Source organism: Schistocerca piceifrons, chromosome 3 (genome assembly GCF_021461385.2).
Source record: "Schistocerca piceifrons isolate TAMUIC-IGC-003096 chromosome 3, iqSchPice1.1, whole genome shotgun sequence".
NCBI classification, from domain to species: Eukaryota; Metazoa; Arthropoda; class Insecta; order Orthoptera; family Acrididae; genus Schistocerca; species Schistocerca piceifrons.
The window spans coordinates 335634552-336141706 of record NC_060140.1 but is presented as its reverse complement, the minus strand read 5'-3'; the positions used below and the strand labels follow the sequence as shown (position 1 = coordinate 336141706).

Sequence of the window (507155 nt, the reverse complement as noted above, 5' to 3'; positions counted from 1 at the left end):
TGTTGGCTGCATAGCTTCAGGCGAAATTTCTCACCAGGCCCTCGTACTTGGCGGCAGACACTATTTTCTAGACATCTTTACGCACTCACTGCGAGCTCAGAAATGAGAAGAGCGACGTGATGCTAACTGGGGTTATACTAGAGACACTACCCAACACATCTGTGCAAAGCTTTATCGGATTTTCATAGTCGTTTCCATTTCGCGACCGATCGGACCTTACTTTTGGAATAACCCTCGTAGTTATGGACTTAAAATGGAACCCTGAGGAACACCAAAATGTATATTTCTTATTCTTGACTATGTCTTCTCAGTATTTCTCTATTATCGTATGTAATTTCTGTACACTGTTGTCTTAACTGTGTTTCCAGAAACTGCATGATTTTTCCAGTGACACCACTCATAGCAATTTTTGATAAGAGCACATCATGATGTACTCTGTCAGAAGTTTTTGAAAGATCCAGGAATACTCCTACTGCTTGGGACTTGTTATTTTTTCAAGTAAATAATGGACAAATTTAACTGCTGCTGATACAGTACTTTGACCTCTTCTGATACAATGTTGAAAATTCCCTAATATGTCAGCATTGTTGTAATGTTCCAAAACTTCAATTAACATTGTTTTCTCAGTCATTGTGCTAAATATTAAGATTAGGGCAATGGGTCTGTAGTTCTGAAAGTGTTTCTTTCTTTTTATGTAATGATGTGACTACACCCAGGTTCAACTTCTCAGGGAATACACCATCTTCAACAGCACAGTTTGTTAGATGAACCAATGGTTTCACTAGTTCATGTTCACATTTCTTTAATAGATATGGAGAGATTTAATTTAATACCACAGATCTTTTGTTTCTGAGGTTGTTAATAAGTTGCAGAATGTCTTCTGTAGTTACTGCAGGTAGTGTTCTGAAGATCTGTTTGTTAGTGGACTCAAAGGTATGATGCGTATCTGGTTTCCACAGCACATGTAAAGTGATTATTAAAAATATTGCTAACTAGAAGGGTGTCAGAAATGAATAATTATTCACAGTTAATTCTACATTATTTAGTTCCTGTTGAATTGTTTCTGATTTCATTTAAAATTGACCAGCAGGACTTTGAGACATTATCTGAGCTTCATCTCTGTTGGCTAATTCTTCTGCTTTTAATCTCTTGACTCTTTTGCGACCCGATATTTGGACAGCGTATAGAGTTCCTTATATAACTCAGAGTTAGTCAGTATGTGCAAGATATATATGTTTTGCATATTTTTCTTTCAGACCTTTTGTTTTAGTAATTAATCCCATAGGTTTTGATTTTAAATATGTGTTTTTTGAATACTTGCTTTTTTTTATTTGCTTTTTTTATGTGGCCAGTCGGAAGTTCTAAGAACATGTTCCATTTATGGTTGACACCAACAGTAGTAATAACTGATTCCCAAGGTTAATGTGTTAAACTATGTTGTAGCGGAGCAATGTTGTTTGTGGATTGTCTTCTCTTATACTCACACATTTTCCTCAGTTTAAATTTGCTATTTCATTTTAGCACTAGTGTCTACCTAACTGATGTGAGAGGTGATCATTTATGATGTTTGCTGAGATTAGTCATAATTTTATATAGCATAATCTATTGAACTGTCATGTGTGTTATCTGCTCTAATGGGTACCGGCCCAAGTAGATCTTTAGCCCATATGATAGAATACATTCTGTAAAACTTATGCTTTCCTGGCAGTCATGTAAAGTATTGAAGTTCACATCTCCAAGTATGGCAAGATTTACACTCCTTTGATCTCACATTAATTTACTCAAAATTCCATCAAGTAATTTCAGAAAATTGTCAAAATTTCTACAGATGTATCTTTATATACCTGTCACAAATAAATGAGCAGTGCAAAACATGAACTTGAGAATTGCAATTTAGAATTCTGTGTCGAACAGTACTTGTTCACCCAAGCACTTTTTCTGTGGAGGTTAGAAGTTAGCATTTTCTTGAGTAATTGAAAATGAGGTGTTGGAAGAATTCCAGAAAGTGTCAAAAATACTTTAGACAAACTTGAATCATGGCTCCAAGAAAATAGACTAAAACTAAATGTAACTAAAACCAAAATAACTACTTTGAGTCAGTTATTTGTTGTGGCATAATCTTATGGGGGAATTCAGCAAATGTCATAACACTCTTCATATTAGGAACCTGTGTGTTGCCAAACAACAGATATCCTATTGACCATTGTTACAAAATTTAAAAACACTATCTATTCTGTCCCTTTCAGTACAGTATATGAGGTGGTGGTATCTTGTATAAAACTTCAGGATACACTGAACTCATTCTGGCTTGAGCACAAGTACAGCACTTACCTCAGAGAGAATTTTAAACTCCAGACACATTGTGTAAAACTCTATACCCAAAAACCAGAGTATGTGAGGTAAAAAAATGTACAATAAAATAAAAGGCAGTAATATATTTATCAAGAGGCTTGGTTCACAGAAAAGATTGCTCTTCACTCTTCTGGTGGAAAAGTGTTATTATTCTATTGAAGAATCCATTGAGGGCAGTTTCACAGTTTGAACAAAATAAATAGGGATTTCATTTTTTATACTGCTGTATGCAATTGTGCAGAAGTATCTCAGAAATGTATATAAAATAATGTACACTTTCATGTTTGACTTTAAAACATGAAACAATGGTAAGACCAGGTTGGAATATCAACAATGATGAAAAGGACAGATTGATACTCACTATAAAGATGACACGTCGAGTTGCAGACAGGTACAATGAAAAAGATTGTAAGACACTGAGCTTTCAGCCAAAACTTTCTTCAGAAAAGAAAGGACAGGAAAACAAAACACACACACACACACACACACACACACACACACACACACACACAGAGAGAGAGAGAGAGAGAGAGAGAGAGAGAGAGAGGGGTTCGCGCACACACACTCATGACTGCTATTCTGGCCACTATATCCAGACTCAGAAAATTGTTTAATCATCTGCACCATACAATACACTTCGCCACTGGAGGATAGGTGAAATGTCAGATTAAATAGGTGTTTGGTGTTCTTAGGCCAACGGCCATGCCGCTGTGGTAACACTAGTTCCCGTCAGATCGCTGAAGTACTTGGATGGGTGCTGCTGAGTGCTGTTGGCAAGTGGGGTGCACTCAGTTCTTGTGAGGCAAACTGAGGAGCTACTTGATTGCGAAGTAGCGGCTCTGGTCTTGGAAAGTGACATACAGCCAAGACAGGAGTGTGCTGACCACATGCCCCTCCATATCTGCATCCAGTGATGCCTATGGGCTGAGGATGACACGGCAGCCAGTCAGTACCGTTGGGCCTTCATGGCCTGTTCTGGAGCAATTTAGTTTTTTTTCCCATGTTGTTTGAGCCACAGAATTGTTCAAAGCTATCACTGTGAATTGGCGCCCATTATCCGACAGGAAAAATTAATTTTTCAAGGAACTCCTCGACAGAATAGGAGTGACCCATGAGGAAACTCTTCAATTTTGATTTGAAAGTGTGTGTATTACTGCTAGGATGTATGAATTCTTGTGGTAGCTAATTGAAAGTGGATGCAGCAGTATCCTGCACACATTTGTGTACAAGAGTCAAGGAAATGTGATCGTAATGCAGATTGGATTTCTGCTTAGTATTAACTCAGTGAAAGCTGCTAATTCTTGGGAATAAACTGATATTATTAACAAGGAATAACAGTAAAGAACATATGTATTGAGAGGCCAATGTCATACTACCTAGGCTAATAAACAGGAGTCAACAGGAGGTTCGCTAACTTACACCACTTATTGCCCAAACTGCCTGTTTCTGAGCCAAAAATATCCTTTGAGAATAGGAAGAGTTATCCCAAATATAATACCACATGTCATAAGTGAATGAAAATAATCAGAGTAGACTACTTTTTGTGTCGAACTATCGCTTTCTTCGGATACCGCTTTAATAGTAAAAATGGCAGGATTAGGTCTTTGAACAAGATCCTGAACGTGGGCTCTGCATGACAGTTACCATCTATCTGGATGCCTAAAAATTTGGACTGTCCAGTTTCACTAATCATATGCCCATTCTGTAAAATGAAAATGACGGGTTTTGTTGAATTGTGTGTTAGAAACGGTAAAAACTGAGTCTTACTGTGATTTAGCATTAGTTTATTTTCAACATGCTATGAACTTACGTCATGAACTACACTATTTGAAACAGAGCCAGTGTTGCACACAACATCCTTTACTACCAAACTAGTGTCATCAACAAACAGAAATATCTTAGAATTACCTGTAATACTAGAGGGCATGTCATTTATATAAATAAGGAACAGGAGTGGCCCCAGCACTGATCCCTGGGGATCCCTCTATTTAACCATGCCCCACTCAGACCCAACACCACAGCCATTCTCAGCACTGTGAATAATTATCTTTTGCTGTCTGTTAAAGTAAGAGGCAAACCAACTTTGAGCTACTCTCTGTATTCCATAATGGTTCAACTTTTGGAGCAATATTTTGTGATCAACATGATCAAACGCCTTAATTAAATCAAGAACGACGCCTAGTGTTCAAAACATTTTGTTTAATCCATCCAGTATCTCACAGAGAAAAGATAATATTGCTTTCTCAGTTGTTAAACCACTTCTAAAACCGAACTGAACATTTGATAGCAAATTATGGGAAATAAAATGATCAATTATCCTTACATAAACAGCCTTTTCAATAACCTTAACAAACACTGATGGCACAGGAATAGCTCTACAATTGTTTGTATTATCCCTTTCCTCTTCTTTAAAAAGTGGCTTTACTACTGCTTTAATCATTGTGGAAACTGACCATTCTTAAGGGAAAAATTACAAATATGACTAAGTAACATGCTAACATGTGCAGCACAGTACTTTAATATTCTGCTAGGCACTCTATCATATCCATGAGGGTTCTTAGTCTTCAGCTTGACTCACTTTTCCTCTTGTCAGTATCACATAGGAATCAGACGTCAGTCTCAGAAAGGCATTTTCCAAGAGAGATATGATTCCCTGTAGAAATTAAGTTTTTATTTAATTCACCAGCAATGCTCAAAAAGTGATTGTTAAATACTGTACATATATCTGACTCACCAGTAACAGAAATATTTTTACTACAAACTGACTTTATATTGTCGACCTTGTGCTGCTGATAAGACACTTCCTTCACAACTGACCATATGGTTTTAATTTTATCCTGTCAATCAGTTATTCTATTTGCGTACCACATACTCTTTGCCTGCCTAACAACATTTTTAAGCACCTTACAATACTGTTTGCAATGTGCTACTGTAGCTTGATTGTGACTACTTTTAACACTGATTCAATTACCACTTTGTTCTACATATCCTTATCCCACTTGTAATATCTCTATATATTCGATGAATTATTCAGATACAATTCTACCCTTGAATGACGTTTACTAATTTTCTATCTTCATACTCGCAGAATCCATGCGAAAAGTAGTTCATACAATAGCTATGCCATGAGCGCATAAGTATTCTATGTAGTACTCTCTCTGGTGGTTGTTAGAAAAAAAAAGAAAGGGAGTTTCGGAGATTGTCTTCGTGTCGATTAGCCTGAGCTTGGTTTGGAAGAACTGTAATCTGATTATTGAGATTTATGACAGAAGATAACTGAGACGAAACTGTACGATTAAAAAGGAAATATATATAGATTGCTCCTTCAAATAAAAGGTGTGTATTGGAAATTTGAGAATTAATGATATTTATCGATATATTGCGTAGTTGTTAATCAGAAGGGAACTTCCGAAAGACTGGATACGAACCTGCATTTAATAATCCAAGAGCTCCATTACTTCTTTGGAAGGTTAAACTTCATCAAAGCCAAATATCCGCTTGATTTGAGGTTTCCCGACTGATTATACAACGCTCCCAAAATTACGAGGCATTTTATTTGTACAGATTAGCAGACTGCCGCAAAGCACGAGCCTGCAGAGAAGAAGGATCATCGCGTGATTTCATTCTAGCAAGTAAAATTTCAGAGTCATTTTGAGTGACTGAGCTGTGACTGTGTTTCCTATCATGAATGATTGATTGCTCGAACGAATTGAGAGCTACAGAATTACGTAGAAAAGAAGAAAGAAAAAAAAAATTACAGTGGCGACCGTGACAGGACTCTCTTGGATTGTTATATAATATACGCATTTTTTGTTTCATGAAAACCAACGAGAACGAGAGGTAACTAATCTGAAGAGAGATTCGGTGCCCATAGTAAAAGATTGCTGATACCAAGAAACGATTTCAACTATTGGACTACACCGAGACTACAGAACAAGGCCAGAGAAATCTAATTTTTTTATCCTGTAGTTAAAATAGTTTGAAATCAATTTATAAAGAACTTTTTTCCAGATAGTAGTTAGATTGTAGAACTGTATATTGTGTGATTTTCGTATCTGGACATCGAACTTTATACCATTGAAAGTTAAAGTGTGTCTACGACAGGAAATTTGAAACTGTATTTAGTGATTTGAACCTGCTATTGACAGTTATTTAATGGTATTGACTAGAGCGGTATTTAAAATGTCATTGAATCAGCAACGAGAAGTGCAACAGCCTTCAGCTGTTTGCGCAGGAGCAGAGGCTACGGATAGCAATTCTGAGACTGTTGTGGCTAGCGGTAGCAATATAAATAATCCCGCTGGTTCAGAAAACATTCATACAACAGCTGATCAGACTGTTGTTGAGACATTAGTTGTTATTATTCAACAGTTGTCTCTATTAGCCGAAGGCCAAGCGGAGGTAAAACGAGACTTATCCGTTATACAAAATGAACTCCAAAATCAATTAGCCGAAAATCAAACAGAATTACAAAATCAGTTAAGAGCAACCTTTACCGAATTAGATCAGAGATTAAATACCCAGACACAGGAAATAAAAGAACAGCAGAAAGGACCGAACAGAATCTTATTGCTCAAATTGAGCAGGTCCGCCAACAATGCCAAGAAAACAATAGTAAATTAAAAGCGGAACTAACCGAATATGTATCCGTCAAAATTGACACGATACAAAAACAAGTAGAACTGTTTCCTCAAGTAATACAAGCTCAAAAGGACATACAGTGTTCCATAGCTATGATACCAGAAATAACAGAATCCCAAGATAATCTAAAGAAGCAATTTGACGAAGTGAAGGAAAAACAGGAGACAGTGGAACATAGAATGAATGTACTTGCGGGAAAGTTTTCAGAAATGACATTGTTGTTGTTGTTGTGGTCTTCAGTCCTGAGACTGGTTTGATGCAGCTCTCCATGCTACTCTATCCTGTGCAAGCTTTTTCATCTCCCAGTACCTACTGCAACCTACATCCTTCTGAATCTGCTTAGTGTATTCATCTCTTGGTCTCCCTCTACGATTTTTACCCTCCACGCTGCCCTCCAATACTAAATTGGTGATCCCTTGATGCCTCAGAACATGTCCTACCAACCGATCCCTTCTTCTGGTCAAGTTGTGCCACAAACTTCTCTTCTCCCCAATCCTATTCAATACTTCCTCATTAGTTATGTGATCTACCCATCTAATCTTCAGCATTCTTCTGTAGCACCACATTTCGAAAGCTTCTATTCTCTTCTTGTCCAAACTATTTATCGTCCATGTTTCACTTCCATACATGGCTACACTCCATACGAATACTTTCAGAAATGACTTCCTGACACTTAAATCAATACTGGATGTTAACAAATTTCTCTTCTTCAGAAACGCTTTCCTTGCCATTGCCAGCCTACATTTTATATCCTCTCTACTTCGACCATCATCAGTTATTTTGCTCCCCAAATAGCAAAACTCCTTTACTACTGTAAGTGCCTCATTTCCTAATCTAATTCCCTCAGCATCACCCGACTTAATTAGACTACATTCCATTACCCTTGTTTTGCTTTTGTTGATGTTCATCTTATATCCTCCTTTCAAGACACTGTCCATTCCATTCAACTGCTCTTCCAAGTCCTTTGCTGTCTCTGACAGAATTACAATGTCATCGGCAAACCTCAAAGTTTTTATTTCTTCTCCATGAATTTTAATATCTACTCCGAATTTTTCTTTTGTTTCCTTTACTGCTTGCTCAATATACAGATTGAACAACATCGGGGAGAGGCTACAACCCTGTCTTACTCCCTTCCCAACCACTGCTTCCCTTTCATGTCCCTCGACTCTTACAACTGCCATCTGGTTTCTGTACAAATTGTAAATAGCCTTTCGCTCCCTGTATTTTACCCCTGCCACCTTTAGAATTTGAAAGAGAGTATTCCAGTCAACATTGTCAAAAGCTTTCTCTAAGTCTACAAATGCTAGAAACGTAGGTTTGCCTTTCCTTAATCTTTCTTCTAAGATAAGTCGTAAGGTCAGTATTGCCTCACGTGTTCCAGTGTTTCTACGGAATCCAAACTGAGAAATGACATTAGAGCGACAAAATTCTCCTTCGGAAACGATAGAAGAAACTGTGAAAGTAGCTTTACAGTCAATTTCAGAGAGTTCCGAGGATAATTTTTTTTAACAAAGGGTTAAAGGAAGTTAGAGAACAACTTGGTGAAGATTTCTCGCGTTGGAAAGAAAATATCGAAAGATCAATAAATCTCTCGCGGGAGGATTTAGAAACACCGAGAAGTAGGAAACAAAACTCTCAATCTGTGTGTGACATTCCGTCCACGTCAAGATCCGATGTAGACAGAACTGGAACGTCACAAGTTAGATTCGATATAACGGATAGCCACAGGGAAAAGTTCGAACAGGATAATTTTTGGAATCGTAGTAGCGTTGAGGAGAAGATGATGAAACAGAGACAATTTCAAATCTTTAACCCTGACAAAAAGAATGTTCATCCTGTAGTCTTTATTCGAAGTTTCAGTGGTCTATTTCCACGATCTTGGACAGAATGGCAAAAGATTAGTTTTGTATCTGGATATATACAAGGAACAGGAGCATTGTGGGCATCCGAACAAACATCTTCTTGTAAATGTTACAAAGAATTTGAGCAGGCTTTTCTAGCAAAATATTGGTCTGCTGGAGTACAAGAAAGACTTAGGCAGGAAGTATTATATCCTGAGCCTTTCTCATTTTCTAGAGGATCTCAAAGAGATATTTTGAGAAATACATTAATAAATCTTTGTATTGGGATGTACCGATTCCTTTGCCGGATATACTTAGAATACTCAAGTCCAGACTACCCACCAGTATAAGGAATCAGCTGTTATATATAAATGATAAGGATATAGACTCATTTATGACTACGCTTGATCGTATTGATATAATTGAGGAGGACAATAAAAGGGCAACAGAAGCGAATCCGAGCTGCAACTCGAATGGGAATGGCAGTAATGGTAGCAGTAACAATAATCATAACCAACTACACTCTCCGAGGAGACTTAGCAATGGACAAAATGCAAACAATAATTATTACCATAATGGAAACTTTAATAATGGTGCAGCGAGGCGCTATTTTAGGAACAGTAGGAATTTTAATCGATATAATCCAATGTATGGCAACACAGGACAGTTCTACCAACACCAGCAGAACAACAACAATAATTACACGAATCAAGCAAGACAACATAGACAGAATTCACCACAACAACCGATAATCACTGAAGTAGCTGAAGAGACAAATACCAATCGGACCAACAATCAATCAAACTAAACATGACCGCATCGTGCCCCGGAGGAGCGGTCTGGGGATCTGTTAGGGGCGAAACAGTAAAATTACACTTGTTAAGATATAATGATGGTGAGCTGTTGACTGAAGAGTTAACAAAGGATTTAATAAGTGCCATAATGGCAGATCGAGTGTTCCGGTATCGGAAGTATTTGTTGAAATAGAGAAAGTTCCAACGAATGTGATATTAGACACCGCCGCTTCTGCCAATGTCATCTCAGGCGCTCTTTTTCGGAGAATTATTAGGAAGAAGAAGGTACCAATTTTGCCAGTACAGAACTGCAAAATCATCGGAGCTGTTGGAGCACGCTCTCCCAATGTCAAAATACAAACACAATTAGAGATGAAAATGGGAAATGTAGCGATAAAATGCACGTTCCTTGTAGTGGATAAGTTATTAGTGGACTGTATTCTTGGTATTGGGAGTATGCAGGAGAACGAGTGTCAGATTGATTTTTTGGAAGGAATAGTTAAATTAAATGGAAAAGAGATAGCACTGGATTTAAATAGAAAGGAAACTGTGCATGAGAAATATTGTCGCGGTGCCATAATTCAATTAATTGACACTACAAACGGTCGTTGGAAGGAGCTTTCAAAGGATTTGATACAACAAGAGGACTTTAACCAAACAACAATGATAAAAGCTAGTGAATCAAATCAGCTTACCGGAGAACAAAGGCAGCAGTTTCATTATTTGTTAGGGGCATATGAAGAGATTTTTGATGAGAAACCAGGAATTATTAAAGGGTATATTTGTCACCTACAAGTGAAGCCACATCAGACTTACTGTTACACGCACTATCCGATCCCCTGGCGTTTAAAACAATCCGTTCAAAGGGAGATAAATAGAATGTTAGAATGGAACTTGATTGAGCCATCAACTAGTCCATATTATTCTCCGCTCTTAGGCGTTCCAAAACCTGGGGGCAACGGACGAAAAGTATGAAGACCAGAATTTAAAATGGGAAGAAAAGATTCGACTCGCACTTGTCAATTTAACTAAAAAGGCAATACAACGGAAATTGACATATGAAAAACGGATTCACCGGATTCAGACGTTTCATCTTGGAGAAAAGGTTTTATTGGGGCGACACATCGATTCCTCGAAACTGATGAAGAACATAAAGAAATGGAATCTTATTTGTACTGGATCATATGTTATTGTAAATACACCAAATCCTGGATCATACTTGTTGGCAATCCCAAATCGAAAAGAATAAAGGGATTATTCCTGCATAATGATATTAAGAAATTTTTTGAAGGATCGTAGATCTGTGATACCAAATACGGAGAAGAACTTTGAGTGGAATTTGACTATGAGTCGAATGTGTATATAAATATCAAGAAGTTTATGTTGTCTAGAGGTTAAGAGACAGTGAGATTACTCCTGTGATACGTTAAGAGACAGTGAGATTGCTCCTGTGATAGGTTTAGAGACAGTGAGATTACTCCTGTGATAGGTTAAGAGACAGTGAGGTTACTCCTGTGATAGTTTAGCACAAAAATTTTAAGATAGGTAGAAGAATTTGTTAATTACTAGTGTTTGTAAGTGTGGACTATGAGCAGAAGCCACAGTGATATACAATGAAAGTGCATCTACAACTCCTCAAGACACGGCACTTATGTGAGAATTGCGTGTGAAACTTGAACAGTGTGGTATATGTAGGTAAATACGCTGTGTGTATGATGTGTGCTGTTCGCGCAAGAAAACAAATGAACTGTGAAATGAAGCAACAGTCGATAATGTCACTGTTGCAAACAATTGAAGAAACTCCCTGGTTGCGCGAGAGAAAATTATTATAATATTTAGATTTTTTCATTATGCCTTCTTTACCAGGAGAATTAATTTAAGAATTTTAATTAACTTTTTAAGAATAGCAGTTTGTGTGTTTCATATTATGGACATAATTGTTGAAATATATTTCCATAAATGTTCATGAGAGGATGAAGAAGATTCTGCAAGTGGATGATTTGTTAAATGAACATACGTCATCATTAATGATATTTATTTGCAAGTGGATCTATAAATCAATTAATTATAAGAATAATGAAAATTTTTCAAATTATTCCTTTTGTGGAGTCAGTGTCATATGCCTATGTTTAAAATTTTTCATCAGGTGTAAACTTAAATTTTATCCATAATTTCGTAATTGAAAGCAAACCTCGGACAGATTCAATGCTCTACTTCCACCTGCACTATAACAAAACGAAGATTAGATTTAAAATTTTTTTGAGAGGAATACATTCGATATGAGCTACAACAAAATTTAATTGCCCACAGTCTATTTGGCAATGTTTTGGACAATCAGCAGTTGTAATGCAAAACAACTTTGGTATTGAGTACTACAAAAAAATTCGTGATTGTCAGGACTGATGGATATTCCAGTCTAGTACAGATGGAAGAATATAAGAATCCACTCCGATTTTGAGTTCAACGATGAAATATGGACTTCGTTGCCTTAATCCACTCTCTTCCAGGGATTTATTCAGTCAGAACCTTTTCTTATTCCACTTTAAACCTGTTTCATGTTCACGTCCCTGACCATCTGTTCCTGAGATCATCTTCCTGTTTCTATGGCACGTTACCAGCTTCTATCCTGTACCATAAGCCATCGCCTGTCCTCCGTGCCGCCTCCACCAAACGCTGTACGTCGCCTACCCGGTGTCCGTATCCAGTGTTCCTGTTCCATCGACTTCACAACGAGATCGCCGGCTACATCGTCGAAAGAAGAATTTGGAAAATTTTTTTTTTTTTTTTGAGCAATATTGTAAATTTTTTTTTGGCTATGAGGCACTTTTCCTTCGATATAATCTATGGAGCTTCTATATATTTCAAAATTACTGGATTTAGGCTTTCCTATCTTCTTTAATACCTGAGCTGGGGTCTATTCTTCCGGGTTTTCCAGGGTTTCCCTGTGAAGGCCAGTTCCCAAATGGGTAGACCTTTTTCGTAATTACACCAATCTACATCTTCCCTGGTTATGTACTCGGGATGCAGGTATACCCCGGTACATGTAAAAGCTACAGCTTAGGTATTCTCGTAACTTATTGTCTTAACATGTTACCCATACTCTCTATAATAAAATTCTACTAATTCAAAATATTCCTCTTTTGAATAAACAACCCAACAAATTTTTTCTGTTAGCTCGCAAAGTGTATTATCATTAACTTTGCTCGCTGCGAGGGGCAATTGTAATATCTCTATATATTCGATGAATTATTCAGATACAATTCTACCCTTGAATGACGTTTACTAATTTTCTATCTTCATACTCGCAGAATCCATGCGAAAAGTAGTTCATACAATAGCTATGCCATGAGCGCATAAGTATTCTATGTAGTACTCTCTCTGGTGGTTGTTAGAAAAAAAAGAAAGGGAGTTTCGGAGATTGTCTTCGTGCCGATTAGCCTGAGCTTGGTTTGGAAGAACTGTAATCTGATTATTGAGATTTATGACAGAAGATAACTGAGACTAAACTGTACGATTAAAAAGGAAATATATATAGCTTGCTCCTTCAAATAAAAGGTGTGTATTGGAAATTTGAGAATTAATGATATTTATCGATATATTGCGTAGTTGTTAATCAGAAGGGAACTTCCGAAAGACTGGATACGAACCTGCATTTAATAATCCAAGAGCTCCATTACTTCTTTGGAAGGTTAAACTTCATCAAAGCCAAATATCCGCTTGATTTGAGGTTTCCCGACTGATTATACAACGCTCCCAAAATTACGAGGCATTTTATTTGTACAGATTAGCAGACTGCCGCAAAGCACGAGCCTGCAGAGAAGAAGAATCATCGCGTGATTTCATTCTAGCAAGTAAAATTTCAGAGTCATTTTGAGTGACTGAGCTATGACTGTGTTTCCTATCATGAATGATTGATTGCTCGAACGAATTGAGAGCTACAGAATTACTTAGAAAAGAAGAAAAAAAAATTACACACTTGTCAGCCATCCATGCTACCTTTTACTGCTAGAACCCTGATTAGAATGTTCTAATGGAAAGCATGTTAAGGAAAGCATTATATTTGTCAACTGTGTCATTGACACTATGAGTATCCTGCCACACTTGTTCCGCAACAAGGTATAAAAAACTCTCTATTGCCATTAGATTAGCTTTTCTACATAGTTTGTAATTATATATAACATTTGTTTGAGTACCAAAACCTTTTAGTGTTAAAATTTGTGCATCATGGTCTGAAAGGCCAGTCACCTTTTTACTAACATAATGCCCATCTATTAATAAAGAATGAATATTGTCTGTGATGCACACTCAAATGGAATACTGTTTTTTTATGTACATGTCCACTCCACAAAGAACTCCTTGAAAAACAGCCAGCTAATCTGTATCCTGGTAAAGGAAGCCTCTGAATTGTCAAATTATTTAAATGATTTTCCAATATACCAATAATGTCAGTGTCAACATCTATAAGCAGTTCACTAACTTTATCTCTAATACCTCTTGTATTTTGATGAAATATGCTAATTCCTTCTCTACTTGGACACCTGAGCTAAGGTGATTCCTCTCTTAGGGGGAGTTCCTTTAAGCAGGGTTACCTATCAGCTGACTTCAGTCTAAAAATATGCAGCTATAACACCAACAACTACAGGAATTTTTCCATGAGTGATCCCACTACACTATAAGCTTTGCCAGCCTCCCCTTCCCACACCTATTGAGGTGTAGGCCGTGCCTAGTGAAACTCAATTATTGATAGACTCAACTGACAACTGCAATGAGCCATGCCCTCCGCCATCAGTGCCTTCTCCAGCCCCATGTTAACATGTCTAACAGCAGCATTAAGATGAGGCCTCTCATGATGCTGAAACAGTTGCACAAAGTGCACATTAGTGGCACCAGATGGTGGGAGAGGCAAGTGGAGGCCTGCAGCCCTAGGATGGTGTTCTTTGAAAAAATGTGTGACACACCCATAGGGAACATAGGGCATGATATACTATAAGATAGAGTTGCAGTCCATGTCTGTAGCAGTTCGAACAGCTGTAATGGGAAACTCATCCAAGGTGTTTCGCCGTTCCACGTCTGTATGGAAACACGAGATTTCCATTTCCACCTGATCAAAGGCTGGGTCTGATCCTGACAGTAGTAAGATGGAATGTCTGCATTTGTGTGTTGTGCTATAGGCTTGTATCTAATCATGTAATTGCACAAGTTGAGTAAAAGCCATTCTGCTGTTTGCTGTAGACATAAGGAGCAAAGCTCAAATAATACAATCAATGTTTTGTGGTCCATAATGTGTGAGCTTGGTCTCGCATAGGTAAACATGGAACTTCTCAATTGTAAACATAACTGCCAAAACTTCTTTTTCTACCTGTGAGTAGTTCTTTTTCTGTGGGTGTCAGGGTATTTGGTGCAAAGGCAATTGGTTGCTCAGTACCATCATCATTCCTGTGAACCAGCACCACACCAATACCATATGGAGTGTCAACCGCAGCCAAAACCAATAGATGCGATTGGGAAAGTGCGTACAGCAGGTTGCCATGCACAGCAGATGCCTCAGCTGTGTGAAAGAATGCTCACACCTGTACTGAACACCCTTCTTTCACAACTGGTTTAGCAGATGCATAATATGGACAATTTAAGGAAGGAACTTAGAATAATAATTAAAAAGAAAAGAAAAAGGCACTGCAGCTCCTGTAATGTTTGGGCATAGAGGAAAGAGTCAGTAGCTGTAAAGTTGCTGTCAGTGGGTTGGCTTGCTTCTTTGCTGAGCAAGTGTTAGACGTATTCCACTTGCTCCTTAAAAATCTGGTATTTGTGTAAATGGCACTTGAGCTCTGCATCACACAGTGTGTAAATAGGGTGCAAAGATCGCAGTGGATCTGATGCATAGTGCCCCTGACAATTAAGTCATTGAGGTGGTTAGTGCAAGTAAGGATGGAGATGATTAATTGTTGTTCCAGATATCTCTAAAAGATTGCCAGAGCAGAAGAGATCCTAAAAGACAAACACCTGTATTTGTATAAACCAAAGGGAGTGTAGATAACAATAATGCTTTGCAACTCCTCATCCAGTGTAACCTGAAAATATGCATTGGCCAAATCTATCTAAGAAAAATATTTACCTTCGATCAGCTTTTTCAGGAGGTCCTGTGGACATGGTATGGTGTATGTTTATCTTTGTGTCAGAGCATTGATTGTCAATTTAAAGTCTCTATATAGCCAGAGGTTGCCATTGGGTTTCTTGACACTTCCAGGTGTTTGGCCCAAGTCCACGTTTTAACAGGTTCAATCAGCCCAGCTTCATGAAGGCAACACTCTTTACAGTTTGCACATGAAGAATTTGTAAAATAAATACCCCTTTCATGCAGGTGTGTGAAATCTTAAAATAATGAACTTTTTTAATGCCATCCAGTTTACCTATTCATTGTTAAATAATTATCATATTCAAAATTTCTTACTTTCTGTCTGATGAACCATTTCCTTCCTAACTTCTTATTTTTTTGCTTTGTGCCTTACAACTCTATTATCACTGAGTAAATACTTCGTCTGATATCTCAGCTACTAAACATGCCACTGGTCAGCAGAATAATCCAACACTCCATATAGTATCTGGATTGCATACCATGTTCACATCAAAAATATTTTCTAGTATTAAAGGCAATGAAACAATAACAGCTGAAGCTAAAGTTGTTTTTTCGTGTTACTTCTTCATACGCCAGTGAAAGCATCGGTTGCTGTTCAGTGTCAAAATGTGCGGCATTGACTTGATTGTTATTCAGATTCCATTCATGTGAACTCAGTACAGGCCATCTTTCAATAAATTCTCTACATCTGCCATCTTCAAAACTAACACCGTGTTGACCACAGTGTGACAAACTGGCTGCTCATACTTAGCAAGTATTGAAAGTAAACAGAGCTGCAGTATGGTACAAGGAAGTTTCATTAAACTGACCTAGAACACTGTAGAGGAATCATGAGAAGCCTAATTGTGATGAGAACACTGCAATTTGAAGCAACAATATGCAATCAATACCTTCACTGCACAATAACAACGATGAAGTCACTGATGATAGTGCCACTAAAGCCGAGTTATTCAACACAGTTTTCTGAAACTCCTTCACCATAGAAGACAAAGTAAATATTCCCAAATTCCAATCAAGAACAACTGCCAAGATGAGAAAAATAGAAGTAGATTTCCTTGGAGTAGCAAAGCAGCTTAAATCACTTAATAAAGGCAAGGCCTCCGGTCCAGATTGTATACCAGTCAGGTTCCTCTAGAGTATGCTGATACAATAGCTCCATATTTAGCAGTTACGAGGGCCATTCAATAAAGAATGATCATAAAAAAATTATGATCATTCTTTATTGAACAGTCCTTGTACATACAATCACTCACTCACAGAAAGATCTGTACCTAAAGACTGGGAAATTGCTCAAGTCACACCAATACCCAAAAAAAGGGAGTTATCCCGACGTAATCTGCTGAATTACAGGCCCATATCACTAAAGTCGATTTGCAGGTTTTTTGGAAGATGTATACTGTACTCTAACATTATGAAGTACCTCGAAGAAATCAATTTCTTGACACATAGTCAGCACAGATTCGGAAGATATCATTCTTTCGAAACACAACTAGCCCTTTATTCTCATGAAGTAAAGAGTGCTAGGTGACAGCCTTGACATGGCCCACACTCGTAGTAGTGTTTCGATTTGATGAGATGATGAGCGAAACATGAAGCAAATGTCACCACCAAGCGAAGGCCGGACGTACTCTTACCTCCCAGCCCTGCCAGATGCACTACTCTAAGGCTAGCAGAATGTGGCCCATCAAAAAACCAAATATTAAACATGTTCTAAGAATATGCCATCCCACATTGAAGGCTATAGCAGAGCCAAAGCTGATACCCTCTCCAAAATTATGAAAGAAAATGAGGTAGACGTACTGGCACTTCAAGAAACACATACTGATGGGAGTTCAACTTACCAACTTAAAGTGCAAGGATTTATCACAGTTGCCTCCAAAGGCCATGAATAGCATGGAATTGCAACACTTATGAGTGCTATCAACAGGGGATGTCAAATTGATTTCAAATTTTTAGATTTCCAGAAGGCTTTCGACACCGTTCCTCATAAGCATCTTCTAACCAAACTGCATGCCTATGGAATATAGTCTCAGTTGTGCAACTGGATTCATGATTTCCTGTCAGAAAGGTTATAGTTCGTAGTAATAGACAGAAAGTCATCATCTAAAACAGAAGTAACATCCGGCGTTCCCTAAGGAAGTGTTCTACGGCCTCTATTGTTCCTGATGTATGTTAATAACAGGAGACAATCTGAGTAGCCCTCTTAGATTGTTTGCAGATGATGCTGTCAAAGTGTGAAGTTATTCATATGAGTACTAAAAGAAATCCACTAAATTTTGATTACACAATAAGTCACACAAATCTGAAGGCTGTAAATTCAACTAAATACTTAGGGATTACAATTACAAATAACCTAAATTGAAACTACCACATAGATAATGTCATGGGTAGACAACCAAAGACTGCAATTCACTGGCAGAACACACAGAAGATGCAACAGGTCTATTAAAGAGACTGGATACACCACACTTGTCCACCTTATTCTGGAGTACTGCTGTGCAGTGTGGGCATCCCCATCAGGTGGGGCTGATGGATGACAATGAAAAAGTACAAAGAAGGGCAGCTCAGTTAGTATTATCATGAAATAGGGGAGAAAGTGGCACAGACATGATATGTGAATTGGAGTGGCAATCATTAAAACAAAGGCGTTTTTCGTTGCAACGGGATCTTTTCATGAAATTTCAATCGCCAGTTTTCTCCTCCAATTGTAAAAACATTCTGTTGGCACCCACTTACAGAGGAAGAAATGATCATCACCATAAAATAAGAGAAATCAGGGCTTGCACAGAAAAATTTAAGTGCTCGTTTTTCCTGCGTGCTGTTTGTGAGTGGAACAGTAGAGAGACAGCTTGAAGGTGGTTCGTTGAACCCTATGCCAGGCACTTTATTGTGAATAACAGAGTAATCATGTAGATGTAGATTGTTATTGATTTAATTAATACTTTTCTTCTTCAAAGTATCTGAGATGTTCAACAAGGTGGAAATAGATTGTTTTGCAATTTAATTCGTAAGATGGAAGACACTAGCAAAACAGGCTGCTGCAAGTATTGAACTGGCAGAGCTTTTTCATCTGTCAGTGAGGCTGTTTATATTGTCTTCACCATACATCCTTTGAACCTATAATCCAGCTATTTTTAATCTTTGCTGGCCCTTGTCCCGCACTTAAATTCACCCCATCCCCATACCTCCCACTTCACTCTGCTACACACTAACTTTTTGCGCTGTGGCCTCCCTTTCCTCATGCTTTATTCCACCTTTCCAATCCATTCCTGCACTTCACTGTGAGCCACACACAATTTTCCTTGCCTAAGCCAGAGTGGGCTAATTTAAATATGAGAACATTGAGCATCATTTGAGGTAATATGGAATTGATGACATTCATAAATTTGCTGGGGAAATAAAAAGTACTTGTGAAGAGCATTTTCACAATGCCATTGGTATGAAAAATGGGAATTCCATTTTTGCAAAATCTCTTCAGAGAATGTGATACCAGTGAAAATACAAAAGAGTTCATGTGATTCACAGACAGTCAGCAACTTTTCTCTCTTAGGTTACCTTGTTGACTGGTGTCACTAAGGGCATGTGTTCATGTAATGGCCAGCATCTCTTTAAAGAGAATATTTGTCTGAGAGTTACAACACTGTACTACACCATTCATAGTCAAAGAAAAATTGAGTTAGTTTTATTTGCTTTCACACTTTTTAAAAGTATGGCAAGATTTTCATGTAACAAAAATATAAACATTGTTCAGAAGAAACATTCATATTCATGCCTTCAGAATAACAATAACAACAACTCATCTAGAATCATAAGTTTTATAGCAACAAAATATTCCAAAATAGTATATTGGAGTCTGAAACTTACAGTGTCATAAACAATAATGAACACTTTTATGAAAATAATGCATTCCAAATTAAGACATTATAACACTAAAAATAATTAAATTATTCCTTGGCATTTAACATTTTAATCTTCATTTCAAGGAATTTTTTCTCCCATAATAGAGTGTTACTTATGTTCTACGTAAACACTTTTAGTTTCTGTAGCAGCAGAAGAAGGCTTCTTATAAAGTCTTTGCTTCAGTATCACCGAGTTATTAATGACTGAACACAAAGGAATATGTTCAGATGTATTTTGACAACTGGCATTTGCCACTTGCTCAGAGAAGCCGCAAAGAGATGCCTAGGTGTACTTTGACTAGTGCCCTGAATATTTTGGAGTTTAATTGCACACATGTATACATTACAGAGCAGCTGAATCCCTCTCTCTGTCAATAAGTCTAGAAAGCATCTGCCGGATTTCAGCCAACTCTGCAGAATGTGCCTCCACAAGACGTTCCAGGCGTCTATTCTCTTCACGAACAGCATCCAGCATGCGCTCACTTTCACAACAGCAGTGCAAAGCGGAAATGCTTGGTTCAGTACCAGAATTTGTTGCTTCAACATTGCATCCAGTTAGTGTTTCAAGCTGATGGCACAAGCGTGTTTGTTCTCTTAATAGTGCCGTCACCTGCAACAAAAAATAAATAAATAAATACTCTCTTTTTTCCCTTTATTCTTTATTGTAGCACTTCTGTTTAAAAGCATTTTACAGTCCTATACTTCCCTAAGAGGTATGTTGTTCAGTTTACAAATTTTTAAGTCTCTCTCTAAGATATGGGCATCATATAGAGTGAAGACAAGGAAATGAATTTCTGTAATGAATTACCAATAATGAGTTTTTAACATCAATTATGTTAACACTAAATTATTAAAAATTCTAGTATCTAGTTATTACTAAAGGGTAGCATTGAAGAGCAGGCAAACTGGACTGTGGCAAAAATGTTAGTTAAGTGAGTAGAGGATCTAAAAATAATAAAACTATTAAATACAAAATTAATATGATAAAAGTAAATTGTAATCACTACATGGGACTGCTGGCTGGGATATTACATACAAAGTAAGGTGCCTACATCGTGAAGGCTTACTTTATTTGTACCATTTGGGCACCTTTTCTTTGAGAAACAGGAGTGTTGTGTGTTAATGGTGACTATTGTAGGTGAGTGTGTGAGGAGTATAAGTTATATCCATTTAAAATAAAGATGAAAGATAAGTGAGAGAGTAACACGCTGTGCTAACATGCAGTCTGTTCCTCTTGGATAACTCTCAATCAGGTACTGAGCTTAGCAACTTCATCTGACAGACAGACCATCATCAATATTGTCATATGACCTAACTTATTTAATCCAGGATATTTGTCTTTAATTCTTATTATCCAAGCAAAAATGTCTTTCATCAACAACATTTGATACAGATCTCCCATCTGCAAGTCAAGTATCATTGTACAAGCATATGTTAGTGGCCTCAGTTTTGAAGGTGGTTTATAATGAAAGTAAAGTGTAGAATTGGCATATTTGATGGCATTACGATAAAGAGACCTAGGCCTATGAGAAAAGTCAGAGAAAAAATGGAAATAAGCTGGTAATCACAAAAAGAACGAAAGACTACTGTAAAAGCTTGGTCGGCATAAATCACTTAGGATCAACATGCTATGTCTAATAAAAGTATGTTAGACACTAGTGTTCTGTCACAGAAGTTATACTGTCATTTTCCTGCATCAAGTTGCATTTTATTTGGAAGAAAGACTTTCATTTCATTGGTGATTGCCTAATTTATTCCTTTGGGGATTATCAAGCAGTGTCATTGTCTTTGTTTCCCCTTCATCCAGGGTCAGGCTGGGTTGGGACACTTATGATACTCGTTCACTCTCCCCCATCTTTCCAAGATTTAATTTCAGTAATTATTGTTCCAGTTGTGAAGATAACACAGTATGATATAATATTTTTCTTTTCACTGTGCTTTCTTCTTTCCTTGTTATGTTAGAAGATTTTTTTATAGTATGGGTTTTGCAACATTTTTCCGTTGTGCAACTTTGTTTCTGTATACACTCTGAAGTTCCTATGCACAAATTTGCTATTTTTGTTTTTTTTTTTTTTTTTTTTTTTTCTTCTGATGTGTGTCTGCATGTTTATTAATATATTATTTAAAATTATTTCCCATGAATATGATAATGTGAAGTTTTACTTTTATATGTAATTGTAAATCATTATCTAATGCAAAGCGAGATGGGCTGAGCTGTAGAAACATATTGGTACGGTATGTGTATGGGGAAGAAACTACAAATAGTCTGTAGATTAAGAAAGGGTGGCGACTGTGTATTATCCCCAATGTTGAAAGAACTATTTTATCAGTGATATACATTTTCATTTCAGTGTGTACTTTCAACAAACAAACTAATAACCAAGTGTGTCACATTGCTTTTCAGGGTGATCTGATATTCAGAACCATTAGTCATAAAATTAACATCATAAAACTAAACATTGAGTTAATAATTAAATAATTGAAGACCAAGAACTCTCATGGATATGAAGGGGCATCTAGCAGAATACTGAAGTATTGTTCTATGTATGTTAGCCCAGTACTTAGCCATATCTGTAACTTTTCCTTTAGGAGTGGTCAATTTCCCGACTGATTGAAGTACTCGGTAGTGAAGCCACTTTATAAGAAGGGAGACAGGGATAATGTTGACAATTACAGACCTATTTCTATGCCCTCAGTGTTTGCTAAAGTTATCGAGAAGGTTGTATATACAAGGTTACTGGAGCATTTAAATTCACATAATTTGCTATCAAATGTACAGTATGGTTTTAGAAATGGTTTAACTACTGAAAATGCTATATTCTCTTTTCTCTGTGAGGTTTTAGATGGATTAAATATAAGGTTGCGAATGCTCAGTGTTTTCTTTGATTTAACGAAGGCTTTTGACTGTGTTGACCACAAGATATTACTGCAGAAGTTGGACCATTATGGAGTAAGGGGAGTAGCTTACAATTGGTTAGCCTATTACTTTAAGAAAAAAAAAAGCAGAATGTAATTATCCGCAATATTGAGAGTGGTAGTGATGTTCAGTCCCAATGGGGCACTGTTAAGTGGGGTGTTCCCCAAGGGTCGGTGCGGGGGCCACTGCTGTTTCTTATTTATATAAATGATATGCCTTCTAGTATTACAGGTGATTCAAAAATATTTCTGTTTGCTGATGACATCAGCTTGATAGTGAAGGATCTTGGGTGTAATATTGAAACATTATCAAATAATGTAGTTCATGAAATAAGTTCGTGGTTTGTGGAAAATAATTTGATGCTAAATCATAGTAAGACTCAGTTTTTACAGTTTCTAACTCACAATTCAACAAGAACTGATATTTTGCTCAGACAGAACGGGCATATTATAAACGAGACAGAACAGTTCAAGTTCCTAGGGGTTCGGATAGATAGTAAGCTGTTGTGGAAAGCCCATGTTCAGGATCTTGTTCAGAAACTAAATGCTGCTTTATTTACCATTAGAACAGTATCTGAAATAAGTGACAGTTCAACACGAAAAGTAGTCTACTTCGCATATTTTCATATGCTTATGTCATATGGTATTATTTTTTGGGGTAATTCTTCTGATTCAAAAAGGGTATTTTTGGCTCAAAACGGGCTATTCGAGCTATATGTGGTGTAAGTTCGAGAACCTCTTGTCGACCCCTATTCAATAGTCTGGGAATTCTGACATTGCCCTCACAGTATATATTTTCTTTAATGTCGTTTGTTGTTAGCAATATTAGCTTATTCCCAAGAGTTAGCAGCTTTCACTCAGTTAATACTAGGCAGAAATCAAATCTGCATGTGGAATGCACTTCCTTGACTCTTGTGCAGAAAGGATTGCAGTATTCTGCTGCACCCATTTTCAATAAGCTACCCCCCCATGAACCATGGACCTCCCCCCCCCCCCCCCCCCCCCCCCCATGAACCATGGACCTTGCCGTTGGTGGGGAGGCTTGTGTGCCTCAGCGATACAGATGGCTGTACCGTAGGTGCAACCACAACGGAGGGGTATCTGTTGAGAGGCCAGACAAACATGTGGTTCCTGAAGAGGGGCAGCAGCCTTTTCAGTAGTTGCAGGGGCAACAGTCTGGATGATTGACTGATCTGGCCTTGTAACAATAACCAAAATGGCCTTGCTGTGCTGGTACTGCGAACAGCTGAAAGCAAGGGGAAACTACAGCCGTAATTTTTCCCGAGGGCATGCAGCTTTACTGTATGGTTAAATGATGATGGCGTCCTCTTGGGTAAAATATTCCGGAGATAAAATAGCCCCCATTCGGATCTCCGGGCGGGGACTACTCAGGAGGTCGTCATTATCAGGAGAAAGAAAACTAGCGTTCTACGGATCGGAGCGTGGAATGGTAGATCCCTTAATCGAGCAGGTAGGTTAGAAAATTTAAAAAGGGAAATGGATAGGCTAAAGTTAGCTATAGTGGGAATTAGAGGAGTTCAGTGACGGGAGGAACAGGACTTTTGGTCAGGTGAATACAGGGTTATAAATACAAAATCAAATAGAGGTAATGCAGGAGTAGGTTTAATAATGAATAAAAAAATAGGTGTGCGGGTAAGCTACTACAAACAGCATAGTGAACGCATTATTGCGGCCAAGATAGACACGAAGCCCACGCCTACTACAGTAGTATAAGTTTATATGCCAACTAGTTCTGCAGATGAAGAAATTGATGAAATGAATGTGAGATAAAAGAAATTATTCAGATAGTGAAGGGAGACGAAAATTTAATAGTCATGGGTGACTGGAATTCGAGTGTAGGAAAAGGGAGAGAAGGAAACATAGTAGGTGAATATGGATTGGGGCTAAGAAATGAAAGAGGAAGCCGCCTGGTAGAATTTTGCTTAGAGCATAACTCAATCATAGTTAACACTTGGTTCAAGAATCGTAAAAGAAGGTTGTATACATGGAAGAATCCCGGAGATACTAAAAGATATCAGATAGATTATATAATGGTAAGACAGAGATTTAGGAACCAGGTTTTAAATTGTAAGACATTTCCAGGGGCAGATGTGGACTCTGACCACAATCTATTGGTTATGAACTGCAGATTAAAACTGAAGAAACTGCAAAAAGGTGGGAATTTAAGGAGATGGGACCTGGATAAACTGACTAAACCAGAGATTGTACAGAGTTTCAGGGACAGCATAAGGGAACAATTGACAGCAGTGGGGGAAAGAAGTACAGTAGAAGAAGAATGGATAGCTCTGAGGGATGAAGTAGGGAAGGCAGCAGAGGATCAAGTAGGTAAAAAGACGAGGGCTAGTAGAAATCCTTGGGTAACAGAAGAAATATTGAATTTAATTGATGAAAGGAGAAAATATAAAAATGCAGTAAATGAAGCAGGCAAAAAGGAATACAAACGTCTCAAAAATGAGATCAACAGGAAGTGCAAAATGGCTAAGCAGGGATGGCTAGAGGACAAATGTAAGGATGTAGAGGCTTATCTCACTAGGGGTAAGATAGATACTGCTTACAGGAAAATTAAAGAGACCTTTGGAGAAAAGAGAACCACTTGTATGAATATCAAGAGCTCAGATGGAAACCCAGTTCTAACCAAAGAAGGGAAAGCAGAAAGATGGAAGAAGTATATACAGGGTATATACAAGGGCGATGTACTTGAGAACAATATTATAGAAATCGAAGAGAATGTAGATGAAGATGAAATGGGAGATACGATACTGTGTGAAGAGTTTGACAGAGCACTGAAAGACCTGAGCCGAAACAAGGCCCCAGGAGTAGAAAACATTCCATTAGAACTGCCGATGGCCTTGGGAGAGCCAGTCCTGACAAAACTCTACAATCTGGTGAGGAAGATGTATGAGACAGGCGAAATACCCTCAGACTTCAAGAAGAATATAATAATTACAATCCCAAAGAAAGCAGGTGTTGACAGATGTGAAAATTACTGAACTATCAGTTTAATAAGTCACAGCTGCAAAATACTAACACAAATTCTTACAGACGAATGGAAAAACTGGTAGAAGCCGACATCGGGGAAGATCAGTTTGGATTCCGTAGAAATATTGGAACACGTGAGGCAATACTGACCTTACGACTTATCTTAGAAGAAAGACTAAGGAAAGGCAAACCTACGTTTCTAGCGTTTGTAGACTTAGAGAAAGCATTTGACAATGTTGACTGGAATACTCTCTTTCGAATTCTAAAGGTGGCAGGGGTAAAATACAGGGAGCGAAAGGCTATTTACAATTTGTAGAGAAACCAGATGGCAATTATAAGAGTCAAGGGGCATGAAAGGGAAGCAATGGTTGGTTCAAATGGCTCTGAGCACTATGGGACTTAGAACTACTTAAACCTAACTAACCTAAGGACATCACACACATCCACGCCCGAGGCAGGATTCGAACCTGCGACCGTAGCAGTCGCACGGTTCCGGACTGAGCGCCTTAACCGCGAGACCACCGCAGCCGGCAAGCAATGGTTGGGAAGGGAGTGAGACAGGGTTGTGGCCTCTCCCCGATGTTATTCAATCTGTATATTGAGCAAGCAGTAAAGGAAACAAAAGAAAAATTTGGAGTTGGTATTAAAATCCATGGAGAAGAAATAAAAACTTTGAGGTTCACCGATGACATTGTAATTCTGTTAGAGACAGCAAAGGACTTGGAAGAGCAATTGAATGGAATGGACAGTGTCTTGAAAGGAGGATATAAGATGAACATCAACAAAAGCAAAACGAGGATAATGGAATGTAGTCTAATTAAGTCGGGTGATGCTGAGGGAATTAGATTAGGAAATGAGACACTTAAAGTAGTTTTGCTATTTGGGGAGCAAAATAACTGATGATGGTCGAAGTAGAGAGGATATAAAATGTAGACTGGCAATGGCAAGGAAAGTGTTTCTGAAGAAGGGAAATTTGTTAACATCGAGTATAGATTTAAGTGTCAGGAAGTCGTTTCTGAAAGTATTTGTATGGAGTGTAGCCATGTATGGAAGTGAAACATGGACGATAAATAGTTTGGACAGGAAGAGAATAGAAGCTTTCGAGATGTGGTGCTACAGAAGAATGCTGAGATTAGATGGGTAGATCACATAACTAATGAGGTGGTATTGAATAGAATTGGGGAGAAGAGGAGTTTGTGGCACAACTTGACGAGAAGAAGGGACCGGTTGGTAGGACATGTTCTGAGGCATCAAGGGATCACAAATTTAGCATTGGAGGGCAGCGTGGAGGGTAAAAATCATAGAGGGAGACCAAGAGATGAATACACTAAGCAGATTCAGAAGGAAGTAGGTTGCAGTAGGTACTGGGAGATGAAGAAACTTGCACAGGATAGGGTAACATGGAGAGCTGCATCAAACCAGTCTCAGGACTGAAGACCACAACAAAAACAACAACCACCACAAGAACTCAAAAATCTTAGCAGTAGCCCAAATGCTTTTAAGTCTAAACTGAAGAGTTTCCTCATGGCTCACTCCTTCTATTCTGTCGAGGAGCTCCTGGAAGAGCTGAAAAATTAAGCAAATTCCAGAGCTACATTGTTGATTTTCTTTATTTAACCTTACGAATTGTTGCCTGAATATGTTTCTTGCATTTCATTTTATCTGTTTCTACTATCATGTTATAATTTAATGTATTGACTCGTTCCATGACCATGGAGACTTCTCCTTAATTTGGTCCCATGGAACAATAAATAAATAAACAGTGTGCAGATCGCCAAGCCACATGAGTGCTATGTGTGTATGATATGTAGTGTGAGCTGTACGGACTGTGTAGTTGTACCACAAACTGTCAGACTGAACTAGAAATACATTAAGGCACCTTTTTCACTGTGAATTGATATTCAGAACATTGATCTTGAGTGTGCAATGATCCGACTGCCCACGATTACTTTGACCATATGATAACTATTGTGAACAATATAGGCTGTTTGGAGCATACCACAGATTCTTAAATCAAATTACAATGTACTTTGTTAATGCATGTGTTACATCCTACAGCTACAGTGTTGGCGCTTTCTTCTCGGCAGAAAAACGGAAGCCATTGGCGACACTCCAGGAGTAAAGACGGTCAAGAGAACGCTGAAGACAGCGCTCCAGGAAACATGTACGCTGCGCGCTGCAATAGATGGTAAAATCGTCCACGAAAAGGGAGCCAGATACATCAGCTGGGAGGCAATCCATTATTGGATTGATCGCTATGGCGAAGAGAGCGACGCTCAAAACTGAGCCCTGTGGCACCCCATTCTCCTGGCGAAATGTGTCTGACAGAACAGAACCCACACGTACCCTGAACTATCGATCCATTAAAAAGGAACGAATAAAAAGAGGGAGGTGACCGCGAAGGCCCCATGTATGCATGGTGCGGAGAATGCCCGCCCTCCAACAGGTGTCGTAAGCCTTCTCCAAATCAAAGAACACAGCCGCGGTCGGGCGCTTCCGCAAGAAGTTATTCATAATGAAGGTCGACAAGGTAACCAGATGGTCAACAGCTGAGCGGCGCCTACAAAATCCACATTGTACATTGGTAAGTAGGTGTCGAGATTCGAGCAGCCAAACCAAACGAGAGTTAACCATTCGCTCCATCACCTTACAGACACAGCTGGTAAGCGAGATGGGTCGATAACTGGAAGGCAAGTGCTTGTCCTTCCCCGGCTTAGGAATCGGTACAACAATAGACTCGCGCCAGCATGCGGGAACATGTCCCTCAATCCAGATGCGATTATAAGTACGAAGAAGGAAACCTTTACCTGCAGGAGAAAGGTTCTTCAGCATCTGAATATGAATAGAATCAGGCCCTGGAGCGGAGGACCGTGACCGGGCAAGTGCGTTTTCGAGTTCCCGCATGGTGAATGGGGCATTATAACTTTCACGATTCGAGGAGCGGAAGTTAGGTGGCCTAGCCTCCTCTGCCTGTTTTCGGGGGAGGAAGGCAGGGTGGTAATGAGCGGAGCTCGAAACCTCTGAGAAAAAGCGGCCGAAGGCATTGGAGACATCCTCAGGGGCCACAAGGACGTCATTCGCGACCGTCAAGCCAGAAACTGGTGAGTGGATCTTAGTGCCAGATAGCCGGTGCAGGCTACCCCAGACAACAGAAGGAGTAAAACTGTTGAAGGTGCTTGTGAAAGCAGCCCAGCTGGCTTTCTTGCTTTCTTTAATAATATGACGACACTGTGCACGTAATCGTTTATAATTGATACAATTCGCCACTGTAGGGTGGCGTTTAAAGGTGCGTAAAGCACGTCGACGAGCACATAAAGCGCCTCTACATGCCGCGGTCCAGGTTCACCAGGGGACCGGTACGCGACGTGGAGAAGAAGTAGGGTGAGGGATGGAATATTCAGCAGCAGTGAGAATGAGGTGTGCGACCTGACTATTGCAGCTTGTGGAAGTTTGTTTGATCCTGAAAGGTCGCCCTGGAAGAGAAGAGCCCCCAGTCTGCTTTGGAGATGTTCCAACTAGATGAGCACGGAGAGGGGGTATGCTGCAGGAGATGGATAACACACGGGAAGTGGTCGCTCGAATATGTATCAGAAAGTGCAAACCACTCAAACCGGCGTGCAATTTGGGTAGTACATATAGAGAGGTCTAAATGGGAATAGGTGTGAGATGTGTCCGAAAGAAAAGTAGGGGCGCCAGTATTGAGGCAGACAAGATTGAGCTGGTTGAAAAGGTCTGCTAACAGGGAGCCCCTCGGGCAGGATGCTGGAGAGCCCCAAAGGGGATGGTGGGCATTGAAGTCTCCAGTTAACAAAAATGGTGCAGGTAGCTGAGCAATAATTTGCATCATGTCTGCCCTGGTAACGGCAGACGACGATGGAGCGTAAACAGTACAAATGGAAAATGTAAAAGTGGGGAGAGTAATTCAGATGGCAACTGCCTGCAGGCCGGTGTGCAATGTGATGGGATCGTAGTAAATATCATCCTGGACCAGCAACATAACCCCTCCATGAGCCGCAATACCTACCACAGGGGGTAGGTCAAAACGCACAGAGGTGTAGTGTGCCAAGGCAATTTGATCGCATGGGCGTAACTTCGTTTCCTGGAGGGCTACGACGAGCGGACGGTGCAAGCGGAGCAGCAACTGCAAGTCCTCTCGGTTGGAGCGAATGCTGCGAATATTCCAATGAATAAGTGCCATCGTAAGAAGAAAAGGAAGATGAAAGAAGGGGTCACCTCGAAGCCCGCTGAGGGCCCAACTTCGAGCGAGCACTGCCGCCTCTATCAGTAGGCGGACAGTCATCGTCCATTGGTTCTATAGGTTCATCGGCCATCTTGGTAAGATGGCCGGGAGGGGGAGCTTCCTTCGCTGGTGAACGGCCAGATGTTCGGCTACCAGCGGTGCGGCCAGGCGAAATGGATGACAGCCTGGGGTGGCAACCGCTGGGTGGTACAGGAGAAGAAATGCGCCGTGGCGGAGAAGGAGAACTGTGCTTCCTATGAGCCTTCTTGGAAGTTCGTTTGGTGGAAGTACTGGTCGATGGCTGGGAGTTCGAGGTACGTAGGAAGTCTGCACGGGACGGTTCCTTCTTGAAGGCCCGTGCATCTGACTTCTGGGTCTTCGTCTTAGCAGAAGCTGATGAAGGGGCTTGTGTCTGTGGGGTGACGGGAGGAAGAGGAGACGTCGACCGAGCGATCTTAGCACTGGCTGAACGGACGACCGTGGTGCTGAAGGTCAGATCGCATGTCTGGGTTGCCACCTCCCTGGTAGTCCGAGGAGAGGCGAGGACAGTACTGTATTTCCCTGCTGTGAGCAGCGTGGGCTTCCTACTAGCAAATAGCTTGCGAGCAGCCGAGGTAGACACTTTCTCTTTGACCCGAATTTCTTGGATACAGCGTTCTTCCTTATAGATGGGACAGTCACGGGAGGACGCTGCATGGTCACCCTGACAGTTCACACAACGAGGAGACGGAGGTGGACAGTCACCCTCATGGGCATCCCTGCCACAAGTGACACATTTAGCCGCATTGGAACAAGACTGGCAAGTGTGATTAAAACGCTGACACTGTTAGCAGCACGTAGGTGTCGGGACATAGGGGCGAACAGAAATAACCTCGTAGCCCACTTTGATGCGCGATGGCAGCTGAACACTATCAAAGGTCAAGAAAAGTGTCCGGGTCGGTACAAGGTCATTGTTGACCTTTTTCATGACCCTATGGACAGCCGTCACGCCCTGCTCAGCAAGGAAAGACTGAATCTCCTTGTCAGTCAATCCGTCGATAAACCACACCACGAGACGAATTCAAAGTTCGGTGAGCCTCCACCCGGACAGGGAACGTGTACAGGAGTGTGGCGCGAAGCAGTTTTTGTGCCTGAAAGGCGCTCTCAGTTTCTAGTAACAGGGTACCATTACGCAACCTGGTACAAGACTTAACAGTTCTGGCTATGGCATCTACGCCCTTCTGGATAACGAAAGGGTTGACAGAGGAAAAATCCTTTCCGTCCTCAGATCGAGAAACGACGAGGAACTGTGGGGCAGGCGGTAGTACTTTTGTCACTGGTGGCTGGTCAAGTTTCCGTTTGTGGGCAGAAGTCGAGAGAGATGAAGAAGAGAAATCCATTGTGGAGGAATCCCCCATGATTGCCAGCATCTCCGATGGCGCGCTCCTTCCTTGTGGGGACCCTCTCAGAGGGCACTCCCGCCTTAGGTGAATGTTGACACCTCAGGTCACACCTCCCAAGAAACAGACGGAGGGACCAATCGGCATGGTCAGAAGGTATCAGCTCAGGCAATCACCCCTCCCTGGGCCTGGCCTTTACCAGGGGGTACGTGCATGCCTTACTTGTCTACCCAGGGTGGGGAATTACGCGTTACCCCGTCACCGGCTACGCGTGCGAACGTGTGGGTCGGCCTTCAGGCGCGCACAGGGAGGAAGGAAGAAGAGGAAAAAGAAGAGAGAGAGGACAGACTGTCTCAAACGCCGAGGTGGAGACCAGAGGAGGCAAGGAGAAGAAGGCAAGGAGAAGAAGGCAAGGGAAAGAGTAAGGAAGACAGTGAGATGGAGAAGAACAAAGAAAGGAACCAACCAAAGGAAGAAGAAACGAGAAGAAGTGAAAAACCAAAATGACCACAAATATAGGTCGTGAAACCGTCCGTCTCCGGACGCAGGCGCTAACTACCCCCTTGAGGGGGAGGGACTCCTTTTAGTCGCCTCTTACGACAGGCAGGAATACCTTGGGTCTATTCTAACCCCCGGACCCGCAGGGGGGGGGGGGGGGGGTGCTTTCTGTGTGATGTGTAGAGGTTGGTAACAGCACGATCAGATGGCCAGTCATGAGTCATGAGACTGTTGTTACTTCTTTTGTTTTGTAAATGAAGTTACCATATGTTTTATTTTATCATGATAACACATATGTTGATAATCAGTGAGAATGCCGTTTATAATTTATTTTACTTCATAAATAAAGTTAGCTGATTTTGTTTGTCTGGTAGGAATTTTGAATTTATATTATGTACAGTTAGTGATATTAAGGTTTCATACTTCTGACATTTTTATGGATGTTATATATTCCATGATTTAATCTGATGCGATTATGATAGTCACTACAAGTAACTTTTTGAATGGAAGATTGTAGTTTATTACAGTTTCCTTTCTTTGCTTTCAAGATAGAAGGTTTCAACATTTCATAAGCTGTTGGTTATTATGGATTTTAAGGTTGGTTAGTTATTTGTGTATTTGTCAGTATGTTCTTTATCTGAGAGCATATTTTATAAGTTTTCATGATTGATGTTAACTCATATTGAGTCCATTTAATCTGCAGGGTGAAGTCATACAGTGGTGTTTTGAACAGGGGCTCCTTGGAACAAAAAGAACATGTAAAAATGTTCTGTGCATATGGTCCTTGTTGCTAGAAAGGACTGTTCGGATGGACTTTCAGATGTGTTGCACAGAAAAGAGGGATCCACATCTCTCATTTTAGTATACAAAAATGTACATAGTTGGTTTGCTGTTAGTAGTCACACTATTTTAAGATGACATTTCTGTGGATCAGTAAATGTTCTAATACTTTTAACTCATTGGAATTACATGTGGCAAGACACTCTGTTATAGATTGGAGGATCTTCTGCAGAGAAGTTCATGTTTGCAGAGGAGATGATCTTGGTGGTGTAGGAAAAGTAGTTGAGATGTATCAAAAGTTTGGAGGCACAAATTTCATATGGGAAAGCTTGTAATTGGCAGGTGGGTCTTTCGTGGAGTAAAAAGATGTAGCAATAAGTGCTTTTTAAAAGTGTTATCTATAAGAACAAAGCATATTCTTCTGAGAGTTCTGAGAAAGTATGTATTCCCTGGAAATGCTGTTATTTCTGATTGCTTCACTTCAGATTAGTGCCTGAACAGTGAAGAATTTGTTCATCTTTCTGTTAATCATAGTCTACATTTCAAAGACCCCAATCAGGCATCCATACCAACAACACTGGTCTGCCATAAAAAGGCAATTTCAGAGCCCTATTAAATGCATGTGCACTTTGAATTCATACTTATTTGAATACATGTGAAGAAGGCAGTGAAGCCATGAGAAAGACTTTTTTCGTAGTTTTCTTCAGACCGTCAAAAGAATTTTCTCTTTATTCCATTTCCCTTTTGCCTCATTTTTTAAATTTATTTACAAAATTATTATGTTTTTATATTTTCTAGGAAGCTGGTATCCACAAACCTAATAGCACAGCTGCAATTCACTCTTTTGCTTGTCAAATATACTTTGCTGTTTTTTATGACTGTCATAATTTATGAGTAGTGGTTAGGCAGAAAGCAAATAGCACAGCTTCAATTGCTGCAACATAAGTGAGCAGCAGTTATATATTAATGTCAAAGTGCTCAACAGGAGAGGGTGTACTGACTTTTTAGTATCGCAGGCTGCAAAACCCTTACTGTGACTGAGTAACAGCCAGAAGTTCAAAAATATCATGTTGTGAGACAAGTTGTTATTCTTAACTGGGATTCCGCTGCCCCCAGACTGGGCTCCAAAGAACTAAGTTCTAAAAGAGCCCAATTCCTCCATTTTGAGAGCAAATGAAAGTCAAGTTAAAAAATGAAAAAAATGCAAGAACAAATGGTAGTAGCGGGCCATCATCAGGTCAACGGTGAGCCACACATGTCCCTGCTCGCAGTGTCACGTATTACTATTTCGCAGAAACAGGCCACAATGCATATTTTTTTATGAAACAAAACAAACGATGATGGCAGTCTCCATTTCCCATGATTCATCACGTTGTTACCAACATCTGTAAGTCACACAAAATCTGGCGACACTGTAACTAAACTTTTACCCATTTTGCACACCTATTATCCTTCATCACAGTCCTCATTACTGTGAATAAGTACTATTCATTGCAATAATGCTAATGTCTACAGTCTTCATTTTTCATTCACTTTTATTGCACATATGTGAATAGTCTGTGGGCCTTCGCATGTTGTCTTGTTCTTGTACCAAGTGAGTTATTACCCTATGTTAGGAAAATATGTGCATTGTGCATGGTCTGCCATTAAGCTAAAAGGCAGCAACGAATCCCAAATAAACAATGTATTCTCATTGGTGAAGTACCTTGGCGGAGGGACATTTTTTGATTTGGTAAATGTGTGATTATTTGTGTTTATACAAATGCCAAGAGTCATAGTTTTATGGTTTTCTGAGTCTTGCTTGTGTGTTTGGTACAGATTAGTAGCTGTTTCAACCTGTGTGACCATAATATTAAATTAATCCTGAGGAAAGTTAAATATGATTGGGTTCTGTTTACTCCAAACTTGGTCTCAGTTCTATCATTCAGCTTTTGTACTCCAACTTCCTTCCTATCAACTTCATTTCTCACACTGCCTCTCCTCGTTTTCCCTAATAAAACTACATAGTAATTACATTCCACTTGCATGAATTCTACTCTCCTTTCTTCTTATTTTTGTCCAGGTCTCTGATGCATATGTCAATATTAGTGCAAAGTATGTCTTGTACAGCACACCCTTACGCTTCATTTGCACCTCTTTTTCTCAAAGCCCCTCACGCACTGGTAAAATGCATTGCTCTGTTGTATGCTTTGCTAATTTCTACCACCATCCTTGCAGTCTGCAGTATCCCGCTTCCTAAATATTTAAAGTTGTCCACAATTTCTATTTCCTGTCTTAATATTAATTTGTCCTTTCCCCTTCTCTGTCTCCTCTGGTTACCACCAGTCTTACTTTTCTCCCCACTGCATTTTATGACATGTTTCTAGATTTTTTTTTTCATTTGGTATGCCTAGCTGTTCTTGTACATCCTTACAGTTGGGTTCCTGACAAAACAATATCATCATCAAATTGCAATAACTTCTTCACCATTATAAACAATTACACTTCCTTTTCTCAGCTTTGTAACTTTCATAAATCAATCACGTCTTTCAATTTGGGTCTGCACATACCTGATTTTGAGTTACACTACTTGGAGGATTTCAGCTGTTTGTTTCCCAGCTTCCTTTCTCTCCAAGGTTTCGTGCGGCTTTTCTCTGTGGACACTATTATATGCCTTCACTATCCTCTCTAGTATTTTTGCTATGTGTGATAGGAATGAGATCCCTTGACAGTTATTGCATACTTTTCTGTCTCCCTTCTTGAACAAGGGAATTATTATTCCCTTTCCCCATTCTTCAAGCAAAAATTTCTGAATCCATATGCATATTATCCCAGTAGGTGAAGCTGCCTTATGATTTTTAACAGTCAGTAGTTTGTCCAAGTACATGCTGTCTTTTCTTCATCTCCTCCTGTTGCATCATTATCTGTCCACTTTTCCCATTTCATCAACTCTGTGTAATTGCCTCCCTTCCCCTTGCTCCTTTTAAGTCCATACAGCATTGTTTTACTCCCAGTAACATCCTTTTCCAATTCTCCTGTGAATTCCTCCCAACTTTTCCTCTTTTATTCTGCTGCCATTTTCTTACATTTCTTTTTGATTTCCTTGAATTTACTCTAACTTTTTTTTGTCTCTGTTCCATTCTTGCCACGCTTTTAACTTTTCTTTTATTGCTTTCTTCACGTGCTCATTCCACCATGGTGTCTCCGTATCCTTTGGCCTCTCAGACATTCTGCCACAGGTGTTTTCTGCAGAGCATAGAAATGTCTCTTTGAACTTACTCCATTCCTCTTCCACACTCTCGCACTCAGTACTTGCCATTAGTCTGGATTACTCTTCTGCATGCGACTCTCCCACCTGCTGACACTCTCCATTTCTGTCAGAACTTTGATATGCATCCTGATATGCAGTTACCTAATGATATAGAAACTACTTCTGGTATTTTTCCCCAAAATGAATTTCTTATCGAGTCATTTTGTGTAAGGTTCAGGAAAGTACTTTTCTGTAAAGCCACAGTGTAAATAGCTTTCATTGTACTTGTGGTTCGGTGTTGGTTTATGTTTTCTAATGGCCATCAATTTTTGTGGTAAATCCATTTTTGTCAACACTACACAGATGCTAGTTTTATCAATCAGTTTTCTCACTATAATTTTACTCTATTTTTAATTTTACTTTTATAATTTTACTTATATACACATCTGTTTTGTTTGGATGTACACCTGAAATTTCCTTGTGTGCAACCGTCCGGAAACCCCTGCTCTAGATGGCCCATGAATAGGTTGGCATAGGATGGTGCCATGCAGATGTGTATTGCTGTACCACAAATTTGTTTGTAGGTGATGAAGACATAATTGAGGGTGCCCCCCATGAACCATGGACCCTGCCGTTGGTGGGGAGGCTTGCGTGCCTCAGCGATACAGATAGCCGTACTGTATGCCTCAGCGATACAGATAGCCGCACTGTAGGTGCAACCACAATGGAGAGTTATCTGTTGAGAGGCCCAACAAACGTGTGGTTCCTGAAGAGGGGCAGCAGCCTTTTCAGTAGTTGCAGGGTCAACAGTCTGGATGATTGACTGATCTGGCCAGTAACACTAACCAAAACGGCCTTTCTGTGCTGGTACTGCGAACGGCTGAAAGCAAGGGGAAACTACAGCCGTAATTTTTCCCGAGGGCATGCAGCTTTACTATATGGTTAAATGATGATGGCGTCCTCTTGGGTAAAATATTCCAGAGGTAAAACAGTCCCCCATTCGGATCTCCAGGCAGGGACTACTCAAGAGGACATCGTTATAAGGAGAATAAAAACTGGCATTCTAAGGGTCAGAGCATAGAATGTAAGATCCCTTAATCGGTCAGGTAAGTTAGAAAATTTAAAAAGGGAAATGGATAGGTTAAAAGTAGATATGGTGGGAATTAGTGAAGTTCGGTGGCAGGAGGAACAAAACTTTTGGTCAGGTGAGTACAGGGTAGTAAATACAAAATCAAATAGGGGTAATGTAAGAGTAGGTTTAATTTTAAAAAAAACAGGAGTGCGGGTAAGGTACTACAAACAGCATAGTGAATCCATTATTGTGGCCAAGATAGACATGAAGCCCACGCCTACTAGCTCTGGAGATGACGAAGAAATTGATGAAATGTATGATGAGATAAAAGAAATTATTCAGATAGTGAAGGGAGAAGAAAATTTAATAGTCACGGGTGACTGGAATTTGATAGTAGTAAAATGGAGAGAATAGGTGAAGATAGGTGAGAATAGGTGAAGATGGATTGGGGGATAAGAAATGAAAGAGGAAGCCGCCTGGTAGAATTTTGCACAGAGCATAACTTAATCATAGCTAACACTTGGTTCCAGAATCATGAATGAAGGATGTATACATGGAAGAAGCCTGGAGAAACTAGAAGGTATCAGATAGATTATATAATGGTAAGACAGAGTTTAGGAACCAGGTTTTAAATTATAAGACATTTCCAGGGGCAGATGTAGACTCTGACCACAATCTATTGGTTATGAACTGTAGATTTAAAACTGAAGAAACTGCAAAGAGGTGGGAATTTAAGGAGATTGGACCTGGAGAAACTGAAAGAACCAGAGGTTTAAGAGACTTCAGGGAGAGCATAAGGGAACGACTGACAGGAACAGTGGAGAGAAATACGGTAGAAGAAGAATGCGTAGCTTTGAGAGATAAAATAGTGAAGGCAGCAGAGGATTAAGTAGGTAAAAAGCCAAGGGCTAGTAGAAATCCTTGGGTAATGGAAGAGATACTGAATTTAATTGATGAAATGAGAAAACATAAAAATGCAGTAAATGAAGCAAATGTCTCAAAAATGAGATCGACAGGAAGTGCAAAATGGCTAAGCAGGGATGGCTCGAGGACAGATGTAAGGATGTAGAGGCATATATTACTATGGGTTCAAAAGTCATTCAAATGGCTCTGAGCACTATGGGACTTAACATCTGAGGTCATCAGTCCCCTAGACTTAGAATAACTTAAACCTAACTAACCTAAGGACATCACACACATCCATGCCTGAGGCAGGATTCGAACCTGTGACCGTAGCGGTCACGCGGTTCCAGGCTGAAGGGCCTAGAACCGCACGGCCAATTACTATGGGTACGATAGATACTGCCTGTAGGAAAATTAAAGAAACCTTTGTAGAAAAGATAACCACTTGTATGAATATCAAGAGCTCAGATGGAAAACCAGTTCTAAGCAAAGAAGAGAAAGCAGAAAGGTGGAAGGAGTTTATAGAGGGTCTATACAAGGGTGGTGTACTTGAGGGCAATTTTATGGAAATGAAAGAGGGCATAAGTGAAGATGAAATGGGAGATGTGATACTGCATGAAGAATTTGACAGAGCACTGAAAGACCTAAGTTGAAACAAGGCCCCGGGAGTAGACAACATTCCATTAGAACTACTGATAGCCTTAGGAGAACCAGCTATGACAAAACTTGGCCATCTGGTGAGCAAGATGTATGAGACAGGCGAAATGCCCTCAGACTTCAAGAAGAATATAATAATTCCAATCCTAAAGACAGCAGGTGTTGACATGTATGAAAATTACCGAATTATCAGTTTAATAAGTCACGGCTGCAAAATACTTACACGAATTCTTTACAGATGAATAGAAAAACTTGTAGAAGCTGACCTTGGGGAAGATCAGTTCGGTTTCCATAGAAATGTTGGAACACATGAGGCAATACTGGCCCTATGACTTATCTTAGAAGATAGGTTAAGGTAGAGCAAACCTACACTTCTAGCATATGTTGACTTAGAGAAAGCTTTTGACAAGGTTGACTCAAATACTCTCTTTCAAATTCTGAAGGTGGCAGGGGTAAAATACAGGGAGTGAAAGGCTATCTACAATTTGTAAGGAAACCAGATGGCAGGTATAAGAATTAAGGGGCATGAAAGGGAAGCAACAGTTGGGAACGGAGTGAGACAGGATTGTAGCCTACCCCCGATGTTATTCAATATGTATACTGAGCAAGCAGTAAAGGAAACAAAAGAAATATTTGGAGTAGAAATTAAAATCCATGGAGAAGAAATAAAAACTTTGAGGTTTGGTCCACCTCCAGTTCATAATCCGATGTCCACATGTGTAACAATGAGGCACAGTATCAACAAGGCTACATTTGCTGCAGAGGTTACTGACACTTACACTGATGGTAAAGAGACGCTCATTAGTGCTGCTGATGTTATTGACTACCTTGTACCACGCTGCTCTCGCGGCAGACGAAAGAACATCACTACTGATGTTTTTCCAAGCCACATTCTATGCTATCCCAACATATTTAGTTTCTATATCAGATTAGATTAGATTAGATTTACTTTCATTCCAATTGATCCGTAGTGAGGAAGTCCTCCAGGATGTGGAACATGTCAGAAAAACAATACATGACAAATATTTACAACTAAAACAAATAAGCTAATGTACCATTCCACAGGTCCCAAGTGGAATGATCGTCATTTTTTAATGAACACTAAGAGTCATTTTACAAATACTAATGCACTGAATTTAAAATAAAAAAAGTTTTTTATTTATTTATAAGGTAATAAACATGTAATACAACTACTGTAATACTTATTTACAATGAACACATTACTGCACTGAAATGGTGCAGAAGTTAGATTATACTTACACACACAAACACACACACACACACACACACACACACACACACACACACACACACACATTTTCAATGAACACATTACTGCACTGAAATTGTGCAGAAGTTATGTTGTACTTATATACAAATCAGTTGGTTTTACTAAGAAATTCATCAATGGAGTAGAAGGAGTTTGCCACCAATAAATCCTTTAGGCTTCTCTTAAACTGAATTTCATTGGTTGTTAAGCTTTTTATGGCTGCTGGCAAGTTATTGAAAATGTGCGTTCCTGAATAATGCACACCTTTTTGTACAAGACTAAGTGACTTTAAATCCTTGTGAAGATTATTCTTATTTCTAGTATTGATTCCATGAATTGAGCTGTTGGTTTGAAAAAGTGATATATTTTTAATGACAAATTTCATTAAGGAATAAATATATTGGAAAGCAGTAGTTAGTAACCCTAGTTCCCTAAACAGGCTTCTGCAGGATGTTCTTGAGTTCACACCACATATAACTCTTACTGCACGTTTTTGTGCCCGGAAAAATTTTGCTTGGCTTGATGAATTACCCAAAAAAAATGATCCCATATGACATTATGGAATGAAAGTAAGCATAGTATGCCAGCTTTTTCATTTCTATATCCCCTATGTCTGACAAAATTCGCATTGCAAACAGAGATTTGTTAAGACGCTTCAGCAGTTCTGTGGTGTGCTCCTCCCAGTTGAGTTTATTATCAAGCTGTAATCCCAAGAATTTAACACTGTCCACTTCTTCTATCTTCTTGTCATCGTATGTTAGACATATACTCTTGGGACACCCCTTACAAGTTCTGAACTTCATGTAGTGTGTTTTTTCAAAGTTTAGTGACAAAGAATTGGCTAGGAACCAGTGATTAATGTCCACAAATATTTTATTGGCTGATCTTTCTAAGACTACACTTGATTTGCTATTTTTTGCAATGTTTGTATCATTGGCAAACAAAACAAACTTGGCATCTGGTAATGTTACTGATGAAAGGTCATTGACATACGCAAGGAAAAGTAAGGGCCCCAAAATGGAACCTTGTGGGACCCCACATGTAATTAGTTCCCAGTTGGGTGATGCCTGATAGCTTGATACATGTCTCTTTCCTAATAACACCCTTTGTTTCCTGCCAGAGATATAAGATTTGAACCATTTTGCAGCATTTCCTGTTACACTATAATATTCTAGTTTACTTAAAAGGATATTGTGATTTACACAATAAAATGCCTTTGACAGATCACAAAATATACCAGTTGCCTGCAATTTTTTGTCTAATGAATTAAGCACATTTTCACTGTAAGTGTAGATAGCCTTCTTAATATCAGAACCTTTTAGAAATCCAAACTGTGACTTTGACAGTATGTTATTTGAGATAAGATGGTTATAAAGACGACTGTACATTACTTTTTCGAAAATTTTTGAGAATGCTGGCAACAGTGAAATTGGACGGAAATTTAATGCTATTTCTTTATCTCCCTTCTTAAACAGTGGCTTAACTTCAGCATATTTCAGCCATTCAGGAAATATTCCACTGATAAACGACTGGTTACACAGATAGCTTAATATGTTACTTAGCTCAGAATCACATTATTTAATTAACTTTGTTGATATTTCATCATACCCACTAGATGTTTTTGATTTTAAAGATTTTATGATGGACATCATTTCTGTTGGGGTAGTGAGGGTCAAATTCATATTATGGAAGTTACTTGAAATGTCTGGTCTAAGGTAATCCATAGCAGCATCTACCGAACCTGACAACCCCATCTTTTCAGTAACAGTTATAAAATGTTTGTTAAAAAGTTCTGCAACACTATACACATCTGTCACCAATGTATCATTTACTCTTAATGCTATTTGTTCCTCTTCATGTCTGGTTCTACCAGTCTCCTCCTTCACTATACCCCACATTGCCTTTATTTTGTTATCTGATATGACTATCTTTTCCTTGTAATATATTTGCTTTGACATCCGTATTACAGTCTTTAATATTTTGCAGTATTTCTTATAATGTGCTATAGCATCAACATTGGAAATGTTTCGGATTGACAGATACAGTTTTCTTTTTGTTTTACAAGATACCCCTATTCCTCGAGTAATCCATGGCTTCTTTGTAGACTTTGCTCTAACCTTGGTAAGTTTTGGGGGAAAGCAGTGTTCGAATAAGGCAAGCACTTTATTAGCAAAAATGTTATATTTTTCATTCAGAGACAGCAAAGGACCTGGAAGAGCAGTCGAACAGAATGGACAGTGTCTTTAGAAGTCGGTATAAGATGAACATCAACAAAAGCAGAATGAGGATAATGAAATGTAGTCTAATTAAATCAGGTGAGGCTAAGGGCATTAGATTAGCAAATGAGGCACTGATAGTAATAGACGAGTTCTGCTATTTGGGGAACAAAATAACTGATGACTGTCGAAGTAGAGAAGATATAAAATATAGACTAGCAATGGCAAGAAAAGCATTTCTGAAGAAGAAATTTGCTAACATCGAGTACAGATTTAAGTGTCAGGAAGTCTTTTCTAAAAGTATTTGCATGGAGTGTAGCCATGTATGGAAATGAAACATGGACGATAAATAGTTTGGACAAGAAGAGAATAGAAGCTTTCGAAATGTGGTGCTACAGAAGAATGCTGAAGATTAGATGGTTAGATCACGTAACTAATGAGGACGTACGTACTAAACAGAATTGGGGAGAAGAGGAATTTGTGGTACAACTTGACTAGAAGAAGGGATCGGTTAATAGGACACATTCTGTGGCATCAAGGGAAAAACATCAGTAGTGATGGAGGGAAGTGTGAGTAAAAATTGTAGAGGGAGACCAAGTAATGAATACACTAAGCAGATTCAAAAGGATGTAGGTTGCAGTAGTTACTCAGATATGAAGAAGCTTATACAGGATGGAGTTGCATGGAGAGCTGCATCAAACCAGTCTCTGTACTGAAGACCAGAACAACACATCTCCTACATTTATTTGTTAATCAATATGTTTTCTTTCTTTGACTGTGTACTGTTTTAAGGATAATGTGCATATTGAACAGAACTGTATTTGACATATTGAAAAAAAGTTTTTGGTATTCTTTGAAGATTTTTTTCTCATGATTGGGAAACAGAGCAACATCTGATCTTGACAATCAATTCCACCCATTCCCTTATTGTATTCAAGGATGCATTTAGGCTTCATCTTTTGTAACTAACTGCTTATCTGTGTGTTCAACTATCTCTATATCTTTGTGTTTTGTTGATATTGCACATCATGCTTGTCTTTTCATCTCAGAGCCAACATATTATTACAAATTCTCCATAAACAGACTCCTTTCTTTAACATTTATTTTTGAATGTTTTTTTGGCATATTTTGCCTGTTGCTGACACTGTCCTGATAACATTTGCGTTCTCCTGGAGTAATTTTAAAAAGAATTTGGGGAAGGAGTAGCTGTTGTCAAGAAATGAACTATATCTTTTGTTCAGAATGGATTTTGACAAGTCCATGACAGCATTCTCTGATGAGCTATTATTCCTATCAGTTTTGTTCTAGCCATTACATATTTTGAAAGCATAACAATAACATCATACTTCCCTCACATAGTTCATAAAATTTTAATTCAAATCACACTCTGTTTGATGTATTAAATTGTTTATATACTAAGCCTCCTTTATATTTCCATCAAGGACTTGTCTATACCAACATTTTAATGTGGTGTGTAACATACTTTCAGTTTCTCATTCAACAGGTTGATGATAGGTCTTATCTTCCAAAGCCAGCCAATGCTGTCAACAGTTTCATTATCAAAAAAACTTAAGAATTTCAAAATTTGTTCATATCTTTTAAGAGCATTACTTTTCACAGTGTTTCTGCTACTGGCCATTTAGACTAATGCATTTGAATATTCGGTTTTCTGACTAGAGCCATTAAAATACACAGTGCATAGTAGGCCTTCATCTTGTCGCATGTACAAGGATACCAAATGTCATCCATTTTCCATTTTATTTCATTCCCCCCCCCCCCCCCCCCCCCCCCTCCACCATTCAATGTTACTGTTGTGTGAAGAGATTTGTTTCCGTAAAAAGTATTTCCCAAATATATCAGAAAATAGTTCTCATAATCATGAGTGCTCACTTTGAATTCAAACAAATGCTTTTTTGCAACCAACAAATCTCAAAATATTTCCAAATGATTCGTGTCTTTTTGCTTCCTGTCAAGTCCATGATATACATGATTTGCATGTTGAATTTTCCCCTTTACTATCGTCATCTACAATTAAACTTTTTGCACGCCTTCTACTTCCTACAATCGTGTCACTGGATTCATCATCACTACTTACTTGTAAATGCTAAATTATAGACATCGCACAGGTGAGTGTATTAGGTAAAATTCTTCTTCTTATTTATGTTGATGATTTCCTATGTAAAGAAAACTAAGTACTTCTGGTTGAATAAAAACACAATGATGCTAGATTAAAGATTAATGATGATTTATTATAACAGATACTAAATTCTTATGGGTGAAGGTAGACGGCCAGTGGAAATGGACAAAACATATGGAGGTTTTAGCAAACAGACTATCCACAGCTTGATATGCTCTGCAAGCACTTACTCCAATGTACAACATCTCATGCCTCAAAGTATGGTATTTTTAATACACTACTGGCCATTAAAATTGCTACACCATGAAGATAACGTGCTACAGATGCAAAATTTAACCGACAGGAAGAAGATGCTGTGATATGCAAATGATTAGCTTTCCAGAGCATTCACACAAGGTTGGTGCCAGTGGCAAGACCTACAATGTGCTGACATGAGGAAAGTTTCCAACCGCTTTCTCATACACAAACAGCAGTTGACCGGCGTTTTCTGGTGAAACGTTGTTGTGATGCCTCGTGTAAGGAGGAGAAATGCATACCATCGTGTTTCCGACTTTGATAAAGGTCGGATTGTAGCCTATCGGGATTGCCATTTATCATATCGCGACATTGTTGCTCGCATTGGTCAAGATCCAATGACCGTTAGCAGAATATGGAATCGGTGGGTTCAGGAGGGTAATATGGAACGCCATGCTGGATCCAAACGGCCTCGTATCACTAGCAGTCGAGATAACAGGCATCTTATCCACATGGCTGTAATGGATAGTGCAGCCACGTCTTGATCCTTGAGTCAACAGATGGGGACGTTTGCAAGACAACAACCATCTGCACGAACAGTTCGACGACGTTTACAGCAGCATGGACTATCAGCTCAGAGACCCTGGCTGCGGTTACTCTTAGTGCTGCATCAGACAGGAGCACTTGCAATGGTGTACTCAACGATGAACCTGGGTGCATGAATGGCAAAACGTCATTTTTTCAGATGAATCCAGGTTCTGTTTACAGCATCATGATGGTCACATCCGTGTTTGGCGACATCGCGGTAAACGCACATTGGATGCGTGTATTTGTCATCACCATACTGGAGTATCACCCAGCATGATGATATGGGATGCCTGTGGTTACACGTCTCGGTCACCTGTTGTTCGCACTGACGGCACTTCAAACAGTGGACGTTACATTTCAGATGTGTTACAACCCGTGGCTCACCCTTCATTCGATCCCCATGAAACCCTACATTTCAGCAGGATAATGCACGACTACATGTTGGCAGGTCCTGTACGGGCCTTTCTGGATACAGAAAATGTTTGACTGCTGCCCTGGCCAGCACATTCTCCAGATCTCTCACCAACTGAAAACGCCTGGTCAATGGTGGCTGAGCAACTGACTCGTCACAATACGTCAGTCACTACTCTAGATGAACTGTGGTATGGTGTTAAAGCTGCACGGGCAGCTGTACCTGTACACACCATCCAAGCTCTGTTTGACTCAATGCCCAGGCGTATCAAGGTAGTTATTACGGCCAGAGGTGGTTGTTCTGGGTACTGATTTCTCAGGATCTATGCACCCAAATTGCGTGAAAATGTAATCACATGTCAGTTCTAGTATTATATATTTTTCCAATGAATACCCATTTATCATCTGCATTTCTTCTTGGTGTAGCAATTTTAATGGCCACTAGTATATATAAATTCAGTCTTCAGTTATGGAATCTTGTATTGGGGAACAAGTGCTGGGAACATATAAATGATTTTTAAGATACAGAAAAGGGCTGTACGGATAACAACACATATAGTAGTGACAACAGGGACCATTGCACTGAATTTAACAAAAGGCTAGAAATTCTACTGTCTCAAATGAACGTATCTTCCGGACTGTAATGTTCATTAAAAGGAAACATCATCTGTACACTACAAAACTGTTCAGTACATGACAATGAAATTAGATCTAGCCATTACTTATACCTAAACAGAAAAAAACACAAAGTACCGTATAATATACTTAATAAGGGTCTAACACTATACAATGAACTGCCACAGGAAATGAAAGGTATAAATGAACTCCATGTCCTTAGCAGAAGGCTAAAAACATATTTATTAAGTAAAGCCTGCTACATTGTGAGTGAATATTTAAAACAACTGTAGACAGCCATTTATTATTGATGAATACCCTGGTGCTATGCAATGGTAAATGGCCTAATTGTAAGTATTGTAAGAATAATTATAAGAATTGTAAAAATTGCATGAATCTACACTATGTGATCAAAAGTATCTGGACATCTGCCTGAAAATGTCTTACAAGTTCGTGGCATCCTGCATCGGTAATGCTGGAATTCAATATGGTGCTGCCCCACCCTTAGTCTTGGTGACAGCTTCCACTCTCCAGGCATACATTCAGTCAGGTGCTGGAAGCTTTCTTGGGGAATGGCAGCGCATTCTTCATGGGAGCGCTGCACTGAGGAGAGCTATCGATGTCGGTCGGTGAGGCCTGGCACGAAGTTGGTGTTCCAAAACATCCCAAAAGTATTCTACAGGATTCAGGCCAGGATGCTGTGCAGGGCAGTCCATTACAGGGATGTTACTGTCATGTAACCACTCTACCACAGGCCGTGCATTATGAATGGGTGCTCGATCATGTTGAAAGATGCAGTCAGCATTCCCAAATTTCTCTTCAGCAGTGGGAAGCAAGAAGATGCTTAAAACATCAATGTAGGCATGTGCTGTGATAGTGCCACACAAAACAACAATGGGTGCAAGCCGCCCTCCCCCCTCCATGAAAAACACGTCCACACCATAACACTACCACCTCCAAATTTTACTGTTGGCACTACACACGCTGGCAGATGACGTTCACAGGGCATTTGCCAAACCCACACCCTGCCATCAGATCACTACATAGTGTACCGTGTTTCGTCACTCCACACAACGTTTTTCCACTGTTCAGTCGTCCAATATTTATGCTCCTTACACCAAGCGAGGCATTGTTTGGCATTTACCGGCGTGATGTGTGGCCTATGAGCAGCCGCTCGACCACAAAATCCAAGTTCACTCACCTCCTGCCTTACTGTCATTGTACTTGCAGTGGATGCTGGCAGTTTGGAATTCCTGTGCGATGGTCTGGATAGATGTCAGTATATTACACATTACGACCCTCTTCAACTGGCAGCAGTCTCTGTCGGTCAACAGACGAGGTAGACCTGTAAGCGTTTGTGCTGTACATGTCCCTTCACATTTCCACTTTACTATCACATTGGAAGCAGTGGACCTAGGGATGTTTAGGAGTGTGGAAATCTCATGTACAGACGTATGAGACAAGTGACACCCAAGCCTGCGAGTTCCACGGAGTGCCCCAGTCTGCTCTCTCACAATGTCTAATGACTACTGAGGTCGCTGAGATGGAGTACCTGGTGGTAGGCAGCAGCACAATGCACCTAACATGAGAAAAATCTGTTTTGGGGGGTGTCCAGATACTTTTGACCACATAGTGTATGTGTGTTTCTTTAATAAGAAACAATGTACCAACAACTGATGACATCCATACAGTTTGTATTGTTCTATGGATGATTAAATATGTCAGGCAGTCAGTCAGTCAACTGAAGTAGCTTTGACAATGGGAAAACTGAGGAATTTCAGGTACAAATTATTATAATATATGCACTATTAATCACATTTTCCAACTCTGTCTTCCACCTATTCCTAATATAAAGAAATTTGTGGCTGGAGTCTAATGAAGTCCATTGCAAAAATGACTCTCGGGAAACATTTACATGTTTTCATCAGAGAAGTTTAGAACTCCCAGTTCCAGTCCAAATTATTGGACTACTCTGTTTGTAATTTTTGAGCAAGGCGTGTGTAGTGCCAGTAGTAAAATTTGGAGGCGGTGGTGTTATGGTGTGGTTGTGTTTTTCATGGTGGGGGCTTGCACCCCTTGTTGTTTTGCATGACACTATCACAGAAGAGGCCTACATCAATGTTTTAAGCATCTTCTTCCTTCCCACTGTTGAAGAGCAATTCCGGGATGGTGGCTGCATCTTTCAACACGATTGAGCGCATGTTCATAATGCACGGCCTGTGGTGGAGTGGTTACATGGCAATTCATTCGTGTAATGGACTGGTCTGCACAGAGTCCTGACCTGAATCCTATAGAACACCTTTGGGATGTTTTGAAACGCCAACTTCAGGCAAGTCCTCACCGATTGACATCAATACCTCTCCTCAGTGCAGCACTCCATGCAAAATGGCTGCCATTCCCTAAGAAACCTTTCAGCATCTGATTGAATATATGCCTCCGAGAGTGGAAGCTATCATCAAGGCTAAGGGTGGGTCAACACCATATTGAATTCCACCATTACCGATGGAGAGCGCCACGAACTTGTAAGTCATTTTCAGGCAGGTGTCCAGATACTTTTGATCACATAGTGTATCTGTATATGAAGTGAGAGGGGCACACAACAACAACAACAACAACAACAGTGGTGACAACAGCAAAAGCAACATTGGTACTACACTCAATCCACAATGCACCATGTGGTCGTTCACAATAAAGGACACGAATTTATACTTTTAACTCTTCTTAACTGCTGAGTAATAAGCAAGAAAAGAAAAACTGAACGAAAAGTAATGAAAAAAAGTGTGATTTCAGATTTAGAATTTTGAGTTAAATGTGCGTGAGTAAAAACAGAAATTATCATCTGATGCTGACACTAATTAAGACACTAACAACACAAAAAGCTGACTATAGATTAATGATGTTAGAAAGAAAACAGATTATACTTAAAACAGTCAGAAAAACTACAGGAACAAGGAAGAATAAAAATATATAAAAGGATAATAAAAATAACTGAGATGAGCTATACAAAAGAAAAAGTGCATCTTTAGATGCATTAACTATAGGATTATGTTTATGCATGTGAACTGGTTTGTGTGTTGTACCTGTTTGGTAATGGCAGCTGCTGCTTGCGAGCCCGGTTGCTCTTCTAGCAGGGTGGCAACATGCCGCAACTCGGCAGCAATCTGTTTCCTCAACTGCTCCGCTGCCCCCTCCATGTCCAGCATCTTGGTCCTGCTGCCACATTCCAACTGCTCACTGTACGTTTCCAGAGCCATGCGCACTGCTTCCACCTGCTGCTCTGACCCCATCTGCTAAGCCGTGCACAGCCAAGAAGTGTGCAGGTGCACAAATGAGTCTTAGAAAACTCTTTCACACATGAAAGTCTGATCTAAGTTTTTAATGTATTACATCTCGAAATCATAGACAGCTTATATGAACAATGACCACGCTACAATGTTAATGATACACTGTCAGTCTATTATATCTTATGTTGGCTGTAAATAAAAAGGTATGGAAAAACATACAAATATAGCTAGAAAATTTAAGACATGAATGGCTTGTGCTGTTATTTCAGTTAGGGGTACATGAATTTTCAATCATTAATGTTTGTTCATTATTGTGTAAAGATTCACCATAAGTGCAGTGTTTTTGTGGGGCTTTTGATTCATGTTATTTCTGAACAATGCTTCATAAAGGTGTCTTACTCTCAATGCATGTGACAGTCAAAGAGTTCCAGAAATATGGTAAACCTAATGATCACATGTTGGTATTTACACATCAACGGCACTCAAACAACTAACATGCCCCATTATTACGTCAAAGTACAGGAAAATACGATGTGTGCTTTGTCTTGCAAAATTCAAATTCATGAGAGTCATTTTTGTTGTTTTGTTGTGGTCTTCAGTCCTGAGACTGGTTTGATGCAGCTCTCCATGCTACTCTATCCTGTGCAAGCTTTTTCATCTCCCAGTACCTACTGCAACCTACATCCTTCTGAATCTGCTTAGCGTATTCATCTCTTGGTCTCCCTCTACGATTTTTACCTTCCACACTGCCCTCCAATACTAAATTGGTGATCCCTTGATGCCTCAGAACATGTCCTACCAACCGATCCCTTCTTCTGGTCAAGTTGTGCCACAAACTTCTCTTCTCCCCAATCCTATTCAATACTTCCTCATTAGTTATGTGATCTACCCATCTAATCTTCAGCATTCTTCTGTAGCACCACATTTCGAAAGCTTCTATTCTCTTCTTGTCCAAACTATTTATCGTCCATGTTTCACTTCCATACATGGCTACACTCCATACGAATACTTTCAGAAATGACTTCCTGACACTTAAATCAATACTGGATGTTAACAAATTTCTCTTCTTCAGAAACGCTTTCCTTGCCATTGCCAGCCTACATTTTATATCCTCTCTACTTCGACCATCATCAGTTATTTTGCTCCCCAAATAGCAAAACTCCTTTACTACTTTAAGTGCCTCATTTCCTAATCTAATTCCCTCAGCATCACCCGACTTAATTAGACTACATTCCATTATCCTTGTTTTGCTTTTGTTGATGTTCATCTTATGAGATGAATATCATAAAGTTACACAAGTATCCGCCTTCTCCTCCTCCTCCTCCCCCTCCTCCTCTTTAAAACATATGTTAGTGAGTCTACCAGCTTAAATGTTTGTTTTGCATACAAATTTAAATTAAAGGGCCAAAAAGTGAATGAACATCTGGTTTACTATCAAACATGACAGTTGTTAGCCTTCCCCCTTGCCCCCACCCCCACCACCTTGTTTATGCTGATTGTGAAATTTTGTATACCAAATAAAACTAAAAAGCTAATCAAATGTTACAAAAGTCATGAAAAAATACATAATAACACTTGAAAAAACATATTAAAATACACATAACACTAAAAAACTGATGACTTAAAATATGGCTGCTAAATCAAGTCTGAGGAACCTACTACTCATACTCCAACACTTTTTCTCAAAGTTGCAAGTGCCCTCTGAAATTCAAGCTGAGTACTCTTTTTCCAATATGAGCTGTACATAAGCCATAAACACTGCACACTCTTGCTGGAATAGTATTAGTTCATACATAAAGGTAATTTAGGAGCACTTATTTAGTGGCTGGAGGAATCCATGTTACGACTGAGTAGCTTTACTGAAAATAATTAACCATCCCAGTGAGGAAACACTTATTCCCACTACCACATGCCACTATGCCCCAATAGTGAGGTCACTTTGTGAAGGAGGACATTAAATTAGGCTAGAATAGAAGGTCTGATGATAAGCAGTTAAGACAAGAAGACGACAATAGAAGCTTTTGAAATGTGGTGCTACCGAAGAACGCTGAAGATTAGATGACTATATCATGTAACAAATGAGGAGAATTGGGAAGAAGAAACATTTTGTGGCACAACTTGACTAAAAGAAGGGACAGGTTGATAGGGCACCTTCTGAATTTGTTTCTCTGGGGGAGGGGGAAGAGGAGGGGTGCACAGACTGGATTGCTCGTTAGTGCTCTCACAAAGCTGGACCTAATGAGGAATCTCAAAGCTTAAATGTATCTCACTTGCCAAAGTATCACATGTATGTCTGCTTCATATGTGCTGACTATCACTTAGTTAACAGGTACTGGGAGCACATCTGGGATAAACCAAGTAACGATCAAGGTTTTATCCCTCTTCTTTGGGCCATAATTGCAATCTGGCACATAATTGAAGTACTGGCTAAAATGGTATAAAACTTATTTTAAAAATTAAATCCTTAAATTACTCTCCTTGTGATACTGACAAAAAGCTACATTAATTCTGTGCTTTTTGAAATATCAAGAGGGCAGTTAGCTCCATCACTGAGCAAGTAATGGATTCAGGGGCACAAAATGGACCACTGGATCTTGCTTCACATGAATCCCAAATGACTTCATGGTGCCAATTGTATACTGGAGTGAGCAGTTGCTGTTGTTGTTGTTGTTGTCACATCGTGATCTTCAGTTCAAAATCTCATTTGATGCATCCCTCCATCTCTGTACAACAACTGTTACCTATGTCCAGCGTCTGAATCTGCTTACTGCATTCATCCCTTGGTCTCTATCATTTTCCCCCCACATTTACTTCCATTATCAAATTAATGATTTGTTCATGACTCAAGGTATTTCCTACCAATGAGTCAACCTGTACCATATATTTTGTTTTTTCTCATTTGACTCAGTACTTCTGCATTAGTTATTCAATCTATCCATCTAATCTTCAACATTTTTCTGCAGCACCACATTTTGAAAGCTTCTGTTCTCTTCATTCCTGAACTGTTTATTGTCTGGTTGCACTTCCATGGGTGACTACACTCCAAGGGAATACCTTATTAAAATAATAGTTGAATTTATACTCAGTGCAGAGATCGAATAACACTGAGGAGAGGCTACGACCCTGTGTCATTACCTTCTCGACCGCTGCTTCCCTTTCATGTGCTTTGACTCTTATAACTGCAAATTAGATTTCTGTAAAAGTTGAAAATAACTTTCCACTGTGAATTTTATCTCTGTCACCTGCAGAATTCTGAAGAGTACATTCTGGTCAGTGTTGTCAAAAGCTTTCTCTAAATCTACAAAAGTGATAAATGCAGATTTGCTTTTCTTTAGTCCACTTCCAAGGTAAGTTGCTGGGTCAATATTGCCTCACATATATCTACATTGGAGTGAGCAGCCAGAAGGAAATTAGTGATTTGGGAGCAGATAGAAGTGAGTGTACCACACACAACTTGAGAAGTTGCTGTCAGGTGGTTAGAGGTGACTTACCAACCTTAGCACAAAGGCTGGCTGCAAGTTAGGTCTGTAAGCACCTGTAGTCACCTGAATTCCAACATGGCAGAGATGGGCAAAATTCAAATAAATTTCTATCTAGATAATTATTCAAACAAGTAAATCATTCAAAAAATTATTTGCAGATCTAAATATCTGCATATACAAATAATAATTTGTTTTTTATTATTCATAACTTAAATAACAAATATGTTAGACTACCACTGCATATTCTTTGTTTACTTCTTGAACACCCCTCTGCCATGTATAACAAATATGGCTCAGACCAGTTTCTATTTGATAAATAATTCAGTAAAGCTTTATACAACAGAGTGGCTCAGTGACTCAATGGATAAGAGAGGTCTGCAACTCGATCCCCTGTTGATTCTGTGATCTTTTTTCTGGCACTTATAACTTTTTTTTATCACTAATAATGTGAAGTTAAATTATACCATATTTTGGAGTACGTGTTAAATAGTATGTCATGCTATAACTGGATGGATATGTCGGTAGGAAGGTCTGAGGAAGGCAACGGGTACCAACTCCAACAAAACAATGCCCTTGTAAAGCAGTGTGGTGCTCAAACCAACCTTCAGGTTGAGCAAAGCTTTACTTGTTTTACATCATAACAATTGGTACACAAAAATGCCTTCATATGTGGCATTAGCAGTCAAGATTAATCATGTGACCAAATTTAGCTGATTCAGCACTTTCCCAGTACTTCCTCTTTTCTCTCCCTCTGCTAACATGTTGAAGCACTCTGTGTGGCTAAGCAAAGATGAGAATGCAGCTAACATAGACCCAAATCTGAAATATCTTTCTTAATTGCAACAGGGTTCATAATCCTATTACATATGAGTGTCTAGCCAATATAATCACAAAGTACTCTCGTGTTTGTTATGCTGAAAAATGGGTGAACAAAGTTATGACTCAGTTGTCAGTAATGATGAATATCAACAGACTATAGGTTTAAAGTCTCCTGAAATGGCTTTTTTGTATTTTGATGAGAAGTTCGAAAAAAATACGTGTTGTGTAAACTAATTTAAAAGCAACAAAAAATGTATTTATTTTATGAATGGCAAATAACTGAAATTAAATTCTTTGGATTTCAAACTTCTTTATTATATACAATCTTGTTATTCACAAATGATGAACAATTGATTTTATTCATGTGAACAAATAACTTTTGAAATACAATCCGATTTATTATTCAAGAACAAAAAATAATTTTGTATTCATTACTCATCATTCGAATAAATTTTGTCCTACTCTACCGTACAGTTGACACTGTCTATGACCTTTAGATGTTTTTGTTCTACAATATTACTTTTATTGTAAACCGGTTTTCAGCTTACAAGGCCATCTTCAGATATTTACTCAGTAAATGTCTGAAGATGGCCTTGTAAGCCGAAAACCAGTTTACAATAAAAGTAATATTGTAGAACAAAAGCAAACTGGTGCTTTTCATTTATTATAATGTTGTTCTACCAAGAACCGACGGAAGATTCTGTTAATCTTTAGATGTATCGGTCTTTCTTATCTACATCCATGTCAGTTGTCATTGAGTTGGCATTGCACAAAAGCCTTCTTAAAAGGCATCCCTTCTCTATTTCCAACATAGGTGGATACTAAATACATCGAGAGTGGTGTAAATGAAAGCATCCATACTTCTCTCAATACAGAATTTAAAGCCTGACTGCCACTCAGCCAACCTCTAGACAGTTATTTGCAACTGCAGGTAGCAGTTTTGGACTTCGTTGATCATGAAAAATGAGACAGGTAAAGAAAAATGGGCTCACTGTCCAGATGGTTTTTACTCTGCTGTGACATTTATCCTCTTGTATTGGAAATGTTCATGAGATATGGAACTAGGAGATTAGAGCAGCAAACACGAATAGGTGAATAATTCAAATGAACTTGGAACTTGTATAGACTGATGGCATGTCAGCAGAAGAAAGTAGTAGATTATCGGACTATTATTACTAGCACCTCAGATGATGAGAGAAGAAGAACAGATGAAGTTGATAGGTATGTATAAGTTTCCAACACCCAACATCTTTTTTAGCATGCATGTGCCTCTCCACCACCACCACCACCACCACCACCACCACCACCATTCGCACACACATACATACGTATGTGATAGAGAATTAGGCTGTATCACTTCTGAAAGCAGCAAACAGATGATTAATAGTCAAAAATGGATGAGCCAATCGTTCTGCAATACACTAAGACATCTAATCCAAGAGTAGGGACAACCCTTAAAAGTTTGAAAACAGTACCATACTCTTCTTCTAGTTCACTGAAATGGATGATAAATCATCAGTTTAATTTACTGTTAGGACTAGTGAAGAATTAATTCTGATGTCATAAGGTGGGCAGGGGCACTTTGTTAATGTCATTTTTTTAAAAATTCACACAAAAGTGAATTTGTTCTTCATATTCAGCACACTTTTGTTTTAAATACAATGTTTCATGAGAGGTAGAGCATAAAGCAACCATCCTACATTCATACACAGTTACTGCCACCAACAAGTGTATCATCAGCCATCTGCCAAACTTTTTCTGGGTATGTATGTCACTATGTCTGTTGTCTTTATCACCACCACCACAACCTTCACCAAACTACCACATCCATAATCTTCATTTACTGTTAATTTACTGTTAATCTAACAATTCAGTGAATTCCTGTGTAGTTTAGAAACAAAATTAATGCTCATGGTATGACTTTTGTTTGCCTCTAGTTTTTCTGTTTACTGTATTTTCCACCCATTTTACACAAAATTCTAAAATGTGTGTACAATAATCAACTGCATGTATGAAATTACAGTTCCAGTTTCTGAAAATACTGTGTTTCTAGTACTGGGTTGGTACACAAGTTTGCAGGTTTTTTCCGTACATTTCATAAATACAACATATAAGTGTAACAGAGACTTTAGTCACCAAAAACATATTCTCTTTCTCTATTTATAACAGTCTGCCAAAGGTGGGGTAACTTTTTAATTCCGCAACTGCAGAAATTGTGTGGTTTTGAGGCAAAGAACTCATCGAGCCATGTTTGGAGCACATTTTCATCTGGAAAGGAAGTTGCTTGAAAGTTGTTCAATAGGGTGTGGAAAAGGTGAAAATTTGAAGATGCAAGATCAAGTGAATAAGATGGGTGCAGAACAACTTCCCAACTCATCTCCTGTATAGTGTTTTTTTGTCAGTCTAGCAGAATATGGACGAGTGTTATTGTGGAGTAGCATCACTTCACGCAGTCTTCTCAGTCATTGTTCTCAGACTGTGTCTGCAAGACATCTCAGTTGTTGACAGTAAACATCAGCAGTGATGGTTACACTTGAGGGAAGCAATTCATAGTACAAAACACCTTGCTGCTATTCCACCAGACGCATAACGAGATCTTTGTGCGAGGAGTTGCTGGTTTGTTTGGGATCACCATTCCTTTCTTCTCCTTATGTTAACATAAAGACAGTTTCTCACCACCAGTAAAGATATAGGATAGGAATGGTCAGTGTTGTCCATGAGCCAACTGATGATGAGCAGGCAAAGATGCACATATGGCCACCCATTGATTTTTGTGATTTTGGCTTAGAGCATAAGTTACCCATAAACCCGATTTTTAAACCTTCCCATTTCATGCAAATGTTGCATGATTGTGGAATGGTCACAGTTCATTACATTTGCCAGTTCTCGAGTATTCTTATGTACATCATTGTTGCTTAATGCATTTAAACGATCTTCATCAAGCCCTGAAGGTCTTCCTCAAAAATTGAGAGTCATTAATGTGGAAATGATCCTCCTTGAAACAAGAAAACCATTTTCTTGCTGTAGTCTGCCCAATGGCATTATCTCCATACATGGCACAAATATTTCTGGCTGCCTCCACTGCTGTCATACCTCTATTGAACTCAAACAGAAGATCCAATTTCTCCACTTTGCACTCAATTTTCTAGCATCCACAGTTGCACTCACAGTCTCCAAATGACAAAATGACAATATGTAAACTCAAATAGCAACAGTGAACTACAAATAAAAAAATGAGTCGATAAATAAACCCATAGCAACTGGAATACCAACATGCAAAACAACAACACTACAAACTTATGCAGTGACCTAATAAAATCTTGAAGTAGACGAAATATATTACAGCATTGCACAACTGTTTCATTGGCCATATTTATGCCTTGCAGTAATTTCTCATTTTGGATGTGTTAATTTTTTTTAAAATTCATTTCTTGTACAACTATTGTGCAACACTTTTATATTGTTGTTAATGATAAAAAGGCTAAAGTTTATTAAGTTCCAGCTGTTTTCTGGAATTGAGAGATCCTGAATCAACACACATTCTGAAATTCAGATCTGATTACTTGGGAATGAGAGATACATAATTATTGCCATTGAATGTGCCCAATATTAATAAAGCCTTTTTAATGATTGATAATCAATTGCAACTGTGCTGATGATAATACACCCTACAATTTCTAATATTAATAGGCTCACTAGAGATAGTCAAACAGTACATAACCTAAATATTGTGCTTCTGAGTGTTAAGACAAATTGTCATTTCCATTTTATGCACAATATTTCGATGACCAACCCAACTGTCTCTCCACCAGTGGTACAAGTTGCGCTGTTATGAGTACTTGCTGCCTGGACTCCAACCACACTAGCTGGCACAGCACATGAAGAAGATGACTTGAGGTGATCATCAAAATATTTTGCATAGACTGGAAACAATGATTAGGCTGAACGCCCAGAAGTACACTTGTCACACTGAGAAAAGCAGGGATATCATAGTAGATAACTTTTTTTTTTTTTAATGGCCAAAGATGAATTTCTTTTTGTGGCATTATGCAAGCATTTCCACATTGATGCACGTGTTTTTATTCTAATATAGGTTGCAATATGTATCACATTAATCAAATTAATGAAAGGCTGCAATGTTAATGTTTTTACACTGTTTGTACAATTGATATGTTTTTGTGCTGATCATGTAGGAATGACTTACATCTCATTAAGCAACAGCACGCAATTACCCATTTCATTGTGAAAGTATCTGAACCTGAACTCTGAAGTAATTGTAGAGTTTAACAAACTACCTGTATGTAGCATAATACATAAAATAATAAAACATCCCCAAACACAACCAGAGCTCATAACTTTTTTTTTTTTTTTTTTTTTTTTTTTTTTTTTTTTTTTTTTTTTTTTTTTTTTTTGAAGCCACCTGGAGCTTTTGGCAGACAAAAGAAGCACACAGCAGTGGGTGGCACACAAACGTAAAGCTGTTCCCAGCAAGGGACTGCCCCTCCCTCATATATTCTAAAATCGAATTGCATCCTGCTCTGTCAGAAAAATATACATATGTTACACAAGAACTGTGGGCTGCTGGATGCCTTGTGTTGTTTTCTGGTAGTTTGATTATGAATGAGGGAAGGCTTTCACACAGGCTTTGTCAATTCACTTTTATAAAATATATACAGCTACACTAAGTTGATTTACATAAATATAAAAATAAAGACTTAATTTTAGAGTTACTAATAGACAATTATGCCCATTATTGAGGAATTTTTTGTAGCCTATTTTTTTACACTTACAGCAACTAACTGTTAATTGCAAGAATTGATTTGCATGGATCTGGCATTGTTTTATGAAGTACAATAGCAGAGATGTTTTGTACTTCCACCAAGGAATTCCTGTTCATCAGATTCAAATAATTCAGATGACTCTGAACCAAGTATTTTGGGAAATGACAGAGATGAAGATCCACATAACAGTCCAGAAATTACCTGTACTGAACAATTAGTTATTATTCCAAAGATGAATGTGAGCTGAGTAGTGGTACTGAGCAAAATGCAAGTTTCGCAGTTGTGCCTTCATGCCTAGAAGTTGACAATTCTAATTTTTCTGATATGGGTAAACACAGTTACACAACAGGCAACAACAATATAAGCTACAAAGAAAAGACATATGATGATTCAAGTAATTGGAAAGACACGTGACACAAAGGAAAGACACACGACAATTGAAGTGGTTGAGGGCTGTTCTTACATTGGGCTCTACAAATGCACTTCTCATCTTTGACACTTGAGTATTTTTTGAAATATTTTGACAAAAACTTTTGAGTGCAATTTTTAGTGAGACAATACTTTATTCTGTGCATCTGACAATCATATCAGTGAACCCAAACATGACAGAAATTTATAAGTTCTGTCAGGTTTTGTCTTCTTATTGACTACTGGTCTCCTTCAGCTTGATGTAACAAAGCTGCAGACATTGTACTTAAATGTCTGTTTTCAGTAGCTAAATTAATTCTTCCACTTTGTGAACAAATTCTTGTAACACAAATAGCCACTAGTTCAGAATGAAATCAGTTCTTAATGATTTTACAAGGAATTTTTGTCAGTAGCAACAAGAATAAAGATTTTTGATAGATACAATTATGGTACCATAAAAGTACACAAGCAATGCAAAAATAATAAATACACACAAAATAAACCTCACAACTGGGGCTTGAAACTTTTCATTCAGGCAGGTACGTCTGGGGTGTTTTTGATCTCCTTCCATACACAGCATGCTGATGGAAACCTTTAATGAAACCTGTCCACTGGCAGATGAGAAGGATCTGCTGAAATGAGGGAAAGGAAGCTATGGATCATGGAAGATATGACTAATCATCATGAGGTGATACTTGTAAGATTAGTGGATAACTGATTAGTATGCTTGGCACATTCCTTTCCCCTTAATGAAGTTTTTTCCACTGTGAAAAAATAGTGCCAGACAGAAAAGAACAAAGCAAGCTGCTTTGTCCTTGTATCATAAAGCAGTACAACTACACTAGATGATCAAAAGTATCGGAACACTTAGGCTGCACTGAGGAGAGGTATCGATGTCGGTCAGTGAGGCCTGGCACGAAGTCAGTGTTCCAAAACATCCCAAAGGTGTTTTATAAGATTCACGTCAGGACTCTGTGCAGGCTAGTCCATTACAGAGAGTGCAGGCCAATCCATTACAGGGATGTTATTGTTGTGCAACCACTCCACCACAGGCCGTGCATTATGAACAGGTGCATGATCATACTAAAAGATGCAATCACCATCCCCGAATTGCTTTCAACTGTGGGAAACAAGAATGTGGTTAAAACATCAATGTAGGTCTGTTCTGTGATAGTGCCATGCAAAACGACAAGGGGTGCAAGCCACCGTCGTGAAAAACATGACCACACCATAACATCACTGCCTTCGAATTTTACTGCTGGCTCTAATAAATACGCTGGCACATGATGATCACTGGGCATTCGCCATACCCACACCCTGCCATCAGATCGCCACATTGTGTGCCATGATTCATCACTCCACAAAACATTTTTCCACTGTTCAATCGTCCAATGTTTACACTCCTTACACCAAGTGAGGCATGATGTGTGGCTTATGAGCAGTCGCTCGACCATGAAACCAAGTTTTCTCACCTCACACCTAACTGCCATAGTAATTGCAGTGGATCCTGATGCAGTTCGGAATTCCTGTGTGATGGTCTGGATATGTGTCTGTCTACTACACATTACAACCATCTTCAACTGTCGGTAGTCTCTGTCAGTCAACAGAAAAGGTCGGCCTGTACAATTTTGTGCTGTACGTGTCCCATCACATTTCCACTTCACTATCACATCAGAAGCAGTGGACCTAGGGATGTTTAGGAGTGTGGAAATCTTGCATGCATGCAGACGTATGGCACAAGTGACATCCAATCACCTGACCATGTTCGAATCCGTGAGTTCTGTGGAGCACCCCATTCTGCTCTCTCACAATGTCTAATGACTCCTAAGGTTGTTGATATGGAGTACCTGGTGTATAGGTGGCAGCACAATGCACCTAATATGAAAAACATATGTTTTTGGGGGTGTCCAGATACTTTTGATCACATAGTGTAGCATGTAAGATTGGTTGGTTGTTTTTGGGGAAGGAGACCAGACAGCGTGGTCATCGGTCTCATCGGATTAGGGAAGGATGGGGAAGGAAGTCGGCCGTGCCCTTTCAGAGGAACCATCCCGGCATTTGCCTGGAGTGATTTAGAGAAATCACGGAAAACCTAAATCAGGATGGCCGGACACGGGATTGAACTGTCGTCCTCCCGAAAGCATGTAAGAGAAGTGGATTTAGTAGACATGCTGCCTGAACTTTACAGAGTATCTTCAAAAAGTAGACTCTGTCATTTGCAGCTTTTTGGCTACATTCTGTGCAAAGTAAATGCATGGCTGATTTACCATACGTAAACAGTGGTAAATATACATCTTTGTACTGATACCATATGTAGCTCAATGAATGTCTGAAAGAAAGAAAAATGGGAAAAACCTGGGAGATCATCATTTGACATTTTACAGACCACCTGCACCACAGCAGATGAAGGCAACAGCCCTTTCTTACGCACAATGTGCGAGACTGATCATGATCGCTGGCCTGAAAACAGAACTGGATAGTCAACTGTTAAGTTAATATTATTCTGGAAAAAAATTATTGTTTCAGATGGTTTCAGGCCAGCTGATTACAAAAAGTTGTAACTTGCTGTATTATGAGCAATGTTACTTACTAGTAACATCTTTTATTTTTTAGAAAAAATGAAAATAAATTAGAAATTCACCATTTATATTAAAATAGTTCACTAAAATAATTCCTTCCTTGGTATTTTACAGCAGCGCCAAATAAAAGATTATGACAACACTGTTAGCAGTTCCTTGCTTTATCTGCATATCTGTTAAAGCAAAGCTCTTACCTGGCATGCATAGGAAGCAGAATCTGGCAACTGCAGGCCCCTGCCCTGAGAACAAATTCAGTGGTCATGCATCCCATGCATATGTATCTAAAAGCACAGTGAATGTTGTCTAATTTTAATATAAAAAACTACAATGGAAATGTCATATTTAATTAACCTTACATTACTGCTGAAATACTATTTTTGCAGGCATATTGGTTAGAGATGCACTACCCAAAAATCACCACAGCAGGGAGTAACTAGTCACATCTACTGAAGCCTTCTGCTGTACGAATGCAATGTGATGTATTCCTCTGAAAATAATTACAGCTAATGATGCTCTTTCAGTAATTTACAATACTGGGTATAAGTGAACAATTTCAATAAGTAAACTGTCAATACTACATTACCTTATAATTTTGAAGTTAAATGAATTCTGTGGAACATCAGTTCTGTCTGCCATCTGTCTGTTAACCATCTAACACTGTCCAGAATTTATTCATTTAACAGACTCCATATTATAAAATCTACATCACAAAAACGCAAAGTAAACGAGACAAAATATTGCTTATTAAATTTGAAAGTTCTCACTATAGTAGGTTTACTACTGTTAATGTCATTGTAATTTTCTTAATATTGTTGTTACTTTAAACTACATATGAGAAATTTAAAAAAGCTAATGGTAGGAGAAAAATATTAAAATGCAGATGTTAATTTTATTGCTCCTCTGCAGAATTGGCAGTCCTTCATCAGAAGCTGATCATTTTAAAATTCCATTCATATCCTGAATTTCTGGCACTCTCATGATATACCACCAACAATAGTTTATTCATTCCTAAAATATTTTCAGCACTTCTCGTTTTTATTATTTTGCTGATTCAAAAAATGGATGTTATGAATGTCAGTAAAATTTTAATTGGTTTTATTAAAAACTACAATGATTTTAAAATGAGTTAGACTGCACAATGCTTGTTTTTGTGGGTTCTGCAAAATATTTTTATTATATATTGCATATATTTTAAAATGTAAAAAACAGTGTGTTTGTACTCCATAAACATCCATTTTCAAACAAAATCAGGAAGCATCAGGCATGGCACTATTATGTTCCACTTATTGTGTAAAAGTTCATTTGCTGTTCACTCTCTGCAATAGTTTTTCAAATTCAAATACTGAGTTGATATTCTGTACCTGATTTCACAATGCATATTCATTAGAAGTCCCATCCACAGCAAGTATGGACTATAAGACACAATTTTTTCTCTGAAAAATTGCCTCCAAAGTTCTGGTGCATCTTATACTCAAAATTAATATAAAAATGTCCAGTGTTTGATTTAAAATTCGAATCAATCTTAAAACAGGCCATATATTCAATGCCACAGGAAAGCTATCTATATCTGGCAACAATGGATTCCACTGGCAGCAGCAGTACACCAATGCAGCGAACATGAGTTGTGGGGATTCACAAGCTTCCCAACATGATCTCCTTCCTGCCCCAACATCAGATGACGATTTTCAGGAATTTTGAAGGTCAGATTGGTTTTATAAAACAAGACTTTTTTTGTCTGGCTATGCAATCTAATAATAAAAATGTTATTTTTAGAAAAAAAAATTGCTTAAGAATTAAGGCGAGTCTTATAGCCTGTAGCCTCTTGTTGTAAGTAAAATACAGTACATGCAGTCAGATAATGGTCGGATGTCAGATATGAATATAGTGCACTAGTATGTTATTACTTTAAATGCCCTATTTCTTCACTTTTTATCAACTATACGATAAGGCAAGAGCTGTGGCTATGAACATGCTGCATTTGCTCCCTAAATATGAAAATAAGCTGTGTTTGGAATCCATGAATCGCCATATTTTATGGACTATAAGACACTAGGGACTGTAAGATGCTACAAACTATAACATCCACACTAACATTTAAGCAATTCTTTAAAAAATAACGTTTCACCATTTTTATTGTTAGATTGCAAAGCCAGATTTAAAAAAAAATCTTAAGTTTACAGAACAGAACTTACCTTTAAAATCCCTGAAAAGTGTCTTCTTCTTCTTCTTCTTCTTCTTCTTCTTCTTCCTCCTCCTCCTCCTCCTCCTCCTCCTCCTCCTCATCATCATCCATCATCATCATCCTCTTCATATGTAAGATGGTCTTCACTGCCATCAAGAGCATTACTTATGTCACACTTCTTGAAAGCTTTAACAATAACATCTTTTCTCGCTCTAGACCACAACTGTTTTATCTACTGACACACTTGTTTGATAGTAGAAAAGCTCCCTCCAGCGTGAATTCATATCGGGTTTCATCCATCATCAATTTGTTCCATTCCTCTCTCATATACACTTTAAATGGTTTATTTATTGAGACGTTAAGAGGTTGCAATTGTGAAATAAGTCCTCCTGGAATAATGGCAAGTTCTGTATTTCCTTGTCTCAATTTCTCTTTCACACAGTTTTTCAAATGACTACTAAAATGATACAGCACAAGAAAACAACTCTTCTTCAATAAAGCACCATTCCTTCTCTCCCACACTCTATTAATCCATGATTTCATACCAGCTTTGACCACCTAACCCTCATCATGTAAGTGAAGACCACCACCTGATGGTATTTCATAAGGTTTTGGCATAGTTTTGTGCTTGAAAATGATAACTGGATTAAGTTTAGTACCATCAGCACAAGACGAAAGGACAACAGTGCAGTGCATTTTTTTCATGTCATGGCAGACAGTGTTAGCAACCTTTTGACTCCCCACAACTTACATTTGTCAGATTAGTGCACTGCTGCTGTCAGTGGAATCCGTTGTTGCCAGATATAGATAGGTTTCATCAAATACATGGTTATTTTTAAGATTGACATTTTCATATTAATTTCGAGTATAGGATGTGGTTTTCACAGCCTTTGTATCCTGCCGTTTTAGTGTACGCATTTATGCTGCAACCAAGCCGTCCAAGCAGTCTTTTTCCCCCTTTTGAGCATCCAAAGACTTTTAGTGTACAAAGGTAAATGGGTGGTGTGGTGGCAACAATGAAATTATTCTGTGCAGTCCATCTGCTCATTGACTGTTGCCTCTTATCCACTGTTGGCTATCAACTTTTTACAATCAGCAATAATTGACAGTGAACCCTGTCATCAATGTGCTGTTGTCCTAGGTAGCTGAACCTGGTAACGGTAGTTTTCTCTAAATCAGGATATCCATAATACGACCTTTACACACTGGAATGTGTAAAAAGTCAGCATCCACACAACCTCTCAAATTAAGTGTCCCGTGATTGAAGCACTCAAATCCTGATTACAATGAAACGTGAAAATCCCATGTATAGCACTTGACAGATTGAAGACTCAGCACACTACAAATATCCTGAACTGCTTAATGAGCCCAAGTGTGCATGACATGTATGACTCAGTTTGTCAAAGAATGTAAAGACAAGCTGAAGACAACTTTAATTTTCAGTCTTCTACTTCAATTTGCTATGTCAAATGAAACTGGCCCAGTTTTCTTGCAAGAGGTCAATTATTTCTTTCTGCACATATCTGAACATCAACCCCCTCTTAACACAGTTCTTAGGTGCCAAATTCAATCCAACTGAGGACTTTGTTGGTAAGAGTTATCTAAATTTGGACAAACTATACCATCACATGTTTATGACTGAAAATAACAAATATTTCATAAAAGTATCAAACTGAATTTACAAATCAGCTGATTGGTAATTTGGCTTAAAGGCAATGGTTTAAATTGTTTTTAAATACATAGACAAGGCTACATGCAACAGCTTTGCCTATGTAAATACAAACAATGTCATTCATCAACTTGATAAGGCTGCAGGACACTGAATATAAAAGTAGGTTAAGGATGATTAAAAAGCAGATAAAAGAGATATAGATAATGAAAATCCACAAAAAATATAAAAAACTAATACCATTGGGTAGCTTCACAAGAAGGTTGGTTAGAAGATATAAAATATTCAGAGTTACGATATTGCAGTTCACTACATTGCATGCATGTCTAAAGGACCATTGCATCATACTTCCAACCAACACAGGCACTGCAGTATTGAATTTATCCACTGATACCTGGCTTGTGACTTCTCATTAAATGTCTCGCCTGTACGGGAATTACAGTAAGTGTATAAGTGCAGCTTAATGACACATGGAGGATGACATATGGAAGTTTGGATCAGGCCAAGATTCATACACAGATAGACAAAATGGTTACGGCAACTGCTCACAACAAATGGGATATCCAGATTTGAGATGTATCAAAGCATGAAAAGGTCTGACAAACTGTGCACCAGAGGAGCTGATTGCTTAGTGACTTTTCATTCCTTATGAGATGCCATGAAGAACTTATGGTGCTGAAAATCAGCTAATGCATTACTTCGACTCAGTAGTAGCCAGAAGAATCAAGTAACATGCCGGCCTAGCTCTGCTACAGGAGAGAGAGTAGGCCTTATGTGCTGGTGTCTGGACTCGGCTAACAAAGAACTGATCTACACCTACAGTTGGCTAACCAACTTAGTTCCTGGACGTAGGACTGGACTGATGGTGTCACTTGGGCCACAGTGGATTCCGCATAGGTGAAGGTCACTGAATGTCAAACCATCGAAATTCAAGTGTATATCAAGGAGACCATCTTTTGATGCCCTGCACAACTATCATCAATGTCACAACCAAGCAACTGGATGATGAAAAAGTTTCACTTCTTAAGAAATGATTCAATTTTGCACCTGTTCCTCAATTCGCATCTGTCACAGACATCAGCACCATAAAAAAGGCAGCTGTAACACTTTCACCTGAAGCAGCTGAAGAAGTGGGTCACAAAACCTGTCGAGCTCTCGTGCAAACGAAACGTATGAAAGTGAACATCTGTAGTGGGGAGAGGATGCCCATATTGGATCTAAGGCAGTGCAACTGTAGTCCTATCTTACCAGGATTACACTGAGAAGATGTGAGGTCTGCTAGAAGACAGTGCATATTGGAAGACTAACATTGACAACACCAAGAGAGTGGAGAGGAAGACCTTAGCAGTACTCTAAGGACCTAGCTTGCCAGACAAAGCTATTAAACAGTTAGGACAGAGAGCACTGTTTCCACCAAGACTTTATGGACTTATGAAGATTCACAAAGATGAGGTGCCTTTATGCCCCATTGTTAGCAACAATGGTGCCTGAACATACTCACCCATTAAATACCTGAAAAATACACTTAACCCTTATGTCAGAAAATGTTCACATCATATTCACAGCTCTGTAGATTTTGTTGGGCACTGTAACTAATTCAAGCTTAAGGATTCAAACATCATTGTGAGTGTTGATGCTGTCTCTTTTCCAACAGAATGTCTTACTAGAATCCTTGGAAATTACTGGCCACAAATTTTACATACAGACAACCAACATTTACAGGTATGACCTTCTGATGGTGGTTACTATGAGCAGACAGAATGAGTAGCCATGGATAGACCACTTTTTCCAGTTCTCGCCTAAGTATATAGGCAACATTTCAAAAGGGAATCACACCAATGGAAACCTATCCTTCCTTTCTGGTATGCTCATGAAACCTTCTCAAACGGGCACAGAAAAGGGACTAGCTGAATGGTTTCCCCATGCATCTCAATTCCATACACCAGAACATCAATCTTACCATAGAAGTTACAGTGGATGAACTTCCCCCCCTTTAGAAATGGTACAGGGTTCCCTCCATCAAGCACTGTATAGTGGCTTGTGGAGTATCTATGTAGACGTGCATGGATGTTCTGGCCAAAAGAAGAGCAGACGGCACATTGGGCCACAGTATGTACTGTAAGGAGATGCACACTACCCTATATTTACATGTGGACAGTTGTACCACTGGGCACACAAGAATGGGATGCTAAAAAGCTGGTACATATGGCTTGCACCCTCTCCAACAATTAGAGCTTACTCCAAGAACATGAACATCTGAGAATGGTTTTCTGGAAGAATGGCTACACACAGAGTGGCAAATTCTGAGAGCCCTAAGACCTATATTGACTGCACAACTAGTAGAAACAGAGGAACAACTTCAGGAGGATGTGGCCTTAGCATTTATTCAATTTTGTGATGCCTTATCCAGAAAAATAAGATGATTTTTTCATTACACCAAGTGAAGAGTGCCCTCCGCTCACTAGCTAAAACATGAGCACTGCTTTGTAGCGTCAAGGGTGACCTCTGACTATTGCAGTCCATGGTCTATCTGATCCCCTGCCAGTGTGGCATGACATACATTGGTCAGACATTGTGCACTGTATAATATCATTGCTGAGAACACTGAGGACCAACGGCACACAAGACTGCAGAAACCTAATATCTCAGCAGTTGTGGAACATCGTCTATTAGAATTACATTGAATGGATAAGACCACAACTAAAGCACCTATCAAGATTCAAGTAAGGAAGTACTAGTCCACTGTGATAGAGTCTCCATCCTTAATAAAGCCTGTGGAAACACATTTTGATTAAGAAGAGAAAGCAGATATCCTACAATGAGCCAACTTCGGGCACAGACAGAGCAACAGCTGAGAAGCTGCTAGCAAGAGACTAACAAGTCACATATTTAGCATTTATATTTGTTTACATAGTTTATGTATTAAGTTACTAGCATGGATAGGGGGTGTGCATGTTGTGTGTGGATGCACGAGGAATCAGTCGCAGTTTTAGAACACCTGAAGACGCTTACTGCCATGGTCATCCATCTGCAGGCTGCTGCCTCAGCTTGTTGTGGCAGCAGAGAAACTGGCGCAATGCATGGGACACCTCAGGTGCCACTTGTTTTGCCAGTGGGCTCGGTTTCCAGGGCACCTTCCAGCAAACCTGTGAGGGATCTGCACTCACTGTAGGGTGTGTAGCAGGTTGTTATATGGCAGCTAGCATCACTCATAAGGTGTAAGCAGAGCTCACAACATTTGCAACATTGTACCCAGAGTCAATCAAGTTCCTCTGGTTTGGAGCTGACTGGAGGGTCTCAACCAGAGGCTGAGCTGATTCTGTGACAGTCATGGCTACAGATTTCTGGGTCTGTGCTATAGGATAGAATGTTGTTGGACTTCCCTTGACAGGTGAGGGATGCACTACACAGAGGAAGCAGCCACTCAGGTAGCAGAGTACTTGTGGAACACATATGGTTTTTATTTTGGCTAGGCAGTAGTTTGAGGACTTCTGATGAAGGCTCACCAGTCATTAGGCAAGCAGTGAAATCAAACTGTGTACAAAGTACAGGCACTTTGATTGTCAAATCAGTAACAGTAAATTGCTGAATTATTTGTAACAAATTTCCTGAAGTTACTGCCTCCAGGAAAGTAGTTGCACTCAAATTATTCTTGGATCTGGAGCTGGCTGAAACCCAAATAGAACTTTCCAAAATATTTAGTGAGGCATGGGCATATACCAAAAAGAGAGATTAGACGCCATAGGATGGGGAGTTTTCAATCCTGTAGACAAAAATATTGTGCCTATTGAGGTCAAAATTAAGTCTGACTGTAAAGTTACCCAGACCCAAGTAGCAGGCCTATGTGAACTCAAGTTAATTATTAGATGTTTTTACCTGATTCTGCTGTAACAGTTGTAGAATCATTTAAGAAAAGCCTACACTCAGCAGCACAGAAACACCCAGATCATGTAGTATTTGTTGTTGCTGACTTTGATTTACAGAGTATATACTGGGATGTCTATAGATTCATTGCAGGTGGTATGGACAAACAGTTTTGTGAAGTACTTTTGGACATGTTTTCCAAAAATTGCCTCAAAGAACTAGTTACACAACCCACATGCAATGGAAACATCTTAGACCTTAGTGACCATGTCAGTGTAGAGAGACAGATTAGTGATCTCAATGTCATAATAGCAACAAATGGTTACTAAAATTAATAAATCCATCAGGACGGCTAGGGGAGTATTTGTGCTAGAAAAAGCAGATATACAGTTGTTAGCATCCCACTTACACAATGTATGGACATCATTTAGTTCCAATATGACAGGCATAGAAAACTCATGGGCCAAGTTTAAACTGACTGTAAATCACCTACTGGGGACATTTGCACCAAATAAGTGGATTAAGGAGGGAGAAAAAATCTCCTTGGTTTAATAATCAGATTAGGAAAATGCAGTTAAAAAAGAAATGTGCATATGTCAACAGACAAAATGTTCTAGAAATTCATGTTCCATAAGAAGACCAGTGCATGAAGCAAACAACAACTTCCACCATCATACCTCAGCAAAAGATTTTGCCGAGAAATTGAGAAAATTCTGGTTATATGTAAAGTCATTAAGCAGGTTGAAGGCTTCTATTCAGTCACTCATTCATCAGTCAGAGGGGTAGGGGGAGGGGAGGGGGACAGCAATAGAAAACAACAAATGTAAAGCTGAAGTTTTAAATTTCAAGTTTATCCCTTTAAAGGGCAGATTTTTATAGCAACTCAGTGAAGATAATTTTTTTGCTGTCCTATTGGAATTTTGATCAACTGACTACATTTACCTTTTTGATAATTTTATTTTTGTGATTTAGGACCAACAAGTATGGTGGTACATAGCACCACAGCACCTTTGGGAGGCATTAAAACTATGGGGGTAAATGGATTTCCCACTTCCCTTTTGCAAGCTATTGTGTGGTGTCATTACACGTAAAAACATAACAAACAGTGTTTACTGTTTTTATGTTATCTCTTACTTAACTAAAAAAATAATTGTAACTGATATTAAAGTTTATTTACCACAATGTGAAAATAATCTTGAAATGTTATCACATAATAATGGTATGAGTTGATACAGGTCATAATAATGTGTATTGCAGAAGCGAAGCAATGTGTTCCGACAACAGTAGCGATGCCATGACAAACAGATACTGATTGTTGTCACAGTTTTCATACACCTGGTGCAGTGTACTACCACAAGATGTCAGGCACAGACAGAGGTGGTAAGATGTATTCCAAAAAGCTTTGGGGCCTAAGTTGGTGGTAAGTATGCTTCCCAAGGACAGGATCACAAATGACAGATTAATTTTGTAGTAAGTATACTTCTGAAGACCCTTCCAGGGTCTACTTTGGTGGTAACCATACTTCCCAATAACCATTAAAACACCTTTGCTTGGTGGGATATATACTTCCCACAGTCCTGAAGGCCATATTTCACAACAAAAAGAGACTATAGCTGATGCAGCGGACTGCCACTAGATGCCAGGAGCATACAGAAGTGGTAACACGAATTCCCTTAAACGCTGTAAAGAAATACATTTAGTGGGAAGTATATCCCCCACGGACCACGAAAGGGTTAAGAAGTCATTTATGCAGCTATTTGCTGCTATTTGACACAGATTGCCACATGGAGAACACAGAAATAGGCATTCCTCACAAAGCGAAGCAACTGAAAGATTTGGAAACAAATGAGTCACCAGGTCCAGATGGAATCCCAATTCAGTTTTACAGAGAGTATTACTCTGTGGCATTGGCCCAGTACTTACCTTGTCTTTATTATGGATCTCTCAGTGCACAGTCTCAAGAGACAGGACAAATGTGCAGGTGATTCCCATACATAAGAAAGGTAAAACAATGGATCCACCTTATTACAGACCAATATCCTCAACATCAGTTTGCTGCAGAATTCCTGAACACATTCCGAGTTCCAATATAATATATTTCCTTGCAACAGAAAAGCTTCTGTCCACAAATCAATGTGCATTTAGAAAGCATCACTTGGGCAAAACTCAGCTTGCCCTTTTCTCACATGATGTTCTACAAACCATGGATGGAGGGCAACGAGCATATTCCATATTTCTTGATTTCTGTAAAGTATCTAACAATGTATCCTACTGCAGACTGTTGGTGAAGGTTTGAGTTTCTCGTTTAGGTTCCCAGATATGTGAATGGCTCAAAGACTTGAGAGTATCCAGTAAATTGTCCTCAACTACGAGTGTTCATCAGAGACAAGGCTATTGCCACGGAAGTGTGACAGGGCTGCTCTTATTCTCTATATACATAAATGATCCAAAGGGCAGGGTGAACAGCAATTTACGGCTGTTTGCTGATGATGCTGTGATGTTGTCATTGTGTGACTGAAAGAAGATATGAGGTGACTTAGGCAAAATTTCTAGTTGGTGTGATGAATGGCAGCTTACTCTAACTGTAAAGCAGATGAGTAGGAAAAACAATCCTGTAACATTTGAACACAGCATTAGTAGTATGCTGCTTGACATGTCCCATTGACTAAATATCTAGGTGTACTGTTGCAAGGTGAAATGAAATGGAATGAGCATGTCAGGGTGGTAGTAGGGAAGGTGAATGTTCTAGTTCATCTTATTGGGAGAATTGTATGAGAGTGTAGCTTATTTATAAAGGAAACAGTGTACAAAAGGATAGTGTGACCAATTATTGAATACTGATCAAGTGTTTGGGGCCTTCAGGTTGGATTAAAGGAACACAGTGATACAATTCAGATGAAGGCCACTAGATTTATTACGGGTAAGTTCGCAAGACACAAGTATTATAAGAGATCCTTTGTGAACTCAAACGAGAATCACTGGAGGGAAGACAACAGTCTTTATGAGAAACACTATTGAGAAAATTAAGAGAACTGGAATTTGAAGCTGACTGCAGAATCACTCAACTGCCACTAATATACATTTTACTTATGGACCATGAAGACAAAAGAAATCAAGGCTCTTACAATGGCATATAGGCAGTTGTTTCTTCCTCATTCTGTTTGTTAGTGGAACAGGAAAGGAAATGACTAGTAGTGGTACAGGGTAGCCTATGCCATGCATTGTACGGTGGGTTGTGGAATATGTATGTAGACGTAGATGAAAGAGGAGGGAGGATGACATGATGGATGCATGCCTACATCTGGACACAGAGCAAGAACAGAGCACCAGGTCAGAGGAACAGGGAAGGAGATACAAGACCTGTGTCAGCTCCTAGGCAATCAGTTCATCAGTGCACCTGATAATGGCAACAATGTCACTTGCTTAAACATTTTGCCTATTGGACACTGGTATCTATCTTGCTCTTGTGAACTGTCAGTCAGAAGCAAATTTATTGAATGATTTATTTATTTTGAATGACCATTACAAGTTAACCAAAATATTATAACATCCGCTGTATTACACTATTTCATAATCTTAAATTTAGAGAGGAATTATCTTAAAATTCTGATCATTCTTGTATGCATAACAGTCACAATCAGAACCGACATAATTTCCTATATTTCTTGTATGGAAAAAGTTGAAAATATGTTGCCAATTTTCTCATACAGCTAAGGGGGCAAATCCTCCGTGAATATATTAGTGCCACTGCCACTGCCCCCTCCACCATTGTTGTTGTTAGTATGGCCACTTTTATTTCATTGTTCCACTGAAAGTTAGGTAAAAGATGTTATTTAAAAGTTTTTGTCAAATCATATGGCAGAATTTATACACTTTACTTTGTAATTTTCCATTCTCATCATCTCTTTGTGAAAAAAAGTCAGTTTTATGAATTTGAAGTGTCATCTCATATACTGAAGACATTGCTTTTCCAGCTTTCCATACCATTATCATCCCAGTGCCATTAATGCAACATGAAAAAGCCGTAATTCTGCTAGTTCATTTAGTTGTCACTGATTCAACAACTAGTTGGAAATACCCAGGTAACTTCATCTGGCTCTCTCTCTCTTTTTTTTCAGAAACAGTCAGGTGAATTGTCTTAAATTCATATTCAAGTGAATTGCTGAAGATGGGGGAGAACATAAAGCACCAGTCTTATGTAGGTTTCTTCTTCATCAAACTTTTTGGCTCAAGGTTTCTTTTACACTGTGTCATCTAGAGTTCCAAGTATTCAAAATTGAAATCTTTAACACTTTCAATTGTAAGGTCTATGAAAATATATCACAGCCTTCCAAATAAGGCTGTATCAATTTTCCATATTTATTTTCAAAGTGGTATAAATAATTATGGCAGAAGAATCCCTGTAAAATATTTTTCTACACTTAATGGTTCTGTTTATGAGTAAAAATTAGTTCCTCCACATAAATAACAAAAGAATTTTGAAAGAAAAAGTAACTGCTACAGAATCAAAATTCTGATGATCAGTTTCTTTAAATCAAAACAATACACATAACTCCAAACAGCTTTATCCCATATTTCTCACTTTATAGACAAAGAATATGAAAGATGAACACTTGAAACTTACTGCAAGCTCATCCAGCAATTCACGAAGATCTCTGCTTGGGACATGAACAACGCTTTCATCACTGCAGCTGCTGAATTTGTTGACACAGCCCCCAATTGGAGGTGGGTGTGTATGAGCATCAGATGTGGAAAGGCCTGCTTCTGTAGGTGGAGCCTGAGGTGGAGGTGATCGTTCACCCTCAAGAAAACCACTGCTGTCTGAGCGCGTGCGAGCCAGTGTTAGTGGTGCACCATTTGCTTCCTCGTCACAAGTCATAAGCTGAAATTTACAACAGTTTTTTTACTTTAACTTATGTGTTATCACTTTTAACTCATATCTTGCTCCTTTACATAATCGTAAACACACAGTTTCAATTCTTCCGATCTCTTTAAAGCCACAAAAATTACAGAAACTAGAACGTGTATTACTTAGAACTGTGTTTTGTAGGTTAATTTCTAATGGATACCTTCTTAATATCATTATACGACAAAAATAACAGAACTGAAGCATCTTAGAAAGCTTAATCTACAAACTGAGAGCATTGAACTAGTAGTTTTTGGTTGTCTGCTCTGATTTTTTCTCCAAAAACCTGTTCTGAGCAATATTTTCGTAAGTTTTCAAGAAAAATTGCACATTTCATCTTTCAGTATTTTTCCCGAGTTTCAAGTTGAATAGGTTTTGATGTTCAATTAAAAGCTGCTGCACAAGTAAAAATTTGACCACACAGTAAAGAAGAGCTTCATACATTCCACAATTTCTTCAATAAGAGTCACCCCAAAATCCACTTCACCTTGTAGGTAGAGACTGAGATCTGTCTCCCATTCCTGGATGTATTAGTCTAGAAATGGTCTGACAACAATCTAGGACACAGTGATGTAAAAATCCTACAAAGAGAAACATGTATTTAGATACCACTTTGCACCACCACCCAGTCCAAAAGCAAGCGGCCTTCACGTGCCTTTCATACCAATGGCAATAACAGCTTCGAATCAGAGTAGGATTTCTTGAAAAAGACAGTAAAGACCAATGGCCATGATGGTTTGTCCATAGAAAGGACTTCCAAACAAAATGAAATTAATTACACTAGTAAGAATGATGGGACACACAATGTTAGTCTACTGTTCATTTCTGCAGATACTAAATGGTGGCAGACTGCATACATGCAAAATGAGATGACCTCTAGAAGAACATACTTAAGTGCACATATTTCACACACACAATATAAAACTAAGTGTGAAATCTGTGATACTGTAACATTACGAGAACTGTAGTCTGAGAAATGATTGAGATTTCCAAGAATGAATGTAACTTTAGTAGAGAAGAGTCGCAGATGAGCACAACAAAAAGACTGTCGCACACACACACACACACACACACACACACACACACACACACACACACATGCACACGACCGCAGTCTTAAGCAACTGGAACCACACTGTGAGCAGCAGCACCAGTGCATGATGGGAGTGGTAGCTGGATGGAGGGAGGTAAGGAGGAGGCTGGGGCGGGGACGGGGAGGGATAGTATGGTGGGGGTGACGGACAGTGAAGTGCTACACATTAGACAGAGGGCAGGGGAGAGGTGGGGAAGGGGGGGGGGGGAGTAGGGGGGGAAGTAGCGGACAAGGAGAGAAGTAAAAAGACTGAGTGTGATGGTGAAATGACGGCTGTGTAGTGCTGGAATGGGAACAGGAAAAGGCTGGATGGGTGAGGACAGTGACTAACAAAGGTTGAGGCCAGGAGGGTTGTGGGAATGCAGGTTGTATTGCAGGGAAAGTTCCCACCTATGCGATTCGGAAAAGCTGGTGTTGGTGGGAAGGATCCATATGGCACAGGCTGTGAAGCAGTCATTGAACTAAAGGATGTCATGTTCGGCAGCGTGTTCAGCAACAAGGTGGTCCACTTGTTTCTTGGCCACAGTTTGTCGGTGGCCATTCATGTGGACAGACAGCTTGTTGGTTGTCATGCTCACATAGAATGCAGCACAATGGCTGCAGCTTAGCTTGTAGATCACATGACTGGTTTCACAGGTAGCCCTGCCTTTGATGGGATAGGTGAAGCTTTTGACAGGACTGGAGTAGGTGGTGGTGGGAGGATGTATGGGACAGGTCTTGCATCGAGGTCTATTACAGGAATATGAGCCATGAGGCAAGGGGGTTGGAAGCAGGGGTTGTGTAAGGACGGAAAAATATATTGTTTAGGTTCGGTGGACGGTGGAATACCTTTGTGGGAGGGGGTGGGGAGGATAGTGGGCAGGACATTTCTCATTTCAAGCGAAGAAACCCATGGATAAAAATTACCCATCCTCTGGTAGAGGTTGGACATAGGGTTGACAGCCTACTCTTTAAACTGTTACGAAACTTCAGCATAGAGAAGCTGGATGGATAAAGGACGACTTGGCATGGGTAAGGTTAAAGAGGATGGGCAACCAAACAATGGAGATAAGAAAAGAAAGAAAGAAAGAAAGTAATGTAATGCATAAATCAGATTTATTCATCGGTACTTGGAATGTGAGATCACTGTACTGCCCAGGATTCGTGACAGTGATGCTAGACCAAATAATGAACGTGAAGTAAAGCGTCATACCTTTACAAGAAGTAAGATGGAACAGGAGTAGAATAATAGGAAAGAAAGAAGCAAACATATTTGATAGCTGTATCATAAGGAACCACAAGTTTGGGACAGGATGTGTGGTGCATCAGAAACTAAAGCACTTAGTAATAGGATTCAACCCCATAAACCCATGACTATCCACACATACAATAAAAAAGAAATTCTTCAGTTACTCCATAACTAATACCCACACACCAACTGAAGAATCCGAAGATGAGGAAAAATAAGTTTTTTTATAAATCTCTATATGAATGCCCAGGGCAAGATATAAAAATATTAGCTGGAGACCTAAATGCCCAGGTGGGAAGAGAACAGATCTGTACCAACAGTTGGCATCTATAGTACCATGCCATAAGTAATGACAATGGGACGAAGTTGATACATCTAAAAACATGGTGGTAGACTCCATATTGTTCCGACACAAGGAAATAAAGGAAATACATAAGGGAACATAGACAGTACCAGATGGAAATACAATAAATCAGATCGACCATCTACTAACGCATGCAAGGCATAACTCAGACTTACTGGAAGTAAGGAGTTTAAGAGGTCCAAATACAGACACATATCACTTCTGTCCAAATACAGGCATGGATCACTTCCTAGTTTGGGTAGGAGTGAAGGCAAGAATATCTAATGCAAAGAAAGGAACCTGGCCCAGGACACAGAAATATAACATCACAGTTTTAGAATCAGCAGTAGCAAGAGAATGACACCAGGAGAGAATAATTCAGGCCCTTGAAAACGCTGGATAATGCAACAAGATTGAAGATCAATGAGAAAAGATAAAAAAGACAGTGCAGGTAGCAGCAAGCTAAATACTCAGGTACAGCGTAAGACAAACAATAATCTCATTGTTTTTTACCAAATACGAAACAGAAAAAAATGAAACATATAGAATGACATTACAGCCACAGATACCAGGAAGATAAGGGAGGAATATAAAGAGCACTGAATAAAGGACCCATCAGAGGAAAAAGAGGGAGTGGATGAAGGAAAATGAAGAAATGGAGCTTGTGAAAAGTGCAAATGAGGATAGGAAATTTCATAGAGAGGTGAGTAAGGCATGGAAACCTTTCAGCAGCAGAAGTAGTTTAATAAAAGATTAGAAGGGTGAAATAATAAGCAAATAGAAGGAGATATGCAAAAGGTGGCGTTGCTTCTTTGATAAATTCCTTAACCCAAGAGCAGTTGTACCAAGGAACCCAACAGAAATATACAAGAAAGAACCCAGATAACTGTGTGGATCCTCCTAACTCAGGAGAGGTAAGAACTGCAATGAGGAAACTAAAGAACAACAAGATGGCAGGAACAGTCCATATTCCAGGAGAACTTTTCAAGCACAGAGGCTCTGAATTGGAAAGGAACATCCTGAATCTGGTTAATCTAATACTGGGCGAAGAGGAAATGCCTCAAACATGGGAAGAGGGAATTATGTGCCCATTATATAAGAGAGGAGACCAGGTGGAATGCAGTAACTATAAAGGGATTCTCTAACATACTGTAAAACTGACTCCTTCCAATGTGGATTTATCCCCAGTAAGTCAACTATCAACCAGATATTTACCCTAAATTCTGGAAAATACAAAGGAATATTAGGGTTGGAACTTATTTTACTATTGATTTTAAAGCAGCAGACAATAGCATAGCAACTATATCAAGTTCCAGGTGAATTGCATATTCCAAAAATCTGATAAGAATGGCAATGAGAGGAATGCAAGGCAGCATAAAAACTGGAGGAATGTAAATAATTGATTACGGGAACAATTTTTCACAAATCTGTGCATATACTGTCTTATGAGGACAACACTGACATAGTATCATGAACTCTGATGGCAATGGAAGAGACATTCAACACACAGTAACAGGCCGGCAGGAATACAGGACTAAATATAACTGAGAAGGAAACAAAATACCAAGCTGCTGGGAAAGCACACAGGGAGAATGTGCCATAATGATGGGTAGTTATGCGCTTGAAAGAGTCAATCATTTCAAATACCCGAGTTTGACTGTAATTAGTCTAAATGATACCTCATATGAAATAAAGCAGAGACTAATTGCAGCCCATAAAGCTTATTTCACCGTAACAGATCTTCTATCTTCAAGGCTCCTGACTAGAACTACAAAACTAGCCACCTATAAAACACTTATCAGACCAGTGCTTACACATGCCTCAAACATCAGCTCTGACAGCAAAGGATGCTGAATTGCTGGATGTATCTGAGAGAAGGCTACTCAGGAGAATCATTTGAAAGGGAAATATGGAGGAGGAGATACAATCATGAGTTGTACACCATCTACAAAGATCAGCTATTAGAAGAATTATGAAGCCATCTAGGCTGAGGCGGCTGGACACATGGCATGGCTGAATGATACACAACTGCCAAAAAAGATTTTACAAGGAAAGCCAAGGGGACAGAGAGGGAATGGTGGACTGAAAACTAGATGAGAGAACAGTCACAGAAGACCTTCAGAAGACGGCTACAGGAACTAGAAAATGCTAGCAAGGGACCAGGATAAATGGAAGGAGACAGCTGAAGAGGCCCAGAACAGCTGCAGATGTAGAGCTGCAGAAGAAGAAGAAGAAGAAGAAGAAGAACTCCACTTCTTTAACAAACGTGCAGGTAAAGCCTATTCTGTAAGTGAATGTGGCACTGGTCTTTGACAGTGTTCAGTTAACTGTGAACATCAAAAGATCCTGAAGAAGATTGCAGCAGATGGGTCAAAACATTGATCATGTAAAAGAAACTGAAGAGGAGCATGACTGGACCTAACAACCTTGAGATTTTACCTCCAAAAATAATTCATGTCACTCTTCTGTTTAGGGCTATGATATGGTTTCCACAGAGGTGGAAGTAATCTTTAAAAAAAAAAAAAAAAAAAGTCTAATTCTTCCATTTTACCATCAAACAGAAATCTCTTGAGTGGTTATGGTGACTAATACCATTAACATAAACTTCAAATGTCCATATCCATTCCAGTTATAGGAAATAAAATCTATGCTGACTCATAACCATTCAGAAGTGAAGTAGTATATAGTCTGAGATTATGAAAAGATAAGCTGTAGCTTACAATCATACACATGGACATATCCTATCTGAATCATTGTAATAAATTGGAATATACCCATACAAGCACTTTGTAATTCTTTTCTGACTGAATCAAAACTGAGGTCAGTTTGTGTGTTTGTGGAATAGCTAAGAAACACATGAATATAATAATAATAACTGCATACAGGTTTGCAGGCAGCTCAACAGTCTGATGCAAGTCTTTCAACTGTATGCCACTCTGGCGACTTGTGTACCCCTAACCTACAGGTGAAAGGAGATCTACACTTCAAGGTTGAATCCAAACCATGTGTTGTTACTAGTGAATCTTCACTCAGAGGTGAAGGCTAGATTAAAGGCACACTGAAATATTACACAGTCTGACCACAATTTGACCATGTGACCCTTTAGCCTACTGTCATGCATTTGGACAGCAACCACCAGGTCTGACAGTAAGCAAATAAACCAATAATAATTACCACTTCATAAATATGTTAAGTGCGTCCTGCATCAAACTTATGAAGCACGGACTCATTGAGATTAATGACATGTTCCTGTGGAACATTTTGCCCCATAGCTTTTGCTATGAAAGTCTGCAGAGAGCTTCATTAGTTATTTTGTGACAATGAAAATTTATACCTCATTAATGGGTCCCAAACTAGAAGCCAACATGCAGAGTTCTTATATATGTGAGACAATTGCAGATTGTTTGAGCTAGTATTCTGAAAGTTGTGAAATTATGTTAGTCCAGTGGCATTTGCTACCTCATCTTGTGGCCTATTAACTCCCATATTGCCAATATCACACCAAGCTACAAATTCCAGTAAGTCATATTGCTAGCGAAGATTAGAGCTTATAATCTCCTCAACATAGACAATATTACAGATAATCTAATTAGCAGCTAGAACCTGTTTCAGAAAGCATCTTTACATCACTTAACTCCACCCGAATATGGGCCCAGTGTCTCCAGCCAATCATATCGCCAAGACATTACCTTTACTGAAAGTACAGTGAACCCTAGCAATAAGCTCAGTTGATCCTCAGAATTCAAATACTCAACCCAGTAATCAGTCTCTGTATGCACATGGTACCTGCAAATGAACAAAACAGCCTCTAGTGTTCCTTTGTGTTAATTTAAACACGTTACTCACTTGTTCAATTGTCTGGAAACATAGGAGGAGGATCCAAATTAATATTACTGATCTGAAACTCACTTTTCAACATTATTCATTTCAGAAACAGATATTTGGCTCAACAGACTTTGAAATCCATATTTTATTTCATTAGAAAATTTAAAAAAAATCAGAAACAAATAATAACAATTTCTCTCACATTTCTAGTCAATTACATATTTTTGGCATATAGAGGCAACAAATAGGTCCAGCGATGTTATCAATGTATTTATTGAGCTGCCTGATAGTGAAAAATTCACGGAGGACAAAAACAAGCATGTACATCCAAGTGGGGGTGTAGTCAGGATTGGAAAGCTGTGTGGATTTGTCATTAACACACATTACATTTAGAAAAAGGAACTGTATCTGTTTTGTTCATTGGGGTTACACAGTGAGGATTGCCATGGAGATGAAATAAGGTAGCTCCAGTAGCCCCAGATTGATGATAAGGGAAATGCCAAAGTAAAGGAACTAAGCCATTTAGCAACTGCTCTAGGTAGTGGTTTGAAACTGGAGAGAGAGATTTTTCCAGTTGCATCTCTGAAAGCCTCAATCTCAAAAGTCAGATGATCATGCAGGAGATTTGACTGGCACGGCAGCATTACTGACAACGATTTGGCCTATTCCAGTGAGAACTAGTTGACTGTTGTCGCATCAGCAGAAAGGTGACAAACAAACAGGCAGACTCTATGTGAAATTTAAATAATAAAAATTTCTCACATGTGGGTCCTGCGGGCACCTTGTACAAGTAAATGAGCTAACTTCCTGTTCAACTACAAAACCCAACACCAAAGTACATTCACACAGAAAATACAAGACAAGCCAACAGCATCAAACATATCTGTCCGTAACTCTTTTACCATCAAAAAGTGTACCAGAACACATTCTGTATAATAAAATCCACACTAACAAAATATGGGCTTTGCATTCAAATTGAAACTAGCAGTAGGAAATACAATTTATAAGCTGCAACTGTCTAGCTATGACTATGCAAATTTCATTACAAGCTTACACTAAAACTAAGACAAAACAGAGACAATTACTTTCAAAATGCAATCTAATTTTAAAGTTTTATTTTACTTAGACTCATATTTTACTAGAGAGAGAGAGAGAGAGAGAGAGAGAGAGAGAGAGAGAGAGAACAAAAACATTATAAACAGGCAGTAAAACAAAGTCTCCACAATGTACAGGCTCTATGGATAGCATTAATGTGAATTGATGTACATAGATATATAATACCTCTTCCATTTCAAAGGATTCATCTACAGTAGCAGGACTAGCTGAAAGGTAGCTTGCTGATGGTTGCTCATCTTGCTGAGTCATCGTCTCTTGGTCTGCATGTGTTGCTGCACACTTCCCCACTCCAGAGCTAGGATCAAGGAATTGACTCTGCACTGGTTGAACAATATCACTGATGTCCATATTTGCACACTCTAATTTAGGACTAGCTACAAGTGTTTCCTGAGATCCCTCCCGCTCTATACTGTTCTCACTTTTCTCAAAACTGTTTTCTTCTAAATTGTCTGCTTCATGGCTTGTAAATTTCAATACCGGTAAAGTGTCACCTGTTAACAAGACATCAGTTTTTATAGCACTGTTCGAGTTCTCGCACTCATCCAAATCCTCATCAATGACACGATTCTGCCTTTTGAGACTGCTCCTACGAAGAAGTAATCTCTCCTTATCAGTTTTCACAGAGTGAATGTCATCAATATTTCTAGATACAGAAGGTGGAAGTATTTCCAAAGCTTTATCAGTTTCTACCTCAACATTCATCTGAGAAGCATTAATCTTCTCTATCCGAGTATCAGTCTTACTACTATTATCAAACACATCAACCTCAGTGACAGCTGTTAGTTCCTTATTTCCTCCACTTATGTCATGTGACTTTTCAATTTTCTCATTTTGTTCCTCCCTCCCTTCAGCTGATGACTCCACTGTATCATTGAAAGTCATTTCCACATCTTCATCAATTGATTCGTAACGCACAGGCCGGCTGGCAGCTGGACTGTCAAACGTTGGAGATGAAAGATAGAATCGAGCATGAGGGCTTTCTGACTCCCAACTGCTGATACTAGTGGAGGAAATACGCTTACTGAAGCGAGGACGCTGAGGAACTGTTTGTGCTACACTAGAGTCTGAATCAGAAGTCATATTTCCAGTGGTGTGAAGTGACTGTGAAGGTGTCTCTGCATTTTGAGAGGATTGGGCTGCTGGCACAAAAGGTGGGCGGAGTGGTGGTGGATTGTGGTGACGTCGCTCGTAACTGCCCTCGTCGGTATCACTGTCACTGTCCAGACTTGTCATGCTGAGGCTGGTAGCTGATGAAAGAACCTGTTAATGATAGTTGATATTAGAACTGTCTAAAATGTGCTGAGATACACTTCAGAAATACACTTAAAACATGTAAGAAAACAAATGACGACAAATATACATTACACTTTCAAACTCTAGTTAGATAGTACAGTGCTGAAGAGTACGTCCAAAAATGTCAATGCTGTCAACTAAAAAGTTGCTGCTAATACATAATTTCTCTAATATTTTAGTTATCAGCTTTAATTAATGAAAAAAATGGCAGCAGGTTGGTATGTTTAGGCATTTGAAATCACAACAAATTAATTAAAATTTAAAGACTTAATAGTAGGAAATGGAGAGGTATGTAACTGATAACATGTCTCATTGAAGTTAAGAGATATAGGCTGTGGAAATATCCAACCAGATTCTATTGCATTGTGCTTAGGACTGTATCAAGTACAGAGTTCAATGTGCATAAGCTTACTTGCAGCTGAAAATTTTGACAGATATACAAACCATAACATAAGCATTTTTTTAAAACATAATTTAAGTGCATTTGTACATCACAAATAAAAAAAACTGTACAGTCTTATTTGACAAAAAAGTAAAACGTTTAGCCAACTCTGTCATAATACTGCAAATAAAAAGTGGAAGTAAGGAGAAGGAATACAGATTACATCTTAACATCGTATTGGAAAATGCAGTATGCCACAGATACGTAGCACTCTGAAATGGGCCTTTATGGAGTGATTTCATGAGAAAGAACACACATGGACACACACTGTCATCTCAGATGAATATAGTGTTTCCACTTTCATCATGAGAGCAAATAATAGCATCTAACAGTGGGAAAATAGTCTCTGTTCTACAGAGAAAGGTTTAAAGATGAGTACAAAAGTTCTGGGAGAATTGTGAGAAAGGACATTTTTAACCACAATGCCCCTTAGCTAAACAGTGGTTCTCTGCATGAACCCATAATTAATGCCCAATACTCTGAACATTAAGATCACAAACTGAGGTATGTAATAAATAACATGTTATACTACTGAATGATAACAGCCTTCTCCATGGTGATATCTGATAAGACATTTCATTACCACTGAGGGATGTAGACTGTCTCTGGTTGGGAAACATTTCAACACTAGAAATAACCTGAAGATTTCCTGTCATCCTTTGATACTCATTGCATATCCAAGAAATATTTTGTTCAAAGCCATTTTGCAATGGGCAGGTATGTGAATGACTGGAAGAATTGCATTTTTATCAATGACTTGAGAACCCTTGGAAAAATAGTACTGACCACCTTGAAAGCAGGCAAGAAAATCTATTACAAGTTAAGAAACTTAATATTGAGATTACTTTTTAGATAATGAATTGTCAGAAAAAATTAACTGATTTCACCTGACTACCATTAAAAGTATTCAAAATACCATTTCATTAATGAGAGAAATGCTACATGTGTGCTTCATATGTATTTTGGATAAAAATTAAGATTTCCCCTGTGCTTAATACATACTAGTATGAATTAGCATGGTTTACTTCTCACAGTCTAGAGAAGAAATTGGCATCTCACAATGGAGGAAAGGGAATGAGAGGCAGACAGGCACATTTGGAAATATCGGCTATCAGGCTAAGTCCTTCATCAGATATCCCTCTACCTCCCCCCCCCCCCTCCCTCTCTCTCTCTCTCTCTCTCTCTCTCTCTCTCTCTCTCTCTCTTCTCTCTATCTACCTACCTACCTACCTACCTCCCTCCGTCCAAAAGCTGATATTTTCCAACGGTCTACTTTTAGATATCCCTGCCACTCAATGCCTCCTCTATGTGGTGAGTGGGAATCTATCATAATTCATACTGTTATCCATCTTTGGATTTTCAGTTGTCTAAATACAAACTATATTTACATATACAGTGATGAGCCAAAACATTATGCCTGTCCACTTAATAGTTTGTTTGTCCACTTTGGAATGAAATACATCACTGATTCTGCATATCAGGGATAGACAATTTGTTGGTAGGCTTGCGAAGGTATGGGACATTAGATGTCTACGCACAGGTCACGAAATTCGTGCAAATAATGGGCCACTGATTTGCGTACGTGATGATAGTGATCCAGATAGTTTCTGTAGAAGATACACCAGGCAAATCTGGTTGCTGAGACATAAAAATGAGTTCACTATATTACTCCTCAAATCACTGTAGCACGGGTCTGGCTCCGAGACATAGACAATGAGGAAGACATCAAGCATGAAGAGATGCAGTTGTTCCGTGGTGTGCTGCACATTTGAGCCACTGTTCACCTCAGTGATGGCATTTGCGGAGACAACCACTGACCTAGTGTAAGAAAAATGTGATTTATCCAAAGAGCCAACATGTTTCCATTGATCGACGGTCGAATCCTGATGGACCTGTGCCCACTGCAATCATAATTTATGATATCACTGGGTCGACATGTGAACCCATAGGGATGGTCTGCTGTGGAGCTCCACGTTCAACGATGAACGGTGTATCCTGAAACACTTGTGCATGCACCAGCATTGTGCTCTTTCGGCAGAGATGCCACAGATCACCATCTATCCTACTGCATAGAGCAGACAAATTACTACTAAACTCTACCTTCTGCGAAGAATCGTGGATGCCCAACCATTTAGCACCTAGTGGTAGTTTCACTGTACTTCTACCTCTTTCCAAAGATGCTCATGACAGTAGCACGTGAACATTCGACCCACTTCACTATTTTTGAGATACTTGTTCACATGCTCTGTGTAAATCAAAGTCACTTATCTCAATGGATTTCCCCGTTTGCAGGCCATATCTTTGCTGGGGTGATCCCCCGTCCATGTCTGCTTCACTTACATACTTTTGTTATTGTGTCACATGTCCACAATGCCACCTGGTGGCATCCAGTGTTGTGGTGATCAGTCATCATAATGTTTTGGCTTATCTGTGCACTATGCCACTATACTCTGAGTGGAACTCTGAGCAGACTATATGTTTTACAAGTTTCCAGAGCAAGTATTGAACCTAAAGTTATTCCTAACACCTCAAAGAATTTCTAGCAAAAATTTAGTCTGCACCTTTGATGATTTCAAAAAAGCCTATCACTCAGTTGACCATAGTTCACTCTTGCAAATATTAAAATACAAGATCCAGAGCTGAAAACACATGCAGTCACAAAACAGACACAAAGTTCAAAGGTTAAATTTATGGGAGAAATCTCAGATCCTTTCAAAATCCAAGTGGGGGCGAGACAAGAAGATGGGCTGTCTCCCTAACTTTTCACATCCTAGAGAAAGTGATACAACAGTGGTGCAAACAGAAATCAATCCTCAAAACTGATCAACTAATCAATCACTTTAGGCAGAGAAAAGTTAGATACAGATTGTGTAGCAGTTGCAATGATTTAGCGTTTTTAATTCATAACATTCCATCAGCCCAAAATAAGATTCACGTCTTGAATCAAACTGCAGGAGTGTCTCCAGATCTCTTATTAAAAGACAGATTATGTGACCTGCAGCAGAACAAGCACCAAGATTCATGGAGGCTAAATATAGCAAAATTAAAGTACCACAATTAAAATGTCTCATGAAGCCATTCATAAAAATGGAATCTAAACAAAAGTAAACAAAATTAGATGCCACTATCGAAAACGGCATATCAAGTTACTCAATACAACAAATGTATCTCCAAGCACACAAAACTAAGACTTAACAATAATTAAACCAGAATGCCTCTATGGATCAGAAACACTAATTATGAACAGGAAAACAGACATTGAAAACAGTGACACATATGAATGCAAAATATTAAGAAAACTTCTAGACCCAAACCTTTTAGAGGTACAATACTGCCTCAGTGGCAAGCAAAAAATCAAATAGTAAACAAATATCCATAGTTACATTAGAAAATGTAGGCCGATTCTGTGGACACATTAAAAGAATGAACCCACATTGACTTACAAAATAAATAGCCAAATTCTTTGACAACAAGAGTAAAGCAAAAACAGATGCAATGAAATAGACTGGTGATATCAAAACTAATTTGAAACTGGCAGGAATTGCATCATAAGATATCGTTGTTGTTGTTGTGGTCTTCAGTCCTGAGACTGATTTGATGCAGCTCTCCATGTTACTCTATCCTGTGCAAGCTTCTTCATCTCACAGTACCTACTGCAGCCTACATCCTTCTGAATCTGCTTAGTGTATTCATCTCTTGGTCTCCCTCTACGATTTTTACCCTCCACGCTGCCCTCCAATACTAAATTGGTGATCCCTCGATGTCTCAGAACATGTCCTACCAACTGATCCCTTCTTCTAGTCAAGTTGTGCCACAAGTTCCTCTTCTCCCCAATTCTATTCAATACCTCCTCATTAGTTATGTGATCTACCCGTCTAATCTTCAGCATTCTCCTGTAGCACCACATTCCGAAAGCTTCTATTCTCTTCTTGTCTAAACTATTTATCGTCCCTGTTTCACTTCCATACATGGCTACACTCCATACAAATGTTTTCAGAAACGACTTCCTGACATTTAAATCTATACTCGAAGTTAATAAATTTTTCTTCTTCAGAAACGCTTTCCTTGCCATTGCCAGTCTACATTCTACATCCTCTCTACTTCGACCATCATCAGTTACTTTGCTCCCCAAATAGCAAAACTCCTTTACTACTTTAAGTGTCTCATTTCCTAATCTAATTCCCTCAGTATCACCCGACTTAATTCGACTACATTCCATTATCCTCATTTTGCTTTTGTCGATGTTCATCTTATACCCTCCTTTCAAGACACTGTCCATTCTGTTCAACTGCTCTTCCAAGTCCTTTGCTGTCTCTGACAGAATTACAATGTCATTGGTGAACCTCAAAGTTTTTATTTCTTCTCCATGGATTTTAATACCTACTCCGAACTTTTCTTTTGTTTCCCTTATTGCTTGCTCAATATACAGATTGAATAACATAGTGGAAAGTCTTCGAACCTGCCTCATTCCCTTCCCAACCACTGCTTCCCTTTCATGTCCCTCGACTCTTAGAACTGCCATCTGCTTTCTGTACAAATTGTAAATAGCTTTTCATTCCCTGTATTTCACCCCTGCCACCTTCAGAATTTGAAAGAGAGTATTCCAATCAACATTGTCAAAAGCTTTCTCTAAGTCTACAAATGCTAGAAACATAGGTTTGCCATAAGATGTCAAAAATTGTGAATTCTTCCAGTTTAAATTTCACAAATGGCAAGTTGACCAAGAGGGAAAAAAAACTTAAGAAAAAGACTGAAACATCATTGTCTGAAGAGAGAAAGCAACCCCACAGAATGGAAATGAAACAAATTGCCCATCTCTAAGTAGTTCCTGCAATCCTAATGGGCTTCACAAAACAGGAAGCACAGAACTGAACTGGGGAGAAAGGAGAGTTATAGCACAATTAACTAAAAGGTGGGATCAGTTCGTAGGACACATTCTGAGGCACGAAGGGACTGTCAATGTGGTATTGGAGGAAGTATGGGAGGTAAAAATTGTAGAGGGAGCAAACGGAATAAATATGGTAAGTAGGTTCAAATAGTTATAGGTTGCATTAATTACTCAGAGATGGGGACACCTGTGCAGGATAGATTATTGTGGAGAGCTGCATTGAACAAGTCATAGGACTGAAGACAACAACAGCAGCAACAGAAGCAGCAGCAACTAAAACAACAACAAATACGTCCAAACAACAACATAGTAGTAGTAGTAGTAGTAGTAGTACTAGTAATCATCAGGAAAAGAAGAAATAGCAGCGAAATTATTGAAAATTGAGTCGTGCGCAGCTAGTGTTCGTCCCATTTATTGCTTGACATCTTGTCTTTGCGGTACTGCCATCCTGTTTCTTATTCGATTTACTGGCATCACTAAGTTGCTGGCCTGCCTGCCTGCCCATGAGTGGCAGCAGCAGCACTATTGATAAGAGCACTGTTGTACTATCTTTGGAGCGACCACTAGCATTTCCAGGTCATGGTGTGTGGCACATTCAGTCGGGATGGAGCTCCAATGAGACCTGGATAGCCATTACTCACCCAACCACTGGGGATGTACACATGCACTGTCCGACGGAAGGAGACTGGAGTGGTGATGACTGTTGGTTGGTCGTTTGGTCAGTCGTCTCACCAGGTAACATGTATTTGGTTTTCTGGTTGCTTCTGGGCCCCTTTAATTGATCATCTTGTGGGACTTGGGTCGGTTCCTTACTTGTGCAGAGATGTCAGATGGCCAATGGGCAAGTGTTCCCTCTGCATGGTTGGGTCCAAGCCAGTGTCTCCGGGTCATCATGCATCTGAAGGCAGTCGGGATAGAGCAGCAATGAGGTCCGGACAGCCATGGCTCGCCCAACCATTGCCGATACACATGCCTTGAGTGGGAATGACCTCAGTTGGTCGTTCGTTTGGTCGGTCATCTCATCGGACAATGTGTGTGTGATCGCCAATTGCTTCTGGGTTCTCTGCGTGTGTGGACTTGTGATTCGTCCTGGTTATTGCCCAGTGACTGGTTTCAGTATTGTTCAAGTTGTTTGTGGAAGTGTTTCTGTGGAACTGTGTGTAGCTTGTGGTTTTGACTGACCAATTATCGTAACGCTGTCTGCATGATGGATGCAGAGAGCCAGTTGGGATGGAGCAGCAAGGAAGTCTCCGCAGTGCGAGGCCAGGCCGCGCCCGCTGGCGGTGTACACGTGCTAGTGGATCGTGAGGTGCTAGCTGCGAGAGCGACAAGTTCGTTGCCCACCGAACGTAGACACTGTGAAGTTGAGTGATCAGTTAATCTGTTATGAAACCTCAACTATTGTCACATCTCTTCATTCATTTGTGGGTTGTTGCCCCCTTGGCCATTTGGGCTAGCAGCATCGTATGATGTGTTGGAGTTGGTGAAATCTTGCAGCTGTCTTCCTATTTTGTGATTTAATAATTAAATTGACTGTTACTTATCAGTGAAGTGCACCAGCGGTATTTTCTGCCCTGTGGCTGTTAATGCTCCGGTTACCTGCCCTGGTCGTTAGCGTAGTTTGTAAGCAGTGTGCCTTTTCCTCATCGTGTTGTTGCTGTCCAGCACAGCATGTAGTTCGACAGCCTTTTAAGTTGTTTGGTTCATATTTGCTTAGAGTGGTTATTGTTTCCCTGGCTGTTTTTAGACACCAATTTCTGGAGGTGTAATGCTGTTCGTCTTCTCGTCCTCGGCCGATATTCTCCATCGTTGTGCCGTTGGTCGGATGGAAGGGAATTGGTTAAATTGTTGGTGGGTCCTTGGGCCATCCCTAGTTTGGGTTGCCATCCGATTACTTAACTTCAACTCTTGGCTGCCTGTCTCACCTCACCTTATGTTGAGCTACCTTCCCAGGCCGACCCTTGGAACACTTCTGGGTACCACTTGTTCTGTTTGTTTTAAATTGTGATTTTCATTTTATTTGGAGTATTGTGCAATACCTTTGGTCATGAATTACTTCAGTTTTTTTTTATATTTTACATAAAGGCCTTCAGCTGTGTTAAATTAAAATTTTGAGCATTGATTGTTTTAGAAAAAAATTTTGTTATTCATAGAAATTGTTGTATCTGAAATTGTTTGTAATCCACGCCCTAAGCCGTTAGTTGTTCCATGTGTTGTGTGTGGCCTTCAGCCGAGGATTTGTGTGAACCCTTAATAAGGCCTTCAGCCATGTGTATTCTCTAAGGGAAATTTTTTTATAAGGAGCAAGGGGGTTTATTCTAAATTATTTATCTGACTTGTTGTTCAGGCCTTCAGCCATTGTTTCAAATTTGTTTGTGGCCTTCAGCCATGCAATAAGTTAATCAGGTTTCAGCCGTTCTGTTGTTAGTTTAAAACAAAATTTTCTTGATTAGAAAAAATTGTTTATTAATGTGCCTTAATTACAGCTGTCCTTCAGATGTTTAGTGTAGGCCTTCAGCTGTTAATTGTTTTCATTGCTTTTTTTTTTTAAAAAATTTAGCGTCCATTTTTAATTTTTTTAGATTTCTAAGCCAGGCCTTCAGCTGTTCTTGTGTTTACTGTGTGGTTTTGGGCCTTCAGCCCAGAAAGCATCTCAAGGTTTCCTTAACTAGGCCTTCAGCCATATTGTTTGATTGTGATCTTTTAAGCCAATATGTAAATAAGAGGTACTTAAAAAAATAAAGTTGTGTGCTTGATTATGCAACTCACAGTAACTGTTTACGATCCCATCCACAACCTTAACCTTATCCTGTGTGCTCTCTGACTACCTACCAATCAGGTCTCAGAAATATAAACACAGGGAGTTGGCATTTTATGACAAATATATAGTAACTTAAAAATGTCAATCAGCAGAGGTATTTCCACAAATATACAGCATTGTCACTACCAAATAAGCATCTAATAGCTTAATGACCAGCAGAATCTCTGTCAGGAAATTCCAGACACTGATGTTAGTAAAAACTGCCCTCCCCCCTTTTTTTTACGTGTCTGTGGTAAACACGTACTTATAAATCCGTTACAACTGTGCTGTACAGAACAATACAGACACAGGATTGTAAAAAAAACGAAAAGAAAATGTTGGATGGGCATGGAAGAGTGTTGTACTATATACCATCTTCCTCCCCCCCCCCCCCCCCAAACATAGAACTTACAAGGAGAAGCCATACTCTGCAGCCCAGCAATTTCAATGAGTTTTGGGGATACCATTTGGGGCCCACTCCAAAGTAGTTCTGTGAAAGGGTTTCGGTCAGTAAAACTTAGTTTCCATGAACAATTATAGTCAAAGATCATAATACAAGATCCATTTCTGTTCAAGTGAAATCATCAGAACACGACACATGAGAAATTTTCACTTATACATATCAGGCATACATCAGAATAGTTTCTAAGAAATTGAAAATTTAGTGTGTGTGTGTGTGTGTGTGTGTGTGTGTGTGTGTGTGTGTGTGTGGGCGCGCGCACGCTCGCCTTTGCCTTTGTGTGTTGAAATGAGTCAGACGTCAATATTTTCCACATGAAGATGCACTGCCTTATATGTAATCAGTTGCCAACCTCTATATTAACATGTTATTGTACACATGTTATAAGAAGCAATCAAAAAGTTTCCATTTGAAGACTGTGCAGTGAAGAATTGGTGTGCCAATCAGGCAAAATTGCCATGAGCACTGAGGCAACCATCTCACTGACTTAGCAGGTTGAAGATACTCGGCTGATAAAGCACCAATTTCTGCTGTGTGGAGAAGTCAAGGACCTATTTAAGGGGCCACAAGGCATGATATTTGTATGGGGAAGATCAGGACTATGGGGAGGGTGCCACAAGTGTGTCCCACTTGAGTCTTCCAGTTGAGGCTGGCACTCCAGAGTGACCGGCATTTTGTATCAAATTGCGACCAGCTTGGAATGTGGCACATAATTCGACAAAAGTGGTTCTCAACAGACACGGTGCCTCATATACACTCTTATTCTCCAACGGATGTCTACCAGACGTCTCTTTTGATGGCCAAGAAAAGAGTAACAGCACATTGGTCCTGTTTGGATTCATTTGGTAATAATGTCACCAAAGTTCACATTTTTGCATTTACCACAAACACATCAGAGAGACGCAAATGCCACCCCAATTCCTTGCCTTTATGTCAGTGCTTATACACCATTGTTACAGTCGAGCTACGTTGCATATACAGTGCAGCAACAACCTCAAACAGAAACCTTTTGATTGCCCTTCATAAATTTAAGCCAAGCATGATTTCCATTCTACATAGTGAGGAAATTATGTGGGCACAGGAAAATGAATTTCATTCAGTGTATTGGGTGGAAAATATTTATGTGTTTTTCTGCTCCTGTACATAAAACTGACACACTGAAAGCTAACCACAACAGGCAGGGAGGAAACAAGGAAGCCAGAGAGAGAGAGAGAGAGAGAGAGAGAGAGAGACGTGCAAAAAATGTGAAACCTCTTTCCTCTTTTGATCTCCACATTCTCTTAAAAAAAAAGGATAATATATTTTGTGAGAAATGTTTTCATCACTTGCAGGTACCTATGCTGACTACTTTACTTAAAATAATGTATAAATTTTTTGTTACAGCTTTCTTGCCGTGTCAAATAATGAAAAATATTGCAAGATTTGTGAATAATAGCCATACACAGAACTTCAGTACAATGTTTGAATGTAGGCCTTATGAATTTCGTCCTTGCCTCAGTGGCTTTCTTGCTGTGGATCGATATCACTAATTCCTTGGCTTCTCTGAAATTATTACGTTTAAGAACAGATGGAAGTAAATTAATTTTCAAGTGTTCAAACGATTTGACCTGTTCGAACTGGAGCCTCAGTCAGACCACTGACTTTTTTTTTTTTTTTTTGAAAATGGAAGTGTAATCACCTAAATCTATTCACAGGCTAACGTTATTAAGAGGCATTTTGTCAGGAGCTATTCATGACATAGGTTAGGAATATTTCGGTTAATAATATGCCATCTTACATCACAACATTTTGTCGTCCAGATTTAGTAGTACAAGTTTTGGAGCTATAGCCAGAGTCTCCAACATTACTCTGATGTTTCTCGAAGTTTAACCCATTTCTATCACCTAGCAGTAAAGGAATAGTCGGTAGTTTTCTGCAAAAAATAACTCTCACGAGAAATGAAAAAACACAGTACAATTAATGATTACGTACCTGTTGACACAAAATTTGCATCTTCAGCACCGGTGAAAAACTTCTGCACTTGCACTTACACGTTAAATAATAAGTATGTTACATTATTTGCATTGTAAGGGCAAATGCTGAATTTTTTCACCGATCCAGAAGGCGAAACACTTTGTGGCCAAACGAAGGTAATCATTAATAATAGTTTATTTATTTAATCTGAGATGAAATAGTTCATTTACTGCTAGATGATGAACTGAAGCCGATATAATACCAAAAGACGTCAATAATGCCCTTGGGAATTGAGCTTTTATTTTTGAAAGAATTTATTATCTTCCTAATTTCAGAAGAGTGCAGAAAGTTGTAATAAATAGTTCACATAATATGCAAAAAACTGGTGATTTCTCAAACTGGGGAACAATCAAGAATGGGGTGCCGCAAGGTTCGGTCTTGGGTCCTCTGCTGTTCTTAGTATATATAAATGACTTGCCATTCTACATTCATGACGATACAAAGCTGGTACTTTTTGCCGATGATACAAGTATAGTTACCACACCCGACAGACAAGAATTAACTGGTGAAATTGTAAACGATGTTTTTCAGAAAATCATTAAGTGGTTCTCTGCAAATGGGCTCTCATTAAACACAGTATATACAGTTCCACACAGTAAATGGAATGACCCCATTAATAAATATAGACTTTGATCAGAAATTGGTAGCTAAGGTAGAATATTCAAAATATCTAGGTGTATGCATTGATGAGCGGTTGAACTGGAAAAAAACACTTCAGCTACTTATGCTATTAGGGTCATTGCAAATTTTGGCGATATACATCTGAGTAAATTAGCTTACCATGCCTATTTTCATTCTCTGCTTTCGTATGGCATGATATTCTGGGGTAACTCATCATTGAGTAAAAGAGTGTTCATTGCACAAAAGCGTGTAATCAGAATAACTGCTGGAGCTCATCCAAGATCATCCTGCAGACACTTGTTTAAAGAGCTAGAAATCTTCACTGTAGCCTCACAATATATATATTCTCTTATGAAATTTGTTATTAACAACCCGAATTCAAAAATAATAGCAGTGTACATGGCTACAACACTAGGAGAAAGGATGATCTTCACTACTCAAGGTTAAATCTAACTTTGGCTCAGAAGGGAGTAAATTATGCTGCCACAAAAGTCTTTGGTCACTTACCTAATAGCATCAAAAGTCTGACAGATAGCCATATAGCATTTAAAAGGAAAATAAAAGGATTTATTAATGGCAACTCCTTCTACTCATTATGTGAATTTTTGGATATAGTAAGTGGGTAATGGATCGGGGCTAAGAAATGAAAGAGGACTTATCTTAGAAGAAAGATTAAGGAAAGGCAAACCTACATTTCTAGCATTTGTAGGCTTAGAGAAAGCTTTTGACAATGTTGACTGGAATACTCTCTTTCAAATTCTAAAGGTGGCAGGGGTAAAATACAGGGAGCGAAAGGCTATTTACAATTTGTACAGAAACCAGATGGCAGTTATAAGAGTCGAGGGACATGAAAGGGAAGCAGTGGTTGGGAAGGGAGTAAGACAGGGTTGTAGCCTCTCCCCGATGTTGTTCAATCTGTATATTGAGCAAGCAGTAAAGGAAACAAAAGAAAAATTCGGAGTAGGTATTAAAATTCATGGAGAAGAAATAAAAACTGTGAGGTTCGCCGATGACATTGTAATTCTGTCAGAGACAGCAAAGGACTTGGAAGAGCAGTTGAATGGAATGGACAGTGTCTTGAAAGGAGGATATAAGATGAACATCAACAAAAGCAAAACAAGGATAATGGAATGTAGTCTAATTAAGTCGGGAGATGCTGAGGGAATTAGATTAGGAAATGAGACACTTAAGGTTGTAAAGGAGTTTTGCTATTTGGGGAGCAAAATAACTGATGATGGTCGAAGTAGAGAGGATATAAAATGTAGACTGGCAATGGCAAGGAAAGCGTTTCTGAAGAAGAGAAATTTGTTAACATCGAGTATTGATTTAAGTGTCAGGAAGTCATTTCTGAAAGTATTTGTATGGAGTGTAGCCATGTATGGAAGTGAAACATGGACAATAAATAGTTTGGACAAGAAGAGAATAGAAGCTTTCGAAATGTGGTGCTACAGAAGAGTGCTGAAGATTAGATGGGTAGATCACGTAACTAATGAGGAAGTATTGAATAGTATTAGGGAGAAGTTTGTGGCACAACTTGACAAGAAGAAGGGATCGGTTGGTAGGACATGTTCTAAGGCATCAAGGGATCACCAATTTAGTATTGGAGGGCAGCGTGGAGGGTAAAAATCGTAGAGGGAGACCAAGAGATGAATACACTAAGCAGATTCAGAAGGATGTAGGTTGCAGTAGGTAATGGGAGATGAAAAAGCTTGCACAGGATAGAGTAGCATGGAGAGCTGCATCAAACCAGTCTCAGGACTGAAGACCACAACAACAACAACAAGTGGGTAATTTCTCAACCTCCAAAAATTAAACAAAAAAAAAATTATTAAGTGTCATGTAATATTTTGTCTAATGTAATATCTTGTATAGACACCTTTTATTAATTTGACACGTTCCACAGCATTTCGAAGTGTCGTATTCATGATCTATGGAACAAGTACTAATCTAATCTAGTTGTAGCTTCCGAAATGTGTCTGCTGCACCGGGAGAGTGAAATATTATGACCGAAGACGGCGTATTATTAACTATTTTTTCCCGACCTTCCGAGTGGCTCCCATCTAGTATGCTCCAGTTCGTAGAACTCTGATAACGGTGTGTTGTCGAATTGCAGACAGGCGATACGTACGGAGTCTTTGTGGAGTAGCGGTCGGGGCCTGGCGCGGCCGGCCATGTCTGCGAGCGGCGGCGGCTGCGGCGGAGACTGCTGCGACAGCGGCGGCGACGGCGGCGGCTGCACCTCCACGAGGTCGCCGTCGCCGGCGAAAGTGAAGGAGCGCTCGCCGAAGACGATGCGCTTGCGCGGCACGTCGGGCGACTTGTTGCGGCCCTGGTTGTCGAGGAACCGGCGGTTGTCCGGAGTGAGCACGCTCAGGTGCGAGTCCTGGGGTAGGTCGCGCAGCACGCGCCGCGCCGCGCGCGAGAAGCGCCGCCGTGAGGCCCCGCCGTCGTAGGCGGAGGCGGAGGCGGGCACGGACAGCGACAGCGCGCCGGGCACGCTGCTGCCGCCCTCCTCAGACTGCGACAGCGACGCGCACACCGAGTGCGAGCTGCGCAGCTTCTCGCGGATCTTCGCCACGATCACCGACGGCGGCGTGTGCGACGAGCCTGCGGGCACGCCGGCACGCTCTCACACATCTGGCAGAAGTCGTCACGTCTAATGAACACGGCGTATGCTATTCTCACCGAACGGCGGACTGACGAATTGGAATTACATGTGGTGTTCCCCGAGGATTAGTCTTCTCGCCTTACACGTTCTCGTGTATATCAATGACCCCCACAGTAACATTTCCAGATGACACGTTTAGTTTGTTTGCAGCTGATACAAACAATGCGATTAACAGCAATACGAGGTTTCTAGAATGAAATTTTCACTTTACAGCGGAGTGTGCGCTGATATGAAACTTCCTGGCAGATTAAAACTGTTTGCCGGACCGAGACTCGAACTCAGGACCTTGCCTTTCGCGGGCAAATGCTCTACCAACTGAGCTATCCAAGCACGACACACGCCCCCTCCTCACAGCTTTACTTCTGCCAGTACCTCGTCTCCTACCTTCCAAACTTTACAGAAGCTCTCCTGCGAACCTTGCAGAACTAGCACTCCTGAAAGAAAGTTTGCAAGGTAGGCGACGAGGTACTGGCAGAAGTAAAGCTGTGAGGAGGGGGCGTGAGTCGTGCTTGGGTAGCTCAGTTGGTAGAGCACTTGCCCGCGAAAGGCAAAGGTCCTGATTTCGAGTATCGGTCTGGCACACAGTTTTAATCTGCCAGGAAGTTTCATATCAGCGCACACTCCGCTGTAGAGTGAAAACTTCATTCTAGAAACATCCCCCAGGCTGTGGCTAAGCCATGTCTCTGCAATATCCTTTCTTTCAGGACTGCTAGTTCTGCAAGGCTCGCAGGAGAGTTTCAGTAAAGTTTGGAAGATAGGAGATGAGGTACTGGCAGAAGTAAAGCTGTGAGGAGGGGACGTGAGTCGTGCTTGGGTAGCTCAATTGGTAGAGCACTTGTCCGCGAAAGGCAAAGGTCCTGAGTTCGAGCCTCGGTCCGGCACACAGTTTTAATCTGCCAGGAAGTTTCAATACGAGGTTTGTCCGGAAAATAAGTATAAAAGTTGAATAATGTCTTTATGTTACAAGTTGCAGTCACCGTCAGGTGGGACTACTGCTGTAATCAATCCCACCAACGCTCAGTTCGAGCCAGAGCACTCTGCGTGAAGGTGGGAGTGTGCGGCAGCTTGTTGGCAGTTGCCCTTTTTCACCTGCCGTCGTCATGGAGCTCTCTCTGATTGAGGAACAGCGCGTCAACATCAAGTTTCTTGCAAAGCTAGGCAATAATGGCCGTGAGATTTTTGAGTGTTTGAAACAGGTTTACGGAGACAATTCTCTGAAGGAACCAACCGTGAACAAGTGGTTAAAAAGGTTCCGGGATGGCCGAGAAGAACTGAACGATGACCCTCGCCCAGGACGCCCGTCGACATCGAGTTCCGATGCAAATGTTGAACGAATTCGGGCTTGTGTTCTTAAAGACCGTAGATTGACAGGCAGAATGATTGCTGATGAGCTGTCAATCCCCAAAACAATCGTTCACGAAATCCTGACACAAAAACTTGAAATGAAGAAATTGTGTGCGAAAATCGTACCGAAGCTCTTGACGCCAGAACAGAAAGCAAAGAGGGTTGAGTGCTGTGAGGATTGGTTGGAAGCAGAGGAACGAGGGGACTTTCTCAACCGAGTCATCACTGGAGACGAGTCCTGGTTTTACGAATTCGATGTGGAGCTCAAAGCTCAAAGCAAGGAATGGAAACTAGCAGGACAACCGAGAACAAAAAAGTCGCGAAAATCAAGGTCCAATGTGAAGATAATGTTAATTATTTTCTTTGATTCTAGGGGCATTGTTCACAAGGAATTTGTCCCTACCGGCCAGAGAGTGAACGGAAATTTTTACGTTGAAGTTCTGACACGTCTCAGAGCTCGTATGGCCCGAGTTCGACCGGAGTTGGCAAAGGGGGGCAAGTGGATCCTTCATCACGACAATGCGCCCGCTCACACGTCGCTCGTTGTGCGCGAGTTTTTGGCCCGAAGCTCAATCACCGTGACAAACCACCCGCCTTATTCACCCGATTTAGCCCCGTGTGATGTCTTCATGTTCCGGAAATGCAAAATGGTGCTCCGGGGGCGGCACTTGGGAGATGTGGAAGCCATCAAGGCGGAAACGACACGGCAACTGAACAACATCACAACAGGAGACTTTCAGCAATGTTATCAACAGTGGAAACGGCGTTGGCAGAAGCATATCGCGTCTCAGGGCGAGTACTTTGAAGGAGACCATATTGCAATACCTGAATAATTGTAAAATAAAGTTATTATTCACTTTTCATACATATTTTCCGGACAAACCCCGTACATGCATAATTTTAGAAAGCGTTTAATGAAATCTCCATGGCTCCTACCCTCTTCTTTGTCAATGAACTTCGAAAAGGCATACGACATTCACTTCTGAAGTTTTAGGGGATTTCCACTGAACATTAAGTCTAAGCATGGTAACGAGAAAACAGAAGTGATTCACATTGTTAAATTCTTGGGATTACGACTTGATAATACGTTCACTTTGGAGCAGCATAGCACAAAACTGTTGGTGTGCATACACAAATATTTATTTCAAACGCAGACGTTACCGGACATGGGCGTTACAAAAATAAATGGCATACCTGGTTAACTTTCGTAATGTCATACACGATCATATTTTGAAAACACTGTCAGTCTAAACGTCCGTAATACGAATTATTTGTGAGCTGAATTCAGGAATGTCCAGCAAAAGTCTGTTCAAGAACTGGGAATGGTAGCTACTGCTTTCCAGTATGTTTATTCCTTTACCAACGTCTCATCAATAACTTGCCAAGATGAAAGTTTAGTAAATATTTTACGACCCAAACACACACACACACACACACACACACACACACACACACACACACACACACACACACACACACACACACACACACACTTTCCATAAGAAATTAGCGGTTTCGATCGTCACCCACAATCTACAGATAATAATAGGATGCAGTAGTTCACTCCAACAGCTGAAAGAATCCACAGAAGTGACACTGCGCCCCTTCAATCTACGGCCACACACGTTTGGTGATGTGCAGGTAGCGTATTTTTTTTTATTTCAATACTTCTGTAAATCAAAAAAGTTACAAGCATTACATATACAGCAAAACATTCGCCTTTTTATGGACCAACACCTTTCAGTAAACTTGTTTCGTCTGAAATCAACATTCAGAGTAATTCTCTTTTAACTATGGTACTACTGGGGATTTTTACAACATCGAATTTTAAGATTTTTTTCTTTATTGAAAGGTACGAGGTGCATTCAAGTTCTAAGGCCTCCGAGTTTTTTTCTCCGGACTGGAAAGAGATAGAAACATGCGCATTGTTTTAAAATGAGGCCGCGTTCATTGTCAATATGTCCCAGAGATGGCAGCACCGTACGGCAGATGGCATTTTACCGCCAGCAGCGAGAATGAGAACTGTTTCAAATACTTAAAATGGCGACGTTTTCCTTACTTGAACAGCGTGCAATCATTCGTTTTCTGAATTTGCATGGTGTGAAACCAATTTAAATTCATCGACAGTTGAAGGAGACATGTGGTGATGGAGTTATGGATGTGTCGTCGAAAGTGCGTTCTTGGGTGCGACAGTTTAATGAAGGGAGAACATCGTGTGACAACAAACCGAAACAACCTCGGGCTCGCACAAGCCAGTCTGATGACATGATCGAGAAAGTGGAGAGAATTGTTTTGGGGGATCACCGAATGACTGTTGAACAAATCGCCTCCAGAGTTGGCATTTCTGTGGGTTCTGTGCACAAAATCCTGCATGATGACCTGAAAATGCGAAAAGTGTCATCCAGGTGGGTGCCATGAATGCTGACGGACGACCACACAGCTGCCCGTGTGGCATGTTACCAAGCAATGTTGACGCGCAATGACAGCACGAATGGGACTTTCTTTTCGTCGGTTATGACAATGGAGGAGACGTGGATGCCATTTTTCAATCCAGAAACAAAGCGCCAGTCAGCTCAATGGAAGCACACAGATTCACCGCCACCAAAAAAATTTTGGGTAACTGCCAGTGCTGAAAAAATGATAGTGTCCATGTTCTGGGACAGCGAGGGCGTAATCCTTACCCATTGCGTTCCAAAGGGCACTACGGTAACAGGTGCATCCTACGAAAATGTTTTAAAGAACAAATTCCTTCCTGCACTGCAACAAAAACGTCTGGGAAGGGCTGCGCATGTGCTGTTTCACCAAGACAATGCACCTGCACATCGAGCTAACGTTACGCAACAGTTTCTTCGTGATAACAACTTTGAAGTGATTCCTCATGCTCCCTACTCACCTGACCTGGCTCCTAGTGACTTTTGGCTTTTTCCAACAATGAAAGACACTCTCCGTGGCCGCACATTCACCAGCCATGCTGCTATTGCCTCAGCGATTTTCCAGAGGTCAAAACAGACTCCTAAAGAAGCCTTCGCCGCTGCCATGGAATCATGGCGTGAGCGTTGTGAAAAATGTGTACGTCTGCAGGGCGATTACGTCGAGAAGTAACGCCAGTTTCATCGATTTTGGGTGAGTAGTTAATTAGAAAAAAAAAAATCGGAGGCCTTAGAACTTGAATGCACCTCGTACGTCGAGTTTTATTATTTCAATGTCATTGAAATCTGGAGACATCACTAGCTTAGTTCAACAACAATATTACAGGGTATGTGTGGTAGTCTGATTTACAGAACCATTCTGACATCGGACTTGATTTTGATGAAACACGGGAAACCTAAATAACTAAAGTACACGACCTTCATCGCGTACACGAAGTGCAATGTAATGGTAAATTAGCCATATGAGAATGCCTGGTACTTTAGAGAACAGAAATGTTGAAAGAAATAAGTCCAGTCGTCGTTTTTTCTACATCGCTACCTTGAACTGTATTCGAAATGACGAAACTGGTGACTGGGTACGGTCCGCTCAGAGGGTGCAACCTTCGCTGCAGAAAGCAGTAGCCCTTAAGGGGAAACAGCTCAGCACACAAATCTCAATTGCTGATACGTACTGCTGTCGCTAAGTGACTGGAAACTACCCTCGTATTTGTTCGCTGTGATCTAAAAACCTAAACGCCAATGGAACCATTAACACTGTACATCGAGTTAACAGAAATATGGAAAACACCGGAATTGTGACAGATGAACTGCCTGTGTCAAAAGCGGGCTGTTCGAGTAATGACCCAATGAAGAATCCGGACTGTCCAGCCAAATACCTGGCGAGGTGGCAGTGAGGCTGAGAAAAGTCCCAGCTGGGAATATTTGGGAGGTGACTCACCAGTTCCAGCATTCACCTTTTAAACAACGGAACCTCCGAAGAGTCTTTGTCAGAGCTGGGGTATAGAGACTATTTTGATTTCATCCCTTGTGGAGCTCGTTATCTCAGCTAAGGATGAAGGTGATGTGAATGTGAATTGTGTGTGTTTGTTAGACATGGATATACCTGAACGGAGTGTAGTGTTGGGCTGCGCAGACATACGAGTATATAGAGTTTAACTGCTTTTCATTGGCGATGACCTGTCTCTTGCGAGTGCCTTTCCATCGCTCAGAGTTAATGCGTAGGGCGACAGGGAGTATACCTGCAACATTTGATGGGAAAGCTGAGAACCATCACGGCATCATTACTATGAGGGTCATTCGGAAATGATCAACAACTGCGTTGTTTTACAAATACCGCTCAAACTAATGCCACATCCTCCCGTAGGACGATGAACGAATTCTGGTACACCACACAGACGACAGGTGGCACTTGCGCACACAGTGTATAGTGAAATAAAGGCCAGTGCTTGTTTATTGTTAATCAGAGAAAGCTATCGACAAGATAGAAGGCAACTATCATACAAAAGGGTGGATCGCATGGCTTTTCCGGAAGGATGGAGTCAAAAAATATTTGACTGAAGTGTGAGATCAAAAGGCTTCTGCACAACGATGTGCTGCCTCACACAAGCAAACCTACGACTGCAAAGTTGACATCAGTGGCGCTCATTACTGCCACTCCCACCATAATCACCATATTCTATCTACTTAGGCATCATTCGATAACATGAAGGATGCGCTGCGATATGAGGACTAGGGCAACAACGACGAATGATGGGCAGCTGGCCACAGGTGAGTGTGCACTATCTCCTAAACAATGGCTCCTTGACGAAATAATGAAGTTTTCAGGAAGGTGGCAGTGGTGTAATGACATCGTTGTGGAGCATATGAGAAATCCCATGTGGACTGACACATGTTCATTAAAAAAGGACGCGAAAGAAATATTATACATCATTTCCGAACGCCCCTTGTATTTACAGAATGTTAACTAGCAGGAGACAGTCAAGTTATGCAGAAATATCTCGTTACGAAATCTACCTTGCTGATAATATACGAGTATACACCCGTACCTCATCATTACCTGGCGTGGGATGGATGAGACCTTCGGACAGCGTTATGTAACTTGTTATATAGCTGGAAATGCTGGGCTGCAGGGACGCATTTACGCGCAGGCCATCTCGGCTACATTCTGGGTGACCACATCACAGTAATTTAAATAAATTTCCCTCTGCGGGCACTCTTATCATCGTAAAAGGCATTGACTATATTATATGGGCTTATTCGGCTGAATTTTTCAGTGGACAACTGATATGAATCGGCCCTCAATTCCGCGCTCCCTGGCGTCAAATTCAGAGTGGCATGAGGTCAAACGCAAATCACCACGATCAGAAAATAGCTAAGACTTTTTGCCAACAGAGTTTTCGCTGTTTGAAGTGTGCAATTACGCGGAACAGACGATTATATCCTTTGTTATTTCAACTAAAATGAGACCCATAAAAAGTCAAAGATTGTTCTCTTAATATCGAAGTGTCTCTAACAACGAATCCGTCACTAACAACCACAAACAGCAGCGGAAAAAGGTCGTTTAGAATACTGAAGTTGATCAAAACTAATTTCGAATACCTATAATAGAAGACAAGCTGTTTGCTAAGTGATAAAATTGTTAGTTTTAAGACAACTATAAAGCTTCATTAATATGTAGTGTGGGCGCAAACCAATTATTACAGCTTCCTTGTTACTGCTGATTATTTGGGAAAGTACTGTATTTGAATGAGGACGACACATTCCATCTGTGATGCTGCATTTGCCTAATAAACATATTTACTTACACGCAGTTCAAAAGAATTACGTGAACATTACTTTCGGCGGCTGCAATACTCCACTGAACAATAATATTACCGAATTACACCGTTATCTTTCAAAAATTAAGTACACAACAATAAATCCTCGGTCGTTTACATAAAAAGAACTCAACTGTCCGACAAGTGTCGAAAAGAAAGTGGAAACAATCATCCCGTCATCCTAGGTGCTTTTCATTGGACTGAGTGTTTCACTAACTTGTATGACCTCCACGAGTGTTCATCACTACCTGACACAAACGTGGCATGCTCCACATAACTCTACGGATGTCATCCTGGGTATCCGTCCCACCCCTTCAATGAGAGCCCTTCAGAGTTCTTAGAGTGTGTGTTGTGGAACAGGACAACCATGAACACGTCCGTCAAGCATGTTCCACGTATGCACGATGTGGATTGGGTCGGGACTCAAAACGCCAGCCATTCCATTACTTCAATGTCCAGGCTTCGCAAGATATCGCTGCTGATGGCCACCATACAGGCCCTGGCATAAGAAGGAATTCAGAGCCACCGCTGTATGCAGCAGCCATCACATGGTCCAATAGGATCTGTTCGATGTACTGACTGGCGGTAAGACGACCATGGACAACGATAAGATGTGTAAGGCTGTCAACAACGAAGCCCCCATGGCATCACAGAACCCTGTAATCTGTCGTTTTCCGGAACATTTGTCCGCTACGCTCACCACAGGTCTCCGCACACGAACACGGCCATCACCTTGTATCAGAGGGTATTTGGACTCGCCGCTGAATAACACGTTTCGCCAATTACGAAGTTGCCAGTTAACATGGGAACGGCCGAACTGAAGGCGAGCTACAAGATGATGCGTCAATCGGGATACTCTAAGACGACGTCTGGATTTAAGGTTCTTTCTGGAAATCTGTTCGGACACAAAGGCTCCAGTGGCCCTTGTCCAACCCACCTTGTATACTGACCTGTCTCCCAGTAGCTTGTTAACAACCTATGGATGACACAGACAGAGGCATTGACAACTGCGGCAACACAGTCGAAAGTCCATCCTTTTGGAACAAACCGACCACCCTTGTGACTTGCGCTACATTAAGATGTCCCATTGCATGAGGTTGGTTGAATACAACGTCCACAAATGACAACTGCCATTTGTATACCTCACTAGAACACACTGGGACACCAGTACTAACTTCCTTCTGACACTTTAATGCATAACACAGCCAACAGAAGGTGAATGATTTTAATTCTTGTCTACCTTGAAAGCAAAGATCTCAAGCCATACAATAAGACCCCAGGTACCAGCAGTATCAAAATATATTTAACATACTGGATGTTGAGACCCATATGTCCCTAATTCTTTTGAGCAGTGTAGTTATGTTATTTTTTAAACTAAAATATTGATTTTTGCGTAGACATAGTTTCTTGCAGCGATTTTAATACATTGTGTTGACTATTTTTACTGATTTCAATTATTTTCATTTTTTAATCCAATCAACTTATTAAAGTATAAATTGAATAGTAAAATTTTATACACTTAAATTACAACCCGCAACTGTCAGGTAGTAGAGTTTCATTCGAACATTGTTCGAAAATACTATTTCGTGGTGACAAAATTTTCCCTGTTAGGATCCGCACAAAAGATTGTGCTTAGAGGCCTATGGATCCAAAATAAGGCTCCGCTAGACAGTGCTTTGAGTAGCAGAATTACTACCTTCAAAGAAATTCACTGTAGCACACGGATCAATTGCAATGTTCAGCACCTGTCTGTATACTGCAGAAGTACATATAGGTTTAGTTTCTAATAGAAACAGGGCGAAATTAATACCAAGGCAACAATGCATTTGTCAGCTAGTCTGTTATACATGTACAACAGAATGTATGTATGCATGTATGTACGAGGGCAGTTCAATAAGTAATGCAACACATTTTTTTTCTCGGCCAATTTTGGTTGAAAAAACCGGAAATTTCTTGTGGAATATTTTCAAACATTCCCGCTTCGTCTCGAATAGTTTCATTGACTTCCGACAGGTGGCAGCGCTGTACGGAGCTGTTAAAATGGCGTCTGTAACGGATGTGCCTTGCAAACAACGGGCAGTGATCGAGTTTCTTTTGGCGGAAAACCAGGGCATCTCAGATATTCATAGGCGCTTGCAGAATGTCTACGGTGATCTGGCAGTGGACAAAAGCACGGTGAGTCATTGGGCAAAGCGTGTGTCATCATCGCCGCAAGGTCAAGCAAGACTGTCTGATCTCCCGCGTGCGGGCCAGCCGTGCACGGCTGTGACTCCTGCAATGGCGGAGCGTGCGGTGTGAACACACTCGTTTGAGATGATCGACGGATCACCATCAAACAACTCAGTGCTCAACTTGACATCTCTGTTGGTAGTGCTGTCACAATTGTTCACCAGTTGGGATATTCAAAGGTTTGTTCCCGCTGGGTCCCTCGTTGTCTAACCGAACACCATAAAGAGCAAAGGAGAACCATCTGTGCGGAATTGCTTGCTCGTCATGTGGCTGAGGGTGACAATTTCTTGTCAAAGATTGTTACAGGCGATGAAACATGGGTTCATCACTTCGAACCTGAAACAAAACGGCAATCAATGGAGTGGCGCCACACCCACTCCCCTACCAAGAAAAAGTTTAAAGCCATACCCTCAGCCGGTAAAGTCATGGTTACAGTCTTCTGGGACACCGAAGGGGTTATTCTGTTCGATGTCCTTCCCCATGGTCAAACGATCAACTCTGAAGTGTATTGTGCAACTCTTCAGAAATTGAAGAAACGACTTCAGCGTGTTCGTAGGCACAAAAATCTGAACGAACTTCTCCTTCTTCATGACAACGCAAGACCTCACACAAGTCTTCGCACCCGAGAGGAGCTCACAAAACTTCAGTGGACTGTTCTTCCTCATGCACCCTACAGCCCCGATCTCGCACTGTCGGATTTCCATATGTTTGGCCCAATGAAGGACGCAATCCGTGGGAGGCACTACGCGGATGATGAAGAAGTTATTGATGCAGTACGACGTTGGCTCAGACATCGACCAGTGGAATGGTACCGTGCAGGCATACAGGCCCTCATTTCAAGGTGGCGTAAGGCTGTAGCATTGAATGGAGATTACGTTGAAAAATAGTGTTGTGTAGCTAAAAGATTGGGGAATAACCTGGTGCGTTTCAATGCTGAATAAAACAACCCCTGTTTCAGAAAAAAAATGTGTTGCATTACTTATTGAACTGCCCTCGTATGTATGCGCGCGCACACACACACACACACACACACACACACACACACACACACACACACACACACGCGCGCGCGCGCGCGCGCATGTAACGAAAGTCAGTGCAACAAATTTAACATTTAACTGTGGGTCCCTATCGCACTGCATTACTGTCTGATCAAAAGATCTGGCAGGATGAGAAGCTATAGACAGGGTGTACATAAAGTTCACGAATACTTTCAATCATTTATTGCACAAGAACTAAACATTGTACAGAAGAACTCAAAGTTTTTTTTACAAACATTCTATATGTGAACCATGAGTAGCCCAGCAGATGTCAATACAGTAATCAAATTCTTGCCATACTCATCCCAGCATGGCATCGTCGACTGTGGCAATCGCTTCCCGTATTCTCTCCCGGACCTCTGTTACATCATGTGGTAGAGGTGGTATATATACCACATCTTTAATGTGTCGTCACAGAAAAAAAAAATCACACAGAGTGAGATCTGGTGATCAGGGAGGCCATTTAATTAAACAGCTGTTCCCTTTTGTAGCACGGCCGATCCACTGACGCGGCAGCTCCGTGTTCAGGTACCCACGAACTTCACAATGAAAATGGGGTGGAGCCCCATCCTGCTGACAGATGAACGAGGAGTCAGATTGCATTTGAGGCATCAGCCATTGCTGCAACATGTCCAAGTAGGAATATCCAGTGACAGTGCTCATGGCGAAGAAGAATGGCCCGTACAGTTTTCGACGTGACAAGGCACACAAAAACATTTACCTTAGGGGAATCACGCTCAAATTAAATGCACTTGTGTGGATAATTTGTACAGCAGATTCGACAATTATACCTGTTCACTTTCCCATTAGTGTGAAAAGTGGCTTCATCGCTAAAAATTAAGTGATCAACAATGTCACCCACATCCTCATTCCATTGTTGCAACTGCGAACAAAACTCAAAACGCTTGTCTTTGTCTTCGTCATTGAGATTCTGCACTAGCTTCAATCTGAATGGCTTCATAGACAGCTTCTGTCGCAAGACTTTCCACATTGTCATTGGAGACATTTCGAGTCCACAGGATGCACGACACAACGACTTCTTTGGACTCCTTATGAATGTCTCTCGTACGCGCTCCACATTCACTTCACTCACACTGAGACGTCTGCTTCTCTTTGCCGGACACATGCAACCCGTCATAACGAATTTGTTGTGCAGTGGTAAATGGCCTTCCTTGTTGGTGGCTTCTTACCATACTTGGTTCTAAACATATGTTGAACAGCTTTAGCACACTTACTTCTGTCGAACTCCAACACACAGAAAGCTCACTACGCACCTGAACTCGCCGTGTTTGCGACTAGCGCTGACTATCGGCAAATTACCGAACTACGCTGTGGCGGTATACATGAAAAAAAACTTTCAGGGTTTCTGTTCAAAATGACACATGTATTATATTTGTACCATGTTTGGTTCTTGTGTAATAAATAATTGAAAGTGTTGGTGGACTTTATGTACACCCTGTACTATAGGCAATGTTTACTTCTACATTGCAAATTACTGTATAATGTTGGGGACAGAGGCTACTTAACACTGTATCACGTTAGAGCTCTTTCTGTAACAGCTGCATACACAGCTCATATAGGAGGACTGCTTTAAAGCCTCTGCATGTGCTGTAATTAGCCTAATCTTACCTTTGCAGGACCTATGGCAGTGATATGCAGGGGGGAGAAGCATTTTTAGATTTGTCACTAAACACTGGCTTTCGATACTTAGTATGTGGCTTTTGCAGGATAATTTGCATCTGTCAATTCACGTTTCCCAGCATTTTCGTGGTACTTTTCCTATGGCCATTTGTGCCGCCCTTCTTTCTATGTGTTCAACATCACCCGTCAATCCTGTTTGGTATGGGTCCCCAATTTCAGTATTATTCTAAGACAGAATGCGAAAGTCATATTGCAATAACTCTGTTATAGATGGACTGCATTTCCCAGAATCCTGCCCAGTTAACAAATCTGCCGTATGCCAAGGCATTTACATCAAGTGAAATATCATTTGTCACCCCTCCAGCCTCCCCTAGTCAAAAATGGTTCAAATGGCTCTGAGCACTATGGGACCTAACTGCTGAGGTCATCAGTCCCCTAGAACTTAGAACTACTTAAACCTAGCTAACCTAAGGACATCCCACACATCCATGCCCGAGGCAGGATTCGAACCTCCCCTAGTCCCTTGGGTTCTTGGTACACCTGTAAACGAAAAATGTTGCACTAGGGCGCCTCTCAGCCACTATTAATACTATTAATATTGTCAGATATGATATTAATACACTGAAGTGACTAAAGCCAAGGGATAGATCCTGATATTGTGTTGGACCAACTTTTACCCAGCGTAGTGCAGCAACTCGACGTGGCGTGGACCCCAGATCACGTAAGAAACAGATTGACCGTCCTTACGGCAGAACAGGCAACCGTAAAAATAGTTTTCCCGTCGGTCAACAGATGTCGCAGGCGACGCTACAATGCTAACTGACCTGTCCATGTCGCGGAATTGGCAACGCTGTATCTTCGGTGACGTGAATGACGCTGATTTGTCTTCGGCTAGAGCGCTGCGCGTGAAATGCATTCGTCACACAGCTGACTGTAGACCATGATCAGCTATGGTTTTTCCCGAGTTTTCAATCGAAGAATGTAGATTAGCTCCTGTAATTCTACAAACCAAGTTTATTTCTACTGTAGGGATACTTCTCACAATCATATGCGAAATGAAAAGTAATACACAATCTGCACTCGCGCAGACCTGTTACTATAGGCAGTGTTGTTTTCGAGAGAAAGCTGTGCGAGGATTATTAGCGCACAGATAAAAAAAAATTGAAATAGGCAGTGTCTATAGTTTGCATGCTATGCTCGTTCTCTTCTATCCTCCTCCCTTCATTCCAGTATAAACGTTTGTTCACATGTATAAATGAATGGCAGTGAACATTGGCGAATTATCTATGAATACTCATTTGCAGCAGTGTAAACGAGGTTTTACACTCGTTCACTTCGTTCGCTCTAGTATATACCAGGATTTAGAGGGACCGATGACCTAGCAGTTAGATGACGGCTATTATTCATTTATTTCACTGTTGCGATCTCAGCTCTAGAGCCATTTTCAAGTACCAAGGGAAAGGTCTTGTAAGGTAATGCTTCTTAAATTGTTTACCAAATGTTACCTCACTATGCTTTGCATTTTGTTATCCATATCTTATATTGGTTTCAGTTTTCACATTGCACACAAATACGCCTCTACAGCCAAAATTACGATAGTGAAGTGAAAGTCCAAATCGCAGCAAAGATTTCATTTAAAAATTGTATGATATGATTCTTGTACAGGAAGGGCTGCCACGTTATATCAGAATAGAAGATCGATAAAATTTAGATAGGATCGAATGCTTAAGGCTCTTTATTAATTCTTACTCTTAACTAATTTATAGATTTACCGGAATTTAAAATCCACTCGCGTAACCTTTCTTTATTTTTGACGACAATCTGAACATTTTTAGTTCAGGATTTGTCTGTCTGCTCCTTCCACAGATGATATACTCGCAGGCCCTCGGCATGACGACTCGATCCACTACCACCGGTTTGTCAGAAACAGCTGTACTTCACAGACGCCAAATAGTGGAAAGCTGCACGCGTTCGGCCGATGTTGCCACATATTTCACAGAACGGAGTGCCATCTAGTGGTTGATTCCACAAGTAAGGGTGTGACGCTGTTGCCACCTGGTGGCCGTTCCCTTACAAGGGTTGCCTGCTAGACCAAGCGATTGGGCAATCTGTTTCTTACGTGATCTGGGGCGTGGACTTAACAAATTGTTGGAAGTCCCCTGCGGAAATACTGAGCCATGCTGCCTCTACAGCCGTCCATAATCGCGAAAATGTTGCCGGTGCAGGATTTTGTGCACAAACTGACCTCTCGATTATGTCCCGTAATGTTCGATGGGTTGCCAAATCAATGGCTCAAATTGTCCACAATGTTTTTCAAGCCAATCATGAACTATTGTGGCCCGGTAACATGTAACATGGCGGTGCATTGCCATCCTTAAAAATTCCATCCTTGTTTGATAACATGAAGTCCATGAATGGCAGCAAATGGTCTCCAAGTAGCCAAAAATAAAAATTTCCAGTCAATGATTGGTTCAACTGGACCAAAGGACGCAGTCATCCCATGCAAACAGCCCACGCCAATATGGAACCACCAGCAGCTTGTACAGTGCCTGTTGACAACTTGGGTCCATGGTTTCGTGGGGTCTGCACCACACTTATACCCTATCATCAGCTCTTACCAACTGAAATCGGGATTCATCTGGCCAGGCTACAGTTTTCCAGTCGTCTAGGATGCTACCGTTATGGTCATGAACTTAGGAGAGGCGCTGCAGGCGATGTCATGCTGTTAGCAAAGGCACTTGGTTCAGTCATCTGCTGCCATAGCCCATTAACACCACATATTTTCCCACATTTTCCTAACGGATACATTCATCGTACGTTCCACACTGATTTCTGTGGTTATTTCACGCAGTGGTGCTTATAATAAAGCATTGACAACTGTATGCAAACACGGCTGCTCTCTGTTATCAAGTGAAGGCTGCTAGTCAGCGCTTTGTCCTTGGTGAGAGGTAATGCCTGAAATGTATTTTCGGCACACTTTTGAAATTGTGGATCTCGCGATATTGAATCCCCAAACGATTTTCGAAATAGAATGTCAAATGCTTCTAGCTCCAACTACCATTCCGCGTTCCAAGTCTGTCAGTTGCCTTCGTGAAGTCATAATCACTTCGGAAACGTTTCACATGAATCACCTGAGCACAAATGACAGCTCCGCCAAGCCACTGGCCTTTTATATCTTATGTATGTGATACTACTGCCCTCTGTGTACGTGCACATCCCTACCCCATGACTTGTCACCTCAGTGTATACTACATAAACAGCCATGTTCCCAACACACCTTCCTGGGGCACACTATGTTGCTTCTATCGATGACTCTCCAAGGTATTGCGTCCCCCCATGAAGAAATAATCAGCCCGCTCACATAATCGTACTTAATACATGTTGGTTTGGTGCTGAGCCAAATGGTTTTCAAAAATAAGGAAATGCTATATTTACCTCATTACCTTGACCCATAACTTTCGGAATGTCACGTGAGAAAAGCGCAAGTTGGCTTTAACATGATCGATGTTTTTTGAATCCTTGCTGGCTGGCCTGTCCGTCACCTAATTTCTGTTGGTTTGTATACAGGGTGTTACTAAAAGGTACGGCCAAACTTTCAGAAAACATTCTTCACACACAAAGAAAGAAAATATGTTATGTGGACTTGTGTCCGGAAACGCTTACTTTCCATGTCAGAGCTCATTTTATTACTTCTCTTCAAACCACATTAATCATGGAATGGAAACACACAGCAACAGAACGTACCAGAGTGACTTCAAACACTTTGTTACAGGAAATGTTCAAAATGTCCTCCGTTAGCGAGGATACATGCATCCACCCTCCGTCGTATGGAATCCCTGATGCGCTGATGCAGCCCTGGAGAATGGCGTATTGTATCACAGCCGTTCACAATACGAGCACGAAGAGTCTCTACATTTGGTACCGGGGTTGTGTAGACAAATGCCCCCATAAATGAAAGTCAAGAGAGTTGAGGTCAGGAGAGCGTGGAGGCCATGGAATTGGTCCGCCTCTACCAATCCATCGGTCACCGAATCTGTTGTTGAGAAGCGTACGAACACTTCGACTGAAATGTGCAGGAGCTCCATCGTGCATGAACCACATGTTGTGTCGTACTTGTAAAGGCACATGTTCTAGCAGCACAGGTAGAGTATCCCGTATGAAATCACGATAACGTGCTCCATTGAGCGTAGATGGAAGAACATGGGGCCCAATCAAGACATCACCAACAATGCCTGCCCAAACGTTCACAGAAAATCTGTGTTGATGACGTGATTGCACAATTGCGTGCGGATTCTCGTCAGCCCACATATGTCGATTGTGAAAATTTACAATTTGATCACGTTGGAATGAAGCCTCATCCGTAAAGAGAACATTTGCACTGAAATGAGGATTGACACATTGTTGGATGAACCATTCACAGAAGTGTACCCGTGGAGGCCAATCAGCTGCTGATAGTGCCTGCACACGCTGTACATGGAACGGAAACAACTGGTTATCCCGTAGCACTCTCCATACAGTGACGTGGTCAACGTTACCTTGTACAGCAGCAACTTCTCTGACGCTGACATTAGGGTTATCGTCAACTGCACGAAGAATTGCCTCGTCCATTGCAGGTGTCCTCGTCGTTCTAGGTCTTCCCCAGTCGCGAGTCATAGGCTGGAATCTTCCGTGCTCCCTAAGACGCCGATCAATTTCTTCGAACGTCTTCCTGTCGGGACACCTTCGTTATGGAAATCTGTCTCGATACAAACGTACCGCGCCACGGCTATTGCCCCGTGCTAATCCATACATCAAATGGGCATCTGCCAACTCCGCATTTGTAAACATTGCACTGACTGCAAAACCACGTTAGTGATGAACACTAACCTGTTGATGCTAGTACTGTAGAACAATGAGTCGCATGTCAACACAAGCACCGAAGTCAACATTACCTTCCTTCAATTGGGCCAACTGGCGGCGAATCGAGGAAGTACAGTATATACTGACGAAACTAAAATGAGCTCTAACATGGAAATTAAGCGTTTCCGGACACATGACCACATAACTTTTATTTATTTGTGTGTGAGGAATGTTTCCTGAAAGTTTGGCCGTACCTTTTTGTAACACCCTGTATAGGAGACAAAATGTATGCAGGTAGTATGCGCAACAGCCTTATTGAAGAGCGTTTCATTGGAAACAATGCCAGTAAAAATTTTATTAGATAACGGCGACACCAGACGAAATCGTCCCCTTTTACGTTTGATACGGAATGTACCTGCCAGGTTATCCGTTAGGCCTACATAGGCCTCGTAATTAGGCTTACCACAAGTCCTGGATTAATCCACACAATTCTGGTTTTTAGTGCTGTCAAGGGTTGCAAAAATGTCCGGGTGTTTGAGAATTTTGTGACTGGTGAAGATTTTTTTAAGTCTTAGACCTATGTGCTCGACACCGCATTTTTAAACATTCTATTACGGCCGTGCTCCTGTCATACGACCTTGGAGCAAGCGCTGATGTGGTTAGGCGTGGCTAGCGGCTTTTCACTAGTTAGTCATTTGCAACACAACAGGGACCATGCGTTTATGTTGTTTTCGTGTGTGAAGTAACGACCTACACTTTTTCAGCATTTTATTTCTCTTCGATTTTTATGTTATTTCGCAATGGGCAAAACAGAGTGTGTGTTTAATGTTAACCCGCAACAGGAATACAAATTTTTGAAATCGTGTAATGAAAGCAATAATGAACGTGTTTATTGCAGACTATATACTAGGGAATTTTCTGTCGCAAACAACGGAAAGAGGAATACCTAAGACCACGTGAAAACACCTCGAGTGCTAGTAGTGCTACAGCTTCACCGAACGTAAGAAATGTTTTTGAAGCCAAAGATAACACTGCTCTGGAGTGTGTTGCGAAGGGGCTAGATTTTCATAACCGCACTGTTAGATACGCTTACCATTTCTGAAATTTTTAATGTCTAGTGCAAAATACAACTGAATAAGTAAGGTTTCAGTAAATTGCTTTAACCAATTAAAGAAAGTATGTGCTGGCTTGGACCCTATGAAGTATGGGAAGCCTACCCTGTATACATACCCTGTATGGCCTCCGTGCATCAAAGCCTAAAACGTGGGGAGGGGGGTAGCACTTCCGATAAAAAGTTAGCTTGGAACTCAAAATCAGTGCCCTGGTGTCTTGCTCCAGGTCGTGTTGGGTCAGCCAGCAAGAAATATCGAGATCGCACCCGCAGCCCTGTGGGCAAGCCACAGTAACAGAGATAGAGATGAGAACAGACGTGTTTGTCTTCCGAAATTTGTGAGGAAGTAATATCAGTAACATGAAATGGGGTTGCTGTAAGGGAAATACAGGAAGCCAAGAACTTTTCGCAGATCACTGATTCGACGCAGGCTCAGTTTAGTTCTTATCAACTCAGGTTATAATAAGTCGAAGTGATTGTAGTGCCAATATTAAGCAGCAAGTACATTCGATTGCGCCCACACTCAGTTAAGTTCGTTGGATATTATGCAGTGGAAAGCTGTGTGGAGCAATCTCATACATAGAGTTAGTGCAAAGAATTTGCAACTTTTTCTCAGGGAGGTTGAAGTCTTAACACCTTATATACGTTATCTACGAGAACAAAAACAAAAATCGTTTTATTGCCGGTACTTAAAAACTAAAAGAACTGAATGAGGCAAAGTGGATACACAGCAGATTAACGGAAAACCGTTACTGTTGCCAGCATGGTGCCAATTACTATGCAAGAAGTCATTTCAGTGTATGGATAACGACTTGCGAAAAATATATAAACAAAGCACTTATCATTTGGCGCAGCCTCGTTGCGGGGTATTCCGTGGTACGCCATCGTCGGCACCGGGGCATATGCTTTCGAGAACATGAATGATTCAGCAGACAGTGCTACAAACGTCCTTCGATCGCGTGCCAGCAACGCACTCACAAGGCTACCCGAGGGCGCTTATCGATCCGAAACACGGCGAAAATACCTGACTGTACGACATCGAGAATGATTCAGCTGACGTCAGTGCTTGCAATGTTAAGGCAGGTGAAAGACTCTACTTGTCACAGGGACGACCTTCGTAAATTAAATTTTGTTTTTGTTATGTTGCTACTTGTTTCGAAATAATGCAATTTGAGCACCACCATCATTTGCCATGTTAAGTAGTCGTGTTTGTGTTTTGTTCAAAAAGATAAACTGTACTGCAATTAGTCATAAAATTCCTTAGTTTAGGTGGTTGGCAGATACAAAAATCCATAAAATATGGTGTAATATTTTAAGAATAGATACTGTAATTAAGGAAAGAGCGGCTGATTTCAAACGTGGGCGCAGGTCTACTATTCTCGAACACAGTTCGCACAGAAGCTTCCCAAAACGAACACACAGGAGTGTATCGAGAAAGTGCAATGTGTGCTACTGGAAGGGTATAGCTTAAAGTAATTCCTCAACACTGTTTTGATACTAGTAGATTCAAAAACATTACAGCTGCTTATGGATTTGATACAATGGATGGGATTGGATGCATCACTTTAATCCATGAACCAAATAGCAATCAAAGCTGTGAGTGGAAGCCAGACTGTAGTCCTACACCAAAAGTGACGAAATCTAGCTTTTTCATTACCATTTAAGTTGAAAATAAACTTGGAATGGCTAAGGTACGTTTGCGACCCTTCTAAGATTGGAACCATTGCACAGGAAATGTCCAACTGCTGTAAGTACCAGTTATCAGCTGCACAACGAAGAAAGCCCTGCAAAGTGAATCTCATGACTTAGTGTGATGCAGTCTCATGCAATTTTTGGCTCAGAGTGAACTGGGTGTTCTTTGCTCTTCAATTCTCTGAAATTTGTATGAAAGTGTATGCTGAGTGCAAAAATTGAGAACAAAAGTAACTTTCACATGATATGTCACTTCCAAGTAACACAGCTCTATGAAACATGGACTACACATGGAAGATCTGCTACAGTGTAGTACAGAAGGTAACTAAAAGAAATACACAATGAGATGAACAGAAATGACACTTTTATTCAAAGACAATAACTACACTTAAGTCACTGCAATTCATGATGGTCCCCTGGATATTACAAAAGGTGAGACATGGTTCTTAATAGGATGTGAGATCCCCACGGATGGCAATCCATGCTCTGTAACTTGTTTTCATGCTGGCTGCAAGGTTGGTTTCCATCCACAAAAATGAAGTCCGATGAAATGCAACCCTGGGAAGACACACATGGGGAAAGAGTACAGTATCACAATAATAATGGCGACTGGTGAGTATACCGTGGTTTGAAGATTTGGAGGTCAGTACGCCCTTGCAACATTGTACTTCCTCACACCATAACACCTGGATCTCATTGATCATGTTCATGGGTGGATTCATATTACCATCCCTCCCCATACGAGGGCATATACAAGGTGCGACAATAAAGTAATGAGACTTTGTAAGATCTTTGCAGGATGTGGCAACCCTGCAGGCTTCTGTAGGCACAATATCTTTGACCTTGGCCTATAAGCTGCTTCTAGTCGAAGCTGCACATCGATGTAACTGCTCAGTCATGAGTTGTACTGTAATAAGTTAACATGTGTTTGTGTCTCTCGTCACGAAAATGGAACCGCATTACATTGCAAAACGGTATGCCATTTCTTTTTTCCTTAAATTGGGTGAAAATGTGACTACAACTTACAGCAAGCTTCAGAAGGCTTATGGAGAGAAGGTTATGTACAGAGCTCAAGTTTTTCGTTAGCATAAAATGTTTAGTGAAGGCAGAATGAATGTTGAAGAAGAAGACCGCAGTGGACGACCATCAACCACATGGATGGATGTCAACTTGGTCAGGGTGCTTGAACTTTAAGATTATCCATGAAAATGATTGCAGAAGAACTGAACATCAATTGAGAAATGGTTTGTCTAATAATAACTGAAGATATTGAAATCTCACACCACAACAGTGAGAAATGCGGAAAAATGTGGCAGCCGATATGTTAGAGCAAACGAAAATCAATCCAGAATTGTTGAGCCGTGTTATCACTGGAGATGAAAGTTGGTTTTTTCAGTACGATCCAGAGACAAAAAGTTCACAATGGTGCTCAAAGGGATCACCCAGACCAAAAAAAGCTTGCATGCCAAAGTCAAAAGTGAAATGCTTGCTTGTGTGCTGTTTTGATTCCAAGGGAATTGTTCATAAAGAGTGCGTGTCTCCTGGACAAACAGTCAACCAATATTACTGAAAAGAAATTTTAGGAAGACTTCGTAAAAGAGTTCTTCATGTCTGTGCCAACATTGCTGATAATTGGATTCTGCATCACGATAATGCGCCATCCCATACTGCTCTGTCAGTACAGCAAATTTTAACCTCAAAACAAATTTCAGTACTGCCACAGCCACCTCATTCACCAGATATCGCTCTGTGCAACTTTTTTCTATTTCCAAGAGTCAAAACGGCAGTCAAGGGACACCATTTCCAAACAACACAAGATGTCCAAAAAGCTGTGACAAGGGTCTTGGAGGATATTACACAAGATGAGTCCCAGAAATGTTATCATCAATGGCAGAAGTGCTGGAAATATTGTGTGCAATCAGAAGGGAACTACTTTGAAGGAGACAACACTAAACTTGGCTAAAACAGTAAGCAACTTTTTTTTTCACATCAGTCTCATTACTTTATTGTTGTACCTCGTAATGTACCTAGGAATATTGTCAAACATGATTATTTTGGTGGTCCATGGGCTATAGTTTGGAGAGGTATAATGTTCCATGGGCATACTGACCTTCAAATCTTTGAACACAATACACCCACCACACTCATCTGTTAACATTAGTTTGACAAAGTACTCCCCTATGTACATCTTTACAGGGGTGCACTCTGCACCAACTTTATTTTTATGGACAAAAATGCATTATTGCACTGAACACCCTAAGTGGAGCAGCTCACGCAAGGAGAGAATATTTACAAAAGGGTAGGCTTGCCCCCAATTTAAATCCTATCGAGAATGTGCGGTACATGTTGGCAAAACATTCTGCAGCTTTTCAACCAAGCTGGTTGAGTGATGGAACATCCTACCAGAATAATACCTTACCAACCTTGCGGCTAGCAAGGAAGAATGCTCAGAGCAAGCACTGTCATCTTGTGGTGGTCACACAGTTATTAAAGAATCATGTCCTCCTTTTGTAATGTCCAGGAGACCACAACACAGTGACTTTGGTGTAATTATTGTCTTTGAATAAAATTGTCATTTCTGTTCATCTTGTTGCATAATTCTTTCAGTTACCTCCTGTACTACACTGTAGCAGTTCTTTCTATATATGGTCCAAGTTTCATTGATTTATATTACTTGGCAGTGACACATTATGCAAAAGTTAATTCTGTCCTTCAGTTTTGCACATCAGTGTATTTGAATAAGTAAGTGGGAAACTTTTAATGTTTCAATGTCAATTTAGTGACAAAGGGATTGCATACTAAGCACACAGCAAATGATCATTCTAATTATGCAAATGTTAAGAGACAGAGAAAGAAAGAAAGAAAGAGCAAAAGAAAGAATAGGAACGGGGAGAGAGCAATGGCAAAGAAGCAATTGGGGCAAGAGAGAAGAGGAGGAGGAGGAGAAGAAGAAAAGAAAGAGGTAAAAGACAAAAAGATCGGATTATCAAAGTGACCAGAAGTTACATGGGCTAGTGGCTTGGCTTTGAAGTGAGAATTTGACGGACTGGTTTTCCATAATACGCCTAAAATAGGATCTAATGGAGCCTCATGATACATACTGAAGGTTTTGGTCACTAAACAGCGAGGTCATCAGTCCCTCAGTAAAGAGATAGTTCATCTGGATTTAGTTATGTCCACTGGAAATTTAATCGGAATATGAAAATATGTAGGAGTGGTAAGATCAATGCACTGAAAGCAATACTGATCCCAGAGTTGAGAAAAAATTTAAGGATTAGTGTAAGTATATGGGCCGGGCCAGTATGTAGGTCAGAATAGATAAGGGCATCTACCAGCTATCATCTGTGGTGAGAGAAATACCACCTGCATCTGAACATCCTCCCCCTCCCCATAAACCTAATTAAGAGTAAAGACAGTTAACAGGGTGAAGAATGACTTTTAGATGGGATATTTGTCATAGTAAAACTGAGAATGCTAAAAAACATAATGGACAGCAGTTGGGTCAAAATAATAAACAAGGTGAGAGAAATAAACAGGTGAGCAGGTGGGTATGACCAGATGAGTGTGCCCTGGAGCTCTGCACATGACGGGCCATCCCTCCCACAACTATCCCACTCACAATACATTGCAAATAAACCATTAAAAAGGGGAAAAGCACCCACTATTCACAGGAGTGCTACCCCTGAAAAGAAACCAGAGTGTGGCAGAAAATGAGCTAACCCATATAAAATCAATTAAAACAGTGCAAGATGGATAACCAAGGTTGCTGGCAAAGGAGGAAGTGACAACAGTCCTCTGGGAAACATCCTCCCCTCCCCTCCCCTTCCCCGCAAAATAATAATTTAAAAAGTTATATCTGAAAATAAAAACCACTTTCATTGAGAAAACAGAGAACCAGTTGAACTCTGTGTGAGTCATCTGTCACTATCAGAGGCAAGAATCCTTATGACCATGCTCAGCATGGAGAGCCAAAAGGAGGGGTATTCTCCAGGATGTGAGGTATGGTCTGAAATTCTCCACAAGCACTAAGTTGGGTGGCTTTTTATATAGAATAGAACTGTGTGTTAATCCGGTATGGCCAACGGGAAGACAATATAGGGTCTTAAACTTCTTCCAGGAGGAACATGAGAAGGAGCGCCACGCAGCTGTAGTTTCCATGATAGGTGTGGAATTTCTTGGAGGTTGTGTTTCATCACCGAGTGACATCTTATTTGAACCCGAAAATCTGTACCTTTGATCGCCAAAGTGAAATATGTGCAAATAAGTGTACCCATAAACAAATAGTTGGCCATTTCATTCCCAGGGATTTCTACACTTCAGACTCAAAAACAACTGAGCAGGCAGTTCGAATAAGGTAGAGAGGTGGTCACAAATAGCGGACATCACAGGATAACAAGAGTAACATCGATCAGTACCTAGAGACTGCTCATTGAGTCACTGCAAACTAAAATGCTGAAATGGGAGGCTCTAATAAAATATAGGGTTCTATTATAGATCCACCGTAAAAACACTACATGTTCTTGGCAACAAGTTATGTTCCTTACTGGTAGGAGATGTAAAATCACATCTCTTCCTAACCTTTGTTTTAGAGGCGTCAATTTAAGTGATGGCAGCACCCTGATACTCCTAAGGAACTGAGAGGGATGGATGCAGAAAGGTCTTAGGTGACCAAAACTTTAGGACCTTGAAATAGATCAAGCTTAATTCAGGGTCTGTGTACTAACCAAGGGGTGTGTGCGGTAAACATAGGAAGTACAGTCTAAGAAGGTTATATGAATGTTCTAGCAAAAGGGCCTCAAAGTGCATTCCAACTGGTGATCCCACTCAAGGGAAGGGAGTGCCCCTTGTATGCAAAAAGAAATTGATAAATTGAATTATTAGGCAACTGTTGGATGATGATAGCATCAGAGAGCTAGAGTTAGTACCATCAGAAGCAGACAGGAAAAATCCCTGTTTTTGCAAGTAGACTGTCTATAATTGTTATATCCTAGCCAGTAATGCCACCCGAGCCCGCTGCCAAAAGGTTGGCAGCATCAAAGTCCGGACGCCGTCCGCATAAGCAGCGCCAGCGAGACAGGAAATCGCCGCAAGTCTGCGCGCGCCGCTGCTGGCTTCTGGCTTCTTAAGCACTGGAGTCGCGAGCGCTAGGACAGTTCTGTATTCGCCGTTCAGTTGTATACTCGCCACCGAATTGTGTACTTGCTAGTCAGTTGTGTGTTCATCGCAGCAGAGTTGTTGTTGTCGTCAGCCGACGCTGACCTAGCCGCTCCGACTCGAACTAGACAGATTTCTGTAGACACGGAGTTCACTACTGTGTTTCTGTATCTTCGGTAATAAAGATAAGTACCGACTTTTATTTAATCAGAGTGTTTGGGTTTTCATCTTTCTGTTCACTGTTCCAGCAGACCGGTCGGCCCGCTATTAAAAGTGTGGCGGTGACTTCGTAAGCCATTTCTACAGCGATTTGTTTGTCGCTACGAACGCCGCCACAAAACTGGCGACGAGGACTTCCGAACTCGTGTGCAGGGCTGGTTCAACTTGTTCTTGTTATACTAATTATAGAGATAAAATTTTGGGGGCTGGTTTAATTTGTGTTCACTATGTCTGCCGACTTACAACAGTTGATCTTGTTACAGAGTCAGCAAATACAAAGTCTGGTGGAAGCAATCGCCAAACAAGCGGCTAATCCTCCAACACAAAAGGAACAAGCACAGGCAGCACCACCTTTCTGTGCTTTTGATGCATCAAGAGAAGAATGGCGAGAATATTTCGCGCAGTTGCAGGCGCACATGACAGTCTACAAAATCACAGGTACTGAGCGGCAGCTTTATTTCATTTCCACTGCAGGCGTGGAAGTCTATCGACTACTTTGTAAGTTGTTCCCGGAATCCCAGCCAGAAGCTTTAGACTATGACGTTGTTGTTAACAAGCTTGCTGAGTATTTCGAGTCGCGAGTTCATGTGGCATCAGCCAGATTCAAGTTCTTCAGATTAAAGAAACTGCCACATCAATCTAATAAACAGTGGTTAACAGATTTACGGGGCCTCACCCGTCAGTGCCGATTTAATTGTGTGTGTGGAGCTTCCTACAGTGATGTCATGCTACGAGACGCTATTACTCAAAACATTGCAGATTCTCGTATTCGTGCTGCTATCTTAAAGTTGCCTGACCCGTCATTAGAGACTGTGATGAACATCATTGAAGCCCAAGATACTTTTGACTATGCTGAGTGTGAGTTAGATCAGCCATGTATTTCTCAAATTGCCTGTGCTAAGCAAGTTATGTCACGCCCGCGGCCCCACCGGCAGAGTCAGACTGTAAACACTAGCCGGCCGCGTCATGTTAAACACATTCGTCAGCCGCGTGTGCAAACTGATAGAGTTAAGTCTTGCCCTAAGTGTGTTCTTGCTCATCCTCGTGAACGTTGCCCGTTAAGAAACGCGGTTTGTCACTTTTGCCAAAGGAAAGGACACATCCAGACTGTTTGTTTGCGTAAACGCAAGAACAATTCTAGTGCTGCCCAGCCCATGGATATTCATGTTCTTCAAAGCCAGCCCGCCCAGAAGGTCGCGTTTAAAGACTCTTCCACGGTTTGTGTGGGTAATAAACTTGTTCGCAATAAGCTACCCACCCAGCCCTCTGCTATGCGACCCAAGCGTAATTCAAACGCTGTAAAAAGTAATGTACAGACTGCAAGTGAAGCGGGAGTTGTTGTTCCACCCGCCCAACCCACGAGTTGTCGTAAGCAGCGAACGCGCGCTAAACGCGCTGATTTTGTGTCTTCCGCCTCCACTGCGCCGATGCAGAGACAGTGTAATAAACTATTTGTGAAGCTACGCATCCAGGATAAGACCTTCAATTTTCAATTAGACACTGGTGCGTCTGTGACTCTCATAAATAGTGCTACGTATGCGGCTATCGGCCGCCCTAAACTTTCAGCGGCAAAACATTCTTTGGCTACTTATAGTGGAGAACAAATTCCTGTGTTAGGTGTATGTAGCGTGCCAGCCACATTCCGTGGCAATACAAAAACAGTTTCATTTACAGTGCTCCGCGCTACAGACAGTGTAAACATTTTCGGATTAGACTGTTTTGATTTGTTTGGCCTGTCTATCCAAGACAATGTGTTGCAAATTAATTCTGTTGTTGTTCCTCAAGACAGCATAACCTATTTGTGTAAACGATACAGTGACATATTTAAAGACGAACTAGGTTGTGCTGCGAACTTTGCCGCTCATATTACGTTAAAAGATAATGTTCAGCCTCGATTTTGTCGTGCTCGTCCAGTGCCTCACGCCCTCCGGGCACCTGTAGAAGATGAACTTCGTCGTTGGCAAAACAACGGTGTTATTCAACCCGTTTCAGCGAGCCAGTGGGCTTCTCCCTTAGTTATTATAAAGAAACCGTCTGGCAAGTTACGTTTGTGTGCTGATTTTAAGTCGACAGTTAATCCTCAGACTGTCATTGATTCTTTTCCTTTGCCTAGACCGGACGAGCTGATGGATAAGTTAGGGGAAGCTCGTTTCTTTTCCAAAATTGATCTCCGTGAAGCATATTTGCAATTGCCCCTCGACGAGCAATCACAACAGTATTTTGTCATAAACACGTCGTTGGGGTTGTTCCGTTTTCTGCGTTTGCCTTTTGGTTGTGCGTCAGCTCCAGCTGTTTTTCAGCGTTTTTTGTCACAACTCTGGCTAATGTGCCAGCGTGTTGCAACTATTTAGACGATATTGTTGTGTCCTGTCGGACGCCTGCTGAACATTTCCGTAATTTGGAGTGTTTGTTTAAAGTGTTGTCTCAGGCAGGCCTACGTTGCAACATCGATAAATGTTCATTTTTCCTTACGGAGATGGAGTATCTGGGACATGTTATTAATGCTCAAGGCATTCATCCCTCCCAGTCACATTTAGCAGCTATTCGTGATTTGCCCGCCCCTCGCAATCTGCATGAATTGCAAGCAGTTCTTGGCAAATTGATGTATTATATTAGGTTTATACCTAATGCATCACAGATTGCTGCACCATTGCATCGTCTCCGCCGTAAGAATGTTCCGTTTGTGTGGTCAGCTGATTGCCAATCAGCCTTTCAGCAGCTTAAAGAGGCTTTATTGAATGATCGTTGTCTGGTCCATTACGACCCTAACAAGCCTCTGGTGTTAGCTTGTGATGCCTCTTCTTTCGGCCTCGGTGCTGTGTTGTCTCACCGAGTCGGTAACACCGAACGTCCTATTGCGTTCGCATCTAAATTGCTCAACAAAGCTCAGTGTAATTATAGCCAATTGGACAAGGAAGCGTTGGCTATTGTGTTCGGTGTCACAAAATTCCATCACTACCTCTATGGTAGACCATTCTATTTAGTAACAGATCACAAGCCCCTGACGTCCCTGTTTCATCCGTCTAAACCAGTTCCTCAGCGGACAGCTCAGAGACTACAACGTTGGGCTCTTTTGTTATCACAATACCAGTATGAGATACTGTATCACCCTACAGCTCAGCATGCAAACGCTGACGCGCTTTCTAGATTGCCGATTGCTGCGGATGATGTCTTCGATTCCTCTGACGACTCTTGCCATCAGATTGATGCCGATGAGCATCAATCCCTCCAGGATTTTCCGATTGATTATCGTCAGGTGGCACGTGAGACAGCTACGGATCCTCATCTGAGTTTACTATTACGTTTTGTTCAACGTGGTTGGCCGTCCAAGGCAAAGGACATATCGGATCCTGTGGTTCGTCGCTATTATCCGCAACGTCATCTGTTGTCTGTTTTGCACGGAGTTTTGCTGTTACTCACCGAGAATGACCAGCTTCGTGTAGTGGTTCCCCAAGTGCTCCAATCCAAGGTCCTCGACTTGTTGCATCAAGGTCATTGGGGAGTGGTCCGCACCAAGCAGCTTGCCCGCCGTCATTGTACATGGATCGGCATTGATAAGCAGATTACGCAGATGTCTGCAGATTGTTCGACGTGTGCCGAACACCAAGCTGCTCCGCCTCAATGCTATTTTGAGTGGGCACGCCCTGCCGGTCCCTGGCAGCGAGTACATATTGATTTCGCTGGTCCATATTGGCATTCTCGTTGGCTCATCGTGATAGATGCATTTAGTAATTTTCCGTTTGTTGTGCCCATGCAGTCTACAACGTCTGCACAAACTATACAGGCGTTGACTTCAATTTTTTGTATTGAGGGTCTTCCAGAAGTTTTAGTGTCTGACAATGGTCCACAATTTACCTCTGCTGAATTTGAAAGTTTTTGTTCTGCCAATGGCATTCGCCATGTTCTTACTCCGCCGTTCCACCCTCAATCGAATGGTGCAGCGGAACGTTTTGTACGCACATTCAAGGATCATATGGACCGCCTTCGTGCTACGCACTCTCGTCAGCAGGCCCTCATCACGTTCCTGTCGTCGTACCGGACCGCGCCACGCGACGGCCCTTCGCCTGCGGAGCTTCTCCACGGCCGTCGTCATCGTACCCTCCTACGGTTGTTGCACCCCCCGGATCGACCCGCCGCTTCTGAGCATCGCACGCGTTTTCAGCGCAACGACGCCGTTTTTTTCAGAGTTTATCACGGTCGCCGTCGTTGGGAACGTGGTACCGTGATAAGTGTCCAGGGTCGCGGTTTTTATACTGTTCAAGGTGCTACTGGGGTGCACAGGAGTCATCAGAACCAGTTGCGCCGCGCTGGCCGCCCGGATTCTGCCGCTCGTTCTTTGTCCACAGATTTGGTCCGCGGCGGGTTCCAGCCGCGCCTTCCGACTTCGCTGCCGACCCCAGGGCAGCAGCAGCAGCCGTCGCCGCTACCACGCCGACAGCCCGTCCCGTTGGTGCCTCCCGCGCAGCTTCATCCGGGAGCGCCCCAGGTGGTCGCTCCGGCGCCTGCGGTCCCTCTTCAGTCGCCACCGCCTTCGGAGCTGATGGACGTCGACCCCTCAGCCGGGTCGCCTTCCCAAGCGGTGGCTGTGCAGCCTGTCCTGCAGCCGCTTGCCTTGGGCACCCCCAAGGAGTCTGACACCGCAGCGCCTTGTCCGACGCCTCCTCAGCAGCCGTCGACGCAGCGTCAGGAGACGTTGCCTCTCTTCGTGGGTCCCGACGCCCCGTCACGTCCAGTACCAGTAGCTGCGCCCGTGGTCACAGGCGTGCACCCTGACCTCGGTTTTCAGTCGGTGTTTCCCGAGGCCCCGCGCAGCCAATGCTGGGGTGCGGACCGGGGACTGCCACCGACAACAGTCTCCGCCCCGGTCTCTTCTGCTACGCCTGCGGCCAGACCCCTCCCCCGCCGTCGACGCTTGCCACGTCATTACTCAACGACGGTGCGGTGATTTGGGGGGGAGGAGTGTTATATCCTAGCCAGTAATGCCACCCGAGCCCGCTGCCAAAAGGTTGGCAGCATCAAAGTCCGGACGCCGTCCGCATAAGCAGCGCCAGCGAGACAGGAAATCGCCGCAAGTCTGCGCGCGCCGCCGCTGGCTTCTGGCTTCTTAAGCGCTGGAGTCGCGAGCGCTAGGACAGTTCTGTATTCGCTGTTCAGTTGTATACTCGACACCGAATTGTGTACTTGCTAGTCAGTTTTGTGTTCATCGCAGCAGAGTAGTAGTTGTCGTCAGCCGACGCTGACCTAGCCGCTCCGACTCGAACTAGACAGATTTCTGTAGACACGGAGTTCACTACTGTGTTTCTGTATCTTCGTTAATAAAGATAAGTACCGACTTTTATTTAATCAGAGTGTTTGGGTTTTCATCTTTCTGTTCACTGTTCCAGCGGACCGGTCGGCCCGCTATTAAAAGTGTGGCGGTGACTTTGTAAGCCGTTTCTACAGCGAATTGTTTGTCGCTACGAACGCCGCCACAAAAATAATATTAGTCAGGAAAGTGCCAGTGGCCAGTCTTACTCTATGATGATGGACTGAATCTAACAATTCCACAGCTGAAGGTGTTACTGAGCCATCAATGTGGCAATCATAATTCAGTCAGGATGGAGGAGATTGGCATGACCCACATCCTAAGAGGTATGGGCAAGGGAGCATATAGTGCTAAGCTTCCACATGCATCTTGTCTTCAGTTGACAAATACTGTGTAATCATATCAGCTCTTTATCTCATAGGAATCCCAAAAAATTGGACTGTGCAACAATGACCAAGTGCTGGGTACCGTAGAAGAATTCTGGGTCAGAATAAATTGCGGTATGACGACAGAAATGCAAGACTCGCATTTTCGTGAGAGAGAACTGGAAGATATGGGAAAGGGCCAAGTGGAGGCCATTTGGATGGTGACTTGAAGCTGTCATTCAGCCTAGTTTACCAAATGGGAGCCATACTAAATTTGAAAGTCATTATCATACTGCACAGTGGTTCTCAGTAATCCAATGGAGATCAGAAGCCCATTGATGGCAATGAGGAAGAGTGTAGTAACACTCAGCAAAGTGTGCTATGGGATGTTATTGTCTTGCAGCCACAGGGGCCCAAGTGATCTACAATTCACGGCTGGAACAACCAGTGGGATGAAGATTGATGAATAAAAATTGGCTGGGAGTCTAGAAAGTCCCTGTCATGGAGGGTAGGTAAAATCTGATGATGCCAAGCAATGTTATTTGCTTTATGCAGTTAAAAAAATTCAATGGAGTGTTGGAATTCAGAAAAAGCCATTTGGATTCCTGTTTTCAGCCTAATCAGAAAGCTGTTTGTCAATTGTCCCACCCAGAAACCATACAGATATTGAGATAAAAGGCCCCTCGATTTGAGAAGCCAGCACAATCGTTGAGCTGCCACCCTTTCAAGCAATTTGCAGAGCAATGAAAGGGAAACCGAAGTTCCAATGGTGTGCGTGATTGCAACACAGCTGTCTCCCACAACCTGACAGCAGAGGTATGCAACTGCCAGTTGGTTCTTTGAAAAATTCAACATGATAATTAGTCCAACAGGTGATGACAAGGAAGTGACAGGATCACCAGAAAGTGGTCACTATCACACAGATCAACATGTAGTGTTCAATGTAGCAATTGTCATTAAAGAGATACAGTTCAAGATTAGAAAGAAGCTGATCTATAAGAAGACAGATAGATATTTCCCCCACGGGGTGTGGTGTGCACCGGAATCCTTCAGTAAGAAAATAGGTCGGTGGAGATGGGAGTGAGGGGGAGGTGTTGTATTAAGATGGTCATCTCAAGGAAATAAAGTGACCTGGACAGCTGGACACAAATTAAGTTACAAATGGTTATTACTGAGATTTTTAGCACTAATGCTTCCAATATGGTATGGAGGGGAATCTACTCCTTGATGACACCTATGTGAACTGATGTATGTCCCATCCATGTGATCTTAGAGCTGGTATGGTGTTGGTATAATGCACAGTAACCACAAAGTGTTATTAGTGAAATGTGTCTCTTGGGAAGTAACACAGATTGCAGAGCAAGAGGAAGTCAGTTGTGAAATTCCAGAAGGTGACAGTAATATCCATTGATCATCATGCTGAGGGTGTCTTGGTTAGGTGTGAAGGTGCCCGGAAGAAAGGTCATGCACCAGGATCACTGTGTGTCACTGACGGGGTTGGAACATCATCAAGCAAACATCAATTCAGAGTCCAACGATATATTTGGATCTGGCACCTTTACAGTCGCCAGAATACCCTTTTCTCAAGATTTTTTCTTCTCTCTCAACTGTTGGCGGTCAAGATTCTTATGAGGGCTTATGCACTGTGCGTATGGGAATGCAAGAAGAGTGGGTAGTCCTGGCACCCACACTCACTGGTTGATGTTGGTCTCTGATCAGTGGATTTCTGGGCAGAGAGTTCCTGAGAGGGAGCTTCTCTGGCCGAGTGCATAAAGTGGTCCCCAAAGACGGTGCCACAGCAACCACAAGAGTGGAGGACATGTGCCCACTTAGTCAAGTATATTTGGGCAACTACTGAATGCTACAACTGAGAGAGTAAATACAGCAGGTACTGTCGACTGCTGACAATGTGGCCACAGTAGTGGCAAAGGTTAACATCTCTGAATCTGGATACAGGCAATCATGTATTCAAACTTAGTGAAAAACAGTATAGATCAAAAAGGTTTGTTTTTTCACTAATTGTATATAGAATGAGATTTTCACTCTGCAGCAGAGCATGCGCTGATATGAAACTTCTTGGCAGATTAAAACTGTGTGCTGGACCGAGACTCGAACTCGGGACCTTTGCCTTTCGCGGGCAAGTGCTCTACCAACTGAGCTACCCAAGCACGACTCACGCCCCCTCCTCACAGTTTTACTTCTGCCAGTATCTCGTCTCCTACCTTCCAAACTTTACAGAAGCTCTCCTGCGAACCTTGCAGAACTAGCACTCCTGAAAGAAAGGATATTTCGGAGACATGGCTTAGCCGCAGCCTGGGGTTTGTTTCCAGAATGAGAGAGTGAAAAAGTTTGGAAGGTAGGAGACGAGATACTGGCAGACGTAAAGCTGTGAGGACGGGGCGCGAGTTGTGCTTGGGTAGCTCAGTTGGTAGAGCACTTGCCCGCAAAAGGCAAAGGTCCCGAGTTCGAGTCTCGGTCCGGCACACAGTTTTAATCTGCCAGGAAGTTTCATAATTGTATATAGCTTACGAGATCGCTGTCCTCCAAATTGTTACAAAAAATTTTGAAAATATATTTTCTGAGCTCCAAAACATGAGGACCTGTGAACTTCAATTCTAGACTTTTGCATTGATTGAGTAGGTCAGCTGTCCTCAGAATCAGGGGGAGTAGACATTCCTGCAACTGAAATGGACATGGTGAATTTTCATGAAGTGGTTGCCTTGTTGTCTGGAAGGTCTCAACGTACAAAGTGATCTCCACCTCTTGAAGTATTTGCGTAGTTCTTCATCTGTCAGCAGCATTAAGTTCCAGTGAAAAATTAATCCCTGTACCAAGTTGAGGCTCTTATGGGGTCCGATGGTAACAAGCATATCACAGGTTGGTTATAATAGATTAATGCCCGGGACTGAACAGGATTTGCCATCTTAATTAAGATGGAAACACTTCGTTTGCAAACTGAAGTGAGTTTGACAAACATGTTTTCAATATTCTCCATAAAAAAACTGGTTTAGTAGAGAGAAAGGACCCTCCATCTGTTCGGCTAAAAACAAGGAACTGAGGGAAATGACAGTCTGCAGGTTGTTTGGTTTTCTTCTCTTCCTATGGTGTAGCCAAGGGGGGAATACTGCTAATATCATAACAACTGGCACTGAATAGAGGTCTGTCTAAGGAGACTGCAGAAGCCTCACAGTCACTGTGTGATAACTTTGGTCATTCAATAATGCCAAATATCCACCATGATGCCGTATCCTTTGAGCACGGGCTCTCGCTTTGGGTGTCACCTGGCCATAGCAAAGACCATCTGGTGTGCTGGATAGTGCCTTCAGTCTTTGTACCCCCATATGGTCAAGCATCTATTCCTTGGCATGTGTGAGGTGGTGATAGCTCAAGCATCATCAACAGTGTGATACCTGCATGGTCAGGGGCCTACCACCATACTGGACTTCAAATCTCCACACCTGGTAGGCAACCTTCCCTGCTGGGCCTCCACAATCTGCAAAAAGTTTTTAATTGGAGGAAGTCAAACCCATATGTGAGGACCGAACACAAATTAACTTAAATATATGATGTAAAATAAGTCAGAGAATCCAGAATTGATGTCTAGGCTGTCAGCATGAAATCTGTCCTGCAGAGTAAATCAGAGACAAGATATAGTCAGAAAGTGAAATTGTGGTATAGGGAAGGAATAACTACTGTGATGGCTTGGGACCCCCATTTTGCTGTACCTTCCTACATAAAAAGTAGTTGAGAGGTCCTCTAGGTCTATTTAACTCCAGCATCAGCATTTTCATGAAGTCTTCAATATCTGCTCTGTTGCTGCACACAACTAAACCATCAACAACATAGATTGTGACTCAAATAATTCTTGTTGCCCCAATGGTAGAAGGGAGAGAGCTCACCATCATTCTTTTTTTGAATCTGCTTTCATCATGAAGTCTATGAAATATTTGTTCCAACAACACAGTGTCTAGTTGAGAACATACAGACTTTTCTTCAGTCAACGTAAATGTCCAGTATCATCTTCAAAATCTTCAGGCTGTTACACGTATACATCACCTTTTCGAGTACATCTTTGAGAAAAGCTGTTTTCATGTCAAAGTGGTCAAGCTTTGCTTTCTCTGCACAGGCCACTGCCAATGGGGTTTGAATAGTACCATAACTTTCAACAGAGCTGAATGTCTCTTCATAACCAGTTCCCTGCCTTTGTATGGGTCCTTTGGTCACAAGTTGACCCTTGAAGCAAATATTCATATTTTATGCAATTTTCTTTTGTAAGACACATTGATTGTGCAAAATCTATGCACTGCATGGGCATTCACTGACACCCATGTATGATTCTCTTTCAGGGACTTCCATTCTTCATGAATGGCCTCCAGACACTGATTTTTATAGCTAGATTGCAGAGTATCAGTACAACAGCTTGGATCTCTGGCCCTGATGATATTTCACCCATGTACACGCAATCTCCACTGCTCATCTATTCTGGTTCCCTCTTTTGACATTTGTTTCTTCATTTCTCGATACTTGACTTCCTCCAGAACTTGATGTTGTGTATGTATCTGATTCCTCTTCACTTAAGCCTTCTGTCCTCCTGTTGTGGGTGACATTTTCTGATTCCTTTCACTCATCGCAAGTCTAATTAGGTTGACCCTGTCTAACAGTTTCATCACGAGCAACCACAAATTCAGTAATGGTGGTGTGCAGATTGTATACAACTTCAGCCTTTAATTTTACATTGTGACTTGGCAGAACCTTTCTCCGAAATTGAATCTGTCATTCACATACCCAACCAGATATCCATGCACAGCACTGTCATCAAATTTTGAACAAAAGTTCTTGTTCACATGTAGGCCATCACAAAAATTCTCCTCTTGCAGCTAATATGCTCCTGTCTGAAAGACTGATTGAATAGTGGGGTGCCGTCATCAACACCTTACAAAATTTTCCCAATGAATTTGGTATGTGAACATATTTGTGCTCTTTTTAACATGCAATTCACATCTCACTTCCACAAGCTCCATACCGACTAATTGCTGTAAATTGCTCATACCCATCCACTCCCACTTGCCCATTCTCTCTTACTCATTCAGCCCCACTCATTTTCATTATCTCTTTGTCTCTCTCTGTCACTGTCTCCTGTCTAACAGCCACATTCTCAGTCATTCTCTCCTAGAACAACTACTACTGTCTCCTCTCATCACCGTCGTCTCCCTCTTGCTCTCCTTTACAGCTATAACCTCATTCATTCCTTCCCACTGCTGCTGTCTCTTCTCACTATCACTATACCTCTCTTCCTCATTGCCACTGTCACAGATCCTCACTCATTATCACTGGCTCTCACCCACCTCAACTTCCACTATGTCCCTCTTGTTCTGTCACACTGTCACTGTCTGCTTCACTCTTCCAACACTATGAACATTGTCTATTATCTTCCAGTATTTATAACTTCACCGTCTCTTTCCCACTGCCACTTTATTCTTTTCTTTCAACATAAAAAAATGCAAATGTGTTTTCACTCAGAGTCTTTTAAAACATGAGTATATTAGCCTTTTTTGTGCTATGACAGTAGCATTTTTCTGTTGGTTCCCTTATTTTCCCTGCTACAGAGGGACATGGCTGTCTTATGAAAGGAGTTATATGGATCGGTAAAATTTTGTTAGTTTACTTACGTGAAACTGAAATAATGCCAAATGAATTTTACACCTCAGGCTGAATTTTACATGCACAAAAATTTTGCATAGGCCTTGGGACTATGATGTGAGATTCTCAGAACCCTTCAATGATAATGGAGACACTTAACAGTATATTTCTTCATGGCATGTCACTTTATAAACTACACTTTCTCCTCGCACCAGATATTACATGCATTTTCTACATGTACAAGTAGGGTAACTCTGAACCTCTGTGTCTCAGAAACAAATAAAAGATATCTAGAAAATTTTCGAGGTCGTTCGAGATCAGAATACTAGGAACCTATCACAAAAATTCCAGCCATCTGCCGTGTATAGCCATTTTGGAATTCACAGCTTAGTTCTGGTACCCAAAAACTACCAATTTGCTTCATTTGCCTAAGTAGGAGGAAGTGCGTAATATTCAGACTCTGACCCTATACTGTAAGATAGTTACAGTACGACAAACCTCCTGTTGAGTATAGAAATAGTGTCTAGCCCAGGACCCATCCGTAACATTTGACCCTGCCTTTCTATCATCAATCGAACCTGAGGACAAGCCCCATAAAAATTCTATTTTTACGTGCAGCATTTTGGAACACATTAGATAGCGCGTGGTGTTACAGGTGTACTGGTAACATTATTTTCTAAGGATTCTCAAATGATTCAAGCTGCCTAATGGTCATCCATACCGCAGTTCACAACATGTATTTTTTCAATAGAGGACTTCCCACTGCAATTCAAAAGGTATCTAGTAGTATTGCATCCTTCTGCCCACACTTCTTTCGGCAATTTACTAGGGTTCAACAGTGAAAGTACACTCTCCTCAATAGCAGTTTTCTGTTCTTGCAACACCCTTTTTTTGTGGTTTGTAAGGTAGAGTAATGCAATGCTCCATTCTGAGACTTTCTTGTTATCTAACTCTCTTCCTTTATCACACCAGAAATGTTTGATAACATGAATGTTTTTCTTAGACTCATTCAAGGACTGTTCTAGGGTGGTGCTGACTTCACTCTTCTGCCTCAGGAGGAAAATTTTATAAAATTTGCTAAAATCATCTTTAATATATATGTAGTAGTGAGCTATTCCAAGGGACTCTATAGACTTAGGTCCATTTACGATGGCATGGATTTATTAATCAGTAACTATTTGTCTGTGCAGCTGCCTTTACAAAACTCTAAGTAAGCACTTGCTGAAGAAACATAAAGCACATCCTTCAATTCAGCATTTTTTCTGGCAGTATTAAACTGCATTTCATTTTTCACAGTTCCCTGTTCATAAGCTGATATCCTTACAGCTCTTTTTCCAACTGAAATCCTTTCAGGAACAGAAAATATTGTATACAATATAAAATACTGTTTATATATAAAAACAAAGATGAGGTGACTTACCGAACAAAAGCGCTGGCAGGTCGATAGACACACAAACAAACACAAACATACACACAAAATTCAAGCTTTCGCAACAAACTGTTGCCTCATCAGGAAAGAGGGAAGGAGAGGGGAAGACGAAAGGAAGTGGGTTTTAAGGGAGAGGGTAAGGAGTCATTCCAATCCCGGGAGCGGAAAGACTTACCTTAGGGGGAAAAAAGGACAGGTATACACTCGCACACACGCACATATCCATCCACACATACAGACACAAGCAGACATATTTAAATATGTCTGCTTGTGTCTGTATGTGTGGATGGATATGTGCGTGTGTGCGAGTGTATACCTGTCCTTTTTTCCCCCTAAGGTAAGTCTTTCCGCTCCCGGGATTGGAATGACTCCTTACCCTCTCCCTTAAAACCCACTTCCTTTCGTCTTCCCCTCTCCTTCCCTCTTTCCTGATGAGGCAACAGTTTGTTGCGAAAGCTTGAATTTTGTGTGTATGTTTGTGTTTGTTTGTGTGTCTATCGACCTGCCAGCGCTTTTGTTCGGTAAGTCACCTCATCTTTGTTTTTATATATAATTTTTCCCACGTGGAATGTTTCCTTCCATTATATTGATATATATATATATAATACTGTTTATTCGCAGTGATGTGGTTTGTGCACCACTACTACAGTACAAACTGTCAACTTCAACACAGTTATTGACTAAAGCACTGAATAAATGTGACAAAAATGCACTATTATTTTCAAACTGATTGATGTGAATGCAATTACCTGCCCTTTCATCTGACATACTGCTGCTCACTGGCCTACCTGCCCACATTTATGAGAGGGTGATTTTTGCTTTGCATTTTCCCTATTCTTTTTTGATTTTTCAATCAGCACTTATTTCAATGAATTTTCATCTTAGGACCTGTGTGTGTGTGAGAAATGCAGCTAATTCAACCATACTTTGATTACAACACTGAATCATGCACAACTTTTCAATCAAAAGGTTCAACAATTTTATTTTCAGACAGAATCATGTTGCCCAAGTCTTCAAAGTTGTCTTATTCTTTTCCTAGTATGGATAAAATATAACCATTTAAAATTCTTACAGACAAAAGACTTTCCTTGTGCCCCTGCAATTCATTGTTTGAATATATGAAAACTTTCAGCAACTTTTCAACATGAGCACTAGTGCAGTCATTGCCTACTGCTACATTAGAATTACTAATGTAACTTGCCCCCAAGTTTCACTTGTGTGGCTGCACGTCAACATGAGCTTGGCTACTACTTGCAACTTTTGCATCACTTTTCAATTACTGCTGGTGTACCATTTACTTGTCCACAGTCACATCTTCTACCAGTTCTGGGCACATGTATGTAACATTAACAATGTCTTCAAGTGCATATGCTCACAACAGCATTGACACATACCTTTTCCATTTTTTTCAGTACTAAGTTCGAGTCTCGGTCTAGCACACAGTTTTGATCTGCCAAGAAGTTTCAGTCTTCAGGTACTTCAAGTTTATCCACTTTTATTTCATAGTCACCAATGCTGGCTGCAATTTTCGTCAGTCACAAAGACAACAGACAAAGTCATGTTATTTCAAGAAAATTTATCAATGAGCAGAAACAAATACTTTGCACCTATTCACACATGTCCTGGGCCTCTAACCTGTTAAGATTATTTATTTCAAATGGACTACTAAATATTTATGAAGCATGGTTCTTAAGAGACACTCAAAACGAACATTGTACAAAACACTTTCCGTTTTATCAGCCTGAAAATCCTACTGCACCTGCATAACAAAGATATGAAAGTCTCATTACACATATGCAACAACACTGTTCATATTTTTCTTTTCTGGTTTAACAGCTTTAACTAAGCAATCATTTTATTCTTTAGTATAATTTAATGACAATGGGAATTAAGTAACATGATTAGTACTTCAACACTAGATACTTCCTGCTGCCACACATGCTGCAGGAAATTGACCAGCTACTGATAACATCCACTTCAAAGGTGCAATAATAACCTTCAAATCGCAATGCTTCAGTATTTAATTTTGTATACCCCTGATACAGGCAATATGTACCAAAGAAGAACTACCAGGAGAATGGAAAACAGCTCTGATTTGTCCAATACATAAGAAGGGCGACAAACTGAAATGTGACAACTATCGAGGAATCGCCCTGCTTAACGTCTGCTATAAGATCTTGTCCAATTGCCTCATACAGAGAATTCAGCCAGTGGCAGAATCGGTGATTGGGGAGTACCAGGGAGGTTTCCGGCCAGGACGGTCAACAGTAGATCACATCTTCAGTCTCCAGCAGCTCACTGAGAAACTGGGTGAATATGGTAAAGATTTGCACATTTTATTCATTGATTTTAAGAAGGCCTATGATTGCATAGAGCCTGCTCAACTGTTCAAGGGAGTTTGGCATAGCAGAGAAACTCATCAATCTGATAAAGATCTGTCTGAACGAAACACGTGCAAAGGTGAATATGGGAAATCGCGTAACTGAGGAGTTTGAAATTGTGACAGGACTCAGGCAAGGAGATGGGTTGTCCCCTATCCTGTTCAACTTTGCCCTCGAGAAGATCGTACGCGAGACCTGCCAAGAGAATGAAGGGATTGAAATCGAAGGAAAGAGACTGGCATACTTAGCCTATGCAGACGACATCTGTTTACTCTCTAGGTCGGAAGAGGAGTTGGAGCAAATGACCAAAGCACTAAAGGAGGCTGCCAGCAAATTTGGGCTAAACATAAACAAAGCCAAGACAGAGTACCTCATTATGACGTGTGGTCATTGTCAGACTGCTGATCATCTACAATCACTGCAGGTTGGGGGCCATTCCTACAAGAGAGTGCAAGAATTCAAATACCTAGGGGCACTTTTCACTGAACTAGTCATGTGAAGCAGAGATCAACGCCAGAATACAAGCAGGAAATCAATCTTACCACAGCCTAGCACAACTGCTTCAGTCCAAATCTCTCTCCAGACAGTTCAAGATTCGACTGTACAAAACCCTGATCCAGCCTGTTATTCTATATGGCTGTGAGACATGGAGTATCCGGAAACATGACTTCCATAAGCTCCTTGTTTTTGAGAGAAAAGTGCTTGGGAAAATCTTCGGTCGGGTTCTGGATGCAGATACAGGAGAATGGAGGATCAGATACAACCAAGAGCTTGAGGAACTATACCAGTAGCCCAACATTGCAGGAACTGTCAAAGCCACACAAATGCAGTGGGCCGGCCATGTGGCCCGGATGGAGGATCACAGATGGCCTCGGAAGTTCCTGGATTTAACACCTACAGGAAAGAGACTGCCAGGGAGACCCAAGAAGCCTTGGAGGGATGGACTTCATGAAGATTTAAACCAAGTGTCAATAGATGTGGACGAATTGCGGATAGCAGCAATGGTCAGAATACAGTGGAGGAGGAAACTTGTAGATGTGCGCGGTCCACTGGGTCTGATCACGTAGTAGTAGTAGTAGTAGTACCCCTTATCTATGTACTAACAAGAACAAAACTGTTATCAGTAGAGATGGATGTAACGTGTTTAACATCTGTTGATTACATTAAGTTAAGGAATTTCCTTTGTCTTTATTGTGACTACATTTTGTTATTAAATCTCATCCTACAATTATGTTATTTCAGAGAAATTTATTAATTTACTATTTTTATAATTATCAGTTTTCATTTTTAATTACATGTTTCATATAACGAAGAACTAAAACTAATAATACAAAGTTATTTAACATTTCGCTCATCTCAGACACTGCACTCTTAGTTGTCACACAGGACACACTTCACTATGATTCGGATCAAGAAATGCATCAAAGGTATCTCCAAAAATTTATCACATAAGCACAGAAGAGTACTGGCAATCATAAACCGCACATTTCTGATGAAAACATACGTGTTACTGCACTCTGTGGCGTAGTTAAAAAGACACTTTTACATCACTGTTGTTTTTCATCTTATTCATCTACATAGGATGCTGAAAGTCGTCTTTCTCTTACAAAGATTTAAAAGCAAAATCATCAGGTTCTATTAGAAACAGAACACAAATATTTTTATGTTATTCAACAGACAGTTTTCAGCATTAATTTTCTTTTCTTGTAAGTCATTTACTGAAAACATTCTTCAGGCAACTAATGGAATTATTAGGAAAGCTTTGAAAAAAATTATTTCAGTTGTGCAAAAAAACATGGCAAACATGCAAAGAGAAATGAGCTAAAACAAACCAAGAATATCAATGGCTAGTCAAAATAAAAACAACAGAAACACACACCATGCACTGGAAAACTCCCAGAGTAAGCAAGCAAGCAAGAAAGAATAAATTGGTGATGTAAATAAACATGTCTACTTGCCTAAAAAATAATAAACATAAATCTGAACTGTTACACGAACAGCTGAAAATAGGAATGTAATTGTCTAGTAGATTACAGTAGCCATAAGAAAAACCTTAGCTGTATTCTGAAACAAAATATTTATTCAGTTGTTAAGAACAACTAGCAACTGTATGTATAATTAATTAAAGCTCACATTCTCAATTCAAATGTAATTAGAAAATCAGTTACATATACTAATCTTCTCACTTCAAATTTACAAATTAATTGGTGGTAAATTAATACAGAACTGTTTACTCATAAAAATGAAGGAAAAAACCACTATAAAACATAAAAAAACATGCAACATAATTATTATAAACTTACGGGGATCTCCACAAGACCCTCTGTCGAGTATATGGTTGAAATCTAGCTTCTGGAAACAGTATTGCACCAAACACATTAATTCATGAATGCACTATCATCTTTCATGAGCTAAAAATGAATAACTAACAGTTGGAAGATATTCACTAAGACACAGATGAGCTAGCTGGCCATCTCTCTGTGAATTCAACTATTTTCTGAAATTAATTTTCCTGTTTATATATTAGCTTTTTGAATGTTGCTTGGTGGCAAAACGTGAAAAAAAAACTATCATTAAAAATTAACAACTCTTCAAAATCTGAATTAAATTAGTTTATGTACAGTTATAAACCAATTGTGTGACATTACACTGACAATTCATATGCAGTAGTCAACTGAGGTTATAAATGGCCACAAATAACAAATAACATGAAACCTGTATTTGTTCTCTTTTTCTACTATCAGCTTAGTTGCAAACTTTCCCCTATTGCAGATTCTCCTCATAAACAACAGCTTTCTTAAACATGTTGTTAAAATTAATGACAAAATGATATAATCTTCACCTAAACAGTCTCTCACACACTCTATCATTACTCCATTTCCAAGACCTATCAGGTATTTAAGGTACTTTGAACCCACACCTTAACATGAAAGACAGCTTTCATTTATATCCAGGCACTGTACTGCATGCAGTCTGTTAACTTGTCATTATGCCACAGCATTTGTTTTCTGTAACTAACCACCAATAAACATCATCCATCAGCACTGAACTGCACACAATGAAACCACCAACATTTAAGAACACTTAAATTATGTCATAACTAATATTACATGTCAAAGTATCGTATGATGGAAAAAGTACTACAGTTACCAGTAGCTTCCATTAGTATGGATTTCCATAGTTAGAATGAATATGCAGAAAATGAAAAATGTCCAACTGTAAAGGTCAGATAAAAAAATTAATTAATTAATTAAAAAAAAAAAACAGCAAAGAGATCAGTCAAAGCATCATGCTATTGATGGAGTAGAAACCTTATAAAGGATAAAAATGTTGTCTCCATAATAACTGTATTTCACTTGATGAATTTAACTAATGTATATTTCTTTCCTTTTGCAGTAGCACACAGTGTAAGTAACCGAGGTAGATCTTACAAGCATGTTCCATGCAAGTAACCAAATTTCTGTGGAGGTTGTATTTTGCAATTGCAGGGGGGCTGAACAGTCATTTCAGAAAATTAGAAACAACGTGTTACTTGTGCTGGTGGTCCAATGAAGGTGCACATGTATATAATTTCAGTTGCAAAAACCATCATCATACAGATTAATACCTGGACTCCCTCTTCACCTGAGCACTCATTCCTGATTGCTTGGTAGCTGACTCATAAATTAGTTCCAATGTTGTATCCACTGTGCATGCTAGAATTGTCAAGAATTATTTGTTATAAAACGCACTATGAGTATACCATTTGTCAAGTTCCACATAACACCTCACCACTCTGCAGCCTGTCTCTGATTGTGTGAAAGAGACGTGATTAAAGGGCTGAATGGTGCAAAATAATGTTTAACGATGAGAGTAAGTTGTATTGACATCAGGAATTTTATTTACAAGTGTGTAATTGACTACAAGGGCAACAATACCAGTTTGTTGCAAGCAGCAAGATATGGGAAGGATTCAAGTCAAAGTGTATAGAGTCATACCCTACAATGACTGTAAAGCTCTAGTGACTGACGAGTAAATATGGAATACTGCATGTTACATACAAATACATCAACATCCATATTATTCTGTTGGCATCTTTTCAAAACCATGGAGATGTACTTCTGCAAAATGTTTCTCAAGTACTTTAACCATTGTGATTTCCAAATCTGCACACCAGTGAGCACTGGTGGGAGCTGATGAGACAACATCTGGTCGTGTCTACATTACAGCAAACCACCCTTGAAAAATTGAGACAATACAGGGAAAAAGTCTTAGAACACTGCCTCCTAAGATAACATCCAACACTAGCATGATAGTCTCTATCCACAATAGGAATATTGTACTACTTTAAGAGAAGGCTATGCAAAATACTGAAATGATTGGCCAAGAAATCCGTTCATAAGTATTTTACCTCTGGGCTTTAATTACATAGACCACAAAAAACCCTTTTTAACATGTTAATAAAACTTGGTTCTTACAGAATCACTGCTTCATATAGTTTTTATTTTCCGCAAGAGTATTTTAAATGAAAAGCATTATTACTACAATTTTCTTCATAATGATAATTTTTCTGAGCTTGCTGTATCCTTTCTTCCTTGTTTAGCTTGCCTCTTTGCTATCTTTATAATGAACTAACAATGGAAAATCCAGGACACAAAGTAACAATATCTTGAAGCTGTGAGGACAGGTCGTTAGTCATGCTTGGGTAGCTCAGTTGGTAGAGCACTTGCCTGCGAAAGGCAAAGGTCCCGAGTTCGAGTCTCAGTCCGGCATACAGTTTTAATCTGTCAGGAAGTTTCATATCAGTGCACACTCCACTGCAGAGTGAAAAATCTCATTCTTTGACAAGGATAGTTGCTACTCACCATATAGTGGAGATGCTGAGTTGCAGATAAGCACAATAGAGAGACTGACTGAAAGTGAGCTTTCAACCACCAAGGCCTTTTCACACACACACACACACACACACATCACAGCATATGATGGGAGAGGCAGCTGGGTGGTGGGGGGAAGCAGGAGGATGAGGAAGGGAGGTGAGGGGGAGGGATAGCAAAGTAAGGATGGGGGACAGTAAAGTGTTACTTGTGGGAGCGAGCAGGGACGGGGTGGAGGGAGGGTAGGCCAACTAAGTGCAGTCAGAAGTTAGTTAGATGAAGGGTGTGGGAGAGGGGAGGGAAGTAGTATAAAAGGAGAGAAGTAAAAAGACTGGGCGTGTTGGTGGAATAGAGGATGGTAGTGTACTGGAATGGGAATAGGGGAGGGGCTAGATGGGTAAGGACAATAACTAAGGAAGGTAGAGGCCAAGAGGATTATGGAAACATAGGATATATTGCAGGGATAGTTCCCACCTTCGCAATTTAGAAAAGCTGCTGTTGGTGGGAAGGATTCAGATGACACAGGCTGTGCTGCAGTCACTGAAATGAAGAACGTTGTTTTGGACCGTGTGCCCAGCAACTGGGTGGTCCAGCTGTTTCTTTGCCACAGGTTGTCAGTGGCCATTCATAAGGACAGACTGTTGGTTGTCATGCCCACATAGAATGCAGCACAGTGGTTGCAGCTTAGGTTGTAGATCACATGACTAGTTTCACAGATAGCCCTGCCTTTGGTGGAATAGGTGATCCTTGTGACCGGACTGGAGTAGGTGGTGGTGGTGGTGGTGGTGGTGGTGGGAGGATGAATGGGCAAGGTCTTGCACCTAGGTTTATTACAGGGATATGAGCCATGAGGCAAGGGGTAGGGAGCAGGGATTGTCTAGGGATGGATGAGGATATTGTGTAGGTTCAATGGGCAGTGTAATACTTCTGTGGGAGGGGTGGGAAGGATAGTGGGTAGAACATTTCACATTTCAGGACATGGCGAGAGCTAGTCGAAACCCTAGCAGACAATGTAATTCAGTTACTCCAGTCCCGTATGGTAGCGAGTAACGAAGGGAAGCTCCTCTGCAGCTGGACAGTGGTACTTTGGGATATGGTGCGTGACTGGAAAGGTAAGACATGGGAGACCTGTTTTTGTAGAAACATGGAAGGGTAATTATGGTCTGTGAAGACCTCAGTGAGACCCTTAGTATATTTCAAGAGGGACTTCTGATCACTACAGGTGCAACAGCCATGGGTGGCTAGGCTTTATGGATGGGACTTCTTGTTATGGAATGGGTGGTAGCTGTCTAAGTGGATGTATTGCTGGTGGTTGGTAGGTTTGATATGGACAGAGGTGCTGATATAGCCATCTTTGAGATGGAGGGCAACATTGGGATAGGTGGCTTGTTGGGTTGAGTAGGGCCAGGTGAAGTGAATGGGGGAGGTGGTGTTGAGGTTCTGGAGGAATGTGGAGAGGTTGTCCTCACCCTCGATCCAGATCACAAAGATGTCATCAATGAATCTGAACTAGGTGAGGGGTTTGGGATGCTGGATGTATAAGAAGGATTCCTCTAGATGGCCCATGAATAGCTTGGCATAGGATGGTGCCATGCAGATGCCAATAGCTGTGCCCCTGATTTGTTTGTAGGTAATGCCTACAAAGGGGAAGTAATTGTGGGTAAGGATGTAACTGGTCATTGCGACTAGGAAGGAGGTTGTTGGTTTAGAATCTGTCAGGCATTGAGAAAGTTAGTTTTCAATAGCTTTATGGCCATAGGCATTAGGGATGTTAGTGTAAAGGGAGGTGGCACCAATAGTGACGAGCACCATGTAGTAAAGGAACAGGAATTGTGGTACAGCTGCGTGCATGTGCGTGTGTGTGTGTGTGTATGTCAGTCATTCACCAGTGGTATTGTTTCTTTCCTTGGTGACAAGCGATACATTACATTAAATATCAATACAGAGACGTATTGTTTAGCACATTTGTCAAGATACCTAAAATACAATTATGGACAGGACAGATTGGTAGTCACCATAAAGATGACACACTGAGTTGCAGAAAGGCACACTGAAAATAACAGTGATTTCGTTGTGCCTGTCTGCAATTCAACATGTCATCTTTATGGTAATTATCAATCAATCTTTCCCATAATTGTTGATATTCCAATCTGGACTTTTCACTGTTTAATTAAAATAGATAATCATACAAGATTTTGTTAAGATGCAACTTGATAGCACTAAAAGTTTGTTGATTCTAATTATCTACCTAATCTTGCTCAGGCAACTGCAATTATCTATTACACATGGTAAAACAATAAACAAGTGTAGATTTTAACTCCTAAACTCATGGAATTTAGAATTAAATGTGACTGTTGACTGTTCATTTAAGTTTTGTATCATTAATTTTTCCAAATCATTCCGACATTCTTGTACAAATGTCTTTTCCAATGTCATTCTATTTTAAGGTAAATATCCAGAGCCAATGTTTTCATGGATCTTAACAAAACGGAGATCTGTATGTCCAATTAATATGACTTTTTGCATTATTGCTTGATCACTACTCTAGAAGAAACAGTCTGACATCTTTATGGGCAATTAAAAAACCAATGAAAACAGGTACACCAAAGATTTGTTCTGAAAAGTGAATATATGTATTTTTAGTCAAATTGTAAGAATTCACATAGTGGTTGTCATTAATTATGCACAACTGACATCCTTCATAGAGGATGTCTATTGCTTTGGTTTTTATAGCAAGTGGAATAGTTGCTTTGTGCATTGTTTTCCTTAATGGCTCACGAGTTTCACCGTTATGTAAACAGGCTCAAACATTAAGTATTCCCACAGAACGAAATAGTAAATAGGGATATGAATCTTATGGAGTCAAAAAAGCTGCTTTCACTGCATGTATTTAAATATAACCTAAAAATTATATGCACTTGTTTTTTATAAATAAATGATTTTTGTGTTCTTTGTTTAGTGAGATACTTTTTGTTGAAAACGTTCTACCAAATACCACTAATTTACCAAGTCATTGTTATGAGTAGCATTACAACTACTCTCTCTTAACTGCATATTCCAGAGAATTAGGTGATGCTACTTCAGCAAAACACATTTAATGTTTTCATCTATGTAATACATTCAGAAAGACATTTTCTTGAATCATTTCAGCAAAATCACAAATGTTTAAAAATGCTGCTTTTTGTTTCATCACTCCTAACATAAATTTTATGATCCAAAGTGTGATTAGTAGTCCTAGTCATGTCCACGGTACATTTGCACCCTACCTGCAGACATACTAGAATGTGTGAAAGAGAATGAAAAACTTACAACAGCACGAGATCCTCACACTGTCCCCATTGTTTACCTTTGTAAGAATGGAATTCATAGCCTCAAACACAAGCATCTATTTACCTTGTCTGTTCTCACAACACTAAGGATTTTTTTAATGAAAGCTGTAATAAAGTAGTCAGACTTTTCATTACTATTGCTCTCTGTACATTAAAAGTGCAACATTTAGGTCAGATTCCTACATGTGATTATTGTTAGACTTCCCTCAAAATATTTAAAAGGTTTCGTCCCATCTTCTGAACATAATCCATTTACTTATTGATCTTGGTCTTTAATGCTCCGATATTCCAATAAGTATATGTCTTCCTGTCACAATGTATCATGACAGCTTTCTCATGCGTTAACTTCAATTAACTGGAAGACAGTGAAGTGAAAGTCCCATAAAATAACTCTATTCATAATTACAAATACACTGTACTGACATTATCTTTTGAGTGTAAGTGTTAGACATAAATTCTAAAAAAAAAAAAAAAAAAAGCACCACAAAGGAATTATCCAAATGACATGTAAACTGATACACGTACAGACAAACAATCAATTATAATTTCAGAAAAATTTATTCAAGAGAAAGAGCTTCATAAATTGAACAAGTCAATAATGCATTGGTCAACTTCTGGCACTTGTGCAAGCACATATTTGGCTAGCATTGATTTTCAGAGTTTTTACATGTCCTCCTGAGGGATCGTGCCAAATTTTGATCAATTGATGTGTTAGATAGTAAATGTCCTGAGATTGTTGGAGGTCACTTCCTGTAATGCTCCAAAGGTTCTCAATTGGGGGGGAGGGGGGGGGGGCAGGAGAGGGGGAGATCCAGAGACCTATCTGACCAAGGTAGGGTTCGACAAGCACAAATACTAGCAGTAGAAACTCTTGCCATGAGCAGGCTGAAATGTTGGCCCAGGATGGCTTGCCATGAAGGGCAACAAAACATGTTGTAGAACATTGTCAATGTACTGCTGTGCTGGAGGAGTGCCACAGATGGCAACCAAAGGGATCCTGCCAAGGAAAGAAATGGCACCCCAGACCATAACTCCTGGTTGTCATGTCATTTGATGGGTAACAGTTGGGTTGTTATCTCACTGTTATCTGGGGTGTCTCCAGACATGTCTTCACTGGTCATTGGGGCTCCATTCAAAGCAGAACTCATCACTAAAGACAATTATACTCCAGTCAATGTTGGAAACCAACCTGACTGTCACATGCCATACAGCCTGACGACCAAAAATGATGGTCTGGGACGCCATTTCTTTTCATAGCAGGATCCCTTTGACTGTCATCCACAGCAAACTTACAGCACACAGGTGTGTTGATGATATTCTATGCCCCATTTTGTTGCCCTTCAAGGCAAGACAACCTACATCACATCTACTGATTTCCATTCCAAATAATTCCTTTGTGGTGGGACTTATTTTGCCTTTGAGTGTATTAAAGGGTGTACTGGGTAACCTACATATTCCGAATTAGTTTCAAACCTTTCCGATTAATAAACACAAAGCTTCAAATGCCAAGAGGGATTTTACAGCTGTTAATAACTCTGTCTACTAATGTAAGAAAACTGCTCCTGAAAAACAGTAAATCTTAGACGGAGTCCTTATTAGATGAACCTTAAAGAACTCTCTATAATTCTAAATTCTACAGAAGAGAAGAACAGGAAATATACTAATAATAATAAATGTAGCTTGTTTAGATGATGAGGTAATTATCAGTGTTTGTGTGTTTCAACACTTTTCACTTTGTTTATTTGATCTTTCACATAACATATAAAATAAAGAGTATTTGACTTCAGAGAAATGCCTTGTTATATTTTTATGTACAATATAAAAGCTAATTTTTACAACTTTCTTTGCTTACTTTATATAACAGCATGTTTTAATTATAAAAGAAAAGAGACTTCAGAAATTTGCTTAGTAAATTGACAAAATCAATGGCCACCATAAATTTAGTATTACATTAATAACTATAACCTGGGCACCAGTGTCATTAAAAGACTAGTCAACAATTTAGTAGATTTCAGTTAATATCATCCAATGGAAAGACTCTAAAGTATATTCTTACACATAACTTTAAACCTGATGAATTTAAAATATGTGAAAAAGATAACAACCTTCAGGGTATCCAAATATCATTTATATTACAGTTATTTGGTCAGAAGATACAGTTGGCATCTTTTATTTCTTTAAGTGACTGAAGTCTGAAAATGAATATGAAATGTAATATAAAATTTATTATGATACTTATCAAATCATCACACAAATGAGAACAAGGTACAAGAAATGAGAAAGCAACATCAACATAACAATCGGAATAATAACTTTGTTTCATCACATGCAATGATTAATATGAACAACTGGGACAGTTTTATGTCCAATTGGAGAGAGAGTACAGAATGGCATGTGCTCACATTGCACATGCAAAGGAGAGTAACGCTTTATAAATTGTGTGTGCATCTTTTAGAGGCTCTACTAAGCAGATTAAATACTTAATAAAAGTGTAAAATTACTACATGTCAGTCAAACTGGGTTGAGAGACTTGTAATATTTTCCAACCATGCTCAATTCCACAACCTATCCTGTCCTGCCTGAGGATTAAACTAGCAGTTACAAAAGTATGGTGCATTTTTCCTGTTTTAAAATGTGTCAATGAGCTTTACCTGGGCACCAGTGTCCATTAAAAAACTTGTCAACAATTTAGTAGATGTCCTCCTGAAGGTCAATACTGACCCCCCCCCCCCTCTCTCTCTCTCTCTCATTTTAGTTTTCTCAAGTGAAATTGCCTTCAGACACAATACATACTTATTTAATAAGTATGTTTTTTAATAGGTCATTAAGTCTGAAGTACCTGCCTCAATCAATTAAAAAAAGATAGTACTCTGAGGAACCCTTCACACTGACGCAGTGCAAATAGATGCCAACAGTTGTAATATGCCTGGGTATTAATTATTCCTGCCAATCAAGGTCAAATGGGGTTTGAGAACACCAAGAGTTGAAGACACATCAATATAGCTGCGTACTGTACAAAATACGGGCCAACATTTCACTGAACAGGCTGTGCAGTGAATAGCAGTTTTCATGCCAGTATAAACTGATTAAAAGATTATCCTGATTCTTTTTTAACAATTGGCTTCTATTGTCACATAATCTTCTTGGGTAATGACACACATCTTCAACAGACTACCATACACATTCAAAACCTTTCGGCTTCCATTCTGATAAAAATTAGGTTTTATCAAATAATTGTTCTTTTTGTGAGAATGTACTCCTTTTCTGTAGCTTTGATACTTCCAGGCAATCACATTACTCATTTACCAGCTACCGTTAAGATAAGAGGTTCTTTCCACTTATTCCTGTAACTCCCTCCTGTTCAGCTCTGGTTTGATTTCCACTTCCAGTGATATCACAGTTGCCATATCATCACTGGACATAAGATGTTTCTACTTTTTTTATCTGGCTGTCACTTTAAACTGCGTGAATTATGGTTGCCTAGCACTCTCCAATGTTGAAAAGGCAAACACAAAATTGTGGAAAAAAAACCAACAAAGTTTCACCCCCACTGTAAAGGGGTGGCTGCAAGGGAGCAGCAGCATGCACTATTTACTAGCATGAAACAAAATTTGCAGTGTGCACTTCCAGCTGATGATTAGTGATATGGAGGGCACAGAGTAAGAAGAAGGATGAAGTGTATCAGACTGTGTATGGAGGAAGTGTTAAAGTGAAGTAAAACAAAAGGCATAAGCGACAGGATGGGATTTGAGATGTTATGTTATGTTGGAGCAAATTGAATTCAGTCAAGAAGAAAGATTAGCATCATGCAAAGATTTTTCTAGATGAAGCTGTAGCTCAGATAGGGCAAAAATGAGGTAACATTTGCCATTGGCCTCAATACGGGAAGCCACGAGAAATCTAAATCTGGAAGGTTGGGTGGATATTTGCACACCGCTTCTCACGTCCAATGTACTAACAACAGTGTCACATCAATAAGATTGGGACCACATAGCATTTGAAATGGATGGGAAAGATGGAGAAGTAGTTAAATCAATCCATGAATATAGAGTTACAGAAAATAGTAAAGATAATTACATTGTTGTGATTTCCTTGCTGGCTGCACATTAGATGACACAAAATTATTTAATAAGCCACAGGTATCTGTAAGGCAAGAGGGAGGGGGGGGGGGGGGGGGGGGGGGGGGGGGTGAGGAGAGAGAGAGAGAGAGAGAGAGAGAGAGAGAGAGAGAGAGAGAGAGAGCACTAGATAAAGCACTAACTCCCCCCTTCCCCCCCCCCCCCCCCCCATGGATTTTGAGTATAGTTTTTATTCATTACAGAATTCTCTTACACTTTTAGAAGTGTTCGATAACTATCAATTCTTTGGGATATAGACGTCTGTGTCACCTATAATACCAGTGAGTTCTTGTGTCATGACATCTCTAAACTGACCAACCCATTTATATAAAAAAATGGCAACTTTATAATCTTGCCCCCCCCCCCCCCCCGACAACCCCCACCGTGCACACACATACATGGATAAATTTCTGCAGACACCCATGAAACAAGCTATTAACAAGTACAGAGAGCCGATCAGATGTAATCTCCTTTAAGGTGCTTTTCCATTGGTACAGCAAAATACCTATAACTTCTTTCCTCTCGACTGCACCAAGGCCATACTTCAACTTCATTACCATTTCATTTACTGTTATCCACAATAACACTCTGTAAGACTTACATCGAAGGTGTTTACACGCGCTCTCCATCAAATCTCTCTTCCCCCCCCCCCCCCCCCCCCCCCCTCCGCCCCCAATGTCCATGCTACTACCATGTGTGAACCATTTTCAATGTGATTGCATATAGCAACCAATGTATTTAAAAACAATATTATAAAAGTATTTAAAACAGAAACAAGTAACTGGAAAATATTCACTATCCTTCATAGTTAGGTACACAGTTAAATTAACAGTAATATAAAACTTGTCCCTAAATTGTTACTAACTGCTCACTACTAAAGCAAATTTATTACATTTTTTGAATACATTCAGGTGAATCACATGAACAGTCTTTGTACTTCGTCAATCACTCCAAGAGGGGGTGGACACACACACACACACACACCACACACACACACACACACACACACACACACACACACACACAAAAAAAAAATCTCATTCTCTCACAAAAACACAAGCATTTTAGGTAACTAGCAACAATTGTTGTACGAGGATTAAATATTTCAGATATAAATATAGCTGAAAACTACCCATAAATAAATTTTCTATGCACAGGACAGAGAGCAACACACAACTGTGTGCCAGCATACCATACTGCTGGACATCAATACAGAAACTGTTCCGTTCAAATGGCAACCCATGATGCAAATGTATACTGTGTTATATAATTTCCTTTTTATTATGTACAGAAGACCGAACATGAAATCTCAAGTCATTTACAGAAACAGTTCCTATGCAACTTAAAGCAGAGATACAGGAGAGAACAGGAAAGGAACACAGAGTAAGCAGGAGATCCTAGGTTAGAATCCTGGTCCGGTACACATTTTCGCTAGTCGCTGCTGATTCCACTGAAAGTCCCACTGCAGCTAATAGCAGTTATCCCTCTTAAATTTACATATAGTGTTTCACAGCCGTGGGATCTATGTGGTGTTTGTTTTCTTGAAACAAAAGATACCATGCATTCAAATGGACACAGAGTGACTTCACGTATCTTTATCTACATCCACATCTACATGGATACTCTACAAATCACATTTAAGTGCCTGACAGATGAAGCAAGTGTATCAACACAGGAGATCACTATCTTGTCTGTACTGATCTTCAGTTCATGGCACATCTTGGCAGCTTCCTCATGTACCTGAAATGATTTTTCATTATCCGCTGATTGTGTGTGGGTTAGTTCTTGCACTGCACATTATTTTATGGTGAACAAGAAACTGCCCCATCGTAAAATTTTATTGCAGATCCACATGCAATAAGTTCTGAAGATGAGCTCAATAATACAGCTACAAACATCAAATTTGGTACAAGGTGGGCTTTTAAGAGAAAATAATTCCCTGAAAACCATTTTGTCCTATATGGTAAATGATGCAGTGACCTTTCCCTGAGCAATGTAAACTTCAAAAGATTGAATTTTGTGTCATTCAAGTGCTACTAAGGAACACACTTGTTCTAAGAGTAAGTCACAGCAAATTTTACACTAAAAATTAATGTTAATATTTTGGATCATTCAATGGCATTAATCTGTGTTGCACATATCTGTTTCCAGTAGTACTATAAGTACTGGTTATCCAAGTATCAATACAGATTTATCAGACTGATGCAATTGGACTGAACACGTAACTTTGATACTGTTTTATTGTTACCCTTCTTAAATAAAAGCATGTAAAGGTCTTTGGCATAGATTTTGGAACATATTTTAGTGAATAGTATGGACATTTTCAGTTCATCAACACAATATGTAATTCAATCCGGAATTAGTATGAACAATTCAGGTTGACACCACTTGATAAAGTTATAACAAACAGCTGTGATGCCAGACTCACGAGGTAATGACATCAAAGTCAATCTTTTCAGCGATGTTTTTCAGCCAACAGAACAAGAAATGCCCCAATGAAAATTAATATCCGAGACAACACAGACAGAAGAGTAACTGCCAACATTATTGCCAGAGAGAAAAAAATGCAAGTAAAAAGTCTACAACCCTGTAAGATCACTAAAGTGCCAATTACCAAGAAAAAGTTACAACAATGAAAGTAAGGAAGAAGGCAAACAAAGGAATGTGGGAAAAGGAAACAGACATGAAAAATACTTGAGCCAGACTTTAGAAATATGAAATTTAATAATAATCATAGCAATATTTGTGGTGTGTGTAGTTCTGGATCTTCCAGAGTGTGCAGGAGAGTTTGGTTGAGATGGGGTTAGATATCACATAAATTATGAAGTAAGAATGTGTTTTCTGATGCAGAACATACTGAAATGATCTGTTTCTTCTGAAAATTTTGGAAATATTCTGTAAATTTCATAAAAGTTCATTGCTAAAATTATTTAAACACTAGGGGTTACATAGCAAACAACGGAGAGATGCATGCTGGAATTTACTAGTGAAAAAAAAAAACCGTTCAGGCAAGACATAATTAGGATTGCAATTAAAATGAAGTGACAGTTTGAAGGGTCTGTAGCCAGGCAAATGGATGATAGTTCTTTGAGACTGTGATTCTTCACTGGATTGTAAATTTTAAGAAATGACTGAGACAATGACCAAACAGGAAGCTGAATGGATAACATGAGAAAACAGGTAATAACAGCATAGGTGTCTCCCACTGAAAACTGAAATGTGTGGAAAAATCTAAATTTTAATTTTCCTCCCTTCTTTAATGTCCCATAGATGACGAGGTCACTCAAGATTGATTACAAGCTAGAACTGTGGTACAAAGGGAAAATATATCTGTTGTATCCTTTTCTAAGGATCCATCCCTGCATTCACATTAATTGATTTAGGGACACCACAGTAAACTTAAATATGGATGGTCTTATGCGGATTTGAATAGCCAATCTCCTGAATGAGAGATCAGTGTTCTACCACTGTGCCCAGTCACTCAACTGGGAATGTCCAGGAGGAGGCCTTTATCCAGCAGTGGATGTCAAATGGCTGGTGGCAATAATAATGATGATAGCACATAAAAGCAACATGTTCACAGAATAAATTTTAAACAGCTTGGTTGTATATTTACTTTGAAATGTGTGCAAAAGCATTTTGTTATTTTGATTATTATTTCCTTTCGGTGATGGCCCGACCAGTCATTCAATTTAAACTGCAGCAAAAGTAACTATATAAACTGAAGGTTGAACTGGGAAAATGTGCAATGATTCATGTAAAAATAATTCTGTCAAATTGAATTTGTGAGATGTATAGACTAATGATGACTGTCTAAAATCTGTTGAGTCAGATCACTGAGTATTCCTAAGAAAACTAGTATTTCTTCAAGAACCCATTATGCTGGACACAGAACAAAGCATGAGCACAATGTGGGAATGTGAATGTATATTGCAGTTTTTTAATTCCTTTAACATATGTGGAATGATTATCCACTAAACATGTTTGAACCGTCTTTTATAACAGATGATATTACAGTGTATCCACTGACATAGAAACTAAATTGCAGAAGACTGTTTTAGAGAAAATTTTAAAGATTTTTATAGTTCTGCTATCCTTAACAGGGCCCTCTTTCTTCATACCATAACTGAGAGTAGGAAATATTTCTGAAGTAGTATTAGCAGAACAGAAAATTATGCACAATTCAGTACCAAGTGAATATGTCTTCAGAGAGAGAGCGTGCGCCCACACACACACACACACACACACACACACACACACACACACACACACACACACACAGAGAGAGAGAGAGAGAGAGAGAGAGAGAGAGAGAGAGAGAGAGAGAATCACTTGATCACTAATCCAAATAATTATTTTCATTAATTATAGTTTTTGAAGTAACTTCCCGAAAAGAGGCTCTAATCATTCTTTCCACACTTACATGGAGATACATCTCTTTGACCATGGTAACATTAATTTCTCCAAGTATGTTTTATTCTGAGATCCATTACAGTGAACAACAAAAAGTAGTACATTACATGTTGTAAGGCACTGACTGACCTGGGACACAGCTCAAACATTACACTGATAAGTAATGAAGGTAAAAGGAGGTGTATACATCAAACACATATGACAGTGAGGTACGAGAGTCAACAATTGAATGTTTACAAGTTTTACAATAGCAGACACTTAAAAAGATATTAGTATCTTTAATAAAGTATACCAAAAACATATTGCATTATAAATATAATTGATTACACAATACAGCTATTTTGATAGTGACCTCCCTCACAAGACTTGTTCAATTCTAGTGCTATCCATAGTTCCTGACAAATTTGGATGTAAAAAATTAGTCCACAGGAAAGTATTGTGCACACAACGAGAAAGTAAAAGTTCTCAGTATCATAGTACTACCTGGTTTAAAAGTTAATTTGAAGCTTTTGATAAGCCTCCTATGCAGTCAAGCTGTTAACACACAATGACATAAAGCAATAATCATGCATATGTGTTTCAAAGTTTACTGCACAGAAAGAAATACTGCATGAAGGACATTATACACAGACTTCGTAAGTTATGGAACACATCACAGCCATCTTGTGCCATCATACATACTTCCTCTACTAAGAGATGAAGCCAACATCAGTAAATATTATATTAAATAACAACAGTAGATCCCACACTGTAATGTAATTACAATAATTTGTAACGATCTGTAGTAAATATTTAACAGTATACACAACATACGCAAAGCAAAATGGAAGAAATGATAATTCCATTTCAAAGAGGCCAAGTCAAACTTTTGTTGGATGTGGCTCACTGGCACGTCTATCATGGTTTGAGCGAGGAGCTGACAGGTGGTGGCGCCGCGAGCTGAGCGAGCGCCCCAGCGACGGGTGGCTCCCCCAGCACCTGTCCCACCGGGGACACAGAGGTGCTTGCGGGGAACTTGGTGTCGCAGAGGCACAAAGCGGGGAGGAATGTTCACCAAGTTTTCACTGAAAATGGGGGAAAGGGGGGCAAACGTCCTCACCGGAGATGAAGCTGACGAGACAATGTGCGTTGAGGAAGCACCTGGCACAGGAGAGCCTGCAAAACAGAGCAAAAAGCCCACCACCACACCTGTCACAGCACAACACCATGTTAATTCAAGCAACCATGCACAGCTACAGAGAACAGAGTTATGAGCAGCTACTGTTTCTACATTTGAGAACTTGGGCTCAACAAACACTGCAAATGATTGATTTTATTCTGGTTTAGTAATACAAGAGAAAGAGCCAAAGACAGTTTTTGTTAGTAGCAGCAAGCAAAGATGTAACGGATAAGGATGGCACTGAAGTAATAGGTGTTTAGTGTGAAGATATTCATGAAATTTTGGAAGTTCAATCCACAAAGTAGAGAAACCATATTTTTTAAAAAAAAAATCAAAACTTACCAGTCAGCCCTCTGTATCCACAAAAGCCTGTCTCAAAATTTTCTATCAGATCCTGCTGATAGCGTAGGAAGTCATCAATTGCAACACCTTTCACCTGTGTATCAACAATAATAAACCTTCAGATTGTGTCTTTCTGAACATAGTCCCTAGAACAATTTATTGCATAATGTTTTGTGTTCTCTTGTAATTAAATAAGCCATGTTCTATCTAATTAGACTTGTTGCACATATGGAAACTGAGGTGCAAGGATCAAAGTTATCAAATATTTGGCAATTCCATTTGCAGATGGCTTGTAGGTAATAAATAATGGGTAATATAATGTTGAAGTAGTGAAATTTGTTTTGGACAAAAATAAATCAAACAATAATATTTTTTACATGGGAAAAATATTTGTACCTCATCAAAATATTACATTAAAAAGTATCTAAAGAAATAAGTGTTATTTCTGTTAGAATATAATTATTAAATATCATATTGAACATGAAACTATCAGCTGAAGCACTGATAACCACAAGGGCACAAATCACAGAGACAAAGTTTTGAGAAAAATACATGTTCATGAAAATAAAATTTGTAGACAAACCAACAGTCTCATATGTCTGATTTGTTTTTTAACCAAGCCTCAACATTCTATATTTCCTATGAAAAGTAATATATCTGATTTATGTTATGAAATATTAATTAATATTTAAGATAAAATTCATTATTAATGTTAATTAAGGGCAACAATATTATACTTTTTGTTTTGGGCCCATACGAAAATGAATATCAGAGAAATTGGGGAGACAGATTTTCATGAATGTTCATTTACATCAAGTGGTTATAATTAAAGCAGAGCTACTCACAGTGGTCCACTGTGAGTTGAAATTACCATATCGCAGCAAAACTTGGTAGATATGCTAATGCATTAGCATTAATGCAGAACCAATTCATGCTGGAAAAAAATTAGTTCCAATTTTGCTCACCAGTAGCAAAACTGGTACTGTTGATCACGTTCCATGGATGCAGCTTCTTGATGTTTCTAGTGCTTATACTGAACAAACTGTGTAAGCAGCAGTTAATACACACATCAAAAAAAGCTTTCCATCACCCCAGGTCCCAGAAATCTGGACTGTGGATACTGTATCACAGCCGATCAGTTCCAGTCATTCCACCAGGAAGGAGGTACATGGCTCATGTTGACTGTAGTTCAAATGTGCCTAGACAATCAATACCGCGGTTAGATCCCATCCGCATTGTTAGTTTGTGCCAGGAAGGGAAGTGTCTAGGCATCTCTGAGTGAACCAAAGTGATGTTGATTAGACATGGAGGAGATACAGAGAGATAGAAACTGTCGATGACATGCCTTGTTTTGGCCGCTCAAGAGCTACTACTGCAGTGGATGACCACTACCTACAGATTATGACTCAGAAGAACCCTGACAGCGACACCACCATGTTGAATAATGCTCTTCATGCAATCACAGGACGTCATGTTACAGCTCTAACTGTGAGTAATAGGCTGCTTGATGCACAGCTTCTGACGTCCATGGTGAGGTCCACCTTTGCAACCACAACACCATGGAGTGCAGTACAGATGATCCCAACATCAAGCCAAATGGACTGCTCAGGATTGGCATCACATTTTCTTCACCGGTGAGTGTCATATAGTCCTTCAACCAGACAATTGTCGGAGATGTGTTTGAAGGCAACCCGGTCAGGCTGAATGCCTTAGACACACTGTCCAGTGAGTGCAGCAAGGTGGAGGTTCCCTGCTGTTTTTGGATGGCATTGTGCGGGGTCGACGTACACCGCTGGTAGCCATGGAAGGCGCCATAAATGCTGTTTGATATGCGAATGCCAGCCTCCGACAGACAGTGCTACCATATCAGCAGCATATTGTCAAGGCATTCGTGTTCAAGGACGACAATTTGCACTCCCATTGTGCACATCTTATGAATGACTTCCTTCAGGATAACAACATCGCTCGACTAGAGTGGCCAGCAGGTTCTCCAGACATTAAACTTATAGATCATGCCTGGGATAGATTGAAAAGGGCTGTTTATGGATGACGTAACCCAGCAATCACACTGAGGGAGCTACGCCGAATCGCTGTTGAAGAGTGTGACCATCTGGACCAACAGCCCGTGATGTATGGATAGTATGTCATGATGAATACAGGCATGCATCAAGGCAAGTGGACATGCTACGGGGTATTATAGATACCGGTGTGTACAGCAATCTGGACCACCACCTCTGAAGGTCTCACTGTATGGTGGTACAAAAAACAATGCGTGGTTTTCATGAGCAATAAAAAGAGCTGAAATGAGGTTTATGTTGATCTCTGTTCCAATTTTCTGTACAGGTTCTGGAACTGTCGGAACCGAGGTGATGCAAAACTTTTTTTGATGCGTGTTTCTCACTTGATTTTCATTTTCTGTTCACTTCCCATCCCTAATCCATTACGTATGGATACATTTCTATATGTCTTTCTTGCAATCATAGTGCCAGACTTACACCTGGTGGCCAAAAATAGAACTAATTTTTTCAAGCGTAAATTTGTTCCGCATTAATGCGGTAGCAAATTAACCAAGTTTTGCTGCCATATGATACTTACAGCCCACACTGGACCTCTGTGAGTAGCTGCGCTTTTATTATAACCATCCAGTACAATGTGGGCCAACAGTATAGACAAAGCTGGTTCACAATAAAATTCTTAAACATCAGGAGCATGCATGCATACTACAAACTCAAAATTGATGGTGGTGTACTTTAGGCCCTAATGGTTCTAGAATCATAGTTTTACTACTTTATTCATAAGATTCATTGCTTTAGTAATAAATATATATTATTATATAGTATTACTTTTGATGGCTGAAGGAAGCGACGTGGTATGCGTGACACTTCATTCTCTGCTATAGGAGGTCCTCCAAATCCTAGATTAAGCAGCACTTCTTCAGGATCAGGCTTGCGGGACTCCAAGAACGAGTCTACACTTGAGCCATGGCTTCCATGAGATGTCACATCTGACTGCACTGAAGATTCACGGACAAGGCCTGGGCTTATCTCTTTCTGCCTGCCTAGCCTGACTTCAGAGACAGCTCCAAATGAAGTCGGACTAATGCATGGCTGGCTGGGACTGAAAAGTTAAACAGCTTATCAGCTTGCAAAAAACATATCAGGATTCTGTTTACATAAAAAAATTGATGTAGACAATAGGACAATCAATGTTTAATAGACTGGCAACCCCTACAGTAATAATGACAACTAGTACACAACATGGTTCATGTGTGAGTGAAAACACCATACACCCTGACAATAATAAACAAGAGCAGTGTGAAGAACATTTGAAAAAAACTTCTTCCATTTTAAAGCGTAAGATATTAATAGAGGAAAAGCAGAACTGAAATGTAATGGTAGATTAATACTGCAACAAAATCATTCTAGTAAGATTATTTGTATTTGGGGGGGGGGGATAAGATAATTTGTGTCAGCTATTTATTTTGCCAGGCTTTACTCAAATGCGATTTTATTTTAGACAAATTATTCACTGGTATACAAAGAACAAAGAAAAGTGTGGCAGTCAACACTACATCAAAATCTTCATCATCATAACTAATACATTATGTTGTTTATCAAACAACTTTAAACTATGATAGCATGGAATAAACTTTTCCAAGTTATATAAACTTTATAGAAACAGAGGTCAGATTAGCACGATGATATTAAAGATCAAACATCTCCAACAAACTAAAAATAAAAAAAAAAAAATTAGTTCATTTGACAAAAAGATTAGTATTTCTTTGGCTCACATTTCCTAGCCAGAAACACTAAATGTGGGCATACTGTGTAATCTTTCAAGAACTCGATTAGCCTATGACTAGAATGGCAAGGTATCAAACTTCAAACATTTTAAATGAAAGAAGAGCCACTAATCATACACAAAAAAGACTAATGAAATTGCAATAAATTGATGAATATATTGAGAGAAAAGAAAACACTCCTGCACACTTAAGAGCAATTTCGATAAAGAGGAATATTTGATACTAGTCACTGGCTTTGACCTGTAACACACTGAAACATCTAACAAACACTGTAAACAACCTGGCAACTGTAATGTTGAATCAGCTACCCCCACAAAAAAGGGAGGCTCTAAACTACAGATTCATCTGTCATCACAATGTAGTGTTTTGCTTTCCCATTCAGAGACTGCCTCAACTCACAACTAAACTGCCACCTTCCAATATAACTTAGACCTCCAGCAAAGCTGCAGATATCTGTCACCACAACAAAGTTCTTTGCTTTCAAATTTGTCAGCTTCACCAACAAGCAACCAAACTGTCAAAATACGCACCAAATGGTGATGTCAAGAGCAGCAATTAGCATTACGTCACAGGTCAAAGCCAACAACTAGTGTTTTGAGTATTCCTCTTGACTCAGCAATTCACAATACATACAGTGTGAGTTCTTGAAACTTATGTTTCCACAAAGAATCCTCAAATTGTAAGCACTACACTTGAAATTATAAAAGAATTTTTAAATACAATAATCATAATCTCTGCTAAAATTCAGTAACCCCCCAATCTTTAAGACTAAAACATAATCACAATGATATTTCCTGAACCCTAGAACACTAAAAGTAGGAGATGTTACATTGTTACTAAACAGTCTTACATTTTACTATTCCATATTACACTCAAAGGAAGTCATAACCATGATACAAAAATTATCATTCTTTATTTTTTACAGAAACTAAAGTAGCTGTGCTTTATAGATTTAGATGTACTGAACACTACAATCAAGGTTAAAATTGTGTCCTAGCTCAAGGTTACAAATAATGAGGTGTTTACAATTCACAGTCACACTTACAGGACATTAGGAGAGCTGCATGCAAAGGCACTGTGACAAGGGTTTCTCTGCTGTGGGTGAGGTGGACACTTCCAGTACAATTTGACAATACTGCTGCGTACCATGACTCATGTGCACCATCCACGCATGTGAGCATTGTCGAATGAACAAACCAGATCCAGTTTTAATTGTCATTTGTCACAGATGCATCCTCTTATGCTGTGTCAGTTCACTTGTTATAGGACAGGATGTTTTTGTGATCAGCAGAGAATGAATGTGTGGTAAAATGATGAAACTGCAGAACCATGTTTGTGCATACATATACTTTCACATAAATGTCCCACACCTGTGATAACAAACCTAATAACTTCTGTGAAAATGTTATGTATGGTCCAAGGTCGTGACTGCTGACTACAGCAGTGAAACAAGCATATACCTCGTATTTTGAGTGTCAAGTTGAAGACCAAGATAACTCATGGGAACCACATGTGTGTTGCACATTGCATTCATCTACACTGAATGCTTGGATCTATGGTGAAATCATCTCTGTGAAGTTTGGGGGCCTGCTATTTGTTGTAAACTCATGAATAATGTCAGATTGCTGTTCTTGTATGGCCTCTTCCTTCAGAAGAGGAGGAAGAGGACATCCCATTTCATCTGTTATTCACCCTGTGTCTCAGGGTGAAGGATTGTCAACTCCAGTCTCCCCATATGTACCACCGTTAAGCAGTTATAGCAATGAAGCTGAACCAATACAAAAAAAAAAAGACATACAATCAAAAAATTGCCATCATCCGCCATTAAATTCTGCAGTCACACTGATGGGCTGTTGGAAGACCTGAACATTACATACAAACCAGAGGAATGAAGACTCTTCATAGATGGTTCAAAAGCAAGCCTGAAGGCAGTACTGTTACACAGGAGTATTGAGAGATCATTCATCCCTGTTGCATATGCTGTCTTAGCTAAGGAAGGATAAACCATGTTGAAATCCTTTATAGGTTTATTAGTTAGTTAGTTTAATGTTCCGTGCATCATTTTCACAATATATCGTAATTACATGGAACAGGTCTTTTACATTCACATAGCAAATTAATTTGTAAATGGAGATACATGCTAACATTTATATGTGTTTTTTTCTTAAATGTGTTAATTACAGTAAGCATGAATGGCTGGTATGTGGAGATTTTAAAGTCCTTAGAATGCTGTTGGGTTTGGAAGATGGTTACACTACGTACTACTGCTGCCCGTGTGAGTGTGTCAGTCACACAAGAGAAAAATGGTAAACACAGAGGGAATGGTCTCCATGAACAGCTCTTTTATCTGGGTCAAAAATATTACCGAAGAATCACTAGTGAATCCCAACAAAATTGTCCTCCCATCAGTGTCCATTAAGTTGGGACTCATTTGTTAAGGCTGTGCACAGGAATGAAGGAGCACTTCAGTATTTGTGTAACAAGTTACCATAACTCAGCACAGAGATCACAAAGGGGATATTCACTAGTGTAAAGGTGCACCAGCTGTTGGGGGGAACACACACTGAATCCACTCTAAACCCTGATCAGCTGCATGCATGGTATATTCTTCTTAGTGTGACAGCACTGATACTCGCAAACGGGAGTGCCAAAAATTACAGGGACCTTGTGGACATACTCATTCATGCTTATCAGGTCACTGGCTGGGTGGATTCAGTTATGAGACTGGAGCGCAGTTCCACCAGGACGCTTCTCTCGTGGACAGTGGACTCTTGCTATGTTGGCTGTCACCTGCTGGATGCTACAGAGAGAGGCTCCAGACACCACCCACAAGAAGAGGCAAAAAGAGGCATGAATAAACTAGGCAAGTTCAATTAATGTATATATCCTATTGGTTATAGTAGCAGTAGACATGAAATGTTAAGTCCCATCTTACTTGTAATCCTGAGCTAGTAGACAATTTTAATCATGATATTCATGTTCAGTACATTGAACTCTATAAAGACTGTCTACATTGGTTTCTGCAAAAAATGCACAGTGGACCAGTACAATTTCCAGTTTATGCACTAGTTAATTACAGTAATAATGTCTCCAACAGTAATAAGCCCTGTATTGACACTAGCAGACTGGTGGGAAATGCAAATTTGTACCAACTCAATCAAAAATTTTATGATGATACAGTAATCTAGATTAGTCACATCTTGGTTCTCTCACAACTGATTGCTTAAAATTTGTGGTTTTCTGCAAAGTATTGATCAATACAAAGACCTTACAACATCTCACAAGGTAAAAACATTGAAAATATGTTATCAGGAAAGAATTTTTTTTAAAAATCCATATTTTATACGCAAAAGAACTAGAACAATAGTGGTCCTAGTAAAGATTTGGATGTCTCTGCAGTCAGTTACTTCAGGTGATAAAATGCTAATTTATATCAACAAATCAAATGAAAAAATTAACAATAATGTAATAAATCACTGTTGTGGCGCCAATATAGTTCAATCTCCTTTCTTCAAACTTGTCATTTGTTTTCAACTTGTAGCTGAGGTTACTTTTATTCTGCTTCAGAAATTTTTGAAATGGGCACACATTTACAGTAATAGCCACAACTTTAAACTGCAAGCAGTGCATCTGAAGAAATAACATTCAAGTCACGGTTCACACAGGAAGAAACTGCAAATACATCCTCTGTTGCATCACAACTATGAAACAGAGTTCTCAAACATTTCTTGATGTAGTTCTGAAATTGAAATCATTCTCTGACACTGGTACAATTACATGCACTTTCAGTTCAGTTACCACCATCATCTAATTATCAGCACCAGTGTTTTCTGCACAACTGAAACAATTTTCTTCACAATCTTATTCCCTTAAATTACTTGCGGCGATTGTCATTAATCTCGACACTGTCTGAGAGTCTTCTCATAGTTATACTACACAAATGCAATGAATTAAAATGTTGTGTCACTCTGTATGAGATATATCCTTTTTGAAACGTTCTTCATATATATGAAGCAGCCTTTTGTTTGTGGTACAAAGAAACTGAATACTTTCATCACTGTAACAATTTTTGCTTTTGTTCTAGTATCTCATTTATAGCTACTTTTAAAAATAAGTCACTACGAAAGAGTACATACCTTACAATTGTAACAGGAGGGCACCCATTGTACAGTAGGCCAGCTGCAATGAATAACTACTTGTTAGATTCAGTTTTATGACCTTTTTATATAGTATTAACAAACAAATTTAACAAATTATTTGGCAGGCACTGAAATAACTGCAGAGATAAATTCATCCATTTTTGCAATACTACGACACCAACCTTCAGCTCCCAGACCTAGATCCAACGCCTCTTCACCGTCTTCTACAGGCAGTTCTTCAGAGTCTTCTTCATTCCTGAGAATAAAAATATTTTAATCACTTACACTAGTAACGTAATACACAGAGAGATAACAATATCTCATACAGACATTGATAATGTAGAAGCAGCCTACCAGATATAAAACTAAATATTTTTCTATCGTATAAAACAGAAGAAATACGCCAGAAACTTCATGAACTTCTGAATACTGCAGGAAGGAGAAAACAAATGCCTTTATATGGGAGAAAAATAAAAAATGACATACAATTGCAGTAATGCGAATATCTTAGCGTGTTTACTGGTCCCAACTAGTGTTGCTGTAATAGTTAATTTTATACATCAGTTTCTCAACCCCTCAAATTATATACTTAAACACTGAAATGTCACGTAGGCTGTTTCTAATCGCTCTTTTGATGGAATGGTCGTACTATGCAAGAAAAAACTAGTATATAAGCTGGAGACGGAACAAGACATCAACTACTTCTAACTGTCTAGTTTAATGACTCTGAAAACCCAACACTGCCATCTTTTTTTCATCTCGAAAACCTAGTTACCTCAAGCGACACCTGCGACACTCTGTGCAGAGGAGACCTGGAGGCGAGTACATGACATTTCAAACAGGTGACAAATTGCCACACCGCTGCTCGTCTAGTAGAGGGGAGCCGCGTGCCCTACGGGTCTTCCTTCCGACAAGGCAACACAAGAAGAAGCAAATCCAATAAAGCAAACGGCAGAGAAGCGCACCTCATGCGGGAAGTTCGCAGCCAGGACTTGGCGCGCTCGCACAGCCGCTTCCACAACACAGACCACAGCTCCTCGGCTGCCATCTGCCCCAGTGACATGCTCCAGCACCTGTGCCGGTGCCTGGGTCTCGTTTCGAAAACCACTGCTCGCACTCCATGCTGGAGCTTCGACGACAGTCGAAAGGGGCGCTACGAACCTATCTAGCACCCACTCCCCTTGATAACGCAGGATGTGTGCTATCAACCGACCCCTTGTTTTAGTTAGGTTGCAACAATTACCCCCCCTCCACACACACACACACACACACACACACACACACACACACACACACACACACACACACAATTCGATTCAGTACCTCTTTTATATCAACACTCTGATATACCTGGACAATCCTCAGCATTCTCCGGCGCAGCGCCACATTTCAAAAAGCCTCTGTCAGAAGCGCTTTTCTTGTTGTAACCCGTCTGCATTTTATATCCCCGATACGTCGGAGATCAGCAGTTAATTTGCAGCCCAAATAGAATAACTTATCTACTGCTTTTATTTCCACAGCATCGCCTGATTTAATTCGACAACATACCATTATCCCTGTTTTACTTTTGCTGATGTTCATCCTATCTCTTTTCACGACACACTCCATGCCGTTCAACTGATCTTGCAAGTTCTTTGCGGTCTCTAACAGAACTAAAATGTCATCGGCAAACCCCAAAGTTTTAATTGTTTCAGCTTAAACTTTTAATTCCCTTTCTACACCACCACCGTGGTCACGGTTGGGTCTTTGAAAGCTTCAGTAACACCCAGTCTTTTGGCGCGGAATATTAGTATTAAGATTTTTTCTGTAATCACATCACTTTTCCTCACCTTTGCTTTCCGGAAATTTGTCGTGCTCTGTACATCGTGAATCAATACAAAGGCATAAATCTGCACATGCACGAATAACAGTGGAAACAAAGGCAGAGAAAATATATTGCAATGGAAAGAACTTAAAGATTTCGTCTTCTACACGCAGAACAACCTGAGGGACAGGGTTATGTCAGTTTCATATTATTATTTCCCTGCTTACAGGAACCAGTGTATTCCAATGTCTTCCTAAGATGACGGTAGCGTAACACACAACCCTAAGGGTACTCACACTCTGTATTAACGGTATTGTGTTTATGCCAGACAGACACCCCATTTCGTAGACTTCCAACACACTCACATGTACTGTTTCACCTACGCCGTGCTGAAATCGAGAAATGGTGGAGTCGGCTCTGGATCCCTGAAGAAAGGAGGCAAGCGACTCATTCGGGGCGAGGATGTGTAGCGTCACCGGCAGTTCCATGTTTCATACTCGAATCTTGCCTTTTGCCTACGGCAAATGCGTGACTTCAAAGCGGCAGTGATTGCTGATCGACGGTTGCGATTTTCAAAGCCCAGCGTACACTGATTTTACCCAAGCGGATGTTATTCGAGGAGTGCCTTATATCACATCATGAAGCTGAGATATCGCTGTAGTAGTTTCTGGTCACAGAAATGTCCCCTTACACACTGAATCGAACGTCTAGTTTCTGATCGAACGCTTTAGTGGCCTCGGCGGGGAAGAGGAATAAGGAAGGGGGAGTTCGTAGTAGTAGTAGGTAGTAGGTAGTAGGTAGTAGTAGTAGTAGTAGTAGTAGTAGTAGTAGTGGGATACTTTTTTGGGAGCTGTAGTGAATGTAGGGTACTTGATTTCGCCGGGACTACTACGAAATGGTTAGAGCAGATGAATATTTGACTGGTCTGCGCGGATATAGTTTCCGAACAGGGTCTTTGACGAAGTAGTAAGCGTGTGCCCGGGCGTCGTTCTGTTGACATTATGGCTGGAGGTAACGTGAAACCGTGCTCCGTTCCGCTACCGAATCCGTTTTATCTTTCCTCGCCCACTGCTTAGAAGCGTTCTACGTAGAAAGCGGTAGCATGCTTATGTTCTGCACGGAAATTCTCCGAAGAAAATGTACAAGTCCATCGTTTGGGAGCGCCATATAAAAGGTGAATATCAGTCCTACCGAAGGGAAGGAGCTATGGGAATGTGTGTTGAGTGGCATGGTATACTCAACGACTACTTATCGAGGAACTGACTGATTTCGGTTTGTTACCTCTAACTACCTGCAAATATTCACCAAAGAAGGCAGGTGCTGGTGGATGTATTATTGGTTGCAACGAACTACACTATGTGATCAAAAGTATCCGGACACCCTAAAAAAACATACGTTTTTCATATTAGGTGCATTGTGCTGCCACCGACTGCCATGTCTCCACATCAGCGACCTCAGCAGTAATTAGACATCGTGAGAGAGCAGAATGGGGCGCTCCGCGGAACTCACGGACTTAGAACGTCGACAAGTGATTGGGTGGCACTTGTGACGTACGTCTGTACGAGAGATTTCCACACTCCTAAAGATCCACAGTTTCTGATGTGATAGTGAAGTGAAAAACGTGAAGGGACATGTGCAGCACAAAAGCGTACAGGCGGATCTCGTCTGTTGACTGACAGACGCTGCCGACAGTTGCAGAGGATCGTAACGTGTAATAGGCAGACATCTATCCAGACCATCACACAGGAATACCAAACTGCATCAGGATTCACTGCGAGTACTATGACAGTTAGGCGGAGATGACAATACTTGGATTTCATTGTCGAGCGGTTGCTCGTAAGCCACACATCACGCCGGTAAAGGCCAAAAGACGCCTCGCTTGGTGTAAGAAGCATAAACATTGGATTGAACGGTGAAAAAAGTTGTGTGGAGTGACGAATCACGGTACAAAATGTGGCGAACCGATGGCAGAGTGTGGGTATGACGAATGCCCGGTGTACGTCATCTGCCAGCGTGTGTAGTGCCAAGAGTAAAATTCGGAGACGGTGGTATTATGGTGTTGATTGTTCCATGGAGGGGGCTAGCACCCTTTGTTGTTTTGCGTGGCACTATCACAGAACAGGCCTACAATGATTTTTTAAGCACCTTCTTGCTACTCACTATTGAAGAGCACTTCGGGGATGGCGATCGCATCTTTCAACACGATCGAGCACTTGTTCATAATGCACGGCCTGTGGCGGAGTGGTTACACGACAAGAAGATCCCTGTAATGGCCTGCACAGAGTCCTGACCTGAATCCTAAAGAACACCTTTGAGATGTTTTGGAACGCCGACTTCGTGCCAGGCCTCATCGATCGACATCGACACCTCTCGTCATTGCAGCACTCCGTGAAGGACGGGCTGCCATTCCCCAAAAAACCTTCCAGCACCTGACTGAACGTATGCCTGCGAGAGTGGAAGCTCTCATCAAGGCTAAGGGTGGGCCAACACCACATCGAATTCCAGCATTACCGATGGAGGGCGACACGAACTTTTAAGTCGTTTTCAGCCAGGTGCAGGATACTTTTGATCACCTAGTGTATCTACAGAGCAGTGGAACGACTGGAAGAAACCGACTCTGCGGAAGATCAGTAGAGAAAAATAGGAACACGAGAGGCAATATTGGCCCTGCGACTTATACGGGGTGTTCAAAGACTCCGCAATGCCGTATGATTGTTCGCCTGCCTGGGTTACTTCCCTTCAAGTGGGGGACACTTTCAACATTTAATGTGAAAATTTGTAAGTAAAAATGAATATTCATTTAGTTATAACTTGTATTTCACTGAGTTTCATTTCGGTATGTTCACTGCGGCATACGGCACGCGCGGCTAACAATCATACGGCATGGCGGAGAGACCGTATTAAAAGACAGGCAAATATATTCGTATAGCATTTTTAGGTCACGGGAAAAAAGCTGCTGATGTTGACTATAATACACTCTTTGGAATTCTGAAGTTATCTGGAAAGGAATAGGGAGTGAAAGGACATTTTTATGCAGAAACTAGACAGCTGTTAACGAGAGTCATAGAACGTGAAATGGAGCGCGTAGTAGGGAAGGGAGTGAGACAGGCTTGTAGTCCGTTCCCCATGTTATTCCATCTGTACGTACTACAAACAATAAAATGGCGAATAAATAAAACTATAAGATCTGTCGATGATATTTTAATTCTACGAGGGCTATTCAGAAAGTAGGGAACGTTTTGGCATTAAAAAAAAAACTAAGTACAAGAAACACATTTTATTGTACAGGGTGGTCCATTGATAGTGGCCGGGCCAAATATCTCACGAAATAAGTGTCAAACGAAAAAAATACAAAGAACGAAACTTGACTAGCTTGAAGGGGGAAACCAGATGGCGCTATGGTTGACCCGCTAGATGGCATTGCCATAGGTCAAACGGATGTCAACTGCGTTTTTTTTAAAAATAGGAATCCCCATTTTTTATTACATATTCGTGTAGTACGTAAGGAAATGTGAATGTTTTAGTTGAACCACTTTTTCGCTTTGTCATAGATGGCGATGTAATAGTCACAAACGTGTAAGTACGTGCTATCACGTAACATTCCTTCAGTGCGGACGGTATTTGCTTCGTGATACATCACCCGTGTTAAAATGGACCGTTTACCAATTGCAGAAAAAAGTCGATATCGTGTTGACGTATGGCTGCTCGGTATCCTGGACGTCATCATTCAAGTGTCCGGACCGTTCGCCGAATAGTTACGTTATTTAAGGAAACAGGAAGTGTTCAGCCACATGTGAAACGTCAACCACGACCTGCAACAAATGATGCTGCCCAAATAGGTGTTTTAACTGCTGTTGCGGCTAATACGCACATCAGTAGCAGACAAATTGAGCGAGAATCGGGAATCTCATAAACGTCGGTGTTGAGAATGCTACATCAACATTGTTGCACACGTACCATATTTCTATGCACCAGGAATTGCATGGTGACGACTTTGAACGTCGTGTACAGTTCTGCCACTGGGCACAAGAGAAATTACGGGACGATGACAGATTTTCTGCACACGTTCTATTTAGCGACGAAGCGTCATTCACCAACAGCGGTACCGTAAACCGGCATAATATGCACTATTGGGCAACGGAAAATCCACGATGGCTGCGACAAGTTGAACATCAGCGAGCTTGGCGGGTTAATGTATGGTGCGGCATTATGGGAAGGAAGGATAATTGGCCCCCATTTAATCGATGGCAATCTAAATGGTGCAATGTATGCTGATTTCCCACGTAATGTTCTACCGATGTTACTACAAGATGTTTCACTGCCTGACAGAATGGCGATGTACTTCCAACATGATGGATGTCCGGCAGACCTGTTGTGCAGTTGAAGTGGTACTGAATAGCATATTTCATGACAGGTGGATTGGTCGTCGAAGATCCTATCATGGCCCGCCCGTTCACCGGATCTGACATCCCTGGATTTCTTTCTGTGGGGAAAGTTGAAGGATTTTTGCTACCGTGATCCACCGACAACGCCTGACAACATGCGTCAGCGCATTGTCAATGCATGTGCGAACATTACGGAAGACGAACTACTCGCTATAGAGAGGAATGTCGTTACACGTATTGCCAAATGCGTTGAGGTTGACGGACATCATTTTGAGCATTTGTTGCATTAATGTGGTATTTACAAGTAATCATGCTGTAACAGCATGCGTTCTCAGAAATGTTAAGTTCACAAAGGTACATGTATCACATTGGAACAACCGAAACAAAATGTTCAAACGTATCTACGTTCTGTATTTTAATTTAAAAACCTACCTGTTACCAACGGTTCGTCTAAAATTGTGAGCCGCATGTTTGTGACTTTAACAGCGCCATCTATCACAAAGTGAAAAATGTGGTCCAGCTAAAACATTCATATTACTTTACGTACTACGTAATAAAAAATGGGGGTTCCTATTTAAAAAAAAAAACGCAGTTGATACCCGTCTGACTTATGGCAGCGCCATCTAGCGGCCCAACCATAGCGCCATCTGGTTTCCCCTTCAAGCTAGACAAGTTTCGTTGTTTGTAGTTTTTTCGTTTGACGCTTATTTCGTGAGATATTTGGACCTGTCACGATCAATGGACCACCCTGTATACATCTTAAAGAGCGACTGACATACTATTTTTCCACATAGTCACCAGGGAGCGAAAGGCTATTTACAATTTGTACAGAAACCAGATGGCAGTTATAAGAATCGAGGGACATGAAAGGGAAGCAGTGGTTGGGAAGGGAGTGAGACAGGGTTGTAGCCTTTCCCCGATGTTATTCAATCTGTATATTGAGCAAGCAGTGGAGGAAACAAAAGAAAAATTTGGAGTAGGTATTAAAATCCATGGAGAAGAAATAAAAACTTTGAGGTTTGCCGATGACATTGTAATTCTGTCAGAGACAGCAAAGGACTTTGAAGAACGGCTGAATGGAGTGGATAGTGTCTTGAAGGGAGGATATAAGATGAACATCAACAAAAGCAAAATGAGGATAATGGAATGTAGTCGAATTAAGTCGGGTGATGCTGAGGGAATTAGATTAGGAAATGAGACACTTAAAGTAGTAAAGGAGTTTTGGTATTTGGGGAGCAAAATAACTGATGATGGTCGAAGTAGAGAGGATATAAAATGTAGACTGGCAATAGCAAGGAAAGCGTTTCTGAACAAGAGAAATTTGTTAACATCGAGTGTTGATTTAAGTGTTAGGAAGTCGTTTCTGAAAGTATTTGTATGAAGTGTAGCCATGTATGGAAGTGAAACGTGGACGATAAATAGTTTAGACAAGAAGAGAATAGAAGCTTTCGAAATGTGGTGCTACAGGAGAATGCTGAAGGTTAGATGGGTAGATCACATAACTAATGAGGAGGTATTGAATAGGATTGGGGAGAAGAGAAGTTTGTGGCACAACTTGACTAGAAGAAGGGATCGGTTGGTAGGACATGTTATGAGGCATCAAGGGATCACCAATTTAGTATTGGAGGGCAGCGTGGAGGGTAAAAATCGTAGAGGGAAACCAAGAGATGAATACACTAAGCAGATTCAGAAGGATGTAGGTTGCAGTAGGTCCTGGGAGATGATGAAGCTTGCACAGGATAGAGTAGCATGGAGAGCTGCATCAAACCAGTCTCAGGACAACAACAGTCACCAAACACATTGAGGCACTTATCATAGTGTTTTTTTTTCTTTTTGTTTTGGTTTTGGGGCGCAAAACTGCTATGGTCATTAGCGCCCGGTCTGTAACTTAGGAAACGTTAAAAAACGAAATGGAAACCAGCAGCAATGGGAACGAAAGTCAAAAAATTGGAGAAACAAAGCAGAAGGAAAGCTTAAAAATCCACTACTGAAAAGGGTTGGTTGTCCCCAAAAGAGCTTCAAATGACTGACGTCATCTCACTGGCACTAATAAACTCGAGAACGCGATCGGCCGAGCGCGTGTCATCTGCTAAAATGGACGATATATCAGGCGACAGCTGTAGACGGGCGCGTAACGGAGTAAAATAGGGGCACTCAATTAAAAGGTGTCTTACCGTCCACGGCTGAGAGCAGTGGGGACAGAGTGGGGGAGGATCGCCGCTTAAAAGATGTCGATGGCAAAAAAGACAGTGCCCTATCCGGAGTCTAGTTAAAATTACCTCCTCCCGACGACGCGTTCGGGAGGAAGAGGTCCAAGCACAGGGAACAGCTTTTACGTCTCGCAATTTACTATGGGGAAGTGTCGACCAATGTGCGTGCCATAAAAGAACAACACGACGACATAAAACACTCCGTAGATCGGCGAAGGGAATCGATCGAATAGCTGGCCGAAGAAGAGAGACTGCAGCCTTGGCCGCTATATCGGCCGCCTCATTTCCACAGATACCAACGTGTCCTGGGAGCCAGAGGAACGCCACCGAGACGCCCCCCAAGTGGAGCAAGCGCAGGCAGTCCTGAATCCGGTGGACCAGAGGGTGGACAGGGTAGAGAGCTTGGAGACTGAGGAGAGAGAGCTGAGAGAATCTGAACAGATAACATACTGTATCCGCTGATGGCGGCGGATGTATTGGACAGCTTGGAGAACAGCGTAAAGCTCCGCAGTATAAACCGAACACTGGTCGGAAAGCCGAAATCGATTTGGGGTGTCGCCAACAATATAGGCACTCCCTACACCTAACGATGTTTTCGAGCCATCAGTGTAAATAAATGTGGCTTCCTTCATTTGTGCACATAGAGCAGCAAATGCCCGACGATAAACAAGTGAAGGGGTACCATCCTTGGGAAATTGACAAAAGTCACGGAGCAGGCAGGTCCGGGGACGGAGCCAAGGCGGTGCTGTACCCCAAGTTGTCAAGAAGGTTTTAGGAAAGCGGAAGGAAAGAGAATGGAGCAGTTGACGGAAGCGGACTCCTGGTGGTAGTAGGGAGGAAGGGCGGCCTGCATACCGTACATCAAAGGAGGCGTCGAAAAAAATGTCATGGGCTGGATTAGTAGGCATGGAAGACAGATGGCTAGCAAACGACTCAGAAGGACTGCTCGCCGATTGGACAGCGGAGGTTCAGCAGTCTCAGCATAAAGGCTTTCCACAGGGCTGGTGTAAAAAGCTCCAGAAACTAAACGTAATCCACGGTGGTGGATAGAGTCGAGATGCCGAAGAATAGACGGCCGAGCAGAGGAGTAAACTATGCTCCCATAGTCCAATTTCGAGCGTACTAAGGCGCGATAGAGGCGGAGAAGGACCACTCGGTCCGCTCCCCAGGAGGTACCATTCAGGACACAGAGGGTGTTGAGGGATCGCAGACAGCGAGCCGAAAGATAGGAAACGTGGGAGGACCAGCACAGTTTTCTGTCAAATATAAGACCCAAGAAAACGGAAGGTTGACAGGTCCTAGATGTAAGGAGGGTGGAAGAAACTCCGTACGACGCCAAAAATTAACACAAACGGTCTTACTGGGAGAAAAGCGGAAGCCTGTTTCGATGCTCCAAGAGTGGAGGCGATCGAGACAGCCTTGAAGACGTCGTTCAAGAAGGCTGGTCCGTTGAGAGTGTAGTAGATCGCAAAATCGTCCACAAATAGGGAGCCTGAGACATCGGGAAGGAGACAGTCCATAATTGGATTTATGGCAATGGCAAACAGTACAGCCCTTAGCACGGAGCCCTGGGGTACCCCGTTTTCTTGGGAGAAAGTACTGGAGAGAGTAGTGTTCACCCGCACTCTAAAAGTGCGCTCTGCCATAAATTTGCGAAGAAATAATGGCAGCAGACCTCGAAAGCCCCAAGAGAACAGTGTGCGGAGGGTGCCTGTCCTCCAACAGGTATCGTATGCTCTCTCCAGATCAAAAAATATTGCTACTGTTTGGCGTTTCCGGAGAAAATTGTTCATGATATAAGTGGAGAGAGCAACAAGATGGTCAACTGCAGAACGATGCTTTCGGAAACCGCATTGGGCAGGTGTTAAAAGACTGCGGGACTCCAGCCACCAAGCTAAACGGCAATTCACCATATGCTCCAAAACCTTACATACACTACTCGTGAGAGAAATGGGGCGATAGCTAGAGGGGAGATGTTTGTCCTTTCCAGGTTTCGGAACAGGAACGATGATAGCTTCCCGCCATCGTCTGGGAAAAGTACTGTCGGTCCAAATTCGATTATAAAGGCGAAGGAGGTAATGCAGACTATGGGTTGATAAATGCAGCAACATTTGGATGTGGATACCATCCGGTCCTGGGGCGGAGGAGCGAGAAGAAGAGAGTGCATGTTGGAGTTCCCGCATGGAGAAAACAGTATTATAGCTTTCGCGATTTTGAGAGGAGAAAGCAAGAGGTTGCACTTTCGCTGCACGTTTCTTCGGGAGAAACGCTGGCGGGTAATTTGAAGAGCTCGAAATCTCAGCAAAGTGTTGACCCAATGAGTTAGAAATTGCGACGGGGTCCACTAACGTATCATGCGCGACAGTGAGCCCAGAGACCGAGGAGAAACTAGGCGCGCCAGATAACCGTCGAATCCGACTCCAAACTACCGAGGAGGGAGTGAAGGTGTTAAATGAGCTAGTAAAGAATTTCCAGCTTGCCTTCTTGCTATCGCGGATGACGCGACGGCATCGCGCATGGGACTGCTTATAGCGAATACAGTTGGCCAAAGTAGGATGGTGGCGGAAAACGCGAAGAGCACGTCGCCGCTCACGTATTGCGTCACGGCATGCCTCGTTCCACCAAGGAACTGGGGGCCGCCGGGGCAATTCGGAGGTGCGTGGTATTGAACGTTCCGCGGCTGTAAGAATAACTTCCGTAATATGAGTGACCTCATCGTCGACGCTAGGAAAGTGACGGTCATCGAATGTCGCTAGAGACGAAAAAAGTGTCCTATCGGCTAGGGCAAACTTCCAGCGTCTCGGGCGCATATATGGCAGTTGTGGCTGCAATCGAAGGACACATGGAAAGTGGTCACTCGAGTGTGTATCAGAAAGGGCGAACCATTCGAAGCGCCGAGCTAGCGGAACAGTACCGACCGAAAGGTCCAAATGAGAGAAATTTGTCATGGGGGCAGACAAAAATGTAGGGTCCCCAGTGTTGAGGCAAACAAGATCCGCTTGGTGGAAGACGTCTAGCAATAGTGAGCCACGCGGACATGGATGTGGAGATCCCCAAAGCGGATGGTGGGCATTTAAGTCCCCAACCAGCAAATAGGGGGGTGGAAGCTGACCAAGAAGATGAAGGAGATCAGCTCGTGCCATTGATGTGGATGATGGAATGTATACAGTACAAAGAGAGAAGGTGTATCCAGAAAGGGAAAGACGTACAGTGACTGCTTGGAAGGAAGTGTTTAAGGGGATTGGGTGATAATGGAGAGTATTATGGAGAAGAATCATGAGTCCTCCATGTGCTGGGGTGCCTTCAACAGAGGGGAGATCAAATCGGACTGACTGAAAATGGGGGAAGACAAAGCGGTCGTGGGGACGCAGGTATGTTTCCTGAAGACAGAAGATGACCAGCGAGTAGGATCGTCAATTCATCCCGATTGGCTCGAATGCCGTGGATATTCCAATGGATAATGGACATAGGGTGGACAGAAAATGGAAGAATGTGCCCAAGGTGCCGTCAACTCAACGACTGCTCAGTGCTTGCGACCGACAGCGTGGAATGGCACTCAGCCGAAGGCAAAAGATCCTGATCCATAGGTTGTTCAGGAGCAGCTCCTGCCAGCAGCGACCGGCCGGTTGATTGGCCGCCAGCAGTGCGCCTGGGCGACACAGAAGACGGCCGAGGGCGGTTACCGCCAGGTGGTGCTGTAGATGAGACACGCCGTGGCGGAGAAGGAGAGGAACTGGGTTTCTTATTAGCTTTCTTGGAAACATGATGTTTAGATGAAGGAGGAACCGATGGTTGTGAAGTTGGGCTACGTAAAAAATCTTCACGAGTATGCTCTTTTTTGGAAGTCCGGGTGTCTGACTGACGCTGATCGAGATTTAGCAGAACCTGATGAAGGGTGAGCCATAGATTGAGCAGGCGAAAGTGGGGAGGTTGAACAGGCGATCTTTCCCCTGGCCGATCTGACGACCGTGTCACTAAAGGTGAGATCACAAGTCAGCGTGGCCGCCTCCTTTGTTGGCCAAGGAGAGGCAAGGACAGTGCTGTATTTTCCTATCTGAGGCACAGTGGGCTTTCGACTTGCGAATAATTTTCTAGCAGCAAAGGTCGACACCTTTTCCTTCACTCTGATTTCCTGAATGAGCTTTTCGTCTTTAAAATTGGGGCAATCTCGAGAGGAAGCAGTGTGGTCACCCATACAGTTGATGCAACAAGGGGATGGAGGTGGACAAGCACCCTCATGGGCATCCTTGCCACACGTAACGCATTTGGTCGGGTTGGAACAGGACTCGCTGGTGTGATTGAACTGCTGGCACCAATAGCAACGCGTAGGGTTTGGGACGTAGGGGCGAACGGAAATTATTTCATAGCCTGCTTTTATTTTCGATGGGAGTTGAACTCTGTCAAATGTCAAGAAGACAGTACGGGTTGGAACAATGTTCGTGTCAACCCTTTTCATAACTCTATGAACAGCCGTTATGCCCTGGTCAGACAGGTAGTGCTGAATTTCCTCGTCAGACAATCCGTCGAGGGAGCGTGTATAAACGACTCCACGTGAGGAATTTAAAGTGTGGTGCGCTTCAACCTGGACAGGGAAGGTGTGGAGCAGTGAAATACGCAGCAATTTTTGTGCCTGGAGGGCACTGACTGTTTCTAACAACAAGGTGCCATTCCGTAATCTGGAACAAGACTTTACAGGACCTGCAATTGTGTCGACACCTTTCTGAATAATGAAAGGGTTGACCGTGGAGAAGTCGTGACTGTCAGACCGAGAAACAACAAGGAACTGTGGCAACGATGGAATAACTGTCTGTGGCTGAGACTCCGTGAACTCACGCTTGTGAGCGGGCATAGTGGAAGATGAGGAAACCATTGTGGAAGTATACTCCATGATTACCGGCGTCTCTGATGGCGAGCTCCTCCCTTGTGGGGGCCCTCTCTGAGGGCACTCCCGCCTTAGGTTATTGTTCACACCTCAGGTCACACCTCCCGACAAACAGACGGAGGGACCAATCGGAACTTTCGGAAGGTATCAGCTCGGGTAATCACCCCTCCCTGGGCCTGGTCGTTACCAGGGGGTTCGTGCGAGTCCTACCTGTCTACCCGGGGTGGGGAATTACGCGTAACCCCGTCAATGGCTACGCACGAAAATGCGTGGGTCGGCCTTCAGACACGCACAGGGAGGAAGAAAGAGAAAGGGAAAAACAAAGAAAGGGAAAGGAAGGAAGAGAGGTCTCAAACGCCGCAGCAGAGAAAAGGGTAAAGAGAAGAGGTAAGGAAAAGAGAAGGACAAAGGAAGGATAAAGACATACAAGCAGAGAAGGCGAAGAATGCGTTACATTTACGAGCGTCCGTCTCTGGACGTAGGCACAAACCATACTCCCAGAGGGGGAGAAGGGGAAGGAAAGCGCCAGAGGTGAGGGGAGGGGGGGCGAAGATGGGGGATAGGGAAGGATGCGGAAAAGGAAGGTATGCAGCCTGGAAAGGAAGGAGGGCCACATTAGCTCGGGGTCCCATGCTCGCTACGCACGAATCCACAAAAGAGTTGTGGACCCCCTGGGGGGTATCGTAGTGGTGGACAAGCTTTGAAAGACCTTCGTCTTAAAATTCTGCCGCCTGAGACTTTAGCCAGTGAGTCACGCCCGCCTGGAGTTCCACGTCGTCATCACAGCGCTGCGTTGCAAGCCAGTTCTTCATCTTGGGAAACAAGCGGAAGTTGCTTGGTGCAAGATCGGGGCTGTAGGGCGGATGTGGGAAAATTTCCCATCTGAATGAATTAAGGAGTCTTTTAGTTCGGTTTGCCAAGTGAGGGACACTGTCGTGCAAAAACAAAATTTTGGACGTCAGCTTTCCTCAGCGTATGTTTTGAACTGCTCTTCTAAGGCTGTGCAAAGTTTGACAATTCCGGGTAGCATTTATGGTTGCTTCACATTCGAGAAAATCAATAAGAAGCACACCTTGCCTATCCCAAATCACTGTCACCATCAGTTTCCTTGCTGACAAGGTTTGTAAACATTTTCTTGTTTTTTTTGGGGACCATGTGTGCCCCAACTCCACGGACTGTAATTTGTCTCGCAACTGACGTGTTTCACCGAAGTCTCGTCACTGGTTACGATTCGATCCAATAATGAATCAACATGTTTATGGTAGGCCTCCAGAAACGTCAACGTTACCCCATTCGCTGTTCTTTATGGTGATCTGTAAGCATTTTGGGCACCTATCGTGCACAAAATTTGTGGAGTCTAGCTTCTGAGTGACAATTTCAAACAAGAAAGTCCGTGAAACTCGTGGAAAAGAAAGCGAAAGCTCAATTATTGTGAAGCGACGGTTTTCACGAATAGTTTCATCAACTTTAGCGACAAGATCGTCAGTCACAATGTTCGGGCGTCCCCTCTTCATCATGAACGTTGGTTCGGCTATTTTTAAACCGAATGCACCATTTCCGGACGGAACATTCACTCATTCCGTTGTTCCGTACACTTCGCACAGTTCTCGACAAATTTCCATGGGTTTTAGGTTTTTTGCCAACAAAAACCGTATCACAGACGCACCTCTCAACTGGTGGAATTTTCGATTGTAGCGTATATTTCAGATTCGAATATCGAAAAAAACCAGACGCCCAGAGACGTTCCCGCTGTCACGCATTGATGCCGACTGAGCTGCTGAGCACGCGCACAAACCAAAATATACGCGATCGGCGCGCGCCTAGCGGCGTCAGTACTTCTACATCTACGTCTACATCTACATTTATACTCCGCAAGCCACCCAACGGTGTGTGGCGGAGGGCACTTTACGTGCCACTGTCATTACCTCCCTTTCCTGTTCCAGTCGCGTATGGTTCGCGGGAAGAACGACTGTCTGAAAGCCTCCGTGCGCGCTCTAATCTCTCTAATTTTACATTCGTGATCTCCTCGGGAGGTATAAGTAGGGGGAAGCAATATATTCGATATCTCATCCAGAAACGCACCCTCTCGAAACCTGGCGAGCAAGCTACACCGCGATGCAGAGCGCCTCTCTTGCAGAGTCTGCCACTTGAGATTGTTAAACATCTCCGTAACGCTATCACGGCTACCAAATAACCCTGTGACGAAACGCGCCGCTCTTCTTTGGATCTTCTCTATCTCCTCCGTCAACCCGATCTGGTACGGATCCCACACTGATGAGCAATACTCAAGTATAGGTCGAACGAGTGTTTTGTAAGCCACCTTCTTTGTTGATGGACTACATTTTCTAAGGACTCTCCCAATGAATCTCAACCTGGCACCCGCCTTACCAACAATTAATTTTATATGATCATTCCACTTCAAATCGTTCCGCACGCATACTCCAAGACATTTTACAGAAGTAACTGCTACCAGTGTTTGTTCCGCTATCATATAATCATACAATAAAGGATCCTTCTTTCTATGTATTCGTAATACAATACATTACATTTGTCTATGTTAAGGGTCAGTTGGCACTCCCTGCACCAAGTGCCTATCCGCCGCAGATCTTCCTGCATTTCGCTACAATTTTCTAATGCTGCAACTTCTCTGTATACTACAGCATCATCCGCGAAAAGCCGCAAGGGACTTCCGACACTATCTACTAGGTCATTTATATATATTGTGAAAAGCAATGGTCCCATAACACTCCCCTGTGGCACGCCAGAGGTTACTTTAGCGTCTGTAGACGTCTCTCCATTGATAACAACATGCTGTGTTCTGTTTGCTAAAAACTCTTCAATCCAGCCACACAGCTGGTCTGATATTCCGTAGGCTCTTACTTTGTTTATCAGGCGACAGTGCGGAACTGTATCGAACGCCTTCCGGAAGTCAAGGCAAGTAGCATCTACCTGGGAGCCTGTATCTAATATTTTCTGGGTCTCATGAACAAATAAAGCGAGTTGGGTCTCACACGATCGCTGTTTCCGGAATCCATGTTGATTCCTACATAGTAGATTCTGGGTTTCCAAAAACGACATGATACTCGAGCATAAAACATGTTCTAAAATTCTACAACAGATCGACGTCAGAGATATAGGTCTATAGTTTTGCGCATCTGCTCGACGACCCTTCTTGAAGACTGGGACTACCTGTGCTCTTTTCCAATCATTTGGAACCTTCCGTTCCTCTAGAGACTTGCGGTACACGGCTGTTAGAAGGGGGGCAAGTTCTTTCGCGTACTCTGTGTAGAATCGAATTGGTATCCCGTCAAGTTCAGTGGACTTTCCTCTGTTGAGTGATTCTAGTTGCTTTTCTATTCCTTGGACACTTATTTCGATGTCAGCCATTTTTTCGTTTGTGCGAGGATTTAGAGAAGGAACTGCAGTGCGGTCTTCCTCTATGAAACAGCTTTGGAAAAAGGTGTTTAGTATTTCAGCTTTACGCGTGTCATCCTCTGTTTCAATGCCATCATCATCCCGGAGTGTCTGGATGTGCTGTTTCGAGCCACTTACTGATTTAACGTAAGACCAGAACTTCCTAGGATTTTCTGTCAAGTCGGTACATAGAATTTTACTTTCGAATTCACTGAACGCTTCACGCATAGCCCTCCTTACGCTAACTTTGACATCGTTTAGCTTCTGTTTATCTGAGAGGTTTTGGCTGCGTTTAAACTTAGAGTGAAGCTCTCTTTGCTTTCGCAGTAGCTTCCTAACTTTGTTGTTGTACCACGGTGGGTTTTTCCCGTCCCTCACAGTTTTACTCGGCACGTACCTGTCTAAAACGCATTTTACGATTGCCTTGAACTTTTTCCATAAACACTCAACATTGTCAGTGTCGGAACAGAAATTTTCGTTTTGATCTGTTAGTTAGTCTGAAATCTGCCTTCTATTACTCTTGCTAAACAGATAAACCTTCCTCCCTTTTTTTATATTCCTACTAACTTCCGTATTCAGGGATGCTGCAACGGCCTTATGATCACTGATTCCCTGTTCTGTACATAGAGAGTCGAAAAGTTCGGGTCTGTTTGTTGTCAGTAGGTCCAAGATGTTATCTCCACGAGTCGGTTCTCTGTTTAATTGCTCGAGGTAATTTTCGGATAGTGCACTCAGTATAATGTCACTCGATGCTCTGTCTCTACCACCCGTCCTAAACATCTGAGTGTCCCAGTCTATATCTGGTAAATTGAAATCTCCACCTAAGACTATGACATGTTGAGAAAATTTATTTGAAATGTATTCCAAATTTTCTCTCAGTTGTTCTGCCACTAATGCTGCTGAGTCGGGAGGTCGGTAAAAGGAGCCAATTATTAACCTAGCTCGGTTGTTGAGTGTAACCTCCACCCATAATAATTCACAGGAACTATCCACTTCTACTTCACTACAGGATAAACTACTACTAACAGCGACGAACACTCCACCACCGGTTGCATACAATCTATCCTTTCTAAACACCGTCTGTACCTTTGTAAAAATTTCGGCAGAATTTATCTCTGGCTTCAGCCAGCTTTCTGTACCTATAACGATTTCAGCTTCGGTGCTTTCTATCAGCGCTTGAAGTTCCGGTACTTTACCAACGCAGCTTCGACAGTTTACAATTACAATACCGATTGCTGCTTGGTCCCCGCATGTCCTGACTTTGCCCCGCACCCGTTGAGGCTGTTGCCCTTTCTGTACTTGCCCACGGCCATCTAACCTAAAAAACCGCCCAGCCCACGCCACACAACCCCTGCTACCCGTGTAGCCGCTTGTTGCGTGTAGTGGACTCCTGACCTATCCAGCGGAACCCGAAACCCCACCACCCTATGGCGCAAGTCGAGGAATCTGCAGCCCACACGGTCGCAGAACCGTCTCAGCCTCTGATTCAGACCCTCCACTCGGCTCTGTACCAAAGGTCCGCAGTCAGTCCTGTCGACGATGCTGCAGATGGTGAGCTCTGCTTCCATCCCACTAGCGAGACTGGCAGTCTTCACCAAATCAAATAGCCGCCGGAAGCCAGAGAGGATTTCCTCGGATCCATAGCGACACACATCACTGGTGCCGACATGGGCGACCACCAGCAGATGGGTGCACCCTGTACCCTTCATGGCATCCGGAAGGACTCTTTCCACATCTGGAATGACTCCCCCCGGTATGCACACGGAGTGCACATTGGTTTTCTTCCCCTCTCTTGCTGCCATATCCCTAAGGGGCCTCATTACGCGCCTGACGTTGGAGCTCCCAACTACCAGTAAGCCCACCCTCTGCGACCGCCCGAATCTTGCAGACTGAGGGACAACCTCTGGAACAGGAAAAGCAGCCATGTCAGGCCGAAGATCAGTATCAGCGTGAGACAGAGCCTGAAACCGGTTCGTCAGACAAACTGGAGAGGCCTTCCGTTCAGCCCTCCGGAATGTCCTTCGCCCCCTGCCACACCTTGAGACGACCTCCCACTCTACCACAGGTGAGGGATCAGCCTCAATGCGGGCAGTATCCCAGGCAACAACAGTCGTAGTCCGATCGAGGGATGCGTGGGACGAGCTGGCCGTCCCCGACAAACCCCCATCCGGAACCCCACAGTGACGCCCACTGGCAACAGCCTCAAGCTGTGTGACCGAAGCCAACACTGCCTGAAGCTGGGAGCGAAGGGATGCCAACTCAGCCTGCATCCGAACACAGCAGTTGCAGTCCCTATCCATGCTAAAAACTGTTGTGCAAAGAACGTCTGAACTAATCTACAGAGAGCGCAAACAAATCGACACAAAATTTAAACGGTTATTAAAATACAAGATTGCCTAGTAAATTCAGTAATGCTGCTACTTGCGCACTGCTAATACACTGCTTCTGCTATGTAAACGCTTTCAGACGCTCTTGTGTTTTTTGCGGCGTACTACTTTCTGAATAGCTCTCGTATCAGAGGTGGCAAAGGACTTTGAAGTTCAGCTGAATGGAATGGACAGTGTTTTGAAAATATGGAAATTTGTGGATAATATTTCGTGCGGTTTAATAGCGAATTTCTGAATCGCACTGTTTTTAACTAAAGGATAAATTTAAACACGTCCACTTGCTCATTCTTGTTTCATAAGGTTGTATTTTAAGCCAGTTCAAAACATTGACACGGTAATTCTACTATCTCCCCTTCATTCAGCCTTTACACTAGAAATCGCATACCGAGCGAGGTGGCGCAGTGGTTAGCACACTGGACTCTCATTCGGGAGGACGACCGTTCAATCGCGCGTCCAGCCATTCTGATTTATGTTTCTCGTGATTTCCCTAAATCGCTCTAGGCAAATGCCGGGACGGTTCCTTTGAAAGGGCACGGCCGACTTCCTTCCCCGTCCTTCCCTAATCCGATGACCTCACAGTTTGGTTTCTTCCCCCAAACAACCCAACCCTACATATCGCATACCATCGTTACTTCCTGTTTCTTAGAAATTAATACGAGGGCGCTAAAAGCGTGGCTTCGTAGTACGACGTGGACATAATTGAAGCGTGCTTGCAGCGTGTGGTGCATGAAAGGAATTTTGACGGGCATAGTTGCAAAGTATGCTTTCATAAATATTCGTTACTTCCCTATTTATGCTAGTGCTATGTGTGTTTTATTTTCACACATACATTTACCGATCACATGAAATTTTTATAACTGAAAGATGCATTCTTTTAATACATATAAATCAAGGCATATAATTTCTTAAGTAGCATACTAATATAATATATTCCTAAACAGTAATTATCAACACTATTGTCTTTAATATTCTGCCACAACACAATTTTTCTTGAATATCGGACTTCGTGAGATCCATTCTGCTTTGTGAACGCTTTTAGACGCTTTTGTGTTTCTTTGCGGTGTACTAAAGCTCCGGTTAGTTACTATTCATACTTCAGCTTCTTGTTCCACATCTTCTTCGAGTTGATTATGGTTTTCCCCATGCTTCCATCGAGTTCGTCCCTTTGACTATATACTGGTTTCATTCTTTAACAATTTATGTTATGTGCTACGAGTCATTAACTTGGAAAAAAACCTTAATGTAGATCTAATAGCCAACGTTTCTGCCCTCCCATGCAAATTTCGCTTTAAGATGCTGATATATCCCTCCTTGTTTAACGTACTGTTACTGAAAGTAACCTCTCCCAACTGGTAACGAAATACAGTCCCATGTTAAAGGCCGGTCGGGGTGGCCGAGCGGTTCTAGGCGCTACAGTCTGGAACCACGCGACCGCTACGGTCGCAGGTTCGAATCCTGCCTCGGGCATGAATGTGTGTAATGTCCTTAGTTAGGTTTAAGTAGTTCTAAGTTCTAGGGGACTGATGACCTCAGAAGTTAAGTCCCATAGTTCTCAGAGCCATTTGAACCATTTTTGGAAATATTTAGCCCGCAGCTCGTCATTTGGTTTTCGCCACATCACTGCTCTTTATTGAAAAGACATTGAACTTGCTCTCATATGTATATATAACATCGTTCCATCTCTTTGACTCTTTGATAGCATGGTTCCTTGCGAATTGGAACCTTCTGCTTTGGTGCACTTGGTCCAGCTGTGATTTTTTCCTTGCCACTCTTCCGCTGTACCCCCTTCCCCCCTTTCTTCTCGACATAACCCTCCGGACAGATGATGTACGTATTAGCAAACTACATTTTTGCAGCAGTTAGGTTGCAATTTTAGGTACACTTAATTGACAGTTACCCATAATCCTTATTATGATTAATCACCTGTCTCTTTCATTCACCTTCCTTGGCTGCACTTTTTACAAGACAGAGTCTATCGAAACCCCCCCCCCTCCCCAGATCTCCTCCTCCTCCTCGAATCGTCACATAATATCATCAACAGTACTACTGGCTATGTTCAATAAATCAGCAATATCTCGTGTGTGACCCTTCGCACGGCGAAACATGGCAAGTCGTCTCTGTTCGAACGTCGTGTAACTTCCCTTGCATCCCGTTACGGCTTTGTAGGCTACGTGGTAGGAGGAATGATAGCAAGTGAGCTTCATGGAGAAAGAAGTTGCATCGTACCAACCAAAACGCGCATTTATACAATGGAACTCAAGTTACGGCCTTAAGTGACCGGATTTTAAAGTTCACTCCTTTACGCCCTTTCAAATTCACTATTTAAAAGATGTTTCCTAACATTTTACAGTTATTCAGTCAACGCTTTGTTATTTAACAGCTATCTGGCTACTGATCGGGAATATTTTTTTTTTTTTTTTTTTTTTTTTTTTTACATCTGATACATAATTACTCAAGTGAAATCGAAAATTATTAAAAACAGTGCCTGACCCAGTACCTCTGATAGCCTCTGTGCGTACTCGGTTGAAGTGCAACGCCAGCTCGGAAGCTCCACGGGCTGTAGCTTACGGAAGCGCCTTAGGAACGGAGTCCGTGCGTGCCTTTCGCGCTCTGCAAGAACTTGACCGAGCCGTGAGCGGTTGGAGTGAAGTGGTTTGGCCGGACTAGAGGCGGCAAAGCGGGCAGCGGCCTCTGAGGGCTTCCGACGGCGGGCAGGGCCGCCGCATTGATCCGCTTTGCTTCTCGAGCCCTCTCCAGCTCAACCGCCGACAACTGCGCTGCAGATTGGCCGAACAGACAACTCCAGCGCTCCGAGCTCCTCCGAGGAGGCGTCCATAGCCGGATTACGTCGTGTCCTGGGTGCTTCTACAGTGCAACAAGCAGGCACTGTGCTCAATGTGATTCTAGCACTATGCTCTGCTTATCCCTCTAAGTTAGTTCCTTTCTGTATTGCACTGGTTCTCAATCTTCGAGATCTTCTTCAGAAGATCAGAAGTCACCCAAACACCAATAAACTCCATGCTATATAAAATTTTAGATTAACTAGTATAAAAATATATGTATGTACGTACGTACGTATGTTATGTATGTACACTGATCAGCTAGAACATTATGACCACCAACCTGCTATCGATGTAAACACGTCCAGGCGATAGCAGCGTCAGCTAAGAAGAGGAAGAGAAAGCAGCAATGTCTCTAATCCGACTGGGCATCGAGTTGAACTTAGATCGGAAGACAGAAATGGAAGCATCATTCCATGGAGCTCCAACTGCGGCAGAGTTCATCAACTGCAATGGTTGACGAGTGGAGGTGTGCCAGTCTCTTGGAAAACCGTGTCCAGCAGTTTTCAATGCGTGTGAGATCTGAAGAATGTGTTGGGCAGGGGAAGAGGCTAACAACTTCCGTATCGAAGAAGTTATCTTGTTGAAAGGTAACTTTACGGAGACCTCAAAGATAAAGGCACAGCCATTGGCATTAACACGTCACCTTTCTAAATTACTGGTTTTGCGGACAAGATGTGATCGAGTCATGCATCCAGTTTCACCCCACGCCAACATCAAGCCTGCAGTAGGCCCGCATGACGATGATGATTGCAATCTGGCAACGTTCATTCTCCTGAGAGTCTCTACATTTGGATACGTCCATCGTGATACTGTATGCAGTATTTGAACTGCTGTGAAAAGTGACGTGGTGCCACTAACGTGTCCAGTGTTGTTGTTCAACGCACTGCTATCGGCGTGCATCGTCAAGGAAAACAAACAGTGTCTAACCTCTCAGGCGATAGTCAAGTGGGGTTGTTGAAATCCTGTATAGTGTTAAGTATGTACCTCCTGAACCCATGGAGTCTATATTCGCATGACAATCGTGGGATCCCGACCAACGCGAGCAGCAATATCGTGGAACGACAGATCACAATCTCGACAGGCTACCGTAATGCCGCTGTCCAGTTCCAGCATCTGCTGGTAGATACTTCTCCTTACATGAATCACAAAAGGTTCTCACAAACAACATTAAAATGCGAATTTCGATAGACAAATCTGTTACGTTATCTATCATGGCGCTACACCTATCTACTTTGAGTAGTTGTGATGAAATGCTGATCATATGCAATCATGTGGAAAGCCAATCACGTAGCATGTTTCACGCAATTTCTCGCCTTGTTGCAGTTTCAATGGTCAGCAGTGCAATTTTCTGTCGAGACGCTGCCTGCGTGTAAAGAAGCAACCAAGCTACCTTGTTAAGTGTGATACATCCTAATGATGTGGACCAAGTCATTTTACATATTATTAGAAGAGTAAGTACAAATGATGTTGCATAGCATAAAAATACTACTTAACATCACGTATTTAGTAAGATAATTTTTTGCATGTTATTGGCTAAAAGGTATTTACCATATATTCAATGGCGTAGATTGAGTTGTTCACAGAAAATTTAATTAGTTTATTCAATTTGTTACTTTTTAAGCATTTTAAATCTTAAGATGTGAGGTTTACGACTCTGATAGGAGCATTATTCTCTACTGTCTGGGATACAATGAGTTGTGATGAAGATCATTAATTCTTCTAGGCTTAATAATGGCCATCGTTTTTCATGCCGTACTATAATATTATTTACATAAATTTTCTTGAGAGATGGCCTAGTTAAAATACCTAACACACTAAAGAGTCGTCTATGAGTCATGTCATGCCATGCCATGACATGACTGACTGACTGATTGATTTGGAGGAGGGGACCAAACAGCGGCCGGCTATTGTGGCCGAGCGGTTCTAGGTGCTTCAGTCTGGAACCGCGCGACCGCTACGGTCGCAGGTTCGAATCCTGCCACGGGCATGGATGTGCGTGATGTCCTTAGGTTAGTTAGGTTTAAGTAGTTCTAAGTTGTAGGGGACTGATGATCTCAGATGTTAAGTCCCATAGTGCTCAGAGCCATTTGAATCAACCTAACAGAGAGGTCATCGGTCCTATCGGATTAGGGGAGGATGGGGAAGGAAATCGGCCGTGCCCTTTCAAAGGAACCATCCCGGCATTTGTCTGAAGTGATGTAGGGGAAATCACGTAATGCCATGGATGATAAGCGCATCTTATTGTTATTGGACGCTTTTTTGCAATGAAAATATTCCTTTTCCTAAAAATGAATTAACAGAAAATATAAATGACTAATTAAGCAAAAAATGTTCATTCACTGATATGCTTCCTGCCAGTATTTGAAATTATATGAAGTGAAAAAGAATCCGAATTCTTGGCTTAAGAAGAACTACAATGAGGCTTTTTTTCCTTGTCAGTTTGCCGGCCGAAGTGGCCGTGCGGTTCTAGGCGCTGCAGTCTGGAACCGCGAGACCGCTACGGTCGCAGGTTCGAATCCTGCCTCGGGCATGGATGTGTGTGATGTCCTTAGGTTAGTTAGGTTTAACTAGTTCTAAGTTCTAGGGGACTAATGACCTCAGCAGTTGAGTCCCATAGTGCTCAGAGCCATTTGAACCATTTTGAACCTTGTCAGTTTAAACTCTCATCAATAAGTACGCTGTTTATGTGGTACGTATTAACTCCCGCCTGTTGATAAATTTATCGTTGGTGTTGTACCTCCTGAATGTCGAGTAAAGTTTGCTGCGTTTATAAAAAAAACTAAAAAAATTTGTCAATCATTTCGAAAACGTAAGTTCCTATGTTATCATATTTGCATTGGGATTTTCTATAATACCTCAGTCATATCTGTAGATACAACGCAAACAGTGGACCTATGATTGAATCTTGTGGAACGCCATTACTGATTTCCGTGAGTACAGACACACATCGTCTATCTCGAGTTGTTGCATGCCGACATATAACTTTCTGCATTCATTTTGCTAAGTATGACGCGAGCCACTGGTAAGTGGTAATGGTAAGTTTCCTTGTTCCGCTGGACATGAGAACAGCAGGTGAGAATAATGAAATTTGGAAACTGTGGTAAGTTCCTATGGGACCAAACTGCTGCGGTCATCGGCCCCTGGGCTTACACACTATTTAATCTAATTTACGTAAAGGACAACACACACACACCCATGCTCAAGAGAAGACTCGAACCTCCGACGGGTGGGGGGGGGGAGGGGGGGGGGGGATGGAGCCGCGCGAACCGTGGCAACGCCCTAGACTACGCAGCTATCCCGCGCGGCGAGAAGAATGAAATTTTCACTTTGCAGCAGAGTGTCCGCTGATATGAAACTCTCCGGCAGATTAACACTCCGCTGCAGAGTGAAAATCTCATTCTGAAAAATCCCGCAGGCTGTGGCTAAGCCATGTCTCCGCAACATCGTCTCTTCCAGGAGTGCTAGTTCTGCAAGGTTCGCAGAAAAGCTTCTGTGAAGTCTGAAAGTTAGGAGACGAGGTAATGGCGGAATGTGAGGAGGGGTCGCGAGTCGTGCTTGGGTAGCTCAGCTGGTAGAGCACTTGCCCGAAAAAGGCACAGGTCCCGAGTTCGAGTCTCGGTCCGGCACACAGTTTTACTCTACCAGGAAGTTTGAACAGGTGAGACGTTTGGGGATCTGTGTATATACACTAATGGTAAAAAATGGCAACACCAAGAAAATAATTAATGTACAGTGATGACTGAGACTTTGTCTGGATTACATATTTAAGTGATTACTATTCCAAGATTACAAATGTTCAAATGTGTGTGAAATCTTTATGGGACTTGACTGCTAAGGTCATCAGTCCCTAAGTTTACACACTACTTAACCTAAATTATCCTAAGGACAAACACACACATCCATGCCCGAGGGAGGACTTGAATCTCCGCCGGGACCAGCCGCACAGTCCATGACTGCAGCGTCTTAGACTCCAAGATCACAAGTTAGTGTAAGCGCGAGATAAGCCACTGCAAGCATGGAAATGTGCATGCACTGTATTACGCAGGTGCCAGTTGTCAGTGTGGGATGGAGTTCCATGACTGTTGCACTTGGTCGGTCAATACAACGCTGGTTGTGGGTGACGCTAGACCTGTCGTCCGATAACGCCCCTTATAAGCTCGATTGGAGACAGATCTGGTGATCGAGCAAGCGAAGACAATTTGTCGACACACTGTAGAGCATGTTGGATTACACAGCGGTACGTGGGCGAGCGTTATCCCGTATAAAACACCCCCTGGAATGCTATTCATGAATAGCAGCACATCAAATCGAATCACCAGACTGACGTAAGTATCTGCAGTCATGGTGCGTGGGATAACCCCAACAGAGCTCTTACCGTCATACGAAATCGTACCCTGGACTGTAAATCCAGGTATTGGTCCAGTGTGTGTAGCACGCAGAATCGTTCGTTGCAGGTTCTCATACTCAACTATATGACAAGAGCCTTAGCTACTTGCTCCAGTTGCTCCTCGCGTTTGCTAACATTTTTGGTCGGGTGTCGAGGCATTTGGCTACCTTTGGAGAGTCATAGTTACCCCTTCCAGTTGCTCCCCCATTTCGCACACCTTCACATTCTCATTTTACCGTGGCAAGTCCGCCAGATGCGATACGCAACTATATGACAAGTCTTAGCTACTTACTCCAGTTGCTCCTCGCTTTTGCTATAAATTTGTGGTCGGGTAACGAGGCATTTGCCTACCTTAAGAAAGTCATAGTTACTCCCTCCAGCCGCTCCCCGTAAATCCAGGTATTGATCCACCCGTAAATCCAGGTATTGATACAGTGTGTCTAGCACGCAGACTCGTTCGTTGCAGGTTCTCAACTGGTCTCCCGGTAACCAACACACGGCCATCACTGGCGCCGAGGTGGGGCCAGCTTCCATCAGAAAGCACATCATACCTCCATCGTGCCCTCCACTGAGCTCTCACTTGACACCACTGAAGTCGTAAATGGCGATGGTTTGGGATCAATGGAATGCACGCTACAAGGCGCCTGGTTCGTAGCTGTCTTCGAAGTAACCGATTTGTAACAGTCGTGTCACTGTGGTGTAAAATGGTTCTCAAATTGCTGCTGCAGATGCAGTACGATGCGCCAGAGCCGCACGCCGAACACGATGGTCTTCCCTCTCCGTAGCGCCATGTGGCCGTCTGGAGCCCAGTCTCGCGGCCGAACATTCTCGTGAGCAGCGGTGCCAGCATCATGTACAATGTCTGCATTCCTGCCAAGTACTTCTACAATATCGCAAGAAGGAACATCCAGATGCTCATAGCTCTATTAGACGAGGTCGTTCCAAGTCAGTGTTGATAACAGCGTCTTTGTCGGCTTTATAGCATTCTTAACTGTCAATAAATCACCACGTTCAATCTCAAAGGTAACTAACGCTTATGATTTCTTTACAGCGTGTATTTAAAGTAAACCTGATTTGCATCCTCACAGTGGCGCTACTATCGCCTCTCTCATGCGACTGGCAGATTAGAGATTAGATTAGATTATTTTTTCGTTCCATAGATCCGTGCTCAGGAGATCCTCGTGGATGTGGAACATGTCGATTTTTTTTAAAAAAGCTGAAATAACAATACTAATAGTATGAATATATACAATACATCATTTGTTTCTATTAAAAATTCGTCAATGGAGTAGAAGGAGTTGGCCACTAGTAAGTCTTTCAGGCTCCTTTTAAACTGATCTTTATTTGTAACTAAATTTTTTATGTTTGCTGGCAAATTATTGAAGATGAGTGTTCCTGAGTAGTGGACCCCTTTTTAACTAAAGTAAGTGATTATAAGTCCTTCTGCAGATCATTTTTGTTCCTGGTATTGTATGTATGAGCTGAGCTGTTTGTTGGAAAAAGAGATATATTACTTAGGACAAATTTCACTAAGGAGTAAATATACTGAGAGGCAGTAGTTAGTATAACCAGTTCTTTGAAGAGGTTTCTACAGGACGTCCGTGAATTTACTCCACAAATAATACGTATTACACGTTTTTGGACTCTGAAAACTTTTGTTAGACTTGAAGAGTTACCCCAAAATATTATTCCATATGACATTATGGAATGAAAGTAGGCAAAGTATGCAAGCTTTTTCATTTTTATGTCGCCTATGTCTGCTAACACTCGAATTGCAAATACAGATTTGTTAAAGCGTTTCTGCTGTCCTGTGGTGTGCTCCTCCCAACTGAATTTATTATCAAGTAGTAATCTCAGGAATTTAAGACTGTCAATCTCTTCTATCTGCTCTTCTTCATACTTTATGCATATGCTGGGTGGAAACCTCTTACAGGTTCTGAATTGCATATAGTGAGTCTTTTCGAAGTTTAATGTCAGTGAGCTGGCTTTAAACCATTTATTAATATCCATGAAAATATCATTAGCAGATTTTTCTAGAACAACACTCGACATACTATTTGTTGCAATACTTGTGTCATCTGCAAACCAAACGAACTCTGATTCTGGCAGTGTAACTGATGAGAGATCGTTAATGTACACAAGAAAAAGCAATGGCCCTAAGATGGATCCTTGTTGGACACCACATGTAATTTCTTCCCATTCTGATGATGACTGATGACTTAATTCACTAGTCCCTTGCACTGACACCCTTTGTTTCCTGTTAGCGAGGTACGACTTGAACCATTCTGCAGCACTGCCCAGCACTGGCGCGTAATTTGAACAGACACTATCTTTCAGATGTAGAAACACGGCCACCAACTTTCGTTATATCGCACAACTCCTCCTTGGTGTGGCGATCTGTTTTTTCGTCAGTGTATTTAGGAGCGGTGAGGGCGGGCCTCTGGCTGGCGGCGGTAGCGTCCTCCCCCCTTCCTCCCGCCTCGCTGCTCAATGAGGCGCGGCTGCCCTGCCGCGCGTCTGCGCCGCGACAAGAGGCCGGAGCAGCTGACAGCCGCAAGAAGCGCCCACTCTACTTCCATCTCGCTGTCACCAGCCCCGCTCGATGAATCTACGCTGCTGTCGGACGGTTTGCAAAGTGTGCCCCACTCTCTCCATCCGACCCTGCTCTTCGAGACACTATCAGGGGCGCGGGCGGGGGTGGAAGAGGAGGAGTAGTAGTAATGACGTAAGACACGAGTAATGAAGAGGGGGAAAAGGGAGTGGCTGACTGAGGAAAGAGGGAAAAAAAGCGGTACTGGAAGAAGATAGGAGCCTTTGTTTTACTGTTTGACACTGGGGAACTGCCCATATACGTGAATTTATTGCGGAAAAGTCGTGCGGTTTTCTTAAATGAAATAAGGTACCGAACTGAGCGCAGAGTGCAGTGTGACTTGTTCCAGAGGAGTATAGCAGCAACAGAGGAAGAGTTCCCGAATTTTCCGTTTTATGGATGGGCACAGTTAGGATACTAGGTAAATGAAACCTTCTGTTGCGTCTGTCATGAGATAAAAGATACTTACTTCAAATACTGTTCTGGTAAGACATTCCTAGAACCATTAGGGGTGGGCTGAGGGTGTGACGGGGGTGACGTGTAAAAATGTAGGAAAACGAACGATAATAGTATCGAATCTATAGCTTTAGCTGTTGCTATGTTGATAGGGGATACTCCCGATGCGTTTTAATCTATCGGGGTGGAAGTGGTGATAGGAATGGGCGACATACACCAGCGTGACAAGGGGATACCTCCTAAAATCGTGTCTGACTTTTTTTTTTTTTTTTTGCCCAACGTAGTGCAGCAATTCGACATGACATAGACTCAATAAGTACACTACTGGCCATTAAAATTGCTACACCACGAAGATGACGTGCTACAGACGCGAAATTTAACCGACAGGAAGAAGATGCTGTCATATGCAAATCATTAGCTTTTCAGAGCATTCACACAAGGTTGGCGCCGGTGGCGACACCTACAACGTGCTCACATGAGGAAAGTTTCCAATCGATTTTTCACACACAAACAGCAGTTGACCGGCGTTGCCTGGTCAATCGTTGTTGTGATGCCTCGTGTAGGGAGGAGAAATGCGTACCATCACGTTTCCGACTTTGATAACGGTCGGATTGTAGCCTACCGCGATTGCTGTTTATGGTATCGCGACATTGCTGCTCGCGTTGGTCGAGGCCCAATGGCCTCGTATCACTAGCAGTCGAGATGACAGGCATCTTATCCGCATGGCTGTAACGGATCGTGCAGCCACGTCTCGATCCCTGAGTCAAAAGATGGGGACGTTTGCAAGACAACAACCATCTGTATGAACAGTTCGACGACGTTTGCAGCAACACGGACTATCAGCTCGGAGACCGTGGCTGCGGTTACCCTTGACGCTGCATCACAGACAGGAGCGTCTGCGATGGTGTACTCAACGACGAACCTGGGTGCACGAATGGAAAAACGTCATTTTTTCGGATGAATCCAGCTTCTGTTTACTGCATCATGATGGTCACATCCGTGTTTGGCGACATCGCGGTGAACGCACATTCGAAGCGTGTTTTCGTCATCGCCATACTGGAGCATCACCCGGCGTGATGGTACGGGGTGCCATTGGTTACACGTCTCGGTCACCTCTTGTTCGCAATGAAGGCACTTTGAACAGTGTACGTTACATTTCAAATGTGTTACGGTCCGTGGCTCTACCCTTCATTCCATCCCTGCGAAACCCTACATTTCAGCAGGATAATGCACGACCGCATGTTGCAGGTCCTGTACGGGCCTTTCTGGATACAGAAAATGTTCTACTGCTGCCCTGGCCAGCACATTCTCCAGATCTCTCACCAATTGAAAACGTCTGGTCAATGGTAGCCGAGCAACTGGCTCGTCGCAATATGCCAGTCACTACTCTTGATGAACTGTGGTATCGTGTTAAAACTGTATGGGCAGCTGTACCTGTAGACGCCATTCAAGCTCTGTTTGAATCAATGCCCAGGCGTATCAAGGCCTTTATTAAGGCCAGAGGTGGTTGTTCTGGGTACTGATTTCTAAGGATCTATACACCCAAATTGCGTGAAAATGTAATCACATGTCAGTTCTAGTATATTTGTCCAATGAATACCCGTTTATCACCTGCGTTTCTTCTTGGTGTAGCAATTTTAATGGCCAGTAGTGTAGTTGGAAGATCCCTGCAAAAATACTGAGTCATGCTGCCTCTATTAACCGTCCATTATTGCGAAAGAGTTGCCGGATCACGATTTTGTGCATGAACTGAGCGCTCTCTGTCCCATGAATGTTGGAAGGATGGTTAAATCATTTGCCCGAATTGTCCAGAATGTTCTTCAAATCAAACATGAATAACTGTGGCCCGATGACATGACATCGTTGTTTGGAAACATTGAAGTCCATGAATGGCTGCAAGTGGTCTCGAAGTAGCCGAAGATAACCATCTCCAGTCAATGATTGTTTCAGTTGGACGCGAGGACCCAGTTCATTCCATATAAACACAGCCCACGCCATTATGGAGACACCCCGAATTTGCACAGCGCCTACGCTGACAACTTGGATCCATGGTATCGTGGGGTCTGCGCCACAGTCGAAACCTACCATCAGATCTTACCAACTGAGATGGCGACTCGTCTGACCAGACGACGGTTTTCCAGTCGTCTAGGATCCAACCGATATGGACACGAGCCCAAGGGGCAGGCGACTTCGTGCTGTTAGCAAACGCGTTCGCGTCGGTCGTTTGTTGCCGTTTTCTACTAACGCCAAATTTGGCCGCACTGTCTTAAGGGATACGCTCGTGGTACGTCCCACATTGATTTCTGGGGTTATTTCAGCAGTGCTGCTTGTGTGTTATCACTAACAACTCTGCTTCTCTCGGTCAAGAGAAGGCAGTTAGCCACTGCGTTGTCCGCGGTGAGAGACAATGCCTGAAATTTGGTATCCTCGACACACTCTTGACCTGTGGATCTCTGAATGTTGAATTCCCTAACGATTTCCGAAATGGAATCTCCCAAGCATCTCGCTCCAGCTACCCTTCCGGGTTGAAAGTCTTAATTCCCGTCGTGCGGCGACAATCACGTCGGAAAGCTTTTCACGTGAATCATCTGAGAACAAATGACAGTCTGCAGGCTTTCGTGGCCGTTGTCACTGTCGTTAAAATTTTCTGGGTTATTAGGCCGCGTCATGTTTCTTCTAAAAATGATCGAAGTTCCGACCCCTCTGCTGGATTCTTCCTCAGGATCTTCTGGTGTCCACTACTGCTACAACACTAGCAGTAGTAGACACCTGAAGATCCTGAGGAAGATCCCAGCAGAGGGGTCGAAACGTCGATCATTTTTAGAAGAAACATGACGCAGCCCAAATAACCCAGAAGATTTTAACTTCAACAAATGACAGCTCCGCCAGTGCAGTGCTCTTTTATACCTTGTGTACGAGGTACTACCGCAATTTGTAGATGTGTATATCACTATGCCACGGTTTTTGTCACCTCATCGTACAAAACGCAAGTCTGGCCCCCTAGGACCAACTTCAACCCAATAGCAAATAAGAGATAAGCAAATCTGTCTCCTTCAGAAAAGAATTTCTATTCAACTTCGACCAAGAGGAAATGCATATGAAAGGAATCCTGGAAACTAGAGGTACCAAGACAGTTGTTTCAAGATCAACTACCATCCATGCTTTACGCATTCGCATACGATTACATCGACTGTTAATCTGGTGGCAAATTGGCTGGAAAGTTGTTTATTGTGCTGCAACAAGTTGGAGGCGCTCTGCCCCTAGTATTATTTCTTGTGGTTTTGCAAGATCTTGCAAGGACGTAGGGAATATTTACGTCACAGTATGAAAGAGTGGGAAAAATGAGCGCAAGAGAACTGCAACTATGGTATGAGCCCTGTTTTTTGGACAATTGCTGATCAAAATAACTTTCTTTTGCTTGATTCCTGGTTTGTGTATATAAAGATCATACTCTTTTAGAGCAAACTACCCCTCCTGAAAAGTGTGACATTGCAGCTCACACCACATGGAACCACTGGACAAATTCAGCCTCTGGATTTTTCTTTTATCGCACTATCTGCAGCTATGACAAAGAATAACCGGTTTCACGAAAAGCTCCATGACAGACTGTTTCGCATTCGGTGGCATGCCATCACATTCCATCAGTTCCATCATCCCGTTACACCAATATGATTCTATATGCATTCTGTAAGAGTGACTACTTAGCTGAACGTCCTTCACGGTTTGTAAAGAGTTCGCCTTCGAACTTGATAGTGGGAACCTTTGTGATCTCTGTGGGACGTCATTTTTCATTCAGCGTTCGTGGTGCAAGTTAATGGGTTGTTCTGAACATTTCCTGAATGTCGACGCTGGCCATTTTGCGGAGTATAATACATACATTCCATAGAAGGTTGATCTCTGGACCTCCCGGACACTCATTTCCTGTCGTCGTCGTCGTCCTGATGCACATGGCGAGTGATTAGAGGCTAATGTTTTTCCTCTTGTAATTGTTAACGCAACACTTTCAGATGAGCCTTACTAAACACTGAATATGCGACCTCGAAATCAAGGGGTTCCTCGTAAGTGTTTTCGAAGTCGACTTTTACATTTATAATTAATGTTCAAAATGCAATCAAATATTTTTCAGTGTCTTTATTTCGTGTCTAACAGTATCTTATTTCTGATTTTTCTTCACAAAATTTTAACGGAGATTAGATCATCTGATAAGGCTATACAGTTCTAGCAAGGTATTCAAATTAATGGATGCACTCAATTTTTCGTAGTTTGTGTCCATGTATACAGATGCTTTTCTTGATGTGGGTAATGTGTTCTACCACTCGGAATGGTCTAGAGACCGAATCTTCGTCCAGTTACTTTTCGCCGTTCAGACTAGCTTTTTTAATCTGAGTTTTTGACATTTCGCTAGTTAAGACTACAAAATCGAATGTATGCGCAAAACGCTGCTGCTTAGGGTAATAGGCTAACCAATTTTCGGGGTTAAGTAATATTTATGCCGATCTTTAATCATTTTTTAAGGGGCAAAACTGCAGAGTAAGGAAGCAGACAAACCAGCTACTTGTCTTATTCCTGTTTTGATATTGATGGGATATGAAACTTCTCTCACGATCTTAATTCTGGATTTAGTTTTTGCAAGAAGTTTACGTACACAAGAGTTTTGAACTGTCAACTTGTATAGATATTTGCAACAACAACTCGTGGACAAGAGAGTGTATTCCCTTGTTTTACAGAGAGGCAATTTGTCGTAATAATTCATACGTGGTTTAAATTTTGTTTTAAATTTAAACGCAAACATAATGCAACCAATAATTAAAACGTCTTACAGAGCAGCGGCATTCGATCAGTTCCAGGTCAGGAGTCAACGATCCGGTCTTACTGTGATTAAATGGGCCAGTTTTTAAGTAACTACGAGCTGGATTTAAAGGAAACTGGACTGATTACTATTTCAAGAGCGAGACAAAAATACTGTACATATAGTCGTTGAATTATGCTGTGTGAGCCAGTGGAATCATTTATGACGGAAGGTGACACCAGAAAGATAGTGCAACGATCTTTTTAAAGCAGTTGAGCTTCGAATATTGTATCGATTTTTAGCCGCTGTCATCGTACATTGAATAAAAGGAGACCACGGAATGAGTTCGTCAGCATCCTCTATTAGGACACTCCAGAGTGCACCTAAAGTAAATGAGAGGAGGAGGAGGAGGCAGAAAGGATTCTAGGGTGAAGTGGCCTAACTTTATACAAACTGTGCACAGAATTTTATGCATATTTTGGAGTCAAAGAAACATAGTTGCAGACGTATAATGGAGCGCGAGAAAAATTGCTCTATGAGACCGTATGTAGCTGACAACGTATGTCGACTAATGTGTGTTACTACCTACAATACGCCACCACACTCAACCCTGTTGCTTTCTACATCTGCATCCACAGTGAAGTGCATAGCAAAGGGTACTTCCAATTCTACCAGTTATTTGGAATTATTCTCATTCAATTCACGTATGGAGCGCAGGAAGAATGTTTAAACGCCTCCGAGCGCGCTGTTATTAGTGTAGTATTACCATCACGGTCCATACGGGAACAATACGTAGGGGCTGCAGTACGAGGGTCACTCCAAAAGAAATGCACACTATTTTTGTAAAAATACAGTTTTCATTCTGCATGTGTGAAAGTTTTAGTGTGTAGATACATACTTCCCGCTTGTTTTCAAACTTATTTCAACCTGTTCCCGTGAGTGGCGCCGTCACAGCATGTCTTCAAGATGGCTGCTACACTTGACGTTCAGCAGAAGCAACGTGCTGTCATAGAATTCCTGTGAAAACGAGACAGTGGGAAACATCCACAAGAGGTTGAAATAGGTGTATGGAGACGCTGCTGTCGATCGCAGTACAGTTCGTCAGTGGGCAAGTAAGTTACGTTATGAAAGCTGGCACGGCAATATTGAGGATTGTCCTCGCAGCGGCAGGCCTCGTACTGCACACACTCCAGACAATGTGCAGAGAGTTAACGAATTGGTGACTGCTGACAGATGCATCACAGTGAACGAATTGTCACGCTACTGAAAGTGTTGGCGTTAAAAAAGGTTTGTGCCTCGTGGGTCCCAGGATGTTGACAGTGGCTCAAAAAGAAACAAGAAAAACGGTATGCAGCGAACTTTTGAAACAGTACGAGACTGGTGGAGATGAATTTCTTGGAAGAATTGTGACAGGTGATGAAACATGGCTCCATCATTTTTCACCAGAGACGAAGAGGCAATCAATGGAGTGACATCATGCAAATTCACCCAAGAAAAAAAAATTCAAAACCATACCTTCTGCTGGAAAAGTTATGGCTACGGTGTTTTTCGATTCCGAAGGACCCTTGTTTGTGGACATCATGCCAAGTAGAACCACCATAAATTCTGATGCATATGTAACGAAAGAAACTTCAAGCTCGGCTGAGTCGCGTTCGACCACAATGGCAAAAGCAGGGTGTTTTGCTGTTGCACGACAATGCACGGCTACATGACAGTCAAAAAACCATGGAAGCGATCACAAAACTTGGATGGGCAACACTGAAACGCCCGCCTTACAGTCCTGACCTGGCTCCATGTGACTATCATCTCTTTGGGAAACTGAAAGACCCTCTTCGTGGAACAAGGTTTGAAGATGACGACTCCCTTGTGCACGCTGCCAAACAGTGGCTCCAACAGGTTGGTCCAGAATTTTACCGTGCGGGTATACAGGCGCTGGTTCCAAGATGGCGTAAGGCAGTTGAAAGGGATAGAAAGTATGTGGAGAAATGAAAATATTGTTCCTAAAGGATGTATCTACACACTGTAAAACTTTCAAACATGTAGAATAAAAGATGGATTAAAAAAAATAGTGTGCATATCTTTTGGAGTGACCCTCGTATATACCTAGGGTCAGCATTTACAGCCGGTTCTTAAAACTTTGTAAGCAAGCTTTCTCGGGATAGTTTGCGTCTGTCTTCAGCTGTTAGCCAGTTCAGTTTATGGCGTACTATCCTCTTACCTGATTGCAACAAACAGGGTGATTTAGCTACCCCTACTGACTGGTTTAATGCAACCCGCAACGCCTTCGAAAACCAAGCACGAGATTGTCATACACTCTCGCTCGCTAAACGCAAACTGTTTTTAGTCATACAGAAAAAACGAACAGTACCTTTTTGTAGAAACTAGAGCTAATTTTAATACTACGATACTTTTTCGCATGAGACTAGTTTTTGAATTATTAAAAAAAATGCTTTTGGAGGTAACTTTTGTACGTTTTTCTTGAATAATTCGAAAACTACGTCCCGTAGCGAAAACATATCGCAGTACAAAAGTAACTACATTAAATTTCCTACGAAAATGTCTTACTTTTTTTCTGTAAGACTAATAGGTTGTGTGAAGCGAGCGAATGTATATGAAAATCATCTTCACCATCTCCGTGACACACTGCTGCTTTCATCTTCCTCGGCACCTTTAAAAATGTTCCCAAAAATTTCGTCTTGCGAACATATTCGCGCTTTTTTATGCTGAGACGGAAGACGACAGTGGCAAAGAGACGGAAATGTAATAAATACTGGCAGATAGCAGACGCCTGTGTTGTAGAAAGAGCGAAGTAGACAACGGTAGTAAGTGAGAGGTGTGAGTGAGTGAGAGTGAGAGAGAGAGAGAGAGAGAGAGAGAGAGAGAGAGAGAGAAAGAAAGAGAGAGAAAGAGAGAGAGAGAGAGAGAAAGAAAGAAGAGAGAGAGAGAGAGGAAGGGGGGTGGCAGTGGAACATAGTTTGCAGTGACAGAACAGTGCTAGGGATAGAGTGAAGGAGAAAGTGCCAGGTGGGTGAGTGGGTTAGGACTAAAGACAAAGAGGAAGTGTGTGAGGACCAGTCATAATGAGAAAGAAAGGAGGGAGAGAGAGAGAGAGAGAGAGAGAGAGAGAGAGAGAGAGACGGTAGGGGAGCTCGTGGGAGTGAGAGGTAAATAGAATCTTAAAAAGAGGACGAATATGTTCGCAAGCTAAAATTTGGGAAAATTTTTAAAGCTCCTGAGGAAGGTAGCACGAGCCAGCAGCAAGTATCCTACTTTTCAGGCAGTCTTTTAAACAGGGGCATTTGTGCGGGTATTCAATACACTCTATGTTCAGCATTTCTGTACAGTTATTAAAGACATCATCTGAGGTAACTGAATTCTCGTTGCTTTCTTCCTCATCGATCCGATCATTCCAGTGCATATAAATGACCAACTAGCTGTGGCTTGCGAAAGACTACACTGGATGTGAGACGACGCGGCAACTGCTCTTGTCGAGCGAGAAAGGATGCGCGTGGCGAATGGTTTCAGAATTGAAGTGAAACGCATGTCACCGCTATAAGAAACGGAGTGTGCATACTGGAGTATCTGTTTCTGATGTCCCGAAATACATCGAAGCCAGCTGTCACAACCGCAGACGGCGAAGGAACAGGTGTTCGCTTTCTCATGGCAGGGTGGTCTACCTGGCAGGGTGCATTGTCTGGCACATTTACACGAGCGACTGCAGTAAAACCCGCTGCCGACTGGACTTCGTAATCGGCCAGTCCGAATCACTTCCTGTGTAGTTAAATAAGGCTCAGCTGCCGGCGCGACTACATATCAACTTAACCAGTAAATAGTCCGCAACGCATTGCCAACAAGTAGCCAGCGACTCTGCTGCCGCGCTGCCAAGCGATTTGAGGTTGCATCGTGTATTTTAATACTGCACTGCACAGGTTAAATTCGAAGATAAACGAGCAGGTTGTGAACATTAGCTTTGGACAAGAAGTGGAATAGCTACCCATTTTGTGGAAGTACAAGCTTCCAGGCTACTGCTGGGGGGATTTCACACAGAAGGCTTAGTTTGAAGTAGGAAAGGAATTTCATGTGACATGTATGTAATGTACTGTATTGTCCGCCTATTGTTAATATAAAATTAAAGGTACATCCATGGCAGCAAATGAACAAAAAAGTGTGAATCATACCGGGAGCATTCTTTTGTGTGACTACCGGCTTCTGTCGTTCTGTAAAATTACACTGCAATGTGCAAACGAACAGTAGAAATTGCGGGGAAACGACAGATCTCCGATGCACGTAAACACACACAAACCAACATCACCACATTTCCATGTGTATAAATCTCAAGGCACTAGAGTTTTTAAAGTGAAAGTAACACTGCGCTATGGTGCCAAATCGCAGTAGCAATATTTAGCCGTTCTACAAAAAGCTATGAATTTTGACTTTCTGTTCCAGCTCCTTGCTACACACAGCCTTCAGTTTTTGTTTCTCTGGATGTACCACTCCAGAATTCTCTTCGTTTTACGATTCGTGTGTAATAATAATATATAACCGCATTTTCACTGAACTTTAATCTGTAATGGACATGCCGAGTGTAACCAAATGATGCTCGGGCGCTACAAATAATACTCCCTCAACTCCACGTTCGTACACGGCAACTGCTGTTTATCATTACAGAGTCACGCCGTGTGCGCAAATGCGCTGTCAGGCAGTCGGCAACCAGTTGCCAATTTAGATAGCCTGTCCGCTGCGTTCCTTTTCAGTAGCTCCGCGTGTCCACGACTCCACAGCCTAACAGAGGCGTGGGAAGTGTTCCAAAAGGCATGGCGAATATTCTTATTGGAAGATAGATGATAAGAAGCAGTGTTTAGTTGGCAATGTGAAAGTAGGGACCACAAGATGCTGACGTACCGTCGACGTTAGGGTGAAAGTAATACCTAACAATGAGAGGAGGCGGAGGATGGCAATCTCGATTATATGCCGCAGTTCGAATGAAATGGCCAAAGGACAGCACAGAAAACTTAGATCAAAATGGACGCATAAAATATGAAACTTACTCATCACATCTCAAATACAGAGTCCAGTTGTTAGCTGTCATTTGCGCCAGAGCTACACATTTCTTTCAGCCACCTTTCCCTCATGTTACCTATGGAGGCATTCACCCTGATAACTGTTCACAAGAAGGAAATGGAAAGAGAAAAACTAAGCAATCATATACAATGTCTATTCAAATTTTCAACCAAAGGCGAATTGGACTGTCTGAAAAGGAAAGCAATTCTTCCTGTTGTGTAGGAACAAGACATTGCAATCTAAATTTTTAGCTTTTTTAAAGAATCTAGATGGTCAGAATATTTGAGCAATCTAATATGAACGGTACCGGCCTTAAGTAGTGTTTGCACTTTCCTTACGATCACAGCGTAAAATCATAAAGACGCCATCAGATAGGATGCTAGTCAGTAACAGAGCGCAGGCAAAGCAGCCACGAGTTGTCAGTTTAACGTTTGGACAACGTTTCCAAGACAAGAAAATTTTCGTTCATAGTGCAAGATCAAGATCGAGCCACACTGCCTCTTCGCTTTGTGTGCCCGACTCGTTGTAACAGAAACGGAAGACTGAAACGAGCACATACTTCTTTACTGCTACTGTGCACAATAGCTCTCTTCCCCTGTGTATGAACAACAAAATGGTCACTCCAATTCCAGATAATTTCATAATTTCCTAAAATAAGTTGAAGGAAACCGAACATCCGTATGGAACGCGATGTATCATTTGCCGCCGAGATCGCTCCCATCACATCCCCCACGGCACTGTCCGTATGTGGTATAAAACACAAGAGAGAGAGAGAGAGAGAGAGAGAGAGAGAGAGAGAGAGAGAGACCACCGCTGGTACACAATTCCCCGTTTGCACGTTCGGTAATAGTCCAGAAGAATTACACTAATAGCACAGTCTAACAAACACAGTCACGACTGTGTTGTGCGGCTCTATATCCACTGCAATAGCAACAAGGCGAGTGAACAGCAAGACTGTTGTTGTGGTGGTCTTCAGTCCTGAGACTGGTTTGATGCAGCTCTCCATGCTACTCTATCCTGTGCAAGCTTCTTCATCTCCCAGTACCTACTGCAACCTACATCCTTCTGAATCTGCTTAGTGTATTCATCTCTTGGTCTCCCTCTACGATTTTTACCCTCCACGCTGCCCTCCAATACTAAATTGGTGATCCCTTGATGCCTCAGAACATGTCCTACCAACCGGTCCCTTCTTCTTGTCAAGTTGAGCCACAAACTCCTCTTCTCCCCAATTCTATTCAATACCTCCTCATTAGTTATGTGATCTACCCATCTAATCTTCAGCATTCTTCATTCTCTTCCTGTCCAAACTATTTATCGTCCATGTTTCACTTCCATACATGGCTACACTCCATACAAATACTTTCAGAAACGACTTCCTGACACTTAAATCTATACTCGATGTTAACAAATTTCTCTTGTTCAGAAACGCTTTCCTTACCATTGCCAGTCTACATTTTATATCCTCTCTACTTCGACCATCATCAGTTATTTTGCTCCCCAAATATCAAAACTCCTTTACTACTTTTAAGTGTCTCATTTCCTAATCTAATTCCCCCAGCATCACCTGACTTAATTCGACTACATTCCATTATCCTCGTTTTGCTTTTGTTGATGTTCATCTTATATCCACTGTCCATTCCGTTCAACAGCTCTTCCAAGTCCTTTGCTGTCTCTGACAGAATTACAATGTCATCGGCGAACCTCAACGTTTTTATTTCTTGTCCATGGATTTTAATACCTACTCCGAATTTTTCTTTTGTTTCCTTTACTGCTTGCTCAATATACAGATCGAATAACATCGAGGACAGGCTACAACCCTGTCTCACTCCCTTCCCAACCGCTGCTTCTCTTTCATGCCCGTCGACTCTTACAACTGCCATCTGGTTTCTGTACAAATTGTAAATAGCCTTTCGCTCCCTGTATTTTACCCCTGCCACCTTTAGAATTTGAAAGAGAGTATTCCAGTCAACATTGTCAAAAGCTTTCTCTAAGTCTACAAATGCTAGAAACGTAGGTTTGCCTATCCTTGATCTATTTTCTATGATAAGTCGTAGAGTCAGTATTGCCTCACGTGTTCCAACATTTCTGCGGAATCCAAACTGATCTTCGCCGAGGTCGGCTTCTACCAGTTTTTCCATTCGTCTGTAAAGAAATCGTGTTAGTATTTTGCAGCTGTGACTTATTAAACTGATAGTTCGGTAATTTTCACATCTCTCAACACCTGCTTTCTTTGGGATTGGAATTATTATATTCTCCTTGAAGTCTGAGGGTATTTCGCATGTCTCTTACATCTTGCTCACCAGATGGTAGAGTTTTGTCAGGACTGGCTCCCGCAAGGCCGTCAGTAGTTCTAATGGAATGTTGTCTACTCCCGGAGCCTTGTTTCGACTCAGATTACCTGTTGTCTAAACCATACGATGAACGTCCATTGTTTACCGCTGTGTTTTTCCTTTTTTTTTACGAACAGTATGTCTAAAGAGCAACGCCATAAATTGTAGGTACAATTCGGACACTTTTTCATTTTTTTTAAGAATCCAAACGGTCACAAGATTTGAGCAATCCAATATGAGAGAATAGCTCACAATAGTTATCGCCTTTGTATCTGACCGCTTGAAGTGCTCGTATCGCTGCTGCTGTCAAACGGTGAAAACATCCGCAGCATTAAGTGTCAGGACTGCGTGTCCAACTGTCGTAACGCTAGTATTTGTTATCCGCCGTACCGTTCCTCTTGCAGCTGTTTTCACTGTCCCATTATTACACTTCGCTCCACCAATAAAAATGTTTTTATCGACTATACTCTCGTGTTCGCTCTCTTCAACATGCCTTTCTAGGCAATGCCTATTTCGTATGTATTAGGTTAATAAATACAACAAATTAATTTTATCCTTGTTGTTGTTATCGTCTTCAGCTGTACCAGTCCCATCATTTCTTAGTAACTACGGAAACCTGAATCCATTTGAATCTGCGAACTCTAGTCAAGCCACGGTCTCCCTCTAAAGTTTTTTACATGCCCCCACCCCAACTACATTTCCCACCATTACCAAACTGAAGTTTCCTTGATGCCTCGGGATGTGTCATATCAACCGATTCCTTCCTGCAGTCTATTAGTGCCACAAATTTCTTTTTCCCCCCAATTCGATTCAGTTCATCATCAGCTATTCGATCTACCATTGAGCATTCTTCTGTACGAGAACATTACTAAAGCTTCTGTTCTCTTCTTGTCTGAACTGCTTATCCTCCACGATTCACTTCGGTACAACGCTACACTCCAGACAAATAACTTCGAAATACATTTATACATAAATTTATAATAGATGTTCACAAATTTCTTTTTGAGGAACTCTTGTTTATATTGCCAGTCCACTTCAGCCAAAATGAATTATACTGCTCAAAAGGATTACGGGAACATCACTGGGCGTCTGCCATAGTCCATTCAGCAATTATTCAGGACTGGATATCTTACCTAATTATACTTTTACCTTTCACAAATTAAGTACACAAAACATCATTACATTGTCGATCGCTTACATAAAAATAACTGAAATGTCCGACAGGTGTCGAAAACAAAGTGGAAACAATCATTCATCCCGTCATCCTAGGTGCTTTTCACTGGGCGTTGAGAGCTTCAATAATGTGCTTGCCTTCCATGAGCGTTTATCAGTACCTGACAACTGCGTGGGAAGCTCCGAATACGTCTACGGAGTTCGCCCTGAGGTAACCAATCCGATTCATCAATGAGAGCCCATGAGACTTCTTGGAGAGTTGTGGTGCAACAGGACGACCACGAACACATGTCACTCGTTGGCACATATTCACGATGGGGCCTAGGTAGGGAGTCACCGCCGTCCATTATACACTCCTGGAAATGGAAAAAAGAACACATTGACACCGGTGTGTCAGACCCACCATACTTGCTCCGGACACTGCGAGAGGGCTGTACAAGCAATGATCACACGCACGGCACAGCGGACACACCAGGAACCGCGGTGTTGGCCGTCGAATGGCGCTAGCTACACAGCATTTGTGCACCGCCGCCGTCAGTGTCAGCCAGTTTGCCGTGGCATACGGAGCTCCATCGCAGTCTTTAACACTGGTAGCATGCCGCGACAGCGTGGACGTGAACCGTATGTGCAGTTGACGGACTTTGAGCGAGGGCGTATAGTGGGCATGCGGGAGGCCGGGTCGACGTACCGCCGAATTGCTCAACACGTGGGGCGTGAGGTCTCCACAGTACATCGATGTTGTCGCCAGTGGTCGCCGGAAGGTGCACGTGCCCGTCGACCTGGGACCGGACCGCAGCGACGCACGGATGCACGCCAAGACCGTAGGATCCTACGTAGAGCCGTAGGGGACCACACCGCCACTTCCCAGCAAATTAGGGACACTGTTGCTCCTGGGGTATCGGCGAGGACCATTCGCAACCGTCTCCATGAAGCTGGGCTACGGTCCCGCACACCGTTAGGCCGTCTTCCGCTCACGCCCCAACATCGTGCAGCCCGCCTCCAGTGGTGTCGCGACAGGCGTGAATGGAGGGACGAATGGAGACGTGTCGTCTTCAGCGATGAGAGTCGCTTCTGCCTTGGTGCCAATGATGGTCGTATGCGTGTTTGGCGCCGTGCAGGTGAGCGCCACAATCAGGACTGCATACGACCGAGGCACACAGGGCCAACACCCGGCATCATGGTGTGGGGAGCGATCTCCTACACTGGCCGTACACCACTGGTGATCGGTGATCGTCGAGGCGACACTGAATAGTGCACGGTACATCCAAACCGTCATCGAACCCATCGTTCTACCATTCCTAGACCGGCAAGGGAACTTGCTGTTCCAACAGGACAATGCACGTCCGCATGTATCCCGTGCCACCCAACGTGCTCTAGAAAGTGTAAGTCAACTACCCTGGCCAGCAAGATCTCCGGATCTGTCCCCCATTGAGCATGTTTGGGACTGGATGAAGCGTCGTCTCACGCGGTCTGCACGTCCAGCACGAACGCTGGTCCAACTGAGGCGCCAGGTGGAAATGGCATGGCAAGCCGTTCCACAGGACTACATCCAGCATCTCTACGATCGTCTCCATGGGAGAATAGCAGCCTGCATTGCTGCGAAAGGTGGATATACACTGTACTAGTGCCGACATTGTGCATGCTCTGTTGCCTGTGTCTATGTGCCTGTGGTTCTGTCAGTGTGATCATGTGATGTATCTGACCCCAGGAATGTGTCAATAAAGTTTCCCCTTCCTGGGACAATGAATTCACGGTGTTCTTATTTCAATTTCCAGGAGTGTATTACTTCAACGACCAGGCTTCGAAGGGCATCCCTGATGACGCCCGCCACATGGGCTCTGGCACTGGAAGGAATTTAGCGCCACCGCCCTATGCAGCAGCCACCACACCCGTCAAACAGGGTCTGTTATAGGTTCTGCCTGACGGTAAGGCGACTATGGAGCACGATAAGATGTGTATGGCTGTCAACTATAAAGCCTCCCCAAAACATCACTGAACCTTGGAGATCCATCGATTTCCTGGACAACATGTGAGAGGTACCGTTCACCAAGGGTCACCACACACTAACACCGCTATCACTTGTACATAAAGATGTCTGGGTTCATCTGCGGATTACAAGTTTCGCCAGTGTGACGAAGTTGCCAGTTGACATGAGAACGTCAGAACTGAAGGCGAGATGCAGGACATTGTGTCAAGTGGGGGTGCTCAAACAGGACGTCTGTGTCGTAAGCCCCTTTATCGTAATCTGTTCATTACAGTTTGATCGGCCACAGCGGCTCCAGTGGCCCTTCTGAGATCGTCTTGCACTGCTCTGAATGTATCCACACGAAGCAACAACGCAAAGCTGGGCAGATATCGGTCTTCACGTGGTATGTCGGCGACCTTGTACAACATGGCTGTAGCGTGTCCCCACAACCTATGGATAACACGTAGAGACGCATTGACATCTGCAGCAAAAAGACCGAAAGTCCACCTTTTTCGATCAAACAGACCGCCCTTAACTATTGTATTGCATTAACACGTCGCACTGCATGTGCTCCATTGAATACAACGTTCACAAATGACAAACGCCATCTGTCTACCTCACTACAAAACACTGTACACCGGTAGTCACTTCCTTCTGAAGGATCACTTAACATTGTAATGCATTACACAGCCAAAAATTGGCGAATGATTGTAATTGCTGCATCTACATCGATATTCCGCAAGCCTCCATACGGTGCGTGGCGGAGGGTACCCTGTACCATTACTTGCCATTTCCCCTCCTGTTCACTATCAAATAGAGCGACGGAAAAACGACTGTCTGTACGCCTCCGTTTGAGCCCTGATTTCTCGTATCTTATGGCCCTTACGCGCGATGTACATTATGTGATCGAAAGCATCCGGACACCCCCAACAACATAAGTTTTTCATATTACATGCATGTGCTGCCGCCTATTGCCAGCTACTCCATATCAGCGACCTTAGTAGTCATTAGACATCGTGAGAGAGTAGTATGTGGTGCTCTGCGGAACTCACGGACTTCGAAAGTGGTCAGGTGATTGGGTGTCACTTGCGTCATATGTCTGTACGCGAGATTTCCATACTCCTAAACAACCCTAGGTCCACTGTTTCCAATTTAATAGTGAAGTGGAAGGGTGAACGGGCACGTACAGTACAAAAGCGCACAGGCCGACCTCGTCTGTTCACCGACAGAGACCGCCGACAGTTGAAGAGCGTCGTACGGTGTAATAGGCAGACATCTATCCAGACCATCACACAGGAATACCAAACTGCATCAGGATCCACTGCAAGTAGAATGACAGTAAGGCAGGTGAGAGAACGTGGATTTCATGGTCGAGCGGCTCAGCTGCTCATAAGCCGCACATCACGCTGGTAAATGCCAAACGACGCCTCCCTTGTTATGAGAAGCGTAAACATTGGATTGAACAGTGGAAAAACGTTGTATGGAGTGACGAATCACGCTACAAAATGTGGCGATCCGATGGCAGGGTGTGAGTATGACGAATGCATGGTGAACGTCATCTGGCAGCGTGTGTAGTGCCAACAGTAAAGTTCGGAGGCGGTGGTGTTATGGTGTGGTTGTGTTTTTCATGGAGGAGGCTTGCAACCCCTTCTTGTTTTGCGTAGCACTATCACAGCACAGGCCGACATTGATGTTTTAAGGACCTTCTTGCTTCCCACTGTTGAAGAATAATTCGGGGATGTTGATTGCATCTTTCAACACGGTCGAGCACCTGTTCATAATGCACGGACTGTAGCGGAGTGGTTACACGACAATAGCATCCCTGTAATGGGCTGGCCCGCACAGAGTCCTGACCTGCATCCTACAACACCTTCGGGATGTTTTGGAAGGCCGACTTCGTGCCTGGCCTCACCGACTGATGTCGGTACCTCTCCTCAGTGCAGCAGTCCGTGAAGAACGGGTTGCCATTCCCCAAGAAACCTTCCAGCACCTGACTGAACCTATACCTGCGAGAGTGGAAGCTGTCATCAAGGCTAAGGATGAGCCAACACCATATTGAATTCCAGCATTACCGATGGAGGGCGCCACGAACTTTTAAGTCATTTTCATCCAGGTGTCCGGATACTTTTGATCACATAGTGTATGTTGGAGGCAGTAGAATCGTTTGGCAAGTCAGCTTCAAATGTAGGCTCTCTAAATTTTCTCAATAGTGTTTCTCAAGGAGAACGTCGCCTTCCGTCGAGGGATTCTCATTTAAGTTCCCGAAGCATCTCCGTAATACGTGTTGTTCAAACGTGTCGGTAACAAATCTGGCAGTCCGCCTCTGAATTGCTTCGCTGCCTTCCTTCAATCTGAACTGGCACGGATCCCAAACACTAGAGCAGCACTCAAGAACAGGTCGCACCAGCGACCTATACGCTGCCTCCTTTACAGGGGAACCACTCTTTTTTCCCAAAATTCTCCCAATAAACCGAAGTCGTCCATTTGCCTTCCCTGTCACAGTTTTCAGATGCTCATTTGATCTCATATCGCTTTGCAACGTTACGCCCAGAAATTTAAACGACTTGACTGTGTCAAGCAGGACACGAGTAATACCGTATCTGAACATTGCGGGTTTGTTCTCCCTACTCATCCACATTAATTTATATTTTTCCCGAGTTAGGGCTAGCTGCCATCACCACACCAACTGGAAATTTTGTCTAAGTCGTATCTTCCTACAGCCACTGAACTTCGACATGTTATCGTTCGCCTCCGCATCAGCAGAAAACAACGGCAGACTGCTGCCCACCCTGTCAGCCAAATCATTTATGTATGTGGAGAACAGCGGCGGTCCTATCACGCTTTCCTGGAGCACTCCTTACGTTACCCTTGTCTCTGATGAATATTCGCTGTCGACGACAACATACCTGGTTACTGCATACATTGAAAGCGAAGATCTCACGCAATGCAATAAGACCATAGGTACCGCCTCTATCAAAATAGATTTAATATACCGAACGTTGACACACGTGTTTCCCTAATTCTGTTGAAGAGTATATTTAGCTGTTCTAACAGCCTACTTTTAGTGTCTGTTTTCCTAGGTTAATTTCCTCAGCAGTGGCTGATTTGATTCCAATACATTCCATTGCCCTTACATTGCTTGTGTTGGCAGTCACTTCATAACTTCGTTTCACGACACTAGTCAACCGGTTCGTCTGAAGAGGCCTTGACCGTCTCTAGCAGAACTACTAAGTCTTCGGAAAACCCCGAAGTTTTTACTTCTTCTCCCTAAACGTTAATTCCCTTTCCAAAATTCTCCTTGTGCGTAACCCCATTTATCCAGTTCAGAGATGTTACAATAATAAGGACTGTGGACTACTCCACGTCGGAGTCTAAGAAGCGGAAGAAACACAGATGCAGGCGTGATTTATCTATCTTGAATGTGACAGCGCCAGTGAGAAGACAGGAGCCGCGTCATGCAAGAGACGCTTGCGGTACGTTGGGCGTGACAATAACGTGTGCGACAAGACGCAGGCATAATACCTGCCTATCGAACGAGACATAGCAACCGAGACAGTGGACAGATAGGGTAAAGGTTCATAACCGCGAGCCGTCTCATTTAGTGTCATCGCTGTTGTGGGACCATCTTCGCAGAGGTTAGCCACACGGCTGAAACAGTAGCTCCGATTCTGATCCATTTCATATCATCAGTTTTCCGGCAGTAAGATCAATTCAGTCACTTCTGCTGTGTTATTCCTTGAGTAACAGCAAGACCGTATTCGGAATTAATTCTTGTAAACTGTAATGACAAATAACGACAGTAACACATACGTATGTAAATACAGTCACTTTTAGAACATGAAGTCACAGCATAAATTTTATTCGCATATCTGTAAATTTCAGTTCCCAGCAGAGTTTGAGATACTTGAAACTAGGCACCGGTATTCGTGAATGCAACAACTACCGACATGTGTTAGAAGCGTGAAGAACTATTTGGACAAATGTTATTGTCCTGTATGAAGAAACTCGTCAGTGCTGATATTTTCGTGATCAATTTTTTAAAAAGTTTTATAATGTAGTCGTCATTAAATAAGTGGTGACAGCAAATGCAGCAGATGTAAAAAATTAACATGGCTGTACGGCAGCTGCACTCGCTAGGCAGAGACTTTATTTTTGTTGTAGCATCCCGTGCGTGCGATGATAAAAGAATGCACAAGGCAAATTTACATGTAACATGGCAATATATGCGAATTTTAGGAGGAGGAGGAGGACTCTGTGGAATCATTGATGTGACACTGCCGTAAAATGAACGATGAAGGGCATGAAGGTCATCTGCCACTAAAACACGACCACGACGACGCAACCCAGCTGCATGACCCTTCTCTTTGTAATGTGCAGTTCCCCAAGAAATAAGCACATTTTTACCGTTCAGGTAGACAACACCGTATATTAAAATAATTTATTGGCACTGAATCAAAAATATGGTACTGTTTTACCATTGCAGTAAACAGAATCAAAGACAGCACAGAACGCCACATACAAATGATTAGCTCGACTAATGCACAATTAGTAGTTTAGTTGTATGTGTGACAGCTACAATGATTATTTTGTGTACTATGACTAAGATACTGTGTAGTCCCAAGCGACATACGCAATATGGTTTGGAGATTTTCTCCAACACTCCAATGCTATCGGAGTTTTATTAATTACTGATTTCAGAATTTTCAGTACATGCCAGAAAAAAAGTATTTTCCGTGTGCTTTAAATTTAATTATGGAACGGTGTTGAGTAGTCCGATGCCCATGGTCATACTTTTCCATAAATCTGTACTACTAAATCATAAAATCCAGACAGCCGCGTTATAAAATGTCAAATTACTTTCTTTTCTAATTATAAGCAGTTGAATTTACCAAGCTGCCAGCACATACCTATAATTGTACAGATGGTACATCAGATTTTCATTCATTACGTCAGGAAAGAGCGCGTATATGACCATTAACAGGAATAGATACTCAATTGTGTGTCCGTTTTACCATCTATTAAAAAGTTCACGGTTCTTTTCCTGTAGTAGTGACACTTTTGAGAACGAGGTAACGTGACAGGGAAAACTACTGTTGGGAGAGACATAAACAAAATTTCTCAGACAGCAGCGCTCTAGTACCTGATTAGCTGTGTTGAATATGGAAGGCTGCTTGAAACCCGCATCCATGTTAAATGAGCCAACAGCACATTCACGAATCGATACGGCCAAATCATTCTCTGACACATGTATTTTTGCGAGGACGTTATTTCCGCTCGTTTAACATGGGAGCAATATTAGATTTAGGAAGGGGATCGACAAGTGACAGGAGAAACGTTTAACCAGGTCGTGAGATGTGATCTGCAACCTTGAGTGGAAGAGTAGTGACAGTCAATGGTGACTGCCACTACCGACTTTGAGGGGCAAAGTTAGGTTGGGGGAATAGTGTTTTGAACTGTGGTTGTATTGGATACCAGTAGAGGTCGGGCGTCAATTACATCGCTTACGACACTGCTGATTAAAAAATAAAATAATCGCGTTAGCCATTTCCAAATGCTCTGTGTACTCTGGAATGAATGAAGAAACTTGTCCTGATCCATACCGAGATTCGAGTACGACTTTAGCAACACCAGAAGTGACCGGCAGTCTGTATCAACACACATTACAGGTCAGGCTGTCAATCCCGCGACAAGCAGGGGAGGTATTTTCCTCCGCACCGCTCCTCACCTTTCAGCTGGTCCGGGTTTCCGTTTGTTTACGCTCGCGGCCGACTGCCACGTTATAGTGCCCGCACTCTAGTAAATTATCAAAACAAATAGTTGACAGGTGCCAAAAATATGAGCGTGATTTCGATGCACAGGAAACAAATAGAACTGCGGTCGCTTAATGACATACACCAAGTCAAGCAGCGTTACGGCCATGGGATATGCGTCTCACAACGGGAAAGTGCTATAAACGTATGGACCCCGTAAAAAAAAAAAAAAAAAAAAAAAAAAAAAAAAAAAAAAAAAAAAAAGAAAAAGGCGAATACAAATTTAAAGTGCGCTTTATTACAAGTTGTATTCCATGTTACCCTCAGCAACAGCACTGAGGGGCTATGGTCTCTCTGCAACTATGGGCAAAATTGCAAAGGAGGGCACCAACTGCCGACAAGCAATATCGGCTGGAGAAATGCTAGCATCTACGCTCCAGTCCTTAACAAGTGGTGACATTTACGACAGTCTGAATCATTTCCTCTACATTTGAACAGCTGCTATTTTATCACTCACGGTTCCAGACGGCAGCACCGCCTTGCGCGAAGCACTAAGGATTTTATTGAAGGATCACGGAGCTGATGTGAATAAGGCACGATTAATACAATGTAAAAATATTCAAACTGTGGTGACGGGAGTAGGGCACCGACACCACGATTTAGCGTTCCAACAGCCACGCCCTATCCTGCGGGAGAGTATGGTAGGGAGGAGGTTGGGGGAGGGGAATGGGGGCACAGGGGAAGGGGTTGAGAACGTACGAACAAAAATCCATACTATAGGGCAATCAGCTTAACGGCTCATGTATCCACGCTGCTGACAAGAATAATGTATAGAAGAATGGAATAGAAAAATGAGGATCTATTAAGTGATGATTGGTTTGGCTTTCTGAAAGAAATGACACCAGAGAGGCAGTTCTCACGTTACGATTGATAATGGGAGCAAGCCATAGAAAAACGATCTGGTAAAGGCATTTGACAATGTAAAATAGTGCGAGGTGTTCAAAATTCTGAAAAAGATAGTGGTAAAGCAGATAATATACAATATGTACAAGGAGCAAGATGGAACTACAAGAATGAAATGCTCGGATTAAAAAGGGTGTTACACGGGGATGTAGTCTTTCGCCCATATTGCTCAAAGACGGAAGGAGCAATCACGGCAATGAAAGATAGGTTCAAAGCGTGGGATTAAAATTCAGGGTGAAAGGATATCTATGATAAGATCTGCTGATGACATTGCTTTCCTCTGTGAAAGTGAAGACGAATTACAAGACCTGCTGAATGGAAATAACAGTGTAATGAGTACAGAACATGGAGTGACAGTAAACCGGAAAAAAATTGGAAATTTGTGGTAACTTCCTGTGGGACGAAACTGCTGAGGTCATCGGTCCCTAGGCTTACACACTACTTAATCTAACTTAAAATAACTTAGGCTACGGACAACACACACGCCTATGCCCGAAAACAGGAAAGAGAAAAAGTAATGAGAAGTGGCAGAAATGAGAATAGCGCGAAACTTAACATCAAAATTGGTGATCAAGAAGTAGACGAAGTTAAGGAATCCTGCTACCTTGGAAGCAAAATAACCCGTGAGGAACGAAGCAAGGAGGATATAAAAAGCAGACTGGCACACGCAAAAAGGGCATTCCTGGCCAAGAGAAGTCTGATATTGTCAAACATCGGCCTTAATCTGACAATTTTTTGAGAATGTACGTCTGAAGCACAGCACAGTATGGTCGTGAAACATGGACTGTGGGAAAACCAGAAAAGAAGAGATTCGAAGCGTTTGAGATGTGGTGGTACAGAAGGATGTTGTAAATTGAATGGACTTTTAAGTAAAGAGGTGGTTCCTTGTAGAATCGGTGAAGATAGGAACTTATGGAAAACAGAGACAAGAAAAAGGGCCAAGATGATAGAACATCACGTACTAGAGGATTTTGTAATGGATAAAAACTGCATGGGAAGACAGAGATTGGAATACACAACAGAGGAATTCATGATTTGTCGTAACGAACCAGTTAGAAGACCGAGGAAGGGGATTAAGGCTCTCCTGCCGTCAGCCGTCCACAAGCTCCTCCAAATTAGAATTTTCAATCCTAGTTTTCCTAATAACAGGTATTTGCTACTGAACTTGTTTCCATAGCTTGTGCGGAAAGAAAAATCTAACACAGCTAAACTGTCCACTCCTTGCATAAGGAGAAGATGACAGTCGTTTGTGTCAGGAAAATAGGATAATTTTATAAAAAGTGCTGAGAAGATGTAGCAAAAACCCACTTTAATAGTTGTACACGACTGTATCTGATACCGCATGATTCTACATCAATATTCCGCAAGCCACCCGACGGTCTGAGGCAGAGAATACGCCTAGTGCTACGAACTGATTCACCGCTACCCTTTTCCACTCTAATTCCTCGAATTTTCTCGTCATGGTCATTACTCGAGATGTATGTGGGAGAAAGTAATATTTTATCCAACACTTCCCGGAAAATATTATCTCAAAATTTCAATAATAAATTTTGTGATGCACAACGCCTGCATGTCTGCCACTGGAGATTGCTGAGAATCTGTTTAATGCTCTCGTGCTGAGCGTGACGAAACGCGCCGGTCTGTGTTCGATCTTCTCTAACTCTTGTCAGTCCCACAAGTTAACTGGTGAACAACACCCAAGAATTGGTTGAAGAAGCGTCTTGTAAGCCACTTTCTTCGTGGATAAATTACATTCTTCCTATGAATGTCAATCTGTCATGTACTTTCCTATTATTTGTCTTATGGTGTCATTCCAGTTAAGGTCGCTCCGGATAGTCCCTCCTAGATATTTTACGGTGGTTACTGTTTTCAGTTAATTGTATTTCGAAATGCTTACTGATTTTACCAAAGACCAAAACATGTTAATTGACAAAATTTTATTTTAAAAGTCACATAAGACTCTCTTACTGCTCTCTTTACGCTCATTTCCACTATCTTCAACTTGTGTTTGTCAGGTTTTGACTCCTCTTGAATCTGCGACAAAGCTCTCTCTGTTTACGTAGCAGTTTCCTAATACAGCAATTAAACCACGGTGGATCTTTCCCATATGTTAAGACATTGTTCGGAACATACTTGTCAGCGGCATATTGAAAGACGCTCTTGAATTTGTTTCCATTTGTGGTCCACATCTTCCGTTGCGCATGATTTAGATATGGAGGAATACATAGAACAATGTTTACTTCCACGTTAAACTTACAATGAACAGAATGTAGTTGGTATACAACTATGAACCAGTAAACAGAAGTTGCTGTGCAGGAAATATGCGGATCCAGAACATTTAAACTAACGATCATTATCACGGTCGTAGAGAATTATTTGCTTACGTTACTGCAGCGACGGTCGTTACACTTGCATTACAGTTACAGAACAATTTACGTTTAAATAATCTCGTAGCAATACCAGTCAACGACCTGCAAGTAAAAGGGGACACCGATTGTCTGCAAAAAAGTTCGGCACCGTTACGTAAATTAGACTTCCTGACATAATTTCACTGAGACGGGGGAAGTGCAACCATTAATCAAGCTTTTATTTCCTAAATTCTACATAGACATTCTTGCATTCCTTGCATGACCAGTACCACTAGGAATGCGAATGAACTTGTCACTATTAGGCGCAGTAATGGAGTGTCCTACGCATGAAATCTGTTCGCCGGACAGTTGGAACCTCTTCCATCGCACATTTTATTATTCATCTTTAAGTTCCATTACAGCGCAAACCTCGCTAAAGAGTCACAGATTCACTCTGGGGACATTCAGCCAACTTAGTAAAATAATTTAGAACAACAGTGAAGCTCAACGTAGACGAAGCGTTTCAAGAAGGAAAGATAGAAAGGAGTACCTATTGTGGACACTTTTGTTCTTTCTTCTCGACTTTTCTCAGCCTTGATATACACTATGCCCTAGAAGCAATGATCAGTTTTCAGGGATATGGCAGGAAATATCATTAAAAAAATTCAAATAAAGGTGGGACCTGAAGTGAATACCTAGAGAGTTGTGAGCACTACTTATCTTCGATATTGTGAAAGGTATATATTTTAGAGTCTATGTTTAATAGACAATTTTTTCCTGTTTTCTTCCCTATGACCAGTTCCCAAAATATGGAAACCAACCAGCATGCAGCAGAAGAGATTTCTTTCACAGTATCGAAGATGAACTTTTCAGGGCACGTGTTTACCAGATTTTTATGCTTCAAATGATCGTTCCTCACACATCCTGGAGTACTGACCATTACCCCTGGGACACGCTGTACAGAGCCACTTTAACGAGCCATAACTAACTTGTGGAACTAGTTTTTAAGTATAGCAGGATGAGAAGGAATATGTGTATCCTATAAACTGACTTGTTCCAAACCATTTCCACAAAAGACTTGTTCAAATGACGGCCGGAGTGGCCGAGCGGTCGCAGGTTCGAATCCTGCCTCGGGCATGGATGTGTGTGATGTCCTTAGGTTAGTTAGGTTTAAGTAGTTCTAAGTTCTAGGGGACTTATGACCACAGCAGTTGAGTCCCATAGTGCTCAGAGCCATTTGAACCATTTGAACTTGTTCAAATGTAACCAACTGGCTGTAAAAGTTAGGGACTTGACCCTGCGCACCTTACACGATGCCACATTTTTAGATAGGTGTGCCGAAGTCTTCAGACATTATCACCTCAACTGCCCTTGAACTCTATTCTCTCAAAACTTTACAAGCAAATCGAACGGTTTCCATTGAAACTACAGGTTCTCGTTTAATTTCTGCTTTTTTTACTGTCCTCTATCATTCCTCTCAAAACCTATGAAACGGTATTCTTTTATATCCCCTTACCTATAATCCATTCTTCGTTCTGAAAACATTCCTTTCTGTTCCCTCTGTCCTGAGTTAAACTATGGCATGCGTCTAAGTAAGGAGTACTTTGCAAGCTTTTCACTATTTTATTTTGCTCTTTTGCACTCCTATGCATTCCTAGATCCCTCCTTGCTGCTACCCCTCCCTTGACTCACGAGGTCTCAGGCGCCTTGCCACGGTTCACGCGGCTCTCCCCGTCGGAGGTTCGAGTCCTCCCTCGGGCATGCGTGTGTGTGTGTGTGTGTGTGTGTGTGTGTGTGTGTGTGTGTTGTCCTTAGCGTAAGTTAGTTTAAGTTAGATTAGGTAGTGTGTAAGCCTAGGGACCGATGACCTCAGCACTTTGGTCCCATAGGAACTTAAAAAAAAAAACGCCAGAGACTTTGATAGGCGGCAAAGAGGTGTAACATATGCATGTAAATTAAATCTATGGCTGCGCAGTCGATCCACACTGTGATATCGATGTGTCTCGCAGAGCTGCACCGTCGCGACGTCTTTGTGATTTAATAAAGAAATTGCCGGATCTCTGGCGCCTTGCGTATCTTTGGCCGCATACGCAGTGGTTCGGTCCTGGAGTTTAAAAGGACGGAGCAAGTGCTGGAGCGTTAGTCACCTCGGCTCACTCTAGATGGCTGGACGGTATTCAGCCGAAATATTCGAAGAAGAAACTTAATTTATGCGGCTAAACGCCCGAAATTTTATGGAACAGTCTTTACGCCCCGAAAACATGAAGATGCACACGAAGCGAAGATAGTTTGTCGATCACACACGTGTAGCGACTTGTTAATTCTGAGTTAAGCCACGTTTAAGCGCAGTCGCCGAAACAAAAAACAAGAAAATAAAACAAACACTAACTTTCTTGGTGGTTGATCGATAAGGGGCGAGAAAAATAAACACATGCGGGTGCCAGATTAGAAGACGTGCGGTAGGTGTGTTTGCCAACCGAGCTTCTTAGTTCTGTCTTCCAGGTGACATTTGTTACTCTGAGACTGTAAGGCACCACATCTGTTGGCAAAAAATGTGAACTGCGAAGGAAACATCCCTGTGAAGTAGTTAGTAACACAAAACACTTTCTGTGTGCCATCGGATGTATATCAATAACAACACATTTTGTGGACGTATTCGGGCCATCGTTTGAGAAGTTTGTTATGGATTACCCACTATTTTCTCCTTATGAAGTTACCAACAGTACTTCAAATCACAATAAGGCCACATTGATTTAGGTTTACAGTGACCACCTTAAATCTATTACAGCAAATGTCATGGTGAATCCTTTGAAAGGGCAGAGATGACTTCCTTCCCCAGCATTCCCAGTTCGAGATTCTGCTTCGCGTCTAATCTCGTTTTCGACGAAACGTTGTACCGTAAATCTCCCTTCTTTCTTTTAATATCAATGTGACTACTGAAGGCAAGTCTAGCACAAAGGTTAATTGGTCGTCACATTTGCAATTATCGCGTACACTGTCATTGACCATAGTAGTAAATCGCAGAAACGTCTTTCATCAATGCCCGTTTGTCTTCCTGAATATGGTCATTAATTTACCTTAAAACGATCGTGCTTGAAACGATGAAACTTGATTTTCTCGATAGCACTCACTCCATACAGGGCACAGGAGTTTCGAATTGCCTCGACTGCTTTCACCCTTTTATTAAACAAAAACAGAACCCAATGTCACAAACGGAATCTAAAATGGAGTAAAGTCTAATTCATAAACGACGCTCCCCATAACATCAAAAATAAGAAATATTCAAGCTGTCATGGCGAGAGCTATGCTACAAACTCTAAAGAAACTAAGATCATAGTTAAATACGCTTATAACAGCATGCCATACAAAATCGACGCGGAGCATGCTGAAACACAGTATTATAACATACACAACTTTACACTGCTAATTCAAGCGCAGGAAAGGTTCTAAGCCCGATGCGTCACTTGAGCACATGCCGGTCTGTATGTAGCAGCCACTGGCTGATGGCGCTGAAATTGGTCTTACCATGAGCCCTTTCACAAACATGTTCTCGCAAGATTTTTCTATTATTGGCTGGTTAGAAAATGAATGAAACTCATTATGACCTTCTGTCGGACTAATACTAGTAGAAGCCAGACGGAATACGGCTTAAAAGGAAAGGAAAAGAATGGGTTTCGTATCACGGCCTTGCGTTCGCACTGCATGGCGTTGACTAAGACCACGAATAAGTTTATTCACACAGTTAACACTTCTCGTACTGTGTGCTGCGTACCCCATCTTGAGAAAAACATGATGGTAACACGTGTGAAATTCGGTGGCTAGTTGGACTGAAGATAGCTTGTAATGGCTAAGGTGTGGGTTCGATTCCTGCTGCGTGTACAAGGTTTTAATAGCCACAAACACCCACTTTTCACCTCCAGTAACGTCACGTAAAGAACTCAGGACTGTGCTTGTTCCAAATCAACGTTAAACATGTCCATTCGGTACTGACTGGAACAGAAATTGGATTAGTTTTGACTGTCAGAGGCGGAAGTCGCTGCTTGCAGAAACTCTTGTTTCCAGTAAGCTTTCTTGCGCTAGTAATATTATTTTAGTTCACGAACCAATCGTCATGTAAGGCCATAGGACCCTCCTATCTTTAAGTGACGTTGAGATTTTGAAAATATTGGCAATGAACTAGGATTCGATTTCCAATAGCAATTTTTTTCTGGATTTGAACCCCTCGAGATAATACTGTCCCAAAATTTCGTTATTTCCTTACAATGACAAACTCCTCCATGTACCTACCAACGGCGCTCTTCTAACTACTAGTGAAAGAGAATTTGATAGTTGACACCTCTTCGTGTGCGGTCAACAACGACGATATGCGCGGGATTAGAGTCCCAGGCACCACAGAACTATTCATTACGTCAGCTCTAGCTGAACATGTTCACATCTCGCTACTGATGAAGAAACAATAAACATTTCATGTCGATTCGAAGCTATAAGACAATAGCTAAAGGTACCAGGTTCGAATCCCTGCAAGCCAAAAATCATTTGTATCGTTGCTTCAAGTTCCAATATCACACTATTGATGAACCTGTTTAATATCTGGCATCTGATTGTGCTTAGTTAACAATTCGCACAGGGTTCTACTCCCCATCCATCACCACGACTTTACTTCATGCCGTTGCACTGTATTACATACTTCTCGTGCCTACTTCTCAGGAGCAAAATAAGCTTCATGGGGCTCCCGGAGCAGTGCTAAATGTGTCGTTATTTATTTCCATGTCCGGACGGTCGACCTTGTAAACTAATACTGGCAAACACTTCGAAATTTCACGTCTCTTTATGCCTAATAGAGTCTCTATCAGACACGCAAACTTTGTTAGATTAACAGTAGGTTCAAATGCAGATCATGAGCAATACCTCACCATGTCGTTTAATGAGTGCGATAAGACTTTTAAAGTGTCACTTACTATAATGAAGTTTAATTTGCAAGCGTTAGGGACTGTCTCATCTCTAACAAAGTGTTTTCCAGTATTTGGTGTATCACGGTATTAGTTTTCATCTGGACTGACCGCTATAATGAGCAGTGTTGTCTAGTGGTCTCTTGTGATAACCACTGTGTATAGGCGAACGACTGTACCCCATAGCGTTTCGGCGTTTAGAGGACCTGCGGCACAGCTGTTATGATGGCTGCATTCAACAGTGGACCTTTTTTTTTCTTTTGCTTTCATGTGCCCACAGAAAAACCAAAGAATGTGAAATGTGGTGTTGTTACAGAAATTTACTGCGCTACATACGCTTCCTTTTGTGAAAAAAAACAAAAACAAGTTACAAATCAATAAAAACTGTACAGTTAGTATTCGTTTGACGTAGTCTTCAACGGTGACGCTTGCTGGCCACTTGGCGCGCTGCTGTCGCGGGGTATAACGGAAGTAAGTAGAATTGTCGGAACGGTGTGTGATGATCTGTCGGCACACCGACTGTGCATTTGAACGCGAACGTTGACGTACAGGATTAAATGTCCTGCTGGACGTTGAGAGAGAGACTAGATACGGTACGTGTGCCTCACGCAGCACACGCGATAAAATGGAAATGTCGTGTGGCTAGGGCCTCCCGTCGGGTAGACCGTTCGCCTGGTGCAGGTCTTTCGATTTGACGCCACTTCGGCGACCTGCGCGTCGATGGGGATGAAATGATGATGATTAGGACAACACAACACCCAGTCCCTGAGCGGAGAAAATTTCCGACCCAGCCGGGAATCGAACCCGGGCCCTTAGGATTGACAATCTGTCACGCTGACCACTCAGCTACCGGGGCGGACAGCACACGCGATAGCAGCGCGCTCCAGCGCCAGTTGTCGGCTGTATCTGGCTCACAAATCACATTGTTTATGAAATGTACGGGCGTTAAATTCATATGTTATCTCTATTAAAACGCACATTTCCTCCCTTGTCCATAATATGATAGTCATGTTGTTCTGCCTTTAGTGCACATAAATAAAAACTTCAACGTCGGTGAACTAGTTATGACGCAGAAAGAGAAGTACAACACCGTATCGAATCAATAACGACATCGCCTTATGAAAGTCCCATTACAAATTTACAGTAGTTCTCCACACAAGTTAAAAATTATTTCATCATTCTCACTTTTTAGTAGAACCCTAAGGTCGTTTTTACTTAATCACTGTTCCTATTCAATAGCAGAATCTTTACAACATATGAAATACAACATTTAAAACAAGAAAATGCAATGTATCTTACAGCAAGTAGTGCAAGCTGTCTGATAAATTAACCCAATCGAACAAACTCTCACCTCAGAGCGAGCACACGTATATTTACATAACATTGAACATTAGTCTATATACTTTTATTAAATTAACACGAAAGTATTGGAACCTGTTACGAAACGTGAAGGTTAGTAAACGAAAAACATTCGAATTCAGTGAGACACAAACCAACAACACAACAACTGTTATCTTACAATTCTATGACACTATTCATTGCGCTACTCCGACAATGGATGCTTCATGTCTTTATTTTACATGTTACTATTTTCTGGAAGCTTTAGTCACAGGTATGTTACTGACATTTAATTATAACAAACTATATTAAGAAAAATGCATTTTTGATGGATCCTTGATGTGTCGTTGCCTTGAAACGGCATAGCCACATACTACGTAACATAAAATCATTCTTTAACCACGAATACGACGTTTCCTATCACGTTATTACAGCGAATAATACAATTAACGACGGGTTTTAAAAAGATCCTCGATTTGCTGGTGCTCAGAAACAGCATATATACCTATGGGCTTCAACTGAATACCAATATGGCGTCTTCCGACTCTGTACTGAAGAGAGCGAGCGTGCATGTGACGTAGGGGGTGTTCTTCCATCTCATTGGTCTACATTGAAACGCAAGCTCAGAGTATCTAACGTTATATAAATTGCTCTGCACGTTCGGAAAGACTCCCAAACGTACTATTCCGCGCTGTGACGTCAGAAACCCCGCACGCTCAAGGTTCGAATGCACGGTCCGTGTGCCGACGGCTTTGGACTGTGCTTGCTAGTGCGTTGTGGAAGGGGGGCAACCACACCCTGAGAGTGGTCCGGTAGTGTACTTACGCGCCGGTAACCACGATGGAGATGCCTGCGCAGCGCACAGCGTGCATCCCGCTGCCGGCTATCCTGTGTAGACGTGGGCTACGCGACGCCGCGTCGTCTAAGCCACGTCTCCCCTCTCCAGCTGCGTCCTTGGCGGGCCGTACACACACACGAACCGTGGCAAACAAACGGCGCGCCTGTTCGCCGGTATTGTGTGGGCACTTCGTGTGCTCGCGGTACACGCCGCTTTGAAACAGTCAAGCCACTGCCACTGTCACTGTCAACGACAGCTCGCTACGTGGATACATGTCGAAAATTCCTCGCCGATGAGCGAATGCGTACCCGCGCTCGATACTATGCAGTGGAGGACGGGAATGTTGATGATCTATTTTTTGGACACATGACATTTTGGTCTTTAACGCTATCACTAAAATATTTTATGACACAAGTACGGTTAAAAAGTCTTAAGAGTTTTAATATGAATTAAATCACACGAGTTGGCGCTCTCTCTCTCTCTCTCTCTCTCTCTCTCTCTCTCTCTCTCTCTCTCTCTCTGTGTGTGTGTGTGTGTGTGTGTGTGTGTGTGTGTGTGTGTGTGTGAGAGAGAGAGAGAGAGAGAGAGAGAGAGAGAGAGAGAGAGAGAGAGAGAGAGAGAGAGAGAGGGGGGGGGAGGGGGGCGAAGGAGGGATGAAGGGAGGGGAGGGATGGAGGGAGAGAATGTTACTTGGCTTTTAGGTAACCAGAATGTTTTGACTCAGGAGTCCACTCATCAATTCTAAAACTTACGATAGCGAAACAAACGACACGATGAAAGATGTGAAACAGTAAAGCAGAAGTCACTGGACTAAAAAACGTTGCATCAGCCACTCCGCAAAGCTCTAAAGCCTCCAGATTAAGAATTCAGCCGGCCGAGGTGGCCGAGCGGTTCTAGGCACTACAGTCTGGAACCGCGCGACCGCTACGGTCGCAGGTTCGAATCCTGCCTCGGGCATGGATGTGTGTAATGTCCTTAGGTTAGTTAGGTTTAAGTAGTTCTCAGTTCAAGGGGACTGGTGACCTCAGAAGTTAAGTCCCATAGTGCTCAGAGCCACTTGAACCACATGAATTCAGGCTGCAACTTCGACGAGACAAAATTTTAACGAAATACGAACAATACTCATCTCGCTGTTGGCTAATATACAGTGTTGTCTTCCCCTTATGTATCCCATAATCAGAAGCGAATACTTCCTGTTCTATGACAGCCATCTGCTTGCTGCACTTCAGGTGGTGCTCAGTACGATTACCTCTTTAGCCCTGCTCCTCAATGATTCGCGAACCCCCAAAACTGGCTACGGTCAGATCTGATCGCATGGTTCGCAAACACGCTCCCGTAACATCTCCACGCTGTAGACGCGTGCAGAATACACTAACGCCATTAAACGCCCCTACATCCAGAAATTTAAGAGGTTGAGGTCACGTGAACGGGTACTTCATTCCACTAGACCTCAACGACGAATACGTCGCTCATTAAAAGTTGGTATTAGATACTCTCGTACGAGGCGTAGAAAATAGGGTGCTGGCAGACGCGTATGAACTAAATCCATTGCCTTTCTGCAAGGGTTACGTTCTGTAATACCGCAGGTAATTTGTAATGCATGAACTGGTGATAACGCCTTTTAGATTATCCAATATAGGATAAGGCAGTAAAACGGTAAAATTTGAGGGTTCGTTAGCTGCCGTCGTGGGAGGTTATGGGAGTAGGGAATTTTAGGTTGGGCGTGTTGATAGGTAGAAGTTTTATTAGCCATGGAGCGTTAGGTAAAAGCGCAACGATCGTTTGTTATAATGGCATAATAAAACTCGGATAATGTTTTCGCAGCTCAACGCGCTTTCCGTCGGCGATGCAGTATTTGCGGAACATAATCAAGATTTCCGCTCATGCACAAAATCCTGACCCTGGAATGCCTTCGTAACTGTGGACGGCTATAGAGGCAGCATGGCTCAATATTTCTGCACTAGACTTCCAACGACTTGTGGATTCTAAGCTACGTAGAGCGTTGCACGACACGATATTAGAGGTGTCCCATGCCTTATGTCACCTCAGTGTATATAATACCTAATAAAGCAGTAATAATGCCACAAATGAAATTTTAGTAGCTTATTGTCAGTTGCAACAATTTAGCGCAAACGTCAGTATTTGCCGTTCCTTCTTTCTTTAGTCGTTATTCGACGAACAAAGGCGTGGTAATGGGATTGGGACTAGGGTACTGGTTGTAGACGCTGAGATGCTGAGGCATCAACATACGAACCTCTACAGTCTCGGCAAAGTTGAAACAGTTAATTTCAAGACATACCACCAGCTGCTCTAAAACATCTATGGAATACCTCAAGAAAGTGGCATACGAACCATGTGATAAACCCCTTCAGGGCGCACCCGCCAGTATAAAAGGAGAGCAGAAGTAATAACAGCAGAATGGCTCGGTCAGGAGATCTAGGTGACTTCAAACGTGGACTAATCATTGGATGGTACCTGAGAAAGAAATCCACCAAAAACATTTCACCCCTTCTAAAGCTGCCGAAGTCGACTGCTATGACTGTAAAGTGAAACTCGAAGGAATAACCACAGCTAAATGAAGGCTTTGAAAGCCTCATGTTCTGATAGACTGGAGAAATGGAAGCATTGTGGAGGGAGGTTGAGTGGTGGTAAGTTCCTATGGGACCAAACAGCTGAGGTCATCGGTCCCTAGGCTTACACACTACTTAATCTAGCTTAAACTACGGTATATTGATAATTGTTACTTATGGACCGTCTGACAGCAACTGAATAAAACACAGTTTTACTGCCATACGCGTTTCGCCTTTATTTTCTGCAAGGCATCATCAGTGGCAGGTTGCGTGGACAATTTCTTACATATTACGCTCCTGTTGCATTTTTGGTGTTGTTGTTCTTTTTATGAATGGCAATTTGAGTTTTTTCCACATTCCACAGCACTATGAACTAAACGTTTGTTTCAATGCAATGTTTTGGTTTCTGTTGCCGACTGTAAAAAAAAATTATTTGTGTAAATAAAAAAAAATTTTTTTTGACAGTCGGCAACAGAAACCAAAACATTGCATTGAAACAGGCATTCAGTTCATAGTGCTGTGGAATGTGGAAAAAAACGCAAATTGGCATTCATAAGAAGAAGAACAACACCAAAAATGCAACAGGAGCGTAATATGTAAGAAATTGTCCACGCAACCTGCCACTGATGATGCCTTGCAGAAAATAAAGGCGAAATGCGTGTGGCACTAAAATTGTGTTTTATTCAGTTGCTGTCAGACGGTCCATAAGTAACAATTATCAATATACCGTAATATCACATGCAGCTGAGGAAGACAGGACTAAAAAGTTGAAGATAACTTAAACTAACTTACGCTAAAGACAACACTCACACCCATGCCCGAGAGAGGACTCGAACCTCCGACGGGGAGAGCCGCGCGATCCGTGAAAGATGTCTCAGACCACGCGGCGAGGGTAGTTGTAAAAAAAAAAATCGCTTGAAATCAATGAAAGCGATCGCTAGTGGGTAAAGGATAAAGTTGACATTATATCATTGACTGTGAGTAAATAAAATGGAGTACAGAGGTCACGCAGCTCCTTATAAACCACACGTTTCTGTACTCAATACTAAGCGACGCTTGAGGTGATGTAAACAGCGACGCCATTAGACATTGGATGACGGGAAACGAGTGATTTGGAGTAATGAGTTAAGCTATACCCTGTGTCAATCCGATGGAAGGATCTGAGTTTAGCGAATGCCAGGAGAACGTTACGAGTTGCCATGTGTAATGCCAACAGTGAAGCACGAAGGAAGTTGTGTTACGGTATGGGGATGTTTCCAGTGCTCAGTGTGTGGTCCCCTTACTGTGCTTTAGAAAACATTACTTGCGGAAAGATATGAACACTTTTTACATAATTGTATACTGCGTAAAGTAGAGGAACAGTTTGGAGACGATGACTGTACGAGGGCTAATCCCCCCTCCCCCCCCCCCCCCGCCACCCCCAACTTCCGATCGGCGGCAAAATTAAAACCACAGTGAACATCCGGTGAAGCTTCGCGCAAATGTGTTGCGCAGTCTCTCTAGTACGCCCGTCTATCGCGTCACGTCGGAGTTTTCGGTTCTGAGCACACAGTGAGAATGTGATGATGCGTAGAACAATATTGTCTCCTGCAAGTGTTGAGCGTCTGTCGACCGGTTTCGCATGATTTCATGCAACCAACATAACGTAATTGCTATGCGTTTCCTTCGCGACAACGCTCGGCCGCACACAGCAGGGGCGAAAGTCTGCTATGAGGATAGTATTTTGACACAAGCAGCGAGCTGGAAACCAGCGTAGCGAACTGGCAGGAAGCACAGGCGGCTGTCTTCGATTACCAATCTACGACAGATTTAAGTCGGAGGACCGACTAAGGAGAGAAGTAGCTAAATGTTGCATTTAAAACCTCTTTTATTTTCATTGTGGTTTCCATTTCGCTACCGATTGGAGACTGAAAAAAATAACCCTCGTATAAACCTGGCGAAGCACCGTCATTCAAACACCTGACTGATAGTGTCCCCAGCAAAGTTCAAGAAGCCATAAAGGCGAAGAGTGCACACGTCCCATCTATAATCGAATTCGATTCCCTTTTAAGCTCAATTGTTCTTTCGGACACTGTACAGTTATTCCGTGAAACGCCCATCCTCTCAACGTTCTCAAACTCTGATGGAAGAGATGGCTGTCGGAATTTTCAAAAATTGAGTTAGGGATACCAAGACTGACTTAAATTTAACGGAAAACAATTAACCAAAAAAATGAAAAGTAAATTCTAAAATTAATAATAAAATAATAAAAACGGACGGTAATTTTATCTACTTAGGGTAGAAGAAGCGAGAGGCTGGATAAATAATAATAATAATAATAATAATAATAATAATAATAATAATAATAATTAGCAAATTTCTGGCTAAAGAAGTTCACCTCAACACATTCACATCTAACTAAATTATTTAACAGTTACATTGCAGACCCATACACATTCCCTGATACGCTTACACATGGAATAACCTATCTGAAACCTAAAGATCAAGCAGACACAGCAAACCCAGCTAAACATCGCCCCATAACATCCCTACCAACAATCTACAAAATATTAACTTCAGTCATTACACAGAAATTAATGACACATACAAAACAGAACAAAATTATAAATGAAGAACAAAACGGCTGCTGCAAAGGAGCACGAGGATGTAAAGAGCAACTGATAATAGATACAGAGGTGACATATCAAGCTAAAACTAAACAAAGGTCGCTACACTACGCATACATTGATTACCAAAAAGCTTTTGATAGTGTACCCCACACATGGTTACTACAGATATTGGAAATATACAAAGTAGATCCTAAATTGATACAGTTCCTAAACATAGTAATGAAAAACTGGAAAACCACACTTAATATCCAAACAAATTCAGATAATATCACATCACAGCCAATACAGATTAAGCGTGGAATATACCAAGGAGACTCATTAAGTCCTTTCTGGTTCTGTCTTGCTCTGAACCCACTATCTAACATGCTAAATAATACAAATTATGGATATAATATTACTGGAACATACCCACAGAAAATCACACATTTGCTATACATGGATGATCTAAAACTACTGGCAGCAACCAATCAACAACTCAATCAATTACTAAAGAGAACAGAAGTATTCAGCAATGATATAAATATGGCTTTTGGAACAGACAAATGTAAGAAAAATAGCATAGTCAAGGGAAAACACACTAAACAAGAAGATTACATATTGGATAACCACAGCGACTCCATAGAAGCGATGGAAAAAACAGATGCCTATAAATATCTAGGATACAGACAAAAAATAGGAATAGATAATACAAATATTAAAGAAGAACTAAAAGAAAAATATAGACAAAGACTAACAAAAATACTGAAAACAGAACTGACAGCAAGAAACAAGACAAAAGCTATAAATACTTATGCTATACCAATATTGACCTACTCATTTGGAGTAGTGAAATGGAGTAACACAGACCTAGAAGCACTCAATACACTTACACGATCAGAATGCCACAAATATAGAATACATCACATACATTCAGCAACAGAAAGATTCGCATTAAGCAGAAAGGAAGGAGGAAGGGGATTCATCGACATAAAAAACCTACATTATGGACAGGTAGACAATTTAAGAAAATTCTTTCTAGAACGAGCAGAAACTAGCAAAATACACAAAGCAATCACTCATATAAATACATCGGCTACACCACTGCAATTTCATAACCACTTCTACAACCCTTTAGATCACATAACATCAACAGATACGAAGAAAGTAAATTGGAAAAAGAAAACACTACATGGCAAGCACCCGTATCATCTAACACAGCCACACATCGATCAAGACGCATCCAACACATGGCTAACAAAACTCAATATATACAGTGAGACGGAAGGATTCATGACTGCAATACAGGATCAAACAATAAACACCAGATATTACAGCAAGCATATTATTAAAGATCCCAATACCACAACAGATAAATGCAGACTTTGCAAACAACAAATAGAAACAGTAGATCACATCACAAGTGGATGTACAATACTAGCAAACACAGAATACCCCAGAAGACATGACAATGTAGCAAAAATAATACATCAACAACTTGCCATAAAACATAAACTAATAAAACAACACGTTCCCACATACAAGTATGCACCACAAAATGTACTGGAGAATGATGAATACAAATTATACTGGAACAGAACCATTATAACAGATGAAACGACACCACATAACAAACCTGACATCATACTCACCAATAAAAATAAGAAATTAACACAACTAATCGAAATATCCATACCCAATACAACAAATATACAGAAGAAAACAGGAGAAAAAATTGAAAAATACATCCAACTGGCTGAGGAAGTCAAGGACATGTGGCATCAGGATAAAGTTGACATTATACCAATTATACTATCAACTACAGGAGTCATACCACGCAATATCCACCAGTACATCAACGCAATACAGCTACATCCAAACGTATATATACAACTACAGAAATCCGTAATTATTGATACGTGTTCAATAATCAGAAAGTTCCTAAATACAATGTAACATATACCGTACAGTTAAAAGGAAGTCACGCTTGATCAAGGTCCGCGTCACTTTCCATTTTTAACCAGACTTAACGTCTGAGAAAGTAAAGAAATAATAATAATAATATTAATAATAATAATAATAATAATAATAATAATAATAATAATTATTATTATTATTATTATTATAGTCATCGTCATCTATTGCGTCAACGGCTCTTTAAGACGTACAGCAAAAAACAAAAGAAAAATCACACTACAGAAGGAAAATAAAAACAATATAAAAAAATATACAGGAACACATTACAAAAAGCACAATAACAAAGGGAAGCGAGTCAGTCAGTCAGTCGCAGCGGATATGACATCTACTGCAGATCGTTGTCCATCGTTACCGGTCTCTAGCTTCACCTTCCACCACTGACGGCTCCACTTGTTTAAGAACTGTTAGTACTGGTCCCTGCCATCGGGTTCTTGGACGCCCCTTTGGGCATTTTCGAGCAAGTTGAGAATGGAGGAGTCGGTATTTACCTTCCTTGGTATTGTAGACGTGTTCATAGATCTCTCAAATACCTTCCTCTCTAAGGCACATATTGCTTCTTCAGTTGTTGCTGATGTAGCCTAGGTTTCACAACCATATAAAAATACCAACCGTACTAGCGTAATATACGGCTGAATCCTATTCTTCTCTGATATTAGATATCTCTTGGATAAATTGTACAGACTAAAGAACATGCGATTAGTGTTTACCAGCTGGGGTACCCGCCTTCGCTCAGGGAGCTGATATGAGATTGTGTGGTCGTGGAATAAAATGATAAACTTTAAAGCACAAGAGGTAAAAAAAATTATTGAAACTATATTCTAACTATTTACAATACTTGTTTATAAACAAAATTTTTCACTTTGTTATCCGGGGTAAACATCTACAAATTTTTCGAATTTCCTACTCGAGAGCCAGCTACGTATAGTTGACCGTGAGAGAAGCAGGAGTCTTTGAGGTTGATGCTGCGATATTTTAAAGTTTGCCCATGTGCTTTGTTAATTGTAAAACAGTAGGTTAATTTGATTGGAAATTGCCGTCTTTTAACTAGAAATGGCTGTTCAATAGAGATCACTGGTATTCTGGGGATAAATAGTGTATGTACTTTGTACTTTCCAATCGTAAGTTCGGCTTCGATGACGTCATTCGATAGCTGTTTGACGATCATCCTTGTTCCATTACATAGTTTTGGTGAGTTGAGATTTCTGAGTAGTATGATCGGAGATCCTATTTTAAGTGGAACGCAGCGTAATGGCATTCCTGGTACTTGCAAGGAAATCAGAAATTCCGTAGGGAAGTTCAAACTTTCAACGTTTACCATCGTGTCGATCAATTCGTATATACTCTCTTAACCGGGAATTTTCTTTTGAATATTACAGATGATATAGTCGACAATATTATTTTTAGTTGCCAAAATTGTCCTTTCAAGTAGCCAGTCTGGACTGGTATAGTAGTGAACAAGTTTAGATAAATTTGGTCGATGAGTTCGTTTTCAGCAGTGGCTGCGTTGCAGAAATCACTGTAGAGTTTAATAAATGGCTCTGAGTACTATGGGACTTAACTTCTGAGGTCATCACTCCCCTAGAACTTAGAACTACTTAAACCTAACTAACCTAAGGACATCACACACATCCATGCCCGAGGCAGGATTCGAACCTGCGACCGTAGCGGTCGCGCGGTTCCAGACATTAGCGCCTAGAACCGCTCGGCCACTCCGGCCGGCAGAGTTTAATAAGGCCAGTCGTCTGGTTAATAAGATATGTGCCTTCGCCTTGTTGAGCAATATATCCTGTTGTTTCGCCTTTCGATAGTTCAACTCTCATATTTTTTTGTTCTTCGCAGTATTTGTATCGATGGCCAGAAGCGTGTGATTTTTTTCAACATGCACTGATCTCGTCTGTTGGTGTAGACTTGGAATAACAGGAAGTGTTTGTCGAGAATCTCCTGAGAGTATGAGTAGAGCTCCTCCCATCACTTCAGAGTTTCCTCACAAGTCTTTTATTCTTCTGTGCATGGCTTCCAGGGGTCTTTTTATGTGCCACTGTGCATTCGTCCCAGAAGATAATTTAAGCTCGCTTTAGAAGTTCACACCGTTCAGATCTTGCTGAAATTTTACAAACCGGGAACTGTTCTTCAGCTATATTTAACCCCGTAATTGTAAGGCGGAATGGGCAGTTTGTCCTACTCGACTGAAGTGTGGATGCAGTGCCGGACGATGCCAGTGAAAGTGCGACGTGTTGTTTAGAACGTATTTCCAGCGGCAGTAGAGTCATTAGAAAGTTTTCACGGTGCCGCCTGGTGCGCCCAAGTAAATAATTCCACCCAAGTAAATAACCGTCGATCCGGTCCATGATAACGTTGTAAATTTCCTTTTGATCGTCATTCAGGATTGTTTGTTGCGAACAAAGTATTTAAGTACTTCGTAGATGTTACAGCTTTTTTCCTTCGTAATTTCGAAGTTTAGCACACTGATAACATTCAAAGTTGTACTAAGGTCTGGTTTTTTATTGCTGAATGTTTATCTTCTACGCGAATAGGTGTTTCATTGAATATGATGTTCTTGAATTCGATGGTCAGTTCAGGATGAGCTTGTCGGATCTGGTACAGCATGTTAACACTTATATTCTCTTTGAAAGAGTTTCATAGCTGTCTTGGATTCGATTGCTTACATGTTGTTCGAATTGTGGCGAACAAGTCTTATTTGTTCAGCTGAGGCTGTGAATGTGGCTTCTTGTAGTGTTAATTCCCAGTGCTTGTCATTTTCCGGTAGTACTAAGCGTTGGCATGGTTCTCTGTACGTCTGACATAGCTAACCAGATCTATGAAACCTGTTGGTCCCCGTATTTCGTGTACAACATCCGGAGATAGAAACACTCGGCGTTGTTCGGATGTAGGGTATATTATCGGTCTAGTGCGCCGGTTTGCCCGATTCCTGGATGATCTACTGGAATTCGTTGTTTTCGTCGTTGAAAGAAAAATTGTTGTTTTCCACGTATAATAGTTAGGGACGTTGACATATAGTAATGTATTCGTGAGTGGATCCGTCTGACACAGTTGGTAAAAAGCTGTTAATGTTGTGTTCTGAGGAGGTACGCTTCCAATTTTTGTGGCGGTTCTCTTGTGGAGCAAACTGTCTGTCCGTTCACAAAATGTACTGCTATATGTTGCACAATTCTTTCGCATTCGTGTATGGGAAAACCGAAAAATCCGCCACACTACTGCTTTACTGTTGAAGTATATTCCCGCTTACTGCATGAGGATCTCCTCGTTTCTGTTTCGTTGTTTGCTGCCTTTCGCTACTTGAAATACTGCCATGTCACTGCCTTTGTTCACATACTTAAACATATTTGACGGATTTTACTGAATTGCAATATCCTACGTGTATATGTGCTTGGAACATTTTGGAATGTAGTGTGTTATATGGTACTACCCATTGATGCTCTATTTCCAGTTCGTCACTGCCTCGTATTCGTATTTCTGCTCTGAAGCCACAGTTTTTGGGTGATCGTCTTCTGTATTTGGGATAGCCATAAACTCCGGTTTGTCTGTCGTACAAGTATGGTTTTTGCTTTTTTTTGGTACATTTTGCATCACTCATGGGGTTTAATGGCTCGCGTGGTCCATTTTAGTGGCCATGTTTACTGGACATTTTGTTCTTGTTTTGGTACATACTACCAACTCCCATAATACGGAAAGCAAAGAGCTTGCAGTGGAAGAGATTCATTATACAGAATCAAAGATGCGGAAGTGCTCATAGCTCTTTAGGTATGAATTTTAGAGCCCACGTTTAACAGAATTTTTCGCTTCGAATGATCATTCCAGTCATATCCTTGAATATATACCATTCCTCCTGGGACACCCTGTATATATTCATCCTGTCGACTAACAAATTTCTCCCAACGAGAGACCAATTTTTGGTACCATCACTGTAGAATGTTTGACATCGTTGACGGAACCACAACGTCTCCTCCATCTGCACCACTTCATCGCCATCAAAGTGGAGTCCTCGAAAGTGTTCTTTAGATTTTAGAAACAGAGAAAATCGGATGGGGCCACGTCGCGAATGCAGGGAGGACGATCCATGACAGGCGTTGGATTGTTGCAGCGCCCGTGTGCGGTGTGGCACTGTCATGCTGAAAGAGAGCGTGCTCCATGTGTGGACGACGTTTTCAGCGGCTAGCTAGAAACACGATTACAGCGCGCTGTTTCTCACGTACCCGTGTAGTTACGTTACACACCGCCGTGCTACAAGCTACGATTCAGAGACCTCTAGCGGAAGAGGGTTGCAACTTGCGGAAGCGAAGCGGAAAAGTCAACCGAGTAACATGCATGACATGTAATGCCTCTACCGATATTGAGAACACAATAAACGATTTGGATGCAGTACTTTTCAGTTCACCCACGTATCATCACTCACCACCAGCCCATTTTTCTTCACTTTGTGGAGAAATCGGGAAGTCTCAGCACATACGTGCTACAGGGTGTTGCTAAGGAACAGATCATCGTCATCGAGTGCCGGATTGTGTCTGCTCACCCCATCTCTGTTTCTCTGACTCGACAGACGCCAAACTGCATAGCAGCAGCGCCAATGTACCTTCTTATCTCAATCCATTTTGAATACTGAATGGTGGCGATAGTTCGTTGCCAATCCATGCTTCGCAAGTTGACTTGGAGTAACAAGGTGCAATTAGTCAGATGTATTTCGACGGTATGTCAAATTCCTCTGACGTTTTCCATAACATGGAGTGGTCAATGCTGTCATAAGCTTGTCGAAAACTGAAGGAGATTATGTGTGATTCACGATCGAACTCCCAGATTTTTTGTATCAGCTACTTCAAGGTTAATATATGATCAAGAGTCGACCGCCCAGGGACGAAGTCACATTGTGCGGGACTACAATTCCTTCAGCCAATGGTTTCATGCGGTTTAGAAGCAGCGTTGTAAAGACTTTATAACTAATTTCAAGTAATTAAATCCCTCGGTAAAAGAGTAAAAACGCCTGGAATTTCTGTTGGTACAATACATGGAATTTCAGGATGATGACTGCATATGTCTGAATCGGGAAATTCTAATTAGTGAGTTGTATCACCAATTTTAACTTACGGCAATGTGAGCAAATACAGGGTGTTTCTCAGAGAGGCATTTACAGACGACTGTTGTGGATTACCAGGAGAGAGACGGAAATGGGGAAAAAAACCGGATAAGGGAATGGACTAGAGTGTACTACATAATGACCGGGATGAAACTGATATGGACAAAACAGATATCCAGCCGAGTGGATGTTACATGCAGAAGGAAGATGTTTGCCAGATTCCAAGAGGTAAAAAAAGATCGTGCTGTTGATATTAAGGAACGTGAACAAGCAAAATGGAGCTGTTGAAAACCGTGATGCATCGAAGAGTCTAACGCAGGCCTTTTTCCGGCAGTGAGTGTAAAATGGTTAAAGACGACAATGGATTAACACTGTGATAGATAGTCATCTGGTTTGTAACTAACTCTAAGAATGACATTTTTCCGGGAGAGAGTAGGTAGAGGGAGGGGGGGAAGGGGGAAGCTGGGGGAGCTACGGGGCGCAAAACAGCTGAGGTGATCGTCCAGATCACGACTTAAAGTGGACGGTTTTCTACGGACAGAACTTTACGTGTTTATGTTAGCTGACATTTAGGAGCCTAAACGGCATTAGTAGATGGATAAAACCAAATGAATAATGACAGTGGAACAGGAACGCCCGCTAAAAGGCAATAAACAAGGTAGAAAGGTAAAAGTAAACGATTACAACAACCGCCCTTTCATAGCAGGCCGTTCAGGAAGAGTTTGTGGGACAAACTCTGTCCACAGTTGTAAATTAAGTTTCCTTCGCCATGTTGCTCCGGCAATCAAAGGGTAGAACGCATTCCACAGCCCGTGCCGCTCCGGCTAAAATCTCAGATAGCTCAGATGACAAACGCATAAAGGAGTTAAAAATGACCCTGCTTTATAAAATAGCATAGGTTGGTGGGTCGTTACAATGAGAGCAAAGGGGTGCGAGATCACCGCTTAACAGAAGGTGATGGCTGAAAGACAGTGTTCTATGCTTAGTTTAGCTAAAATTATTTCCTCGCTACGAGATGGACGAGGTGAAGTCGTCCTTGACAGATGGAAACATTTGATTTGAGTCTGTTCACAGCGAGAAACGTCCAGTGTTTGTGCAAGAGTGATAGAATGTCCATAGAATGTTCCAAAGTATGGCAACGTTGAGATCGTCCGAGCGAACAGAACAGCTAACAGCCTAAGTAAAATGACGTTTCAGAACTCTCCTCCCCTTACACACACACACACACACACACACACACACACACACACACACACTTACTTACTTATTACTTACTTAATGTTGATTTCGCTGCGTCCGCGCACGAAAACTTCTGCGAGAACCGTGTGCTGCTAAGAGCGGGCGGCAACGGAACGCGCAGTTCTTGGTACGGGCGAGAGTCCGGTACTGGTGACATCAAGCCTCCTGGAACTCAATTCGCGGAAGGCGCAACGGCTGCCGCTTCGAGGCACTACTCTGCAGTGTACAAGTACAGGAGGCTACCCATAACCAAGTCGTCGTCCTTGTCCAAGCTGTTCCTACTAGTCATGCGCTGCGAGGGACACGAGATGATTTCCACTCACAGCAGTCTCACTTCCTTTGCCGTTACACAATAAGACGTGTGTGTGTGTGTGTGTGTGTGTGTGTGTGTGTGTGTGTGTGTGTGTGTGTGTGCGCGTGTGTGTGTAGACTTTACCGTCTAATTACTTCGCTCAATGAAGAAGAGAAGCTTTCACATGTTGCATGTCACTGCGCTTCAGGCTCACAAAGCACTATCCTCGTGCACTGATTGAAAGGCAAAGTTATCTTCCAAATCCGCGGTATACCAGTCGCGGCGGGAACGGCCGCCCGCTACAAAATGCATTTCACAACAGGTGGGAACAGAGTGACTCGACAGAGAGCCATTGTGCTTCGGAAACAAACCGCTGCTTGATGAGGTAAGCTCCTTAAAAGAGGTCTGCGCTAAGTGGGCTTTTCCCAAAAGAAACAGGAGATAACACACCGACAAATCGTATCCGAAGCTGTTTTCTTCTTGTTCGCGACGAGCAGTGGTATCTAGCAGGCGGCTTCTTCGTGGAACTCACGAGGCTCCGAACTTTAGTCTGTTCTTTAATACAAGTATTCCAGCTGTTCCGGCAAATTCAAGTTTTTTTAGTTACTGTATAAAGCCACCAGTGTGGCTTCGTGTCTCTGCGTTTAAAGGTTACGTTACAAATTGCTGATTGGTTCCTTAGTTTTTCGTTTATTCACTCTGACAACTTTTAAGTGCATATCTCCTAACGGTGACCAGATTAACCCGTTATCGGGTCGGAAGAAGGCAAATGGAACCACATCTATCGAAGCACTATGGAGCAAATCAGGCGCCTCTGTGCTATGAGGTTTCTTAGGCTACAACATTGCAGTAGATCACAGCTGTTACGATCGGAAAGTCTGTTCGTCATCTTTGGGCCTCGCGAGCCGGCAGCTCCTATCTGCCGAAAGCAGATTGAGGTGGCTAGGCTATGCATCCTAGGTAGGGATACGTTTACTGGACTCTGCTACTTGAGGAAACCTTCGGAAAAAGGGAAACCCCTAGGAATCAACACTGCAGCGCAGCAGCTGTGTGTATTATGTCTTCGAGCGTAAGCAATAATACAAATAGTATGGAATTAGTAGAGGAGACGTTACAAAAATTCAAGTTCTACGAGAGGTGAATCGCGAAAATGCCAAATTCTATATCACAGGTCGACTGTCTACCGTCACAGGAGCGTACGACAGACGCCAAGAAAAATAGTGTGTTCAAAAAGCCATGAGATTTTATAGGCTAGCTCGATTCCTCCAACATACACACTGGCAGCTGTCGTCACAGACCACGACACTTTAGAAATCTTGTTATAAAAATAAAATTAATGATTGTCGTTAAGTCTAGTAAGAAAGAAAACAATCGTGACCAATGTCCATTCGATATGGAATATATGAAAGTTTCGCAACTCTTGCCATTTGTAGAACAAATGCCGAGTTTGTTCCATACTGCGCAACCTGTATGGACCTCTGCAGTCAAGATGAGAGAAGGAAGGCGCTCGGTTCAAGTTTCAGTGGGCGTCTCCTTTTATTATGAACTTTCACTTGACTTCTACCTCAGATAATACTTTGTTTGGCGTTGCGGATATCAGGCTGAACTCTTGAACTGATTCTGCACTTAATCACACACTTTTTCTTGCTGTTGCTGACTCGACCTAAGCTAATTAATGTTCGCAGATAGGCAAGCGCCTTTCCTACACCCTGAAAAAGTTTACTGTGAACTTAATGTTTTTGTAGCATTATTCGTTTTTACATTGAGTAGGGTCAACGAAATGATCGATATGTCTTTCTTGTATCAAAACCATGTAGGCTCTAAGAAGAAAATTACCGACGCACCACGAAGGAGATATGCAAATTAGTCACAAACTGGTATGCATACAATTACCGATGGAAAAATGGAAATGATAGTTTGGCGTCAGTGGCCGGGAGGCCGCTTACGGGGCAGGTCCGGCTGCCTTGCTGCAGGTCTTATTACATTCGACGCCACATTGGGCGACCTGCACGCCGGATGGGGATGAAATGATGAAGACAACACAACACCCAGTCCCTAGGCGGGGAAAATCCCCGACCCAGCCGGGAATCGAATCCAGCCCCCTTAGGACGGCAGTCCTTCACGCTGACCATTCAGCTATCGGGGCAGACAGTTACCGATGGAGGATGCAAAACTGTAAACTATGTCAGGCGATGGTCGACTGTGTGACGCTGTAGCGGAATTTCACGGAGCACCTGGAAAGGACAACAAACAGCGGACATGTCGATTAAAGGGCATAAAGCCTTCGGGAATTTCACTCCGTGTACTCCGATGGGTAGTAATAATGCCTAACAGACAGGTGCGTGAACACTAAAAGCAGATGTCAGCATATGAGAGAGAACGTGTAGTTGGGCTCAGAGAAGATGGTTGGAGTAATCGGAGAATCGCTTGACATTTGAACAGGAGCGATACCACTATTCGAAGGTGTTGACAAGAATAGATGAACCCTGGTACCCGTTTTGTTGTCCTTCTTGGCAAGCCAATCTGCGCTTACATTTCAGCTAGATAATACCCGCCCGCATACGGCTAGAGTTTCTACTGCTTGTCTCTGTGAGTGCCAGACACTACTGGCCAGCAAGACCGCAGCATCTCTCCCAAATTCAGAACATTTGGAGCATTACGGACAGAACCCTCCAACCGTATTGGGATTTCGACGATCCAACGCGTCAGTTGGACAGTTGGCACGCTATTCCTCAGGAGGACATACAAGAATTCTATCAATCAATATCAAGCCGAATAACTGCTTGCATAAGGGCTAGAGGTGGACCAAAAAGTTACTTACTTGCTCAGTAAGCAGAGCTCTTTCCCATGAAGAAATTACCCACGTTTTCTGAAACTCTAATCATGTGTTCGTCTATACATGTATGTCACATCTACCTACTTCCATCCGATTCGGATAATTCCTTAGTAGTGTGTTGTTTTTCTCCTATATTTTCTTAGAGTGTATTACGACGAAGTTTCATATAAACGAAAGCCCTCATTAAATTAGTAAATATCTGATTTCGTGTCCGCATCGACATCGCTAGAAGCTGAAAGTTCAATTCATTCTAATGGCTCTCTGCGGGCCAACAAACATTCACCGCTGGAGACGAAATACTAAATTGATGATACAGAACAAGACAATACATACAAGTATCCGACACTAAAGAGAATAACTGTTGTTGCAACATAGTTTCTATTATACATCGTTACCTGCTGAGTAAGCGAAACTAGATCAGCGTAGTTGACAACTGGATTTTCGCAAATCCACGGTTCAAATTACACTGACGATCCAAAACATTGTGATCACAGCCCACAGCGACAATGAATGTGACCTGGTCGCGCTGCAGGCACGTGACGCAGAAAGGGAAAGTACATAAGCGGAGCAGAGACTAATTGGGAATCATGCTAGCTACGATACGGGCCGCAAATGTGGAAGTCCACTGACATAAGCGAGTGTTATGGTCCGGCGACTAGGTACGAGCATCTCGAAAACGGGGAAGCTCGTCGGCTGTTCGTGTGCTACAGTCGTTAGCATCTATGGAAAGTGGTCGATGGACGGTCATACCACTATTAGCCGACAAGGTGTTAGGCATACACGCTCCATCACATAACGTGAAGGTCGGAGGCCTACTCGCTCTGAAAAGCAGGGTAGTCGGCGTACTGTGGCAGATCTGGCGACAGAGTAAAATGCTGGTACAGGCCCAAGTGTTTCGGAACACAATGCGCAGCGCATATTGTTCAACATGCGGCTCCACAGCAACAGACACCTACGCGTTCCCATGTTGACCCGACTACATCGTCAATTACGATCACAGTAGTCACGAGATCATAGAGTCTGGACCGTGGATCAATGAAATCGTGTCAATTAGTCGGATGAACGGTGTATCTTGTTACACCAGGTCAATGACCGTCTCCGGATACGCCGCCATCCAAGCAAACGTTTGACAGGAACACGTGCCACGCCAGCACACAAACCGGTTGGGACAGTGTTATGCTATGGGGGACATTCACCTGCGCCTCCATGCAACCTTTGGTAGTGACAGCTGCAGACTACCGTCAACACCTGCATCCTTTCATACTTGATGTCTTCGCAGTCAGCAATGGTAACAGTCATTTTCACGAGGCCAGAATCGTTCTACAGTGGTTTGAGAAGCACGACAGTAAAATTGCGTGATGAAACTTGGCTGGGGTGACACCTGCCTCCAGCTCCGCTCACACAAACGACCCTCCTGTTATTTACAGCAACAGCGTGACCTGTGCGTAGGTATTTGGTGCCTCACACCTACGGAAGCCTACGAAGGACTTGTCGAGTCCACGCCACTCAGAATCACTGCTGTATTACGTTCCAAACGTGGAGAAACTCTCTCTCTTAAGGAGGTGGTCATACTATTTTGGCTCATCACGCCAAGTATCAAGTGTGTGCTTGGAAAGCTCAGCTAATGTTGTCCGCAGCTCGTGGTCTAGTAGCTTGCCGGCACGGTAGCTCAGCGTGTTCGGTCAGAGAGTTAGCTACCCTCTGTAATAAAAAACTGAGTGAACGGATCAACGAACAACTTGAAGGGGTGTTATGAGACGTCCGCCCGAACATATACAACGAACAAAATGAGATCAACAAAGAATTTAAAAAAAAGTGGCTAGCGTTGCTACCTCTGGATCACGGGGTCCCGAGTTCGATTCCCGGCCGGACTGGGGATTTTCTCTGCCTGGGGACTGGGTGTTTGTGTTGTCATCATTTCATCCTCATCATTATCATTATCATTCGTGACAGTGGCTAGATTGGACCGTGTAAAAAAACAAACTTTGTATGGGCGCTGATTACTGCGCAGTTGAGCGCCCTACAAACGATGATGATCATCCCTCATCACCACTCGTCATCATCATCATCATCATCATCATCAAATCATCATCATCATCACTCATCATCAAATCATCATCATCATCACTCATCATCAAATCATCATCATCATCATCATCATCAAATCATCATCATCATCATCATCATCATCAAATCATCATCATCACCACTCGTCATCAAATCATCATCATCATCACTCGTCATCAAATCATCATCATCATCACTCATCATCAAATCATCATCATCCCTCATCACATCACCATCATCACCACCCATCACCATCATCACCACCCATCACCATCATCACCACCCATCACCATCATCACCACCCATCACAATCATCACCACCCATCACCATCATCACCATCATCACCATCATCACCATCATCACCATCATCACCATCATCACCATCATCACCCATCATCACCCATCATCACCATCATCACCCATCATCACCATCATCACCCATCATCACCATCATCACCATCATCACCCATCATCACCATCATCACCCATCATCACCATCATCACCCATCATCACCATCATCACCCATCATCATCATCATCATCATCACCATCATCACCCATCATCATCATCATCATCATCATCATCACCCATCATCATCATCATCATCACCACCCATCATCATCATCATCATCATCATCATCCATCATCATCATCATCATCATCACCCATCATCATCATCATCATCATCACCCATCATCATCACCCATCATCATCACCCATCATCATCACCCATCATCATCACCCATCATCATCACCCATCATCATCACCCATCATCATCACCCATCATCATCTTCATATCATCATCATCATCATCATCATCATCATCATCATCATAATCATAATCCATCACTTATCTAATGTTCCTAAGTTACAGAGCTGGAACAATGAAATGCAGAAATTAAGTTTGAGTGTTTCGATTGCGAAATTATTGAGTAAATAGGCAGCGTATGTCCACCGCATTGTCTCTTAGTGCTCAAGTATTTCTTAATAATCACCATCATCATCATGTAAAATCGAATTTCCGGAAAAGTCTCAGCGTTTATCAGTAAAAAGTGTATTAATTATTGACTGTTGTCAATGTAGATATTACAGCAAAAAAAACTTGAAAACTATATAGAAGGAAGAGAAATGAAAGTTTAAGAGGCAGAGCACAAGCTAGAACTGGGAAACGATGAGGAACGAAATCGGTCGTGGCCTTTTCGAGGAAACCATCCCAGCATGTGAAGTGTACCAACAATTTAGAATTATCCTGTGATTGTTAAGGATGGGGAAGTTCTGTGTGAACATATTGTTTATTATCCTTAAGTCCATCATTAACAATGAGACTTATAACGGAATTTCGTTATCAAGCACATGGCATCGCAACGGATGCGCTAGTTTAAAGGAATTCCATTCCAAAAAGACGGTAGATAGTAAATAGGGATGATTAGGGAACGAGGCCAAGAGTGGATGGGACAAAGTTCGAGAGGAGATGAGGTGTTACCTTGCAGGAGGAACCATCCCAACAGTTCCGTATTTAGGGAAATCGCAGATATATTAAATTGGGACGACTGGACATGGATTTGAAGTTCGCTCGCTTTGAATACGAGCCGAATGTCTTAACCACGAGGCCACAAAGCTCAGTCTTTTGAGGAGAGTAGCTCTGCTGAAGGTAGAGTACTTGTGAGAGAAATGCAAGCTGTCATCGGTGCTTGTCTCATAGCGCCTCAGCCCTCACATCTCTAAATTAGTTACTTATGTAAGTTGAAAAACTTTTAACTTGAAACTGAGGGGAATGAAATTTTCTTCTTCTTGAATGATGCACGCGAAAATTGTAATGTATTCTAGATCTTATCAAATTATATTACACTACAGTAATTTGACTAAATTTAATCTTGTAAGTACGAAGTATACACTCCTGGAAATTGAAATAAGAACACCGTGAATTCATTGTCCCAGGAAGGGGAAACTTTATTGACACATTCCTGGGGTCAGATACATCACATGATCACACTGACAGAACCACAGGCACATAGACACAGGCAACAGAGCATGCACAATGTCGGCACTAGTACAGTGTATATCCACCTTTCGCAGCAATGGAGGCTGCTATTCTCCCATGGAGACGATCGTAGAGATGCTGGATGTAGTCCTGTGCAACGGCTTGCCATGCCATTTTCACCTGGCGCCTCAGTTGGACCAGCGTTCGTGCTGGACGTGCAGACCGCGTGAGACGACGCTTCATCCAGTCCCAAACATGCTCAATGGGGGACAGATCCGGAGATCTTGCTGGCCAGGGTAGTTGACTTACACCTTCTAGAGCACGTTGGGTGGCACGGGATACATGCGGACGTGCATTGTCCTGTTGGAACAGCACGTTCCCTTGCCGGTCTAGGAATGGTAGAACGATGGGTTCGATGACGGTTTGGATGTACCGTGCACTATTCAGTGTCCCCTCGACGATCACCGATCACCAGTGGTGTACGGCCAGTGTAGGAGATCGCTCCCCACACCATGATGCCGGGTGTTGGCCCTGTGTGCCTCGGTCGTATGCAGTCCTGATTGTGGCGCTCACCTGCACGGCGCCAAACACGCATACGACCATCATTGGCACCAAGGCAGAAGCGACTCTCATCGCTGAAGACGACACGTCTCCATTCGTCCCTCCATTCACGCCTGTCGCGACACCACTGGAGGCGGGCTGCACGATGTTGGGGCGTGAGCGGAAGACGGCCTAACGGTGTGCGGGACCGTAGCCCAGCTTCATGGAGACGGTTGCGAATGGTCCTCGCCGATACCCCAGGAGCAACAGTGTCCCTAATTTGCTGGGAAGTGGCGGTGCGGTCCCCTACGGCTCTACGTAGGATCCTACGGTCTTGGCGTGCATCCGTGCGTCGCTGCGGTCCGGTCCCAGGTCGACGGGCACGTGCACCTTCCGCCGACCACTGGCGACAACATCGATGTACTGCGGAGACCTCACGCCCCACGTGTTGAGCAATTCGGCGGTACGTCGACCCGGCCTCCCGCATGCCCACTATACGCCCTCGCTCAAAGTCCGTCAACTGCACATACGGTTCACGTCCACGCTGTCGCGGCATGCTACCAGTGTTAAAGACTGCGATGGAGCTCCGTATGCCACGGCAAACTGGCTGACACTGACGGTGGCGGTGCACAAATGCTGCGCAGCTAGCGCCATTCGGCGGCCAACACCGCGGTTCCTGGTGTGTCCGCTGTGCCGTGCGTGTGATCATTGCTTGTACAGCCATCTCGCAGTGTCCGGAGCAAGTATGGTGGGTCTGACACACCGGTGTCAATGTATTCTTTTTTCCATTTCCAGGAGTGTATATTGGATGTCTGATGATGTAACTTATTGTTTTCCAGAAAAAAAAATTTGTAATGTTTTTTTAGCATAAAATTTTCGACAAATTGTTCGATATTGTCTATCGTTTTATTAATTTCGTCATTAGAATCCGCTGCGTATATATTTCGTAGTGGATTGCTTTTCTGATGCGTAGGGGACTAAAACAGCAATACTGTTTTCAAAGTAAAAATAGTCGCTGTCGTCTCCATCGATGCTATTTATTGAGCTACGAACGACCTCCAAAATGTTGTTCGTCTGTTGTAATTGGTGCTATACCCATATCACTGACTGAAACAAATTCATCCAGTGAGACTATAGGGAAGTTAAATGGTGCAGAAACTTATTCAAGGAATTCACTAAAATACCGGCTCAGTTTCAGTATACGCCAATCACTGCCATGCTGAAGAATCTGGTACTGTACCTGGCAGAACTCCAAATGGTGAAAATCATCAGTCGTCTTTGGCGTCACTAAATTCCACACACAATGCTGCATACAAAACGCATCTAGTAAACTGATAAAAGGATGTTTCTTTTGGTTCGATTGCGAGTAAATATTTTCACGACAACTGCTTTCGTTAGATATATATCAAGTTTTGTATACTGCCTTAATCACACAGTTGTACAAACACCACTTGGCGTTTAGAGGCAAAAATACGAGCTCTATACTTTTTAATTTAATATCGGGGTATGCAGTACAATTACCGACAGGCTTTCATTTTATCCGAGACAATTCTAGTTTACGTTCCGATTTATCTATCGCTGTGCGTAAAAAATAAATTTACAGTACTGTATGCAGTTTCTTGCCAAGTTTTACGCAAAAATCGTTAATTTCGTTACACCATCACTAAATTCGAAAACCGACTGAAGTGTTTCGATAAAGCGCTTTCCAAACACAAACTAACATAGCAATAGTAACAATCATTGTTTACTTTTTTCGGGTAGCGAAAACAAATAAGACAATAAATCGGGGTGATGTTGCTATTGCCGAAATAGCTCACTGGTTCGTCTGAGAAGCGAAATCTTTTCGCGCAATAAGACAAATAATGTATAAAGGTACTTACTACGTATTTTGCTGGGGCCGTAATACTATTAAGCGTTAAGCCGACTTTTCGCGTAAAGCGTTCTTCACTGTAGATAAACTCGTCCCAAGTGATCTTCACAATTAGACGAAAACTTAGAGGGGGAAAAAAAAGACCTGACTGTGGAAGGCCATAGCTGTCAATCATGCACTTCTATTAAATGTAAACTATATGAAATGAAATTTAGCCGGCCGCGGTGGTCTAGCGGTTCTAGGCGCGCAGTCTGGAACCGCGCGACTGCTACGGTCGCAGGTTCGAATCCTGCCTCGGGCATGGATGTGTGTGATGTCCTTAGGTTAGTTAGGTTTAAGTAGTTCTAAGTTCTAGGGGACTGATGACCACAGTAGTTAAGTCCCATAGTGCTCAGAGCCATTTTTTGAAATGAAATTTAATCGGGAAGGCTCGGCTGCAAGCAGGTTAGCAATACGAGCGGATAAATGCGTACGCAGAAAAGTAGCTACGAGTTGGAATACCAGGAATCCGTGTGCCATTAGGAATACACGGCGGTATTGCAGTGGCGCCCAACTGGGCCCGGCGTGTGAGGGGTACGGTGAGGGGCAGGCAGGTCTAGAGCGATGCCAATGGAGGCCACCCACGCACAGAAATAACCGAGGGCGACTGCTGTCAGTGAGCGATCGATGGTTTCCCAACTTCGACTGTAGAGGACCGTGCCCAAGTTGCAACAGTTACTCATACATCAAGCCGTAGGACGTTCCAATATTACTTATCGGTATCGGAAGTATCAAATGGTGTTGCTGATAATAACCCACCACTAGTACACTGCTTGCCATTAAAATTACAACTCCATGAGGACAGCATACAACAAACGTCGAATTAGCTTTATGTGCATGTACTACATGCTTGGATATGCAAGTGATTGGCGTTTTGCGGCAACGACACAACATTCTTTACATAAAGAAAGATTACGCAACTGATTTCTCATTTGTATAACGTAACACAGGGTTGGACAAAAATATGGAAAGACTGCGAGAAATGCATATTTGAACACAAATGCAGACCCTAATCAAGCCTGCAGGTTGCGCTGTTGTATTTTATCACGAACGACACCTGCGCAATGTCTTAACTACGTAGTAACTATCAGTCGTGATAAGAGCAGTGCTCTCTTTAGTTGTGAGTGCGTTTCGGAAAGTGATTAAAAAATGGACAAATTGTTGGTGCTCGAATGGTGGGTGCTTCCGTAACCGAGGGAGCCGAGGTGTTTGGTGTTTCAAGAGGCATCGTATCGAAGATTTATAGCGCAAGCAGAGAAAGCCGAAAGGCATCATCCGCTAAATGAATTAACAAACGACGGAGCTGATCCTCCTTGGTACACAAAACGGGTTAGAACACTGTTTCAGAGACAACGAAACAAACATGCCAAATTTAAACAGACGCAAAATCCCCAAGATTGGCGATCTTTTACAGAAGCTCGAAATTTAGCGCGGACTTCAATGTGAGATGCTCGTAACAGTTTCCACAACGAAACTTTGTCTCGAAAGCCGGCAGAAAATCCAAAGAGATTCTGGTCATATGTGAAGTATGTTAGCGGCATGAAACAATCAATACCTTCTCTGCGCCACAACAATGGAGATACTATCGAAGACAGTACTACTAAACACAGCCTTCCGAAATGCCTTCACAAAAGAAGCCGATGTAAATATTCCAGAATTCGAATCGAGAACAGCTGCCAACATTAGTAACGTAGATGTAAATATCATCTGAGTAGTGAAGCAACTGAAATCACTTAATAAAAGCAAGTCTTCTGGTCGACACTATACCAATTAGGTTCCTTTCGGAGTTTGCTGATGCATTAGCTCCATACTTAACAATAATGTACAACCGTTCGCTCGACGAAAGATACGTACCCAAAGACTGTAAAGTTGCATAGGTTACACCAATATTCAAGAAAGGTAGTAGGAGTAATCCACTTAATTACAGGCCCATATCATTAACGTCGAAATGCAGCAGGATTTTGGAACATGTATTGTGTTCGAACATTATGAATTACCTCGAAGAAAACGGTTTATTGACACACGGTCAATATGGGTTTAGCAAACATTATTCTTGTGAAACTCAACTAGCTCTTTATTCGCATGAAGTGTTGAGTGCTATTGACAAGGGATTTCAGATCGATTCAGTATTTCGGGGTTCCGGAGGGCTTTTGACACTGTACCACGCATGCGGCTTGTAGTGAAATTGCCTGCTTATGGAATATCGTCTCAGTTACGTGATTGGATCTGAAGTTCCCTGTCAGAGGTCACAGTTCGTAGTAATTGACGGAAAGTCATCGAGTGAAACAGAAGTGATTTCTGGCGTTCCCCAAAGGAGTGTTATAGGCACTTTGCTTTTCCCTATAAACGATTTGGGGGACAATCTGGGCAGCCGTCTTAGGTTGTTTGCAGATGAAACTGCAGTTTATCGACTAATAAAGTCACGAGAAGATCAAAACAAATTGCAAAACGATTTAGAAAAGATATATGAATGGTGCGAAAAGTGGCAGTTGACCCTAAATAACGAAAAGTGTGAGGTCATCCACATGAGTGATAAAAGGAATTCGTTAAACTTCTGTTACACGATAAATCAGTCAAATCTAAAGGCCGTAAATTCAACTAAATACCTGGGAATTACAATTACGAACAACTTAAATTGGAAGGAACACATAGAAAATGTTGTGGAAAAGGCTAACCAACGACTGCGTTTTATTGGCAGGACACTTAGAAAATGTAATAGATCTACTAAGGAGACTCCCTACAATACGCTTGTGCGTCCTCTTTTAGGATACTGCTGCGCGGTGTGGGATCCTTACCAGATAGGACTGACGGAGTACATCGAAGAAGTTCAAAGAAGGGCAGCACATTTTGTGTTATCAAGAAATATGTGAGACAATGTCACTGAAATGATACAGGATTTGGTCTATAGATTATCAAAAGAAAGGCGTTTTCTCACAAAATTCCTATCAACTTTCTCCTCCGAATGCGAAAATATTTTGTTGCCACCGGCCTACACAGGGAGAAACGATCACCACTAAAAAATAAGGGAAATCAGAGCTTGTACGGAAAGATATAGGGGTTCGTTCTTTCAGCGCGCTATACGAGATTGGAATAACAGAGAATTGTGAAGATGATTCGATGAACCCTCTTCCACGCACTTAAATGTGATTTGTAGTGTATCCATGTAGATGTAGAAATGTGTACTGGATAATCACGACGGACTGCCACTGAAGGAGAATGTGATGAAGAGAGAGTTGCAGAAGTTACTGCAGAACGGAATGTCGCATTCGCGAAGCCTGTCAGCACCAAAAACAACACGAAATGAGCTCTATAACCTGAAAACTACAGGGTGAGCTGGAATCCCAAAATCACACATCAGGACAACGAGGTGCCGAAGCCACAAAACCTGGACTATGGGGCAATGGAAGAGAGTCATTTGGTCGGATGAGTCTTGTTTCACACTGTTTCCAACTTAGGGGCGAGTTTCCGTCTGGCGTATGCCGTTGCAAGCCTACGACACAGACTGATTGCTGCAAAGAGTGTAACATGGCGGCGTTTCCGTGATGAGTTGGGCAGCTACATCGTGGTATTCCATGGGCTCCAGGATTATTCTGCAAGGTAGCACTGCCGCCCAGAATTATGTGGTCATTTTGGCTGACTCGGTCCACTCCATGGTACATTGTTTATTCTGCAACGGTAATCCTGTGCTGAAGACGACAGGGCCAGGTTCGATTTCCTGCCCCTGCCCCTGGTGCAAGTCCTTCAGTTCGACGCCACTTCTGCGACTTGCGTATCCCTAGCCTACCGCGGAAAGGAGACCTCCAGCCCAATGTAGAATCCAATGGACGTGCCGTTACTACTTAATCTTCACATCATTTAGAGGAAAAGACAATGTTAACGGCAGAGTGAAAAATTACGTGATCCTTCCCGGATTCGACGACGCGACTTTTAGGTTTCCAGACACTCACTTTACCATAAGACCACCATGCGCGACCGTATTCGAATATTGTTTGTTTGTAAGACGACCGTGTTACCTCTCGTGTACAATGGAAAGGTTTCTAGCAGCACGTGTCGGAAACTGACAGCGGCAGGATCTGGCCTATCGAGACTGCGAGATTACCAGTAGCGTTGGGCGCGACCCCATGATTGTCATGCGAATACAGCATACATGGGTACAGGAAAACCATATTCAACGCTATGCAAAATCTCAAGTGTCCCACGTGAATTTCGCTCGAAAGGGCAGACATAATATTCACTAGGCCATGTACGAGGTACGTTTAGTAAGTAATGCAACACTTTTTTTCTCAGGCAATTTCGGTCGAAAAAAATGCGGAATTTATTGTGGGACATTGCAGAATATTCCCGTTCAGCATTAGAGTTTCATGAAGTTTCGGTAAGTGTTGGCGCTATACGTACCCTTCAAAATGGCGTCTGCAATGGAGGTGCGTTCCAAGCAGAGAGCTGTCATTGGGTTTCTTTTGGCGGAAAACCAGAGTATCGCAGACATTAATAGGCGCTTGCAGAACTTGTACTGAGGCTTGCCATTGAACAAAAGCACGATAAGTCGTTTGGCGAGGCGTTTGTCATCATCGCAACAAGGTCGCGTAAACCGGTCCGATCGCCCGCGTGCCGGCCGGCCGCACACAGCTCTGACTCCTACATTTTTGGAACGTGGGGGCACTCTCATTCGAGGTGATCAACGGGTCACAAACACTTCGCTGCACAAATGGACTGGGGCTCTGAAGGAGTTATTCTGTTTTATCTCATCCCTCGTGGTGCAACGATCAACTATGAATTGTATTGTGCTACCCTCACGAAACAAAGACGACTTCAGCGTGTTCATCGACACAACAATGCAAACGAACTTCTCCTTCCCCATGACAACGCAAGGCCTCACACAAGTCTGCGCACTCGCGACGAGTTTACAAAACTTCATAAGTTATTATTCCCCATCCACCCTACAGCCTGGATATCGCACATCCAGACTTCCATCTGTTTGATCCAGGAAGGACACACTCCGCGGAAAGCTGTACGTGAATGATGAGGAGGTTACTGATGCAGCAAGACGTTGCTGTAACGTCGACAAGTAGAGTGTACCATGTGGGCATACAGGCACTACTAGTAAGGCGGCCTAAGGCTGTCGAACTGAACGGAAATTCTGTTGAAATATACGCTTTTGTAGCAAAGAGAGTGGGAGATAATATGGTGTATTGGAAATATGCTGTACTGGAATCCTGAATAAGACATGGACGTGTATGGGTATGGAGACAACCTCATGAATCAATGGACCCTCCCTGTCAGCAGGGGACTTTTGAAGCTGGTGGAGGCTCTGTAATGGTGTGGACGCGTATGCAGTTGGAGTGATATGGGATCCCCGATATGTCTAGATACGCCTCTGACAAGTGATACGTACGTAAACGTCCTGTCTGGTCACCTGCATCCATTCATGTCGATTGAGCATTCCGATGGACTTGGAACATTCCAGCAGGACAATGCAGCACCCAATGCGTCCAGAATTGCTACAGAGTGGCTCCAGAAACACTCTTCTGAGTTTAAACACTTCTGCTGGCCACCAAACTCCCCAGATATGAACATTAATTGCGCGTATCTGGTATGCCTTGCGAAGTGTTGTTCAGAAGAGATCTCCATCCCCACGTACTCTTACGGTTATATGGACAGCTATGCAGGATTCATGGTGTCAATTCCCTCCAGCAGTACTTCAGAGATTAGTCGAATTCACGCCACGTCGTGTTGCGGCACTTCTGCGTGCTCGCGGGGGGACACTACACGATATTAGGCAGGTGTACCAGTTTCTTTGGCTCTTCAGTGTATGTAATACAGCATGAAGAAAAAAAAATCAAGTTTTGCGTGTTTCAAATTTGGTCTTGTTTGAACAAATAGTTTTTGAGAAAAGTTTATCAACGTTAATATGGTCAGCCGTAACAAATCCGCTCACGACCGGTTCCCCTTAATGGCAGTACAGTCATGATGATTGTTTATCACCGCGTAGAAGAGTAAACAATCTGCACAGGTAACAGAATCCACTCGTATCGCGCACTCACGAGCAGAATTATGCCCACAATTCACTAAGTTTCCAAAAAAGTATTGTGTATAATGGCTACAACAGCAATGAAGCTCAGCAACGAAAGTAACGAATACTTTGTAACGGGTATGCGTCACAATAGTACCGAATACACTCGGTACAAAGTTTAACCGTTGCTATTACAGTCCTACTGTGTGGCTCCTGAACAGCGTCCCAGCGCTTTATAAACAATACGTCATTTTCCGCCCGGTATCTAGCAACTGCACATCGGTATACTAGCTGGAATGCTTAGCTGGCGTGCTGTATTGTGTACGAGGGCTCGCATCCTCCTGAACGCTGCGGCGCACCAGTGTGCCGCGTGATGTAAGAGCAGCACGCGCGCCGAGCGCGGCCTACCCACGGCTGATATCGGCGAGGGCATCGCGGTGACCGATAGCAATTAAATCGCCGGCTATCCGGGCTGGCTGGCCGCTCTTATGCAAACCACCAGCGTCCTGTAGCTGCAGGCAACCTGCGGCCTGCGCCACGGCTGGCGACGACCTTCCTTCTGTAAAACAGCGGTACGCTTGCACGGAACTCGTGGCGCTGGCTTCTTTATTCTTTTATTTCGACGCCCCATATCGGCGAGGTCACACTTCGTAACTTTTTCTTTTGAGGGTATGGAAATCTTTGCAGATGGAATATAACGCTCCTTCATTTCAGAGCTTAATGTTAGTATAAGTGGTGGAAAATCTTCAAGCATCACATTACTTTTGTCGGCTGCTGTAGCCGAGCGGTTCTAGGCGCTTCAGTCCTGAACGGCGCTCCTGCTACGGTCGCAGGTTCGAATCCTGTCTTGGGCATGGATGTGTGTGATGTCCTTAGGTTAGTTAGGTTTAAGTAGTTCTAAGTCTAGGGGACTGATGACCTCAGATGTTAAGTCCCATACTGCTTAGAGCCATTTCGAACATTACTTTCGAAGCAAAGACTTACTTTTGAACTCTAGTTTCTATCCTAGATTACCGTCAAACGGCAGCGAAGATCTGTTGTACAAATTTTACATTTTATTATATAATTTGCTGTTTACGACGGACCAAAACAGTTCACTGGATTTTTATGTAATATATTTATCCACACTAGCAATTGCGGCCTATTAAGCCATTATCAAGTAATAGCTGTGACAGCATAAACTGCATAAAGACGAGGTTCAACTTTAAGAATACTGGCTGTCTGACACGAAATGTCCCGACGTGAAGTAATTTCACTGAAGATAATAAAGAAGCCAGACAATTTTATCAGGTTTTAGATGAAAGATTATTATTTACAATGCTACATTAATTTCATTTTTTATATATTTCTTCAGGAGCTCAAAACAGAAGATGTTGAAAGATTTTCAAACAATTTATAATGGTAACGAATCCTGAAAAAGCACAAACCATGTGGTGTTATGCCGAACTTATCATAGTGCAACGCAGTTTCCGTGCAGAGTACAACAGAAACCCTCTCCATGCCAAGATAATCAAGCCAAGAAAACCAGCGCTTCCAGAGACAGCGTCTGTTGCTAAGATGCATAAGAACATTAGAGCAGACTATCAATCGCATATCATATAAGTATGCAGGAAGTCCTCATAAATCCGTTCGTATCGCGCCACGTGAGCCTGCTGTCCCAAAATCAACTATGCACGATGTGGTACACAAGCGCCTAAAGTTTTATACGTACAAACAGCAATAGCTACAACAGGTGAAACTCGACAATACATCCAAACGATCAACGTTTGCCGAAGACATTCCTCAGCGCACTGACATACCCAACTACTTCCTGACTACGATGTTTTCTGGTAAGGTAACATTTCGTCTCAGTGGAAAGGTCAACGAACACAGTGTTTGATGGTTCAAATGGTTCTGAGCACTATGGGACGAACTTCTGAGGTCATCAGTCCCCTAGAACTTAGAACTACTTAAACCTAACTAACCTAAGGACATCACACACATCCATGCCTGCGGCAGGATTCGAACCTGCCACCGTAGTGGTCGCACGGTTCCAGGCTGTAGCGCCTAGAACCGCTCGGCCACTCTGGCCGGCCACAGTGTTTGAATTTGGGGTAGCGAACATCTTCGAGGTCATAGAGCGTCAACTTTCTTCTTCCCCAGAGACAACTATCACTGCTCACTCATATCCTCACATGTTAGTTAATTCAGTGTTCCCTCGGATATGACATGGACACCCACATCTGTTCTTCCAGGAGGACAATGCAAATTATATAAAGAAGGTATGGAGAGCCTCGACACTGGCATGTGGAATTTAGTAACGCTTTGAGAAACAAATTCCCACAAAGATGGCCTGGCAGATGCGCTCCAATCTCTTGACCACCTCGATCACCTGACATTACATCCCCCCCCCCCCTGCCTTCCTGTGGCAGTACATTAAACACAGTGTGTACTACACGAAAGTGACAATTCTGTAGGCGCTTCCTTAGAGGATTAGAGCTACAACTGAGTCAGTTACGCCAAATATGTTAAAGAATACATAGGGGAAAAATTTAGTATCGATTATACATCCTAGGTACCACTCGTGGGGCTCACGCAGAAATGTGTGATTCAACGAACAAAACTTCAAAACTTTGTGTATCCAACTTTTGTATCAATCACCTTTGCATATGGAATATATGTTTTACACTAGTATGCAAAACGTAAGGACGAAAACAACTTTCGAATGATATGTCACTGTCAATTAACTCACCTGGATGAAACTTGGAACTTAGAAAGAACTGCAACGGTCTGGTATAGTATTAATATACAGGGTGTAAATTTTAAGTTGACAAATCAAAATGACTCGAAAAATAAGCTTCACACGAAAAAATGTGTAGCATCCGAAGTTGGTGATTTTCAATGGGGCTATCTGCAGGTGCTAAAATTAGCCCGCCACCCGAGCATCCTGGGGGTGGGGCCGGAGGCAACTTTAAAATTTCAAATGGGAACACCCATTTTTTATTGCAGAATCAGGTTCTACATAAAAAGCTACGTACATTTTGTCTTAAACATTTGCTTTGATTCTTGGTAGTTGGCGCTGTAATTCAAGAAAATCCATGTTCTCATTTTTGCGTGGAAAATCGTCTTAAATTTAGATTCGCTAAAACGAAACCTCTCCCTCTTTCCTCATAGGGTGGGGTCTGAGAGCGAGGAATTAGAGTTTTACAAATGTTGACCCAAATATTAATTTTTTCCGCAGATTCGGATAAGTCTGGGTTAATATTTGTAAAACTCTCTTTCTCAAACCCAACCCTATGGGGAGAGGGGGAGTGTTTTAGTTTTACCGAATCAAAATTTACGAAGTAAATAAGTATTTTTTATTTATCCGTAACCATTTTCCACGCAAAAATGAGAACATGGATTTTCTTGAATTACAGCGCCAACTGCCAAGAATCAAAGCAAATGTTGAAGACAAAATTTACGTAGTTTTTTTATGTAGAATCTGATTGTGCAATAAAAAAATGGGGGTACCCATTTGAAATTTTAAAGTTGCCTCCCGCCCCACCCCCACGGGGCTAGAGTGGCGAGCTAATTTTAGCACCTGCAGATGTCCCCCTCGAAAATCATCAACTTTGGATTCTACATATTTTTTCGTGTGAAGCTTATTTTTCGAGTTATTCTGGTTTGTCAACTTAAAATTTACACCCTGTAGTACAGAAGCTAGCTGAAAGATATACGCAATAACAGGAACAAAAATAACATTTTTATTCAGACACAATAATTACACTGAAGTCATCGCGATTCGTGATGGGGTCCTGGACACCACGAAAGGTGGGACATGGTTCTCAACAGCGTTTGTGATCACTATGAACGGCAATGCATGCAAAGTCCTTTGATGCTGGCCACGGGGGTGGTAAGGAATTCTTGTATTAGGGCATTCTATTCCTCCGTGGATTGTCGATGGTGCACGTGGGCATGTTGCAATACGTCTCTCCGACGCATCCTACACGTGTCCGTGGCATCCGAGTTGGACGAACGGGCACGCCGTCCATTTGCCAATATCCTCTCGGTCCAAGAGCTGCTCTATCTGCACAGTTCGATGCGGTCGCGCATTGTCATCCATAAAAATGAAATCACGGCCGAATGCACCCCCGAAAAGAGGCCCATTGGAAGGGACACAGAGTCACAACAACGTTGACCGGTGAGTGTGCCGTTTTCATTGCAGGTGTTTGAAATAACTGATACCACTGGTGTTTCAGACAGAATTACGGTGCATATTTTACTCAAATAAGTAACAGAGAGAGATCTTTATGAAAGTTGTGCACAGCACTTAAGACGCTAACATAACACTTCGACATATATTTAATGGCTGCAAATTCCTTGGCATCAGCTGTATATATACTACTACCTACTAGTGTGAGATAAAATCTTGAGACGGAAAAGGACTTGAATCCGCATTTCCCGCTTATCGCGAGCTGTCGCCTTAACCACTTCGGCTATGTCACGTTTATGAGCAGCGTACATGCTCATGAAGTTCGGGTACCTACGGAACCAGATGCGACAAGCCTGAAGGTGACGTGATTGGAACGTCGAAACTGGCTGCATAGTAAAACAATCAAAATAGCGGCTGTTGGTACAGTATTGCTACATTACTTCGGCTATCCGTGCACGCTCCCCGGAGCGACCCAAACTTCCACATACCACAGTGTTTACATCACTGTCACATGAGATATGGAAGATTGGGTCGGTATGGGGAGCGTGTACGGGTAGCCCAAGTGGTTAAGGCGACCGTTCGTGATAAGCGTGAAATCCGGGTTCGAGTTCCAGTTCGGTACAGATTTTCACATGTCAGTAATGGATAGCATATGATACCTGTACAGCTGGTAACAAGGAACTCCCAGTGAACGATTATATTTGTAAGTACGTATTTCGCAGGGCTGAGGATAATCAAAGATGTCTGTTCTTTCAGACATGCAAGCAAACTAAAAAAATGTTTTAGCATTGTATGGATGATTTTAAAAAATCACCTAATTTTGTGCGCCGAATACTTAATGTGGATGAGACATGACTCCTGCGCAACCGATACAGAATAACAAACAAACGTGTGCGCTAATCTTTCATCGAAAAAGATGAAAGATTTCTTTTTGTCGGAAAATTATGAGCAATGTAACTTAGATTAAAAAAAAAGTCTTGTCAGTACAATGCACATGCTCAGAAACTTGCTTTCGCAGTGGGAACACAGCGACATCTGATCTACAAATTTTGCAACATCCACCCTATTCTCCATGTTCAGCACTCTCTGACTGCCACGTTATGCCCACGCCTGAGGACATGTGTGGCTGAAAAACGTTTTCATTCCATTGCAGAGGTTATGCGAGTCCTAGATGGTTTACACAAGTTGCAGTAGCGTAGAAAATGATGATGACGACGACGACGACGACGACGACGACGACGACGACGCAACCCGCAATAGCACCATCATCTTGCACATCCGTCAACTTCAAGAAAGAATATGACTCAGTAGACTGCTGCGTGTTTTTGACTTACTAAAAAGGCAGTAAGCCTCATCAAAACCCACAAACACAAAGTCTAAAGGAAAATTCATGGGAGAAATATCAGTGTCCTTTGGAATTAAAAGTAGATCGACTGTCGCTACTTCTATTCAATCCCACATTAGATAAAGTCATAAGGAAATGGGAAAAACATTAACAATGAAAATCTCTAGAAGCCTACTCATCTTGGACGGACAAAAGAAGAGACCAAAGTCTCTTACTTAGCTTTCACACTCCGTGATGGTTCTACAGCACACCCTTGGGTTATGCCTGAAGTTACTTTTAAGTTTGAAGTTTTTTCCTCGGGTACATCTCCATACACACTCTGCAAGACATCGTATGGTGCGTGGTGGACGGTTCCCTGTACCGCTGCTAGTTATTTCCTTTCCTGTTCTACTCCCAGCGAGGGAAAAACTGCTATCTATACGTCGCCCTAAGAGCCCTAATCTCTCTCATCTCATCGCCATGGTCCTTATGCGAAATGTATGTTGGCGGCAGTAGAATCGTTCTGCAGTCAGCCTAGAATACCGGTTCTCTAAATTTTCTCAATAGTGCTTCTCGAAAAGAACGTGGTCTTCCCTACAGTGATTCTCATTTGAGTTCCCGAAGCACCTCCGTGATATTTGGGTGCTTGTTCGAACTTATCGGTAACAAATACATCAGTCCCCCGCCCCCTCCCCCCACCGCCCTTGAATTTCTTCGATGTCTTCCTTTAATTCGAGCTGATGTGGATCCCACAACACGACCAGAACTCAGCAATGGGTCGCAGTAGTGTCCGATATGCGGCTTCCTTCACATATGAAACACACTTTCCAAAAATTCTGTCAATAAACCGAAGTCCACCATTCGCCTTCCCTACCACAACTCTTACTTGTTCATTCCACTTATTCCACTTCATATTGCTTTGCAAGGTTACGCCTAGATATTTAATCGACGTGACTATGTCAAGCAGTACATTACTAATACTATATTCAAACATTGTGGGTTTGTTTCTCCTACTCATCTGCATCATCTACATCATCTACATTTTTCTGCATTTAGAGCTCGCTGCCATTCATCACAGTAACTAGAAATTTCGTTTAACTCATCTTGTATCCTCCTACAGCCACTCAGCGACGACACCCTCCCGTACACCACAGCATCATCAGCAAATGACCGCAAACTGCTTCCCACCCTGTCCGCCAGCTCGTTTATGTATACTGAAAGTAACAACGGTCTTGTCACGTTTCCTGGGACTCTCCTGACGATACCCTTGTCTCTGATGAACACTCGCCGTCGAGGACAAGATACTGGGTTTTGTTACTTAAGAACAATCTTCGAGCCACTCACATATCTGCGTTACAACGGTACATTACTGTAGCGATTACAGCTGGAATAATCCATTATGTAGTTTTTATAATCCCAGTACCTTTACTGACACATTTTAGTTGCCCTATTACAAAGTTCGCAGTCCTAGACAGTGTCATCACTTTGCTGTGTAATAACTGCGAAACTTTTACATTCAGGAGGCGGCTCGTTTACATTTTCGTTTTTTAACGACAGGCCGTTACACAACGTACTTTAATTACTGCTTATTAGGAGAACACTGCCGCCGCCGGTCTAAATTACCCACATTTGTAGTACAAAAGTGAGACATTAAGCGAGGCACGTTGACTGTCCAGGAAGGGCCCTCGACAGCCCTCAGCAGCACAAGGGCCCGCTTCGCGAAAGAGATCGTTTAGTACTCGCAGAGCAGTCGGAGCTCCCCCTCTGTTTGGCGTCGACCTTTTCAAAGGCGAGAGGGAAGTGGTGAGCTTGTCTCTCCTTCCAGATGAGACTTCTCAAATATTTGTCAGTCAAGCGTACGTCGGTGAATTCCCTTTAAGATCGCTTTGGACAATTACTATGCATTTTACGGTCGTTTCTGTTTTCAGCGATATGTCGCCAATTGTGTAATGGAATTGTAGTGGACCTCTTCGCATATTTATGGGTGTTACGTTACATTTGTTTACGTTTAGGGTCAACTGCCAATCCCTGCACCAAACTTCGGTCAAATCCAGGTTTGTCTACAGTTGTCTACCTTTGTGACTTCTGTTATATGCAACATTATCGTCAGTGAACAGTTTCCTTCATATGATGAACAGCAATGGCCTTTTAACACTCTTGGTGTACGCTTAAATCTGCTTTTATGTCTGAAGATTCGTCTCCGTTAATAAGTACATGTTATGCTCTATTTGCTCGTCTGATATTGCACGCCTGTATCTCGTTTTATGCGACAGACTGGAACTGTATAGAACGCAAGTCAAGTTGGACGCCGGTATGTAAGACCTACAGCCTTCTGGATATCGTGTACGAACAGAGCGAGCTGAATTTCACAAGACTGTTTTTTTGCAGAATTCACATTCATTTCTACAGAGGAGGTCTCTGCTCTCCATAAAATTTTCTTAACTAAAGTGGCCGTCACGAAATTAAGACACCTCTAGGTCACACCGTCTTCCTGGAGTCCGCCAGCGCTAAGCGCCGTGATTCGCCCGACTCGTAGCTTTGTTGCGGCAGGTACACTTAGGAGCAAGGGGCCTACGTGCACGTGCGTTAAGGGCGAAATAACAATCCGAAATTGTCATATCGAATGTACTGAAGATTTTTTTACTTATCTGGCCTACAGTGAGGCGGCAAGAATAATACAAACTTTGCTGAAGTTCTGTGTTCCGTATTTACAGTGAAGTACCATCGGCAGAATCTCTAGATGTGAGCACGTTGTTTGGTTCTCCAACGAAGGGATATAAATAAAAGCGGAAATTACGAAATCTGACGATTTTGACAAAAAATTAGTGTACAGAACTGTACTGCGAAAGAGAATAGTATCCGACGGTTTCACAAAAACACACGGAAAAATTTTTTGTTCGACTTCAACAGAAATAAAGTTACACGCTTCTGGGTTGTTAGGCCGCGTCATATTGGACACAGGAAGATCCTGAAGAAGATCCCAGCAGAGAGGTCGAAACTTCGATTATTTTAGAGGAAATATGACGCGGCCTAACAACCCAGAAGATATTAACTTAAGTGACAACGGCCACGAAAGCTGTAAGCTACAGAAAAGTTGGCCTGAAAGTACCTACAGCTGTTGTTTTGTATAGCGTATATCGGCGATTTGGGTGACGAGTACAGTGACAAAAAGTCAGTAAGAACTGGAAATAAGAAAAGAAATGGGGAGGTACGGGACATTCTCATTCGTATTTAAGCGCGCCGTCGGCGTCGGAACTAAAATCCTGGTGGCGGCATACAAATACTCGCACGTTGTTGTGCACAGTCTTTCGTAAATAAAATGCGTACATACTATAGATAATACAATAATGCCGCCTCAGATGTCACCAAAATTAATTTCATACTTTTTTAAACAACTTTCTCGCTGGAAGTTTCTAGAATGTTCACCAGAATGCAAATTCATGAGCGACGACGTTTTTCGTTACGCAGGCGGATTAGATTCACACCTCTTACGGTATTTCTTCTTTATCTCGGAATACTTACATGTTTCCACGGGAAAATATATACCACATGCACCTACAGACTTTGATAATGTTCATATATTATTTTCAGTTCAGATATATCAGTGGTTTTGTTTTCCACAAGTTGAAGTAAAAAATTTTTCTTCAAAGTTTCTTGTAACGTTAGTTTTTATTGTATTTCGTATCAGTTGCCAAGAATTTTCTCTTGGAAAATACTCCATCATATTCTAAACTAAGAATAGAGATGTCAGCTATTTTTTACGAATTTTTATCAACATTTGAAATTATCACTAATTAGAAATGCTGTAGGGACCAGGTGGCATAAAACATCTTGCAAAATTTACTGCAGAATGGCGTCAAATGGCTCTCAGCACTATGCGACTTAACTTCTGAGGTCATCAGTCGCCTAGAACTTAGAACCAATTAGACCTAACTAACCTAAGGACATCACACAAATCCATGCCCGAGGCAGGATTCGAACCTGCGACCGTAGCGGTCGCTCGGTTCCAGACTGTAGCGTCTAGAACCGCACGGCCACTCCGGCCGGCAGAATGGCGTCAGCCGTCAGCGATATAGGCTCATAGATGCAGCCATCTGTTAGAGGACCTTCCTTAACATGTGAATGACCTGCATAATGACTTGGAGCGCTACGTTGCTCAGCGAGCTAAGATAGGCTGCTGCTAACAGTGCGGATGTTCTTTCGCATATTCTGTGGATAATCTCAGAGGTATACTAACAGGTATAGTCGCCTTTAGAGTGTTGAGCGATTTTAGTTCCTTTTCTATACCGCAGATATTAATCTTGTTATTGTCCTTTACTACCATGCCTACCGGTATCTCAGCGTAGGACTCCGAATGTTGGCGATTGTGGTTATTGTGCTATGTACGAAAGATGAATTTCTTGCTTAATGAAAGGGTGGGAAGGGGGGGGAAAGGAGAGAGAGAGGAAGAGAGGGGGGAGGGAGAGAGAGGGGGAGAGAGAGAGAGGGAGAGAGAGGGAGAGAGAGGGAGAGAGAGGGAGAGAGAGAGAGAGAGAGAGAGGGGGAGAGAGAGAGAGAGAGAGAGAGAGAGAGAGAGAGAGAGAGGGGGGGGGGGGAGGGAGGGGGGGGGGGCAGGTTGTGTTGGTGCTGCTGGTTGTTGGAGGCTAGAGAAAGGCATACGGAAAATTCAGGCGTCGGCATAGGTCAGCTCTGTGCTGTCAAATGCACGCTGTCGCTATGTTGCCTCGATGACCGCTGTCTGCTCCCGCGGCCTTAACGTAACCCACCACAATCAGCGCCGCCGTCAAGGTCTCGTGAGAGGCTGCCTATTCCACCAGCAGCCACTTGTGAAGACGGCTCCTAGGTATGTACGGCTCTGCTTCCCACTGCAGTGGCGCTGCTCAACCTGTATAGTCACACCATCAGTCTTCCATATTGGCCGAGTAGTTATTACACCAGTCTGTTACTGGACTGGTGATGGAGTGTGTTCTATTACGAAAAAGTTTTTCAGGGACCACTACCAGTCACAGATTTTTGTTGTCTTACATAAATTATTTAACAAAACCACACGTATTCAAAGTACATACCTCATCTTGAGGCTACGATGGCAACACAAAAAAATAGTTTAAGACAAGTACACACAGATATTAAAGTTGTTAGTCTACCGAGCGAGGTGGCGCAGTGGTTAGCAAACTGGACTCGCATCGGGAGGACGAGATTCAAACCCGCGTCCGGCCATCCTGACTTAGGTTTTCCGTGATCTCCCTAAATAGCTTCACGCAAATGCCGGGATGGTTCCGCAGAAATTGCACGGCCGACTTCCTTCCCCATCCTTCCCTAACCCGAAGGGAGCGATCACCTTGCTGTTTGGTCCCCTCTCCCAAATCAACCAACCAGCCTTTACAGTCTTGGTATGTCCTGTGGCCATCCTGCACGGAAGGGAACCATAACCTAATAAGAGGGAATATTTATTTCATTTGTTGTCTGGTGTTCACATTAATAAAAATGTAAAATCTCTCACTCTGTTCATATGAAAAGTCTATTTTATTGTGGTGAGTTCTGTTATATCCATTGCTATGGCTCCTTGGGTCAAAGAATCTTACAAACACTCTCATATTAAATCTAATTCTAAAAGAAGGCTATCATCTGAATCCTAATATCAGCCTGGAATAGATCTGCTTTACCAACGCATAGTCTCATGCTGGGGTTCTCCGTGGGATAGGCTTCTGGTCCCTTGCTCTATAATAAAGCCTTACTCGTATCTAGTTAAATATCCCACAGGTTGTGTTGCACATTATATGGATCATCACGTCTCGGCATCAGGTCGCGGATTGCGTCACGTGGGTCTCTGCTTCCCTCAACTCTCGCAGGCTGCTTCCGTAACGTATCATCCCTGTTATGAAGTACTGTACACTTAAACTGAGTGTAAGATGCGACACGTTGATAGCGAATAACCTCGTGCACTGAACGAGTAGAGAGTTGAGATGCGATGATCTATGGACATAGCCAGCACGGGTTCAGCAAATAAAGTTCTTGCGAAACAACTCTCCAACGAAGTAACAAGTGCTATCGAAAGGGATCTCAAGGTGACTGCATATTTGTAAATTTCCAGAAGGCTTTTTACACCGTTCATCACAGGCAGCTGCTTATCAAATTGTGTGTCTATGGAGTCTCGTCTCAGCTGTGCGAGTGGCTTCATGATATGCTGTTCAAATGGCTATGAGCACTATGGGACTTAACTTCTGAGATCATCAGTCCCCTAGAACTTAGAACTACTTAAACCTAACTAACCTAAGGACATCACACACATCCATGCCCGAGGCAGGATTCGAACCTGCGACCGTAGCGGTCGCACGGTTCCTGACTGTAGCGCCTAGAACCTCTCGGCCGGCTGATATGCTGTCACAAAAGTCTCAGTTCGTAATAATTTACGGGGAATGATGTATGGGATTCTGCAAGGAAGTATTACAGACTCTTTGTTGCTCTTAACCTACATAAAAGATTTAGGAGACACACGGAGTAGCCTTATTGCGAGGGTGCACCACATTTTTTTTTCTTCACCAATTCTTTACTGAACATACTGAGAATTAAACACACGAAAGAATGGTGTTTTATCTACACACCCTCTTTTTCCACGTAATTTCCATCCCGTTCTATGGTCTTCCTCCAGCGCCAAACATAGGCGTGTATGCTCTGTCGCTAACCATCTTTGTCCTAGTGACGGAGCCAGTGCTTCACTGTGTGAATCATCTCCTCATCGTCCTCAAATTGTCTTCCACGAATGGCATCCTTTAATAGCCCAAACAAGTGGAAGTCCGAAAGGGCTAGGTCTGGGCTATCAGGTGTGACAACCGTGGATGGTATCCCCGACCATTGCAAAACGTGGAGCTCCGCCGAACCGCCTTCTGATGACCTCACCCTCCGTGCCCAGCGACTAACTATATTTCTGTCGACAGAAGATGCTCCATAGACTTCGCACAAGCGTTTGTGAATATGCCCAACAGTTTCTTTCTCTGCAGTGAGAAATTCAATGACGGCACGTCGCTTGTGACGTACATCACCTACAGACGCCGTTTTGAAACTGTCCTGCAGCTACGCTATCTGTCGGAAGTGACGGAAACTTGGCGCGCTCACTCAGGACACTTCAAATAGTACATGCGTAGCGTGTCGCATTCGTAGATTCGTAGCATTGCTTTCGGCTGAGAAAAAAAATGCTGTGCATTACTGTCTGGGCAACCCTCATAGATCGATTGCAGATGATGCTGTCTTTTGCAAGCTAGATAAGTCATCAGAAGATCAAAAGGAAATGCAAAATGATTTAGACAAGGCATCTTGTGGTGCGAAAAGTGGCAACTGGCAGTCAAAAAATGAAGTGTGACGTTTTTCAGTTGAATACCGAAAAAAAATCGTTAAATTCCTGTAACAAGATAAACATAAGAATTTAAAGGTTGCGATTCAACTAAATACCTAGGTATTGTAATTACAAACTGCTTAAATGGAAACCATCACATAAAATACGTTGCAGGGAAGGCGAACCAAAGACTGCGTTTTATTGGTGGAACACTGAGTTGCTGCAAAAGTAGGGGATCCTTATCAGATGGGATTGACAGAGGACATCGAAAAAGTTAAAAGAAGGATAGTGCTTTTCATATTATCACGAAATAGAGCAGAGTTTGTCACGAATATGATACGCGAGTTAGGGTGGCAGTCATTAAGACAGGCGTTTTTCTTTGCGAGGAAATGTTTTCATCAAACTTTGTGAACATAGATGGTAAGTCAAAAAGGACTTCTAGCTTAGGAAGGATATAGAAAATTATTGAAATAAATTATAGAATTGCTAGATGCGTCATTTTGTAGCATACAGTGTCAAGTTTGACTCACGTAGTGCATCAGTACCCAAACCACCAACAGGGGCGCCAGCATAGTGCACCGTTAAAATGGCTAGTTTCACTGGTGCGGAGCGTGTTCGCTATGTGCTTTGGTTTTATCAACTTTTTAATTCCACAGATCGACGAAGATGATCGAGACGGGCTGATTTGCTACCAGCAAGATGGTGCACCACTTCATTTTCTCACTAAAGTTGGAGGTTTCCTCGATAATTGTTTCCGATTTGCTGCAACGAGTGTGGGAAGGAATTGATTACCGGTGGGGTGTTTGCCGCGTTGCAAATGGTTGTAGAATCGAACCAGAATGACATTTTACACTCTTATGTGAAACTTGAGGCTGTTTGCTACAAAATGACGCATCTACCGATCCTGTAAGGTATCTCAAATTACTGTATCATTCCAACGTTGGAAAGTCCTTTTTTCTTGACTCACCCTGTATTTCGTTCCCCGCCTACAAAGGGAGAAACGATAATTGTAATAAAATAAGAGAAATCAGATATCGCACAGAAAGGTTTAAGTAAAATTTGAAATTTTCCCGGCGAATCAACTGTTCAAAAAGATTTCGGCTGGACAACTGCCAGCCACCTTCAGGTGAGCCGAACGAGGACTGACGAAGACGTTCTCCACTCCAGCTTATATAGTGCGTTCATAGTGCGCCATCAACCATCGCAGACCATGAGTGTACTTAAAACCCTTGTATACAGGGCACACACAGCGTCGGATACAGACAATTTGCCTAAGGAACTGGCACACTTGAGGACGGTGTTCAGAGACAATGGGTACTCGACCCGGCAAATTAACAGGGCCTTCTCAACTAGAGCCAGGAACCGGGAAGTGGATAAAGAGGAGGACGTGCCAGCCAAGGCCCTAGCTTTTCTTCCCTTTGTCGGAAATATCTCCTTCAAGAGAGCAAGGATTCTTAATCATTTTAAAGTGAAAGTGGTTTTTCGTCCGCCTTCTAAGATTTCGGATTTGCTGGTATCGGTGAAGGATGATTTGTTACAGCGGAAGGCAGGAATTTACAAAATACCGTGTCAATGTGGTATGGCCTATATAGGACAGAGAACGCGCACAGTGGTAGAGCGTTGCACAGAACGTCAACGTTGCACTCGCCTACTGCAACCCAGTAAGTCTGCAGTTGCGGAACATTGTATTTCTAAGGGACAGTCAATGGAGTACGACAAAACTTCGATTTTGTCCACTGCAACAACTTTTTGGGACTCCATTACCAAAGAATCAGTTGAAATACGCATTGCGGGAAATCTAATGAACCGTAACAGTGGTTACCAATTGAATAACGCATGGAATCCCGTCATCTCCGAAATTTGCTCGAGACGACGACGCCACAGAACTTAGATAGCTGCGGCCAGCGACAATACCGACGGCAGCTGGGTACTGCAGTTCCACCAGCGAGGGCGCTGCCGTTGGGCGGTGTGGTCCTTCTGTCTCCGCAATTGCAACGCATGCGCGGCAGTACCATCAGCGAACCGTATAAGCTGGAGCGGAGAACGTCTGCGTCAGTCCTCGTTCGGCTCACCTGAAGATGGCTGGCAGTTGTCCAGCCGAAATATCGTGCAATGAAGTTTACGACGACCGGCTGCAAGCCTTGAACAAGGTATTCATTTTTCCTGCGTGCTATTCGAGAGCGGGACGGCCGAGAAACCTCCTCTAAGTTGGTGTGTGAATTCCCTGCGAAGCATTAAATGTAGAGTAGTCATGTGGAGGCTAGGTGGCGCGGGCCTACCTGCTGGCGGCGGCGCTCATCCGAGGACGCCAGCGACCGGAGCGCGACTGCGCGCTGCCGGCGCGGCCCCGCCTTAACGAGACGACGCTCCGCTCATTAGGCCGTCGGACCGGGTCGCCAGCTGTAATTATGCGCTTCCGGATGGCCTAGCGACAGCCGCCATGCGTAGATCAATGCCGTCCCGCTGGGAACGCGGCGGCGTCTCGGCGCTGGGAGCCACTCGGCGGGCTCTCACTGGCAGCACTGCCCTGCTATTACTGACACCACGACCGGGGAAAACAGCTCATCTGGAGCTGTTATTGAGTCAGTTCGACAAACAGCTTCTTTTCGTAATTATCATCCAAGTGATCTCTGAACAGGTAGACGTCGCTTTAAATGAAACTGGCGGGACTGCCACCGGATGTCCGAGGTCTGCACCTGCCCACAAAATTTACCCACCTGTGGCCGTAGCTCGACCAGATACCAGTTAGCCTGTGAAAGAGGAAAAATTGGCCAAGTCCGCGTAGAACTCCCGCTTTGCGGGTTCCGTACAAACTTAATTGTGTATCAATCACAGCTGGTTCATCCATCCTGGGAATCGAGAATCTCTAAGAGTTTTAGAACACAAAGGAATTACAGACATTGGCTGCGAGACAGCCTTGATGTAAATGGAAGGAGGAAGTTGAAAATTCGAGGCCAGGTCTGCAGCTTATTAGACCGACGCGCTCACCACTCCTCCACCCAGACACACTGGTCATCCAAACTCCGCAGACTAGCCTAGCACGCCACCCGTCAGACTCAAATTCTTAACTTATCCACACACTACTGATGTAGTGCCTCTTGCCCATTGTCCTCATTACTTGCGGCATTTCGCCGATTCCCATAAGAGTTCGAGCCTGGTGTGCGTCTGACACGGAAGTGAGCATTCGTTGTCCACGCCTGAATGATATAATGGCTCTGAGCACTATGGGACTTAACATCTATGGTCATCAGTCCCCTAGAACTTAGAACTACTTAAACCTAACTAACCTAAGGACAGCACACAACACCCAGCCATCACGAGGCAGAGAAAAATCCCTGACCCCGCCGGGAATCGAACCCGGGAACCCGGGCGTGGGAAGCGAGAACGCTACCGCACGACCACGAGATGCGGGCAATGATATAATGGTATCTGTTCTTCTGGACATGTCTGAAAGAACGGACTCCAAATGTATATCGCAGATTTTTATCTGTCGTCGATACCGATACTTAACATACGGCCAGACAGTCGGATAACAAATGATTTTTTCCCCTCTGGAATCATTACAGATTAACAACGTTCGGATTTTTCCTTTAATTGTACTGTAAAACATTGCTTCTTGCTAAATTTCATGATTCTAGATGAAATGAAATGATCGTATGGCATTGTTGGCCGGGAGGCCCCATGAGGGGAAGTTCGGCCGCGGTATTTCAAGTCCTTTTTAGTTGACGCCACTTCGGCGACTTTCGAGTCAATGATGATGAAATGGTGATGAACACACAACACCTAGTCATCACGAGGCAGAGAAAATCCCTGACTCCACCGGCAATCGAACCCGGGACCCCGTGCACGGAAGCGAGAACGCCACCGCAAGACCACGAGCTGCGGACATGATTCTAGATCAACGGGAAGCACCCTATAGGTTTTGATGAGGGAGTTTGAAAGTATCAAAAAAATCTGACAAATTCTCGTATCTTTTGAAAGCATGACTTAGCTTAAGTTTTTCACGCCGCCAAGGGGCCGTAGACCTTAGCTTGTGACATACATTTCCACTACGTACCTCTGCCTGTTCCTGAGGAAAAGGGGTCTTAACAGTTGGACAGACAGACAAAGTGACCCTACAAGGATTCCTTTTTTACCCTATAGACAGGAACACCGAAACTGCCCCAGGGAACTTAATCTGTAACCACCGAACAGTTCCAACTCGACTGCGACCAAGGAAGAGCTTTATGCAACATACAGTACCTCCAGAAGTCCCCACTGAGAGCCGCTGTGTGTCTGCATGGTTCGTCTCTACGCAAAATACAAACCTGCACCCCAAAGAACAAGTCACACAAATGCAGCAACCAAAGAACATGAACAGCGCTGGATAGATGAAGAACCATATGTATCGAAGACCATCCAGCAGCCGCACCAGTGGAGGATGGAACTTCCTACCACAAGAACTCCTCATCGGACTTGAGGCAAGCTTGAGAGCACGTTGCACTGCGATCACTACCGTCCGTCGTGATTACACCCCATATTAAGACAAATGATCCACCTTTTGTACTGTCCAAGAGACCATTATGCATCGCACTGGCTTCGGTGTAATTACTGTCTTTGAATAAAAATGTCATTTCTGTTCGTCTCAATGCATAATTCTATCAGTCACCTTCTGTACTACACTGCAGCAATTTTTTGTGTACATGGTCCGAGTTTCATCGAGTTGTGTTACTTGGGAGTGCCACGTCACGAGAAAGTTGCTTTCCTCCTCACGTTTTTCACACCAGTTTAGAATCAAACCGTTGCCCTTTGAGCTCGAGCATTTGTGCTTCGAGTAATGTGCGTGGTTATGTTCCAGAGAAATCGCTGATCGACATTAATCTGGCGACTGTATTTCATTCAGTTATTTCAGCTAGACACACAGTCGGTCGACGCAATAAGTGAGCTATGGGCAGTTAATTAACCTCAGGCGGTGACCGACAGAGGGACCTTACAACAGGGGATTGAACAAGACACAGCGGGGAGAACTGTACCAAACCAACCTTTGGATAGATAACTACTAACTCGTGTTCAGCGGGGCACTCACTTTGCATTCAGTTTCCGGCCAAAAATGTCTGAACTCTCCTCTCCCAAAACTCTGCAGCTTTAATAGCCCTGTTACTGCATAAAAATAGATCTCCCGCTAACTGCATCTTTGAGTACATAAGTAAATGTTTAGTCGTCTGTGTTTCTCCTCACTGTCACTGGTCATCTTCAGAGTAGGTCCACTTAACCATGTTTACATTTCACAAAAGGTGAAATATGGTTCTTACTACTGTTTATGATCACTTCGTACATCAATGCATGCTCTGCAACGTGCTCCCGTTCTAGTCACACGTTTGGTGAAGAGTTCTTGTGGTGGGGCGTTCCATTCTTCCACTGGCGCGGTTGGCCCATGTCGGCGTGCCACAATACGTCTCCTCAACGCATCCCACAAGTTCTCAGTAGATTTAAGTCGGGGGAACAGGCAGGCCAGCCCAACTGCACAATACCTCTCGTTCCAAGAGCTCCTGCACGTTCGCAGTTCCATGAGGTCGGGCGTTGTATTCAGGACCCGAAAAGACGCAAACAGGAAAGAAGTACTGTATCGCATAACGTTGACCTGTACGTGTACCGTGTTCAAAGATTTGGAGATCAGTACACTCGTGCAACATTATGCCTCCCCACACAACACCGAAACGATCACGTTCGACAACTTCTATGGGGGCATTAATTGACAAGGGGTTGCCTTTAGTGTCTAATAATGACTTGGGGATCAAAGTAATCGGTAATCTGCTGTATATGACACATCGTCGATGGTCTACACTTCAAAATTTGCTGCTACAGGTGCAGTAAACAAGCAGTGATCCAGACGGGGAGTCCTTGACCACCACCCCTTAAAAAGAATAATTAACTAAAAGCCTTTATATTTTTACATACATCTACTTCCAAATTCTTCCAGCCAATTTTAGGCGAATAAAAGGGGCATGAAAACAAAGGATCTCGAAAATGGCGAGTGGTTCCAGAAAATTTAAAGATATGTTTATACAGGATACTTTTCAGTTGCTTCACTGAAGGAAGCCCACGTGACCAGCAACGGAAAACATTCTAGCCAGTAAAGGCAGTCGCAGGCTGACCGAAACTGCTGCTTAGAATGAGTCCAATGCGAGTCATGTGGTGATAGGCAGAACCAGCAAACCACAGAAAGCTGAATGAACTAAGTAAGACACAAAGGGTAAGACCCTTCACCGAGGAGGAAAGAAAAGAGCAGCAAGAGAAACTTTCTCTAACTTAGGCAGTAATGACCGAAAGATACAACATTCCTCTCGTTTATAGACACGCTTAGCAACAGTGTGGAGGACAGTGTTCACGATAACAATGCTAGGGAAACTCGGATAATGGTAAGAGCTCACTTCGAGATTAATTTTGTAAATTATAACGTTCAAAAAATAGTGAGATTTCGTTATTATTCTTAAATCATTTGCACGAAAGAAATGTTTCTAAAATTGTAAGATGCGTACAGCTCCAGTTGTTAGCCGCGACAAATTAATGTATTTTATTATTTTTTATCTTTCGCCTTAACCATTTTTTGTTGCCAGTAACACGTGTCTCTACATGTATGTTGAACAGAGGGACGGAAGTCCAAGGCTAGCACAGAGCCCATATTATGACGCAGCCTAGCCCAGCATTCTTTGAATAACCGATCAGGAGGCGTGGGAGAGGAACAACGTAAATACCTGTTTCAGAGAGGTACATGCCGATATAGCTTCTAACTTTTACCCATCTACACCTTAAACCCATGCTACTGATATACAACTACATGCTAAACTATAAACTGCAATAAAAGCATATATTTTCTTGTAATTATATCTCTCAATCGAACCGGACATGACTACATTTTCCATCATGCCAACATCCCCACTCACCTTCCTTTACAGACGAATGCTTTTGAAATCAGGCATTTCTCTGAATTGCTATGTCCCCGAAGTTACCCTCACACGAGGTACTAAGAACCGATTCAAAATGTATTTTTACAAAACAAGCGCCTGCGACACTTTCAAAACTGGAGGCGCAGTGACACTTCCTTGAATTTAACATTCGATCTCAACATGATGGCTGATGCGAGTCGTTATTAAAAACGTGCCAAATTTATTTAATACAAAAACGCAACGAATAAACATATGGCAGTGCGTGGTAGCAACGCAACACACAAAGGTATTTGTGCTGACTTTGTCAGACGCTCGCCCAGGCCTTTCAGTTGTTCTTTCATCTTACGGATGCAACACTTCCACCTGTGCTGAAAAATAGACAGGCGGGGGGAGGCTTTAGAGACTTGGGGAACCATTTACACTCTGCACGTGAGTGTGCATACAGAGTTGTTTGGTCTAGACTTGTTTCAATGCTTGTGTACAATGTCAGGCTCCGAAGCAGTCACGCACTGAAACTAAGAGCGGACTGGAAGGAAGCGGGCAGCAGGAGGTAGATTGACGGCACAAATATTGCCTACCATTCGCTTGTCGCTAATGGAGCAAATCTTACCGCCTTTATCTCGGGACCCACTATTTTCGTCCTCAAAAGCTGTTGTCGCAAAAGCTATAATACCCCTCTCGTGTAGAAGGCAATCCAACGCTTTAGTTCTGCACAAAAACGAAGTTATTTTGTATAGGAGAAAGTGTATTGCAGAAATATTCTTGAGTCTGTTGGACATAGGTTTCGGACGAACAGTTATCCGACCCAGATTTTAACGGTGCACTGCTTCTGTTCCGTTTGTGTCTGACTCTGTAAATGACCACGCCATATGGATAATCACAGGTGGAAGTTAACAGACCAAAAACAAACTTTCGTAGGGAAACTGACCACCTGGGGCAACTTCAGAATCAAAACGAAGACATGTCATCAAGTTCTTGAATTTCAGCTAAACAGACTAACCCCGCAGCTACACATTATACAGCCTAACATCAGGTTTGCACACGGATGCTGACAGCAAGTAAATCATAAACAAAATCAACACAGTAACCTACACTTATTGACTAGTTATACAATTAAATTGACTTTCCTTTTGATGACTTGGGCACGTTTCAGTAAGAGGCCGCTGTGGTTGGCTCAGGAGACATCGTCGGTGTCCAAAAACGCTAACTTCCCCACTAATAACATAGCAGTGCATGAACTGCCTCTGATCTCAGCAGACTTTGGCGGCAGCCCTGCTACCTGTCTTGACTGGCGCAGAGGTTTTCTCCCCGCGGCATGCAGTGGTAATTTTGTCCCCCTGTTCTATTTGCTATCATTCTAAAGTCACTGTCCACTATCTGCCAGACGCGACGGTAATTAATGGGACGATCACATTCAGACGAATGCCACACACCGTCAGGTGGCTTGCGGAGTATGGATGTAGATGTAGATCTGCATCCTGTGAATCCAAGACGACAAACTAACAATTTCGAAGATGTGACAAAACAACTTTTTGTGATGGTCACCATGCAATTGTGGGTGTGATTGGGCTCCACTAAGTTAAAAGAAAGGGGGGTGGGGAAGCGTCCCATTCGCAGTAAGGGAAGGAGGAGCCGAATTCCAGTATCCATTTGGTTCTGCTCAGTCTGGAGCCGATATTTTGGTTTTTCCCTGGTCCGCAAAAGATGCGCCGTAGGAGAGTTAGAAATAATTGTTGAGTGTTATATCGGAATCTACTAGAATGACTTAAGACCTGGAGACCTTCGTATTTCGTCATGTTTTTCCGTCACCTTTTAAGTTGGATATAAACTTGTGAGGCGTTCTGACAGGAAAAAGCCAATGAGAATGCCAGCTAGTCCCGTGGCTGAAAGCGCTGATCAATTCCTAGAGTTTCTTGGAGCTTGTAAGCGTGACGCTCACCTTAGCCAGGGTGGTGTACCATTTCTTCCGCTGGTGGTCCTTTCCGAACTGCCGCATGCGCAGTGTGGACGATAGGCACTGTTGAGAGTCAGATGTGAGGAGACCGCTGAATGTGCAGCCGGAATGAGGACGCGAGGCGTGTGGTCGGGTTCAAGGCATGAAAGCAGATATCAAATAGATGGGTAACAGGAGTGAGGCGAAACGATATCGCGAGTGATTTACGCAGGACTTATCTTACGTTGATTATTACAAACTACACTCCTGGAAATTGAAATAAGAACACCGTGAATTCATTGTCCCAGGAAGGGGAATCTTTATTGACACATTCCTGGGGTCAGATACATCACATGATCACACTGACAGAACCACAGGCACATAGACACAGGCAACAGAGCATGCACAATGTCGGCACTAGTACAGTGTATATCCACCTTTCGCAGCAATGCAGGCTGCTATTCTCCTATGGAGACGATCGTAGAGATGCTGGATGTAGTCCTGTGGAACGGCTTGCCATGCCATTTCCACCTGGCGCCTCAGTTGGACCAGCGTTCGTGCTGGACGTGCAGACCGCGTGAGACGACGCTTCATCCAGTCCCAAACATGCTCAATGGGGGACAGATCCGGAGATCTTGCTGGCCAGGGTAGTTGACTTACACCTTCTAGAGCACGTTGGGTGGCACGGGATACATGCGGACGTGCACTGTCCTGTTGGAACAGCAAGTTCCCTTGCCGGTCTAGGAATGGTAGAACGATGGGTTCGATGACGGTTTGGATGTACCGTGCACTATTCAGTGTCCCCTCGACGATCACCAGTGGTGTACGGCCAGTGTAGGAGATCGCTCCCCACACCATGATGCCGGGTGTTGGCCCTGTGTGCCTCGGTCGTATGCAGTCCTGATTGTGGCGCTCACCTGCACGGCGCCAAACACGCATACGACCATCATTGGCACCAAGGCAGAAGCGACTCTCATCGCTGAAGACGACACGTCTCCATTCGTCCCTCCATTCACGCCTGTCGCGACACCACTGGAGGCGGGCTGCACGATGTTGGGGCGTGAGCGGAAGACGGCCTAACGGTGTGCGGGACCGTAGCCCAGCTTCATGGAGACGGTTGCGAATGGTCCTCGCCGATACCCCAGGAGCAACAGTGTCCCTAATTTGCTGGGAAGTGGCGGTGCGGTCCCCTACGGCACTGCGTAGGATCCTACGGTCTTGGCGTGCATCCGTGCGTCGCTGCGGTCCGGTCCCAGGTCGACGGGCACGTGCACCTTCCGCCGACCACTGGCGACAACATCGATGTACTGTGGAGACCTCACGCCCCACGTGTTGAGCAATTCGGCGGTACGTCCACCCGGCCTCCCGCATGCCCACTATACGCCCTCGCTCAAAGTCCGTCAACTGCACATACGGTTCACGTCCACGCTGTCGCGGCATGCTACCAGCGTTAAAGACTGCGATGGAGCTCCGTATGCCACGGCAAACTGGCTGACACTGACGGCGGCGGTGCACAAATGCTGCGCAGCTAGCGCCATTCGACGGCCAACACCGCGGTTCCTGGTGTGTCCGCTGTGCCGTGCGTGTGATCATTGCTTGTACAGCCCTCTCGCAGTGTCCGGAGCAAGTATGGTGGGTCTGACACACCGGTGTCATTGTGTTCTTTTTTCCATTTCCAGGAGAGTATTACTGGTGTATGAAAAGTAGAATTACGATTTCAGCAGTGTGCGTGTAACAGCTAGAAATCATAGCAATTAATATCTGACAATAAATTCTGGAAGTATAGTGAAACTTTAACTGGTCTTATTCAATACTTTACCAGCCATTAATAGTACTCACTCGTAGTAGTAAGTTTAACCGTGGACCTAATGTTTAGGGCACGCGGTTAATGTTAGAGGCTAATACGACCAACGGGTGTGAGTTCTGAGACTAGCTGGACATTCCAACTGCAGAAAATTAATTAAATTCTGGCGATAATTTACTAGTGGAGAGCTAATAAAATAGCTAAAATTGCTAGTCGGATGGCAACCCTCCCGTGTGTAGGAAGCAAGTCGTGGGCCTTCTTGAGCGCAGGTAACGCGTGAAATTTGTCGTATTTCAAAATTCGGGAGTTAGTAAACCGCAGTGATTGGTGAAGTTGTTTTGCAAGTACGGAAAGAACAGAAAAAATCTGCTTTAGTAGATCTGCTGAAATGTTATGTTCAGCTACTTTTGCCCAAACAACAATAGTCAACTTTGGGGACATAAAAGTCACTAAGTTAACATACTCGAATTTTCATCTCTAATGGTATAACAGCCTCTTTAAGCAGTTAGGAATATTAACCACAGCCTAACAGCAGGCCTACGTTTATTCACTTATGAAATTTGTTATCAGCCATTCATCTGAGTTCAAAAGTAAGAGAGCTGTTCACTAGTACAATACTGGAACGAAACATGATGTGCATTACACTTTAATTAATGTAAGCGTGCCAGAGAAAGAGGTAAAATATACAGCTACAAACAACTGACAATCTACCCATGGAAATAAAATGCCTGACACACAGCCGAAGTATATTCAAATGCAGACTGCAGATTTTTTGCTTAACATCTCGTTCTGTACCATAGAGGAATGCCTGAATGTAAATAACTAGTCATTTTCATAGAAAAAGCCTGTATATGGCCATGGCGAGATGGAGCCATATGAATATTATTTCGTCTTTACTGAGTGACTGTGTGTGTGTGTGTGTGTGTGTGTGTGTGTGTGTGTGTGTGTGTGTGTGTGTGTGCGGGCGCGCGCGCTTTTCATTCTTTGCACATCATAACCATAACGTTTACATGAATATGATATATGCTAGCTACGTAACTAATTGTGTTCCCGTGCACGGACGCAGAATTTTCCTGTTAAGACAAGTGTTGCGGATCAGAGCGTGTGCAGGGTATCGGTGGACAGATGACTCACGTCCGATAGTACAGCCACTTGCTAAATGCAGGCGGCGTTTAATCAAAAGCAGACTTACTGAGCTATAATTGAAGCCATTAAATTCCATTAATTTCTGAGCAAATTTGAAGTGTTTTGTTTTTGGAATAACTCTTGACCTATGTAGTCGTCAACTGCTAACTTGGGTCTGCCCTTGTGGAGATTACTGCGGAAGACGGAAGTTGCAAGGAGGCAATTAGTCGGCGTACTGACTCTTAGCAGTACACTGCTGCGTCTTCCGGTCCAGCGGTCGGATCTTCAAAACTTTCTAAATGCAGTTGGATGGCTACAGGGAACTTATCACTGGTTTCAGAGAAGTCTGTCTTACTGGTCAAAGCAAGGCTGATGATGTAGGAGACTTATTTTTGTAAGTATAACAGTGCAGAGAAGTGATCCGAGTCCGCCGATAAACGTTTCCTTGCAAATCAACAGAGCAATACGCCGCGTTACTTTTCTCGCACGCCATGGATTGTTTAGTGTGCGTTGGTTTCGGCCGAGGGCAAGACTGAGTCTCTTGCAGTACAAACTATGTGACCACTGCTAGAGAAAGCAGCTGTGGCGTGCGGGAACACAGCAGAGACAAACCTCCGCCGACTTCAGTGCGTCCAAAACAGAGCACAGCGGCCGACACTCCACGTTCCATGGGACTTCCCCTCGGAAACGTCGTTGCCACCATACTGCTCGTTCGCGGGCGGTTCGTGGAGACCACCGCAACGCTCTACGGGAAAACAGATACTTCGTACAACCCTCTTGTGCGCTATCTCTGACACCGACCACACGTCAAGCTTCACCTAATACTGGCATATTTCAATTTTTCTGCTAAACACCTGAGTTAATAATGCTTTCACAAGTGAAAAGTCAGAATCAAAATAAAACAAAAAGGAGCTTCTATTCTCTTTCTTCGCGTTTATGCCGTCGTACGAGACAGAAGAGGTATGGACGCACCCTATGAGTGTATGTATACCAGGGATGGCCCGAAATTCCGTACGCGGGCAGTGCTGTTGCCCTCACGCACAGCTCTCGCGCCTGGCTTCACACTTCGCCCACCGCCACGCCACGCTGTCTGAATGTGAGAAGGGGGGTTGGTTGTTTTAGTTTGGGGTATAAAGGGACCAAACTACAGGATCATCAGTCCCTTTATCCTGACGCAAGTACGGTTCAAGGTACAAAAACACCAAGCACATTTGGGAAAGTAAAAGGGGAAAAAGGAATGGGGAACGAAACCTAAAAAGAAAACTAATGGAACGAACAAAAAACGGGGATAACATACACCACAAGGAAAAGTAGAAGAAGGTATTAAAACCATAGAGCATATGGTCTGGGCTGGCTGATCACAATAATAAAAAAGGATCAGCCAGCCACTCTGCAACACATTTAAATGTCCACCCCAAAAAGACAAGGCGAGATGAACACATGTAGGGGAAAGACGACCACAAAGACAAACAAATGCAAAGAACGTGCGACAGAGTTAAAATGGACGGAGGGTGGCGGCCTCCGAGAGAAGGCTAAATGCGCACCCTTAGATGGTACGACAAAAATCCCCCCTCACGAATAAAACAAAAAACTAAATCTGCTGTTGAGGCATTGTCGCCCAACACCGAAGGTAGGGTCCTGGAAAGGTTAAAAGTCCGCCGCGGAGAGGCTAAAAATGGGCAGTCCAGCAAGATGTGGACGGCAGTCATATGTAAGCCACAATGGCGCCGAGGTGGGTCCTCGCGACGGAGGTAGCCATGTATGGTAGGCATGTATTAGCCACGTATAGCAAATGCGGAGGCGGCAGAGAACCACGAAGACCCTGCGAGAGGCCCGCATGGAGGTCTTCCACAAATTCAGTTTCCTCAATGGCACGCAGTTTGTTGCGCCTACTGAGATTATGCTATTCCGTCTCCCAAAGCTGAAAAACTTTGCAGCATAATAATGATCGCACCCCAGTTACGGGAATGCCGATCTCCAGAAGCGGTTTCCATGTAGCCTGTTTGGCCAGCATGTTGGCAAGTTCATTTTCTGGGATTCCGATGTGGCCTGGGGTCCATACAAACACCACGGAACGACTGGACCGTTCCAGGGCATAGATGGACTCCTGGATGGTCGCTACCGTAGGCTGGCAGGGTTAGCACTGGCCGATAGCTTGTAGGCTGCTCAAGGAGTCAGTACAGAGAACAAAAGACTTATCAGGGCATGAGCAGATGCGCTCAAGAGTACGAGAAATGGTCGCCAGCTCTGCAGCGAAAAAACTGCAGCCATCTGGCAAGGAGTGCTGTTCAATGTGTCCTCCATGAAACACGCGAAGCCAACGCGACCATCAGCAATCGAGCCGTTAGTATAAACCACTTCATAGTCCCAGTACATGTCAAGAATCGAGAGGCAGTGACAGTGGAGAGCCGCGGGGTTAACTGAGTCCTTAGGACCATGTGAAAGGTCCAGGCGAAGCTGCGTAGGTGTACACCATGGGGGTGTACGTGAATGGACCTCGAGTATAGGTGGTAAGGGAAAGGACTTCACTTAAGACAGAAGAGATCGGACGCGAACTGCAATCTTAAGTCCTGACCTGGGCCTCCGATGCGGAAGATGAAACGCCGTGGGTGGGAAAAGAAGACAGGAATACGGATGCTCAGGAGAACTACGAATGTGTGCAACGTAACTGGTGAGCAGTTGTGCACGCCTAACCTTCAATGGAGGGACTCCGGCCTCCACATGACGCTGGTCACCGGACTCGTCCTAAAAGCTCCCGTTGCCAGTCGAAAGCCACAATGGTGCACTGGGTCGAGTAGACGCAACGCTGAGCGCGCCGCCGAACCATAAACCAGACTCCTATAGTCAAGGCGGCATTGAACAAGGGCTCTGCAGAGCTGCAGCAGCATAGAGCGATCTGCAGTCCAGTTGGTGTTGCTCAGGCAGCAGAGGGCATTGAGGTGCTGCCAGCACTTCCGCTTCAGCTGATGAAGGTGAGGAAGCCACGTCAATCGGGCATCGAAAACCAGTTCTAAGAATCGAAATGTCTCCACTGTAGAAAGTGGACGTCATTAAGGTAGAGTTCTGGTTCTGGATGAACAGTACGACGCCGACAGAAGTGCATAACACACGACTTTGCAGCCTAAAACTGGAAACCGTGGGCTAGAGCCCATGATTGCGCCTTGTGGATGGCTCCCAGTAGGCGCCGCTTAGCAACACCAGTATTGGTGGAGCAGTACGAAATGCAGAAGTCATCTGCATACAGAGAAGGTGAGACGGACGGCCCTACAGCTGCTGCTAAACCATTAATGGCTACTAAAAATAGAGAGACGCTCAATACAGAGCCCTGCGGGACCACATTCTCCTGGATACGGGGGGAACTATGGGAGGCACCAACTTCAACATGGGAAGTACGAAGCGACAGGAAATTATGGATAAAAGTGGGAACGGGACTCTGAGAACCCACTGGTATAATGTGGCAAGGATATGATGTCGCCAGGTCGTGTCATACGCTTTTCGTAAATGAAAAAAAGACGGCAACCAGGTGTTGGCGTCTGGAAAAGGCTGTCCGAAGGGCAGACTGGAGGGACACAAGATTATCAGTGGTAGAGCGACCCTGGCGGAAGCCGCCCTGACATGGGAGCCAATCGGCCACGTGACTCCAGGACCCAACCCAACCGCCGACACACCATACGTTCCAGCAGCTTACGAAGAACGTTGGTGAGGCTGATGTGCCGATAGTGATGGAGCTCTCCCGACAGTGCGATGGAAAGACGCCATCGCACCAGATCCGGTTGAAGATGGCGAGGAGATGTCGCTTGTAGTCAGATGAGAGATGTCAATTATCTGACTGTGGATTCAATCTGCGCCAGAAGCTGTGTCGAGGCAATGTGCAACGGCACTGAGGAGCTCCCACTCTGTAAATGGGGCGTTATAGGATTCACTGTGGCGTGTAGTGAACGAGAGGACTTTCCTTTCCAGGTGCCGTTTGAGAGTGCGAAATGACGGGGGTTAATTCTCTGACGCAGAGGCTCGAGCACAGTGCTCAGCGAAGTGCTCGGCAATCGCGTTTGCGCCGGTAGAGAGCACGCCATTGATGTTAATGCCAGGGACACCTGTTGGGGTCTGGTACCCAAAAAGACGTCTGATCTTCGTCCAGACTTGGTAAGATGACGTATGGCCTCAAACGGTCGACACATACCTCTCCCAACACTCCTGTTTCCGTCGGTTTATAAGCAGCGAACGCGGGCACTATGCAGCTTGAAGGCTATTACGTGCTGTAGGGACGGATGGCGCTTAAGTCGCTGTACAGCTCGCCGACGCTCTTTAATTGCCTCAGCGACTGCCAGAGAGCACCAATGGAGTGTCTTTTGCCGGGGGCACCCTAGAGAACGAGGGATCGCGTTTTCCGGCGCAGAAATGATCGTTGTAGTGACCTTCTCAATCACAACATCGATGGAACCACATGGGGGAGATTCAACGGTGACAGCAGAGGTGAAGGCTACCCAGTCTGCCTTGTTTAAAGCCCATCTGGGTAGGTGTCCGTGGGCATGACGCCAGGGGAGTGACAGAAAGATGGGGAAGTTGTCACTACCCCACAGGTCATCATGTGCTCTCCAGAGGATAGATAGGAGAAGTCCTCGGCTGCAACTTGATAAATCAATGGCCGAGTAACTACCATGAGCCACACTGAAATGTGTGGCTGCCCAGTATTTAAGAGGCAGAGGTCGAGTTGGGATAGTAAATTTTCGACATCTCTGCCTCGGCCAGTAAGCACGGTGCCACCCCACAAAGGGTTATTTGTGTTAAAATCTCCCAAAGTAGGAAAGGTTTAGGGAGATGGTCGATCAGTACAGTTAATACGTTCAGGGATACTGCACCATCTGCAGAAAGATGTACATTGCAGATAGTTATTTCCTGCGTCGTCCTTATCCTGACAGCCACAGCTTCAAGAGGGGTTTGAAGGGGCACAGGTTCACTGCATACTGAGTTCAGGACATAAACGCAATCTCCACCTGACACTCGATTATATTCGCTACGGTTCTTGTAATATCCCCTATAGCTGCAGAGGGCAGGGGTTCGCATTGCTGGGAACCAGGTTTCCTGGAGGGGAATGCAGAAAGCAGGTGCAAAGCTTAACAGTCGCCGTAGCTCGGCCAGGTGGTGGGAAAAAACGCAGCAATTCCACTGGAGGATGACGTTATCGTGAGGCTGGGAAGGCTTGAAGCATGCGAGGAGGCAGGTTACAGCTCAGGGTCACATGCTGCCACCGACTGAGTATTTGTATCCATTCCTGTTGTGGATGACGTATCAGTGAGATCCAGGTCCTCAGGGGACAGTGAGATCTCCACCTCATCTGCAGTTGGGGAATTGGTAGGGAGTGGTGGTGTTGGGGCCACTGGAGGATCCTTTTTCTTAGCAGACTTCTTTGTTTGTTTGCCCTCCAAAGTAGCTTCAGGCATGGAGGAAGACCGTGAAGCTCTTTGTCCAGCAGCTTTTGGCTCCTTTAGCGACTGGCGAGTGTCTGCTGTAGCGTTAGTGGCGACCTTGGGAGAGAGGGTCCCAAGGGACCTCTTCCACCAGATAGGGGCCAGAGGAGGCTGTTGCTTCTCTGTCTGGGGGTAGGGGACCGACGCCCCTGCGTGTGGGAGGGCCTTGCTCCCAAAGTAGGTACTTTGGGAGCAACGAAGGAGATTTTCCCCTACCACCAAGGGGGCATATGTATTCTGGAGGCCCAGAGAGCTCACTGTTCGTGGCACAGTGTGTGATACGACGTACTTGTGACAGTGACGTAATGTAGCTGCAGCATATGTGAACGTCAATCAGATGGGGTTTAATCGTTCAAATTTACGTTTAGCCTCTTGGTAAGTCAACCGATCCAGGGTCTTGTACTCCATGATTTTCTGCTCCTTTTGGAATACTCTGCAGCTTAGCGAGCAGGGGAACTGCTGCTCTCCACAGCTGATATAAGCGGGATGAGGCGCACATGGAGTATCTGGATGCAGTGGACGTCTGCAGTCATGACATGTGGTGTTGGAAATGCAGTGGAAAGACATGTGCCCGAATTTCGAGCACTTAAAGCACCGAATAGGGGGAGGGACGTATGGTTTAACTTCACAGCCATAAGCCATCACCTTTACCTGTTCAGCCACTGAATCACCCTCAAAGGTCAAGATGAAGGCATCAGTAGCAACCCTGTTGTCTTTGGGTCCTCTGCAAACGCGCCAGATGAAATGAACACCCCGGCGTTCTAGACTGGCGCGGAGATCGTCATCAGACTGCAGGAGGAGGTCGCAATGGAAGATAATTCCCTGGGCCATGTTGAGGCTTTTATGAGGAGTGACGGAAACAGGAATATCACCCAGCCAGTCACAAGCGGGTAACACCCGGGATTGGGCTGGGGATGCTGTCTGAATCAAGACTGCACCGCTTCTCATCTTGGACAGCACAGTCACTTCCCCCAAACTTATCTTCAAGACATTCAACAAAAAATTGAGGCTTCGTAGGTAGAAAGGAGTCCCCGTCCATTCTGCTACAGACTAAATACTAAGGCGAATATGGCTTTTCTTTCAGTAGTGGCTCTTGGTAACCTGCCATTGTAGCAGCAGTAACCGGTCTAACAACTGCGCCAGACACTTGTTGTATTACAAAGGCGTTGCCGACCGCAGCGCCGTATTCTGCCAGTTTACAGACCTCTGTATTTGAATACACATGCCTATACCAGTTTCTTCGGCGCTTCAGTGTAGATGGCAATGCAGTCGCACTGCATACGACTTGGTTTCCGTATTTCTCAGCAACACAGAACAGAAACAAAACAAATTTTAAGTATACGTAATTATTTTGGTGTGCTGAAAACAATACAATTTTTATCTGGTACAGACGGTCGGCATACAAACAGACGCAGACTATTTCACAGATTTTCACCCACAGGTTACCATGTAATTATGTCTTATTTAATTTCATAATCGAGAGAAGGCATTCAGAGACATGTTGATCGAAATATATTTAACACGTTTGCGACCACATTATTGAGAACTGGAAACTTATTGCGAGGAAAGCGATGTGGACCTTCTGGACAGTTTTAATGTAAAAGGATTTGTCCTTTAAACGGGAATTATACTGCCGATCAATCCATTCCATTTTCAGATGCACTCGCTAGCTTTCAACTTAAACGGCAAACGGTCTCGAAAATAGATTTAAGATTGGCAGTATCGTCAAAACGTTTAGAAAACTATCCTTTTAATTCTTTCAAGACCACAATGAATTCTTCAAAACTCGTTTTCTTTAACGCAAGTTAGCCTAGGAAAATAGACGGTGTTTTTTGTGGCGTTTGCCTCTTCCAGAAGGCGATTTTCTTTTAAATGCATCCCCATTAAATCAGACATTAGTAGTTTCTCGCCTCGCAGTATTTGTTGGTAGCGTGCAAACAAGTCTATTTAAAATACGAGGTCTGTAATACGTTCCGGATATTCTAATTCTCTTTCCTGCTTTCTTTTTTCCTTCATAAATTCAACAATATCGAGTTTTAAATGGAGAAATCGTTCCAGGCAGTTCCTTGACTTATCCAACGTACTTTGCAGTAATATATAGTGTCTCAACACACTTCGTTCAGTTTCATCAAAGCTGTTGCAACCGACAGCATCATAATATGAGTCAATTCAAAAAAACTACTATTCATATCGCCACTTTACTCACGTGCCCCATGTCTGGAAATTCTGCACAGACAGCTTCCTGCTGCACGCACAATCAATCCCGTCTAGCGATCGTCGTAATTTTTGGCTCTTTCATTTTCAACTAAATCCTAGAGAATTATTATTATTCTCTTCCGTGGCTTCTTTTATTTTTTAACGGCTTATGACGGCAGATCGCCAGACTGTGTATTTGTCCAAGCAACCGCTGAACCTTTGAACTTCCTCTACCTCACAAACACATAGCGAAGGGTAAACAGCGCTGACACCATGAGTCTGTCGAACTGAAGAATGTCGCGGCGACCGAAAACTGCCGAACGCTAATTATATTTCTAGTTTTGGAGCCATTAGATTTCTTCCCAAGGTTCACTCTGTAGCTTGGCTGAGATTACAGTAGATGAGGCATAGCGTAAGAGAAGGGATGACAGGAAGACGACAGATGGTTCAGTGAGTACCAATTCCGTGAGAAATTGCGCCAGTTTTGTAGGATGATAATCTGAGTGGCTGCCGACACAAGAGCCAGAGTGCCAAATTTGTTGGATTCATCTATTAACATTAAATAAAGTATAATTCAGATTTAATTGTCTTGTTGTTGTTGTGGTCTTCAGTCCTTAGACTGGTTTGATGCAGCTCTCCAAGCTACTCTAGCCCGTGCAAGCTTCTTCATCTCCCAGTACGTACTGCAGCCTACATCCTTCTGAATTTGCTTAGTGTATTCATCTCTTGGTCTCCCTCTACGATTTTTACCTTCCACGCTGTCCTCCAGTACTAAATTGGCGATCCCTTGATGCCTCAGAACATGTCCCACCAACCGATCACTTCTTCTGGTCAACTTGTACCACAAACTCCTCTTCTCCCCAATTCTATTCAATACCTCCTCATTAGTTATGTGATCTACCCATCTAATCTTCAGCATTCTTCTGTAACACCACATTTCGAAACCTTCTATTCTCTTCTCGTCCAAACTATTTATCGTCCATGTTTCACTTCCATACATGGCTACACTCCATACTAATACTTTCAGAAAAAGACTTCCTGACACTTAAATCTATACTCGATGTCAACAAATTTCTCTTCTTCAGAAACGCTTTCCTTGCCATTGCCAGTCTACATTTTATATCCTGTCTACTTCGACCATCATCAGTTATTTTGCTCCCCAAATAGCAAAACTCCTTTACTACTGTAAGTGTGTCATTTAATTGTCTATCATGGTTAATAGACTCACAACAGCAAGCTTTATTGCACTTATTTCAGATCTCAATTTTATATCAATTTTCGTTACGATCAGAATAACGATAATGAGACTAAGCATTTCGCGCACCTTCGGGTCCCGCCAAAAGTGCGCTACAAAGCAAAATGATTGGGGCTGTCTAGTCAGTGTGCAGCGAAGGGCTAAACGGTACGGATCGCGTTACAGATAGGACAATAAACAATAATTATCTCAGATGCGTGCCATACAATATTGTATTCAAGTAACATGACTGTGTGCAAAGCAGAGAAGATTAGAGTAACAATGTACCTAATTTTTCTGAACATGTTTTCTACAAGACTTAATATAATAAGATTGTGATTGATTCCAATATGCTGTGAAACCTAAGACTTCGTAATCGAACGTATGCAAAACATCTTATTAGCAGTTTGTAGCTTTATCTGCTTCGTGTGTTGTCAAATGCAAAAACTATTCCCAGAATGAGATTTTCACTTTGCCAGGAAGTTTCACAAAAACTATTGCCTTCCCTAATTTGGAACTCACCAGATTATTTAGTAGAATCAACTGCCTTAGTCACCACACAAGTTTTTTAGAGCCTCATTCAATAACAACGAACTCGCGACCAGAGAACTACATCTGCACCGAGACAAAGTCGTCTATGTGAGAGATTCAGTTAGTGAAGTGCAACAGAATTAATGAGAGGAATGAATGTTAATTCGGAAATATACTGGTTCGCTTTAGCTCCGTTAACATTTGACTCCCCTTTAGTTTCCTTTGTATCGCCGTGGAATCCTGAATGAAATGTTGCGCTATACCGAGTACTTCTGAGAAAGAACGAGCAAAGCAGAGACAGGTGGAGCCTTGGTCAGCACATCGTGCTTACCTGCAGTTTGGAACGCCGTGGCGGAACCTGGTGAATACCGTCATCACAGCAAATTTGTTCAGTTCTAACTACAACTCAAAAATTACCCAGAGCAAACTTTTCAGGAATTTACCAATGTCGCAACAAACTTCACAGTTTATTTTAACTACATTTCTCAAAAGAATTAGGGGAACATGACTTTGCTCGTCTGCCCTACCCCATTCCGAAATAATTGAGGAATAGGCATGGTACTGAATTACACCTTTATCTTTCTAAAGAGAACTGTAATCTTCGACAGGTGTCGATAACGAGGTGGAAACAATCATTAAAGTGTATGTCCTCTTTGAGCTTTAATCGCTGTTTGGCCTACGTGAAAACGTCCGTATCTCTATGGCCGTGTCCCTGTGATATCTGTTCCCATTCTTCAATAAGAGCTCATGAGAATTCTTGGAGGGCCTATTGTGCAACGGGACGACCATGAACACTTCTGTCATTCATGTTCCACATATGCACGATGGGATTTATTCCATTATTTCAATGTCCAATCTTCGCAAGGCGCCCGCCATATGGGCCCTGGCATTTGAAGAAATTCAGAGCCACCACCGCATACAGAAGCCCGAAATGGTCCAACAGGATCTGTTTGATGTACTGCTTGGAGATGAGGCAAGCACGGATGACAATATCCGAATGGCTGTCCCCACATCATCACAGAACCTTGGAATCTGTCTATTTCCTAGACAACATTTGGGAGATATCACTCAGTAAGGGTCTCCACAGGATATCTGGACTTGTCTGAATAACTCGTTTCTCCAATGCCGAAGTTGCTAGCTGACGTGGGAACGGCAAGTTCAAAGATGATGTGTCAAAGTGGGGTACAAATGGGACGTCTGGGTGTAAGGTGTTTTCTCGTAACCTGTTCATTACGGTCTGACTGAACACAGCAGCTCCACTGGCCCTTCTGGGATCGTCTCACAGTGCAGTACAGCGCCACAACGAAGAGGTGGCCAGATATCTGTCTTCACGTGGGGTTCTACCGTTTCAGAAACGTTCTTTAACTCACCTTGTGTGCTGGCCAGTCTCTTCAGAGTTCGTCCACAATCTGTGGATGACACGTGGAGAGAGACTGCCATGTACAGCGACTTGACAGAAAGTCCATCCGTTTTGAATCAAACAGATCGCCCATGCAACTTGCATTGCATTAAAACGTCACGTTGCATGTTCTTGGTTGAATACAATGTCCACAAATGACAACTGCTATCTGTATACCTCTAGAAAACACTGCAAGACCGGTAGTCACTTCATTCTGAAGGGTCACCTGACGCTGTAATCCTTAACACAGCCAACAGAAGGTGAACGATTTTAATTGTTGCCTACATTGAAAGCGAAGATCTAAAGCCATGCAATAACACCACAGGTATAGTGCACGCAAAATGCCGCGGCCGTTAGATGCGCAGTCTGCTGGGATAGCGTGGGGAACAACGGCAATGGTGTGTGTGTGTGGGGGAGGGGGGGGGGAGGGGGGGGGGGGGGTCGGGGTCGCTCAGAGCCCTGTAGGGGAAATGTTGAGCGCTGGAAGGTAAGAGCAGTTCTAAACTGAAGCCTACACTCACTCTTTTTCTTTTTTATTAAGTGGGGCATCTCGCCCACATTTGAATGGTGGCCATTCAAAAACATCTACTGTCACCTCTGCTTTCGTTAGAACCTAAAAAGAATTCCGCTGAAACTGCAGCGATTTATTATCGTCTGGCTTGTTAACCACTTTGTAACTTTTAGTGAAGTGCCATGAGTGGCGAATTTTGAGTAAAACCTACACATTTCTCCAGTTGCCATTTAGAAAACTTCCTTCTTTTGCTAAAACAAAGCGGAGTTTACACCGTCTCAACTCACTAACATGTTGTGCAGGCACAATTGCGAGAGAATTCTGAAGCAGTGATGTATTAATTGAGAAACTGAGAAAAAGTAAAGTCAGAAGCATATGAAAAAGCACATCCTCGGTACAAAAAAGCGTGTAATTTATTCGCGTACGTTGTTCCAAAACCCAAAGCATTTTTCGTTTCACCAGCTATCGGTGGCTCTTAAAACTAACATTCTTTCACAGAGAAAGCCTGTAGTTAATGGAAAAAGACGGTAGATGCTGATGTTTGACACAATAATGATATGGTAAAATGCTCTGCTATTTGCGTGCTATTGTTGCCCAAAATCTCATTTCGATATCTGAAACCGTTTATGAAATATGAGGAACGTTGTGGATATTTCACCCTGGCTTTATCGCTGGCGCGGCGCGATCGCAAATGAGTGTGCTACACCTGATCTATTTTCTCAAGATTGGTAACAGACAGAAAGTCTAAAGAAAAATTCAATATGTAAACTAAATTCCATACGCAACAACATTTATGTAATACTCGCCAAATGCAAAATCACACCGACCTATATTTTTCATTGTACAGTTTTCCGAACTTCTCGCAGTGTCTTACTTTCGCGTAAATACACACACCAAAAAAAGTTTTGCACCACCTCGATTCCGAGAGATCCGGTACCTGTACAGAAAATTGGAATAGAGATCAACATAAACCTCATTTTCGTCCTTTTTATTGCTCATGAAAACCACGCATTTTATGTTGTACCACCAGACGGCGAGACCTTCAGAGGTGGTAGTCCAGATTACTGTACACACCGGCACCTCTTAATACCCAGTAGCACGTCCTCTTGCATTGATGCATGTCTGTATTCGTAGTGGCATATTACCCCCAAGTTCACCAAGGCACTGTTGGTCCACATTGTCCCACTCCTCAACGGCGATTCGGCGTAGATCACTCAGAGTGGCTGGTAGGTCACGTCGTCCATAAACAGTCCTCCTCAATCTATCCCAGGCATGTTCGATAGGGTTCAGTCTGGAGAACATGCTGGCCACTCGAGTCGAGCGATGTCGTTATCCTGAAGGAAGTTCTTTACTCGATGTGTGCGATGGGGGCGCAAATTGTCGTCCATGAAGACGAATGCCTCGCCAATATGCTGCCGATATGGTTGCACTATCGGTCAGAGGATGGCATTCACGTATCGTACAGACGTTACGGCCTTCCATGATCACGAGCGGCGTACGTCGACCCCACATAATGCCACCCCAAAACAGCAGGGAACCTCCAACTTGCAGCACTCGCTGGACAGTGTGTCTAAGGCGTCCAGCCTGATCGGGTTGCCTCCAAACACGTCTCCGACGATTGTCTGGTTGAAGGCATATGCGACACTCATCGGTGAAGAGAACGTGATGCCAATCCTGAACGGTCCTTTCGGCGTGTTGTAGGGCCCACCTGTACTGCACTGCATGGTGTCGTGGTTGCAAAGATGGACTCCGCCATGGACGTCGGGAATAAAGTTCCGCATCATGCAGCCTATTGCGTACAGTTTGAGTCTTAACAAGACGCCCTGTGGCTACACGAAAAGCATTATTCAACATGGCGGCGTTGCTGTCTGGGTTCCTCCGAGCCATAATCCGTAGGTAGCGGTCATCCACTGCAGTAGTAGCCGTTGGGCGGCCTGAGCGACGCATGTCATCGAAAGTTCCTGTCTCTCTGTATCCATGTCCGAACAACATCGCTTTGGTTCACTCCGAAACACCTGGACACTTCCCTTGTTGAGAGCCCTTCCTGGCACAAAGTAACAATGCGGACACGATCGAACTGCGGCATTGACGGTCTAGGCGTGGCTGAACTATAGACAACACGAGCACAGGCGATGCTCATGCATGGTTGTTTACATCTTTGGGCGGGTTTAGTGACATGTCTTAACAGTCAAAGGGACTGTGTCTGTCATACATCCGCCCCGATAGCTGAATGGTCAGCGAGATGAACTGCCGTCCTACGGGGCCCGGGTTGGATTCCCGGCTGGGTCGGGGATTTTTCCCGCTCAGGGACTGGATGTTGTGCTGTCTTCATCATCATTTCATCCCCACCCGGCGCGCAGGTCGCCCAATGTGGCGTCGAATGTAATAAGACCTGCACCACGGCGGCCGGACCTGCCCCGTAAGGGGTCTTACGGTCAACGACGCCAAACGCTCATTTCCATTTTTTGTCTGTAATACAACATCCACAGTCAACGTCCGTCTTCAGGAGTTCTGGGAACAGGGGTGATGCAAAACTTTTTTCGATATGTGTATCACAATAACTACGACCATTAACGAGATGATGAAACTAACATATAGCCATAAGTAAAGCAAAAATGGAATTTTGTGAAATACTGCGGGGTACGTGTCTCGACTCAGTCATCGCTGACCGGCCGAAAGGTGGAAAACTCTCGTCAGCCTCCCCTTCCGAACAAACGAATGAACTCGCCCAGCGCATTGGACGAAAACTGGTCACTTCGGATCGGCCCCCGTATCCTGTGCGAGCTATACCACCTGCATCGAAATAATTGTAACATACCAGATGTTGATGAACACGTTCCCCTAATTCTTTTGAACGGTGTCTTATGTTTAAGGTTAAGTATTACAGAATATTAATTAGGACTGACGAGCACCGACCTCGTGGCGGGCACGGGCCCAGGCAGCGAGTCGACCCACTCCTGGACGGTGACGGGCGACTTGCGGTGCGCCGCGGCCGCCTCCGCCTCGGGCTGCAGCGAGAGGCTGAGTCGGGGCGCCGCCTGCGCCCGCCGACGCTCCAGCTCGGCACCGTCCTCCGCCTCTGCCTCCTCGTCGGACGGGCCCTTGGCGGGAGCGCGGGAAGGCGAGTCGGTGCCGTCCTCCTGGCTGGCGGTGGGCGCGCTGGCCGGCTCCAGCACGATGCTGGGCACCTCGCCGTCGATGGAGGCCGACGCCGACTCGCCGGCGGCCAGCGCCTCCGCCTCCAGCTCCAGCTCTGTCACGTCCATGGCGAGCGCGGGCTCGCCGCCGTCGTCGTATACCTCGGCCTGGATCTGCGGCACCGGGGGCTGAGCAGCCGCGGCCGCGGACGCAGTCGCAGCCTCCGCCGGCTCCTGCGGTCCCGTACGCTCATCGCGGCACGGCGCCGACGCGGGCGTCAGTGTCGGGGCGTGTCGCGCCTCGGCAGGGTCTGCTCCCGGCAGGCTGGCCTCCGGGCCGGCGCAGTCCGCTGCCGGCTCTCCGCCGACCACCGACGCTGCCGTGGCTGGCCGCTGCAAACACACAACGCCTGTGTTACGTACTGCCTCATTACTTTTATACACTACAAGATCAAAACCATCGGGAACATATCAGTCTATATAAATATGGGATAGGTCCATTCTTCACCTTTGTAATGGCTTCCGATCTCCTGAGGAAACTTCCAATGAGGTGTCTGAGAGTCTGAGGAGGATGATACTTCATCCTTCCTCAAGAGCCGAAACCAGACACGGTACCGATGTTGGACGCTACCGGGTCTCGAGCGAGGTAGGCGTTCTAATTAGTTCCAAATGTATTTCACTGGTTTCAAGTCGGGATTCTCCGCAGGCCAGTCCGTTTCAGAAATGTTATCCACAAACCACTGCCTCACAGATTTTTGCTTCACACTGAGGTGACGAAAGTCATGAGATCCTATAGTCTGATTTAAAGTAGTTGTCACTTGACGTTTGCGCTGCGAAGTTGCGGCGTTGTCACGCCAAGCACTGGCTGGAGGCAGCCGCCTCAGCGCCTCGCTACCCCCGGCGATAGAAAAACGTTTTAAAGCCTGTATCTTCTACAAAAAGTAAGTAAAAAATTTCAAACCCACATATGATGTATATCTCTACAATGTCTCTTAATTTTAATTAGGACAAGAGTTATGTTAATTTGTTTGAAACCATTTAAATTCTCGATTTCGCAAACAGCTTTTAACTTATCACGTCATTACCGAAAAACTATTGGTGTCACAGCAAAATATTTTTTTCCATTCATTACCAAAGTAATGCACTCGGCAAAGAATCCTTAAAAGTTTTCGTAGTGCATCAAGTTTCCTGTCTATAAATTTCTGAAAACAGCATTTTTAAGCAACCCTATCAGTACTGAACTCGAAACGAGTATGACGTTTAAAATCTCTATCTCCTATAAATATTGTGTAAATATTTTGAAATTGACGTACAGTCTCGGTCTCAGTGGTATCTATAAGCAAATCAAATATCTTTTCTTAATTTTAATTAGGGCCGTTGTTACACTAACTATTGAAGTGTGAGAAATTTTCGCGTCCGGAAAAGTTTTCTTCTTTAGATTGCAAATCTCGAAAACTATTACACACATTGAATAACATCTTGGTGTATATACAAAATGAAATAGAATTAAAATTCAGTCTAACTTACCGTAACGAGTTCACGAGAGCTGACCAAACAGTATTTCTTAGTCTAACAACAAAAATAATAATTAATTGAAATAAATTCACAAACACAATATTTAATGGCAGTAGGTACACTACACACTAATCAGACAATGCGAAAATACCGCTTAATTCAGAGTCAGAGTCAGCGGAACTATCCGTGTCGCTGCTCGTATTGACGGATATAATCAAGTCCTCGACACTTTGTTGTAAGATACCTTCATTGTTCCATGCGTCCTGTATCACTCCTTTTACGTGATGTACTACCTTCTGCCAGTCTTCCGATGTCACAATTTCAACTGCCTCTTTCAAAAGGCGTTCCACTTCGGTTAATGTGAATTTCTTATGTTCTGCAGCAATATGCCGTTTAACCTGAGCCCAAATCAGCTCTATTGCGTTGAAATGGCAATGGTAAGGAGGCAATCTGAGCACTTTATGCCCGTATTTTTTTGCTACTTCATCCACAATGTAAATCGGGTTCTGTGGCTTGTGTTGCGATACAAGTTCTAATAATTCTGCCCTTGTAAAATTACTGTCGAACTGCACCTTATGTTTCTGTAACCAGCTAACAATGTCGTTTTTCCTCGTTGCCTTTGTGGGTGCTTTGTCTTGTATTACTGAATGATAAGGAGCGTTATCCATAACAATGATAGAGTTTTTTGTTAAGTTCTGGAGCACACAGTCTTCAAACCATTTCACAAAAGTATTGTGGTTCATCTCTTCGTGGTAGTCGGAGGTCTTATTTGAACTGAATAGCAGCAGACAATTTGGAATGAAACCTTTTGAATTTCCGGCATGTGCTACAATTATCCTTTTTCCTCTGCCGATCGGAGCTGGCATACTTCCGCTGATGGTACCGTCTGTCCAGCCTTTTTTTAAACTGTGTCCTGCATTCACCCACGTTTCATCAAACCAAATGATATCATCAAAATTTGTCCCCACTAATTCTCTAAGAAAGCGGCATCGCCAGGCTGCAATATCTTGGCGTTCCATTGGTAACTTTGTGCCAGAGATGGATTTATAGTGGAATCCTAACATTTTCACGATTCGTAACAAAGACGATTTACTACCCTGAAACAGTTCAGCCGCTGTGAGGGTAGCATGTAGTTTTTTGAGTGTTGGATACTCCTTCCTCGAATAAAATGCGTATATTTGACGACGAATGCCATCTTCCTGAAAAGAGTCAAGTTTCGTGACCCTCTTCTCCAGTCGCCTCTTTTTCCCAGGTGTATCCAATTTAGATGATTCACTTGAGCCTTCTTTCGTGAATTTCTCCTTGCAGATTCTTATTACTGATCGTTCGCTAACTTGCAGAGCAGCTGCAGTTCGCTCCACCACCTTATCCAAAGGAACGAGAGGCCCTCCTGCATCCCTCTCTCTCTCAAAATACTCCCTTAAGGAACACACGTATTCACGCGCCTGACTGCGTATAACGACGCCATGTTCGCCACTTTTTGGAGGTTTCCGAGGAGTGTGCAGCCTCGGCCTCCCTCTCTTGCGACTGCTTTCGCCAGACATCGTAAACACGCGAAGCTACAAGTCACTCAAATCTCTCACCCGCACGTCTACAACGGCTCGCTGAGGACTGGCTGGCACAATGCCTTAGTCAGCTCAGCAGAGCGAAGTGGCAACGCAGTGGCAGCCAACAACGCCGGCTGCCATTGGTTTATTGGTGGCGGGAGCCCGTTGCCTGTCAAGTGACAACTACTTTAAATCAGACTATAATATTGTGTCGGACCACCTCCTGTCCGGTGTGAAACAGCAACTTTACGTGGCATGGACTCGACAAGTCGTTGGAAGCCCGCTGTCGAAATATTGAGCCATGCTGCCTCTATAGCCGTACATAATTGTGGAACTGTGGCCAGCGCAGAATTTTGCACACGAACTGACCTCTCGACTATGTCCCATTAATGTCCGATGGGATTATACTGGGCTACCTGGGAGGCCAAATCATTCGTTCGAATTGTCCACGATGTTTTTCAAACCAGTCCCAAACAACTGTGGACCAGCGACATGGCGCGTTGTCATGGGAACATGAAGTCCGTAAATGGCTGCAAATTGTCTCCACGTAGCCGAAGATAATCATCTCCAGGCCGGCCTCTGTGGCCGAGCGGTTCTAGGCGCTTCAGTCTGGAAGCGCGAGACCGCTACGGTCGCAGGTTCGAATCCTGCCTCGGGCATAGATGTGTCATGTCCTTAGGTTAGTTAGGTTTAAGTAGTTCTAAGTCTAGGGGACTGATGACCTCCGATGTTAAGTCCTGTAGTGCTTAGAGCCATTTCAACCATTTAACCATCTCCAGTCAATGATCGGTTCAATTGGACGACAGGACCCAGTCCACTCCATGTGAACTCAATCCACACGACTATGGAGCCACCACCAGTTCGCACATTGCATTGTTGTAAACCTGTGTCCATGGCTACGTAGGGTCTGGGCCACTACCGAACCCTACAACCAGCTCTTACCAACTGACATCGGGACTCATCTGACCAGGCCACAATTTTACAGTCGTCTAGAGTCCAACTGATATGACCAGCAGCCCACGAAAGGCGCTGCAGGCGATGTCGTGCTATTAGCAAATGCATTCGCGTCGGCCGTCTGCTATCACAGTTCATTAACGCCAAATTTCACCGCAATGCTCCATCGGACATGTTCGTCGTACGTCTCACATTGATTTCTGCGGTTATTTCGCGCAGTGTTGCTTGTCTGTTGGCACTGATAACTTTACGCGAACGCCGATGCTCTCTGTCGTCAAGTGACAGACGTCGGCCACAGCGTTGTCCGTGGTGAGAGGTAATGCGTGATATTTAGTATTCTCGACCCACTCTCGACACTGAAGATCTCGGAATATTGAATGCGCTAACGATTTCCGAAATGGAATGTCCCTTGCGTCTAGTTCCAACTACCATTCCGCGCTCGAAGTCTTAATTCCCGCAGTGCTGCCGTAATTACGTCGGAAATATTTTCACATGAATCATCTGAATACAAACGACAGCTCCACCAAAGCACTGCCCTTTTACACCTTGTGTACGCGATATTACCGCAATCTGTGTATGTGCACATCGCTATCCCACGACTTCTGTCACCTCAGTGCATAACGGGGTGTATTGTCATGCCGATGCAGAGAATCATCGCCTCCCAACTGTTCCTATACTGTACCAGGTGCACAATGCTGTAAACTGTGTTCGTATCACTGCGTTATCTGTTTTCCGAGGCACAATGAGGGGAGCACGCCCTTACCACGAAAAACACCCCCATACCGTAATACCATCCCCTTCACAACCCACTGTTGGCGTTATACATGATGGAATGTAACGTTCTCCTAGCACTCAACAAACCCAAACTGTTTCATCGGATTGCCACACCGTATAGTGTGATTCACTCTTCCAAAACATTCATTTCCAGTCATACATCGGTCAATAGAAAATTTTTGCGAGTCTACATCTACATGGTTACTCTGCAATTCACACTTAAGTGCCTGGCAGAGGGTTCATCGAACCATTTTTATACTACTTCTCAACCATTCCACTCTCGAATGGCGCGTGGGAAAAAGTAATACCTAAATCTTTCCGTTTGAGCTCTTATTTATTTTATGATCATTTCTCCCTACGTAGATGGGTGTCAACAAAATATTTTCATATTCGGAAGAAAAAGTTGGTGATTGAAATTTCGTAAACAGATCTAGCCGCAAAGAAAACCGCCTTCGTTTCAGTGAATTCCACCCCAACACGTGTACCGTATCAGCGATACACTCACTTCCGTTGCCGGATAACACGAAACGAGCTGCCCTTCTTTGCACTTTTTCGATGTCAAACTTCCTGGCAGATTAAAACTGTGTGCCCGACCGAGACTCGAACTCGGGACCTTTGCCTTTCGCGGGCAAGTGCTCTACCATCTGAGCTACCGAAGCACGACTCACGCTCGGCCCTCACAGCTTTACTTCTGCCAGTATCTCGTCTCCTACCTTCCAAACTTTACAGAAGCTCTCCTGCGAACCTGGTAGAGCACTTGCCCGTGAAAGGCAAAGGTCTCGAGTTCGAGTCTCGGTCGGGCACACAGTTTTAATCTGCCAGGAAGTTTCATATCAGCGCACACTCCGCTGCAGAGTGAAAATCTCATTTTTCGATGTCCTCCGTCAATCCTACCTGGTAAGGAATCCATACCGCGCAGCAATATTCCAGCAGAGGACGGACAAGTGTAATGTAGGCTGTCTCTTTAATGGGTTTGTCGCATCTTCTAGGTGTTCTGCCAACAAAGCGCAGTCTCTGTTTCGCTTTCTCCACAATATTATCTATGTGGTCTTCCCAATTTAAGTTGCTCGTAATTGTAATTCCTAAGTATTTAGTCGAATTGACAGCCCTTGGATTTGTGCGATTTATCGCACACCCAAAATTTATCGGATTTCTTTTAACACCCTTGCCGATGACCTCGCACTTTTGTTTAGAGACAATTGCCACTTTTCGCACCATACAGAAATTCTCTCTAGATCATTTTGTAACTGCAGTTGACCGTTCGATGATTTTACTAGACGGTAAATTAAAGCGTCATCTGCAAACAATCTAAGGGAGCTGCTCAGATTATCACCGAGATCGTTTATGTGAATCAGGAACAGCAGAGAGCCTATGACACTATCTTGCGGAACGCCAGTATCACTTCTGTTCTACTCGATGATTTACCGTCTATTACTACGAACTGTGACCTCTGAGAGGAAATCACGAATCCAGTCACAGAACTGAGACGATAGTCCATATGCACGCAATTTGATTAATAGTTGCTTGTGAGGAACGGTATCGAAAGTCTTCTGGAAATCTAGGAATATGGAATCGATCTGAGATCCCTTGTCGACAGCACTCGTTACTTCATGGGAATAAAGAGCTAGCTGTGTCGCACAAGAACGATATTTTCTGAATCCGTGTTGGTTATGTATCAGTAAGTCAGTAACACAGAGTAGGATCTAGAAGTATGGCTCTCTGATAAGAAATGACTTAGTGAGAGGAGTAAATTGGGACTATCGATAAAAGAAGATGCAGAACATCCACAAGTGAAGGTAGAGCAGCGGAATAAAGTGCGCGGGCAAAAATATGATTTTGAGTTTATGTCTCGGATGGGTGGAGCCGCATCAACATAGCAACTACCAAATAACAACTACAATTTACGTTGTTGGGTTGGGGTTGTTTTGGGGAAGGAGACCAAACAGCGAGATCATCGGTCTCATCAGATTAGAGAAGGACGGGGAAGGAAGTCGGTCGTGCCCTTTCAAAGGAACCATCCCGGCATTTGCCTGGAGAGATTTAGGGAAATCACGGAAAACCTAAATCAGAATGGCCGGACGCGGAATTGAACCGTCGTCCTCCCGAATGCGAGTCCAGTGTGCTAGACACTGCGCCACCTCGCTCTGTAATTTACGTTGTCTCGTGGTCTAGAGCCTATATAATCAGTAGTCTCAAGAGAGCTGCGCGGGATTAGCCGAACGGTCTAGGGCGCTGCCGTCATGGACTGTGCGTCTGGTCCCGGCGGAGGCTCGAGTTCTCCCTCGGGCATGGGTGCGTGTGTGTTTGTCCTTAAGATAATTTAGGTTAAGCAGTGTGTAAGCTTACGGACTGATGACCTTAGCAGTTAAGTCCCATAAGATTTCACGCCATTTGAACAGTCTCAAGAGAAACTATTGCGACTGTGAGTAGCGCCTGTCTCCATACGATGCTGAATCTCAATTGTTAGCCATCATCTTACTGCGTCCTACAGTCAGCAACCTGGCTCCATAACTGGAATCCCAACACCGTCTATAGTACAAAAACTGTAGTGCTCAAAAATTTATGAAAGTCAGTAACTTTACATTTCCGGTTGCTGAAGCTATAAAAATTACTAAGGACGTGTGACAAGTTCAAAAATGGCTCTGAGCACTATGCGACTTAACTTCTGAGGTCATCAGTCGCCTAGAACTTAGAAATAATTAAACCTAACTAACCTAAGGACATCACACACATCCATGCCCGAGGCAGGATTCGAACCTGCGACCGTACCGGCCGCACGGTTCCAGACTGTAGAGCCTAGAACCGCACGGCCACTCCGGCCGGCGTGTGACAAGTCACTCGCGTATCTGGATGGATAAAATTTACGTTTGGACACTGTGTGTGTGTGTGTGTGTGTGTGTGTGTGTGCGTTTGTGTGTGTTTTTGCAATTTACGGGCGCTCAGTGGCGATGTCATCAGGGCCCTTAGAAATATCATAAAATACAAATGTGCAAAAAATGGCTAAAAATGTTGTCACACATTGAGGAGTAAACCAACAAAAGACACACACACACGCTAGCACACTCCCACCTCACAAGCGTTGACCCACACGATCACTTTATCTTACAAGCCGTAAGACAACGGTGAAAGCGTGAAAGGTGCTCCACCTACGATTAAAACATTACTAAAACGACACAGTAGCTAATACATCAGAACAGGGAAATGCGACTGGCTTACCATTGACAAAAAATAGGGATGAACCAGTCTGTAGATAGCCTCAACGGTACTAAAATTGAATGTAAAACAAGGCATACGAGATAAAAGCTAAAAGAACAACATAGGGAAATGTGACTTGCTGACCACTTATAAAAAACAAAGGTGAGGCAGTCACCCAGTTAACACAATAAGAACTTGTCCCTAAAATCCTACGAAAGATGTTGGACATATCACAAAACCTTAAAATTCTAACCACATTCGTTTGAATGTCACGTAAAATAGAGGGCAGATCCGGCGGCAAATCTGCCTTGACCTCTGGTCTGAAAATAAAACACAGCAGTAAAATTTGGCATACAACGATGTATACGCCACAAGCACCACATATCGGAGGTTCCTCTCGCCGGAGCAAGAAGCCATGCATCACAGAGTTGTAGCCTATGTAACGACAAGTGAGGAGGATCTCATCCTGTCTGCGTGGCTGGAAGGAACTATGCCTCTGTCGTGTTGCAGACTTTACTAGACGCAGCTGTCAGTCGAGGCGCTCTTCTTCCTTTCGACGAATGACTCTGCACCTCAACAGCGAGGTAATTGCTTGCAGCTTCTGCCATCCAGCTGAAAGGCACCTCCTTCCCCAGCCCTGGATATTCTGAACTACTTTATGGGCTGGATACAAGCGTTGCAAAGACTGAAGAGAGCACCCAGACAGTTGGAACAGACGAGGGATTCAGCAGGCACGGCACGTCACATCTGCTCCAGCGCCCTGAAGATCGCAGATAATTCAGCATCGAAGACAGTGAAGTCTTGACATACTCTGATGAAACCCAAAGGAGATACAAGTGTAATCGCAGGATGGAGTTAGCTGAAGTGTTTTTGGAATAGTGCGATGAATGACTACACCTGTTTGGCAACAAATTTTGTTTCTGTGGGGATTCACAGCCTCAAGATGCTTAATAAACGTAAACATGGTCCGTAGCAGGTTGTAATGCGAAGTTTATGTAAGCGAGCGATTGGCTAATTTCGACTAAGCGTCACTGTCAAGCAACTGCAAAACCGACTTGGAAAAGCAGTACACTGTCTGTATACATCGCCACGTATAAATAACATTTTACACGCCTCATATTAAGATAAAACATTACTGTACAAATTTCTTATTTACATTTGTAACAACCGTATTTCATGTCATTTTATGGTCGGAAGAGGCAATGGAACGCTACGAGAAATGTGTAATGCTACACTGTTTGGTTTCCTGTTGAGGTTTTGGAAGTGTACATAAAAGATGAGCAGGGTAACATTTCACATACACAGCAGGAAATGACTGCGAGGAGAAAATAAATAATAAGTTCTTTCTCCGCACTATTCGCGGATGCCAATGAGATGGGTGTGGACGGGAGGAGGGAGGGGGGAGGGGGAGGGGGACGGGAGGGGGAGGAGGGGGAGGAGGGAGGGGGAGGGGGGAGGAGGAGGAGGGGGGAGGAGGAGGAGGAGGGAGGGGAGGAGGGAGGGAGGGAGGGAGGGGAGGGGAGGGGAGGGGAGGGGAGGAGGGAGGGAGGGAGGGAGGGAGGGAGGGAGGGAGTGAGAGCGAGACAGAGGTACCACAAGTAAAGTCCATCACCCACTGAAATAGCCTGCGGAGAATAGCTGTAGATACAGAACAGCACGTTAGTTACACCTAAGTCACGCAGCCGGCCACAGCGCACCAGCGCCGCTGGCTGGACCGGCGAGACGATCAATAGAGGCGCGTAAACTGTTTAAACAACAGCAGACGCGGAGGCGGCAGGTGCCCTGTGTGTTAAGTGCGGAGCAACAGGTGGCGCTGCGTAAGCGTCTCCTGCCAGCGCGGCGGGACGCTACACCGGCACTGGGCGTGGGGCTGCCCGCTGAAAAGTGAGATACTTCTGCCAGTCGAAACAGCTGTACAGCGCACTGACGTACAATAATACGCAAACTACCTTCAACATCTATGTTTGTATCAGAATAGGCATTCATAAAAAAGAACATAAATAAGAAACGCACATGAAGCGAAGGAATGAGTCAAAGAAACCAGTGGCTCTGGCTCTCGTTCGGGAACAACTTGGGTCAAATACGGATGTGGCTAGTCATATTCCGTTTCTGCTTCAGTGTATGTTAATAAGAGGATTTTAGTATAGTTTCCTCTAGATCTTTTTCCTTCCGCCGTTTTGTTCTTTACTTTAAGGCAGATCGCCACAGTAATACACACTGGGGTGACAAATGTCATGGGATAGCGGTATGCACATGTACATATCGCAGTATCGCGGACACAAGGTGTAAGAGGGCAGTGTATTGGCGCAGCTATCATTTGTACTCTAATAAAAAAGGTTTCCGACGTGATTACGGTCGCACGACGGGAATAAACAGACTTCAAACTTGGGAATGGTTGTTTGAGCTAGACACACGGGACATTCCAGTTTGGAAATCAACAGGGAACTCAATATTCCCAAAGCCACAGTGTCAACAGTGTTCCGAGGATGCCAAATTTCAGGCATTACCTCTCACCATTGACAATGCAGAGGCCGACAGTTTTCACTTAACGACCGAAGGCAGCCGTGTTTGCGGAAAGTTGTCAGTGCTAACAGACACGCAACACTGCGGTAAATAACCCCAGAAATCAATGTGGGACGTACGACGAACCTATTCGTTAGGACGGTGGGGCGAAATTTGGCGCTAATGGGCTATGGCTGCAGACGACCGATGTGAGTGCCTTTGCTAACAGCACGACACCGCCTGTAGAGCATCTCCTGGTCTCGTGACCATATCGGCTGGATCCTAGATGACTGGATGATGAGTCGCGATTTCAGTTGGTAAGAAATGATAGTAGGGTTTGAATGTGGCGCAGACCCCACGAATCCATGTACCCAAGTTCTCAACAAGGTACTGGTGGTGGCTCCGTGATGATGTCGGCTGTGTTTACATGGAATGGACTAGGTTCTGCTTATCTTCGCCTACTTTGAGATTATTTGCAGCCATTCATGGACTTTATGTTTTCAAAGAGCGACGGAATTTTTATGGATTGACAGTGCTCCATGTCCCCTTTCGCGACTGGTTTGCAGAACGTTCTGTACAATCCGAGTGAATGATTTGGCCAATTAGACGGTCCGACATGAATCCCAACGAACATTTACGGGACACATTCGAGAGGCCAGTTCGTGCACAACATCCAGCACAGGGGGCAACACTTTCGCAATTATGGATGGCTATAGAGGCATTATGGCTGAATATTTCTCTAGAGAACTTCCAACGACTTGGGGAGTCCTTGCCACGTCGAGTTGCTGCGCTGCGCCGGGAAAAAGGAGGTCCGACACGATATTAGGAGGTATCACACGGCTTGTCACAGCAGTGTACTTCGCACAAGCTGCTTCGTCTCTGCATAAGTACTGCAACATCTGTCCACTTAAACCTGCTTACTATTGTCATTCCTTTGCCTCTATCTACAGTTTTAAGTCCGTCCACCCTCCCCCCATCGCACACTTCCCTCCATTACAAACTGATGGTACCTTGGTGCCTCAGTGTGTGTTAGCGACACGTCATCTTGTGTGTTCCTACCCCCATGCTTCTGCTGTATTCAATGGCGGTCTGCATTTACAGTTCTCAAGTCGCAATATATGCTAGTAGTGGACAAATTATTCCTCTTAAGATTCTTGCCTTCGAATGGTTGTGATTGTACCGCTGAATTGGCTGTATTAGTAGCAGATGTTCGTAGCTAGCTCAGATCGTTTCTCATTCCCCTATAGCCTTTCTGAGTTTTATGAATGCCACAGGCCATGTCATGGTGGGTTGACGCGGCGTTAGTATTTGAGTGTAGCAGAAGCACTCTGAGCCTGAAACTTTGGATTGCAGTGACAAGCATACCACGCAGAGCTGCATAGAAACTTGTTTTGAGTATGCTAAAGGCGTACCTTCACTCTTAAATTAAGTGCAAATCTACTGAAGTGATTGCTGTTAGCAACCGATCTCTTTTGATTAAATTCTCAAAGTTGATTCTTGTGGGACCTTATTTGAAAGTCCTCATTTCGTATCACTGCTTAACGTATGACGTGAAACAGCTGTGTTATTAATATAGGAGACTAACTTAAGAAAGAAGTTATCTTCGTCCAACGCTGTCACCGTAGCTGTCTCGTGACTTTGGTAATTTCCCGTATTAGTTTCCTCCCACTAATTACTGCCTCAATAAATGTGTCTGATATAAGATGTTCTTGGATGGGTGTTTTATGTCCAGTAAATGTCAATAGAATGAATCCGACACCACTTTCCACTGAATGGTGAGTGACGGCCGTTTGCGTTGCCGTCTCTGCAGCTGACTGATGTGTCTCGATTGTTTTACTACGTGGTTGATCATTAAGCCTTACGAGTTTTATCGAAAGCTTTTTATTACTGTCTACGTTACTTGACTGTGGGACAGTTGCCTCCCTTGTGTGCAGGCTGTTTAATTAGTGTTATTAAATTTCTCTCTCATTGGTTACGTAACTTAATGTCAGTTTCGCTGACCGAGTTTGTTTAAATGATTATTGTTGTTTCTTAATTCTCCGTACCATATAATTTTAAGAAACTTTGAAACAAAGGAATCAGCTGTAGTTTTGAATTCAAAATCTTTTGTCAACTGTTTTAATTTGATATTTCCTTAATTCATCCTCTGGGACATAAAATATTGACTGTTAACAATTAAATAGATTACCTTGTGAATGTTTAGTTTTAATAAATATTTGAAAGTGTCAGTCTGCCTTTTTAACACCGAGTCCACGCTCCACTTATTTATTTGGTACATCAGAAAAGCGTTTCTGACATTTGAATTTATATTGTAACAGCTAACCAAGCCGCCTCTCTCGTGTGTAAGTGTCCACGGCTGGACGATTTATCTGGTATTGCGGTAATAAATTGTACACACAAACCTTCCTTATGAGAGTCGGTCTATCTATTGCTGAAAACTGTATCTAAATCCCTACAGTGGTTCCTGGGAATAGCCTTCAGATTCAGACGGAAAAAGGAAAGAAGAAACGAAGACGTTAACATATACCTATCTTTTTCAGAAACACTTTTCTTGGCACTGTCAGTCATCGTTTCATATCCTGCTTGCTTCTGCTATCGTCTGTTATTTGGATACCGAAAATCTCACTCATCACAAGCAACAACAACTGTCTTTCTCAATGTCTCACCGTTCACAATGTGTCAAATTAAGGTTCAAAGACAGTCCAGCTGTTCACATGACAAATTTTGGTCTACAGTCGCCTCAGGCACAAATGAAACATGAACTAGTACTAGTAAATAGGTGAAATAGAAACACCATATTTGCACGAGGCTCTATCAGAGAGCATCAGGGATTGACTGTCAGCGCTGTGTCGTATATGAGGCAGTAAACACGTAAGCGCAAAGGGCACGTACTAACTGTATTTGAGTTGGTCAAAGAGCAGCGTTTTCTTCCCGTAGCCTGACATAAATCAAGCAACTCACTGCCGCGAATCATGTGGCCTGTGCGAACCAAAATCGACGCTACGTGTAACAGTCCTCCAGGTTTTCTGAGAGACAACTGGCAGTCAACATACAAGATAAAGAATGCTAGAATACGTGACGCAGTCTCAACTTTTGTACCACTGTTGATACTACTGGTTATAGGATTTCTTTAGTGCGTTGTCAGCATTAAATATATGTATTACATAGAGGGCAAACAAAACGTGTACTGTGTGGACTGTAAATTCTCTGATACTTTACCTCCGGAAGAGAAAAGCCCGATTATATAGAAACAACAAAATACCAGTGGTTCTGAAGGCGGAATATACACGGAAATTGGGACTGCTTGAGCTCACGGCGATATACAAGTAATAAGTTCTTGTTACACAGGTGCAAAGTAGCGAGGAATTAACTCGGTGATCAGCCTGGAACAGCGACGAAATAGTATTTAGAGAAAAGAGGAGGTGTATGAACTTCAAGAACTCTGATGTCACATCAGTACCAAGCATTGAAGAGAATGCTGGAAGGCGGTAGTAATATAAAAACGCTGTATAGAGCAAAGAAACTAAAACAGTATTATAGAAAGGGAAGATCAAATGAATGAGGGCGAGACTCAAGAGAATGTTGGAAGGCGGTAGTAATATAAAAACGCTGTACAGAGCAAAGAAACTGAAACAGCATTATAGAAATGGAAGATCAAATGAATAAGGACGAGATAGGTTTCACTAAATGGCGAGAATACTTTGAAAGAGCACTGAAACTGCCTAATTCGGACCAAGGTCCCTGAAGTAGATGAAAACACCTCCCAATTATAAAGGACGCTAAGAAACGAGCCATTTGGCATGCAGGACATATTTACCAGCTCCGCGTTCTAGCACTCACGGACCATTCATTACCGATCAACCACCGAGTCATCCTCCGCTAATGGCGTCGTTCGGATGAGGTACAGAGATGCATAGAGTCAACACGTCGTTATCCCGGCCGTTGTCAGTTTCCCAGACCATGGAACAGCTACTTCTGACTCACGTAGCTCCTCAATTGGCATCAAGAGGCTGAGTGACAGAAAAGATCAGTAACAGTACCTCTGCATAGTAACAAGACGCAATGACCACATCGCTACGGAGACGGACGATGCAGGGTACATGAGACACACGAAATACCATCATACTCCAAGCAGAATGTAAAAAGGCAGTTGCTGACAGGTGTCTTGCCGACCTATCAGTATAATAAGCCACGATGTAAGATGCTAACACGAATATCTACAGGAAAGTAGAACGATCGGGAGCTGCCGAATTGGGAGTACTTCCATTTGGAATCTAGAGAACTGCAAGAAGACGCCAGGCAAAACTGATACTCCCACAGGAACACGCCAACCAATATGGACGCTACTGCCACATATATGGGAAGACAGATTTTGAAAAACGCAGATCTACAGTTTCAGCATTTGTTGGTTTCAAACAAAGCGTTTGAAAATGCTGACTGAAATACAATATTTGGAACTCTGAAATTATCGAGGGTAATATTCAGATTGGTTAATTATTTGGGGGAGGGAACCAAACAGCGAGGTCCCATCTGATTAGGGAAGGATGGGGAAGGCAACCGGCCGTGCCGTTTCAAAGGAACCATCCCAGCATTAGCCTGAAACGACTTATGGAAATCAAGGAAAACCTAAATGAGGATGGCCGGACGCGGGTTTGGACCGTCATCCTCCCGAATCCGAGTCCAGTGTGCTAACCACTGCGCCACCTCGCTCGATAACACTCAGGGAGCGAAAGATTACCTACCACTTATTCAGGAAACAGACTGGAGTTGTAAGAGTCGAAGGAGATGAAAGGCAAGCAGCGTCTGAGATGAGAGAGGTTACAGCCCAACTTCAGTGTTATTCAATTTGTACACGGAACAAGCAGTAAGGGAAAACAAGAAGAAATTTGGAAAAAAAGGAGAACTAATGAAAGTCAAGTTTTGCCGCTGACAAATGGCAAAGGTTTTGAAAGATTACACGAATGGAATACGTAGTCTGCAGAAAAGACAGTTTTAAGATGAACTTCAGCAAAAGTAAAACAATGCCAGAGGAGTCTAATCTAATTAAGCTAGGTAATTCTGGAGGAATTAGATAAGAAAGACACTTGTAAATCGTCAGAATGAAGCCATATTTACAAATGAATGAGTAATATGTATACAAAATGACTTACTCGTTCCACATCATTACGATTAATCGCACAAATCATCTTTAAAGTATGAAACTAACACTGATAGTAGTAGGGTAAAAAAATGACTGATGATAGAAGAAAACACGATATAAAATGTTGACTGGTAACAGAAGAAAAAATTTTCCGAAAAAGAGAAACTTGTCAACAATGCTTGTAAATTTGAGTGTTAGGAAGTTTCCTGCGAAGAATTTGTCTTGAGTTTCGCCATTTGCGGAAGTGAAATGTGGACAATGAACAATCCATACAAGTACAGAATAGAAGCTTTTGAAACGAACAACAACAACAACTACTACTACTACTACTACTAAATGAAAGCCGTTAGCTCGGTAGCGTTGTCCTTGAAAAAAGCTATTTTCCTGCTCCGTTTTGAGATATTTAAATGCATTATTAGAATGCAGTGCCAGTTTGTAATATTCGGAGCATCGAGACGCTACCTGCACTGACGGACCACCACGTTTATTCAGAATAGAGTTTCTTGGAGGGCTTTTCATGGGCGAGGAGCTCGGTCCCATTTCTATTCAGTGATTTAATTGTCAAAGAGTGACGTTTGTTACTGGTTTGAGAGGCTATTTGTCAACCTTACTGAAAAATTATTTTAGTAGTATATCTTAAACTTGGACGGTGTCCCTCTATATTGCCACAAAATGTGTCTGAGGGTTTCTAGTCATGTTCTTCCTACACGCTCGAGCCTTCATTAGAATTTACTACACGTGTGGTGGGCACGTATCTCTTCATCATACGAGAGGAATTCAGGAGGTAAGGCACATATTACTGCAGCAGACCCAGTACCTTTTCTTGAATGCTGCACTACACTTCCAAATGACACAGATACATAACACAACTTTTCAACATAGACTGTCGGGACGTTCTGCCAATCGTTAAATTCCTCAACAGCGCAAGTCCGCTCTTTGGTCACGAAACCATTAGAGAACCGTTGTATGAACGTCCTCATCATTGGGGAATCTCTTTCCCCCTGCTGTTGCCGAAAAGACTGGCTGGATGTCGTCGTCTGTGGTCGACGTCGATGGCTTTATGTCACGGTCAGCGTGTCCACTTTTGTGCGGCCTTGGTCAAATTATTGGCTCCATTTCACTATGGCTGGACGCGACTCTGCATTTCGACTATGTTCCACCAGAAATCCACGGTAAATCTCCGTACAATGTAGACATTTTCCCCACAAGACTCGTACTGTCTCGTGTAGTTTGGTATGAGTTTCCAGGAGCCGCGCGATTTCGCTCGCACAGTGTGATGCACATGTTGCCCTTACTGCAGCAAACATACGTCCGCAGGATACCAGGAACATGTGCTCTCTTCTGGCAATGCCCCATTCTTGTTGCGTCATGGTCTTAGCGTGGACGACGTGTGTAACTTACTTTTGAAGTCCTCACGTACATACATAGAATATTCTGTGACGGAAGAACCGGTGCAACGCTGCTAAATACTGAGCTATTTGTCTAAAAACACTACCGTCGTCTGTGTGCGGAAATCGAGTTTGTTTCTGGTTTGAAGCTCAAGGTCTTGCTAACTTTCAGGTGTTACGGACTGGTCGGATATTCTGATCTGGCCTGTACCGGCGAAGGCAAAATTCCCACTGCTGTTACATCGAGTTCTCGAAGTTCTGAAAACAGTCGTAGATGTGGCTTCAGCAGGCGCGAATCAAAAATTTTATAGACAATTAACTAACGTTCACAGTGGCCTTCGAGAAAGGGATTACAACCTGAGAAAATGTCTGTTAACCTGAAGCGCCATTAGAAACGAACAGGCGTATCGGGCGCGGGCTGGCGAACTTGCTGCCCACGCCGCCTTCGCTCTGCCGCCCTCAACTTGGCACGAGCACTCTGACAGCAACGGGCGACTATCGGAAACCAATAAGGAAGTCCGCCGGAAGATAACATTTAGAAAGTTCGCAGCTTTTCACCTAGTTCTACAGCGTCTGCAAAAGAAATACGAATCTATCTTGCTGCTCCAAATAACAGACGATCCTTTCAATATCAATACTTCGAGCAAGGAAGAAAGCTCTCCTGAAATCTCCGTAGTTACGGCAGAGTTCTTCCCTACAAAGTGACACCAAGTTATCGGGACGTGGCTGGAGCCGTTAACAGGTACTTGTTTCAGTTTTATCAAGCTCCAGCCGCAAAAGCCTTTAACGCCAACATTTGTGATGACACTGGTAAAAAAACAGACGAACAATAAGAAGATTAACGCGGAGAAATGGTTAAAGCACAGCCTACGAGATTGCTACCAGCATCGGCAGCGACGTGTGTGGTGTTATTAAATTTCCTCGTGGACAAAAACTGTGTGCCGAACCAGGCTTCGAATCCGGAACATAGCTACATCTTTGCAATATATTTCTACGATAGCTAGTCCCGCAAAATTTGCAGGACAACTTCTGTGAAGTTTGTAGCGAAGGAGAGAGGTACTGACTGAAATAAGGCTGTGATGGGGGTCGTGGGTCGTGCCTGGATAGCTCAGCCCGTAAGAGCATTGCCCGGAAAGGCAAAGGTCCCAGGTTCGAGTCCCTGTGCGGCACACAGTTTTAATCTGCCAGAAAGGGTGTTTAGAGCTTGACGGTTCATCCCAGTAATTTTAATGTCGATTCAACCATTCATGGTGACGAATGGACAAGTCAAACTGCAAGCAACCGACCGAGATTCTAAGATGACCTCTACTGCAAAACCGGTCATAATCACGGCTGCGAGAAGACGTGACAGGGATAACTCATTTAACGTCTACGAGGAGGAGGTCATTACCCACGGAGCTCAAGATCATATACGACAAGGCTGTAAACGTGAACAGGAAGATTTCGTGCCAAAAGAATTCACCTTTGAGAAACCTCGTAGAACCTAAATTTGCGTGGGTGGAAATTTGAACGCCTTTACTTGTAGCTGTTTACTATAGAAATACACTACAATCTTTTGAGACACTGAGAAAATACCGCAACAGTCTCAATGTAGGCTATCATCGAAGTACCGAGCGCAGCCCTGCAGCCGTCTACCGTTGTAGTTCACACCTTCGGCAGGGCGCGCCTATCTCATACGAGTTCCTGCGTGACGGCTGTGCGTTGCGGATTGCATACTTTTATCGGAAGTTCATAGTGCCGATATACATGGTTGCGGTACTCAAGAGCTGAGAAACTCTGAAGAGGCAACAGATCAGGTCAGCTACATTTATGCGAAATTTTGTCTCAGTCGGTTACTGACTAACACATTGAAGTTATGTCCGTATACGTGTAACATTTTAAGTTCTATTCTTGTTTCATACAGGTCAACTAACGATCACGACTACTGTTTTTGGAGTGGGATTTGGTGTTCGCCCAGTAGTTGCAGATCACCTGGCTGTGTTGCTCCTTCCGCTCCACTGTCCAATTTCCGTTTTGCTTTAGGCCGCAAAACAACTAACGTCACACGCGCGCGTATCAGAACCTCAGAATACTAATACGAAAAACGAGTTAAAAACGACTACACGTTAAGTCCGACCGATAGGAGGAAAGAGCAAAGAACAAGTATTTCCTCTTGGAGAAAAGTCCACAAAATACGCCAGAGAGACAACGGAGGTTCCGGAGTAAATATTAAATGTTCTTCGCCATATTACTACGACGGATAAAAAATAAAACACGAGCGACAGTGCCCGCTTCGTTCGCTAAAACGGCCGATAACTCAGACGGCAAACATACACTAGAATGTAAGTGGTTTAGAAAAAGGCTTACGGTCAGGAAATGGCGAACTGTCAAAGACTGATGACAATGTGGTGGGGAACTACCACTTAACAAATGGCGATGGCCACACGACAGTGCCCAATATGCATTGTCTCCTCGCGGCGAGAGGTGGTCAGCCAAGACGCTTGGAGACGACCTTTGTCCAGTGCAGACGACAGCTGTCGTCTTTCTTCGTGGTTTGTCCTGGAAACACACGTGGTTAAGCATGCTCGTGAGATATGTCCGGTTGTTTTTACCACTCTTTCTTTAACCCCCAGGTCCTGCTGATTTTTCCTCATTTCTACCAAAGAAGGTTTTCTTCTTCTCCTCCTCCTCCTCCTCCTCCTTTATTATGTACGCGAAAAGCTGACTGTCAACATGTTGGTATGCATCCTGTAGCCATGGTCCATACAAGGCGAGACATCTCTGCCAAGCCACGTTCGTGATTTTATCGCAGTATTTTTAGTAATTTTGGTTCGATCGTCTTTTATGTCCGTTACCTTATTGGCTCCGCCCAGTACTTTCCTCATTGTGTCGCTATTCTGGTTTTCAAGTTTGTCTGCGAGACCCTTCCTGTAGAGTACTAGACATTCCGAAGCACACAAGGCTTCAGGGTGGAGTGTGTCCGTTAGTGCTTCAGTTTTGTGTTACGCCAGAGAGACTTTTTGTTGTAGGTGCTCTTTATCACTTGGCATGTCAGATCCAGATCGAGTCGATAACGCTAGTCTTTAGGAGTAACATATTACCACTGCATTACAAGAAGCAGCAAAGCACAATCGTCGCGAACGATCCGCTGCGCCGATCTCCCATTACAAAGACAGCTAAATATTACAACTTCATTCAGTTATAACGTTGAATGCGTTACTACATCTCTCATCTTTTCCACACGAAGCAGCATTTTTCTCTTTACACAGTTCAGCAGAAGCATTCCTGACAAGGGGCACAGCAATGAACAGAAAAGCCTCTCCCTAGTCTGGCGCGCGCACACAATTTTATCGCGATGTTTGTTGTTAACAATCTGTGTGCAGTTGCGCTCCATCCATTATTAGCTTAGCCTCCACTGTCTGAGCATCAATATTACTGGAGAACTCAAAACCAGAGAGAACACCATATAGAAACTATACAGCTCGGCCTGAGGGTCCACCCTACGAAACAGCTATCTCGCCGTGGTTTACACCTGTGTGGGATAGTGTTTTCCCCTTTGTTTAAATAAGGATCACATAAAACTCATTGACGTCCAGTTAAATGAGACAACGAGGATTGTCACGGAACAAACAAATGTACCAAGGACTTAGGAGCTTCTCATACTATATGCGAAGAACTGACGCTCCCGTGAAAGGGTACAAAAAGAGTTTTCACAGATCGCCAACTTCCCGTCAATCAAGCTGGACCATCATTCGGAAGAGAAGGATTCAATTTTTTACGACTGCATATGAGGTAAGCATGGGTGACTGGAATTCGTCAGTAGGAAAAGAGAGAGAAGGAAACATAGTAGGTGAATATGGATTGGGGGGAAGAAATGAAAGAGGAAGCCGCCTTGTAGAATTTTGCACAGAGCATAACTTAATCATAGCTAACACTTGGTTCAAGAATCAGAAAAGAAGGTTGTATACCTGGAAGAATCCTGGAGATACTAAAAGGTATCAGATAGATTATATAATGGTAAGACAGAGATTTAGGAACCAGGTTTTAAATTGTAAGACATTTCCAGGGGCAGATGTGGATTCTGACCACAATCTATTGGTTATGAACTGCAGATTGAAACTGAAGAAACTGCAAAAAGGTGGGAATTTAAGGACATTGGACCTGGATAAACTGAAAGAACCAGAGGTTGTACAGAGTTTCAGGGAGAGCATAAGGGAACAATTGACAGGAATGGGAGAAAGAAATACAGTAGAAGAAGAATGGGTAGCTTTGAGGGATGAAGTAGTGAAGGCAGCAGAGGATCAAGTAGGTAAAAAGACGAGGGCTAGTAGAAATCCTTGGGTAACAGAAGAAATATTGAATTTAATTGATGAAAGGAGAAAATATAAAAATGCAGTAAATGAAGCAGGCAAAAAGCAATACAAACGTCTCAAAAATGAGATCGACAGGAAGTGCAAAATGGCTAAGCAGGGATGGCTAGAGGACAAATGTAAGGATGTAGAGGCTTGTCTCACTAGGGGTAAGATAGATACTGCCTACAGGAAAATTAAAGAGACCTTTGGAGAGAAGAGAACCACTTGTATGAATATCAGGAGCTCAGATGGCAACCCAGTTCTAAGCAAAGAAGGGAAGGCAGAAAGGTGGAAGGAGTATATAGAGGGTTTATACAAGGGCGATGTACTTGAGGACAATATTATGGAAATGGAAGAGGATGTAGATGAAGATGAAATGGGAGATAAGATACTGCGTGAAGAGTTTGACAGAGCACTGAAAGACCTGAGTCGAAACAAGGCCCCGGGAGTAGACAACATTCCATTAGAACTACTGATGGCCTTTGGAGAGCCAGTCATGACAAAACTCTACCATCTGGTGAGCAAGATGTATGAGACAGGCGAAATACCCACAGACTTCAGGAAGAATATAATAATTCCAATCCCAAAGAAAGCAGGTGTTGGCAGATGTGAAAATTACCGAACTATCAGTTTAATAAGTCACAGCTGTAAAATACTAACGCGAATTCTTTACAGACGAATGGAAAAACTGGTAGAAGCGGACCTCGGGGAAGATCAGTTTGGATTCCGTAGAAATGTTGGAACACGTGAGGCAATACTAACCTTACGACTTATCTTAGAAGAAAGATTAAGAAAAGGCAAACCTACGTTTCTAGCATTCGTAGACTTAGAGAAAGCTTTTGACAACGTTAACTGGAATACTCTTTTTCAAATTCTGAAGGTGGCAGGGGTAAAATACAGGGAGCGAAAGGCTATTTACAATTTGTATAGAAACCAGATGGCAGTTATAAGAGTCGAGGTGCATGAAAGGGAAGCAGTGGTTGGGAAAGGAGTGAGACAGGGTTGTAGCCTCTCCCCGATGTTATTCAATCTGTATATTGAGCAAGCAGTAAAGGAAACAAAAGAAAAATTCGGAGTAGGTATTAAAATTCATGGAGAAGAAGTAAAAACTTTGAGGTTCGCCGATGACATTGTAATTCTGTCAGAGACAGCAAAGGACTTGGAAGAGCAGTTGAACGGAATGGACAGTGTCTTGAAAGGAGGATATAGGATGAACATCAACAAAAGCAAAACGAGGATAATGGAATGTAGTCAAATTAAATCGGGTGATGCTGAGGGAATTAGATTAGGAAATGAGACACTTAAAGTAGTAAAGGAGTTTTGCTATTTAGGGAGTAAAATAACTGATGATGGTCGAAGTAGAGAGAATATAAAATGTAGACTGGCAATGGCAAGGAAATCGTTTCTGAAGAAGAGAAATTTGTTAACATCGAGTATAGATTTAAGTGTCAGGAAGTCATTTCTGAAAGTATTCGTATGGAGTGTAGCCATGTATGGAAGTGAAACATGGACGATAAATAGTTTTGACAAGAAGAGAATAGAAGCTTTCGAAATGTGGTGCTACAGAAGAATGCTGAAGATAAGGTGGGTAGATCACGTAACTAATGAGGAGGTATTGAATAGGATTGGGGAGAAGAGAAGTTTGTGGCACAACTTGACTAGAAGAAGGGATCGGTTGGTAGGACATGTTTTGAGGCATCAAGGGATCACAAATTTAGCATTGGAGGGCAGCGTGGAGGGTAAAAATCGTAGAGGGAGACCAAGAGATCAATACACTAAGCAGATTCAAAAGGATGTAGGTTGCAGTAGGTACTGGGAGATGAAGAAGCTTGCACAGGATAGAGTAGCATGGAGAGCTGCATCAAACCAGTCTCAGGACTGAAGACCACAACAACAACATGAGGTAAGCAGAAACACCAACCAGAACAGGTGGCGCAGGTGGTGGAATAGGTTTGCAGAAGCTATTCTATGAGATACACATACACGAGGAACTCTCGCTCCCAAGACAGGAATAGGTATGTAAAAGTAACGTCTATATTTTGTACAGCATGTATTCCTTACTGTCGACACACGGACCAGTTACAAAGTGTTCGGTATTGAACGACGTTACTGACGTAACCATTGTGGTGTCGTCCGAAGAGCGAGGTGCCAAAGCAAGGTTGGGACCTCGCGACAAAACCAGTAGCAAACATAGTCGTTGCGAGAGGCAACGACAGGTCGGTGGCGTAGACACGCTTAGTGGAGTTTCCATATGCCACCATTTCCGCACGCTCACTTACGTCTGAGCACTGCCTGCCTCTCGGCCCCAGTCTGCAATTATCGCCGAAGACGATAGCTTCGTCTCTCTGCCGAACCAGCAGTACGATAATTGTGTTTAGACAGAACTCTGCACAGACGTTTATCGTTAACTGCACTTTATGAAAAGAGACAAGTATGTTGTTCTGTATAAAAAAAAATGGTTCTGAGCACTATGGCACTCAACTGCTGTGGTCGTAAGTCCCCTACAACTTAGAACTACTTAAACCTAACTAACCTAAGGACATCACACACATCCATGCCCGAGGCAGGATTCGAACCTGCGACCGTAGCGGTCGTGCGGTTCCAGACTGAAGCGCCTTTAACCGCGCGGCCACTCCGGCCGGCTGTTCTGTATCAAGTGATGTGCAAATGTTCAGTGACGGTTATCAGTATTTACGACATTTCTGTGGATATGGATTGTAACAAAGTATTTCATCTTGTTCAAGTTTTAATATAGTGTTATAATGTTTTGTATATCTCTACTCCTCCAGGAGTAAAGCTAAGAACCGACCACTGTACTGACAAGTGTTATTTCGTCCGGTGCAATAGCCGTGACACAAATACCTCTTTGCTAACCTGTCAAGTTGTGAGTATAACCGGCTCGCGAATATACCAACTGAGTTTTCCTGATCTGATGATTTTTTTCTTTTATATGATTGACAGTTACTATTCCTTTAATGGCATTAATACCAAGAGCTTGAGTACCAATAGCTGAAGTCGTGACATCACATTAATTCCGTATAAATAGCCACACCACTCCCTCACGTAGGGCTACGACACTACATGCACCACGGCATTTCCGCCATTCGTCGGCCGACCGCTGCAGTAGCAAGGCACTGCCACGTATCTACGGTCGCCGGACGGCACTTGCAGTATCCCTGGTACAAACCCATGTTTCACGCTGTGAGCTACCGTAAATCTTACGATCTGCCGTATGGTGTTAACCGTCGCTTGTCAAAAGAAGAAACTGGAAGATTACAAATGCTGCCGATTCGCCCCGATCCGGAAACGAACTGCAACAAGACAAGCGAGTAAAGAAACGTTTCCGTTATTCCGAGTCAGCCTAGGATAACGAATTGGAGGCGTACAACAATACCGACTCCGGCCGAGTCGGGCAGGATTCGCGTACAAGGAAGAAAACATGGGACTAATGAAACATTACAGGAAGTAACGAAACAGAACCTCTCATCTCACAGAATAGTCGTAACTCAGCAACAAAAACATACGATTTGCGTCAGCTCTAGTCAGAACTAACACGCGAGGACTGGATGGACGGATTTAAAATTGTTGGGCGCAAAACTGCGTGTGCATTAGCGCTCTTTCTCAAGATCGTGGTACTTGTGTGTGAGAAGTCACTCTTTCTAAAACTAAAAGGAAACGCCATATAACTACAGCCACAGTAATAAAAAAAAATTCACGCACAGTCCCAAGTATACCCGTTCATGGTGTTGTCGCAGTCTAATAGTATTAATAAAACAGCAAACTGCATTACTAGGGCTCGCTGATCGCGGGACTAACTACACGATACAGTCACACGAATGTGACCACCGCCCATATTCGACGTCAACGTGCAGTAACCACTCACAGACTGCACGTGGCAGCGCTAGGAGTGGCCGGAATATAAAGCGTGGTGAGGGGGGTGGGGGGGGGGGGGGGGCGGAAAACAGTGCAGCCATTGTTGTAATGAGGAAATGGAGCGATTTATCTGACATTCAAAACGTCTTGATCACTGGTTTTCGGACCAAGGGTGAAAGCATTTCCGAAACGGTTAAGTTCATAAACTGTTCGCGTGCTGCCCTGATTAACAGCAAAATGGCGCTATCCAAAACCGGGGCCGAGGCAACTATGGTGCACTATCTGCTATAGATGACAGGGGTGAAAGATGGCTGCGGGGATGTACCGGGTGATCAAAAAGTCAGTATAAATTTGAAAACTGAATAAATCACGGAATAATGTAGATAGAGTGGTACAAATTGACACACATGCTTGGAATGACATGGGGTTTTATTAGAACCAAAAAAATACAAAAGTTCAAAAAATGTCCGACAGATGGCGCTTCATCTGATCAGAATAGCAATAATTAGCATAACAAAGTAAGACAAAGCAAAGATGATGTTCTTTACAGGAAATGCTCAATATGTCCACCATCATTCCTCAACAATAGCTGTAGTCGAGGAATAATGTTGTGAACAGCACTGTAAAGCATGTCCGGAGTTATGGTGAGGCATTGGCGTCGGATGTTGTCTTTCAGCATCCCTAGATATGTCGGTCGATCACGATACACTTGCGACTTCAGGTAACCCCAAAGCCAATAATCGCACGGACTGAAGTCTGGGAACCTGGGAGGCCAAGCATGACGGCTGAGCACACGATCATAACCAAACGACGCGCCCAAGAGATCTTTCACGCGTCTAGCAGTATAGGTTGGAGCGCCACCCCGCATAAACATCGTACGTTCCAGCAGGTGTTTATCAGCCAGGCTGGGGATGATGCGATTCTGTAACATATCGACGTACCTCTCACCCGTCACGGTAGCAGTTACTGACGTTTTGCTGCCCAGCGCCATCTGTCGGACATTTTTTGAACGTTTTTTTTTTGTTCTAATAAAACCCCATGTGATTCCAAAAATGTGTGTCAATTTGTACCTCTCTGTCTACATTATTCCGTGGTTTATTAGGTTTTCAAATTTGTACTGACTTTTTGATCACCTGGTATATAGGCGAATACAAGTGCAACTGTTGAATTGACGCCCCAGATGAACCAAGGGGCTGCCAACAGCGTCTTCTCAACGACCTTGCAGCGAATGTTGCTGCGTATGGGCGTCCACAGCAGGCGTCTGGTTCACGTATCCATGCTGCGAAGGCGAAGGCTGGGATTTGCATGCCAATACCGCAACTGGACGTTGACTGAGTGGAGACAGGTGGCTTTTGTAGATGAATTACGTTTTATGCTCCATCGGACATATGGCCGTTATCGTCTAAGGCGTGAAAGGTGTGAAAGAAAAGACAAAAGCCGGACGAGGGAATGTTATGATGGGGAATATTTTCGCGGCATGCACTCCGTGATATCGTCACTATGGTGGAAGGCACAGTGGGCAAAACATGTGTGAATCTGTCCATGGGGACCCTGTCCACTCCTACATGCAGTTTGTTTTCCTCCACAGGAAGGCATCTGCCAACAGGATAACGCAACGTGTCACACAGCTCGTAGCGTACGTTCGTGGTTCAAGAACAACAAGATGAATTTACCATACTTCCCTGGACACCGGACTCCCCGTATTTAATCAAGAATCTGTGCGCACACCTCGGTCGGGGTGTTCGCATGATGGATCCTAAACTAAAGAAACCTAGCGCAGCTGGTCTCGACACTGGAGTCAGCATAACTCCAATAGCTTTCGGTACCTTCCAGAACCTCAATGAGTGTCTTTCTGGACGTGGTTATTAATGCTTTTAGCAGGTGGTCACATTAAAATGGCTGGGGAGTACAGGATTAGTCAGCAACCGAGAGACACATTAAATACTTCGTCCAGTTAGATTGGGCACGAGTCCTGAGGCTACATAAAATGTCACCTATTTCCGTGCAACTGGTTGGTTGATTGGTTTGTTTGGGGAGTAAAGGGACCAAACTACAAGACAAGCATGCAAACAGGTCTCGGGTTAAAACTATTTCCAAAAAGAGTCGAGGAAAGTAAAAAGGCGTAAAACTAACTGGGAACCACACTGAAAGAGAAAACTAAAGAAGCTAACCAAAAGGGGAAAACATAGTACAGTAGCAAAACGTAGTGGAAGGTATTAAAATAATATAGCCGATGGCCTAGGCTGGCTGGTCACAAAAATGAAAAAGTATGAGCCAGCCACTGGAACACACTAAAATCTCCAGCCTAAAAGACAAGACCATAGGAAAACATAAGGAAAGGACGAACACCAAGGCAAACAAGCAGCAAAGAAAGAGTGAGGAAGAGTTAAAATGGAGGAAGATGGATGCCTGGGAGAGAACGCCAGACGTTCACGCTTAGTTTGTTTGATAAAAAAATCCCCTCACGAATAAAATGTAAACCTGTATCAGCTGTTGAGGCATTGTATCGCAACACTGTTGGCAGTGTAGTGGGAAAGTTAAATGTCCGATGCAGAACGGCTAAAAGCTGGCAGACCAATAAGATGTCGACAACAGTCAAGTGAGAACCACAGCGACAATAAGGCGGGGCCTCACGATCGGCTTCTTGATAACACAGTTTATTTGGTGTACTGAGGGTGCGCCATTCAGTATCCCAGGCCCCAAAAACTTTACCGTGTAAGAGCTACTGAAGATCAGTGGCCGGCGGTCCGATCTCCAGAGTTGGTTTATCTGTAGGTTGTTTGGCCAGCATGTTCATTAGGGCTCACCTATGCAAGAGCAAATATGCTCAAGAGCGCTAGAGATGGCTACTAACTCTTCAGTGAAAACACTGCAGCCACCCAGCAAGGATCGTAGTTCAGTATGTCCAACGTGAGCATAGGCGAAGTTAACATGACCATCGACCATCGAGCCATTGGTGTAGACTATTTCTGAGCCCTGGAACACACCTAGAATAGAGAAAAAGTGCCAGCAGAAGGCCTCAGGTGGAACTGAGCCTTTTGGGCCTTGCGATAGGTCCAGACAAAGCTGTGGCCAAGGCATGGACGATGGAGGCAAACGTGAGTGGACCTGCAGGAAAGTTGGTAGACGGTAAGGTCGAGTGCAGTAGGAAGTGACTGGACAAGGATTGCAATTGGAATCCCCATTACAGACCGCCGTTGCGGGAGATGGATCGCCATGCTAGGGAAACGCAGATGGTAATTGGGATGGTGAGGTGAACTATGAATGTGGGCACTATAATTCACATGCAGTTGTTGGCACTTAACTTGCAATGGAGGAATGCCAGCTTCCACAAGGAGGCTATTCACTGGGATAATTTGGAAAGCTCCCATCGCATGCTGAACTCCACAGTGGAGTACAAGGTCCAGCAGCTGCAATGATGAGGGCGATGCTGAACCATACACCATGATCCCATAGTCAAGCCGGGACTGCACAAGAGCTTTGTACAGTTGCAGCAGTGCAGAGCGATCAGTATCCCAGTCGGTGTGGCTCAGGCATCGAATGATATTAGGATCTCATCAGCAGTTATCCTTAAGCTGACGAAGATGGGGAAGCCAACTTGAATGGACACCGAAGACCAGACCCAAAAAGCGTTAAGTCTCCAGTACACTAAGTAGTTGGTCATCAAGGTAAAGTTCTGGATGTGGGTGGACAGTACGACGACGACAGAAGTGCATGACAAGTCTTGGCAGCTGAAAACTGAAAGCCATGAGTGAGGGTCGCCAACTGCAGTTTTCATATGGCTCCCTGCAGTCACACTTTCAGTCACACCAATACATGAGGAGCAGAAGGAAATATAAAAATCGTCACCATACAAGGATGGGGATACTGAGGACTCCACTGCTGCCGCGAGGCCATTAATAGCAATTAAAGACAGTGGGATGCTCAGGACAGAGCCCTGCGGGATCCCATTCTCTTGGATATGCAGCGAACTGTTGGAAGCACTTTGAAAGTGAGGAGCGACAAGAAGTTCCGTATAAAAATCAGGAGATGGGCTCCGGAGACCCCACTCATGCAAAGTCGCGAGGATGTGGTATCACCAAGTTGTATTATACGTTTTCGTCAGGTCGAAAAATATGGCAATGAGGTGCTGACGACAGGAAAAGGCCGTTCGGCTGGCAGGCTCCAGGTAGACCAATTTGTTAGTGGTGGAGCGACCTTGGTGAAAACCGCCCTGGGATGGAGCCAGAAGATCCCGAGACCCCAGGAGCCAATACAACACCTGGCTCGCCATACGTTTGAGCAGCTTGCACAGAACGTTGGTGAGGCTGATAGGATGACAGCTATCCACATCTAGCGGATTCTTACGAGGATTTAGTACTGGAACAATGATGCTTTCCCGCCATTGCGACGGGAACTCGCCATCACTCCAGATGCAGTTGAAGATGGCAAGGAGGTGGCGCTGGTGACATGTTTGATCATTTGGGAATGGATGCGGTCTGGTACAGGGGATTTGTCAGGACAATCGGCAAGGGCACTGAAAAGTTCCTACTCCCTGAAGGGAGCATTATATGGCTCACGGTGGCGTGGAGCAAAATATAGGTGTTGTCATTCTGCCCAATGTCTGAGGAGACGAAAGGAGGAGCGGTAATTCTCAGATGCAGAGGTGTGAGCATAACGGTCGGCAAGACGTCTTGATCGGCACATACAGCTCCAAGTGTGGAAATTCCACGTATACCTGCAAGGGTCTGCTATCTGTAAACGCATCTGACCTGGGTCCAAACTTAGGAAGAAGTGGTTTGCGTGCTAATGGCGGAAACGTATCATTCCCAAGATTCCTGCGTCCAACGTTTGATAAGCTGATGGATCCGGGCATGGAGACGTTTGAAGGCAATAAGGTGCTTCAGGGACGGGTGGCGATTATTAAGTTGGAAGGCCCGCCTATGGTCTCTCTGGGCTGCAGAGATTTCCAGTGGGCAACCTGAGGAACGAGGGATTGCCGAAGATCTGATCTGGGCAAGCGTCCAGGTGAGGAAAACTGGAGGAGTGACAAGAAGAGCAGAAAGCGGTCACTACCACACACGACGTCATGAGCTCTCCAGTGGATATACGTGAGAAGGCCAGGACTGCAAACCGAGAGATCAAAGGCCAAGCATGAGCCATGTCTCTCACTCAAATGGGTGAGGGGACCTGTATTTAGGAGGGAAAGGTCGATTTAATAGTTCCTTGACAACTGTACCACAGCCAGTAATATTGGTTCCACCCCACAAAGAGTTATGGGCGTTAAAATCACCCAGAAGGAGAAAAGGTCAGGGAGAGTTCAGAAATTAGTGCAGCCTAATTTCCTTTATTGTCTTCACCCTGACAGCCACAGCTTCTAAAGGTGTTTTGAAGGGGCACAGGTGCACTATAGACAGAAGTAAGTACATACGAGTAGATATCGACTCCAACCGACATCCAATTACAATCATTACGGTTTTTGTAGTACCCCCAGGCGAATAAGGCTCTCGATTTTTCGTAGACGTACGTTCCTCCCATGGTGTAGGTACGGTGGGGAACGAATTTGGATCATACTTATCAGCATTATAGTCTACCTTGCCCTTTTCACACAGTGCTGGCGCCATTTGGTCACCAGCAAAAGGTGACATGGTCCGTTTGTAACAACAACAACGCTGTACTATTGTACATATAATAATTTTTTCTTATGATTTTCGATAAATTAGTGTAATCGATGTTCTGATTTCATTTTTTTTGTTTCATGCCATTATGTTAAAGAAACTGTAAACAATTTTAGATGTGAATATTAATGTTTATGTCAAATTTCAAACAATATTATAACAGAATTGAAATGTAAGAAACGTTGAAACTATTGTAAGATGTTAAAATTGTAATTGTGCGTCTGGTCCATACATAGGCAATGTATTAGGATACGTAGAATGCAAAACCTCGGGTGAATACCCTGTCTGTAGGGGAGCGGTAAAAGGTGGATGGCAGGCGAGCGCGGGAAAATGAACACGGGCACTGCACGGCATAACGGGCTCAGCAGTAGTAGTCGGAGTTGGGCATTGGTCTGAGCAACACGTCCTGGATCGAGGAGGCTCCCCTGGAAGACGTAGTTTCATTGAGCCTCGGATATGCCGTTCTGACACCTATACAGCATGGCAAAATTCCATAGGCACTAAATGGGAAAGTATTGCGACGCTATGAAGAAGTAAAGTGCCGATACATCAAGAGCCATTGCTGTGGTTGTATGTGTGCTCTGTGCCTCGCCATCTCGCCGCCCGCCAACCGCCACATCGATACAAACAGGTTGAAACTTTTAGTACTGTATTCGTGTGGACCAGTGTTACTTTTGTTCCATACTGTTCAATAACAACTTAAATTTTACCAGAACTGTCCTATCATTTAATTATCCTCACAACTAACCTAGACAGGGTCCTTTCCAAATGTTGTGCAAGCCGAGTGTCCCGAAATGAAGAATTAAAGTTTATGTTAATAATAATTACCGGCAGACCTAGCTATGTTAGAATGATGTTTAAAGAACTTTTTTTGTTAATGAACTAATAGTCGAATAACAAAGGTATGACAAAGTTGGAAGATAATTTTGATATTGATTTAGTAATGAAGCTTAATTATTTCGAGACAGATGTAATGGTATTTAAATGAGCAGGAAATAAGACAAAAAGAGTAGTAAATCATATATTGGAAATCTTGAGGGCATAATGATTTCAGTAATTAATTGTTTTAATACAGTGATCATAACAGTTTCAGGGTCCCCCCCCCCCCCTCTTTCTTATTCATTTGAATTCTGAAGTGTACTGAACAGATTTGACCAGCAAAGTTAAAGTCAATATAAAAACCAAAATTTATCAGTGTTTTACCTTTATCAAAATTGACATTGTGTGTGTTTCGAAAGTGCTATTTCTAGGGTAACCTATGCCCGATTTTAATCAGATCAATAGACAGTACGAAGTTTTGTAGTAAACATTATAGTGTAATGTTATGTATTTATGGTTTATCCATATTAGTACAAAAAGTGAAATTATCAGTTCAGTAGATTTTCTGGTTCTAAAATTTACCATATTATGCAGTGTTACTACGTGTTGTTTTGCATGCACGTACACCAACTGGTACAGGAAAGAAACTCAGTTAATGCCTAATTAGGCTGGCGACCGTATTATTAACAAATTGGTAACATCTTCTGTGTTGTTTCTTGTCCGTCCTGACGTGTAGTTGCATTTCGGACTTGCTTGACGTATCATTGTTATTACAGAGTGGGTGTAAGTCTGATTTGCCTCCATTCAGGTACACGCGGTCAATATCTATACAAAAATCCTTTCTCATAAGGTAAACCCCACTCACTTACCATAGTACAGGCTTTAATGAGTATCGTGTGCCCCACAAGCGCAGCGTTTACACGTTTCATCGAAGGTCATCTGCCCTGATGCCATACACTCTGATCAGGGGCTCTCCTTTTCGTGCTATTGTTTTCTTATAGCAAGGACTGGATTACAGCGAACAGAATGGTACTCACATACTTCATGAAACTGCGGCGCAACATGAACTACCAACCATTTTGTCAACGTGTATGGTGTGCACTTCCGGCACATCGAGGGGACTGAAATGACTTTCTAGAAGCAACGCTAGCAGCTCTGAACTAGACTCGTCACCTGCACATCAACTTACGTTTTCTAAGTTTGTACATTACATTATAGTGTTATACACTTGTGCTTTTACGGCTGACATGTTTACATACTGATTGTGGATTCTACATTTGTTCTGCCATTTTTCTGCGTATGCCATACGATAAATAAATGAACCGACTCGGCAGATGCGAGTTCACGCTGCAACACGCGGCTGTGGTGTCGGCTTCCTGCCACATGCAGCGTCGCTGTGGGACAGGCGTGCGTGCCTCACCTTTGATTGCGGTGTCGGCCCCTGTCTGGCGCTGATTAAAAACGCCCGGCCGGCGGCCGCAGGCTCCACATCGGCGATCAAAGTGCTCCGCGGGGTCGCGCTCTCTGGCGCCGTCACGGCTGCAGGCTTGCTGTCGCCACTACGCACTGCACACTGTATCTCTAACGCCAAAACAGTGTCCAATCACGCTACTGTACACGCAGTCAACAACAGAGTACGGTAACTCCCAGTTATCCCAGGTGTGAATAATCTGTGCATACAGAAGTGTTGAGACTTTCGCGCCCACTTGTTGACACTGTAGGTTGGCTGTCGCCTTAAGATCGTAGGCCGAAGTTCGGTCAGTAATTTTTATGATGTTTCATCAGCAAGCAATAGCTGGCACTGTCAAAGATTCACCCTCCGAAGGTCGTGAGGGACTGTAGTTCAGTCCGTTGCTATAGCTTATATGTACACTATGTGATCGAAAGTATCCGGACACCTGGCTGAGAATGACTTACAAATCTGTGGCGCCCTCAATCGGTAATGCTGGGATTCAATATGGTGTTGTCCCACCCCTAGCCTTGATGACAGCTTCCACTCTCGCAGGCATAAGTTCGTTCAGGTGCTGGAAGTTTCTTGGGGAATGGCAGCTCGGTCGATGAGGCCTGGCACGACGTCGGCATTCCAAAACATTCCAAATGTGTTCTATGGGATGCAGGAAAGGGCTCTGTAGAGGTCAGTCCATTACAGGGATGTTATTGTCATGTAACCACTCGGCCACAGGCCGTGCATTATGAACAGGTGCTCGATCGTGTTGACAGATGCAATAGCCATCCCCGAATTGCTCTTCAACAGCGGGAAGCAAGAAGGTGCTTAAAACATCAATGTAGGCCTGTGCTGTGATAGTGCGACGCAAAACAACAAGGGGTGCAATCCCCCTCCATGAAAAACACGATCACACCGTAACACCACCGCCTCCGAATTTTACTGTTGGCACTACACACGCTGGCAGATGACGTTCACCGGGCATTCGCCATACCCACGCCCTGCCATCGGATCGCCTCATTGTGTACTGTGATTCGTCATTCCACACAACGTTTTTCCACTGTTCAATCGTCCAATGTTTACGCTCCTTACACCAAGCGAAGCGTCGTTAGGCATTTACCGGCGTGATGTGGGGCTTATGAGCAGCCGCTCAACCATGGCATCCAAGTTTTCTCACCTGCCGCCTAACTATCATACTACTTGCAGTGGATCCTGATGCAGTTCATAATTCCTGTGTGACGGTCTGGATCGATGTCTGCCCGAACCTCTTCAACTGTCGGCTGTCTGTCAGTCAACAGACCAGGCCGGCCTGTACGATTTTGTGCTGTACGTGTCCCTTCACGTTTACACTTCACTATCACATCGGAAGCAGTGGACCTAGAGATGTTCAGGAGTGTGGAAATCTCGCGTACAGACATATGACAAGTGACACCCAATCACCTGACCACCTTCGAAGTCCATGAGTTACGCAGAGCGCCCCATTCTGCTCTCTCACGATCGCACCTAATATGAAAAACATATGCTTTTGGGATGAAAGGAGAAAATACAAAAATGCAGTAAATGACGCAGGCAAAAAGGAATACAAACATCTCAAAAATGAGATCGACAGGAAGTGCAAAATGGCTAACCAGGGATGGCAAGAGGACAAATGTAAGGATGCAGAGGCTTATCTCACGAGGGTTAAGATAGATACTGCCTACAGGAAAATTAAAGAGGCCTTTGGAGATAAGAGAACCACTTGTATGAACATCAAGAGCTCAGATGGAAACCCAGTTCTAAGCAGAGAAGGGAAAGCAGAAAGGTGGAGGGAGTATATAGAGGGTCCATACAGGGGCGATGTTCTTGAGGACAATATTATGGAAATGGAAGAGGACTGTAGATGACGATGAAATGGGAGATAAGATACTGCGTGAACAGTTTGACATAGCACTGAAAGACCCAAGTCGAAACAAGGCCCCGGGAGTAGACAATATTCCATTAGAACTACTGACAGCCTTGGGAGAGCCAATCCTGACAAAACTCTACCATCTGGTGAGTAAGATGTATGAGACAGGCGAAATTCCCTCAAACTTCAAGAAGAATATAATAATTCCAATCCCAAAGAAAGCAGGTGTTGGCAGATGTGAAAATTACCGAACTATCAGTTTATTAAGTCATAGCTGCAAAATACTAACGCGAATTCTTTACAGACGAATGGAAAAACTGGTAGAAGCGGACCTCGGGGAAGATCAGTTTGGATTCCGTAGAAATGTTGGAACACGTGAGGCAATACTGACCCTACGACTTATCTTAGAAGAAAGATTAAGGAAAGGCAAACCTACGTTTCTAGCATTTGTAGACTTAGAGAAAGCTTTTGACAATGTTGACTGGAATACTCTCTTTCAAATTCTGAAGGTGGCAGGGGTAAAATACAGGGAGCGAAAGGCTACTTACAATTTGTACAGAAAGCAGATGGCAGTTATAAGAGTTGAGGGGCATGAAAGGGAAGCAGTGGTTGGGAAAGGAGTGAGGCAGGGTTGTAGCCTCTCCCCGATGTTATTCAATCTGTATATTGAGGAAGCAGTAAAGGAAACAAAAGAAAAATTCGGAGTAGGTATTAAAATCCATGGAGAAGAAATAAAAACTTTAAGGTTCGCCGATGACATTGTAATTCTGTCAGAGACAGCAAAGGACTTGGAAAAGCGGTTGAACGGAATGGACAGTGTCTAGAAAGGAAGGTATAAGATGAACATCAACAAAAGCAAAACGAGGATAATGAAATGTAGTCGAATCGAGTCGGGTGATGCTGACGGGATTAGGTTAGGAAATGAGACACTTAAAGTAGTAAAGGAGTTTTGCTATTTGGGAAGCCAAATAACTGATGACGGTCGAAGTAGAGAGGATATAAAATGTAGACTGGCAATGGCACGGAAAGCGTTTCTGAAGAAGAGAAATTTGTTATCATCGAGTATAGATTTAAGTGTCAGGAAGTCGTTTCTGAAAGTATTTGTATGGAGTGTAGCCATGTATGGAAGTGAAACATGGACGATAAATAGTTTAGACAAGAAGAGAATAGAAGGTTTCGAAAGGTGGTGCTACAGAAGAATGCTGAAGATTCGATGGTATCACATAACTAATGAGGAGGTATTGAATAGAATTGGGGAGAAGAGAAGTTTGTGGCACAACTTGACTAGAAGAAGGGATCGGTTGGTAGGACATGTTCTGAGGCACCAAGGGATCACCAATTTAGTACTTGAGGGCAGCATGGAGGGTAAAAATCGTAGAGGGAGACCAAGAGATGAATACACTAAGCAGATTCGGAAGGATGTAGGCTGCAGTAGGTACTGGGAGATGAAGAAGCTTGCACAGGATAGAGTAGCATGGAGAGCTGCATCAAACCAGTCTCAGGACTGAAGACAACAACAACAACAACAACAACAACAACAACAACAACTTGCTTTTGGGGGTATCTGGACACTTTTGATCACATAGGGCCTTTTCATACTACTACATCGCCAGGATGACGGATGAAATATGCTGCACATTACGCAGACACGGCGTAAAGACTATGCACAAACCGACTAAGATGATCAGAGCCTGACTCAGGTCGACAAACGTATACAGCATACCGTGTACATGAGGAAAAGTCAACGTTGGAATGATCGGGCCATACATCAATATGACAATCATCGAACATAAACGGTATTGCAGAGTGGGACAGGTGGATAATCGGCCATCGCGGAGCACGCACTGTGAGTGACCAAACAAAGAATAAAATTCACCGACACGCAGGTTCTCCATGTGGAGAAGACCTACCACGCCTGTATGTTCAGCGAAGCCATTGACACTCTTAAGAATGACAAAAGTTTCAACAAGGAAGAAGAAAGCTTCAACAATCACGTACTCTGGATCCTCGTGTTGCAGCGAACGACCGTTGCGAGAGACAAGGAGAGGACAACAGCGGTAATGACCAGGGAAAGGCCCTCAAACGCTGGCGCGGCAGATACGTACACTGAGGTGCAAAAAGTAATGGGAAAGAAATATACAGATATACAGATGGCGGTAGTACCGCTTAGCTAAAGAATAAAAGGGTAGTGCATTGGTGGAGCTGCCATTTATACTGAAGTGATTCAAGTGAAAAGGATTCCGATGTGATTACGGGTGCACGACAGGAATTAACAGACTTTGAATGCACAAAGGTAGTTGGAGCTGGACGCATAGGACATTCCATTTGGAAATCATTTAAGAATTCAATATTCTGAGATCCACAGCGTCAATACTGTGCCGAGGATACCAAATTTCAGGCATTGCCTCTCCCACGGAAAATGCACTGGTCGATAGCATTCACTTAACGACCGAGAGCAATGGCGTTTGCACAGATTTGTCAGTGATAACAGATACTGCATGAAATAACCGCATAAATCAATGTGGTACGTACGAAGAACGTATCCGTTAGTACAGCGCGGTGAAATTTGGAGTTCATGGGCAATGGCAGCAGACGACCGATGCGAGTGCTTTTGCTAATAGTACGACGTCACCCGCAGCGTCTCTCCTGAGCTCGTGAGCATATCAAAAGAACCCGAGACGACAGGACAACAGTGGCCTGGTCACTTAAGTCGAGGTTTCAGTTTGTAAGGGCTGATGGTAAGGTTCGGATGAGGCGGAGACCCCACGTAGCCACTGACCCAAGCTGTCAACAGGACACTGTGCTAGCTGGTAGTGGTTCCATAATGGTGTCGGCTGTATTCACTAGGAATGGACGGGGTTCTCTTGTCCAACTGAACCAATCATTAACTGGAAATGGTTATGTTCGGCAACTTGGAGACCATTTGCAGCCATTCATAAACTTCATGTTCTCAAACGACGATAGACGTTTTGTGGATGACAGTTCACGATGCCACCCGGGTCACAGTTGTTCACAATTGGTTTGAAGAACATTCTGCACAGTTCGAGCGAATGATCTGGCCACACACATCACCTGGGATGAATCCCACCGAACATTTATTTCTCAGTTATGGACAGCTATAGAGGCAGCATGGCTGAATATTCCTGCAGGGGACTTCTAACGACTTATGGAGCTCATGCCGCGTCGAGTTGCTGCACTAAGCCTGGCAAAAGGAGGCCCGGCGGGATATTAGGAGGTACCCCATGACTTTCGTCACCTCAGTGTATGACCTCCGACCACGGGCTCGACTCTAGTCATTCACCAGCAGTGAGGGGTGACGATGACACCTAAATTTGCTGACGTCACAAAAATCACTAAACAAACGCAAGCCGAAGATCCATACACGAAAACCAACATGTAATATATCAGTGCTTAGTTCGACGCTTTTGAAAAAATAAAAAACGAAGCCTGACTAATTACTATTATGATTATTTTCGGTATGATACGCTACTGTGTAGCTTTAAGAAGCGAAATAGTGAAGGCAGTAAAGGATCAAATAGGTAAAAAGACAAGTCCTAGTAGGAATACTTGGATAACACAAGATATATTGAATTTAACTAATGAAAGGAGAAAAGTTAAGAATGCAGCAAGTGAAGCAGGCGAAAGAGAACACAAACGTTTAAAAAATGAGACAGACAGGAAGTGCAAAATTGCTATGCAGAAGTGACTAGAGGACAAATGAAATGATTCAAAAGCGTATTTCACTAGGCAAAAGATAGACACTGCCTACAGGAAAATTAGAGACGCCTTCGGGTGAAAGAGGAACAGCTCTATGAATATCCAGAGCTCAGATGGTGAACCAGTCCTAAGCAAAGAAGGGAAACCTAAAAGGTGGATGGAATATGTATGCAGACGATCTATAGAAGGAAGACAAACTTGACAGCAATACTGCAAAATTAAAGTGGATATCAATGAAGATGAGATGGGAGATATGATACTGTGAGAAGAATTTGACAAAGCTCTGAAAGATCTATGTCGAAACAAGGCCCCGGGAGTAAAAGATATTCCACCAGAACTGCTGAAATCTTGTCCTTTGATGTCCAAGGTGTATGAGACACGGGGTGAAATGCCCTCAGACTTCAAGAAGAATGTAGTAATCCCAATTCCAAAGAAAGCAGTTGCTGAACAGGTGTGAAAATTACCGAACTACCCGCTTAATAAATCATAGTTACAAAATACTAACAGTAATCCTTTACAGGAGAATGGAAAACTGGTAGGAGCAGATCTCGGAGAGGATCAGCTTGGATTCCCGAGAGATGTACGAACACGCGAGGCAATACTGACCCTACGACTTATCTTAGGAGAAATGTTAAGGAAAGATGAACCTAGATTTATAATTGTGGATTTTGAGAATGCTTTTAACGATGTTGGCTGGAATACTCTCTATGAAATTCTGAAGGTAGCAAGGGTAAAACACAGGGAGCAAAACGCTACTTACAACTTGTACAGAAGCCAGACTGCTGTAATAAGAATAAAGGGGCATGAAAGGGAAGCAGTGGTTGAGAAGGGAGTGAGACAGCGTTTCAGGATATCTCCGATGTTATTTGATCTGTGTATTGAACAAGCAGTAAAGCAAAACAAGGACAATTTGAAATAGGAATTAACGTTCAGGAAGAAATAAAAACGTCGAGGTTTGCAGATGGCATTGTAATTCTGTCAAAGACTGCAAAGTGTTTTGAAGAGCAGTTGACTTTTCCGGCAAACGAACGGAATGGATATTATTTTGAAAGAGGATAGATATAAGACGAACATCAACCAAAGCAGAACCAGAATAATGGAATGTGGTCGATGATGAGGGAATTAGGTTAGGAAATGAGAGAGTAGTAGATGAGTTTTGCTATTTGGGCAGCAAAATAACCGATAAAGACCGAAGCAGAGATGATATAAAATGTAAACTGGCAATGGCACGAGAAGCATTTCTGAAGAAGGTAAATTAGTTAACATCGAATATACGAGGGTAGTTCAATAAGTAATGTCCCACTTTAAAAAAAAGAAATCCATAATATACATAGACAAACGTCCTTGTTGGTGCATTACTTTTTTTTGTGTGCCGGTGAAGTTTCGAACCGTTCTGGTACATGACAGAACCGTAGTAGAGCGTCAAAATGGCGTCTACATACGACACACACGTAGCGTACTGTTGTTGAATTCACGTATGCAGAAAAATAAACCGTGGTGGACATCCATAAACGTTTGTGTGCAGTGTACGCCGATGCTGCCGTTGATAGGAGTACAGTTGGGTGATGGGTATGCAAAGTTACAGCCTGAAGAAATGCAGAAACAGAGCTCCTTGATCAGCTACGGTCGGGACGTCCTGTCACAGCCACTGCTTCTGACATGCTGAATCGTGCGTATGCCATTACTGGTGCCAACCGGCGCATCACAACTCGACAACTGGCTCTACAGTTATCGGTCAGCACTGGGAATGTTCGAGATTCTCGGATATTCAAAGAGGTGCTCACGATGGGTTCCACGAATGCTCACAGCGAACCACAAGTTTCATAGAAAGACCATATCATCTGAATCGTTGGAGCGTATTGAGACCGACGGAGAGGCCTTTCTGTCACGGATCGTTACGGGGGACGAAAGCTGGGTGCACTGCTTTGCGACGGAAACAAAACGGCAATCCATGGAGTGGCATCATCGTCATCCACTACAAAAGAAGAAATTCAAGACAACCCCATCTGCTGGAAAAGCCATGGTGACAGCCTTCTCGGATTGTGATGGCGTCGTTCTCGTCGATATGATGCCAAGAGGGTCAACCATCAATTCAGAGGCATAAAAGAATCCAGCAGAAATATTGTTCCAACACGATAATGCATGCCCACACGCAAGTCTGAGAACCAGGGAACACATCGTCAAATTGGGTTGGGCATCATTGCCCCATCCACCCTACAGTTCAGACCTGGCACCTTCGGAATTCCATCTCTGCGCTGCTTACAGATTCTCTACGGGGAACGCACTTTGAAGATGACGAGAGTGTCAGTCATGCAGTGAAAACATGGCCATGCCTACAGGAAAAGAGCTTTTACCAGCAGAGAATACATTTTGTTCGGAAAAAAAATGTGTGTGAAATCTTATGGGACTTAACTGCTAAGGTCATCAGACCCTAAGCTTACACACTACTTAACCTAATTTATCCTCAGGACAAACACACACACACCCAGGCCCGAGGGAGGACTCGAACCTCCGCCGGGACCAGCCGCACAATCCATGACTGCAGCGCCAAGACCGCTCGGCTAATCCCGCGCGGCAATACATTTTGTTCCACAATGTTGACGTACGGTTATAGAACGTTATGGAGACTACGTAGAAAAATGCGACATGATGTATAGTGTCACCAATTTCTGACTCTTAACAGTAAATATGTTCTGAGAAAAAAATGTGAGGCATTACTTATTGAACGATCCTCGTAAATTTAAGTGTTACGAGGTCTTTTCTGAAGGTATATGTCTGGAGCATAGCCATGTATGAAAATGAAACATGGACGATAAACAGTTTCAACTAAAAGAAAATAGAAAATTTCTAAATGTTGCGCTACAGGAGAATAATGATGTTTAGAGGTGCCGATCGCGTAACTAATGGGGAGGTACTGAACAGAATTGGGGAGACAACGAATTTGTGGCAAAATTTGACCGAAAGAAGAGATCGGTTGATGGGACACATTCTGAGACATCCAGGAATCACAAATTTAGTACTGGACGGAAGTGTAAGTGGTACAAATCGTAGAGGGAGACGAAGAGATGAATACATTAAGTAGATTCAGAAAGATGTAGGTTGCAGTAGTTATGCGGAGATGAGGCTCGCACAACCGAGTGTCTTGGAGAGTTGCACCACACCAGTCCTCGGGCTGAAGACCACAACAATAACATATTGTGCAGGTGAACCGTGGTTTACCGCCGGAAGACGGTGCAGGCCCGAGTCCCACAATCGGATATCCCTGATATATTTTCTATTATTTCCTATTTCGTCCTGAGGTAAGAGTGAGGCGCGACTCTAGTAGACGTGCGCAGCTGGTTTCCTGTATGTGTGTCTGCCATGTCCTTTCCCCTAGTACCTACAGTTCCATTATTCCCAACGTACTTACAGCCGCTGGGAAAATAGTCGGTGAAATGGTCGATTCTGCACTGCATCAGCGCATATCAAGTGAGGCTAAAAGTTGCGACATAATGCTGTGTAGGAGGCTTGCGGCCATTCTATAAATTTTGAGCCCTTTTTATACACTACTTTAATGCGTAGTTTAAAAAGAACGGATCCCTGGTTGCTAAAAAGTTTCTTTATTTGACGCGGCCTTAGCCCATCCTCAGGACTTAATACAAAATGGCTTTGTACATACACTGCTGGCCACCGTAAATGCAACACCCTGAAAGAAGCATCCGAATCAAGTGAAATTTACACCATGGGTTTGGAGCGATGAGATATCCAACTGATTAGAATTTCAGCGCAGACGCACATCACGCGCGCCTGTGGCGCCACCTCATAGCGCCATTTAAGGCTTGGCGATTTCGACGAGTGTACGTTCGGCACGTGTGTTTACCTTGTGGTTGTTTCACAAGACGATCAGTTATGCCTCGTAGACAACAGCGAACATCGTTTGATCAAGTATCCGAGTTCGACAGAAGAAGGATAGTGGCTTACCGAGATTGTGTCTTATCATACAGAGAAATCGCTAGTCGTGTTGGACGAAACCAAACAACTGTAATGCGGATATGTGACCGTTGGATGCAGGAGGGTACGACGGACCGACGTGGTCGATCGCATTCACCTCGGTGCACCACTGCACGTGCTGATAGGCAAATTGCGCGCATGGCAGTGACGGATCGCTCAGTGACATCCCGAACCATAGCACAGCACATTGCGTCTGTAACGCATCGTCCAGTGTCCGCGCGTACCATTCGACGCCGTTTACAGCAGAGTGGTCTGTCCGCAAGACGTCCATTGCTTCGTCTACCATTGACGCAGAACCACAGACGTCTCCGTCGCCAATGGTGTGATAACAGACGGATGTGGACGGCAGAATGGAATGACGTTGTCTTTACTGACGAGGCACGCTTCTGTCTGCAGCACGACGATGGTCGGATTCGAGTGTGGAGACACCGTGGAGAGAGGATGCTGGACAGCTGCATTATGCATCGCCACACTGGTCTTGCACCGGGTATTATGGTATGGGGCGGTATTGGATATTACTCTCGCACGCCTCTAGTACGCATTGCCGGTACTTTAAATAGCCGGCGCTACATATCCGAGGTGCTGGAGCCAGTTGTCCTTCCTTACCTTCAGGGCTCGGCCACAGCCATATTTCAACAGGATAATGCGCGACCACACGTGGCACGCATTGTCCAAAGGTTCTTTGTCAATAACCAGATTGAAGTGCTTTCGTGGCCAGCTCGCTCTCCGGATCTTTCGCCGATAGAAAACATGTGGTCCATGGTTGCTCAACGAGTGACCCAGATTACATCCCCAGCTGCCACACCAGATGATCTTTGGCAACGTGTGGAAGCTGCTTGGGCTGCTGTACCCCAGGAACACATCCAACGTCTCTTTGACTCAATGCCGAGACGTGTGGCAGCGGTGATCTCCAACAATTGCCGCTACTCTGGCTACTGATTCTGGCAGGAACCACATGTCACAGACGTCTGTAAACGTAATCATTTGATACTTGGTCAACATGTTATCTACAAAATAAATTTTGTTGTGCTACCTCTTGTCTTTCTTGGTGTTGCATTTACGGTGGCCAGCAGTGTAGTATAACAACATGTCTACGCTCTCAACCTCGGTCCTGAACAAGCTATAAGTGTTTGGGCTATGCACGTACATGGAGGAGGAAAACAGGTAGACGTTATAGAATAGAAGACAGCTGCAGCCTACAAAAAGCTGTCTATAAAAATGTTGTACTGACGAGGATTTGAATTAATTACGCCAATTAAAAAAGGGTGAATTCCGAAAACGCGCCTTGCCACAAATAAATCTGTATAAAGAATAAGTGGTTGCTGTATTTCTTCAGGTAATACAGAACGTAAGGTGTGAACAGAAGGCGTGCTTTGACAATTAGCACCTCACGTGACCAATGACGTAGTACGCAAAACATGAGCTCTGGCAGAGCGAACAATACGAACAGTTTCCAACTGTTACTGCTGAACACGAGCAGCATAACTTTATTACTAAACCTCAGAAATGTCTGCTCGAACAAACAATAAGCCGGCCAGTGTGACCGAGCGGTTCTAGGCGCTTCAGTCTGTAACCGCGCGGCCGCTACGGTCGCAGGTTCGAATCCTGCCTCGGGCATGGATGTGTGTGATGTCCTTAGGTTAGTTAGGTTTAAGTAGTTCTAAGTTATAGGGGACTGATGACCTTAGAAGTTAAGTTCCATAGTGCTCAGAGCCATTTGAACCATTTTTTGAACAAACAATAACATTAATATCTTAACTGTAAGCAGTGTAAGTCCTTTTATGTGCAAGTGGTACAAATTTTCGGAATCGTACGTTTGTCTAGCAAATGCGATAGCGCCGCGGAAATGCTCAACAAACTGCAGAGGCCGACATTATAAGAGAGGCGTTGTGCTTCACGAAGAGGTTTACCATTCAAATTCCGAGAGCGTACGTTCGAAGCCAAGTCGGAGAACATATTACTACTACTCGTATCATCTCTCACAAGACTACGAAGGTAGAATTTGAAAAATTCGAGTACATTCGGGGGCATACCGACAATCTTATTCCGAATACCATTCGCGAATGGCACACAAGTGGGTGAAACCATAGTGATACCAGAAATAGCCGATGACACACAGCTGAAAGTTTTTTGTGGACCAGAGATGCAGATTCTTTTAATTTTATCGGTTTTTTAGCCGGACGCAACACGGCAACAGGAGATGCATAGCGCTACGGGGAAAACGGTTGAAGGTGTCACACTCGTATTCGCAAAGAGCAGCGCTGAATTGACCATCCGGACAGCTTGATTTGGGTTTTCCGGTTTCTTAGAAGCTGCTTCAAACAGTTATGTAGGACAGAAACAGACGAAGAAGAGAAAGAACGGAAAAGGATGTCACGAACTGGAGGACGGGAGGGAGGGAGTGGGGGGAGAGAGAGGGGGAGTGTGTGTGTGTGTGTGTGTGTGTGTGTGTGTGTGAGAGAGAGAGAGAGAGAGAGACAAAGGGAAGGGGACGCGTGCGAGCGTGCCAAGAACCGGAAACTTGGGGTGGGCAGGGAAACAGCCGTCGAATAGCCACATGTTACTTCCTCGTCGGTAACATCTGGCAAGACTGCAACGGTAAATCCTATTAGCTTGGCAAGTCTACAGCAATGTTTCTCCTAAGAACTTTATGGCCTTGATTGCTTATAGATTTACTGCATTATCTTTTTCAGAGTTAATAAAACAACTACTTGAGAAATATCACCCAGCACGGTATAGTTTAATAAAGGCAAAGCATAGCCTCATGGATACGAAGCGCAGCTGGAAGTTTCTTGGCCTGTCACAGATATAGCGCTGATTAAATATGAATGTTCTTTTGTTATTGCGCAACATGTATAGACGTACCTAAGTTAATAGTTGAGATAATGTAGGGAATAGATCACACTTTTTCAGCTCGTTGCGCTGTTTCGTTCGCATGGACTAATACGGCCTTCAGTCATGAATTTAGGACGGTTAATAGTCTACAGAAATACGCCAAAGTTGATCAGCAATTTTAATCCGCCTGCTACTTTACCATCAAGAAATAAGGACAGAACTGCAACTGCGGATTAAGACGGCGAGAAAGAGCACAATGTGGTACTGGAAGATTGATGGTTAAAGGTGTGACCGAATAACTGACGCAGAAAATGCAGTACTGTGTTACATACAGAGCCCAGCTATGAGAAAGCTTTGTGCAACGTGGATGGCGTATGCAGTGAGTTTTGACCAAATACAAATGGAAAAATCAATTTTATGCCACTGTTCGATCGTTTTACAAATAATCAAACTTATTTTAGGTGGACCCTCTATTTTGGTTGTAACGATGAAATAGTGCCGGCCTCGGTGGCCGAGCGGTTATAGGAGCTTCAGTCCGGAACCGTGTGACTGCTACGGTCGCAGATTCGAATCCTGTCCCGGGCATGGATATATGTGATGTCCTTAGATTAGTTCGGTTTAAGTAGTTCTAAGTTCTAGGAGACTGATAACCTCAGATGTTAAGTCCCATAGTGCTCAGGGCCATTTGAACCATTTTGATGAACGAGTAGCTCTCGTCAGAAAAGAAACAGCAGTTAAGGCAGTGAGAGATATCTGGTGTGCCATCCTATCCGATCCCTCCCCCCCCCCCCCTCCTCCCCCCCCCCCCCCCCGCTCCAAAAAGAAGGCGAAGCCGATTTCGTCTGTCAGAAGGCGGGGCTAGCGTACTCTCTAAAGAAAAGAGGTCATTCTTCTTATTTATTATTTAGTGACAGACGAAACAGTTAATCTCGTGATTAACACAAGGGCGCGTCCAGCAGAGTACAGGGGAGCGCCTGCTGCTTCGCTGGCATAGTCTTAGATCTGCAGAGATCTTTTTTTTGTTTTTCTTTAATCAAATGTTTATATTGTTCACAAACTCCAACACTTCTAAACTTTTCACGCTAGTTAAGGCCATAGAAACGTGGCCTCTTCCGAATACACTTCTGGCCAAAAAGCGATTCTATTAGCTGGAGTCCAAGGTTTTTGTTAATCATACCTTTTGCGTTCGTATGGTGACATTCTCCGCGAACCATACGCGACTGGAACAGGAAAGGGAGGTAATGACAGTGGCACGTAAAGTGCCCTCCGCCACACACCGTTGGGTGGCTTAGGGAGTATAAATGTAGATGTAGATGGGAACTTTCATCCCTAACACATTTATTTTTATCCATCCGAGAAACGAAATACCAGTTTTCACAGAATATGGGCAACGGAAAACGCGCACGCACATCAATCGATACCATTTCATTCTGCAAATAGGGTTCTGTAGGTTTGACGGCATCGTTTATCGTAGTGCCGCATTTTTTTCAAGGATATGAGTCCCCTGTGTCCTACTACCAGTACCATCACTGGTCAACCCTATGAGAGAGCTCCGCGTACCAACGTCACTACAGCCCTTCAACAGCGTGGATATGTCGGAAAGATCATTTTTATGACAGATGGCGCTCCTTCGCACATTGCACAGCCAGTGAAACGTCTGCTGCAGAGGTATTTCGGAAATGTTACACTTGTGGGCCGCCATTTCCCTACAGCCTGGCCTTCCAGATCACTTGATTTTTATCCGTGTGACTTCTGGCTGTGGGAGTATCTGAAAGATGTTGTCTTCAGTGCTCCTTTTATGAATCTAGCTGACTTGAAGGCACGTGTTGCTCAACGTATTCTGTACGCGATCCCCGGGACACTCCAATCTGTTGTGGAATATGTTGTTTCACGACTTCAACTTTGGCAGGAAACGGTGGACAGCATATTGAACGTGTCTTGCGCCAGTCTCACGACAGTAAGAAATCGATGTCATTTTGATTTTTATGCGGTGTTTGGGCCCAAGACAATTAAAAGCTGCTATCACTTTCGTTTTTATGCGGTTTTTGGCCTCAGGACAATTAAAAACCGATTTTTCCATTCCGATGTGGTACTACCTTGTCTTGGTGGATGGACTTACCTAACAGTGCCACAAGCGTTGACTACCAAACTTCTGCAGCCATGCACACTGAACAGTAGAATCTATAGATGAAGCAATGTGCAGCTCAAACCATAACAGTCGTAATGCAATTATCTGTCGTATGTAACCGACCCCACTTACGTTAAGTAGTTTACAGCGCCATCTACTGACAACATTTATACACCGGGTGATCAAAAAGTCAGCATAAATTTGAAAACCTAATAAACCACGGAATAATGCAGATGGAGAGGTAAAAATTGACACACATGCTTGGAATGACATGAGGTTTTATTAGGAAAAAAAAAGTTTCACAAAATGTCCGACAGATGGCGCTGGACAGCAAAACGTCAGTGACTGCGCATGACAATCGTCTATAAAAGGAGCTGTAATGAGAGAATCAGATGCGCCAGCAGTCGCAGCATGTTGACGTTACCTGAAAAGGCGCTTTTAGTGAAGCTGTATTATCAGAATGGGGGTCCGCCCCGGTAGCTGAGTGGTCAGCGTGACAGACTGTCAATCCTAAGGGCCCGGGTTCGATTCCCGGCTAGGTCGGAGATTTTCTCCGCTCAGGGACTGGGTGTTGTGTTGTGCTAATCATCATCATTTCATCCCCATCGACGCGCAGGTCGCGGAAGTGGCGTCAAATCGAAGGACCTGCACCAGGCGAACGGTCTACCCGACGGGAGGCCCTAGCCACACGACATTTCCATTTTTCCATCAGAATGGGGAATGTGCTAGTTCAGCGTTACGATCCTATCGCCATAGGAAGGGGATTCGAACGGGTAAAGGTCTGTTGACAAATGCAGCTGTGGCGAGAATGATATCGAAGTTCAAAGCCACGGGTTGTTTAGACGACAGACCCCGTAGTGGCCGACCGAGCACGAGGCCTAATGCTGCTGAGACAGTTCAAGAAGAAATGAGAGACTGTAGCGGGTTCGTCTGTGCACGGGGAAATCAGCGCTCGTGCTGTCGCACGTCGCACCGGCATTCCATACACTACTGTTTGGTTGGCACTTAGGCGTACCCTCTGATGCTATCCGTACAAAATCCATCGGCATCATAAACTGTTACCTGGCGATTTAGTGAAGCGAAGGGCATTTGCGGTGTGGGCGTTTCAAAAGATGGCGGAAGATGACGATTGGTTGAGTACCGTGTTGTGGACCGACGAAGCTCATTTCACGCTCCGAGGGCCTGTCAACGCCCACAACTGCAGAATTTGGGCTACCGAAAATCTTAGAACTGTCGTGGAAACTCCATTGCACGACGAAAAAGTCACGGTATGGGTTGGATTTACCACATCTACCGCTATCGGGCCTTTTTTCTTCAAGGAAATGCGTGATTCTGGTTTTGTAACAGTGACGGGTGAGAGGTACGCCGATATGTTACAGAATCGCATCATCCCCAGCCTGGCTGATAAACACCTGCTGGAACGTACGATGTTTATGCAGGATGGTGCTCCACCCCATATTGCTAGACGCGTGAAAGATCTGTTGCGCGCGTCGTTTGGTGGTGATCGTGTGCTCAGCCGCCACTTTCGTCATGCTTGGCCTCCAAGGTCCCCAGACTTCAGTCCGTGCTATTACTGGCTTTGGGGTTACCTGGAGTCGCAAGTGTATCGTGATCGACCGACATCTCTAGGGATGCTGAAATACAACATCCGACGCCAATGCCTCACCATAACTCCGGACATGCTTTACAGTGCTGTTCACAACATTATTCCTCGACTACAGCTATTGTTGAGGGATGATGGTGGACATATTGAGCATTTCCTGTAAAGATAATCATCTTTGCTTTGTCTTACTTTGTTATGCTAATTATTGCTGTTCTGATCAGATGAAGCGGCATCTGTCGGATATTTTTTGAACTTTTGTATTTTTTTGGTTCTAATAAAACCCCATGTCATTCCAAGCATGTGTGTCATTTTGTACCTCTCTATCTACATTATTCCGTGATTTATTCAGTTTTCAAATTTATACTGGCTTTTTGAACACCCTGTATAGCCCAAGGCGAACTCATCACTCCAAAATACAATACTTAATTGTGATGATATACAGCCCATTACTTAACAGGGAGGATTTAAGTGTTTCCGGTGTTGTTGGTAAGACATCACAAACTGTCAAGTCATGACTTTGTATTGTGGATTCATGCGCGGTGAGGCGCACAACCTGACACGTATGCCAAGGGGAAAGTGAGTATTGTCAGTTTCCAGAGAGTGAAACGTCATCAGCTTTGCCTATTTAATGAATTACTATACTTATGTTGAATCATTCAAACGAAAACAAGGAGGAAAACAGCGTAGACACTGCCATGCTGGTACTTAATAATTTTCTCTTACGGAGGTACCGCTGCTAGTCACCTACGTCAAAGGAGATGGTCATTCCACAGGTCAGATGGTCATTCCACAGGTCACAGAAGAGGCAAGAGATACTGAGCCACTGTCTGCAAGAACGTCACAGGCACTGAATCCAGGTGGAGGAAACCTGCAATGGACACACACACACACACACACACACACACACACACACACACACACATTGTATACCGCTTAGTTGAGTAAAATATGGAAGACCTTCGGAACGTCATTTACAAGAGGGGGACGAAGAAGGCTGCCGAGTCGAGAATCGGTATGCCAATCAGGCAAAACAGCAGTGAGCACACAAGGAATCCTCCCGCCCTCGCACCAGGTCGAAGATACTCGTTTGGTAGAATACGTTGACCTGCTACTTGAACAAGTCTGTAACTGCATACCGCACATCCTTGTCCGACAGTAATCGCCGACCCTTTTTAGGGGACCGAAGGGCTTGATAATCGCGTGGAGAGAGATCAGAGCTAGACGGCGGGTGCTCGAGCGCCTGCCACTTCAGTTGGCCTGACTTCGGCGTTGCGACTTTTGCGATATGGGGAAGTACACTACCATGAAGCAGCAGCACCCTTTGTCGTGCACCATTCCACAACGGTTTTCGACAGACTTGCTGCACCACCGGTGTTTGTTCTTCGACATTCAAGAAAAGAATAACACGTTGGTCCTGTTTTGGTAACAACGTCGCTATAATTCACTTTTCTGCATTTACAGCATGCCCGTCGGAAAGACACAAATGCCACACTAATAAGGTGCTTGTATGTCGGTGCTTAAAAACCCTCATCGCAGTCGCGCAACGTTGCATAAACGCTGCAGCAACGCCCTCAAACGTAAACTTTTTGATTGCCCCTTATACTTAAGGTGTGTTTGCCAACACAAACGCTACAACACAGTTTCCTAATCTCTGTGCATAACTGGCTCGAAAGTGGGAGGTAAAAATCGCTTTTTGTTTACCTCGTCTAAACAAATTCTTGACTTTTTATAAAAACACTGCCGCTAGGCGCAAAACTATGAGAGATATTGGTAAGCCAAAAGTTAACCTTCATTAGTTAAGAGCAGTGTAATGTGTTCCGACTGCCACGACGACTTCGGCGTGTAAACAATTGGCCTGCGTGTCTGTTACGTTCGACGGGCGGCACGTGGCTCAACATGTGACTTCATTTCCTGTTTGCTTGGTGAATGATCAGCTGCGCTCACAGCAGGCAGCCAATAACGTTTAATTAATCTGAAGCGGCAAGGGCGGCGTCGTTCGCTGCTAGGAACTTTGTCCACGTTTTGCAACGTGTCAGAATCCATATTTCGCAAGCCACGTATCGTGTGTGACGCAGGGTGAAACACGGTATTAAAGCAACTCTTCGCTACAAAAATGTTTACTGCTAACCGGTGAAGCGAAATACAAAGAAAGGGGAAAATTGCAGAAGTGGCTTCATTCAGACGACTGTTGGCGATGGGAACATTTTAAAATTACTTTAATTCATTATTCGCACAGACTTAAGAAAAACGCTTCCTCTGTTAAACGCCACTTTGGCGTTACTAAATAAATGGCTCTGAGCACTATGGGACTTGACATCTGAAGTCATCAGTCGCCTAGAACTTAGAACTACTTAAACCTAACCAACCTTGGGACATCACACACCTCCATGCCCGATGCAGGATTCGAACCTGCGACCGTAGCGGTCGCTCGGTTCCAGACTGAAGCCCCTAGAACCACTCGGCCACACCGGCCGGCTTTGGCGTTACTGTTTGAATGTATTACGATATTACTCATCTATATAAAATGCACTTTATTCATGTGCTTCTGCGTGCAGTTGCCGCAGGACAAGTAAAAATTACATCGTATGCTAACTGAAGTTGTATTTTCGTTGCACAAACCCGCACCAGAAAGAATTCATAGAGGAAATAGAGGTCCAAAGAAGAGCAGCAGGTTTCGTTGCAGGTTCGTTTAGTAAGCGAGAAAATGTCAGACAGTATGTTTACATGCGACACATCTTCCGGAAGACGAAAACAGAATTTCGGAAACCGTTTATCGCTGTCCTGTTTACATGTTAAGGCTCTATGGCTCTGAGCACCATGGGACTTAACATCTGAGGTCATCAGCCACCTACAACTTAGAACTACCTAAACCTAACTAGCCTAAGGACATCACACACGTCCATGCCCGATGCAGGATTCGAACCTGCGACAGTAGCGGTCGCGCGGTTCCAGACTGAAGCGCCTAGAACCGCTCAGCTACACCGGCCGGCACATGTTAAGGTCCGAAGCGGATGTGATAGCCCAGTTGGAAAATAGCTGATACAGTTTACAATTTATACAGCGTGTAAAGAGCTTCAGTCTAATATTTCTACTTGTTCTTCACTGTACAAAAAGCCACTCCCGCCCATATTATCTAAAATTTTTTGAAAAAAAAAAATACGAAGCTCGACAGCCCAAGCACTTTTCGAAACAGTTGCGTTTACGCAGGAGCGAAAATCGATTGCGGAATTGGAAAACCGGCAACCGGAAACGGATTTCCAAAATCGAATTTGAAATTTTTACATGACCACCCAGAGGCGGAATTGGAAAATCTGTTTACGAAATCCGTTTGAGAGCCTCACGTAAACGGGGTTACACAGACGCTCTTCCAAGTCCAGTGTCAGACTTTACAACAGAGCTTTCTTAATCACGGTGTGGATCAGTGTTCAAATTCTATGGCCATACATCCGTAAACAAATCAATCAATATATTGCTTCCTCCTACGAGTATCTCGCGAGAAGACCATACGGGTAAAAATTATAGTGTTAGGGGATCACACGGAGGCTTGCTAGAAAATTGCCTTCCGTGCACCTTTCCTGACTCCAACAAGACTCGGAAAGGGGGGGGGGAGGGGGATGAAAGTAGTTCACAAAGTGCCCTCCGCCACATCCATAAGGTGGCTTGCAGAATCTGGATGTAGACGCTGCACGGACTAAACAGAATTGTTTTAAAGCTCCCAAAGTAACAGTCCAGAATAAAATTTACTTTTTCTCGGATATTTTCAATTGAACAGCGTGTTATTCTTCCGAATAATCATTTCAGTCTGTAAAGTTATCTAAACGATCCTTTAATTTTAAAGGAATAAAATGTAAGGAAAAACAGAAGGAAAGGTTAAAACGTATTCCCATTACGTCAGCCCTGAAGCGGAGACGTCTTCTCATGTGACAGAACTTAATCATCACGCGGCGACCTTTCTTATCGCGAGCAATAAAGCATCTACTATAAATATTGAGATACTGGAATTGCAAAGGAAAGTCACCATCTGGAGATTTAAGAAGTATTCTAGCGTTCAAGCTGCTGCTGCGAGTGTAGAATAAAACAACAGAATCAATGAAGTGCTTCCAGCGTCATTTCGATTAGTAGAATGTTATTTCAACTCGGTTCTACGGAGACCTCATTGGCCTTGTCGATCCGACCTACAAAGAAATGATTCGGGCCTTGGTCGCAGTTTGTTAACGACCTGCTCTATCCTGGAAACGACTTAGTCTACCACCTATCCACAAATATTTAAATATGCTGACCAGTACTGACGCTGTAGGGTGATGCCAGCGGAAGCTGAATGAGCAGGGAGCAGGAAGAAATGTAGGAAGGAAGATTAAATTTTAACGACGAGGCCAATGGAAACGGAAAAAAAGCTTGGAAGAAGGGGAAGGAAATTGACTGTGCGTTTTTTTCCAATCAGGAAAACCACGAGAAACCTTAATCTGAATGGTCGACCGATAGGAAGAAATGGGAGTCCAGATTTTCTTTCTCAGTACGTCAAAGATTAAACAGACATTTTCGAGAAGAAGTGATCCACATTACGTTGCCCCTGAGCTCTTAAAGTCTAAAAGCAAAGACTGCACAATATTTCCACCACTAAAGCCTGGGCAGAAAGGAACTTGGGATAGCGAAGATGCCCACACACAATGTCTAAAAGACACTCACCAACATCGGTTCACTCACGAGGAGCGGTCCACTGCCAACCACATGAAGACTATGCAACATATCAAAATAGCGACGTAAGTTGCCAAAGAGAGCTCGCTGTAAGCGACACAGAATAATAACCGTCAGTAAGAGCGTGTGCTCTAATTACGCGGTAGTATAATTGCTCGGACAGGGGGAACTGCCCATTTCGAGACAGAGTTTTTCAGCATTTCACTGACATGTGCTGCCTCGTTTTTCAGCAGTTACATTTTATTGCCAGAATGCTTGGAATAAGAGTGTTCACACGTTAAATAGAGCTTCTTATGAGCCGGTAGGCTGACGTCACTGTAGGACAAGGTTTGCAAGTGTGGATACATGGACGTTGCATTAGAGAGATATTATGTATACATGACTCTACCGGACTCGACACTAGGAGAGACGATAATCGCGTCCCCCGACACGTATTAGCCGCTGAAGTGTAACAGTGTATTTCGCCTCTATATTGCTAGATTGCGATATTGGCTATAAATCGCTGAAAACGCTACGACGTTGCAATACCTACGAGTGACGCTTCGAATAAATGTATAGCAGAATGGCCACACAAAACGAATTGTGGGAAAAGTATATGTCGGGGCTAAGGTCCAATGGTTGAATCTTAAGGAAATGTAATTCATCCACGGATGGGGCGGCTTACATAATGCTAGTCGACCGATAGGTCTATTACCTGCCGAGTTCGTTACCTGGTAGCCAAGAGCGCATTAAAAAGGGATTGTCTTGGTGATCAGAACCCCACCAGTTCTGAAGTACTAAAAATGTTCATACCGTTACATAAATAAATTACTCAGGTAAATCCAACATGAAAACTAAGTCTCGAAAACGGCACGAAATGCTAAATATAATATCTACGTTTGCCAGTGGCACTTTTCAGTTTCTTTCGTGAGGATTTGCCTACGCTGATGGAGTTGTGGCCTGACCGCATTCACAAGACATTCCTGCCAGGCAGACGCGCCGTATCACACGCTGGCCGTTCTACTGTAAACGGCAAATACAAAAATTCGCGAGACACATTTATATATATATATATATATGTACTATCTCATATATATATATATATATATATATATATATATATATATATGTATGTATGTATGAGATAGTACATGCAGAAACTGTTGAGAGAAACAGCAATCCCCTCCGTCACATTCTTGCGTAGCCATGGCTCATCAGACCTGCGTCCACAATCGTAGGGCACGCAAGAGGACGTACCATCTTCCCCTCACCGTTTTCACTCATACTGTGAAGGTGTGTGGGGCACGACTACGACTTCAACATATATAAAGAGCAAGACGCAACTCACAACCGTTCTGGAGTTCGAAAATTTTAGGCTTTCCCTATATACTTTATACGGTCGATAGCATTGAAGCAGTTCGCAGACGAGCAGTTAGTTACACAAGTGCGACGCCACTGCATCGAATCTGGCTACCAATAATCATAGCGTGTAGGCTTTCACGGCCGGCGTCTTCAGTAATTAAAACTTCCGGGCTAAGAGGCCGTGGTCCAATAGTAGAAATACTTCTTCCTGACGTTTCGTTGCCAGCTTCGGGCAACATCATCTGAGGTGAGTCTACGACTGGCTGCTAGGTCGTGGAGATTCTGTTTATATAGAGCGTGTAGAGGGCGCCACCACTCGTCACGTGTTGTCAACAGTAAAAATATCTCTGGCTGGCGTCATTACTCTCGATCGAAGGTAATCGATTGTCACATCTTTGGTACAAAGTCGATCGCCATATGTTATCTAACTTCAAGCCTTCTTCTTTCCTGTTAAAATTATTGTGGTGTTTAAAAATCTCTACAGCCTCTCTATACATACGTGCATAATAATGCGATGTCTTAGCTCGCACGCTCGTCTCACTAAATTTTATTTCATGGTCACTTTTTTTTTCATTCCCACGTTATTCGCCCAACGTACAGTATTAAAGTAATTCATCCCACATGTACGCTGCTGGTGCAGTATTGAGACTAATTTTTTCACGCAGGCGATGAGCCTAATAAGTCGATTACGAAACAGCGCGTACTCATCGAACAGATCATTTTGATCATCTGATGACTTTACAAGACGGTAAATGGCAGCATTATCTGCAAACAATCTAAGAGGGGCTACTCAGATTGCCTCCTATGTCGTTAATATAGATTAGGAACAATAGGCGGCCTATGACACTTCCTTGGGGAACGCCGGATATTACTTCTGTTTTACTCGATGACTTTCCCTCTATTACTACGAACTGTTACCTTTCTGACAGGAAATCACGAATCCAGTCGCACAACTGAGGCGATATTGCATAGGCATGCAGTATTGCTCGCCTGTTAGCTCTGACACCTCACCAAACGCCGCTGCTCTCGGTCGTTACGTGAAGGCCGTCGGCCACAGCGTTGGGGAGATAATGCCTAAAATTTCGTATTCTCGGCACACATTCTTGACACTGTGGGTCTCGGAATACCGAATTCCTTAATGATCTTCGAAACGGAATAGCCCATGCGTCTAACTCCAAATATCACTTCGTGTTCATAGTCTGTTAATTCCCTTCGTGCGGCCGTAATCACGTCAGAATCCCTTATAAGCCACCTCATCCGTGGATGAATTACATTTCCTTAAGATTCAACCACTGGATTTTAGCCCGACATATACTTTTCCCACAATCTGTTTTATGTGGCCATTCTGCTATACATTGATTCGAAACGTCACTCGTAGGTATTGCAGCATCTTAGCATTTTTTGCGATTTATAGCTAATATCGCAATCTAGCAATATAGAGGCGAAATACACTGTTACACTTCAGCGGCTAATAGGTGTCGAGGGACCGATTATCATCTCTCCTAGTGTCGTGTCTGGTAGAGTCACGTATATATAATATCTCTAAAGTGCAACGTCCATGTATCCACACTTGCAAACCCTGTCCTACAGTGACGTCAGCCTACCGGCTCATAAGAAGCTCTATTTAACGTGTGAACACTCTTATTCCGTGCATTCTGGCAATAAAATATAACTGCTGAAAAACGAGGCAGCACATATCAGTGAAATGCTGAAAAACTCTCAATCTCTAAATGGGCAATTCCCCCTCTCCGAGCAGTTATACTACCGCGTAAACGAAGCACACGCTTTTAATGACGGTTGTTATTCTGTGTCGCTTACAGCGACCTCTCTTTGGCGACTTACGTTACTCTGTTGATGTGTTGCATAGTCTTCATCTGGTTGACAGTGGACAGCTCCCCGTGAGTGAAGTGATGTAGGTCGGTGTCTTCAGACATTGTGTGTGGGCATCTTCGCTATCCCAAGTTGCTTTCTGCCCAGGCCTTATGGTGGAAAGACTTCAGTATTTGCTTTTAGACTTTAAGAGGTCAGGAGCAACGTAATGTGGATCACCTCTACTCGAAAATGTCTGTTTAATCTTTGACGTGCTGAGAAAGAAAATCTGGACTCCCATTTCTTCCTATCGGTCGACCATTCAGATTAAGGTTTCTCGTGGTTCTCCTGATTGGAAAAAAAACCGCACAGTCAACTTCATTCCCCTTCTTACAAGCTTGTTTTCCGTCTCCAATGGCTTCGTCGTTAAAATTTAATCTTCCTTCCTACATTTCTTCCTGCTCCCTGCTCATTCAGCTTCCGCTGGCATCACCCTACAGCGTCAGTACTGGTCAGCGTATTTAAATGTTTGTGGATAGGTGGTGGCATAAGTCGTTTCCAGGATAGAGTAGGTCGTTAACAAGCTGCGACCAAGGCCGGAAAATTGCTTTGTAGTTCAGATAGACAAGGTCAATGAGGTCTCCGTAGAACCGAGTTTGAAGAACATTCTACTAATAAAAAAAAAGACGCTGTAACGCTTCATTCATTTTACTGTTTTATTCTACACACTCAGCAGCAGCTTGAACGGTAGAGTACTACTTAAATCTCCAGATGGTGGCTTTCCTTTGCAATTCCAGTGTCACAATATCTATAGTAGATGCTTCATTGCCCGCGATAAGAAAGGTCGCCGCTTGATGATTAAGTTCTGTTACATGAGAAGACGTCTCCGCTTCAGGGCTGACGTAATGGGAATGCGTTTTAACCTTTCCTTCTGTTTTTCCATACATCTTATTCTTTTAAAATTAAAAGATCGTTTAGACACCTTTTTAGACTGGAATGATTATGCGGAGAAAGAACACGCTGTTCAATTGAAAATATCCGAGAAAAAGTAAATTTTAGTCCGAACTGTTACTTTTAGAGCTTTAAAACAATTCTGTTTAGTCCGTGTAGCGTCCACATCCACATTCTGCAAGCCACCTTCTGGATGTGGCGGAGGGTACTTTGTGTACTACTGTCATCCCCCCCCCCCCCCCTTTCCCAATCTTTCTGCAGTCAGGAAAGGTGCACAGAAGGCAAGTTTTTAGCAGAACTCCGTGAGTACAAATTGCAGATTCGACAATTCATTGCCCTTTTATACCTTGTGTACGTGATACTACTGCCATCTGTACATGCGCACGTCGTTATCCCATGACTTTCGTCACCTCAGTACATATCCTGCACCTACAACAGTAGTCTCCTTTCAGGACTTAAGCGCTTGCAGTGGCTACATCGACATCTAACACAGGCTGGGACCTGGTACTGGTGCTGAGTGGTTTGCTGTCGCTCACCTCTAGGACGGGCGGCGCCGTATCGGGCGGCGGCGGCGCGTCGCCGGCGCCGTGGCGCTCCTGGCGGCGGAGTGGCGAGCCCGGCGCAGACGCGGGGGCGGAGGCGGAGGAGGCGGTGGAGGCGCTGCTGAAGAGGCGGCGCAGGCGCGGCGGCTGCTGCTGCGCGAACTGCCGCAGGCGGCCGGCCAGCGAGGCGGCGGGCGCCGGCGCCGTGCGGGCCCTCTCCCTGTCCCTGTCCCGGCCGCGGCCGCTGCCCGCCTGCTGCAGGCTGCGCACCAGCTCCTGCACCCGCCACTGGAACCAGTGGCCGCTGTCCTCTGCAAACACACCACGTCACAACACCTTAGTCTATGATTAGCTAGATCGCCTGCATTTCGTCACCTTAGTAGGTTATCACCTTTATAAGAAATGGGCTAAAAATTGGAAAATTTTATATGCAAGTCAAAAAGACTAATGCAGGACCGCACCATCCAATGGGCACGTACAGCATCCCTTTCAAAATAATTTTGTTTATAACGAGAAACAAACCGACACTTCTCGTCTACACTGGGAGACGCACGAATGACGCAACGAGTAGTTTTCTACCTGCCATTAAAGTTGCTAACCACGAAGATGACGTGCTACAGACGCGAAATTTAACCGACAGGAGGAAGACGCTGTGATGTGCAAATGATTAGCTTTTCAGAGCATTCACACAAGGTTGGCGCCGTTGGTGACACCTACGACGTGCTGACTTGAGGAAAGTTTCCAACCGATTTCTCATACACAAACAGCAGTTCACCGGCGTTGCCTAGTGAAACTTTGTTGCGATGCCTCGTGTAAGGAGGAGAAATGCGTACCATCACGTTTCCGACTTTGATAAAGGTCGGATTGTAGCCTGTCGCGATTGCGGTTTATCGTATCGCGACATTGCTGCTCGCCTTGGTCGAGATCCAATTACAGTTAGCAGAATATAGAATCGGTGGGTTCAGGAGGATAATACGAAACGCCGTGCTGGATCCCAACGGCCTGTTATCACTAGCGGTCGAGATGACAGGCATCTTATCCGCATGGCTGTAACGGATCGTGCAGCCACGTCTCGATCCCTGAGTCAACAGGTGGGGACGTTTGCAAGACAACAACCATCTGCACGAACAGTTCGACGACGTTTGCAGCAGCATGGACTATCAGCTCGGAGTCCATGGCTGCGGTAACAAATGGTTCAAATGGCTCTGAGCACTATGCGACTTAACTTCTGAGGTCATCAGTCGCCTAGAACTTAGAACTAATTAAACCTAACTAACCTAAGAACATCACACACACCCATGCCCGAGGCAGGATTCGAACCTGCGACCGTAGCGGTCACGCGTTTCCAGACAGAAGCGCCTTTAACCGCACGGCCACACCGGCCGGCGGCTGCGGTAACCCTTGACGCTGCATCACATATAGGAGCGCCTGCGATGGTGTACTCAACGATGAACATGGGTGCGCGAATGGCAAAACGTCATTTTTTAGAATGAATCCGGGTTATGTTTACAGCCTCATGACGGTCGCATCCATGTTTGGCGACCTCGCGGTGAACACACATTGGAAGCGTGTATTTGTCATCGCCACACTGGCGCATCACCTGGCGTGATGGTATCGGGTGCCATTGGTTACACGTCTCTGTCACCTTATTCGCATTGACGGCACTTTGAACAGTGGACGTTACATTTCAGATGTGTTACGACCCGTGGGAGCGAAAGGCTATTTACAATTTGTACAGAAACCAGATGGCAGTTATAAGAGTCGAGGGACATGAAAGGGAAGCAGTGGTTGGGAAGGGAGTAAGACAGGGTTGTAGCCTCTCCCCGATGTTGTTCAATCTGTATATTGAGCAAGCAGTAAAGGAAACAAAAGAAAAATTCGGAGTAGGTATTAAAATTCATGGAGAAGAAATAAAAACTTTGAGGTTCGCCGATGACATTGTAATTCTGTCAGAGACAGCAAAGGACTTGGAAGAGCAGTTGAATGGAATGGACAGTGTCTTGAAAGGAGGATATAAGATGAACATCAACAAAAGCAAAACAAGGATAATGGAATGTAGTCTAATTAAGTCGGGTGATGCTGAGGGAATTAGATTAGGAAATGAGGCACTTAAAGTAGTAAAGGAGTTTTGCTATTTGGGGAGCAAAATAAGTGATGATGGTCGAAGTAGAGAGGATATAAAATGTAGGCTGGCAATGGCAAGGAAATCGTTTCTGAAGAAGAGAAATTTGTTAACATCCAGTATAGATTTAAGTGTCAGGAAGTCATTTCTGGAAGTATTCGTATGGAGTGTAGCCATGTATGGAAGTGAAACATGGACGATAAATAGTTTGGACAAGAAGAGAATAGAAGCTTTCGAAATGTGGTGCTACAGAAGAATGCTGAAGATTAGATGGGTAGATCACATAACTAATGAGGAAGTATTGAATAGGATTGGGGAGAAGAGAAGTTTGTGGCACAACTTGACCAGAAGAAGGGATCGGTTGGTAGGACATGTTCTGAGGCATCAAGGGATCACCAATTTAGTATTGGAGGGCAGCGTGGAGGGTAAAAATCGTAGAGGGAGACCAAGAGATGAATACACTAAGCAGATTCAGAAGGATGTAGGTTGCAGTAGGTACTGGGAGATGAAAAAGCTTGCACAGGATAGAGTAGCATGGAGAGCTGCATCAAACCAGTCTCAGAACTGAAGACCACAACAACAACAACGACCCGTGGCCCTACCCTTCATTCGATACCTGCGAAACCCTACATTTCAGCAGGATAATGCACGACCGCATGTTGCAGGTCCTGTACGGGCCTTTCTGGATACAGAAAATGTTCGGGTGCTGCCCTGGCCAGCACATTCTCCAGATCTTTCACCAATTGAAAACGTCTGGTCAGTGGTGGCCGAGCAGCTGCCTCGTCACAATACGCCAGTCACTACTCTTGATGAACTGTGGTATCGTGTTGAAACTGCATGGGCAGCTGTACCTGTACACGTCACCCAAGCTCTGTTTGACTCAATGCCCAGGCATATCAAGGCCGTTATTACGGCCAGAGGTGGTTGTTCTGGGTCTATGCATCCAAATTGCGTGAAAATGTAATCATATGTCAGTTCTAGTATAATATATTTGTCCAATGAATACCCGTTTATCATCTGCATTTCTTCTTGGTGTAGCAATTTTAATGGCCAGTAGTGTATTTGTTTGGGATGACTCCAGTTACAAGCTACACGAAGCACTATGCAAAAACGAAATAGCAAATATATCCTGAAACACCAGAGAAAGTGCGCCTGACGACTCTTTGGAGGGACTATACAGGGCGAGTCAAAAGGACGATACAACCTTAGAATGATACAGAAATTTATTGAGATAACTTACACAATGGGCAGATATATCATTTGGTAGCAAACAACTTCAAGTTTCATATATACACGAGAGTCAAAAAGGACTTTACAGCTTTGGAATGATATACAAATTTATTGGGGTAACTCACTGGATCCGAAGAGGTGTCCTTTTGTAGCAAAGACCCTCCAGTTTCACATAAAAGTGTGAAGTCTCTTTTGGTTCGATGTGACCACTATTTGTGATGTGTCAATCTTCTCACCGGTAATCAATTTCTTCCCCCGCTCGTGGCAGCAAATCGGGACCAACCTGTGCAACGGCAGCGTAGATTCGATTTTTCAGGTTGGCTAAACTGTTTTGGTAAGGTCTTTAGTGAAATTCCACACAAGAAATTCCATTGGTGTCAAGTCTGTGGAGAGACGCGGCCATGCGACTGGCCCTTCACGGCCAACCCACCATTATTCGAAAAAACCTCGACCTTCCGTGAGAAATGACCATCCCATCTCCGTCAGCTTCATTGATCTATGGAATTAAAAGCTCCACGAAACAAAAACACAGCGAGCATTCTCCGCAACAGTGGAAGTAGTCATTTTAACTGTGCATTGCGTTGGTGCTTCTGATGGCGGAATGGTGTACTGATGCAGTGCGTCAATGAAACTTGAGGTTGTTTGCTTCAAAATGGCACATCCACCGATCCTGTAAGTTACCTCCATAAATTACTGTATCATTCTTAAGCTGTAAAGTCCTTTTGACTCAGCTTGTATAGTCTTCCAAAGAGTCGCCAGGCGCATTTTCTCTGGTGCTTCCGGAGATATTTGCTATTTCGTTTTTGCATCGTGCATCGTGTAGCGTGTAGCTGGAGTCATCCCAAACAAGAACTACTCATCACGTCTTTCATGCGACTGCCAGTGTAGACGGGAAGTGTCGGTTTGTTTCCCGTTACAAGCAAAATTATTTTTAAAGCGGGGTACTACGTGCCCATTCGATGGAGAGGTTCAGCGTTAGTCTAGTCTTATGTATCTCGTATGAGAAGCACAAAAAAATTATGGCGCGAAACATTACATAACAATGGCTAGTACCAAGCAGGTGCCTGTTAAGTACACATATATACATGAAACATAAGATAATGAAAAATAACACTTACAGATATACTGTACAATACACTCAGTTAAGACATTTAAAATGTACACATTTGAGTATGAAACATACCTAGTCTGAAACAAAACAAACATAAAAATACAGTAAACAAGAAACCTAAACCTAAACAGTTATATCCCGATCTGAGAGCCAAATGACTTCTGTCGGAGAAGCGGTGTGCAGCTCCAAGACGGCACTTGGGAGTGATCTGCCCGGACACTCAGACGATGTGGTCCATGGTCTGATTCGGTGCTCCACAATTGCACTCTGGTGAGCTTTCCATGCCCCATTTGAACAGCAAGTCTCAACATCTACCAATGCCTACTCTAAACCGGTTCAGGCGGCTCCATATTTGACGGGCTTGATCCATTCCCAGAGTTCTTGGTTTGAAATATTGCTTTATTCCTTCATAGTTCCTTAAAAAAATAGAGAGCAGCTGATCTGTTGCCTGTGTCAACATAGTATGCCTATACGTACTTCTAGCCCCTAAACGGTGAAATTAACACAGAAAACAGAGTTCTCCAACCTCAGTTTTCACTCTTTGGCACTGGCTATCAGTAATACTCAAATAGTGGTAGGATTTGCGATTACAAAACCATTTTTGAGCAGATTTTGCAAAAATTAGAATCCACAGGAGAATATTGATCATTTTTTGTAGTGTTCCACCACTTATCACTTTCCTAGAAATGCAGTGTGAACGGTGGACGAACTAAGTTTTCTTTTATTTGACGGTTTAAAATTTTGATCCCATTTACCTTGAAACTGAGGGAGCCAAAATTTTTCAGTCTGTTCGATTTCTACGTTTATTACGGGAAACATAAGGAGTAAAAAACCGAAAATCTATTATTTCAAATACCGCTTATTTTGAGCGGTCTTAACGCTCAGGTTACACTGATGTAAAAAGAAGGCGCCATACTCGCTCCGGAGTCTCCGTCACTCGCCGCAAGACCGGCGGGTGGCGCTACATATGAAGACAGAGTTCACCACTAACGGCCGCGTCCACAACAGAGCAAAGTAGCAAAGTGTATTCTTCCGCATCTCTTCGTAAGTCGGTGCAGGGAGAGATCCGGCAGAAGACGCGTAAAAACTTGGAAGCCTGCCACCGACGCCTGCGCCGCAATCATCAGTTACTAGAAGCAACTACTCAGAACGTAGGACAGTATTCAGTGAGACAAACCATTGTAATAGAAAGGAACACCTACAGCCGTCCTTATGATGTTATTTATTATTCGGCTACTAGTTTCGGTGTTTCAGAGCACATCTTCAGGCGTTAGCTGACGCTGAGGGGTCAGCTCCATCCGTATACACGATTCATCAGTGGCCAAAATCTATGAAATGGTTTCTGCATGCTATCTGTAACAAAGGTGCTGTGTCCCCAGCCAACTGAACTGGTAGTTGATGGTTGGGGATACAACATCGTTGTTACAGGTAGCCTGCAAAAACCATTCCATAGATGTTGGCCACTGATGAATCGTGTATACGTTGGAGCTGACCCCTCAGCGTCAGTTAACGCCTGATGGTGGTGGTGGTTAGTGTTTAACGTCCCGTCGACAACGAGGTCATTAGAGACGGAGCGCAAGCTCGGGTTAGGGAAGGATTGGGAAGGAAATCGGCCGTGCCCTTTCAAAGGAACCATCCCGGCATTTGCCTGAAACGATTTTGGGAAATCACGGAAAACCTAAATCAGGATGGCTGGAGACAGGATTGAACCGTCGTCCTCCCGAATGCGAGTCCAGTGTGCTAACCACTGCGCTACCTCGCTCAGTAGTTAACGCCTGAAGATGGTGCTCTGAAGCACCGAAACTAGTAGCCATATAGTAAATAACATATTAGGTGTTCCAGTTTATTACATAAAAGAACGGCCGAAGTCCCTCAAACCTCCAATCACAAGGAGGGACATACAAAAACGATTGTTAATCCGACAGAACTTAAATGTCTGTTATTGCCTTTGCTAGGGCTTGGTTACATGTGAATATCGTAAACAAAAGTATGTGTCAATTTTACGCATTCAGGCGTATGTCGTCATGTTTGTAATAGAATTACCTGCCTCGTATCCCTCGCCTACAACTGCAGACACAACAGCACGACAATACATGGTTTTTCAAATTGTTTTGACGATTTCAAAAATAGTTCAAATGGCTCTGAGCACTATGGGACTTAACATCTGAGGTAATGAGTCCCCTAGAACTTAGAACTACTCAAACCTAACTAACCTAAGGACATCACACACACCCATGCCCGAGGCAGGATTCGAACCTGCAACCGTAGCGGTCGCGCGGTTCCAGACTGAAGCGCCTAGAGCCGCTCGGTCACATCGGCCGGCCCTCTGACGATTTCAAATTTGAATAATTCTCGCTAAAAACAAGATACGGCAACGGTGGTGCCGTCTATTAATAGTGCGGAGTGTCACGTTACATCCCAAATATAGGTCAGTAATCTTGTCCTACTGATCGAAGTAACATCGTGCGTTCGCGGTGGAGTGCTATTTTCGCTACGGCGAATCGGTCGTCCGCGTTCAATGTGCCTTTCGTAAGCATTTCAAGACTCACCCACTATATACGATTCCTGCTCGTGGAAGAATACTGAACTGGGTAAGGAACTTCCGAGCAACTTCCAGAGCATCGAATTGATCTCAAACGGACCTTCGAAAACCGTCCGAACTCTCGAGAACATCAAACGTGTGCGTAGCAGTTTATAGGCAAGCCCTCGTCTTGGAAATACCATAATTTCCAAACGCGCTTGTCTCGATTGGCCGCCTCGCTCGCCTGATTTAACCGTACCAGGCTTTTACCAACGGGGTTATTTGAAGGCGAGAAGGTACGTCGACCAGCGGGGAAGCTTGCAACAGTTAAAAGATCGAATTCACGATGAAATTTCCAGAAGTACTCCAGCAGTTACGAAATGTGTGTTCAAAAAATGAGTGAAACGCGTCGAGTATAGTGTCGCCACGAAATGTAGTCATTTGTCCTATTTAGAACTTCATAATCAAACCTGAGTGGATTGTATCTAGTTAAATGTTCAACTTTGTTCCCCGATTAGTTTGTGTCTTATTCAAATTTGAAATCGTCAAGACATTGTGAAACACACTCTATGATGCAGTAATTATGTGGCGCAGACGCTTCCAGTATGGGCGTCAAACAAATCTGAGTGACAAAGAAAGATGTTGTCATGTCTTCTCCCTGTGAAGAACGGGGAATTTCAAGAGACACAGAGGTTCTGATGCACGAAAACTGGCGTTCAAATGGTTCAAATTGCTCTGAGCACTATGCGACTTAACTTCTGAAGTCATCAGTTGCCTAGAACTTAGAACTAATCAAACCTAACTAACCTAAGGACATCACATGCCCGAGGCAGGATTCGAACCTGCGACCGCAGCGATCACTCGGCTCCAGACTGTAGCGCCTAGAACGAAAACCGGCGTGTCACAATCGAGGCGTTAGGGGGAAAACTAAAAACTAGCCCTTGAGTAGTTTTCATTATTTTGCACGACATTTAAAAAAATGGCGACGGTTACAAGCCCGCTGGTTTCCACGCCTACTCACAATTCAAAAAGTCCCCTGAACCGAAGTAGTAGCGGAAATCACACAGTTTTGTCAGTCCATCCAAATAACATTCTATCACCATGAGCGGCTGTTGGGTGGCTCAGAACAACAGCGACACACAGGAGCAAAGCTAGCAGTGGAAACGTGTGGATTCACCACCGCCGAAAAAAGACGAAGACCCACCATCATGTGACAATGTGATGACGACTTATTTTGCCTTACATCTCGCATTCTCCTGACATACATCCAGAAACGTCTTACTCTTTCCTAGGACGAAAAACTTTGTAGTTCCCTAGTATTTTGCTACCAAACCCGATTTCAGGTGGAACGACCACATTCACCTGGCCATGAGCAATGTGGAAATTAGCCTGTCCATTATAATTATCCGGGCTGTTATGCCGTGGTCGGTTGATGAATTCTGTGGTGATTCCCAACGTTTCGTCTCCGACTACGGGAGACATCTTCAAGGGGGTCCGTAGCTCGATGGAAGGTCCAACACACACACTGGCTCGCTACTGACTGCCGCTAAATTCCGTGTCCGCGCGCCCCCGCGCCGCGGCGTGACGTCACGTGTTTTGAAAACGTCAGTGCAATTGGCCGCTGTCCGTAGCCGTCGATCGCCGTTGCCATCACCCAGTAGTGGACGAGTGGTACATATCTTCTTTAACACCGGCATCCATATACCGTTTAATTTGACGCCCTCCTCCTTTCGGTTGAAATTATTTGGGTGTTTAGCGATTTCGATTGCCTCCCTGTAGAGCCTTTCGTAGTATCCGCTCGTGGCCGCTAGTACTTGCGTCTCCTCGAAACGAATATTGTGGTTCCCTGGCTGGAAAGCATGCTCCGCAACAGCTGATCGTTCCGTTTCTCCTCTTCTACAATTTCCCTTGTGCTCTTCCAAACGTTTAGAAACAGTTCTTTTGGTGGTACCCACATAAACATCACCACAGCTGCATGGGATCCTATACACTCCAGATTTTTCCAATGGTTTGCGAGCGTCCTTGGCAGGCCTAAGGTATTCCTGTATCTTCCTGGTGGGCTTGTAAATTACGGTAATATTCCGCTTCGTCAAGATCCTCCCTATTCTTTCCGTTACATTTTTAACAAACGGCAGGAAAACCTTAGATTTTGCAGTAGCCTGTACGTCAGTATGATTTCTGCGTGGCTGCCTCAACGCACGTTTTATTTCGGCGGACGAATATCCGTTCTTCGTTAGTGCATTGTGGAGATGTTCCATCTCAGCGTCGAGCAACTCAGGTTCACAAATATTTCTAGCTCTGTCCGCTAACGTCTTGATAACACCCCGCTTCTGTTGTCGGTGGTGGTTTGAATCCCGGTGCAAATAACGGTCCGTGTGCGTGGGTTTGCAGTACACTGAGTGGCCCAAACTACCATTTTCGTTTCTAAACACAAGCACATCGAGGAAATGTAGTTTGCCGTCTACCTCCTCCTCCATTTACAATGGAGGAGGAGGTAGACGGCAAACTACATTTCCTCGATGTGCTTATGTTTAGAAACGAAAATGGTAGTTTGGGAGCGGAAAATAATCTCGAGCCGACTCTGGCTATGGGCAGCCGGAGGACCCAGAGAGCTGATAAAGCGGCGGGAGGTGACCGAACACCCAATCCCGGAGGTCGACAAGAAGATATTTCCTGACCTTCAGATAGCCACGTGACCGGAAAAAAGTAAAATTTGGTTCATTGCTTGGGTGTCATTGGCTAAAACTGAGCTGGTCAGCTTCAAGGTTACTTATCGCGGTAAATGTGTGACACTCCATTAAACTGAGCGCCACTAAGAGGCGCGGGAACTGTAATAAAGTAGAGTGGATCCTTTAATATTCATGGGTCATCCAAGGGTGGTCGATGCGGAGCCGGCAAAGAATTATATCCTGGTTCGGGAGTTCCTTTGTCAATGTGGGAGCCTAAGTAATTTGGGTTAACGAAAGAAAGGAATTTTTTTTTTATCTACCGACGTACAGAACTCACGATTCTTTCTTTAAACAGAACAACATTGTTTTCAGCCAGTTTCGGGAGTTACGTAATGGAAGAGTGCAGTGATCACTAACGTTTACAGCGTCGGCTTGTGGCCGGAATTCCTCCAATTATCTGATTTTTCACGATGGCATACGTAATACGAATCGTTCTCGTGGACTTAATAGTTTTGTAACGTGAGTAACCTCATAAGCATTGTCACTCCTCTTATTTTATTTGCGGAAGGCATGACGAAATTACGCCGGTCTTGCTCTTGTGCATATTACGATAGGAAGCAGTAGTAAGTTTCCTGACTCTTATTAAAATGTAGTTTCCGGTTGGTTGGTTTGTTTAAAAGAGGGGGCAGGGACCAAACTGCTAGATCATCGGTCCCTCGTTCCGATTTTAAAAAATTCGACAAGGGTGGGAGTAAAATAATCGAGACATAAAAAACACAGCTGGAAGAAAGGAGAAAACCACAATAATGACAGAGGGGCAACAAACACTAAAATGGACAAAATCGGACAAGAAAACCACAGAGACACGCTAGAAACATGAAGAAGAGATCAAAACAAGAGAGCAGATTACCATGGCTGGCTGACCATGAGAATAAAAAGGAGAAGCCAGCCACTCTACAACACATTAAAACCTCCACCCTAACAGCACACAGAGGAACAAAGGACATGCGCTAAAACTTAGATCAAATGAAACGTAAAACTAAACCTGATTTGAGGCATTGTCGCCCAACACCGAAGGTAGGGTGCTGGGAAAGTTAAAAGTCCGCGGAAGAACGGCTAATAGTGGGCAGTCCAGCAAGAGGTGGACGACTGTCATTTGGGAGCCACAGAGACACTGAGGTGGGTCCTCGCGACGGAGGAGGTAACCATGCGTTAGCCACGCATGGCCAATGCGGAGCCGGCAGAGGACATCTGATTCCCTGAGAGAGGACCGCATGGAAGACTTCCACACATTCGTAGTATCCTTAATGACACGCAGTTTGTTGTACGTATTGTTATGCCATTCCGTCTCCCAAAGCCGGAAAACCCTGCGGTGTAAGACAGAGCGCAGGTCAGCTTTGGAGATGCCTATCTCCAGAAGCGGTTTCCGCGTCGCCTGTTTGGCCAGCCTGTCGGCAAGTTCGTTGCCAGTGATTCCGACGTGTCCTGGGGTCCACACAAACATCACGGAACGGCGGGACTGTTCCAGGGCATAGATGGACTCCTGAATGGACGCTACCAGAGGGTGGCGAGGGTAGCACTGGTCGATAGCTTGTAGGCTGCTCAATGAGTCAGTACACAGGAGAAATGACTCGACAGGGCATTACCGGATGTACTCAAGAGCACGAGATATGTGCGCCAGTTCTGCAGTGGAAACACTGCAGCCATCTGGCAAGGAGTGCTGTTCAATATGTCCTCCATGAACATACGCAAAGCCTACGTGACCATCAGCCAAAGAGCCGTCGTTGTAAACCACTTCATGGCCCCGGTACTTGTCGAGAATCGAGAAGAAGTGATAGCAGAGAGATGCAGGATTAATGCAGACCTTAGGGCCTTGAGAAAGGTCCAGAAGAATCTGCAGCCTAGGTGTACACCGTAAAGGTGTCCTTGAATGGGCCAGAGGAGGTAACGGGAAGGACTCCAGTTCAAACAGAAGGGACCGGACGCGAACCGCAATCGTAAGCCCTGACAGGGGCCGCCGATGCGGGAGATGAACCGCCGTGATCGGGAAGTGGAGACGGTAATTCAGATGCTCAGGAGAACTATGAACGTGTCCAATGTAACTGGCGAGCAGTTGTGGAAGCCTAACCTTCAATGGAGGGACTCCAGCCTCCACCAGGACACCGCTGTAGTTCATCAATCATTTTGTCTGTCAGTCTGCCTCTTAAGGTTTTATCATCAGAAAGTTTATTGTCTCTCAATCTTTGTTTCAACTTCCTCGGCCTGGTGCCCACCCTCTTCTGGACATGACCAACACGGTTAACCTTCAGAACACAGCAATTCACAGCCTTCTAAATGAAAAATTACCGATTTTATTAATACCTTGAAGTAATGCACGTAAAAAATGTTTAATATTTTCTACCGGTGTAGATTATATTTAAAAAAATAAAATACTTACGATGTGAGTTTGTGAGTGATACAGGCTGTACGTAAAATTCGGGAATAATTTCAATTATTTATTGCACAAGAACTAAACATTGTACAGATGTCATACATATCATATTGCATTTTGAAAAGAAACCCAAAGTTGTTTTTTTTTTTTTTGCAAACATTCGATATGCGAACCACGAGTGACTCGGCAGACGTCAATACGGTAATCGAATTCTTGCCATATCCGTCCCAGCACGGCTTCGTCGACTGTGGCAGTCCCTTCTCGCTTCCCGTATTCTCTCCCGGAGCTCTGCTACATCACGTGGTAGAGGCGGTACATAAACCAGATCTTTATTGTGTCCCCACAGAAAAAAAGTCACACGGAGTAAGAACTGGTGATCGCAGAGTCCATTTCATGAAACAGCTCGCTGCGCATCCGACTTCGCCATGTTTGCGACTAGCGCTGACTATCGGCGAATTACCAAACTACGCTGTGGCGGCATACATGGAAAAAGAAAAAGCTTTCAGGGTTTCTCTTCAAAATGACATATGTATGATATCTATACAATGTTTGGTTCTTGTGCAATAAATAACAAAGTGTTCCCTGACTTTATGTACACCTGTGTGTGTGTGTGTGTGTGTGTGTGTGTGTGTGTGTCATTTTATTCAGAAAACTGCTGCAGATTTTATAATGAGAAAAATCCGATAATGTGGAAAACAATTTTCCGTTGTAATTCCCCTTAATTTTGATACTTCGGCAAAATTTGAGTACTGACATATCAGTAAATTTATCTCTGTCTTTTTATTTCTAAGAATAACATTCTTCATGCTCTTTAGTAAGCTAACTAGGAAAACGGCATTGCGTCCACGTCTTTCAGCAAGGATAGAGACGTGGGACATCCAACCTGCGAGGCAGCAGTGTTAAGATTTCTGCTTGCAAATACTCAGCCGGGGTGTACAGTAGTCTCTTGTGGATTAGATCACTAGAGACGACATTACAGTTAGACTAAAGCGGTTTGCTGCAATGGAAGCCGCCAACGGACTTGGCGTTTTTTGAAATGTTGGAACTTCATCTGTCCTTGTCTGCTGTACGACAGCGTGAACGTATGCTGCACGCATATTTACTAATCCAGTACCTGTCAGCTTACGTGTCATGAATTTTACATACAGCCAATTCCTTTTTGGAACTAGAAACAGAAGTATTTCCGTTACACATGATTTGTGCTGCGACCAATGCTGCAGTGCCTGTGAAAACCGAACATTTCCCTTGCAAGTTCTTGGTAATGTGATCGGTGAAGCTACTGCCCTTCTAGTTTACGTATCACATACTACCAACGAAACCTCAAATATTGTAAAATGACATATGAATGGAAGGAAAAACGGAGCGAAAACAACACAGGTGATACGTGTATTTTGATTCCGTATAGGACCAGTCGACAACAGGTACCGGTGGACACAGGCGTGTGTTTCTTTCCTCTCACGCAAACACATCTGAGCACCACGATGGACAATTACATAGGAATATCCCACGCTCGTCTAGCTTGTGGCGTCGTCATTGTAACAAATCCTTGACACTCAGTGATGTTACGGTTTTGCTACAGAATTATACGAGCCCACAGCTCTTCTTTCACTGGATACCTACGTGGAATCTTCAGTACTTCCCATGCACACAGTGACTCAGCTGGCGGTAGTGGCACTAACAAAAGTAAAGTAGATAAAGGCTTAACTTCCAGTTAAGTACTAATACAGAATCCCTTTGAGTGCGAGGTTGCTAAAGGCGAATGATGTTTCGACATCAGACGCCCCCACATACTGTCTACCGCGCATCCACAATATTGGCGGCTAATGGCAACAGGGGGCAGAACTATAGGTATTCAATGGTGAACTCAGCATGAGGCTACGGAGCGTAGTTGAAATGCTTAGTCGACGAGTAACTGCCAACAGTGCTACAGTGCTAGTGGTGTTGATACAAAGCAGATAGATCGTAGCGATTAACAAGGCAAACATTGCAATATATCTACAAAACAGTTGTCGAAGTTGACATTTCGTCAGAAATGAAACGAGGCAATTTCGCAGAGTGAGATTGAAGTGGTAGATGAAATATTAACGTTTCTGCAAGAGGAGTCAGTGGTATGTGTGATGTTGTATACGCTCGACTGTGCGGAAAATGTAGATGAGGAGTACAATGATGACGGTAAATGCTTCACCAGTAAACGTGATACTGAAACAGCTGTCAAGTCATATACACTCCTGGAAATTGAAATAAGAACACCGTGAATTCATTGTCCCAGGAAGGGGAAACTTTATTGACACATTCCTGGGGTCAGATACATCACATGATCACACTGACAGAACCACAGGCACATAGACACAGGCAACAGAGCATGCACAATGTCGGCACTAGTACAGTGTATATCCACCTTTCGCAGCAATGCAGGCTGCTATTCTCCCATGGAGACGATCGTAGAGATGCTGGATGTAGTCCTGTGGAACGGCTTGCCATGCCATTTCCACCTGGCGCCTCAGTTGGACCAGCGTTCGTGCTGGACGTGCAGACCGCGTGAGACGACGCTTCATCTAGTCCCAAACATGCTCAATGGGGGACAGATCCGGAGATCTTGCTGGCCAGGGTAGTTGACTTACACCTTCTAGAGCACGTTGGGTGGCACGGGATACATGCGGACGTGCATTGTCCTGTTGGAACAGCAAGTTCCCTTGCCGGTCTAGGAATGGTAGAACGATGGGTTCGATGACGGTTTGGATGTACCGTGCACTATTCAGTGCCCCCTCGACGATCACCAGTGGTGTACGGCCAGTGTAGGAGATCGCTCCCCACACCATGATGCCGGGTGTTGGCCCTGTGTGCCTCGGTCGTATGCAGTCCTGATTGTGGCGCTCACCTGCACGGCGCCAAACACACATACGACCATCATTGGTACCAAGGCAGAAGCGACTCTCATCGCTGAAGACGACACGTCTCCATTCGTCCCTCGATTCACGCCTGTCGCGACACCACTGGAGGCGGGCTGCACGATGTTGGGGCGTGAGCGGAAGACGGCCTAACGGTGTGCGGGACCGTAGCCCAGCTTCATGGAGACGGTTGCGAATGGTCCTCGCCGATACCCCAGGAGCAACAGTGTCCCTAATTTGCTGGGAAGTGGCCGTGCGGTCCCCTACGGCACTGCGTAGGATCCTACGGTCTTGGCGTGCATCCGTGCGTCGCTGCGGTCCGGTCCCAGGCCGACGGGCACGTGCACCTTCCGCCGACCACTGGCGACAACATCGATGTACTGTGGAGACCTCACGCCCCACGTGTTGAGCAATTCGGCGGTACGTCCACCCGGCCTCCCGCATGCCCACTATACGCCCTCGCTCAAAGTCCGTCAACTGCACATACGGTTCACGTCCACGCTGTCGTGACATGCTACCAGTGTTAAAGACTGCGATGGAGCTCCGTATGCCATGACAAACTGGCTGACACTGACGGTGGCGGTGCACAAATGCTGCGCAGCTAGCGCCATTCGACGGCCAACACCGCGGTTCCTGGTGTGCCCGCTGTGCCGTGCGTGTGATCATTGCTTGTACAGCCCTCTCGCAGTGTCCGGAGCAAGTATGGTGGGTCTGACAGACCGGTGTCAATGTGTTCTTTTTTCCATTTCCAGGAGTGTAGTTCATCATCCTTGTCGGAAAGGGAGCCATAAATTATGTCGCCAGTGAAACGTAGTGAAGGATCATCTTTGTAAACATAATTATGTACATGGAAAATCATATGCAGCGGAAAAAAACACACACAAACAAAATTATCAACTGATTTTGCACTTTTGAACGATGGTCGATACAATTTACAAGACGTACATGATAGTTATCTACTATGTTATGCACGTAAAATTGCATGTGACATAGATTACAGTGATTTCAAGGGATTGCAGTGGATGGCTGTATAACTTCTAACAATGCTACAGAATTGTAAGACTTAAGGTAACGAAATTTCAGACAAAGCGTCAAACTGACAATGCACAGCAAACTGCGGAATCGCCCTGAAAACTTTTTCTATTGTTCAGTAAAGAATTTGTTTTCAACTCCGACTAATCGAAATTTGAAGAGGAAATGTGTATGAAATTAGAGGTACCAAGAGAGGTTATCAAGATCCATTGACATTAATGCCTTCCGCATTCACATACAATTATGGCGACTGTTAATCTAGATGGCGAATTGTCTGAAAAGTTATGGGTGCTGCGTTAAGGTTTAGGTGCTCTGCCCTACAATTCTTTCTCATGTACAGGATCTTGCAAGGGCAGTAGGGAATATTTACGTCTCAGCAACCAAGAGTGGAAAAATGGGCGTAAGAGAACTACAACTGTGGTATGAACACTGCTTTTGGTCAATAGCTGGCCAAAATAACTTACTTTTGCTTGATTCCCGGTCTGCGTATAAAAATCATACTCCTATAGAGCAAACTATTCCTCCTGAAAAGTGTATAACATTGCAGTCCATACCACCTGGAACCACTAGACAAATTCAGTCTCTGGATTTTTTTTCCTGTGGCTATGAAACATATTATCGTATTCTGCAGCTACGCCTTAAGTACAGTCCATCAGTTCTCATCACCCCGTTACACCAATATGATTCTATACGCATTCTTTCAGAGTGGATACCTACCTGAACGTCCTGAATGGTTTGTAACTCCCAAAGAGTACGCCTTCGATCTTGATGATGCGAAACTTTGTGGTCACTGTGGTAATAATTACTGGTGGACCCTCAAATTCAAATTATTCTTTGTCAGGTTCTTTACGCTCGGTTGCCAGACACTGTGGCGCACCATTTTTCATTCGGTGTTTCTGGTGCAAGTTAATGGTTTGTTTTGAGCATTTCTTTAATGTCGACGATGTTTTGTGAAGCACATAGAAAGTTGAACTCTGCACCAGCCGGATATTTTCTGTCGCCCTCGTGATGCACAAGGTGAGTCATTAGCGGCTAATATTTTTCCTGTAATATTCGTGAACACAACACTTTTAAATGAGCCTTACTAAAGATTGAACTTGCGACCTCGTACTCAAGGGATTCCTTGTAAGTCGTTAGAGATCATCACATGCGAACAGTAACACGGAGCTTTCCAAGTTATCTATTACGTCATTTACGTATAGTAGGTACGATGGGAAAAATCACGTTAATGCCGTGCAACACAGACTATTGACCTAATAACGGCCTCAATTCGCCGAGGAAGAGAGTCCGCAACTTTCGTCATGTATATCATATACCAATGAAGCTACTCGTTGATAATCACATCGTCCAGAGGTATCAAACTGCCGGACATGTTGATTTTTACGTTTGACCCGTTGTTCCAAATAAACTCAGAGGAGTACGATACGGTGATTTGGCAGGTGAGTCGATGTGGCATAGTTTGCCATACAGTTCGTCAAACCAATTATGTAAATGTGCAGCTCTGTGAATTTAAGTGTTGTAATGTAAAAGTGCTCACAGCATACTCATCGTTAAAAAAAAAATTAGGGCAACACAGTCACCGAGAATGTTCATGTTAACGATAACCTGAACGAATGGGACAAAGACATGGAAAGAAAAACACACAAAAACATCAGAGAAACACGTCCGACACGATTACACCCTCCACGCACACACTGCGGGTCAAATGTGCAATTGAGCCGCTGATGCACTAGACGCCTTGCACCACATTAAAAGAGGCGAACCAGCAACTCATCGTGCCACACTACGCGCCTCTATTGCCTATTGCGTGTGCGCGCGTGCGTGTGTGCGCGTGTATGTGCGCACTCTCACAGAGGCACACAAAGCTCTGCGTCTTCAATGGGCCAATGGCGCTTTGCGAGGTACTATACTCCAAATGTCCATTGTATAAACATCCCTTCGCAATGTCCGCTCGGAAACTGGTTGAAATGTGCCGGCATTCGCTAACAGCGGCATTTTCTGTCCTATTTAGAGCCCACTATCATTAGCAAGGAGTGACACTAGTCTTCCGTCCCTGTCAAATAGTACATTTTTACGAGTACGGTTCTTACACTGTGTTCAAGGCTGCGCGTGGTACACCGTTCCCCGTAGAAATGTTAGACAGTCCGCGTTTACATACCAATAAATCGGGCACCTTCACTGACAGTGCGGGCGCTGGCAAGACCAAACTAGATAGCTCCTTTTTGTCATTCTGTGACGTCTCCCCGTCGGCCCATCTTATTGCACTGGGTCCATGTAACCGACTAGCACACACACTTCACCGCCACGAGTTAACTGAGACGTGGAGAGTCACATTACCGCCTGGCAGTAGTTCCACACCATCTACAGCGCCCCATACCGACCGGTGCGCTGTTTTATTGGGAGGGCAAATATTTTGTCTGGTGAGCTTGCGGACTGTAACGGTCCTGCGACACTCCCTTGGGCTACTCGGGAAGTTACTCTTCCATCCGATGATTTAGTCGCGTTAAGAGTAACCGCTCCAGGTTTGCTAGGAATCCAGAATCTAATTACACTGTTGGTCCCATTTCCGCATGCTCGCTTTTTACTCGCTTAGACTTCCGGAAGTGAAGGGACACGGCACCCATATGGCCTTCTGTGATCCTCACGAGGTGTCTTCTTTGCAAGTAACACAAACAGGACGTATCCCTTGTGCACCCGCGAGCACGAGGACGCGTGGCGCTGCAGCTGGTGCCCTGTGCCAAGGCGGCTGCGGAATTTATAGGCGGCAGCAGCGCAGGGCCTGCTGCAACTACAGCCCGAGCCTGACCTTGCGGTAACCAGGGTCAAGGCGATCCGCTGCTGCCGACGCCGCCGCCGTAATCTGAACGGCCTGGCAGTACAGCGTGTTGCAAGGGCACAGCCCACTACCAGCTCTCCCGCGCCACCGCACAAGTGCTGCTCCAGGTGACCGCCAGCGACACGGGAAGCACCCGAAAACAAGCGGTGAGATAGCTCCCCACTAGTCATCTCAAAAGAGCACTAAAAAAAGTGAGGAGACAGGAACACCACTGGCTGTCATTTACTTCTTCTACAACTGAAGATGGAGTAGACTGGCAAATTAAAACTGAGTGCCGGATCAGGATTTGAACCCGGAGATTTATCTTTACCAAACAATGCTCTAACTGGCTGAGCTGCCAGGCATGATTCACGATCTGCCCTCACAGATTTACTTCCTGCTAATATCTCCGCCCCCCCCCTCCCTACTTCCCCAACTGTACAGAAGCTCTCCTACGTACCTAGCGGGACTAACACTCCTGAATGAAAGGACAAAAGGCTACGTCTATTTCTTGACAAACAATTCATCAGCATTTTAGTTCCAACAGGGTCCGTAGCTATCTGAAACTCTTTAAGACGCTCCATCAAACGTGCTACCTCTGTATGGATTGAAACATCCTTTTATTCTGCATTGTTTACTGAGCGGTTTCAGTTGTGAAGCCGTTTCCGAATCATCGAAAAGTGCGAAATAGCTAAAATACGTTCTACGAGAAAAAAAACACGAACAACGAAGGAATTATGCAAATGGAACGAAAATGAATAAATGTGACTAACAAATGATTACAATTTCAGAAAAAAATAGATGATTTATTCAATACAAACAGCTTCAAAAATTGCGTAAGTCTGTAACACGTTGGTCTATCTCAGGCCCTTACGTAAGCAGTTACTTGGCTTGGCATTGACCGACATAGCTGTTGGATTTCCTCCTGAGGGATATCGTGCCAAATTCTGTCTGACACGATAGAGCGTGCAATCCCCTAGCTAGTTGGAGAGCCCTGCCCATAATGCTCTAAACGTTCTCAACTGGGGGGAGATCCAGCGACCGTGGTGACCAAGATAGGGTTTGGCAAGCACGAACCCAAGCAGTAGCAACTCTTGCCGTGTGCAGATGGGCATTATCTTGCTGAATTGGAAGCTCAGGATGGCTTACCATGAAGGGCAACAAAACGGAGCGTAGAGTATCGTCGACGTACCTCGGGATTTTGACAATCTATCGCGCCAATTGGACAGAATTTGGCACGATATCCCCCAGGACGACATCGAACAACTGTATCAACCAATGCAAAGCCGAATAACTGTTTGCGTAAGGGTCAGAGGTGGGCCAACGCTTTATCAACTTACTCAATTTGTAAAGTCCTTCCTCTTGAATAAATCATCAAATTTTTCCGAAATTGTAATAATTCGTTCGTACATGTACATCACACCTATCGATTCCCGCCCCATGCCGATAATTCGTTCGTGGTGCGTCTGTTTTTTGTCTTAGGGTGTATAAAACGGACGGATGTATTTGGATTACAGTCCAAGTACTCATCAAATGACGCAATGTAGAAACATAGGAGGTTGGCGTAGTATACAATACGCGCTACCTCACCAAGTTGTCTTCCACAGGTCTTGCAACCACAGACGGGTTAAACTAAAGGCGTTTGCCCCAGTTTTCGGGCGCGGTAAATATTAACAAGACGCTGGGATTTTAAAGTGATTTGCTGTCGTGTATCCGACGGTGTACAGGTAGTGGTTCCTGATTTGTTCGGATACTGAGAAACGTGGAATAGTATCACAACACTAATAAGAAAGAAATAAGGAGTAAGAAAAATTCACATATACTCTGAAAGTAGAACTGTGCAGAACACAATATCCAACCGAGGGCGGCCGACGTTGACGTTACACGATGACTAACTATACAAAGAACATGTACTCAAACCAAGGCTAGATACACAGAACTAAAATCAAGTCGGAAAGAATACTGAACCACGAGAAGCAGATTATGGTTACATACGAGGAGATTTCCCTCAATCTTACCACATGGCTGGCGCCCATGTTTTGCAGTCGCAATGCAAGATACTCGCACTCGCTGAGCAAACGAAACGGTGAGTGAACTCTAACGACACAGACCTTCTGTGGTCTGGATAGCGACACACACTGGTAGTCTTTCGACTTCAAAAAATAGAGCCGTCGCTATCTATGGGTGAGGACAAGGGACTGGAGCCTGCCTTCTGAGACGAGACATAGTAACTGAACACGTCCTTTCCTCCCCCCCGCCCCCCCCCCCCACCCCCCACCCCCTACTTAAGTTTCCTTTATTGGCGGAGTCCCAACCCTGAGCAAGACGATTTCCACTGTATTTCTACGTCTACACAAGGAAGAAAACGATTTTTTTGAAACTCGAGTAGTTTCTAACTGTTGTCGCTTTTTTCAGTAAATTATCAACTCCTCTCAAAGCGACCGCAGTCTAAATCTGTTTCCGTTCCCCGGTACGTTGGAAATCATTATCACGAAGTTTCTTTTCTCTCGAAAACTTCGTTAATGATTTGAATCGTGATTGCATTGTCAAGTAACTCGAAATAAAATTTAGAGAGTAATTATGGACACATCGGTCGGTTGTTCATTATTACAAATCGGTCCTTAGTTTTATCGCCTGATTGATTGCTGATTAATTCCTACTCGAATCAGTGTTTGGTGCTTACGTGGCAACCCACCCACGCGTCTCATCGTTTGACAATCTTGAAACGTTCCACGCGTTACAAATAAAACAAACAACTTAGAAGTAACGGAAGTTAGGTATAACTCAAAACCGTAAAGAATGTCATTATACAATAAAACAGTTTTACCACATTACGTGACAGCAAATTTCGTCTTAACATTTTCCAGGTTTACTCTGTTTCATTTTGTTACTATTTCACTGCTTTATCATCGGTGTTCCCACACATCATATTCCTGAAGGCTGTAATGGAGGAATTTGTTTTTAACTCCTTGTCTCCCGCATTTGAAGAACATTTTCTACATAAACGTTTTTTCTGTATTTTTTTCTATTTTTGGTAAAAGTCTACTTCTTCCCTGTCTGTCCGCAGAAATTTATGCAAGAGGGGGCAAGATTGTCATTTGTTATATCAGGAAACTTGAGAAATTCCTGTTGATTATTGTTCTGTAAATCTTCACGGCTATCTTCAATGAAGGACAACGCATAAATCACCGATGCGCCAAAGGATAGGCACAGGAGAACCGGCATATTTTCCTATTAATAGCCTGTGTGAGAATTCTGTATCCCAGATTCCAGAAGGGGACAAGTGTTTCCTCCTGCCCCTCCCCTTGCAGATGCCTACGACTTCTTTCCTTGTGTAGTCTTTTCCGGTTCCACTTATTCTACTACAACTTCTTACCGCTCTGACGAACTCCAGTTCCAATCTTTGGATCTGCTTGCGGCCTTTCTTCCTTAGTTTCTAAAAGCTCATTTGATTTTTTTCTAGTTTCTCATTTTGAGCGTTCTTGCACTAGGGCAGCATATCCTCTGGTAAATTTCCGTCATTAATTTTGTCTTTGTATTTCTCTTAAGCCACATTACACCGAAAATATTACAATCAGGTATTTGCTTCAGTTTGATCCAAACTAATGGAGGAAGTATACATGCGGCAATTGCAGTACAAAATTAAAGCGCTTGCAAAAAGCACAATGATGCAGTTATAAAAAATAATTTTCTTTAAATTTCGGATCCACAATTATCTATTGCCGAAACTGTGCACAAGTACGAAAATGATCTAAAACTAACAGCTGTGGGTGACATGGAGTCATTTCACAATTATTATTATTATTATTATTATCATTACATTTGCCAATTTAATAAAGTAACGGAATCATATTTCATAACATGAATGAGTCCCGAATGCAACTAAATTTCATATCCTGCTAGCGAATGGCGGTAGCAACATGTAATGTTTTTCTACTAAACATTTTTGTATCAGTAGATCAATCATAATTCATGCGGAGGCGTCACTCAGGTTGGAGTATTTGTTTCGCTGAACTCTTGTTTCACCTTTCTTGCGTGCTGCTCATATGATTACAAGACCAAATCACACGTTTGTGTGTCTGCATGACGACGCTGTCTCGCTGAAGCTTGATTTAATTCAGAGAGACAAACAAAAATCTGCGACGTACGTAGCCGATGTAGACAAAGTGTCGGAACAACAAATTGTTACTAACAATGGAGGATGGGGAATAGCAGACATTAAGATGTCTCTGACGTATGACTATATAACGTTACATCGAGTAAATGAGTCGAGGTGTATCTTCCAAATGATTCTTGTTTGTTCACCATTCTGCTGCAAGTGAATCGAATCGTTTCAAGTACGTTTAGTTACCTGTTAATCATTATAGTGGAACTTTGCTTAATTTTAATTGATGCACTGATTCAAGCTGCTAAATATGAGCCACATGCTACCATATATTTTAGTTTAATGGCAGCCGTCAACATGAAGTCTTTCGTACCGGAAACTCTCAGAAGGACAATTATTAAATTGTACCGTCACAGCGTCACATCTCTTCCAAGCTGAACTTCAAGGACAGGACTTCAGTTCTGTCAGAGGGGGCAAAGAAGGTCAACAACATGAAATGTATATCTTTAAGAGAGTTTAGAAGATGAGCACATGTGAAGGTAAAATAAGACAATGAAGTGTAGCGAAATTAAATCCGGTGAAGCTGGACAATTACATTAGGAAATAATAGACAATAAGTAGCCACGTGTTTTTTTTTTTTTTTTTTTTTTTTTTGGTTGCATTATAACTGACAATGGCCGCTGTAAATAGGATATGAAATGCGGACTGGTAATAGCAAGGAAGACCCATCTTATCCCCATGGAACAGAAATTGAAGTGTTAGGAAGTCTTATTTTTGAAATTCTTTGTCTGGAGTGTAGACTTATGTAGAAGTGAAACTAGGATGAACAGCAATAAAGGTAAGTGGGGACAAGAAGCTTATGAAATGTCACGTTAGAGATGAACGCTGAAGACTGAATGGGTAGGTCGAGTTACTACATGTATTAAACCGAATTGGAGAGACAAGGACTTGACCTTAATAAGGATTCAGTCGACGTTGCTCATCGTGAAGCATCAAGGAATAGTTGATCTGGTAATGGAGCTGAGTGGGCTTAGGGATGTGTAGAGGGAGAGCATCACTTGAATACAGTAAGCAGGTTCAAATGGATGGAGACTGCAGCAGTTGTGGAGAAATGAAGATGCTTGCACAAGGTGGACTAGCGTGGGCAGCGGCATCAAACCAGTCTTGGGAGTCTTTTAGTACAACAGTAACATCCGACTGCGGTAGTCACCTATGTTGACAAGTAGCTAGAATGGCTGCATGGCACGACAATGACGGCCTCAAGCCTTCCTGAACGTAACTCTAGCTATGATTCATTCCTCAGCATTGTCTTTCCGAGGAAACTGCATTTACACATGTCTTAAGAGGACGGTGACGTGATGTTGAGGCTATGGCGAAATATAAGTATAAAGGAGAGGGGACAGTTGCTCTTAAAACTTCGTCACACGCCATTTTTGGCGAAGTTAATTAATGTCTGCTAGAACAGGTTCATGCTTTGTCAGGCCTGTCGATTGGTGTGCTCCAAGGAGGCCGTGTACGCGACCGTAGGCGTGGCAGCCGACGTTGGGCGCATTTAGAGATGCGCCACTACGATAGTAAGAGGCCAGCACACCACATACTGAACTGTGATGGAGATTTGAAGGGATCGCAGCTGGGGAATTCTGAGTGAAGGGCAACTCTGTTCCTAGCGTAGTCTTGATGGCGAAATTTTGAGAAGCGATATTCGAGGAAGAACGAACGCCAATGTTGATGCCTTAGTCGTACACTGGTCGTTAGCACAAAGAATAAAATAGTACAGATTTAGACGACTGTGGAGTCATGTAGACATACAGTCTCAACTCTCTCCATACGTCAGTGAATTAGGAAAGAAATTAGCAAACACAGCTACCTTATCCTCCACCATGTACCGCACAGTATCTAGCTGATTATTGTATGTAAACTTCTATCTTACAGTCGACTCGGATAATTCGGAATATCATCGGATGTTGCTGTTCAACGGAAGTTAAAGCTGCAGTACAATACACGAATAGGAGATACGAGGCTATGTCAATAATAAATAATACAACTGCGAAGTCTAAGGAAAACCTGATGTATACGGTATTCAAAAGAAAGTGTCTAATACTTTCAAGGATGGTAGTACTCATGGAAACAAGAAAAATAACTCCAATGAACATGGGTCCGGGAAGCATACTTTCCGAGATAAACACGTGTTTACAGGAAGGGATGCGCGACGCTTGGTTGCGGACATTAGCGCAGTCGTTGCATTGGCGCTCCATCAAATATGTCGGCAGGGTATTATGTCATCTTCCTCACAGTGTTGTACCTACCATTAGGTAGTCTGCAGCCAACTGGGTGGTTCGAGTCGTGTTCTAGGCTACGTTAGGTCCGTCCTGTTTGTGTGCCTTATTGTACAGTACTGTCAAAAAAAAAAAGTTCAAATGTGTGTGAAATCTTATGGGACTTAACTGCTAAGGTCATCAGTCCCTAAGTTTACACACTACTTAACCCAAATTATCCCAAGGACAAACACACACAACCATGCCCGAGGGAGGACTCGGACCTCCGCCGGGATCAGCCGCACAGTCACAGTACTGTCAACCCTGGGTATGTATCATAGTGTTTTACTTTCTTCGAAACGTGGGTTCACTTAAATGTTTACTGTTATTGCGCTGTTTGTACGTACAAATAGTTTATCACATTTATATTTTCTCTCCTCCACCACTTGTTAGCAACGGAAGCCTATGACTCGATAAGCGAAATGATAGATACGATATTCTGCTGTGGTTTAGCAAATGGACGTAACCTGGGAGCCTGTGCCCTCTACGTTGCAAAATATCTACAGCACAGAGTGCACGCTGATAAGCTGTTCGGCAGACTTTTCCAGCGTCTGAGGGACACAGGTACCCTTGCACCTCCGAAGACTGACGGTGTAAGGACCCGCACAATCCGCACGCGTGACATGGAGGAGCGTGTGTTACGTTTGGCGGAAGAAAGCCCTGGGACCAGTGTGCGCCGATTAGCAACAGCAGAATGTGTGTCTCACTCTATTACCTGGGGTTCACTTCATGAACAATTGATGTACTTTTATCATTGACAGCGCGTTCAGTCTGTAAGGCCAGAGGCAGGGTTCACAAGAGATGGCGGTATGAATTTCCACAACCAGCATTTATGGGCAGCTGTAAGTCCCCAAGCAATTTAGGAAAGGGGGCATCAACACCAAGTCTCAATCAATGTATGAGCTGGCGTACTTGGCGATAGATTTAAAGGGCCATAGGTGCTACCACAAAGGTTGACTGGGATGCATTATCTGGACTTTCTCATTAATGTATTGCCTACCTTGCTGGAGGCTGTGCCACTGCAGCAACGAATACAAATGTGGTTCATGCACGATGGCGCACCTGCACAATTTCGTCGCAATGTGCGCGAACATCTGACGCAGACATTTCAGGACGGCTGTGCTGGTAGGGAGGGCACCAAACCATGGCCTGCTCGTTCCCCAGGCGTCAGTCCCCTAGACTTTTGGTTATGGGGACAGGAAGGAATTGGTCTACGCCACGCCATTCAACGATGCGCAGACACTACAGAGTCGCGTCTTCAATGCGTGTCAACAGGTACAACAACTGGGTATACTTCAAAGGGTGCGTAATTCCTTACGCCGGAGGGCAGAGGGGATGGACTGTCATGAATGGACGCCACGTTGAACACCACCTGTAAACAAGTGTTTATCGCAGAAAATATGCATTTCCGGACCCATGTTCATTGGACTTATTTTTCTTGTTTCGATGAGTACTACCACCTCTCAAAGTGTTCGACACTTTTTTTTAATACACTGTACACTGCGTGAGTATCCGATGTTCGTCAGTGTTTATTTTTATTTTAGTTGCATCGTTTCAGTGTTTTAAACAAGAAGATTACTTTTCTATTTTTGACTAATTTAGGGTGCAGAAAAAATTTGGCTGCTGCTGACCACTTGGGATTGGGTTGAAGCAGGTTGAGGGTGGGAGATAATTATCAGTAAAGAAAAATAAAGATAAACAGCAGCCTTCGACTGAGTAAAGCGTGGCTGGATGATTGTGGGTGATCATCTTGTCGCTGCTGACTAGCCGCAATGATCTCGTATAGAATATACAAGAGCTTCCAAGTCAATAAAATACGCACCCCTGTTGCCCTGCTTGCCAATCTCGTACATATGTGCAATTACACAACGCAAGACAAACAATCTTCAAGATGAATATACACGATACTCCATTCAGGCCTCGTGAATTCTAAAAAACAATATTTACAATGGGCTCCACTGCACTCTGCGCCAATCACACCCATGTGATGTCAGCTACTGGGTATATTGCAGAACAGCTGTGGTTTGTCTAGGGGGGTAATAGGAATACCTGAATATTGACTGGCGCGCAAACAAGCCTGCCAGACACTCAAGACCGAGAAAAGTTAATTAATTATGTTCTGTCTGCATACAGTTTTTAATAATCTACTACGTGGATATAATTACTATTGTCTCCAACAAAGACGGCGTAACTATTGGACAGAAGTCAATCGCTCGCTCACCGATAGATCTGTAGCTAAAGATTGGAAAATTGCGCAGGTCGCATCAGTGTTTAAGAAGGGTAATAGGAGTAATCCATCGAACTACAGACCTATATCATTGATGTTGGTTTGCAGTAGGGTTTTGGAGCATATACTGTATTCAAACATTATGAATCACCTCGGAGGAAACGATCTATTGATACAGTATTGATATAGCGTGGTTTCAGAAAACATCGTTCTTGTGCAACGCAGCTAGCTCTTTATTCGCACGAAGTAATGGCCGCTATCGACAGGGGATCTCAAGTTGATTCCGTATTTCTAGATTTCCGGAAAGCTTTTGACACCGTTCCTCACAAGCGACTTCTAATCAAGCTGCGGGCCTATGGGGTGTCGTCTCAGTTGTGCGACTGGATTCGTGATTTCCTGTCACGAAGGTCGCAGTTCGTAGTAATAGACGGCAAATCATCGAGTAAAACTGAAGTGATATCAGGTGTTCCCCAGGGAAGCGTCCTGGGACCTCTGCTGTTCCTGATCTATATAAATGACCTGGGTGACAATCTGAGCAGTTCTCTTAGATTGTTCGCAGATGATGCTGTAATTTACCGTCTAGTAAGATCATCCCAAGACCAGTATTAGTTGCAAAGCGATTTAGAAAAGATTGCTGTATGGTGTGGCAGGTGGCAGTTGACGATAAATAACGAAAAGTGTGAGGTGATCCACATGAGTTCCAAAAGAAATCCGTTGGAATTCGATTAGTCGATAAATAGTACAATTCTCAAGGCTGTCAATTCAGCAAGTACCTGGGTGTTAAAATTACGAACAACTTCAGTTGGAAAGACCACATCGATAATATTGTGGGGAAGGCGAGCCAAAGGTTGCGTTTCATTGGCAGGACACTTAGAAGATGCAACAAGTCCACTAAAGAGACAGCTTACACTACACTCGTTCGTCCTCTGTTAGAATATTGCTGCGCGGTGTGGGATCCTTACCAGGTGGGATTGACGGAGGACATCGAAAGGGTGCAAAAAAGGGCAGCTCGTTTTGTATTATCACGTAATAGGGGAGAGAGTGTGGCAGATATGATACGCAAGTTGGGATGGAAGTCATTAAAGCAAAGACGTTTTTCGTCGCGGCGAGATCTATTTACGAAATTTCAGTCACCAACTTTCTCTTCCGTATGCGAAAATATTTTGTTGAGCCCAACTTACATAGGTAGGAATGATCATCAAAATAAAATAAGAGAAATCAGAGCTCGAACAGAAAGGTTTAGGTGTTCGTCTTTCCCGCGCGCTGTTTGGGAGTGGCATGGTAGAGAGATAGTATGATTGTGGTTCGATGAACCCTCTGCCAAGCACTTAAATGTGAATTGCAGAGTAGTCATGTAGATGTAGATGTGTTATATAAAAGCAGGAGAGACATCTTTCTCTCAATAATGGACAGTGTTCCCCACAATACCGTGACATAATGATATCGCCGAATTAGGACAGGTACCGACAGACAATGTATCCCACAAGTCTTAACAAAACCAGTGTATAGCACAGATTTATGTCGTTCCCCACTAAAAAAAATTACCCTTTAAGTGCAGTTAGAGTTTAGTGTACTAAAAACAAAACTGAAAATTGAAGAGATCGAATCGAAGAATGTGGAGCAGAAAAGTTGCCAGTGTACACCCACGAAGATGATGAGGGTTTTTATCAATAGTGCTGTGCTGAAGATGCGAAGCATAACAAAAAATATCCGAATGCTCTCGCCTAGAAGGACTACAGGAAGCAATAGAGCTAATTCTTAAAATCGTAATGATCATGGGCGCTGTCATCCTGCTCCATCCACCAGTCCATGTCTCACGGCTGCTGAGTGTGGTACGTCACGTCCATCCCTGCTGAATCGTCCAGGTTTGACGACAGCACTATCTGCCACACTGCAAGTTCCTCCCGTCATAGTCCACAAGTTGTAAAAATATTTGAAAAATTATCGTTTATAAACCAGGTTTCGTTCTTTCCGAGCACAGCTGGATATTCCTCTAAGTTAATTAATATGCTGTAGAAACGTATTTTTCCTCCCTCTCTCAAAGTAGAAGGGATAGGATGCTAGTCCATTCCTCACACATGTTACAGCTAGGTGTCTGGTACACGCTATCGAATCAAGACTGGGAGACATGGTTGTTATTTATGGTTTCTAAAATCGTCAAAAGCGTTATCTTTCCCAGCGATTTTTGCTTGTGTATTAAGAAAAACCTAGTGAGAGTAATTCTGATTATGCAAAGGAGAGGCCTAACTGGTGGTGGTGTATATGTCTAAAGGAGGTAATGCGACGAGAAGAAGCATATTAGGTGGTTGAAAGCGTGGTGACCCTTTTTGAACGAAAGTGCTTTCTTTACCCGGATGATGTTTACTGTCACCGGTACGAATAATTGTCATCCTGTGCTTGCTTATAAAAGATGACACGGGAGAAGTGACAAAAACTAAGACAAACTGATGTGAGATCTAGAACACAACATTCCATTAAGATGAAGTAGATATGGATGTCATGTGAAGAGCCAAATGTATTCCTGATAAGCAAGTCGAATAATCGGTTGTAGTACTTTATCCATAGAGTTTTAATTATTTAACGTGCAAATATGCGTTCCAGAGTTTGCCCTACACAATAATAGCGAAATAGACTGACGCGGCATCCACCCACTGTTATCTGGACAATTACTGCATATTTGGCTGGTTGGAAGAACATCCAGCCACATCAGACTAGGCTGATAAAGAGTTACGCAAAATACCAAACGGCATACTGACAGCAGTATTATGGTCTATATCTTGGCGGTATTCCATGCAGCACATCCAGATGACTGTGTATTCGTCGTAAGTAAATTAGAATGGAAAATTCTAGTGAGGATAAATCTGAGACCCCCGATCATAACTACAAATCTTTAGGTCTGGTTGGTTATGACGTTGATTAAACTGTGCCTTTCTGATACGAATATGACACAGTGTTTGTCAAGCACACCTATTAAAATAACCGGATATGTATCACTAATATCCTGGAACTTGTCTACTGGGGATGAGTAATGCTAGATTAAATATTATTGGTCGTGACGTCTCCTCTGGTTATGGCTCCTAAAATTAGAATACGTAAGTGTTACATTTTTAGCTGGATGTTTATACGATGTCGAAGACGGTAGTTTTATTGGATTATTCACTAACTGCAAGATGTAACACCTCGATACTCTACTCAAAAAAGACAATTATGACCTATAATGGTTTATAAAACAATGTGCAGTATGTCTATAGTCTTAATGTGGAAATCGATTACACAAAACAGCTATAACGGCAGCCGAACTAATGGTGAAATGAAAGTTACTCTGCTAAATTATTGAAAATCACATAGTCTGCTGTGTTACTTCTTATACACCCATGACTGGGAACATCTACCTAATGGGAGCATGTGCCACTCACAAAAACCCAGAGCTAGAGAGACGAAAGTGCCTATCTGTACAAGGACTATTCTCCCACATATGTTAACTCTGAATGTCGGTCCTCGTCGCGCGGGATTAGCCGAGCGGTCTTAGGCGCTGCAGTCCTGGACTGTGCGGCTGGTCCCGGCGGAGGTTCGAGACCTCCCTCGGGCATTGAGTGTGTGTGTGTGTGTGTGTGTGTGTGTGTGTGTGTGTGTGTGTGTGTTTATTTGTCCTTAGGGTAATTTAGGTTAAGTAGTGTGTATGCTTAAGAACTGATGACCTTAGCAGTTATGTTCCATAAGATTTCACACACATTTGAACATTTTTTGTTGGTCCTCAATAGCGTTTTCGAGCATGTTCACTGATCCTATCAGTAACAACCAAAGCATTATGCTATTGGTTTCGGCCAACAACCTTGTGAATCGCATAGGTTGATCATAGCTCTTTTTTTTCCTTCTTCGTAGGAAACAATGTGTGAGTGTTTTGTGATACCCCAATCTTAAGATAACACCACATAAGCTGTGAGAACGCTTTTTTTAAACTGTTTCCAGCACGATGTCAAACAAGACACGATTTGTCATCGGCGACACTGTCGTAGACGGGGTGCTGTCGGAACTCGAACGGTATGTGCTGGACTTACGGTAGAATGTGCTGATAATATTGCAACGAATACAGATATGGAGCGTTTGTGCTACTAAATAATGCTTTTTTTGGTTAATAACACTGTATGCAGCAGCCCATAGACGCACAATAAAAATAACTTCAGTACGTTTTTATTTCTCTGGCTATTACTGGTTTTCGCCAGGTGGCACACACTGTCATATTATCAATCGCCGACTTCCTCTGATACCAGCAGCTCATGGGCGATCCTCGGGTCCCGTTTCTCAACGACCGCTGGAGCATCCCGTCTTACGAGTTAGTGCGAGATATCAGACGAAAGCCGCTAGAAGAAAATTCTGGACCGTTACTCATTGTTGCACACAGATCGGTGATTCCGCACCATTAATCAGTGATGTGTGGACCTCAGTGATGTGTGGACCGCTTCCCCCACGCGTTCCGTCCGCGAATGACCACACTTTGAATTTGCGGGCCTCGGGACTAGGAGAGAGGTGTTCCAGACCGAAGACTAGTCACTGTATGTCCATCTTCTCACGGATGGCTACGGGACCCCTGCTATTCAATACAGAATGTCAAATTAAAAACGTTTCAGCCGTCTAAATTTCCAAATTATTATTTTACTGGGCTACCCGTTTCGGTGATATATTACGTAATCTTCAAGCCCCCTGACCGACGTGTAGGAAGATTCCAACCTCGATTCCGGCCAAAACAGGGGCCAACATCATCTCCCGACGATGTTTGAAGTGTTCGCTGTATCATCGGTCAGGGGGCCTGAAGATGGTGTAATATATCGCCGAAACTGGTAGACCAATAAAATAACAATCTGGAAATTTAGACGGCTGAAAGGTGTTTTATTTGCCATTTTGAACACTAGTCAGAATTCTCAGGGCTGTCTGCTGGCTCACAGTGGAATCTTCGACTCCGTGCTTCCTAGGTCTGTAGCGACGCTCGTCATCCCGTCATAAATTTCGTGCTGATTGCACCGTTATCAGGTACGTACAACTCCCTTTTGGTGCGATCATTGTGCGTCTGTTGTTCGCATTTTTTAATCACGTCGATAATTCGTCTTGGAGAATGCGTTGATACGGAAATGGTGCTCGATCTGTATGATCAGATTTTACAGTATCGCGACCTTTACGAGTCGATGACTTTGTATGTACGAAGGTTTTTTTTTCTGCACTGTGACTGCTTTTCGCTCTCGTGTCACTTATACTTGCACGGTTTATTTTGTTGCGAGTCTTTATTTCAGATGGGAATGCTGCATGGTCAAAAATGGATTCACCCACGATAGTTTTGAAAGCATAAAGGTTGGTTGGGGGGGGGGGGGGAGGAATGGGAGAATGGGAGTACGTTTCTTATTAGTTCAGAGAGAAAGAGTGGTTGGGGGGGGGGGGGATGTGCTTAGCGTTCAAACTGTTAGCAGCTGTTATCCGCAAAGTAGTCCACATATTTTCTCTGGTGAGTGCGTAGGTGTCTGCGAGTTACGACAGGTTTGTCTTGGCGGTGATCCAGAGAGTGAAAGGGTGGACGGGGTGCTTGGCGCTTAAACTGTTAGCAGTGTGTGTCTGCAAAGATGTCGACGAGTTACGACAGGTTTTGCTGAATGATTGCTGAATGATTGAGGATCATTCGTGCCAGCTACTAGGTCGTAGATGATTACGCACATATTTTGCTAATTTCTCTACCACACCTGGGGAGGTGGTCTGGCGTAGTGTTAGACAAGTGGATTTTCTACGTTTCGCGACCTTGGGGCCACGATCGTATACGAGCAATTCCATATAGTACGGGGATTATTCAGCAAATATTGGGGCATAGAGGTGTGTATTTGCACCAGTCTTTGATATTTACACGCACATCTTGGAATCTTTCTGTCGTTATTACCGTGGGCGGGGATTCCTCGGCCAGAACTGACAAAGCGACAGTTGTAGGCACTAGTGTGGTCGCAAGCATGTGCGTTTGCGGCTACAGATTCGCACATCGGATTCTGAAGAGGGCGATCTACACTCCAGCGGGCAATATGACTTTCGCTGGGGTTTGTGCAGATACTGGACCGCTCTCTCTAGAGGTGTGTCATGTAGCGGTTTTCTTGAAATACAGTATCTTTGGTTGAAAGCATCAAAATTTTACTATGACGTCACATAATTCAGTAACGTAGTGTGGTATTTCTTATGCAATATCTCTGGTTACAAATCGGCAGTACGTAAGGAAATCTCAATGATGTCAATATTTCTATCAATGTGTTTGTTGAACAGAATGAGATTTTCACTCTGCAGCGGAGTGTGCGCTGATATGAAACTTCCTGGCAGATTAAAACCGTGTGCCCGACCGAGACTCGAACTCGGGACCTTTGCCTTTCGCGGGCAAGTGCTCCACCATCTGAGCTACCGAAGCACGACTCACGCCCGGTACTCACAGCTTTACTTCTGCCAGTACCTCGTCTCCTACCTTCCAAACTTTACAGAAGCTCTCCTGCGAACCTGGCAGAACTAATGTGTTTGTTTATAACACTGACGTCACACACTAGTACTGGAGCTGTGGCTTAGCAATGATACACGAATCGGGACCAAAGGTGACATCATCATGAAGTCGGCGCGACGCGATACTGTGATGTAACGTCGTGACACTACACGACGTGATGTTGATAAGTAACTCGCGTAACTGGGTACAATGTGCAAAATACGGAACACAGTACTTACATATCAGTCCGGGTGTGGTCTTTGCCGATGCCTCGAATATTAAATAGTAATTAACAAATAGATCTCAAGTGATCTAATTTGTTATTAACAGACAGACTCTGCCTGTCCCTGTGGCGCCCAGCTCCACAGTGTCCCAGTTATAAAAGACGGAGTTGGGGACGCGTGCTTCAGTATCATTGATATTTAATTCGGAATCGTGATTGCCTTAGAGTATCACGACGTCGACGCGACGTCAGGGACAAAATACGTGTAATTGTAAAATACGTGTAATTGTGGAAAATACGAAATGGGTGAAAAACAATTGAAACTGGCAAAACTACGAAAAATACGTAAAACAGAGTACTTAAATGTCTTCTTCGGTGTGGTCTCTCCTGGTGCGACGTTAATACTAAATTGTTACAAACAAATAGACATAGTCTCTTTCTACGCTCCAGAATGGTTCCAATAATAAAATAGGAAAATAGCTGAAAAATGTACAACTGGGGAAAATGTTGAAAAAGAAGTTGAAATGACAGTACTTACATAATTGTCTGGGTGTGGTCTCTGCTGGTGTCACGTAATATTGTTATTAACAAATACACATCCTCTTCCTATGCTTTCCAGCTGCACAGTACGTCCTCCCACGCAAGTGTTCCAATTACAAAAGATGAAGGTGTGGAAGGGATGCATGATCCTCATTGGTCCAGAAGGGAGAGGAGGTAAGGGGGAGAGGGGAAGGAACGGATAGGCTGGTGATTCCCCTGGGTGATCTTGATCAATTCCCGGTGATTCCCCGGGGGAGAAGGAGTGGGACACAAAGGAGGCAAGTGGGTTACCTGACAGCGGGCGTGATAAGTTCGTTATCTTGCCTCAAATCGTATTGGATAACTACTTGTGTGTGCTGAATTTCGCACCCTGTATACCCTGTATAATCTACAAATTTAATCGTATGTTCTGCCGGCCGAGTGGCCGTGCGGTTCTAGGCGCTACAGTCTGGAACCGCGAGAGCGCTACGGTCGCAGGTTCGAATCCTGCCTCGAGCATGGATGTGTGTCATGTCCTTAGGTTAGTTAGGTCTAAGTAGTTATTAGTTCTAGAGGACTAATGACCTCAGAAGTTGAGTCCCATAGTACTCAGAGCCATTTGAACCATTTTTTTTTAATCGTATGTTCTTCCTGGAACAGTATACACACAATTATTTGCAACCTTCCTGGAGTTGTAATACAAACGGCGGCAGTGTATCGGGTGGGCGTGCAGTGAAAAAGGAAGGAAGATTTGAGTCTTAAGTCCCGTCAACAACGTGGTCTCTAGAAACAGAGCACACGGTCCGATTGGAGAAGGAAATTGGCCGCGTTCTTTTCAAAGTAACCACACTGTCATTTGCCTTAATCGATTCAGGAACCTGAACCGCCGTCCAGCGCCTTACGGCAGTGTCGCCGCTCCGCGGTAGGAAGAGAACTCGCGTGTGCGCGTGCTGTCGGGGCGGCAGACGGCTGCGTGCCTATTCGTTTAGCGCCTCGCGGCCACGGCCGGCTGGCCACGCAGGCACGCGCGCGGCCGCGGGGTGGCGCATCAGTTGCGCTCGGCCGGGCAAAGAGTGCGCCACGCGCCACAGGCAGCACGTTACGCGCTTTTCGCGCCGTTTATTGGGGCGCGACGCCCCACGCCTCTGAAGCGCCTCTGTCCCACTCCCTGTGACCTGGGCGAGCCCGGTGGCGTGCCCACCAAGACTTCGAAGGCGACGTCTTTGTGCAAAAGCGCTATCCCGATCATGTTAGCATAGCCATTCACTGCTGCATTATTTTATGGTCACCATGCACGTTTCTGCTTTTCACCCCATCTACATATCCCGTGAGCCACTGTACGGCACGTGAAGGATGGTACCCTGTACCACTACTAGTCGTTTCCTATCCTGTTACAGTCGCAAACAGAGTGAGGTTAATGACTATCCATATGGCTCCCTACCATCAGGGAAGCATCAGATCTGAACACGAAATCGGATGACAACAGAGAGCGAAAGCTAAACTCTGTTGTCGCTCGGTATTAAATCGACTGGCTAGCTGTTCCCACGTGAGCAAACGGCCAGAGGTGCTTTGTTCATCTTGCTGGATTTAGATATAAAGACACTTGTTAATAATGCTGTATCTTTAATTGATATGTCTAGTGGTTTTTCGAGTGAGACATTTTAATTGTGGTGGGAGAATAGAGGTAGGTAGATAAAGGAGAAAGAGAAGGAAAAATACACTGGTATCCAAAATTAAAGCAACAAACCGCTCTTTTCCCATTATGTGTCTAATTCACAATATAATAATACAAACTGTCAACAGATGTCCATAAGACTGTGTTCTGCATGGAAGTTTGCATTTTGGTCAACAGAAAATCATGCCACCGATGACGTTGGGCACCTATTGAACGGAGCAGTTTTTGCCTGGTAGTCCCATACACTCAGTCGCTGTGTACACCATCGCAGATGGTGGAGTATGGCACATAAAAGATTCCTACCAGACGCTGCAGGGAAAGGTCATAGGAACAATGGAAGCAGGACAGTTGCAAACTCATGTGGCGTAACGGCTTACGGTGGATCGTTCTGTTGTTTCTTGGGTGTGGCGACAGTTTATAGGGATCAAAACTGTGTCCCGAAGACCAGGGCAGGGCAAGCCAAGTGCGACATCAGTAAGAGAGGACCGTTATTCGGCTGTAAGGGCATGACACTACCGTCTTAGTACCGCGCAGTAACTGGCATCTGACCTCTCAGTGTCCACTGGACATATTGTATCTAGGCGAACAGTGTAGAGAAGTCTTCGACAGAGTGGGCTTTATTGTCCGAGGCCTGCTGTATGTTTACCTCTGACGTGTTTTCACAGAAGGAAACATCTAGTGGAGCTGTCAATATGCCACATGGACAATCCAACCGTGGGCCAACGTTCTTTTCACAGATGAGTCCTGATTTGGTCTGGAGACTGATTCTCGACGGTTTTGAATCTGTAGGGAATGTGGAACGTGTTTTCGAGACATTTCTGAATTGCGATAAAGTTTTCAGCTTTCGATGACAGCCTCCACAACCGAAAGTTTGTGGTTTTATCTTATCCAATGCGTAAAGTTAACAGAGTACTTTTTTCTAACTACACTGTAGCGAAAGACTTCATAGATTTTTTTGTGAGTGGGAAGTCGTGGTTTCAAACAGAAATAATAATTTTCTTGACGTGGCTAGATCCAGTGATTGGAGGCCACGTAATAGGGCATAAAACACTGACATTAACAATATGCTTTTATCATTACCATTTCTCGTATCTTATGTTTGTGGTCCTTCTTGGCAGCAGAAAAAAAATGGTTCAAATGGCTCTGAGCACCATGGGACTCAACTGCTGAGGTCATTAGTCCCCTAGAACTTAGAACTAGTTAAACCTAACTAACCTAAGGACATCACATACATCCATGCCCGAGGCAGGACTCGAACCTGCGACCGTAGCGGTGTCGCGGTTCCAGACTGCAGCGCCAGAACCGCGCGGCCACTTCGGCCGGCTCTTGGCAGCAGCAGAACCGTTCTGCAGTCAGCTACAAATGCCGGTTCTCTAAATTTTCTCAATAGCATTCCTCGAAAAGAGTGTCGCCTTCGCTCCAGGGATTCCAGTTTCAGTTCCCGAGGCACCTCTGCAACAACTGCGTGTTGTTCGAACTTATCAGTAACAAATCTAGCAGCGCAGCTCTAAATTGCTCCGATGTCTTCCTTCAATCCGACCTGGTACGCATCCCAAACACTCCAGCACTCTTAAAGAATATGTCGTATATGCAGTCTCCTTTACAGATGAAACATACTTTCCAAAAATTGCAAACAAATTTCTCGGTTCACATGCCGCGCAAATTCGGATAAAATGCCATGCTTTCGACGATCTCCACCATCACCTTCATCTGGGACTTAAACTGTCCGTTTTATTACTTTCATCAAACTCTCCCGATAAACCGAACTCTACCGCTCGCCTTCCCTACTACCGACCCTGCCTGCTCGTTCCATTTCATATCGCTTCGCAGCGTTACGCCTAGATATTTAATCGCTGTGAATATGTGCAGCAGAACACTGCTAACGCTGTATTCAAACATCATGGGATTGCTTTTCCTACTCATCTGCATTAATTTACCTTTTTTCCTACATTTAGAGCAAGCTGCCATTGATCACACCAATTACAAATGTTGTCGAAGTCGTCTTTATCATCTTACAGCCACTCGACAGGTTCTAGTGCACACAGTGTCATCAAGCAAACAGTCACAGAGTGCTTCTCACCCTGTCCATCACATCATTTATGTATACAGATAATAATAATAGAGGTCTTATCACACTTCTCTGAGGCACTCATACCGATGCCCTTGTCTCTGATGAACACTCGCCGTCGAGGACAGAATATTGGGTTATATTACTTGAGAAGCCTCCGAGCCACTCGCATATCTGGGAATCTATTCCGTATGCTCGTACCTCCGTGAACAGTCTGCAGCGGCGTACTGTATCAAACGCTTTCCGGAAATTCAGAAATATGGAATCTGTCAGTTGCCTTTCATCCAAAATTCGCAGTGTATCTTGTGAGAAAAGGCCAAGCTGAGTTTCACATGAGCGATGCTCCGTAAAACCATGCTGATTCGTTGAGATAACTTTTTCGGTGTCTACGAAATGTATTATTCTGCACAGTCAGTGGAGTCGTCCACCAAGCATTGCAATCGATTATATTCATAAATTAGATTGTTGCTGTCGAGACCTTCAGTCCTAAGATAGATTCGATGCATCTCTCCACTCCAGTCTATTCTACGACAACCTTTGCATTTTTGCCTAGCTACTGTCACTGATATCTATTTGAACAAGGTGCTCTATTCGTCCCTTTGTCCCCGTCAACAATTTTGTCCCCAAAACTTTCCTCCATTATCAGACATTTTCTTGCTGCATCAGAAGGTGTTCTATCAACTGATCCCTTCTTTTAGTCAGGTAGTGCCATAAAATTCTCCCCAATCCGATTCAATACTAACGCAAACTACAGATGAGGAACAGAGCGGGTACGAGTTTAGTGTTGAGGGTTGCATACATAGGGAATCAAGTATCGTCAGTATCACACCGGCTTCGTTCCTTCCCGTTGTAGTTCCGTGTGTATGACAAGACAGAACGGTGGCGCTGTGGTCACTTCCTGTTCGTCGACACGTTTTCTCTTACTGGAGCGTTCAGGAGTGTGAGGCTAATCGCGACTTAAAACGGAAGTTGAGTGAACGATATTGACGCTGTAAAGAACAGTGGCACTGACAGGGCAAAACGTCTGCGTTTATGGACTAACAGCAAGTTGCCAACCTTATCACTCATTTCTAAAACTTTTCCGAAGACAGCTGTAAAATTTCTCTTAATAATTAATCACAAGTCACTGAACACATTTCCTCTTCGTGTCCAGTTTTCTTGTACTGTTGTAACAGAGTCCAGAACGTGCCGGGGAGGGAGGGAGGGGGAGAGGGAGGGAGAGGGAGGGAGAGAGAGAGAGAGAGAGAGAGAGAGAGAGAGAGAGAGAGAGACTAAACAGCAATGAAATATTAAAATAAACTTACGTCAGTCTTCGAAAAAGAAAGTGAAGAGTGAGTGAGTGTGTGTGTGTGTGTGTGTGTGTGTGTGTGTGTGTGTGTGTGTGTGTAAACAGAATAATATTCTCTGCTAACACATCAAACCTTGTATTGGTATATAATAATCGGCATGCCCAACTGTTTACGTAGCGGCAATGCGGTACTTGCGATCTTGAGTACTCTCTTTTCTTTCTACGCTGTTATCGTCAACTTGTGCCCGACAACAGACTCTAGCGACGAGATTTTACTGAAACGGGCTGCGGCGGAGACTGGCGAGTCTATTCTGCGAGCGTACGGAGACTGCGAGTTCGGGGCGACGTCATAGGATCCGCTGGCTATAGCTCTTTATGATCTCTACTCTAAACCTAAGACTTTACCGCGATTTTTCACATACACTTTGAGAGGCTTCAGCACCTACAGAGTCCAGTCGCTTACAAAGGAACTGTATCTTATTTTTAATTATGGATTCGTACAGAAGGCAAAATCACGAATCCAATGACAGCAATCTTGAGCTGATTGAGAGAACATTGATCACGTCAGAAAACTTAATAGTCAAGTATCAACAATAGCATCACCTGGATCCACCGATGTATCGCCTAGCTGTCGGACCGTCAGATAGTGGGGATAAATGAGTTTTAATATTAACAGAACAGTTAATTTCAAAAATTCACCAGATGACGTGAATATGTAAATGACATCTGTGGTGGCCCAATCGCGAAACAGACACCAACGCGAAAGGAGACTGTTCTTCCATGGGCGACTGCCACCTTGCGTCACGAGGGAGTGTTACCCCATTTCCTCGTTCAAATGCTTCTGGAGGGGTCAGTGTTCGTAACGACTACTTGAGCCATGAAGATACACCGAACAGTGTATGCAGGCAGCATCGTCCCCTTGACGACTAAAATAAAAGAACGAAAGGCAGAAGGGAGGAAAATTACTGTTTAACGTGTCATGGACGACGAGGTCATTACAGAAAGAGGATTAGCTTCGAATGGGGGAAGAGTGGCGAGGGAAATCAATCGTAACCATTACAAGGAATCATCCTGCCACTTGCCTAAAGCGATTTAGGCAAACCATGGAAGGCCGGAAGGTATTTCAATCAAGCCTTCCAAACGCGAGTTCAGAGTCTTACAACGAGAATATCTTCGCTTGATGTGAGTGGTTGGAAGGAGAGCCTCCTCTGTTCAACTGTTCTGGGACTTACTTTTCCCAACAGTTCACAGTCGGCTGTTCTTGACCGTCTCCTGTAAGCAAATTAGAGTAACGAAAGATGTTTCTGATTATGAAAACACACAAACTGTTCAAATGGTGAAACTGGTATACAACTTTTTTGAGCACTTCACAATCTTGGACGAATACATCGTCAGTTTAGCGGTTACGTGCTCTAGTCTCCTTATGTTGGTAGACCCTTTACACACATTTCTCTAGTTAATTTTTGCCGTCTACCAAGCATATTTTTTGTGCTGTACATCTTCCGCACGAATCTGTATATTTACAGCACTCTGAATAATGGTCTACTGAAGAATTCTTGCTTCTCGTTTGTTTCTCTTTTTTTGTGAAGACGTTAGCCTTGACCGTGTACTATGCATTAATTTGGTGTATTCTGAACGCAAAGTACTTTTCAGAAACACGCATCCCTGCCACTAACGAAATTATCATACATCAATTCACCCAACGGAACAGGATTCACACTAGAAGCACGTTGGCATTTGCGCTTTTTATAGCACGCATCCATTTCGATTCGAGACACCACATACATGAGGACATCTTTGACATGGTAGTCTGGATAGTATCTCTCATGAGGACACAACTGTTTGTGTTGCAATCTCTCTACATACTCTCATCGCTGTGATTTATTCCATATACCCCCCCCCCCTCTCTCTCTCTCTCTCTCTCTCTCTCTCTCTCTCTCTCTCTCTCTCTCTCTCCACACACACACACACACACACACACACACACACACACACACACACACCACTATCTTTCCCCTGTTCCAGTTGGACATTGTTTCCTACATTTCTATTAAATGTAATTGTTTACTTCATTTAACATTTCGAAACAGCAGTCTCTAAGACTATCCGCTGAACAAAGGAAAATGCATATATTGTGAAATAAAATAATAACTTACGAAACTACATCAAGGTCGAAGATTAATTCCATACACGCAAAAAAAGAAAAGTCAGTAGCTTGAAAACTTTCTTTTATTTCCTTCAGGTTATTCTCACCTGCGGAAGGGCGGTTAAAGGGGATAAAACATTAGACTTGGTCTCCTCTACAAATCTCTTACTTGTCTACTCAAATGATGTATCTTCCAGAGTTTCCATTACACGAGCACAAACTGTGTTGGCACGGAGCGCTGCTTACGCATTTGTGATACATCAAATGGTTCAAATGGCTCTGAGCACTATGGGACTTAACAGCTGTGGTCATCAGTCCCCTAGAACTTAGAACTACTTAAACCTAACTAACCTAAGGACATCACACACATCCATGCCCGAGGCAGGATTCGAACCTGCGACCGCAGCAGTCGCGCGGTTCCGGACTGCGCGCCTAGAACCGCGAGACCACCGCGGCCGGCTGTGATACATCTTACTGTGGTTTACCCATAAAGCATATGTCATTTAATAAGTATTGGAACACTGTGCGGAGCAAAGATGCAATATAAACATGCCCGCGCCGAAGGGAGAATTACGAAAGGAAAAGTGAGCATAAATCTACATTCTAATGTTTCTTTAAACCGATATCAAATGTTTCTCTCTTCAACTAGGGTTTATCTGTCTCTTCCCGTCCGCGGTTCTCGGTGGACGTGTTGCGGGAGTGTCCGTCCCCTATGGTTATTTGTGTAAAAGTTTTTTTACAGTACATCTTCTGGAAAGGGAGGCATCTTCTCTCATTTCGAAATTATTCATCCTGAAAATGATACCTGGAAGCACCACAGACTGCAAACTTAGAGTATAACTGTGAGCTTACTTATGATTGTATCATACTGCATTATTTATCATGGCGATGGACGATGTTTCCTTCTCTTTAAGGAAGAAGACGTAAATATCGTTCTGTTAAAGGAGAATTAATGTATTAAGCACTCGGACTGTTTCAGTGCTAATCGTAGCGGGAGACTGTGGAGATGCGAATTCAGAAGTGTGACATGTTTCTGGTGGAAGTATTTCCCAGCCACACACCTCGAGATAATTCACATTATTCGCACCTCCCTTACATCGCCAGCACTTACACGATCAGGGTACATACCACGCTTCTCACTGTCAGCACGAAGCGGCTTACACAAAAGTGAATACCACATTTCTTTGCATTCTTCTACGAAACAAACGCATAACGCCACATTCTACCAGCTTCAAACGACTAATCTCGCTTCTTCTGACGCAAGCAGATGTGTTGTGTGAGAAGAGCTGCTGCTTTTAAACTTGCGTAAAGGAAAAAAAGTGAGTCGGAATGTGGAGCTAGTACGCCATTACTGTTAGCCAAACTGGATTCACTGAAAAGACGTGGGACAGTATGTGAACTGAAATGTCTAGCAGTACCAATCTAACACAAAATCTGAAACAACAAAATTTTTTCCAATCACGCACAGAGATTAAACCCAAAAAGTGACGTGACTGCCACGGTCGGATCAGCAAAGAAAAAGGTAACGAAAACATAAAAAAACAATAACACTATTATAAAGATTATACAACAAATTTTTCAAATGTAGAACTTAAGTAATGCTACAAAGGTATGCGTATTCTGCGGGTTGTAGAATTCTAAGATATACGTACAATTTTCACAATTATAAGCTAAAGCTTACTTTACATCTTACGAAAACCGTACACTTTTGTTGCTCTAAAAATTTATCAGATCATAAAAATTGAAAGACTGAACTTGAAAGCAAAGCAGCTGAAGTAGATGACATTTCTCCAGAATGATTAAGATACGTAGGAGGATCATGACGAAATCGTTCCACTTTGTACTTTGTACGCAGAATACATGTGATAAGCGAAATATATATGGAGTTCAAGAAAAATGTAACGGCCCACTATCGAAAAAGCTGATGATACATGTAGTACCGAAATATTACTTTTCTAACGTGTCGTTGTAAAATAGTGACTGGTATTGTTTACGGGGGAATGAATTCCAAAGAAATTATAATGCGAATCAGTACTTACGTTATGATTTAGCTTCTAAGGTGGTTTACAAACGCTACACGAATAAATTTGCTTTTGTCTAGATAAAGAAACCGTTTTGACAATGTTGATTGGAATACAACCTTTTGAATTCTGAATTTTGGTTCAAATGGCTCTGAGCACTATGGGACGTAACTGCTGTGGTCATCAGTCCCCTAGAACTTAGAACTACTTAAACCTAACTAACCTAAGGACATCACACACACCCATGCCCGAGGCAGGATTCGAACCTGCGACCGTAGCGGTCACGCGGCTCCAGACTGTAGGGCGTAGAACCGCACGGCCACTTCGGCCGGCTCTGAATTTTGTGGGGTTTAAATATAGAGAACGAAAGGTTATTACAACATTTATAGAAACTAGACTGTCGTAACGGTCGATGGGCACCAAAGGACGCAGTAATTGAGGATGGAGTGAACACAGTTGTAGACTACCCCCACATTATTCGACTGGCACATAGAGCAAGCAGCAAAGGAAACAAAGGAGAAAATTGGAAATGGAGAAAAAATAAAAACTTCGAGACTTATTGGCAGGTTAAGTGTGTGTGCCAGAGCGAGACTCTAACTCGAGATCTTTACGTTTCTAGGAAATGGTGTACTAACTAGACTATCCAAGCACACCCAGCTGACGAGGCACTGGCGAAAGTAAGGCTGGCTCGGGCGTCGTGAGTCGTGTTTGAGTGGCTCCGTTGGTACAGCACTTGCCCGCAGAAGCCGAAGGTCCAGAGTTAGAGTCTCCGTCCAGTACACAGTTTTAAGTTGCGAGAACATTTCATATAAGCGTACACTACGCTGCAGATTGTAAAATTCATTCTAAAAACTTTGTGGTTTGCGGATTAGCTTATAATTGTGACAGAATAACTGAGGAGGCTCGCTTGACCAGAACATACATCGAAAAACTGGTATAAATGTACTGAGATACAGAGAGATGTAAACAGACAGAATACGGCACTGCGGTCGGCAACGCCTATGGAAGACAAGCGTCTGGCCCAGTTGTTAGATCGTTTACTGCCGCTAAAATGGTAGGTTATCAAGATTTGATTGAGTTTGAACGTGGTGTTATAGTCGGCGCACGAGTGATAGGACACAGCATCTCCGAGGTAGCGACGAAGTGGGGATTTTCCCGTACGATCATTTCACGAGTGTACAACATCAAATCTCCGGCATCGCTGCGGCCGGAAAAGGATCCTACAAGAACGGGACCAACGATGACTGAAGAGCGTTGTTCAATGTGACAGAAGTGCAACCCTTCCGCAAATTGCTGCACATTTCAATGCTGGGCCATCAACAAGTGTCAGCGTGCGAACCATTCAAATAAACATCATCGATATGGGCTTCCGCAGCCGAGAGCTCACTCGAGTACCCTTCATGACAGCACGACACAAAGCTTTACGCCTCGCCTAGGCCCGTCAACACCGACACTGGACTGTTGATGAGTGGAAACATGTTGCCTGGAAGGGCGAATCTGGTTTCAAATTGTATCAAGCGGATGGACATGTACGGGTATGGAGACAACCTCATGAATCCATAGACCCTTGTCAGCGGGGAGGTGGAGGTTCTGTAATGGTGTGGGGCGTGTGCAGTTGGAGTGATATGGGACCCCTGGTATGTCTGGATATGACAGTGACATGTATTTAAGCATCCTGTCTGATCACCTGCATCCACTCATGTCCATTGTGCGCTCCGACGGACTTGGACAATTCCAGCAGGACAATGCGACACCCCACACGTCCAGAATTGCTACAGAGTGGCTATAGTAACATTCTTCTGAGTTTAAACACCTCCGCTGGCCATCAAACTCCCCAGACATGAACATTATTGAACATACCTGCGATGCCTTGCAAAGTGCTGTTCAAAAGAGATCTCCACCCCTTCGTACTCTTACGGAATTATGGACAGCCCTGCAGGACTCATAGTGTCAATTCCCTCCAGCACTACGTCAGGCTTTCGTCGAGGCCATGCCACGTCGTGTTGCGGCACTTCTGCGTGCTCGCGGGAGCTCTACACGATATTAGGCAGGTGTATCAGTTTCTTTGGCTCTTCGGTGTGTAATGTCTTGAAAGGAGGTTAACCAATGCAGTCAGCTGATGAAACAAGCATTGTAATGGGGAATAGGAAGCTGAAGGCTGTAAACGAGTTCCTACTTGATCACCGAAACAACTGACGATGATAGAAGTAAGGAATATGAAACGCAGACAAGACAAGCTATTCTGAAAAGATGTTTACACTCACGTTCTGCGAACCACAGTGAAGTGTATGCCACAACATACTTCTCATTGTACCGGACAGTAATGTTTCTTCCCGATCAATTCTCATGAGTGCTGTAATTAGTCTAATATTGTGCTACAGGTGCCTGTGAGAGCAATAAGTGGTGGGCTGTAGTGTACTGCTAGATTCATCACTGAAAACAGGTTCCTGAAACTTTGTTAGTTGGTCTTTTCGTAGACGACTAGTGGCTCTGGAAATATGTTAACATCGAATAAAAAATGCTAGCAAAACTATTCTGGAAATATTTGTCCAGAAATTAGCCTTTTAAAAAAGTGAAACGTGGACGATGAACTTATAGATGGTTTCGAAATGCGGTGCTACAGAACACTTTTAGTGTGTTAGGAGAGGGGTAGATTTAGGTGTAAGAAACACCTTGGAGGAGACAGAAAGAGGAGCCTTACTCGTAGATTAAAACTGTCTTGGAAGTCTACGATGCCACTGGTAGGTAATTAAAACAAATCTGGGTTACGTTCTACCGTATGGAAGGCGCCTGATATTCAGCTAATGCGGCTTCGATGGGCAAGGTAAGATCCAAATCAGAGCAATGACAGAAGAACTCATATTGACTCTTTTCTTTCCTCATTATGAGGTGCTCTACTCAGTTTGAGTTACTTACTGAGGAACTTTTAACGGCTACTGTTACTCGAAGACAATCATTTAACATCAGTAAAGCGTTGTGAAACAATGCCAAACTGATTTTCAGAACAACATTACAATTTTCAGTGCCGGAAACAGTAATTAAAACGACTGATGTTAGAAATCAGTTAACCGCTGTGTGGACTGGCAATCTTGCGATTGGCGCTGGCGTGAGCGCACACCGGGCAGTGTTATGCGCTCGGGAGACCTCGGGTTGCTGTTCTGTGAACAACAGCTGTCGTCGATATCGGACTGGTGAAATAATTGTAACTGTACCTGTAGGCCTATGTTCCCCACAACGGAGGTGTATTACGTTGCAATGGCGAAAGCTAGATGTGTGGTCGATAAGTGTAAAACATTAAGCGAATACATTGTGGCCTCAAAATTACAATACCAAGACAACGGCGTCCACAAACGTCAAATTGGCTTCAAGTGTACTACAATATTTGGTTATGCAAGTGATCAGCAGATCAATAGTAGGTTAGAGTAACGGCATTAGCATTCTGTAAATGCACGTCTATAGAAGCAAGTATAACTAGAGGAAAGATTGATACCGCCTATGGGAAAATTAAAGAGGCTTTTGGAAGAAAGAGAAACGCCAGTATGAATATCAGGACCTCATACGGAAAACGCGTGCTAAGCGAAGAAGGGAAATTTGAAAGGTGAAACGATTTAATAGAGGGTCTACACAAGGGACATAACTTGAAAGCAATATTATAGAAAGAGAAGAGAGGTACTCAACATGAGTTGGCAGATAGGATACTGGGAAAAGAATTTGACAGAGCACTGAAAGACAAAAGCCAAAGGAAGGCCCCTGGAGCAGACGTAACTCCTTCAGAACTACTGATTCCCTTGGGAGAGCCAGCGATTACTTAACTATTATACCTGGTACATGAGACGCGGGAAAAACGGTCAGACTCCAAGAAGAATACAATAATTCCAATTCCAAACAAAGCAAGCGCTGAAAAGTACGAACACTACTGAACAACCAGTTTAATGAATCACTGTTACAAAATACTGACGGGGAATGTTGACAGAAGAATGGAAAACTGGTAGATCAGTCTGGGTTACGGAGAAATGTAGGAACACGCGAAGCAATACTGGTTCTACGACTTCTTATACAAAATAGGTTAAAGAAAGGCAAACCTTCGTTTATGGCATTTGTAGATTTATTGGTACTATGTTGAATGAACTACTCTCTTTGAAATTATGAAGGTAGCAGAGGTTAAATACAGGTTATCTGCAGTTTGTTCACAAACCAGATGACAATTTTAAGAGTCTAAGGGGATGAAAGGGAACCAGGGTTGTAGCGTATTCCCGATGCTATCTAATCTGTACAAAAAAGAGTAGGAATTAAAGTTCAGGGAGGACAAATAAAAACTTTGTTTGCCGATGACATTGTGATTCTGTCAGAGACAGCAAAGGACTTTGAGGAGCTGCTGAACGGAATGGACAGTCTTTTAAAAGAAGGATATAAGATGATCAAGAAAAGCGAAACAAGGATAACGTAATGTAGCTGAATTTAATCACATAATGCTAAGGAAATCAGATTAGGAAATGAGACACTTCAAGTAATAGATGAGTTTTGCCATTTGGACAGCAAAAAAACGTTATGATGGCCGAAGTAGTGGGGTATAAAACGTAGAAAAACATTGTGAAGAAGAGAAATTTGTTAACATCGCATATAGATTTAAGTGCTGACATGTATTTACTGAAGGCATGTATTGAGTGTAGCCTTGTACGGATGTGAGCATGGACGATAAACAGTTTAGACAAAAGCCCGCATCTCGTGGTCGTGCGGTAGCGTTCTCGCTTCCCACACCCGGGTTCCCGGGTTCGATTCCCGGCGGGGTCAGGGATTTTCTCTGCCTCGTGATGGCTGGGTGTTGTGTGCTGTCCTTAGGTTAGTTAGGTTTAAGTAGTTGTAAGTTCTAGGGGACTGATGACCATAGATGTTAAGTCCCATAGTGCTCAGAGCCATTTGAACCATTTAGTTTAGACAAAAAGAAAATAGACGCCTTTGAAATATGGTGCTATAGAAGAACGCTGAAGATTAGTTGGGTTGATGACGTAACTAATGAGGAAGTACTCAATAGAACTGGGGAGAAAAAAAAACCTGCTGAAAAAGGATCAGTCGATAGGGCACATTCTGAGATATCAAGGAATCATAGTTCTAGTATTGGATGAAAGTGTGGATAGCAAGAATTGTAGAGGCAGATTAAGAAAGGAATACAGCAAGCAGGTGCAAATGTATGTAGATCGCATGTAGCTATTCGGAGATAAAGCGGTTGCACAGGACAGAGTGGGGCGGAGGGCTGCATCAAATCAGTTTTCGCACTGAACGCCGCCGCCGCCACAACATTAACAACAATACATACTGAAAGATTATGCAGTGGGTTTCTCATTCAAAAAACCAGTTTGAATATTTGTTATTTGTGAGAAAATCTTGTTATTCCTCGTGTGAGAAACGTCCACCAGAAGCTGCGAAATTCGAAAGCGACTAGATTGTGACGTACAGAGACTGCGGTTTTCCGACATATTGCTACTCGCGTTGGTCCGGATCCCCTGACTGTCATGCGAATATGGAATCGGCAGGGTCAGGAGGGCCTTGCTCACATGCCGGGTCTCATTGGCCCCCCGTGAGTTGCATCCGAAAGAAAATCATATCGTTCGCTCGGACGGAACGTGTAGGCTCACACAGCCACGTCACGTACCTTGAATTAGGAAATGGACTTGCTTGCTGTAAGACACGTACGTTCACGGACAGTGCGACGACGGCTGGAGCACTCCGGGCCGTCAGTATGGCGACCACTGTCGTGGCTTTCCCTTGGCGCGACAGCAGAGGGAGGCGCGCCGACGGTAGTGCGTCCAATCACAACACCTGTCCTGGTTCTACGTATAGCTTCACGGTGGATGATCCCATAAATGGAATCTCCGAGGAGAGCGAACGTTTCCAGACTGCATTTATCATCGTCATACGGGCCCTTTACTTGGCGTGATTTTCGGGGGTGTCATAGGGTACAGAACACAACCATCTTCGGTTCGCATAGCCAGTAATCTACAAGGCGGGCTTTACATTTCTGACGTGTTACGCCTTCGGTGTCTGCGCGAAGTTTTCTTTCAACAAGATGACAAAAGAACCGCTTGGCCGTCCTGCTCTGACCTATCTCGACGCAAAGGATGTTCGAGTGTTGCCCTGGCCAGCACGTTCTCCAGATATCTAACCCGTCGAAAGCACCTGGCCATAGGTTGCCAGTACGAGGGGTGTTCAATAAGTAATGCAAAAAAAACTTCGATTGGAACACTGGCAAATTTGTTGTGGGACGTTGTGGAATATACCTGCTTCAGCCCCTATAGTTTCATGAAGTTACGATAGGTAAAGGGCTATGCGTAGCCTTCAAAATGGTGTCTGTACGGGAGGTGCGTTCCAAGCCGACAACTGTAACGTGGTTCTTATGGTGGAAAACCAGAGAATCGCAGATATTCATAGGCGCTTACAGAATGTCTACGGATACCTAGCACTGAACGAAAGCACTGAGTCACTGGGCCAGACGTCCGTCATCATCGGGACAGGCTCGCGCAAGCCTGTCCGTCTCCCACCTGCCAGCCGGCTGCACTCATTCGAGGTGATGGACGGACCACAATCAAACACATTGCTGCACAACTGGACGTCTCTGTTGGTAGTGCTGGTACACTCGTCCACCAGTTGGGGTACTCGAAGGTGTGTGTGCCCACTGGATTCTGACATCTTCCGACATCCATTTGCTTGGTCCAACGAAGGGCGCACTCCGCGGGAAGCGGTACGTTGATCATGGGGCCGTTACTGATGCAACAAGACGCTGGTTGCGACGTTCTCCAGCAAAGTGGTACCATGCGGGCATACGGGCCCTCCCATAAGGTGGCGTAAGGTAGTCGAATTGAACACAGATTACGTTGAAAAATAGGGTTTTGTAGCCAGAAGAGTGGGGAATAATGTGTACTGCAATTCTGAAAAAAAAACCGCTTTAAGAAAAAAAGTGTTGCATTAAATGTCCCTCGTAGACTGAAGAGCGTCACACTTGAAACGAATACAGTCGTGATAGCCAGCAGCTGTGATTGAGCGGTTCTAGGCGCTTCAGTCTGGAACCGCGCGACCGCTACGGTCGCATGTTCGAATCCTGCCTGGGACATGGATGTGTGTGATCTTTTTAGGTTAGTTAGGTTTAAGTAGTTCTAAGTTCTAGGGGACTAATGATCTCAGATGTTAAGTCCCATAGTGCTCAGAGCCATTTGAACAGTCGTGATAACGCGGTGGATGCATTCGCACCAAAATGCGAACTAGGTGTCACTTGCGAGAAAAATTTGTGGCTTATGCAGTTGCGTTCCTATTCGCCTACAAGATAGAGCTTGAAAAGATGAGCCGTCAATCTAAACTTAAATATTTAGCTGCAGGATCCTTATATGTTGTTCGTCGACGAAGATGACGTAACCGCCTACGAAAATGACGGATTCGTCCAATTCTTGTGAATTGTCCATGTAAAGAAAAGTTACAGGGGAGCCAAAAAGAAAGACCAGATTTCAATTGTTTATTTGCAAGCTGTGAAAGATAGAAACACATCGCGCATGTCACTGGATAGAGGAAGATGAAAGTTTTCTGTTGGTACAGACGCTATACCATGCGTTGATAGAGAAAGATACAAACGTTAGCCCATTTCAGTTCACACACGAATCAACAGGTTCCTGTTTATTGAATCTACAGCCTCAACAATTCGATTTCTCAGACGTTGAAGAATAGATGCAATATCTGGGACAAAGACTCTGTCTTCTATGTACACCCACAGAAGAAAACCGCAAGGTGTGGGGTCTGGTGACCTGGGACGCCGAAAACAACAAACAAGATCTTGTTGTCCACCTCTTTCAATTCAGTCTATTATTTCTTTTGTGGTGTAGTCGCCATGATGCTACAAACAACAGCGCAGCTGCATCGAAACCTTGAACATTCCTCTATCCAGTGACGTGCGCAATGTGTTTCCTTTTTTTAGTTTGTAACAAACTATTTAAACCTGTATGTTCTTTAATCACACTGTTTATGTTGTTATATGTGAAAATTAGGGATTATCCGGAGAAATTCGTTGATTATTACCGTCTGGCTGCAGCATCTTTCGACTTACTGTTGTCGAATACTGAAACTAACTTACAAAAGAAAGAAGTGAAGTTGCATGATTGTGTTGGTGCAGAACAAAAATCTGCGGCAGCACTGACGTTAAGATTCTGTTATTAAATACTGTATTTAATTTACTAACATAAACTTAATGTTACCATAACCTGGGCTGCAGATAAGAAGTTTTTGTTACAATGTTCATGTCAAACGCTTAATAACGTCTTCAAATGGCAACTACTACACAATTTTTCAAAGAGTGCCCTTCGCGGACGAAAGGGAGTACAGTAAACCTGGTGGCTCTGCGTGACTGGCGATAAAAACAACTTAGTGTGACGGGGCAGCCAACGACAATCGCCGCGAAGAAAATAGGTTTTGGCCCATTCCATACCGACAACTGTGGGCAGAAACTTAACGAAGTAGCACTTTCAAAACACTGTGGCGCCTTCCGTTTGGTTCAGCTAATTTTACTTCTTACGAGGAAAAAATCTTTACGCTTCATCGGAGAAAATCGCCTAGTGTGCCATTAGCCTCAGTCAATTTTCTTGCCAGATGTGGCTGCGTTGCATACTGAATTTCACATCCAGTATACCGCCAAATCACCTACAAATTTAAACATGCGTTCTTTCTTCTGTACAGTATACACACAGCAAGTACAATTTCATTATTTACTTCCCTGTTTTGCAATTTTAATGACCATCAGAGTGGAATAAAACTTGAAAGGATCGGGCTTTTAGTTTCTTTCCCTTCTCCGATGTGGTTAGGACTAACAGCGTGCCACAGAACTTTTCTTAGCGCAATATTCCCGTCGAAAAATAGATGAAAACCGTCCCTAAGTAGGATAGCGTTGCGAAGGCTGAGTCTGTTCTTAATACTCTTAATACGTGTGCACGCGTCTCAGAATACTTCTGATAGCCCTATGAGACTGTCATTTGGTCCATAGTCCAAATTCAAACGCGCGTCTTGTTAATTTTGTGAATTCCTTCCGTAGAATGTTCTCCTAAACTACACCACCACGTACAAGCCTGAATAATAACGCTTTTCGAGTATATGAGATCGAACTGCACTGCATATGATAGTATGTAAATGTATCACAGGACTAAAATTTTGCAAGCAGTGACGTCAAGCTCGGATGGATTATGAAAAGCTCTATAGTAATTCACAGACGTACGCGTCACTGGCAGATACTTGAGAAGGTGCGCGTAAAAGCAGAGACAAGCTTACAAGAGGCCCTGACTGCTTTGCGAATACTAAATGATCTCTTTCGCGAGGCGGGCCCTAGTGCTGTTGAGTGCTCTTGAAGGTCGTTCCAGGACGGTCAACGTGGCTCGCTTAGTGTGTCACTTTGGTACTACAAATGTGGACAATTTAGCTCGGCGACGGTGAATGAAAGAAGGCCATGTTCTCTAAAAAGGCTGCAATTAAAAGGGACGTCGTATAACAGCCCGTCATTAAAAACGAAACTGAACTCGAGTCTCCTCCCCCGACTATGCAAGTTGCGCAGTTATAACGCAACTCAGCGATTAAATCGTCCAGGAATGCGGAAGTTGTAATAGGGTAACTAGCTGTATTAGTAGAGGTAAAGAAATTATAAAAATTCCTTAGTGGATTATGCCAAGTTTAGTACTGGTATAATCGTGTATTGCAGTAACGGGAGAAATGCTTAGACGAGAAGGTAACTTCGGGCTTACACCACCGCAAGCGAGTGTTACACGAACGCTACTAATCGTAATTTTACATAAACGATCTAGTGGATAGCGCAGTACTCTCCATGGCGCTTTTTTACGAGCGATGGTGTTATACGAGTTGATTCCGTGATGATGTTACAAACTTCCAGGAATGATGGATAAGAGAGCATGGGCTGGAAATGACCGTGTCAAAAATGATAAGCGAAAATCGTTCTGATGCCTGTAACAATAGTATATGACAGTGGAGGTGGTAATACGGACCAATATATGAAAAAAATGTCCAGTAAATTGGGCTATAAAATGTGTACCTTATGAGTTATGAACACTTCTTCATTCGAAGAAACGAGCTTGACATAAGTGAAGTGTTACTCATAGCATTTTAGAGCCCATGTTTACTTGACTTCTTTTCTTGTTTTGGTCCACACTACAACTCCTGAAAGTTGTCTACCATGCGATGTTAGCAACAACAGTATCGGCACATGTATTCCACTGTGACAGGCATCAGAACGATCTCCGCTTGTAACTTTCGACTCTGTCGTTTCCACGCTGTAGTCCCTTATCTCAGTTTGATACACTTGATTTGTAACCTCATCACGGAATCACACTGCACAGAGAGAAATCGTAAAGCCATAAAATTGTAGCTAAATATAGGAAGACCTACAGAAGATGGACGCTTAGTATAGTTGACGCCCCCCCCCCCCCCCCCTGTCCCACAAAGAAAAGCCATGAAAGCAATGTAACGAGCAAATAATACAACAGACTGAGATTCACTGAAAGAATCCTGAGGACGTGTAGCCCACCCACGGTGGAGTAGAATACAAAACCCTCGTTCGACCGATACTTTAATACTGCTCTTGAGTAGTCTGATAGACGGAACAGAAGAGATCCAAAGGAGAACATTCTCCCTGCACCAATACATGTTAAGTTGAATACAGACTTTGAATTATGGTGCAAAGAAGTGGCAAAACTTGGCGAATATCTGTCAGGAGGATTCTGGAAAAGTGCACTGCATTTGTAAAGAAAATGCGAACAGTGTTGCATTACTGTTCAGGAATTTGGAGTCTCTATTAGGTCTGATCGCATGAACTGATGCTTAGGAAAGACCTCGTTGGCAGAAGGAGACTTTTTCTGTTGAAAATAATATCTTCTAAAATTAGTGGGTGTTTAGGGCAAGCGCGGAAACACAAAGCCCGAATTTTTCCCTCGGAACATACTGGGATGGGAGAGGACATTCTGCAAATAAAGTGAACTGTGACTCACGGGCTTTGAATCGCCTGTAATCGTTCGTACAAAGAAGAATAATAGTAAGGTCATTGAGTTTCTCGACAATCATATCAAAACGACAACTCCTCCTTTTAATTATTTGCTCCGTTTTAGTTACCTAGTCGGTCAAAACACTGACTTCGCGTCTGGCTAATATTAACTTAACAGCTCCTCGCTTCTCCTCGCGTATGGCGATTCAAAAGCTATGTATATTTTGCTGGATTTCCTTTCTTGCACGAGTTCAGTGTCGACCTGTTTGAGCAGTGACTTTACAAACTTTCACAAACTGCAGACGGCCTGAATAACTCCGACAGCCGCGTAATTTGCACTCCTTTCAGCGCCTGCACTGAGATAAGTTTACGGCAGCATGAGAACAAAACAACATGTTTATGTTCCTCGACAACCATAAAATCTGTGAGGACAATGAGGAAAAAAAATCGGTATGAACAGAACGGCCAAGTGCAAGATCACCAAAGGTACTTGAATCAGAAACTGCACAACTGACGTGCGTACAGTGCCAAACAGACAGAGATGAGAGAGATTGAAAACACATTTCAATGGAATTCTGCTGACAGCACTGAAGGTCAGTACTATTCCAGCACGTCGAAACTTCTGGACTTCTAGCTGACGGTGTTCGGTAACAGCGGAAAACCACGTTCATGCATAATGGAACTGACATTCACGGTAACACTGATGAATATGGACTCAGTTTCAAAGGATCGTTTGTCAGTAGTGGCGGTAGGCGCTTTTTGGTTACACGTTCCTTTACTGTTGCAACACACAGTAGAACTTACTTCAACAAATTTAAAACAATTACCAAAGGCACAAAATCTTACGAATTCTTGCATTCAAATCCTAATTAATGTGGAGGTGTTCCGATATATAAGGGGCGATCAGAAAGTTTCCGTTCGAAGGCCGTACAATTCAGAATCGTAGTGCCAATCAGGCAAAATTAACGTGAGCACTAAAGCAATCATCCAACCGACGCACCCGGTTGAAGACACCCCGTTTTGTAAAATACTGTGTCCTGCTGCGTCAAGAAGTCCGTAACTGCCTGCTACACATCCTCAGCGACAGCAATTTTCGACCATTCAAGGCCATTTTTAAGGGACCGCAAGCGTGATAAGCGCATGGGAAGCGATGAGTACTATAGGGCGGGTGCTCAAGTGTCTTCCACTGGAGTTGGCGTAACTTCTGCGTTACAACATTTGCGATATGGGGACGTGCGTTATCATTAAGCAGCAGCACCCTTTGTCGCGCACCATTCCATAACGATAATTATCGACAGACATGCCGCCTCATACACAGTCTTCATTCTCCGATGAATGTCTACCGGTGGTTGTCCTTCGGCAGCCAAGAAAAGGACAACAGCACGTTGGTCCTCTTTGGACGCATTTGGTAATAGCGTCGTCATAGATCACTTTTCCGCATTTACCGCAAGCACTTCGGAAGGACTCGACTGCCACACTAATCCCTTGCCTACTCGTCTGTGCTTATGTACGCGCATCGAAGTCGCGCTACGTTGCATATACTAGGCGGCAACGCCTCAAACGGAAACTTTCTGATCGCCCCCTTAATAAACACTTCAAATAGCGTTTCATCTACGTGTCTCCTCTGCAATTCACACTAAAGTGCCTGGCAGAGGCCTCATCGAACCACTTTCACATTATTTCTCTATCGTTCGATTCTCTAATTACGCGCGGCAAAAAATAACACTTAAACATTTTCGTGTGAGCTCTAATTTCTCTTATTTTATCATGATCATTTCTTCCTACGTTGGTTGGCATCAATAAAACATTTTCCTATTCACAGGAGAAAGATAATTATTGAGATTTAGTGTAAATATCTCGCCGCAACCAAAAACACCTTTGTTTTTAATGATTGCTAGAAGGCGGAGAGCGACGCAAACCCAGCAGGCGGAGAGCGACGCAAACCCAGCAGGCGGAGAGCGACGCAAACCCAGCAGGCGGAGAGCGACGCAAACCCAGAAGGCGGAGAGTAATGAAAAACCAGCTGCCGTCGTTGCGGAAATGCCGCAGTTGTGCCGCTCTGCAGTCGCATTCGCGGTGTATATCAGCCAATTCTTCGTCAGTAAACCTATCCACACTGCTCTGCTGTGTATCACCGTTAACGAGCAAGCACCACTGCCGGAAAAACAAAACAGAGACAGAATGGACCAGTACTGACCTCAAGATTTATAGAGAAGAGTAAAGTGAGCATTGTTGTTAACAGCAAGCACCGTGGGTGAACAGAGCAAGTTGGTTTCTAAGCAACACATGGCGCATAATGTTGATATTTGTGCTACTACGCTGATATTTTCTGTGCCACACATATACAAAGATAAAAGTGGAGTAAGAAATGAAACGAAATGGAGTTATTCTGTAACTGATCACTTAAGATCACGACACCTTCATACCAAGTTACTTGAAAAATATCTCTGAAGAGGCTCCGAAAATCTGTCAGTGTAGTCGGGGTTTATCGCAGCAAACATATACTTACGAGCCAATTATGACCACCTGCTTAATAGCTTGTTGGTCCATCTTTGTCACGCACCGACTGAGTATCATCGATTTTACAGTTCGTTTGTACACTTGTGGAGCTATGTGGTGTAAGCACAACGCCTTCTCCCAGGAAAAAATCTGAATACATTTTTCGGGGGTTATCCTTGAACGGTGTGTTTATGACCACATCTAGTGCCTGTAGTTTTGAAGTCATTTCTCCAAGTATTACTACAAGATCCATCTTTTGTGCAGCAAGTTTATCTTATACTTCAGCACTTAGATGTCCCTTAAAAATATCCAAAATTAGCATGGGTCTCAGAAAGCAGTGCCCCACGTCTGCGATTCCAAACAGTAGACAACAAACCATCAACTGCGTTGTCCTCCACCCCTTTTCTTGGCAACGAACCACTAATTGCATAAGAAAATTTTCTTTGGGCATGACTTTTCTCTTCAGAATGAAATAAACGAGTAACTTTTCCCCATAGGCTGTAACAGATAACATCACAGTTATTGTCTTTCTTTCATTCCCGGCCCACCTTAATGCGATACTTTTTGTCCCTTTCATGTCTGCTGTCGAATAGCTCAGCGTGTCAAAAAATAGTGGCCTTTCGTCAGCATTGCCGACCTGATGAAAAGGGTATGAGTGACACTTTCGCATATGGATGACGTAACGCTGGAAACTGACTAGCTTCTCCTCGAAATATGCTAGCATTCTCTGTACTAGCGGAGTAATTAATCGGAAAGCAAAGCCATTTCTCCAAATTGGCCGACGACACTAACCAATACTCGCACAAAATTCGCGTTGTGACACCTTTAAGGCTTTTGACGATTACCAAGGACTTCAGTTGGGCAATTTCTCGTGAGACAGGCTTCCTATGGCTTTGCTAGTGCGTGGCTATGCTTTCCGATTAATTACTCCGCTAGTACAGAGAATTCCAGCGTATTTCGAGGAGAAGCTAGTCAATTTCCAGCGTTAGGTCATCCGTATATGAAAGTGTTACTCATATTTTTTTATATATATTTATTTATTTATTGTTCCGTGGAACCAAATTAAGGAGAAGTCTCCATGGTCATTGAACGAGTCAATACATGAAATTATAACACGATTGTAGAAACAGATAAAATGAAATATAAAAAAACATATTCAGGTGACAGGTCTTAAGTTTAAATGAAGAAAATCAACAATGTAACACTGGAATTTGCTTAATTTTTTAGCTCTTCCAGGAGCTCCTCGACAGAATAGAAGGAGTGAGCCATGAGGAAACTTTTCAGTTTAGACTTAAAAGAGTTTGGGCTACTGCTAAGATTTTTGAGTTCATGTGGTAGCTTATTGAAAATGGATGCAGCAGAATACTGCACTCCTTTCTGCACAAGAGTCAAGGAAGTGCATTCTATATGCAGATTTGATTTCTGCCTAGTATTAAGTGAGTGAAAGCTGCTAACTCTTGGGAATAGGCTAATATTGCTATCAACAAACGACATTAAAGAAAATATATACTGTGAGGGCAATGTCAGAATGCCCAGATTTTTGAATAGGGGTCGACAAGAGGTTCTCGAACTTACACCACATATAGCTCGAACAGCCCGTTTTTGAGCCAAAAATACCCTTTCTGAATCAGAAGAATTACCCCAAAAAATAATACCATACGACATAAGCGTATGAAAATATGCGAAGTAGACTACTTTTCGTGTTGAACGGTCACTTATTTCAGATACTGTTCTAATGGTAAATAAAGCAGCATTTAGCTTCTGAACAAGATCCTGGACATGGGCTTTCCACAACAGCTTACCATCTATCCGAACGCCTAGGAACTTGAACTGTTCCGTCTCGCTTATAATATGCCTATTCTGTCTGATCAAAATATCGGTTCTTGTTGAATTGTGAGTTAGAAACTGTAAAAACTGAGTCTTACTGTGATTTAGCATCAAATTATTTTCCACAAGCCACGAACTTATTTCATGAACTACATTATTTGATAATGTTTCAATATTACACACAAGATCCTTCACTATCAAGCTGGTGTCATCAGCAAATAGAAATATTTTTGAATCACCTGTAATACTAGAAGGCATATCTTTTATATAAATAAGAAACAGCAGTGGCCCCAGCACCGACCCTCGGGGAACGCCCCACTTAACAGTGCCCCATTGGGACTGAACATCACTACCACTCTCAATATTGCGGAGAATTACCCTCTGCTTTCTGTTCTTAAAGTAAGAGGCGAACCAATTGTAAGCTACTCCCCTTACTCCACATTGGTCCAACTTCTGCAGTAATATTTTGTGGTCAACACAGTCAAAAGCCTTCGTTAAATCAAAGAAAACACTGAGCATTCGCAACCTTTTATTTAATCCATCTAAAACCTCACAGAGAAAAGAGAATATGGCATTTTCAGTTGTTAAACCATTTCTAAAACCAAACTGAACATTTGACACCAAATTATGTGAATTTAAATGCTCCAGTAACCTTGTATATACAACCTTCTCGATAACTTTAGCAAACACCGATGGCATAGAAATAGGTCTAAAATTGCCAACATTATCAATGTCTCCCTTTTTATAAAGTGGCTTCACTACCGAGTACTTTAATCGGTCAGGAAACCGACCACTCCTAAAGGAAAAGTTACAGATATGGCTGAGAACTGGGCTAACATACATAGAACAATACTTCAGTATTCTGCTAGATACCCCGTCATATCCATCGGAGTTCTTGGTCTGTAGTGATATAATTATTAACTCAATCTCCGTCTTGTCAGTATCATGGAGGAGCATTTCAGGTAACAGTCTCGGAACACTTTTTTCTAAGAGCGCTATATGATTCCCTGTTGGGACTAGGTTTCTATTTAGTTCACCTGCTATATTCAGAAAGTGATTATTAAATACTGTACATATATGCGACTTATCAGTAACACGGACATTCCCACTACGCACTGATTCTATATCCTCGACCGGTCTCAGCAGACCAGCAACTTCCTTTACGACTGACCATATGGTTTTAATTTTATCCTGAGACTTAGCTATTCTATCTGCATACCACATACTTTTTGCCTTCCTAATAACATTTTTAAGCACCTTACAATACTGTTTGTAATGGGCTGCTGCATTCAGATTTTGACTGTTTCTAACGTTTTGATATAATTGCCACTTTGTTCTACAAGATATTCTTATCCCTCTAGTCAGCCACCCAGGCTGCCTGTTTGTGCTAGTTCCCTGTTTTAAACGTTCTAACGGAAAGCAACTTTCAAAGAGCATGAGAAAAGTCTTGAGAAAAGCATTATATTTATCGTCTACTGTATCAGCGCTATAAACATCTTGCCACTCTTGTTCCTTTATAAGGTTTACAAAGGTCTCTACAGCAACTGGATCAGCTTTCCTGAACAGCTGATGACTATATTTAACACGTGTTGCAGCACAAAAATCTTTTAAAGTTAAAATTTGTGCATCATGATCTGAAAGGCCATTCACCTTTCTGCTAACAGAATGCCTTTCTAGTAATGATGAATGAACAAAAATGTTGTCTATGGTTGTTCTACTGTTCCCTTGCACTCTCGTTGGAAAGAATACGGTTTGCATAAGATTATATGAATTAAAGAGGTCTACCAGCATCCTCTTCCTTGCACAATCACTTATACAATTTATATTGAAGTCACCACATATAAATAATTTTTTGTATTTCCTATAAAGTGAACCAAGAACCTCCTCTAGCTTTAGCAAAAATGTTGTGAAATCGGAGTCTGGGGATCTATAAATAACAACAGAAGTTTAGCTCCGTTAAATTTAACCACACCTGCACAACATTCAAACACCTTTTCAGTGCAGTACTTTGAAACATCAATTGACTCAAATGGGATGCCGTTTTTTACATACATGGCTATTCCCCCACACCGCAAAGAGCTCCTCGAAAAGCTGCCAGCCAACCTGTATCCTGGTAAAGGAAGCCTCTGAATTATCTCCTTATTTACGAAGTGTTCAGATATACCAATAATTTCAGAGTCAACATCTATAAGCAGTTCACTAACTTTATCTCTAATACCTTGTATATTTTGATGAAATATACTAATTCCCTCATTACTCGGATACCCATCATTCCTCTTATCTTGCACATACGAAGGAACGTTAGGTTCAGGTTCTATGTACGACTAATGGAGGGACTGTAAACTGGCCCTGAATGTAAAAAAATTTAACGTACTGCGCCTAAATAGGGGAAGAGATACGCAAATGTGCGATTACACTTTTGGTGACAACGAACTGGAAACAGTACCTACCGTAAAACAGCTAGGAGTGACCATCCGGGACAACCACATAAAAAAAAGGTATGCCAGGATGAGATTCACTGGAAGATTCAAAGACGCGTGTCCACTAGGAAGTAACTTCTGCAAGAGCTTGCTGAGGAGTTTAGTTCATAACAGAAATTTTCCTAAATTTACTTCCGCAAGTCGCCTGGACAAGTTAATTCCAGCAACTTGCTGCAAGTATTTGCACAATTGTTTCCACTAGAGACGCGTCGTGAGATCGGCGAGTGGATGTTTAGTCTTTTTCTTCTAAGCGTTTATCCCACACTAGCAGGGTCTGCTTGTTGACAGATCTGCCTTCTTTTATTTTCACAAGTATGTCTTGATCACATAAGATTTTTTTACACTTTATGACCAGTTTTGGCTTATCGCCATCTTCAGATCTGTTGTAAATATAAATATTTTATGTTTTATATATTATATTTACAACAGATCTGAAGATGGCGACAAGCCAAAACCGGTCAAAACGGCTCTGAGCACTATGGGACTCAACATCTTAGGTCATAAGTCCCCTAGAACTTAGAACTACTTAAACCTAACCAACCTAAGGACATCACACACACCCATGCCCGAGGCAGGATTCGAACGTGCGACCGTAGCAGTCCCGCGGTTCCGGACTGCGGCACCAGAACCGCATGGCCACCGCGACCGAAACCGGTCATAAACTATAAACAAATCTATGTGATCAAGACGGACTTTTGAAAATAAAAGTGCTAAAAATAAAATGATCGCGGACTTATATACAGACTTGAGGTCTTCAATTGATAAGATCTGCCTCCATTTGGGTCTGTCAAGGTGATCTTCATAGGTGACAGTGATGAATTCCATATCATTCTTGATACGCTCCATTCACCGTGTCTTAGGTCTGCCACGACGTCGACGGCCAGTTATGACCAAGTGCATAGCCGTTCTTGCCACCGAGTCTGCTTTACTGCGCATGGCGTTTCCTGATTTCCCGTAGTTAGTTTGAGAGCCGCGCGGGACTAGCCGAGCGGTCTTGGGCGCTGCCGTCATGGACTGTGCGGCTGGTCCCGGCGGAGGTTCGAGTCCTCCCTCGGGCATGTGTGTGTTTGTCCCTAGGATAATTTAGGTTAAGTAGTGTGTAAGCTTAGGGACTGATAACCTTAGCAGTTAAGTCCCATAAGATTTCACACACATTTGAACATTTTTTGTTTGAGATGGTTGCAATTCCAAGTCTCCGTCGACGTTTGTTGCATGGCCGACTCGGGTAAGCCCAAGAGGCCATCGGAGCATTCGCATTTCTATCACGTGGACAGTCGGCTCTCGATGGCCAACACTCCGACCCATCAAGTACGACTAGGCGTATTTCAGTACTATAAACCTTTGACTTAAGACATAAAGGCATACGGCGGTCACACAGGACGCCGCTCACCTGCCGCCATTTGATCCAGACTGTGTTAACACGAGCACGGACATCCGGCAGACTTTCACCGTCACTGCATATGAGCCAAGATATTTGAACTGCTCCACTTTCTTCAGGTCTTATTGAAACCGATGGCACGACTATCAGAGTCGGTGGATATTATGCACCACGTATTGTGTCTTCTTAATATTCAGTTGGCGACCAAATTTGTCAAGTCGTCGATGTATGGGGATATTTAGTATCGTGCTAAAATGCAGGGCAGCCGCCATCGTTCGTGGATTGTTATTATTGAAGAAATATCGTGACGGAAATCAAAAAGTTAATGAAAAGGGAAATGTTTGGATGAAGAAATGAATACAGAAGTGTACTTATTTATAAAAAACGCTATTTAATCAAGTAAAATCTGACGACTTCGCTCAGATTAAAAACTCTGAAAATGTCGAATACATTTTTCAAAAATCTCTTGCCTATTGTACAATGAAATATTTGAAATCAGGAAGCAAACATTCTGCAAGCTGCATCACCAAGATATCACATTTTAATTATTCTTCGACTTTTGCAAAACACTATTTACTACTTTGAATACAAGTGTAATGCATTCGAAAGAGGGATACAAAAATGTTGCAAGCGAACATCACCAAGAGATCGCCTTTTAATTACTCTTCGATTTTTTTCAAACATTACTTATTACAAACGTAATGCATTTATGTTTACGCTAAGATTACAGTTCAGTTCAAATTTAAAGACTTTTCTACCACTATTCTACTTTCCCTTCTGGGGAAACAGAGTACACGGTTAATTTTTTCGTCCTTTCTTGGCTGACAGTGGCTACGTATATAGCCTACGTTTACGGGTTCCCAGAGTACATTTGCTTCAGTTCATGCGCCTTTGTACCATTCTCCTTTTCCACACTGACAACGTCGTACCAGTATCGAATACACAAAACTTCTGCAAGTTTGACAAAAAATTCTAGCAGCTGACAAGATGGAAAATTACTTGCAGCAAGAAGCGAAAAACTGTTTCCAATACTTTGCGGAAGCTACTTCTGTAAGTAGATGGTGTTTGCGGAAGTCGCAATCGTCGACGGTCGGACATTATGCACAGCGACAGTCTGTAGGTAGAGACTTTAGTTTGTTGTTAGCTTTAGCTCGCTGGTGTACGAGATGGCACCTCTCGGAAAGGCCTACGAGAAAAACCTTATCAGCAGATGTCCTATTGCAGCGCTGACGGCCGAATGAGTGTTACATCAAGCAAGAGAGCGTGTTTTGACAGCGGTGGAGACGCGATGCTACACCGGACGAGCTTTGCGGCGTGGTCTATAGGTGGCGGCATCTTATGCGCAATGACTGGCTGTGCTCAAAGTGTTTGAAATCATGACTGCATGTCAGCAAGCCGGAGACACAGACCATGTAGTGGTAAAAACTCTACCATTTGAATGGAGTCCGAACATAGCCGCCATGGCCAAACCAACAGAATGAATGAAGAAAACATGGAATAAGGAATACTCTAAATAAAAACTGAACCAAACCAGTGACAGAGAAACCAGTCACATAGTTTTAAAGACGAAAATTATATGAGTGCGTGAGTGAAGACGCGCCCTCAATACTAGATTTTGTTTACATATTATCAAATGTTAAACGTTTTAGATATAAACTAATCTATAAAAATTAATAACTCACTCACGCCTGAAGCGATTCGGACAAACGCAGTGTCAGAGAATGGGACTCAGTGAGCACTATCCGAATGGTTTAATGTGTTTCCTGTGAATGTTTGGTATTTCAAACTACAGGCCGGAATATAGACTCCGTGCACGAAAAAGTGAATTTTCTAGTAAATGAAACATCAAACAGTGAAATCAACAGCATTAGTAAATACAGGTAAGAGAGATGTATGAGTGTAATTAGTTTAATATTTATTAGTGATACAACAAAACAAAATAGCGCAGTGAAAATCTAATGAACTTTTGCGTCCAAGTTCATGTGTAATATGCCTATATATCCTTAAATTTGCAGTTTATATAAGTTTTAGAAAGCCGGAAATGCATCTGCTTGACTCACGACGGTGCGAGGGTATAAATAACGGCGGTCATTTTGGCAAGGGCAAGGAACACACACACACACACACACACACACACACACACACACACACACACACACACACATACAGTTGGAGCGAAGTTCGTGTACAGATAGGACGTATGTGTGGCTGGAAGTCGCCTCGAGTAACCGAAGTATTTTCTAAGTATTTAGTCATGGACTTCAACATTGAGATATTTTTAATTTCTGTGTACTTACAAAAATTGTTGCGAAATGTAAATAGTTCGCGTGTGTCGATCGCAAAGAGTTTGAAAAAATTAACGGCGTTAGGACTCTAATTTTTGGCTAGGCGACTCAGTCTAAACTTGTATGAACAGCTCTGCAGTAAACTTTGATGGTGATTTGAAAGTAAAAGTATCATTTGTTCGCGATAACAAAACGCCAGCTCAGAAGTATGCTGTAGGACTTTAACTGATTTTCGTTGATTTTTGAGAGGTTAATCGAACAAATGATGCTGGTCGACTTACGTAGCTTCTTGCGTTGACAAACATTACCTTAATAATAAACTGTTATGAATAGTGCGAAACAAAATTTCTTTTACATTTTCTGCAATAAATTCAGTCAGTGAAAGTAAGAATTGAACATGACTTCACCACAAATTCCTGCCTGAATATTGATTAAATCTGTGACTGATTTCATTTGGGTTAACGCAAGAGATGCGATGGTTGGCTCCAGGACAGTGACGTAGGCAATATTTTTAAATCCAACCATGCATAAGGTGACCGTATGAACAGACTACTTCTTGCATTATTCAGTTTTTCATTCGCGCAGATGTGGGGACTCACGAGTCTATCTCTGGTGTAAACAACATTGATTAACTCGGTGGTCCGTGTCTTCCCAACTCGGTACTTCGACGTCGTAACTCTGCGTCTTCATGAGGTGTTTCCTTCAGACTTACGACGTCGAAACACCGAGTTGGGAAGACGAAGACCACCAACAGCACGCCCGATTCCACAAGATAACACAGAATTGCCGGGAAAGTCTAAGCTGACAGCAAGCAGCAGGAAGAGCAGGGTGAACATTGCATTAACATTTCACATTCCGGAATATTTCGTACCACTGCATATGGTTGGTATCGTCTGGGATCATTCAAAGAGAGCAGTATTTTAAACAAACATGTATTGTAATTAATTTACACTTTGCGTTGCATGTGATGAACGTGAAAAAATGAACTACTGACTTCTGTGTACGATTCTGCAAGTTAATCTGATAGTATCCTTTCCTAATATATAAAATTCTCGTGTCACAGTGTTAGTTGCCATACTCCTCCGAAACGGCTCGATCGATTCTAATGAAATTTTACATGTATATTCGGTAGTTCTGAGAATCGGTCGTAATATATTTTTCATACCCCTAAGTGATAAGGGTGGTCCACCCCATTTCTTAGCTTTTGGACAGAACTTTTTATTTTTATTTTTTTATGATGTGGCATTAAAAAAGAAAAAACCCTAAATTTTCACCCTTCTACCATCAACACCTATTTTTAAAAGCGATTTTAGTAATTTAATAATTTTCAAACCCGTTCGGTAACTGATCAATTATCACTTTATCAGTTATCCCCGCCAGGTGTCTACCGGTGATGGTCTTTCACTATTCGATTGCTAGGCAATTGAAGAAAACGTACCAAAAGCAACGACTCGAATATCCGTCTTTGAATAGCCATAACTAGACGGAGAAATTTAACTAGGTAGCACGCGTCATTCGCCAGACAGACATTTAGGCCTAGAGCACACACATCGATTTTTATCGTACGGAAATATATCGTACTATCAAATTCTTTTAGTGGAACGAAGAAGTTCCTACGCTCTCCTTTGTCCCTCTTAAAGAATTTAATCGTACAACATTTTTACGTACGATAAAAATCGATGCGTGTGCGCTTGGCCTTATTCATAAAGCTGGCGAACACGTTTCGACACAAAATTGCCGCCATGTTTGTATGCTCATGGACGAACAGTGTCTCGGCTGCAATTGTTAAATCCGCGCGATCTACCGTAGAAACGCTACATCTAATAGTGGCCGATACTGCCGGACTTCCCCCTAAGCCTTTTCTCACACCCTACACAGTTTTCGGCCATTATTAGTTTGTGTCACGAGCTCCCGCCAACAACGGCTATTGTGTTACACGTATACATTATTCTTATAGACTAGAGATAATTTATATGGCAAAACAAGGTTTACCGGGTCAGCTATAACATACAAACATTTTCAGAGGCGGAACGAAGTTCGCAGGGTACAGCTAGTATACACTAAAAGTGTGAGAGTCATGAAAGTAACAGTGTCATGTGGCGGAACTGTACAAGCGTAAATAGACAACATTAATTATTGCTGTTATGGAGTATCACAAAACGGTATCATCATATTTCGACTGGTTTTAGGGGGTGTCGTGAGGAACAAACTGAGGAAAGGAACCTCGGTCTGGAAACCTCACCCAGTGACGCTACAGAGCGTCGAAGTTATAAGCTTCGGCTACTGTCGCTACGCCACCACTTCAGCAGGAAACTTTGCTTTGGATCCTGAAAGACCGTAGTCGAAACGTTTCGCAATGCTGTTCGTTGTTGAGTGATTTACTGATTTCGCCTGATTGTCAGGATCGGCAGTGGACAAGAGGGAGCTAGTTGCTGCGTAGGCACGCCTTGTCTCCTATGAATGCGATGCTGTGTTGTCTTGGTGGATGACGGTTTCGGTCACGGGTTTCCACCCGCAGTTTATTTTTCTGCTGGAACCCTCTAAAATCTCCGGTGTTTGCAGGAGAAAATTAAACTGTGGTTGAAAAGCCGTGTTCGAAATCGTCATCCGCCATGCCAACAGAGCGTTGCATTCACAGGAGATAAGGCCTGTCTACGTAGCAGTTAGCTCCGTCTTCTCTACTGGCGATCCAGGCAATCACTCGCGAGTAGGTTCAGGAACTTCCTGAAGTCGCTCATCAGCGCAGACGTTCAAACAGTTGACAAATCCATACAGACAGAGTCCCCCACCAGGGACATTGGCATTCAAACTGAGCTCCCCTCAGAGGTCAGAGCACCCTCCTCCCAATGCCGGGACACGCTGCCGATTAAAAATCCACAACGGCAAGAGCATCCTATGGTAGTGACAGATAAAATTGCAAAACCCATCCAAGAAAGCATAATAACAAGCTCCACCGCCAACTCCGACACCAAAGACAGCCCGGTGGTCAGGTTGCCACCCGTGGACCCGGTGAGGGTGTACCCAAATCTTGAGTACACCATGCAACTAGCAAGACTGGAGCAGCCGATTACCCTGACCACTGCCTTACGTCATGTGGTCCGGGTTGGACATGAGTACGGACGAAGGGTAACCTCGGTGATGGAGGCTGTGGACAGGATACAATTAAAGTCGGTGAACCTCCCCGCTGACTTCGGAGCACTGCGGGACCTACTCAAAAAAGTCTTTGAAAGACGAGGAGAGAAATTCGACCTGGATGACATTTACCATCAATCAGTAATAGCAAACGGCCGACTGGCTTATGACTGGAACAAAACCTGGCCGTATGACCATATACATACTTATTTTCCATGACGACCAGAATAAAAATCGGACAACTCAACACTCATAACAGCCGACTAGTAATGCAGGAGCTCCGAAAGGAAGTGGTGGAAAAGAGACTGGATGTACTCTGTTTACAGGAGCCGTACTCTCTGGCTGGAAAAGTTGCGTTCACTGCCGCAACATGGCAAACTGTTGGCAGTGGGGACATCCCCAGAGCGGCTATTCTAATAACAAACACGGCACTGCGTGCAACCCCCTTGTCACAGTTCTCCAATAGTCACTGCAACGTCGTGGAGATACAATTTCCGGCTGGAACTGTTATCATTATTAACATGTACTTCCAGTACGGAGAGAGAATCGAACAACATATAGACCATCTAGTGAGTGTGGCCACGGCGTTGCGGGGACGCAAAATCATTATAACTGCCGACATAAACGCCAAATCCCCCCTATGGTACAGTGGCACAAGGGATGAAAATGGAGCCAAAGCTGAAGAAATGATAATGGCTCTCCAACTAGTGGTGGCAAACAGACCAGGTAATCCCTCCACCTACGTGGCTGGAGGAGGACAGGGTACCAACATTGACGTGACGTTGTTCACGCCAAACACAGTGAATATACTCCAAGAGTGGAAAGTGGAAGACAATGCCACCACCAGCGATCATAATCTAATCACTTTCATGGTTGGAGATAGAGAGTGCCGCTGAGCCATGGGGTGGGAGGTGCAAAGGAACTTCAGGAAAACAGATTGGGAACGCCTAGCCAGAGACTGCGACATCCCTCCATTACCAGAAGGAGACGAAGGACAAGACTTGAATGTGGACGACAGAGCAGAAGGACTGGTACGCGCAGTAACAAGAGCGATTGAGGCGGCCGTACCAACCAGGAGGAGAGCCGTGGCGGCCACACCGGCACCATGGTCAGCCGAACTGCAAGAACTACGTCAGTCAGTCAGGAGACTGAGGAAGCACTACCAGCGCAGTGTCGTCTGGTGGGAAAAGCAAAGATGGCTGCAGTTATACTGGGAGGCAAAAGAGAACTTTCAAAAAGAATTACAAAAGACCAGAACAACTAGTTGGGAAAATTTTGTAACCAGTCAGCTGGCCCTCGATCCTTGGGGTGTGCCATATAGATTGGTAAGGGAGAAGATTCGTTCCCCAACAATGATATCAACGCTCAGGCGCGGGGACGCGATGACGGATTCCTGGCAGGAAACTGCCGAGGTCCTCCTCCGGTCGCTGTTGCCTGACGATGATAGAAATGAAGACACTGAAGAGCAGCGTCAATTACGAGATGAATACCTTCATAGGTATGGAAATGATGTGGCGGTCCTCCCCTTCTCTGAAGAGGAAGTTGCTGCTCTTATTGTCCCTAAAGAAGGGAAAAGCCCCCGGGCCAGACGGCATTGTGGCGGAGGTAGTGCAGTTCTTAGCCCCACAGTTAGTTGCGCCACTCACACATATTTTCAATGCATGCCTCAGGCAAGGCAAATTTCCAAAAATATGGAAAACTGCGAACGTGGTGATCATTAAAAAGGGCCCCGAGAAGGACCCTGCAGAGGCCAAATCCTACAGGCCCATTTGCCTGCTGGACGGCTTTGGCAAACTACTTGAAAAGCTACTAGCGGACAGATTGACTGCTCACCGCATGCTGCACGGGGTGAGCGACAGGCAATTCGGTTTTAGGCCGGGCCGATCGGCATCTGATGCAATCGCCCTAGCGGCCGAGGTCTGTGACTCAGCCCCGTGTAAGTATGTTGTTGGCATCATGGTGGATATCAGTGGCGCCTTCGACAACCTGTGGTGGCCTTCGCTCTTCTCCTGCTTACGGGAGAAGGAATGCCCAGGGCTGCTATATGGGTGTCTGAGGAGCTATTGTGAAGACCGGGAGGTATGGCTATCATCCCCTAGCGGGAAAGTCCGGAAAACTATCACCAAGGGTTGCCCCCAGGGCTCCGTGTTGGGTCCCCTTTTTTGGGACATCCACATGGAGCCTCTTCTGGAGAGCTTACAACAGAGCGAAGATGGCTAGAGGTGATAGCCTACGCCGACGACCTCCTCCTGCTGGTTGGCGGCCGAAGTCGCGAGGACATAGAGCCAAAAATAGAGAGAGCAATAGACATACTGCAACTATGGTGCCGCAGGACCAAAATGACTATTTCACCAACCAAGTCGACTTACTTATTACTCAAAGGACAATTAATAAGAAACCCGACTGTAAGAATTGACGGTATACCTGTTCTTAGGAGACGAGAGACACGTTACTTAGGAATCATCATCAATGAAAGGTGGAATTTTGCAAAGCACATAGAAACCGTGACCCAGAAAGCACTACAATCACTAAATAATCTGATTACAATAGGACACAAGAGATTCCACCTCCCGCCTCAATTAATTAAACTCTACCACAACAGTATACTGACATCAATAGTGGGTTACGGTTCAGGAGTCTGGGCTCACAGGCTCACGAGGGTGGTGCCTGCTGTGACGGTGAGGAGAGTACAAAGGAACATGATATTAAGGTCCGTGGGAGCTTATAGAACATCTCCAGGAGGAGCCCTGTTAATCATAATGGGACTCTGTCCCCTAGATATAAAGATTAGGGAACAGGCTGCTTGGTACTGGGTAAAAAAGGGGGTTATCACCAAGGTAGAAGAAATTATGGGAGCACCAGTCAGGGACAAAGGTGAGATTAGGGAAAGAGGGGTAAACCTATGGCAGGAAATATGGGAGTCGGATGAAACTGGTAGAAGAACCTTTCAGTTCCTACCAGATGTAAGGGACAGACTGAAAATGAAGTACTTCGAGCCAACTCGGGGATTGTTCCACTTTCTCACCGGTCATGGCCCCTATCCGACATACCTTTGTCGGTTTGGGAAAAAGGCTACGCCTGCGTGTGACTGTGGCGCACTGGAGGGTACTCCCGACCATGTGGTTTACGAGTGCCCCCTTTTCGATGATGTAGCCGGGACATTGAGACGACAACTACCTAGCACAAACACCTATGACCTTTTAAGACAGGAGGAGACATTTCACAGACTAAATATATTGGCAAACGAGGTATCACAAAAAGTTCTGACAACTTTTTTGAGAGACCTTCATGTTTAAGTAAATAGACAACACTGAATGCGACCACCGCCCCAATCCCATACCGCCGGTTCGTGGACAGGTCGACTTTACAGTTGGAATCCGCCACGACCAGGACCAGGGGGACTGGGGCAAATCCTGATGAAGACAACGCACCGATAATGACATAGAATAGGAAGTAGACGTAGTTAATTAGAATAGGATAGTAAGTTAGGAACCTGCAGCGATAATTTAACCCTTGCCCGCCCTGTGCCAGGGGCTTGCTCATAGGGATTAGCTCTATGAGCAGGGCATCAAGTAGGTTTATATCATCAACTGGCACAATTGTAACGCTGCAGGCAGTTAGTATTAACCTATCGTAGTAACTAGAAACTATGCTAGCTAGTAAACTAAGAAGTAGTCTGCCTAGTAGAAATCGTAGAACTGTCTGTAGTTAAGAAAAATGTATAGCTCCTATTGTAAATCTAGAAATATAGGACCCACTAATCATTAAGGTGGTGGGTCATTATTGTATAATTATTATGAAAAGAAATAAAGAATTTAAAAAAAAAATCACTCGCGATCACCGAATTACAAATAACATTGCAAGACGTTCCGCTTACTGTCCATCATCAGCGTACAAAGTCACGTTTGCCGCCGAACCGATGGCCTAGAGGCAGACGCCGACGCATTTAACTTCGACGCTCTGTACCGTCGTTGGATGATGTTTCCGAACACGTGTTCCTAACCTCAATTTGTTCCTCACGAAACTCTCTAGAAACCTCGAATTTTGTCGGAATCATTTTGTAACATTCAGTCTATCCAGCATACGTATATGGAATAACTGGCTACACGAAACTAATTACACCCGCATCATGAGGAATTGCAATTTTTGTGTTTGGATATTTATGGGCATGTTACACTGTCGCCTCCACCATCTGAAAGCAGATAATTTTGTCAGACATTGTTCAACGTGCACATCTAAGGGGCTTTGAAAACAGCGAACCGTTCGAAACCTCTCCATCAGTAAAATATACGAACAATTTCATTGTGCTTTTGAATGTATTTGTTTTAAAGGATTTGTCGAGTCAGCATTTTGCAGGCTATAGCTACATCTTTACTCCGTAAGACACCTTACGTGAGCTTCAACAAAAAGCGAATCGAACGTTCGTGTACTAACTGTTAGTCCTGGTATTCACGTTTTACATAATGTTGACATTACCACTAAAGACTTTTTCATACTTTTATTTGTAGATACATTAATCCAAAATTATTCTTTATCTAGTTATCTATACCGATATGTTTGAACTTTTGTACTGATGAGGATGAAGAAATGTTTTACATTTTCGTGTTATTCACAAATTCATACATTTTTTGATGTTGCGCCTTTTTTTTTTGCTTTGATTTGTTGTCATTATGTGAATTTCTTGCGTCTCCTGGAGGTTGTGGTCTTACATACACTGAGGCGACGGAAGTCATGCGATAGGGATATGCACGTACACACATGGCGGCGAATCGCATACATAAGGTATATAAGGGCGGCAAATGGGCGGAGCTGTCATTCGTACTCAGGTGATCCATGCGAAAAGGTTTCCAACGTGATTACGGTTGCACGAGGAGCATTAACAGACTTTGAACGCGAAATGGCAGTTGGAGCTAGATGCATGGGAAATTACAATTCGGAAATCGTTAAGGATTTCATTATTCAGAGATCAACAGTGTCAAGAGCAACTAAAGTAGTGGCGCCTGTGTAGAGTTAGCAGTGCCAGCAGGCAAGTAACACTGCGTGAAATAACCGCAGAACTCTATGTCGGGTGTACGACGAACGCATACGTTAGGACATTGCGGCGAAATTTTGCGTTAATGGGTTATGGGAGAAGCCGACCGACAAGAGTATGTTTGCTAATAAGACGACATCGCCTGCAGCGGCTGTCTTGGGCTCCCGAACATATCGGTTGGACCCTAGACGACACGAAAACCGTGGCCTAGTCAGCTGAGTCCGGAGTCCAGTTGGTGAGAGTTGACGGCAGGGTTCGAGCGTGGCGCAGGCCCCACGAAGCCGTGTATCCAACTTGTCCACAAGGCGCGGTGCCTGCATAATGGTGTGGGATGTGTATTCATGGAATGCACCACGTCCTCTGGTCGAACTAAACCGATCATTGACTCGAAATGCGTAAGTTCGGCTACCTGAAGACCATTTGCAGCCATTCATTGATAGCATTTTCCCTAACAACGACGGAATTCTTATGTATGACAATGCGCCACGTCAACGGGCCACAAGTTTTCGCAATTAGTTTTAGGAAACTCTGAACAATTCGGGCAAATGGTTTGGCAACTTAGATCGCCCGACATGAATCCCATCGACCATTTATGGTACATAATCGAGAGTTCAGTGGATGCACAAAATCCTGTACCAGCAACAGTTTTGCAATTACGGACGGCGGCAGAATGTCTCCGTATTTCAGCAGAGGAGTTCGAACAACTTCTTGAGTCCTTGGCACGTCGAATTGCTGGACTACGCCGGGCAAAAGGAGGTCCGACACGATATTACGAGGCATCCCTGAACTTTTGTGATCTTAGTGTGTAAGTCTCTAGGTTCTTGTCACTCAGAACACAGCTAGGCTATTCCTCATTGGTGGGAGGTCCGGACAGAGAATGTAGTTTGAATGTGACAGCTGACTCTCCTGGAAGTTTCTGTTTAGGCTCTGAAACATGTTGTAATGCAGCTTCCTTAAGTTACTTTTTCTTTCCAGAATGAGATTTTCACTCTGCAGCGGAGTGTGCGCTGATATGAAACTTCCTGGCAGATTAAAACTGTGTGCCCGACTGAGACTCGAACTCAGGACCTTTGCCTTTCGCGGGCAAGTGCTCTACCAACTGAGCTACCGAAGCACGACTCACGCCCGGTACTCACAGCTTTGCTTCTGCCAGTACCTCGTCTCCTACCTTCCAAACTTTACAGAAGCTCTCCTGCGATCCATGCAGAACTAGCACCCCTGAAAGAAAGGGTATTGCGGAGATATGGCTCAGCCACAGCCACTTTTTCTTTGTTATTTCGGGGCGCTTTTACGTTTCATATATACACGTTAGTTCCTACAATAACTGACACACACACACACACACACACACACACACACACACACACACACACACACACACACAGAGAGAGAGAGAGAGAGAGAGAGAGAGAGAGATTTTCCTCCTCTCAAATGAGCCAGGTTAATTTATTACGACCTTAGCGTGAATATTTTGACTTTTTTTTTGGTGAACATGGTCTTACAATGAGTTAATTTTAGAGGGAAAAGCAGGATATTCCATTTCTTTACAAAGTAGACTCTACTACACACCGTAAAGTGGTTTCGAAGTGTAAATGCAAAAACCAACTTTAGGGTTAACGACCGGCACAACAACACAGCCTGCTGACAGACTGAGGTTACTACTGGCTGCAAATCTTCGACGTCTACGAGGGGGGAGGGGGGGGGGTTGGAAAGTTTGTTGCCTAACAAATTAAGAATGACATAAATTTCATAATACCAATTTATTTTTCAATGTAATACCCGCGTACACTAATACACTTGCGGGCACGCTAAGGATAACTCCTGCAAACTATTCAAATAAAAGGTCTTCGATTTTGAGTAGAACCAAGCGTTGAAACCATCAATCACTGCATCAACATTGTCAAATTGTCGTCCTTTGAGGTCTTTTTTAGGTTTGGGAAAAGAAAAAAGTCTGAAGGAGCCAAATCTGGAGAATATAGCGGATGACGTAACAATTCGAACCCGCAGTCACGCAGAGTTTCCAGTGTTGCGAGGCCTTTGTGCGCCGGTGCTTTATCCTGATGCAAAAGATCTAATCGGGCCAATTCTCCGCGCCTTTGTTCTTTATCTGTTCTCTCAAACGGTGCAGGAGGGTGCAATAGTTTGATGCATTGATAGTTACGCCCTTTTGCAAGTAATCCGCTATAATTATCCCTTCTGCATCTCAGAAGACCGATGTCATCACCTTACCTGCTGTTTTTTGCATTCCGAATTTTTTTTGGGCAGGGCATGAAGGATGTTTCCATTGTTTTGACTATTGTTTTGTCTCAGCATCAAAGTGGTGAACCCACGTTTCGTCCATTGTCACATACCTTCATCCGCTTCAAATTGGCGGACGATTTCTTCTCAACACTGCACATGCTCCCGTCTCTGATCTGCATTCAAGTCTTTCGTGGCCCACCGAGATGAAACGTTCCGCATTCCCAAAATATCCGCAACAATGTCATTAGCACACCCATGGGAGATTCCAAATATAGTTTCAATGTGCTGCAACGTTCTTCGACGATCCTGCAAAATTGTGTAGTGAATTGCAGTCACTGTTCTATTGGTGGCAACTGTGACAGGCCTCCCGCACCTTGGGGCATCTTCCACACTCATTCTTCCACGTTTGAAGACCTAAACCCAGTTTTTCACTGTTTCATAAGACGGAACACTGTCCTTAGCGTATTCCGCATATCCTACGCAATTTCCTAGGGCGTCATTCCCTTCAAATGAAGATATTCAACCACAGTACGGTTCTCGATTCTCTCGATATTCGCCATTTTGCTACTACGGTATGCAACCCATCATAGCGGCGAAATTAGCGAAGCTGGAGCCGCGAAATTTGACTTGCATATCTCAGACTTCAAGAAGAATATAATATTTCCAATCGCAAAGAAAGCAGGTTTTGAGAGATATGAAAATTACCGAACTATCAGTTTAATAAGTCACAGCTGCAAAATACTAACGCGAATTCTTTACAGACGAATGGAAAACTGGTAGAAGCCGACCTCGGCGAAGATCAATTTGGATTCCGTAGAAATATTGGAACACGTGAGGCAATACTGACCTTACGACTTATCTTAGAAGAAAGACTAAGGAAAGGCAAACCTACGTTTCTAGCATTTGTAGACTTGGAGAAAGCTTTTGACAATGTTGATTGGAATACTCTCTCAAATGCTGAAGGTGGCAGGGGTAAAATACAGGGAGCGAAAGGCTGTTTATACAATTTGTACAGAAACCAGATGGCAGTTAGAAGAGTCGAGGGACATGAAAGGGAAGCAGTGGTTGGGAAGGGCGTGAGACAGGGTTGTAACCTCTCCCCGATGCTATTCAATCTGTATATTGAGCAAGCAGTAAAGGAGACAAAAGAATAATTCGGAGTAGGTATTAAAATCCATGGAGAAGAAATAAAACTTTGAGGTTCACCGATGACATTGTAATTCTGTCAGAGACAGCAAAGGACTTGGAAGAGCAGTTGAACAGAATGGACAGTGTCTTGAAATGATGATATAAGATGAACATCAACAAAAGGAAAAGGAGGATAATGGAATGTAGTCGAATTAAATCGGGTGATGCTGAGGTAATTCGATTAGGAAATGAGACACTTAAAGTAGTAAAGGAGTGTTGCTATTTGGGGAGCAAAATAACTGATGATGGTCGAAGTAGAGAGGATATAAAAGGTAGACTGGCAATGGCAAGGAAAGCGTTTCTGAAGAAGAGAAATTTGTTAACATCGAGTATAGATTTAAGTGTCAGGAAGTCGTTTCTGAAAGTATTTGTATGGAGTGTAGCCATGTATGGAAGTGAAACATGGACGATAAATAGTTTGGACAAGAAGAGAATGAAGAATGCTGAAGATTAGATGGGTAGATCACATAATTAATGAGGAGGTATTGAATAGGATTGGGGAGAAGAGGAGTCTGTGGCACAACTTGACTAGAAGAAGGTATCGGTTGGTAGGACATGTTCTGAGACATCAAGGGATCACAAATTTAGCATTGGAGGGCAGCGTGGAGGGTAAAAATCGTAGAGGGAGACCAAGGGATGAGTACACTAAACATATTCAGAAGGATGTAGGTTGCAGTAGATATGGGAGATGAAGCTTGCACAGAATAGAGTAGCATGGAGAGGCTGCATCAAACCAGTCTCAGGACTGAAGACCACAACAACAACAATCCACAAAGGGTCACCATAAAAGTAGGTGGGAATGTTTGTGCTAGACATTACGGTGACTATCTCGTGTCAGGAACTTTACGACCGGCTCTCGTCTTGCAGTGGGGGCCCCTGATGACTTGGCGCCGCCGCCCCGGCCCGGCAGTGACCGCGGGGTTTGTCGGGCAGCGCGGCCGGCTGGCTGTCACGCGGCCGTGACCCCCGCGCCGTGCTGTGCGCAGGCCCACATCGACGCGCCTCGGCGCAGCACGGCTGCTCGCAACCAGCGCACGTTCGCCCACGGCCAGGGGTCACGGAGTGAAGGCCTGGACCCGCAACATCCGAGACCTTGCCCTCCTGTCTCTCAACTGCCTCTGGCGCCCTGAGGCCACATTTAACATACATCACCTTGTTCCCTTAGGAACAGCTCTCTAAGAAGACGGCCTCAATTTTCGATCTGCGTCGAGCCAGGAGATACCGCAGCGTTTGTAACAATTTCTTGTGGCACGAGTATCAGCAAAAACATTTAGCCGTTAACGCACGGTATTAGAAAACTACCAGATTTTATCAATTTATATTTAGCGATAGGAAAGGAGTAAATTGGAAAGAGAGACGACTGATACAGAATCTATATTTACACCACAAAGTAAGGATAAGGATTGGAAATGAAATGTCAGAAGAAAGCAGCATTGGACGAGGTGTTAGACAAGGTTGTTTCCTCTCCCCACTGTTGTTTAACGTATACCTTGAAGAGATTATTGCGAAAAATTTAGATGGGAAAAGAGTAATATGTATTGATGGAAAGAGAATAGAATGTATAAGATTTGCTGATGACATGGTATTAATGGCAGAAAGTGAGCGGACAGTGAATAACATGCTCAGAGATCTGAATGAAGCTTGTGTGGAATATGAGATGCAAATAAACACAGCAAAAACAAAGTATGGTCATCAGTACAAGACGCAGACTGTCCAATATTAAAATAGGACAATCTACCATTAGCCAAGTAAGTGAATTTAAATATCTTTGAAGCACAATAACTGAAGACTTGAGATGTCACAAGGAGGTGAAAACTCGAATTGCCATAGCGAAAGAGGCATTCAACAGAAAGAGGAGACTTATGTGGCAAATTCGATAAAGGACTAAGGAAAAGACTTGGCAAATGTTTTGTCTGGAGTGTGGCACTATATGGGGCAGAAACACAGACGCTGAGACGAGAGGATGAAAAAGGTTAGAAGCATTTGAGATGTGGATGTGGAGGAGAATGGAGAGAATAAGCTGGATGGAAAGAGTGAGTAACGAAAGAGTTGGTGAGAAAAGATGGCTGCTGAAGATTGTAAGAAAAAGGAAAAAGAACTGGTTCGGACATTCACTGAGAATGGAGTGCTTGTTAGCAGATGCTTTGGAAGGATTGGTTTGTGGGCGAAGACTGAGAGGAAGAAGGATATACAAGATGATAGACGACATAAAGGGAAGAGGAAATTATGCACACCTGAAGAGTATGGCAGTAGACCGGACAGCCTGGAGAAGTACCATGTGAAAACCTGCCTTTTTGGCAGAACACCGATGATGATGATAGCAGCTTGCAACAACACACGGACGAACTGCAAAATACTTGCAAAAAATCCTAAAAGTTTAATCTGTGTTATTACTACACCCCGTATTTACAAGCACTATGAAGTGTGAATAAATGCATGCACTGCTCACACCTCAGAAATTACGAGTAATACCACACTTGTTAAAAAATTTAAAAGTTAACTGAAAATGGCACTTTCTAATTCATGGAAATGTTATTGTTGCGGCAGATGGCTTCGTTTGTAACATAATACAAACCGTATCTAGTTTTATGATGCGACGGCCGCGCCCAACTTTGAAGACCTACCGCACGATTACTGAACGCTATTTAGTTTATGTTAAGCATAGTTTTTATACAATATCAGGAACCGCACATTATTAATAGCTATGTTTTCATTTATCGGGTGACCTTTTATGAATTTAGAAAGGTGACAGGTAAGTACTTCTACACAAACAGAGCAATAAAAAATTTGCTCCGCTCTTTTTCTTCTTAAAGTATCACGGTGAAAAAGTAAAACATATGCATAAAAATGCCAAATCAATTAAATATGGGTTAATCCCTTATACAGGATATTTCGAAAGTGATGGTCAATACTCAGGGATATGACAGGAATGATCATTCAAAACAAAAAAAAGTGAAACATGCGCTCTAAAACGCATACACAAAGAGCTATGAGCAATTCTTGATCTTATATACTGTGAAACAAATCTCTTCTACTGCAAGCTCTTTGCTTTCAATGTCCGGTGAACTCGTGCTCCAAAACGCATACCTTAAAAGTTACTAGCACTTGTTCATTAGAAGAGTTGTGTTTCAAAATAGGGAAGATGAACGAGTGCCCATAGCTCTTAAGGTATGCATTTTAGAGCACATGTGTACTGGACTGGTTTTTTTTTTTTTTTTTTTTTTTTTTTGCACCATACTACCACTGCCCAAAATATAGAGAGCAAACAGCTCGCAGTAGAAGAGATTTCACAGCATCGAACACCAAGAGTTGCTCTTAGTTGTTAAGGTATGCGTTTTAGAGCCCATGGTTACTGGACTTTTTTTGTTGCGAATGATCAATCCTGTCACAACCCTATAACATCCTGTGTATGCATTTAAATGCACAGTAAAACTTCTGTAATGAATTCCTTAAAACAGTAAAAAAATTCATTCTTTACTTGCTTGTGTTGAACTACCAAGGTGTACAACATGGAAATATGCAAAAATCCAAGCTCTAATTGTTACAATGTTGTGTGTGTCCGCCACGAAGCGCACGGCCAACTTCTGTCTTCGGGCAAACCCCAAGAGAGTGTTATGTGACTATTACGATGCACAATATATAACCCCACTAGATTTTATATTAACACACATATAGTGGATGGCGTCGGAAGCTCCATTGAGGCTGTTTGCAGACGCTGCTATTGTATGCAGAGAAGTCAATGTACTGGATTGATGGGATCAAACTACTCGTGCGTCGTCGTCAGTCCATCTATCCTATATTTGTCAAGCCAGAAGAGCCCCCAGGGAGGAATGACACAGAAGACGTATCTTGATGAAATCGGACTGCAATCGTGATTCAATGAAACCAACAGATAGAAGCAAGTATACGCAAGAGAGGGGTAAAAGGGTGAGGGTGGGCGAGCTGCTCCGCCCAGAAATCAGCTGGAAGGCCCAGAACAAGTTATGTGAAGGGAGACGCATTCTCGGCATCTGACCGGTGTTTCCTCACTCTCAAGTACCACAAGAAAAGAAAGCAGACAAGTTGATAAAAGCTCAGAGAAAAACTACGCCGAGACAGTAAACCAATTACAAATGTAAAAAAATAAGTAAAAAGATGGGAAGGGTTGGGACCAAACCTGACCACCGAACAAGGAAAGCCATGGGACCTCTGGGTAGGAGCAGGGGATGGTCACCCCTTCAATCCCTTAAGCGACCAATGTATACCATCTCACAGACAGGAGTAAATATCACCTACACAGATAAAATGTAAAACCTAACCCGTCGCTTTCACGTCGTACGCTAACACCAGAAGTAGTGTGTCAGTAAGTTTAAGGTTTCGTCAAAGGTGGAGCAGTCCCTTAGGGCGTGACTGACCATCGTACAGGCATCGCAACGAAAGTGGGATGGGTCGTCACGTCGTAGGATGTGATCTTGGGTCAGCCAAGTGTGGCCAATGTGAAGGAGACAAAACGGCAGATTCCTTGCGAGACGCACGCACCGCCATACACCACAAAATGGCTCGTCGAGTTTAGATGTACATATATACAGTTAAATTCGTCGTGTACTGGGCTACGGTTTCTTCGGCAGATATCCTTGCTTCTGTTCTGTTTTTCAGCTCGCGTATGCCACGAGCGAAAGGGCAAATTAGAACTAATTCCTTCACATACCTCTACATGGAAGTCATCAGAGGTTATGTGCTCAATGCAGCGTTGAGGCAATGGGATGTCAACCCAAACGTTTTTTCCTGCATCCACAATCCACAAGCCACTTTACGGTGAGTAGCAGAGGGTACTTTACTACGTACGCTTAATTTAACCATTAACACAGTGTTCATAAAATACCATGGCACTTTGTTGTGCTTATGTGGTGGGACTCCATCTAGTTAGAATACGAAGTCATTAAAGTTCTCGTGAGACTTTGAATAAACCGCATCTACAGCACTTCAAGGTATTTTATTCCAGATTCTAGAAATGGGTCATATAGCTTCCCATAACATCTAGCAATATCATGCGGGTTTTTGAGTTCACATATGTGTACGTTACGCCAGTTAAGTTCTCTCCTAACTTGAAATGTTGCTTCATCACTGGAAACCAGCAGTGACAAAAAACTCTCGTCCTCCATCTGCCCTAAGAGAGCACTGCAGACGTCAACACATTTTGTCTCATCACCAGCGCAAAGATATTGCATCAACTGTACCCAGTATAGTGAAATGCAAATTCTCTGCTTAGACAGTGAATAGTTTCATGGGTTCCGCTCCACACTTGAGGAATGTTGTTCTCTGTCTTCCATATTAACGAAACCACGTTTATCGCCACAGGAGGAGATATCACAAGAACGTCGTGAAAAAGAAGTCAGGAGACCACAATCACTGATTCAAGCTTGTTCTACTGCAGCATACAAAAACAAAACAAAAAACACAAAAAACAGATTATATCGAGCGAACTCGGTCGGGCTTCATACTGAGATAATGAACATAATCAGACCCTGCGATGGGATCTTGGTTGGTTGCTTGGTTTAAAGGCGGGAGAAGGGACCAAACTACGAGGTCATCGGTCCCTTGTTCCTAATAAAACAATGCCATAAGTGTGAGAATAGAACGGACGAAACATATAACACAAAACGGAAAGAAAGGAAATGCCACAAGAACGAAGGAAGGCAACGAACACTAAAAGGAACAAAAGAGTACATGAAAACAACAGAGACACGCTACAAACAGAAAAGAGTAAAACATGGAAGCAGATTACAGTGGCTGGCCAACCACGAGAAATAAAAAGGGAAAGCTAGCCACTCTGTAACACATTAAAATCTCCACCCTAAAAGCACTAGGGTGAATGGGATCTTACGGTGTTTCTCTATACCTCTACGTCCAGCCCATTCTATAAGCACACTTTTTCTTCTGATAATGCTAGCTGTAGCGTAATTTAAATTTTTTAAAATTATGGAGTCCTGAGCGCTTGTAATAAAATAACAAAATAGTGTAGCATAAAGCTACAACAACGTTTTGTGAATATTTTGCAATGTGTATGTGTTCCGTAACACGAGCTCATCAATAAATATGAATTGTTGAAGTCAGTCTTCTGAAACACTCTAGCCCGACCTGTGGCGGCGAGTCGTATTGAAGGCAGAAACTGCGCTAAAACGCAACAGTTTTTAGTACCTTTAATCTCATGACGAAATTAGTTAATTGAGAATAGCTCTTCTCAAGTAAGTACATCTGGGGACGTAAGGTGTGTATAGCGTCATACGTGTTTGCGGTGCACGTTACACATCATGCATCACGAGGAATATCCGCAACGTTTCAAACGCGGTTAGCAGATGGGCAAGCGGGAAGTTACTAAGTAAGGTATTAACAGGGCACCGCTGACACGTGGAGCCGTTCAGTTAGTTTACAGTGTTTCCGACAGTTGTTCAAGAGAGGGCAGTGGAGGATTCACGTTACGAATGACAAAACTGATACCACAGGTGATTAATGTGGTTATGAGCCATATGATTGAGGATCACGAACATGGCTTTAAGTCTTGATCATATCCGTTCAATTACGAATAACTCAAACTGTGTAGCAATCCAAGGGAAGACAATATCCTTGTACAATGGATGTCGTCTCCAAGGATAGATCCGTAAGTAAATCTGTCACGTGTGCTTTCGATATGGCTCACACGTCCTGTAGAAAACATAATCTGCACTGCCTTGATTCTACCAGCAATTATTATTAAAGGGCGTTGGTCCTCTGACCTTTGCCGCCGCACACGCCCGTTCTGTGAGGCAGAAAACGCTATTCCTCAGTTATGGCTGTCCTCGTTATTCAGCCGCAAAGCGATTGCGGTACTACTGAGAAAGTTCTTTTTCGGCTCCGTACCATTCTTCACGTTTACTTGTACTTTTTTCAAACCTGTGCAGAACGAACTATTTGAACATTTTTGAAGTTCTCTCTCACATCTGACAAGAACAACTCGCACTTCGTAACTTAAAAAATGTATTGGGAACTTCAACAAAATTCTTCGCACTGTGTAGATAATTCAGAACAAAACAGCAGTAATCTGTACACTGATTGAAAGTAATTCATCTAAGATGACAAAATGTAATCACAGATTATATCTATAGCATACAAATACACTCCTGGAAATGGAAAAAAGAACACATTGACACCGGTGTGTCAGACCCACCATACTTGCTCCGGACACTGCGAGAGGGCTGTACAAGCAATGATCACACGCACGGCGCAGCGGACACACCAGGAACCGCGGTGTTGGCCGTCGAATGGCGCTAGCTGCGCAGCATTTGTGCACCGCCGCCGTCAGTGTCAGCCAGTTTGCCGTGGCATACGGAGCTCCATCGCAGTCTTTAACACTGGTAGCATGCCGCGACAGCGTGGACGTGAACCGTATGTGCAGTTGACGGACTTTGAGCGAGGGCGTATAGTGGGCATGCGGGAGGCCGGGTGGACATACCGCCGAATTGCTCAACACGTGGGGCGTGAGGTCTCCACAGTACATCGATGTTGTCGCCTGTGGTCGGCGGAAGGTGCACGTGCCCGTCGACCTGGGACCGGACCGCAGCGACGCACGGATGCACGCCAAGACCGTAGGATCCTACGCAGTGCCGTAGGGGACCGCACCGCCAATTCCCAGCAAATTAGGGACACTGTTGCTCCTGGGGTATCAGCGAGGACCATTCGCAACCGTCTCCATGAAGCTGGGCTACGGTCCCGCACACCGTTAGGCCGTCTTCCGCTCACGCCCCAACATCGTGCAGCCCGCCTCCAGTGGTGTCGCGACAGGCGTGAATGGAGGGACGAATGGAAACGTGTCGTCTTCAGCGATGAGAGTCGCTTCTGCCTTGGTGCCAATGATGGTCGTATGCGTGTTTGGCGCCGTGCAGGTGAGCGCCACAATCAGGACTGCATACGACCGAGGCACACAGGGCCAACACCCGGCTTCATGGTGTGGGGAGCGATCTCCTACACTGGCTGTACACCACTGGTAATCGTCGAGGGGACACTGAATAGTGCACGGTACATCCAAACCGTCATCGAACCCATCGTTCTACCATTCCTAGACCGGCAAGGGAACTTGCTGTTCCAACAGGACAATGCACGTCCGCATGTATCCCGTGCCACCCAACGTGCTCTAGAAGGTGTAAGTCAACTACCCTGGCCAGCAAGATCTCCGGATCTGTCCCCCATTGAGCATGTTTGGGACTGGATGAAGCGGCGTCTCACGCGGTCTGCACGTCCAGCACGAACGCTGGTCCAACTGAGGCGCCAGGTGGAAATGGCATGCCAAGCCGTTCCACAGGACTACATCCATCATCTCTACGATCGTCTCCATGGGAGAATAGCAGCCTGCATTGCTGCGAAAGGTGGATATACACTGTACTAGTGCCGACATTATGCATGCTCTGATGCCTGTGTCTATGTGCCTGAGGTTCTGTCAGTGTGATCATGTGATGTATCTGACCCCAGGAATGTGTCAATAAAGTTTCCCCTTCCTGGGACAATGAATTCACTGTGTTCTTATTTCAATTTCCAGGAGTGTAGATCCATACTACGAAGACTTCCCTGCTACATCATAAATATCAGGAAGCAAAAAATGCTCTCCATACATAACGTTAGAAACAACATAAATGGAAGTACATAGTGTCCACGCAATCGCTTATGTCTATACATATACCGCTTGGAAAATCAATCATGCTCGAAACAAGTACTGAAAAAAATCAAGGAATAAATTGCAACTCTGGCGAAATACTAAGAAAAATACATTTTACACAATTCTTACACCTACTAGCTAATATTCAGATCTCGGAAACGCAATGAAAAAATAAACGACGTTTATATAATTCTGAAATGGTCCAGAATATTTTTTAATTGCAGTATTTTCACCACATTTATTTACATTTCTTTTTTTTTCAAAAATCTATGCAATGGAGCCTTTAATCATTGATCATTCGATTGGTTGAGCAGATAACTGGGATAGAAAAATCCCAGCATTCGTTATGATCGATCTACAACGATCAGAAAAAACTTAAAATTGAATGGGCAAGGTGAGATTTAGATTCAGTTTTTTCTCCCAGACAAGACTGCTGCCCTAAGCATTGCTCTTCGCACTTGTGAATTTTATTTAATTCGCACTTCCGTTTACTGTTATCACATCAGTTAAATGTATTCTAATTTCTCCTTTCTACACTGAAACTTTTTGATAGTTGGCAGTAATCACAACCAGTTATGGGCGCCCATATAATAGTTTGAGAGAGGGTGAGGGCGGGGGATGTCTAGACCTGGGGGCATGGTCTATTTTTAATATTTTACAGGAAAAATGGCGACTTTCATCTAGCCATAAAAATTTTCACATCTGACCATGTTAAAAACCTCTGTAATACTGAATTTTAAGTAGTTTTCTGAAAATAAAAAACACATGAATACACTATATTTTTTCCTTTACCTGAGAGCTGTGGGGGTGGAGTGTGGTGGAGGCGGGGCGCCCCTCACCTCCCTTTGACCATAGGATCTTGAACCAGTCATTTAATTTTTCTTCATTTATTATTTCAATATCATTTTCAGGATGGTGTCTGAACTTCGGATGGATACTTTATTTATTTACTGTTTACACTATTTGTAACGGTTCCGCTATATATCAACATAATTATTTTTCTTCAAAGCTATAAAATATGGCGCAACACTGTTAAAGGATACAAAGATACCTTCGAATGTATTAAACAGCAAACATAGACAGAGGGCCGAGCATCACTAGGACCAGGCAAGTTTTGTTCAGTAAACGGTACTATATTTTGTCAGGCAAGTTTTCTTCAGTAAACGGTACTATATTTTGTCAGCGTACCCTTTCTGGATCAGTTTCACTGTTTATTGAAAAAACATGCTGTTTTCCATGTGTCTGGCTACTTATTATGATAGTCATTTTAGTTTATTGAACCCACTGTCCTCACGTTGCCTCAAACTGTGCATTTATCCCAGCTTCGATCATATTCTGCAATAAGTGGTTCAAATGGCTCTGAGCACTATGGGGCTTAACTTCTGATGTCATCAGTGCCCTAGAACTTAGAACTACTTAAACCTAACTAACCTAAGGACATCACACACATCCATGCCCGAGGCAGGATTCGTAACCTGCGACCGTAGCGGTCGCGCGGTTCCAGACTGTAGCGTCTAGAACCGCTCGGCCACTTCGGTCGGCTATTCTGCAATAAAACCTCCATGTTAGTAAGTAAGTTTTCCAATCGCCGGCAGCTTTAGCAAGTGACCACTCTTTGTTTCCTGTTGCTGAGTACTAGTTGGAGTGGAGAAACAAGAAGGTAAAGAAAGCATTACGCCTGGCCACTATGCAGGCAGCGACTATGTGTCTGCTTTCCCTTCGCGAGGAGAAGTAAACGTCTCTCCAGCAGAGACAACGTCATCTTTTCCACTCGAAAACATTCGATCAATAATGTATATAACAATACATCGTCATTCACCCAATTGTAACTCAACATCAGCTCGTCAAAACCAGTTCCGTGAATACATCATATGTATGTGAATTTTCCGACTACCCAGAATTGTGGCCAGTATAATTACGAACAATAGGTTTTACTAACTCAAATATCTTTCACTTGATTAACTCTGTCACGGTTGTGTCTTGGCGCTGGAACATTAATTACTGATTGCTTTCAGTGATATTTCAGTAGCAAAATTAACGAGAAATGTGTTTTCTCTGATTCATGTATATTCTTCCATGAAGTCTAGAGTCACCTTTCACCGTTGCTGGCAAATACAGCTGGTTAATGCGGATTACTGGGAAGAATGCAGCAATTTCTGCTTTCTGATTGGTCCTCTATGGCAAAATGTGAGGAAGCTATGGGAGGCTTGGGAGAGAGAAAACGGAGGAGATTGCAGTCCCGCCTGTTGCTAGGTGCAGAGTTTTGTTTTGTTGTATTTTTTGTACGGTTTTTACAATCCCTATGCGGCGGTAATAGAGTGCCAGCTGAACATACGGAATGCGCATTTCAGTCGCCAATAACTTTTGCTTTGATTCTGCAGACTTTTAATATTAAATCTGACTCAATAGTGTAACTAATATTCGGAATCAGAAAGATAAATTGTTGAGGTCTGAAGAACAAGGCAATTTTTGTTCGCTTGATGCGTAAGTCGATATTTAATTATCCCAAGCGTTAGCGAGCGTTATACACTCACAATTCCGATTTTCGTGTAATGTGTATTTGAACACTATAAAGAAAATATAATAAAATGACTGACTACAGCGCGACAATTTCTTATTACTCTTCGAAAGTCTGTTTACAACACAGTTAACCTGGCTGTGCGTCTCTTGAATTAGTTCGGTCTCTGCTGTCATGTCTACATAAATAAGGACTCAAAATCAGGAGCAGCACTCGAGAATTATTTTCACTTGCATCTTTGTACGCGATTTCCTTTATAATGCTCTACACTTCCATAAGAAACGTTACAACGAATCTCAGTTTTCCATCCGTCTTCCTTTCAAATGATTACACCTTGTTCAGTGTAATGCGGACCATTTAACGCGATAATTTGTTTGGGGAGCTGTTTTGAGCTATTGTTGCTTAAGGGTACTGGCAGAGATCTGTTCCTGGTACCACGTTTATGGCACCTCCAACGTCAGCAAGCAGTTTTAGGTTGCCGTTCCCGAATGTTTTGGGTACTCCGCTTTGCTTTGTGTTGTGCGTTGCTCGTCGTTTCCTTTTATTATGCAATAAGTGAAGAGATTCGTCCTGATACACGACCATCACAACACCAAAAGGGATCGGCGATCCCTATGACAATTATGTCACTTCTGGCTTTACAGAAGCGCAGAACACGGACATAGGCTGCCAGCCCTGCAGGAGGGAGGCGGGGCTGCATCCCCCCGCGCCGCTCCTCTCCCCATTCCTTGGCCGGACAAAGGTTCTTCTTCTTCTTCTTCTTCTTCTTCAATCTACAGAATGGCTTGATGCAGCTCTGCACGCTGATCTCACTTCAGCAATTCATTCCTGCATAATTATTGCAACCTTCATCTACTTGTACCTGCTCACTCTAATCAGAAACAATACCTCTACAATGGTGTGTGTGTGCACACACACACACACACACACACACACACACACACACACACACACACACACACACACACTTACTACCATCCACTACCAAACTTGATACCTCAGGACCTGTCCTGTTAAAGGACCCCTTCTTTTATACTTGTTTTTCCATAATTTTTTTCCCGAGATTCGATTCAATACCCCTGCATTAGTTATCCGATCTACCACCTTCTGCAGCAACACATTACAAAAACTCCTGTTTTTTCCGGAGTTCAGTCATGTTGCTGATTCCATTTTGCTGCGGGATATTTGGACGATTGACCCAGTTCTCTTTACGTGCAGTGAATACGCATAACAACACAGCTCGCTGCACTCTAATAGGACGGTGACAGTCCCCGAAACATCGTGCAAAAAAATTTAAGAATACGGTTGGGCGTCAGACAATCATTCATGCCGGAAAAAAACCAGAGAGCTCACATAGCGTTTGTCTTAACTGTTCATCTTTCACGTTTGACTTCCATAGTATTACAACCAAAATTTTCCTGCTACCAGTCACAGTGCAGTTTGTTTCCACTATGCGTTGTTTCAGAGGTTCATACCTCCAACAGTTGGATTTATGTCAATTAATATGACATGCACGAGTATGTGTTTTGTGTACGAATTTTGGATAACCTGTGACACTGTCCAGAAAAGGAGTAAACAATGCTTTACTGTAGTACACAGCTTTTAGTTTTGGGGAGGTTTTTAATTGTAAAGACGTACGAATATATAAATACACAAGAAAAAAATACCTCCAGCGGGCACAAGCTCCTTTTCTGTTATGTTATGTCACATACATAATCACATACACTTTTCGAACAGTAAAATAAATAAAGTTGGCATCTAGAATCTAATAAGTGGAAAGAAAATATAAAATGATAATGTTGCGAACAATAACAAAAACAGAACACTTGTTCCAAAGTAGTATTTTGCTTTTGCCACTATTGGCAACATTAGTATATTATATGTTCTTTGCATTTATGAAATTTTAGACGCTACTTCTGTTTGCTTCAGCGTTTATGAAGTGAATATGACGTAACAGCACAAAGGGGTAGCGTGTGCTTTCTGACCATTATTTTGCTTTCACATTTATATTTCTGATCATCTTTAGAATCAGATGTCTGGCTAATGCTTTGAGCCTTGTATTAAAATAGTGTTTCGTTTTCTCTTCTGCTATTAGACAGTGCCATAGGCAACCATTAAGTCGCACACACAATACACATAAATCCACCTGATCACACAGCTCTAACCTCTGGAACGCGTAGCGGAAATAAAATAAATATTGAACAGTAAAAACAAACTTGTAGTTTCGATCGATATCAATGACTTTCAGGGTAAAGGCTATCCTAAAATATTCTTACACCCAAATATTTAAACCATGCGACGGGCTCCAGAAGCTTACCATTAATCTTGTGATCAGATAGTATCGGATTCTCTCGCTCTGTTATAGGCAATACGTTGCATTTATCCACATTTAAAGAGTTGCGATTCGTTACAGTGAGTGGATGTCTTTAAAAAATCTAACAGACATTTGCTTACGATCGTTTAACGATGCACTTCCCTTCCCTTCCGACAGCGGTATTTATCAGTGATCAATATAATGGCTCTTGACCCTCCCTGGTAGATAGTTTATGTTATCTTTTCTTCAAGCATTCGGACACCTTTATGGATGTGTTGGCACCTGCCCAATAAAATAATTTCCCGAAGGTCTTGGGGAAACTTCCACAGAAAAAAGGAGAATAACGTGGAAAACAAAAGGTGGTAACAGCACTGGTTCATCCGCCGGTCGGCGGTTTTCCCCGGCCAGCTGGCGATCTGAGACGCTAATGGACGGCAGCGGTCAAGGCCGGCAACTGTCTCCGTGGCCCGGTTACGACTCTGCGGCGTGGCGCAAGGGAAGACTGGCTCTGCGTGTCCTGTGTGAGGAGTGAAGCCGCGCGGATCTGGAGCGTGACGACAGCAGCTGGAAGAGGAGGGAAGGGGATGGCGGACCTGCAGCGACTGGCCTTCCATCAAGCGGGACAGCTGGAAGTAGTCAATACATTCTGCCACTGGAAGCATGTTTGCAACTGGGTTCCTTTCCAAGATCTCCTCACATTGAGGGCAAACACTTCTCGTCGTGTATTCGCACAGTCTGCTACATTATGTCTAGTGAGCTGGTTGTATATTTGAGGTATGTTGCACTACGAACATTTGTGATTTAAGCAAGGGAAGAGAAATGCGTAGTGGAAAAAATGTAGAGCCGGCGAGAATAATCTCCTGCGGGATCTGAATATTGAAGCGATGCTTGTTTCTATTACTTCATTATAATGTCATCCTCGATTTTGAAATTCTGTCAAGTATATAAGAAGCGTACACCATCACAGACATTCAGCATATACCATCGAATTTTTATTTGATATCACTCTAGAATGACGCAGGTTTCATTCATTATACAGTACCACTTCTCTAACAGTTTCATCACCGTCTATTTTGCTCCTAGCGAATGTGACAGGGCAATCTGTACTTGTCGATACCCCACCACATCGCCACACATTTGACTTACATATATTTCCAAAAAATACGTTATCAACAATCACAAAAAACCTCGACGACATCGGATCACACAACCTCGATGACATCGGACCTCTACATAAAAACATAAGACATTGTCGTGTACAGGTCATGTGCAATATCTGGCTAAAAACTGTATCCTTTTACCTGTACCGAGACTGCCATGAGTGGCCGTTTCGAACACATTCGCAACATACTGCGAACATATTGCGAACACTGCCCACCTACAGTACCCGGAAGCACTATTGCAAACATCGCAGGAAACATGTTGCATAACCAGTGTGTGCAGTTTCAAAAAGGAAAATGTATGTGTAGGAAACGGAGAGGAAATACAGAATGAACTATAAGCAGCATAAAAATAAAATCTGCCGGAAAAAAACGATAACAGCTCTGTAGAAGCAGATACAGTGACTGAACAATTACAACGGTTTTGATTTCTTTGGTACAGTTACTGAAATCGAACAAACCGCACGTTACACTGTCTGGAGATAACCTAATTGCTGAATATCGTCTGCAACGAGCTTTATAATCGCGAAGTCCTTGGAACTTTGATCCGCGAACACATTACTCAGTAGTTGTATCAGCACACTAAATTATTGTCAAGCATCGACGGCTCAGATAAATGCGACATCGAAGCCTTGTTACAACGTTATAAAATGACTTTTTCAAGTAAAGCAGAGACAGGCTGCAGCATATTTTAATTGTTGCTCACTGACAATGCTACCTGGTTCATGTATGAGCACAGCAGACCATATTCGTTACAAAGGAAAATGCCGACACCGTTGCTATCTGCCACTTCACAACCAGTCCATTCGTTAACAGTGTCTGTTCCGAATAATTTTCTTTAAATCCGATTTGATTGTTGGGTAACTACCGAGAGAAGTGTAGCAATTCCTAAAAATAGCCGAATCGAATTCGGGAACAGCAGAATTCTAATTCTCGTCCGGTATCCAGATTTACGTCTTCCGTAGTTTCTCTCAGTCATCTGTGGCAATGACAATTTATTTAAAAAAACGTTGCGGTTCGTTGTCACTCTCCCATCCTTGTGAAGCTCATATAATGTGACTTTAACGAAACCGATGTCTACGAGCTACTAACTCTGAATTTTTCTTCTTTATTACTGGAAGTTATTACGCCAAAGTTTGGTTTATTTACTGTTTGAGGTCGATCTTTGGTCACATTGGTCCTAGATGCACCTCTTCACATAAAGCACGTAGATCGCTCAAGTGATACAGTTCCCTAGAATGACTGGTACCTCGGGCTTCGTCTAATGCTTGTATCGTAATTGCTCAAAAATCGACACGTTATTAATTGTGGACTGATATTCTTGCAGCGATCAGCTGTCACGTTACCACGGTAACACAAGCCAATATTACGCTTTGCGAAACAGCGTAGCCCACAAAAAGGTATTCTGCTAGCACGTGATTAAAATCCTTTGGAGAGAATGATTAATTCCGTACTTCAAAATGTTTTAGTTAACACAGGGGAATCACCTAAGGGATTTTCTCCTCTAACAGTCAACAATGCTGTCAAAATATTCAGCAGGTTCTAAATAACGACCATGAAACTCCTTTGAAGCTCTGAAGATCCCAGATGCTGTTCTGGACATCAGCTGGATTCTTGCGACATTTTCCCCTATCTTTTCAAAGTTAAGCTAATTATTCAAAAGTCTACATATACTTCCTTCCTAATCTTAAACGTTCTTTAAACAAGGTGACTCATTATGCCATTCGTTATACATCAAGAATGGCTCTCCAAAAATAATCTCTGGGGAATTGTGTACATTAGAATGTAGCAATATAAGGATAGCGGGAAATACCGCTAAGATTGCCAATATTTGGCTACTGTATTTATGTCTACGACTACAGAATTCCACCAAAGAATGTTTTCATTTCATGACATAACGGAGAAATAAAATAAGAATGGTTAACACAAGGATTGTTAACAGCCGAAACATTCCACTTTAGTTCTGACATTAAGTAACTTTGCTTCGCCTCATCGGAAAAACGAAAACTGTTTCCAACAGGCAACGCTGGTTCTTCAGATTTTCCCGCAATCGGGGATGAAACCTGAAGGTATAGTTTTATGTATCAATCACGGACCTTCAAGTCGAAAGTTTTAACGGAAGTTAACACCGGTCGTCAATCCTACACTGAATGAAGATAACGCTGGTATTCACTGAGGAATGAAATAAAAAGAAATTAGACGGAAGCTATGGTGCAATAGTTGCAGAAAAATGCGAAGAAATCGAAAAAGATTGATCGTAGGAAGTACAGATTCAGCGTGTACAAAAGCCAAAACAACATCCGGTGACATTATAGGCAGAGGTGTCAAAATCGAAAGTCCAAAAGGAATTCCACTGTTAAGTGCAGAGGAGAGAGCGGATAGATAGGGAAAGTACAATGAAGGCCTCTGCGAGGAGGAGGAAAACCAGTATTACAGTCACAATCTGACAGAGCTTTTGAACACTAACAAATAAGGTGGAAGGCACAGGTAACATTCCTTCGAAAATTCTAAAATCGTTAGCGAAAATGGCAACCAAGCGACTATTCAAGGAGGTGTGTAGAATCTATGAGACTGGAATCATATCCTCATACTTCCGTAAAAATATCATTCACACAACCCCGACGATAGCAACGGCAGTAAGTGCAAGAACTATCGCACCATTAGTTTAACATCCCATGCATTTAAGTTGCTGAGAAGAATACTATGCAGAGGAATGGAAAAGGAAATTGAAGATCTGTTAGGTGATCAGCTTCGCTTAAGAAAAGATAAAGGGATTAGAGAGGCAGGTCTGTAGTTGTGCACTTGATAATGAAAGTAAGACTGAAGAAAACTCAAGAGGCATTCGCAGGGTTTGTTGACCTAGAAAAACCGTTCGACAATGTAAAATTGCTGCAAGATGCTAGATATTATCAGAAAAAAAATGTTCAAATGTGTATGAATTTCTGAGGGACCAAACTGCTGAGGTCATCAGTCCCTAGACTTACATACAACTTTAACTTATACTAAGAACAACACACACACACACACACACACACACACACACACACACACACACACAATCCGTGAATGGCACTTCAAACCGTGCGGCCACTCCGGGCGGCTATTACCAGAAAATATGAGTAAGCTACCAAAAAATAAATAAATAAAATAAAAACACGGGTAGCATACGACATGTGTAAGAGCCAAGAAGGAACAACAAGAATCGAAGACCATTAACGAAGAACTCGTATTAAAAGGGCGTGCGACAGGCATGTTGCCTTTCTCCTCTCTTGTTGAGTCTGTACGTCGAAGAAGCGATGATGGAAATAAACTTGAGATTCGGGAACGGGATTAACGATGACATTTGCTGATGACATTACCATCCACCATGAAATCGGGGAACAATTAATTAAGGGATAAAGTGATTGGAATGAACTGTCTACTGAGCACAGGCTATGAAATGAGAGTAAACAAAGGGAAACAGAGTACCAGAAACCAGGTTAGTGATAGAAGCAGACGAAGTGAACTGATTCTGCTACCTTGGAAGCAAAATAACGTGTGACGGACGACGCAAGGAGAACATAAAAACCAGACAAGCACAGGCAAAGAGGACATTCCTGGGCAAAATAAGTCTACTAGCCTTGATTCGTGGAAAAAATTTCTGAGAATGTACATCTGGAGTACAGCATCGTAGACTTGGGGGATTTGGGGGGGGGGGGGGGGGAGGGGGCGCGAGAGCATGAGTTGGAGGTGTCTGCGATATGGCGTTATAGAAAGACGCCAAAAATTAGGTGAACTGATAGGATAAGAAATAAAGAGGTTCTCCAGAGAATCGGCGAGGAGAGTGGTATGTGTAAAATTTTGTCAGGGAGAAGGGGCAGTTTAAGATATTTGGGAAGAACTTAAATAGTAATAGAGAATAAGTGTGGAGGAAGACAGAGATTGGAATATAGCAAACAAATGATTAAGGACGTGGAGTACAAGAGTTAGTCTGAGATGAAGAGATTCGCACTGTACAGGAAGTCACGGCGGGCGACTTCAAACCAGATGACTAACAAAAGAATCCGTAATGAGTTTAGGTACTATTATGCTGTTTCATTAGCTTTATGAACCTAGAAACACGCTTTACATGTAGCATTTGCCACTTAAACAGCGTGAAGTTTTCACTTCGCTACAGCTGACACTGAAATAATGCAAGGCTCATCAACTAATCCTGAAAATTTCTTCACCTATCCCATTACTACGTCACACAATAAATATACATTACTGAGACGAGTCTACATAAGATCCTGTTGGTGCACGAGTAATGCACGATGGGCAGGGAGGTACAACCGCTATTCGTGCGTTTGCTCTGCGATACGTTCAACTGTTCTCATCAAACACCCGAGTAACGCTGACAACCGAATGCTGAGATCACTCACCGCGTTTCTGCGCTTGCTAAGGAAAAGGAACGGACAACAAGCTCTACGCCACTAAAATTTATAGAGGAAGTGTACCACCTCCTGTTCAACATTTGTATCATTAGTTGCCGACGTACAGAAAGAAAATTGCTGCTGGTAGTAATAAACTGCGTAAGAATGAGTACAGCTGGTGTCTAAATTGTAGATAACGTCTACAATGTAATCCCTAACAACTACAGGGTGTTTCACAATTCATATTACAAACTTACAGAGGTTGTAGAAGGGACTTAGTAGATCAAGTTTTACAAAGGAATCCATGTCCGGAAACGTCATCCAACGACGCTACAGAGCGTCAATGTTATTGGCGCCGACGCCTGTAAATGTATGTATATACAGTGTGATCTCGTGATGATGTTACAAACTTTCTAGGATGATGGAGAAGGATAAATGTATCAGTTTGATATAAGGGTCCCTGTACCAGAAACGAAAGAGTCGAAGTTGTAAACGAAAACCGTTCTCGTATCATTGACAGTGGACGGTTGTTGCTACGATTACAGGATAGGTAACTTTCAGAGGTGGTAGTATGAGCAAAACAAGGAAAAAATGTCTAGTAAACATGGGCTCTAAAATGTATACCTTATGGGCTAGGAGCACTTGTTCAGTAGAGGAGAAATGTTTCACAGTAGCGAAGATGGACAAGTGCTCGTAGCTCTTATGGTATGCACTTTAGAACCTCTATTTACTGGACTTTCTTCCCTTTTCTGGTCCATACTACAGCTTCCGGAAGTTTTCTACCCTACACACTTATCAAAAATAGTACCAGTACATGTATTCCACTGTCAGATGTATCAGAACAGTTTTCGCTTATAACTTTGACTCGTTTGTTTCCGATACAGGCATTCTTATCTCAAAATGATACTTTTATACTTCCCCATTATCCTAGAAAGTTTCTATCTTCATCATGGAATCACCCGGTATACACATACATTTACCAGGTGCCGGCGCCAATAACTTTGATGCTCTGTAGCGTCGTTGGATGACGTTTCGGAGACAGGTTCCCATATAAAACTTCATCTATTAGTCCCCTCTACAACCTCTAGAAGTGTGTACCATGAATTGTGAAACACCCAGTATGCCACCACTATAAGCTTAATACCACAAATTCGCACTTCGTGATCAAATAATACATTGTTACGTATTTATCATTAATAATAATAATAAAAACGTTCAAATGGCTCTAAGCACTATGGGACTTAACATCTGAAGTCGTCAGTTCCCTAGACAGAACTACTTAAACTTAACCAACCTAAGGACAACACACACATCCACGCCCGAGGCACAGGATTCGAACCTGCGACCGTAGCAGCAGCGCGGTTCCGGACAGAAGCGCCTAGAACCGCTCGGCCATAACGGCCGGCTCATTCATTCAAATGGAAATGCATATTCAGGGTGATTCCGTGACGATGTTACAAACTTTCAGCGACAATGAAGAAGGGCAAATCTATGAATCTGAGGTAAGGGATACTGGTCTAGAAACGACCGAGTCGAAAGTTATAAACCAAAACCTTCTGATACCTCTGACAGTGGACCTTTTCTACTACAAGCTCATTGCTTTCCATATTTTGGGAAGAGGTAGTGTGGATCAAAACAAGAAACAATTGTCTCGTAAATATATGTTCTAAAATGCATACCTTAAGACCTGTGAGCACTTATTCAGTAGAAAAGATGTGTTTCACGGTAGCAAAGGGTGTCATATTATTAACGGCCGAAGGCATACAGTCACCTCGACGAAGGCGATTATTAGAAAATGTATGTACTCACTTGCGTTCTGTTGCTGTTTGCAAAGCTGGTTGCTGCCGAGTAGCAATCTGCTGTCTGTATCGATGACCTGGTCTCTGGCTGTACTCACTCCTTGATGACCGTGATATACTCTGACCGCTACGGTGGCAGGTTCGAATCCTGCCTCGGCATGGATATGTGTGATGTCCTTAGGTTAGTTAGGTTTAAGTAGTTCTAAGTTCTAGGGGACTGATGACCTCAGATGTTAAGTCTCATAGTGCTCAGAGCCATTTTTTCTCGGACTAACCCACGGTGTGAGGGAGTGTACAAATATGCGAGATTACCCTTTGGCATTTGCTACCTAGCTATGATTAATCGGCTTACTCCCAAAAATAGCTTGTTCTCCTATAGACTGCGAGCTGAACATTATACCGTATATGCTCTTCTCGACTTTATCTAAGTAGAGATGACAGACATCTGGAGCTCCACTACGAGTGCTAGAGCAATGCCCCACGTACTGTTCAATTGTCTAGTTGTCTGTGTAGCTAGGTGGGCAAGTACGAGTTTTGCCTTCTCTTGAAGTAATACTAAGCAGTTTTACATTAAGCTGTCGTCAACATGTCTTCCAGAATATACACTACGTGAACAAAAGTGTCCGGACATATCCAAAAACATATGTTTTAAATGTTAGGTGCATTGTGCTGCCAGGTACTTCATATCAGCGATCTCAGTAGTCATTAGACATCGTGAGAGAGCAGAATGGGGCGCCCTGCGGAACTCATGGACTTCGAACGTGGTCGCGTCATTGGGTGTCACTTGTGTTATACGTCTATACGCAAGATTTCCACACTCCTTAACATCCTTAGGTCCACTGCTTCCGTTGTGATAGTGAAGTAGAAACGTGAAGGGACACGTACAGCACAAAAGCGTACAGGCCGACCTCGTCCGTTGAATGACAGAGACCGCCGACAGTTGAAGAGGGTCATAATGTGTAATAGGCAGACATCTATCCAGACCATCACAGAGCAAGTCCAAACTGCATCAGGATGCACTGCAAGTACTATAACAGGTGGAAGGTGAGAAAACATAGATTTCATGGTTGAGCGGCTCAGCTGATCATAAGCCACACATCACGCCGGTAAATGCCAAACGACGCCTCGCTTGGTGTAAGGAGCGTAAACGTTGGACGATTGAACAGTGGAAAAACGTTGTGTGGAGTGACGAATCACGGTACACAATGTGACGATCCAATGGCAGGGTGTGGGAATTGCTGATGTCCTCTGAAAGTCATCTGCCAGCGAGTGTAGTGCCAACAGTAAAATTCAGAGGCGGTGGTGTTATGGTGTTGTCGTGGTTTTCATGGAGGGAGGGCTTGCACCCCTTGTTGTTTTGCGTGGCACTATCACAGCACAGGCCTACATTGATATTTTAAGCACCTTCTTGCTTCCCACTGTTGAAGAGCAATTCGGCGATGGCGATTGCATCTTTCAACACGATAGAGCACCTGTTCATAATGCACGGCCTGTGGCGGAGTGGTTACACAACACCATCCCTGTAATGGACTGGCCCGCACAGAGTTCTGACCTGAATCCTATAGAACATCTTTGGGATGCTTTGGAACGCCGACTTCGTGCCAGGCCTCTCCTCAGTACAGCACTCCGTGAATAATGGGCTACCATTCCCCAAGAAACCTCCCAGTACCTGACAGAACGTATGCCTGCGAGAGTGGACGCTGTCGTCAAGGCTGAGGATGGGCCAACACCATACTGAATTCCAGCATTGCCGATGGAGGGCGCCACGAACTTTTAAGTCATTTTTGGTCAGTTGTCCGGATACTTTCGATCACACAGTGTGTATTCGATTGATTCTCTAACTGTTCTGGTTTGCGCAGGTACAAGTACATGTTGCTTGTTTCATATCGTTCAGAACTGATAGACTACAGCCGTGAGTTGCGGTAACAGTACTTATGTAATGTACCTCCTACAGCGAACATTATAAATTCTAATGTGTCTCCTTTCTCACTGGTGAGTAAGTCAGTTGCGGGATTCAGTGCTCAGACAGTATTTTCTCAATCGAACTGTTTACACTGGTCTTAGACATGCCACATAGGTGGAAAAATTACCAAGAGAAAGCACCATGCCTACTCCCTCACGTGGTGCGAGGATGTGCTACCTGTCTCCACGAAGAGTATTAATTCCCCTTAGTGTGTGGTACATTTCCGCCACTGTTTGAAGAGGATTACAATGGTCCAACGTAATGGCAATCGAAATATCAGTGTATGTATGCCTCTATGTTATCGTACACATTTTGTGCCACACATCACACCGAATCCTGCGTCGACATGTTTACATGTGGTACTAGTGCCAAATGATGATGTTGCGCAAGCGATGGGATTATCTACAATCTGTATTATCATTGAAATAACTAAAAAAATCCGTTGAAAGTCAGTATCCTTAGGTATATTTTTATCTTGTTCTGATGCACGTATAATCTATTTTAAGACAATATTATCTCATCTTCAGATACCAGTTGGGCATGCTTCATAAATCGAACACCATAATGTACATTAACCGTCGTCCTAAAGTTGCCTCTCGTGACGGACCAACAATTGCAGTACTCAGGACATTCGCCTGAAGATGAGATAATGCTGTCTTCAAATTAACTGTATATACACGAGACAAACATCAGAATAAAGTAAAAAATACAGCTGCAATGATATCGACTTTCAATGGAATAAATAACAGCGGAAAGTCCTATCAATATTCGGTATGCAACCGAGCCCATTAAAATATATATTACACTTCAATACACATACCATTAACGTAATTTGCAGGTTAGGACAGTATAACTCGTCAAAATCTACAGTTACCAACCCATGTACGTGTTTTTTTTTATTTTTAACTGAATAGTAGGTGGAATGGTTATTCGTGAGTACAGGAATGGAGGATACGTAGTCAGTGAAATGGAGATAGATAAGGAGAGATGATGAGAAGAATGAAGTGCAGGGAAGTTCTTCAGAAGGAAGCAGAGGAAGCGAAAGTGGGACCATGAGTGAAGATATTATGTGTGTGTGTGTGTGTGTGTGTGTGTGTGTGTGTGTGTGTGTGTGTGTGTGTGTGTGAGAGAGAGAGAGAGAGAGAGAGAGAGAGAGAGAGAGAGAGAGAGAATTAAAGAAGTGGGAAGTGGAGATCTCGCTGGAGAGGGAAAGAGGGTGGGCTAAAACGAGGGCTGGGTGGGTGGGTGAGGGATATGTGGGTAAACTGTGGGAGGGAAGGGAAGCGATCAGTAATGGGTGAAATGGGGAAGTCAGAGAAAATGTGGAAAGGAGTGACAGGTGGACTGGAGTGTGGTCGTGGGAGAGCTAGAAGGGAGAGGAGATTTGGTGGAATGGAGGGGTGAGAGTAATTGTGGGGAAGATTAGAAGAAATCAAGGGCATAAGTCATAGGGAGAGAAATGAAGGATGGATTTGAGTGAGGCGCGATAATGTACAGAAAAACAGTAAACATGAGAGAAGAAGATCAGAGGCATGAAAATGGAGAGATATATTAGAGGGGCATTGCAATGACAGGATGATTGGAGTGAACGGACAAAGGACGAAATGGAGTGAGTTTGAGGGGAAGCACTCGGTGAAATTTTGTGGGGAGGTAGAGAGGGGTTGAGAGGGCTGGAGGCTGTAAGCAGGTGCGGCGGAGGGAGGGGACAGATAAAAATTTATACTTTTAATGGGGACGTTACCTGGTGGTTTAGAGTAATTTTGATGTATGTTCTGCTGTAGCAACAAATTCTAGAGAATTTTTACTCGCTTATTTTGCACCTCGACATTATGTCATAACTGTCCAGCAAAGTAACGTGCCACAAATTTTGCAAAACGCCTCTATGTAAAATAGATCCTAGATTCAATGACAACAGAAATTCTATAACTAAATACACTACTGACCATTAAAATTGCTGCAGCACGAAGATGACATGCTAGGGGCGGGAAATTTAATCGACAGGAAGAAGATGCTGTGATATGCAAATGATTAGATTTTCAGAGCATTCACACAAGGTAGGAGCCGGTGGCGAGACCTACAACGTGCTGACATGAGGAAAGTTTCCAACCGATTTCTCATACACAAACAGCAGTTGACCGGCGTTGCCTGGTGAAACGTTGTTGTGATGCCTCGTTTAAGGAGGAAAAATGCGTACCATCAAGTTTCAGACTTTGATAAAGGTCGGATTGTAGCCTATCGCGATTGCGGTTTATCGTATCGCGACATTGCTGCTCGCGTTGGTCGACATCCAATGACTGTTAGCAGAATATAGAATCCGTGGGTTCAGGAGGGTAATACGGAACGCCGTGCTGGATCGCAACGGCCTCGTATCACTTGCAGTCGAGATGACAGGCATCTTATCCCCATGGCTGTAACGGATCGTGCAGCCACGTCTCGATCCCTGAGTCAAAAGATGGGGACGTTTGCAAGACAACAACCATCTGTACGAACAGTTCGACGACGTTTGCAGCAACACGGACTATCAGCTCGGAGACCGTGGCTGCGGTTACCCTTGACGCTGCATCACAGACAGGAGCGTCTGCGATGGTGTACTCAACGACGAACCTGGGTGCACGAATGGCAAAACGTCATTTTTTCGGATGAATCCAGGTTCTGTTTACAGCATCATGATGGTCGCATCCGTGTTTGGCGACATCGCGGTGAACGTACACTGGAAGCGTGTATTCATCATCGCCATACTGACGTATCACGCGGCGTGATGGTATGGGGTGCCATTGGTTACACGTCTCGGTCACCTCTTGTTCGCGTTGACGGCACTTTGAACAGTGGACGTTACATTTCAGATGAGTTACGACCCGTGGCTCTACCCTTCATTCGATCCCTGCAAACCCTACATTTCAGCAGGATAATGCACGACCGCATGTTGCAGGTCCTGTACGGGCCTTTCTGGATACAGAAAATGTTCGACTGCTGTCCTGGCCAGCACATTCTCCAGATCTCTCACCAACTGAAAACGTCTGGTCAATGGTGGCCGAGCAACTGGCTCGTCTCAATACGCCATTCTCTACTCTTGATGAACTGTGGTATCGTGTTGAAACTGAATGGGCAGCTGTACCTGTACACGCCATCCAATCTCTGTTTCACTAAATGCCCAGGCGTATCAAGGCCGTTATTACGGCCAGAGGTGGTTGTTCTGGGTACTGATTTATCAGGATCTATGCACCCAAATTGCATGAAAATGTAATCACATGTCAGTTCTAGTATAATATGTTCGTCCAATGAATACCCGTTTATCATCTGCATATCTTTTTGGTGTAGCAATTTTAATGTCCAGTAGTGTATGTTGTCACCTCTCAAACTTGTGTCAAAATAATTTAAACTCATACTGAGAATTAATCGACCGAGACTTAAAATATATATATATGAAAAGGCATTACAAAGACCGCTACTCGTCAATATATTTGTTGAGACTTAAATTATTTAATTAGTAACATGTTTTGAGCTTAGACAGCATCAGGCTACGTTTAATTCGTAATATCTCAGTAAGCAGCGGACGAGTAGAAGACGAGCCAGCAGGGCGTAGCTGTAACGAGTTGCTACTAGTCTGCCAATCGAGACGCCTCTTGTCGAACGTCGGTGATATTACAGACAAGCAGAGAAAACGATAGTGAAGGCTAGTTGCTGCTCGGTACTCAGCCTGTCACAGCAGCAGCGGCGGCAGCAGGAGAAATAAAAAGCGCCGCCAGCAGGGTATACATAACTAGGCCCGGCCGGGTGGAGAGGCTGTGCGGCAGCCGCGTGCGCGCGCTTGATAGTGCATTGATCGGCCCGGCTCCGGCCGTGCGACGCGGCGCGGCTGACCCAGCGAGAGAGGCAGGCGGAGGGCGGCCGCCAGGTGCGACGCGCCCACACCGTCTCCACCCCGCAAACGGCGCTACATTCCATGCTGAAGCAACCACTGCACCCGTCACGAATATTACAGTTTGGTCGTGAAAACCTCAACACTAATTACGAGTTGGATAGGCAATCACAAAAAGATTGTGAAGTCGAACATGATGCTACTTTATGAGTAACTGGACTTGGCATTAGCATCATCATTTAATTGGTGCGCTTTCACAACACAGCGAAAATTACGACCGACTTCTTGCTGGATCTGAAACTGAACCAAGTCGGTCCACTTGCATACCTCTGCTGTGCGTTAATACGAGGGGCGTAGTAATGAAACATTTCTTTTTCTCGGCCAATTTCGGTTGAAAAACCCGGTATTTGCTGTGGGATATCGTGAAATATTCCCGTTTCAACCCCTACTGTTTGCTGAAGTCCCGATACGTGGCGGCCCTATATGTAGCCTTCAAAATGGCGTCTGTAACAGAGGTGCGTTCCAAGCAGGTGTAATATTTCTGGCTAAGTCAGCCATTATGTTAGGCTTCAAGAAGCTGTTCCCAGATCAGTGGAGATGCAAGAAGTATATATATGACGAAATGTGGTGTGAGGTACCTGTGACAGGTGTTAGATTCGGAACAACCCCCTTGAGAAAGACCGCCTGCATAATGCTACTGCTCTGTGATTGGCTGCTGTCTTCGGAACAAGGGCGCCAAAACGTTACAGTACAGTTATTATTAGTTAAACTACTCATTGGAATGACTTCACTTTTTAATACAAATATCTCTCAACAGCTGACTATCAGTCAGTCATTTTAGAATTATTAAAAACAATTTAAATCAAAAACAAAAGACTGACGAAATTGCAGAGGAAGCACTTCGGAAGCGTTCGGGTCACGCCTTTTCTGGCATGGCGCGCGAAGTGTTTCGGGCTGTTCGTCACTGGATTAGGCAGTCAAGAAGAACAGACATGTCTGTCGTAGGACGTGTTTCCAATTTTTATTTAGGTTCCTGATCGTCACTCTGGATCAGGCAGTCGAGAAGAACAGACATGTCTGTCGTAGGATGTGTTTCCAATTTTTATTTAAGTTCCTGTTCGTCATTCGGGATTAGGGTCAAAATGGTTCAAATGGCTCTGAGCACTATGAGACTTAACTGCTGACGTCATCAGTCCCCTAGAACTTAGAACTACTTAAACCTAACTAAACGAAGGACATCACACACATCCATGCCCGAGGCAGGATTCGAACCTGCGACCGTAACGGTCGCGTAGTTCCAGACTGTAGCGCCTAGAACCGTTCTGCCACTCCGGCCGGCCTTGGATTAGGCAGTCGAGATTTAGAGTCATGTTGTCTGTGGTAGGATGTGTTTGCCAGTATTCGGTATTAAAAGATTCACTCCGGTAGTCATGAGGCACAGACACGTGCCATAAATAGTGTAAAGATACATTTTGGTAAACATTGTGTTTGATCATGTACTTTGCTGTATTAGAAGGTGTTTTGTTAAGATCATGTAGTCTTCCCGTGTGGCCATATTAAAATACGCGAGTGGCATCCCAAAGAAGTGATATATTATTTCAGAACAGAACCTCGCTAAAAGTCAGTTTCAGCCTCAAGATACAGAACCTACGACCTGCGTGCTGTTTTCTGCGCTAGGGACATCAGCTTGAAGACAGCAGGTTAGTGAACTATAACAGCACCTTCGTATTCCACACAGTGCAGTGGAAACAACCAGGCGCCTCACGTGTACTGCAGTCACAGAACAAATGTGCTCAGTGACACGTCATCTGCAGAATGCAGAGGAGGTAAAGGAGGATGAGTCCGCAGCTCGTGGTCGTGCGTTAGCGTTCTCGCTTCCCGCGCCCGGGTTCCCGGGTTCGATTCCGGGCGGGGTCAGGGATTTTCCCTGCCTCGTGATGACTGGGTGTTGTGAGGTGTCCTTAGGTTCGTTAGGTTTAAGTAGTTCTAAGTTCTAGGGGACTGATGACCATAGATGTTAAGTCCCATAGTACTCAGAGCCATGTGAACCATTTTTTTAAAGGAGGATGATCGTTATTAACACCAACAGTCAATTCATTCTTCCTTTCTTGCCGTACATGGAGCTGTTGCCGAGTTTCTTTTGGCGTAAAACCGAAGTATCGCAGATCAGAGGCGCTTGCTGAATGTTTACGGAGACCTTCCGCTCAACAAAAGTACGGTGAGTCGTTGGGCGCGGAGTCTGTTATCATTGCAACAAGGTCGCGCAAAACTGTCCGATGTTTGCCCGCACATAGCTGTGACTCCTGCAATGTTGGATCGTGCGGACACACTCATTCGAGGTGATCCACAAATCACAATCAAACACGTTGCAGCTTAACTGGACGTCTATGTTGGTAGTGCTGACACACTCGTCCACCAACTGGGGTACTTAAAGGTGTGTGCCCGCTGGGTTCCTTGCCACTTAAAGCAAGACCATTAACAGCAATAAAGAACCATCTGCGGGGAGTTCCCCGCACGTTACGAGGCTGATGGTGACAATTTTTTGTCGACCATCGTCACAGGCGATGAAACATGGATTCATCACTTCGAACCGGAAACAGAACAGCAATCCATGGGGTGGCGCCACACCACTTCTCCTCTGAATACAAAGTTCACAGCCGCACCCACAGTCAGTGAAGCCATGGCGACGGTCTTCTGGGACTCTGAAGGAGGTATTCTGTTTCATGTCCTCCCTCATGGTGCAACTATCAACTCGCAAGTGTGCTGTGCTGCCCTCATGAAACTGAAGAAACAACTTTAGCATGTTCGTCGCCACAAAACTGCAAACGAATTTCTCCTTCTCCATGACAACGCAAAGCCACACACAAGTCTGCTCTCCCGAGAGGACCTCACGAAACTTCGTTGGACTATTCTTCCTCATACACCCTACAGCCCGGATCTCGCATCTAACATCTGCTTGGCCCAATGAAGGAGTCACTCTGCGGGAGCGGTACGTGGATGATACAGCAGGACGTCGGCTCCGACGTCGACCAGTAGAAATTTGGAAATTCGTGGAAAGGTCTTACGGGACCGAACTGTTGAGGTCATCGGTCCCTAGACTTACACACTACTTAATCTAACTTAAACTAACTTACGCTAAGGACGGCAGACAGACAGACAGACAGACACACACACACACACACACACACACACAGACACACACACAGACACACAGACACACACACACACACACACACACACACACACACGCAACCATGCCCGTGACAAGGCGCCTATGACCGCACGGCTACCCCGCGCGGCCCGATCAGTAGAGTTGTGCCATGCAGACACTTAGGTCGAACCGGTAACATGGCGTAAGACCGCAGCATTGAACGGAAGTTATGCTGGAAAACAGCGTTTTGTAGCCAAAAGGGTGGGGGAATAATTGGTATACTACACTTCTGAATAAAACCAATCCACTTTCAGAAAGAAAATGTTAAACTTTGTAAATTTTTCCGTGCTATGTCATCATATATTTTCGTTTCTGTTGAAAATCGCAAATTGTTCACGAGTAATCATAGCATCGTTTTAAAATAGCCCCAAAAATGTAGAGAAATGCAATAAAACAGATCGGCCTTTTCAATTACAAATATTTATTTATCCATGTTAATGCCGGTTGAGCTCTGTGGCTGTGAACTGAATTACTTTAAAAGATAAAGCATTCAGACACATCTTATGGAAAGACAAGCTTCGGGCTTTAAGCATCTTCAATGGGCGTAATACATTTATATCTTCGTCAGCATAACGTTTGTATACAATTCATTTTTAACGATGAAACAACCTTTTGTTCGATAATTTAAGTCTTCCATTGATCTATAATTTTTAGCTTCTTATTCCGTCTTTATGCGCATAACACGAAGGCTTTCTGATTAACTGGTTTCTTTTTTTCTAATGATATTCATCTACCTCACTGAGACAAAACTGTTTCTCGTATGGAGAGAAGTGGGAACACGTAACGCACCAAAGAACATTGTCGAACATGATCGTTTTGGTGACCCAGGTGTTACGGTGTGGGAACGCATAATGTCACATGTGCGTACATCTATATCTATATTTACACTCCGCAAGCCACCCAACGGTGTGGGGCGGAAGGCACTTTACGTGCCACTGTCATTACCTCCCTTTCCTGTTCCAGTCGCGTATGGTTCGCGGGAAGAACGACTACCGGAAAGCCTCCGTACGCGCTTGAATCTCTCTAATTTTACATTCGTGATCTCCTCGGGAGGTATAAGTAGGGGGAAGCAATATATTCGACACCTCATCCACAAACGCAACCTCTCGAAACCTGGACAGCAAGCTACACCGCAATGGTCAGCGATTCTCTTGCAGAGTCTGGCACTTGAGTTTGCTAAGCATCTCGGTAACGCTATCACGCTTACCAAATAACCCTGTGACGAAACGTGCCGCTCTTCTTTGGATCTTCTCTATCTCCTCTGTCAACCCGACCTGGTACGGATCCCACACTGACGAGCAATACTCAAGTATAGGTCGAACGAGTGTTTTGTAAGCCACCTCCTTTGTTGATGGACTACATTTTCTAAGGACTCTCCCAATGAATCTCAACCTGGCACCCGCCTTACCAACAATTAATTTTATATGATCATTCCACTTCAAATCGTTCCGCACGCATACTCCCAGATATTTTACAGAAGTAACTGCTACCAGTGTTTGTTCTGCTATCATAAAATCATACAATAAAGGATCCTTCTTTCTATGTATTCGCAATACATTACATTTGTCTATGTTAAGGGTCAGTTGCCACTCCCTGCACCAAGTGCCTATCCGCTGCAGATCTTTCTGCATTTCACTGCAATTTGCTAATGCTGCAACTTCTCTGTATACTACAGCGTCCATCTGCGAAAAGCCGCATGGAACTTCCGACACTATCTACAAGGTCATATATATATATATATATATATATATATATATATATATATATTGTGAAAAGCAATGGTCCCATAACCCCCACCCCCGTGGCACGCCAGAGGTTACTTTAACGTCTGTAGATGTCTCTCCATTGAGAACAACATGCTGTGTTCTGTTTGCTAAAAAGTCTTCAATCCAGCCACACAGCTGGCCCGATATTCTGTAGGCTCTCACTTAGTTTATCAGGCGACAGTGCGGAACTGTATCGAACGCCTTCCGGAAGTCAAGGAAAATGGCATCTACCTGGGAGCCTGTATCTAATATTTTCTGGGTCTCATGAACAAATAAAGCGAGTTGGGTCTCACACGAGCGCTGTTTCCGGAATCCATGTTGATTCCTACAGAGTAGATTCTGGGTTTCCCGAAATGACATGCTACGCGAGCAAAAAACATGGTCTAAAATTCTACAACAAAAAATGGTTCAAATGGCTCTGAGCACTATGGGACTCAACTGCTGAGGTCATAAGTCCCCTAGAACTTAGAACTACTTAAACCTAACTAACCTAAGGACATCACACACATCCATGACCGAGGCAGGATTCGAACCTGCGGCCGTATCGGTCGCGCGGTTCCAGACTGTAGCGCCTAGAACCGCTCGGCCAAAATTCTACAACAGCTCGATGTCAGAGATATAGACCTATAATTCTGCGCACCTGCTCGACGACCTTTGTTGAAAATTAGAACTACCTGTGCTCTTTTCCAATCATTTGGAACTTCCCGTTCCTCAAGAGACTTGCGGCACACGGCTGTTAGAAGGGGGGCAAGTTCTTTCGCGTAGTCTGTGTAGAATCGAACCATACATAGAAGTGCTACAGAATGGTACAGGAGGACACTGAAAGAGATACGTATTGAAATGAACAGGAATGACATTTATTTAAATACAATAATTACACTGAAGTGACCGCGTTTTATGTTAGTCCCGTAACGTGGTATGTTGCAAGCTGGCTAGTAGGTTGGTAAGGAGTTCTTGTGGTAGGCCGTTCTATTCCCCCTCCAACGCGATCTACAGACCATTTAACACGGTAAATCAACCGTGTCAACGTTACTGTGAGGCTATACTCCTTGTCCAAATACACTCCTGGAAATTGAAATAAGAACACCGTGAATTCATTGTCCCAGGAAGGGGAAACTTTATTGACACATTCCTGGGGTCAGATACATCACATGATCACACTGACAGAACCACAGGCACATAGACACAGGCAATAGAGCATGCACAATGTCGGCACTAGTACAGTGTATATCCACCTTTCGCAGCAATGCAGGCTGCTATTCTCCCATGGAGACGATCGTAGAGATGCTGGATGTAGTCCTGTGGAACGGCTTGCCATGCCATTTCCACCTGGCGCCTCAGTTGGAGCAGCGTTCGTGCTGGACGTGCAGACCGCGTGAGACGACGCTTCATCCAGTCCCAAACATGCTCAATGGGGGACAGATCCGGAGGTCTAGCTGGCCAGGGTAGTTGACTTACACCTTCTAGAGCACGTTGGGTGGCACGGGATACATGCGGACGTGCATTGTCCTGTTGGAACAGCAAGTTCCCTTGCCGGTCTAGGAATGGTAGAACGATGGGTTCGATGACGGTTTGGATGTACCGAGCACTATTCAGTGTCCCCTCGACGATCACCAGTGGTGTACGGCCAGTGTAGGAGATCGCTCCCCACACCATGATGCCGGGTGTTGGCGCTGTGTGCCTCGGTCGTATGCAGTCCTGATTGTGGCGCTCACCTGCACGGCGCCAAACACGCATACGACCATCATTGGCACCAAGGCAGAAGCGACTCTCATCGCTGAAGACGACACGTCTCCATTCGTCCCTCCATTCACGCCTGCCGCGACACCACTGGAGGCGGGCTGCACGATGTTGGGGCGTGAGGGGAAGACGGCCTAACGGTGTGCGGGACCGTAGCCCAGCTTCATGGAGACGGTTGCGAATGGTCCTCGCCGATACCCCAGGAGCAACAGTGTCCCTAATTTGCTGGGAAGTGGCGGTGCGGTCCCCTACGGCACTGCGTAGGATCCTACGGTCTTGGCGTGCATCCGTGCGTCGCTGCGGTCCGGTCCCAGGTCGACGGGCACGTGCACCTTCCGCCGACCACTGGCGACAACATCGATGTACTGTGGAGACCTCACGCCCCACGTGTTGAGCAATTCGGCGGTACGTCCACCCGGCCTCCCGCATGCCCACTATACGCCCTCGCTCAAAGTCCGTCAACTGCACATACGGTTCACGTCCACGCTGTCGCGGCATGCTACCAGTGTTAAAGACTGCGATGGAGCTCCGTATGCCACGGCAAACTGGCTGACACTGACGGCGGCGGTGCACAAATGCTGCGCAGCTAGCGCCATTCGACGGCCAACACCGCGGTTCCTGGTGCGTCCGCTGTGCCGTGCGTGTGATCATTGCTTGTACAGCCCTCTCGCAGTGTCCGGAGCAAGTATGGTGGGTCTAACACACCGGTGTCAATGTGTTCTTTTTTCCATTTCCAGGAGTGTATATCTTTTCAGGGTGCATTCGGCTCTGACTTTCTTTTTAAGAATAACAATCCGCGATCACGCAGGCGGAGCAGCTCTTGGAGCGAGAGGATATTCCACGAATGGACTGCATTGGCCTGCCCGCTCCCCCAGCTTAAGTCCGATCGACCGGTATGGGTTGCAGATACGTGCTGCAGTACGTCCACAAGCACTAACAACAATCCAGCAGTTAGAAATCGCGTTGGAGGAGGAATGGAACGGCCTACCACAAGAACTCCTTACCAGCCTACTAGCGAGCATGTAACGTACCATGTTACGGCAGTATCATAAAACGCGGCCACTTCAGTGTAATTATTGTATTTAAATAAATGTGTCATTCCACTTCATTTCAATAAGTATCTCTTTCAGTGTCCTTCTGTACCATTCTGTAGCAGTTACTTCTCTGTATGGTTCACGTTTATAGAGCTGTATTAATTGGCAATGAGACGTCATGTGAAAGCTGCTTTTGTCAAGTTTTATACACCAGTGTAACGTTCCACGATTAATATCAGAAACAACATAACAAGATTTTGCGCCTGAAGTTGCGAGAAAAGGAAAACTTCTGTCATTCTGTTACATCTCTCCTGATTTCCTGTACCTGTTCGTAACAAGTGTATCAAACATTTACCGTTTCCTCACTGGATTTCGGTTATGAGGCACGCGCGTCATATAACGTTTACCTTCTTTGGCCACACGCGGATGTACGTCTTATCTTCACAAACGAATTGCCACGGCAGTTATTTGTACAGAACTTGTACATTATGAAGAATTTACGGAATACACTGACGGAAAAATATCCTAACACAAGGAAGGGGCTGCGCGAGATAAATGAAACTATGGAGGCGTATTTCTACATCTGAAGGATGACGTCGATTCTGATTTAGCGCCAGTCCTATGCGATTGGCGCTAGTAGCGCGACTATTGTGACGCAAAGCAGCTTTGCGTTAAATAAACTTTGTAACGGCCGTGGGCGTTAGTTATCTTTGAGATTGGACGTGGTGATGTTAGTCAAGAATGCAGTAAGGCGACAAAGACGCCGTTATCAATGACTCACTGAATTAAAACGAGATCATATAATAGAGCTACGAAAATCTGAATGTTTCTTACGAGATACTGCAGAAAGATTTGGCAAGAATGCAGCCACCTTACGCGATTGTTCGCAACTGTGGTCACGGGAAGGTAGGGATGCAAGAAGGCTGAACTCCGGACGCCACGTGGCGCTACCACGAGGGAAGACCAGCGTATTCGGGGTACAGCTATGCCACATCGTACTGCGCCTGCAGCAGCAATTCGAGCAGCAGTTGGCACCACAGTGACATAACGAACTTCCAGGATAGCTCTGATCCAGGCGCCCTCAAGCGTGCATTCCACTGACCCCAAACCAGTGATGTCAAGCGAGAGCTCATTGGATGGCTGAGTGGGGGTCTGCTGTGTTTCTTGATGAAAGCCGGTTCTGCCACGGTACCAGTGATGGCTGTGTGTTGAGTAGGAGGGGGCCAGTTGAGGGCCTGCAAGCAACCTGTCTGCTTGCTGCACGCTAGGCACACTGGACCTGCACCTGGAGAAACGGTCTGGGGTGCGATTTCGTATGACAGCACGAGCACTCTCGTGGTTATCCCCGCACCCTGACTGCAAATTTGTTCGGCATTTTGATTATTCGACCTGTTGGGCTCTCATTAATTTACAGGATTCCAGGGGGTATTTTTCAATAGAACAACGCACGCCCACATACTGCTGATGTAACCCAACATGCTCTACAAAGTGTCGACAAGTTGCCACGGCCTGCTCGATCACCAGATCCGTCTCCAAACGAACACGTATGGCACATCATAGGAAGAAAACCTCAGCGTCATCCACAAACAGCATTAACCGTCCCTGTATTGATCGACCAAGTGCAACAGGCATGGCACACCATTCCACAAACTGGTATCCAGTATCTGCACAGCACAATGCATGCACGTTTGCATTCTTCCATTCAACATTCTGGCGGTTACACCGGTTATTAATCTACCAGAATTTCACACTTCAATAGTTTATCTCGCGCTTACTTTAACCCGTGATCTTTCACTTACACATGTCACCTAGACAAATATATTCCCGAAATTTCGTTACTATGTACTAATTATTTCTAGATATTGGGATTTTTTCCGTCAATGTAGTTTCCTCGTGACGAAACAACACAGAAAAAAAATTGCTCTGAGCACTATGGGACTTAACTGCTGAGGTCACCAGTCCCCTAGAAATTACAACTACTTAAACCTAAGTAACCTAAGGACATCACACACATCCATGCTCGAGGCAGGATTCGAACCTGCGACCGTAGCGGTGGTGCGGTTCCAGCCTGTAGCGCCTAGAACCGCTCGACCACTCCGGCCGGCAACAACACAGAAGACAAACTTCTTTCAACTTCACGGAGATGATGAACGACTGTCGAAAGACTGATCACATTTGAAACAGTAAGTTTTGACGCTATTTAAATTTCAAATTAGGCTAATTATGCAGGGGCTCTCTGTACTAAATTAGGCTTCCCAGTTTGCATGCGACATCACGGAAAGAACACCGTTGGGAAAACTCGAACTCGTATAAATTAAGAATACCTGTCTGCGTGTTTTTTCGAATACACTAATGAACTAAGACACTACGACTACCATCTTAATAGCGTTTGGCCCATCTTCGTAACACAATACAGCACGGATTTTGAGTGACATGTATTCGAAAACTCATTGTTAGATTCTAGGCGCTTCAGTTTGGAACTGCGCGACCGCTACGGTCGCAGGTTCGAATCCTCCCTCGGGCATGGATGTGTGTGATGTCCTTAGGTTAGTTAGGTTTAAGTAGTTCTAAGTTCTAGGGGACTGATAACCTCAGATGTTAAGTCCCATAGTCCTTAAAGCCACTTGAATTTAGATTTCCGGAGATACGTGGCACTACATGTCTACGCGCAGGTCACGCAATTCAAGTGAATTACGGGCCAGCGTTTCGTAGGCACGGAGCTTACGGCCGATAGCGTCCCAGACGAGTTCTTTCGGGTTTATATTATGTGAATCTGAGAGGGAAAGTCGTCAAGGTGACTTCATTCTTATGCTCCTCAAACCACTGTAGCACGATTGAAGCCTTGTGACACGGAAAATTATCCTTCTGTAAGGTACCATAACCTTCGAGGCCATCAAGCATGAAGGGATACAGGTGGTCCGCAATATTGTTGATGTAGTCCACGACTGTCATGGTACCTTTCATTAATAACGCAGGTCCGATTGGAGTCCAGATGAATGTTCCCCATACCATAATACTACCCCCTTCAGCCTGCATCGGTGGCCCGGTGCAAGTTTCGATCAGCCTTTCGTTTGGTTAACGGCGTATCCGAACACGACCATCAACCTTGTGCAACAAGAAACGTGATTTTTCCGACCATGTGGCACTTTTCCTTTGATTGACGGTCCAATCTCAATGATACCATGTCCACTGCAATTATAATTGAAGATGATGTCGGGTCAACATAGGAATACACCAGGGTCCTCTGTTGTGAATTCTCATGTTCAACAATACATGCTGAACGTCGTGCTTCAGAACACGTGTGCATCCACAAGAACTGTCCTGGTACTTTCCTTACCATGTCACATGCCTGCGGCTCCAGCCATTTCGCTAGGGGCGGTGGCATCAATGTTCCGTCTCATCAGCGAATTTCCTGATATGTCTGTGTGCCGCACTTAATGCAGCTGAGCAAAAATTTTTTCTAATTTAATCGACATTATGAAGCAGGAGGCTTAAGGGTTTAACGTTCCGTCGAAGATAAGGTCACAAGAGACTAATCACAAGTTCGGATTAGGGGAAGAATACGATGGAAATCGGTCGAGACCTTTAGAAAGAGCTATCACGGTATTTACTTGAGCGACAAAGAGAAGTTGCTGAAAATCAAAATCTGAATGTCTGGGCGGGGAATAGAACGCCGTCCTCCCGAATACGAGTCCAGTGTCTTGTCACAGTCACACATCGCTCGGGAATATCGCAACAATGTTTCCCTCTTAAACGATAATGAGGAAAGATTTTCTTCAAATAGGAAAGAAAGTTTCTCTTATTGGGAGTCAACGCCTACTCATCATTACCAGTTTCATCCAAATTTATGTCACTTGTATGGTTGGCCAGAAATGGAATTTACAAAACTGGAATCTCCAGGTGGATACATCGTTTAGAAAAAAAATAGCATTTTTGAGGTGGGTCGGACAAGAGACGAGCTATTTATGTTGCGTAGTTGCCAAGCAGCCGTCGGCGCAGCGGAAACCATACAGACTGGCAATCCTCGAGGGTCGTTGAGTCGAGACGCTATGCGGAAAATCCTTTTTAGTCTTATTTGCAATTTTTACGTTACTTAAATTGCAAATAAACAGAATAATGCTCAGTATATTGTATTCATTAATAGTTTTATATCATGTATGGAAAATAAGTCAAAACAAAATTTTAGATTGCAAATCAATTTCGAGGAACGGATTGTACTTACAGCGGCCACGAGATAACTTTCAAAGAAGGAATTGTAATTACAAGTGTGCAGGACTCCGTATTAAGATAGTTTCATTTTGACCTTCGAGAAGCCCTCGGCAGCTATACGAGAACAATAGGTCCCCGTGCTGGTAAAATAGGACCATCGAGAGAGAAAAAGAAATTATATGCCGAGAAAACTGCATCGAAATACATTCCACAGTATATCAGCAGCCATACTCACCAATATTTGGCGGAATGATGGTTTGCTCCCCAAGTGTGCGATGTCAGCCAGCCCTTTATAAAAGTAAACCAAGTTTGTTTCTCTCTAGAAACTTTAAAACAACCACGTAATTGTAGAAATACAGCGTTTGTAACTTGTGCAAGACGTCGAGACAATTACTGCTTCCCCTGTTTTAACGATGAATATCACCCCAACACGTGTACATCATCAACTGTAAAATACTAAAAGTATTTAATTCTGTAACGAAGTTCTCGTGTACGCCTTGCAATTATTCTGGAAATTTATTCACAATCCCAAAATTTCCTTTGCCTTCCTTTTCAAGTATTTCATAAAAATAATAAGAAATACAATATATTAAGCACTATTTAGGTTTCTTTGCAATGTAAGGAACCTAAAAATTGAAAATAAAAACAATTTTCCGCATAGGAACTCCACTCCACAATCCTCGGATTACCGCTCTGTACTCCTTCCGCTGCGCCAAAAGGCTGCCTAACATGAAGCAGCACATGTTTTACCCGACGCGTCAAAAATGCTATTTTCTGTAAACGATTTATCATCTGGAGTCCCCACTTATGTCATTTTTACCTCTGGTCAAGTCCTATACAATAAATTTGGACGAAATTGGTGATGACGGCAAGGCGCGGTTCCCCTGTTACATAATAATAGGCACTCTCTTATTCGGAATAACCCCGCATTTCCGATGTAAAAGTTGCAGTGCAAAGAGAACTTGCAGGTGAGACCAGGTAAAACCCAGCGCATAGGCATTTCATCCTTCGGGAATAGCGTGGAGGAGAAACCTGAACCGATTGCAACGCAAGACTCTGCAGAGAGATTTGTAAATTAATTTGCAAGAGTCTTGTTCACGACCAGGATATATACGAAAAACGCCAATTCTTTCATTTTATCATCCAGATGGGTAAATTCTTGTTAATGAAATTGCTTACACCAAAAACACTAAAAGGGGTGTAATGTTTGTTGCGATTAGTGTATCGTCGCATTACATTATCATAGCGCGCTCAGTTACGTATCGGTGTCGCATCAGAAGATTCTAGTGCCTCACTGGCACTTCAATTAGTATTGAAATTGGCTTGGATTTTGACTTAATTTCGATGGCTCAGCATTCTTTATGACACAGCTGGCAATTTCGTTCAAGCTTATAAGTATAGTCCCTAATGCGCTTACTGCAAACAAAGTCTTTAGTGTAAAAGGTACTACACGAATATGTAACTAAATAAAAACTAATCAAAACCGCTGTATACGGCTGCTTGTGAATTCAAAACCGGATGCATCAGAAAAATCCGCTGCTTACGAAATGCTTCTTATCTGTTCATCACTCAAACGTTTTTACGTACGAGACCTAGAATCTGACAATATTGCTTCAGCTGTTGACATGAAATACAGATGAATGCAATGGAAAGTGACGTGGCAGATAACGCAAAGGCCATTACCGAAGTCATACAGGATTAAATGAAGGCAAAAATTTAGGAACTGAGCGGGAGAATTCAATTTTGTGTGGAACTTATCGGAAACTAGAGCGTCTGCAAAGATGACGGATGCTTGTAAATTTACGCGCGTGCCTTTTTTATGTTATTAATTTTTGGACTCCCACACTTGAATGGAATGAGGAATAGATGAGGTTCAAACAAGAGATTCATCACTGAATTATCACATGAAGTTGGATTGCCCATTACTGCTCCACAAGTACTCATCGTCCAAACCGACGCTCCAAAATGCCGACAGGATGACACTCCTCTCAAAGGCATCCTTTGAAGTGTCCAAGACTTGCTACCAGTACGAACACATTGTTTCAACTCGTTCCCTACACTTTGCGAGAATACTCTCCAGTCACGTTCCAGCGTCATTTTCTCGCCGTAGGATTCGGCGCAATGCAGTCATAATGATGTGGTGCGTCACTATACGTTGTGGCCGTTATTTCGGGGAAAGAAAAAAATTGTTCAAATGGCTCTGAGCACTATGGGACTTAACATCTGAGGTCATCGGCGCCATAGAACTTAGAACTACTTAAACCTAACTAACCTAAGGACATCACATACATCCATGCCCGAGGCAGGATTCGGACCTGCGACTGGGGCAAAGACGTAACGCATTTCTTCCAGTACAATTTCCGCATGACATGTCGCGAAAGCATTCTTATTGTGTCCCAGTTGAGTACGCAACACGAGTAAATTATGGTTTGTTTCGCGGCTTCCTGTCCACCTAATATGTCCAAGCCTGGACATATTTGAGATACGGTTATCTACAAATTGCCTCTCACCGTTAACCAACAGTGGACTCTGATGATAGCAGATCGGCTGTCCACAAGCATCTAGACGCGAAAACGCTTATTGACCACAACACTTCTTGCATCATCGATAGTTTACGCCGGAAAGTGGTGACAGTTCAGTCATTTTGTTGCCTGGTTGATTCTGGGAACGGGGCCAAAAGCGAGGTCATCGGTCCCATCGGATTAAGGATGGATGCAGAAGGAAATCGGCCATGTCCTTGCAGAGGACCCATCCCGGCATTTGACTGAACCGATTCAGGGAAATCGCAGAAAACCTAAATCAGGATGGCGGACGCGGATTTGAACAGTCTTCCTCTCGAATGCGAGTCCAGTGTGCTAATCATTCCGCCACCTCGCCTGGTTTAGCGATTTTGTAGCGATGCTTGTTTGAGCCCTGTTTTCAGCCAGTAAATCCTCCCCTAAGCGATACCAAGTGCCTGGAGACACACGAATATGGAACGTAGCTGATTAAGATGAGTAGCATTAAGTTGATATACATCTATTTCTAAATGATAAGACTGTAATGATTTATTGTGTTCTTTTATGTTTCTGTTCCTTGTCTACTTCTCTGACTCTTTGCCCCCAACAAAACATGTAAGACAGTGTAGCAGGCAAAAGCCTTCCGCTCTTTGTTTTCTTCTGTTCTAGGTCGTATGTGTTCATGTCAGAAGCGAAGTTCACAAAGATGAAAAAGGAGTTAAAAGCGACTACACGTTAAGCCCAATAGGCGGAAGGAAAGACAGCTAAAAACAGCGACTTTCTCTTGGAGAAAGGTCCATAAAATATGCCATATACAGGCAACGGAGGTCCTGAACTAAAGATTAAATGACCTTCGCCTACGCCGGATAAAAAAAGTAAAACGCGGTCGACAGACCGCGCTTCGCTCGCTAAGACGGTCGATAACTCATACGGCCAACATAAATGACACCGTAAGTGGTTAAAAAAAGGCATTCTGTTAGGAAAGGGCGAACCGTCAAAGGTTGCATGCATTGAGCATGAAGTAGTGGGGGATTTCCACTTAACAAATGCCGATGGCTAAAATGACAGTGCCCGACACACAACCTATGATATCCTCAAGGCGAGAGGCCCAGAGAGGCTTAATTCCCCGGATCTTGTTCCCACGAAGGGAGGATCAGTGGTGATACCAAAACAACAACAGCTGCTGACAGACGGCAAACAGAGATCATCGGAGAGAATGTAAGAATCTGGGGGCCGAGGTACGAAGACTGCGGCCTAGTTTCCCGTCAGACCGACGTGACCAGGGACCCACATAAAAATCACAGTGGCTCCATCAAGAGTGAGCAAGTGATAGCTCTCCTGGAGATGTTGCACTAAGGGATGGACGGTGTGCAGCACACGGAGGCTTTTAAGGGCGCTGAGAGAGTCGGGGCAAATGACGCAACTGAGAAGCCCGTGTCTCCGAATGTACTGCTTGGTCTGATACAGTGTGAAGAGCTCTGCTTTAAATGCTGAGCAGTTTTCCGGAAGCCAGTTCCGAAAATTGTCCATACCAATTACGAAGGCACACCCGACACCATGGTCAGTGCGAGAGCCATCAGTTTACAAAAAGGCACTATCGCGAAGTTCCGTGCGAAGGTCGTGAAACTTATGGTGACAGAGCGAGGCTGGAGTAGTGTCCTTAAGAAGGGAATGAAGGCCAAGGTGAACACAGGCTGCCGCACGAAGCCAAAGGTCATGAAGGGTTCACACCCATCGGGTGAGTGGCAGATAACGTGAAAGTGCCGGATCAATAGCCGAAAGCGAACTCCAAGAGGTAACAGAGAAGAGGAACGCGCCTCAGACTGGCGATCAAAGGAATCACCGAAGAAGGAAGCTAGGATGGGTGGCCCGGCATGGTAGAGAAACGGAATGCATATCTGCTGAGGAGAAAGTCACGGCGGTATGATAGCAGTTGTTCGGCATACGGACTCTCAACTGGGCTAGTGTAAAAGGCGCCAGTGGTCGAACGGATGCCACGATGGTGGACAGTATTGAGGCGGCGTAAGAGGGACGGACGTGCAGATGAATAAGCGAAACATCCACAGTCTACACTCCTGGAAATGGAAAAAAGAACACATTGACACCGGTGTGTCAGACCCACCATACTTGCTCCGGACACTGCGAGAGGGCTGTACAAGCAATGATCACACGCACGGCACAGCAGACACACCAGGAATCGCGGTGTTGGCCGTCGAATGGCGCTAGCTGCGCAGCATTTGTGCACCGCCGCCGTCAGTGTCAGCCAGTTTGCCGTGGCATACGGAGCTCCATCGCAGTCTTTAACACTGGTAGCATGCCGCGACAGCGTGGACGTGAACCGTATGTGCAGTTGACGGACTTTGAGCGAGGGCATATAGTGGGCATGCGGGAGGCCGGGTGGACGTACCGCCGAATTGCTCAACACGTGGGGCGTGAGGTCTCCACAGTACATCGATGTTGTCGCCAGTGGTCGGCGGAAGGTGCACGTGCCCGTCGACCTGGGACCAGACCGCAGCGACGCACGGATGCACGCCAAGACCGTAGGATCCTACGCAGTGCCGTAGGGGACCGCACCGCCACTTCCCAGCAAATTAGGGACACTGTTGCTCCTGGGGTATCGGCGAGGACCATTCGCAACCGTATCCATGGAGTTGGGCTACGGTCCCGCACACCGTTAGGCCGTCTTCCGCTCACGCCCCAACATCGTGCAGCCCGCCTCCAGTGGTGTCGCGACAGGCGTCAATGGAGGGACGAATGGAGACGTGTCGTCTTCAGCGATGAGAGTCGCTTCTGCCTTGGTGCCAATGATGGTCGTATGCGTGTTTGGCACCGTGCAGGTGAGCGCCACAATCAGGACTGCATACGACCGAGGCACACAGGGCCAACACCCGGCATCATGGTGTGGGGAGCGATCTCCTACACTGGCCGTACACCACTGGTGATCGTCGAGGGGACACTGAATAGTGCGCGGTACATCCAAACCGTCATCGAACCCATCGTTCTACCATTCCTAGACCGGCAAGGGAACTTGCTGTTCCAACAGGACAATGCACGTCCGCATGTATCCCGTGCCACCCAACGTGCTCTAGAAGGTGTAAGTCAACTGCCCTGGCCAGCAAGATCTCCGGATCTGTCCCCCATTGAGCATGTTTGGGACTGGATGAAGCGTCGTCTCACGCGGTCTGCACGTCCAGCACGAACGCTGCTCCAACTGAGGCGCCAGGTGGAAATGGCATGGCAAGCCGTTCCACAGGACTACATCCAGCATCTCTACGATCGTCTCCATGGGAGAATAGCAGCCTGCATTGCTGCGAAAAGTGGATATACACTGTACTAGTGCCGACATTGTGCATGCCCTGTTGCCTGTGTCTATGTGCCTGTGGTTCCGTCAGTGTGATCATGTGATGTATCTGACCCCAGGAATGTGTCAATAAAGTTTCCCCTTCCTGGGACAATGAATTCACGGTGTTCTTATTTCAATTTCCAGGAGTGTATTTTCGAATGGACAAGGGACCGGTACAAACAGAGCGGGGTGGTCCGATCCGCTCACTGGAAAGTACCCTTGAGGACACTTAGGACACTGAGGTACCACGTAAAGTGCGCGGCCAGGTAAGACACGTGGGAGGACCAAGAACGTTTCCTATCGAACATGAATCCCAGGAATTTCGTAGTTTCAACGAACGGAAGAGCACCAGGCCCAAACGTAAAGACAGTGGAAGAAACCAATTGCGCCGCCAGAAATCCATACTGACTGTTTTGTCAGTGGAAAAGGGAAAGCCACTGTGGTTGCACCACGAGTAAAGACGATCGAGACATCGCTGAAGACACAGCTCAATGAGGCAAGTCCGTGAAGAACAGCAATACATCACAAAATCGTCAACGAAAAGGAAGCCGGAGATGCCGGCTGGGTGATAACAAAGAGGACGATGCTCAAGACGGAACCCTGAGGCACACTGTTTTCCTGTATAAAGGTGTCCGACAAGGCAGAACCCACACAGACCCTGAAAACTGCCCTTTAAAAACTTCCTGAAGGAAACGGGGCATGCAGCCACGGAAGTCCCATGTGTAGAGAGTACGGAGGATACCAGTCCCCCAGCAGGTGTTGTAGGCTTTCTCCAAATTAAGAAACACGGCGACAGTCTGGTATCTCCGCAGGAAAGTATTCATGACATGGGTTGTCAGAGTGACCAGATGGTCAAATGCAGAACGGCGGGCTCGAAATTCGCAATGTGCAGTTGTTAGTAAATTGCGAGACGAGCCACCATACCAGCCAGGCATGGATCACATGTTCCATCACCTCGCGAACACAGCTAGAGAGAGAAATGGGCTGATAACTAGACGGAAGGTGGTTGTCCTTGCTGGGCTTAGGTATGGGTATGACAATGGCTTCAGCCCAGGTCTGGGAAACATGATCTAGCTCCCTCAAAGTAAAGGCAGCATTTTAGCACTCACGATTGTGAGAAGAGAAGGTGGTGGTGGTTAGTGTTCAACGTCTCGTCGACATTAGAGACGGAGCGCAAGTTCGAGTTAGGGAAGGATTGGGAAGGACATCGACCGTGCCCTTTCAAAGGAACCATCCCGGTATTTGCCTGAAACGATTTAGGGAAATCACGGAAAACCTAAATCAGGATGGCTGGAGACGGGATTGAACCGTCGTCCTCCCGAATGCGAGAAGAGAAGGATATCGCGCGAGCCTCCCACACTCGTTTCCAACGGATGACATCTGGCAACCGTGAGCAATTTCACGCACTTTCACTCGGCGATCCTCCATGATCATTTTATGCACTTTTGCAGTGATTTATGGAGTAGTGACATCTTGGCCGAACACTGCGCGGATCATCATCTAAGCTCTCCCGACTGAATTTACATTCATTTGTTAAACAGTTGAATACGAAGGAGCAGAGATCCCAGCGTACTCTGGAAATCGGCATGAATATCCTTTGTTTTCATACCTTTCTTTACGAAGTACGTAATCACTGCTCGAATCTCGATTTTTTCCATCTTCGCAATAACAACAGAGCCACGTCACCGTCACAGCTCTCTTCCAAGATCACTGACGTGGGACGTGTTTACAGGCAACAGTCCAATGAATATCACGTGAACAACTCGTTGCAATAGCGCTGACCTCTCGTGGTGATTCTGAGAACTTTTCAAACCACCCTCGTATTAGACCATTTATATTTACTGCAAACAGTTACAGCCCTATAATACTTCCCGGAGTACGTCCGTAATTAACTTCTGCCGACTTCGTCCAGTGAGAAAACAATTTGTTGAGGAATTTCTGAAACCAGTTACAAAACTGGTCAGATAACCAGTAAGTTCACATTTTGTTCGCTATACGAAAATGCGAAATTGTATCGAGCGCCTTCTGAAAGTCAAACACGACGGTATCACTAAGAAGGGATGAAGTACGGTTAAACACGTCTCCGGACGGGGCACCGCCCTCTGATCGCACATGATTTGTCGTCAATCCAAGAGAACTCCCCTGTGAATGGTGCTTGTGGTGTAAGAATCTTGGTACGCTGCATACAGGTGAAACGCAAAACTGCGAGGAATTTACATACAGGGTGATCAGAAAGTCGGTATAAATCTGAAAACTTAATAAACCACAGAATAATGTAGATAGAAGGGTAAAAATTGACACACATGCTTGGAATGACATGGGGTTATATTAGAACCAAAATAAAAGGTTCACAAAATGTCCGACAGATGGCGCTGGACAGCAAAACGTCAGTGACTGTGCATGACAATCGTGTATAAAAGGAGCTGTAATGAGAGAGAGAATCAGATGCGCCAGCAGTCGCAGCATGTTGACGTTGCCTGAAAAGGCGCTTTTAGTGAAGCTGTATTATCAGAATGGGGAATGTGCTAGTTCAGCGTTACGACCCTATCGCCATAGGAAGGGGATTCGAACGGGTAAAAGTCCGTTGACAAATGCAGCTGTGGCGAGAACGATTTCAAAGTTCGAAACTACGGGTTGTTTAGACGATAGACCCCGTAGTGGCCAACCGAGCACAAGGCGTAATGCTGCTGAGACGGTTCAGGAAGAAATGGAGACTGTAGCGGGTTCGTCTCTGCACGGGGAAGTCATCGCTCGAGCACCGGCATTCCATTACACTACTGTTTGGCATTTAGGCGTACCCTCCGATGCTATCCGTACAAAATCCATGGGCATCATGAACTGTTACCTGGCGATTTAGTGAAGCGAAGGGCATTTGCGGTGTGGGCGTTTCAAAAGACGGCGAAAGATGACGATTGTTGAGTAACGTGTCGTCGACCGACGAAGCTCATTTCACGCTCCGAGGGTCTGTCCACGCCCCCAACTGCAGAATTTGGGCTACTGAAAATCCTAGAACTGTCGTGGAAACTCCATTGCACGACGAGAAAGTCACGGTATGGGTTGGATTTACCACATCTACCGCTATCAGGCCTTTTTTCTTCGAGGAAATGCGTGATTCTGGTTTTGTAACTGCTACCGTGACTGGTGAGAGGTACGCCGATATGTTACAAAATCGCATCATCCCCAGCCTGGCCGATAAACACCTGCTGGAACGTACGATGTTTATGCAGGATGGCGCTCCACCCCATATGATGCGTGAAAGATCTCCTGCGCGCGTCGTTTGGTGATGATCGTGTGCTCAGCCGCCACTTTCGTCATCCTTGGCCTCCTAGGTCTCCAGACCTCAGTCCATGCGATTATTGGCTTTGGGGTTACCTGAAGTCGCAAGTGTATCGTGATCGACCGACATCTCTAGGGATGCTGAAAGACAACATCCGACGCCAATGCCTCACCATAACTCCGGACGTGCTTTACAGTGCTGTTCACAACATTATTCCTGACTACAGCTATTGTTGAGGAATGATGGTGGAAATATTGAGCATTTCCTGTAAAGATCATCATCTTTGCTTTGCTTTACTTTGTTATGCTAATTATCGTTATAGTGATCAGATGAAGCGCCATCTGTCGGACATTTTTCGAACTTTTGTATTTTTTGGTTCTAATAAAACCCCATGTCATTCCAAGTACGTGTGTCAATTTGAACCTCTCTATCTACATAATTCCGTGATTTATTCAGTTTTCAAATTTATACTGACTTTTTGATCACCCAGTACATTGCCGTCGCCCTAAACAGAGGACGCTACTACACTTCCCCAAAATTTCGCGCCAAAAATGCTTGAAAAAGAACACCTTTGTAGGTTTACTTCCTGATGCGTATAGTAGCCAACACTTCAACTCACCTATTTCCGAGCTCTTAGCCAAAATTTTTATATCTTATTTCTGCTTGTGCAGATCCCTCTTTCTCATCATTTAAGTGGGTTATGCAAATTTTATTGGACTTCTTTTAAGTTTCTATATAATTCGATTTATCTTTATTAATGGCTGAACGCTAACGATAAGGTTATTGAAGGCTATGCTCCAAACAACAATATTATATCAGCTTGATTGACATGGTTGCGTCTGTACAGGTCGCAGACGGCTATAACGACCACGTATTTGCTAATCGGCAACGCATGCCAAACCGCCGCAGTTTGTGCCTCCTCGTGCATCCACTGAAACGCTGAGCTGCCTGTGGGTAATGGCCAGTGGCCATACCTCATCGACCGCCGGCCTGGAATCCAAGGGCATTGCCGTCCGTATCCGATGTCGTGAATTCCTCTCTTATCTTCCAATAGCGCACTTGGCGTTCTTTCACAGTTCTGCAAAAGGAATGCTGTTCATTACCGTAAACGTCTCTTCTTATCCTACGTGTCAAGCTACTTACTGCCTTCGCGAAGGGAGTTCTCTTTGAAGGTTTAAAAATTTTTTTTTGCTTAAAATGTTCTGGGATGTCTCTTATTGTTGTGTTCATCCCAAATTCGTCAGAAACTCCGTTATCAAGTTAAACAACGATTTGTGAAAAACTGTCTCCGCAAACCATTCACAGCCGGAGCAAAATAGTCGAGGTGTAATTTCAAAGACGGCCTAACAGGCATTACGGACATTGAGAACATGCTCGAACTCGAGAGGAATCGGTGTGTAACAACTTCTGCACAAAAGAGGACGAACAGCGAGCAGAGGAATGGATGACAGAAGCTGCCAAAGAGACCCGCCAGAACACCATGGCGACGAAAAAGATACAGGACGATCACGTTCAAGATCTGGAGGGATGCTGTATGGCCCAGGGATCGCTGACTACAGGTGTGTCTAACTTAACTACAAAAAATGTCACCCAAAACTTCGAACACTTTTCTCGAAACTGTGTTTTCCAAATTGGTAGCGAATATAATTTGAGAAAGGTATATACGATTTTGATCGGAATTTTATGCCACATTCTGAATTGAATTGTCTATCAGCGTATGTCGCCGTTTTGCGAAATCTCCAAAAGTTTGTTTTCGATGCACGCTTTTGTCTCTTTTTTCAACACGTCTCTTTTGTCTCTTTTTTTTCAACATGTCACCATTTTGTTAGAACTTAATATTTTTCAGTTGTCTTGTATATGCTAACAGAAAATATATTGAAAATGGTGTATACTTTTTTCTTTTTTTTACAGGTCCAATACGGAGGTTTGGGAATTCCCTTACGATGACCAATGTTCAGGCTGCACTGAGTCCTTCCGCCTGGTGCAGAGATTATATGGCGAGTCCACTAAGGACACAAAAGTGATTTCTTGAAGACAAAAGAGCAAGAATTAAATTGTATCATTAGCTTTAGTATTACTTTTTGTTTTACTCGAAAAAAAAAAACACGAAACTCACTTATATTTCTTGCATTCAAAGAGTGCCACCCTCTTAAAATGCACACGTTCTCCCAGGGCTGCACTCGATCTCACGTCCCTTTGGCTATCACCAAATCGTCTTACCATGAACAGCCGTCCGCAGCTCGTGGTCGTGCGGTAGCGTTCTCTCTTCCCGGGCCCGGGTTCCCGGGTTCGATTCCCGGCGGGGTCAGGGATTTTCTCTGCCTCGTGATGACTGGGTGTTGTGTGATGTCCTTAGGTTAGTTAGGTTTAAGTAGTTCTAAGTTCTAGGGGACTGATGACCATAGATGTTAAGTCCCATAGTGCTCAAAGCCATTTGAACCATGACCAGCCAACGTAGCTCGTGCCTGTATCATAACCAGCAGTGTTCTCTCTCTTTTGTGCCGAAATTTCGTACTTCCTGAGACCGCATCATCCCTCTGCGACACCAGGAAATTCCACGAGGTTTGGGGCTTAAAGCCAGATGACGCTGACATCTTGCCACGAATATAATCCGCTGTCGTAGACCGATTTGGTTGCCCTAGCGGCGGTATTCCCACATGCCTCGCCAGACAATCTTTGGTGGTATGTTCACAAGTCCTAGGTGGAAACATCCGCGACAGCAAAAATTTGCCAAGCCAAGCCAGTGTGGCCGAGCGGTTCTAGGCGCTTCAGTCTGGAACCGCGCGACCGCTACGATCGCAGGTTCGAATCCTGCCTCGGGTATGGGTGTATGTGATGTCCTTAGGTTAGTTAGGTTTAAGTAGTTCTAAGTTCTAGGGGACTGATGACCTCAGATGTTAAGTCCCATAGTGCTCAGAGCCATTTGAACCTTTTTACACGATAGACATCGGGCCGGGTGGTCTAGCGGCAAAGCGCGAGACCAGGAATTGAGAGGTCGTGGGATCGAATCCTGGTCGGACCATGAAAATTTTCAGTCTGCCTTTTAATCTAGCCAGGAAACTAATAAAATAAGGCAAACACATAAGAGACAGCACAGACAAAGTAAGTGAATGGAAAGATACCGTAAAAGTGAGAGGTGAAGATTGGAGTACAGCAGGGAGACTACTTCTCCCCCATTCCGTTTATTCTGGTACTAGAAAGAGCGCTGAGAAGAATAACATGCCCAGAGAAAGGTATGCATCTGGGCGGAGGGATCAACACCCTGGCCAATGCAGATGTGTTTTTAATTGCACAGAACGTCGAGATCTGGTTCAGACGGTAAGAAAGTTTATGGAAGAGGCAATGAAAGCAGGCATGAAATGAATATGGGTAAGACCAAATACCTCGTAGTGGGCAGTAGTGGGTGAAAGGAATGAGACAGACCGTGAAATAATGACAAGAATCCAGGCACGAAACAGGTCAAGGTTTGCACTCTGAAATCTGCTCAAGACCCGGCAAGTTCACGAAAATTAGAATTTACAGGACTGTAATACGATCTGTGGTCCTACACGAAGCAGCGACCTGGACTCTGACCCAAAAGATAGAAAGAGAACTCCTGAAATTTGAGAACGCTGTTCTGAGACTTTTTGAGCAGAGAAGGATAGAGACGACTGAGAAAAAAGAAACCGTGAACTACGGGAGCTGCACAAATAGCTGATTATGTTGGCAATAAAGATCACGGCTTAGATGGACTGATGGGGTCAGTGAGGATACAAGTCTGATGGGACTACTGGAGAAGAAAACATGGACTGAAGAAGAGAGGAGACTGTTAGCGAGTTTAAGGACCCATTGCGGTTTGTGTGGCCATGCTAGTAATCGCTTAATCTAGCCATCATCTCTTAACGATACAAGGTGTTGCCAGGAAAGACAAGTGTTTCGGGTTCGACAAACTGCAGGTCCAGTTTCCCCCACTGCCCCGTTTCGATAGCTGGGGTAGATTAGGGACACCCACGTCATTGAAGAGGCGTCCAGTTGAAAGACTTGGACCCAACGACTGAGCTGCTCAAAATTAATTACTATGCTATATACATAACACATATACAGCTACTATATATTTATGCATTGATAGGATACGTGTCCAGACAGCCTAGTCAGTAGAGCATTTGCCCGCGAAAGGCAAAGGTTCCGAGTTCGAATCTCGGTGCGGTACACTATTTTGATCTGCCACGAAGTTTCAAATGACCGCATACTCTGCTACAGAGCGAAAGATGCATTCTATTCTTATAAATATTTGTTACTAATTTTTTAATGTTCCACAGCACGGAAAACCAAACAGTGGTTCATTTAATTTCTTACGAAAGAGGTTTTTTGGAAAGCCATAGGTTGGATTTACAGCATTAAATGCAGTAGGAGTCAGCAGATAGCTCTAATATCGAAGTATCCGCTTGCTTAGCTGATTGATAACGTGCTTGCCTCCCAATCTTAGACATTTACTGGAAAGAGAATTTGTTAGTATGAAACTGAACGTGAAATGTTTTAACTTTTTTTTTACAGCAAACCTACACCATTTGAATTTCCTTAAGATATTAACCACCCTATTTGTCTATTGGATTTTAATAAGACACGGTGTTTCACGTTTATTTCGCAGTGGGTATTGCAAGGTTAGTTTTTGCGGTTTACATCTTATTTTAATTAAAAAAAAAGCAAAATTAAACCTGACAACAAGAGAAATGTAGCCGTTCCTCATAATCATGTATCTTCAAATGAGAAACAGTTAACAAGTCACACAAAAATAAATCGCCAATTCTCTTGCAATTTTGGCGGAATCCTGTAACCCACCATATTTTTAATAGTGAACGACTAAAATGGGAACTTGCCAAAGAATTTTCTCCCAGGTTTTCGTCTGAGATATGAAAATAATTCGCAGAAAATAGTGTACAATATTTCTGTTCCTATTCCCAATCAGGGTGAAGTGGTGAAGTTGTCGACCAGAATTATATTCAAATGTGTTAAATATATATCTTTAACACATTTGAATATAACTCTGGTCGACAAGTAGAATTGACCCGCCGAAACTCTTTCGTATCTCTGAAGCTGTGAACACACTAACGACTTGCAGAACCTTGCCAACTATTTGTCAAAGTCAATATCACTTATGAATTAAAAGATATTGGTAGTAAGAAAATTCACTCCCTCCCTCTGTACGGAGATAGGAGTGGAAATATGGTACACTATTTGGTGCACCTTTTCATACGTCGAATCTAATTGAGGTGTAGAAAAAAATTCCTTTTGAAAGTTTCAGTCTCAACTGTTCATTACTAAAGAGACACTACGTTCCAGGATTCTCTGAAATTGCAACGATTTTCTTTCAGCACCTTACACTTCGCGAAATAGTGATTTATTAAGTGAAGAACTAATGATAAATTACGTCAATAGCTTATCAAGAAGTACATCTTCGATATGGAATTAAAAATGCAATTTATTCACTTATGTTGCTACAAAAATACATAGCAAATCTCGTTTCATCATTGATAGTCCTTAAAAATTACATTGTTTCATTACTTTATGAACCTCTCGAAACTACTTATTGAGATTAAAATAGATTATAAGTATAAACATCTTTAACAGATCCAAAGATAGTGATGGAAAAGTTCAGCACTTAACTCTGAATGGGGATAGCAACAGCAATATTGTACACCACTTGCTCCTAATTATTTTCATATTTCACAGACGAAAAATGGCGAGTAAATTATTTTGTAAGCTTCCATTCAAGTCGTCCACTATTAAAAATACAATGGATTACAGGATTCCGCCACAACTGCAACAGAATTGGCGATTTATTTTTGTCTCAATTGTTAAATATTTCTCGTTTCAACATACAACATAATTTTTGAGGAACAACTACATTTCTCTTGTTAACAGGTTTAATTTGGATTTTTTTGTTAAAGTAGGGAATAAATTGCACGATCTTACGAAGCAATTCCTACTGCGACAGAATGGTGAAATGGAGTTTCTTAATAAAATGCAGTAGGCATCTAGGGTGGTCAATAGCTTATGTAAAACCTCATTGTGTCTGTTTGCAGTAAAATAATATCAGAAATTTCACGTTTAGAGTCATGCAAGAAAATTCTCTTTTCAATAGATGTCTACGACTTTTAAAAAATGAAGTCTTGAACTGAAAAAATTAAAAACCACAGCTTCTGCTACAACGTAGTAGATAAGAAAGTTCCCTATGTTAACAGTATTGCAAAATACTCTCCTCTTTGCCTACTATCACTTGCCAAAATCTCGTATCGATCTCTCGAACGGATTAGGGGATATGAGGCATGTCATGAATATTTCATTCCCGTGCGCGTGCTGTCGGAAGCGATCGTGCTATGTAAATTCCATTTTCTCGAGATTGGAGACAGAGACCACCTCTCAGTTCTAAAGAAAAATTCAATAGCTTAGAGAAGTTTCATTCGCAGTAACAAATGGTGTAATACGCACCAAATGCAAAATCATCTTTGCAACCTTTCTCTAATTCCGCGCAGAGTTGTACTTCGATGCGAATATCACGTTAAGCATTACCATCATGGAAATTTTAGGCACTTCACCATGAAGGTGACATATAAAGCTGTAAGTAACGTGAAAATCAACTTTTTTACCAATTAGTTTATGTAAAATCGTGTGAGAAAGACGACAGCCGTAATGGCACTGCTGCACCTTGACTAGCAGGCTGACCAGCGTTCTCTGTGTGCATGCGTAGGCGCTTTACAACAGTGCTGGACAGTGCGGCGATCCGCCACGCAGACTACCGCCTTCCTCTCTCTTCTCACACTCAACAATCGAACCGGCACAGAAGTCCGCTGCAGCTGAACAACAGAGAAGGGCGACTCTCAAATTTTCTGCAGCATTCGGGGACACATGAGAGACGGCGCCTCGCCTCCGGCTAACGGCCAATCGCACGAGCGACACCGCGCGCACGGCCTCCTGTGTCAGCCCATCATTCTCAAACGGTTAATTATGCCGCGCGACAGCGCTGGAAGCAAAGCTTGCAGCAACTCTCGCGTAGAAGGAACAAAGATTACGCTTTAACGTCCCGTCGGCAACGAAGCCATCGATGGGTGAGGGGGAGGGGGGGCAAGCCGCATTTGCTAAGGGCGGATAAGTATATCTGCGTCGTCCTCCTCAAATGAACCACCCCGGCATTTGCCTTCAGCGATTACGGAAATCCGCGGAAAATTTAAATCTGGTTGGTGGGACGAGGATTTGAACAGCTGTCCTCCAGAATGCGATTCCAGTGTCTTACCGTCGCACCTTCTCGTTCGATAACTCCAAGAATAAGGCAATTTGTTATAGGAATCTACGGATGTAATTCAGTTGTTACAGTCCATTTACTCAACGGGAGAAGTTATGTTTCTAATACTGTGTCTGAGAGCAACAACTAATCGCAGATGACAGGGTAATTACACAGGGAACATGTCACTCAAGAATGAACGCATCAGAAGTGCTTCCGCATCGTTTTAGGGAGCACTATCAGTGCTGATACAAGCGTTCAGGGAACAACTTTCACTGACATCAAACGGTCTGCAACTATTACAGACATGAAGGTCAGCATATGGCCTGTATCACTTTCTGAGAATAGACGCAGGAATGTCATTTTAGTGGGATCGTGAACAATTGTGTACCATCTTGGCCTTTGCAAAATCCGTAGTAAATACCAGATTTCATCAAAAGCAACGTCTCCGTACAGTCTCCGAAGAGTAAGAAAATGGACCTTTGTATTTTTAAGAGACCAAACTTTCATAAGAACATAATGACGACACACTGTAGAACACACTCAGTTCTTAGCTGCAGCATGGACAACACGTCTAATCAGCGCGGTTTTACTTTTTTTTATCGAAGTGGGGGAATTTTTATCAAGTTTCGACCAGCTGCGTGGTATATCATTAGCATTTTCTTCAATCAACAGGTATTACCAGTTTACATGATTACTCTGCAAGCACTCCGGAAGTCACAATTTAGGACCAACCGAAAACTGAGGTACTGGAATTCAGCAGTACGACAGTTGTACATGCGACCGTAACATTGCAGTAGTAGTAGTAGTAGTAGTAGTAGTAGAGGGTTTTTTTGGGCGCACGACAGCAAGGTCTTCAGCGCCCGCTGATTAACATAGTGAGACGGGTGTCAAGAAAATACTCAGAACAGTAAAATAAAACAGAACAAAAAACACAGGTAACAAGCTCTGAAAAAGATGTGCGTACCCACGCCGAAGCGTGGGACGAAGCATGGCGTCAGCAGTAAAACATGGACAACACAAGAAGAAAGTGGTAGAGGGAGGTAAAACAATGGAGCAGATGGAAGTGGCTGGCTGACCGCAAGGAAAAAATGGAGGAGTCAGCCACTCTGCAATACACAAAAATCTCCAGCCTAAAAGTTGAGGCCAGAGTCCAGACATATCACAAAACTTTAAAACCCTAGACACACACGTCTCATCATTAGCTAAAACACAAGGCAGATCCCCATCAACTTGTGCTTCTGCCCTTGCATCACGGTATAAAATGCAGTGTGTTAAAATGTGCCGGACTGAGATGTCCACACCACAAGCATCCCAAAACTGAGGATCCTCCCGCCGTAATAAAAAGCTATGAGAGAGGACAGTGCCCGATCCGAAGACGTGTGAGGGCCACCTCTTCCCGCCTGAGCAACCGTCAGGAGGAACGCCACGGCCGAGTTGTTGACTTTACCAACCGCAGTTTATTGGCCGTCACCGCCAGCCATTCTTCCTCCCACAACTCCATGCACTTCCTGTGGAGTGCAGAGATGACAGACTGCAAGGGAATAGGACACTGGACCACATCCTGCTCTCTGCAGGCCTCCTTGGCAGCCCGATCGGCCTGTTCATTGCCACATATTCCTTGTTTGCAAACATATCTGCTATGCTATTTAGTACGTTGTAATTACAGTAGTCACACCTCAGCAAAGTGAAGCATGTTCAGCAAGTCAAGACGCACCCACTTCTACTGTAACAGTGTCCAAGTACACCACACTGTAATACACATTTAAGTGACATACGTCAATTTTTCCTTTCATGAACGCCGATTTCAAGAAGAATTACATCAAACGCTCCACCAAGTAATTTTCAGCAAAATTTACATTTTAATTCGGCGAGCCGAAACAATTGATACCTTAGAATTAATAACCGATTTCCAGAACCTCTTTTTAAATTTATTTATAACTGACGTTTACTCTCGTTGTTCTACAACATTTCTAAAATAACTTTGCTTCGGTAGTACACCTTTCATCGAGCGGTGGTGTGTCAATTTACGTCATACCTGGACTTCCGCCTTCCAACGAGAGACAATTGTCCGTGCTCTTTGGTGCGAACAGTCGCCATCTACTAGACATTTCTCTAACTAATGTATATTGAGCATAACTGCATACTGAGTTCATCGGAACCCCAGGTCAACCGCAGAATACAGCCCAGCTTTGAAACATCGTGCAGCTTCTACAGTGATTCGGTTGATAGGTTCGTAGTATTCGTAGCTGCCACAACCTTACTGAAAAGAAAAGTAGCGAGTTTGTCTATGGAATATTTTTAGGAGATGATGTTTATTCAGTGCTACAATGGTCATTCCCAGTGAAGAGCTGCATCGCCCAACAGAACTTCCCCGTCACAAGGCCATAGATGGTCAAGACTCATCGATGAACATAGTGATGACATTAAACACAATCGCCGAACTTAAGTATTATGTATCCATTTGTGGTCTGTACGAAAAAAACCAGTTACAGGCAACCTTCCTTAGCTTCTCTCCAGGAAGTGAAACAGTTTCTACAATAGGAATGTGATAAAAATCTAATGACTTCTAATCCGGATTTATATGTGTCGATCATACGGTAGATTGAAACTGGCTTGGATGGCAAAGGTGGCCGTAGATGTTCACATTCCACCGAGATTTCAAAAGTCATGTGGAGCTCCTAATATCGTCTCGGACCTCCTTTTCCCCCGATGTGTAGCAACTCGACATGACATGAACACACGAGGTCGTTTGAAGTCCCCTGCAGTAATGCACAGCCATGCTGCCTCTATAGCCGTCCATATTTCCGAAGTGTTGCCGGTGCAGGATTGTGTGCCGAACTGACCTCCCGATAAAGTCCCATAAATGTTAGATGGGATTTATGTCGGGCGATCTGGGCGACCAAATCATTCGTTCGATTTGTCCAGAATGTTCTTCAAACAAATTGCTGAAAACTGCTTATAACGGCGTTTAATTTAATTTTTCTTGTGTTCCCGTGAAATCACATCGTTGTTTGGGAATATGCAGTCCATCAATGGCTGCAAATGGTCTCCAACTAGCCGAACATATCCATAACTGTCAATGATCGGTTCACCATTATGGAGCTAGCATCAGCTTGCACAGTGCCTTGTTGGCAACTTGGGTCTATAGCCTCGTGGGGTCTGCACCACACTCGAACCCTCTCATCATCTCTTACCAACTGGATTCGGGACTCACCAGACCAGGCCACGGTTTTCATGTCGTCTAGGGTCCAAAAGATATGGCTACGAGCCCAAGAGAGGCGTTGCAAGCGATGTCGTGCTTTAGCCAAGGCACTCGCGTTGGTCCTCTGTTATCATAGCACATTAACGCCAAATTTCGCCGCACTGTCCTAACGAATACGTTCGTCGTACGTTCCTCATTGTTATTTCACGCACTGTTGCTTTTAAGTTAGCACGGACAACTCTACGCAAATGCCGCTGCCCTCAGTCAAGTGAAGGCCATCGGCCACGGCGTTGTCCGTGGTGAGAGGTAATGCGTCATATTTGGTATTCTTCGCCCACTCTCGACACTATGGACCTCGGAATACAGTAGTGGATTCAGTAACTATTTCCGAAATTGAATGTCCCAGGCGTCTAGCCCCAGCTAGCATTCCGCCCTCAAAGTCTGTTAAATCCTATCGCCAGACCATACTCACTTCGGAAACGTTTTCAGACGAATCACCTGAGTGGAAATGACAGCTCCGCCAGTGCACTGTCTTTTATACCTTGCGTACGCGATACTACCGCCATCTGCATGTGTGGATGTCGCTAACCCATAACTTGTCAACTCAGTGTGTATTGCTCAACCCATAGAAGTTGAACACAAACAAAGGGAGGGAGCAAGATTAGGGTTTAGCGTCCCGTCATTAGAGAAGGAGCACCTTCGGATTGGGTAAGAATGAGAACGAACATAGACTACGTCCTTTTCACAAAACTATACTGAATCCAGGGAAACACTAAATCTGCATGTCCAGATTGTGATTTGAAGCGCCATCGTCTCGAATGTATTTGGCAATATCAAGAAACTACATTAGTGCAGAACCAAATGCCGAAGTAAACGCCAGGATGGAACTCATCGTTCCACTATCAACCTCAGATTCGAACGAAAGAGAGTCTTGGAATTTTTTTACGAACATAAAATACTGATGAACTGGAAAATCATGTCAAATGCCAGAAAAATTCCTTGGTCGATTATGGAGTGAATCTCTACGTCTTGGATAACCAATGTGGTACTTGTCTAAGTGAACTACCGGTCCAGCAGTGACTACAGAACCAGACAAGGCTACAGGTTGTTTACATATTAAGTCCCAAGGCTACCGACACATTTGCCCACCGATGCTAATCACGAGAAGCCAGAACTCTTGTTACAGTCGCCTTTACGAGGAACCGGGTGTAACTGACCTCAGACGACAATTTTTCGACAAGAAGGATCTGTCGAAAAATTATTTAGCGATCAATATTTATTCAATGAAATCAGGTAAGAAGAAATTTGTATTATTGTGAGCTGAATTTATGGGAAGACACGAAGCAACGGCACGGGGTTTTCCACAAAGTGAGAACAGCTCAGAAGAAAATACATAGCCTGCCTGCCCCCCCCCCCCCCCCCCCTCCGATCAGCGACTGCTCCAACTGTTTCTGTGTTTCTGTTTACTATAGCCAAGCCTTGGGTCTCCCCCGACAGTTTTTACTTCCACGCGTCATTCGTTTATCAAATTAATTATTCCTTGATATCTCAAGGTATGTCGTAGCATCATATCCTTTCTTTTGATCAAGTTACGACAATCATTCCTTTTGCTCCGTTTATCCGATCTACCTACCTAATCTTCAGAATTTTGCGGTAGTATGGCTTTTCAAAACATTCTAGTCAGTTTTGATTGTACTGTTTATCGTTCCCTTCCGCATACCGCCTAACTGCTTGCAAATGCTTCCCGAAAAGACTAACATCTAAATGTTAACGAATTTCTCTTTTACACAAAAGCTTTTCTTTTTATTGCAAAGCCTTATTTCAGATCTTCTCCATTTCTGCAGTCAGTTATTATCCTGCTCAAATAGCAGGTCCCTACTACCTCTAGAGTCCGCAGCTCGTGGTCTTGCGGTAGCGTTCTCGCTTCTCGCGCACGGGGTCCCGGGTTCGATTCTCGGCGGGTTCAGGAATTTTCCCTGCCTTGAGATGACTGGGTGTTGTGTCATCTTCATCACCACCATTACGATCGGAGGACGGCAATGGCAAGCCACCTGCGCAAGGACCTTGCCTAGTACAGCGGTGAGGGTCTCCCGCATCGTCCCCTACGTTCCTCGGAGTATGGGACCTCATCATCATCATCATCACATTATTTTAAGAAATACAACAACCAGCCGCTTTATGTATTTTCATTTATGGAAATACGCGTTTTGGGTTTTCACACATCTTCAATTGGCGTACTAAATATTTAAATCTTCAGTAAGTACATCGTCGAAACATTGATAGCAGTTTGAACGCTGCAGCTAGTTTTCTACTCTGGTGATAGTTATTCCGATTTTCGCGTTTATAGATGTGGCACAAGAACATCTATAAACGCGAAAATCGGAATAATTACAAGCAGAGTAGAAAGCCAGCTGCAGCATGCAAACTGCTGTCAAAGTTTTAGCGATGTACTTACTGAAGATTCAAATAAGTTTAACGCCAATTGACGAGTGAAAGCCCGAAACGCGTATTGGCATAAATAAAAATGCATAAAAAGTGGCTAGTTTCTTTATCTCTTCAAGTAATATACTCCACAGCCCGGAGCTCAACAACCAGAAAATGGATAAATTTTAATAGAGATACAAGTTATATTTCATAGAAAACTTCAAATAAGGAAGCAGTTTTTCATATCAATTCAGGTTTCGGAGAAGTTTCTCCATCTTCAGTGGGTTCATATATGCTCTTAATATTTCGTAGTGGTGTTTATGTGGCTGTCCGTTATTCGTAGAAGAACTATTATTTTGCTCTAGTTTGTCATTATTTGTAGATTTCCCTTTTTCGTGCTTCTACACGGGGCCTGAGCTGTGCTGATATTCAACAGCGAAACAGTGTGTGTTAGTAAGCACAGCTCAGCCACCCTGTATGAAGTATGAAAAAGTGAAATCTACACAAAAAAGGCAAACTGGAGCAAAATAATAGCTGTACTGCGAATATCTGACAGCCACGTTAACATGAATATGCTAAAACTAAGAGAATAAATAAACCCAACGAAGGTAGAGAAACTTCTCCGAAACATGTTTTTGGCTATTAAAGCAAAACGCAGTGTGTTTATACTCAATGCACAACCACGTTCCTCCATATTATATATAAGAAAGCACACGCGGAAAAAAGAGCTTCAACCACAAGACAATTATTTAAATGTTCTGCTTGATAGCTAACACATATTGCGCTAATATCATTACGTACTACTGTGTCTTGTGATCCAAAGATATAATTATGTAAGACTTTTATGGGTAAGTATTTTGAGAAGATGATTCAAAAACTGTAAAAAGTTTCGGCCGTAGTGATAGAACAGATCTGACGATGTTTAGAAATAATAAAGCGATCGCCAAAGCGAGGGGTTAAACCATATACGCAACTTCTCATTCATACTATCTATTCAACATATGATTCGCCTTTGTGTTACTGCTTTTTGGAAGTCTTTTGTACATTTTACCTACAAAATTTGCAGAAGTAGAAATAATCCAGCCAACGATTTTTCATATCGCGTAATTCACATTACTACCGAGACTCAGTAAACACACAGCCACTTGAGTGGCGTTAAAAAGAGTTGACTGTGATATTGGTTGGTTTGTGTAATGAGAATGGACTTTTAGAATTATGATCCACTACATACTGTTATTCGAATTTATTCACTTTTGTCAAACCTGTCTTTTCTTTCCGTGCTTCTACAACTTATTTTATAGCTTAAATCAGAGATATAAGAAAGTATGTCAGGTAGATGAAAACTGTTGTGAATGTCAACGTTCGCTGGATAATTCAAGGTGGTGACAAAGAAAAGGACGACCAAGTTTTGCACAACGTCGGAGAGTGAGTGTTGCATAATGTCAAAAACTTGGCGAAGTTAGATTTATTGATAAACAAAGAGGCTTTCCTTGAAAGTTGACAGGCGGGGTAACAAAGAATCGAAAGTGGCGTGAAGGCGAGCGGGAGGGAACTTCCCGAGGAGAAGCGCTGGACGGCGCACGAGAGAGCAGAGAGAGAGAGAGAGAGAGAGAGAGAGAGAGAGAGAGAGAGAGAGAGAGAGAGATATTTTTCATCGTTGGCAAGCTACTAAAGAAGTGATTTTCCTTCCTTTGTTTTAGTTTTGATATTTATTGTTATGACTTCTAGCGAAAATGAACACATTCTGCCAGCGGCTCACATATCTCCCTTATCCCTCATGCATTGGCAAACATTGGTATCAAACTTTCTCTTCTCCTTCTACTTCCTTGTTGCTTATTCCTCGCCACTGCTATACATTGTGGGTGGTTGTTAATGTGTCTGATTTCTTCGTAGAGGCGTCAAATCTAGCTTTTCTGATATGTATATCGTGTAAATATTTTCGATTAATGAGCGTGTATGTTCTTCACAATTTTGGCAAGCACTGAAACCAGAGCGTGTGGTCGCCTGCATGCGCGAGGAAAGCTGACTTGTCTGTGAAAATACTGACCTTTAATTTGGAGAGCTGATTCAACCAGTGCGTACCTCACCTTCATTATCTCGATTAAAACACTTCACTGCTTAAAACATTTGAGAAATAAGCTTCGTTACTGCAACAAGAAATAAGCAACTTTCAGAAAGCCATAACTGTTAGTAGAGACAAGCGTTCGACACAATACAAATATTTCTAAAAACGTAATTCCCCATCAATAAATTTTGATTCCACTTTGAAAACGAAAAAATAAATCGTAAGTGCCGAACTATAATGCCATTTCGACGCTTTGGAGACAATGTGTGAACCATATACCATGTAATTTTCTTCATTAGGCAACAACCAAAAGAAAAGTATTCTTAAATCGTAAAACGAATGTAGTAATAAGATGAATCAAAATCTCTTGGCTGAATTTAAAGGAGAATTTACAGAAGGTCTTGTTTCGTCTCGTTCTCTACCTAGGAATTATAAAGATCACAGTAAAAAAATTCTAGTCGTTTATTGAACAGTATATCGGAAGTCACACACAGTCTCGGATACTAGCCCCGAAAGATCGCCCTGTTACAGGGTGGCAATGGTTCAGGTCGCCGAGCAGAACTTCATTTCCTGTCACGTCGAATTGAGACTGTACAAGCCCGTGGATATGATACACAGGGTGTATAAAAACGTGTGTCAGAAAGTTGAAGGATTTATAAAATGGTTCAAATGGCTCTGAGCACTATGGGACTTAACTTCTGAGGTCATCAGTCCCCTAGAACTTAGAACTACTTAAACCTAACTAACCTAAGGACATCACACACACCAATGCCCGAGGCAGAATTCGAACCTGCGACCGTAGCGCCTAGAACCGCTCGGCCATCCCGGCCGGCCAAGGATTTATACTTGACAAAAAAAAAAAAAAAAAATTACAAGAAGTTCATATGAACACGGGTCGGAAAATTCTTCGTAGTTACGGTTTGAAAGGGATTCCCTGAAGTGACTCCTTGTTGTGTCATTACCTCAAATGTGTGTTTTTATTCGCATTCTTGTTTATAGTTGGCTACGGCCTTTGTTTTACTCTGATTGTCGTTTGTTTTGTTTTAGAGAAACTTCCATAACGACACATCAAAACTATGTATTCAGCGTCTGAAATGACTGGTATGTTTTACTTGTATGGCCGAGCAGATGAGAATGTGGAGACAGCACGACAATTGTACGTTAAACGTTACCCTGGGAGGCAGTTACCTTATGGAAGAACGTGTGTACGACTGCATCAGCGCTTGCGAGGGACAGGCTTATCTGACAAAAAAAGTTGCAGATGGGGGAGACCATTCGATGTAGCAACGCCTGAGCTTGAAGAACGGGATCTTCGTACTGTGGACGAAACTCCGTCAAATAGTACAAGGGGAAATGCGAGAAGGGACGATGTTTATCACATGCCGCTTTGAAACAGTTTGGAGGAAAATGTTTTGCGCAAGTATCACCTTCAACGGTTGCAAGTATTAAATGAGGCAGACTTTCAGTCAGGAGTAACTTTCTGTCAACGCATATGAGGGCAGTGTGTTGTGTTCCTGCGTTCTTAGGTCGCGCCCTGAGTGGAGAGGGGCAGGAAGCGTTGAACGCTGTTTCCCCCGCAGAGTGCAACACAAACACATTTGAAGATAAGGAAGTATCCTGGCGGCAAACGTTTCGGGAGGCGCGTGCAGTCAGCGTCCAGCAGTGCGTGTGCGTGCTGTTTCTCGAGAGCGCAGCGAGAGTCAAGCCGTGTCGTTTCAAGAAATTATCGCAGCGGTGCAAGTAAGGCCAGAAATCTGGCAGTTTGGTCATTCTCACAGCAGAAATAGGTCGACTGGGAGGAAGATATGGAGCGAAATAGCAACGAAGCTTAATACTGACGGTGGTAAATATTTTTGCTGTATCATTCTGTTCTGACGAAAGTAATTCACAAACATGTCTCGCTCACTTCTTGCCACAAGAGACGTTAAATGCAGCTGTTTAAATTACGTAATACTATTTTAGTTTTAACTAATTAAAAAACAAAAAATTGCCGAATACAGTCAAGGTGACTAAGGTCAAGAGTGCATCGATATTTTTCAAAATGCAATCAAATGTAGACAGACATTCTCGTGCATTCGTGGAATGTATCAGGATTTGCTCGTAAACTCTCACGCAATGCATTAAACTCTCCGGACAAATCCGTTTCACTAGAATGTTTGGACCTTCCCTTATACTGTGTAAATCGACTTCAAGAAATTTATTTCCTTCCAGAATCAAATCGGATAGCAATTAGTCCGATTATATTGTTTGATCTGTACAGAACGCTGCTACACACCGCTTGACAAGGAGCTGCTACTCAGGACACTACAGCATCGACTCGTGTTCTGACGTCATCGGGCGTTCTGCCACTCCCTGCCTCGCTGCACTTAGGCACTAGATTAAGTGCGTGACGTCTCCTCTTTCGGACATTCATATAATTGATTCGTCTCGATGGGCAACAAATTCAAACCTTCAGTGCGAATGCTCAATGTCGTTCGACCTCCAGCGTGAATCCAAAATTAGCTAGCATGGAGGACATGAGAGGGACTGCGGTTAAGTGGAGCTAGCTGGGAGTGTGGGCAGACGGGAAGCACGCGGGCATAGTCCGTGCATTTGTGGTACACACTCTGTCCGGATGGTGCAGTGGTTAACTCAACTGCCTAGTAAGCAGTACCGATATAACAGTTCCTTCCCTTTCCTTTCTCACCCATCCACCTCGAATTTACTGAAACCTTAACACGTACCTTATTTCCTGATGAGGCTCGCCTTTCACGTAAATGGATTTTCGGTATCTCAACGATCACATCAAGGCTAAAATGGTTCAAATGGCTCTGAGCACTATGGGACTTAACATCTGAGGTCTTCAGTCCCCTAGAACTTAGAACTACTTAAACCTAACTAGCCTAAGGACTTCACATACATTCATGCCCGATGCAGGATTCGAACCTGCGACCGTAGCGGTCGTGCGGTTCCAAGCTGAAGCGCCTAGAACCGCTAAGCCACAACGGCCGGCTCACATCAAGGCTTATGAAAACACTCCTGAAGTGCGACAAGTCATACGTCAACAGAGGTTCAGCGCCAGCGTGTGGGGAAGAGTCATTCATGATCATCTCATTGGCCCCCTACTTTTTCCAACGTCTTAATGTCCAAATGTACCTACATTTTCTCCGACATGAGCTGCTTTATTTAGTTGATGATATACCTCTATACACGTCATCCGACGAATGTGGTTTACGCACGATGGCGCTCCATCTTACGTCTCCGGATACTTCATCAGTATCTCGATAACCCGTTTCTGAACAGGTGGTTTGGTTGGAGGGGTTCCATCGAATGGGTTGCCCAATCGCCAAATTTGAATCCAATGACTTCTTTTTCCTTCCCGGACATTTAAAATCCATGGTATGTTTAGCTTCCGTACCCAATGCCGATGTTCTGGGGGAGAGTACCCAAATCGAAATTTACCAAATATGGAACACACTACAAATTTTCCACAGTGTACGGAACGCTGGTTCAGAGGATGCGTGCATGCATGGGATTGTCACTTGGAGCAATTTTTGTATATATTAATATAATTGATGAATGCATCTTTTTTTTCTACGAATAATAGATCCTTCCACACCTGCCTAACGGAGGGTCTTCGGACCCATGTCCATATGAACTTTTTATAATGTGTTTCTGTCAAGATTAAGCCCCAAAGCTTCTGACATGTTTTTATACGCCCTGTATTTGAAGCTGAAGCACATCCCTATTAAGCCAATATATTAGGTGATTTCATCTCTGAAAATTGTGAATTTTTTGTGATGTAGCCATGTTGTTGTTGTTGTTGTGGTCTTCAGTCCTGAGACTGGTTTGATGCAGCTCTCCATGCTACTCTATCCTGTGCAAGCTTTTTCATCTCCCAGTACCTACTGCAACCTACATCCTTCTGATGTAGCCATACGCTAAATAAATGAATCCCCCTCTGCAAACCATTCGACCGCATGGGCGGTCAGATCATTACCCCTGTTTGAATCTTATGCAACATGAGTGGAATATTCTTGGGTAAGTTGTCTGTAGTCCGAGACCTGCTCCCCCAAATATTAGCTGCACTTAACGAGCTGCTTTGCAAGAAGGAATGTATAACGTCTGTGGTCCCAGAGCCTGCCCTCCGTGACATGCAGCAGTACAGCGAACAACTACAGAAGGAGAAGACTGGACTTCACAGTAGAACAGCGTCTGAGGGTTGGGTTGTTTTGGGGAAGGAGGCCCGACAGCGAAGTCATAGGTCTCATCGGATTAGGGAAGGACGGGGAAGGAAGTCGGCCGTGCCCTTTGAAAGGAACTATCCCGGAATTTGCCTAGAGTGGTTTAGGGAAATCACGGAAAACCTAAATCAGGATGGCCGGACGCGGGATTGAACCGTCGTCCTCCCGAATGCGAGTCCAATGCCTAACCATTGAGCCACCTCGCTCGGTGGAGCAGCGTGTGTCCTCCTTTAAGACAAAGGGAGGAGGGGGCGCGACAACCTCAGTGACAGAGGACTTACCACTACGGTGGCGGCAGAAAATGGGACTGTTAGAATGTAAAACAAACGTACAAGAAATGTGGAAACTCGAGGAAACGTTTGTATCACGAAATTGAGGCTGTTGGGCCTTGTAAAGATCGTCCGCATTCCAGGAAGCCTACCCTAGTGCCGGAGACCCCCAAACTTATTTTTGAACGAACATAATATGTAGCAGTGTATAAACTAGGACGTTAGCAAAACGTAAGCACCGAGATCTTAGTAAGTAGTTGAAGTAGTATGTAGCTAAATTTAGTCGGTAGCTATTGCTACAGGGAATTAACTAGGAAATTTTTCTGACACTCGTTATTAAAATGAAAATCTGGAATGATATCTACAATAAACAATGATACAGAATCAAGTTATGGACTGCTGTAGTTTCTAGATAGCAGATCCATATGTATAAAGCAATAAATGAACTAATAAGCAATGCATTCACTTATACACAAAAGCAATGCCACACAAAGAGCGATCGAAATGGTGCAATCAATACTAACGACAGTTATTCCTTATCAATACATACTATGTGCTATACGAAACTGGCATGCCCATCAAATACATTTCAAACATGTTCCAAGTTCCAACGCAAATTATTTGCTCGAAAAAATTGTTCTCGAATTTTAATTAACAGTGTTGCGAGTTCTACACATTGCGTATGTTTCATCTCATTCAGCTGTAAGGTTTGATTGATTGTTTTTCCTTAATTTATTTAGAAACGCTGTACAACTAACATGGGCAAGTTTTCTTTTTTTTCATATTTATATTAACTTACTGCGTAATACGTTCTGAAACACGATTTTCTTTTCATCACACTCTTTATTACGTATTGAGAAACTACATGTAAGTTCTTCTGACCTTACACTATTGGTTTTACTGCGTCGTTCTCTGCGTATCCATCTTACGTGGATACCTTCTTAAAACAAAGACATATGAAGAAAGTGATTGCGGATGCTGCGGCTGAAATAAATGTTGTACAATGAATTCACAATACAACCAACTTGTATACGAATACAAAGCTCAACGGTGCTACACAAGAGCATTATGTACCCTACTCATGCTCGTGCTTCATCAACGTTCTCGCTGGCATACAGTTTTAAAACACTGCTCAAGCTTGAATCCAACGTCTACTGATGAGCATCTATTGGAAAGTCGCACAGTGACGTGGACGACACGAGACTAAAGATACCATGCGTCTATGAAGCAAGTCAGTCACGCTACACGTCAGCTGCCCGCTGGCGCCTCCAACAAGCTGCGTCGACAACCCCTGCCGCCGCCCGCAACACGGCCAGCAGCTATGGCGGTGGGACGCTCCCCTACTGAGACGCAAGCGACAGAAGAAGACAAGACGACAGGACAGAGAGAAAGAGAGAGACACACAGCCGGCATGCCGCAGGCCACGAGAAAGAGACGAAACGCTACCTACAGACCCAGCGACGACCCTTGACCTTTGTCTTATGCTGTCCAGTGTTATCTCTCACAGCGCAGATGCTTTTAAATCTCGGTGGCATTCTAGAAGAACGCTTGCGGGGTTTACTCTCGCTTATGACTGTCGCCGTTATGCGCTGTCGAGTGCACGTTGTTTGCAACCTCGCCATTATACAGTGCTTCCAGTTTCAGTTGTCCCTTAAAGCCAGTTTTAAATGCGGGAAAGGTAAACCAGTGACCGGTCCTCTTAGACACTTCCTGCACCTGAAGAGTAACTGCTCAATAATCCCCCTCTCCCTAATGTTCACCTCTGTTACGAGATAGAGTCATGAAATATCTAAACGATGTTCCTATAATTAGGAGTCACATGCATTTAGTCCGCCCCTGGTAGCTGAGTGGTCAGCGCGCAGAATGTCAATCCTAAGGGCCCTGTTTAATTCCCGGCTGGGTCGGAGATTTTCTCCGCTCAGGGACTGGGTGTTGTGTTGTCCTAATCATCATTTCATCCTCATCGACGCTCAAGTCGCCGAAGTGCCGTCAAATCGAAAGACTTGCACCTGGCGAACCGTCTACCCGACGGTAGGCCCTAGTCACACGACATTTTTATTACAGGCATTTAGAATGGTCTAAATGATAATATGATGAAGTCTTTGCGGGTTATAAGCCGAGTCAGGGCGTCGTTCTGCGACACCGTTTCGACTAATTTCCTACTCGTCAACCTCGGCTGAAAATGACCAGTAGGAAACTTGAAACGTTGCCACAGAACGACGCCCTGACTCGGCTGATAACCAGAGAAGAATTCGTCACGAACATTCGCTGAGAAAGCCTGCATCCCCATATGAACGACAATACTATCGCAATTTGAATTATTTTGTTTCCATCTGCATATACCATTGCAATTTCGGCTTTGTAGCCATTTTCAAACGGTTCATTATTAGCCTTTCGAAACTGTTTACATTTCACGTCGTAACTTTACATGTCACTATCATCATATTCGTTTTTCCGTGCTGCGGAGGATGGCTACGCAAACAATTTCGTTATCATATTCATTATTTGAGTATACAGCGATCTTAATGCTAAACCCACTTATATGCACAAACCGAAAGTATCATGTAGGTTATCAACAATTTCCAAACATAGGTTATCAACAAATTCAACTACAGTGCCAAGATAATCCTACATTTCACTTTCGCTTCATACTGCGACACATCATGCAAGTGGCATTACCATGACGATTCCTGAATGTTTCCGCAAGGAATATTATTTTTTTGACATGTACTATTACGATATCCAGTATAACTAATTTCGAAATGCCAATAACGAATTACTTGAAAATGGCTCCGAAGTTGAAACTGCAATACTGTATGCAGAAGTAAATAAAATAACATTTAAATGGGGAAAACATTACCATTTAGGCAATAGAATTAATCACGCTTGTACAAAAAGTTCCAACCACTTCCTCCCCTCAGCCCCATCTCGACCCTACTACGGCTGCTGTGTTCCAATAGGGTGAAAGTTTTACTTGCAGCGACCATGAAGCTCCGGACTTATGGCACCTGCCGAAGCTGAATCACAACAATCTACTCGTTTCTACCATCCTCCCCTCCCCCCCCCCCCTCTCTCTCTCTCTCTCTCTCTCTCTCTCTCTCTCTCTCTCTCTCTCTCTACACACACACACACACACACACACACACACACGAGCGCGCGCGCACAATAATCTAACCTGTTTTGTCGTACCTAAAGTTTGCATTTCTTATGATGTTTTTCAGGTTCAGGTCACACAAATGGTGTTGTTATCGTTTTCCACTTAACAACAAGTTATCAGATCTGTTAAAAAATGAAAGAAAAAAGGGTGATCGTAATATACTACGAAACTAAATAAATCAAACGTGAAGTCGGTCAGATTTGTAATTTAGTTTCCTGTTATATTACTATGCCCTCTCTTCCCTTTCTATTAAACAGATCATCTGATGACGGTGTTAAATCGAAACCAATAATGACAACATTTGTTTTTACCTGAAGCTGAAATATACCAAAAAAAGTTTACAAGGCCATCACTGCGTATCTCTCATTTTTATGCCTTGTAGGTCTAAGCCTAAATTTCGTTACTCAATTTGTGAAAGGTCTTTTTCATTTCTGATACTGTCCACCAGAGATAATTTTGAGTTTCATTAGGGTGTGAGTATGGTTGATTAAGTATCGATGAAACATGACTGTTCCGTTTTCTTACGGAAGGACGAGCTATTCACCTGCAAATAGTTTTCTAACATCACGATTCATTTTTCACGCAGCTATATGTTCCCAACATCTTTTCTACTGTCTCGTATTTGGTTATTTTGTCCATTTAGCTACAGTAGACATTCCGTATTTTTGTTAGTACCTTTTACTGTGTGTTTTCTATTAATCTACAAACCATGGTTCATGTTTTCTACTTTTATCATTACGTTGCAGTAAGCTGCCAAGTTTTGTGCCAACAGGACAGAGTCATCTACAGAGTTTACTATTAATTCAGGTTTTTTTATTGTGTATTGCTTCCTAGCTCTGTCATAAACTTAATGATAAATGGTAATGAAATGCACTACTGTCGTACTACCATTATATTAAATTTTATATTTCCTGAGTTGTGTCTAATTTACTGAATGTTTCGCTCCCTCCTAACAGCCACCAAAACCACAATTCACTGGGGTCACGGTTTTTCACCGGGAAGAGCTGACAGCTTCAGGTTTGAAAGAGACGCCAGCACCATTTTTAACGTTAACGGGTACTCGAAGACAGCTTTACGAGGCGTGTCCTTCAAGTTGTTTGCTTGCAAGAAAAGCATTCAGACTTACGCACGTAACAGGATGTGTGACAAGCTTAAGTTCGGCACGAGCGGTCGTTCCCTCTCTCTCTCTCTTATGCAACCACACCGACATGCGCAATATTCAAGTCCTGCGAACGGCGGTCTAGCGGTCTATGAGAGCTGCAGTACTATCACAGGGAAGAGTGCGTTTCCTGGAATGAATAGTGCACTCAGTTCTGTCCCTACCGTCGTTTGAGGTACAAGAAGTAGCTTTTAACGCAAAATTACTTGTGGCTGACGATTATCGCAACAATGCCTTTTCTCAAGTAGTCCTTGCCTATTTTTAATTTCCATCAGAATGTTATACAGTGGTCATCATCGGATTTTCTTGTTCTTGTTCACTATTGTACGGGAAAATGTTTTGTATCGGAAATGACACGCTTTAAGAAATATATCTGAATATGAAAGTACGCATACAAACTTTTACAAAATCCGACGACTCATTACCGTGAGTTCTGTCAGTTTACTGCTATACTGGTGGTTTCTATGTTCCTTAGTACACAAAGGTTTTTATGTATCACTGCAAGCTACTATTTTTCTTTTACCAGGCTTAATGTCGAGGTACTTTCCACTTCCGCAGTTTATTTTTCTCCTCAGCCCTCTACCTTCAGTCTGTTAACTTGCCAATTTCGATTGCACAGATTACTTTTGCTTAAACTGAGTGTGGTTGAGTTATCAGTGTAGATGGTGGCAACTAACATTAACACATCATCGAGATCTGAGGAAACGTCTTTCATTTCAGATTTTCGTACAGTTCCGGCACTCTACTGGGTTTGCAGGGTTGCAGAAAGGTGAACATATGCTCAAAGTCTGAAAATATTCGAACAACGGCTTTCCAATAACGTGTTTTACAACTACTCTTTTTCAGCTTCTCGATTAGTAAATGTCTTTCCTTCATTTAAGCTCAAAACCGAGTTGTTAATGATACAACCGATGAAAAGCGATAAACTGCCAACTGAAATCTTCGCAGTGTTAGAGCAGCCATTCCGCATGGTGGTTTTATTGCCATTCATTCAGTACTAGACAATATATGCCCGCATTTTTTAAAATCTGCTTTCGTACTCGCACAACGATATGTACAAAGAACCAATGAAGAATGTGTATTTACTTCATAAAATTTGCCGCACTTATCAGTATTATTGCATAAATTCAGTTGTCAAATAATTCGACGTTTACGACTCAAAGCATTGTGCGTACAACAAGTTCCGTAACTCAGCGAAGCTATTGTGATCGAGAGCTAGGAAACACAGTCTTCCCATTCTTTCCTTGTTACGTGACCTCGGATAACATTAGTCTGTGTCACTGACATTCTTTAATTCCAATCAAATGTCTCACCTCGCGCTGCTGCAATTTTGTGTGTTTACAGCTACTTCAGAAACCTTTTAATTCCAGCAGAAATAGTGCTTCACTCCTGTCTCTGCAATAACGTTCGAAATGTGTGCGTTATCCTTTGCGGTGAAAACACATTGCGGTCCTGTAAAACTATTCGAAGGTTAGACCTCTTGGATGTCACTCGTAATTACGTCACCATTTGTATTAGTTTCTTTACCTAGCAGTTCACTTGCTGTTCTAAATATTTTCTTCGCGAGATTAGGGGATCAATCCGAATTTCTCTCTGCATCGCCTGGCAGACAGTATCCAACCAGTTACAACTTTTGGAGCTGTCACTGGATTATCCCTTTCTGGCCTATCAGATCCACACGGACGACGGACGAATGCATACATGCCCGCAACGCCATTTCCCTTCTTTATTCACGTACATAGCAAGTTTTTACATTGGTAATAATCAGGTTTTACTTTTTATTATGTAATCTATTGAATTTATGGACCTTTTAGAGTATTGCACTTTTCTGCTCTCAATGTTATAAAAATGATATGCTCACCGACGTTCCTCAGCTGCATGCTCCCCATGACTACCTGCACTCCTTGTCCCTATGTTCTCCTCAGTCTCCTTTCTGAAGACAGCCAAGTCACATTTTTACAAGCCACATCTTTTCTCGCCTCCTAAGCCGTATGCACCACAGCTGCCTAGTGGTGTATTTCGTTCTATCCTTTCCATACCACAAAGTGTTTCAGAAAGATCCGTTAAGTTTCACAAGATTATATCTCTTACATGAATGAAGATAGAAACTTGAGGTGTATTTCAATTTACGGAACGAAACAAAGTTTACCATGGCTCCAGTTGTAAGTTCCCATTTATGTGGTTGCCAGTTAGGGTGTGTCTGGTGCAACTACCAGGGACTTTCAAAATACAACACCTTTTTTCTGAAAGCGTGTTGGTTTTATTCAGTATTCCAGTACACCATATTATTACTCACTCTTTTGGCCACAAAATCCTATTTTTCAACACAATGACCGTTCAATGTGACGGTCTTACCCCAGCTTTTTGGGAGAACCTGTATCCCGCGTGGTACCACTCTACTGGTCGACGTCGAAGCCAACTTCTTGCCGCATCAATAACCTTCCCATCATCCACGAACTGCTTCGCGTGAAATGCATCCTTTAATGGGCCACGCAGATGGAAGTCGGAATTTGCGAGATCCAGACTGTAATGAGGATGAGGATGAACAGTTCAATGAAGTTGTTTGAGCTCTCGTGCGTGCAGACTTGTGAGAGGCCTTGCGTTGTCAAGGAGAAGGTCGTTTGATTTGTGTGGCCACGAGCATGCTGAAGTCGTTTCTTCAATGTCCTGAGGGTAGCACAATGCACTTCCGGGTCGATCGTTGCACCATGAGGAAGGGCACGAAACAGAGTAACCCCTCCAGACTACTAGAAGACCGTTGCCATGACTATCGGTTGAGGGAGCGGCTTTGAACTTTTCCTTCGCAGGAGAGATGGTGTGCCTCATTCCATGGATTTCCGTTTTTTTACCCGTCCTAAATAATGAACGCATGTTATCGCCTGTGACGGTGTTCGACAGAAAATTGTCACAATCAGCCTTGTAACGCGCAAGCAACTAAGTACGAATTGTCCTTCGTTGCTCATAATGGTCTTCCGTTCGGCAGCGAGGAACCCAGCGGCCACACACAATTGAGTGCCCCGAATTGATGGACGAGTGTGTCAGCTCTACCAACAGAGACGCCCAGTTCAGCAGGGAGGGGTGTGTGTGTGTGTGTGTGTGTGTGTGTGAGATCCGCCGGTCACCTCGAATGAGAGTGTCCACCCGTTCCAACAATAGTCACAACTATCGGAACTTCGTGAAAATATAAGGATTGCTGCGAAAATATTCCACGAAGACCCAGAGCAAATCCCACATTTTTCAACCGACAGTGGCCGAGGAAAAAATGTGTTGCATTACTTATTGAACGTCCCTCGTAGCTATCTCTCTTGCTCGGTCATTACCCAATGTGCGCCGAACTGGGATGGCGATAACGTAGCAACAAAAGGTGCTTTGCGTCCTAGAGTCCCCCGTTTCAGTAGGTGCAACTCAGGACTGTGTGGCATGCTTTCCGTCGAGGGTACGGAACTGTAATGACTGATCAGCCGTAAAAGGCGTACAGATCCCTCATTACTTCCGGGCCTCCAAGATCGTCTGATCTCACTTCTGTGGCTTTTTTCACGGGCAGTAGGTGCTGTGAAAGACTCCATCTACGTACCTTCCCTTTCAGTAACTTTGTGCGAACACCGCATAGTAATAGCATTGATTGCAGTAACTGTGGACATTCTTGCAAAAGTATGGGAAAGGGCTGAAGTCTTGATGTGTGTAGCGCGGCTGTGGAGGGCACACTAAACATTTATGAAGGGTAAACAGAAATTTTGATCCCAAATGTAATTTCAAGAAACACCCCAATGTCGTACGTACATACAAGTTAGGGGTACCCTTCCCAAAACATGCGGTTCTTTTGAAAATAATAACTTTCCTGTCCTATGTATTTCTTACAGTGTATTTTGGAAGATATTTTTATTTTTACAGACGTACTCGTATTTTTTGGGGGATAAGCAGATATATACAGATATGAGATGTCTATACACATGCCCATAATCTTCAATGCTGTCAGCCAACTTTTAACGAAAGTCGCCATACAGGAAATATGTACTTCACGTAACGTCAATTTAAGTTTTGAGTATTATTTCAATTTGTATCGTTTACAGTGTATATTCTGATGATGCTCTTGTTCAGGTAAATAAAAAATGCAAAGTGCGACTTGTGGTTGTTTATTCTATTTTTAAGTTAAAATGAAGCCCTAGTTTCCATTCATGGTCAAGTAGAAGATTTAAGTCTTGTGAAATTGAGTCAATCTTTCTGAAATTTCCTATACATTGTCATCTTACTTTCTTTATTTTATGGTTGTATTATTACACAGTCCATTCACAATACCTTGCACCTCCTCCTCATTACATTTCCACACACTAATTCTTTCCTCTTTTAGTTAATGCTGCGCAATTCCCTCAGTAATTGCATAATATATCAGTCTCCTAACCCCATTTCTTACCGATCAGCTCCCGCATATACCATTTAGCTGTACTGTCTCCCATCTTTGGCTCACCTGCGTTCACCAGCATCTTTTACTGGCATTTTATCGTTCGGCATGTATCATCTGCGGTGAAAACAAGTTCCTGTTATCACAATTTCGCGTCAGATGCCGGCAATGTACCATCGTCAGGAAGATAAAACCAGCACAAGGCTTTCTCACTAACGCTTTCTCCAGTAATTAAGACATGTCATCCAGCAAGATCATTTTAAAGCTTTACGTCTCCTTGGAGAGTGAAGTTCACAGCAGACACTTTAAATGTGCATTAAGCGAATTTCCCAACAGTAGTTATCGCAACGGAAAAACACTGAAGAAAAAAACAGCCTTCATTGAAAGGCACTGGCGACCCAAATGTTAGAGACCACTCTCACATGTAATTACACGCTGCATGCACAATCCGTGTCTCAGCATTATATAATACGACACTAGTGCTTTGTGTCACTACAATGCTAGTGAGCTGTATACAGGGCTCCGCTTCTTGGCGGCGACGTACCTCCCTGCCTCTGCCGGTTGTTGGCGGCAGAGCTACTGTGCTGACTACAACTGTAAACAATCCGTGCGCTAAAGGTCAAGGGCCGTGCGGTGTGCAGACATGAGTTCGCTCCCAAGTGCAGCCCGATTCGAAGGGAGTTTTTTCTGAGTAGAGCAGAGGCAGTAGGAGAGATAGAGAGCGAGAGAAACAGAGAGAAAGAGGAGAGGCAGACGGACCGACTAGACAGAGCAGAGAGAGACAGAGCCGGTTACCTGGGTCCATACTGTGCCCATGGGAGCCAGCAGCCGAGGTCTCAACGCGGTGCGCTCACCTCACATTACTACTGACCCGCGGCTGCCTAGCAGCAAACAACTCGTTATCTCGCCAGGCGCCTGCCTGTTCGCTGCCACTGCCACTGCTCCCAAAGATTTACCACCGCCGGCTCTGCGGCGTACGTGGAATAGCAAAGCGTTCCACGCTGGAACACACACACATCGCACATCTGAAAAAGTAGAACACACGGTACAGGTCACATTACACTACACATCCACTACACTCCCTTTGGTGCTGATGAGCTACCGAGGTGCAGACCAACAAAACACACTACCCGACTGACCATTGAATACCGACTAAACAGCACAGTACAGTTTCAAAATACAGGGACTGGAAAAAATATGAAAACACCGCCAGAAATGCGTGCTTGAAAATAAATGCCGATGATAGCCAAGCTTGCGGGTTGCGCTGTGGTATTTGACCACGAACAGCACCTGTGCGAGATCCTCAGCACTTTCCAAGTATCAGTCGTGGTCAGAACAATGCTCTATGTAGTTGAGACGACATTACGTCAGAGTTGTGTGAATTCGGACGTGGCGAATTGTTAGCGCTCGTATGGCGGGTGCTTCTGTACCGAGTGAGCCAAAGTGTCGTATAGAAGATTTATACCGCACACAGGGAAAAGTGGGAAAATATCATTCCTTAAGTGACAACGCGGACGAAAATGTGTCTTGAATGCTCGTGACGGACGGTGATTTAAGAGGATTGTGACGGAAAGTATGAGGATGCCAGCTGCAACAGTCACTGCGGAAATGAATGTCGCACTCGCGAACCTGTCAGCACGAGAACACGAAGGGAGCTCCATAAGCAGAGAACTGCAGGTAGAGGTGGAATTCCAAAACCACTGATCAGTGATGCAAATGTCCGTAACGGGAAAAGGTGGTGCCAAATACATAAAACCGGGACCACGGAAGAAAGTTTTTGCAATTTCTGGCCGAGTTTATGTCCCGAGAGTGAAACACGGTGAGAGGGTCGGTGATGATTTGAGCAGCCATATCGTGGTATTCCATGGGCCCAGTGGTCGCTAAGCAAGGTCGCTTTGCTACTACGTACTGTGAGACTATTTTGACTGATCAGTTCTGTGGTGTCACCGCCAGACACCACACTTGCTAGGTGGTAGATTAAATCGGCCGCAGTCCAATTAGTACATGTCGGACCCGCGTGTCGCCACTGTGTGATCGCAGACCTAGCGCCACCACAAGGCAGGTCTCGAGATACAAACGAGCACTCGCCCCAGTTGTACGACGACATTGCTAGCGACAATACCGACGAAGCCTTCCTCTCATTTGCCGAGAGACAGTTAGAATAGCCTTCTGCTAAGTCCATGGCTACGACCTAGCAAGGCGCCAATTGTAACAGTGCATGTATCATACGAGTCGCATTTGTATAGTCAAGAGAGATGTATCACAAGGAGACATTAAAGTTAAGTATAAAGCAGCTACGTACTTTTCTTGCTACCATTCAATAGTTATCCTGTTCCAGACTTGACGCCCGTCGGCGTGTGTGTACACGTGCCTTTCTTTCGGCTACTTCAAGTGGCGTAACAGTCTTGTTACGTCACTACAGATTGGCGACGAGGATGGGATTCTTTCTGATTGCTTACATTTATTTGTGTCATGGCTTCGCCACATTCTCCAGATGTACTGTCCGAATTTTATCGCTTGCAGAATCAGCAGACGCAAGCGTTATTGGATGCTCTTGGATAGCTCGTCCAGGGTCAACGTGCGCTGCACACCGATGCGGCCGCCGCCGCTTCATCGCTACCGCAGCCACAACATGCTGTTGCACCTCAATTCCGACCCTTTGATGCAACCCACGAGTCCTGGCAAGAGTGGTCCCGTCAATTCGCCTTCCACCTCGCCGCCTACAGAATTCAAGGTAATGAGCGGCAGCCGTTTTTGCTTTCTTGTGTCGGTGTGTCCACCTACCGTGTGATAGTGAAATTGTTTCCCCGACGCGACGTAACAACTCTGTCCTACGAGGAAATTTTGTCTGCTTTAGATGCCTATTTCAAAGAAACAGTTAATGTGGTTGCAAAACGGTATACGTTTTTTCGTACAAAACGTACGGCCGGTCAAACTAATAGGGAGTGGGTAGCAACATTGCAAGGACTTACTAGGGACTGTGCGTTTGACTGTGACTGTGGCCTTTCTTATTCAGATACAATGGTGCGTGATGCAATTGCACAGAACGTTTCTGATGTTCGCATACGGGAGCACATTTTGAAACTAGTTAATCCCTCCCTTCGACGAGTGATAGACATATTAGATAGACAAGACACACTAGACTGTGCTCAGGAATCTTTTGAAACTTCGCCAGCAGTGTGTAATATTAACCGGCCCGCCGGGCGAGCTGCGCGGCCCGGTCAACTGCCCTCGCGCAAACAAACGCAGCTGCCGCCGCGCTCTAAACCAGGTGTGCCGCGCCAGCCCACAAATGCAGTGAAATCATGCCCGCGGTGTGCTACTAGACATTCGCGTGAACATTGCCCGTCACGCCAAGCTATTTGCTTTTTCTGCAATAGGAAAGGACATGTTCAAAGTGTTTGCCAGAAAAAGCTCAGATCAGACAATCACAATCATTCCAGGCCCTTTGCTTCGCGCCGGTCTCGAACCAAGGACACTCAGGCTCGTGGACCTTCGCCCATGGACATTCATGTCGTTAATTCCACTTCGTCCAGTGACACTTTCTCTAACAGTGACTGTGTTCGTCCCACAAAAACTGTGCGTCGACGTCGCCGGAAATCACGTCAATTAGCAAGTGATTCTGTACCAGTCTCTGTTCCAATTGCACAAAACAGTCGCTCTTGTCGTCAGCAGGACAATAAACTTTTTGTGGACTTGGACTTTAATGGCAAAGTGATACCATTCC

General features: G+C 43.2%; 1 protein-coding gene and 1 non-coding gene across 2 annotated transcripts; one reads left to right on the top strand and one right to left on the bottom strand.

Annotated features, from left to right (window-relative positions):
* Positions 1 to 19908: 19908 nt before the first annotated feature.
* Positions 19909 to 311560, bottom strand: LOC124788635. Its single transcript, XM_047255906.1, has 12 exons — positions 311519 to 311560; positions 291692 to 292305; positions 163042 to 163115; positions 162857 to 162899; positions 157762 to 158035; positions 154919 to 155012; positions 96030 to 96508; positions 81550 to 82644; positions 73498 to 73755; positions 61353 to 61397; positions 48886 to 49092; positions 19909 to 20270 (listed from the first exon to the last, which is right to left on the bottom strand). The coding sequence occupies exons 1-12, from the start codon at positions 311558 to 311560 to the stop codon at positions 20004 to 20006; spliced, it is 3492 nt and encodes a 1163-aa protein (XP_047111862.1). The 3' UTR covers positions 19909 to 20003.
* Trnal-caa lies at positions 129664 to 129738 on the top strand. The gene has a single exon. It is a non-coding gene; the product is annotated as a tRNA-Leu (tRNA).
* Positions 311561 to 507155: the final 195595 nt, after the last annotated feature.

What these genes read in the sequence shown, in the direction of transcription:
- LOC124788635 (XM_047255906.1), bottom strand. Translation starts at nt 311,560, where the DNA reads ATGAGGAAAAATCAGCAGGACCTGGGGGTTAAAGAAAGAGTG. An exon ending in CCTCCTGTTACAATTGTAAG is followed by an intron (nt 158,036 to 162,856) that starts GTATGTACTCTT and finishes TTAACTTTTCAG; the next exon opens with TCCCAGCCAGCCATGCATTA. An exon ending in CAGCTGCCATTACCAAACAG is followed by an intron (nt 20,271 to 48,885) that starts GTACAACACACA and finishes TTTTTGTTGCAG; the next exon opens with GTGACGGCACTATTAAGAGA.